The sequence below is a fragment of the Podarcis filfolensis genome, assembly GCF_964270895.1.
Source record: "Podarcis filfolensis genome assembly, chromosome: 14".
NCBI lineage: Eukaryota > Metazoa > Chordata > Lepidosauria > Squamata > Lacertidae > Podarcis > Podarcis filfolensis.
Window position 1 is genome coordinate 1988225 of NC_139616.1, and position 442440 is coordinate 2430664.

A 442440-nucleotide genomic window follows, 5' to 3' on the forward strand; every position below is an offset into this window, starting at 1 on the left:
TACTATTGCAGGGGTGTTGGAGTAGATGACTTCTAAGGCCCCATCTAGCATGACACCCTTGCAAAGCTTGCAGACCTAAGTCAAGGGCAAGGAAACTGGCAGCTGCATACGTCCTCAGTATGCCCTCCTTGCCCCAAATTTAAGCTTGAACAAAGCCTTTATAAAAGGCTGCTTGAGTGCCTACTGGCAGTGCTGATGGCTATTTCCAGAGAGGTAACAGTGGGCTGGGAGCAGTATCCCTTTCTGGGCACCTGCAACCCTCTGCTGGAAGGATGAAGTCAGGTAAGAAGCCTCCCTAGCTTTTGTCCAGGGATACCTTGCACTGTGAGATGTTCCACCTGCTACATCTGCCACCTGGGAAGGCAAGATGCCCATCTTCTCTTGGGGCTTTGGCTGTGAATTATTTCATACAATTTGCAACTCTCTTTGGTATTTTGTAGTGTGTGACCGACTCTGGCTCTGGACCAGTTAAAAGGCAAGAAAGCAAGATAAGGAAGAAAGAAAAGACCTAGACGGCTTCTAAGCTCTTTGTGCTTTTATTAAACTTGCCAGCACCAAATGAGAATGTTTTGCTGGGGTTAAGCTTGAACCTGCAAGTGGTAAAATGAAAACAAACCAGAGCAAGAGCAGTCATTTGACAAGAGTGGATCAATGTTTACCGTAAACGCAGCCCTCTTAAGCATTCCTGAATGGGCCTTTGCTCTTTGGAATATTCTCTGCTCTGGCATTTACTCATTCACTTTTCAGGGAGATGTCACTCATAAGGTTATTACAACAAGCTGAGTTTACAAAAGCAAAAGGTTACAATAGGATGGAAAAGACAACCTCTCTGTTTAGAAAAAGCTGTTGCTGCTTCTCCTCCTCCACCCTTTCAACAGAAAACGATGGCTCTAGGAGGGAGGGGCCACCAGGGGAGTGGGATGCCATGAATTTATTTCTCTCCACAAAGGGCAAAGGTGGTCCTTCCATCTGCATATCAATCTGGCTGCTTCCACTGCAGCCTTTAAAATGGCCATTCACAGCTCCCATTATTTCCTTTGGGCCTCACTGTTACACAACGGGTATTCTTATCCTGCATTTTAATGCCACCTGCTTAAGCGCCTCTTAGACGTCTCTCTTTGCTGACACTTCTCTTCTTTAGCATCTGGGACTGGGATTTTGCACAATAAGCTCGGAAGAGGGGTGGGGGTGGGGACACTCTAGAAATAACAAATCTCCAACCTGACAGAGGCAGCTCACACTTTTAACATGCTTCTGATCTCATTGCCCTCCCTATAGCAGAGAACAGAACGGAACCTCACCCACCCTGCTTGCTTTAAGAACATTCCATCCCAGGATAAGGTCTGCTAAATTTTCCAGTCATGCAAAACTAGCATATCAACTTTTCCCGTGACACATTCATTTTCTACAGGCAGGGAGCTTTAACATCTGGGCCATTCAAAGACATGAGCTGCATACAGACTGGCTTCACCAGCTAATCCTTCTGAATGTATAAACTGACTCAGAAAACACTCTGCACTCTTTGCACATGACCTAATGGTGCCAACACCAGACCCCATAAACACAGCAACCTCCCTAATCAGAGAACTCATTACATTTGCAATGGTGTCGGGCCAACAGGTGAATTTTGCAAAGTTGGAAGCTATGTGCTTCAGCACCGCTCCTCACATCCAAAAAGAACTCGCTAACGCAGGCATAGTCAAACTTGGCCTTCCAGGTGTTTTGGGACTACAACTCAATCAATTATACTCCACAACTACAACCTCTTGTGGCGACAAATTAACAAAGACCTAAAGAGATGGAACAACATGAACTTCACTCTCTCAGACAAAATAGCCATGATCAAAACGATCACCCTCCCAAAACTAACCTACCTATTCCAAACCCTCCCAACCTGAATTCCCCCAGCCCAACTCCATAAATGGCCCCGAATACCTGCACCTCCCCTCCTCAGAAGGATGATGGGAAATCCCCAACATAGCAGCATATTATATTGCCAACCAAGTACGTCAAATAATCCCATCATCCCTAGCTGACAGGACCCATGGTCAGGGATGATGGGAGTTGTAGTCCCAAAACATCTGGAGGGCCTATGCCTGTGCTAACGTCACCAAGGTAAAACTTTGTCACACCAAGTTCAGATACCTAGGGGTACAAATAACCAGAAACCTCAATAAATTATAGCTCCACAACTACAACCCCTTGTGGTGACAAATTAACAAAGACCTAAAGAGATGGAACAACATGAACTTCACTCTCTCAGACAAAATAGCCATGATCAAAACGATCACCCTCCCAAAACTAACCTACCTATTCCAAACCCTCCCAACCTGGATTCCCCCAGCCCAACTCCGTAAATGGCAGAAAAACCTACACATATTTATTTTCTCACACAAAAAACCAAGAATAAGCCCCAAATACCTGCACCTCCCCTCAGAAGGACGATGGGAAATCCCCAACATGGAAGCATGTTATAATGCCAACCAAGTACGTCACATAATCCAATATATACTAGAAGATGAGACAAAACAATGAATACACCTGGAGAGGGACCGAATTGAAAATACCTGCACCACAGCATACCCATTCCTCCCAAACGGAGGAAAATTCCCACAACACTAAACAGGTGCACACAGACCATGCTTAAAGCATGGAAAGGTAAACTGTCCCCAGCCCCAGCCCCACTAATTCCCCTGGCGTACCACCCATTATTCCATCACACAGCACAAAACCTCCAGATAAAAACCTGGCAAACCAAAGGCTTATATCGCCTAACAGACTTCTATCAAAATAACAAACCCTTATCAACACAAGAAATACAAGACAAACTAGAAGACACCCAAATGCCCTGGCTGACACACCACCAATTACATGCCCTTGTAAACAATCCAGTAGTAAAATCAGCAGCAACTAGGCCCCTGACAACCTTCGAAAACCTTCTCCTAACGACAAAGGGAAACGGCAAAGGGATGGTATCCGCAATATACAAAATACTACTACAAAATCCCACAAACCCCCTAGACGTAATAAAAAAACAATGGGAAGACGACATAGGCTATGAGATTAACCCCACTCAGTGGACCAGAATGTGGTCTAAACCTCCCATTAAATCCATATCAACAAAAAGGAAAGAACTCACTCTGAAACTCACTTACAGGTGGTACCTAACACCGAGGAAATTAGCACTAATACACCCAGGAACCTCATCAAAATGCTGGAGAGGGTGCACCTCCACAGGCACATACCTCCACATGTGGTGGAATGCCCCAAAATCCAACTATTCTGGACAACAACCATACGAGAAATATGTAAAATAACCAAGCAAGTATTAGAAATCACCCCAGAACTGGTCCTACTAAACATCTTCCAAGACAATAATTCCCGCTCACATCACAAAGAACTCATCACCCACCTACTCTCAGCAGCCAGAAACATCATAACCAGACACTGGAGAAACCTGTCAGGAGTAAGCATGGACCAATGGTACCAAATAATATGGGAAACAGCCTTACGAGAAAAACTACCCAATAAACTGAAACTGACACGGGGACAAATAGAAGAAGACGCCTTCACCCCGGTGTGGCTCCCTTTTATCACATATACAGCCCAACAAGACAATGACAAGAATCCACCAATAGCATATGAATCAATATGGCTAACCTGATCCAAAAACACCCAGCCACCCCACTCACACATGGAAACAACGACCACCACAGCCAACCACAAACCCCAACCTCTCACCACCAAAGGAACACAAGTGAATAGTAAAGAGAACCTGCACAAGCGACGCTGACACAAAACCCCGCACATACATTAAGTAAAACAGAAACATCGCCACCTGACCCCACCCCACTTACCGTTCCCCCCACCTCTTTCCCCCTTTTCTTCCTAATGTAACACTAATGTCTCAACAAATGAAACTGATCTGTAGAAAATGTAACTTGGAAAAAGAGATGTTGCACATACTTTTGTAAACCAATAAATCTTTAATAAAAAATATGTTTTTTTAAAAAAAGAAAACACCCTGCGCATGCAGCGTGAGTGCCATAGTTGTTGGTGGTCTGATATTGCTATTCAAGCACAGATGCTTTCAGTTGATGCCACTGCTCCTTCAGTTTCGTCTTTGTATGACTGGAAGCAAAAATGCAGTTGATGGCATTGTAGGAGATTTCCCAGATCTGTGCTTTGGACAGTTGGAATGTGTCCGCAAGCAGCTGGTACTCCTGGCTCAGGTCAGTCGCAAAAACCCCCTTGTCGTCCGTCTGGCAGTAAAAGAAAATGGTAAAAGGGTTGATTTTATAGGCTTTGGGCACTTAAAGGACTGCATCACAGAATATTTTCCTAGCCAACAATGTAGACTGCCTTCCAAAAATACTTTTTATATAAACTTTCTGTTCCTGATGTCCCTGCTGAGGGCTGTCGCTTGTGAGGCCGGAAGGGCGTGGGGTGTGGGAGGTGCCAGAAAGGCCATGATGAGATGGCTCAACCAGCAGCCATCCACCACGAGGGAAGCAGAACTTCCATGCCCAGGGGCAGCAGACCTGGGAATGCTGCTTGCTAGATACAAAGTAGAGGGAAGGCTGTTCATGGACTTCCTGGAGGTAGCATGGTGTAAAGGTTGGAGTCTTGGGCTAGGACCTGGGAGATCAGGGTTTGAATCCCCGCTCGGCCATGAAGCGCACTGGGTGATCTTGGGCCTTTCAGCCTAGCCTAACTCACAGGGTTGTTGTGCGGAGTAAAAATGAGGATGCCACCTTGAGCTTATTGGAGAGGAAAAGTGGGCTATCAGTGTAATAAATAAATATCATTTGATTGGCTATTGTGGGAAATCAGAATGCTGCAACAGATGGCTCCTCCTGATCTGGCAAGGCTATTACAACATGTCAGTGGGGGGGGGGGGCTCCTCCCTATGCAGTGGTGTCCAAACTTTTTTTCAAAGAGGGCCAGATTTGATGAAGTGAAGGGCCTTGAGCTTTTTTTAGGATTGAAGTTGTTGAGGTTTTTTACCCCAGGAAATAAACTGCCACAGGGGCCAGATTAAACCGACCGGCAGGCAGATTAGGCCCCCAAAACAGACTTTGGACATGCCTGCCCTATTGTTTTTGAAGAGGTTCTCCACCCTGACATCTTTGTGTGTCTGGATAACGCAGAGTGCCTTACGCAAAGCACGATGGGATGACCCAGGTTGTACCAGAATCCGAAGTGGTGTTGGTCGCTAGAAGGCACCGTCTGGCTTTTGAGGTTTGACGTCAGGCAGAGTTCTGAGGAAGACGAGAGAAGTCTGGTTCAGAAGGGGTCAAACGGGGAGAGCAAGCATGGGAAGGCCAGCCAAAGCACTTGCCCTAAAGCGGACGTGGTCACCTCGCATGAGCAAAGCCTCATTCCAGCGGAAGTATAGCAGTGAAGACAAAGACGCAGACCCTAGTGTGAAGGCCTTGGCGTTACTCTGGTTGTGTCTGCGGACTCAACATGAGATGGTGTCAGTAGTGGCATGTGGCACAGCCCACCTGAGACCTCCTGGGAGGAAGCACGGGCTTGAGGGGGCTTCCACATGGAAACTGGCCCTGCATTAAGGAAAGGCTTTTCCCAGTGGAAGTGCCCCCAAATCCCCTTGTGAAGCTAGAAACAGAATGTTTGATGTGGACGTTGTGAAGAAGGAAGAAGAGGACCAACGGTGCTCAGCACCAGCCACCTTCCTCCCCTCCTTGACCAGGGACTGGCCTCCACCGGGCCTGAAAAAATGCTGCTGCAGCCACAGTTGTCTTGGTAACCTCAGTTGAGCTCTGCCAACCAAGGGCGAAATGGCAAAGGAAAGTGAATCCCAGGGACCCTCCATCTTTCCTTCAATGCCTTTCCTTACCTAGGGGTGTGCGATTTTGCCGAACCAGCTGCACAAGATCCCCTGAGGCCAATGATGAAGAATGAAGAAATGTACCGTGTCCAATTCTGTCAGGTGGCAGGCCCAGAAGAAGCCTGGTCTCCTCTTCCTGGTTTGGGATCTGAGAGAAGACACACAGATTAACTATGCACTGTCTTTTGACCGTCCTGAACCCACCCTTCACCTTTGCTGGAGGACCCGCTTTGGGTTTCAGTATCACGAGGAAGGAAGAAAACCCCCACCGTGTTGCCCTTCTGCCCACTGTGCATAATCGGATGGGCCTCTGCTGTGATGCCCCCGCGCTCACCTTCATCCCCTCAATGCATTTGGTCACCCACTGCGCACCTTTTCAAGTTCTATGAGCTGAAATAACCAGACCAACCAACCAAAACAAGAGTCCCATAAGATCTATTGCAGGTTTTTTGGAAACAGTATGTAGTATATAAATGTTTGTTTTATTAAAACACAAAATCAAGTGTACAACAAAATCATCACAGAAAACGTGTGAAATGTTTAAGCAGAGATGGGTACAGAGACATCAGTCAATACATTCCAGAGTTTTGGCAAAAGAGAAATTCTAACAAGTCTGTAAAAACACCATAAAAATGGATATCCCTTATTTTCCAGAGGGATGAGGTGCCTTTCCAGCAAAGCTCAGTTTGTGAAGCTCTACATGTATTCTTCTATTTCACTGCATTATTCACAGCTATTTATAGGGGAGGCAGGGAAAGCTACGTGCTCTGGTCCCAATCCTGATCAATATTGCATCCATCACTACTATTTAAAAAAGCCTAGACATATTAAATGCAATCGCACACTGAATGCAAATAATTGTCTGTCCCTCTTCAAAATCAATTAGGATCCATCACCTCTCAGTTGAAGGTACACCAGCCCTCTTGGTTAGCCTATTCTGCTAAGTTCCATTTGTCCCTCACATCTCCCTTTGAACACAGAAATATCAGCAGGGAAATGATAAGGGGGGGGGGGGAGTAGGGACAAAAACTGCAGCTTGAAAAAGGGAGGGGAGGAATGCCTAACTGGAGGTATAGAACAACAACAGCAACAAAAAGACAAATTATGAAATCAGTTGTGTACAGCTGATGAACATGATTGCGAAAATGTATAAATTATTGTCGAAATTTCAAATGCAAGAAGAACAAATTAAAGTAGGCATGATCAAATGGGTGAGAAATTGTGGGTATAACATACAAATGGAACAGTGGGAAAATGTGTGGACTAAAGGGTTAAAATATACACTGTGTTATAAAAGGGAACTTTAATAAAACGATGTACCATTGATATTTAACACCTGAGAAACTATTTAGAATGTATAAAATATCCCCAATACTTGTTGGAAATGTAAAGAACATGAAGGGACAGTCTATCATGCTTGGTGGACAAGTGAAAAAGCCAATAACTTTAGATACACATAAACAATGATATGGAGAATTTTGAAGGCTAACTTTCAATTGAACCCAGAACCTCTTCCTGCTGGGACTTATGGATAGACAAAAAAGAAAAAGGAAAAAAAAGACTATGGAACGTTGTTCCAATATATGATTAGGACAGTGAAACTTATATACACGAAGATTGAAAGATAAATCATTACCAACAATGGAGGAATGGTTATTAAAATTATTAGACTTAGCTGAGGGGGCAAAATTGACATGCTTAATCAGAGAAAAGTCACTGTTAAGTTATTAAAGATTGGAAAGCTCTCATAGACCTTTTGCATGAAATAATGGCATTTTGGTTTGAAGGCTGAAGATAATGTTGGTTTATAGAAAGTAGTCATGCTGGGGATTATATTGGAGTGGATGAGTTGAATAATGTTTATATAGTTTGCTGACAGATGAAGAATTGTAAGTTCCTTAGTTTCTTAACTTTAATTTTTTTGTTCTCTCTCTCTTCCTTTCTTTTGTATCTGTGTTTTTATCTAAAGTAATGTTTTAGTCTGGATAAAAAAGATATGTGATAATAAACTTTGTATCTCTCTTTTTAAATTCCAATAAAATTTATTCAAACAAGAAGTAGACGATATACCCACAGACAGGTACTCCAGCTTGCCGTTTCAAGCTGCCAGCTTGAAGAAGGAAATATAAAGGTTTGGGAAAAGATCAAGGATCCCTCCCCTGCCTCCTCCTCTTCGCCCCACTGTTACCTGGGGGCAGCCACATCCGCAGACCATGGGTAGGCAAACTAAGGCCTGGGGACCAGATCCGGCCCAACAGCCTTCTAAATCCGGCCCACGGACGGTCAGGGAATCAGCATGTTTTTACATGAATAGAATGTGTGCTTTTATTTAAAATGCATCTCTGGGTTATTTGTGTGGCATAGGAATTCGTTCACCCCCCCCCCAATATAGTCCACCCCCTCAAGGTCTGCGGGACAGTGGACCGGCCCCCTGCTGAAAAAGTTTGCTGACCCCTGCCTCAGACTGTCCCAGTGGGAGAGACAGGAAGCAGGGCTAACTGCATCAGGGGCCTCATTCCCTGAACCAGGCCGGCTGGCCAATACAGGAACTGCTATTTAGAAACTGGTGCCTCCGCATTGATTTTCCTCTTCCCTCCCTGTCCCTTTCCCCTTGCGTGTTGTGTTTTTTTAGATTGTAAGCCTTGTAGTAAGCCACTTACAGGTACTACTAATTTATTTATTGCCCATGCACAGTTGCCATGTGGCCAGTGCAAACTGAACAAGTGGCCCCTACACAGGCGGGACTGTCACACTGCAGCTTTGCACCATGGTGGCCTGCCAGTGCTGCGCTGATGGCAAAGACAACCTGCCTTCCAGGTGACGCAGGGAACCCTACACACATCACTTAAAATAAACAAATCCTGGTGCCACATTTAGCCTGAGAAGCTGCTCAGTGAGCAAGTCCCGGCAGTAGAATGTTACCTCCGAAAGATGCAAGGCCAGCTTCAGCCCGGCTTTTTTCGCTTCTAAGAGAGGCTCCAGAAAGTCCTTGCCATGACCTGCCTTGAAGGTAAAGCAAAAATATAGCTTAGGAAAGAAGTTTACATAATTATGCAAGTCGTGGAGAATGTGGAGAAAGAAAAGTCCCCTCCCCCCCCCCTTCGTAAGGCTAGAACTCGTGGGCAGCCAGAGAAACCGAATGCTGGAAGGATTCAGGACAAAGCACCTCTTCAAGCAGCACAGAGTTGAACTATGGAAATTAAAGGTAAAGGGGCCCCTGACCATTAGGTCCAGTCGCCGCCGACTCTGGGGTTGCAGCGCTCATCTTGCTTTATTGGCCGAGGGAGCCGGCATACAGCTTCTGTGTCATGTGGCCAGCATGACTAAGCCGCTTCTGGCGAACCAGAGCAGCGCACGGAAACGCCGTTTACCTTCCCGCCGGAGTGGTACCTATTTATCTACTTGCACTTTGAGGTGCTTTCGAACTGCTAAGTTGGCAGGAGCTGGGACCGAGCAACGGGAGCTCACCCCATCGTGGGGATTCGAACCGCCGACCTTCTGATCAGCAAGTCCTAGGCTCTGTGGTTTAACCCACAGCGCCACCCGCGTCCCTAAACTATGGAACTTGGGTGGCTTTAAAAAAGGGGTTGGACAAATTCATGGAGGAGGAGGGGGCTCTGGAGGGCTCCTGGCCATGAGGGCTCTGCTCTGCCTCCAGAGCCAAGAGGCAGCAATGCTTCCGAATGCCAGTTCCTGGAGGCGAGTCTTGTGCTCAAATCCTGCTTGCAGGTTTGGCACAGGCACCTGGTTGGCCACTGTGAGAACAGGATGCTGGGCTAAATGGGCCATTGGCCTGATCCTGCAGGCTCTTCTTAGGTTCTTAAGATACAGGTGAACAGAAGTCTTAACACAGCCTCCACCCACCTGGTGCCCTCCAGCTGTTTTGCATTACTACTCTGCTCAGCTTGAGCCAGCACAGTCCCAGCATCCACTTATTTGTTTATTTCCCGCCATTCACCCGAAGGTCCCAAGGCAGGTCACAACACTCATGGTTTAAAGCAGGTTGACGAATGCTGGCTTGAATCATGATAGAAACATATGATAGTTTGGGTGATGGCAGAGGTGTTTCTTTCTTCTTTTTAAAGGAAGCTTACTGAAGGGTTTCCACTGAGGTCCAAGCCTACCACCACTCCATCTGTGGAAAGCAGGAAATCTTCGGCCAGTTTGACTGTTTCCTTGGCAGCTGTTTGTCCTCCTCTTCTATCCACAGATAACAGAAACCTAGAATATAGATAGCCATATTATTGCAGAAGTAACAACCATTAGCTCACAAATGAGGACTGTGGTGTAGGGACTGGTCCAGGTTGAAAACTGTACAGCGGCGGCTTCCGGAGGCGGCGCCAACGGCAATGGCGGTCTCCTTCTAATCTAGAGGGAGAAGCTCCGCGGAAAGTGGGTCTGTCCGCTACGGCGACAGGAGAAGCCTGTGAGCGTGGGACTCGGCGCCCCCCGAATTGGCAAAGGAACCCCGCAAGGGGCTCCGGAGCGTAACGGGAGGCGCGGTGCTGAGAGTCAATTGCTCCTTCCGTGGGGCAAAGCCGCACAGCTGTTGCCGGAGAGCGCTGACCTTTTTCCTGTGACAATTCGGCTGCTAAACAACTACCCGTGAGTAGGTGAAGCTTAAGAAATTGGGACTAAAGGAAGAAAAAAAGGATTAATTTGGCACTGAAGCGGGAAGGCGTAAACAGGAAGTCCGCCTTCCGTTTCTGTACACAGATCAAAGCAAAGACGCTTCTAAGCTAAGACCTGGAGAGCAGTGCTTTTAAAGCTCTAAATCCGAACATTAAAGCGAAAGAACTCCCCCCCCCCCGGGTTAGTGGAGGGGGGGAGAGGGAAAAGTGAATTTATTTCTTCTGGGGAAAATAGAGACAATTATTTAACTCCTGGGACGGATTGCCAGGCTTATTAGAACTGTTGCATTGAGAGTTGCACTATTTATAGACATTGTAACTTTTTAATGGTTAACTCTGCAAAGGAGATACTTGTTGAAGGTCTTCTCTGGACTTGAAACTGTTGCTTGTATTTTTTTTGAGGGGACTTAAGAAAGTTGGAAAAGATTTTTTATTGTAAATTGAATGACTGCTACAGTGTCCCCCTAGAGGAACATTAAAGTTGTACATCCAGCTGGGGGATTTTTCCACTCTGGACTTTGGGGATTTTCCACGGCAAGATTTGACCGTGGGAACGACCTTGATTCATAGACAGAAGTGTGATGACGGATACGACAACAAGATCGGGCAAGGCCAGAGTGCAGCAGCCCAGTATAGTTTCCCAGCAACGCAGACCATCTGTTCCTGGCCCTCCTGTGATACAGGGGGAAGATTTCACACAAGTTGAGTCAAAAGGAATGGCATCAGAAGGGGATTTTACTTCTGTGTTAAATAAAATTTTTGAAAAATTGGAAGGCCTAAGTAAACAAGTTACGGAACAATCAACTAAAATAGATAATCTGGGACAGAAGGTGAATTCCAATACAGAATCTATTGAAAAACTGCTGGAAGAATCTGCGTCTAACCGAAAAATAGCTGAGGAAGCAAGAGAAAAAGCAGTGGCTGTAGAGGAAGAAATAAAACCTATGCGTAAACAGATTGGGGATCATCAGTCACTTCTGTCTATGATTGAACTGAGGGAGAAACAGACCAATCTGAGGATCAGGGCAGTACCAGAACTTGAAAAAGATAACCTAAGTGACTATCTTACGCAGGAATTTGGAAAATTTTGGAATTTGGAGCTGGAGAAAGACTTTAAGATAGTAAGTGTGTTTAGACTTGGAAGAGGAGAAAGAAAAAACAGGGTGAGAGACTGTTTGGTTACCCTTTGAACGAAAGAAGAGAGAGATAAAATACTGAGTGCGCACTTCCAGAAGACTTTGGAGATTAACGACTCGAGAGTAGAGATTTTTAAGGATATACCGAAACATCTATTGGATCTTAGATCTAACTACGGAGATCTGGTGGCCCTACTGAGAAAAAACAGAATTGTTTTCAGGTGGGAATTCCCCCAGGGCCTATCTTTTACCTTTAAAGGGAAAAAGTTCAAAATAAGATCATTGGAAGATAAGGAAAAATTTTTGAGAGACCACGAAGAAGACCTGCAAAAAGAAGTACTAGAAGAGCTAAGAGCTTTAAGATCAGGAGTACTAGACATAGCACCACCACCTTTGGGACTGGACAAACAAAAAAAAAGTGATACCACCGTCAGAACAAGAAGAACTTTTGGGAGCAGTTGGAGGAAAATAGAATAATCACACCATGTCTCTGCAATTATTAAGTTGGAACATTCATGGATTTAATTCCCCGGAGAAGAGGAAGAAAGTCTTTCATTTATTGAAAAAGGAACAATTGGACTTAATTTGTTTATAGGAAACTCATGTGATAAGGCTTCACAGGAAAGTATTGATTAATAAAAGATTGGGTCAAGAGTTTATTTCATCGGACAAGGTTAAAAAGAGAGGAGTTGTTATTTATGCCAAAGAGAGCCTATCACCGAAATTTGTTTTTAAAGATGAACAAGGAAGATTTGTGGCAATTGAGATTCAATCACAAGGAGAAAAATTTCTGATTGTAGGAGTTTATGCACCAAATGAGGGGAAATCTGAATTCTTCAGGAAATTGCATGAGACATTGCTTGACTACATGGACTACAACATTATTATGATGGGAGATATGAATGGAGTGGTATCTACAAATATGGATAAGTCGCAGAGACAGGTTGTAACTAAAGATGGCAGACTACCAAAAACCTTTTTTGAACTGACTGACAATATGGACTTGATTGACATCTGGAGAACTAAGAACCCCCTTGGAAGAGAGGGAACATTCTTCTCTGAAGCCAAAATGACATGGACAAGAATTGACCAAATATGGATAACTAGAGGACTGGCACCTAAGACTCGAAAAGTGGAAATTTGCCCAAAAACTTGCTCCGACCATAATGCGGTGAAGATGGAGATGAAACTAACACCAATCAGTTCCTTCAGATGGAGGATGAATGACACCTTATTTAGAGATCAAGAGGTTACCAAGAAGGCCCAAAAAATCTTGAGAGATTACTTTGAGATAAATTTGAATACCACGGTTGAAAAAAGAGTAATCTGGAACGCAAGCAAAGCGGTCATGAGAGGGTTTCTGATTCAACAGAACGCAATAAAGAAGAGAATTCAAAACGAGAAAAAAGATAAAATCTTGGGAAAGTGCTTCCAGAGATATTTTAAACAACTATACACACAAGGGCCACAGAAAGAGACTGATTTAGACCAATTTTTAAGAACAAATGGATTACAAAAAAATCTCTCAAGAAAATAAGATAATGTTGAATCACAAAATTACAGAACAGGAGGTTGAAGGTGCCATCCAGAACATGCAGTTGGGCAAATCTCCAGGGCCGGACGGTCTTACCTCCAAATACTATAGATCTCTGAAAGACTAGTTAATTCAGCCACTAAAGGAGGTCTGCAATGAAATTCTGGAGGGGAAAAAGGCGCCAGAGTCGTGGAAGGAAGCTTACATTACACTTATACCGAAAACTGAGCCTGAAAAGACACAACTTAAGAACTACCGCCCCATATCCCTGCTTAATGTGGATTACAAAATTTTTGCTGATATTTTGGCTAATAGATTAAAAAAGGTATTAATTGAAGAGATACATAAAGATCAAGCCGGCTTTCTCCCAGGTAGACATTTGTCTGACAATACGAGGAACATAATTAACATCTTGGAGAAGCTGCAAGTGAACATTAATACCAAAGCAGTTTTAATTTTTATAGATGCGGAAAAAGCTTTTGATAATATTTCTTGGAATTTTATGAAGAAAAATCTTCAGGGAATGGGGGTGGGCCAAGGGTTTGAAAATGGTATAAGTGCAATTTATTCAGAACAAAAGGCTAAGCTAATAGTCAATAATGTGATGACAGAGGAATTTAAGATAGAGAAAGGGACACGACAAGGCTGCCCAATTTCCCCATTGCTTTTTATTTCGGTCCTGGAGTTTTTGTTAAATATGATTAGAAGGGACCGTCTGATTAAAGGTATTCAGGTCGGAGCCAAACAATACAAATTGAAGGCTTTTGCAGATGACCTAGTTTTGATGTTACAGGAGCCAGAATCTAGTACGAAAAGAGTATTAGAATTGATTCAAGAATTTGGTCATGTGGCAGGATTTAAACTGAACAAGTCAAAAACTAAAGTTCTTGAGAAAAACCTAACACCGATTGAGAAAGAGAGGTTTCAGAAGGAGACTGACATTAGCTAAGAAAGTAAAATATTTGGGGGTTAACATGACTGCTAAGAACTTAAACTTATTTAAAGATAACTATGAGAAATGTTGGTCAGAAGTGAAAAAAGACTTAGAAATATGGTCAAATTTGAAGCTTTCCTTGTTGGGTCGAATTGCAGCTATAAAGATGAATGTATTGCCAAAAATGTTATTTTTATTTCAATCATTGCAAATCTTGGACAAGATGGACTGTTTCAAGAAGTAGCAGAGAGATATTTCTAGATTTGTCTGGCAGGGCAAGAAGCCCAGAATAAAATTCAAAATATTAACTGATGCAAAGGAAAGAGGCGGATTTGCCTTAAACTTTACTATGAATCAGCAGCATTCTGCTGGTTGAAAGACTGGCTGCTTCTTGAGAACACGGACATTTTGGACCTAGAAGGTTTTAACAATGTTTTTGGGTGGCATGCATATTTGTGGTACGACAAGGTTAAAGCACATAAAGCATTTAAAAACCATATTGTCAGGAAAGCATTGTTCAATGTCTGGATAAGATACAAAGACTTATTGGAAAATAAAACCCCAAGGTGGTTGTCACCAATGGAAGCGAAGGCTCAGAAAAAGCTCAATATGGAGGCCAAATGGCCGAAATATTGGGAAATACTGGAACAAGAAGGAGATAAATTGAAATTGCAGAGTTTTGAGAAATTAAAAGATAAAGTGCGAGACTGGCTTCATAATTATCAAATAAGGGAGGCCTACAATTTGGACAAAAAAATTGGCTTCCAGGTGGAAAAATCAAAATTGGAAACAGAACTATTAGAACCCAAAACTAAGATACTATCAAGAATGTATAACTTGCTGTTGAAATGGAATACTCAGGATGAAACGGTTAAATCTGCTATGATTAAATGGGCACAAGATGTTGGACATAACATTATGTTTGCTGACTGGGAACAGTTGTGGACCACAGGTATGAAATTTACGGCATGTAATGCCTTAAGAGAGAATATTATGAAAATGATATACAGGTGGTACATGACACCAGTCAAGCTTGCAAAAATATATCATTTGCCCGATAATAAATGCTGGAAATGTAAAGAAACTGAAGGTATATTCTTTCACCTTTGGTGGACGTGCCCAAAGATTAAGGCTTTCTGGGAGATGATATATAATGAAATGAAAAAGGTATTTAAATATACCTTCCTGAAGAAACCAGAGGCCTTCCTTCTGGGCATAGTCGGCCAAATGGTGCTAAAGAAGGATAGAACTTTCTTTATGTATGCAACAACAGCAGCAAGAATACTTATTGCAAAGTATTGGAAGACACAAGAGCTACCCACCCTGGAAGAGTGGCAGATGAAGGTGACGGATTATATGGAATTGGCGGAAATGACTGGCAGAATCCGAGACCTGGGAGAAGAGTTGGTGGAAGAAGACTGGAAGAAATTTAAAGACTATCTTCAGAAATACTGTAAAATTAATGAATGTTAAAATGATGTTGGATTGAAAATAAGTGGCATTAGCAACAAAGTTAACAAGGGTATGCAAAATTGAATCGATAATGGATGAAAATATAGAGTTATAATATGTTAAGATACAGAGTTAAGATAAACGAAAGAGGGTAAGGATTTGCTGATTTGATTACTTAAATGGGAATACAAAAAGGGGAGGTGTGAGGAGGCCAAGGAAATAAGATAATGAGTTAGGGTTACAAAAATGGATTTGTTTTTATTCTTTTTTTTTCTTTTTAATGTATTTTTCTATTTTTTTTGTATTTCTTTCTTTTTATATGACCTTTTTAAATTTATGTTTTTGTAAAACTTCAATAAATATCTTAAAAAAAAAAAAGAAAACTGTACAGCGGCAGCCAACTTCTTTTCCTGCTCAAGTGAATGCAATTAGCTCCTCTCACAGAAAAGGCCAGGGAGACAGGGCAAACACCAGATAAGCTCGGGGAATCCTTTGCTGGAGATTCAGCACTAGAATCAGTGGCATTTAAAACAAAAGGAGTCTGGCTAACAAACTTAAGTAAAGGTAAAGGTACCCCTGACCATTAGGTCCAGTCGCGGACGACTCTGAGGATGCGCACTCATCTCGTTCTATAGGCTGAGGGAGACGGTGTTTGTCCGCAGACAGCTTCCGGGTCATGTCACCAGAATGACTAAGCCGCTTCTGGCGAACCAGAGCAGCGCACGGAAACGCTGGAGCTGTAGCTATTTATCTACTTGCACTTGACGTGCTTTTGAACTGCTAGGTGGGCAGGAGCAGGGACCAAGCAATGGGAGCTCACCCCGTCGCGGGGATTCGAACTGCTGACCTTCCAATCGGCAAGCCCAAGGCTCTGTGGTTTAGACCACAGCGCCACCCGTGTATCGCTTGCAAACTTACCTAACATCTATATCCAAGCCATCTTCCTTGCATTGTCTTACACCCTCAAGTACAGCTTCCACATAGGTCCTTTTGGTCATTCCTATGAAGAGAAGATCTGCATTCCTTTCAAACAGAAGGTATAAAGTGTTTTTGACACACACACACATACACAAAACCCTAGGGTTTTGTTTCCTGGTATGCCGTGACCTCAGTCATACCCCAATCCATATATCACTAAAGGTCAGGTCACAACTGACCGCCCCCCCCCGGCTTTCGTTTCACAGCACTCAAGTGCAGACATTTGCCAAGCCAGGGTTGCACTACTGCAGAAAGCCACTGGGGTCAAAAAATGGCGGGGCTTTAGCTCCATCCTGAAAGCCAGGAGGTTCCAGGAAAGGGCACGAGATGAGGCTATTCATACCCAGCCCAGTCCAGTCCGGCCCACTGCACCAAAAACTTCTCCATGCCATTTAGTTATTAAGATGTGTGCTCTCGTATAGTCTCGTTTCTTCAGCTTGTAAGCTGCCTTGTGTATAGCAATGTAGAAAGCTGGTCTATCCCAATTAAAAAGGGAAATGAAATGAAATAAATAAAATCTATTCCCAATAGTTATGGACTGCTTTTCACCCTAGAGGAGGAATCTAGGTGGGGAACCTCCACCAGCCCTGGCCTCCCCTTTGGCCCCCAAGGGCTCCCCCCCCCCGCCTTATGATGTCAGCTGTCGAGCAGGTAAGGGAGGGTCTTCAAGGCAAGACCTGGAGCTTGAAGTGAGCTGAAGCAAGAAGTGCTCCCCCCTGACCTCAGCTGGTGGGGGGGTGGTGGAGAACATGCCTTGCTCAAGAAGGGGGGGGGAGCACTTCTCCCTCACACAGCTGCCTTTTTCAACTGATGTTCTATAATAATTTATTTTATTTGTAGTTTTGCTGAGTGTTTTTTTTAAATGCAAGCAACCTTGAGTATGTTTTCTGTAAAGTGAAAAATAAATTGTTTCACTGAATGTATGTCTGTGGAAAGCAATGTCCCATCTTGGAAGGGAGTGGCTGTTGTGAGGTATTTGGATGTTCCACTCTCCCCAAATCCTGGCGAGGGGAGAGCATTTCTTCTTGGAGGAGAACTTGGGGGCGGGGGTGCTTAGTGGCAAAGAGCAGGCAATTATAAATTGAAAGGGAAATTGTCACCCGTGGCCGGCTCATCTCTGGGCGTGCTCCTTAGCTCTAGGTACTTGACTCCATCAGCAGCAAATTCCTGGACAACATCTTTCATTACCTGAAATTATAGCGGTGTTTTGAACCTAAAGGATATTCACAAAGCACACTGCCATCATTTCAAATCTCAAATTCACTCACATACCTGGTTCTATTTTTCAGAAATAATTCTTATATCATCATGAAATATAAATATATGCAAAATCTAGGATATAAAAGTTATGCTTCATATACAATTCATTTACAACCCTAACACTTCAAAAATACTGTAATGTGAATTGTGAAATAGTAAGACATGAGTTTGTATTCATCTCTGTGCCTCTAAAAAGACTCCATCCATTAAGAATTCTTTTTATTAATGATTGGAATTCAGCTACCTACCACTTCACCAATTTTTAATAATTGCTCCAGCTGCCAAACCTTATTTAACCACACCTTACATGCTAATATTTTTCTGTTTCTTCAGTTCTTTGCAATGATCAGCTGTCCATCAGTCTCAAAACAGCACACACAAGCCAGCCTCAAATCCTGTTCAGCCAGTAAGCTCACTGGGTGATCTTTGGCCAGTGATGATCACTGAGTCTAAACCTGCTCTGCTCCAAGGAGAACGTCTGAGCTGGGAAGGGCAAGAGATGGCTGTGTGCCCCACTCCGAGCTCCTTAAAGGGAAGGGTGGAAGAAAAGCAGAGATATATGTAAGTAATACACCCAGAATAAAAAACAAAAAACAACCCTGAGTTTGGCCAGTGATTGATTCCTTTTCATCATCAGCAAAAGACTGATTCTATTCTATTCTTTGTATTTACTTACTGCATTTCTATTCCACCTTCTTTCCTCCAAAGAGCTCACGGTGGTCGGGCTAGTTCTCCCCACCCCATTTCATCCCCCCAACATCCCTGTGCTACGCAAGGCTGAGAGGCAGCAACTGGCCAAAGGTCACACACCAGGCTTCATGGCTGAGTAGAGATTTGAACCCTGGTCCAACACTCGAAGCACCACACCAGGGGTTGGCAACCTAAGGCCCACAGGCCACAAGCGGCCCATGGGGATCATTTAACTGGCCCATGGATCCCCCCCACCCGCTCAGTTGGCTCCTGTACGCCATGCTAAACCAGCACGGAGCAGAGCAGGGACCACCTTCTGCGATGCTGGCCGGCTTCCCATTGGCTGCAGGAAGCTCCATGCTATGAGAACACACATTAAAATTAAGTTTGAGTTAGCTTACCATTAATATGTCTTCAGTCCTATTGGTAATCTGATGGATGATCTGGAACATCTGAAAACACCTAAAGAAAGAAAAGAGAATTGCAATGAATAGGCATTCATCAAAACAAAGGGAAAAGTGGCACACTCCCCCGAAATCAGCTTTTTGAACTCGTTTCCAGAGATCACCTTTGTTTCAAATAGATTTCTGCATTTATCATGCATCCCTTCCCACACGCATGCACCTCTGAATTGAATGTACACATAAAAGGAATATTAAATATATAAATGATATAAATATAAATAAACATAAAATATAAAAAGGAAGACAACTTGTCCTCAGCATTATAACCTAAAAAGACTCAGCACAAAAGAAAAATGGATAGGGAGGGAGGAGGAAAGAAACAAACCTAAAGTTCAAGCTCTTATAAGTTGTTCTAAAGACCAGCTGGGATGAAAGCATTCAAGGAAGAGAGGCATCAAAAGAGCTGGTCCCTTGGATGCTGAAGCAGAGGTCCTCATCCCTTCTCTGCTGCAGCCTGACGCTGCCAATTAAGAGCATATGGAGGAGTTAATTATGCAGCGCAGGAGGAACAGGAGTGCCAAACAAAGAGTTTGGTTGGGAATTAGGGGGTGAGGATGCAGCATCAGGTCTGTGCTTCATCTGAAGGTCAGCTGCTGATGCTAACACATTCAACCATGCACAAGGCCGAAGTTGCAGTACAGGGATTTCTCCTTGCATCTAAAGAGCAGCACACATCCATCTGACCAACAGGTGCAGAGGGTGGGATTGGGATATGTTGTGGGGAGGCAGCCAGGCAGATGCTTCACCTAATAAATTCCAGCATGGGCCCTTAAGGCTCAGACTTGAGACATACTCACTCTTCCAGGCTTCTTCTCTTGCCCTTGTCAATCATGGTCATTCCATGAGGAACCTGAAGGTCTGGTTTCTGGGCCATCAATTTCTTCATGGTAGCAGAACTGATGGAGCCATTCAGGTGGGCATGCAGCTCCTAATTCAGAAGCAAATACGTGCTCAACGCTCCCCAAATTTCATTAGAAACATTTCAAAAACACCCCCTTTCCCCCTCCCAGTTCCCTCTCTTCCTTAACCTTAAGCTGTCAGTTCTTATTTCTGGCCGCCTACACAACACAAGAGCAGGGGACTTTTTTTCAGGGCCGCATTCTCCTCTTGACAGCCTTCTGGGGGCCACAAGAAGTAGAAGTGGTTGGATCAACAACAGTTGATAGCTTCAAGATGCTTCACAGGAAGAAATTCCTCAGTGGGATATATAAATTCTCTCTCATCATCCATCGGAACTGACTGGCAATAGGTTCATGAAAGACCAAAATAGTTCTTTTTTACAGAACAAACCATTCACTTACAGAATTAACTGCATGCCGTGATGGTCGGGCTAGCAAGTGTAAGAGGCTCTTGATCCACCCGGCTCAGCCAAGGGCTTGGGAACAGGACTCGCCGGAGCTCCTTTCAGGCGGGAGACCCGCTCAGCCCGGGAACCCCGCCCCGGGACCCGGGACCCTTGGCCCGCGAGACAGGCGCGCTGCCCAGATGCTCTCTGGAAGGCGGCAGGCGACTCTTCGGCCTCGCCCGCTCTTTCTCGGCCTGCCGCCTCCTCCCGCCCCGCGACGCAACCCCCCAGGAGCTCCGGCCTCTCCCTCCCCGCCACGCCGCTTAGCTGCCGCTCTCCGCAGGCCCCTGGCCGTGTGGGGAAGGCCTGGGCCCCGGCGCCCCTCTCCCGCCCCGGCCTCACCACTTTGGGCAGCTCCCGGTAGAAGCCGCGCGCTCCCGGGGGCTCCGCCGCCATCGCGGCGCCTCTGCCGGGCTGCCCTCGCGGGGCCCGCCCAGGAGGAGGCCGCCCTCGTCCGGCCCCGCGACGCCCAGTCCCACGGCGCCTCCTCGGAGGCGGGAGCAGCCCGCGGTGCCATCCAAGGCAGGCTCGCCGAAGGAGCCGGATCCTAGAAGCAACCATTCTGCAAAGGATCCTCTTGCACTTGCATTCTTTTGCAAAGTGACTGTCAGGTCACATATCCGCTTTGCTGTGCGACTACGGCACCAAAATATGGGTCAGTCCCACAGATGCTCTGGGTTTTTTACAGCCCCGCCCCCGTGCATCATTACACCAGAAAGACCAAGGCCAGAGGTTTGCTGCATCACCACTGCACACAAAAACCGAGAATCCATGTGGCTTTACAGGTTGCCAGGCAGGGCTGCTGCTTTGGTTCTCAGCATGAGAGGAGAAAAGGCCTGCAGTCTCCGTCCTCAGTAATGGCTGGGAGAGGTAAAGGTAAGACTCCTGGAGAGCTAAGGCCTGGCGTGATATTGGGGTGTGGGGCCCACTCAGTTTTCAGGCCGAGGGAGCCCCTAATGGCTGGGAGAAGAGAGCTGCAAGTGCAGTTGGGAAAGACATGGGAGTCTTCCGTCCCTTTCTCCCATCAGCCTTAGAAGGTTTTTGCCCCACCGATTCTTATTCTTATAGGATACAGTGGTACCTTGGGTTACATACGCTTCGGGTTACAAACTCCGCTAACCCAGAAATAGTACCTCAGGTTAAGAACTTTGCTTCAGGATGAGAACAGAAATCGTGCTCTGACGGCGCAGCAGCAGCGGAAGGCTCCATTAGCTAAAGTGGTGCTTCAGGTTAAGAACAGTTTCAGGTTAAGAACGGACCTCCGGAACGAATTAAGTTCTTAACCCGAGGTACCACTGTAAGGGAGTTTGAATGTTAACTTTGGGTCCTCCCAGGTTTTATATCTGAGGACAAAGAAGCAGAAGTGGCCCTACCTTTGATCAGCATTGCTGTGGCCAATCAATTGGGGCAGGCGTCTGGTGGGCCATAAATAAAAGGTGCGTGCCCCTCCACTATACAAATGGCAGATTGAGCAGATGAGACCAATGGGTCCAGTAGTAAAAAAGGTGCCGTACACGGAAGTGAGCCCATTAGGAAAAGGAAAAGCATTAAAGGAAATATGTGTGGTGAAAGAAAATTTTATTACAGTCATTATATTAGAAGACTCAACTTCTAAGGTTATCTAGCAATAACAATGTAACATTCAGTCCTGCAGGAGCCAAAGTATCAAGTTAAATTAACACATACACTGCATGTACCGTTCTCGGAAATAAAAAACAACTGAATGCAGGAGATAAACACATGTAATAAAAATTTAAAATCTGCTGCTCAATGGATTTACTCAGGGGGTAGCAGAAAGATACTTTCTCTCCTTTTCTTCCTCTTCTTTATTTTCTTCCTTTTTTCTTATTTCTCTCCTCTTTAGTTTGGCTTTTATTGTATTTTATGTTGAAAACATTTAATAAAAATTGATGGTAAAAAGGGAACTTGCTAGACATGTAGTGAATTAGTTTACATCTGTCCAAGAAACAGAACTGCACAACTTAAAACACCTTTTTTCATAGAAAAAAAATTAAGTGCATTTAAAAAGCCAAAAGGAAACAAACTCCAGAAAAAGCCCCATCATCCAATGATCCATTCATTTATTTCACCTTAAGTTAAAGGCAGTCTAAGTACAGATGCTGTACATTAAATATATGTGAAATATGGAACAAGTTCTCCTAGGTGTATTTTTGAAGTCCGGTTTGTGTGTTTCCAAGTGCAATCCATCTCTGACGTTTCTTGCATTGATGGTTAGATGTAAAGTGAGCCGTCAGCAGGTCCCACGTAACCAACGCCTATGAGCAGTACATCTATGAGAGTCCAGATTCCCAGGCCTCCAAAGCTGAAAAGTTTGCCCAGACCTTCTCTCCACTGGCCCAAGTAGAAACGATCAGCTCCAAAACCGCCAAGTGTGATGCTGCAAATACAACACAATTATGTCTTAGAAGCTGTCTCAATCCAGACATCCATTACTGATGCCAGCAGCAAAGCATTTAAATTATTTGTACCTGACAAATAGCATAATGAAGTCGATTAACACTGACTTAAAAAATCATCTACCTTAAATGAGCCTACTAGTGATATAATTTTTTTAAAAAATGAAAACTTTGCACTTATTTTTACAGTTTAACACAAAATACTGGTAGAATCCCATTCTGCTTTCAAGACTCGGGACAGGCAGCATGCTTCAGAACTGCCTGAAGACAAAATAAAGTAACCAGGCTCCCTTGACCAGCTTAACCAAACATCAAGTCCAAAAAAGAAAGTATTTTATTTAGAAATTTAGAAAGCAGGTAATCCTATTCCTACCTTAAAGCCAAGGCAGTTGACCATTTATAGCCTCCTGTCCAGTTACAATAAAGCATCTTGGGGAAAGTACGGTTACCTTAAAATAAGCAGACATTGAAATCATAAAGCCAAGACCACAAACAGGAATAGTGCTGCATAATGAATCCTGTTAGGTTGGCAGTGTGTGCTTTGAAATTATCTTAATTGATCTTATTGCAAAAACTGTGACAAATACTTTACAGCCCTGATTTAAGAGTGATATAGGCTGATCTGTTATCAGTGTTGCATCTTTCCCCTTTTTACTCATTAGTATTATTTTTTGCGGGACGCGGGTGGCGCTGTGGGTAAAACCTCAGTGCCTAGGGCTTGCCAATCGTATGGTTGGCGGTTCGAATCCCCGCGGCGGGGTGAGCTCCCGTCGTTTGGTCCCAGCTCCTGCCCACCTAGCAGTTCGAAAGCACCCCTAAGTGCAAGTAGATAAATAGGTACCGCTTTATAGCGGGAAGGTAAACGGCGTTTCCGTGTGCGGCACTGGTGCTGGCTCACCAGTGCAGCTTCGTCACGCTGGCCACGTGACCCGGAAGTGTCTTCGGACGGCGCCGGCTCCCGGCCTCTTGAGTGAGATGAGCGCACAACCCTAGAGTCGGTCACGACTGGCCCATACGGGCAGGGGTACCTTTACCTTTTACTATTATTTTTTGCATTTCTCCCAAGTCTGGTATTTTTGCCCCCAAAACATCTGTTAGAGTTTTATAGAATTCTTCAGGGACACCATCTTACTCAGGAGCCTTTTAGAGATCTTATCTCTTGTTGAACTTCAAGTGTGGTCAAAGAGGTACTTTCATAACTGATCAATTTTGGTCATAAGGACAAGATCCCGGATCAGAATCCTTTTCATGTTGAGGTGGCTCACCCATCATTTTCAACAGCAAGGTAAAGGGACCCCTGACCATTAGGTCCAGTCATGACCAACTCTGGGGTTGCGGCGTTCATCTCGCTTTATTGGTCGAGGGAGCCGGCATACAGCTTCCGGTTCATGTGACCAGCAGGACTAAGCCGCTTCTGGCAAACCAGAGCAGCGCATGGAAGCTACTTACACTCAACAGCTACTTACCACTAAATTAGATGCCAACACACATAACTGATACCCTGCAAGGCTTTCCCCTCTGCCTAGTGTCTGCACAAGTTGATTGTGATTATTTATTGCAGTAAGGTCCAGCAATCATCTAATAACCAGAAACTTTTAGGAAGGTAGACAGTTACTGCACTGTCTAACACCAAATGACCATCATGGTATCATATTACTATAATTGTGGGCCAATAGGAATCCCCTGGGGTGTGAGAGAGAAAACCTTTACCAGGAAAAATGGGATTGGTGATTTGCATTACAATACCCTCTTGCTCCAAAGTGGTGGGCATGGGCAGGGATGGTTAGAACATCTATGCCTAGACCAATGTATATTACTTCATTTAATAAGCTGGATACCACACAGCTTAGTCATAACCTAAGATCCCAAACTTTTTCTTTGTATATCCCTACTGCAAAATTATCAGCCATTGCCCGTAACAATAACTTGGTCCGAACAAGATGCTCTGGAAGTAGTGAATAATATTGTTCAGAAAGACGCCTTTCTTCTCCCCACCACGTCAAACACCCACACTAAGGCGTTGCTTACCCAGACAATGAATATGATCCCGCACCGTGCAATTGGCACTATATCGTTCTCGTGGACAAGAGACCGTTTTGCAGTTTGTAGGATTGGAACAGACATAATCTGATGGAGGGAGCTGCCAGCAAAGCTGGCAAGTCATGTTGATTGTGAAAGTTTCTGGGCGATTGTTTTTCTCATCCTGCATGAGAATCAGAAATCTTAACTCACCCTTCCAGAAATAATACACAGGTTAACCAGAGAGCACTTATTGGAGTGTGACAGAATCACCAAATACACTTGATTTTTTGGAAGCTGAGAGCACCTAAGTTCTAGATACTTTTACTAAATTAAGCAAGCACAAAGTCAAACACATGAGCTGTTATGTGCCAAAAAAGAAAAGTCCTGTGGGAATATACTGAAGCATAAGCTTTCCTGGATTAGACTTCAACAGGTGCATGAAGGTTCACCCTCAACTGGTGTAGCTGCATGCATTATTTGAGGAAACTGATTGTCTAGGCTCATTCCAATCTGGGTTAGTGACTGACTCTACCTTGGGTGCCCTAATGGACGACCCTTATTGAGGGAAGGACCTGGCTGCTTCTGCTTGATCTCTCACCTGCTTCTGATACAAGGGAGCATGGCATCTGCCTATACTCTCTGAAAGAAATGAGTATCAGGGGCATTGCTCTGGTCTCCTCTTCAGGGACAGTTCCAGCAGACAGCATTTAATAGTGTTTCTCAGCCCCTAGGCTCTTGAGCTGTGAGGTGCCACAGTGCACTATGTAGTCCCCAATGCTATTTAACATCTATATGAAGCCATTAGGAGATATGGAGCAAGGTGTCATCAGTACACTGGTAAATCCAGCTCTCTTTCGCCGTAACATCTGAATCAGCAGAGGCTGTGCAAGCCCTGGGTCAGTGCCTGGGTGCAGTGGTGGGCTGGATAGCAGTCAAAAGACTGAGTCTGAATCTTGACAAGACCAATGCACAATTTGTGAACACTTATTGAGTCCATGTAATTGGTCAATTGCCTGCTTTGGGTGCAGAATGTACTTCCTCTGAAGGAGTGGGCTTGTTGTCCAGGGGTCTCCTGGATCCATCTGTCACTAAGGTCCCAGGTGACCTTAGTGGCTAGGAGTGCCTTCTAACAGCTTTGGCCATTTCTAGACTGTGGCAGCTGGACCATTGTAGGTCATGCACCAAGGACCTCCCAATTGGTTTAGACCAGGGGTGGCCAACTCTCAAAAAGCTGCGATCTACTTTCAGAATTAAAAACTACCCCCGTTTTTTTGAGGTTCAGCTCAAAGTTGTTGAGCTATTTTTAGGGAGGAAGAAAGCCCTGTTTTGGGGCTGGGGTTAAAGGCAGGACACAAAGGGGTAAAGTAACTCACAAAAAGATCGCTATGGATGAAAACAGCAGCACAGAGGAAGCTCCGTCTTCCCTTCCAGAGATCAAACAATAGAGGGCGGGGCAAGGCAGGAGTCAGTTTTAGCGACGCTAAGGAAAGGGAGCCAGAGATCTACCAAAACCTCACTGGGATCTACCAGCAGATCACGATTGACCTGTTGACATCCCTGGTTGAGACCATCTATATAATCTTTTCAGCACTTGTTAACAACCTTCTTCTGCTTTCAACAAAACTTTGAAGTAGAGATTTTTATTCCAGTCTTTATCCGCACTGGATCAGAAACCGTATTTGTTTTCCTTCCAGTAGCACCTTAAAGACCAACTACCGTATTTTTCGCTCCATAGGACGCACCGGCCCATAGGATGCATCAAGTTTTTTGGGGGGGAAATAAAGGAAAAAAAAATTATTTCCCCCCCAGGCGCTTGTGGTGCCGGCAGCGGGGAGAAGCGCTCTTCTCCCCGCAGCCCGCCTTCAGACCAGGTCCGGGGACAGCGGGAAGACGCGCTGCGCCTCCCAGCTGTCCCCGGAGCTTGCGGGGCAGGCAGCGGGGAGAAGCGCTCTTCTCCCTGCCGCCCGCCCTCAGACCAGGTCCGGGAACAGCGGGGAGACGCGCTGCGCCTCCCCGCTGTCCCCGGAGCTTGCGAGGCAGGCAGCGGGGAGAAGCGCTCTTCTCCCTGCCGCCCGCCCTCAGACCAGGTCCGGGGACAGCGGGGAGACGCGCTGCGCCTCCCCGCTGTCCCCGGAGCTTGCGGGGCAGGCAGCGGGGAGAAGCGCTCTTCTCCCTGCCGCCCGCCCTCAGACCAGGTCCGGGGACAGCGGGGAGACGCGCTGCGCCTCCCCGCTGTCCCCGGAGCTTGCGGGGCAGGCAGCGGGGAGAAGCGCTCTTCTCCCCACCGCCCGCCTTGAGATCAGGTCCGGGGACAGCGGGAAGACGCGCTGCGCCTCCCCGCTGTCCCCGGAGCTTGCGGGGCAGGCAGCGGGGAGAAGCGCTCTTCTCCCTGCCGCCCGCCTTCAGATCAGGTCCGGGGACAGCGGGGCTGTCCCCAGAGCTTGCGGGGCTGGCGGCGGGGTCTCCCCTCTCACTCTGCAGGCTTCAGCGAAAGCCTGCATTCGCCCTATAGGACGCACACACATTTCCCCTTCATTTTTGGAGGGGAAAAAGTGCGTCCTATAGAGCGAAAAATACGGTAAGTTAGTTCTTGGTATGAGCTTTCGTGTGCATGCACACTTCTTCAGATACACTGAAACAGAAGTTGCCAGACTGGAAAGAGAAGCTGCTGAATTGCAACTCATTACCAAACTTAAAACCATGGAGAGACCTGGTCTGAACAAAGACATTGGATTCTTATCTCATTATACATGACAAAGCCATTTTTCACCTTCTCACCCCTTGCTTTTTCCTGTAAGACCTATTGCAGTCGTTAAGAGTCGTCAACAGGCTCATCACAGCTATCTGCCAATCACCCATTTCCACCACCCTTCTGAGTAATACCCCTCCCCACCTTCTCACTATATAGAAGGATCTGGCAACTTCTGTTTCAGTGTATCTGAAGAAGTGTGCATGCACACGAAAGCTCATACCAAGAACTAACTTAGTTGGTCTTTAAGGTGCTACTGGAAGGAAAACAATTTTTTGTTTTGACTATGGCAGACCAACACGGCTACCTATCTGTAACTGTATTTGTTTTGACTGCTGGTGCTTTTACTGTTTATCGCTTTGGGAAGAGTCTGTAAAACAGGATATGTCTTTTGGGAAAAAAATAATCTATAAATGCACATATGAAATGTTATAAGGGGTCATAGCAGCCAAACCCTACTGCTAACCACAAGCTGAGGTCTCTGTAATTAAAGTACAGAATTGAATCTTCCCCCTTTCAGATAGAAAGCAAATGTCTAGGCCCAACAGAATATCCCTTTCATCTATATCCAGCATCTCCTGAATAAGGTATCTATTCAATTACATATTTTACAAAGTAATTATTCTCCTTCAAACAAGTAAGGTGTAGTATTTCCGCAAGATTCATGTTCATATTACAAATGAACAAGCATTCTACTTACAACACAGTGGACCTGGGATCTGGCTTTACATTCAAAAACAGCAGTTTTGCCATAGATACAGGAGCAATTTGTTTCACAGTCCATACATCCTGGAGGCAGTCGGCTGCACAGTCCATTACTAGGGCACTGGGTCATATACGATGGGGTCGCTGTGGCTTCTGAAGAATTAAAATCTGGTGAGAACAAAAGTTTCAGTATGCCCCACAAAAAAAGCTAGGGAACAAAATATCTGAAATTCCTAGGTTGCTGAACACGAATGCCTAAGCAACTACTTTTTCCTAACCTGCTCCATTTACATTTCACCTATTTTAGTAATGTGCAGCCTATGCATGTTTACCCAGGAGTAAGATCCACTATAAGGCCCAAAGAATTTAATGGGTCTCCCTTATATGTAAGTTATTTTTAGGATTAGGAAGATATGACTGTCTTAAACTGAGCCAGAACCTTAGACCATCTAGCTCAGTATTGTCTACACTAGAATGCCCTGTGGCCTTCTAAATATGGTTGGAATCCAATCCTGATTAGTCCCAACCAGCAAGCCTAATGGTCCAGCAATATCTGGAGGGTCTACAGTGACAGGTGTCTTTCCCAGCCTTGCATGAAGAAGAAGAAGAATTTGGATTTGATATCCCGCCTTTCACTCCCTTTAAGGTGTCTCAAAGCGGCTAACATTCTCCTTTCCCTTCCTCCTCCCCAACAAACACTCTGTGAGGTGAGTGGGGCTGAGAGACTTCAAGGAAGTGTGACTAGCCCAAGGTCACCCAGCAGCTGCATGTGGAGGAGCGGAGACGCGAACCCGGTTCCCCAGATTACGAGACTACTGCTCTTAACCACTACACCACACTGGCTCTCTGATGGGCACAGAACTGGGGACCTTTTGCATAACCCCAGCATTTTTCACAATTCAGATACATTTCTATGGGGAAAGTTATGAGTCACATTCAAATGAAAAGGCAAGTGACTGACTCACAGGCTATATAGAATTGAGTATATTACCGTATTTTTCGCTCGATAACACGCACCTGACCATAACACGCACATAGTTTTTAGAGGAGGAAAACAAGAAAAAAAAAATCTGAATGAAACAGTGGATGTATCATTTTTGTGCTTCATGCTGCGGCCACAGACATGTGATTTGACGGTGAGTTTGGGGTAGCCCAATGCAAAGATCCTGAGGATCCATGCTTTGTAACCACGTTTTTGCACCATTGCAGCCCCAGGCAACAGTGGGTGCGTGATTTTTTTGGTGCAGGCTGTAGCCATGGACATGCTATGTGATCTGATGGTGAATTTGGGGTGACCCAATGCAAAGATCCTAAGGATCCATGTGGATCCATGCTTTGTAACCACGTTTTTGCACCATTGCAGCCCCAGGCAACAGTGGGTGCGTGATTTTTTTGGTGCAGGCTGTAGCCATGGACATGCTATGTGATCTGATGGTGAATTTGGGGTGACCCAATGCAAAGATCCTAAGGATCCATGTGGATCCATGCTTTGTAACCATGTTTTTGCACTATTGCAGCCCTGTTTTTGCATCAGATCATTGCTATGTGATCTGATGGTGAATTTGGGGTGACTCAATGCAAAGATCCTGAGGATCCATGTGGATCCGTGATTGGAACCACGTTTTAAGTAGGGAGGGAAGGAAAAACATAGAAGCGACAAGGAGAGGGGTGTGCAGAGAAGCAGCTGGCTAAGAATGCAGGAGAGGGGTTTTACCGGAGGGAGGAAAGGAAGGCAAAAGTCCCCCCCCCCCACAAGCCAACCAGCTCTCTCTCTCCCCCCCCCCCAACCTGCATGTTGCCTTCGAGTCCCAGACGCACGGAGAGGAATTGGACGCTCTGCTTTCCACTCTGCTTGCCTGGAGGGGAGGGGTTTTCTCTGCTCTTTGTTCCGTTTGAGCAAACACAGTAAGGAAACAGAAGCCGGTGGGCAGTAAGACCCTGAGGCAGAATGCAGGAAAGCAGCAGCTTCCTCTTTCCTCCCTTCTCCGGACGATTTGATATTTGCCTGATTTTTGCCTTCACTCGCGCTTGCCAGCTCCAGGGACCACACATTCGCTCGATAACACGCACAGACATTTCCCCTTACTTTTTAGGAGAAAAAATCTGCGTGTAATAGAGGGAAAAATACGGTAATACTCAAACAAACAAAAAAGTCAGGTAAGCATTGAGAAATATTACTGGATCATCATTTTGAAACACAAAGCGTATTTAAGTACCATAGCTACTACACAAATAGGAGCTGCATCCATGGAGAGGGATGGACTCACACAAGGGAAAGTGAAAAGAGAAAGTACTCTGGCATTTATCAATGCCATATGGTAATAGTATTTGTAATCACATGCATGAGTATTTATTCAGACCTGCTCACAATAATTCATGCTGGTTCCTTTGCTCAATTGGTGGCAACACCATTCAGTTTCATTAGTGTTCTTTGGCTCTTAGTAGGAGATAATCAACAGCTTCTTTATCTGCAGGGTACAATTGTTTTGTTTCCAAATGAAAGACCTCCTTCATTTTTAAGTTCAAGAAAATTATTTTTGTTTCCTTGAGCCACTCAATGGGCTTTATCCACAGAAAAAGCTTTTGCTTCTAGTGTTAGAAATGCCTCCGAGTAAGTGCTTTCGGGAAACAACAACAGGAGTGGTTCCTGCCCTCCTTGTGGGCGTCCCAGAGGCATCTGGTTGGTCACTGCGGGAAACAGGATGCTGGACTAGATGAACCCTTGATCAGATCCAGCAGGGCTCTTCTTATGTTTTTGTTTCCTGTACAGGGGACCAAACAGTCCATTTCCCTCCCATTAAGGGCCACATTATATAGTATGCACAAGTGGAACACGCCCATGTGGAACAGATTGTTTGTGGCAGCTTGGGGCAGTGTTCACAAGAGAGACTCTGAGTTGCAAAATACTATGATCTTAAGGATCAAGATATAACAGAACGGTGTGTCTTCTCTCATTAGCAAATGTAAAGCCCTAATTTCCTAGCTATTTCTTACAATTGAGAATTTGTTTCTAGAAATTAGGGGGGTTTTTTTACATGGAGGAAGTGGGATGGAGAGTCCTTCAGAAATAAGCTGTTCTGTAGGCAAATATATCTCACAAACCTCTAAAGATCTGTGCAGAGTAAGGTTTACAAAGACATACATTTTCATTCTAAGAAGTACAAGATGGAATGGAAAAAAAAATACATACCTGATACTTTAGACACTGGAATGTGTGTGCTTGTTGGTACTATTGCAACCTTTGCCAGCTGAGCTTGTGGATGAGAGTGTTCTAAGCTCAGTGATCCTGGGGGTGGGGTGGGGGGAAAGAAACACAAAATACTAACAGGATTCAAAGCATGTTTAGTTACGACTTGGAAGCAACAGTGTGGTCCAGAGCATCAGGCTTGGGTTCAAATCCCTTGTGTGTTCAAAAGAAAGTGGTGCTGGTAAGATAAAGTGGCTTGAATTGCTCAGTACACTCCTCCTCTAGAGGCTAGTTGCCAACGCTGTACTGAGTGACTTTCTCTGCCCAGGGAACTATTACTCTGTAATAGTGCTGTCCCTCAGAATGTATTTCTCACCTTCCTCACCCTAACCCAGGACCTCCAGTCCAAGGAGTAGCACTGTGATCTTTCCACGCTTATTTCAATTGCATTTTAAAAGTGTGGGTAGTTCAGACCCATGAGCCGGTAAGTTAAATTACACAACACCATCACTACTTTGAATTAAGGTGCTGAGTTGCGGAGAAGAGAGAGAAGAAACACTGCCTGGTATTTGCACCTTTGACAACAGGTGTCTCAGATCTTTCAAGGCCTCTTAATGATGCACAGCGCAACAACTGAGACGTTTGTCTGTGTTGGACATTACTTGTTTAAAAAAGTCCTACAGTAGCAAGACTGGATAAGACCTTGTGGCGTTCCTCAGACCTTGTGGCGGGGCCGCACTATATTTTGGGCAAAAAAAATAATGAACAAATTCCTATGCCCTACGGATAACGCAGAGATGCATTTTAAATAAAAGCACACATTCTACTCATGTAAAAACACGCTGATTCCTGGACCATCCGCAGGTCAGATTGAGAAGGCAACTGGGCCGCATCCGGCCCCCGGGCCTTAGGTTGCCTATCCCTGTCCTAAAGCAACACTGCCAATCACAGCAAAGGATAGCAGTGAGAAGCTCCAAAGACTGACTTGAATATAATAGGTTTGCAGGTCCTCATAACCAGATTCGGGAATAAGGTAAGAAGAGCCCTGACGGATCACAAGAAAGACCCATCTGGTCCAGCATCCTGTTCTTGGAGTGGTGAACCAGATGCCTATGGGAAGCCTGGAAACAGGATCTGAGCACAGCATTCTCCCCAACCGCAGTTCCCAGCAACGGGTATTCAGAGGCATACCCTTTAACCTAGCTTTGTAAATTAGCCCCCTCACTCCCTGCATGCAATTCCTGGTCACCTATGGCGACCAGGTAATACTTAAACACAAGAAAGGCTGTGTCTGCCCCATATCCTGAAGTAACAAAACCCAAGTATATATTAACAAAATAAAAACATTACTCCCCCCTACTTCAGTTCGCTCTCCTTTCTTGGTTGTTTCTCCACCCCAATGCCAATTCTATAGTGTAAGCCTGTTGGGGCAGAGACCTGTTTTCTTAAGGTTTCGAGAGAATGACACAGCACCAGGCACGAGGCTGAAAGAGGCTGTTCTGCCCCGGGGAAGCGAGCCAAGGATGGCGGGACAGGTTCCCCCTCTCTCGGCTTCTGGGCAAACGCCAATGCAGCACCGCGACCAGCGGGAGAGACCCCGGGGCCAGGCCCGGCCGCCCCCTGAGCGCGTGCAGAGTGCAAGGGCCCCGCCACCCCGGAGCCCCAGCGCCTCTTCGGCGTGAATTGGTGGGTCTACGAAGCGGCGCGGCCTGGCACTCACCCCGCCCGGAGAGGACGTAGAGCTGCGAGAGGAAGAGGGCGACGCGGCACAGCCTCTCCAGCGCCGCCGCCATCTTGGCCTCATCCGGGGACTCAGCTCGGCTCCGCCCCCGCCGGCACGTCCCGCCTCCGCGGCGCTCTACGCAGGCGCGAACCCCAAGAGCCCGCGGGGCAGGCCGGGCCGTGCTCTCTGCTGCCACCACGAGGCCGGGAGCAGCGTGGCCTGTCTTAGCAGCGGGCGCCAGAGGGCGAGAAGCCAAGGACTGGAGAGTGGGAAGAGACCCCTGGGGTCATCTAGTCCGACCCCATGCAATGCCCAACGTGGGGCTCCAGCCCACGACTCTGAGACTGAGAGATGCTCTACACACCCAGAAGACACATCCAGGCACCCAGTTATCATTTATATCCCTCCTGTCCTCTAAGGAGCAGGGGAGAAATCCCTTAAAAACCTCCTGTCTGCGTCTCAGAGGCAGAAGTCAAGGACAAAGGCCTTGATAGAGAGGAAAGCTTTTGCCTTGCGCCTATAAATATAACGATGGCGCCTGGCGAGGCTTCCTGAGGAGCGCATCCCACAAACGGAGCCGCCACCACTCTCCCCCACCCCCTTCCTCCTTCTTGTCCTGCAGGGACCCCGTGAGACAGACGGGGAGGGCAGGAAGGAAGCCCACCAAGGAGGCGCTGGAAGGCAACAGGGACTGTGGGGAATGGAAGGTGGCTCTGGCACAGGCCGGGCTGCTCCCTTAGTCTGTGGAGAACGTCAACAAGGGAGGGAGAGACCAGCCTGGCCCCATCCGTTGGCAAAAGAAACAAGTCGCCAATTAATTGCCTTTTCAAGCAAGGGCAGCGTCAAGGGGAGATTGGCCTGGCCAGAACTGAACATAAACATCCCCTTATAGCTCCCCACTTTGTTCTGGGCCTGTGGAACTGATACCCCACCTCCTCTACCTTTCCTCTCCCCTTGTGCGTATTGTCCTTTTAGTTTGAAAGTCAGACCTGATTCAAGCAGGACCCTTTTTTAAAAAAAACATGAGCCACTTGGGGAGACAACTGCTTGAGAAACAGGATAAAAATCTAGGAAACAGGCACTTCACCTCCTCTTGCTCCCAAGTGTACTGATTTGAACTTTGAATTCCATTTAAGCCAACATGACTAGCAACCATGGGAACTCCTCTTCCCATGTTTTGTCTGATCCTCTAAAGCCATTTAAATTAGGATGTTTACCACATCTTGATGCAGCAGATTCAGTAAGTAATTGGGCATGTTGTGTGAAATAGTACTGTGAAATAGTACTGAAATAGTACTGTTGTCTTTCTGGACACTGTCCACTAATTGAAAACCTCGAGGAGTTCAAGCACTGAGGGGAGCAGAAGGCCCTAACTGCTTTTTTGTACTATGCATAATAGTACAAACTTCAGTTAATTAGGTTTTTCACCCCAGGCATCAAAGCTAAGGCCAGCCCACACTGGTTCAGGGGCTACACATAAAGAAACACTTCAATAATTTGTCTAGAGGAATTGTGTCTTTGTAAAGTGCCACCATTTTTTAAAAGCCAAGCAAACAAACACGTCCATATTTTAAAAGATGTTGGAGCAATCATGATTATAATTTTCTCAAATATGAAGCATGAAGTGCTGGTTTTCCTTTTGCCCCTGTGCAAGGCACTGACATATCAAATCAGTATTGTAGCTTTCTCTATGCAGGAACACTGCACATTTTAATAATAATAATAATAATAATAATAATAATAATAATAATGTATACTTTAAGGTACAATAGTGATAATTCTGACTTGAATGCATTATTTCAAATAAGAAAATTATTTATAGAAAAAAGAGGCAACTCATGCTGATTATAATGTAATTTTATTCAAAAGCTTCTATGTGGGCTTATTCATTGCTCTAAAGTGGGGGAAGCAACTCTAATTTGTCAGGAGTTTGCTTTTTAAAAAATAAGAACATGTTATAAGGCTCAATCCATCAGGAAGGTGCACACCCAATGACGTGGACCAAACAACCTGTTCCGTTTCAATGAGGCTCCAGCAGGACTTCCTGATGGATTGTGCCCGCAAAGTGACAATGCTACGTAAATATGGAGATCTCCCATTTGTGCTACACAGAACTGTAGCATAACCTTACATATAAGCCAGTTCTTGGCACAATGTAGAACTTGACACCAGTGAAAGGCTATTCGAGTTCCACGCTTTGGAGTCACTCTTCACTTGACTGATGCATCATGGACTCTTTTCCTTTCAACACAGACACTATTGTTTTGCAACATGACCTCTAAACATAAAGACAACTCCAACATATTGATGAGACAATCTAATATGAACAGGTGAGGTTGCCACAAATAAGATTGCTCAGACAGGCTCAAAATAACTTGCACACTAGCTCACAAAAAGTTGCATTTTGAGGATATGTTAACTCTCCTCAGAAAGCAGTAGCAGTAACAGAACTTCTGTATGAACCTCCCAAGGGCTTTCATTCTATGAAAGGGAGATTTGCTGTGTAATTTTGAAGTGTTTTTTTAAAGCAAGATGCCTGTGGTATCTAATAATGCTGCTGCTTCTTTTTTTTTACAGTTTACACAACAGCTTCAAGGAGTTTTGTGTCACCTTAAAGAATAACAAATTTATTAGACTATAAACTTTCATGGACTACCATCAACGTCTGCAGATGCATGAAGCTGATAACTTGAGTAACAGGTGTTGAGTTATGGTTCAACTTGTGCCTAAATAAATAAATAAATAAATAAATAAAATTGTTAGGGATGCATTCAACTAAATTATATTCAGAGGAGACCCCTTGAAATTAATTGGCCTGTTAGTTTGTCCATTATTTTCACTGCATCTACTCTGAGTATTTACAGCATTTATATACTGTCTTTTTGTCAGTTTACAATTTTAAAGCACTAAAACAAATAATATAAAATGTAAACTGTGGAGAAGGCTCTGAAGTTGTCTTTGCCTGCTCCCATCACATGATTCTTTCTTCCTGTAAGACTAACCCTGAACCCAACCCTAAGTCTCTAAGGTAACACAAGCCTCTTGGTTGTCTTTGCTACCCATCTGGAAATTGTTTCAAAAGAACCTGCATCACCTACATGTTTAGTTTTCTGAATGTCATGATGTACTATAGCATCAAACTACTGCCTTGATGGAGGGCTGCAGTCCTAAATGTACTTGCCAGGAAGTAAAGCCCACCAAGCATAGTGGAGCTAAATTCAAGGTGAACACGTTTATGATAGAGCCAATATTTCACCTTTCAGTACACTCTCCATTAGCAATAACTAGAATTCCTCTTCTGCATGTAAAGTGTGTGATGCTTTCAACGCCTTTAGCTTTTCAATGGCAGATGTGACTGAAACTTCTCCATGGACCTTGTTGTCTCTTGTTCGCACATTCACAGCATTATTAGTTTTCTCCTTTTCTCCAACCACTGCAAGAAACAACGCAGAGCAATGTTACTTGGCACACAGCCACAATGCCTTGTACTGCGACAATGCTACACACTTACTCAATAAGATGTCCTACTGGATTCAGTAGGGTAATTTCTGAGCAATGCTGTGGCTCACACGAAGATTTATGAGGCCCATGAAAATCCACAGATGTACTTTTTCAGAATATATCCTGTGCCTATAATTTATTTACTCACATGAACTATCAATTCATGTACTTCTCTCTCAAACATATATAATTTATACACACATTGTGTGCTGCCTTCTATTGTGATGATTCTATGGTCTCCCTTTTCTACTCTCGCCAACCCACAAAGGCCTTGTGCACTGACAGATTGTTACCCTGCTGAATGGTTCAATTGTTACGAACATTCTATATCACCACTGGAGCTCAACAAATGCCTAGCAAGTTCTTATATCAATCTACTAAACTCAGAGAACTTACAGCCAATAGTGGTTTCTACTGGCCAGTACTTACTTTGGAGAAAAAATTAGCAAAGCCACTGTTTTCCTACAAATTTACATGTTTCTGTGCTTTAATTAAAATCTCTGACCAAAAAAAGAAAAGCTAAATTCACAAGAAAACATTCAGATTCAAGAAGCATTTGTCAGTGTAGTTTTTCCCTAGGCTATGTGCTTTGCTCTTATATGTTTAGAAGCGCACCTTGCAAATAAACTATTAAGTAGCCCAATGAAGTCAGAGAAGAGCTAAATAGCCCCTGAACCTATTAAGACTTAGTATGTTATCCAAACATTAAAACTGGGGCAAGCTACCCTGAAACTGGCAGTAAATGAGGGACAGAACCTTTCCCTCTACCCAACAAGAACAACATTCTCTACTTGTGTCAACCATATTGGGTTTTTCATTCTAAGTAAGGTGGGAGGCAAGAATGATGAACGCAAAGTCATAGATACCAAAAATAAAATTATACTGAGCCAGTTGTGCGTTTCTTATCTTCTTGTTTAAGGTGCAGCTTTGATCTAGATCAACATCAGCCATGAATCCAGCTGCAAAGAAGTCACTGCAAATCTTAAAAAAAAAAAGACAATGTAAAAATGTGTTAAATTTTACAATTTGGTAACATTCTGTGCCAAATGATATATTCTGACATATCTTGAGAAGCAGACTTTTCAAAGCTCCAAGGCTAGAAAAGCCTTTTCATGGCAATCTGTACACTGAGAAACCTCTGCGTGTCTGCCACAAAAACCCCTGAGTTGCAAGGTATATTTCTGGGGGATGTGTTCTAAATGGGCCCTCTCCATTCAAATAGGGCACCAACCATGTTATGTTGGGCCACATCATTGGCCTAGGTCTAGTGAGAGTACATTTGAGAAGCCTCCCTGTGGTGGTTCGTTGGCAGGGAAACTCTCTAAAGGCAAAGAAGCTGACCTGGGAAGCTTGGCCATTATGATCAAACATCTCAGTGCAGAAGGGTCATCAGCCCCCAAAGAATCCCAGAGTTCCTTGCAACACAGTTTAAAAACAGCTGCTGGGTAACACGCCTAGGTCTAAGTAACAATACTTACAGGCTTATGCTGACTCAGACCACTGACCCACCTAGCTCAGTGTTGTCTACCCAGAGTAACAACAGCTCTACAGACAAGGGTCTTTCCCAGAGCTACACAGTGATGCTGCTGATTTAACCGGGGGCCTTCTGCAAGCAAAGCACATGCTCTGCTAGAAGGAAATTCCACAGAGTTCAAGGCAGAAGAATGCCAAGGGTTGTATACATGCAGCCTCTATTCCTGAAGTTCTAAACATCACAACAGTGAACAATTATCTCCTTTACATAATATACTTTTTAAAATTCTATTTAAAACAACAACAACAACAAAATACATCTAGGAAACAAAGTACAATTGCACAGCAGAGAGGCTGGAAACAGTAGGAGGGATAAAAATACTAGCAGCAAAGATTCCCAAGCCATATTCAAGTCTTCGGAAATGTCATTAAAGTTTAGCAGAGTGAACACTCTTGCAGATCTGAACCAACTTTTAAAAAGGGTACAACTCGGCTGAAAATTACGGCAATTCAGGATTTTATAACTATATATAACTACACTTGACCTTGGCCAAAATGCTGAGAAGCTCAGTAGTAGAGGATCTGCCTTGCAAGCAGAAGGTCCCGGGTTCAATTTCCAGCATCTCCAGATAAGACTGGGAGAGACGAAGGCCTGAAAGGCTGGAGAGCTGCTGCCAGCCAGTGTAGAGAATCCTGAGCTAGATGGATTAATGGTTTGATTAAATACAAGGCAGCTTCCTATGTTATACCTGAACAAAACCAAAAAACTTCAGGTGTTGTGCAGTTGACACTTCTGCTCTTACCTGTTGAGCATATTCTTCACAGGTGTGACCAACAGGAACTACCATGACCTGCCGAGGAGAAAGCCAAAAGGGCCTGGCCAAAATAAGAACCTCAGTGAATATGCAGCTATTATAAACTTTTTTTCCACACAGCGTTAATCACAGTTGCTTATACGTCACACGCATACAGGCAGACATACTTTACATTATGGAAACGTTAAGTTCGTATTGTGTCATGTGCTCATGTTTGCACTACAAACTTTGTAGTGTGTTTCTCAGACTCAATTTATATAAAATGCGGATCACAGGTAAGTAATTACTTGTGCAAGTAGTCTATACACCCCTGTCAGGGAACTGCCATCGGAGCCAAGAGTGGAGGTAAGGCTCCCCAACGATGCAGGAGAAGGGACCAGCAGGGAGAGAGAGAACACTTCCTTTGGGGAAGGAAATCGGCGTGACACCAGGAAGAAAGGGGAGCAGGGAAGGACTTCAGAGAGATGGCTCCAAGACTCTTCCACAGAGACCAGCGGGGAGAGCCCAGGACCTCCGCTGGCCACGCCCACTCTGCACAGAAGACTTCCATGCAGGGAAGCTAGGCGGAGACTTGGCATCAAGGAGCTTTTATGTTGGAAGAAGTTCAGGAAACACCCACTGACGGATTCTGCCAGTGACTGACACAGCCACGGAGAAAGGGCTGTCCAGCCAAGGAAAGGTTTAGCCAGACAATGTTGCCTAGAGCAGCAGCACCCTTATGCACGAGCAACCCCCAATTCCCTTTACAGCAATCCATCAGTCCTTGACGTTGCTTGTGCACAACAACAGGACAGGCAGCATCATGAGTCAAACCGGAGGAGCAGGCGCCAGAGAGGGAGCAACGGCAGCGCCAAATCTGGAGAAGAGAAACCGAGATTTGGAACAGCAGGTGGCTCTGTTAGCGGCGCGGCTAGATGAAAGGAGGACTCAGGATGCCCAGGGTAAGCCCACCCCCATCGCAAGGAAGGTACCGGGACTGGTGCATAAGTTTGGGGAAAACCCCAGAGATTACAATGCATTCAGGACGGAGGTACAGTACGCGCTGGAACTGCAGTATGATGACTTTGCTGACGATGGGGAGAGGGTCGCTTATGTGATAGGGCATCTTCAGGACGCTGCCAGGGAATGGATCCGGCCATTAATGGCAACGCAGAATGATGCCCTAAAGGACATTAGGAATTTTTTTGGCGCCATGGATGCCATGTTCTCAAGTCAAGTGGAGCAGAGTGTGACTCGCAGGGAACTGATGGCATGCAAGCAAGGGGGCCAGTCAGTTAGAAAGTACTGGTCGCGTTTTGCGATGATTATCCATAGACTTGGTTGGGAACTGGGCTCAGAACCAGTGCAAATGCTTTTTGAGGAAGGCTTATCCCCCTCAGTGAAGGATGAACTTTCCCGCGTGCCCCGCCCTAAATTGATGGATCAGCTGACTAAGGCTGTGCTTGCGATAGTACGCCAAGAAGCGCGCGCTCTAGAGAAGCGGGAGGGGAGAGGAGAGCGTTGGCATGACAACCGCATTCCTGAAATACCGGAGCAATCTTCCCAGCCAGTGGAACCAATGGAGATTGGGGGAGCGCGCGTGCGGGGTTTCAAACTCCAGCGAAGTTCCAAAGAAGGAGGGAAAGGAGGGGAAAACAGTCAAGAAGTGTTTCCTCTGCCAACAGCCAGGACATTTTGCCAGGGTCTGCCCTCAAAGGAAGGCATGGCAAGGAATGGTGGGGGCTGCTGGCTGTGAGGAGGGGGGAGATAAGGAGCAGGGAAAAGCCAACGCTTGGCTGCCGATCAGCGGGCACAGCAGCCAGGCCAGCAACCAGTAAAAGTGGCCAAGCCAGACCCCCCCCAAGCAGCCATAGCCATAGAGGTGGTGCTAGAACTCCCTAATGGGCACCCAATCAAGGTTAAGGCACTGCTGGATTCAGGCAGTTCCTGCAATTTTTTCAGCAAGGATTTCGCGCTGGAGCACCAGCTACACCTCCTGCCTCTAGAGTGTCCCTTACAAGTAACGACCATTGATGGCAGAGAACTCCTGGGAGGGGAAGTGACGCACCAGACTCTCCCCATGAGAATGAGGGTCTCCAGACACACAGAAACCATTGCCTTTCACGTAGCCACACTGGCAGGACCACCAATCATACTGGGAATGAGCTGGCTGGCACTACACAATCCAGTAGTGGCATGGCACCAGCGGACAGTTGCTTTTGGGTCAGCTCACTGCTTGGAACACTGTCACGGGGGGGAAGCTCCGAGGATGGCCGTAGCCAGGGTGGCAGGGATGGTGGTGGGGGAAAAGGGGAAGGTACCATCACAATACGCTGACCTGCAGGATGTCTTCAGCGAGAAGGAAGCGGATAAACTACCCCCCCCCCCATAGGCCCTTCGACTGTCAAATCAACCTACTCCCAGGAGCTCAGCTACCAGTGGGTAAACTGTATGCCATGTCAGACAGGGAGATGCAGGAGTTGCGGGAGTTTATTGACAAGAACCTGAAAAGAGGTTTCATAAGAGAATCAAGGGCAGTGGGAGGCAGTCCGGTGTTCTTTGTGGACAAAAAAGACACTAAACAGCCCAGATTGGTCGTAGATTTCAGGGCATTGAACCTTGTATCGGAACCCATGACCTTCCCAATGCCCAGGATTGACGATATTTTAACTAGGGTGAGGAAGGGGAAAATTTTTACCAAGCTGGACCTTCGGGGAGCGTACAATTTGATTAGGATGAGGGAGGGGGATGAATGGAAAACCACCATGTTCACCCCTCTGGGGGCCTTTGAGTACCTCGTTATGCCTTTTGGATTACAATCAGGCTCCGCCTGTTTTCAATCTTTCATGCACCACGTGTTGGGATCCCTGCTGTACAAGAATTGCGTGGCCTTTTTAGATGACGTGTTAATCTATTCGGACAACGAGGAGCAGCATGTCAGAGACGTCCGGGAAGTGCTAAAGAGGCTACAGGAACACCAGTTGTGGGTCAAACTGGAGAAGTGCCAATTCCACGCCCTAGAAGTCGAGTTCCTGGGATACAGGTTGTCGGACAAGGGCCTAGCTATGGACCCAGGCAAGGTGCAGGCGGTGCTGGAATGGAAGACCCCCAAGACCCGGAAGGATGTGCAGAGGTTCCTGGGGTTTGGGAACTTCTACCGGAAGTTCATCAAGAACTTCGCCCACTTAACCGCACCCATCACAGATTGTCTCAGTAGCAAAAAGAAGTTCGTCTGGACAGAAGAGGCACAGCAATCTTTTGAAAGGCTAAAGAGGGTGTTCGCTTCGGAAGAGCAGCTCTTGCACGTGGATCTGCAGAAGCCAATGAGGCTGGAGACAGACGCGTCAGACCAAGCCGTAGGGGCGGTGCTGCTCCAGCCTGGAGACCAGTCCAGCTGGAGGCCGTGCGCGTTCTTCTCGAGGAAGCTGAGCAAGTCGGAGCAAAACTACACGGTGTATGACCGGGAACTGCTTGCAATTTATGAAGCCTTTCGACGCTAGAGACATTTGTTAATAGGGGCGCGGCACAAGATCCAGGTGTGCACGGACCATAAGAACCTGGAATACTAAAGGACTGCACGAGTACTCAACCAGCGACAGGTGCGATGGGCTCAGGAGTTCTCCAAGTTTTTCTTCGAGATTCGGTACGTGCCGGGAGAGGAAAACGTCAGAGCAGACGCCCTCTCCCGGAAGCCGGAGTACATGGAAGGAGAAGGACCACCAGAAGCCCGACATGTGATCCCCGAGGACCGATGGGTGTGTGGGGGAGTATTAGTAGGGAGACGAGAACTAACCGGGCTGACGAGGGACGATGAGTTCGCCCAAACCAAAATCAGGGAACTCAGGGGCACGGGGGAAAACCATGGGGGTTTTGAGGAGAAAGAAGGGGTACTGTATTACAGGGGAGCACTGTACGTACCAGGGGATGACTTGAGGAGAAGGGTACTCAAACAACTCCATGATAACCCGACGGCGGGGCATTTCGGTCAACACAAAACCATGTTGCTTGTCACCAGGCAGTTCTGGTGGCCAAGAGTGAGGGAAGATGTACGGGAGTATGTACGAGGGTGCGACTGCTGCCAGAGAGCGAAGGGGGAGAGGGCGGCGCCCGCGGGGTTACTGGAACCCTTACCCACACCGGGAAGACCATGGGAGGTAGTATCCATAGATTTTATGACCGATTTGCCCAAGTCAAGGGGCAAAACAGCCGTCATGGTGGTTTTTGACCTGTTAACAAAAATGTGCCATTTTATCGCTTGCTCGCATGCGGTGACGGCAGAGGAAACTGCCAGGCTGTTTGTGGATCACATCCTCAGGCTGCATGGCGCCCCCTTGAGGGTTTTGTCCGACCGAGGGAAGCAATTTACTTCCAGGTTCTGGAGGAAGCTCATGAGCTTGCTGCAAGTCGAGGTGAGCTTCTCGACGGCCAGACACCCGGAGACCAACGGGCAAGCGGAAAGAGCGAACAGTATACTCCAACAATACCTACGCTGCTATGTCAGCGAGAGGCAGAACGATTGGGTGGAGAAACTAGCGCTGGCCAAATTTGCGTACAATAACGCGGAACATGTGTCCACGGGAATGAGCCCGTTCATGGCCAATTATGGGTGTCACCCCAGGGCCTTCCCAGGGGAAGGGGAGGAGAGGTGGAGTGTACCGGCAGCGGAGCAGTTTGTGGAAGAAATGGAGGCCTTACACCAACAACTTAAGATGAACTTGGAACGGGCCAAGGAAGTGTACAAGAGGCAGGCAGACAAGCACCGTAGGGAAGGGGAAACCATATGGGTTGGGGACCGGGTGTGGTTGTCAACCCAAGGGTTACCATTCAAGGGAGGTAGCAAGAAGTTGCGGCCAAGGCGGCTGGGACCTTTCGAGGTGACACAGCAGGTTAATCCAGTGGCCTTTAGGCTCAAGTTGCCGACCAGTATGAAACTACACCCGGTGTTCCATAGGTCTTTACTCTCACCATATAGGGAGGGACTGGAATTTCCAGGGCAAGAGAGAGAGGTCCCCACACACCCACACGTAGAGGAGAGGGAACTTAGCAGTCAAGCCACGGAAATACTCGATTCAAGATGGCGAGGGGGACAGGTGGAGTATTTGGTGGCTTGGGAGGGGGAACCCGAGTCGGAAAACACGTGGGTTCCTGCGGAAACCATCAGGGATGAGTATCTCAGGGGGGAGTTTCACAGCAGGTTCCCAAGGAAGCCCAAACCAGCAGCGAGGTTCTGGGAGGAGCAATTTGGCACCACAGATGAGGAAGAAGATTTTATGGGGTTTCCGGCCTCCGAAGAGGAGGGAGGAGAGGTATCTGAGGGTGAGGAATTGGACTGGGAAGATTACCCTGTGCGAAGAGATAGCAGCAGGTGGAGAGCAATGTTTGAATCTTCAGAGGATGGGGATAGCTCCTTCCGGGGATTCCCCGCATCACCGTCAGAGGAAAGGGAGGAATTTAGGCCAAAGGAACGGGACGGAGGTGAGGGGGGTCCTGGGGGGGAGGTGGATGTCAGGGAACTGCCATCGGAGCCAAGAGTGGAGGTAAGGCTCCCCAACGATGCAGGAGAAGGGACCAGCAGGGAGAGAGAGAACACTTCCTTTGGGGAAGGAAATCGGCGTGACACCAGGAAGAAAGGGGAGCAGGGAAGGACTTCAGAGAGATGGCTCCAAGACTCTTCCACAGAGACCAGCGGGGAGAGCCCAGGACCTCCGCTGGCCACGCCCACTCTGCGCAGAAGACTTCCACGCAGGGAAGCTAGGCGGAGACTTGGCGTCAAGGAGCTTTTATGTTGGAAGAAGTTCAGGAAACACCCACTGACGGATTCTGCCAGTGACTGACACAGCCACGGAGAAAGGGCTGTCCAGCCAGGGAAAGGTTTAGCCAGACAACGTTGCCTAGAGCAGCAGCACCCTTACGCACGAGCAACCCCCAATTCCCTTACAACCCCCAACCATCTTGCATAAAAAATGCTTACCCTCTATGCAAACCCATGCTCATGCAGCACTCGCTTGCCAGCAGCCAGTGTTCTGGCAGAGTGTGCTGCTGGCGTGCAAACATCCACTGTGACAAAAGCATTTCTCGGGGGGGGGGGGGGAGGGGATGCTCAGACAGATGGATGTTTTACTGCTGGCTAACACCATAGGAACATGGGCCTTACTGTTTTATGTTTGGAGTAGCTGAAATGCTGCTCAGGAGCTTCTGCTCTATCATCCAGCAGGGAAGCCTTCCCCAGCCGGGCACTTGGGGGGGGGGTTAGACTACAACTCCCACCAACTCCAGGAAGGGAGGGAGCTTTAGTCCAAAGCATCTGGAGGGCACCAGGGTAGCAAAGGCCACACTGTGACAAGATGAAATTGTTCTAAAAATGGTATTTCTGCGGAAATTAAACTTTGTGTTCAAGACCACAGGGTGCTTTCTACTCTCTGCAACTTTCAAAACTGCTTCCAGTGACTGCTACGCACCATTTTCCACCATAGTTTTCCGCCAGAATGGCAATCATTCGCTCCACCGAGCCCAAAATAGCTCTATGGATTATCACTGGCCTCTTCTTGTCGTCTCCATCTTTTCTGTGAAAGAATGGAAGTTAAAAAGTGGAAAAATTTAATACAAGCTTATCTTGATTTGAATCTGGTTTCATCCCTCTTTTACCAGAGTTAATTCTAGCACATTAAAAGGCATGGCTTCTAATTACATTATATTACTGAACTGCAACTTCTCACAAGGAAGGAGTTGGGAAGAGTGCCATTTCAACAAGTTGCATCCCACTGACAGATCATACAATACTTTGCATCACCAATCTATTCTGAAAACCTTGAGGCTCTCCTGAGCCTGCTGAAAACTCTTCCCTTGTTCATGATTAGTTCTGTTTTGGCTAAATAAGGATTGGCACTCAGATAATTTAGTTTACTGTTAGTACATACTATATTGCTTTAAGGTATTCACAGGTCTTTATTTACGTACTTCAGATTGTTGCAATCCTTACAATAATCCTCTGAAATAAGAGAGCAATTTTATCTCCTTGTAGCACATGTGGTAGTCAGTGCTGATGTGGCTGACCTCAAATCAGACTTTGGGCTCGTCCACACAGGCCCTTGTCCTGTGCTTTCTAACCATGGGCCTCGGCCCCATCATTTTCCCCCAGAAAACCCCCACTTTGGTGATAAATCAGAACAAACAGCAACCTCTGGAAAACATGATTCAGTGCTAAACCATGGGTTTTCCTGGGGGAAATAAGTGGGGCAAACGGAAGTGTGGATGAGCCCTTACTGTGCTCAGTTACTATGCCACACCAATGCTCCAGACATCTAAGCATTTCTTCAGCTTGTCACCTAGTACCTCCTTGTCCATTTACAGCCTCCTCTGATGCCTTGTTTCCTTGTTTTAGGCTCTACATATTTAAGCAGATCAGCTCAAGTCCTAAAAGACTCTTATGAAAACTTACCCCACATAAGTAAGATTAAATCTGATAGGTAGCTGGAAGTCAAGCTGGATAGTAGCACACTGATGGTACCGACCAATAGCATCTCTGATGTTAATATCAATCTGCAAAGGACGACAATGGCAAAATTATAGTTTGAGCTTTGCCATTTATCCTCCACCTGTAGGCTTCAGTAAGAGCATGAGTACAAAAGCATGAATATTTACTAACCTTGGGACCATAAAATGCTCCATCTCCCAGATTTAGCTTCCAGGGCTCCCCCAAGTCATCCAGGCTGTTCTGGAGTTGCTAAGAATAAACCAGAAGAGCAGTTCTTCATTTACATTATCTTGTTTTATTCCTTACAACGATCCTCCAAAATAAATTAGTATTATTATCCCCCTATTGCAGATGGGAAGCGGATAGTACTGACTGCGGCTCACCTGAAGTTAGACTTCTTACAGCTTAGCCCCCATGGCACACCAATGCTTAAAACATCTAACCATCTTCCGATCCATGTGTCCTCATGCTCTTCCTTGCTAGTTTAAATGCCAGAAATATAAGAACTATTGCTATGACTGCTTCCACTTCTACTTCTTATTTCTTACTTGTCCTTTACCATATGGTCCCAAGGCAGGTTAAAGCAATTTAACAGTTCAAAACAAATTAGTCGGTCATTCACACACACACACACACAAACACACACACACACACACACACACACAGAGAGAGAGAGAGAGAGAGGGGGGGGGATTGACCAATTTGTGCAGGGGTTATGTCCCTCACCCGTTTCTGCCCCCCTTTCTGGCCATTTCCGAGTCGCCATGATCATGCATCCATCAGATATTCATAAATACATAAACACATAGAGGGAGAGACGTCTTCAGCATACAATGGAAACTGCATAATAAAGGTGCCACACATGCCTGTGGTGAAGGTGAAGGACAACTTAGGGGCTGCCACAAAGAATACCCTCTCTCAGGCTGTTGGCCTCCCAAATTGTGAGGGTGGTAGGACTACCAAGAACACCCCCCACCCCCCGCTGATCTTAACACCTGAGGGAAGGAAGTGGTTATTCAAGTCAAAGTTGTTGTGTTCTCTTTTTAGAGTGGCAGAATTAAATTACCCTCTCTGCCTGGTCCCAGATCTCCTTTTCCCCTAGAAAGTTGACGGGCCTTGTGGAAAGATGCAGTTGGAAGGTAAAACCGAAGACAGCATATACAGACTGCAAGAAGTTCAAGCAGCCTTTCATCTCTTCTTCAATCTGAAATTTAAAATGCAAATAAATTTACAGTGGAGATGTGTGTGGGATGGGATTTAATGGGTAGGAGATGATGTAGTAATTGCAATTTATCCCTCCAGGTGCCCACACGTGTGGGCTGAACAGAGTTTTAAAATCCCATCCTTGGCAGCAAAATTAAAAGCATAGGAATTAGGCTGAAAAACCTTGATTTGAGCAAGTCCAGCTATGAAGTACGGAGGGTTCCCCCTTCTTACCCTGCTTAGGAATGCATCATGCTACAACTTGTAAAAGTAGTTTAAAAATATTATTTACTTACTTTGTATGCACTGGTTTACAGCAAAGGCAGCGGTTAAAACTATGCAGGCACTTTTATTTACAGTATAACCAGCTAGCTTTGGGTATGTGCATAGCCAGCTTTAGAGCTGGAATGAGCTGAGGCATGTCTGCATCTATCATTGGTCAAAGGAAGAGAAGGGGAGGAACAGGGAGTACTATGTGCTCCTTCTTCTCTAGCAAAGGAGGGGAAATGACATCACACAGAGCCATCTCTGCTAATTGTAGTTCTATGGTCTGAATGTTTACCTATCAGCAATAAAAGTCTGTGGATTTAGTCCCTTCTCATGCTAACAAGCAAGAACATGCACAGGTTTGGTTTGGTTAGGTTAGGAAGCCCTTTCACAACAGCTGCCGTCTATTTAGCGCTCAGACCACACAGGGACTAGTTTATCATGAACTCTTTTATCATTAAAAAAACAGTGAAGGCGTCCCTCTACTGTGGCAACCCCAACATAAGTGCACTACCTGCTCCATTGTGCAAAAGATATGGGCGTCGTCCTGTTGGAAGCGCCTGACCCGAGTCAACCCGCTTAGGGTCCCTGAAAGCTCGTTTCGGTGAAGAACTCCAAAGTCAGCAAGTCTTAAAGGCATCTCCCTCCAGGACCGGGGACGATGGGCAAACATCAAGCTAGAGACGTGAAATAGTTATTAGATCCAAGCATGGTTACTTGACCTATTTATTCACATGCCTCCTTTGTGTCCTGCCCTTTGTGCAGATGGGTTTTCCCACATTTTATCCTCACAATAATCTTGTGAGAAGGACAAGCCAAGAGATGGTGATTGTCTCAGGGTCACCCAGTGGGTTTCATGCCATAGGGTCAAAATACCTATGATATGGAGATATGCAGTCAGTTCTCCTGACATTTTTAATTTTTTTATTACAGTTGCTAAACCAAACAATCCACTAGAAGACTTTTTGTGTGTAAAGCAAGAGTAAAAGACTCCAGATTTGATTGACCTAGTGGTGAAGGGAGAGGTTTGGTGGGATTTTTTAAAAAATGCTTCCCCCGTGCCATTTTCCCTGCCTAAATCCTGCGCCCACCTGTCATTAAACCTTGCAGGCATGTATGTTTTTGTAATGGCTTTAGGGGTTGCTTGTGCGTAAGTTACCGCTGCTCTGGGCTAGGTTGCCTGGTTAAACTGTTTCTCTCTGGACAGCCATCCCCTCCGTGGCTGTTCAGTCGCTGGCAGAATCCGTCAGTGGGCGTTTCTTGAACCTCTTCCAGCAAAGAAGTTCTTTGACGCCAAGTCGCCGCCTACTTTCCCTGCGCGGAAGTCTTCTGCGCAGGGTGGGTGTGGGCAGCGGAGGACCTGTGCTCTCCTCGCTGGTCTCCTGCGAAGAGTCCTGGAGCCTCCTCTCTGCTTCCCCCATCGGCCCCCCTCTATCCCTGGTGTTGCGCTGATTTTCTTCCCCAGCCGGAGACCTGCCTCTCGCCCTGCTTGGCCCCTCTCCAGTATCGCTGTGGAGCCTCGCCTCCTCCTCTAGTCCCGATGGCAGTTCCCTGACAGTTTTCTCCATTGCAGAGCAATACTGGGGGGGGGGGCAGGGGAGAGGAAGGCACACCAGTGAAAGGTCAACCCCTGTAACAACACGGCCGCTCTGAAGAAAAGTCCACCGCCGCTATTTCTGTTTTAATACAGAAGTGAATATGTTGATATGCTGATACTTCCGAGTAAAGGGTTGGTGACCTTCTGGCAGCCTGCTGCCGTCCATTACCCAAAGAATGGCTCTGGGCCCCACTTGCATTATCTGGGTGGAATTCAATGTCACTCTAACAGGATTGTTCCGTCAGCAGGAGCATATCTGCTAGCCAGATGAAACAAGTTTGCCTCTCCTCCCTTTGTACACTGGGGTTTGGTGGTTCTTCCAACCCTCCAGAGCAGTGCTAGAAACAGAGATATGAAAGCTAGGAGCTAAATGGCACCTTAAACCTAGGTTATGGGCCCCACAATGGAGTATCAAGGTGTGCTTTTTTATAACAAGAATACAAAGCTGAAAATGAATGAACTGCAGCTAAAAACCTATGTTCATTTATTACATAGTCTAGTCCTCATCTGAAGACTGCAAAAAAGAAAGCCATACTTCCTATGCCCACCCCCCTTATATTCTTATGAGGGTCCCTTCTTCTTCAGTCTTCAGACAGTGGCTGGAAGTGGGGAGGCAGAAAAAGGTCCTCCTTTTCTTCCAGCAGTGGTGGTTTTAATCTGAAATCTTAAGTTGAATACTGCACCCAGAGCTCAGAAACTGCTTGCATTAATGAAATTCCATCTCAAAACATGCCTACAACAAGGGGAGTTACAAACGCTACTCCACAGCAAATCTGGGGAGAAGCAGGGGTACTGACTAGAGGGAGCCAGCAGTAAATCACATTGAGCCAGTTGGAGTTAACTATTAGGAAAAACAGGATCTGCCTAGGAGTGTCAGGCCTAATGCGCACAGCAATTCAAGTCTGGCAGGTCTTACCCCCATGCAGCAATTGCTGAGACTGAAGGTCCCTGCCTCCCCACAGCTGCCTGTCCCCTCTGTCCCCCAAGTAATCTAAGACGGTGCCTACGTGAAGCTAACTTCTCTGCCACCCTCTTCATGCCTCTCCTGGTTCTTGGAGACTAGGGGGGAGAGGAGCTGGTTGTAGCAGAAGGGAGAGACACCCGTGCCTCTTTACCAGCCTGACTCCTCTCTGCCTCTTGGCCTCCCTCCTCTCCAGCTTCAGCTTCTGCCTCTGATTCTGGACTTCTTCTCACAAACTCCGCCCCCCCCCAATCACTAAGCCTTGTTACCTCTTCTGCTTCTAACACCTCCTCCTTCCTCTGACCACCCATCACTGTCCCACCACCCCTTTCCGGGCTCTGAACCTTCTTCCCTTGGGGGTTCCCCTGCTGGCACCTCCCACCACCCCTCTGCATCCAGCCAGTCTGTAGCAGGTACGTGGGGGGGAGGGGGAGCCCCGTTGTGCTAGTGGGAATCCTGGTACTGGTTTCCACTAGCACATCTGGCTTGTTGAAATTGGCCCTCTAAAAAACCAAGATGCTGGAGAGCTGGAGCCTCACTCACAGCCTGTTTTGAAGTGCACTCAACCAAGCAGAAAGGGGGGGGTGTAGGGTGATCTGGGTGTAACGTGGGGGAATTAGAAAGGGGGACAGCTAGCAAGGAGACAGAAGAAAGCAAGAGGGCACAGGGGCCAGGAGAGAGAGAAGGCACACCCTCATAGAAGTTTGGCCCAGCAAGAGATCTTCTTGAACAGAGGTGGAGAGTATTTTCAGCCCAAGGGGTCACATTCCCTTCTGGGGGCCACATAACAGTGGTGGGTGTGGCCAGAGTAATATGTAAGTTACATTTGCACAGTAGTTCCTGCGCATGTGTGCACACACACACCTATCCTACAGGGGAGCCAAAGTGTTTATTAGAGTTCAAGGGCCCAATCCAGGCAGGAAAAAACACTCAAGCAGGGTGTGAAGCAGGGCCTGTAGCAGATGTGGCTGAGGAAGGGCTGTGGCCTGAGGAAGAGTCCCAAAGGCCAGAGAGACTTGGAGGGGCCTCCCCCCTGCTCTTGAATGCACATGTCCCCCCATTGTGACTTATTTTTATTTAATCCAAACTAAAATAAATTTCCAATAGTTCAAAATAATTGGGAGTAATAATGAAAAGAACCACAAACCAGTGTCCAGGGCAGTTCATTGGCTTAAGGGCAAACATTTCCTTCTCAGCCTCAAAAGAGAACATGTTGTCACTGTAGTGCTGCCAGTGGCCAGAAGCCTCCCACAGTTTACTGTTGTAGATATTAGGAGACACAACCTCTGTGAAGTTACGCCGGTGATATTCTTCCTGCACAAGGAAACCAAATTCTTAATAAGCAGTAGGCAAACACACACAAACCAATTCTTGCTCTTTAAAGTATTTGCATTATTAATGATTTGATTTATTCCCAGCCTTCACCCTAAGGTCCCAAGTCAGGTCACAATTTAAAGTACAGTACTAAAAACGCTACTAAAAAACTAAATGAAAAACTAAAATGGTACTAAAAACCACATCAAATGCCTGGCAAAGAGGTACATCCTTGTCACCTTAATTTATTCCACACTTGCAAACAGGAATAGCCTTGCTGATCAGACCATTTAATAAGCATGTCGATACTTCTACACTCAAAGCTCATACCTGCTTGGAATTTATAACACTTTTATCCTACCCTTCCTCAAAAAGTGTTGAGAGGGTGGTGTACACACACTCCAAATTTCATCCTCACAGTAACCCTGTGAGGCAGTGAGATGGGATGGTGAGCTGCTTGTGCGTAAAATCCTGATCCCTCAGAGTTTGGCTAAGTCCCCAAACCTCTGTCTGTGATGGAGCTCCTTAAGCATGGCTCCATCAATCGCTCGTTGAATCGGACAGTGGGCGTTTACGGAACTTCTTCCAGCACAAAAGCTCCTTAACGGAAACGCGTCTTCTGGACTCTCGGCGTGACAGTTTCCGCCGAGGAGTGGGTGTCCCTACGGGAGGTCCTGAAACCTCCCCACTGTTCTCGCTTGAAGTGTCTCTGAGCCCTCCCTCCGACTCACTTTCCCTTGGAACTCCACTTCTCCCCCTGCTGGTCCCCTCCTCCGCTGAGTGGTCTCTCTCACCCTCCATGAGCCCTTTCACCTCCTTCGTCTCAGATGACAGTTCCCTGACATCCACCTCCCCTCCAGGGCCCCCTTCACCCCCTTCCCTCCCCTCCTCTGCGGGAGGCGAGGGAGCAAAACCCCTGAAGGAACCTCCCTCATCTTCCGAAGTTTCGAACACTTCCCTCCACCTTTTGCTGTTTCCGGTTTCCAAGTACTCCTCCTCCTCGGAGTCTGTACATCCTTCCAACTCCGATTCCCTGAATCCCTCCAGTTCCTCCTCATCGTCGGTGGTGCCAAAGTACCGTATTTTTCGCACCATAGGGCGCACCGGACCATAGGGCGCACCCAGTTTTTTGGGGGGGAAATAAAGGGGGAAAATTATTTCCCCCCCAGGCGCGGGGCTGGGGCGGGGGAAGCTCGAGCTTCCCCCGACCCCAGCCCCCAAACAGGCAGCTCTCTGCAAGCCGTGGGAGCGCTCCCACTGCTTGCGGAGAGGTCCGCGAAGCCTGGGCGCGCTGATCTCAGCGCGCGCAGGCTTCGGCATGCTGGCAACTCTCTGCAAGCAGCGGGACCGCTCCCGCTGTTTGCGGAGAGGTCCGCGAAGCCTGGGCGCGCTGATTTCAGCGCGCGCAGGCTTCGGTATGCTGGCAACTCTCCGCAAGCAGCGGGACCGCTCCCGCTGTTTGCGGAGAGGTCCGCAAGCAGCGGGACCGCTCCCGCTGTTTGCGGAGAGGTCCGCGAAGCCTGGGCGCGCTGATCTCAGTGCGCGCAGGCTTCGGCATGCTGGCAACTCTCCGCAAGCAGCGGGAGCGCTCCCGCTGTTTGCGGAGAGGTCCGCGAAGCCTGGGCGCGCTGATCTCAGCGCGCGCAGGCTTCGGCATGCAGGCAAGTCTCCGCAAGCAGCGGGAGCCCAGCGCTGGGCTCCCGCTTCTTGCAGAGAGCTGTGCGAAGCCTGGAGAGCGTGAGGGGTCGGTGCGCACCGACCTCTCTCACTCTCCAGGCTTCAGCGAAAGCCTGCATTCGCACCATAGGACGCACTCACATTTCCCCTTCATTTTTGGAGGGGAAAAAGTGCGTCCTATGGTGCGAAAAATACGGTACTCCCTCCGGAACCTCGCTACTGGCTGAGGTTTCCTGGGGAACCTTTGGTGGAACGTTTCGATCAAGACCTCGTCATGGACCTCCTCTGCCTTCACCCAGGTGTTTTCCGACTCCGGTTCCCCTTCCCACGCGACCAAATACTCCACCTGATTACCCTTCCACCTGGAGTCGATGATTTCCGCCACATAGTTGCGGCTTTCCCTTTCTTCTATGGCTGGCCCCCGTGTGGATACCCCTTCACCTTCCCCCCTGTATGGTGACAGTAATGACCTGTGGAATACTGGGTGCAGTTTCATGTGGTTCGGTAACCGGAGTCTGAAAGCCACTGGGTTGACCTGTTGGATGACCTCAAATGGTCCCAATCTTTTGGGTCTCAATTTCTTGCAACCCCCCTTGAACGGCAATCCTTGGGTAGATAGCCAGACCCGACTCCCCACCCTAATTGTTTCACCTTCCCTTCTGCTCTTGTCTGCCTGCCTCTTATATTCTTCTTTGGCCCTTTCTAAGTTGTGTTGGAGTTGACGATGGATCGCTTCCATTTCTTCTACAAAAAGTTCAGCGGCCGGAACACGCCATCTCTTTCCTCCTTCCCCTGGAAACGCCCTGGGGTGGCACCCATAATTAGCCAAAAAGGGGCTCATCCCGGTGGACACATTCTCTGCATTATTGTAAGCAAATTCCGCTAGTGCCAACTTTTCGACCCAATCGTTTTCTCTGTCATTGACATAACACCTCAGGTATTGTTGAAGGATACCGTTTGCCCTCTCCGCCTGCCCATTGGTCTCAGGGTGCCTGGCAGTCGAAAAGTTGACCTCTACGTGCAACAAGCTCATAAGCTTCCTCCAGAATCTGGACGTGAACTGTTTCCCTCTGTCGGAAACCAGCCTCAAGGGGGCGCCATGCAGCCTAAAAATATGTTCTACAAACAATTTCGCTGTCTCTTCCGCCGTGACTGCATGTGAGCAAGCTACAAAGTGACCCATCTTAGTTAACTGGTCTACTACGACTAGTATGGCGGTTTTCCCCTGGGATTTGGGCAGATCAGTCATAAAATCTATCGACACCGCCTCCCACGGTCGTTCTGGTGTGGGTAACGGTTCTAATAACCCCGCTGGTGCCCGCCTTTCTCCTTTGGCTCTCTGGCATTGGTCACACCTTCTCACATACTCCCGTACATCCTCCCTCACCTTGGGCCACCAAAACTCCCTGGTCACCAACCACATGGTCTTGTGTTGCCCAAAATGCCCCGCTGTGGGATTGTCGTGCAGCTGTTTGAGTACTCTCCCCCTCAATTCCCCTTCGGGTATATATAGCGCCCCTTTGTAATACAATGCCCCGTTTCTTTCTTCAAAACCTCCGGGGTCTTCTCCCTCTCTCCTTAAACCTCTGAGCTTATCCTGGGCGTACTCATCATTTACCGTTCCCTCTACCAGTTCTCTTTGCCCCACCCAGGCCGCACCACACACCCAGTGGTCCTCTGGGATAATATGTCTCTCTTCTGGCGCTCCCTCCCCCTCCAAATATTCAGGTTTGCGAGAGAGAGCGTCCGCTCTGATGTTTTCTGGACCTGGCACATAGCAGATTTCAAAATGGAATTTGGAGAACTCCTGGGCCCATCTCACTTGGCGTTGGTTGAGCACTCGTGCCGTTCTCCAATACTCCAAATTCTTGTGGTCCGTACACACTTGCACCTTATGCTGTGCGCCAATTAGTAAGTGTCTCCATCTCCGGAACGCTTCGTGAATGGCGAGTAGTTCTCGGTCATATACCGTGTAGTTCCTCTCGGATTTGTTCAGCTTACGCGAAAAGAAGGCACACGGTCTCCATTCCGACTCATTGCTCCCTGGCTGAAGCAGCACCGCCCCCACCGCCCGGTCTGAGGCATCAGTTTCCACTCTCATGGGTTTTTGTAAATCCACATGCAGGAGCTGTTCTTCCGAAGCGAATGCCTTTTTCAATTCCTCAAAAGCGTGCTCCGCCTCCGCCCTCCAAACGAATTTCTTCTTGCTGCTTAGACAGTCCGTGATGGGAGCCGTTAAGTGGGCAAAGTTCTTGATGAATTTACGGTAAAAGTTCCCAAACCCTAAGAACCTTTGCACATCTTTTTTCGTTTTCGGTGTCTTCCATTCCAGCACCGCCTGGACCTTGCCTGGATCCATGGCTAATCCCTTGTCTGATAGGCGGTACCCCAGGAATTCCACCTCCTTGGTGTGGAACTGACACTTCTCCAATTTCACCCACAACTGGTTTGCTTGCAGCTGGCTCAGCACTTCCCTGACATCCTTTACATGCTGCTCCTCATTCTCTGAATATATCAGCACGTCATCGAGGAATGCCACGCAATTCTTGTAGAGCAAAGGTCCCAGTACATGGTTCATGAGCGATTGAAAACAGGCGGAGCCTGCTTGTAATCCAAAGGGCATAACAAGATATTCGAAAGCCCCTAGGGGGGTGAACATCGTTGTCTTCCATTCATCCCCCTTCTTTATTCGTATCAGGTTGTACGCTCCTCTCAGGTCCAGTTTCGTGAATATCTTTCCCTTCCTCACCCTGGTCAAAATGTCATCAATCCTGGGCATGGGGAAAGTCACTGGTTCTGACACGGCATTCAGCCGCCGGTAGTCCACGACCAATCTCGGTTTATCCGTGTTTTTTTTGTCCACAAAAAACACTGGGCTGCCCCCCACCGCTCTGGACTCTCTGATGAAACCTCTCTTCAGGTTTTTGTCAATAAACTCCCTCAACTCCTGCATTTCCCTGTCTGACATGGCGTACAGCTTGCCCACGGGGAGCTGGGCCCCAGGGACCAGGTTAATTTGGCAGTCAAAGTCTCTATGCGGTGGTAGTTTATCTGCTTCCCTTTCGCTGAAGACCTTGCTCAGGTCAGCGTATTGTTTGGGCACCTTCCCTTTGTCCGCCACTTCCGTCCCTGCTAGGGAGGCTTTTGCCCCTTCTGGCACCTTTCCCTCTTTGCAGTGTTCCAGGCAATGTGCTGACCCAAAGGAGACCACTCTCTGATGCCAGCCCACTAGCGGGTCATGCAACGCTAGCCAGCTCATTCCCAAAATGACTGGCGCCCCTCCCAGGGTGGCTACATTGAACGCTATCCTTTCGGTGTGCCTTGCCACCCTCATAACCATTGGGACGGTCTGTAGGCTAACTTCTCCCCCCAACAGCTCCCTCCCATCGATCGTGGTGACCTGCAGGGGGTTGCTTAAAGGGAGTGTCTGTATCTGGTGTTCAGCTGCAAACTCCTTGCTCATAAAATTACAGGAGCTGCCTGAGTCCAACAGCGCTTTGGTCTTTAGTGGGTATCCGTTTGCCAGCTCTAGCAACACCTCTATTACTAGGGCTGGTCTTGGAGGTTCCGGAGTGGGCACTTTTACTGCTCCTTGGCCTGTCTGCAGTGCCCTGACAGTGGCAGACAGGCGTTGGCTTTTACTGGCTCCTGGACTTCCTCCTCCTTCCCCCCAACAGCTCCCGCCATCCCTTGCCATTCCTTTCTTTGCGGGCAGACTCTGGCAAAGTGACCTGGCTGCTGGCAGAGATAACATTTCTTGGCGCTCTTTCCCTCCTTCTTCCTCCCTTCACTGGGATTTGAAACTGCGCGCGCGCTGTTCCAACTTCCATCGGCTCTCCAGGCGGGAAACTTGCTTCTGGAATCTCTGGAATGCGGAAATCCCTCCAACGCTCTCCTTTCCCCTCCCGCTTCTCCAAGGCTCTTGCCTCCTGGCGGGCTCCAATGGTCAGCGCTGATTTGGTCAGCTGGTCCATAGACTCCGCCCTGGGCGCCCGGGAAAGTTCGTCTTTCACCGCCGAAGAAAGCCCCTCTTCAAAGAGCATTTGAATGGGTTCCGCCGATAAGTCCCACCCCAATTTATGTATCAACATTGTAAACTCAGTCCAGTACTCACGAACCGATCGGCTCCCCTGTTTGCAAGCCATCAATTGCCTGCGCACCAGTCCCTGTTCAATCTCGCTGGAAAACATCAAATCCATGGCGCGAAAAAACTTCCTCGCGTCCTTCAGCATGTCACTATTCCCTGCCATCAGGGGCCTCACCCAGTCTCTCGCCCCCCCTTCGAGATGGCCAATCACAAACGCCACTCGCGATGCCTCATCGGGAAAGTCGTTAAACTGCAGTTCGAGAGCATACTGCATCTCTGTCCTAAAGGCTTGGTAGTTCCTGGGGTCCCCCCCAAACTTCTGCACCATTCCTGGCATCTTTCTTGCTAGTGTAGCGCCTTTTGCCTTTTCTGCATCCTGCGCCCTCCTTTCTTCTAGCCTCGCCGTTTGCATTGCTAGCTGGAGTTCCAACACTCTGTACCTTTCTTCCAGACTTGGACTTTCTCCAGCTCCTGCTGCTCCTCCGGCTCCGGCTGGGTTGCTCATGATGCCTCTCTGCACAAGCTGCTTTCAGGGACTGTCCGATTGCTGAGATGGGATGGTGAGCTGCTTGTGCGTAAAATCCTGATCCCTCAGAGTTTGGCTAAGTCCCCAAACCTCTGTCTGTGATGGAGCTCCTTAAGCATGGCTCCATCAATCGCTCGTTGAATCGGACAGTGGGCGTTTACGGAACTTCTTCCAGCATAAAAGCTCCTTAACGGAAACGCGTCTTCTGGACTCTCGGCGTGACAGTTTCCGCCGAGGAGTGGGTGTCCCTACGGGAGGTCCTGAAACCTCCCCACTGTTCTCGCTTTAAGTGTCTCTGAGCCCTCCCTCCGACTCACTTTCCCTTGGAACTCCACTTCTCCCCCTGCTGGTCCCCTCCTCCGCTGAGTGGTCTCTCTCACCCTCCATGAGCCCTTTCACCTCCTTCGTCTCAGATGACAGTTCCCTGACAGGCAGGTTAGGTGAACAGATGGTGACTGAGCCAGTATTACGCACTAAGCTTCATGGCAGAGTGGGAATTTAAAGCTGGGCCACTCTAATCCCTACCCACTGCTCTTCAGTGGCACCACCTACAAAATGTCACGGTTTGTAGAGTTCCTGCTCTGGGCTCAAGCCCATCAGCCATACCACTTTCTAGAATACTCCATTCCGCACTCCAGCAGCCAGCCAGTATCTTGTAGCCTCTGAGCCTGCTCAGGCCTTACTGGGCTGTTCTTTGGAGTCCCCCTCTTTAGGGTTTCTTTTCTCCTATAGGTTGTTTTGTACTTCTGAAAGCCTCAAGCCAGCTGGTATTTGCTTCTTCCAGGTGGGCAACACTGTTTGGGTTAAATAAAGATCCAGGCCATAACAACCATATAATTAAATAAGTAAGTAGCAACCAATGTCCATTTCTCTGCAGGGAAAAAAATATTTTATAACAATTTCAAATTAGTAAATGTCACTTACTTTGATAAAATCCATGAGTATATTATAAATAAAGGCACCTCTGGGCAGAAAGAAACAACTTCCTGGACTCAGTTCATGGAAGAAGAAGAGTTCTTGTTCCTGTATCCGCACAATCAAACATCAGAAGTTACAAGAAGACAGAAATAAGGCTTCTGGTCTCTGCAAGATGGCGAACGGAGCACAGATCTGATCGCTCCGACAGATCTGAGCCCCATGGAGAGTCAGGGGGAAACGCCAAGGCGAGGCGTACCCCCACAAAAAGTCTTGAGAGGGTCCTCAAAACGTCGAGGGGTCCAGCAGATTGCAAAGAGCTCTCCTGCAATTCCCAGACCCCTGCGCCAACAGGCTCGGGAGAGTGGGTGAAAGAGGCGGGACTGAGTGCAGCCATGGCAGCAATGCATCTCCGCGGGAGCGAAGCCTTAACGCTTTGGCCACCAGCAGAGATTTTCCATAACCAACATTCAAGCCGATGGAAATGTAAGAAGATTCACTATTGAAATTAATTAAGCTTAATTCAGTGCCAGACGAAGGATTAAAAAGGAAGTCCGTTCTTCACCTTCTGGGTAATTAACTGTACATGGAAAAAATGGCAAGTGGAAAACTTTATCTTATTTGATATTTACGGTGTGGGCCTGCTGATGGGAGAATTCAAAGCAACTGAAACCCATTCTTTATTGTTTGACATTGCTACGGGATTTTAGAGACTTGGTATTTGTGTATGGAAAAGGGAAGGTAGTGCCAGGACTCTGACAACACCTGAGAGCCCTTACGCAGCCCTTCCAAAGCTTTTCCTCAGTTGCAGGGAGGAAAGGTTAAGGCAACTGAAATCCATTCTTCTTGGCTTGTTATCGATACTGGAGTATAAAAGAGGAGACTGGATTTTGAACGGCAGCTGCCGTTAAAACTGAACTCAGCAGAGGAAATTTGGATTAAGACAATTAAAGTACTCTGTTGGGGGAATATAAGATAGACATATGTTGGCTGGAGGGATTTACAGAGCACTGAACTCGGTTTCCTGTATATAAATTGGAATTTTAAGGAGAAAAATATCTGGAAAGGGAGGTTGATATGCCTATTTATAAGGATCTTCAAGTGCTGCAACTCTACATTCTACCCTGAGACATTTTAGAAAATTGGATACTGAGTTTAGTACTCTCTCTCCTGGACAATTAAGTGGTAATTCTTATGGATATATTGTTTCAGTCTCTTCTTTAAGGTAGATATTTGTTATATATGAATATCAACTTTAAATTTAGTTTTTATGTTAAATTGCATATGTGTATAAACGGGTCTAAAGAAGGGGGGTAGTGGGAAAGCACAGAAACTGTTTATTGGGAACTTACACTGAATGGCCTTGAAACTGATAAGGTGGTGGTGAGAACAACAGAAAGACAAAAATGTGACAGTGATTAAACAGTCAGAGTTGAGTCTGAATAGAAGGGCCCAAGTACAGGACCCGGGGGATAAACCTCAATCTGAATTGGAAAAAGATTTCATGAAAGAGATGAGGGAAATTATGGCTAAAATAACAGAGGAGTTTACAACCTGAATGGATCAAATCATTAAAAGGGTGACAGAACCGATTGAAACAATAGAGTCTTGGACAGGGAGAATTGAGGAAGGGGATATTCCTAGGCAAAAGTTGGAAGCCTGAACACTGGGAAAAGATGACTGATATGAAGTCCAAAAGAACAGGGTAGATTTGGAAGTTTTGTGGTTTAGGCAGAAAACCCTTGAGGAGGCCTTGGTGAAAGTACCACCTCTGAGACTGAGAGAAGTTTGGAGGGAAGGCGAGCTGGAACTTGCCTCAACTGACAGATGTTTTCTGATGAAATTTAAGTACGCCAAAGTTAGGAAAAAGAATGGGAAATGGTCTTGGAAAAAGTTATTGCTTATGTGCAAAATATTGTAGATATTGGTACATTACCAGGCTTTGATTAAACGCTTGCAATTATTAGATATGGGGATAAAATTAGAAGAAAAAATAATAGTTAAACACAGATGTGGAATGCGGAAAGTTGGTTTAAATGAAACTCTAGACGCTTAAATAACACGTGTTAATGATTTGAAGTGTAAATGATTTGAAGTGTTAGTAAGTTTTGATTAACTACGGGTAATTATTAGAAAATTGGATAAATGGATATGAAAATGTAAGAGAATTTTGTTTATATAAAGAACCAGAAGAGGGGGTGGAGGGAAGTCCAGAGATTCCTGGAATCTCGGAAAAAAAGGTTTTGAAAAGATACTGCTGTACATGGGGATTGGGCGGGGGGGGGGGGAATGTTCTTTTTTACTAATGTTAATGTGGAATTAAATTGTGAAAAAGAATAAAAAATTATTTAACAAAAAGAAGAAGACAAATAATCATTATTCTGTGCAGTCATGCAATGCAAACATGTCATTCAACTGACTTATTTTTCTACAGTGAAATCAAGCTGGCATGGAGGTGGATTTCCACTCTCTGCTGTCAAAAACTTTCCCTTTCAGCAGCACCTTGCAAGGTGCTTTGAAATCCCTACTTCAAGACTTCAATATATATTGCATAGGGGGTCAAATTTGGCCCTCAAGACAGATCTGGATAAGAGAGCCAAAAAGGTTCCTCCACCTTGCTTCTCTTTTAACCCTCATGTCAGAAAGCTGCTTCACACTTGAACACAGCTGCACAATGCTGGACTACCCATTGTTGTTTTTAAATGACAGCACACCTAGAGTTGCAATAGTCCTGAGTTTCAGTCTTGAGTCAACCCCCACTCCTGAAAACACGGCAACTGTTCTGCAGTGTACACTTTTAACACTTCTAGGGAGCCAAAACAATAAAAGGACTCATATGTCACATTAAAAACCAATATTTATTGCTGCATTTGTTCCATATGTATTGCATCTGACAAAGAAACTAGTCCACAAAGGCTTCTGCTGCAATAAATCTGTTAGTCTTAGATAAAAAATGTTTCTAAGCCAAGAGAATGCATACAAACCATACTTTGCCAATTTTCCTGTGATCACGATTTTTGGCTTCCTCCTGGACCTTCTCCCACTCTTTCATCATTTTGTTTTCCGGAAAAGATATTCCATAAATTCTCTGCAGTGTTTCCATGTCAGCCTTTCCCTCCCAATAAGTGGAGGAATTCTGTTGTTGAAAGAGTTACCCCAAATGTAAGTACATTGCAAGAAAAAAATGTAATCTGAGCCATTTGTAGGAAATAAACCATCTCAGATTGCCCAGCAATTCTTTATGAAACTAAGCCTGCAATCCTGTGCATTATTTACTTCTGCTTAAACCCCACTGAATACAGTCTGACAGTGATATTCATTCCTATAGGTCTCCTGCTGCCCCCATATGCTTGGAACTTCCTCTGAAAGCTCCTGTGAGATGCACCCCCTCTCCCTCCAAACCCACCTTTTCTGCAGGGAAGCTCAAAGAAGCGCTAGGAGCGACCAAGTCACCAGGGATCCCATCTGCCCAAATAAATTAGTGGCTCCCACCTACTGAGGTGACAGATGTCCCAAAGGTTACAAGAATACCTAGAAGAAACCCTCTGCAGCAGACACTAGGTAAAGGTTTACAGAGAAATTTGTCACTTGAAGGGTTAGAAATAATCATTTAAAAGGTTTGATTTCTTTATTACATAAAATGTTAATAAATATTTCATTTCAGTCTGCTCAGAATCTGAGACTCTGGTGAGAACTCAATTGAGATACTCCAGTGGAAGAGGAGTGGTGGAAAGAATTTTGGCTTAAATCACCTTCTAAGTCTGTCTGCTCAAACAAGAGAAATCTCACTGAAGCCAGTTCATGGCTGGTACTTTATGCCTAGGCAGCTTTAATTTACCTTGCGTGGCCAGCAGCTCACCCATGTGCTGGAGGGGTGTTAAATTACTGGCACTAAAGAGACATGTGGGACGCGGGTGGCGCTGTGGGTTAAATCACAGAGCCTAAGACTTGCCGATCAGAAGGTTGGCGGTTCGAATCCCCACGACGGGGTGAGCTCCCGTTGCTTGCTCCCAGCTCCTGCCAACCTAGCAGTTCGAAAGCACGTCAAAGTGCAAGTAGATAAATAGGTACCGCTCCGGCGGGAAGGTAAACGGCATTTCCGTGCGCTGCTCTGGTTCGCCAGAAGCGGCTTAGTCATGCTGGCCACAAACCCGGAAGCTGTACGCCGGCTCCCTCGGCCAATTAAGCGAGATGAGCGCGTAACCCCAGAGTCGGTCATGACTGGACCTAATGGTCAGGGGTCCCTTTACCTTTATAGAGACATGTGGCGGGACTGCCCTAAGGTTGCAGAATTTTGGTGTAAATTCTTCAGTGACCATTTCTTTAATTACAAACCAGACAGTAACTCCATCGCCTTATTTATATTATTGAATCAAAGAGAAGGAAGCAGATTTACAAAGTAAAGAGCTTACTTTACATTTATTAACGCTACACAGGCAGCTTTCGCAAAATTTTGGAAGACATTTGGTTTGCCTACTTTAGAATACTGGTTTACAAAAGTATGGCAGACAGTCCTCCTCAAAAAGATTTCTCATTAAACTAAAAGTACCCAGAGGACCAACTACAAATAACTTTTCTTTTGCCAAATGGTATCATTTTATTTCATATACAAATTAGGAAGCTCGTGGCCAGATGGTTCCTTCGGCATATGCCAAGATATGAATCTTGTGATTCCAAGAACAGAAAGTGGGGTTCTTATATTTGTTTTTCATAACAAGCCAGCAAACATAATGATAAATGTATATATATCATAACTCTGCTATGACCAACCGTTTATACAAATATACACTGCAAGTTTCCCCCCTCCTGTTTGTGAAGGTACTGGTTATTATTTGCTTCACCCCGCCCCCGCCCCGGTTTCTCTTTGACCCTGTGTCTTGTTTCTTTCTATTTTCCTTAAAAAAGTCAACAAAAGTATTTTGAAAATAACAATTCAGTGGTTTACACATCAACCACCACATTCAATTCTATCAATACGAAAAGTCCCCACCTCAAAAAACCAATGTTTAATATACAGTGGTACCTTGGGTTAAGAACTTAATTCGTGGGGCTCCGCTAGGGGCACCGCAAAAGATGGCTGACAATACCATCTCTCCAGCTCCTACGAGGCAATTTAGAGGCTGAAATGGGAGTAATCCCAAATTCTTCCCGGTGGAAGGGAAGATTCAGTCTCATCAGCGGATGCCCACAAACCACCCCCGAGTTCGTAAAGAAGGAGGGGTTGGGGGCACTGGATGGAAAGCCCTCAAGGGAGTTCGGATCTCCTGGACGCTGTCTTCGTGAGCGCTCCCAGTTCCATTTCTTAAGATAAAAAATTTGATTTAAGATCTTGGACATGCTTCGGGTGAAGAAAGGGTAATTAATCTGCCAATTAAGCCAGCCACTGAGGAGCCAAGCGTGATGGAGAGGAAGAAAGATAACATCAAAGAATAACATCTAAGCCGGTATGTTGGAACGGAATGGAAAGGAGGGGGGATAAAACTTTTTCTTTTTCTACTACGATAATACCTAACAACCCCCCCCCCCGAAGGACCATCTACATTACTTATAGCAAGTGAGACTGGAAAATATAAACTGTGTGGAAATAACAATACTAATTAAAGCCTTTGTTCTTTGAAATATTCGGAAGAAGATAATAGACTCTCCTGTGACGCACTATTTAATTGGGATCCGCCATTATTGGATAGACTGTATTGCAGAGATAAATCGTCATAGGGGGAGGCGAGCTCTTAATTTGTTGTTATATCTTTACTTTAAGTCCGATTTGGCAAACCTCCCCTGGAAAGACTAATGTTTGATGCAACCAGTCTGAGAAAATTAACGAGCAAACGCCTAGATTTTATTTCATCGGAACTAAGAGAAGATGGCATCTGCCACCAGAGAAGGACTTTTGGATTGATTTAGCATAAACATCAGCGTGTGAGGACATACTGCAAATAACAGACTTACCAGCTGCAAAAAAAAAAAAGGAGAGTCATAGAAAGTTCACACAGAAGTATATTATCGTTCACTTCAACTCGCCTGTGGAAATAACTCAGAGGCCATGAAAGGAGGAGGATTTAAACAACAGGAGGATTTAAACAAAGGACTATTGGAAACTCAAGGCAGTAAAAACATAATATGGTTGGACCCCACTGAACTTGAAGCACGGGAAGCCCCAACAAAAAAATTATAATTTGGCAAAATATTTGGACTTTATGATATGTATTTGTATAATTTGGAATATTTAATGTGATCTGATTGGATTGTTAAAATGGAAAACTTAATAAAAATTATTATATAAAAAAAGAACTTAATTTGTTCTGGAGGTCCATTCTTAACCTGAAACTGTTCTTAACCTGAGGCACCACTTTAGCTAATGGGGCTGTGCCACCATCGTTCAATTTCTGTTCTCATCCTGAAGCAAAGTTCTTAACCCGAGGTACTATTTCTGGGTTAGCGGAGTCTGTAACCTGAAGCATCTGTAACCTGAAGCGTCTCTAACCCGAGGTACCACTGTAGTTACAGGGATTGCAAAGCTGAGGCAATATTATTATTTGTTTGTTCTAAAATAGAAAAAAGTGTTTAAACAGCCAAGCAATACAACAGCCTTTGGAAGATGAGTGGACCGTCACACAGTACCATACAAACTGCATTCCATATTATTTGATGTACAGTCCAAGTTTACTACAAAGCAATCCCATTTCAACACAAGGGAGCTTACTCCCTGCTATAAAAGGGTGTTTCACTCTTGAAAATCCTAATCTTTAAAGGGCTTGCTTACCTTAAAAATCTTTAAGGCCTTAATTTTTCCAGTATGCCTCACATGAGGGCCTCTGCATAAGTCAATCAGCGGACCACACCTATTAGAAGATTATAAAGGTTAAGATGCAATTAGAAAAAATCAGGTTCCCAGTTCATTTAAGTCTATAGCCAATCAAAAGGTAATCCACTCTGAACTTTGTCAGACATGCAGTTGTGTTAATCTGAACTTCTTGCACTTAAAATGAACCTGAGGCATCACACCAAGCCATGGTTTGTGCTTCCAAAAATGTAACTGGGAACCAGGCTTTGTGGCTGCTTGTTTGCTTTTGTTTTGCATCCTTGCAGTGCTTGTTCTCAGGTGTGCCCCTCTCCATGGCGCAGCCGCTTCTAAGCTTATAACTACAGCTTTTCAATTCAGACATTCCAAAATACAGCTCAAAACCACTGTCTACAAAATCCACCTCAAACCATAGCTTCCATTTCTGATTGCATTGCACAAACTGTTGACGTAGGGATCATAATGAATCTTTGTTATGCTTCCCTTTAGCGTGATGTATGAACCTGTATGTGTATATTGTATATTACAGATTATATGTTTAATTGAAACAAAAGAACTTCACGAAACTGCATTTACAGTGGTACCTCAGGTTAAGTACTTAATTCGTTCCGGAGGTCCGTTCTTAACCTGAAACTGTTCTTAACCTGAAGCACCACTTTAGTTAATGGGGCCTCCTGCTGCCGCTGCGCTGCTGCTGCACCATTTCTGTTCTCATCCTGAAGCAAAGTTCTTAACCCGAGGTACTATTTCTGGGTTAGCGGAGTCTGTAACCTGAAGTGTCTGTAACCTGAAGCATACGTAACCCGAGGTACCACTATACTGATCCTTGCCTCACTTGAACCTCCTTTTGTAGAGTTTAGACTGTCAGATCTGTGCAGCAGCAACCTGCCTTTTGCTTACCATAATGCACCATGTACACTGATGGTGTGATCAAAGAAGCATCATAGAATTGTAGAGTTGGAAGGGACCTTGGGGGTCATCTAGTCCAACCCCCTGCGATGTGGGAATCTGAGTCAAAGCATCCATGTCAGATGGCCATTCTGCTTAAAAACCTCCAAGGAAGGGGAGTCCACAACCCCCTGAGGGAGACTGTTCCACTGCCAAACAGCTCTTACTATCAGAAAGTTTTCCCTGATGTTTAGTTGGAGCCACCTTTCATGTAACTTGAAGCCACTGGTTTGGGTACGGTAATACCCTCCAGATCAGGAGAAAACAAGCTTGTTCCCTCCTCCATGATGTATGTTATAAGCAATAATAATAAAGCAACTATGTTTTCATTATATATACAGTATATTTTTTTTCTAAATTTGAGCATATAATTTTCTCTCAAAATTTAAAATTACATACATCTTACAAATGCCTTCTTCCTAAGTATTTTAAAAAAATAGCACATCTGAAAGTTTGAGTCAAAACTGCGCATCCTTTTACCTGTACACTGTAGTTGTTGGTGTGTCAACCTTGTCATTCAAAATTCGGCATTTAAACTGGTTATACTATGCAGAAGAGAAGCAAAAAGGTAAGGGAGGAAACAAAATGAGAATTTGAATTTTCTTGAACAAGCATGAAGCCATATACTAGCCTTCTGCAACCTGGTGCCCTGGAGATGTCACAGACTACAACTCTTATCACCTCTACTGAGTGTGGCCAATGGTCAGGCATGATGGGAGTTGCAGTCTGGGCTACCTCACTTCCTATTCTGACAAGCAGAAACTCCAGGGTGTTACTGTTGAATCTTTGTGAGCATCTTTTCAAACTCACAAGGTGTCCTGCAAGTTCCTCTGCGTGCTCCACTCTGCAAGTTGTCAAGCCTTTTGCGGAGACAATCACTGATGCAATAAACTCACTTCATGCCCATGGTTCAGGCAGTAAGGTTTATTGCCCGTTTACAGCTTAATGGTTCTGTACATCATTGGCCCATAAATCAGTCACTGGCATGCTGCTAGGACGGTCTGCATCTGGAGATGGTTCTCCCCCTCCCAGCAGGGAAAAGAGAAGAGCGAGAGAAATGAACAAACTCAGCTCTATCTCAGTCTCTGTATCTAGAGCCAAAGAGACACTGTGCAGAACCTCATGCTTCTGAGCCTGAAGCCACCTGCTTCTAGATTCTTTACACTGCACTGTGCAGATAAGGAATGGCTACTAGTTTCCGTTTCACATATACCTTTCACATATACAGTTACTCCATATCCTTTTGTAATTGAAAATGTCAGAGATTGAGCCTAGGACCTTCTGCCTCTAGAGTACGGTCCCTCCTACATTCTTATTTAAAATGGGCACAGCAGCCGCCTTATTGTACAGCCCTTGCAAGATTTCTGGATGCCTTGCTAAGAACTTCTTGAGTCCTTTCTTCAGACATAGCCTGGGAAGATTGACATTCCTACCAGCCAGAGAGTATGTTACGAAACATGCAGGGGGAGCTAGACAGGGAAGAGATGGTTTGGCTGCATATTAGCTATATTAAGCACAGCTTCTTTCAGGACACAATTTCATCACGAATTAAAGAAGATGGCGAGGTCACCAGGGCCAAAGTAACTGCAGGCTAAAGCAGTCTCCTGCTTCTCAAACCAAAAACTGCTAACAGAAGCTGCTGCTCTGAAATAACTACAGGCTTAAGCTGCACACGGCCACTCACGCTGACTTTCTTTTCCTGCCCCAAGCAACATTTCAGGGAAAAAAGAGACTTTGTAGGACAGGGCTAGGGAAGAGTACTGTGGGCACGTACCTGATATGCGGAGCAAGGAGCATAAAAAATGGTTTGCAGCCTGTTGGGCAGGGAAGAGGAAACAGACAACTGAGAAGAAAACACTATTATCCCTAGAGTGGGATGGGGAACCTGTGGCCCTCCATAAGTTGTTGGGCTCAAACTCCCACCATCTCTGCCCACTGACTATGCTGGGAGGAGGGGGGTTATGTAAGCTAGAAGTCCAACAACGCTGGAAGAAGAGCCCCAGGTTCCCTATCTGTTAAGAAAGGAGAAAAGCAGCATTGAAAATATTTTCCCCTTTCCTGCCTGCTGTCTCCCTTGCACCCCTGACTGTGGAAAGTCAATGGTTTTGAGGGAGTATCTGCATTTACATGCTGTGGAAACAGCCAGCATGAGCAAGTACTAGTCTTCAGATTCCAAAGTTCAGAGCAACGTTTGCAGTGGATGATTTTGAACATTAGCAAACCCAGAGACTTACCTTAAACATATCCAGCAGGATTTCTTTGCGAACTTCTAGCCTTTCAAAAGGCTGCTTCTCTTTTATGATGTTTTTACACAGATTCTCCAGGGTTGGAAATTCTGTACTAGATACACCTCTAGAAAAAAGAAAGGCCAATGACCTTAAAGTAAAAGAGCATGTAGAGCAGCATGAAAGTTTATCATCCTCCATTACAAGCTGAAAATCCTATGCAGTTCTTTTTTTCACCATTGTATGGCAGTTTAAAGAAGATGGTCTTATTTATGACTAAAGTTCCTTTAAATTATAAACATGCAGCACAGCCCTAACTGTAGCACCCTGCTTGTGGTTAACGCTTAGCTGGAATGAAATATTCAACGCAGCAATAGAGAAATTAAAATAATAATTTATTTGTCAGACAAATAAATGATAGGCACAGTGGTATATGGTTACCAAAGCTCTGCCCACTCCAGCCCTGATGGCCAGCACTTATATTCCCTCAGCCCAGCCCCCTTGCTCCTCCTTTGGCTGCCTCTGTCCAATCAGCCTGGTTGAAATTCCTATTGGCTGTTTGCTAGAACCAATCATAAAAGATACACCCATTTCCTATTACCTTTTATGGGAGACAAAGAGCTATATTTCCTTCTATCCATAAATGGCAGACAAGTAGCCATATATCTTACATTTGCCTCAACAAGGCACCTTAATTACCAGATCACCTTTTGCCCCTGTTGCCCCTGCATTCCAAAACAAATGGCTAAAACAGATGGCTCATGGTATTACATTCTATCTAAACAGAGATCTTGGGTTCACATTCTCACACACCATCAATGAAATAAGAATCTAACATAAGAATCTAACATTTCTTACTTTCTAAATCCTTTGCATAATTACATTAAGCCAACGAATCTCATACATAACATAGATAGTTTTTTAGAAGAAAAGGCCTTTGCAAAGTAAAGAGGAACTCAGTAAAAACAGCTTCAAAGAAGCCTCTTCAGTTTACACCCCCCCTTTCCCAGCCAGCTGCTTTTCCCATTAGCTCTTGCCCTTTAACTTTAGGAAAATATGGCTAGAGTCTGATGGGAGGCACATGGTATTATTTTCTGTTAAACAATAAATCTTACTATTTACCAACTCTTAATTAGTGTTTTTGCAGCTTGATTGTATTCTGTAATATGTAGGGTCAGTATAACCTTTGCTCCCAGCCTGTAATTCCCTTTTACAACTTTGAGAAACTTGTCTCCTGTTACTGCTATAAATCAGGGGGGGGGGGCCTTTTCAGGAGGATAAACAATTGCCAAAGTACTTAGCCAGCTGCTTTCTGCCTGGCATGAAACATACAAACATTTGCAAATATTTAAGCTCATTTTAAAATATAGGCCTTGATCAGATGCCTCATAACCATGTCTACTCAGAAGTAAGTACTACTGAATGCAATGGGGCTTCCTCCCAGATAACTGGGGTTAAGGTGGCAGCCTTAGTTTCTATACATTTAAATATATAAATAATGATGCATTTAAAGGGCAAACAAACATTTTAATGAGCAATATAGACTTTTAATATTGATTTAATCATCTTGGATTTTGGGGACAGTGGCAAGGTTAATGTTTAGAAACCAGGAAAAAAAATTGTTTATTTCCACATCTGTATGACCATTTAGCTCGCTTAGCTTTGCTCTGCACACATTACTGTGGTATGTTGTATTTTTGTTCTGGAGTACCTTTGATCATTGTAAACCACCTTGGATACTATTGTTGGAAAAGCAAGGTATAAGGATTTTAATAAATAAAATACATTTTAAAATGTATGCAATCAAGACATTCAAGTGGCAAAGCTTTGCCTGGGCTATCATCTGAGCCTGCAGGTGGGGAGATTTTGCATGCGTCAATTTTCCCTGAAAATAAAAAAATAGTTCCCAACACATAGGGAAAAATAGCATGTCAGCAAAGAGTATAAGCTGGACCCTTTCCTTTTCCTTTTTAAAAATGGTGCCACATGGTTGGACAGAGTATGCAACTATTCCAACATCCCGCCTCCAGCCTCAACTGATACTCTCCACATCTGTACCACTTGATTTTGCTAAGTAAAGCTAATATTGTCTAAGATTTGCTATATAAAAATATTGGGTTCAGCCTGCTTTGGAGTATGAAATTCTATAACCAATGGTTCTTTCATTAAGAACAGTCATATTTTGCCTCTACATTTCCACTGGTGAAAGGAAATACAGGCACAAACACCTCCTTTGCAGAACACATTACTGCTACTGAGTACTGATGCTATGGTGAAGATAGTAAATATTCTAACGTAGTTTTAAGGAAGAGGTTACATTAAAACCCAAGTTTACACTTCAATTGTGCTATACCAACTTCAAAATGCCAACACTTGTTGACAAAACAATACCTGTTTTCAATGTACATGTCATAATAAAAACCATTCTCAATGGGAGGTCCATAGCACAAGCATCCACCATAATAATTTTCCATTGCTTCTCCAAGAACGTGAGCACTAGAATGCCAATAAACCTGCATGCAAAGATAAAAAATAGATCATGAGGCAATTAATTATTAGTAAGTTCCCTATTCCCCTCACAGATAGATTAGAGCTGAGCAACACACAATCAAATATTTACGTTTTCCAATATGAAACCTCTGCCTGCCCATCAGAGATGGGCAGATTTCACAATCTGTTCCCCCATGTTGAACCCTAAGGTCCATCAACTAGAGCCAGATGAAAAATGTTGACTCACAGAGTAGAGCCAATCACCTACTTGCCACCTTGAGCCAACTACGGGGATAACATGTAGATTTGTATATCTGAGTTGCTTCAGATCAGGGGTTCAAACACAGAATTAGCTAGCAAAAACATCTGATCAAAAGCAATCTCTTAGCATTCATGTGTTGTAGGTAAAGAACAACAAGGTTGAGATAGAAAATTATCACAGCAGATTATTATTTTTTGGTTAGTTTCAATTTTACTTGCTAAAATATTAGGGATCAAAAACTCCAATCAGCTGCACGTCACTCAGAGCTCTATTAGTTGGTCCTGATCTACCTGATCCATGCCATACATGATCACCTATACATGGTTAGATAAGGCTGGCTCACATCCTAGTCTACAATATATAACCTTTTACTTCCATCATCCCTTCTCTATTTCCACACTGCTGCTATGTGCCATCACCATACTAAATTCCACAGAGGGGACCTGGCTGCCACTGGCTGCTGGCATTTGGGTGAGGAGAGGAGCGGGCAGTATGCGGACTGTGCCTGCTGTTGTCCCCTGGCAAGCCCCAGCTCAGCCTCTCAGTGCCGGCCCCCGTCTGGGCAGCATTGCCTCTGAAGCTCGGCTGCCTGGGTCTCAAAAGCACCAGGTGAGGGAGGAAGGTGGTGTAGCCTCGATTGACTCTGGCTTCCCTCTAATCGCCCACCCTCCTGGAGACATACTAGTGAGGGGCAGCCTCCCCCAATATTTTACTGAAGTTGGTGCCATTGCCAGGCAGCCAGTGGGAAAGCCGGGGTGGGGTGCTGGCCTGCAATGGCACCCACCTCGTTCCAGCTGAAAAAAAGCCCTGCCTGTACAAGGATTTCCTTTGCTGGATCAGGACTTTTGTTTACAAATTATTTTACAAAGAGAGAGATAAAAAAAAAGTTTACGTACAGCTTGAGCTTCTTCACTATCAAAGGTGAGCAGCTCCAAGGAAGAGTCTCTTTCCATCGGCCGATCTAAATCCCACAGTTCCCCATTCACTTTGGCTATGATGGCATTATCAGCAAGTCCACGACTAAAGAGAGCAAAGGCATGCTAAAAATGTTACCTCTAAAAAACCTGCCAGAGAGGCCATCAAACTTTTAATTCTATAGTTGCTGAGAGATGGGCTTGATGGTAGGTCAGAGAGAAAGGTACAGATGTTAAAGCTTAATTGTACATAAAATAGATGTGCAAAAAAGATAGTTTAAGCTTTAACTTGCACACAAAGTATTTTTAGCACTTCCCCCTCTCTAATCACAGCTATTATATATTTCTCTCTACCTGCTTTTTTCTGTGTGTACATGCACACATAAAATAGTCATTAATCCAACCCCCTGCAACACAGGAATCCTGCCCTCCCCCGGGTGGGCTCAAAACACTATCCTTCTGGTTAACAGCCAGACCCACTGACCCACTGCGCCATCTGAGGATGACAAAAGCCCTGTCTGCAAGGGAAATTACCTAATTCGTAGAGCTAGCTGATGTGGAGTTGTTTTCCAGGATTCCCCCTCCATCTTCCTCCCATCAACAAGAGTGATTTTGATAGGTCTGCTTTGGCTGGATGCTCTGGAATCAAGGAGAGCATCGTGCTCTTTCTTCAGTGCTTCATATAACTTCAGCCTTTCTTTGATGAAGCTTGGTTCCTGCTGTAGCTGTTAAAAAGTGTGCAGGGCAGAATGTCAGTGCAGGCCTTCAACACAAATAGGGCATGGAGAACGCATGTGAAATATTAATATTAATATTAATATTATTAATAATAATATCTATATGTCACCCATCTGACTGGGTTGCACCAGTTACTCTGGGCGGCTTCCAGCAAACTATAAAAACAAACTAAAACATCAATCATTAATAACTTCCCTATACAGGGAAGTTCCAATGGGAGCTGCACAGTTGCATGGAAGCTCCCATTCACTGCAAATTCCCACCACCAATCACTTTCACACCTTTTCTAGACTGTATCAATAGTAGCTGTAAACACATGGGTCAGAATCGTGAACAGCTTGGACTTCATTTGACATTTCCAAATGACATTTTCAAACTGCTGTAGTTGAAAAGGAAAGTCATTATTTAGTCTAAAAGTGGCTTATATTGTTCCCTGTCAAATGGAAATGGCAAAGGCAAAAATACAAATGTGAGCTCCAGCCGTACATGCAGCTCCCATCCTCCTATATGTGTAGCTCCTCCGGACCATGATATAGAATCTCCTATAACTCTCATCCTAGCTAAGTGGTAACTCATGCCTTCCTTTTAGCTAGCTGGTCCTTATATTGGACAGTGCTGGACGTTCGTAAAGCTCATATGTTTTAGGGTTAAGTTCCACAGAATAGAGCAAATGCCATTTATTGCTGCTCATCTTCAAGACTACTTACTGAAAACTGGGAATCTGCAGATAATCATAGTCCACCTCTTGAAATCACAATTTGTATTGTAGTGGTATATCTGTGCCTGGGTTGCAACCACCTCAGGCTGTGCACGGAAACTACTCCAAGCAAAAGATCCAAGACTGGGGAAGAGGGTTTGATCCTTTCCTCTCAGCACTGTTTTCCTGATGACTTCTACCCACCCAGCAGTTATTCTTGAATCCTAAAATTGTAGAACTGGAAAGAACCACAAGGACCATTGCATCCAACCCTCTGCAGTGTCAGAATCCTTTTGCCCAACTTGGTGCTTGAACACACAACCTGAGATTAGAGCCTCATGAGCTAACAAGAGGAAAGTTAAGGTCAAGGATCCCCACTGTCCCATCTAGTCAGGCACCACAGAGACAAAGACAATACCAAGAGTGGCTACCTGGACACCCTAAAAAGTTCACATACCTCACTTCTACATCCATCAGCAGCTTGACTTTCCTTCTTCTCCCTTTTATGTTTACTCTGGTGAACAGCAAGGTTTGCATTGGGAGGATCCTAAGTAAAGAAAAGGTAGAACAACATTATATAAAAAATTTTTGCCAATCCAAATGCCAGAATTAAAGTCAAAGCAAAAAAAGTGGTCAGAATTAGTAATTAAAAACACAAAGACAGAGAGGGAGTCAAGGAAATTAATTTCCAAAGCTCAAAGCTCTGAACTGTAATGCCAATTACATTACTAAAGTACCATGTATTCTAGAGATACAGTGGTACCTCGCAAGACGAATGCCTCGGAAGACGAAAAACTCGCAAGATGAAAGAGTTTTTCGTTTTTTGAGTTGCTTCGCAAGACGAATTTCCCTATGGGCTTGCTTCGCAAGACGAAAACGTCTTGCAAGTTTGTTTCCTTTTTCTTAAAACCGCTTGAAGAGGTGCAGTTGCGACTTGACCGTGCTTCGCAAGATGAAAAATTCGCAAGACGAAAAGACTCGCAGAACGAATTAATTTCGTCTTGCGAGATACCACTGTACTGTACTTCAGATCAGTCATTAACCGTTACAGGGCCTGCTGTGCCTGTAGAGATCAATATGGAAGAGACATGTTATTGCAGCTGGGGAAGATGAAGGGGGTGGGGGTGGATATGTATATAATGTTATAGTTTTTTGGGGGGGCCCTAAACCCTAGAAATTAATAAATGGTAGGATTCTGATTATTTGGGATGTGGATGAAAGTACAAGCTGCAGAACACTGCCAGACAAGGAAACCCTGGGCTGGCCTAGCAAAGAGAAAATCTGTTAACATGACAAGATGACCTGGGGAGATAGAAGTTGCCAAGGTGTGTTGGAGATGACAGGAAAAGAGAGGTTTTGAGCAAAGTGTTCTGGGAAGAAGGAGGACTAAAGAGTGGGATCCATCTTGGGCAGGCTGGCTGCAGGCAGACTGGGAGCTAGGCCTTGGTCTCCAGGGCTGCCCTGCTGTGGGGGTCAAGCCCCTCTTGAGAGGACCATGCTGTAAGATCGGGACTCCCTCCATGCACACCAAAGGTGTAAATAGGGGAATAAACCATCATTCTTAAAGCCATGACAGTCTCCGCAGTGTCTCAATTCTCCAAAGGACTGCAGACCCCCAGGGAGCGCCCGGAAGCCCCAGGAATCTTGCCGCGGCTCGGCAGAGGGGGGGTGGCACCCCACTTTTGTAGCAATAATCCTGTCACTGTTGGTATGGGATTGCAGCTTGGCGCGCCCTTCCCTTGGACGCAGGTGCGCTGCCCCTTCCCAAACCTGCCCGCCGCTCCCGCTGAAGCAGCAGAAGGGAGGCGCCGCGAGGCCGCCCTCCTCTCCCCGATGCCCCCGCCGAGACGCCGGCCTCGCCGGGGGGCGCCAGGTGACCGGGGGGCCCCTTCCCGGCAGGTCCTCCGAGGGGAGCCCCGGCGGACCCAAGGCGCGCTTGACCCGAACGGGGCTCCGCTCTCTCCCGGGCTCGGACTGGCAGGCGAGGCCCCTGCCCGCCCCCGCCAGGCCGCCTTCTCCTCACCCACCTGCGCGGCCGCCCGAGGCGGCTCTGGCCGGGGCTCCGGCGGCGGAGGCCTGCTCCCGGCGCGGGCCAGCTCTGCTCCGAGGCTCCGCCGCAGGTGCCCCAGGCGGTAGCGGAGCTTCTCGTTCTCGGCCCGCAGCGCCTGCAGCCCCGGGCTCGCCTCCGGCAGCGGAGGCCCGGCCAGGCCGCCCACGCCGGGCCAGCGCTCCGGCTCCTTCAGGCGCGCGATCTCGGCCGCCAAGCAGCGGACCTCCTGCTCCTGCCGCGCCAGGCGGGACGCGACGCCCTCGGCCCAGGCGGGCGCCGCCATCGCCCTCGCCCGCTCCGCGCTCCGGCCTGGCGGGGAGGAGGAGAGGGGAGAAAGGGGCGGCGGCTTCGTCCTCCCTCTCGAAATGTATAATTCAGACACGTGGGGTTGAAATATACTCAGAGTCGCAAAGTGATTTCATGCTCTTTATTCAGCTCATAGTGGTGAGGAGGAATGAATGAAAGTCCCCTCAAAGTATCTGCTTTATATACATTATTTACACAATGGGCTGCACATGATTGGCTAATTCCAGAATTCTACTGTAAGCCAATCAGGTTGTGGATTCACTTCTATCTGGAGCATGATTGGGTGGATCCTGCCAACCAATCATACTGCTGCATTGTTCTAGGACCAATCAGACTGCTGCATTCTGAATCCTATTGTTCTAGGACCAATCAGACTGCTGCCTTTTGGATCCTATTGTTCTAGGACCAATCAGACTGCTGCAGTTTGGATCCTATTCAACTCAGTACATAACACCCCTCCCCTCTAAGTTCCAGTCCTGCCCGGGAGGTCGCATTCATAGTCCTCGAGGTACGCCGGCGGCCGACGTGTGCGTTGCGGCCTGGGGTGTTCCCTGGTCCGGGGTTCAGGTTCTGGCTCGTGTTCCAAGGATGCTGGCTGTGATAGGGCTGTTTGGTCTGGCGCAACCGGCTCGCTCAGTCGTGGTTCTGGTTCCGGTGTCCTTTCGGCCTCACGGGTCCCCTCTGTATTTACTGATTCTGCCTCTCCTGCTTGCCCCTGCTGCTCTATGGGCCTCCCTGCCCCACTGTTCCCTGACCTGTCCTCCTCCTCCTGGTTTTCTCCCGGGAATCGTCGCCGTATCTGGTCGCAGTGGCGGCGCCAGCATTGCCCCCCATCTGTTAGCACCTTGTACGACACGGGGCCAGTGACCCTGGTGACTGTGGCGGGTACCCATGCAGGGCCTGCCCCAAAATTCTTTGCGTACACTGGGTCCTGGGCCTCGAAGGTCCGGGGGTTCCTGCCTTCCCCCACCACTACCTCATCCTGAGCTCTATCGGGGTGAAGGCGGTCCAATCTGATTGCAAGGCGCCGACCCATTAGTAGTTCAGCGGGGCTCCGGCCAGTCGTTGAGCTGGGGGTGCTGTGCTGTGCTAGAAGGAATGTGGCAAGGCGGTACTCCCAATCCCCTTGCGTCATGCGGCGAAGGGTGTCCTTGGTGGTCCGCACCATGCGTTCTGCTTGGCCATTGGTGGCAGGGTGGAATGGCGCCGAACGGATGTGGCGGATGGCGTTCTGCGCTGTGAAGGTTTGGAATTCTCCTGACGTAAATGCAGTCCCGTTGTCTGAGACGAGAGTGTCAGGGAGCCCGTGGGTTGCAAACAGCCTGCGTAGTACTCGGATGGCTGCGGACGTAGAAGTGGACGGTACCAGTGCGACTTCCAGCCATTTGGTGTAGGAGTCCACCACGATGAAGAATGTTTTCCCCTGAAAGGGGCCAGCGAAGTCCACATGCAGGCGTGACCATGGTGCTCGGGCGGACTCCCAGGACTGGACTGGGGCCCTTGGGGGATCTGGGCGGGATTCTTGGCAGGCCTGGCAGTGTTTGACCCAGGCCTCTATCTCTCCGTCGATCCCCGGCCACCACACATAACTCCTGGCAAGGGCCTTCATTCTTACTACCCCTGGATGTGTCTCGTGTAGGGCTGTGAGGACCCTTTTGCGGAGGGGCTGGGGAACAACGACCCTGCTTCCCCATAACAGGCACCCCTTGTGGGCCGACAGTTCATGTTTGCGGGTTGTGTAGCCGGCGAATTCTGGCCCGGGGCTGCTGCTGGGCCATCCCCTCCACACCCAGTCCAGGACCCGGGAGATGACCCTATCTTTCTTGGAATGGTGTGCAACTTCTTGTGCCTGAATGGGGCGGTCAGGAAGCAGCTCCAGGCTCATAACTTCTTGTGCAGGTGCTGGGTCAGGGCCTGTTTCCGGTAGTGGTAGCCTGCTGAGGGCATCTGCATGGCCCATCGCCTTCCCAGGGCGGTGAATCAGTGCATACTGGTAGCTGGCAAGGAAAATTGACCACCTGAGGACGCGAGGAGACAGCACTTGGGGGGTCTGCTTTTCGGGGGCAAACAAGCCAAGCAACGGCTTGTGGTCAGTCACCACGGTGAAGGGCCGCCCGTACAAGAAATCACGGAATTTTTTTACTCCCTTCACGATTGCCAGACCCTCCTTGTTGATTTGCGAGTAGTTCCGCTCGGTTGCGTTGAGTGTCTGGGAAAAGTATGCCACCGGTACCTCTCTTCCATCCGGGAGTTGGTGTCCCAGGACAGCGCCAATGCCATAGGGCGAGGCGTCGCATGCTAGCACCACTGGCAGCCTCTCGTCGAAGTGTGCCAAGACCGAGTTTGAGACCAGCAAGTCCTTGACTGCCTGGAATGCGGCCTCCTGGCGCTGGCCCCACACCCAAGGGGCCCGCTTGTCCAGGAGTCTGTGTAGGGGCTCCGCTACCGCCGCCTTGTGGGGAAGGAAGGAATGGTAAAAGTTCAATAGTCCCAAGAAGGCCTGAAGTTCAGTCTTGTTCTTGGGCGCTGGGGCATCACAAATGGCCCGTACCTTGTCCCCAGTTGGGTGGACCCCTTCTGCGTCCACCATAAATCCCAGAAAGTCCACCTGAGGCACTCCTAGTAGACATTTTTCCCGCTTCACCTTGAGACCCGCCGTCTGGAAACGGTGCAGAACGGTGCGGAGGCGGTCCTCAAACTCCTCTGGTGTGGGCCCGGCAATCAACACATCATCGAAGAAGGGGGTGACACCAGGAATCCCTTTAAGGAGAGAGTCCATTAGATTCTGGAATATGCCTGGTGCCACGCTGACACCAAATTGCAGCCGCTTTACCCTGAACGCTCCTCTGTGCGTCACAATCGTCTGTGCCTCTGCTGTGGCCTCATCTACTGGCAGCTGTTGATATGCTTGGGCCAAGTCCAGCTTGCCAAAAATTTTCGACCCAGCCAGGGTGGCAAGGACATGGCTGACCACTGGCACTGGGTATGCATGGGCCGTGAGGGCCTTGTTTATGGTACATTTGTAGTCTGCGCAGATGCGGACCGAACCATTAGGCTTGACGGGTGTGACGATTGGGGTTTCCCAGGGGGCATTAGGCACCGGCTCCAGCACTCCTTGCTCCACGAGTCAGTCCAATTCCTCGTCTATACGGGGTTTCAGAGCGAACGGGACCCGGCGGGCCTTGAGCCTGACTGGTCGTACTGTGGGGTCAAGCTGTAGAGCAATGGGGGGGCCCGTATACTGTCCCAATTTCCCATCGAAAACCCCCGGAAATTCCTTGCATATGGCGTCCACGTCCACTTGTAAGCTTGTGTGGTTCACCCCGGTGACGGCTAGCCCCAGTGGTCCAAACCATGCCAATCCCAGTAAGCTAATGTAGGGGCCCTTGACCACAAGCAAGTCCAGTTGCCGCGTCCGCCCTCGGTATTGCACCCTGAAGGTCCCCACCCCCATTGTGGGGACCTTACGTTTCTGGAAGTCCCGGAGGGTGAATGGGGCCGGCCTGAGTTTGGGACCCCCAGTAGGACACAGTTTCCTTAAGGTCCTTGCCGAGATTATGGATAGAGTTGAACCCGTGTCAAGCTCCATGCGGCATGGGGCCCCCTCTATCTGTACCTCTACATAAATTTTCTCTACGTTGGGGTGGGGCAACTGGTATACCTGGAAGTCCGTGAGCTCCGTCGAGTTGCCTTGGTGCGTTGGGCCCCGGGACCTGGGGCTCTTGGATTGGTCATCTGATGCCTGGTGTCGGGCGGGCCGAGCTCGACACACCCGGGCGATGTGTCCCAATTTTCTGCACTGCCTGCACTCTGCGTTGCGGAAACGGCAGGTCCTCCTCTCGTGACCTTCCCCGCAGCTTGCGCAGTTCCCTCCTTCTCGTCGAGGCAGCTGTGGTATGTGGGCTGCTTGAGTGCGCTGCTGTACTCGGTGCACCTCCTCCTTGTCAGATCCTGAGTCGTCGGTGAGGTCTTCATGGTGGACCCTCTGTTGGGACGGCTGGCTCGGCCGTGCCTCTTGCGTCGACCTCTCGGCAGCTTCCGTTGCCAGGGCCTCCTCCAGAGCGACCTGGAACGTTAGGTCCTTCTTAGCGTAGAGGCGTCGTTGCAGCTTCTCATCCTTCAGGCCACCGACGAGGCGGTCACGAAGCATGTTCTCCAGCTCTGAGAAGTTGCAGAACCGGGCAGCTTGGCGGAGAGAGGTCACAAACCCAGTTATGGTTTCCCCAGGGGCTTGCCGCTTTGCGTAGAAGGCATTTCGACGAGCCACCACTGAGGGCTGTGGCGAAAAGTGCCCCTTCAGCTGTTCCATTATTGTTTTGTATGGAACAGTAGCAACGTCTTCAGGCGCAAGGAGAGCCCGGGCGATTTCCAACGTCTCCTCTCCGCAGACGCTGAAGAATATTGCCCTCTTCTTGGCGTCTTCTTCCTCGGTGACCCCTTTGGCTTCTAGGAGGAAGGTGAAACGGGAGGCGTACGCTTCCCAGTCTCCAGATGCTGGGTTGAACGGCGAGAAGCTGCTGTCGGTTGCCATTCTGAGTTCCTTGTGTCCCGGAGCTGAAGCCTGGATACACGGTGCGAGGCAGCGGTGCGGCAGGTGGCGGTGCTGCGGTGCTGTGTGTGGCAGTCAGCTCAGCGGGATCCCACCTTCGTCGCCAGTGAAATATACTCAGAGTCGCAAAGTGATTTCATGCTCTTTATTCAGCTCATAGTGGTGAGGAGGAATGAATGAAAGTCCCCTCAAAGTATCTGCTTTATATACATTATTTACACAATGGGCTGCACATGATTGGCTAATTCCAGAATTCTACTGTAAGCCAATCAGGTTGTGGATTCACTTCTATCTGGAGCATGATTGGGTGGATCCTGCCAACCAATCATACTGCTGCATTGTTCTAGGACCAATCAGACTGCTGCATTCTGAATCCTATTGTTCTAGGACCAATCAGACTGCTGCCTTTTGGATCCTATTGTTCTAGGACCAATCAGACTGCTGCAGTTTGGATCCTATTCAACTCAGTACATAACAGGGGTTAATAAATTCAGGACGGAAAATAGGCCAGGACGAAAAATAGAGAGAGATGGGAGTTCGTTGGGCAATTCTAATACATAGGACTATTATTATTAAAGAATACATTCATTATTTGAGGCTGATACCTGTTTCTCCCATGACCACAGGGACATCCTAAGGAAAAGTGGAACATTCCGGGTTCAAATCAGAAACTGGGATGATGTCTGTAAATCTGGAACTGTCCCTGGAAAATAGGGACCTATGGAGGGTCTGGAAACTTCAGCTGGTGCAAAAGGCAATGGCCAGATTGCTCACCAGAACAAGACGGTTGGAGCACCATCACACCAGTCCTGCCCAGCTGCTTCTGGGCCCAATTCAAAGGGCTGCCTTACGGGGCTGAGGACCTCCATGCCTTAAGAGCCGCCTCTCCCCAAACAGACCGACCTGGACCTGCGCTTGTCCTCGGAGGCCCTTCTCTATGTCTCCCCCCCTGAGACGTTCAGATGGCGGCAACATGAGGACGGGCCTTTTCTGTGGTGGCTCCCCGATTGTGGAACGCTCTCCCCAGAGAGGCTCACCTGGCGCCATCATTACATGTCTTTAGGTGCCAGGCAAAACCATTCCTCTTTACCCAGGCCTATGGCCATTAAGTAATCTGTGGCCTGCAAAAGTATGGGACAGTGGACTGTTAAGATGATTATTTTACAATTAGGCTATTTGTCAGTATGCTTATCACTGATGTTATGTGATGTGTTTTTAATGTTGTACACCACCCTGAGATCTTTTGATAAAGGGTGGTATACAAATTGAATAAGTAATAATAATAATAATAATTAATTGGAAGGTTGGCAGAGTTATATGAAGCAAACAAACAACTTTGGTCCATATAGAGGCATGTAATAGCAGTCACCAAGCACAAGATGGCGGAATTCTTGAACGTTTGGGTTTTTAAAAAAATAACACCAGCCCATAGTTTCTCAGCAATAGCAATGAACATACCTTTCTTGAACCAGTTATCTAGGGAATAGCATGAAGTCTCATCCCAGCCCTAAACAATCAGTAATTGAGCACTGCCCGGAGATACTGTAAAAATCAACTGTTTATGTATAAGATCCACATCACCTTTATAAAAAAATAGACTGAAGATCACATTTTTACCTATTAAGTGTACTGATTTCTCTGATTTCCAAAATTTATGAACTTTGGCACAACTCCACATCTGCCAATAAGATCCTCACTCCTTGCAGCCCCACATGATCTTGTAACGTGAGCCACACCTACCGGGATAATATACCACCAATTAGTAACATTTAAAGAGTTCTCCCTTATGCTGACAGAAACCAGTCTAAAGGGTTGGGTGGACCAGATCTTTGTGCATGGAGAGGCACCAAGATGTTCCTCAAGAACTGACTCCTTTTCCAATTTAAGTGAATCCTGGGGCAAAAATTGTAACTGCAAAAGTAGGGAGCATATGATTGATATCATTCCCTTCTGGATGCCCTGCTTAGTTTTCAGCAGGCATTTAAAAGCTGAAACAGAAGGCACCAGCTGAACCTTCAGCCATAGTCTGCTGCCATCCAGACCAATCGCACTGCATTTTCCTGATCCAGGCCCCACCTAAGGAAATCTTAAGCATCAGTCAGTCTCTCTCCCTCTCCCTCTCCCCTTGTCAGAGCCTGTCACCATGAATGACTGCTATGTAGGCTAGGCTTGTACTCATTTACAAAGCCCTGAGCAACTTAGGCTCAGGGAACCTCTGGGACCTCATTCGCTCAACGGCTGAGATCACCTGCAGGAGCATTGTTGGTAGTCCTTTGAGTTGGCAAGGCTTATTTGACAACAAGAAAATGAGCCTTTGGTGTCATTGGCCCAGTATTGTGGAACACTGCCAATTCAGCATGCACTTTCTGTGCCAACTTTTAAACACCAGGCCTATGCAGGCAATTAAGAACGCATCTTTCCATAATACTGTAATTAGCTGATTTCTGATTTTAACCTTTTCGTCTTTTTGGTTTTCTGGTTTTCTGTACAATTGTTGTAAACTGCTCTGATTTATTTTTTTATCACGAATAGCAGTATAAATATTTTTAGAAATAAAATATAAATATTGTAACATGACAAGGCCTCATGGCTCTGTCAAAGAGGTCACAGAACATTTTATTTTCATTCCAAATACAAACCTTTATACATCATGTCTTCACACATCTCAACAGTTATATGCACTGAGATCATTTTGTTCACATTAGACTCTGTTTCCAAGGGACAGAGCTATCCCAGCACCCTGACATGACGTTCCAAGCAAGATCAGAAGACATGGGAACCTGTAGGCCAGTCTTCACCAACCTGCTGCCCTCCAGAGTGTGCTGGTGCTGATTTGTAGCCTCAAATTTCTGGAGGACAGCAGGTTGCTGAAGTCTGCTGCAGGCTGTATCTCTGCAAGTTGTGATAGTAACAGCATATGCAGTGGGAAATGGCAGAAATATATGTGAAAGTATATCTTGTGCTGGGGGCTGAAGGTGACAGTCTGATGATGATTGAGGAAGGGAGCTGCCCTGGGCAATAGAGGCAGCATGAATGTCTCAGAAATCCTGGAGAAAGCAAGCAGATCAAAAAACAAAACAACACTGCTGCAGATTGCAGGAATTTACACGTTAAGAGGGGATGTTATACAAGCATGATCCACAGTGAATAATTACTGCTGGCAGCACACCTACATTGGAGCTGTAAGAATCTCTCTTAATCCTAATTCATTAAGTAGACACTATTTATGAGAGTTTTTTTGTATTTTATTTTATTATGGGAGTTGACCTAGTAACCAGCACACATGATAGCCATGCTCAGTGATGAAAGCTACGAATATCAGGCTTCAGGGAGAAAACAAATTCTTACCATAGGTCTTTCTGTTCATAAATGTGTTGCATAGAACATATTTCCTATGAAATGCTACTTAAAAGGAGCAATCACCAATCAATCATACTGTGATTTGGGTGGCAGTCCTCCCAGGGTCAAACTTGCTATAACCCTGAAGACACATCCTCTGGTCTTAACACCATTTTGTCATGGGTGATTCATCTGATATTTTGTCTTCTTGGAAAAAACATCCTTTTCATCTTAAAAAGAGGGTCTTTTAAAGATTGGTTACAGAATTAAAAAGTAACATTAGCCCAGCTATTTTCCTATCTCCTTCACTATGGTTGCAGAGATGCTTATTAACGCTTGTAAAGGGATAATTAGTGTAAAGTAATCCTCTTAGGGGACTGAAAGCCCTGGGCGTGGGCTTTCCCCCCTCCCTCTTATAATTTCGACATAGGCCTTTTCTATTCCAGCTGAATTGCAATAACCATAGGCAGGCAATACACCCTTGCACTCCGTCTATCCTTGCATTATGCGGCCATCGCCTGCTAAAGACTGCACAGCCCAGGCGGAGTTGGAATATCTGCATTTATTTTTAGCTTAAATGCAAACATGTTTGGATGGTCGGCTCGCTCTTGGTTTTATAACTGTACAAAACTGACAAAAAAAGATAGCAGAGAGAAGAACCGTTGGCTTGCTGATATCCTAAGCAACCACAGGGAGAGAATCGAAGCAGAGCTGGATGTGCAGAAAGTGCTGTCATATCTGGTTTATGAGAGAGTTTTTTCCTTGGAGGAGTACAAAGACATTTTGTCCCAGGAGTGCTGTGAGAAGCAAGCTGCGTATCTTTTTGAGAAACTGACTTGCAAGGGCCCCGGCGCCTTGTCCACTTTCTGTTCCGTGCTGGAGGAGGTCTGCCCCCAGTTGCTCCTTTCCATTCTCCTTGACTATCAAGGTAAGGTCATAGGTCCTGCTCTGAAATGTTCCAAGTTTGTTATTGGCAGCGCCCTCAAATCTTTCCACCCTAATGGTCTATAATTAGAGGCTACTTTCTCTGGTGCTAGGCGTTTGCTCCCTTTATAGCGCTTCGTTAAAGGGAAACCCAGGAGAAGAGATAAAACTGAGATGCAGAAAGAGAATGTGATATAGATGTAATATAAAGCAGTGTTTGTAATAGAAATAGAAGAAACAGAATTAAGAATAGAAATTCTTAAATGATTTACCTATTTATTATTACATTTATATCCCACCTTTTATCCAAGAAGCTGAAGAGGGCATGCACCATTCTTCCATTCTCCATTTTATTCTAATTAAATTGAGATGATCACTGATGCTGAATAACCCATCAGTTGATGAGAAACTTTCTCAAATTAAAAAAGGAAAAGAAAAAATCAATGATTAATCTGATTATATAGTGGCCATATGTTTAAGTGAGTGTAATTTGCAGTGTAATATTGCCTATGAGACAGGTAGACAGATGGATAGTCAAGTTACATTCATGATAGGTTCTACCACATTTTATTTATTTATTGCATTTATATCTCACCTTTGGCTTCAATGAGCTCAAGGAGGCTTACATGGTCCTACCCCTCCTCATTTAACCCTCACAACAGCCCTGTGAGGCAGGTTAGGCTGAGTGAGAGCTATTGACTGGCCCAAGGTCACTCACGGCTGGATGGGGATTTAAACCATGGTCTCCCCATTCCTAGTCGGATACCCTAACTGCGATGCCACACCGGCTTTGAGTCATAGGATCAGTACATGAAACTATCCTTGGTTGAGTCATTACATGAAACCATCCTGACAGCTATTACTGAAAAAGGGAATGGTCAGCAGACAGTGGAAGAACAACTGCTAAAAGCAGGCTGCCAGCTACAAGTAAATGCAACATAGCATCAGGGACAGCTCTATTACATATCATAAAGAGATTTTGCAGGTCAACCCACAACACCTAAATCGGAATAACTGGATTGCTGCATTTGACTGAAGTCTTAATCCCATTTTCATCAGGGAAACTGGATCAGTTTCTCCTGTGCATCTTTACTCAGAAGCATGTCCCATTGTATTCAGTGGTCTACTTCTAAGTGTGCTTCGAGTGCAGCCTCTTTTCGCTCAAGCAGGCTGGGGACATGTGGATTTTGGTTTCATGGCACTCATATTGCTTGGGGTTGGGAGGCTGATTTATCCCAAAATCGTACATAGCCTGTGAGTTTATTGTATTGATTGCACACATCTCAAACAGAAACTTAACCGACCCGCAAGGCTTTCTATAGTAACAGCTACATTTCAGTAACCAAATGCACACCAAGGTGTGCTGATTAAAAAATAACACACCAACATTAACTTCACTTCTGAAATAGCCACTGCTTGCTCTGCCATTATTTCACACTTGTAAACTTAATTACCTTTAAAACTGACAGTTGCAAATCCAATTATGCAATAAGGTGACGGGCCGTTTACCATAATTTATCTATGAACAGACCACTATGCATCTCTCTCTGTTTCCTTCTTATGATTTACTGGACAGTTTTATGATGCTGACAAGGATGCAAATGCAAGAAATTGTGTTTTCCAAATATCCAAGTGAATTCTCATAGGTGCTGATACAGTATGTTCCATGTTGCCCCTGGGGACAGAGTAGGGAATCACATTAAGGAGTAAATGGGGGTGGGGAGCCTCTAGAGCAACGCTAGAATAGTTTGCAGATCATGTTTCTATCCTTCATTCACTATTTCCTCACCATTGCCATTTTGCTTTCTAAATTTTGTCCAACCTTTGAATGAAGGCACTTTTTTGTGAGGGCATCTAGATAAAAATATTGTTGTGAATTCTTCACTTCCCTGAGCAGTGAGAAGTTCCAGGGTGGAGCTGCTCAGAGGAAGTTTACTTTGGACACTTACTGTGCCTGGACCAGCGTCCCATTCCCACAGCGCTCAGCCGGATGCCTCTGGAAAGCCCACAAGCAGCGCAGGAGGACAGCAGCACTCCTGCTTGTGTTCCAGATAATGGTATTCAGAGGCATACTGTGTCCAGTACGGGAGATAATATACAGTCATCATTTCAAATAGCCATTGATAACCACATCAGTGGAACCTGCATGCAGGCAAACGGGGCACTTCTACAGTGTTGGATATATTCTACACTGCTACAAATGAGGTCCCCCAATCCCAGCGCCTTACATCTCTCTGGGTGTCCTTATCTCTCCTAACATGTTATTTCTTCACACACACCCCTTAGGAGTGCATCATCCTCTGCCCCTCAGCTGTTTCTGTGTTTATGTCTGTGTTTATGATGGCAGGAGAGAGACACCCTCACCCAGTGTTGGATGGTTATTCCATAGGCCATAGCTTAGTGTTGGTGTGCTGCTTTGCATGCAGGAGAATCCAGGATCATCCCATGACTTCTCCAGGTAAAAATATCAGGTAGTAGAATGTGGGAAGCGCCTCTGTATTTCTCTGCCTCTGTCTACCTGAGACCCTGGATAACTGGTGTCAGAGGAGACAATATAGGGCTAGACAGCTCTTTGTTTCTCATTGCACTTCTCTGCTTGTTATTGGTATTGTTAAACATTTTTAATTGTACTCTATTTTGGGACTCGAACAGAGCTGAAAAGTGTGTGAAAAATGCATAATTGTCTAACAAATCTGCCATAACAAATCTACATGACTGGTTTTCCATTGAACTAGAGTGACTTTGAATCCAGCACCAGTAATCAAAGGAAACTCTTTGTTCTAATCCAGGTGTGCTGACCAGGAGTTTCACAGGCACATATTTCAATAATACAAAACTGAGGACAGTGCCAGATATGGACATTCATGGACCCAGCGAAGCCAGTGACCAGGAAGGAAACCCTTTGCCTGAGGATCACATAAATTTTTCCTTTGACAAACACAGGTAAAAAGTTCTACACTTGTTTCATTTTGTTCTGCTTTAGTCAATCACAGAATGCTTTCTTGCTGACCCCTGAATATTCACTGGATAGTAGTTTCTTACTCTTTTCCTCCCTACAATATGTCTAAGTAAAGGAAGATGTGGAAAAAGCAGCCTTGCATTGTGTGCATGCCTGTGTGCATTATGTGTGTGTGCATTATGCCAAGATACTGGATCTAAGAGACAGCTGTATCGCTTCTAGAGGGCCAGGTTGCCACTATGTCCAGAAATGTCCTTCAACAGCTTTGGCTGGTGCACGGTCTGTACCCTTGAAAAAGCAGGTCAGGCCCATGGGGGTGGGGGCTGGGGGTAGCTTTGAATAGTTGGTTGGTTGGGAGCACAGGACAAGGCCTTCCTTGTGATGGTGCCAACCCAATGCACCAGGAGGCTTGTCTCTACCCATGAGGTCTGCACCACTGAGAAGACATCTCTTTATAAACACACCGCTGAGATCTAACTGATTCCCTGTTTAAATGATTATTAGTCTCTGGTTGCTGTTTCAGTTCATTATGAATGTTTTATTTTACGTGATTGATTTGATCTTGTTCTTAATACACTGCTATTGATTGTAATATGCTTTGAGGTCCTTGAGCATGGTGAAAAAGGGGAATGACTGAATGTCATTACAAGCACACCCACCCACACCCACACATACACCCTTAGGGCCCAGATCCCCAGTAAATCATTTACACTAAGTCAGGGATGGTGCTGTCTGAGCCTCCAGACTGCAGGGGGCGGCATAGTGAGGCTGTGTTGCTCACCTAACCTCTGTCTGACTGAGTCTGTGTAGTATCCTGAACTGCAGAAGGCGAGGGTCGTAACAGCAGAGAGGCTGGCGCAGTGCAAACCCACCAGCGGAGCCAATCCATTGCTCCTGCCAATACATTTGCACTGTGCCCACCTCACCATCATGTCCTTCCCCGTCTCCATCCTAGGATGCAACAGCAGTTCGGCCAGATGCAGGTCAGGTGAGCAATGCAGCCCCACTACATTGTCCACTTTTGCCTCCCATCAGCCCCAGTCACTGTAGCCAACGACCAAACGTGATAGTCCTGGGTAGCTGCTGCCTGGAGTGCCACAGGTTACCCATCCCTCCCTTGACCGACCTGTGAATTCCCTTCTGTTTCAAGGTAGATTTGTGGATGTTCATATACAGTCATACCTCGGGTTACGAACGTTGCGGGTTGTGTGTTTTCGGGTTGTGGACCGTGCCAAACATGGAAGTACTGGAACGGGTTACTTCTGGGTTTCAGCGCTCACGCATGTGCAGAAACACAAAATGACACCACGCACATGCACAGAAGCACCAAATCGCGACGCGCGTGTGCGCAGATGCAGCACTTCAGGCTGCGAACGCTGCGGGTTGCTAACGTGCCTCCTGCACGGATCACGTTCACAACCCAATGTATAACTATATTCAAGTACTCTATTTTTGAGTCTCTACTCAAGCCAGGATTATTTTCATGCTTTAGTTGGTGATTTAAAAAAAGAAATAATTGAATTTGCCAATTTTGCATCTATACACATAAATATTCAATTTATATATTGTATTTTTAAAATAAATAAAAATCTATTCTCTTTTTTGCCACTGTAGACAGCCATCCTATAAACCATTTTTTTTTCAAAAAATATATATAGTGTGCTAGGCAAAATGTAGTGACTTGTGTGTATAAAGAACAGTATCTCCAACCAGTAACTGATCTGAACAGTCTCTGTTGTTGAAATTCTAACTTTTTGCTCACTGTGTTTAATTTCTTGTTCTTCATGTTGTGTGCAGCTGAGATGAAGACATATTCACTCTACAGGGCTGTGCTTATTATATCACAATGTAAGGTCACTTACAGAAGCAAACTAATTATAAAATGCCCAAATGCTTTCTTTAAAAGAAAAGAAATGGATAAATTGGGAGTCAACTGTCAAACTGATGTACGGTGGGAATGCTTAGTAGCACTAAAATAAATAAATTAAATTAAGCTACCACAACATACATTAGGCTGTGATCCAACCTTGCTTTTCAGTTGAGTTTGTGTTTCCATTGCATAGGGGTTTAATTGGAGGGTACACAATCTTGGTGTCCTTCTTTTGTCTATTGGCCCTGGTTCAGAGATTTGTGTAGGGAGACAAGCTCCTTCCACCACTTGCCCATTTGCAAGAGGCTTGTTAAAATTCACACGTACTTTGACGGTTAAAATGGGGGATGCAAAACTGATGAAACAATATTGTTAGGCATTCCCCACTTTTCCAAACAGTGAGATGTTCCAGGGGTAGTGCTCCTGGGTTCAGTTTCCTTTTGAGATGCCCTTGGAGCCTTGGGCTATCTTTGCAATATTTGTTTTATTTACAAATAAATAAATAGAACACAAGTGGAGGCAAAGAGACTTGTCTACTACAGGCAGAAGGTCTCCCAGAGAGTAATTTGGGTAATACCATCCTCAGACTGCACTCCCTAAGCTGGAGTGATGCCACTTCCAAACACCATTCCAAACTGCCCCCCTCAAAAACTCAGAGAGATTTCCAAATATCAGAGTATCCTGATCCACTGAAATGCCCGCCACTATGGATAGCTGAAGGAAGTGGGTCGGGCAGCACATTGGAGAGGGACCTAGGTGTGGATTGCAGGACCATGGCCCTGTAGTTAAGGCAGAACATAGAAGTTGTCTCAGCGGCATCCTGGTCTCATTGCATTCCCCTACGGTGTCCAGTGTGCCCCCCACCTTTGGATTCTTCTAAGCACTGCAGTTTCAGGCTGTGGGAATACCTCTGCAGTGCTGTCCTGATCCTCTGAGGAGGGTGTGTTCCATCATCCAAGTCTGGTGACAGAAGTGTCTCTGTGGGGGTTTATGGGAGGATAAACAGACTCCAGTGACTGTGTCTCCACATGGGATGGACCGGGGAGTAGATCCATTTCCTCCTTGGGATTGCCATCATCACAAGACTTTGCTTCTAAGAATTCCTGGTCTGAGGCCATAACGCCAGACACCAATAGCTATTACTTCCTTCCTATTGATAATACAGCACCCAGCTGACCTGAATATAAACCAGCAATCTGCGTAACACAGAGCTGATTTTTTCTGGTCTTGTTTTGAAGCTTCCTAAAGCCATGACCATTTCCAGGTCTTGTGTTGTGTATACTTTGTTTTGCCTGACCCAAAGCTACAGCTTATCAATTTAATTGTGTGTTTCCAAATTTTTAGCTGGGGGATGGGACATTCCAAAAATAATTATTAAAGCAAGCTTGTAAATTTAAACTATCCCAGTGACCACCTGTGAGTAAACTTTTCTCCCAGTAACCATGCAAGCCAGCTTTTCTAGACTAAGAGAGGGTTGGTTTGTCTCCTTCATCTATATTTTACGGAAAACCTTGAAGGCTAGTAACTTTGTAGGTTTTATTTGCAAGGCTAGGTTAAAGCATATCCCAGGACGACTCCATCCTTATATAATTATTTGTAAGCATACCTTCAGAATTCAATCATACAGTACCTGCTTCGCAATTCATCTTTATTGGTTTCTTTTGACAAACATTCATGAAATCACGTTGTAACATTTCAATTCTTCTGTAACTAAACATGTGATTCTAAAACATAATAAAGAAAACAAAAAATATATTCTTATTCATTTGATTCATTTGTACTCCATTTACACTTGACTTCCCTCCCTTTCTTACTTGGGTCCTCTATTTTACTTAGCTGAATGCCCCTCATAACAAATCTATATATTTGGTAACCTATTTTTCCACTATATTTTTATGTTTTTCCTTACAAGAGTTATTCTAAACCAGACCATTCTCCATACAGTGGTACCTCAGGTTACATATGCTTCAGGTTACATACACTTCAGGTTATAGACTCCGCTAACCCAGAAACAGTCCCTCGGGTTAAGAACTTTGCTTCAGGATGAGAACAGAAATTGTGCTCCGGCGGCACGGCAGCAGCAGGAGGCCCCATTAGCTAAAGTGGTGCTTCAGGTTAAGAACAGTTTCAGGTTAAGAACGGACCTCTGGAACGAATTAAGTACTTAACCCGAGGTATGACTGTAATGGTCTTTCAGATATTGTTTAAGTATATTCCAGTCATTTTTGAATTTTTGTTTTGTTTGATCTCTTATCTGCCCTGTCACCTTATCCATCTCAGCGTACTCCATCAATTTAATCAGCCAATCTTTCTTTGTCAATAAGATCTCCTTTTTCCAAAGGGAACAGAGTCAACAGTTGTTAAAAATTACAGACCCATCTCATTACTTAACAATGATTATAAAATCTTTGCAGACATCTTAGCGAGAAGACTGAAATGGACTCTGAAGAACCATATCCATGATGATCAAGCAGGATTTCTCCCAGGCAGCCATATGTGACAGATATCTTAGAGTATCTAGAAGCAAGAAATGATAAACAGGTGGCACTGCTGTTCATCGATGCAGAAAAGGCCTTTGATAATGTTTCTTGGGGATTTATGAAGAAAACCTTAAAAATTATCGGAGCAAGAAAAAATTTCTGCAAGGCATAAATGCAATAAACGTGCAGCAAAGAACCAAATTAAATACAGTCATACCTCGTTCTGCGTCCACTTCGGCGAACATCTGTGGCAAACCTGGAAGTACCAGGACGGGTTACTTCCGGGTTTGCCGCTTGCACATGCACAGAAGTGCTAAATTGTGCCGCTTGCGTACGCAGGCGCGGCACTTCGACATGTGTCATTTTTGGCTTGCGGACGGGCCTATGGAATGGATCCTGTAAAAGCATTCGCTGACGACTTGATAATAGCGACGAAGAACCCAAGAGAAAGTGTGCCAACAGTTATGAAGATTAATGAATTTGGGTCAGTTGCAGGCTTCAAATTAAATAAACATAAAACGAAAATGTTAGTCAAAAACATGAAAGAAGAGGATAAAAGAGAATTACAATAGTTTACAGGCCTTATGATTAGCAAGAAAATCAAATATTTTGGTATATGGATAACAGCTAAAAATATAAATTTGTACAAAGATAACTATATACCAATCTGGAAAGAGAGAAAAAGAAATTTGGAAATATGGGACAGGTTAAAATTATCATTCTGGGATAGGATCTCCACAATAAAAATGAATGTGTTGCCCAAAATACTGTCCCCCCCCCCCAAGCCATTCCAGTAGTAGGAAGCACAAGACATTTTAAAACCTGGCAGAAGGACATAAGAAAATTTATTTGGCAGGGCAAAAGACCTAGAATTAGTTATAAACTCCTGACGGATAGCAGAGAATGAGGAGGCTTTGCCCTGCCAAATCTTGAGCTGTATTATGAGGCTGCATGTCTATGTTGGATCAAGGAGTGGCTGATCTTAAAAAACACAGATACAGTGGTACCTTGGGTTAAGAACTTAATTCGTTCCAGAGGTCCGTTCTTAACCTGAAACCGTTCTTAACCTGAGGTACCACTTTAGCTAATGGGGCCTCCTGCTGCCACCGCACCACCAGAGCATGATTTCTGTTCTCATCCTGAAGCAAAGTTCTTAACCCGAGGTACTATTTTTAGGTTAGCGGAGTCTGTAACCTGAAGCATCTGTAACCTGAAGCATCTGTAACCCGAGGTACCACTGTATATTAGATCTAGAGGACTTCAACAACAGTTTTGGCTGGCACGCCTATCTCTGTTATGAGAAAGCAAGGGTTTATGCAGTCTGGGTAAAAAAAAAAGGGTATTTTGGAGCAAAAAAACACCATGGTGGTTGTCACCAATGGAGGCCATGACTGTATAAAAGGTTAACATGAGGAACGATTGGGTAACATATAAAGAAATTCTCTGGGACGAAGATAATAAATTAAAACTTAATTTTTTTGATGAGATAAAAAAATTAAGTGACAGGCTGGCTAGAGTACCATCAAATATTTGATCTATTTAAACAAGATAAAAAGAAGGGATTCAGTAAAGAGCTTTCAAGATTTGAGAAAGACCTGATATACAATGACCAGAAAACTCTCAAAAATGTACAAAATTTTACTAGAATGGTCGGTAAAGGACGAGGAGGTAAAGTCAGCTATGGTGAAGTGGGCAGTGGACTTAGGTCATACTATACAGTTGTCAGAGTGGGTGAAATCAATCATATTTGCTTCATCTGTTAAGAAAAGCTTTCACATATCTACTTATAAAATGAGAAACTCCAGATGGAATGATATCTTCAATAATATGTAGCCATTTACAAAAATATAAAAAAATGTCTTTTGAAGAAAATGTAACTCAGAGCCAAGCACATATGCCACCCCAACAGGCCTGCATAAATTTAAACAGTGAGGAAAACCAAGGTAACTGTTTCTCCTGCCAACCAGGCAACCAATTGGAAGCTACCAATCTTGTCTATAAATATAACTATAAGGTGACTATGGCATCAATAAAAATATGAGGAAATCTTGATGAAATTGCAACCTTATTTGGAAAAAAAAGCAAGTAACTGCTAATAACTTGTCTTTAACTCTCTATTTTTATGAGGGAAACAACTGATACTCTGGTCTTCATTGGTGAAAAATAACTTACCATCTTGGGTCTATTACTCCCCTCCCCCCTTTTTTTTTGGAGATGTGGAGGCTCATTTTGAACAGTTGATAGAATCTTCAGGTTGGATCCAACGTAGCACTGAGTTAGAATTACTTAGCAGCATAGTCATTCCACTGGGGAAATGTTTGGGGCTGGCAGAGCAAGAGTAGTGCAAGAGAATGTTCAAGCAGGTTGGTGGTAATTTTGTTGCATAATAGATTGTGCAATCTGTTGCGCAGCTACTTTCCGCTAGTGTAGCTCTTGCATTGGATCCCTTTGTTGCACAACAAGAGCCCTTGCGCTAGAAGACAGAGAGCGTTGAATGCAGCCCATGGGGTTGGAAGGGTCCCTGAAAGCCAGCTAGTCCAACCCCACTTGTCAGCAATGCATAACAGGGAGTTTGGGCAATAATCTTTGATTTGAGGCTAAGAGTGTCACAAGTGTACTGTTATCAGGGCCAGCCAGTCCAAGAGTGAAGCCTCGGGCTGCGGAATCGTGGGCACCTCACCCGCCCATGCCACTGCTGTCAGGTTTGTGCGGCTGGGCTGCCATCTCATGGGAGTTCCACAGCATCTCGCAGAACTCACTCAGAGTGACCATTATAGCTGTGTGACCTCAGTAAGCGAGGCAGTGGTGGTGGGGAGATGGCACTGGCAAGTTTCACCTCAGGTGGCAAAATGGGATGGGCCACCCATGAGCCTTATGTTCACCTGTGAAATGTTGTAAGGTATGTAATAAAGCTTTTCAAAAAATACTTTGAAGACTGAATCCAAGCAATAGAAGTAGGAAACTGTGTGGTGGTTAAAAACAAAGATGAAGAATGTTGGAGGGAGCAGGGCTGGAGTCCGGATAGTTTCTTTTTTAAGCGTGAGATATGCTCATGAGTTACCAATTGCCATAGTAACCTAATGCAGTTTACATAATTCTGCATTTGATTATTCCCTTCCTGACAGAGAGCAGCAAGCCTGCCACATTGCTCTTCTTCCTCTTACTTTGAACCAAGGCTAGTCTTGTGGGTGAATGACCCCCTCCTGCACAAACAGAGGCTCCACATAAGGGTTCAGTGTAACTTCCCCTTGCATGGTTGATTATCTCCCAATTAGCGACTCCCTTGCCAGTAGGGATGTCACAAGATGTTGAACGGGGATGCTCACCGAAGTGAACACTGCCTGCTTCATCCTGCAGGTAGATTCAGAGTGTGCCACACGGCCACCCCAAAAGAATACCTGCCCCAAATCTGTTTGCATGCATGCGCTCTCTTGCAGCTTTAGTGGTAGAGATTGTGCAAAGTGGCAGATCAGGCAGCATCATAATCCATGCCTTGGAGAGTGTTGTCAGGAGCTGCATTAAACAATTCTGTATGGAACTGTTATCAACTATTTTGGGCCAGTGTCCGAGGTCACTGCATTCTTTGAAATCACTGAATTTGCTTCCAGATTCATGTTTCTGCTCTGTCTCTGCTCGTTCCACGAAACTTTCATGTTGACCACTGTGATCATCATCTGTATCAAAAGTATTAACAGTGAGTTGAATATTGCTAGAAAGTGCACAAACTGTGGGAGCTCTATCACTGGTTTCAATGGTGTTTGCTTGACTTGTTTCAACTGTAGGTGTAGACAAACCTGTCATTACAAAATAGTTTGTTAGTTTTTGGCATTGATAATTTTCATCACATCACTTTTCCATTTAAGTACTTTTGTGAACTCAATTTATTCCTTTAGGGTCTTAACCTCTGTTAAAACTGAGGGAAAATCTGTGCTACGGACTCGCAAACTTTGAGATTGTTGAAATATATATGGGCCTTGCAGAGCCAGGCAGAGGCCCGGGCCAGGTAGATAATGTGCCCCCCTTTTTTTTACCCTGGGGATAACTGAAGTCTTATAAATAAGTAAGTATAAAATTTTTTTTCACAAAAGTTATGCTGACAAATAATTTTATTTCAAGGCTTGAACCGTATCTGCATATAAAGACAAAATGGAAAATATAGATATACAATAGTGCTTTTTAAAAATACATAGGGAAAAGGATTATTTTAAGTATTTACATTTAAAAATGCTTTCTTGGCTTTTTCTTTCTTCTCCAGTCTTTATGGAAAATTCATGAAAACCAAGAAAGCGCTCTTCAATTTCAAAACTTTTAAGCTTCCCTCCTCACATATCTGCTGATGAATGATAACTGTTCTTGGTGAGAGCAATCAGGGGTTACATCAACAGCCATCGCAAAATACTTAGCTTCTTGTATTTCTTGAATGATACTCCTCTGGACGAATGATCCACAAATTTCAATAAACTCATTTTGAATTCTACTTGATAGGTAGTGTACTTGGAGTCTTACACCATTCTTCTGTGCATTTTGTACTTGTGCAATATGTTCCTCTAATAATGAATCGTATTTACTGAGGAGCTCAACTAAACCCCAAAAGTTACCATTATGACTATCACCAAGTCGTTCAGAAGAATCAAGGAAAGGGAGAGAAAAACAGGATAATGTCAAGGATGCATTGAAGTATTTTCTTCCATTTAGTACTTTCAGCCTTGAGCTGGTCAACAACATAATTGTCAACTGCAGAACCACACAGAGCAGCTCTACTTGACATTTTCCACGTAATATAGTTTTCTTTATGTAAGTTAGAATTTTCATGGCTAGGAATGCGATCCTTTACTTTTCTCCATCCTTTCTAGAGTGACTAGTGGGGTGCCACAGGGTTCTGTCTTGGGCCCGGTCTTATTCAACATCTTTATCAACGACTTGGATGATGGACTCAAGGGCATCCTGATCAAATTTGCAGATGACACCAAACTGGGAGGGGTGGCTAACACCCCAGAGGACAGGATCACACTTCAAAACGACCTTGACAGATTAGAGAACTGGGCCAAAACAAACAAGGTGAATTTTAACAGGGAGAAATGTAAAGTATTGCACTTGGGCAAAAAAAATGAGAGGCACAAATACAAGATGGGTGACACCTGGCTTGAGAGCAGTACAGGTGAAAAGGATCTAGGAGTCTTGGTTGACCACAAACTTGACATGAGCCAACAGTGTGACGCGGCAGCTAAAAAAGCCAATGCAATTCTGGGCTGCATCAATAGGACTATAGCATCTAGATCAAGGGAAGTAATAGTGCCACTGTATTCTGCTCTGGTCAGACCTCACCTGGAGTACTGTGTCCAGTTCTGGGCACCACAGTTCAAGAAGGACACTGACAAACTGGAACGTGTCCAGAGGAGGGCAACCAAAATGGTCAAAGGCCTGGAAACGATGCCTTATGAGGAACGGCTAAGGGAGCTGGGCATGTTTAGCCTGGAGAAGAGGAGGTTAAGGGGTGATATGATAGCCATGTTCAAATATATAAAAGGATGTCACATAGAGGAGGGAGAAAGGTTGTTTTCTGCTGCTCCAGAGAAGCGGACACGGAGCAATGGATCCAAACTACAAGAAAGAAGATTCCACCTAAACATTAGGAAGAACTTCCTGACAGTAAGAGCTGTTTGACAGTGGAATTTGCTGCCAAGGAGTGTGGTGGAGTCTCCTTCCTTGGAGGTCTTTAAGCAGAGGCTTGACAACCATATGTCAGGAGTGCTCTGATGGTGTTTCCTGCTTGGCAGGGGGTTGGACTCGATGGCCCTTGTGGTCTCTTCCAACTCTATGATTCTATGATTCTATGAGACTCTTGAGAGTCCCATGGACTGCAAGAAGATCAAACGTATCCATTCTTAAGGAAATCAGACCTGAGTGCTCACTGGAAGGACAGATCCTGAAGCTGAGGCTCCAATACTTTGGCCACCTCATGAGAAGAGAAGACTCCCTGGAAAAGACCCTGATGTTGGGAAAGATTGAGGGCACAAGGAGAAGGGGACGACAGAGGATGAGATGGTTGGACAGTGTTCTCGAAGCTACAAACATGAGTCTGACCAAACTGCGGGAGGCAGTGGAAGACAGGAGTGCCTGGCGTGTTCTGGTCCATGGGGTCACGAAGAGTCGGACACGACTAAACGACTAAACAACAATCAAGAGTGGTATCAGTTTTGTTTGATGATTTGACCACTAGATGGTACTATATTAATATAATTAAGTAACTTGGATACTGTAGTAGTCATTCAAAGCATATCTTCAACACTCAGGGCTGGATCGAGGGAAGGGGGGCACCACATAAATTTTCCATTGGCAGATTTTTAACATCAATGGTCACAAATTGCTCAGCTGAACATTCATTTTCTCATTTGAAATATATTAAAAATCCCAACAGAACAACTATGCAGCAAGGAAGGCTGGATGCCTTATCTCCACTATGTGTAGAAGCAAATGCATTACATAAGATTAGTTTTGAGGATCTGATCAAGCACTTTGCAATTAGAAAAAGTCGCAGAAAAAGTTTAAAATATAAATAAAGTGGAAGTATACAAAAATAAACATTATTTTCCATCTTACTGTAGGTTTTATTTATTGTGGTTTATTATTGTTAATAAGTTGAATTAGATATATATGGGGGCACCGAAATCATTTAAGTGCTTAGGGCCTCTAAAGGTCGTAATCCAGCCCTGTTAACATTTGTTTTCTGCAAAAAAACTTTTTTTTATTCTTTGCTATGCTCCTACGTGACTTCCATCAGTGGTGTTTTGTTTCCACTTCCTTAAGCAGATTCTAAAGACTGGAGCACTGAGGAAGAGTGAGTGATATGTGCTTTTCCTTCCACTGCTTCTACTTTTCTTCCTGCATCACAGTGGGTTGGACTAGTTGACTCTCAGAGTCCCTTCCAGCTGTACAGTTCTGTGGTTCTATGATCACGTACAGGACAGAAGGAAGGGTGTGGATGTCTCAACCCAGGGAGGTGCATGTTCTGTCACTGCATCAGGGGAAAGTACATTGCCTTGTGGGGCTGATATGACACACACACACCCCACGCTCTCTCCATTCAATACACAGTAGGAAGGAATAGGGAGTGATGGGAAAGGAAGTGTTAGTCATGCTCCTTAGAAAAGGATGGGAACCTTTTCCAGTCCAAGGGGCTGCGTTCCCTCATGGGCCATCTTCCAAGGGCTACATGCCAGTGTTGGGCAGAACGGGCCAAAGTGGGTGGCTCTAGAGGACAAAGCGGGCAGAGCAATGGGTACGACTCTCATTTTTGTATAGGAGGCTACATTCTAACCAAGCAAAAATCAAAGGTTTATACTCACACCCACATCTCTTCATCCTTCCTCCAGGCAAGAAAGAGGCTTTATCACAGTTCTATCTTTATTTTGGAGGACAGAGTGTTAATAATGGAGAAGAAATTGCCATTTCTCACTTAAGGCAGGTTCTCTGTGTGTCCATTTGGTCATATCACTTGGCTTTTAAATGATGCAACTTGGACACATACATTAGGTGTACCTCTAATTTGCACTCCGAGGCAGTGGAGGACAGAGGTGCCTGGCGTTCTCTGGTCCATGGGGTCACGAAGAGTCGGACACGACTAAACGACTAAACAACAACAACAACAAAGCAAACAACGGGGGCAGGAGTACTTGCAAAAAAAAGAAAAAAGTCAAGCCTTGTCTTTCTGTTCAGAATGCATGGATGTATTTCTATGAGGATATCCTTGCGGTCTGTTCCTCGTCAAGATCCCTCTTGTGGGGTATCTCCCCACCCCACAGATAATATTCCAAGCCAATGTCATTCAGAATGGAAGAAGGTAGAAAAGCCTCTTCCTTGCCAAAAGCTAATAAAATACATTTTCTGCCTTTCTCTAAACAACTCCATCTCTATATGACCCATCTCTTCTGCCAGAGCAAGCATTGCACAATTACCAACATCCCTGATCTGTCCTGTTATTTGGGGGTTTAAATGCTGTGTGGTTCCTAGTGCAAAGTCAGCAGTTAAGATCAGCAGCTGGCAAGCCTGTCAGTGGTTTCTGGGGGGAAATTTGCATCTTCATTTTAGCTTCGTAAATATGCAATGACTGATGGCTGTAACACTGATCTGGAGTGTAGTAGTTTCCTTTCATAGCCTGAGACACGTGATGCACTTGCAGCAACAACGAAGGCTGTCCTTGCATTACCCAGTATGGATGTTGCTCTGGGGAAGGCGCTGGCTTCTGGTTTCACCCATGGTTAGGTCAAGGTGAATCGCTGAAAGAGGAAGGCATTTGTCTCTGTTTGCTACCTTGAACAGCTGTGCCAAGATTATGCTCAGCACTACAGAGGCAAAGAGGAGGGAGGAGCTGGTAATCCTATCAGGATGTATATCCTTCCCTGGATCTCTCCTGAAAGGAATACTCATCCTATCCTTTTGGGTTTCCTTCTATATGCCATGGATATACAAAACTGCTGCTATTTCATACTGTCTTCCCACATTTAAAAAAGTTTTCTTTAAATATTGTTTTCAACTACTGTAATTGTATTTAACAACAATTTTTAGAAAGGGATAGCTTAATTATACCTTATAGTGTCCCCTGAATTCAACTGGGCTCATGCCCATGTAAGTGTGTTTAATACTGTAGCCTGCCTTCCTTTCTTTCTTTCTTTCTTTCTTTCTTTCTTTCTTTCTTTCTTTCTTTCTTTCTTTCTTTCCCATCCTTCAATCTCAGGTCCTAGACCAGGTTACAAGATTAAAACACAGTATTAAAAATGGTTTAAAACAACTTACAATCACAGAAATAAGGTAGATCCTAAAAAATCATTTAATTCATTTTTATACCACTTTTCAAGAGAAAGCCTTTCCAAGGTGTCTAGCAATATTATTTTCTTTACCACTCCCACACCCACCCACACACCCTTTATTTATTTTTATTTGTTACATTTGTATCCCATTCTTTTCTCTAAGGAGTTCAAGGTGGCCTACATGGTTCTCCCCCCCCCCCTCCCCATTTAATCCTGGTGCACTAGGTTAGGCTGAGATTGGCCCAAGGTCACCCAGTGAGATTCATGGTCAAGCAGGAATTTGAGCCCTGGTCTCCTAGGTATTAATATGACACTCTAACCACTACACTACACTGTCTCTCATGTGATAATTGTGTGATTGTGGCCTGTTACAACACAATTTAAAACAATTCCAAGCAATAAAGAGTGGTTGAGAAGAAACATACTGCACTGAAGATCAATCATAAAAACACTGATGGAGCATCCCTTAACCTCCATTTGCGGTGGCAGCTACCATCTCAGAAGTACCAAGGCAAACAGATAGGTCTTTTGCTGGAACTGAAATGCCAAAAAGTGCCTCCAGTTGGATGGCATTTCACAGTCATGGCACCACCACAGAGAAGGCACCATTTATACCGCTACCCAGTATATCTCCTCTGGTGATGAGGCATTGAAAAGAGCCTCCCTCTGAGGACTTGGGCAGGTGGCCACACATAGAGGTCTTTCCAGGTTAACACCAGCACCTTAAATGCAGCCAATGTAGATATGAGTGATAAATGTGCAAGTAATAAATAGTTAAAACAGCAAAAAGGAAGGTAGTAAAATACACCATCATAAAACCTCTAAAGCAGAAATGACGAACCAGCTTGGAAGCAATAATTCCGACTCTTTGGTGAATGCAAATAGATATTGCATGCTTTTAACCAGGTTCCCTGTCCTCCTGCACACTTGCAACCACTGCCACACTGACAGATCTGTAAACATCATGAATCTGCTGCTTCCCAGTAGTGCATAAACATGGAGCCGGGGCATGAATCATTATGGGTCCTCCTAATTTTTACAAGAGAACCTCTCCAAACCACTATCAAAACCAGCAATGCCTCTATGTTTCCAGATGTAGTCTCTGATTTTTTATAACCTTAGTTTTAAAAAATCTTACATAGAAATCATGAAGATCTATGAGGACATGTGCCTTGTATTGTGTTTGTGTGATTTTCACTATATAGGCAATCACTGGGAGCTTGAATTTGATGGTGGTTTGGGGGGGCTCCATGTATTTTTTTTAAAAAAATAATTTTATTATTAAAATAATTCAACATTAATACATACATGTTATGAATATACAAACATACATTTCATACAATCCTTAAGAATATTCAGCAGTGGCGTAGCGTGGGGGGTGCAGGGGGGGCAGCCGCACCGGGCGCAACATCTGGGGGTTAGGGTTAGGGGGCGCAAATCCACGGGTTAGGGGGCACAAATTACTTGCCTTGCCCCGGGTGCTGACAACCCACGCTACGCCACTGATATTCAGACATATCCCCGCTCAATCCCATAAGTACTTCCTTTTCCCACCACCATCACTCCCCCTCCCCCCACCCTTGTGATAAACTTCCAATCTACTCAATTGCAATCTATTTCCACTTCTATTATTTTCTTTCACATACTTTTAAACCAATTTTCTGCTTCTTTTTCTGTTTCACATTGTTATCCACCTTATTTAGTATTTCAGTATTTATATCGGAACTTGTTTATTCTAATAGGAGTTCTGATTTTTCAATATAATTTTGCAAGTATCCTTTAAACACCTTCCAGTCCTTGTCTATTTTCTCTTTTAATATCCTTCCAATTTCTCTCATTGTTTAGGATATATTGTAATACTCCAATAATTTGGCAAGCCACTCTGTTTTTGTCGGTATAATACCACTTTTCCAATTTTTTGCAACCAATAGCCTTGTGGCTACTGTTGCGTATAAATATAATGTCTTGTCTTCTTTCTTTAGACTTCCTGGTACTATTCCCAATAGAAAACCTTCTGATGTTTTCCTAAATGAATATCTAAACATTTTTTTCATTTCATTGTGTATTCTTTCCCAAAATTGTTTGATTTTTAAACAATTCCACCATATATGCATCATAGTACCTTTTTCAGTGTTGCATCGCCAGCAGACATCGCTACAATTTTTATTCATTTTTGCTATTCTTTCAGGTGTTAAATACCATCAATGTTGTATTTTAAGGTAATTTTCTTTCAATAAATAACACATAGTGAATTTCATATCTTCTTTCCACAATTTTTCCCATTGTTCGAGCATAATATTTTCCCTAATATCTTGCGCCCATTTAATCATGGATGCTTTAACCAGTTCATCCTTGGTTTCCCACTCTAAAATCAGATTATATAATCTAGATGTATTTTTTATTTTTCTTGTGTTAAATATTTATTTTTTTGATATTTCTTTTTCAAATCCTATCTTTTTGTCTTTCACTAATCTATACTTAATTTGAATATATTGGAACCAATCACTAATATGAGCTTTAATTTCTGTATAATCCTTTAATTCCAATTCTCCGTTTTCTTCCTTTAATACAGTTTTATAAGTAGCCCAATGTTCTTTCATATTTAATTTTTTCACTGTGACAATTTCTGCCGGTGATGCCCACCAAGGAGTTTTCGGTTCTAGGAGTCTTTAATATTTCTCCCATATTTTGTGTTTAGACTTTCTGACTATATGCCCTAGGAAGCCTTTATGTACTTTGACTTTTTCATCTATTAGATAGGCATGCCATCCAAATCTCGTCTCTACTCCCTCTAAATACAATACATCCGAATTGTCTAATTTAATCCATTATTTTAGAGGGGGGGCTCCATGTAAAATAACCCAAATTAAAGATTTCACACTGGATCTAACTTTTACCCAAGCCCCTTGGAAGAACAAGGGCTGTGTCTGAGTGCCTACTTTCTCTCTGTTTGTCAGGGATGGGTGGGACCTACCAGGTAGGGTAGTGTCCACAACATTCTTTCAAAATCCCCCAGTGAGGAGGTAGATTTATGCCCATTCCCCCTGATTCCCATGCCCAATTGCAACTTGCCCTATAGCCAAGTCTGAGCATCCATAACTGAAACAATCACCTATAGTTTTTGTGATTTTTGTTGTTGTTATAGCACCCTTCAAGCGGAAGTCCCAGGCTGGCTTACACCAATTAGAATACAATGTCAAGATTAAAACACCTTACAATCACAGAACTAAGGTGGGTCCTGAAAATATACCTTTTGAGTGTTAAAAGCCAGTGTAAAGAGGTGCATCTGCAGCATTTGCAGAAACTGTACAATAAAGATGTTGGAAGCAGCTCTGCCGGGAGCAAGTTCTGCAAATTAGGGCTGAGCACATGTTTTCTCCGGGGCATCTCCACCCCGGAGTTTCTGAGGGCAGTGGGACAACTAGGAGCCTCCCCTCTGCCAATCTCAACACTGAGAGGAGGTCTTCAGGGAAGGAGGTGGTCTTCCCAGAACTGGGGACCGGAGTCTATTAGGGCTGGCTTTTCCCTGGCTCCCCTCCCTCTGTCCCTCACTCCACCCCATGCTGAATTTGAGATTGTAAACTCCTCAGGGCAGGGGCCTGCCCTCTTGTAAAGAGCTATGCAAACAAATAAATCCAAGATCTCCAAATCCACAAACAGATTATGCAAGGTATTAAATTTTGAAATGCTATATAATCCTTTTAAACATAATGTTTTTAATCTTTTTAAACAGGATACATTATAGAATCATAGAATCATAGAATCATAGAATCATAGAGTTGGAAGAGACCACAAGGGCCATCGAGTCCAACCCCCTGCCAAGCAGGAAACACCATCAGAGCACTCCTGACATATGGTTGTCAAGCCTCTGCTTAAAGACCTCCAAAGAAGGAGACTCCACCACACTCCTTGGCAGCAAATTCCACTGTCGAACAGCTCTCACTGTCAGGAAGTTCTTCCTAATGTTTAGGTGGAATCTTCTTTCTTGTAGTTTGGATCCATTGCTCCGTGTCCGCTTCTCTGGAGCAGCAGAAAACTGCTTTCCCCTGCACATACTCCTCTCTAGGCGTTACATGTAAGTGGGGTGTCAGATGAGGGGAGGGGGGAGAGAAGTGTTTATGTTCTAAATTAGTTCATTCTTATTGGGCTTTAACAAAGCCAGAGGGCAAAAGAAGTAGAATATATAACTAGTTCATTTGAAAAGCAAGGTGTGTGTGTGTCCCTGCGGATGCCTGTGCTTTAGTGGTGAAGATTTAACATCCTTAACTGAATGCTAATACCTGTCAGTTCACAAGAGAAATGTAACATTTCTTAAGCAGACCCAGCACTGGTTTGCATCAGAAATGCCATGCTATTCAAAAGTGACCTAAATAAATTTTCACCACCCGGCCTCCCTGTTGCCATCTTCTCCTGGTAGACTTTCCTTTGTCTACCGTTTGTCACAGATGGTGAATGTCAAGGTTCAAGCCATGCCAGGAGAGGGGGGCTGAGGGGGGAAAGGGCTGCCAGCAGCCACAGTGTAAATGCAGCCGCTGAAAAGGCTCTGAGCACAAGGCCCCTGGGCTGAATTGCAGGGTGAGGGGAGGAATCATACGCCAATCTATATTTATAGCTACAGATTGAAATCTCTGAGCAAATTAAGACGGTGGATGCCTGGCTGGGGCCTCAGTTGCTCTGTACTTTTGCGGAATGCCCAGCAGCTGTCAGCAAAGTGATGACCAAAATGAACCCTAGATTTAACAGAGATACAAGAGACATGAGGCCTAGTGGCTAGAGCAGGCATAGGCAACCTTCGGCCCTCCAGATGTTTTGAACTACAATTCCCATCATCCCTGACCACTGGTCCAGTTAGCTAGAGATCATGGGAGTTGTAGGCCAAAACTTCTGGAGGGCCGAAGGTTGCCTGTGCCTGGGCTAGAGTGAAATAAAAGGTCTGCCTGTGGTGTGTGGCGCTGTGGATTAAATGCTGTGGGACGCGGGTGGCGCTGTGGGTTAAACCACAGAGCTTAGGACTTGCCGATTAGAAGGTCGGTGGTTCGAATCCCCGCAACGGGGTGAGCTCCCGTTGCTTGCTCCCAGCTCCTGCCAACCTAGCAGTTCGAAAGCACGTCAAAGTGCAAGTAGATAAATAGGTGAAAAGGTAAACGGCCTTTCTGTGCGCTGCTTTGGTTTTCCAGAAGCAGCTTAGTCATGCTGGCCACATGAAGCTGTATGCCGGCTCCCTCAGCCAGTAAAGCGAGATGAGCGCCGCAACCCCAGAGTTGGCCACGACTGGACCTAATGGTCAGGGGTCCCTTTACCTTTAGCTGTGGTGTGTGATGCATAATGGCCCCTGTTTTACACATGTGAGTCATCTCTGAGCTGCTTCTCAGAGTACCTACGTGGTGCCACATCTTCCTTCAAATTGCTCCTCAAAATTCACTGTTCATTAAACCTTTGACACAACCCCCAGATGCCATCCTGGACTGTAACTCAGCCTATGAAGGAACCACATCTTGCTTCCATTATCATATATACTAATTTCAAATGCATTCACAGAGTGCCCATCCCCATAGCCCAGTGATGGCGAAACTTTTAGAGACCGAGTGCCCAAACTGCAACCCAAAACCCACTTATTTATTGCAAAGTGCCAACGCGGCAATTAAACCTGAATACTGACATTTTAGTTTAGAAAAAGCAACTCATACATTAACATCTTTTGTCTTAAAAGAAAAACACAACAATAGAGCTTTCAATGATACAAACAACTTTTTACTGAAAGGTAAAAGTTTGCATTTGGCATGCTTTTGAACAATTAATGTGATTTTTTGCTGTTGTACGCATGCTGATAGTTTGTCTAACCTTGCTGAACTCAAGGCGGCTTACTCCCGAGTAGGAACAACAGACTGGTGGGAGGCCCTAGCGCATCAAAAGTTGATGCCTGCTCAGCCCCTCGCTCGCCCACCAGGGTTACCAGGGCTCTCAATGCGCCCGAGAGCAGAGAAGGCGGGTCAGGCACAACCAGGCATCATGGTGGGGAGGTGGAGCCAGTCCAGAGGCGGCCGTCAGGGTTGGCTGTGGTGGCAGGTGGACTTGAGTAGCAGAGGCGCAGGCTTTGGGCGGAGTGGCAGTTTCCTGGCACAAGCCCGCCTCTTATCCCCCCCCCCGGCACAGCACCATGCTGGAAGCGGCCAGGAGCCTCCTGCAGTGCTGGAGCGCCAGTTTCACCCCCTGGCTACGGCCCTGCTGGGGAGACAGCATGCGTGCCCACAGAGAGGCCTCTGAGTGCCTCCCTGGCACGCGTGCCACAGGTTCGCCACCACTGCTATAGCCCAAATCACTGTGGTATCAAACCTGTCCTTTAATTTCTCAGACGTTTTCTTCCTCCACAACAGAGACTTCTGTTTTTCTGCCTCATTTGCAGGCCTCTTTATAATTTATTTGTAATTTTGATGGGTGCCAGGTTGGTCTTACCTTGGTAATCTTGTGAGGTGTCTTTGTTTGTGTTTTCTTTCCTGTTATGTACTGAGTTGAATAGGATCCAAACTGCAGCAGTCTGATTGGTCCTAGAACAATAGGATCCAAAAGGCAGCAGTCTGATTGGTCCTAGAACAATAGGATTCAGAATGCAGCAGTCTGATTGGTCCTAGAACATTGTGTAAATAATGTATATAAAGCAGATGCTTTGAGGGGACTTTCATTCATTCCTCCTCACCACTATGAGCTGAATAATCATTTCTTCTGAAATCTGCAGCTTCTCTGCCTGCCTCTGTGCTTCTGATTTGAAAAACAAGCCCCCCGTGGGAGGCACTACTTGGTAATATCTTTCCATGTGCTTCAGTTGAAGTGTGATGGGTGGAGGAAGAAGGGGATTAGAGTTAGAACTGGGCTGAGGAATGGGGGATAGATTACAGAAAGTAGCCTATATAGGTATTTGTTTGGGGTAACATGGACCATTTGATTCCTAGCCAGTTAGTCCTGGTCTCAGCTGGCCGGGGGCGGGGGTGGGGGCTTGTTTAAAAATAGGCCGTCCCTTCTGTCACTTGCGATAAGGGTGGGTCAGTGAGACAGTGTCAAGCGCCTTTCTGACGCTTGTGTTGGGGTGTAATCATATAAGGTCTATAAACAATGTTGTCAGTATTATTAACAACATTACTGGCTTGGTGGAGTGTTAGGATAGGGGTGTGGGTGTTGGTATGTTCTGGCACCACCTTTATGTTCGTAAGAACAAGACTTGCTGAAGCTTAACTGGCATGGCTTTTACTAGGGTACAACCCGTCTCCCTAACCTTTGGAGTTCTCTGAAATTTCTCTACAAGATTATACATAAAGGTCATCCAGTTTATATTGTATACTCAGACTTTCAAAACGCTTTTGATACAACCTCACCAAGGACGTCTGAGTAGTAAGCTTAGCACTCATGGAAGGAGATAGAAAGGCCTCTTATGGATCAGTATCTGGTTAAGAACAGAGAGCAGAGAGCAGGAATAAATGGACAATTCTCCCAATGGAAGGATGTGGAAAGTGGAGTCCCCAAGGATAAGTATTAGGACCTGAGATTTTTAACTTCTTTTTTAACATTTTTAAAATTCATTTTCACTTTTAACATTTACCATCATACATAAATCATAATTATTTAAAACAGGATTCTCAGAATCCTGGAACTCCCCCCCCCTCCATGGTTTCCCCAGATATTCTTTTCAAACGGCATCGTATCTTATTCTCCATATTTTCTTAAAACTCATTTTCTTATCATAGTTCTCGCTTCATTGCAAGTGTTTTCAAAATCCTGCCAATGTTTTCAGTTGTTTACAGAGTTCTTTCAAATAACTTAGAAAATTTCCCCATTCTTTGTTAAATTTATTGTCCTCTTGATCTCTGGTTTTCTGGGTCATTTTCGCCAGTTCGGCATAGTCCATCATCTTTATCTGCCATTCTTCTTTTGTAGGTAGATTGTCCTTCCATCTTTGGGCAAGCAGCATCTGTGCAGCTGTTGTAGCATACATAAATAGTCTCTTCTGATCATTAGGTATTTCTGGACCTAAAATACCTAGTAAGAAAGCTTCAGGGTTTTAGGTAATTTTAAACATTTTTTTTACAAAGGTAATTTTAAACTCATTATAAATAATTTCCCAATATACCCCCCCCCTTTTTTTGCATGTCCACCACATGTGGTAAAATGTGCCTTCTTTCTCTGTGATTATTAACTTTTTCATAGATGATCTAGAGATGGGGTGAGCAGTGAAGCAGCTAAGTTTGCTGATGATACCAAATTGTTCAGAGTGGTTAAAACAAGTAGAAATTGTGAGGAGTTCCAAAAGGATTTCTCCAAACTGGTGAATGGGCAGTAAAATGGCAAATATAATGCAAGCAAGTGTAACGTTGTGCATTGGGAAACAAATCCTAATTTCACATATATATGGAAATGAAATCGGAACGGGTGGTTACTATTCAGGCATGAGACTGATGGGTTATCTCGCTGAAGATATTGACCTAGCTGAGAAAAAAGGTGAATTCCATGTTAGGAATCATTATTAAAGGGGGATGAAAAATAAAACTGCCAATATCATAATGCCATTATACAAATCTGTGGTGTGACCATGTATGGAATAGTATGTACAGTTTTGGTTGCCTTTCCTCAAAAAGGGTACAGTGGTACCTCAGGTTGCAGATGCTTCAGGTTGCAGACGCTTCAGGTTACAGATTCCGCTAACCCAGAAATAGTACCTCAGGTTAAGAACTTTGCTTCAGGATGAGAACAGAAATCGTGCTCCGGCGGCGTGGCAGCAGTGGGAGGCCCCATTAGCTAAAGTGGTGTTTCAGGTTAAGAACAGTTTCAGGTTAAGAACGGACGTCTGGAACGAATTAAGTTCTTAACCCGAGGTACCACTGTATTGTAGAGTTGGAAAAGGTTCAGAAAAGGCCAACGGAAATGATCAAGAGGCTGGAGCAATGCTCTTGTGAAGAAAGGTTACAACATTTGGGACTTTTTAGGTATGGGGAGGACGCAATATGGGTGTACAAGAACATGTATGATGTGGCAAAAGTGGACATGGAAAAAGGTTAATTCCTCTCTCATAATCCTAGAACTGTGGCCATCCCATGAAGCTGCATGTTGGAAGAGAAAAGGCAGGGCAGATCAAAGAGCATCTCCTTCACAAGTGCATAGTTAAACTATGGAATCTGCTCTCACAGGTTGCAGTACTTGCCAGCAACGGGGATGTTTTAAAGAGGATTTAGGTAAATTCATAGTAGGCCTTTGTTCTTTTTTTTTTTTTAAATGATATTTATTGGACAAAAGGTGTTTTTTTAAAAAAGAAAATTTCACACACACAAAGAAAAAACAAGACAGAAAAATAAAAAATAAAAATAAAACCATCATTCTCAGATTCCCCACTTTCAATACCTTCTTTCTTTGACCTCCTCCTCCTCCCTTTTCTTCTTTCCTGATTAATAATAATCGCAGCAAATCCTTTCCTTAGTTCATAATATTCTGTCATTACATTACCTTAATTCTATTGTCATCTTATCATATAGAAACCTTAAAATTTAAAGCTTAAATCTTATTTTACCAACTTCTCCTAACCTTAACATTCTTACCTAATTCTTTAGACATTTTTACAAGAGCCAAGTAATTTCATTTCAACATTTTTCTAACATTCATTAATTTTCTAGAACAATCTTAATTATATATATAAAAAAGAGCAAAACAATCCAATCTTCATCCAGCGTCCCTTCCTCCTGGTCCCGGGCTTTGTCAGTCCTTTTTAACCTATTAATCTAGCACATTAACCTGGTAACCTTATATCCGAGGCCCTCAAGTCTCTTCCATGTCCCTTCCGCAGCTCTTCTTCATATTTTCCTTTCACTCTCGGGAACTCCAGCTTGGTAATGTTTTGGACCCTTTTCAACAAGTCAGCCCCTTTTCCATAGACCAGACTGGACTCCATATGGTATTTAAAAACATGTTCCAGATTCCCTCCAAAATTGAGAGCCCCCACAGCTCCAGACATCAGACGGCCCATTGCCAGACTCGAAAAGTCCAGATCTCCCTGTAAAGGGGGGGTCTATCCAGCCCCCCATTTCCAAACCTAACCAAACTTTATCTTTCCAAGTCTGGTTTTTTCCAAGTTCATTTGTCAACTCCAGAAAATTATGTTCCTGCTGGGCCGCTGCTCCCTCCGTCTCTGGCGCCCAAGATTCAACAACATCCTCTTCTTTCAGTTGTTTTGTCATGGCACACTCCTGTTTTAGTTCCTGGGTGGGCTCCATATAATTTCCCACTACCTGTTCAAGGGTTCTGGCCGCATTAGTCATTAAATCCATCTTCTGGCTTAACTGATCCAATAGGGCATTTATTTTACAGAAAGCACCCAACAGTGCTTCTGAAGACATTGTCCTGCAAGGTCACAAATCCTTTCCCACGGTTGTAATCTGAGACAGCTGCAAGCTCCCAGGAATTAGTTACAATTTCACACTCCCCCTCTAGGGGGAAAGCTTCTAGTTGTTCTTTCTTTTGATAACAATAGCAACAAAGTTCCTTTTTTGTGATATTTTGTCCATATTTGTTCTTTTAAAATGCGAAAGGAAACAATGGAATCACTATGTTTCTCTTCTCTTAACTATCTGTCAGAGTGCTCTGATGGTGTTTCCTGCTTGGCAGGGGGTTGGACTCGATGGCCCTTGTGGTCTCTTCCAACTCTATGATTCTATGATTCTATGACATTTGTTTCTGGTCAATGAGCTTCAAACGTCAATTCTGACACCCCGCTCCAGGATCAGGACGGTGGAAAATTACTTTGCTTTAAACTCACTTCTGCAGGTTTAAACAGCCCCAAAAAAAGATCCCCCTTCTTCTCCTGCTGCTGAAGGGGGGTTCAGCGATTTTAAATGATGAAAGCCAATCCTTTAAAAGTGATTTTCAAAGCTCTAGTTTACGTTGTCTTTGCTTTGTTCTGGCTACAAGGAAACGGAAGGCTGACTTCCTGTTTAGACCTTCCCGTTTCAGTACCAAATTAGTGTAAATTTTAAGTCCAAATTCCTTTCTATTTCGCCAGTTCTTAATTCAAGTCCAATTATTCAGTGCTTCAGTACTCACGGGTGGTTATTTTAGATGCCAAATTGTCCCAGGAAAAAGGCAGCGCTCTCCGATAACGGCTATACGGCTTCACTCCGCAGAAAAAGCAATTGACTCACAGCACCGCGCCACTTCCCCCTCGTCGCTTCGGAGCCTGTTAGTGGGTTCCTTTGCGGGTTGGGGGGGCGCTAAGGGTGCCCGCCGAGTCCCACGGTCACAGGCTTCATCCGCCTGTGATTTCCAGAAGGGTCCCCGCTTCGCCGTAGCGGAAAAGACCCGTTTCATGCGGAGCTGGTCCCTCCAATTCAGAGGGAGTCCGCCATTACCAATGGCGCCACCCCAGAAGTCCAATAGTAGGCCTTTGTTCTAGCTGACAACAAGAGTTGTGCGCTGGATGGCTGACCTGCATTCTTATTTCATCATGAAAATAAAATATTGCAGTAGCAATGCACAAAATCAAATGCATGTTAACAGCAAGCACATTGCAGAAACAGTGCATGAACTGGATCCTGTCTGGTGGGCTGGAACAAGAGAGCTGAGTCAACATTTGAAAGCTTTGCTTGCCTCGGCGCCTATAGCTAATGCTTGTTTGCCAATGAGCAGCTTTTCTCTCCCCCCCTGTGTCGCAAGCTGACCCAAAGAACTCCCCTGGCTCACTAGGTGTCAATTTAGTAAAGTGGAAGTACCAAGAATACCTAGAGTAAGATGTCAGCTGCTTTTGCACTTCCTCAAGATATTTTTGGTATATGATTCTGCAGCGAATATTTGGCACTTTTCCTTGCATTTTTTAAAAAAACTTTGCAGGTTGCATTCTATTCTTCTGCAAGTTACGTTTGTTAGGTTTTTCCATGAGGTGTTAGATAATGGTCCCTCTGCTGGCACCAGCCTTCCCCAATCTGGTGCCCTCCAAATGTTACTGGGCTCCAACTCCCATCAGCCCCAGGCAAGATGGAAGTTGTAGTCCAGCATTTGGAAGGTACTCAGCCTATACAAATATTGGAAGTTTATGGCGGCCGGGCTTTGGTTCACTTCTGCATAGAACTGGGCAATGACCTTACACTGAGCTTTCAGGGAGGGGGGAAAGATGAAATTACTGATTAAATATTAATAAGAATAAAATCTGCAGAGCAGGCTTACATGCAGGGTTTCTATTTTATCTACTCTGGCTGCATACATGTTACACTTGGGGGGGGGGGGAACCATGTACTGTACGAGTGTCTTCTTTCTTGTCTTGAAATGGAGACCACAAACAGTTTCCAGATGCATGCATTGAACTGCAGAAAGACACCTTCACAGCTGAACCTAGCTTCAGGAATAAGCATTCTACCTTTGTTTCAAATGGTGATAGAGTAGTGGACCCATGTTAGCTTTAATCATAATGATGGTTCGTAACAGTAAACCTTGGTTAACAGATACAGAGAAACGTGGGGGAGGGATTTGTGCACAAGGGAGCAGCAGGTGGAGAGAGAGGCAGTTCGTAAGATTAGGAACCTAGGAGCTGCATTGTATCAGATCACACTATTTGCGCATCTGGCCCAGGACCGTTCTCTCTCTCTGCCAGCAGCTCTTCAGGGTCTCTGGCAGAGGTACTGCCCACTACCTGCATCAGGGTCCTTTAGACGAGCTGCTGGGGGCTTAGCTATTGTTACGTACTGAGTTGAATAGGATCCAAACTGCAGCAGTCTGATTGGTCCTAGAACAATAGGATCCAAACTGCAGCAGTCTGATTGGTCCTAGAACAATGCAGCAGTATGATTGGTTGGCAGGAACCACCCAATCATGCTCCAGATAGAAGTGAATCCACAACCTGATTGGCTTACAGTAGAATTCCGGAATTAGCCAATCATGTGCAGCCCATTGTGTAAATAATGTATATAAAGCAGATACTTTGAGGGGACTTTCATTCATTCCTCCTCACCACTATGAGCTGAATAAAGAGCATGAAATCACTTTGCAACTCTGAGTATATTTCAGCTATAAAGCTGGCATCCCTGCCTGCAAAGCAAGTGTGCTACAGCTGAGCGACGGCCCCTCCTTTCCTCTAAGCTTCTGACAAAGCCAAGCCAGCCATTGCTGAAGACAAAATTCATGGTACTTTTGCCACTCAGCTATAGTTCCTGTTTATAGGTCTGCAGCCTATTGTTAACCCTTTCAAAATGACCCTTTCAGAGTCTCATTCTGGTATAAACACCAAGTCGGAGAGTAGCTGTGCAGAGATATTCTCCACCCCAGCCTTTTCCACATTCATGATAATGTCTGCAGAGAGTCCAGCTGCAGTGCTTTCTTCAGAACACATGGCTGTTCTCCTTCAGGTTGAATATGTAAAAAGAACCTTTGATGGTGGGTGGCAAGGGCCAGCTTGGCACTGACTCGCCATCTCCTATTTGTTCTTTTTTACTCTGAAGAAGTCCCATTGTGTTCAGTGGTGCCTATTCTTTTCTTCATAAGGAAGCCATTCCATAACTCTGACTGTCATCCATTTTGTTAGTTTCCCACTCGTTCATGCAATCCCCCTTTTCAAAACAAACATATCAGACTAGATTTCAGCTTATCTCCACAGGTGCAGTGCACCCAGGGAGTGCCATTTTAAGGATCTGATGTAAAAAAGACCTTAGTTTTGTGGATTTTAAAATCAACTTTTGAGTCTTCAAGATAATAGTCAATATTGACCCTTCCCCCTTTTACCCCAACGTTACTGAATAATAGCTTTTATTATGATTTAAATACCACCAAATATCTTAAATATGTTTTCTGATAGATCTGGGGCAGTAAATCCCTTCTGGACATCTATCTCTGGAATTACATTGAAAGGAATAAACAGCTGTCGGGAATATAAATGCTAAATCATCAGAATGCTGACTCAGTGCTGCAGAAATCACAATATGTTCGTACAGTGCGGAGGTAACATGTCAGATAGCGGCTACTCAAATTTCCCTGCTTTGGACAGCTGTAAACACCAAATAAAAAGCTGGAACCTGAGCATGGAATTAAAAGCAAACAGTGAAGTAAGCTTTTTAAAACTTTAGCTTCTGCTAAATGCAAATATAAATGGCTGACATGAATAATCATTCAATTTCCATAGCAATTCTACACTACATGTTAAATGTATTACAAGATTATATCATGGTTCCTCCTTCATCCCACATCATGGGAATTGTAGTTTGGTGAGGATGCTGAGAATTCTCTGGGTATATTCATACCTACAAATACCTTCCATTTCAGCACCAGTATTTTACTCCTCCAGAAGTAAAATACTTCATGTCAGGAGGTGAAGGCACACTAAAATAACAGTAGTTGTTTATTTTCCACTGCACTGGTACTGCAGAGCACACAAGAGAAATATTGTACTGCTGTTGGATTTTTTTTAAATAAAAAAACCTGTTGTCTGAGAGGCTAAGTGCAAATGCATCCTGGTGTAAGCCACCCAAGAGGAGCCATGAACTGGAAACCAGTAATTGCACCAGGGGATTAAATTTGAGATGAAGACAGAAGTCAGGGCCAGAGAGCAGGTTGGGATTGATGGGCAAAATAGGAGACTGGACCCAAAGTACAACCCAAGGATACAGGAACACATCAAAGCTGAAGAAGCTTGTGTTGCTTTTGCAAGGCTTTTTTTAAAAAAAAAAAATATTTTTTATTAAGTTTTCAATTTTACATTTCAAACTAAACATTTTACAAACTTTAAAATATCCAATGACTTCCCTTCTTCTCCTTCCATGGTTCATTTTATGTATCATACATTCCTGCATATTTTACTATAACCATTCAAATCAGTTTTCCACTTTTACATACATTAAAAAAAAATTACTCTGTTGAATTTATCTTAATGTTGTGGATGACAGCCGTCTTATGAATCACTGACCTGGCATTGCACAGCAGTACCTTCAGGTCATGTGGGTCTCCCTTCTTGATTCTTGTTTCCTTCTAGTCAAGACCCGGAGGCAGGGATAGTCTTCAAACAACGACTAAACCTGCCTCCTTGGTAATGACATGGTCTGGTCTTAGCGTAACTCCTCCTTCTTCCCGTGATCACTGAGAGCAGATGTCCCAGTGCATCCACCCCCCCCCCCCCGGAGGAACCTGCCCCAGCCATTCTGTTGGCTGGAGCACACTCCTTAAAATCATCCTTAAAATGTTTGAAGACAAGTTTAGAGTTCTGTGTGACCCTTGACATGAGAGCTGACAAAAGCAAGGCAAGATACAAGGTGAGCAGATGAGTGGAAGGAAACAAATGTCTGCGAACATTGACATGGTTGGTCAAACATGGATCAAACCATGGCAAACAAAAACCACCAAACCCTTGACCTGAACCCCCCCTCCCCCACAATGACTCTGCTTGAACCTCTCTTCAAGACCAGACAGCCACAGACACGACTTCTGGCATTTTAAAATGTGTCCCTCAACAGAAAAAAATGCCTAGCCCACCCCTGCCCTATGGAGTCATGTCTCACTGAAACTATTCCTCTCTATAGCTACAAAAGATGTATTGGGCAACGTCCTGATAGGACCTTAAAGTTTGACCAGAGTTAGTGCTGGGGGTGCTGCACACTGAAGTGAGTGCCCGTTTGTGAACCAAATCAGCTTCCCCTTAAGTCATCCATCAAACAACTTTTCCAAAGTCTCTGCATCCTCAAAACTGTTTTGCAAAGAAGAAACTGCTGATCTCTCCCTTCTGCATGTCTCGTCTCTGATCTCTGGGTAATTATTTGTGTAATATAGCTCCCTTGGGGACAGCAATCCAAACCTTGTCGAGGGGATGCTCGCTCGGCCTTTGAGATGAGGTGCTGCTGTCTGTGCCCTCAGCCCTTTGGCCTCGATGAAAAGGGAAGATGAGCCTGTATGTTTGGAACATTTGGCTTTGGGCATGTACTGAGCAAGGCTGGACATGTAAAGGAGATCAGTTTTTGTTTGTTTGCTTACAGGGACACACTCAGAATTAGGTAAGCTCTCTCTTTGCAAAATGGTAAAAATTCTGCTAGAAATTAGAAGTGCTGGTTCGCTGGTTTCAGGAAGTCAGTGGATCTGGAAATGAAAGATTAAAGAACACAATTTAGTGGCATAAATAAGTTTTCTTCAATCGAGAGAGGGCTGAAGGGTATTATAGGGATGCCCCAGGGGGCCTGAGCCCCTGTTCTTTTGCCCCTTCTTCCACTGCTTTTATTTTTTTAAACTAACTTTGCTTATGAAGTGGCATTCCCTTGCAAGTCATCCTAAATTTGCACCTACAAGTATAAATCAGCATATGAAACTGTTATGCAAATCTGTATCTACCCAGAGCCTTTTAAAGGACTAAGCAGCGTCCCTGGAGAGGACTGACACATTGAGCTTGCTTTGGCCATCTTTTTTTTAAAAAGATTTTTATTAAAGTTTCAAAAATTATATAAAAACAGAACAATACAAGAAAAAAAAGAAAAAAAATACACACAAACAAAAATAAGAACAAGTATACTTTCAATCCCTTGTTTTCTTATAACTTACTTCCCCGACTTCCTCATACCTCCCCTTTCTGTATTCCAATTTCTAATTTATTTGTTTCAACAAATCCTTTCCCTTCATTCTCATTCAAATTTTGACCTTTCTTTTTCTTTTACTTATCCATTACAGCTGAAAACCACATAAATTCTAAACCAGCGTCCTTCTAACATTCAATAATTTTACAATATTTCTTAAGATAGTCCTTAAATTTCTTCCAGTCTTCTTCCGCTGTCTCTCTCCCCTGGTCCCGGATTCTGCCAGTCATTTCTGCCAGTCCCATATAGTCTATCACCTTGATCTGCCATTCTTCCAGAGTGGGTAACTCTTGTGTCTTCCAATACATTGCGATGAGTATTCTTGCTGCTGTTGTAGCGTACATAAAGAAAGTTCTATCCTTCTTTGGCACCAATTGGCCGGACATGCCCAGGAGAAAGGCCTCTGGTTTCTTAGGGAAGGTGTACTTAAGTACGTTTTTCAGTTCATTATAGATCATCTCCCAAAAAGCCTTAATCTTTGGGCACGTCCACCAAAGGTGAAAGAATGTACCTTCATTTTCTTTACATTTCCAACATTTATTATCAGGCAAATGGTAAATTTTTGCAAGCTTGACTGGGGTCATGTACCACCTATAGATCATTTTCATAATATTCTCTCTTAAGGCATTACATGCCGTAAATTTCAAACCGGTGGTCCACAACTTTTCCCAGTCAGCAAACATGATGTTATGACCGATATCTTGTGCCCACTTAATCATGGCTGACTTCACCGTTTCATCCTGCGTATTCCATTTCAACAGCAAGTTATACATTTTTGACAGATTTTTAGTATTGGGTTCTAACAATTCTGTTTCCAATTTTGATTTTTCCACCTGGAAGCCAATTTTCCTGTCCAACTTATAAACCTCCAATATTTGATAATAATGAAGCCAGTCTCGCACTTTATCTTTTAGTTTCTCAAAGCTCTGCAATTTCTGTTTGTCACCTTCTTGTTCCAAGATTTCCCAATATTTCGGCCATTTGGACTCCATATTGAGCCTTTTCACAGCCTTTGCCTCCATTGGGGACAACCACCTTGGAGTTTTATTTTCCAACAAGTCTTTATATCTTATCCAGACATTATATAATGCTTTCCTGACAATATGATTTTTAAAGGCCTTATGAGCTTTCACCTTGTCATACCACAAATATGCATGCCATCCAAAAATATTATTAAAACCTTCCAAATCCAAAATGTCTGTATTCTCAAGAAGCAGCCAGTCCTTCAACCAGCAGAAAGCTGCCGATTCATAGTATAGTTTGAAGTCTGGCAGGGCAAATCCCCCCCTTTCCTTTGCATCAGTTAAAATCTTAAATTTTATTCTGGGTTTCTTGCCCTGCCAGACAAATTTAGAAATATCCTTCTGCCACTTCTTGAAACAATCCATCTTGTTGACGATTTGCAATGTTTGGAACAAAAACAGCATTCTAGGCAATACATTCATCTTTATAACTGCAATCCGACCAGACAAGGAGAGCTTCAAATTTGACCAGATTTCTAAATCTTTTTTCACTTCTATCCAACATTTTTCATAATTATCTTTAAATAAGTTCACATTTTTAGCTGTCATGTTAATGCCCACATATTTGACTTTCTTAACCACAGTTAAACCTGTCTCATTCTGAAACCTCTCTTTTTCAATAGCTGTTAAGTTTTTCTCTAATACCTTAGTTTTTGACTTATTCAATTTAAATCCTGCTACTTGACCAAACTCTTGTATTAGTTCCAAAACCCTTTTAGTACTAGATTCTGGCTCTTGTAATGTAAGTACCAAGTCATCTGCAAATGCTTTCAATTTGTATTGTTTAGCTCCGACCTGTACCCCTTTAACCAGCTGATCCCTTCTAATCATGTTCAGCAAAACCTCCAGGACTGATATAAAAAGTAATGGGGAGATTGGGCACCCCTGACGTGTCCCTTTTTCTATCTTAAATTCTTCCGTAACCACATTGTTAACAATTAGCTTTGCTTTTTGTTCAGAATATATTGCACCTATACCGTTTTCAAATCCTTGGCCTACCCCTCTTTGGCCATCTTATCTCCAAGCACAATTCCCCTCATCACTGGAACACCCCCAGCAACCTGTGTTCTGCTCCGGAGGCCTGATGTTTCCTTTTTCTTTGGGCTTCATTGATCCTGTGGTATCTTTGGCATGACTAAGCTGCCCTGGAAATCAGCAAAGGAGCTGGGAGATTTTCACATTTTAATCCAGAGGCAGTGTGGAACTCACTCTGAGAAAGGGTCATCTCCTTTTGTTAGCTGTCAGAAATAGCCCTTACACTGTTGTGCCAGAGTCTCCCGGCTTCAAGCCATTCAGCCATTAATTCACAATGTAGTTCCTGCCATCTCTGTGGCCAGCAAACCTTTGCTATGTTATTGCACCTCAAAGTAGAATGGATTTAATTTGATAGTCTTTCCTTCACAGCAGGGAACCCTGGAAACTGTAGTTTCTGTGGAGGTGGATGCTGATCTCTTCTCGGCATCCTCACCCAGCTACAGTTCTCAGAAGTTTTTCGGGAACCCATGACAGGTGAACTGAAATAAAACCAATATAGGTTTATGGTGCAAATTGCACAGCCCTGTGACCAGCTGTATAGTTAAGGCAGCTGGCTTTCACAGCACTGTATTCTTACAGTGTATTCAGACGCGGGTGGTGCTGTGGGTAAAACCTCAGTGCCTAGGACTTGCCGATCGTATGGTCGGCGGTTCGAATCCCTGCGACGGGGTGAGCTCCCATCTTTCGGTCCCAGCTCCTGCCCACCTAGCAGTTCAAAAGCACTCTTAAGTGCAAGTAAATAGGTACCGCTTTGGCGGGAAGGTAAACGGCGTTTCCGTGTGCTGCGCTGGTGCTGGCTCGCCAGTGCAGCTTTGTCACGCTGGCCACGTGACCCAGAAGTGTCTCTGGACAGCGCTGGCCCCCGGCCTCTTAAGTGAGATGGGCGCACAACCCTAGACTCAGACACGACTGGCCCGTACGGGCAGGGGTACCTTTATTCTTACATAGCCTGAGATTTTTCTTCATCATACATTCATGGACATTTTTGTCCTGGTAGCTTGAAATTTGGCATGGTTAATCTGTCTGAAGAAGGGCATAAGATGATAGATTTCAGAACATTCTGATGAAAGTTGCCTGAGTTGTAACAGTTTAAACATTTCCCCCCAAGTACTGATGGCATTTGTGTACCCCCCTCTTTCTTTCTTTCTTTCTCTCTCTCTCTCTCTCTCTCTCTCTCTCTCTCTCTCTCTGTGTGTGTGTGTGTGTCTGTGTGTGTCTGTGTGTGCATCTGCTCAAAACAGGCCTTAAATTTCTCCTTTTGGCAGTTCAGAATATGCCAAAAATTCAAGGTTATTACAAAGGTCTCCCTTTTGCTTTTTTGGTGAAAATCCAGAGTTTATTCCTAACATTACCAAGTTTCAAAGTACCTATTTTAATCCAGCACCAAATTAAGGGCAAGTTAAATAGCACATGCATGTCTGGCAAATTGAAGCTTACCTGGTGGAGCCTTCATCCTGAAAGAATAATTTCCATTGCAAGCATTGTCAAGCTGCAGTAGCAAATCCATTAGGTGGAGAAACAGGAGCTGTTCCCTTTGTGTGGGTGTGGGTGCTGCTGCCGCCTGTCTCTGCAATGGCTTGTGTAGGGCTGCTATGTGTGTTTGCAGATGTGTTGCTCAGCACTTACAAGATCCTAGACACAGGCCTTCAGCACAAAACTTTTTCTCCATATGTACTTTATTTGCATAGGTTTTCATATGCAGATTTAGGCTTTTGAGCAAATTAAGGTAATAGATGGTTGGCATCTCACTAGCTCTGCCCTTTGTAGCATACTCAGCTATCCTGTAAGCAACTTGCCTTTATTTTTTTACGTGTATAGGAGGGAGAGAAGATCCACTGCCCAGGACAAAAGACTTATGCTTTTGTGTGTTTGTGTGACATGCTTCATCTCTGGTTGCAATGCACACCTCCTGTTCTCTGCTCTCGCACGAATTTTCATGGATGGCTCAAAAAGCCTTAGAGACTCTCAAGGCTTTTCTGTTATAATGGTGTGGCCACTGCTTATTAAAGCAAGATAAAAAGCAGAAGAGAACCACTTTAAAACCAAATGTGTGTGTGTCAAGTGTGTGTTTTAATTTAACTCTCCTCCCTCCCAATTTTATTGACAAGACGGTAATGTGGGGATCTTGTGCAATGTGTTGAGTAGGTAACTGTGTCCAGGCTTTGACATCTGGCACTGGGATCAGCAGGATCCTGTGAGTTTGAATAATTTAACCTCTTGCCCTAATCTCAGTTTGCGCTGAGAAGCCTTTGTAGCTGCTGCAGTGCCTCAGAATTAGCCAAGGATTTCTTATGTGATGGTCACACTAATCCTTCCAGCCAGGGACATACCTTCCTGGAGATCAAGGGAATGTTCTAAATACAGAGAGTTCTTTCCCTCCCTCTCTCCTTGTAGTCCTTCCTAAGTCAAAAGATGTTTTCCCTTTTTGCTGTCATGACCCCACTGCCGTCTCGCAGTGACCAGGACATGGAGTGAGAAGCACAGTGTTGCCAGCTAAGGAGCCAGAACAGGTTCTTGGCTCTAAGGTGGATGCTGGTGATCAGGGGACCACCAAACCCAAGACAGAAAAAAGATCCCACAGCGCCAGGGCAAGTAGAAACAGAGTCAGCAGGATTCTCTCGTGACCTCCATCCCCACCAACGAGTAATTCATCACCAGCTCCCTCAAACCTGGCACCAACCCAACCCCAACACAATGCACCTCTTCATCCCTTCTGAGAGCTGGACAAGATCACATAGGGTTTGTGTTCATTACACTAACACAAACACAATAATTTCCAAGTGAGAGCAGGAGTGTGCCTGTGGCATGTAGGTTGAGCTAGTAAGTCATTTTCTGTGCTAATAAGTCATTTTCTGTTTTGCAGTCTTATTGTGTTCTCCACATTTCCACATCAGTTTGTGAGCAAAAGAAAAGTCCTCATGAAAATTCACTAATATGTTAGTGAAAATTTCTCTCTCTATATACGTATATTTTAATGCATTTTTTCTTATTAAAACACATTTTTGCAAAGCAATTCCCCTCAATATAATGCCTTTTGTATGTTACTTTCATAAACATATGCATTTATATGCACACTATAGAATATGAATTTTTGTATTACTTGTCCGGAGAAGAGCCCTCCAAAATTTGAAAAGTGTAAAGTTTGAAAGATGCTTGTGTTCAGAAAGTGTGAAGTCAGTAAGTTTGCCTTTGAATGTGAACTGAGTTGAATTTCCACCCCATTCCTAGTGGAAGATGGCTCCAAGACCAGGACTACATCAGGACCAAGTCCTCTCACTATGATTCTAGGGCCATTCCCTCAACTTTCAGTCCTCTTTTAAAAACGAAAGTGAACTTCTAGCCCTTTTTATTTCTGGGGTGTAGCGGATCACACCACTACTACCAATTGAGGTGGATCCCCCTCCCTATAATTCGATATTCTACTCTATAACCACCATGGTTTTTAACCATCTTGTGGTTTTTGTGTGAAGTAAAATTTGATACTTGGAGACTCAGGCAGAAGTTGAACAAATAAGAAAGATTTATTTTACAGAACAAAGTTGGTAGAACAAAAGATTTGTCAGGTAATAAAATTTTTCCAGGAAACAGTTTAACTCTTTTATAATTATACTAAATTTAGTGAATGTTACAGGCCTCTTGGGATGTGGGTGGCACTGTGGGTTAAACCACAGAGCCTAGGGCTTGCCGAATAGAAGGTTGGCGGTTCGAATCCCCACTACGGGGTGAGCTCCCGTTGCTTGGTCCCTGCTCCTGCCAACCTAGCAGTTTGAAAGCATGTCAAAGTGCCAGTAGATAAATAGGTACCGCTCCGGTGGGAAGGTAAACAGCGTTTCCGTGAGCTGCTCTGGTTCGACAGAAGTGGCTTAGTCATGCTGGCCACATGATCCGGAAAAACTGTCTGCGGACAAACACCAGCTCCCTTGGCCAGTAAAGCAAGATGAGCACCGCAACCCCAGAGTCGTCCATGACTGGACTTAATGGACTGGACTTAATGGTCAGGGGTCCCTTTACCTTTTCTTACAGGCCTCTAAACGAAGTAGTAAACACACAGCTTTTTTTAAACATCAGTTGCTTATGTTCAGTTATTACTCTTCTTCAGTTAGATCTTAAAAGTTTCTAGACTAGCTTAGTTTATTTCGAGTTATTTCACTTCTGTTCCTTAATTTAGTTCTTACATAGGTGTCACAGCTTAATACTTTTGACAAGCCCACTCCTGAGGTACTTCAAATAGCACAGCAGAGCCAGGGGGTCAACCACACCCTTCCTAACTGGTCTGGGAGTCTCATTTTTCCGGAAGATCTCTCCCCTCCCAACTGGAAGGAGAACCAAGGAGACACATGTCCACAGCTTCTGCCCTCCTGGCACTGGACTGGGTGGGAGGATTTTGACCTCTCTACCTTGATGTAATTCCTACTGCAGATCATTCTGCTGGTGGTGGCAAAATCTCGGAAGGTCCTTGGCAGGTCATTTAAATAGGTTTGGGGGCTGGACCCAGCAGATTAGCTGGCAGTTCATGATCACCCTTGGTTAAAAAGTTCACTGCCACAATCCAGGCAGAAATTCTGGTGAGGACGACTGGGCAAGCACCCCAAAAGCTATCATCAAGCATTTGAGCTAACTTCTAGGGGCCAAGGTCCCTTTGGCCCTGCCAATGAAATACTTGAGGGGGCTGCCCCCAAGTTTACGGGCATTCAGATGATATCTGTGTGCTGTGTCATGTGATCAGTTATGAGGGCTGGGGCATACTTGCCCCCCAAATATTTTATTCAAGTTGGCACCCCTGTCATCAAGCACTGCTGTCTGTTAACCAAGATCACATGTGATCATAAGAAGGTGGTTTCTGAAGCCCAAACTATTTCTGCCACAAATACTGAAAACATTTTTGAATGCCAGTGCTGCAGATTATTTTTTTTTAAAAAAAAGATTGGCACAGAGACATTTGCTGCTGTAGAGAAATTGTAGGCTGTTGCATTAACTAATAACAATAGGTGAATAAATCAGTTTGCTTGCTTCCTTTCCTGGCTGCCAGTCTGATAAACCTGCAATCAAGTTGGCAGCAGCTGGCTATGGCTACATTTTTATTTTCATCCTCCATTTTGACATCTCTGCATTTGCTCCCCGCCATAAAAATCCATGCTCAGTTCTAAGTTCTCTTTGCTGTTCCCCTATAAACTATATCCACATTCATAATTCACAGACTCCTCTGGGAAAAGGATCTCTTCTTTATCTGTCCCCCTCTGCTTTTAAAGAAAATTGAATAATATTTTCAAAAACCAGCTGCACCCAGATTCTAATGCTCTGCTTCTTTGTAAAACTCACTTCCAGGCAATAGATCAATAAAGGGGTTTTGCTTCTACTGTCTTGGCAGGTGGATGGAGGCAGTGGGGGAGGAGCCTGTGGGAGGCAGGCTCTGTTCACCCTTCATGTGTGCCCCCCCATTGCGTGCCTCCATACCAGCTGCCTAGTCTACTGGGAGGGCACAAGCACTTGCCCTGCCTTGGGCGCCTGCAACCTGTGCTATGCTGTGTTGTGGTATTTCTGATGTGTGTGAGCATGTCTGTGAATGGGATGTTTTAGCTCTGACCACTGCCAGTATGCAGACCCCCCCACTACTCCCCCCACATGGCATTTGGCTTGGTGTGTGTGTGCGGTTCTCCTTCCCTGCTTTAGCCCAGTATAGGCTGCTTTGGCTGACAGTAATTCTCTGAGGTGTACGACAGAACAGGTCTCTTTGCCTTGCTACATTTTAAATGGGAAATGCTGGAGAATTGACCTGCTTTGGCAAAGCATGATTCCCTGTGCTGTCTCTGCCCTCTGCTCCTCAGCGGGCTCACTGTGGTTGCATCCAAAAGGCTAAAATCTGCTACACAACTGAATGCACATAAGTTCCATTGATTTCACTAGGAAATAAACATGCCTAACCACACACTGGATTGCAGCCAAGTTCTGAATGGCTGGAGACAGAAATGTTGTCTTTAATGGCAAGAATGTGAAGAGCTAATGGGAAACTTCAAGGTCTCCTTAATAAAACCCCACACAACTCTCACACACATATACATAGCATCCAAATTAAAATGTAGAAAATAAATGTTTGGATTTTCTCCCTGCCCCCAATAAATGCCAACAGGGATCAAAAGTTTTAAAAATCTGATTACTAGAATAAAGTTTGCTAATGAGATTCAGAGAGACAGAAAGAGTATAAAGGTGTTAAGTGTATGTAGTGTGGATTAGAAGAGAAAAAAGAATAGAAAAGTTAAAAAGTGAAGTTAAATTCTGTTCAAGGAGAAAAAAACATTTTGAGAACCTTGCAAGGTTCATTGAGCACCAGCAAATACTTCACATATCTCTTGTAATTTTTGATTTGCATTTTTAATTGATTGACCAATTCATTAAATTTGTACCCAGCCATTCCACCAAATATTGCTCAAGGTGTCCAACAATAACATACCAAGTAAAATGCAAAAAACCAAAACAGATGGGTAGGTCATCAATAAAACCAATCAAAACAACCACCAATGGGATAATATTTCTCATTTATTCATACTCAGATCATGTGATTGTGCTGTGTGTCATGCAGTCTACAATGTCAGGCACCAGTTCTTTGCACCCCCAGGGAATATGGACACATCAGGCCAGAATCCACCTGTCCACTGTAAGCCAATCCTGTGCCATTGTCAGGTACGTGGTCTGCTGAGTTTTCTCAGTCTGTGTAAAATGCTGCTGAGAGAAGGCATACCCTCCAACATTTCTCCATTGAAAATTGAAATGTCCTAAATAATAATAATAATAATAATAATAATAATAATAATAATAATATACCCTGCCCAACTGACTAGGTTGCCCCAGCCACTCTGGGTGGCTTCCAACATACAATATATAAGAACATAATAAAATATTAAACATTTAAAAACTTCCCTATAGAGGGCTGCCCTCAGGGGTCGCATAACTCCATACCCTCCAACATTTCCCTGATGAAAATAGGGTTGCCCTAAGGAAAAGTGGGACATTCTGGGATCAAATCAGAAAACAGGATGGCTTCTGTTAATCTGGGACTGTCCCTGAAAAACAGGGGCACTTGGAGGGTCTGGAGAAGGTTCCAAGCCAGTCTGCCAGGTCTCAGCTAGGATCAAGCTCTAGACAGTGAGGGTCTAGGATCTGGGAGTGGAAAAAGAAGCAGGCTGGCGTCATGGGTTGCCACAGCTGCATGTCTGCCAAGGGAGCGCATCCCCACCCACGCAGGGGGACCACTAAGGAGAGCCTTCCAGACTTGCTGCAGGGAAGAGGTGGATTTATTAGGGAAAGGGGCTGCTGCAGAGGGAGCCTTGCCAAAGGACCTAGATGCAGTACTGTGGGGAAGGGAGAGACGGAGGAGTGGGTTCAAAATAGGAAGACTCCAAGGAAGGTGCAGGATCAGGCATTATTTATTTTAAGGTGTTTGAAAATTGTGCTGATTGTAATATACATAATTGTCTGGCATATTAACTGTCAATGATGGAAAAGCAGGATATAAATATTTTAAAGAAAGGAAAGAAATACAAATACAAAAAAAAATTTACGATGAAAATAACTGGCTCATCACAACGGTTCAGTAACAGCTTGCTCCTATGCAAGCACATTGATTTCAGGGGGGGGGGGGCTCTGCCTAGCTGGGGCTGCAGGAGAGATTTTAACCTCCTGACTTTTCTCCACTCTGCAGAACTATATACTCAAACACGCTGCTCCTTTATCCATGTCACCTTAAAAATCTCTGCATTTAATTGGATGCCAGGATTGGATACTCACCCTCCTATCTGTTCTGAACAGGGAAGAACTTCCTTCTGTGAGTAGGTGGGGGCTGTTAAGAGTCTCCCCACATTGATGGTGGGGCAGGGGAGAGGGGCAAAACCAGTCCATTCTGTGGCATTGCCTCTTTTTCTTCTATTAGGTGTGGCAACCATTTTTTGGTTTTGTGCTATGGCCTGTGGGAGCAGTCTTGCTAAAGGCTCCCATGACGCTTTCTCAAAATTGCAAATGTGTCTACTGATCCAAAAATAATAAATAAATAAATGCGCCAAATGTTTTTTTTTTAAATAGTTTGTGCTTCAACATGGCTCTTGTTCATCTCTTGTTCCTCCCTAGGAGTTTCCAAGAGATCATACCCTCAGTCATCTTTTGCTAATATTAAGGCAATTCCTCTCTTGCTCCTGATTATAACAAATCCTATTACATTAATGTTCATTGTAACTTTAATCTGATTAACTGTGGGACTCTTAACAGTCTACTGTTTTTAATGGAAGTGCTTTTCCTTACAATTTACAAGGTTTTTCAAGATGAATCAAGCATGCAAAACCAGAATCTGGCCTATCAGTGACCTGCAAATAGGATTTGGAAGTGGTTCTTTTTTCTCTGTGTTCAAATGGCATCAAAAACCACACTCTAGGTATTATAGAAAACTAGTAAAATCTACAACAAAATGTTGCTGTGTGGAAGATTCCTTCCATTCTCCCTCCATTCAGTTTTCCATCTCTTGCCATTCCATGACCGCTGAGCACACCCAGTTCTCATGGGGTAGTTTTTGAGGGATTCCCACTCCAAACCTTTTTGTTTTCTTCTTGCACTCCTGCAAACCATGCCAATACCTCTCTCTCTCTCTCTCTCTCTCTCTCTCTCTCTCTCTGTGTGTGTGTGTGTGTGTGTGTTGTGTTGTGTTGTGTTGTGTTGTGTTGTGTTGTGTTGTGTTGTGTTGTGTTGTGTCCTTTCATTTGCATAAGCAATGGCACTTTCCCCCTGAATTAGTATATGCCATCATGGGGTGTGAATCACCTTTCCATTAGAATTCAGTATGCAATATTGCTGATACAAACAATATTGTTGTTGGTATCCGTCAGTCTGAAGAGACAATGGAGTGTGCCTCCAGGGGTGAAGCTGAATCACTGCTTTGTAGCACCAAAGTGATCTCCCTGGGGCGCAAGCCAGGGCAGCATATATGGAGGTCCTGGGCTGCCCAAATGACAGGACCTCTTGGCCTCCTCTTGGCCTCACTGATGTGGTCCAAAGGAAAGCAGAGCAAGACGTTGGGCACCAGCTTGGCTGCAGAAGTTGCTGGAAGGAGGTGTACAAGGCACCATCCAAACATCTTAGGGACCCCACTCCAGATTTGTGTAGGGTTTACTCCTTAGCTTTTTCTTCTCCCGAAGATATCCTGCAAGGCAGCAGAAGTTCAGGATCAGAGTTTTTCTCCTCCTCAAAGAGCTCCCTTCCCAGGTTGACAAGCCCCATCTGCCCCTCACTTCCCTCTACAGCATGTGCAGAAACTGCCTTCCTGACCATTGGGCCCACCATTGGTCTTGTCGACTCAAACTGCTGGAGCCTGTCTTCACATGCAGGGGAAGCCCCTAACTCACTGAGGGTTTGAGACCCATCAGCTCCCCTCCCCTGGTTTAGCCAGCCCATTGAAGCCTTTCCTGGGGTGTATGGAGTGTTAGGGGAAGCGTGGGGGACACGTCTGGTGGGAGACACGTCCTGCTCCTTCTGGGGTAGTTTGCTACCTTTGGTTCCTTCCCTGCACTCAGCTCTCCCCTGTGGCTCCTAGGAGCTGTCATCATGCGACAGCAGCCACACACCAAGAGCTTGGTGTGGACAGAAAATAACTGAACACATTGAATCATATACTGTAGTTGGTGGAGTTTTGGGAGACCATATAGCCTAACGCCCTGCTCAATGCAGGAAATCCACAGCCAGAACAATCCCAGGAGGTGGTTGACACACTCACTAGGGATGTGTATAGATGCTAGGAGAGGAGATATTTATTAGATATTAGTCTTCCTTCTTCACATTTGTGAGTTTAGCAGAGTGCATCCTTTTGCAGCTTAAAAGGGAAGCTTTCATGGGCTAGTTTTAACCTTTTTTTTCTGAAGCAGTGAATCTTCAGAAAAGAAGAAGCTCAGATCAGAATGCACCCACCTCTTCAAGGGTGGCTAAATACTGAGGTTCCACATGTAAAACTCGCTGGGAACTAATGGTAGCAAACTTACAATTTTGCTTGCTGTGGCTGGCGTTCAATATTCATTAACTGTATCACTATGGTTCTCTGTTTTGCTTTGTTCAGTAACATTTTATACACTTCCACACAGCTCCTTGCTTTGAGTACTGGTCACTAACCATAATAAAAGGAATAGATTGACAGACGGATGATTATGATGTGTTATTTATGAAATGCCTCCCACACATATGTCTCAAGGCAATGTATAATGACGACAACAGCAAATGAATTTTAAAAGTAGCCACCCATGGCAGAGACCCGTTCACGTAGCTGGGGGAGCTACATACACCAAAGTGTTGTTTGGTTCCACATTCAGGTTATAGCTGCAAAGCACAGATGATCGTAGTGGCAGTGGAAGGATTACAATAATATGGGGCTATTCTCAGCGCTAATGAGATTTGGAGTGCTGAGGACAGAGACCCAGAGGGGAGAGGGCAGCGCCAGGCCTCAAAGGATGGCAGTGGCAAAGGTAGCTGCTCCCTCTGGTTCCTGGCACGGCTGTGGGACAGAGCTGCAGCATGGCTCTTCGCTAGCCGCAGCAGCACGAGAGCCCCAGCCTCATGGGACGGGGCCAAGGGAAGAGCCCAGCAGCCCCCTGCTGAGTGGGGGCAAAGGAGAACAGGTCCCAGGTAACGGGGGGGGGCAGCAGCTGTAAGGGTAGTGGGGACTTGGAAAGTTAGAGGGAGGGTGGCTGGGGTGGGGGTGGGGAGCAGAGCTGGAGGAGCTCCAGGCAGGCGCAGGGCAAGAAGAAGACGCATGGAGGACCAGCTCCTAGGGAAGCAATGACAGAGCTGTGTGTGTCTCTGTGTGCCTGCGTGCTTTAGAGAGCAGAGGAGAGAGAAATCCTGGGCACATAGGAGAAAGCTGCTGGAAGGGACTCTCCTGAAAGGACCTGCATGTGTAAGGTTCAGACCAAGGTCATGCTGAGATCTGTGGGGAAAGGTGTGTGTAGAAAACAAGCAGCCCTTGGGTAGCCTTTATGTGACCACCGGGGGGGGGGGCAGTGAGAGGAGAGCTTTGTTTCTGAACAGTGTGTGTGGGTTGTGTGGATGGGCAGTGAGTTGAAGGTAAGAGTTAAATGCCTGCATGAAAACACGGCTGGCCTGAGGCAGAGTCAGGCAGCTGCATAAGGCAGCCAATTTGGGGCTTAATGAAAGAGCAGCAAGCAGTGGGTTATTTTTACTATGTTCTACTCCAGGGTGAGATTTTCTGGCCACATTCACACGATACATGAAACGCCCTGTGGTGCCACTTTATACAGTCATGGCTTCCTCCAAAGAATCCTGGGAGCTATAGTTTGTTAAGGGTGCTGAGAGGGGTGTGGAGATTCCCATTCCCCTCCCAGAGCTACAGGTTGCAGAATCATAGAATGATAGAGTTGGAAGGGACCCTGGGGAAATCTAGTCCAGCCCCCTGCAATGCAGGAATCTTTCGCCCACCATGGGGCTGGAACCCACAGCCCTGAGACCAAGAGTCTCATGCTGTACAGAATGATCAATTCCTCTTCCCAGGGAACTCTGGTTACTGTGGCTCTGGGAGTGGAATGGGGGGGGGGGTCTCCTAGGAACTCTCAGCTCCCTTAACACACTATTATTCCCAGACCTATCTGTGGGAAGCCAAGGCTGTTTAAAGTGATATCATAGTGCTTTAAGTGTATGTTGTGAATGTGGCCTCAGTTTCAGGTGACAAAAATCACTTGGCCAGTCTTGGGTGTTATATACTTTGACTTGGGGAGCGGGACACTCTTTGATATTCCGCCTTGGGCAGCAAAGTATCTTGGGCTAGCCCTAAATTTATGCCTAGAGCTCCTGCTATCCATGTACAGATGTGTGGGGGGGTATGTTAGACTGTATTATTGCATTTTTATACCCCCTTTTCTCTAAGGACCTTAAAGTATGTGGTCCTCTCCCACACTTTATCCATACAACAACCCTATGAAAATGGTTAGGCTGAGAGCTATAGCGACTGGCCTAAGGTTATTCATTAAGACTTTCATGGCCGAATGAAGATTGAACCTGAGTCACACACCCACACACCCACACACCCGCTCAGGCTCTTGCTGTCCTCCTCCACCAGACCCACCCTCTGCCCACACAGTTTTGAAAAGCAGCAGCAGCAGGAGGAACTCGAATACATGAAAAAAGGCATCCTGTTTGAAGTCCAAACTTTTCTCCAAAAAAGGACAATCATGTTTTTTTTAGGGATGGATGGCAACCCTAGGCTTATGCAGACAATTAAGAAAACATTTTCAGAAGCAAGAAGGTGATCTGTGATTTTAATCTGACTAAACATGCATAGGATTGTACTCTGTATGTTTGTGGGGGGTCCTGTGTACACACCATAGATTTAGAGCACCCCCACGGAATATTGGGAACTGTAGTTTATGGAGGGTGTTAGGAATTGTAGCTCTGTGGGGCTAAATTACAGTCCCCATGATTCTTTGGGAGTTGTGTGTCTTAAATGTGCTTTAATTATATGGTGTGTACACAGCCTATGTGAGCAATTGGTTTTGGAGGGCAGAGGGAGATGCTACAAATGCAAAAGCAATGCAGGAGACCAGTTTGAGTTATGGAGGGGAAAAAGAGGACAAGAATATTTTTTTAAAAGGGAGTTTCTCTGAACAGGAACCATTCTTGAATTAGGGGTTGGGGTGTTTGAAGAACCCTTCATGAGTTGATGTGTATGAGTACATGTGTGTTTGGATGTGTATAGATATGTATATAGATATAGGAACCTTTAGTAAAACCCATAAACCTCACCTCTGGACCCTTAACAAAATCATGCTGCCTCCTCCTTAGTTTCCCTGTAATTTGAGCACAGAACCCCTTAGAATCCCTTCTCCTACTTTTTATAGAATATTTTTGTTTATTTAAACAAGATCATACAGTTCACTAACACACAATAACAAAAGATAGAAAGAAAAAAGAAACACAGAAAAAAAGAAAAACAAAACTGAATGCAATCAAAAAATAAACATACATATGTAATACAAATGTTGGTTGTTTCAGGCACATTCCTGTTGGAGTTATTATTATTGGTGTTGCGGGCTAGTAACATTTTTAAAAAGATTTGTTTTATTTATAAATATTAGGATATTGTCCTTGAGGTCTCATGATAGTCTCACATAACTTGCTCCAGGCTCTGAGATGGTTCCCACATACAGTGGTACCTTGGGTTACAGACACGTCAGGTTACAGACGCTTCAGGTTACAGACTCCGCTAACCCAGAAATAGTACCTCGGGTTAAGAACTTTGCTTCAGGATGAGAACAGAAATCGTGCAGTGGCGGTGCGGCAGCAGCAGGAGGCCCCATTAGCTAAAGTGGTGCTTCAGGTTAAGAACAGTTTCAGGTTAAGAACGGACCTCCGGAACGAATTAAGTACTTAACCCGAGGTACCACTGTATATGACTTTCACCTGCTTATTGCACACTCTTTGACTGGCAGCTGTGTAACTAGATTCTGTTAAATAGCATTGGACACGATAGGAAAATTCCACCAGGGTCTGCATCTGCAACAGTGGCCCATTCAAGCATGCTTGTCATCCATTGGTGATGCTCTAATTGAACAATGAGCATGTATTAGTGATCTGCAGCTAAAATGTCTGAACAAGTCCCCAGTTGTGTTGGAGGTGATGGGAGCCGATACAAAAGTGTGTGCGCTCTCTCCCTCTCTCTCTGTGTAGTGGTTTACCTGTATCTGCTCATTCACGTGTACAAAGAACCACTAAGACCACAGCCTTAATTACCTGGGAAGAAACAGGTGAGGTCCCTACAAACTGGAGGCAGGGAAATGTTGTCTCCATCTTCAAAAAGGGGGGAAAAGAAGACCCAGGTAACTACAGACCGGTGAGCTTGACATCGATACCAGCAAAGGTCCTAGAACAGATAATTCAACAGTCGTTCTGTGAGCACTTAGAAAAGGATGCTGTGATTACTAAGACCCAGCCTGGGTTTCTCTAAAACAAGTCATGCCAAACCAATCTGATTTATTTTTTGACAGAATTACAAACTTCATGGATCAGCAAGGCTTTTGACAAAGTCCCCCATGATATTCTCACAAGGAAGCTGAAAAATGTGGGATGAACAAGGTAGATTTAGGTGGATTTGTAGCTGGTTGACTGACCAAACCCAAAAATGGTTCCTTATCATCCTGGAAAAAAGTGGCAAGTGGGGTGCCACAGGGTTGTGTCCTGGACCCGTTGTTGTTCAACGTCTTTATAAACAATTTGGATGAAGGAATTGAGAGGATGCTCATCAAATTTGCAGATGACACCAAACTGGAAGGGATAGCTAATGCCACAGAAACAGAAACAGAATTCAAAATGTCCTTAACTGATTGGAGAACTGGGCGCAAGCTAACAAAATGAATTTCAATAGGGACAAATGTAAGGTTCTGCACTTAGGCAGGAAGAACCAGCTGTAAAAGTATAGGATGAAGGACACCTGGCTTACTAGCAGTACATGTGAAAAGCATCTAAGGGGTCTTGGTGGACCACAAGTTGATGCAGTGTGATGCAGCGGGGGGGGGGGCTAATGCTATTCTAGGCTGCATCAAGAGAAGTCTAGTGTCCAGATCAAGGGAAGTCACAGTCCCACTCTATTCTGCCTTAGTCAGACCACACCTGGAATACTGTGTCCAATTCTGGGCACAGAATTCGAGGAGGGAGACCAAGATGATCAAGGGTCTGCAAACAAAGCCTTATGAGGACAGCTTGAAGGAGCTGGAAAAGAGGAGACTCTGAGAAGATATGACAGCCACCTGCAAATATCTCAAGGGCTGTCACAGGGAAGAGGGAACAAGCTTGTTTTCTCCTGCTCTGGAAGGGAGAACTCAAATCAATGGCTTCAAGTTACAAGAAAGGAGATTCTCACTAAACATTCAGAAAAACTTTTTGACGATTAGAGCTGTTCTGCAGTGGAACAGTCTCTTGCAGGAGGGGGTGGACTCTCCTTCCTTGGAGGTTTTTAAACAGAGATTGGATGGTAATTTGTCATGGATGCTTTAGCTGAGATTCCTGCATTGCTGGGGGTTGGACTAGATGACCCTTGGAGTCCTTTCCAATTCTACCATTCTATGATTCCATGATTCTAAGGGGCTTTCCCCACATCAACACACAAATGTAAGAATGTAAGAAGAGCCTGCTGGACAAGACCAGTGGAGTGTTCTGTACTCGCAGGGTCCACCTAGATGCCCATAGGAAACCTGCAAGCAGGACCTGAGGACAAGAGCGCTTGCCCCTCCTGCAGTTCCCAGTGACTGGTATTCAGTAATGGAGGTGGAGCATGGCCCTCAGGGTTAGGGGCCACTGATTCATTCATCTACAACCATACTTTAAACACACCCACACAGTAGTGGTGCCTTGGGTTACAGACACGTCAGGTTACAGGCGCTTCAGGTTACAGACTCCGCTAACCCAGAAATAGTACCTCGGGTTAAGAACTTTGCTTCAGGATGAGAACAGAAATTGTGCGGCGGCAGCAGGAGGCCCCATTAGCTAAAGTGGTGCTTCAGGCTAAGAACAGTTTCAGATTAAGAGCAGACCTCCAGAACGAATTAAGATCTTAACTCGAGGTACCACTGTACTTCTGAATAACCGTGCCTAGGATTGCACTGCAGATGTGTAAGGAGCCCCTTCAATATGTTATTGCTGAAATGCCTCAACGCATTGTGTTGACATTCAGTGATATAAAAGTTTAGTGTTAATGGTGGTGAATCTGAGAGGGCCCATTCACATGTGCAAATAATCACAACAATGGATTGATGACCATGTGAGTGGCCTGTTCACAAATGCAAATAATCCCTCATTTTGCAACTTTAAACTTATTCACGAACAAGCAAGCCTCTTTGAACTCCGACCTACTTCTTCGAAATGGTGTTCAGGGTTGAACAGTGTATGGTGCAATTATGGAGCATTGCATGCGTGAATCAGCCTTTCCACTGCTGGCACCCAAAAAGCTCCAAAGCATCACACTGGAGGAGATATTAATGCCATCTCCCTCTTTGTACTTGCACACGTGTGTGTGTGTGTGTGTGTGTGTGTGAGAGAGAGAGAGAGAGAGAGAGAGAGATGCACTCCAATGGCCTGTTCACATGCAAAACCATTACTAAACCACCTTATGAAGGCATTTAGTGCCTATGTGTGTGAATCAGCACTTCTGCCCCTTAAATGATCCCAAAGCGTTGCACTGGAGACCACACCAATATTTTCTTCCTTTCTTTGAGTTTGTGTGTGTGTGTTGTAGCTGGGTTGGCCCATTCCCACGTGCAATCGGGCTAATCATGACGCGATAGGTACGCACGTGTGAATGAACCCGGGGGGGGGCGGAACAGGAGCAGGGATCGCAAAGGTGGGCAAGAGTGAAGGGGCGAGGAGGAGGAGGAGGAGAAAGAGGAGCTCCTGTCAAGTGAGGGAGAGCGAGCGAGAGAAAGAAAGAAAGAGCGAGGCAGCAGGAGGAGGAGGAGAAAGGAAGAGGCGAGCGCGAGCGGGAGGAGAGGGAGCTGCAGGAGGAGGCGGGGGCGGGGGGGCTGCCCGGCGCGAGCGAGCGGGAGCGCGAGGGAGCGAGGGAGCGCGGCAGGAGCAGGAGGAGGAGGCGGAGGAGGGAAGAAGCGCGACGCAGGGACGGCAGATGCCTGGAAATAAAAATTTGATGATTGCATGCAGCGGCTGGAGAGACTCTGTCGGTGGCGGCGGCGGGGACGCAGCAGGGACCGGGGGGGCGACGGCAAAATGAAGTATCAGAAATACCTGACTGTCTTGCAGATGGCCATCGGGGTGACCGCCTCCAACCGGGGCAGCCTCATGCCCTTAAAGAGGAAGCTCTGGTGAGTAGCGGGCGCCGCGCTGCGGGTTCTGGGCGCTGCGCCGGCCGGGATGGGGCGCCTGCCCCGCTTGGCTTCGGGGCCGGAGAGCCGCTGCGCGCCCACGCGCGCGACCCGGGCGAAGGAAGCTCTTCCCGCTGACCTGCTCTTCCACGGCCACGCAGCTCGGCTCCGCGGGGCCAGGAGTGCTGCATTAATTAAAATGCGAACCGTGGCAAATCGGCAGAATCGCCCGGTTTCTTTGCAGTGAAATCCTCCCTCTCTGTCATCTGGATGCTGGAAAGACACCAGCGCGCCAGGGGGGGTTTCCATGAATTATTTGCGGCAAAACAGCCCCCTTCCCCGCAGAGTCAGACCTTGATGCTGTGCTTAGTAGTTTTCTTTTTTCTTTTCTTTTCGCAAAAGCCGGCCAGTTTCCTCGCCCCTCCGTGTGTGTGTGCGGGGTGGGGGTGGGGGTGGAGGAACAGAGGCTTCGTTGCCATAACCAATTGGAAGCTGTTTTAGAGTTCAAAAGTGTCATGCTTTGCACTATCAAGCTCCCAATCTATTTCTTTTTTAACTGAGGATGTTGGTTAAATTTGATCTGAGATCATGGATGCTCTTCCAGAGAGATACAGAGGGGGAGTGATAAGGCAGGGCCTTTATGGATTTCAGAACATGGAACATAGTCTTTGATCTGCTTGGTAACAGCATTTTGATTTTTTTAAAAACCCTAGATGAATAAAGTGTGTTTTATCCTTGCCAAATAATTGGTGCTTATGATAGTTACTGGAGGGGGTGGGATGTGTGAGAGTGTGTGTGTAATGCATTGTGAGAATTTGACCTTAGCTGCTTGATTCAGAATTATATAGTGCATGTGTGCTTTTCTCTGTTTCCTTCAATGGCTTTTGCTCAGCTCCTCTCTGTGCACACGCACACACGGCATGTTGAGGGGGTAGACTGTCATATTGTGATTATGTACTGTGGGTGAGTAGGGTGCAAAGATGCATTGCAATAACTGGTGACTTGTGAAGGATCAGTTTGATTTCAAGCAATAGGACATGGGTAGTTTTTAGAAGGAAAAACCTGAAGGAGAATAAAATCTAAAATCAAACTGAATAGGCTGACATGGGGGGGGGGGGGACAGAGCATAGCAGAATTGCCTCAACTATTTGGTTTAACAATATAGCACTACAAGTTTCCATGGGGGAGGGGAATGGCAGAACCAAAATCCATTTACTTCTCATATGCAATTCTTCTTCTTTTGTATATGTGATTTTCTTTTTGATGTGCAAAATGAAATGTAGATACATAATGGATGCATCTTTCTCTCTCTTGCCCTGCCTGTCTCTGGCCAACAAGAGAGACATTCATCATATTGCTTAAATTGTATTAACTTATTTGAAGGTCCAGTCATGTACACAAGCTTAAAAAGCCACATCTGAGCAGTAACTTGCTCTCCTCCTGACCCTCGGTCAAAATGTCAGAGGGGAAAAGTGCTGATGGCACAGAAGGTAGCTGGAGCATCTTAGAACTACCAGCTAATAGTCTGCTCCTGTTTCCTGCACTTGATATGATTGATTCTCTCTCCATTCAGATAGATTAGCAGAATATATGACATGAGAAAGAGAATACAGTGGTTACTACTCTGCTCATCTGAAGCCTCGTAGTGAGTAAGGAATACTGCCTTGACTATATGTGAAATGCACGTTGCTCATTCTGTCCCATGGCTTGCCCTTTATTCCCTCTGGCAGATATTTTTTACAAGCTTTTTTTTACCAGCTTAGAACCAATTTAGCTGGTTTCAGGATCACAATATAAATATAATAATATTTAAGGAATATGCAAACACCTTGTATGCCTTTTCTAAAGAACTTCATATAGCATATCAACTTAACTTACCATAACTTAACTTAAAAAATCATTGCCAAGCCTATTATGTTACAGTAAAGAAGAGTTGAAACTTTTATTTAAAAACCAGTTGTTTGCAGGGGTTCCTATGGCCATGTTCTCATTTGTCTGGGACACATAAAATGATAATTTAGCTCACTCTCAGCAGAATCATCTCTCTTCATTTTGCTGATAGTGCATGTGAGTCATTGAGGTGTATACAGATGCTAATGATAAAACATTATTTGTCAGGAACAAAACTGAGCATTAAATAGGTTCTATTTTTATACTGTTTTGTGTGCTCTCTTCTAAGTACTCTCAGATCATTGTACAACCTTGCTGTAGAAGTTGGGAAAAAATCATTTACAGCTCCCATCTATCAGGCATGAGTGTATTGTACATAAGTTTCTCAATGATTGTTATGAAGGATCAAAACAAGGTTGCTCTGTGAGTGTGAAGTCTAATGGACACTTATAGACAAATTTGTTGTTAGGCTGCAGGACATGCTTAAGTTCTTTCTGTCATTATGTTTGCCTTGTGGCTTTAACATCCTTTTACATGACTATGTTTTATAAGAGCATCCTTACCCTGAATGACAGTACAACATAAAATCCAAAAGTAAGCAGATGTTCTTTAAAAAAAGATTAGCTGTGTTTTTGCTGAAGGGTAAGAATTCATCAGCATAAAAATTCTGGTCTTTGATTAAATAAATTTTATTATGTTGTTATTATTATTATTTAAAAAAATATTTTATTAGTATTAGAATGATGTGTGATTTTCATGTACACCATCCTGGAGTCCATAGTTTGGATGGAGTCCATAGTTTGGATGCTGTTGAGAAAATTACAAAATAATAAATGAATAAAAACTGACCTAAGAAATGTTTTCTGCCTACTTAGTAACAAGAAAAGTATACATTTGGCTATGTTACATTGGAAGTGCAGCTCACAATCCTTTTACAAACAAACAATGCACTGCATGTGAAAGAAAATGAGTCAATCTGATTTTTAATTAGATATTTCAGCTTTTATGAATTCAAGTATCATGCTTTGAAAAAAAGAATGAAAATCAGGTTTTACGTATTCTGGTTTGCTCTCAGGTCAATAACATCTGTGATATATGTTACATACAGTTACTGCAAGCAAAATAGACCGTTTAATAAAAATGGTTTAAAATACTCTTATCTTTTGCTGGGGGAGATAATCCACCTGAATCCACTGAATGAAAAAATGCAAAGGTAGTGGCGACTGTTTCCTTCCTTCATGGAACATCTGCCACTCTAATTTCTTCCACAATAAAAGGTCTTGTCCTATGGAACATTAAAAGCACAGCTTCATTACTATACGGCTTGTTTTTGTTTGTTTCTCGTGTTTCATCATCACACAGTGTTGGAGAATTTAATTTCTAGGGGCTAATTCAATTTCTAGGGCTCCAAGTGTCAAAACAGTGAGCTGTACAGAAGCCATTTAGAGTTATTAAGAAAATGAATGGGGTGGTCTTGAGATCGATTCTCAGGGACAGTCATCCAGATCACCACAATCCCTCTCCTGCTTGGCACCAGTCTAGCAGAGAGGCCACTAAGTGACTAAATTCTACTGTGATAAGATCTTCCAGCCACGTTAGATGTCATGCAGCACCAACCTGCCAACCAGTGTAAATTCAAAAGGAAAGGGTAGAGGCTTGCCCCACGCTGACTTTGACAGTTGCCAGCCCCATAGAAGTTGCCATACGTCCTGGTACAAATTCCAATAACATTAGCTTAGGTGTTTAAATATTTAGCAGCACCACAGGGAAGAACTGTAGCTCAATGGTCAGGCCTGCCCAGGCAAGGCTGGAAGGAATCCCAGAGTTGCTCCCTGTCAGTGGAGGCCACCCTGAGCTACGTGGGCCAAGGGTCTGACTTGGTGTCAGGCTCTGGGTTCCTAAGGGTTTATTCCATGTATTGCTTCAAATTATAGAGCAGCCTTTCCCAAGCTGGTGCTCCCCAAATGTTGGACTGCCATCGGCCCTGCCAAGCTAACAGGGCCCATAGTCAGGGATGATAGGAGAGGAAGCCCAAAACACCTGGAGGGCACCAGATTGGGGGAAGTTGGTTTAGAGGCTCAGTGGGTTAAAAACCCCGTACATTGGTACCCTATGCATGTAGGGTTTGTAGGGTTTATGTAGGGTTGTAGCCAACTAAGTTCTACTCAGAGTAGCCCCATTAAAATTGCAGAACCTAAATTAGTCAGATCTATTAATAGATCTTTCCTTCCTTGGTGGTTTTTAAGTGGAGGTCAGATGACCACCTGTCATGGATGCTTTAGCTGAGATTCCTGCATTGCAGGGGGTTGGACTAGATGACCCTTGGGGTCCCCTCCAACTCTACAGTTCTATTATTCTAATGGCTGTACTCTGAGTAGGAATAACATGGGATACAACCCACTGACTTACCTGTCCCCTGCTGCCAGCTCTGCTAGATGTCCCTCTACCAGATGAGGTGTTGCAGGTGGAAACAAGGGACAAGACCTTCTTTGCAGCAATGCCCAGGGTGTGGAACTCGCTGTCCTGAGATATTGGGTCTTCAGTCACCGGTCCCAAGTTTTGGGGGCTTGTCTCCCTGTGCTATTTTGAGAGCAAGCCTGTCACTTAGCTTGTTCAGTCAGAGATGGTTCAGTCCAGTTGATGAATGTTGTGGGTGGGTGTTCTCTTGTTAATAAAATACCCATTCTAAATTACCTAATTGAATCTGAAACTACATGTTGAAGACAAGACATATTACCCCAATGCAAGACATCATGTGAGTCTATGGAATATTTGAGGGCTCTGTATCTTTCTTCTCTCTCGTATGAGGCAGCTGAGAAATGGATGAGGGAGAAGTTTCAGGATAGCAAGAAAAGAGTGCCAATGAGGGAACCCCTGGTTTTAAACAATAGCAGAGGTTTGATGAAAGCAAGCCAAGGTGGGAGACACTGAGAAAAAGAGGTGGCTTAAAACAAGGTTTCAATACAGCAAAAAAGGAATTGGGAGGCGTTCTGTTGTGTTAGCTTTTGGTGTTAGTTTCTATTTTGTTCCCATCTCTGCCATTTCTCCTTCCTGGTTAAAACACCTTTTTAAAAAGACAACAGCCCTCCTTTCCCAGGCCATTCAGACCTCTCTCATGACTTTTGTCCTCAGTGTCTTTCCCCCCTAGTGCCTATGCCATGGCTGCTGCTGTGGTGCAACCTGCCTTCTTGTTTGTTCCCCACCCTGACTTCATGCACAACCAGGATTCTGATGAGGCTCCCATCGGGGGGGGGGGGGGTGCATGACAACAGCCTTGCATTTTTATGTATATAGGAATATACATGAATAGGAAGCTGCTTTGAGTGTTTTCTGCTGAAGAGGGAAGGTTTTTTAAAAAAATAAATAATAATCCTGTAAATAGATAAAATTAATATGTGTAGAGAAAGTGATACAGAATAACTTCTGCCAATGTGTAGGCTATGTGTGAGAGAAAATGGGAATTAATTTGTCCTGGAGTGCTGTTTGTGGATGCAATTCTGATATTTAACAAGTTGACTGACTACCAACTATTAATTCTTGGCATTCATGATTCTCATATGCTATTTCTATGAAGGATGAGTTGGTCCATGTTGGTCCACATATGCTTGTGGTTTCTCAAATTTTGTGTGGGGCAGTTCATAATATGTGTCAAGGGAGAATGTACAACTGTCTTTGGCAGGGGTGGCAATCTTTTTTCTGTCAAGGGCCACATTCCCTCGGATTAATTTCCTGGGGTCCATATGCTGCAGGTGGGCAGGGCTTGAGCACAAAGTGTTTGGGACTGAAGCCACAATTGAGTAGGGCACCTTCCTCCCCCTCTCATGCCCTTTTTCATTCTGTTTCCACTTCTCTTTGCCAGCCACCAACTACCTCTACTTCTTCCTTTCTTTTACACCACTATTCATAAAAAGGTACCAGAGCGGTTTACAAAAAACATATGTAAAATCATACAAAATAACCATATCAAAATGTTAAAATCAGAAATGAGGTAATTGTTATGGAAATGGGTTTTCCTAATTTCCTGTATAAACCTGAAAGAATTGAAAAACCCGCAGTGGGCTTAAAAGTTTAAAAGGCCCTTGCTCCATCTCTAGTGGCAGGGTGTTCCACAGGACTGGGCTGATGACACTGAAGGCTTGGGTTCTTGTTGTAGCCAAATGAGCCTCACCAACTCGGGGAATGACTGACAAGACTCCTGCAGATGATCTCCGTGACTGAGCTGAGATAGAAGGGTTCAGGTAACCCCTGAGGTCCCCAGGATCTGAGTGGTTCAGGGCTTTGTAACAAACAAGAACCTTGAACCTGGCTCAGTAGCAGATAGGGAGTCACACTTAGTTGGCTGGATGCCTCCTTCAGCAGTCTGGCTACCTCCTTCTGCACCAGCTGGAGCTTCAAACTAGGCCCAGGGGCAGCCCCACAGAGAGTGCACTGCAGTAACCCAGCCTCAAGGTTACCAGCACAAGGACTACATATATGGAAACACATTCCACATGTTTGAAATGTGTTGTGATGTGGCATAAAATATAATATAAACCAGGTCTGCACATCTTACATCTCACTCAGTTAAAAGTAGAGTCGGAGAATAACAGAGTTGGAAGGGGACTTCAAAGGTCATTCAATTCAACCACTTGTCAATGCAGGAAATGAATTTCTACAAGATCCCATATAGGTGGCTATCTGGCTTCTGAGGCAGGGAAGGAAGGATTAGCTCAGGGAGGGGAACTTTCTTCAGCCCAGGACCACATTCTGTCATGGGCAACGTTCCTGGTGCTGCTTTTCAGCGTGGACAAAGTCAGTGGCAAAAGTAGGTGGAGCAAAGAATGTGACCTTTTTTGTGCAGCAGGTTACATTCCAGGTTACAAAGCACATATACACATGAGTACTTCTGAATACCATCTCCTGGGGTCAAACAGCAGAAGTAACCTTCAAGCCCTGCTTGCAGACATCCTGGCAAGCAGCTTGCATTCTCTGCCTCTGAAGACAGAGCGTCCAGCATGGCTAACAGCCACTGAGGTCTCTCCTGCTCACACCACCAGATGAAGTGAGCTAGGGACAAGGCCTTTTGGGTAGTGGCTCCCTGGTTATGGAACAGCCTTCCCAGACAAGTTTTCCTGGCACTGTGTTTTCAGTGTTCGGTGAAGATATTTCTATTTATCCAGGCTTTTTAAATAACTTAAGTTTTACAGTCTGGGCCTTTCCATTCCTTACATGGTGTTTAATTGTGCATTGCTGTTTTGTTTTTAATAAATGTTGTAGTTTTTACTGTTTTATAGACTTACATTCAGACTTACATTCTAAAAAGACATGTCACAAAATGAAAATGGCATCTTCAGTGAGAAGGTTCCAGCAGCAGATGGATTGGAAGCGCCCTTCTTTGTCTGCTGAGATCTGGAGAGCTACAACTGATCAGAGCAGACAAAATTGGCCTAGGTATATTCTTGGTCTGATTTGCTGTGCGGCAGCTTCATTAGCGGAGTCTGACATGGCATAAGGCAGCCTCCTAGTAGGAGCTGCGGGCAGGAACTCTTGGGAAATGCGGTCAGAAAGACAGTGCTGCATGCTGAGGAAGAGCTTGGAAGGGTGAGGGGCAGCAGAAAGGGTTAGGATGGGCACAGAACTCAAGTTCTGCAGGCCTGGATTCTAATTTTGATTGCTTTGTTTTAAAGGTTTTTAAAAAGAAAATGGAGAAGCAGATAAGAGAGGAGTGTGGGACCTGGGGAGTCCTACAGGTGTTGCTGGACTCTCATCCTGCTTGACCATTGGCCATATTGGCTGGAGATGATGGGAGAGTCCAGCAACATCTGTAGAGACACAGGCGCTCCCCATCCCTGACATGTAGAAAGAGGAGGACAGGATGGAGCGTTACTTCTGTTACTGAACAGTTTGGAAAGTGCCTGATTATCCCTTTGATTTTGTGGAGCTTAACTCCTATTAAATATGTTAAAATTGCTGTTAGCTAAGAGAAGATTCATGCATAGAATCTAAATGCTCTCTCTCTTTAGGTCTTTCACACTTATGCCAAGAGGATTGTAAACCTCTTTTGGCAAAAACCCATGAATGAACAGTATTGCCTGTGCTATTGTCCACTTTGGGAAAAAGAGATGTTTGCTGACAAGCAGACCAGGGCAAGGTCCCATTCCAGGCACCTGGTTCGTCTCTGATTTAGCTCTGTCGCTCCCTGATGGATGCATGTGTCTTGCTGATGTGAACTGAAGTGCAGCAGGATCTGGAGGGCCCAACTCTGGCATAGTGAAAAAGCAGCCACTGAAAGAGAGCACCCCAGAAAAATAAGGATAAAACTTTATGCATCTGATGACTCTAGTCCACGAAAGCTTGTGCCCTGATAGATTTCAGTACCTGTTGTATTTGCAGAAAGATTATTTTGCTACTGACCCCTGAGTCAGTAGATCATCATAGTCTACACTGGAAATGTTTGCAGACCCACCACTTCTCTCTAACCTGTGTTGTTAGTCATTATTTTAATGAACATCACATTGTTCTCTCCATAGTAATTAAAATGAATGACTATAAATACGGAAACGGTTCTTTGGTCAATCAGCTGGAAAGGGATCAGCTTCTCCTCCTCCTTGTGCATGTTGGTGAGATGCACTGAGCATGTTCAGCTGAGTCCTACTGACCTCATCACTTTTGCTTTAGCATTAAAAAGACCTGGCATTTGATGTGATGTTATTTGGGAGAGCATGCTGGATGGCAGCAGTGGGGAGACAATCAGGGAGATGAAGTAAAGCAAAAGCACCAAGCTCAGAGCTGAGTAACAAACTCTCAGTAGCTGTGTCTGAGAAATGATAGAAGTACTCTTGCTGCAAGCACCAAACCCACCATGTTAACTCTTGGCTGTGATAAAGCAACAAAGGCAAAACTACAAGGGGGGGGAAAAGCTTTTTGAAAGTTAATTTGTCCTCCCCTTTGGGCAAGGTGGATCCTGAGGAGACCTGTGATGGCACAGTTGACAGAGGGAGAGGGCACATGAGCTGAAACTCTGGGAGCAAGATGTTCGGCAGCTTTCCAGGTATTTTAAATTTCAATTCTGCTCCTGTAGCCAAATCCACTGTCTCAGATCAGATCTCCAGAGAGAAGCAACTTCCCAAACAGCAGAAGCAGCTTAATTGTACACTGCAATTTAAAAGTGTATATTAACAACTTTGCTTAATATAGTGTGAATCCAATAGAAAACAGCTTCTTCTTTTCCATACCTTTATAAGCAAAGTTATTGTGAGATGTGATTGCTCTCATTTCCTTCTCATTGCAGGATCTGTTAATTGCCTGTTCTGAAAACAGGTATTTTTGAGATGTTCATCGCAAATTGTCAATGTCAAAGATTGTTTGTTTGCTTTTGAACATCTGATTTGTCTAATGTTGTATCTTACATTATCATTTTGCTGTTAGGTTAACCGGTTTGTCAATAGTTGATTTGTAAGAAGCCTTGGGAAAGTATTGAGTGTTTCACTTAAATAAGGAGGGTGGCAGCTTTACATTGTGTACAATAGCTTGTAATTGTCACAGGGGCAGGAGATGTTAATGAAGAAGAGGTTTTTTTATGGCTTTTCTAAAACCATGAGTTGGAGGATAAGGCTATGAATGGCAACTAGCCATGATGGCTCGGCTTTGCCTCCACGGTCAGAGGCAGTAATGCTTCTGAATACCAGTTGCTGGAAGCCAAAGGAGAGGTCCTGATTTTAGATGCCACAGACATCTTGTTGGCCACTGATGCTGATCCAGCTGGCTCTTCTTATGATCCTAAGTTGGTTCGTAAAGCATAGCATACAATAGTATGCTACATACATACAATAGTATACTAGTATACAATTAGTATACAATTAGTATACAATTAGTATACAATAGTATACTAGTATACAATTAACCTATGAAATTCATAGTTGCAAGATGTAGGGAAGACCGCTGGCTTAAATGTTTTTAACAGGTGAGACAAATTCTTCCAGGATCCAGAGGCAAAGTGTATCAGACTACCAGTTGCTAGAGGGCAGTGGGAGAGAACTACCCTTGTGTCCTGCTTGTGGTCTTCCCCGAGGCATCTGGTGGCCACTGTGGGAAAGGGTATCAGATCTAATGGAACTCGCTTTATGTTCTTATGGTCCAGTTCTCGTGCAAGATGGCATCTGGAGACCTCTAGGTGACTCTGGCTGAACATGGAATGACCTGACGTGGCCTTAGATGTCCTAGTAGAGCACAGAAAGGCTTGTGAGTCATCTTTTAGCTCTTGAACTAAATGTAGGGTCAGAAGGTTTGCTTGCTTGTTTGTTTAAAGGGTTTTTACCCAACTTGCCCTTAACCTCAGTGCTCAGCAAAATGTTGCTTGGCAGCAGCAGAACATTGAATGCCTATTAATATGCATTTGGCAAAGGAGAGAGTTACAGCAGTACATTGTTGCAGGGTGCTGATTTGAGGATTACCCCTTAGGAAGGCATTTCTTGTTTCCAGTAGAGCAACAATAAAACATTTTGGGCACTTGGAGAATAGCTTCCCCTTTGGCTCATCCCCCACCCCATTTCCCCCATTAATATGGCCTTGTAAGGCAAATGATGGCATTAGGAAGGTAACTTTCATATACAGGTCAGACCAGTAGAAGACACGTGGAGTGTCTCCAGCAGTGGCTAATAATAGTTAGAGAAGAGGCAAGTGTAAAAGAGGTCGGCAGGTATCTCAGTCATTTCCTTTTCTCTTGCCAAAGGTTCGTAGGCAGCGTGGCCATGAGGTTGCACCGATTTGCTGTTTATACATGAAGAGGGAACTTTGAGTTCTCATGAGGTTTCTGACCATGTGGAACTAGAAAGAGATTCCAGGGTATATAGGAGGAGGCCACCACCTTGCTGAAGCTGTGCAGGTCTGGGTCTGGTCTGAGTCTGGGAACCCCAAGTGGGCCACCTTGAGTTCTATAATGGAAGGAAGGCAGAATATAAATATAGCAAAATAAGTACATGAATACAGCTCTGTCCCCTCCTCCCACTCAACTTGTGTATGAAACAAGTGCTTAGAAATCAGGTCTAAAAATTGATTAAAAATGAAGTTTTGTTTATTTGTTTTTGCCCACACAACATAATTATTAATGTGGCTTTTGCTATCTCGCTGCAGCAATCTCACTGCAATCAGAAGGTTAACACAAATCTAAAAATGGAATAATTTGCTCATTTATAAATTTCCTCCAATGAAGGCAAGAAGAGGTTAAGATTTTTCTAAAAAAATAAAAATAAAACACTGAATTAATTCCTCTCAAGATGGCATTAAAATTGTTTGGCTCAAAGAGGCAGTAAATCTTGGCTTCTGCAATACATGTTTGTTGATGAATGCCCATGCAAAATGATCCATTCAGTGCTGAATGGAACCTCATATAGGTTTGGTGAAGCCACCCAGGCAAAAATCAGGATGCAAGAAGAGCCGTGCTGGATCAGACCAAAGGCTTGTCTAGGCCAGCATCCTGTTCTCACAGTAGCTAACTAGATACATGCAGGAAGCCTACAAACTGGACCTGAGTCATCTCCCTACTACTGATTCCCAGCAACTGGCATTTAGGAGTAGCATGCAGCTGTCATGGCTACTAGCCATTCATAACCCTGTCCTCCATGATTTTTTCTCTTTGAGAGTCAAAAGCCTTCATTGAAACTTATGAAATTGCCTTATATTAAGTCATCCTCTCTAACCTCTTGTCTGCTGTCTCTGGCAGTCAGTCTCTGTGGAATCAGTCACAGAAAGGGCTTTGGCCTTACCAGCTATTATTATTATTATTATTATTATTATTATTATTATTATTATTATTATTAATTTATACGCCACCCATCTGGCTGGGCCTCCCCAGCCACTCTGGGTGGTACCCAACAGAATATTAAAAATGTGATAAAACATCAAACATTAAAAACTTCCCTAAACAGGGAAGGGCTGCCTTCAGATGTCTTCTAAAAGTCAGATAGTTGTTTATTTCCTTGACATCTGACGGGAGGGCATTCCACAGGACGGGCACCACTACTGAGAAGGCCCTCTGCCTGGTTCCCTGTAGCTTCACTTCTCGCAGTGAGGAAACTGCCAGAAGGCCCTCGGAGCTGGACCTCAGTGCCCGGGCTGAATGCTGGGGGTGGAGACGCTCCTTCAGGTATACTGGGCTGAGGCCGTTTAGGGCTTTCAAGGTCAGCACCAACACTTTGAATTGTGCTTGGAAATGTACTGGGAGCCAATGTAGGTCTTTCAGGACCAGTGTTATGTGGTCTAAGCGGCCGCTCCGAGTCACCAGTCTAGCTGCCGCATTCTGGATTAGTTGTAGTTTCAGGGTCACCTTCAAAGGTAGCCCCACATAGAGCGCATTGCAGTAGTCCAAGTGGGAGATAACTAGAGCATGCACCACTCTGGCGAGACAATGCACAGGCAGGTAGGGTCTCAGCCAGTGTACCAGATGGAGCTGGTAGACAGCTGCCCTGGACACAGAATTGACCTGTGCCTCCATGGACAGCTGTGAGTCCAAAATGACTCCCAGGCTGCGCACCTGGTCCTTCAGGGGCACAGTTACCCCATTCAGGACCAGGGAATCCCCCACACCCACCCGCCCCCTGTCCCCCAAAAACAGTACTTTTGTCTTGTCAGGATTCAACCTCAATCTGTTAGCCGCCATCCATCCTCCAACAGCCTCCAGGCACTCACACAGGACCTTCACCGCCTTCACTGGTTCTGATTTAAAGGAGAGCTAGGTATCATCTGCATACTGATGAACACCCAGCCCAAACCCCCTGATGACCTCTCCCAGCGGCTTCATATAGATATTAAAAAGCATGGGGGAGAGGACGGAACCCTGAGGCACCCCACAAGTGAGAGCCATGGGGTCTGAACACTCATCCCCCACCACCAATTCTAGACATGGCCCAGGAGGAAGGAGCAGAAGCACTGTATGACAGTGCCCCAAGGATCAAGGAGACAGGTGGTTGGTTTCACTCGTCCAAGCAGCCTGTCCACATCCTCAGAGGTAACAGATTGGAACTGATCCCACACAACTTGACTACACAGGACTCTAGCAGTCCCCCACACCTGCCCACCACCTCCCTCAAAAACAGTATTTCTGTCTTGTCAGGATTCAGCCTCAATCTGTTAGCCACCAGCCATCCTCCAGCCGTCTCCAGACACACAGGACCTTCACTGCCTTCACTGGTTCTGATTAAAAGAGAGGTAGAGCTGAGTGTCATCCTCATACTGATGAACACCCAGCCCAAACCCCCTGATGACCTCTCCCAGCGGCTTCATATAGATATTAAAAAGCATGGGGGAGAGGACGGAACCCTGAGGCACCCCACAAGTGAGAGCCATGGGGTCTGAACACTCATCCCCCACCACCACTTTCTGGACACGGCCCAGGAGAAAGGAGCGGAACCACCGTATAACAGTGCCCCCAGCTCCCAGCCCCTCTAGATGGTCCAGAAGGATGTTATGGTTGATGGTGTCAAAGGCCGCTGAGAGATCCAGCTGAACTAGGAAACAGCTCTCACCTTTGTCCCTAGCCCGCCGGAGATCATCAACCAGCGCGACCAAGGCAGTTTCAGTCCCATGGTGAGGCCTGAATCCCAATTGGAAGGGATCCAAATGGTCCGCATCCTCCAGGCGTGCTTGGAGTTGTTTGGCAACCACCCGCTCAATCACCTTGCCCAAGAATGGTAAATTTGAGACTGGGCGATAGTTGGCCAAATTGGCTGGGTCCAAAGATGTTTTTTTAAGAAGCGGTTTAATGACCGCCTCTTTCAGCGGGTCTGGGAAGGCTCCCTCACAGAGGGAAGCATTCACCACCCCGCAGAGCCCATCGCCCAGCCCTTCCCGGCTTGCTTTTATCAGCCAGGATGGGCAAGGATCAAGGAGACAGGTGGTCGGTTTCACTTGTCCAAGCAGCCTGTCCACATTCTTGGAGGTAACAGATTGGAATTGATCCCATGTAACAGGACTAGACATAGGAACACCCTGGTTTTGCCTGGCTGAAATAGAGCCCACTGCCCAAAGATGGAAGTCCAACTCACTGCTCTGCCTGCTTTTGCTTCTGACCACACCTACTTTGGCCTCTGGCAGTGGCCACCTCTGTTCTGCAGACCCTGGAACGCTGCCCATGACAAAGCGTGGTCATTGGACAGAAAAAGGTTCTGCTTAGCAGCAGCAGAAAACAAGTTCAGAAAATGTACCTAGGCTTGGTTAGTACAGGGTATGAGGACAAAGGATTTAGGCCTGTGTGGTGTTAGAACAGGGTTTCTTCCTTTTGAAAATGCTGTCATTTCTCTCCAACAGGGTAACGCCATCCTCTGAAAATCCCACTGGCTCTAATTGTAGTATAAGCCAAGGAAAGCCTTCTCTAAGAAGAATAAAAGGGAGAATACATAGAAGCAAAAGCCTCGATAGCCTTGATTTCTGTGAGTTCAATGTAAGTACATGATTTGTCCTACCTTCCTTTTGCTTGATGTTCCTGAGAATCTCCCCTTAATCAGACAATATGAAAAAGGTTTTCACCTCCTTTTCATTCATTCACAGCATATATCTATCCATATGGTTAAATCAGTGGCTGGTTGTGCATTACGCTTGGTGAATGTGCCTGTGAAAAGTCCCAGCCTCCCAGAGCAGACCTCTCTAGGTTCATGCAAACAGCAGATGAGAAGCTGAAACTGTTTCTGGACTGTACCACTCTAGACTTCAGGAAGGGGGAGCCACATGACTAATTGCTGCTCTGTGGGAGAAAAATATATGACTGGCATACATACAGTTACATATAAAAGCATTCACTCATTGGGTACCTCCTTGCAGCGATCTGAAGTGATGAAATCTAGAAGCACTATTGGCTCCTCCTTTGCCAGAGCTGCATGCAGGATGTTGCTTCTTGCTCCACTGAGGCAAAAAAGCACCTGCTCAGGCGGAGCTCCCCATCTGAGTTGGAGTTCTCTGACATCTTTGGACAATGCTGTATAATTGCTTACTGATACACAATTTGCAAATTATGTTTTGGTTCCTATGAAACACAGTGACCGTTATAACTGAAATAACATTTGCTTCAATGCTCTTCACAAGCATTGAAAGAAAGAGATAGCGGGCTTTTTCCTGAAACTTTGTGGTTGTTAATTAGCAAAAATTAACAACCCTTTAGGTTACAGTGACATGCCTAGACATTATACTCAGCAGAAAAATACTCAGTTTGGTCACAAATATTTTAATAATGCCTGTTGGCTATCATTGCAGTCAATTTCATCAGAAAAGTTTGTTTTGATTTGGAATGCACATGCTTAACATCACATAGCCAAAGTTAGCAGCAAATATATATTTGTTATTTTTCTCTGCTGAAGTTTTCTAAGTGTGAAAATGGAGCTTCCTTTTCAGTTTAGAGGCAAGTAAGAGGTGACCTGTGATCCTTGGATGAAGTGTGGTGTAGAAATGTAATGAATAAAATAAAATGTATTATATTATGTATGGGGTAGAGAAAGTGAATAGAGAGAGGTTTTTCTTCTTTGCTCCTAATACTTGAACTCGTAGACATCCAAAAAAGGTAAATGTTGGAAGATGCAGGACAGATAAAAGAAATGACTTCTTCACGCAGCATGTAGCTGAACTCTGGAACTTGCTCCCTTTGGGGGCTGTGATGGCTTTATCTAAGGATGGGACAAATTCATGGAGGAGAAGCCTAGCAGTGGCTACTAGCCAGGATGGCCACTTTCTACCTCCACTATCAGGCAGTAATGTTTCTAAATAGCAGGAGGGGAGCGTGCTGCTTGGGGCATCCCTGGCTGACCACTGTGGGAACAGGCTGCTGGACCACGTGGGCCATGGGCCTGATCCAGGAGGCTCTTCATGCTCTAGGTTTAACCCCAGCAACTGACTCAGGGACCAAAGACCTCTGCAATACATCATTCAGATACAAGTTTAGGTAATGGCCCAGAGCATGGGAAAATCCTACGGAAGGCAAAGAGCAGCTTGGGGGAAACACAATTTTCACTGGGAAAACAGGGGCAACAGGTTAAAACAAAAACAAAAAAACTTTCACCCATTTCAACAGTCTTGATCCAAACCTCTTTCTGACCCTATTTGACTCATTTTCTTTCAGATGGGGGTTCCAATCTCAGATATCACTCATCTTGTCTAGTTTATTCCACAGAACAAACTAGGATGATACAAGAGCAGGCAAGGGCCAAACTATATGTCATCAGAGGCAATTTTCAGCTGCAAAATTATGTGCATGCTAATACACACACACACACACACACACACACACACACACACACACACGTAACATGTAGTTTGGTCCTCAATCTCAGTGGTAAGAGGTTGTCCAGGGGTAAAGACAGTCTATTTCAATACTGAACTGGAATCCAAAGACCTGAGAATCATATGTGAGCTATCCATGTAGAAGACATTAAAGTTTAAAGGGAGCCAGGAAAGAAACACTTAAATGTAGATAAGTGAGGAGGCATTGGATCTGATTTTCATTTCTCTTGGACAATTTTTGTTTGCTTGATGTCTCCTGGTGTCCTTTACCTGAGGAATGTGAGATTTTGTTCTAGGAGTTTTTTGTGGGATGGAGCAGACGTTTGGTGTTAATCTCTACGGCTAGAAAACTTAACATGTAGAGCATCCCTAGGACTGCTTCTGTATTTGAAATCCTTCTAGTCTGCAAAGAGACTGTCTCCTTTCCCACCTTTCTTCTCAACAGCCACACACATGCTAGTGGTCCTGTTCCCCAGGGGTGGTCATCATTTTCTGGTACCTCTCTCTTTTCCAGCTCCCTGTCAGTGGAGCATCCTTCCACCTGACATCCAGCTCTCTTCTTAAGGCACCTCTGCTCACCCTGCCTCAACCCAAGAGAAGTTCCTTCCCTTTCCCTAACCATTCATTTCCTCCTCAGTGTGTCTCTCTCTTCACCTTTAGAATCTAAACCTGTAAATATGGCCCATTATTTCTGACCCTCATACAGTGCTTACTCATGTGTTAGGGTCCTCAACCAAGTGTGGTCTGGTGGACTGGAGGACCCCACGTTCAAATCCCCACTCTGCCAGGAAGCTTACTGGGTAAAGGATCATAGAATTGTAGAGCTGTAAGGGACCCAAGGGGCATCTAGTCCAACTCCCTGCGATCCAGGAATCTCAGGTAAAGCACCCATGGCAGATGGCCATCCAACCTCTGCTTAAAAACCTCCCATGAAGGAGCATCCACCACCTCCCAAGGGTGACTGTTCCACTGTCGAACCGCTCTTCCTGTCAGAAAGTTTTTCCATATGTTTAGTCTCCTTTCTTGCAACTTGAAGCCATTGATTTGAGTCCTACCCTCCAGAGTGGGAGAAAACAAGCTTGCGCCATCTTCCATGTGACAGATATTTGCAGGTGGCTATCATATCTCCTCTCATTCCTCTCTTTCCCAGGCTAAACATACCCAGCTCCTTCAACCACTCCTCATAAGTCTTGGTTTCCAGGCTCTTGGCCATCTTGGTTGACCTCCTTTAAAAAATTATTATTGTCACATAATAGCCATTACGTACAACTGAAATGTGCAATAGCAGGGTGTTCCATATACAAAGCAAGCAAACAATAAATAACAAGAGAAAGAAATATTTCCCAAGCTTGTGTGGATGGATGGTGAATGTTGAGCATCTAAGTCCAACACGTGGGAAATAAAACACCACCAGATGACATAAAAGCATTCTGGATCCTTCATCACTTTGGAGACACACAGTTTAGCTGTTATTTTTCCTTCAGCAGCCAAAGTCTGTAAGTTCTTACAGATAAATGTAGACTTTTCCCCAAGGTTTTCCATTGCTGGGCTATTGAAATCCTAGCTGCAGCTAACATCTGTTCTTTAGAGTGACAGATAATTGTGTTATTAGGGATGGGTGAATTTATCAATTTTGGTGCCTCATAATTTCATACATTGAGTTTAGTTAGTTAATATGTCAATTTCAGTTTTTCTCAGTTTTTCATTTTTTCAGTTTCCAGTTCAATTCTCCACATTTCCACATCAGATTTAAAAAAAACTAAAATGAAAAAACACTGGCATTTTAGTGCAAGTTTCTCCCAGTATACAAGTTTTTGCATGCAAATTTTCCTGTTGTATACATTTTGCAAAGCAATTTCCCCTCATGTAATGCACATTTGTGTATTATTTTAATAAATGTCTGCATTTATATGCACACTTTATCCTGGTATATACATTTTTGTTCACATTACCTGACTGGAAAACAGAACTGCAAAATTTGGAGAAGTGTGAATTTCAAAGAATGACTGGTTTTTGGTTCATGTAACATTTTGGAATGTGTGAATTCAGTTAGTCTGTTTTCAAGTGCAAACAGTTGTTGAGCTTTTTTGGGGAGAGGACGACCAAAACCTGGGGAGGCTTCAGCAAAGTTGATCGAACACGGACGCACCGTTATCAACTGGTGATGCCTAGATCTATCTTTCATTTCAATTGGAACCAGTGAAGGCAGTGAATGTCTTGTTTAAGTGTCTGGAGGCAGTTGGAGGTTGGATGGTGGTCAATGGATTGAGGTTGAATCCCAGCAAGACAGAAGTTCTGTTTCTGGAGGACAGGAGGCAGGCAGGTGTGGGGTTCTGAATGAGGTTCTGAATGAGGTTACCTTGCCCCTGAAACACCAGGTGTGCAGCCTTGGGCTCATTTTGGACTCACAGCTGTCCATGCAGATCAATTCTGTGTCTAGGTACAGAGGCTGCGACCCTACCTGCCCGCAGACTGTCTCGCCAGAGTGGTGCATGCTCTAGTTATCTCCTGCTTGGACTACTGCAATGCGCTTTACGTGGGGCTACCTTTGAAACTACAGACCCAGAAACTACAACTAATGCAGAATGTGGCAGCTAGACTGGTGACTGGGGGTGGCCACCAGGACCACATAACACGGGTCCTGAAAGACCTATATTGGCTCCCAGCACGTTTCCCAGCACAATTCAAAGTGTTGGTGCTGACCTTGAAAGCCCTAAACGGCCTCAGCCCAGTATACCTGAAGGAGCATCTCCACCCCCATTATTCAGCCCGGACACTGAGGTCCAGCTCTGAGGGCCTTCTGGTGGTTTCCTCACTGCGAGAAGTGAAGCTACAGGGAACCAGGCAGATGCCCTTCTGGGTGGTGGTGCCTGCCCTGTGGAATGCCCTCCCATCAGATGTCAAGGAAATAAACAACTATCTGACTTTTATAAGACATCTGAAGGCAGCCCTGTTTAGGGAAGTTTTTAATGTTTGATGTTTTATTGTGTTTAATATTCTATTTGGAGCTGCCCAGAGTGACTGAGGAAACCCAGTCAGATGGGTGGGGTACAAATAATAAAACATATTATTATCATTACTATCATTATCACTAAAAAATTTATCCCACCATTCCTCCCAAAGAAACCCCAGCAGCAAAATGTTTAAACAGTACAGTTTAAAATCAATTTTTAAGTACTTCTTTATTTTTAAAAAAAAACATCTAAAAACATTTAAACCATCTAAAGCACTTCTTAAAATTCAGGCTGAAGGTGTCCTCAAGCATGTCTGAGGCCCATAGGCAGCCTTCCCCAACTTGGTGCCCTCCATATGTTTTGGATTTCCATCAGCCTCTTCCCAGCCAGCCCAGCTTTGTAGCCCCAAACATCTAGAGAACGCCGTGTCAGAGAAAGGTTCTACTAGAGCATCGCCTAATCGTCTGCTGGTCCACACATTTCATCCAGCTTCATATAGAAGCTGCCTTACACCAACTCAGACCGTTGGTCCATCTAGCCAGCATTGTCTGCCCTGACTGGCAGCAGCTCTCTGGGGTTTCAGGAAGGGAACTTTCTCAGTCCCACTGTGACTTGAACCTGGGACCTTCTGCATTCAAAGCAGTTGCTCTGCCATGGAGCCACGGCCCTTCCTTCGCATCAGCTGGTCAAGGGAGCAGAAACTGATATGGCAAAGTTCAGAGAGAGAGCGCAAGACCTCCTCCTTGGCATGCAGAGGATCTGAAGGAGAAGTGAGTGATATGGGCACAGTGGAGATCTTGGGGAAGGTAACTGATTTTTTGTGTGTCTGTTCATAGGCAAGGGAAAGAACAGCCCTGAAAATCAGGGTTCATTTAATAAAAACCAATCTAACCTAATGCATAGAATTGTGTGTTTAAGCATCGTAGCAGTGAGAAACATTGGCCTCCAGTCCTTTGGGAAGAGATACATAAATAAGATCAAAGCCAAGCAGAAAGTGGCTCAGAATTAAAAGGTTTAAAAAAACCTTAAACGACAAGAGACATGCTCACTTTCCCTCTTAATCTGCAAATTTTAATTATCTGTAAGTTTTAACTACAAGTGTTTGGTACTTTGCTGTTAATTAGGATTCAGTGGTACATTCTAAAAGCCTAAAAATAGCATTTTACTGTTAGAAAGGGAGAAAGAGGAGCTTTTTACCTTGACAACTGCATGTACAAAAATGTTATTGTAAATGATAAACCTGCGCAATCTATTTTCAGCACCATCTGCCGCTGATTGTGCTTATGAATCTGATTTAATTAAGGGCTTTGGTCTCTTGCTGGAGACTTCTGCTCCAATTTGCTTTCCTGTTGCTGGGAAGTGACAGATAGAGATGTGATGAGTTTTATTGGGCCCTTGGCTGCTCAGAGTGTGGTAAGCTTTAGGTTTTCACAGAGCTCTTGGTTAGAAAATGGGAGCTCTCATAGGCTAGCACATAGGCCTAACATTCTTCCCTTGTAGATTTCCACCCACATTGCTCCTCTTCTCCTCAGCAAGGGCTCACAGGGAAGATACGTTGGTTAGCAAATGGCATCAGCAACCCGCTTCCCCAAGCAGTGAGGCATTTCAGGGTCAGGTTGCTTTAGGTGAGAGAACCCTGGAGACGTCCAGTATCTTTGTAATATCTCTTTTATTTACAAATGTGGAAATGGAGGATCTGGGGAGGGGAAATCATTCCTACAATAGGCAACACAACTACAGACCCCACATCTGATTCCCAGAGAAAACAACTGCTCAGACCACATGCCCCGTGATCCTTCCCTGACTGCCTGAAGTCCAGCTAAACTCAAGGGAAAAACTCTCAGCTTCTGTATCTGTTTCTGCCCAAACCACATGTTGTCAGAGGCCACGAGAGGCCGGGCACAAGCCCATCACTGCTGATGCTCCTGAAGTCTTGCGGTGATAAGGCGGGTTCTTGAGCTGGGGTTCCAATGTGGCAGATCACTGTTGTCTCATGTCAAGTTTGTGGTCAACCAAGACTCCTAGATCCTTTTCACCTGTACTGCTCTCAAGCCAGGTGTCACCCATCTTGTATTTGTGCCTCTCATTTTTTTTGCCCAAGTGCAATACTTTACATTTCTCCCTGTTAAAATTCAGTCTTCGTGGAAGAGAATCACATTGCAACATGTTGTTACCGTGCAGCAGTAAAGTACTGCTATTTACCATATCCGTAGGGACAAGTGGGTGGGCCCTTTCTCACCTCACCTGGCAGTACGCCACAACATCCTTAGATGGAGAACAACCAGCCAAGGGAGGCTGTGTAGGTGAGTTGTGTGAGTTTTTGCAGATGCTGGAAGCTGGAGACTCACAGAAGCATGTCTTAGTTTGTTCTGGACTTATGAGTTTGCCTGGAACCCAAATGGAAAAGCAAGTTTTACTAGAGTGTAAAAATTGTGACTCCCTCCATCCTATGCTCAGGAAGGAACCCAAACCTATAACAATATTAAAAACAAAACAAAACCCATAGCTCACATTCAGAGCAATCCTATAGTGCATGCAATGGGTTTGTTTATGTGGCTCCAGAAGGACCCCTTTGTGCAAAAGTGACCACTACAATCTTAATTAAGGAGCTCAAGAGCAAGGCTACTTTTGTGATTGTTGCCCAGTTAATGAAAGAACTCTGTCATTCTCACTTGTGCTAATTGTTCTGCTGCAGTCAGGAACTGTGGAACCTCACCCAGGATGCAGATGCCCCTGCATGTATTATGACACGGGTCAGCAACCTTTTTCAGCCGTGGGCCGGTCCACTGTCCTTCAGACCATGTGGGGAGCCAGACTATATTGGGGGGGGGGTTTGAACAAATTCCTATGCCCCACAAATAACCCAGAGGTACATTTTAAATAAAAGGGCACATTCTACTCATGTAAAAATACGCTGATTCCCAGACCATGCGCCGGCCAAATTTAGAAGGTGATTGGGCCAGATCTGGGCCCCGGACCTTAGTTGGTCTACCCATGTATTATGCTTTGTTGCTTCCAGAATTATGAGTTTCACTCCTTTGCCATTGCAGCACAGGGCTCTTCTTTTGATTTGTGTTTTAAGGCCGTTTTTCGTATTAACTTTTCTTGAAGGCATGTGATGACAACCTTATGTCTGTGTCTAATCTCTCAGTAGGATGCTATTTAAATTTAGAATGTGCCCTGAAGAATCACCTCCTTCCCCCCCTTCTTCTTCTTTGCCAGTGCATGATCCCCAACCCACAGGGGCTGCTGTAGCTGTAATTAAAATCAGCCGTGGAAAAAACAGGCAAATGAAACAAACAGCAGCCTGTGTGGCTTATGCCATGCATCCCATAATGGGCTGCTGAACTAGGGGATATTTTTATTGAAGGGAGATGGCTCTATGACAGCCTCTATTTCATAAGAAGTTTCCCATCCAAGTTTTTATCTTTGCTTTGAGTCTTTTCCTGGGCCTTTTAAATTATTATGACTTAATAATCAAATAATTAAATGGCTTTCCCCCTTCAGTCTGACCCTCGTAGTTTGGAAAACTAGTGTTTGAATTGTGTTTGTTTCTTTTTTTAAAAAATAATTTTTTATTAATTTTCCAACATATATTAAAACACAATACAAGACAATACATAAACAAACAAACAAACATATAAACACATATAATTTCATAACCTCTTTTTCTTAAACCTTATTTCAATGACTTCCCCATACCTCCCTTTTCTGCATCCCTGTTTTAAACTTTTCCAGCAACCCCTAATTTCAATTACTTATAATTCACTTTCTTTAATCCTTTTTCTCTTACCCAATTATTTGTCACTGCAATTCTGTTTTACATTACCCATGACATTTTAGCACTCATTAATTTTACAACAGTTCTTAAGATAAACTTTAAATTTCTTCCAATCTTCTTCCACCGTCTCTTTTCCTTGGTCACGGATTCTGCCAGTCATCTCAGCCAGTCCCATATAGTCTATCGCCTTCGTCTGCCACTCTTCCAGCGTGGGTAGTTCTTGTGTCTTCCAATACTTTGCTAAGAGAACTCTTGCTGCTGTTGTAGCATACATAAAGAACGTCCTATCTTTCCTTGACACCAATTGGCCCACCATGCCCAGGAGAAAGGCCTCTGGTTTCTTATGGAAGGTACACTTAAGGACCTTCTTAATTTCATTATAGATCATTTCCCAGAAGGCCTTGATCCTTGGGCACGTCCACCAAAGGTGGTAGAAAGTACCTTCAGTTTCCTTACATTTCCAGCATTTATTATTGGGCATATGATAGATTTTGAATTGTGTTTGTTTCATTCTTCATAGGTTTTTCATAGGTTTCTACTGTTATATATTGTATTTTAATTGCTGCCTTTGTTTTGTGGGTTGTTTTGTGGTTGTGGGGAGGCTATCAAGTTAACAAGTAAATAAGCAATACAATAAAAATATTACATACAGTGTTTGTTTTAAAAAGTAGTAATCCCCTCCTGTCCATTTCTGTCCAACAATCCCCAGAAGTCAGCCGTGCTATGTGTAATTTTGCAGGAATAGGTTTTGATAAGATTTTCTACTCTATATCAGTGTAAGCTTTTATACAATTTCCAGTTTGGAATTTTTGTTTGCATCCAGATCTATCCAGTATTAGAAACTGAGATATGAAAGCTAGGAGCTAAATGGCACCTTAAGCCTGGGTTATGGGCGCCACAAACAGAATGTCTAGGCATGCTTTTTTATAGCAAGAATACAAAGCTGAAAATGAATGAACTGCAGCTAAAATCTTATGTTTGTTTCTCACATGGTCTAGTCCTCATCTGAAGACTGCAAAAAACAAAGCCATGTTTCACCTGCCCACCCCCCTTAATATTGTTAAGAGGGTCCCTTCTCCAGTCTTTAGTGAGTGGCTAGAAGTGGGGAGGCAGAAAAAGGTCCTCCTTTCCTTCCACTCTGCAGACAAGCTCTGGATTCTCCCTACACCCCCTCTTCCTTCATATAAATATATATTTTTGGCACCACAATTAACACATATTACAGGCCTATACAACTGATGGCAGAAACACCCACCTTGAGTGTCCAGTTCACAAACCTAAGACTTCAATGTCTTTCAGCGATCCTACTCCAACGTTTGTTTTGATGAGGTAGATAACACTTTAACATGCACTACTTAAACCAAACCTATTTCAGCCAATCCAAGGCCACAGAGAGCAACACACTGCCTTTCTGTAAGGCCAGCTGAGAGGTGGAATCTATCAGCTTGCCTGATGCTGCAGTGATCTCTTGGAAGTCCAGTGGGGAGGAATTCTCCTCCCATGCCCTCAGCGCCAGCATTGGCAGTTTTAATCTGAAATCTTAGGCACAGTATTGCACCCAGATCTCAGAAACTGCTTGCTCTAATGAAATTCCCTGTCTCAAAACGTGCCTAGAACAATGGGAGTTTTGAACGCTGGACCTGGCGTATCCCAGTTCACCATCCATTTTATTCAGTTCAAGCCCATTATTTATTATTATTTAAATTTGTATGCCGCGTTTCCATATAAATATGCTCACAGCAGCTCACAGCAAAAGAAAAATGCAGATCAATACTTCATTACAATATCAATCAAAACACTTTGATTAAGTGAACAATGTAACATTTTAAAGTCATCATAAAGCAATGTGTCAATCATTAAAACATATCAATTAACATATCAGTAAAACGTTTTGATTAATGACAGGTGTTATAACTGTTCCAATGCAAGCGCATATCAACGATAATATAGGCAACAGCCACTATGTGGCACTAATATGCAAAATGATATGAAAAATTAAAAGTGTATAAAATGTTTCATGGTGGCTAAAAATGGAAAGTGTATATATATATATAATTATATAAGAGCTAGCACCCATCTAGCTCTAAGAGGCGGCTCGCCCTTTTCTAGCCAAGGGTCACACGAATTCAATGGCAGGGCGTTTGTGTCATGAAGCAGCTCAGGCATCTTCAGAGATGCTCTTGGCAAAATAACAGTGGGACTGAGCTATACTCCTTCATTATAGAACTTAATAGTAAAACTTCTCAGATCATAACTAGTCTTTGCATTTCCCCCTCGCTAGCTCTGTATTGCAAAAAAGATGGAACATGTGAATGATTTGCGTGTGAGAAGCGGTGACCCCAGATGGCTTGCTGGGGGTCCATGTGCCAAAGGCCACGGGCAGTTGAGGCTTCCTTTCTCCGCTTTGGCCTCAGTGCTGCTCAGCAGCAGGAAGATGGGGACAAAACTGGAATTGGCTCTGCCCGTCATTGGCTCTGGCGCCACCTACTGTCAGTCTTCCTGCCTTCTGCCCTACAATTCCCAATGAGCGCTAGCAACTGATGGGCACAGCAGGTGGAGATGAAAGGTCAGCACCTGTGTGCAGAAACTAGGGGAGAAGAGATTCCAATGAGGATTTTGCTTGGTAAGAAAAAAGCATATCAGCTAAGGATCCTATTTTGGGAGGAGGTCAGAATCATTGGATTGGACAGACAGTCTGAATAGTTAGACCAGCCTTTTCCAGTCTGGAGCCTTCCTGATTTTTCAAACTACGATTTCAATGCCATGTCCAGTAGTCAGGGACGAGTGGAGTTGTAGTCCAGCAACATCTGAAGGGTCACAGGTTCCCCAACCACAAGCAAGTGACTTAAGGCTTCTCTTGCTGCCTAGAAGTCACTGGTGCAATGGCCTCTGTAGACCTGTTCCTGGTCTCACTTCTGGAGAGCTCCTTTCCTGCCCAGCTGTTAAGAGCAGAGACAGCTGCCGCTGCTGGACAGCTCCCTGGCCTGGCTGGGAAGGCTGCCATCTGACAAGGAGTGAAAAATCAGATCTCTGGGAAGGGAAACTAACACGATCCTCTGAGGGAATGAAGGATTTGAAAGTGGTAGCAGAGGGTAGGGGATGTTTAGACCCTAAAACCTGTATCTGAGGTGCCCTGTGATCAAGAGCCATGACCTTGTGTATTCAGACATGGGATGTCCCCCTGTACCACCCACTTCATCAGTTCAAGCGCACTTTTCTTCCAAGCTAATCGCTGAAGAACCATGAAGGTAGGATCCCAAGGGACTGAGCTGGTTCAGATGCATCACCAAACAATACCTGAGCGAGACTCCTGAACCCTCAGCTTCTCCTTTCTCTCTCCCTCCTCTTTCCCATGGTGAGTCCTATCCTCTTCTCCTGGTTTGAGGCAAACCAAAGGTTTCCATTTTGTCTGAAGCAGCAAACTATGGCTTATTTTGCCCTGCAAATCAGGTTTGGGAACCAGGAGGGAAGAGTGGAGGGAGAAAGTAAGTGGGAGAATGTCTGTGAGCGACTTGGGCATGGAACAGAATATTCAAAGTAAAAATAAATAAATCTGAAATAGGTGGAAGGGGCTAAGTTTTTCCCCAGGGCTTGTTTTTAAGCAAACAAGTTACCAGCGTGCTTGTAAACAACAGAGGCCTTGAAATTGAGTGACCTATAAAAGCAGATTTTCTTTTTGAAAAAACCCCCAGAAGATGTAATATTCCCGCCTCCATTTGTTTAAGTGACAAATCTGCTCTCTCTCACGTTCAGTCTCATGTATAAAGATCAATAAATAAATTACAGTTTTCATGACCAGGCTGCTAAAAATACAACTTAATCTCTTTTATGTTGAACCAGAATGCTGATTCATACATTACGTGGGATAATATAGCAAATGTTATTTAAAAGAATGGGGTGTTATTGGACTCACCTAACACTGCAGAGAAAGCACTTATCTGTGCAGTTCTACATACAGCCCTTTAAGGTTTTCTAAGTTTTGTTGCATTTTATTGATTCCTTTCAGCATTTGACAGTTTTGCATAAAATGCCCTATTTTAGCCAGCCCCAACCTCTCTCACCACCAAAGGAACACAAGTGAATAGTAAAGAGAACCTGCACAAGCGACGCCGACACAAAACCCTGCACATACATTAAGTAAAACAGAAACATCGCCACCTGACCCCACCCCACTTACCGTTCCCCCCACCTCTTTCCCCCTTTTCTTCCTAATGTAACACTAATGTCTCAACAAATGAAACTGATCTGTAGAAAATGTAACTTGGAAAAAGAGACATTGCACATACTTTTGTAAACCAAGAAATCTTTAATAAAAATATGTTGAAAATAAATAAATGCCCTATTTTACAGATAAATTGTGTGGTTTCAGTGTACGAGTCACAACATACCACCAACTCCCAAGTCCTACATTTAGAGATATACATTCATAGAAGAATAGAATTGTAGGATTGGAAGGGACCCAAAGGGTCATGTAATCCAACCTTCTTCCCTGAAATGCAGGAATCTCAGCTACAGAACCCCTAACTTCTGTTTAAAATCTCCAATGAAGGAGAGTCCACCACTGTTGAATAGCTCTTCCCATCAGAAAATTCTTCCTGATCTTTAGTCAGAATCTCCTTTCCTGTCATTTGAATTCACTGGTTCATGTTCTACCCTCCGGAGCAGCTGAAAACAAGCTTCCCCCATCATCTGTGTGGCAGTAGGGCATTTCATTTCAGTGGATGATACTTAATTTTTGCAAAATTCTTCAGTGAGGGGTCTTAAAAAATATGTTTTGGAGTTTGAGGAATTCAAATCTGCAATTATGTTTGTGATTGGACAACATTTAGCTTGCTGTGTCTCTGCTTAATGAAGAAGCACATAAACTGCTTTCAGGAAACCAAACAATTTTACTTTTACCTTCAGGAAATGCTAAATAATAAATAAAGAAAACTAGTAAAATATAATATAACTGCAAGTATTTGGCAATCGTTTTTAATGATTTCTATGCAATTTTACAAACATTTTATTTACCAAGCAAAACTCAATTATATTAATTTAACCAAAACGTCTTTTGAACTCCCAAGTCATGTTACAACTTTTCAGCACCCCTCATTTTTGGAATTTGAAAAATTCAGCACACCCAAATGTGACAGCCTTCAGCTATCTGACAATGGCTACCCTCTCTCCTCTCAGTCTCCTCTTTTCCAGGCTAAACAGACCCAACAGACCCTCAATTGTTCCTCATAAGGTTTGCTTTCCAGACCCTTGGTCATCTTGGTTGTCCTCCCTCTGCACATGGTCCAGCTTGAAAGTTTGTCCAGTGTGTGTAAAAATGTATTTTCTGGGTGTTTTTTTTATCATCCTCCCAATCTCTCCCTATTTTTTCCAGTTATTTACTTGCCTCTTCTCCTGGCTGCAGGCAAACAACAAATTGCCCTTTTGTCTGAAGTAGCAAACTATTTTGCCGTGCAAACGATAGAGGGTGCATGGACAAAACATTCATGAAACAAGAGTGATTTTTTTTTTAAGTTCCTAAAAAGTAGTTTTTTTAAAAAATAATTTCCAATTTCTTTGAGAAGGACCCTCTGTTATGTGAAGTATTCTACCATTTGAGTGTCATTTTAAAAATTCTGAATGTGAACTATTAAAGGGGGGGAAATAGAGCTCTCTCCATCTTGGCTTCAAGTTTCAAGCGCCTGGATATTGGAGGCATCCTCCTGGCTCCATGACGGCTGCTCCGAAACAACTGGTTTGGGGATTGCTGACTTAAAAGCTCAGACAGGAAAGCCAACGACACCCCCCGCCACTCCACAAGGCACAAAAGCAGCAATAATAATAATAATAATAATAATAATAATAATAATAATAATAAAAAATTGTAATGAAGATTATAGTGTCACTAGTATTGCCATGCCATGTTCTGACATCATTATTAATGCTATCTTGATGCTTTTAAAATGGCTTTTCCTTAAATCCTTTAATACTGTAAATGGGATTAGTTTGGGCTTTATTTATTTATTTAGGGTGCCCAAAGCATTTAGAGGAAATCTGCTGAGGTTGGCTTCTTGTGCAGCTGACGGTTTTTCCACTTATTCAGCGCCTTACCTTGCCCTCCTGAAGGAGAGGCTTCAACAAGCCCAGCCAACAGTGGTCCCAGGTTTTGCCAGCTGGCTTGGGCTTCACTTAAATCGACCAGGATCCAAGTGAAATATGGTCACCCACATCTCTCCCAAGTGACTCTTGTGATGCCAATGATAAAAAAATGATACATACCAAATAAGTCAAGGTTGAGTTTCTGTACTCTCCTCTGTGTCCTGTGGTCGGTTGTGCAAGTAGAATAGGGGTGAAGAAAGATGCCATCCCATCTGAAGTCACGGCTTGGCTCCTTTGTGGGTCATAATCTACCAGCAGAGGAGCAGGGCTGAAAAATTCTCCTGCTGCTGTATAGATTGGATTTCCGATTTTGGCAGCAACACCAAGGATTTGTGCCTGGCAAAGTTTCCAAAGCAGCAACATAGCACAAAGAATTGCACAAAACACCAATATTTTATACCAGACAAGAAGGCAAGGACTCTGTACCAGTCTTCCTGCCCCACATCTTCCAGGGGCATCAGGGGCTTTGATCTGGGATTTCATAATTCTTCTTGGGCAGGTTTTAGTGATTCATAGACCTGTGTTGCCAGACAGGCGCTGTGCTTTCTAGCTAATCCAGAGGCTTCATACTGTCATCCAGTTACAAAGGTTGGTGTTGTGCACCTTTGCTATCTTCTGAGCTTGAGAAGGGCTCCTTGGTCTGAAGCCACACAGTCCCTGCCTGATCACTAGCCGTGATCCCAAATATGGCCCATGGGACTTCTGGTTCAATCAAAGTGAAAGTTGCTTTTGTGAGATGTCTGGGAAACACTACAAGGATTTTTCATGACTTTGAGGCCAAATTAACCATAAGAAAAAACTGCATATTCTGCTGACTCAATCATTCTTTGGAGAGTGACAAAGATATAGGAGGCAGAGTTCAATAATTCACTGAGCTAATCTTTCCAGTTATGCACACAATAATAATGCTAATAGTGTACAGGAAAGACATGATCTAGAAGAGGCCTGGAGAAAGATGCTCCATTCTGAATTCACAAACTGAGTAATGCTCCAGAATGTCTGACACCTTCAGTTTTTCATTTTGTTTTGATAGCAGCAGTGTGACACAATGGTTTGAGAAGTTGATGTCTAGTCCAGCTAGCTTTTTCAGTGGTTGACATGTTATTCCCAACCACACATATTGCCACAACTGGAAGGAAATTTAAAAACCCCACATATATTATAAAGAATAAAGTTTTGTTTTGAAACCGGCTTTTTCAGATCCCCTCCCCCTCCCCCTCTTGCCTGACCAAAGAAGCAGTGGCTTCCCTCTCCTGCACTTCATGACTTCTGGGATCCTGGGCTGGAGAATACAAACTCCAAAACTGGATCCTGATTTAGTCACTCACAATTGTGATGTGGCATTAGCAGTTGTTAAGAGCAGGGATGGGGAACTTGGTGCCCTTCAGACATTGTGGAACTCCAACTCCTGCTAGCTCCAGCCAGCATGACCAACAACCAGGTGTGGTGAGAGTTGTAGACCAGCAGTATTTGGAGGTTCCTCATCACTAGTTTAGAGAGGACAGGGATTGTTCCACTTGGATCAGGAAGGATGGAGGAGAAATGAGCAGTGATGGTTCATCTGGTTAACTGCTATAACAAATTCAGCAAGTTCTGTTTCCTTTGTGGTTCTCAGCATCTAGGAAGAGAGAAGTAGCGAGTGCTTTCTCTCCAAGTGGGATGTGCTTTCCTGCATCTTGCCACTGCCGCCCAGTGTCATGAACCCAGCTCTCATGCTCTTTTTTGAGTTGATGTTGATTGTTCCTGATCTTTGTCCTTCTAGAGGGAAATGCCTATCAAACTTTGAGATACTGTCAACTGTCATAAAATTCATTGACTTGCACATGTCATTGATGGGGGGAAACCGATTAGGTCATCCAGCTCATCCTCGGCCAATGCAAGATTGCTCCCCATAGCATATTTCCTGTGGTGTTTTGCCCTATCCAGACTAGCTGATGGCACTCCTGGGAAGCCTAGTGGCTGTTGTACTGCTCACAGGGCCACCATATTCCTCTGTGAACTATGACCCAGAAACAATCAAAATCATGACTAATTAGTGATGCAGGCAATGAAGATGGCCTTGGTATCTCATCTCCAAAAGGCATGAATGAATCCTGGCACAGCAGGGGGAAATATCCACCAGCAGTATCCAGAAGGACAGGATGACTGAACAGACTTATCTTGCTATTTCTGAACCGGCAGGCACTCCTTGCCAAGGAGATGAACATCAATGACTAAATCGATTAGTTCAATATAACCACAATTGTCTATTCAAGTTAAGAAAACTTCTTGGAAAATTTTGAGATAACAGAACTCAACCCCCCCCCCCCCGTTATCTAACATGCAACTCATTGAACTGTTGCATCTGTTGCTGAAAATATTGTTATGGGTAAAACCACACACAGCATACACACCATTGTTTCTATGGCACCCCATAGGTTTTCTGGGCACTGTAGATTCCCATTCCCCCTCCCACCCAGCTGTCAGCTTTTTCCACTCTCAACATGCGCTTGAGTTCTTCTTACAAGACAGTTTTGGGATTCCTTCCTACTTTTAGAGGTTTCCCCCTAAATATATTTTTTTTACTTTTGCAAACCTCAGCATTCCCTCACGTCTGCCAGTACCTTTGGTATGGGGGTGCTGCTATGCTGTCTACATAAGAGTGGGCACTCTCTACTGAAGCTTAGAAAAAGAATATGACAGCCCTCTCCTTTGGCATGACCAGCCCAGAGGGGAAGGCTCTGCTCTCTGTCCCAGGATGGAAAGGGGCTTGGCTGGTGGGTGTGCTGGAGAAGCCCTTCTTTATATGGGTATCTGTACTCCACAGCACCTTGATCTGGGAGATTTCTGACTGGTTGGTTGGATGGATGGATGGCTGCCTCCCTGCTCCACTTAGATAACAGGCAAAGACTTTTATTGTGGTGGATTTATGTTTTGTGTAAAATTCTTTTTAACGATCGGCTGTTTTATTGTGTGCATGTATGTTTGTTCACTTGTTTAATGACTTTATTGCTATGCAGAAAAGAACAATGGCACTACAGAAGTGAAAATAAAACGTACAGTTGAACATTAACATTGAAATGAGTATGCAGCTGGATATAAAACCCTCCCCCATTATCCATTCATATGCTTTATAATACATGCATTTTTATCAAAAATGCATTAGTTCATACACCATTATACTATCTTTGGTAGCTGCAATGATTTCCACAATGGAAGAGTTCTTGCACTAGCAGATGGGTGAGAGCCAGCGTGGTGTAGTGGTTAAGAGTTGAGTCTCATAATCTGGTGAACCAGGTTCACGTCTCCGCTCCTCCACATGCAGCTGCTGGGTGACCTTGGGCTAGTCACACTTTTTTGAAGTCTCTCAGCCCCACTCACCACACAGAGTGTTTGTTGTGGGGAGGAAGGGAAAGGAGAATGTTACCGCTTTGAGACTCCTTAGGGTAGTGATAAAGCAGGATATCAAATCCAAACTCCTCCTCCTCTTTTAAAGTTGTGCAGCAGAGAGCTCTAACACTACACTTGCTTTAGTGCAAACGCATTGCGCTACAGATCATGAAATATCTTGTGCAAGAGCAGCATCCGGCTTATGCATTCTCTTGGGCACCAATGTTCCACTAGTACAAAACTTTAACTTAGCTCTACACTGATACAATCTACATTTTTTTGCCAAGATAAATAAGGTTAGCAGTTCCAAGTTGTCATTTCAGACAAGCACTTTTAAGGTAATCCAGATGGTACCACTTTTTGGAGAACTGTGGATTTTATGTCCAGATATATGTGAGCATTCAGGGTTTCTGGCCAAAGCCCTTGTGTAACTTGACAAGTTGTCTAGAACATGTGAAAGATGTCAGCATTCACGGGTTTGACACTCATTGTGTGAGTGTATGCATTTGTGGTTTGTTTGTTTTTTAAAAAATGTGTTTTTACATTTTTATGTTGATCGTAATACAACTGCCTTGCATGTTAACTGTCAGTGATGGAAAAGTAAGACACATATATGGGGATAAGAAACCCAGAATTAATAAAAGAAGGTGGTATAAACCCCAGAAAATAGGTGTGTCTTCCCAACCTAAAGTTATATAGCAAATAAGTTAAGATATATTATAGACGGGATAACAGAACAAGGAGAGTTAGAATGGTTAGAGAGTGGTACACAGGAAATGAGAGAGAAGTTAGTGAATATATTTTTTATCAAACCAAATAGGCAATTGTGGCAGAATATTGAAAATCCATTATTAAGAAGCATCATTGAGATATGAGTGAAATATAAAGGAAAATTGATACCAGTAAATTCCCCACTAACTCTGGTGGTGATTTAAAGAAGGAAATTGAAAAAGAAGCAAAAGAGAAGAAAATACTTAAAAAAGGATTGGGTGCAGAGAATAAGAAGCAAAGAACAAGTAAGAGAAGCTCTAACAGGAAGTGAAATAACTTGGTTTAACTGTATACAACTGGAGCAACAGACAGTGAAGTGGTTAAGGGAAAACAAGAAATGCAAAGAGTATACAAAATTTGAAAAAATGATTATAAAAAGGGGAGCTGAAGAAAATATAGTTATAAAAGGGGAAACCAGTGAAATTTATAAAATATTAGTAGAAATGGAGGGTCAACAAGATCAGTTAAAAGAGGTATGGGAAAAGGAGACAGCAGGGCAGATAAAGCTGGGGGGAAATATGGGAGAAACACACTCTGAAAATGTTGTCTAACAGGATAAAAGAACATTACTACAAGTTAGGATGAAAATGGTACTTAACACCAGTAAGACTAAATCAAATAAACAAGGAGGTGATGCCAGGAAACTGGAACTTATGTTCACATGTGTAACTACAGTGGTACCTCGGGTTACAGACGCTTCAGCTTACAGACTCCGCTAACCCAGAAATAGTAAGAACTTTGCTTCAGGATGAGAACAGAAATCGTGCAGCAGCGGCGCAGCGGCAGCAGGAGGCCCCATTAGCGAAAGTGGTGCTTCAGGTTAAGAACAGTTTCAGGTTAAGAACGGACCTCCGGAACAAATTAAGTTCTTAACCCGAGGTACCACTGTACATACAAACTTTTTGGGAAAGGGTGTTTAAGGAGATAGCAAAAACCACTGAGTTAAAGCTGACCAAAAGTACAGAGGTAGCATTGTGATCAATTTATGATGGGGTGGAAGGTTCACAGGCTATAAAGGATTTGCTCACAAATTTATTGACAGATGAGGAAGTGGATAATTTATTATAGCTAGGAAGTGGAAGGGGCAAGGTGAATAGAGAATGAAAGAATGGTATAAAGGGTCTGTAACGAAATCTTAGAGGGGAAGAAGGCACCTGAATCGTGGAAAGAAGCATATATTACACTTATACCAAAGTCAGAGACTGAGAAGAACCAGGTTAAGAACTACCGCCCTATATCATTACTTAATGTGGATTACAAAATTTTTGCAGACATTTTGGCAAAAAGATTGAAGAGAGTTTTTGTGGGGGAGATTCATAAAGACCAAGCGGGCTTTCTTCCAGGAAGACATTTGTCAGACAATGTGAGAAACATAATGGATATTATGGAGTTGCTGGAAGTTAACATTAATACTAAGGCAGTATTAATATTTGTGGATGCGGAGAAAGCCTTTGACAATATTTCTTGGAGTTTTATGAAAAAGAATCTCCAAGGGATGGGGGTAGGCCAAGGTTTTGAGAATGGTATAGGGGCAATTTATTCTGAACAAAAAGCAAAACTGATTGTAAATAATGTGGTAACAGAAGAATTTGCTATTGAAAAAGGGACACGACAGGGGTGCCCAATATCCCCATTACTTTTTATATCTGTCTTGGAGGTTTTATTAAACATGATCAGAGGGGACCAGCTGGTTAAAGGGATTCAGGTCGGAGCTAAACAATATAAACTGAGAGCGTTTGCAGATGATCTAGTATTAACTTTACAAGAGCCAGACACTAGTACGAGAAGAGTTTTAGAGCTAATACAAGTATTTGGTCAAGTAGCAGGATTTAAGTTGAACAAACAGAAAACGAAAGTATTGGATAAAAACCTAACAGTGGCTGAAAGAGAGAAGTTCCAGAGTGAAACTGGTTTAATGGTAGCAAAGAAGGTGAAATACCTGGGGATTAATTTGACATCTAAGAATGTGAATTTATTCAAAGATAACTATGAGAAATGTTGGTCAGAAGTTAAGAAAGATTTAGAAGTATGGTCAAATTTGAGACTTTCCTTGTTAGGCCGAATCGCTGTTATTAAGATGAATGTCTTGCCGAGAATGTTGTTTTTGTTTCAAACATTGCAGATTTTGGATAAAATGGATTGTTTCAAGAGGTGGCAAAAAGATATATCTAGATTTGTCTGGCAGGGCAAAAAGCCCAGAATAAAATTTAAGATACTAACTGATGCAAAAGAAAGAGGGGGGTTTGCCCTGCCGGACTTAAAGTTGTATTATGAATCAGCGGCTTTCTGCTGGCTGAAAAGCTGGTTGCTTCTTGAAAACACAGACATTTTGGATTTGGAAGGGTTCAATAACAGATTTGGCTGGCATGCATATATATGGTATGACAAGGTTAAAACTCATCAAGGTTTCAAAAACCATATTGTTAGGAAAGCATTATATAATGTTTGGATTCGGTACAAAGATTTGTTGGAAAACAAAACCCCTAGGTGGTTGTCACCAATGGAAGCTAAGGAAGTGAAAAAACTTAATATGGAATCCAAATGGCCAAAATATTGGGAAATTATAGAACATGAGGAGGGAAAAGTGAAATTGCAGAGCTATGAGAAATTGAAGTCAAAAGTAAGAGACTGGCTTCATTATTACCAGATAAATGAAGTTTTTAAATTGGACAGGAAAATTGGCTTCCAGGTGGAGAGGTCAAAATTAGAAACAGAGCTATTGGAACCCAATACTAAGAATCTGTCAAGAATGTATAACTTGCTGTTGAAATGGAATACACAGGATGAGACGGTTAAATCAGCTATGATTAAATGGGCACAAGACATTGGGCATGACATTATGTTTGCTGACTGGGAACAGTTATGGACTACCGGTATAAAGTTTACGGCATGTAATGCCTTAAGAGAGAACATTATGAAAATGATTTATAGGTGGTACATGACCCCAGTCAAGCTTGCAAAAATCTATCACACGCCCAATAATAAATGCTGGAAATGTAAGGAAACTGAAGGTACTTTCTACCACCTTTGGTGGACGTGCCCAAGGATCAAGGTCTTCTGGGAAATGATTTATAATGAAATGAAAAAGGTGCTTAAATGCACTTTCGTGAAGAAACCAGAAGCCTTCCTCCTGGGCATGGTAGGTCAATTGGTGTCAAGGAAAGATAGGACGTTTTTTATGTATGCTACAACAGCAGCAAGAGTACTCTTAGCAAAGTATTGGAAGACACAAGAACTACCCACACTGGAAGAATGGCAGACCAAGGTGATCGACTACATGGGACTGGCGGAGATGACTGGCAGAATCCGTGACCAAGGGAAAGAGACGGTGGAAGAGGATTGGAAGAAATTTAAAGTTTATCTTAAGAATTGTTGTAAAATTAATGAACGTTAAAATGTCTTGGGTAACGCAAAATAGAATTGCAGTGACAAACAATTGGATATGAGAAAAAAGATTTAAAGAAAGTGCTATAAGAAATTGAAATTAGGGGTTGCTGGAATGATTTAAAACAGGGATGCAGAAAGGGGAGGTATGGGGAAGTCGCTGAAAGAAGGTCTAAGGAAAGAAAGGTTAAGAAATTATACGTGTTTATATGTTTGTTTGTTTATGTATTGTGTTGTATTGTCTTTTAATATGTGTTGAAAAACCAATAAAAAATTTATAAAAAAAATAAAATGAAAGAATGGTATAAAGAGGTGTGGAATATAGTTATTAATGGTAAATTAACATGTAGTGTTAAGGTAAGACGGGGAATATGCAGGAGAAATGATTTTGAGGAGATATGGAAGGTATTTGTAGAATTTGTAGTTAAAATGGAAAGGGGTCAGACCTTCGCAAGAGGTGTTGAAATTTTGGGAGGTTGGATAGTTATAATGGAATGGTCTCAGGGATGCACATTTTTATTTCTAGTTATTTATTTATTTGTTTGTTTAAATAAATACATAAAAAGAAAAGCAAAATATAACTATTATAAGGAAAGAAAACAAACAAATACAAATATGGAAATAATTGTACTATAGAAAGGACTGGTTTGTTGTAATGGTTAAGTAACAGCTTGGACCTGTGCAAGTCCTTGATTTCAGGGCGCCTCCTCTGCCTAGATGGGGCTGCAAGAGAGATTTTCAGCTCCTGGCTCTTTTCTCCATTTTGCAAACTCTGCAGACCTATATTCTCAGACATGCTGCGCCTTCATCCAGCTTGGCAAAGATGGAAAACCGAGAATCTATGATACAGGACAAAGAAGCAATTTCTCAAAGGGTGATAGATTGCATGGAAGCTCATGAAATATAGATGGATTGTCAAATTTAACTCACGTCAGAAGTATTTACCTTCCATTAACTATCATAAATCATGCAGTAATTTTGTTTTAAATAACTTTTTGCAATGCGGACCTGAAGAATACCATGAATTGAGATTCCCACCCTTCACTTCTTATTTGTGCTTTGGGTCTCAAGAGCCACACAGCCATACCAGAGAGCAGCTGTGGGGAATCTTTGGCCCTCCAGATGTTGCTCAACTGCAGCTCAAATTATCCCTGCCCGTGGACCAGGCTTGCTGAGGCTGCTGGGATTTGTAGTTCAGCCCAATTTGGAGGGCCGATGGTCACACCTGCTATAGAGGGAAAGTTCAGAAGAATGTAACTCAGGAGCAAAGACCCAGAAGCAGGGCTTAAGAGCAACAGCACTCTGCTGCCTGTAATTCAGAGGGGCATATTTGCTCCTGGTAGCACAGTATATAGCAAGCATCATAGCTGCTGATAGGCATCTCCTCTGTTAATTTGTCTAATTCCTTTCCTATCTTTGAGTAACAGATAGGTAGCCGTGTTGGTCTGCCATAGTCAAAACAAAAAAAATTTTTTTTCTTCCAGTAGTACCTTAAAGACCAACTAAGTTAGTTCTCGGTATGAGCTTTCGTGTGCATGCACACTTCTTCAGATACACTGAAGAAGTGTATCTGAAGAAGTGTGCATGCACACGAAAGCTCATACCGAGAACTAACTTAGTTGGTCTTTAAGGTGCTACTGGAAGAAAAAAAAATTTTTTTGTTTTATCTTTGAGTAGAAACTGTGCTCTACAGGGAGCAGTCAGGAGCATCTCTGAGCATTCAGGAAAGAGGAAGAAGCCTTCTGATCTGCTCTGGCATTTCCTTCTTGCTTCCTGAGTTCACCCCCCCCCCCGGCAATCTCTACTTGCAAAGTCGCCTTTTTGCTCCTGCTGCAGATGAGTGGGTGTTTTGGGGGCAAAAAATAAAGGCTTGGGTGGGGGTCTGGTCTGGTCGGTGGATTAAACCATTTACCTCAGAATTTGCCCTTTGGAAAAGATCCTCAGTTGTCTAACCGGATCTACTAACAGAAGTGTGGTTCCTCTTGGTTGCCTTGCAGTCTTCATTCAGACATTGCAGTGACAGTCATGGCGGGCTGGAAAAGGTTTTGGGCAGGTGTTGGGCATGTGGTGCTTAAGGGGGTGGACAAACTTGGGAGAATTACAATGACAGTATCTATTAGTAATCCACATAATACCAGATCATTCCTCCCTGTGCTTAACAAAGCTTCAAAGCAGTAACCCTGATATTAACTTAATGAGTACATAGCAAATCATTTAGTTTGTTTAAGAATAACAGAGTGCCTTGTTCAAAGGGGGCTTCCAGAGGGGGGCAGAATCCATTGATGCTGTTTGAAAAGAACCCTTCAGAGGTTTGCTCAAAGGAATCAAGTTGATATTTGCTCTAAATATAGCTATTTTGGAACTTCTGTGGTTCTGCTGGAAGACCCCCTTGGAGTGTCTTTGTTACACCCAGTTTGAGTTGTTGCATGTTAATTATAAGGCGAGTGTTAAATTCTAAACTGTAACATCCTTTCTTCAAATTGTGAAATTATCACCAGGGTTTAAAAGGCGTTAAATAAAAAGAAAGTAACATAGATTCAAAAAGAGTCAGAAATGTTGACTTTGGCCAGGCACTAGCCAGATGTTATATGAAGGAAAATTTAATTTATAGAGAGTAAAGCAGACAACATTTCAGCATCGACTGTGGTGGGGGGAAAGTGGTACAAAGTGGGTGGGGCCAAACCACACATATACCCCATTCTCTCTCTCTCTCTCTCTCTCTCTCTCACACACACACACACACACACACATTCTCCCCTTTTCCCATTTGCCTTCCTTCCTGAAGTTAATGAACAGAGAGGACATACACCAGGCTGGCCATGTGTGAATAGTGTTCTCTCTACCTGTGTGGCCAGTTTGCTGCAGGTGGGAGGCAGTGGGTGTGGCCTAGGAGAAAGTGGTCTTTGGGAGAGTGCTGGAAGCAAATATTTTCAAAGCACATTTCTTCTCCAGAGTTGCTGAAAATGAGAACAATGAACATTTTTTATAATATAATACTAGTAAGAGACTTACACAGGGGTAAAACCAGTGCCATTCAATAAAAGTGAGCAATGGTATTTAAGGGTGAAAAATATTGTTGGGACAAGGATAGTGTTGTGCAAAATGAACCCTCAGCTGTGTAGCCAAAGCAGAATCTGTCAGAGAGTTGATGGATGCTTGATTATATAAAAACAAGCCTTTCGTGTTGGCTCTTATTGGGCCTTGGTGGCATGGATGGATGGTACTGTTGAGCCTTCTGAGCCTTCTGCTCTGCTCTGAGACTTGTTCCCCTTCCCTTTCCCTTCTCTGGCTGTTCTCTGTTCTCCTGTCAGTTCCTTCCAGATGTGGGGACTTGGGGGCTCCACCCTTCATTAGCTTCCCAGCTGTTCAGCCCCAGCAGGTGAGCTCCTGTGACTCTGTCTTGCGCTCTGCTGTGACTTGGCCAGAGGCTGCTTGGCTTTCTTCAGTGCCACTGGCCCTGTCACATCTGATTAAAAAGCTCTAATGGGAGAGGAAGCCATTGAAAGCATATTTGTAGAATGCTTTTTGCTCTGTTATGTGCAGCAAATGCCTTGTTTTTGGGGGGGGGGGTTTGGCAGACTATCGACAGACTGCCTGACTCCTGTCTTTGCTCTGTGCTGGGGCACCTACTTGTTTCCCCCTTTCCTCATCCTCCACACTTCCGGTCTCCAGTACATCCCAGCTCTTCCCCTCCTCTGGGGTGTATCCGGTTGTCCACCACCAAGATCCTGGCTCTAAATCTTCTCCTGTGCTTTCCTGGAGGGCTCTTGGTCAAGTGGTTTCCAGCACTCCTCCTCATCTAGCCAGTCCCTGACCTCGCTGTCTCAAGGCAATTTACACATAAGAACATTTTTTTTAAAACCCCAGCCAATATATTTAAAATAAGATTCAAACCCTAACAAGTGGACACTCATTTATCCATCTGGGAAAGCCTATTGAAACAAAATGCATCTTCAGCCTTTTCCAGAAAGTGCAGAAAGTGAGCACTTCTCGTATCTCAAAAGGAATGCTATTCCACAGAACAGGGACAGCCACACTAAAAACCCTGCTCCAGGTTACTGTGGAGTGGACTTCTGAGATCTTTGGAACTTGTAGGAAAGACTCTCTTGCAGAGCACAGTGATCTACTGGGTGCATAGCAGATAGGATCAGCTCAAGAAACAAGTACTTACAACCTGTCCAGGGGGTCCCACTGCCTTTCTGCTTCTTTCGCCTCACTGTCAGAGCCACCTTTGCAGAACTTCACATGGAGGTGGGGGCTAGAACTGGATGGCTCCGCCTGTCATTGTCTCTCTGCCTTCCACCATGCCAGTGGGCACCAGCTGTCCCTGCTCCCTGCAAGACTGGTTCTAAAGCGGGCTTTGCTTTCAGATGGTTGGTGGTAGGGGTGGTACCTGAGAAGTTCTCAAGAGACTCCATGGCATTTTGAAGTTCTTTGTGGCCTTGTTTCTTGAGCTGAACAGAGCCATAAAATGAGATACCAAACTTATTATCTGATTGGCAGTGATTGGGTTCCCCTCTTGCCCCCTGCTTTGGTTTTCACTGTAGTTCCACACAACTTGGTGTTTGGCCAACAGCTAATTATTTCACTAATTTGGGAGAGCACTTTGATTACCAGTGGGTATATTGATTAAAGAAGCGTGCTGAGAGAGAGAGACTGCTGTTCAAAGGATGGGCTTTTTTGGCATTCCCTGAAAAAGGAACACCACAAAAATGCAATGAAGATCAGCTTGAGCCGTTCATTCCAAGAACAGGGAGAAGGATGTTGGGCTCAGTCCCGCTGAGGGAGCTTAGCTTGCTCATTGAAACTGTAGGACTTAAAAAACAAAAAACCTCACTCATTTAACTGGTGTCACATCAAAATGAGCATCCTGTCAGTGCAACCGTTTCTGCTTGCTGAATGAAATGACTTCCCCTCTTCCTGCTGGCTGTTGGAGGTGGGAGACAGAGCTACTTCACTGAATCTAGCCCTTTGGCCACATTTCAGACATCACATTTCTCAATCCTCCAAACCACCCTTTTCAACCAGGTGACCTCCTAATGTTTCAAGTGTACAGCTTCCATTGTCCTCAGCCAGTACGGGAATTGCAGTCCAAAATGTTTGAAGGGCATCTGTTAAGGACTCGTGGATGGTTAAGTCCAGTCAAAGACGACTATGGGGTGCAGTGCTCATCTCCGCTTTCAGGCTGAGGGAGCCGGTGTTTGTCCGCAGACAGCTTTCTGGGTCATGTGGCTAGCATGACTAAACCACTTCTGGTGCAACGGGACACCATGACAAGTGCTAGAGCACACAGAAATGCAGTTTACTTTCCTGCCACAAGGGTATGCTCATGGAGGTATGCTTTCGAACTAGGTTGGCTGGGACAGAGCAACGGGAGCTCACCCCATGCGCAGATTTGAACGACTGACCTTCTGATCGGCAAGCTCAAGAGGCTCAGTGGTTTAGACCACAGTGCCACCCGCGTCCCGTGTCCCTGGTAGCAGAAGGCTTCTCCAGACCACACACCATGCTTCTGTGCTCCCCTCTCACAAGTAGCATAATACTTTACTTCCTAGTTTGACCAAACTCTTATGACTGAATTGTCAAACTATGATTTGAATGAGCTCTTCAAACCAGGATTGCAGGCCATAGCTTGCAATGATATTTCAAGTTTGGAGCAAATATGGTGCATTCAAGCCAGGAAGTAATAATATGTTTCAAGCCTTGTGCACAAGGAGAGGAGAAATCACAGGACTTGTACCTGATCCCTCAAAGCACAGTTTGTGGGGAATTTGACCTATGGTATCTGAATGTAGCCTTTGGCCTGGCCCTGACTGTTTTGCAGTGATGTTTCTAGTCCCAGTTTCTGCTTTAGCCAGCCATTTACAGCCAGCCAAGGAGGTTTAAAATGAGTCCATAGTTTGATCACAACCCAGATGTTGTTGGATTCTCATCATCGCTGGCCACTGTCCATAGGCTTAAAGGCAAGACACAAAACAACTAAAGATAGACTTTAAAACAAAACAAATAAATACCCAAGGCAGAGACATAAATAAAATAAAACCAAGAAACAGACTAATCACAGCAGAGCAGGTGGAGCAAAACAAAGAAGAGGTAGAGCTGCATGGATCCCCAGGAGACCTGTGGCTTCTCATGGTTAGCACAAGGCCATGGGCAGAAGCCTCTCCTTGGAGGAGATGTTGCAGCTCCAGGTCCAGGCAGGCAGCTGTTGAAGCTGTAAGCTTGGGCCATGATGAAGCAGCAGCAGGAAGTGTAGCAGGGACAAAATCCTGTTCCATTGAACGAGAAAGGAACTATTACCAAGCTGCCAAGCTTTACAAAATGTTGCTCCTGCTCAGGGTGCTAGGAAGCCAGCCAGCTATGCCCGCCTCCAGGATCAGAGCTGCCAACTTACGCCAAAGATTGAAGGGGCCGGCATCGCGCATGAGATGTCAGGAGGAGGCTGAACACGGTGCGGCTTCCATGGCCGGAAGCTCCTCTCTCGCGCTCAGCCTCTTTCCATGACAGGTGGAGGAGCCGCCAGCCACTGAAGTCATGCTCCACCCTCAGCTCCGCCCTCAGCCTCCTCTGCCCCCTCAACATTGGGAGCCCCCAGCCCTCTCCCAAAGGATATTGTGGGGGCCCAAAACAGCTCGGCTGCCACAAGCTGGCGGCCCTGTCTGGGATATGCTGTTCTGTGCTCCCAGTTCCCATGTTGCTTTTCCAGCGGACACTCATCATTCTGCAGCTGCTGAGTATGCTCAGTCCTCATTGGACTATTTGGTGGAGGTGGCAGGAGGTGCCTCCTTAGGTGGTCTTTGCAGAACATGGTTCTCTCTCCTTGCCCAGTTTAATCATCACAACAACCTCCTGAGGTCTCCCTGAGCTTGCTGGTACCTTCCCCTTGTTTCTCACTAGGCCTGTTTGGCTCAGTTTCCATCAACACCTCTCCCCACACCCCAGATCTGCCATGAGAGGGAATGACTTGGCCACTGCTGAATCCTCCTGAGGGCTACTGCCACTGGTCTGGTGCGGCACTTCCGTAATTCCCTTCTGGCCCTGAAGAGGGTGCTCTGAGACTTGTTTGTGCCACTTCAGCTTTTCCGGATCACATAAAATAAGACTTAAAATAAGGCTGTTCTGCAATACTAGAGTTGGAAAGGGACCTCATCTAGTCCAGCCGCCTGCCAGTGCAAGAAACGCACTGTTACAGCATCCCTGAGAGGCAGCATTGCTTGGAAACCTGCCGTGAAAGAGAGTCTGCCACCTGCCGTGGGAATTGAAGAGTGTCTACTGTCAGGATGCGCTTTCTAAATCCATTTTTTGTAATTTGAACCTGTTGGGTCAGGTCCTACCGTCAGAAACAAGAGAAAGCAAATTTGCTCCATCATCTATGTGGTAGCCCTTCGAATATTTGAAGAGAGCTATCAATCATATCACCTCTTAATCGTATATAATAATGATGGGCCCCATTAACTATGAACCCCCAAAATTGGGATCCTTTCCAAACCTGTGCAAAAGTTTTGCAGTTGTTTTGCAGAGTTTTGCAGTGAAAGCCCCACATTTTGTAGCACCCCAAAAGCTGAGCCATTGCTGCTTAAACCTAGGGTCATAGGTGTCACCCCAAAACCCAACATTGTCTGATTCACTCTGAATCAATGCCAAAGTTTGGCAACAGTTTTGCAGCATTTTGCAGTGAAAACCCCACATTTTGTAGTACTCCACCAACTGAGTTTAAAGCACACAGAATATGCCCCAAAGAGCCCTTCAGGATTGCCTTCAGAGTAGTCAGACATAGGATTTCATTATGATATGTCAAGACATAACTCTGTCCCTTTGGAAACAGAACTTGCAAGTCAATAATTTCATATATGGAGTTGTTTTTTCAAAGTCCGTTTCTATAGCATTAAAACAAAAACAACAAGCTGTTTCTTGCTATTCCAGTTCCAGTGCCAACGTTTTACAATTGTTTGCAGTGTTTTGTAGTGTAAAATCATTTTTGCAGTGTCCCTTGAACTGTCACCTACTCAGGGTATGGTCTTTCTGGTCTCTTCAAATCCAGTCTTGTCCAATTGCCTCCAAAGCTATTGTTTTTTAGGCGTCATCTCCCATGGAGTTATTTCTTAATATGTGTTTTTATGTAAGATAAGATGTTGGATTCAACCTGATAATAAAAATATAGATTGTAATAGTAATAATGTTTTGCTGAAACTTTAAAAACTCTTCAAGAAGAAAAGGTACAGAAAGAAATATACACACATCAATGTAAACATGTACAGAAGCATTAGATGCAGATATCCATATACACATACACAAGTCAATTTTTGATAAAAGTATTTTCAGCAGTTAAAGTTTGATTCAAAAGGACTTGAACGAATTGCAGAAGCATAATGTGTGATGAGTGAATGAAAATAGAACAGTCTGTAGACTGTATGAACATATTTTTAAATCTTTAAGATTAAAACACCACTTATAAATTGTAACGTGTGGTAAAATTGAGTCTTCAGGAAGACAGCAATTCAGAACTTCTATGGTTTCCTTACCAGAGTTACCTCCCCAATTCTCTCCTCACCCATATTGCAAATTAGGGGTGTAAGAACATGGTCCTATTGAACAATGGCTAGAACTGGCCCTGTCCCATTGAACACAATGAACATGCATAGAAATTGCACTAGAAGGGATCAAACTTTTTGTTACTACTTCATTTACCTCCACTCTGCATCTTGTTACAGTGGAGTTTTTGTTTTGGTTTGCATTAATTTTGCCTATTTTAACAATGCAGACAATGAATTTTGACTGAGGCAGTTGCATGATAAATTGACCAAGCTGAACTGAGGCTACCACAAGTATAACAATACTTCTAATGAAAACCCTCTTTTCATCCATGTTTTAGCTTCTTATCCTGATGGATTAAATTAAAGGCCTCTCTCAGCAACCAGCACAGCAATAAATTTTAAACCATTCTTTGTGCTTGACTACTTTTTTTAGATGGCAAAAAGCCTATGTAAGTAGTTAAGCGCATTTGATCGATAGGGGAATCCGGCTGTTTTGATCTCAGCGGATGGCTTCATCGATTTAACTCAACTCAACATAAATGCCCAGATCTTGGCTAAGGCTTTGGCAGTGGTGAGCAGCAAACCATGTGTCTCAAAACCTGGAAAATCTACAACCTGCCAAGCTGAACACAGACCTTAGCCACGTACAGCTTGATTTTGTGTGTGTGTTTAATTTTCATTTATCCAAGAGAAAAACAATACAATGTCTGTGAGCAATACCTGCCACTGCAGTTGGGTGAAAGAGCCTTAGGGGATGTGGGAGCTGGGCAGAAGAGCTCACATCCAGCTCCTCCTCTTCCTAGGCCCCTGCTGGGTCATCACTTACAGGTGGACTCCTGGCAATAGAGACTGCTCACTTGGCTGTCAAAGAGAGAGAATCAGGGCTCAGTCAGAGGAGTTGGCCTGGGGGGAGGTTAAAGTCAAGACTTCATGAGACACGCCACCTTCTTGCACATTCTTCCAGGCCCTTAGTTGTAGCAGGGTTCTCAATAGGGCATCTTGGTTCTTTCTTAGAGGTCTTCCTGGGGTCTGGGTGAAGTGGGAAGTCTATGTGAGAAACCATTTTTGAGAAACAGTCTACACCTATTCAGCAATGGCAATCGTTCCTCTGGTGGGGTCTCATTGAATTCTGATCAGCAGTTCCTTTCCCTTGATATGAGACAATTCTCTGTTGGCCAAATAACATTTTATTTTCAACACTACATTTTTTGCTTTAATTATTAGAGAATTTTGTGTGTGTGTTTCACAAGTGACTGCAGAACGATACTGTATGACTTGTATGAACCCTTTGGAAGCAAGACTTCTCAAGGGAGACATTTTCTTTTCGTTCTTTTTAAAACAGCCTTCCAAACACAATTTCAAAGGATCTCCCTGTCTTCCATGTATATGTAATAAGGCTCCAGATTTTAATCCACGTCAAATTTCTGAGGAAATTCTTTCAATGTTCCTGATCTTTAGAGTATAGAACATGGAGGTGACCTCCTCTGAACTGATTAGGACAAGCCTGTCCAGCTTTTGATTAATGGGGAGGGAGAATTCAGTTCGGTCCACAATTCATACTGGAACAATACATGAACAGAAAGGCAGCTATACTTTGAAATTCACACTTCTCTGGTTTTTCATAGAATCATAGAATCGTAGAGTCAGAAGGGTCCCCAAGGGTTATTTCATCCAACCCCCTGCAATGGTGGTTCCATTTGATTTGATGGGTGAATTTGCCAATTTTGGTTACTCCTAATTTCTTATTATTTCCATTCTTAGGTTAAGTTTACCTTATTTCTGGATCAGTTTGTGATTATGATTATGATTTAAAAAATCTGTAGAACTCATCAGTGTGCACACATTTCTATACACATTTCAATTTCATTTAATGCATTTTTGTATACAGTATTATATTCATTAATATCTGCATCAGAGTCTGAACTGCTCCTGTCATGGGTTCCTCCTGCTCACTAAACCCTGTTGTCCCTTCGGTATTCAGCACCTCCTCCCAATTGTCTCCCTCTGACCTCTCCTCACCAAACCCCTGGCTCGGAGCCTTCCTCCTCTGGGGGTTCCCTTGGGGGTTCCCCAGCTGGTGCCCCCAGCACTCAAGCACATGAGCACATGCAACCATTCCAGCAGTAAAATGACAAGCCCAGCTTGGATTCATGTCTTTGGCTGTCTGGCTTGCAGTTTGATAAGAAAGATCATAATTTCTGTCATCCTCTCATGCAGGAAAAGAAGATGATGGCTCTGGCACACGCACAAATGACCAAGAAAGCACAAAACACACCAAATTGAGCCCTGTCATTCCCCATCTTTTGTTCTTCACACCAGTCACATGTCTGTGTTCTGTGATTTTCTTCCAGCCACCTTAACATATAAACATCTGCTTAGCTCCAAACCACCTGCTATTTCTGTAATGATGGGGTTGAAGTCTGCATGCAGCACAAATAATGGTAATTATTATATAGTTTTCCTGGGAAGAGTAATTTCATTCTTGCTTTGGGGTGACTTTTTGGGGAAAGGGATTTGGCACAGGAGTCTCCTTTACTTCCAAGTATACTAAGCCATTCTTAATTTTACAGCCGGTGTTGTTTAAAATTAAACATGTTTAAAGGCTTCATAATGTATTAATAAAACATGTCCTGAATCTTCTTCCAGATACTTAGACTGGAGACAGATGTAATTCAGAGGCTGCAGAAGAGCCCTCAATACTTGTGTGACACATATGCACTCTTATGGCTCGGACTGGGCTCAGTGACACCCTTTTTTCCATTTGTCTGACTAGCTGGACCTTGCACCAGTCATACTGCAGAGGAGCCAGGGTGGTGTAGTGGTTAGAGTGTCAGATTAGGACATGGGAGACCAAGATTCAAATCCCCATTCAGCTCCCTGCGTGACCTTGGGTCAGTTGCTGCCTATGTGCTCCACCTTGAGGGATACAAATGCAATCAATAATAAATTAATGAACTATCTCACCCTCCTCTAAGCAGCTCAGGGCGGTGCCTGCTCTCCTTCCCTCTCACCAGTTTTATCAGCACAACAGCTCTGCAAGACAACTTTCCCTTTCTCAGTTCAAGGCTCCTCGTGGTATTGATTGACTGGCTTTTGTATGTCAGAAAGCCCCTCAACCCAATTAAAAAGTACAAAAGAGAAAAAGAGAGGAGGGGTGGGTTGGTTCATGCACCCGTGTGAAGGAGGGGAAGCCTTGAAACAGTAAAGAAGCTAACTTTTAATCAGATAATCCTGCCATCTAATTTTGTGTACGGTGTATTGGAAAAAGTAATCATGAATCAAAGAGTCTTCTTTTTGTCCCTTTCCCAGTCCTTCGTTCTCACTTTCGACACCAGAGCAAGGCACATGGGTTGGTGCAGGAACAAGGATGCACCTCGTAGGACTGCCCCCTCCTGCCTTCCTCCTACGTGCGTCTCTCTCTGGCCTCAGAAAGTCATCTTGGTTCTCTTCTGGGTGAAAGAGCAGCTCAGCTTCCAGCCTGCAATCTTCCAGCCCATGGAGATTCTTCACAAGATGACACATTAGATTTTGTTTCAAAAGGAGGTCTGGAGCTTTTGAAATGATCCTAGAGCACTTCCCAGCTTCCTTCTCCTTCTGAAGTTAAAAAAAAGTGACACACTGCATGCAGTAGTCTTTGGCATTCTAAATTTGGTTTCTGTAAAGTCTGGCGATGCATCAGGAGAATGGCTAAAGCTCCTTGGCAAGGCAGGTACTTTGCATGCCGGAGCATCCCAGGTCCAGCTGTTGGCATTTCCAGTTGAAAGGAAGAGGTAGCAGGTGGTGGAAACAGAATTCCTGCCTGAGATCCCACAAAGCTGCTGCTTGTAGAGGAGATGGACCAATGCTTCTTAGGAGAAAGCAGTGCTATTTTTCTAGAAAAAAGAGGTGCCGGAACTCGCCATGAACACCTCCCTCGTTCTCTTGGAAGGGCAACGTTGCCCACCTGAGAGGCGCCGGTACTGAGTTCCAGCTGGAAAAAAGCCCTGGGAGAGACTGTAATTCAATTAATGCTTTATATGCAGAAGGACCCAAGTCCAATCCCTCGTAGCATCTTCAGGCAAAAGGATTCCAGGCAGCAGAAACAATGAGGAAGGGACCTCTGCCCAATATTTTCAGAGCCTTTTATTATTTTCTTTATTTCAGGTGTTGCTCTTCCAGCTCCCCTAATCCACCGCGAATGGCCTTGCTGGCTGAGGCCAAAGCATTTGGAGGTCATCACATTGGCTGACCTGGAACAGAACTAGATGGGAATGTATTATTAATAATCATCATCATATTTATTTTATTTAATATATTTATCACCTGTCTTTATCCCAAGTTGGGCTTCAAGGTGGCTTACAATGTTTCAAAACATCAATTATGAAGTACAGAATAATAAAAACAATCTGGTTAAAAACAGTAATTAAAATACATCACAACATATCTAAAGAAAGCAATTGAAATTTAACCTGCCCTGACAGCAGCAAAGGGGAGCTAATGCTTCATTTTATCCTAATAACGCTCTTAGAGGCTCATTTTCTGAATGCCTCAGCTTTGCTCCTGTTTGATCACCTTCCATCCTTGTGCTGTCATTTATTTTCAGCTGCAGTGCTGCGACCAACAAAGCTGACAATTTGTTATTATTATTTATTTTAAAGATGTGTACCCCAGTTCCCCCTCTACAAAGGAGTCGCAAAGGGAAAGAAAGAAGCAGCAAACATAAATGCACAGATATTCTGACCTTTAAAACACAGATAAACTACAGATTGCAATAAAAACACAAAAGAGCAGCACTAAACCATCACTGCATGAAGGAGCAGCAGAACTGAAAGCATGGCTTCTCATGCATGAGCTCCAACTTGGGCCTGCTTTGCTCCAGTGCTGTTTTTCTAGAAAAAGAGGTGCCAGAACTCACCATGAACGCCTCTCTTGTGCTTTTAGAACGGCCATGGCCCCCACCTGAGAGGCGCCAGAGCCGAGTCCCAGGGGGTTCCGACTGAAAAAAGCCCTGCTTTGCTCCTCCTTGAAATAGTGTTACACCTGAACCAATGCAGCTAGTAGGTGGGGTGCCCCTGAAGTGGCTCCCCCAGTCTTTTCTGTGAACCGCCCTGAGACCTCCGGGTATAGGGCAGTATATAAATTCAAATACTAATAATAATAATAATAGGTGCTCCACCTGCCCTCCCGCCTCTGTCAGCAATGGAAAATGGGATGCACCGCCCCTGACCTGAACCAAGGACCGAGGTTTGCTTCCCTCTCAACATTTGGTAGGCAAAGCTTGCTCTTGGCTTACTGCTGGTGGTTTGTTTGGAGCAAAATAAGCCATTACCCCTGGCTCAGAGGTCATGCTGAGCCGGGGAGCAGGAGCAGGGAAGGTAGCTTCGAAAAGCATGACCAACTGTCAACAATGGCTTGCCATAATGTGCAAACTGGGGGAAAGGAGGCTGAATTTGCAAACGGGTCTTTGCCGTTCTTTTTTTCTGGGAGTACTCAAGGGTACACAGTACTGGCAATTTTCCCCCCAAATGTAAAATAATAATAATAATAATAATAATAATAATAATAATAATAATAATAATAATAATTTATTATTTATACCCTGCCCATCTGGCTGGGTTTCCCCAGCCACTCTGGGCGGCTTCCAACAGAATATTAAAATTCAATAGTCTATTAAACATTAAAAGCTTCCCTAAAGAGGGCCGCCTTCAGATGTCTTCTAAATGTCAGGTAGTTGTTTATCTCTTTGACATCTGGTGGGAGGGTATTCCACAGGGCAGGCGCCACTACCAAGAAGGCCCTCTGCCTAGTTCCCTGTAACTTGGCTTCTCACAGTGAGGGAACCGCCAGAAGGCCCTTGGTGCTGGACCTCAGTGTCCAGGCAGAACGATGGGGGTGGAGACACTCCTTCGGGTATACTGGACTGAGGCCATTTAGGGCTTTAAAGGTCAGCACCAACACTTTGAATTGTGCTTGGAAACACACTGCAACAACTTCATGGTAAGTACCGGTACCTCTTTTTCTTTCTAAAAAAGTGCTGGTCATTGGTCATTGGTAACAGTTTGTTATCAGATTCCCCCCATAAAGGGTGTTTTCAGATTCAATTAGAGGGTGCCAGAATAGGGGCCTGTTATTTTGATGCCAGCAGTGTCATCATGAGGACACTGGGGGAAAACCTTGCTTGCCCAAGAGGCACCGATCCCCTGGAAGCACCCAGGCTTGGTCCCAAGACTTGAGCAATGGAGGTAATGTGGTGATTGGCAGGGAGGAGGAACAGAAGCCACCGTGAAATGGCAAGATGGGGGCCATTAAAACGCTAATGCTACTTTTGTCTTAATAACTAGTATGAAGTTTGCTGTATAAAAAGCAAGCACGGGCAAGAAGCATTTAATATGATCCCTGCTAAAGGGTGTAAATCCCTCAGCGCTGTCCTCCCAGCTCATAAAACCCAGGAGAGTTTAGACCACTTGAGACTTACAGCTGTTATATTATATTGCAATTTGTGAAGGATGATAAAGGGGGATTTGCTGCGGCACAGATCCTCACCCTCTTTGCAAATGTGACACGAGGGATAAATGTAGGCAAGAACCCTGTCAGAAGAAATTATCTGGTGTCTAGCCCTGAAATTGCAGTGGCCTTCACCTTTTAAAGATGTGCTGGAGCAGGCAGGCACATCACATTTCAAGGAGCTTTTCTGCAAAGGACATTTTGGGGAAAATCCTCCAGATGGCAGAATTTCTGCTTAAATAGATCAGACGTGGCGAAAAGCGGCAGAGTCACTTTTCCACATTCCCACACCGAGGATTATCATTGTTATAATGACTGGTGCTTTGAAGTTTTTCCTTCCAAACGGACTGTTGAAATAGAGGCTCTATGGAAGAGCTTTAACACGGTGAATGCCGATGATATTCAGGGATCATGAAGAGATCCCTGCAGAATCTCACAGCCCTGGCTTTCTCCCTTTCTTTCTGTAACTATAATTCAGAGTATTACAGACTAGCAATAGAGAAGGAATTAATGTATATGGCAGGTCACACACCAACATTTTATAACCTTGCCACAGTCAGAATGTATTGCCCAACTTTCACACATTTATGCAGATGTTATTTTATTATTTAGTTAGATATATCTATACATTGCAATGGATCAAGGCTTCTGGGAAGGAAACCATAGAACATGAAGAAAATTACTTTCCATTAATAATCATATAATCGGATTTCATTTCCTATATGTCAAATTCAAATACACAAAACTGTCTTTACCAAATCTCAAAATTTAGCTTTCATGGTGTGTTTTGTTGCTTTTATTTTTCTACATTAATTGCTCTATTATTTGGAAAATACAGCCTCTGTACTGCTCCTGTGTTTTGTAACTGAGCTCTTTCCTGTTCGTTGGATGTACACAGCTTGAAATAATAATAATAATAATAATAATAATAATAATAATAATAATAATAATAATAATAATATTCTGCTCATCTGACTGGGTTGCCCCAGCCACTCTGGGTGGCTCTCAAAAGAATATTAAAAGTATTAGAAATGCAATAAAAATCATAGTTTATTTATTTATTAACAATATTTAAATACAGGTATTCATTTTAAAAAATCAGAGTTGTTTACATGTGTACACAATGACACAATAAAAAACACAGAGAAAAAACTTAAACTCAGACCTCAACAATTGTGAAGATATGCCTGCCTAAACCTGATGGAATAGAAGTTTCCAGGAGGCATTTAATAGTTGGCACAGAAAGCAGTGGTGGAGCTTCATGCTCCAGCACCGGGGGGTGGAGAGCAGGCAGGGGCAGGGCTGGTGCGCGTCCTGGGGGCATGGCGCCCAGGGCAGGTGGGGAGAGGCAGCCGCGATGGCAGCCCACTGGGATCGCGCTGCCGGGGTGGTGCACTCCCCCCGCACTCCTCTTCCTCCGCAGTGACAGAAAGTGTCCGCTGGAACTCTAGTGGCAGAGCGTTTCACAAGACTGGAGTGATGGCACAAAAGGCTTGGTTCCTTGATGACAAATGAACCTCACTAACTTCAGGAATGACCAGTGGTGTTCCTGCAGATGATCTCAGCAATTGTGCTGGGATATAAGGGTTCAGGGGATCCTGAGGTACCCTGGACCTAAGTTGTTCAGGGCTTTGTAAATATATTCAAGGACCCTGAATATACAGTATAATATTGTTAATAAATTTTGTGGGCTTCCAAAAGATGTTTAGAGCTCGAAATCAATATTTGTAGTCCCACAGGCAACAAACCTCCCATTTGTGACACTCTCCATCTCGCACCAGCTTGTATGTCTGAAGACTACTGCCATACTGATAGCCACAGACAGATTTGCCACAAGTCCCGCTGCAGTGATAAGAATCCCAACATGTTATCCACCTGCCCCCTGCAAACAGTCAGCAGAATAATTTGTGGGAGGTGAATGATTTAGATGTGTGCCATTTCCGTTTTTAAGAAACGAGGGTGGGGGGAGAGGCAACCTTGAGGGAAATGAGGAAGGTGTAGGCCCAGATCCCTGTCCCATCCAAATGCACTACTTGCTCTTGCTGCTAGAGAGTCCGTGTGTGTCATTTGCAGCAGCAAGGGGCCCTAGCTAGGCCACTGGAGCTGTAGGCAAACAGACACCACAGTGACAAGGCACAGCGGGGCAATGCTGTCCCAGCACCCCAGAGGCTGGCACTGAGATTTGCTGACTGCATGGTGACCGGCACTCCCCTGTGATTGCTGCATCGGCTGTGACATGACAAATCAGGTGAATAGTGAGATGGGAAGTCAGGCATGCAATCAGGGAAGGGAGGGGGAGAGAAGCCCTGACCCCTTTGCAGCTGATCTGTGTCCTTGCCATGTCTCCTTTGCTTCACTCCCATTGAGCAGATGCAGAGCACTCAGGGAAGGCCAAGCTGCACCCTAAACCCCTGCAACTCTAAACCCCTGAAAAGAATAGCCATCCCTCTCACACCTCTATGTATGCCGGACAGCCAGAGCAGAGAAAGAGGTTGCAATCCTCTTCCTCCTTACCTAGGAATAAGTCCTGTAGAACTGTGCTTGGCCACTGTGAGAACAAATGCTGCCTAGATGGACTATTGGCCTGATCCAGCAGGTTCTTCTCATGTTCTTACTAGAATTCAGAAGGATCCACTTCTGTGCAGACATGTAAAGAGCATAGGAGCCAACTCCTAGGGACCAAGGTCCCTTCGCCCCCCCCCAATAAAATATTTGCTCCCGCAGGCAGGGAGCACCACCCTTTCCTGCACGCCCAGCAACCACAGCTAATGGCCTGAAGGGCCAAGGGGTGGGCCCTTTTTAGGTATCCAGCTACCCTTGGTCAGCCTTCCCAAACCTTGAGCCACAGATGTTGTTGAACTGCAGCCCCCATCATCCCCGAGCATTGGCCATGCTGGCCAGGAGTGGTGGGGTTCTTTGAGGAAGCCCCTAAGTTGTGGAACTCCCACCCCATAGAGGAGCGTCTGGTACCTTCATTGCACAGATTTTGGCAGATGATGAAGACACACCGCTTCACCCAGGCCTTTTGGCACCTGAGATGTATGTTTTCACAACCTATCTTATTTCTGCAATTCTCAACTGTTTTTAATACTGTATTTTAATTGTTGTGACCCATCTTGGACTCTTAGGGTTAAAGGAGGACAATAATAGTACAGTCTAGCTGCATCTAAGGACCTCAGCTGCATCCTCAGTAAACCCAAGTTAACCATGTCCATTAATTTCCAGGGTCTGCTCTAAGTAGCATTTAGTAGGTAAAGCCTAAGTTTTGGGAAGACTGTTTAAAAGAAATGTGAACTAGCACAGCCTAAAACATCCTGCAGGTTCAAGCGAGGAGGTGCTGAACTGGGACTTCCCCAGATTTTGAAATTGGGGGCACCTGGATGCACCCCTCAGGACTGGACTGCAACATAACAATGGATGCACGTCATCTCAAGGGCTGTCACATGGGAGAGGGAACAAGCTTGTTTTCTCCTGCTCTGGAAGGTAGGACTTGAACCAATGGCTTCAGGTTATAAGAAAAGAGATTCTAACTCAACATCAGGAAAAGCTTTCTGACAGTAAGAGCTGTTCAACAGTGGAACAGTCTCCCTCAGAAAGTGGTGGACTCTCCTTCTTTGGAGGTTTTAAAGCAGAGTTTGGGTGACCATCTGTCTTGGGTGCTTTAGCTGAGATTCCTGTATTGCAGGGGGTTGGACTAGATGACCACTGAGGTCTCTTCCAACTCTAAGATTCTATGATTTTACGATTCTCCAAAGCAGCCCCAGAGTCTCTCTCAGTAAGAGACTTGCTTGTGGATTGCTGCTCCCTAAGCTTTCCAAAGACGAATAAGGTGGTTTCAGCTCAGCTCTCCTTTCTGATGTGGGCTTTCCCCCTCTTTCCTTCTCGTTTATTTCTGCTGAACCAAGAAGAAGCTCATTCCTCTTCACCTGTTTTAATTGTCTGGGACGGCTGCCATCTGCCATCTAGCTCACAGCCACCACCTCCCTAATTGGACCACCCAAATGGCAGAGGCCAGTCTCCCTAATCGCCACAGAGACAGCCTTTGAACACCTGATCAGCTTAAACCTCCCTAGCAGCTTGGTTGGTATTTGCTCTGGGTTTTGTATTTGTAGCAAATAAAACAGGCAATTAATGCTTAGTCACATATAAAAAGGTAATGCAGTTGCCTCCTGCCTCCCTCAAGAAACAGTTCCAGAAACATATCTCTGTGGATACGTTGGATGACAAAATGCTGGATTTCCGTAGAAGCCAAGGACTGTAACAAATTTTAATTATTAGAAGCCTTTTTCTTCCCACTAGTTTTTACCCCACCACACACATCCTTTCCAAAATTAGTTATGGATCTAATTTTAGTCATCAACCTTCTCTTACATTTCTGTTTTTCGTTGTTGTTGTTGTTGTTTTATAAAAATCTTACTAAATTTCTTGTTCTCAAGTATAAAGAAAAAGCTGAGAAAAGGTAGAGATGGGCATAGGGAAAAAGTTAAGCGTATCCACCACTCCACTAATGCTTCTCCCCCTAAAAGTTGCTCTCCCCACTGCCGCTTTGCAGAGTAAACATGGAGTAGTATGCAACTAAGTTTTACTCAGGGCAGAGCAGCTGAAATCAATGAACATGATTAAGTTGGGTCCATTAATTTCAACAGGTCTACTATGAGTAAAATTTAGTTTAATTGTGTTCAGACACCCCAGACCATTGTTTGCCACCCAAAGTACAAGATCAGCCTCTAGTTTCATGTATCTTAGCTAGAGAGATGCTGAAGTTGCACCAAGCAAGGGGTTAGGTTAGGTTTCCTCTAGATTTCCCTTCCAACATTCTGTTATTTACACAGTTCTGTGCATCCTGTAAGCCCGGCTTCTGCGTTCATAGCTAAATGTTCATCAAGAGCTATTTAGAGAGTTTTCACTTCATGCTGTGCTGATCCAGTGAACTGAATGCGGTCCCTTGGGGTCAGCACGGAAGAAGAACTTCCAGCTCCTCTCCACCTTCTAAACATATTTATAAAATTCTCAGAAGGGGGGGGGGCGTTTTCCACATTTTCAGACAGCAGTTTCCAAATGCTCTTCCTTTCCATGGAGCCCATGAAGCATTTCCAAATGGAAACTGTTGTTGACCCTAATGAAACTACTGGGTTGTCAGCACATTAAAACTGATTAAGATCAATCTAACATACTCTGGATAAATCGTATCCTTCTAACATGTGAGAGAAAACACATTTTGGCCCAGGGGGGCATGTGACCCTGTGCCAGCTAGTTTTAACAACTGACATACAAACAACTGCTGAAATTAGCATTTTGATGAAAATATTGACCAGCTATGAATAGCATCAAGTATGATACCTAATGTGTGAAAACACTGCACAGTCCAACCTTCTTGGGCAACTAAATACTTTACCAAAAGTTTGGCTATTGAGATATTGATTAGAGTGACATGATTCTCTTTGTTCATTTACTTAAAATCCTGCACTACACAGATGGTGTGGACATTTAAAGGGAGCATTTTCAAAGCTGTACATACTTTATTAGCTGGTGTTGCTTGTATAATGGAAGCCAGGATGGCACAGTGGTTAGGATACTGGACTTACAGTGCAGTCTTGTACGTGTCTAACTCAACTGAAAGCTCAACTGAGTTCCTGGGTAAAGGATTGAAACCTTAGACCAGGAAGAACCAAGTTCAAATCCCTACACACACACAAGCTCAGTGGACCAGTCACCATCTCTTAGCCTAACTTACCTTTGATCTTTAACAGAACACTGTGAAGATAAAAGGGGTAAAACATGGTTATTAGTGGGTGGTTCAGGATCTTTTGCAACAGGTAGTTAATTAATGGCCTTGATGTCTGGTGGTTACACAGTCCTGTGTACAAACACACAGAGACACATTTTGCTGATACCCTTGCAATCAAATATGTCAAGTTGCAGGAATGAGTTTGGGTTCTTGGCTTGTTTCGTGCCTCACTTGAAGTTAGAAGGGAGGGAGGAGCAAAGTGTATTTCCCCATAAAACCACAGTTTATTTTAATGCTGAATGTGAACCGGGCCACTGTGGTGTATCAGTGTTCCAGTTTTAATGTTTGCTTTCATTTGACAAAAAATTTACTTGTAAGTTTTCCTGGGAGCATGTTGAAGAGTAAAGAGTGTACAAACAAATACATGAAAAGCATGGCATGGTCACAAATGGGAGCAGTACTCGGAGGAGCTGGAGTGAGTGCCGGTTACAAGGCTGGGTTCAACTGCACCTGAAAGAGATTTTAAAGGTACTATGTGTCACTTAAAACAAATAAAACCCAAAGCGCCCAATTGATTCCAGGTTTCTAATCTATATCAAGAAAATATAACCAAGATTCCCCCTGCAGAAAATGGGTGAAAACGCTGACAAAAAAACAGGCAAATATTTGGAAAGCCGAGAAGTATCAAGGAGTGGCAGAGCAGCACAGGAAAACATGGCCTTGTGTATTTTAGCAAAATGCCAAGTGGTTTGGAAAAGATTCAAGAATTGTGTTTTGGTCTCGGGTGGGGGAGGCCTGTGAATGCAGATCTGTTTCAGCGTCAACAGGAACGGTCTTGGCCTTTGCTAACAGAAGAAGCGCAGCTGATCAGGTCATTGTTTCTTCCAGGGGACAAAAACCAATCAAACACTTTGCAATCAACATGCTTGCCATCATTCTGACACAAGGATAAAGGCAGCACTTTGGAGCTCCTGTAATCAGCAAGGCAGCACAACGAAATCTACAGAGGGGGCAGAGGCAAATATTCAGCAGATGCCCCCGTGTATTTTGGATCACAAATGACTAGTCTATAACTAAAGATGAAAGCAGGACCACGAGTCTCTGCTTATTTTTATTTTGCTCCAGAAGCAGTTTAGACATGCTGGCCTCATGACTTTGAAAGCTGTTTGCAGACAAATGCCGGTTCCCTTGGCCTGAAGCAAGATGAGCGCCACACCCCATAGTCGCCTTTGACTGGACTTAACTGTCCAGCACATTGAACTGGGCCTGGGAACTACCATATTTTTCGCTCTATAGGACACACTTTTCCCCCTCAAAAAATGAAGGGGAAATGTGTGTGTGTCCTATGGAGCGAATGCAGGGGGGGAGGCAGGCAGGAAAAGCCCCCAAAAGCCGCACACAAGCTCCACGCGGCTCTTGCGGGCTTTTCCTCAGGAGGGAGAAGGGACTGACGCGGCCAGTCAGTCCCTTCTCCCTCCTCGTAGAAAAGCCCACAGGAGCTGCACGCTCCTTAAAGGGTGCACGGCTCCTGTGGGCTTTTGCAGGAGGTGGGGGTATTGCCATAGCCTCGCGCAGCCTCTCCCTGCCAGAGAGGTTATGCGGGGCTAAAGAAGCCATAGCCCCGTTCAGCCTCTCCCAGCTTGGCAGAAGCCAAGACAGTGAGCGGGATGTGTCCCGCTCGCTGGCTTGGCTTCTTTGCTATTTGGGGCTGGGGGGGGGACCCGGGCTTCCCCGGCAGCCCCAAGAAGCTCACGGAGCAGTGGGAAGGCTGCGCACCTTTCCGTTGCTCCCCGACCTGCTCTTTGGGGCTGGCGGTGGGGGAAAGCAGTGCTTCCCCCCACCGCCAGCCCCACAAGCTCGGGGAGCAGCGGAAGGCTGCGCGCCTTTCCGCTACTCCCCTATCTGCTCTTTGGGGCTGGCAGTGGGCTTCCCCCCGCCAGCCCCAAAGAGCAGGTCGAAAGGAACTTGAAGCCTCCAGAGTGCAGCGGGAACTCCTGCAGCACTCCGGAGGCTTCGGGTTGCCTTCACTGAAGCCTAGAGAGCGAGAGGGGTCGGTGCGCAGCGACCCCTCTCGTTCTCCAGGCTTCCAAGGTAGCCGCCTGAAGGCGACTGAATGCACCTTGAACGGCACCTTGTTTTAGAGGGGGAGAACAAGGGGGGGAATTCTCCCCCTCTCTGCGCAGCGCCTCCTGCCGCTTCGCTGAAGGGGCACTGGGCAGAGAGGGGGAGATTTTTTTTTCTTGTTCTCCCCCTCTAAAACAAGGTGTGTTCTATGGTTGGGTGCGTCCTATAGAACAAAAAATACGGTACTTAGTAGCCAGTGCGGTCAAGCCAGGATCGGTGCTGTGTGCTCAGACTGCCTTGCCCCACTGAGCAACCTGGCTGCTGAATTCTGCCCCAACTGCGGTTTCCAAACCGCCTTCAAAGGCAGCCCCACGTCTAACACATTGCAGTAATAATAACACATTGTATTGCCTTGCTTGGCATTGTCAAGACTTGATCTCTCCCCACCACTCACTTTGGTTAATATGACTAGGGTGGCAATATGTCCTGTGTACAGAGGACTGTCCACTATTTGAAGAGCTGAATGGTCTGAAGACAAAGAGTCATCAGAGGTAAGAGCAGGGCGCTTGGAAGTTACCTCACTAACCCCAAGCTCCTGGATGGCAGGCTGGAGGGCACAGAGGTCGCCTGCTCAGTCTTTCCCACTATGGTGAGATGTATGCAAAATTTATGCCCACATTTTTTGGGGGGTGACATATTTCCCCCTTTTTGGCAGTGTGTGAGTGACCAACCTAAATATGACATTGAACCAGGTGCACCTTTGGTGTGATCCAGCTGGGCTCCTCTTACGCAATATATTCAGTGTCAACAGTATGCAGAACAAACACACACAGCCGCTCCCTAGACAGCTTGCAGTCCACACTGAAAGGGCAAAAGAAGAAGGCAGGGTGGCGACAGGTCAAGACTACCTGAGAAGGTTGGGTGTGAGCATGAGGGATAAATGCTGTAGTGCTGGAAAAGTGAAGCTGGAGTGATTCTGAAAAGGCTTGACTAAGAATGTTCTTGTTGTTTAGTTGTTTAGTCCGTGTCCGCCTCTTCGTGACCCCCTGGACCAGAGCACGCCAGGCACTCCTGTCTTCCACTGCCTCCTGCAGTTTGGTCAAACTTATGCTGGTAGCTTCGAGAACACTGTCCCACCATCTCATCCTCTGTCGTCCCCTTCTCCTTGTGCCCTCCATCTTTCCCAACATCAGGGTCTTTTCCAGGGAGTCTTCTCTTCTCATGAGGTGGCCAAAGTATTGGAGCCTCAGCTTCAAGATCTGTCCTCCCAGTGAGCGCTCAGGGCTGATTTCCTTCAGAATGGAGAGGTCTGATCTTCTTGCAGTCCATGGGACTCTCAAGAGTCTCCTCCAGCACCAGAATTCAAAAGCATCCATTCTTTGGCGTTTAGCCTTCTTTATGGTCCAGCTTTCACTTCCATACATCACTACTGGGAAAACCATAGCTTTAACTACGGTATATGGACCTTTGTTGGCAAGGTGAGGTCTCTGCTTTTTAAGATGCTGTCCAGGTTTGTCATTGCTTTTCTAAGGTCTTCATAATGCATTTCAAAGCACCCCCTGTTAAGAACATCAGAAGAGCTTGCTGGATCAGGCCAAAGTTCCATCTAGTCCAGCATCCTGTTCTCACAGTGGCCAGGCAGAGCATAGCCATTGTGGCTTGTAGCCATCGAGTGAACTTTCCTCTATTTTATTTGTTTTTAATATTGTGTCTTAAAATTGCTGAAACCCACCCTGGGACCTCAGGTGAAGAGCAGGTAAGAAATCAAATTGAACAATAATAGTGACAACAATGCTAATGGTAATACTACTAATGGAAATATCCATGGTCACCCTCCTATCAATTACATGGGCAATGGGGCGCTTCAACCTGGCCACGCTCCCTGCCGCGGAAGGGGGTCCCTGAGGTTCCATTGCTGAGTGCTCCCTCGCACTTGCTGCAGAGGTTCTGCGTAGTGGAACAAGACTGAACAAGGATCAATAAAGAAATACAGCCCAAGTCTCTGCGGCATGCGCTGGGGCAATTTGTTACGGGAGCTGTTCTGCCCTGTTTACACAGGAGGAGGCTCGATCTGACAGGTTTTGCCATTCAGCAGCTTCAGAAGAAATGTATATAAATCTTCAGCTGCTTTGGCTACATATTCAGGCTTTGGAGTGTGTAGAGCTGTCTTCATACAAATTACATTGCTAGATGAATATAAGTAAGAAAAACGTCCAAGTGGCATGCCTTGAGTGCTATTGATTAAAAACAGGATCAAATGTCAAGAAATAAAATACCATTAAGCTGCAAATAATTCCAGCTATTACCTTACCAGGAAGTATCTTATACCCAGGTAGAGGTTACATGCCATTTTAAAAACAAATTATAGCAAAAGACAAAGGTGAACATAACCCTTGACACCTTTATAAATTAATATGAATAATGCTTAATGTTTTCCCTCAGTAAAGTTTACAGCAACCCTGATGAAGTAAGCCTCTTAGTTAAATTAAACGTGGGTTTTAATTAGTAAATACAGAGGGAAACTTTCAGGATTTTCATGCTGTTGCTGTATATTTGTTTTTGACTAAATAAAAAAAATGTTCTACTCTATTTATTAGCAGGCTCTCTCTTGTTCACACTTGAAGAGTATGCTCTCAACACCAGGTTATGTTTATATATAATAGTATTGAATTTGTTTGGGTGTTTGCATTTCAAAATTTTGGACCAAACTATGACAATTAAATTTCACTTCCCTTGTAAGAGATCTTAGGAGAGATTTGGAGACCTGGCCAAAGGCAAATATGTCATGGACAGGGAGGGTGTTGGCTGTAAATGGTGGTGTAGTCAAAATTCATCTTTTTGTTCCAAGTTCTGCCTATTTGCATCCCCTTAGAGCTTTTGAACAAATGACAAAATATGATTGTGAATTTTGTCCATCAAGGCAAAAGTCCCAAACTGAGATTTTGCCATCTTAGCTTTGTCCTTTTCCATCTCTGGAACCTCCTGCTTTTATTTTTTTAACAAATGAGTCTGATGTGAGCCAAGCCATTAAAGCAGTGCTGATTCTTTTCCATTTCAGCTCCTTCTAAATGGGTACGGAATGGAATGGCCGATCCAAAGTTGGAGTCATCATACAATGTTAGAGAGAGAGTGTGTGTGCAGGCACACACACACACACACACACACACGAGAGAGAGAGAGAGAGAGAATTCTGCAGAGCATCTGATTCCTCGGGCTGCCCTTCTCATTCCACCTGGAGCAGCAATAACTCCAATCCAAGAGTGAAATCACACTCAATGCACTTGTTGCCTCTGCTGCTTAATGGGATGTGTGTTTCTTGAATATGAGCCCAGCGAGAGCAGTAAATAACTGCTGGAATGGCTTTGGAGGATGGCTCATTTGAGGGCAATCAGGCTGAGTAAGGTGTCAGGCAGCTGTAGAGGAAACACTCCAAGAAAAGTGTTGCGTAGCAGCAGCAAAGGCAAAAAGAACAGGAAGTGAGAGGGCAACCCTGGGTTGGCGGGCAGTATTAAGAGGATTGCCCCAGGTGGGACAGTTCATGTTCTCTTGGTCACAGAAGAGGATGACCCCCAAGAACAGAGCAGCCTAATCTGCACTGAGGAAAGCAAGTGCTGTGTGGCTCTTGTTATGTAAGGCTTGGTTTCCAGACGCTTGATCATCTTGGTTGCCCTTCTCGGCACACGTTCTGGCTTGTCAATATCCTTCTTAAATTGTGGTGCCCACAATTGGACACAGTATTCCAGGTGTGGTCTGACCAAGGCAGAAGAGAGTGGGACTATTACTTCTCTTGATCTGGACACTACACTTCTGCGGATGCAGCCTTGAATAGCATTACATTTTTATTTTATTTTTTATTTTTGCTGCTGCTGCATCACATTGTTGATTCATGTTCAGCTTGTGATCCACCAAGGCCCCTAGATACTTGTGCATCTGATTCTTCCTGTCTAAGTATAGAACCTGACATTTGTCCCTACTGAAATTCATCTTGTTAGTTTGGGCCCAGTTCTCCAAACTCTTAAGATCTTCTTGAATCCTGATTCTGTCTTCTGTTGCATTAGCTACCCCTCCAAGTGTGATGTCATCTGCAAATGTGATGAGCATCCCCTCAATTCCTTCATCCAAGTCATTTATAAAGACACTGAACAACAACGGACCCAGGATAGAACTGTGCAACCGCACTTGCCAATTTTTTCCAGGAGTATAAGAAACTATTACTGAGCACTCTTTGTTTTTGTTTTAAATTATTTTTATTAAGATTTTACAACAAGTTTTAGTATAATCAAAAATTCAAATTACATTTTCCATTTTCAGTTAACCCCCCTCCCCGACTTCCCCCAACTTCCCTTTCTGGTTTATAGCATATTTATTTCTTCTGCTTATAATTTTATATGCTTTACGTACTAAAATTAAAGTTGTACCTTATCAATCAGTTCTTAACATTTTAACCTCATTTTTATAGTTTATATTTATATTTGTTCATTGTAAGTGTATTACTCGAATCCTGCAAGTGAGTTCATTTCAATGCATTGTTTCTGTATATACTGTACATCATAAAAGATTCCCAATCTTTTTTGAAGTCATTGTTGTCCTTATCTTTGAGTCTCTCAGTTAACTTTGCCATTTCCGCGTATTCCATCAACTTTTCTTGCCATTGTTCTTTCGTTGGTATTTCATCACTTTTCCATCTTTGAGCTAATAGAATTCTGGCTGCTGTTGTCGCATAAATAAATAGATTCTTCTGGTCTTTTAACAAAGGTTATCTTGAACATTTCATTTCATTATAAATCATATCCCAGTAATTTCTGATTATTTTACAATTCCACCACATATGAAAAAAGGTACCTTCCTTTTCTTTACATTTCCAGCACTTATTGGAACTTGTTCTATACATTTTTGCCATTTTCACCAGTATAATATACCATCTGTACATCATTTACATGTAATTCTCTTTCAACAATATACAATCCGTAAATTTTAAATTACTTTTCCGTAATCTTTCCCAATCTTCCATTTGTATATTATGTCCTACATCTTGTGCCCATTTAATCATTACTGATTTCACCTCCTCATCTTTTTTCTCCCATTCTAACAATAAGCTGTAAGTTTTCTTTAGTAATTTACTATTCTCTTCTATTATTTCTCTTTGGAATCTAGATATGGTATAGCTAAATCCTTTCTTATTATCTTCCTTAAAAATCTCGTTTAATTGTCGATGTTGCAGCCAATCATAGACCGAGTCTTTTATTTCATCATGATCTTTAAGTCTTAATTTCCCTTCTCTGTCTGTCAATAAATCTCTGTATGTCGGCCATTTTGCCTCCATATTTGTTCTTTTGGTTGACATTGCCTCTGTTGGGGCCACCCACCTGGGTTTTTTTTGCTCTAATAGATTTTTATATTTTTCCCATACTTTTATCAATGCTTTCCTAATTATATTATTATGAAATCATTTATGTATCTTCCCTTTGTTATACCATAAATATGCATGCCAACCAAACCTATTATCATGCCCTTCCAGATCTAATAAATCAGTATTTTCTAATTTGACCCAATCCCAGATCCAAGTAATGCAGCTTGCCTCATAATACAATTTTAAATCTGGAAGAGAGAAGCCTCCTCTATCCTTCACATCTATTAATATTTTATATTTTATTCTTGGGTTCTTCCCTTTCCAGATAAATTTAAATATATCTTTTTGCCATTTCTTAAAGGAAACTGCGTCACCAAACTGTATTGTTTGGAATAAACAACATTTTTGGCAATACATTCATCTTGATTGCTGCAATTCTTCCTATTAAGGGGAGATTCATTCTTCCCTGTATTTCTAGATTCCTTTTTATCTCATTCCAGCATTTTTCATAATTCCTAAATATTTAACTTTTTATGGGTTTCTGTTTCTGTAATTTGAGTTTTATCCACTTCTTTCAAATTTTTAACTATTTGGTCTTGTTTTTATTTAGTTTAAATCCTGCAACTTTCCCAAACTCCTGCATTTTTTCTATTACTTTTGGGAGAGAGTCTTTAGGATCTTCTACCATAATTACCAGATCATCTGCATAGGCTTTCAATTTATATGACTTTTGCCCTATTTTTATTCGTTTAATATTTTCATCTGCCCTGATATTTCTCGCCAGGACTTCTAATACCAATATAAATAATAAAGGTGATAACGGACATCCTTGTCTTGTACCTTTTTGTATTCTACATTCCTCTGTTACCACCTGATTAACAATTAATTTTGCTTTTTTGTCTGAATATATGGCTTGAATTCCTTTCTTAAATTTATCTCCGAAATTTATTTCTTGCAGAGTCCCCCCCATAAATTCCCAAGACACATTGTCAAAGGCTTTTTCAGCATCTATAAACATCAATGCTGCTTTTTTTTCATTTCTCATTTCCAGATACTCTATAATGTCAATAATATTTCTAATATTATCCTTCATTTGTCTGCCTGGGAGGAATCCCACCTGGTTCTGATGTATGTAATCTTTCAATACTGATTTCATTCTGTTGGCCATTATGTTAGCAAATAATTTATAATCATTATTTAATAATGAAATTGGTTTATAATTATTAACTGCTAACACATCGCCCTCTTGTTTTGGAATTGAAGTTATATATGCTTCTTTCCATGTCTCTGGGACTTTCCCTGAAGTTAAGGTTTCATTCATTATCTCCTGTAATGGACTCACCAATTGGTTATTTAGTTTCTTGCAATATTTTGATGGTAGTCCATCTGGTCCTGACGATTTCCCTGTCTTTGCCAACTTAATTGCATCTAATATTTCCTATGGTGTTATATGGGCATTTAAAACTGCTAATTTCTCTTCTGTTATCCTTGGCAGGTTACTAGCCTTCAAATATTGGTCTATCTCTTTGCTTTTTTCCTCTTCCTTTCCTAGGTTCCTTCGGGTTGTCTATAATTTTTTCATTTACTTTGATTTTATTTATGATGGTTTTTTGCTCACTTTTATTTAACTGCCATGCTAATAATTTCCCTGGTTTGTTTGCATATTCAAAATGTTTTTGTTTCATTCTTTTTATTTTCCACTCTATTTCTTGATTGATAATCACTGAATATTGTGTTTGTAATAGTTTTATTGCTTGCTTTATGGACTCTTTATCTGGTTTATCTATTAACTTTTTTCATTTTTCATTAATGCCTCTAGTATCTCTCTTTTCTCTCTGTTTCCTTCTATGTGTATTTTGTTGAATGAATAGACCTCTCATGACTGCTTTGCTGGCATCCCATACTACCAGTGTTTTGGTACCTTTATTAAGATTTAATTCAAAATAATCTTCCAAGATTTTTTGTGCTTTTTCTAAAAAAAATTGATCTTCTCACAAATCCTCATTTAATCTCCACCTGAAGGTGGATTGAATTTCATTTTGCATTTCTAAAAACACAGGGTTATGGTCTGATATTATCCTTGGCACTCCATTCAAATCGCCCATCAAAATCATTTTCTGACCTGCAAAATCCATTAGGTCATACTCATATATATATATATATATATATATATATATATATAAAAAATAAAATTTCATTTTTTTCCATTTGGGGCATAAATTCCTATCAATAATTTTTTCCCTGCCTTGCACCACAAACTGTATCACTATAACTCTCCCTTGATCATCCTTTAATATTTGTTTGGGCTCCAATTTTGATTTGTAGAAGACCACTCCACGTTTTTATTTATTTATCTGCTATTATAAATTCGATTCCAAACTTTTTGTTACTAAGGACTCTTTGGTGGTTTTTTTTTGCTATATGTGCTTCTTGGAGACAGCTATGTCTAAATTTTGCTTGAGAAGTATATGATGTATTTTATTTCTTTTTGTTTTACTATTTAAGCCATTTACAGTCCAACTTAATAACAGGTTTGCCATTCTGTTTTCTTACTTGTTTTGACCTAAAAGTTGTTTAAGCTTCTCCTTTTTCCTGATTATTTAAAATATCTGTATCCCCACCTGTTGCCCTGTTGCTCTGCCTTCCCCTCCTTCTGCTCCCATTGGTAATTTATCTCCCTGTCCTGGTGAGCCCAAAGGGCCTGGTCCTGGAAATGGGTTGTCAAATTCAAAGTCCTTGCCATATTTGCACCAGAATTCCTGTGCTTGGTCTTCATTTGCCAATCTGTGTTTTTTACCTTTAAATTTAAAGGAAAGTCCTTCCGGAAATTTCCATCTGAATCTTATGTTGGCTTTATTCAGACCATTTTTTATAAAGCGAATCTCTGGCATCGTTGTCTTATAATTGAAGGGATTTCTTTATACATGGTCACCTGAGTTCTGTCAACCTGGAGACTGCTTTCATAGCTTTTTTGAAGGATCGCACCTTTCTTAGATGTAAATGTTACCAAACAGTCTCCAGCTTGCTTTGTGTCTCCTGACCTTTTGGAGTGAATTCGGTAACAACTTTCTATTGATTCCTCTAGAAATTCCTGACTCTCCCCCATCCAATCAGCAAGCGTCTTGGCTATATATGTCGTCAAATCCTGTCCCCCCTCCTTCTCTGGCATATCTCTTATTCTAAGGACGTTGGATTTTTGTCTCATCTCAAGCAGAGCAAGCTGTAAATCAAATTGATCCTGCCTATCCGATAAACCTCTCATGTCTGCCTTTATAACGTCCTGTTCTTCCTGTAACTCTGGGCAGCTTTTTCTGTTTTTTTGAGTTCTGGATTCTAAATTTTTTACCATTATTTCCATAGTATCTAATTTATCTGTTTTTGCATTTTTTCCCCAAATCCCCCCTTATATCTTGCTTACAACTATCCAATTGTAATTGCATTTGAGCCAGCATTTCCTTATGAAAATTTCCCATTATGGATGATACCTCTGAAGCAACGCTGCTCTCCGGGACTGAGTCCCTTCGGCCTGCTGGGGAGCAGGCGGAGTGAGTGGGAAAGTTTGTGCATTCAGCATTGCAGCTTTGAGCTGCTGCAATGGGGATTTGAGCGCTTTTGCGTTATCAATCACTGCCTTCCCTTTGTTTGGGAATGGGTGCTATTGGGCAGCCTTTGGCCATTTCCCTTTTGTGCCCACACCCCCATCATTGCCCTCCCTGTAGGTAAGCAGGAAAGGCTTTACACCATAGTCAAATTGCTTCTGTTTCAAGCAGGGACTTAAGCAGCAATTGGCGAACTTAGAGTGCAATGTTCTTCATAGAGCAAATTGGAGGGAGCCTTCTTACAATGGCCTGGGTTTATTTAAGTGAATTTTCACCTCCAGATATGTATATATAAGAGTGTATGTGTGTGCGCGCGTGTGTAGTCCGGTCCGCCACAAGGTCTGAGGGACAGTGAACTGGCCCCCTGCTAAAAAAGTTTGCTGACCCCTGTTTAAGATCAAGGTCAGTGCTTTTAAATAATCTTCCCCATGCAGTTGGCTGTCTGCCAGAAAAAGGAGGTTGACTCCCTTTTTAGTTTCCGGTTTCGCCAGATTATTTAATTAGAACAAAATAGATTTTAAAAGCAGCTTACTGCCCATCCAGCTCCAAATGTTATTCGGAAAATACTCTGATTTCAGTGGCAACCTGTGACTTCAGCCAGCGGAGCCGCGTTTTAGCCAGGAGCGCTCTCAACCGCTTCTCCCTCCCCCTCCCCCTTTGGCTTGGGTTTTTGGGCAAAAAGCAGGAGAACATCACTTCTGCCAGACCTCTCGATACCTCACAGACCTTCGTGAGGCTTTCTGGGGGTGTTCCTAGTCCTGGCACGCTCCCCTCTTGCTCCTGCCAGCTTTGGAAGGATTGCTTTGATCAGAGCAATCCGTTCTGCTCTGCCTTCTTCCGAGCGGCAGAGGACTGAGCACTCTTTGGATTTGGTCAGTCAAAGTTTTGTTTGGGTTGTTTTGCTTTAAACCCTCCCTACAAATAAAAGCTAGCCTATCGGGGAGAAAGAGTGACCAGGTGAGTATGTTCCCTACTTTGCTGAAATTTCTGTTGATGCAAGAAAACATTCAAAAAATGGGACAGTCCCACCTACACCCGCATCTTACAGTCCACTTGTGCCAACCAGCCCTGCTGCGTAGAAAACTAAAAGTCCAGTGCTGATTTGGACCAGTAAAAAGAGTTGGCTGGATTCACTGTAAAGAGCAACTACTGGTTAGTTTGACTTTTCCTTCTCTCTCCCTTTCTCCCTCCAAGGTTGCAGTTCTTCATGCAACCTGCTCAAAATCCTCTTCAACTCAACCAGCCTAGCCGTTCCTCGTGATCCAAGCTTCTCTCACACACAGATAAGGGCAGTTCATCTTAATCAAATGGCCTGCACTCCATGTTTTATGGTGCCGCACTGCCGTACTCTTATTAAAGCTGTTATTATGCCAGAATAACTGCAACAATAATTTCAAATGACATTAGAGGATAGCCTTCCACCACCATAGCTGGGGACGGGTCACAGCTCAGCAACAGAGCATCTGCCTTGCACGCAGAAGGTCTCTGGTTCAGTCCCTGGCATCCCCTGTTAGGACTGGGAGAGACCCCTGCCTGAAACTCTGAAGAGCTGCTGCCAGTCAGTGTGGTCAATACTAAGTTAGATGGACTAATGGTCTGAGTTGGTATAATGCAACTTCCTATGTTCCTGTGCACACACATGTAAAGATGCAGCTATAGGTTTTGGTCTGAGCTTGGCACATGGACTCCTCAGGCAGGGTGTCCCTGCCCATCTGGACCCCTCTTAGATTCCTCCCCCCCCCATCAGTGTCAGACAACCCAGTGCCCCCAACATAGCACTGATCTAGAAAATGGTAAGAAATGGATGTAGTGCTGGTGATGCCTGAAGTCCTTTGAGCATGATATATAACTGCCAAGTTTTATTATTTGACCATATGGGCTGTGATTTCCTCTTCCCCCTTTGTGTACTAGGTCAGGCAAAAGGAGGGTCTCCTCCAGGATCCCTGCAGTGCAGGCGGTTGGACTAGTTGACTCTTGGGCTCTATGATTCTCAGAGACGCTTGCTCTTCCACAAGTATAGATTGCTTCATCCATAGCAAGTTTCCTCAGAAACAAATCCTGTCAAGTTCCATAGGATTTATTTTCTAATAGGTATCCAAAAGATTGCAAGTCTAAACTCTAAACTTATGCTATAAAAATAAGAAGAGTCCCACTAGATTTAATTTCATTCCTGTTATTTGTATCCCACTTTTCTTCTCCACGGAGCTCAATGTGGTATACCGGCTTCTCCCCCTCCTCATTTAATCCCCACAACAATGAGGATGAGAGGCAATGACTGGCCAAAGTCACCCAGTGAGCTTCATAGCTGAGTGGGGATTTGAACCCTGGTTTCACGGGTCCTAGTCCAGCACTCTGACCACTACACCACACTGGCTCCACACAGCATTGGGCCAAATACCCATCTAGTCAGCATCCTGCTCCTCACAGTGGCCTGCCAGGTGCCTCTGGGAGCCGGGCTGAAGCAGCACATGAAGGCAATGGTCCTCACCTCTTGTTGCTGCAACAGAAAGTGCAATCCTCTGCATGCCTTCTCAGAAGTAAGCCCCATTTAGTTCAATGGGACTTACTCCCAGGAAAGTGTGTACAGCCACAGTGCCACTGAACATGTAACAAATCTTTCCAATCAGCTAATACCCTTTTTAAATCCACCCAAGTTAGCAACTATCAACATACCCTGTGTCAGAAAATCCTGTGAATCAATTTTGCACTGTGTTGCTTTCTGTAATCTGTCCTGAGGGTTTTTACATGAGTAGATGAGGGTTCATTGGATCAGCCCTGAGTGCTAGCATTACCTGAGGGAGAGGTAAGGAGAGGGAGAGAAAAGTCTCCCTGCCTGTTTTCTCCACACAGGGCTTTAAATACGTGGGTGAGGAACAAGTGGACCCCCAGATGTGGCTGGGCTCTGGCTCCGTGCAGCCTCTGCTAGCATGGCTGATGATCATGATTCTGGGAGCTGCAGTCCAACAAAATTGGGGAGTGGTGGGCACAGGCTCCCCATCCCTGCTCTGCTATGTCTCCAGTCATTTAGGTAAATGGAAAGGCCATAAATGATATCTTTTTCTCTTTTTCATGGATGCTTTTGCTGTGATTCCTGCATTGCAGGGGGTTGGACTAGATGACCCTTGGGACCCTTCCAACTCTATCTACCATTCTGTGATTCTTTATGAAGTGTGCTAGAGCACACCCACACACACACACACCCCAGAGCTGAATCCAGGTGGCCAGACCATTTGTCAGGGTGGTCTTTGGCATTAGTAGTTGCGGAGGTGAGTGGAGCGCACCATGAAGCAGACTTTTGTTCCATCACACATCTCCAGTCAAAAGCTTTCCCGGCTGGGCCCACTTCCTCCCACTTAGCCTGTCCATTATTATCCAGCCAAGAGGGACCACAGCTGGCCATAGCTAGAGATCGGTGCATGTATCTTCTCTTTCTACTTTGACTTCCTCCCATTTTACTTCTGTCAACACCAGCAAAAACAATAGCAACCGGAAGCAGCTCCAGACTGACTGGTCTTTGGAAGCCCAGTGAATGAGGCTGCCTTGCTGGGATTTGTATTTTGGACGTTGGAGTTGAGAGGAGGACGTGCATTCCACCCATCAGCCTCGGTTGCCCCAGCCACTCTGGGTGGTGCAAGAGTTGGAAGAACTCTGTGGTTCTGATCTGGATCCCTGGTTCTTCTAGAACAGGGGTCAGCAAACGTTTTCAGCAGGGGGCCGGTCTACTGTCCCTCAGACCTTGTGGGGGGGCAGGCTATATTTTTTTTGGGGGGGATGAACGAATTCCTATGCCCCACAAATATCCCAGAGATACATTTTAAATAAAAGGACACATTCTACTTAATTAAAAACATGCTGATTCCTGCACTGTCCGTGGGCTGGATTTAGAAGGCAATTGGGCCAGGCCGGCCCCCGGGCCTTAGTTTGCCTACCCATGTTCTAGAGCCACAGGTCCCTCCCAAACTGGATTCTTTGCTTGGTGTGTTCTACAGTGTGTCAAACCCACCTCAGAGCATTTGTGGTGTATGGCAAGCTCCTTAAAAGAGGCTTTCCCATTTTTATTTCCTAAAGGGAATAATGATCAGTCTGTTCTCTTGGACATTTGATTTCCCTCTAACCTCAATGTTTACAATTACTCCCCCACCCTCAAAACCCACTGTTTGTATCCTGGAACTCAGGAGAATACTTCATGCACCTGATGGTCCACTCAAAACTTGATCGGTAATAAATTTGGTAGCATGGTAAGGTTACAAAAAAAATTCATGAATCCTGATACAACTCACACAATTCAGCAACTCAGGGTACAATTCTGTACATGTTTATCTGGGCATAAAACTCTGCTGAATTTAATGGAGTTTACTTTTGAGTAGCTACGCACAGGATTGCACTGTGAGATAAATTTACCAGGCAATCATATCCTAATTTCGCCTGTGGGTGCAGGGGGGGCACAAGGAGAGGGAGAGATGCACAATGGATCTTGTGCAGACTGGGAAGAGCAGTAATCTTAAAGAATCTGGAGCCATGCCAGAACTATTGTGTGTTGTGAGCAATTGGTGCTCTGAATCTGAGCGTTGGTCATTTGTAGTCCAGATGTTCAGGGCGTGCCAAAGCCCTGCAAGAGCAAGGGCTTGCATGAGATATTTTCTTTTTTGGCTTCCTGGTTCAGCACCACCATTGCTATTGGGAAACCCTTAAAAAGGATTTCTTGTCTCTATTAATAGGTATAGTGCCAAATTTTCTCACTGTGGGCCAGCTGCTGACATGAATTCATTTAGAGTTTCTAATGCTTATTTCTATGGCAGAAAGCCAGAAGTGCAGAGTCAGCTGAAATCAGCAGGATTAATTCTTAAGGTGAGCAGCATTTTTGGGTGCACAGTAGAAGGCACCTTTATGCATTTGCACCACAGGTGAGCAACCTGCAGTCTTGAGGCTGCATGTGGTCCCCACTTCATTTTATGCACCTAGTGCACCTGGAAGCTGCTCCAAACTCCCATTACAGCTCTTTGCTTCTTGTTCCTTTCCTCATTTCCACTGGCTTTTGCAAGAGCTTCCCTCCGTGAGCAATATTTTATTTGATAACTGTACATGTATGTGGTGTTGCTTCCTTCAGATGTCAAGGAGATAAAGAACTGTTCAACTTTTAGAAGACATCTGAAAACAGCCCTGTATCAGGAAGTTTTAAATGTTTAATTCTTTACTAAGTTTTATATATTCTGTAAGCTGCCCAGAGTGGCTGGGGAAACCCAGCTAGATGGGCAGGGTATAAATAATAAAATGATTATTATTATTAGTTTTTGAGCCATTTTTAAGGAAATTCGCCAAAATCGACACTTCCAACATGGGTTGCCATATGTCTGGATCTTCCCAGACATTTAAGCAATTTCTGCCCAGACACTGTTTCTGATGGTCAAATCCCAGCTATGTCTGGGAAATTCCAGGTGTGTGGCAACCCTACCTTTTAAAAATGCAGGTTAGGAAAACTTCTTAGGTTGTAACCTCTTCAATCCAGTGGGACTTACTTCTGAGTAGACCTGTACAGTGGTACCTTGGGTTAAGAACTTATTTCGTTCCGGAGATCCGTTCTTAACCTGAAACTGTTCTTAACCTGAAGCACCACTTTTGCTAATGGGGCCTCCTGCTGCCGCCGCGCCGCCGGAGCACAATTTCTGTTCTCATCCTGAAGCAAAGTTCTTAACCCGAGGTAATATTTCTGGGTTAGCGGAGTCTGTAACCTGAAGCGTCTGTAACCCGAGTACCACTGTACAGGCTTCAGAACAGAGGTCTGAGACAGCCATGGTGACAATAGGAGCAGAGCAGCCTGGGTAAGTCTTTGGCTCCACCTGCCATTGACTCTGGCTTCACCCGCTGCCCACTGGAGCACTTTTGTAATAAGGTGGCCTAGAGATCTAGTAAGTTCATGAACAGAGATGCAGGGAGAAGCAGAATTCAGTTTTTTTAATAAGGCAACCCCCCAAAAGGGGGGGGGATGGGGACAAAATAAAGGTGTATTGAGGAAAGGATGAGCAAATAGGGGTTGTCCTTGGTAAACAGGAACAGCTGGAGTGCAAGAGAATCTCCTGGAGTACCATGGTGCCTCTCCTGTTTCCAGCATCAGTTGCTGCATTCATTAATGGCTTGTGGAAGCCATTGATTTCCTTGCCGCTGGATGCTAATTAACAAAAAAAGAAATGGCTTTTTAATAAAGTGACTTTGATGAAGAAGAATAACCACCAAGTACCATATTTCCCTATGTTGTTGTTGCTGCTGTTATTTTCTGGAGGACAGAAATAATTAGGCCAGTGTGTCTAAAGAGAAATGAAAGCTGTAATTAAGAGGTTTGTCTCTAAGCAAAGCTCCTGGTTTTCTTTTTCATTGAATCAACCCCTCTCTGGTTCTTCTCTGCTCACTGAGCAAAGTCCCCATCTCTTGCTATTGGAACTTGAAATTTGTCTGCTTTGCTGCTTGATTTGAGTATTACCCCACTGGCAAAGGCAGAGAATGATCCAGAACTTTGAGGAAATCATACGGATATGCAAAAACACAGGCAGAAATTCTTGTGCAACAGAAACCCCAAATTCCCACAAAGGGTTCTGGTCTGCTGATCACAGATATAATAAATCATGGACTTGCTGAAGTTCTGCTGCATTTGCTAATAGATAGCATCTTTGTCGGGGGTTGACATCCCATTAATCTTACTCTGGTTTCTCAACATAAAGGTTTCCTTTGGCTTTGCAGACCTGGCTCCGCTGCTCCCGCAGTATTGAGGGAGTGGATGTCCAATATCCCAGGCTAGTGTGGGCTTTCTATTGAAGGCTCCTCCTGTGCTTCTCTTGACCAGGTGTGGGGTTTGTGTGTTGCTTTGCCCCTCCAAGCACTAGTGAAATGGGCCATGAGTCAGCTTTTGGAATCATCGGACTCCTGTGATAAAGTCTTTCTTAGACCAGCCTTGGCCAAGCTGGACCCCTCCAAAACTTTTCGACTACCTATCAGCTGCAACCAGCACAGATGTCATTTAGGGTTGGGCGATAACTGATTTTCAATATTGCAATATTGAAACATTGTGTTAGATTGCAATGTTCAGCTGGTGATATTGTGAGGTCTAGCTGCTGATAACATTGCAACATTTAGCTGGTGAGTTACCGTGATGTTTAGCTGTTGAGTTATTGCGATGTTGAAAACCAGATATCGCCTAGCCCTTACACACATTGTGATTTGCAATATATTGCCAGTTCAAATATTATGAAACAATTATCACGATGTGAACTTCAAACCGGTGTTGAACGATATATGAATCTATTGCCCAGCCCTCCTGTCAATGGCCTCTCCTGGCTGTTCGCTTGTTGCTTCTTGGCGTGGTCTCTTGGCCTGAACCCTGGCCAGGCTCCCCTGTGACGACTTCTGATGGCTCAGCCCTGACAGAGGCAGCCCGCTGCTGCTGCTTCCTAGCAAGAGGCACACTCAGGACCTGAACTAATGCAGAACAAGGGATGTAGCTTCTCTGAGGCACAGGCTGTAAATCGGGGGCCTCCATCTGTCACAGGGAGCCTTCTGGGGACAGTGTCCCAGCAGTGGACAGAGACCAAAGTGGGTGGAGTAATGGATGTGGCTCTTGCCTTTGCAAAATGGACTACCATCCATGCAAAAGACAGAGGTTTACACACACACTTCTCTTGCCTCTTTCCAGGCAAGCAGGACACATTATCACAGTTCAGAGACACATGTCAGCCAGGCAAAAGTATTTGAGGACATGGAGCAGAGCCAGCAGGAGCAGTGGCGGAGCTTCATGCGCCAGCACCGGGGGGCAGAGAGCAGGCGGGGGCAGGGCTGGCACGCATCCTGGGGGCGGGGCACGCTGCCTGTGGGGGCATGGCGCCCAGCGTGGGCAGGGGGCGATGCCCTCCCCCACCATAGCTGTCAACTTTTCCCTTTTCTTGCAAGGAATCCTATTCACAATAAGGGAATTTCCCTTTTAAAAAGGGAAACGTTGACAGCTATGCTCCCCCCGCACTCCTCTTCCTCCGCCAGTGAGCGGGAGGTATGACCTGGCAGGGGAGAGGCATGTTCTAGGGACAGTCCTGCTGCCTGCATTTGGCCCCTGGTCCAGGGGATACCCACCCTGCTGCTGAAAATGAACTTTTTGGGAAGCAGGGGCAAGAGCAAAGCGCCCCTTGATCCAGCTTCGGGTTCTTCTTGGATGCCATGACTTTCCAGGATTTGGGATCATGGGCAACTGGGCTCCTGAACCAGCCCCATTAGGAAGCCCCTGACTGAGGTAAACTAGGTTAGCCAATTGACTCCTTAATTGTTTAACTGTCACTTGCCTCAGCGTTGTAGACGTTTCGGATTAAGGCCAAGCTGTAAATGGCATTGGTGCTGATAAGTCCCATTACCCTCTGTGGAATTATCCTCAGTCTGGACGGTCCCACAGTCTCCCTATTATCTGCAGCCAGGAGGGGCTGAGGGGGGCGGAGGCCTCGCGGGGCCTGGGGCCTGGGCCAGCCACCATGGGCAGCCATTAGGGGAGCCACAGTGGGGCCCGGAAAGCCTTTGGGTGGCTGCCACCTCCAGAGCCAAAGAAAGCAAGGCCCGCAGAAGTCCTTTGGCCGGCCAGCCGGGCTGGACCGTAAATCTCTGGGGAACAAGGACTCTTTGCATTGCCAAGAGAGAAGTGATGTGTTGTCCCAGCCTTCAGTTGCTTTAAGAATTATTAATCTTTCCGGTAAGGTTTTATGTCTTCCTTTCCTTCCTTCCCCCTTTTCCTCCCAGCGAGTCATCCGATTTTCTGATATTATGCTTAAGGCTAACCTTTAAATTGTGTGTTATATTATTCTTTGATGATTCTCCCTCCCCTCCCGTCCCTCTTCTTTCAGTCAATGTGCAAGTGTTATATTTATTGCTGCATCTTTTTAAGCCTGTTTAAAATCGAGGCAGTTATTTTTAGCTGACTCCACATAGCTGTTAGCAGAAGCTGTGGGCATTCAGCGAGGATCATGGGTTCTTGTGCATTTTTTGGTGACTTGGAGAATTAATGCAAGATGTTCCAAGTATCTCTGGAGCCTGGGAGAAGGCAGAAAATAGAAAATGCCTGCAAGTGATCTCCGTCAGGGTTTCTGATTTGTGTGGAGTCCCCCCCTCCCCTTTTCCTTGCTAAAACAACCCGAAGTGTTGCTGTTCGTTGCTTTTTAAAAGTTTGACTGCTTTTGCATCAGCTTCTGCTGTGCTGTTCACTGTGGTTTTGGCCACAAGAAGAGCACATATGTGATTTTGTGGGCATGCCACAGCAGTGTGCTCAGCAGGGCGCAAATACATATTAGTTTCAATATTATCAAAGATATAGTTAAAGCCAGTAAAATATACATTGCAATTTCATTGTTGTGTGCTATGAAAATTAAGGTGGGAAAAACCTCTTGAAATAGTTGAGCAGGTTCTGCGGAGCACTTTTATTGAGGGACTCATGCATAAAGTCTTCTGGAAAGGCTTGCTGCTAGGTGGGGAAGGGAGCATCCATCTCTGACTTGGCCACCACCATCCCTGCAGACACCACCTTGCCTTTTCAGGCCTCTGCAAGGGCCGTGCTCCATGTGGTCCCAAACAGGCAGCAGGCAGGTTCCAGGGAAGGAAGGGAGGGTTGAGGGGCCAAAGGCATGCATAGTTAAAACCAGGCAGTGGACAAGGGTGAGAACAGCAGCCAAGGAGCATGAGTTAGGCAGGTGGCATAACTGAGGTACAAGTTATGTCAGGGTCTGTGTCTCAGTTTCATCCTTCTGTGGCCTTGACTGTTGGCCCTTTGATGTTGTCCATCCCTCTTCATCTTACCCTGGGACAGAGCTTCCCACTTGGTGTGGTTCAATGTGTTGCTAATTTCTTAGAGGGATGTTGCGTGGCAAAGATGCAGTTAAAGTATGGGAGTCCCATGTGGACATGGTCCCAAGGTATGAACTGAAAGCAGATGAGGCCACCACCTTGCTGAAGCTCAGCAAGACTTGGTCTGGTCACTTCCTGCATAGGTGACCACCTGCGAACCCCAGAGGAGGCATCATTGCATGATAACAAATAACTGTCCCTATCTTAGCTGTTCTAGGAAGAAGTTTTATTTTCTTTGGATATATTTTTGCGTACCCTTTGCCCAATGCTGTTTTTGTTGCTGTTTTGTTCATACTGTAGTGATTTATAGATTATAATTGTTTTATTGATGATTTGTTAATTATTTTACATGATTTATACTGTATGTTCTATTATGTTATTGTTATTTATTGTTAGTAAGCCGCTTTGAGATTCTTTTGAATGAAAAGAGGCATAGAAATACAATAAGTCAAATAAAATCTGACGGTTGGCCTAAATTTGCATCTTTACACATAAATTTGCACACGTTATGCAGATTTCTCTCCTAGAGCCTGTGTCTAGCAATGCCCTTGAGTCCAAGCCTGTGGGGTGGATTGGCAGGCCTCCGTCGGCTGACGCTGGGCTCTTCCCATCTTTATGGTCTTCCTGCAGCCTCCGTTTTGTAAGGCAGGCTTCATGGCTGAATAGGAATTTGAACCTGGTCTCCTCACTCTAAATATGTTACACTGTCCCAAGAGTGGGGGACCTTTTTCAGTCTGAGGGACACATTTTGTTCTGGTCAACCTTCCAGGGGCCACTTGACTGCTGGGTGGGGCCAGAGGCAAAAGGAGGTGAAGCAATGAAGGGAAATCTTATGTTTGTACAGCTGGCTAGTTTCTGCAAACACTCTCACTCCTCTCTAGGTCTTTGATCCAAGCAAGTTAAGAATCATTATCAGAAATTCAAGGGCACATTCCAGTCAGGCAAAAACACTCAAGTGGGGTGCATGGCCTGGGGGAGGCCAGGGCCAGATAGAGAGGCCTGAGGTTGTCTATCCCCTGCTCTCAGCCACCCCTTTTCCTTAATAAAAAAGCAAGTGCCCTTTTTCCGGCTTAATTTTTGGTTGTTTTGAAGTTTCCCCTGGTGTCTTGGCAATCTCTTATGTATTTCAGTCACGTTGAAAAAGCTGTGTAAGCTTTCTTACTAGAGGGTACGTCTTTAATATTTGTGTTATCCGTGCATAATGCAAGTTGACAGGATCTATATTTGAGGGGGGCAAGTCACATGAAGTGTGGATCCAAGGGTTTTCATTTTGTCAGGCAGAGGACAGGTTAGAAGTGCTGTATGAAGAAGCATATGAAGTTTCAGCCAACTCAGATTCAGCTAGTTGCTAGAGGCAGCAGGATGGCAGCTGGTGTTGCTGGTTCTGAACCGGGTGGCAAAGGAGTGATCTTTCCTCAGAAGGAGCACCTTTCCTAGGAGGAAATGCAAGAGCATTTGGGGGCCTTTTCCATTTAGGGATAAAAGACAACTATCGGGGAGAATGCCACCCCTTTACATCCATCTCAGTTGTGGGCAGGTCTCAGTCATTCCTTAGGTCTACACTGGGATGTCCATAACCAAATGAGCTTTTACTGGAGCCACATCTGTTTCTCAAGGAGCTGTCCAATGTTCTGGAGGCCTTTCCACACCTGAGTCTCTGTTTGCTCATTACCCACTTTCTGCACCACATCATCCCAACAATTCAGGATCTGCAACAGGTTTCCACTTGCTGCCAGTCACCTCCACAATCGTTATGAAGTCTTGCCCGATGTCCAGTGTTTCTCTTCCACCTTTTCACTGGGTGAGCTCATATTCTCCATGTTCCTGGGCTTGACATTTTTACTATGTTTGGAAGGAACGCACATGCTTTCAAATGCAGTATGCAAGAATGCAGCCAGAAGCAGTGGCTTTGTAATCAAATCTGCTAGAATGAGAGCACATCTTTCTCTCCTCTCAGGGCCAGCCCTACCATGTTACAAGGTAACTGCCTCTGTCAGCAGATCCTGCAAGTGGGGAGCAGTGGGGAGCTGTTTGAGGTCAGCAGTGTGGGGGTGTTGTGTCACCTGCCCTGTGCCCCATAAGGCAGCCTGTGGGAATATGCTGTCTTACCTCCATGTAGAAGTTAGATTCACCTGCCAGGCTGGGCAGCTTCTGTCCATGGAAAGAGAGTGGGAGCCATGTTTCCCTTCTTATCAGACAGCAAAATGTTTTGAGCTGGCCCTGCATTGTCTCTGGTCCCATGCAAGAAAAAAATTCTAGTGAGAACTAGTGGAGGGGTTCTAAGTTGTAATATCCTAGCCTTTGTGGAAGGGCTTTAGCTCAGCGGCAAAGCATCTGCCTTGCGTGCAGAAGTTCCCAGGCTCAGTCCTCCAGCATCCCCAGCTGTTGTGCTTGGATCCTGCTTATGGGCTTTGCATCCTATTGAGAACAACCAGCCAGATCCAGCAGGCTCTTCTTATGTTCTTATCTCGGGGTCTGGAACTCTGGAGAGCTGCTGCCCGTCATTGTGGACAATACTGAACTAGAGAGACCATTGGTCTGAATCAGTTAGGAAACTTCCCGTGATCCTTTGCGTGCAGAAAAATGTCAGATTTGGACAGTTTCTGAAAATCCCACTCCCCCCCCCTCAGTCAGCCCCAGCCACGCTCAGCATGTGCCACCGTGTCCCCAGCATATGAACCCTTGTCATTTTGTTTGCGAGTATCTGCTCTCTCAGGGAGCAGCTAGTAGAAGCAGCAACATGATTATTTTTCTGCATTAAGTGTCTTCTTGGATTTGGCAAGTTATTTCCTGATCTAAACTGTTGTATCTTAGGAGCAAAACCCGTGGTGAAAGCTGGGACAATTGTAAATCGGTTCTGCTTTGACACATGAGGCAGGTCCAGGAAAGGGGGAGATTTTGACCCTCCTGACCCGAGTACATTTCCATTCTGTTGCAGAGATAGGAAGGCAGCCTGCCTTGGAAAGTCACTGGACTTTTACATTATCATTTCAATGCGGTTAGCTGGAGGGGAAGGGCTACCTTTGTTCTCCATGCCTGGTTGTACAAACAGTCCCTAAAAAAGGAAGTAATATATTCAGCTGACAAACTAGGATAAGAGCAGCTCAGAAATGGAGAGAGGATATTAGAACCAAGGGACTGAGGCAGTTATTGCTAAGGGGCATGTGTTTAAAGACCTAACCTGAGTGGATATATACCAGGTTGCCTTTCCCACAAAGTCCTGAATCATAACGGAACAGAAGAAAGTAAGAAGAATCTGCTGGATCAGGCCAGCATCCCGTTCTCACTGCGGCCAGTCAGATGCCTGTGGGAAGCCTGCAAGCTGGCCCTCTGCGCAAGAGCCCTCTCCCCACCTGCACTTCCCAACAACAGGTATTCAGAAGCGTTGGGTGCCTCTGGCAGTGGAGGTAGAACAGAGCCATCCTGGCCAGGCTGCATCCCTGCATCACTTTAGGCAATTGGTCAAAAAGTGGGTGCTTAAAAGGGGCTTTGGCTGATACCCTCCCCCCTTTAACTTTCATGTTTTAGTTTTGCGATGGCTGTTCTTGAATGGGCCACTACAGTTTGAGGGTTTGGTGCAAACTTTTTCATCTTAATGGGGAATGTTATTTATATAGGTTTTTTATGCCTGTCATCTTTAGCAACCTTCCATTTTGTTTGAAAACTAGGCAGGGTCTGAAGTGATCCTCCAGGCGCAGAGGCCGTATATTGCTGAAAACTTGTTCCTGGGGAGCAAGACTGGGGGGCAGGCTGTTTCCTTCCCGCCCTTCTCTTTGGGCTTCCTGGAATCATCTAATTGGCCAGCATAGGAGGCAGGACACAGCTGTATCTCTTAAGGTTCTCATCTCAAGCTTGGAAGTCCTCAATAGGTGCAAAGACTTGAGTGAGAAATCGGCAAATTCCTTGCTGCCTGTCAGCAGCACGTAAAACACACAAGTCCAGCTAATTAAAAAGGATGGTTTATTGCCAAGAATAAACAGAACAGCCCGAGCAGCCTCCATCACAGCCTACGATGACTCAACTGGGGCCTGGTTTCCCTTTCTCTTCCTAAGGAAAAAACAACGGAAATACATCCTCTTTCTGCACTGCTTCTCCCTCTCTCTATCTTGTAACCCACCTCTCTGCCGAAGTCTGTAGCTTATTGGTTCAGGCTCTCTCTCTGACAGGCTGTTACTGTGTCTCTCTCACTCTGTCGCTTGAACCTTCACCTAATTCCTGTCAGCTTGTTTCTCTGGCAACCTGCATATCATTCTCTTCCTCCCCTCTGTCTCCAACTTCTGCTGGCATTTGCTCTTCGGACAGTGGCAGATTATGAGATGTAGGTTCTTCAATCCTGACATCATTGCCTCCTCTAGGGGTCTCCTCCGGCTCCCCCTGCTCTTCCTCCTCCCCATAAGGGGCGCTATGGGGACCTCCCCACCATTCCCCTTCACTCTCTTCCCAGTAAGTGCTCCCCTGTGGATTCTCCTCTGTTTCCATTCCCCATTCTGCCTCACTCTCTTCATCTTCATCCTCATCCTCATACTCCTCCATCCACCCCTGGGTTTGGGTTTACTGGGGTAACTGCTGTGGAATTATCTCTGCAACCTCGGGGCATGTATGTTCCCAGAATCCTCCCAAGAATTCTCCTCTTCCCCATACCCCTTCCAGGACACTAGGTACTGCAGTTCCTTCCCCCTCCAGCGAGAGTCCAGCAATTACACCACCTTGTATTCAGGCTCCCCTCCACCAGGATTGGAGGGGGAGGTGGCTCCTTCGTTGGTTGGTACTGGTGCACTGGCATCACAGGGGATAACAAGGACCTGTGGAACACTGGGTGTATCTCCATGGATGTGGGTAGTCAGAGCTTGAACGACACAGGGTTCATTTGTTCCACCACTTTGAATGGGCCCACTCTCTGGGGATCCAGCTTACGACACTTCCCTTTACTAGGCAAGTCTTTTGTGCACAACCACACTTGGTCCCCCACCCTTATCTCCTTGCCAGTTTATCTGTGCTTATCAGCATCCCTCTTGTATTGTGCCTTTGCTCTTTCTAGGTGGTCTCTCAACAAGCTGTTGTAGCACAGCCATTTCCTCTGCAAACTGTTCTGCGGCTGGCACTGCAAGGTTGTCTTCCTGCCCTGGAAACCCTCGTGGGTGTCACCCTTGACAGGCAAAGAATGGGGTCTGTTGTGTAGATGAGTGTACCGCATTGTTGTAGGCAAACTTGGCAAGTGCCAACTTCTCCATCCAGTCATCTTGCTGATAATTCACGTAGCAGCGTAGGTACTGTTGTAAGGTGGTGTTCGTTCTCTCTGACTCTCTGTTCGTCTGCGGGTGCCTAGCAGACGAAAGACATACTTCTACCTTCAGTAGTTGCATCAGTTTCCTCCAGAACTGGGAGGTAAAATGCGTTCCCTTGTCTGATATGACTTTTCATGGCAACCCATGCAGCTTGAACACGTGCTCTACGAAGAGTTGAGCCATCTCCTGTGTCGAAGGCAGTTTCTTGCAGGGCACGAAGTGCGTCATCTTAGAGAACAGGTCTCCCACTACCCATATAACGGTCTGTTTCCATGACTCCAGTAGGTCGGTAATAAAGTCCATCCCTATTGCTTCCCATGGCCCTTGGGGAGTGGGAAGTGGTTGAAGCAACCCTGCTGGTGATTCCCAGGGCTTCTTTGCTCGCTGACAAACCTCGCATGCCTTGACATAGTCCTTGATTTCTGCCTGCATTTTGGGCCACCAAAATTTCTGTGTCAATCACTGTCCTTTCTTAAATTGTCCGAAATGTCCCGCCATAGGGCTGCCATGGCATTGCCTCAGGACTTTGGTGTGAAGCTCCCCTTCTGGGACGTACACCACTTCCCACAGCAATCCTTCTCTTTCTGTGAAGCCTTCTGCGTCGCTCTCTCCCCCCTGTATCGCCTCTCTCTTCTTCCTAGCAAACTCATCCTCTGCCATCTGCTCCCGGAATTCGGACATCTCAGCCGCTGTAACTGCAGCGAGTTGTAGCTGTTCCGGCTTGAGGATATGTCTCTGTACTGGTGCCGTCTCTGCCTCCTGATACTCCGGCTTCCTGGACAGGGCATCCGCCCTTTGGTTCTGCAACCCTGATACGTACTGTACTCGAAAGTCAAACCTGGCAAAGAATGGTGCCCACCTTATCTGCCACTGGTTCAGGTGCCTTGCCGTCTGCCAGTATTCCAGATTCTTATGAACAGTGCGCACTTCCACTTCTTGCCGTGCCCCCTCTAGGAAATGGTGCCATGTTTGCAGAGCATCCTTAATGGCCAGCAGTTCCCGTTCCCAAATGGTGTAGTTCTGTTCTGACAGATTTAGCCTGCGAGAGTGGAACGTGCACGGCCTCAAGTTCCCGTTCTCATCTGCTTGGAACAACACCGCTTCCAGAGCCTTATCCGAGGCGTCTGTCTCAACTACCATTGGCTGGTGTGGGTCTGGATGAGCCAAATGCTCTTCTGATGCGAACATGGTCTTGAGCCTCTTGGAAGCTCTCTGAGCTTCTTCTGCCCACCAGAAAGGCCTTTTGCCCTTCAAACAGTACGTTAGTGGTGCTGTTAATCCAGAGTACCTGGGTATAAACTTGCGGTAGTAGTTCGCAAATCCGAAAAACCTTTGTACATCTTTCCTGGTTCTGGGCTCTTGCCACGACACCACAGCCTGCACCTTGGTGGGATCCATGTGTACTCCCTCCAGTGTGATGTGGTAGCCCAGGAACTCCACCTCAGTCAAGTGAAACTGACACTTCTCCAACTTGGCATAGAGCTGGTTCTCTCTCAGCTGCTGTAGCACTTCCTTCACATGTTCTGCGTGCTCCTCAGGGTTGTCTGAGTATATCAAGAGATCATCAAGATAACACAGTACCGTAGAGTCTAGCAATCCTGCCAACATGTGATTGATGAATGCCTGGAATGTCGCAGTGCCCAACTGTAGTCCAAATAGCATGACTAAGTACTCAAAGCTGCCGTATCTGGTTCAGAAGGTAGTCTTCCACTCCTCACCCTCTCACACCTATATCAGGTTGTACGCCCCCCCTCAAGTGCAGCTTGGTAAAGACCTTTGCTGACCTCAGTCTCTCAACCAGATCCCCTATGCGTGTGAGGGGGTATTGGTTGGGTATCATCACCTTGTTCAGAAGCCTGTAGTCATTGCAAAGCCTCAGTTCTGCTGAGGCTTTCTTTTTCACGAACAACACAGGTGCGCCTCCTGGAGCCTTCAACGGGCAAATGAAACCGCGTTCTAGATTTTTGTCCAAAAACTCTCTTAACGCAGTCAACTCTGCCTCAGACAGGGAGTACAGACGAGTGGTGGGTAGCTGGGTCCCTGGTAGTAAGTCAATCTTGCAATCATCAGTCCTGTGCGGGGGTAACCTATCGGCTTCCTTCTCACAAAACATGTCCCTGACAGCCTTATACTGCACAGGTAACTGTCCTTCCTCTCCCGTGAGAGGCCCACAGACCTTGGCCCCAATGGCCTTGCCAGTCTCTGGCATCCTCACCCCTAAGCAATGGAGTCTGCAATACACCAATCAGAATGTCATTGACCTCTGCCCCCACAAGATCATGGGGTCGTGCTTGAACCTTCACCTAATTCCTGTCTGCTTGTTTCTCTGACAACCTGCATATCATTCTCTTCCTCCCCCCATCTCCAACTTCTGCTGGCATTTGTTCTTCAGACAGTGGCAGATTATGAGATGTAGGTTCTTCAATCCTGACACTACCTTGTTTTGGTCCAGCTTCAGGAGCGAGCATCCTTAGCTTCCCCTCTCAACTACACTGTATGCTTGACTTTCACCTGCCCCCCCTCCAAATCAGGCATCCTAACTTCTGACTCGGTTGTGATTAGATCAAGGAGATACAGTTGTTTTGCTCCTGCAGAACAAAAAAGCACAGACCAATTAAGTTGAGAGAAGGTCTTTTATTGGACCAATGTCTTGTTATTGGGCAGAGGGGGGGGGGGCAGAGAGAGAAAGGTGATCTTTTGAGTCAAAGTTATTGCCAGGCATAGCCTTTTTTTAGGAGGAGGAGGAGGAGGAGGAGGGAAAAGATTGAATTGAGGTGAGTTTCTATTCTGAATCACTTTTCTGCCTTGAAAAGTGATGCCTGAGTGAAAAGAAAGTGGGTGTTTCTTAATGACTGCAGGTGGTCGGTCTCTTGTGTTGATCCCTTGTGTGTTTTGTGTCTCTGCATACATCTTTTTCTTCTTCTTTGGCTATCCATCGTAGCCGAGTAAGATTGTCTTCCATGTACACGGTCTTAACAGTGAGTCCGTAAGTGACTGTGGAGGCCAATTCTGGATCCACACGTCCTTCCACAGTGGGGGGTCATAGGTTTTCAAGCGGGAGTTGATCATGGTGAGGGTTTGCCAAGCGTGCCTTCCTCTTTGCACATTTCTCCCTTTCGTCCTGGGTTCAAGTGTCTTCAAAGTCCATGACACCTTTGATAAAGGCTGTTTTCCAACTGGAGCGCTCGCAGGCCAGTGTTTCCCAGTTGTCAGTGTTTAGCCTACATTTTTCAAGATTTGAGAGAGTCTTTAAACCCCTTTTGTTGAGCACCAGCATTACTCTTTCCATTTTTAAGTTTGGAATAGAGTAGTTGCTTTGACAGATGATAATCAGGCATCCGAACACCATCACCAGTCCAACAAACTTGATGTTGAAGAATCATTGCTTCAACACTGGTGATATTTGCTTCTTCCAGTATACTGGCATAAGTTCGTCTGTCTTTCCAAGTGATATGTAGAATTTTTTTGAGACACCTTTGATGGAATCTTTCAAGGTGTTTATAAGTAGTCCATAGCGTTTATAAGTAGTCCATGTTTCACAAGCATACAGTAAAGTTGCTTTGTACAAATAGCTTTGTAAACAAGCATCTTGGTTTCCCTGCAAATGTCCTAGTCCTCAAACACTCTGCCCTTCAATCGGGAGAAAGCTGCACTCACAGAGCTCAGGCGATGTTAGATTTCGGCATCAATGTTAGGCCCTTGTGGAAAGATAACTGCCCAGGTAGGAGAAGTGACAGACACTTTCCAGCATTACAGCATTGAGTTGGATTTGTAGCACCGCAGAAGGGTTGTTTTGTGCTTGTTGGTGCAGCACTTTGGTTTATTTGCATGTTGAGCGATAGGCCAAGCTTTTTGTAAGCTTCTGCAAATATATTTAGGTTGGTTTGGAGGTCCTCCAGACCTCTGCATACATACGCCCCCCCCAAAGCCTCGTAATTTAGGATCAGCCAACAGCCATTGTACAGTGAGCTGGCAAAGAGTTAGCATGTTGAAATTAGGCTGCCGAAACCTAGGTCCAGATCCCTGATCAGCCCTGTGAAATCTCATGCATAGTTTCCTAGGAGTAAACTCAATTGACCTCTGGTGCTTCCTTCTGGCTGCATGGACTCAATTTCTTTAAAAACTCTGGGCTTTTAAAAAAGATCTTTAGCCAGAAGAGATGCAGCCTTTGGCTTTTAATTAGAAATGCAAACAATCTTACAAAGAACTTTCATCATTTAAACTGGTAGTGTGAAGTAGGACCCCATCAAAAGAAAGGAAAGATGCATCCAGCCACTTGATTATTTTTCTCATTATCTGACTTGCTCTTTGAAGCCTTCCCCAGCCTGGTGCCCTGCAGTTGTTTTGGGCTGCAACTCCCACCATCCCTGACCATTGGGCAAGCTGGCTGGGGCTGATGGTATTTGGAGGAGTCCAGCTCCAACCGGAAGCCACAGATCCCCAGCCCAGGCCCACTTGGACAGACAGTGGATATCAGGCAGGACTTTTTTCTGTCGTCTGCTGTCTGAAATATTTTCAACTGGAGATGCTGGGGTTGAACCTGGGAAGGTTTACCACCCATAGGCTCCGCCTCTGATCCCTGGCTCCTCAGGTTCATGTCAGGAGATGTGGAGAGAAGAACATCAGAAGAGACCTGGTGAATCAGACCAAAAGTCTGCATAGTCCAACAGCTTTTTTCACACAATGGCTACCCAGTGCCGGCCCAAGACATTTTGCCACTTGAGGCAAGACAGAAAATTGGGGAGGGGGGCGTGCCACTGCCGCCTTCTCTGCTGCTGCTCCCGTCTCTTCCTCCACTGGAGGCAAATGGCGGCAGCCTGTGTTTGCCCTGGTATACTGAAGGAGCAGGGGAGAAAGAAGGAGGCCAGAGAGAAGAGGGGGTGGCCATGGGTGATGAACACAGGAGACAGTGAGCTGCAAGCTCCTCGAGGGCCCAGATCTGCTACCCCTCTTCCTGCCTCCTGAGGTAACAACCTCACCAAGGCGAATGTGTGGGCAAGCCCTGGGCCTACCAGATGCATCCTGGAAGCCCATAAGCAGAACATGAAGGTAACAGCCTTCCCTTGTCATTCAGAAGTAGACTGCCTCTGCACATGGGGATTCCACTTTGCTATCCTGGGTAATAGTCACTGAGTGACATTCCAGGCAGGCTTGAATCTTCTTTGCAGGGGTATTGCTAGGTTCTTAAAAGATACAGAGGACAGGCTCATAGACAGAAATTTATATAACATTCGCACTTGTACAGATGCAAATTCAGAATATAAATGTCACAGAAGGCAAAATAACTAATTCCCATCAAAATACATTCTTCAATTAACTCCGTCCCAGATCACACCAAACCAGTTCATTTACCCCCATTTGATTTTCCAGCGGATCCTACTTCAAGTGAATTTAATTCCCTTTCAATTATCCACATTCATTACCTACAAAATTATCTCCAGATAAGGTCATTGTAAATGAACTGATTCCCCGCAAATTAATATTCTAACCAGTTCAGTATCTCACATTATGTATTTTGAGAAACACCCAAGGCAGTTAGAAAAAGGGCTGAGACTTGCCCCCATGACCTGACTCCTTCAGTTCCCCCTACTTCAGAGTCTGCTGTATTTATTTAATATTGGGGTGAAATCGAGCTGCACACGAAACCTGTTTTCAGTTTCAGGGGAGGCAGAGGCTGCTCCTGTTTTAGCTGGTGGGAACCAAGTAGGTTTTGAGCCAGAAATCCCCAATGATGGCTGTGTTGCAGAGAGGGAGGAAGAGAATTCCCTGCTGGAGGAGGCAATGTGGGTGAAAAGTTACAACGCTTTCTAAGAATGTTGACGTATTAAGTTCAGCCATGACATTTGACTTGCCAGCCTGAGAGCTTGTCGTTTGTTTGTTTGTTTGTTTGTTTGTCTGTTTGTTTGTTTTCCCCTCCCCATCTCTCCAGCATTCATTCAATATAGAGTGCCAGGGCGGCAGTTTTAGTAATCAGGCTTCCCACACACATTCCTCATAATGGGGCATGTGGGAGGTTCATCTCATCAAAGAGGAATGTTGCTCTCTGGCCTTGGGAGAAGATTTATATGTAAACAAGGAAGGCTTATCTCCTGAAATGGCAAACGTTGAGGATGGGTTTCCAATGGGTGCCTTTCCTGGATTCTTAAAATACAGCTCTTTAAGTTTGTATTTTGAGGAGCAGGTCAGTGTATACAGATTTTCCCCACCTAGGAAGGGAAGGAATGAGCAGGAAAAGAGGAACGAAGAAAGGGTCCATCAAACCAAGTCTCAAACTGATACTCAGAAAAGAGTTTTATAGCTCTCCATACATTTATTTTGGCACATTGTGTCGTAAGAGAATTGCTGCAATAAGATACGGAATTTAGGTTGTGCATGTAAGAAATACGATTGGGAATATCACACAGTACAACCATTTTCTATTTTTCTGCATATCTGTTTGAGGGGCTTTGCCTCGTTTATCGGCTTTGCCTTCCCACTCCCTCCAATTTTCTCAATGTTCACATGTCAAACACAAATATTTTAAGGGCCAAACTAGGTGCTTATGCTGTGGGGTTTTCTTTAGTCTGGTTGATTTAGCTCGGTAGAATTTATCGCTTTGGCTTTCTGTGGTAATTGATTGTAGCTGCAATGTTTTGCGCTTTAGAGCTCTGCTTTGGGATGGTGGTTTGTTTTTACAGTTGCATTATTTGTTCCTACATTATTCTTCTTTTATTGGGATTGGGATTCCCCCCCCCCCCACCTGCTTGATTTTGTGCTGTCACTCAGATATCCATTACTCTTTGGGTGACCAATAAATTAAATTAATACAGAAGCAAACAAAAATTTGATAGGGAGGCTTTGTGCTTTCATTCCTATATCTCCCCTGTTTCTTTTCTTCTATTTTGTTTGTGAAAATCTTTGAACATTTCAGAGCAACATACAAGAATCTAAAACATCAGTGTGCAATAAATCAGTATACAAATTTGGTTCAACAGTTCATGTAAATTAACAGTCTGCATGGCTGAGGTCCATCATCTTCAGCAGGCACCAAAAACCTATTATAGTTGACAGCTAGAAAGTGTGTGGGGGGGTGCCTCAGTTCCTTGGGAGTCCTGCGTATGGGCTTCCCATAAGGGGCATCTGTTTGGCCACTGTGGGAACAGGATGCTGGACTAGATGGGCCCCTTTGGTCTATCCCAGGTTTCCTCAGCCTCGGCCCTCCAGATGTTTTGAGACTACAATTCCCATCACCCTGACCACTGGTCCTGCTAGCTAGGGATCATGGGAGTTGTAGGCCAAAAACACCTGGAGGGCTGAGGCTGAGGAAGCCTGGTCTATCCATTGGCTCCTCTCAAGCAGGAAGTACAGTGGTACCTTAGGTTAAGTTCTTAATTCGTTCTGGAGATCTGTTCTTAACCTGAAACTGTTCTTAACCTGAGGTACCACTTTAGCTAATGGGGCCTCCCGCTGTCACTGTGCCACCGCCACACGATTTCTGTTCTCATCCTGAAGCAAAGTTCTTAACCCGAGGTACTATTTCTGGGTTAGCAGAGTCTGTAACCTGAAGCGTCTGCAACCCGAGGTACCACTGTATTATTGTTATTATTGTTATATTTGTTATATTTGTACCCTGCCCAACAGACTGCTTTGCCCCAGCCATTCTGGGCGGCTTCCAAAGCATATTGCAAGAGAGCTTCCTCTTCCACCTGAGCCTTGCTGGAGCAGCAAGGGTCTTCCTGAGCCTCTGGCATGCGTCTCTGCCCTTGGTTGTTCTTTGTGCCTGCTTGCTCTTAGCTGGCTTCTCAGACTTCCTGCTGGTTGGGTCTTGGAGTCGGACTTGTGGTTTGGTCGCGGCTGCTGCTCTGTTCTATGGCTCCTGGCTTCTGGTTCTCCACCACTTGCTTTGCATGGACCAGCCCTGACTTTGCACCTGTTCTATGCCTACTTCACCACACGTGCACACTGAATTGTAGATAACCAGTCACTATAGAACCATGCGCTTGTTTTTTCTTTAAGGGCCACAAGGGCCTGTTATTTTTGTTGCCACTGTCGAATCAGTTATACAGGTGAGGACTGACTGACACACGGTCTGAGGCAGGGATGCCCTCTGCCCCGTCACCAAAGGGCCCCCTTGGTGATACATTTTATTATTTTCGCATCCACTGCCTTGAGACTGTGCAACCTTTCAGCACACACCAAAAAGCTTGAGGACATGTCTGCTCCAACTCTAGCGTCTGGGCTGCTGTCTTGCTCTGCTGAACCTCTCTGTTCCACAGTGAGCCCTTGGGGATTTTTGTATCAAGCCTGATTTAAAAACATTTTGAGGTTGCCATGAATTATATATGGTGGTTCTCATACCTTAGGGAATTTCCTTGTTCCAGGGGAGCACAATGCTGCCTTTCAACCAAACTTATGCCTGGCCTCTGCTGGAGAATTTTTGAAATGGGGGAGCACTCTTGCTGAAACCTCATGAAATCACATTGCCCTATAGTAATTTCTAGTTGGTGTTTGTTCCTTGTCTTATAGATATCACACCTCATAGGTATCACCCCCTGATCTAGGGAACCATCAGGCTAACAAAAGAGAAGAGGAGCAGAACAGCCTTAAAGTTGTGGTAGCCCTTTTTGTGGGGTAGAGCAATGACATGGATTGGGGGGGGGGGGACAGGAGTCGCTCTGTGGGGCACGCCATACTTGCCTAGCATTTCTTACTACTACCCACATTTCCTCCTTCAGTTGGAACCTGGAAGTGCAAATTGAAGTGCCAAGGGATAATGGCCACTGGCCTAAATAGCCATTCATTGATTCAGCCCACCTCCAATATCAGAAGTGCACTAGTTTGGGTGGGAAGGGAAGCCCGTCTTTGGGATCAGCAAAAGGAAGTCCCTCCTCCCCCCTCCTTGACTCCTCACAACAACCCTGTGAGGAGGGTTAGCCTGAGAGGCAGTGACTGGTCCAAGGTCACGCAGTGAGCGGGGTTTTGAACCCTGATCTCACAGTAATGATCTAACCATTACACTACCACTGGCTCTCAGAAACTCCAACGTGGTTGTCTTAAGAGAGGTCCATACAACTTGGGACCCACCAAGCGGAGTGTTGCCTACAAGCTGTTTTTCCAGTGGCTGAAATCCCCCACCCCCATTTCTCGGCCTGCTGGAGTCCTGTTGGAAATGGCAGATGGATCACTTTTGATTCCCTTGCACAGGCCTGGCTTAACATCTCTCAGTAATCTTCCAAGTGCCCCCGCTCCCTCTGCCCCAAGGCTAGGATAGAATAATATTGCTGCTTTGATTTATCAAAACGGCTGGAATGTATTTAGGGAAGCAGACTCCAGGGGGCTTCTCTTTCCTGCCAAGAACATTAGCTCCACCTGAAACCATAGCACCCAAATTCCATTGCTGAATGCTTTTTAAAAAGGAAATAAAAACAGCAGGCTCTGTATTTTTAAGATCAGGTGATCTGTGCAATAACAAGCACACAATGTTTCTCTGAAAAGAGTTCTCTTGGGGCCTGAAAGTGCAACAGGAAGCACATCCAGTCCACAGCCTCTACTATTTCACAGATAAAAGCAGGGAGACGCTTCTCATGCCCTTGGTCTCATGTCAAGGCTTCCTGCTCAAGCACTTCTTGGTCACCAAGTGCAGTGCAGTTCAGGAGCTTGACATGGCAGCCCCCCAAACCATGCCTACCAGGAAGTCCAAAATGCAGGTGGCTGTGTTGATCCATTAGGAGAGATCTTCCCTGCCCTGGTGCCCTACAGATATTTAGGAGTCCAGCTTCCATCAGCCCCATCCATATTGGCCATTGATCAGGAACAATAGGAGTTATAACATCTGGAGGGCACCAGGTTGGATAAAGCTGATCTGTATCATAGGGTCATACAACTGTAGAGTTGAAAGGGACCACAAGGGTCATCTAGTTCAACCCCCTGCCATGCAGGAATATTTTGACCAAGTTCTACTGACTAAGTTATCAAGGGTCTCAATTTATGTGATTTTCACCAGAGCAGCTGATGAAGGCAGAAGCTGTATCATTTTGCAACAGAAGTTAAATATTGGGGGTGGGGTGGGGTGTGTAAAAATGCACATCCTACACAGAACAATAGATAGCATAGGATCTATTAATTGTAATCAGCTGACAGGCATACAAGACGGAGTTAGCAAAGTGTAGTGTAGCATTCAGCATGTTGGACTCTAGCTGGGGAGATGGTCAACCTTGAGCCCCTAATCCCTTCCCACAACTACAATTCCCAGATTGGTTTGTTGTAACAAAATCTGCCCTATTTCCCTTATGGGTTATCCAAGCGCCTGTATAGAGTCCTTAAGTGGGTTCCCTATTGGTAGGAGAAAATAACAGAGGCCAACCAGAGAATATTGAGAAGCAAAGCAGCTAGTAAGCCTGATCTTTATTAAAGCTGTTGCAACAGGGTGCTCCCCTCACACGCAGGAGGACCCAGAACAAAGGTGTGTGCGCCCTTATATAGACATTTTAAATTGCCCACCCTGGAGTCCAAGACCACCCCCAGATACATCATACCTACATCACAGAAATCTGAGTGCATTGTTTATCTCCTGTCTGGCAGGTTACCTATTAATGCTCACTTGATTGGATACCCTGGGGAGCCTGGCCAGTCTTTTTAATGATAAATACTTAGTTCCTGAGCCAGGTCACAGGCTCGCCCTATTCATACACAGACATACCGTTAAGACAGGATTTGTGAACGAAAAGACAAGGGGGAGGCCTTTCCATTTTCCTTCGACCTTGCAGAGAAATATTTGAGGTCAATTTGGGAGGGACAAAATGGTTTCAGGACTCTTTCTGTGGGGTTTCAGACATGTGGTTTATATATAGTTATGAACATTTATTATATATCCATATAACCTTAAAATTCTTATAACAGGTTTAACAATCAAGGTCTCTTCATTGCAAACTCAGCCCTTCAGATGTTTTGGGACTACAACTCCCATCATCCCTGACCTGTTAGCTAGGGCTGATGGGAGTTGTAGTCCCAAAACATCTGGAGGGTCGAGTTTGCCTATGCCTGAGTTAGAGGCTCGGTCCTACAACTTTCATCCGTTCTGGGGCACCAGGTTGGCGAAGGCTGGATTAGAGGCATATCTGGAATATCCCTGATGAAGGGAGGAAGTTCACAGCCCCAGGCAGCTGCCTCCTTCCCTCTGACATTGACAGACAACGGGACAAAACCATGGTGACGGAGATGCTTTGCCCATGTAGGCCCGTCTCCATGTTACATAAGGCGTAGCCACGTAAACATTGGTATGCATCGAGAAGCTGATGTTACTGGTTAAGACAACTCGTAATCTCCCCTTACATTCTGTCTGCGTATGACAGCACATTATAAGCGGCATGTCAATAGAAAACAGATCCGTCCTTGTCATGGCCAGGAGAAAAACAGCCAGCGCTATGGCAGTTTGCTCCCAGCAAGTTTCTCTCTTCTCAACAGGACTTTGAACTGGTGCAGCTGCAGGGCTACTCAGCTGAATCAATGTTTTCCCCAAGTCTTCTGAATGGTGAAATATGTTCATATGAGGACATATGTGTGTGTATAAACACGCACACACACAAACACCACTGGGGGGGGAATAAATTGTGCTCTGAACAATTAGACTATTGTGTTGTTATGTTATGTTTTATGTTATGTTATGTTATGTTATGATGTGTTGTTGTTATGTTATGTTATGTTATGTTATGTTATGTGTTGTTATGTTATGTTATGTTATGTTTTATGTTAAGTTATGCTATGTTATGCTATGTTATGTTATGTTATGTTATGTTATGTTATGTTATGTTGTTATGTTATGTTATGTTATGTTATGTTATGTTATGTTATGTTATGTTATGTTATTATAATTCCTGTCTGTTTCCCCAGGTCAGGAAGGGTGGAGCTTGGAGTTGTAAGGGAGGTGTAGCAATTGGACCAGTTACACATCTGGAATAAGAGCATCAATCAGCATCCCGTTCCCCAATGCTTTTTTTCTACATCGAAAGGTGTTGGGGTGCACCTCCCTCAGCAGACCCACCCCAGAGCCCAAAGATGATATCTCGTGAGCTGGAGGTGCAGCAGGGCTTTACTGGGGCTGGACAGGTCTCTCCCCCCATTTCCAGCGCCTAGCTGAGAGGTCCTGGAACGCAGTTCCGGTGAGTTCCAGCTGGAAAAAAAGCCCAGCCATTCCCTACAGCGGCCAGCCACAGATACCTCTGAGAAGCCCATAGGCAATAGATCTCTTTCCCTCTTGTTTGCCCCCTAGTGACTAGTAACAGATAGAAATCAGGGCCAGCTCAATATAGTTTGCTGCCAGAGACGCAGGACCAGGTGGCACCTTCCTTTATTCCATTTGCCAAAGCTGGCAGTTCAATCTTATCTCAACACTGGTGGCAGGAGAATGCCTTTCATTGAAGCAGCCATCCAGCTTAGGGGAGCACAGAGTAGGCTGCATCGCACACAAAGCAGAGTCCACTAACTCCTGCTCAGCAGCTGCTTCACTCAGCGGAATGGTAGGGCCGGCACTGACCATCCTGACTTGTAGCCACTGATAGCTTTATCCTGCTTGCATTTCTCAAACGCCTGTTTAAAACCTTCTGGTGTAGATGTTGTGTTCTGCACAACATCTCCACCAGTCAGCCTTTTGCACGTTCCTTCTTTTCCAGTGCTTGTGTATTGTGCAGCCGTGTACATGTTGTCTGAGATTTTTGTGCTGGAAGTGTGCCTGTGTGTGCATGACACTCAGCTCTTCCTTTCTTTTTTTGTCTGCAGCCATCAAAAAAATTGCCTTCTCGGATTGCTTGATCTTGTGGGTGGCAGCACTTTTACTCTCTTTTGGCTCAGAGCTGTAAACAACCTTCAGTAATATGGATAGTCAGAAAATATGTCAAATTTGTGCAGCTGCCTTGAAGGAGAAATTACTCACTAAAGCCTTCCATACCCACTCGTATACAGAAAGGGTAGAGGGAAGCGTTCTCTGTGCAGTTGTGGAGGGGCTCCTGTGTCTCTTTTCTTGTACATCATCCCAGGACCTGAAAGTGCACTTTCTCCAGTATTGCCTTGCCTGTCCAGTAAGATCTGCTGGGAAGCTTCTGCCATGAGTACTGGGGGGGAGGGAGCATGGAAGAGATGGTTGGACTTCGAGAAGAAGTGGGAGGACTTTGGAGAGTTAGATCTGGAGGACCCCAGGGAGGTCCTAGTTCAGTGGGGTGTGTGGATTCCAAACTCCAAGAGACGCCTGACCCTAGGCATCCCCCCTTGTGCCTCCCCTTGCCTCCCTTCCAGACACCCACTCCTAGCTTCTCCAGTTCAGGAGCAACATCCACTGCCTTCTCCTATTGCACAGCAGTCTCCCCCTTCAAGGAAGGCAGCTGGGAGTAAATCAGATGCCCAACTTGCCTCCATCACCTAGGGCAAGGAGATGCCGTGCTGGCATGCACCAATCTCACCTAGCCATCTCACTAGAAGGAGCGCCCATTTGCTTGCCTAGCCTGGGGACTTCAGCCCGTTGCCCTGCTAAATGCTGTGTCTGCCCTTCAAATGGAAGGTGCAGGGGGCTTTGGGGTTCAGCATCTTGGCTCTTGCTTAACTATGCCTTTGATCTCTTGTGTAACCACTGACTTTGCAACCTGTGACTGCCTTGTGTACAAAAGCTAAACTGGAGTCATGAGTTCCAGTTCTGGCCATACGGGGAGAACCAGGACAGCCTTGTTTCGACTTTGGCTTCTGCTGGGCAGGCAATGACGTGAGACAGGACATTCACAGTGGTGCTCCCTGAGGCCGGACAAAGATTTGCTAGATTTCTTACCCGTCCTTCACCAAGAGGTCTCAGGGCAGATTGCAACAATTTACAAGTAATATTTAAAAAAAAACAATATTAAAATCAGTTAAAAGAAATTGCAGCCCAAAGGCTTATGAAACCCCCTCCTGAATGACATTGGTTGTCCTCCATGCTGGCCTCATTTAGGTTCAAAGTAAAAACCTGTTTTCTTTGCATAGGCCTTTGGAAAGTAATCAGGCTTCCTGCTGCTGCTGCTGCTTTGTATATGGAGTTACAATGTTAATGGGGTTTTTTTAAATGTTGTTGTTCCGTGTCAGCCTCTGTGTGCTCCCATTGGGAGGAAGGGCAGGATATGAGTACAGGGAAATAATGCTTGGTGCAAGAAATATCAGAACACAGCATAAAGCTGCCACAAATGTCAGTGTACTGACTATTTGGCTATTTTTATTTTATTTAAAGATTCTAGTCCTCAGCAATGTGACAAAAGCATGTTAGTTTGTGACGTTTTTTTATATATATATAAATATTTATTGGGGTTTTACAGAAAAAGTAGAGATTTACAGAATAAAAAAACCACAAAAAGAGATAAACAATGAAAAAAGAAAACACAAAAAATACAAAAATTCATACGAAAAACAACTAATTAGAGAAGAAGTTAAAAAAAACAAATCCATTTTTTTTGATATCTTTAAATTCATATGCTTGTTTCCTTGACCTCCTCACACCTCCCCCCTTTGTACTCCCATTTACATAATCAGTTCAGCAAATTCTTACCCTTTTTCATTTATCTTAACTTTATGTCATAACCTATTATAACTCAATATTTTCGTCCATTTATCAATACATTTTTTACATATTCTTGTTAACTTTTGTTGCTAATTACCACTTATTGCCAATCCAAACATAATTTTAACATTCATTAATTTTACAGTATTTCTGAAGATAGTCTTTAAATTTCTTCCAGTCTTCTTCCACCAACTCTTCTCCCAGGTCTCGGATTCTGCCAGTCATTTCCGCCAATTCCATATAGTCCATCAGCTTCATCTGCCACTCTTCCAGGGTGGGTAGCTCTTGTGTCTTCCAATACTTTGCGATAAGTATTCTTGCTGCTGTTGTTGCGTACATAAAGAGTGACGTTTTGGCTGGAGTCTAAGCTGCCAGGCATTTTTATGTAATTCTCCAAGGCCTTTGTTTTGTTTTGTTTTTTAAAGATATTTATTGAGATTTTACAAAAACATAAGTTTACAAAATAGAAAAAAGTCACATAGAAAGAAAAAGATAAAAAAAGAAGACATAGAAAAATACATAAAAGAGAAAAAAGAGGAATAAAAATACAAAATACAAAAACCAAATAGATAAAAAAGAATTAAAAAACAAATCCGTTTTTAGTAATTTTAAGCTCATTAGCTTGTTTCCTTGGCCTCCTCACACCTCCCCTTTTTGTATTCCCATTTAAATAATCAAATCAGCAAATCCTTACCCTCTTTCGTTTATCTTAACTCTATATCTTAACATATTATAACTCTATATTTTCATCCATTTATCAATTCCTTTTTGCATATTCTTATTAACTTTGTTGCTAATGCCACTTATTTTCAGTCCAACATCATTTTAACATTCATTAATTTTACAGTGTTTCTGAAGGTAGTCTTTAAATTTCTTCCAGTCTTCTTCCACCAACTCTTCTCCCAGGTCTCGGATTCTGCCAGTCATTTCCGCCAATTCCATATAATCCATCACCTTCATCTGCCACTCTTCCAGGGTGGGTAACTCTTGTGTCTTCCAATACTTTGCAATAAGTATTCTTGCTGCTGTTGTAGCATACATAAAAAAAGTTCTAGGTTCTTTGGCACCAATTGGCCGACTATGCCCAGGAGAAAGGCCTCTGGTTTCTTCAGGAAGGTATATTTAAATACCTTTTTCATTTCATTATAGATCATCTCCCAGAAAGCCTTAATCTTTGGGCACGTCCACCAAAGGTGAAAGAATGTACCTTCATTTTCTTTACATTTTCAACATTTATTATCGGGCAAATGATATATTTTTGCAAGCTTGACTGGTGTCATGTACCACCTATAAATCATTTTCATAATATTCTCTCTTAAGGCATTACATGCCGTAAATTTCATACCGGTGGTCCACAACTGTTCCCAGTCAGCAAACATAATGTTGTGACCAATATCTTGTGCCCATTTGATCATAGCAGATTTAACCGTTTCATCCTGCATATTCCATTTTAACAGCAAGTTATACATTCTTGAAAGTATCTTAGTTTTGGGATCTAACAGTTCTGTTTCCAATTTTGATTTTTCCACCTGGAAGCCAATTTTTTTATCCAAATTATAGGCCTCTCTTATTTGATAATAATGAAGCCAGTCTCGCACTTTATCTTTTAATTTCTCAAAACTCTGCAATTCCAATTTGTCTCCTTCTTGTTCCAATATTTCCCAATATTTCGGCCATTTGGCCTCCATATTGAGCTTTTTCTGAGCCTTCGCTTCCATTGGTGACAACCACCTTGGGGTTTTATTTTCCAGTAAATTTTTGTATCTTATCCAGACATTGAACAATGCTTTCCTGACAATATGGTTTTTAAATGCTTTATGTGCTTTAACCTTGTCGTACCACAAATATGCATGCCATCCAAAAACGTTGTTAAAACCTTCTAGGTCCAAAATGTCTGTGTTCTCAAGAAGCAGCCAGTCTTTCAACCAGCAGAATGCTGCTGATTCATAATAAAGTTTAAGGTCTGGCAGGGCAAATCCACCTCTTTCCTTTGCGTCAGTTAATATTTTAAATTTTATTCTAGGCTTCTTGCCCTGCCAGACAAATCTGGAAATGTCTCTCTGCCACTTCTTGAAACAATCCATCTTGTCCAAAATTTGCAATGATTGAAACAGAAATAACATTTTTGGCAATACATTCATCTTTATAGCTGCAATTCAACCCAACAGGGAAAGCTTCAAATTTGACCATATTTCCAAATCTTTTTTCACTTCTATCCAACATTTCTCATAGTTATCTTTAAATAAATTTAAATTCTTAGCAGTCATATTAACCCCCAAATATTTTACTTTCTTAACTAATGTTAAACCTGTCTCCTTCTGAAACCTCTCTTTCTCAATTGGTGTAAAATTTTTCTCAAGCACTTTGGTTTTTGACTTGTTCAATTCTCCAAGGCCTTTGAAAGCTTTTTTTTTTACCAGCACTGACTGTGGCTGATGGAAGTCATAGTCCAAAACATCTGGAGGTCACAAGGTTACAGAAGGCCATTTAAAACATTTTGATTAGTTGGTTGTACTTGCTTCTTCTACCTGGAGGGAGTTCAGTGGGACTCACCTCTGAGTAGACATAGAATTGTAGAGTTGTAGAGTTGGAAGGGTTCCAAGGGTCATCTAGTCTAACCCCTTCCATGCATAGGATGGCACTTAAGATTTTGTTGTCTTTCAAGCTTATGTCATTGATTATATTGTTTTAATCCTGGCAATCTTGCATTGTTCTGATATTGTAAATCTCCCAGGGAAACATGATGAAAGGTGTCATATAAATGAAAAACAACATAATAAAATAGAACTAAATAATGTTATGCCAAATCTTGGAAAACTGCAGATGAGAAGGTGGAGTTTGAATGTCCAAAATAGATATTCATCCTTCTTCCATTTGCTATAGTTTTTCTGGATCCGTATCCCAAAACCCACCTGTCTCTTACTTCCACATTCCCAGGGCTGCCATGGGTGTCATTTTTGGCAGGTAGGAAAGACTTAATGATCCAGCATCTCTGGCAGCATCTGCTGTGAAAGGGAGAGTGGGAGGATGGAAAAACTGATGTTTTAGGGAGACGTGCTTTTTTCAGGGGGGATGCAGGGCTACGCATACCCCTAAATATTTTGTGAATCTAAGTTTGGCTTCATTGAGGTGCAGTATTTCAATATGAGTAGGAAAACAAGATTACCGCTAAACTTTTTTTTTTTTAGGAAAAAACCACTGGAAGAGAGAAGGAGCAGAGAGAGTCATAGCTCAGGACTCTCTGGACTCACTGGCCGTGGGTCTCCATGGTTTCAGACAGGGAACATTCTCAGCTCTACCTGGAGAGACCTTCTGCATACAGAGCAGGTGCTCTGCCAGTGAGCTAGGGCTTTTTTGCAGCAAGGGAGGCAGACAAGAAGATAGTGTGTTATTGGCCAGGAAAGAACAACAGCCCAACATGGCTAATGAAGTTGAGTGGGAGGGCTTAACCTGGTTGGGGTCAGAATCTGAGGCTCATGGATTCCATGAAGGACTAACTACACCCCCAACCCAATAACGCAAGTATGGGTAGGAGCTGCAAAATCCTTTGCAGGTGGAGAGGCTGTAGTTCAGCGCTAGAGCATCTCCTTTGCATGCAAAAGGTCCCAGGTCCAATCCCCCCCCCCCAGCATCTCCAGGGAGGGCAGGGATAGGTTCCTGTCCGAACCTCTGGACAGCAGCTGCCAGCCAGTGTTATACTGCATTGATGGCCTGACTCATAATAAATTGGCTGTGTATGCCGTGTACACATGTTGCTGGTGCTGGCAGAGTCAGCTCAGGATCTGTTGTACAAAGAAGTTCCGAAAAGTGAGAAATGGGAAAGACTTCATCATAATGTTAAAAATCTGTTATGCAATGAGCCTGTGTGTGTGTTCTGTGTTTCCTTGCTCAGATCTATAAATAGCTATCACAAGAAAAAAGGCTCCCTGCACTGATGCAGATTTACAGCACTGATCAGACTCTCCCAGTTCTGGAGAGGCAAAGTCTGGGTTGCCTTGTTCTGTTTTCTCTGCAACTTTATCTGATCTGCCACTACCTTGATGTTAGCTTTTGTTTGGGTCAGTTTTGGCTAAAACACTCTAAACATGTTTGCTTCTCCTTTGAAGTTTTTTTGGGGGGAGGGGAGGGGCTTTTGGCAATCAAGAAGAGAAAAGATATATATGCCTTGAAAAGAAGATAAGAAACCTGCTGGGTGAGCTCCCTTGATGAAGCCAAAACACAGTTGCAAGGAGTCAGTCCATTATGTCCAGAGAAGTGTGGCAAAACATGATCTGTTGGATCAAAGCAGACCTTCTTGCAAGACTGTAGCTCCTCTGCAAGCAAGCAAGCAAAGGCAAAGTTTGCAACATATTAGCTGCATGTGCAGTTTCACTAAGGTATGCTGTATAAGCTGAGCAAAAGAAGAAATTTTTTGAAGAAACTGTGTTTCATGCTGCTTGTTTTTTCTTCATATATAATAATATTATATGCATTAAGGGTGGTCTAGTGGCTAGAGTGTTAGTCTAAGATCAGTGAGAATTAAAAAAAATTAATTTGCAAATGCAATAAAGAAAACAACAGACTAAAATACATCATAAAAATAGTCATAAAGGCAAGGAGAATAAAAATACAAGTAAAAATATTAGAGCTAGGGGAAAATAGGGTAAAATATATTCCATGGTGGAATAAAAAGTTCATATTTATATAACAAATATCAAGGTGCACCCTTCTATCCTTGAGAGATCATTAAACAAGGAGTGACCAGCAGATAGAGAATTAATTGTTGACAAAAAAGATCAGCACCATCAAAAATGGATAAAAGACACAACATGGTCCAAGTTAATTTCTGTTACTACCTGCTTCCAGAACTTGCATGCAGAGTTACACCCCCAACACGTTCCTCACAATCCCACCTGCATAAGTGGGAGAACAGTAACTCACAATATGAGCAAGTTGGACTGGGGCTAGAGTCTTAGTTTAAAAAAAGAAAGGAAAGCTGAGAGTCTGGGGCCACTGTGGGTGCCATGGTGCCCATGGGCACCAGGTTGGTAACCCCACCCCCTGGGTTAGCCTAATCTACTGCACAGGCTTGAAATTGCCATAGGAACAAAGAGCACATAAGTGGTCAGCTGTTCACAGCACACGCCTATACAATCCTGTCTACTAAGCCCTGCTTCTGTTGAGTGCAGTAGGATTGCAGCCTTTACATTTGTAGATCAAGGACTTCCAAACTGTGCTCCCTGAACTCCATTCAGGTGGTCTGCAGTGTGTTTGTGGATTTGTGGTTGAAGACAGGAGACAGCACATCTTTTGCATGAAATATACATATTGATTTTTAATTGTACTTTTATTGCTTCTTGTATTTCTTATATATTGCATTTTATTGCATTACAATTTGAATTCTATGGAATACAATAAAATACCATAAGAAATCAAACAAGCAATAAAAATACAATTAAAAGCATCTAGCACAGCTCATTACAATTGCTACTGCAAGCAGAAAAATAATTAAGTGGTCCACAAGACTCTCAGCAGTTTCAAATGGTCTAGGGGAGGGGGAGTTTGGGAACGATTGATCTATGTCAGGGGGAGGCAACCTAAGCCCAATCGGCTTCTCAATCCGGCCGGCGGACGGTCTGGGAATCAGCATGTTTTTACATGAGTAAAATGTGTGCTTTTATTTAAAATGCATCTCCGGGTTATTTGTGGGGCACAGGAATTCATTCTCCCCCCCCCCAAAAAAAAATATAGTCCGGCCCCCCACATGGTCTGAGGGACAGTGGACTGGCCCCCTGCTGAAAAAGTTTGCTGACCCCTGATCTATATGTTGATGCATGAAGCTAAGACTTGATGCCCTCATCTCATAATGCAAATGCCCTATGCAGGTGTGGTACCTGAATATCGTAACTCTGGCAAAAGAGGCAAGCCTAATTTAATCAGACCACATTCTATTAGCCCTGGAAACACAAACAATACCCAATCATGCAGTAGTCTGCATCTGAGTAGGATTGCAGGACTGAGTAGGACAGTTTGTAAGGTAGATGAGGAGGCTTCATATCTGCACAGAATGAAAATGCCCAACTAAGAGTCCTGTGCAAACAGAATGCTTGCTGCATTAGCCTAATAACATTTACGGCCTGGTGCAAACTGTTTTGGATCCCCTCCGCAGTGAAAGGTGTCATTTCCCCTCCATTTCTTATTCTGCACTCGACATTTTCACTGAGGAAATAGCCACCAATGACTGGGGAAATGGAACTGGGCAGTGCGGAGTGCTGCTATTCACGATTCCTTCCTGCTCCCCTTGGCTTTTCATTCTCCTCTTTTCAACTTTTCTTGGCCACTGGGAACATGGTGTTCTCGCCCCCCCCCCACCTTAGGTTCCCCCCCCTAAATATATGGCAATACCTCTTTTTGGTGTGAGAGGGGTGATGTTCTGACTACAGAGCAACGACGCTCACAGCCTGAATATTGGAAATGGAGGGAATTAAGTTTTGGTTACATTGCTTAGGTTCAAGTTATCTGAAAGACCCTATTCTCTCTTATGAACCTGCCTGGATTTTTAGGTTTTCAGGGGAGGCCCTTCTCTCAGTACCACCACCCCCACAGGCACACTTGGGGGGCGCATGAGAGGGTGGCTGCTCTGTGGCTGCTCCCAGACATTGGCACTTCCTTCCTAGAGAGAGGCTAGGGTGGCTCCCTCCTTGTTATCCTTTTGGGAACTGACTGCTTTTAATGAAAGGGCTGGTGCCGTGCTGTTTTAGCGTAATTATTTGTAAGTTTTAAACACTGTATATATAGATTTAATTCTATCTGTGTTTAATTGTTTTATTAATTATTGTTTTTTCTATGTTTTAGCGATTCTTGTTTTTACAGTGGTACCTCGGGTTACATACGCTTCAGGTTACAGACTCCGCTAACTCAGAAATAGTACCTCGGGTTAAGAACTTTGCTTCAGGATGAGAACAGAAATCGTGCTGCGGCAGCAGCAGGAGGCCCCATTAGCTAAAGTGGTGCTTCAGGTTAAGAACAGTTTCAGGTTAAGAACGGACCTCCGGAACGAATTAAGTTCTTAGCCCGAGGTACCACTGTAATCTATGAGCTGCCTTGAGACCTGTCAAGGAAAAAGGCAGGATATAAATAAATTTATCATAATCAGAATAATAATCATAATCACAATAATCGTGAGTTCACTGGGAAATGTACACATACACCCGTGATAGGATGCTGTTAGGAGTTTGGAGAGGTGGGGTCAGTCTGGATGATACCCGAGGTCCCTTCCAAGGCCACTTCTCTAGTAGAAGAGGCTGCTAGACAAGCCTTGGTTGAGAAAATGGCTTTGGCTGACCAGTTAAGTACTGTGAATTAACATATTCAAAGAGGTTGTTCTGCTGCCATGGAGACCAATGGGGGGCATTTGCCCACTTCACCTGCTGGATGCAGTGTTGTCCTAGGATGGAGACCAACCAGCCAAGGAAGGGCTGGGTAAGAGAGAGTGGTGTCTGAGAGCTGAGCCAATGCTAGAAGCTGCAGATAGAGAGGGGTGCTCTACTTGGGGCTCCCCTGGAAACCTACTGGAGAAGCAAGATCTGTTGGGGCTGTGAGCCCCTCTATCCTATGCTCAGGTTGCATATATGCAGCTCAGAGTTTGGGGTACTTGCAACAGTACTAAATGCCTCTTTGTTTACTCCTGTGGTTTGGCAAATGGTGTACTGGATAACCTTCGGTCAATTCACTGTCTGTGACACCCATTGTTGATGATCTATATTGTCAGCCAACGTGCAAAAAATGCAGATTAATCACTGTGGTCACAGTTTTACACACTTTCTGGTACATGTGAATATTCATTGGTGTTTATGCAGTTTCACCCATCAACTCACCCCAACAGATAGATAATAATATTGAGGTGTAGGTTACTAGATGCATTGACATGCTGCCATTTTCCTGTTTGGTGGGAATAAATATTATTCTGTTGAAGACTCCTGGCCGTGTCTTTCCTAATGAATGCATTCGGGAGAGGGGCAAAGGATTTGCAGTAACATTGGGACTCTCAAATCCACAAGGCTAAAGACAATATTTGTCTTTCTCCTTCCATCTTCTCCTCCCTGCTCAGGGGCAGATCACTGTTGCTCAAGCATAATAGTTCAGTGAGTTGAAATCTTGGCGCTGTGCAGATTCCACAGTTTGTTTTCATTATGCAACTCGGTATGAATGCTAAGTATTAGACAGGGAGGGCTGTCTAGACCAGCCTTCTCCAAGCTTGTGCCCTCCAGATGTTTTAGACTATATCTCACCTAAGGCTGTGCCAGCTGCGGCTGATGGGACTTGTGATCCAAAACATTTGGAGGGCACTAAGTAGGGAGAAATGAATAGCTAGAGGCTAGAGCGGAAGTGCACAACTTGCGGCCCTCCAGATGTTTCTGGACTACAACTCCCATCAGCCCCAGCCAGCATAGCCAGTGATCCAGGATGATGGGAGGTGTAGTCCAACAACATCTGGAAGGCCACAGGTTGTGCCCCCCTGAGCTAGAGGAATAGAAGAGGCTAGTAAAAGAGATGTTTCAGAGGGCTGGGCCTCCACAAATATTTTATTCTTTAATTTACCTCACACTGTTCCATCGACTGGCCAATCAGCTATCCTCTCATCAGTGTTGTGTCCAGCATGAGTTGCCAGGTTGCACCTGTGGGTGCACATGCGCCTGCAGAGGCTTTTCCATGCGCTGCCCACTCTCATCCCCAGCTGACGTTGGAAGAAGCGCTCTGTGGTAACCAAGAGACTGGCTGTGGTGTGTGCTTGGACAAGGTGTGCATGTGTCCTGCTTGTTCCATGGAGGTATAAGAAGAGGGGTTTTGTGCCATGTTAATTTGTGGAAGGAGGGGCTTCCTGTTATGGTTTTCAGTATGTGGTAAATACTCAATTGAATGTATGAAAATGGTATAATATAAAAATCTTGCATGGCCAGAGGGCAAAAAAGCCGAGGGACTTCCATGGTGGACTGGTGGCTATTTATCCAGCATACAAGGTCTCTACAGGACAAACTGTACCAGCCGCATTCCTCAATCTATAGCAGTGTCAACCTCTTCCTTTATATATTGACATCAGCAACATTTGGACTTCCTCCACTTTTGTGATTTTATGAACTATACCATTATTATAAGTTAATTAAGTTAAGTTGTATTATTAAGTAGTAGTAGTAGTAGTAGTAGTAGTAGTAGTAGTTGTTATTTAGATCTGAACAGACCATTGGCTGTGGTGAGGACTGCAGGGCCTGCTCCCTTCCAAGGCCTTTTCCTCCTTGCCCAGGGGGTGGGGCGCAGGCCCTCACACTCCCAGCTACAAAAGGACTCCTGCTGCAGTGCCTAGAGAGTGGGGCTGGACTCATTTGGAACAAACTCTTGGGGAAGTGTGGGGCTGTTCTGCTATTGCTTTCCTGTTCCAAGTGTCTAATGTGTTTTCAAATGTCCTTAAATGTGGGGAGGAGGTGTCAGACGGAGCTGATCGGCAGACCTTAGCGATGTGGCCCCTTTTGGAACACTTCCAACAGATGGCGTCTCTGAATCGACACTTGGCATGGGAATGGTTGCCTCCACAGCCGGCACATTCCGATTGGCCCTTGGACTTCTTTTGGAACTTTCTGCGCTCCCGCTTTGTCTGGTGCACGTCATCGTCTTCACTGGAGGATGCCTCGTCACTGCTGGCCTCTTCGTGATGCACTGGAACTGGCTTCCTAGCAAGACGCGGGCTGCTGGCCTTGCAGATCTCCTGGGCAGCTTCCAAGGCCACGGCCTTCTCAATGGCTTTCTGCAGCGTGAGGTCTGGTTTGGCGAGGAGGCGCCATTGCAGACGGATGTCCCGGACCCCGCAGACGATTCGATCCATCAGGGCATCGTCTAAGTCTCGGAACTCGCAGTGCATTGCAGCCTGTCGGAGGGCGGCGGTGTAGTTGTTGATTGACTCCCCCTCTGCCTGGTTCCGGTGGTAGAACGTATGGTGGGCAGCAATCTTGGACGGCTTTGGCACGTAGTGGTTACGGAGCTTCTCTTGAATCGTGTCCCACGGCGTTGCCTGGACTGCTACAGGCGCAACCAATGCTCGGGCCGTCTCAAACACCTCAGGCCCACAGAGGCTGAGGAATAGGCCCCGCTTACGCTCCTGTGATACTTCCGTCAGCTCGTTGGCTTGGAGGTAGCAGTCGATCCGAGCGAGGTAGGAGTCCCATGATTCAGAGGCTGACGCAAACGGCGGTAGAGGCACAAGTGAAGCCATGGTTCTGATGCCGATGTGGAGGCGATGGATGGAACACAGTGCTCTAGCCAGAACGGTCAGCTCTGAATTGGTTCTGTTCAGTGATTTCGCTCGGTGTTTCAGCTCAGTGATTCAGCTCCGCTCAGAGGGTGGCCGCATCTGGCTGTGCTCTGTTGTCCATCAATCCCACCTTCGTCGCCAGTGTTAAGTTGTGGGTGAACATATCAGACGACACAGCGATTCTTCAAACAGCTCTTGTTTATTCACAGGCCAGAACAGAACTGAATTGAAGGGTTCAGCCAGCCTGCTTATACAGAGCTCCACTAGAACGCAACAGTAACCATTTTCTGTAACTATCCAATCACTGAACGTCACTTTTGATCCCTTATTTGCATATCTGGACCTGAGTGAAAACTATCTACAGTATCCCCCTGCTAGCCCAGGGTGAGAACTTCAGTACATAACACTTAAGAAGTCAGTGGCATTTTAAGTTTTTTCTCCCCCCCCCCTTTTTTTTGCTTTGTTGGGGGTGGGGGGTGGGATGGATATCTTGTTGGGGATTAATTTTAGTATAACTGTTTTTTTTGTTGTTGTTTTATTGGTTGTTGTATAGTTTGCGTTTTGTTTTTAAGGGGCGGAATCAGGGCTGCCTGGGAGTGGGCTCCAGCCAACAGAATTGCTGGGGCAAGTTCCACAGGGGGGGATGCACTGGGACATCCGATCTCGGTGATCATGGGCAGGAGGAGGAATTATGTTAAGACCAGACCATGTCATTACCGAGGAGGCAGGTTTAGTCGTTGTTTGAAGACTATCCCTGCCTCCGGGTCTGGTCTTGACCAGATGGATACTGGAATCAACAAGGGAAACCCACATGACCTGAAAGTGTTGCTGTGTAATGCCAGGTCAATGATGAATAAAACCACTGCCATCCATGACTTGATCGTGGATGGAGGACTTGACCTGGCATGTGTAACAGAGACTTAGTTGGATGAAGCAGATGGGCCTGTCTTAGCTGCTGCTTATCCACCAGGTTTCTCTTACGCACAGCACCCAGGCCTTGTGGGCGGGGAGGGGGGGTTGCAGTGATTTTTAGGAAGTCACTAGCTTGCATTAGGCATCCTACTGGAAAGACCCAGTTCTCTGAAGTTCCATGTTCTGAAAGCTGTGCAATAGGAGCAGTACAGGATTCCTTTTGGTGTACCGACCTCCCCGCTGCACCAAGGATTCCCTGCCTGAGCTGCTTCAGGTCGTGGCGGATGTTCTCCTGGAGACAGCTAGTTTGGTTGTCCTTGGGGATTTTAACATCCATGCCGACACGACCTTACAAGGGGCCGCTTGGGACTTCGTGGAAAGCATAGCCTCCATGGGGCTGTCCCTGAATAAATTTGGCCCAACTCATAGTCACGGACATGCCTTAGACCTGGTGTTCACCTCTAGTGACATGGGTGATCTGACACTACGTATTCTGAATCCAGGGCAGCTGTCTACTAGCTCCATCTGGTACGCAGGCTGAGACCCTACCTGCCAGCGGACTGTCTTGCCAGAGTGGTGCATGCTCTGGTTATCTCCCGCTTGGACTACTGCAATGCACTCTACCTTTGAAGGTGATCTGGAAACTACAACTAATCCAGAATGCGGCAACTAGGCTGGTGACTGGGAGCGGCCACCAAGACCATTATATGTTATATGACCATATAACACGGGTCCTGAAAGACCTACATTGGCTCCCAGTACGTTTCCGAGCACAATTCAAAGTGACCTTTAAAGCCCTAAATGGCCTCGGCCCAGTATACCTGAAGGAGCGTCTCCGCCCCCATTGTTCTGCCTGGACACTGAGGTCCAGCACCAAGGGCCTTCTGGCAGTTCCCTCACTGCGAGAAGCAAAGCTACAAGGAACCAGGCAGAGGGCCTTCTCGGTAGTGGCACCTGCCCTGTGGAACGGCTCCCATCAGATGTAAAAGAGATAAACTACCAGACTTTTAGAAAACATCTGAAGGCAGCCCTGTTTCAGGAAGTTTTTAATGTGTGACATTTTAATGTATTTTTAATCTTTGTTGGAGGGACGCAGGTGGCGCTGTAGGTTAAACCACTGAGCCTAGGACTTGCTGATCAGAAGGTCGGCGGTTCGAATCCCCATGACGGGATGAGCTCCCATTGCTTGGTCCCAGCTCCTGCCAACCTAGCAGTTTGAAAGCATGTCAAAGTGCAAGTAGATAAATAGGTACCGCTCCAGCGGGAAGGTAAATGGCGTTTCCGTGTGTTGTTCTGGTTCGCCAGAAGCGGCTTAGTTATGCTGGCCACATGACTTGGAACTGTCTGCGGACAAACGCCAGCTCCCTTGGCCAATAAAGCGAGATGAACGCCGCAACCCCAGAGTCGGCCACGACTGGACCTAATGGACTGGACTTAATGGTCAGGGGTCCCTTTACCTTTACCTTTAATCTTTGTTGGAAGCTGCCCAGAGTGGTCAGGGAAACCCAGCCAGATGTGTGAGGTACAAATAATAAATAAATTATTATTATTATTATTATTATTATTATTATTATTATTATTATTATTATCCAGATTGGGTAAAAGGGAGGAGGTTTACTGTTCATTTCCCCTTGTTCCTTATGTAACTCAATGTACATTATTTTTGCAAGTATAAAATGAATATATACACACATTCCATTGGGTTCTGTCAGATTAGAAGAGTGTGCTTCAATTTTAGGACCAGCAGGTCATAGCTGGTGAGCGTTAGACTGTTGGGGCTGCTGGTCTCTCTGACTTCATGATATGCTATGCCCCCTCCATGGCAGCCATTTTGCGACTGGTGCCTCCAGCACTCTCTCAAAATTCAAAGTGTGCCCACCGGTCACAAAAGGCTGGCAACCCCTGCTTTGCACTCTTGCGTGGCTCCTCCTCAATACAGCAAGACCACCACATGAGAATGTCCGGATGGGTTAGTGGGGGGAGGAAGTGAGTGGCCGCCTGGCTTTTCCCCTCAGGAGCCCCAAAGGGAACCCAAGTCTGAAACCTGAAGGAGCTCCAAGGGTGTGTTTGCAGCTTTCCTAAGATTCAGAAGGAGCTCTCACGGAAAAAAAACGAGAGAGAAAGACTTCTGCATATCAGAAAACATCTCACTGTCTCTTCTAGCACTTGCTCCTCATAAACAATTTCACACATGAAGTAACAGTTTAGCTGACTCTTGAAGGAAAAAAACATGCCAACTGACAACACTGGTTCTTCTCAGTGTGCAAATACCAAAGCAGGGAGATGTTTAACAAGTGGAGCATCTTGTGGAGAAGTGATAACCTCTATGGGAGGGCAATGGGGGGCAATGCAGAAGCTTTCTTTCCTATTTTGGCATAGTATCATAGAACTTTAGAGTTGGAAGGGACGCTGAGGGTCATCTAGTCCAACCCCCTACAATGCAGGAATCTTTTTCCCCAACGTGGGGCCTGAACCCACAAGCCTAATATTAAGAGTCTAGGAGTCACAGGTGAGAGTGCAGGGGGTACCAAAGGTGGACAAACTATCCCAGAACGAACACGATATGTCCCCCACCAGAGGCACTATCCCTCCCCTAATACCTGATACACCCCACAAAAAGAATAAAACCATAAAATAATAAAGACAGTCAAAGACAGCTATTTAAAACACTCACAAAGTGATTAAGATCAACCATGAGCTAAAAGCAGATAAAACACATGTAAACATTCTACATATCTGGGCTTGCCTAAACAACGATGTTTTTAGCAGGTGCCCCGAAGGTGCTTGCCTGATGTCAATAGGCATGGAGTTGCAAAGTATAGGAGCAGTCACTGAAAGGCCAATTTCCTTCATATGTGAAGCATGTATTATGTGGCACCTGCAAAGCTATTGAGTGGGCATAAGTGGGGTAAGACAATGGTTGGGCTCCTGTTTGCGCTGGGGAGGCCCATAGCATTTCTGCAGAGCCACGGGGCGAGAAGAGCTCCTTTGCCACCCGCACACCACCAATAAGACAGCCTTGGTTGGTGCTGCTGCTGTGACTCTAGAGTAATCCCACCGATACCAGCTGGGGAAGCCCACACTGGGCGGCAAATGCCAGGCTGGCAAGCCAGAGGGGCTCCTGGATGAGGAACAGCGAGAGGGGCAGCAAACCCAGTGGTGGCCCCGGGCGGCCAAAGCCCCAGCTGCACCACTGTTTTCACCTAACCCTAGATGTTATATTTAAAGAAATGTAGAGCCTTCGTGTTCTCTTATGCCCTCTCTGAAAATGGATAAGAAGAGGCTAGAATGACCATCAGGTGTTAGTGGCCTGGTTTCCAATTCTCTGCTTAATAATTCAAATGAAAGCAATATCACTAGATACTCAGCATCATGTTTTGTAGACGCAAGTTTCTATAGGGATCTACGTATTGCCACTTACTCTGCCATCAGTGTGTTCTCACCCCATTCTTTGAATGTTTGTACACGTTACCCACAATCCCCAGGTATCTTGTAGTTTCTTCTGAAACACTGTGTTTTGATGTGGTTTCCCCAGGTCTGCTTCACTCCAACTTATTTTACATTGTGTGGTGAATCCCATGTGCATAAAATCATAGAACTATAGAGCTGGAAGGGACCGTGGAGGTCCTCTAGTCCAACCCCCTGCAATGCAGGAATCTTATTGCCCGGTGTGGGGCTTGAACCCATGAGCCTGAGATTAAGAGTCCCCTGCTCCACCAACTAGGTTATCTCATAGGCTTTAGAGTGGAAACATTTGCTGGGGGGGTTGATGTGGGGCAGGGCATGTGTTGTGGAGGAGCACCCCACTTTCCACCCACCCTGCCACTTGCCATGTTCCCTAATCCTGTTGGCTCAGAACTAAGGTTGCCATTTTAACCGTGTCTCTTCAGAAGTAGGTGCCACTGGATTCAGAGGAGACCGACTCCCTAGTAAGCGGGCCAGGACTGAGTCTCTGCAAGCAAGAGATCGGTTTCCTCTCATTTACTTAGGTTTTTTTAAGTGGCAACACCATACCTTCTAACATTCCTCAGATGAAATTTTTCTCCCTCTCCCCCAACTGATCTTCCTCACACACACACCCGAGCATTTCCTATCAGAAGAAGGGCGAGTGCCACCAGCCCCACACCAATGGGACACAGACACCCTCCACCATCCTAGGAAAACCCTTAATCCCAATTTTCTTTATTTTATTTCATTCTCTCCTTTGGTAGATTTATTAAAACAAACAAACAATCAAACAAACAAACAAACAGAAAACACCAATAAATAAATAAATTTTAGAAAGGGGCAAAGTTAGACGTGGATGCACAAAAATCAAGACTCCTTGAGCTCCTCTCCGCTCCCCGCTTCTTCCCACAGAGGGCAGCCCTGCCCTCTGCCTGCCCCTCAGAACTGGCGCATCACACGAGGCTGGGCTTCTGCAATGGCAGCCCCTCCTCTTCCTCACCTGCTCTCCAGCAGCCACTCCAAGTGCCCAAGCGAGGAGGACGGCAGCGGTGGCCATGGAGAGGCAAGGGGATGCTCCCTCACAGCTGCTGCAGCTGCCACTGTCCTTGCTCATCCTCCTCCCTGAGCTCGGCAGCAGCATTGGCCCTGGTGGGGGAAACAGGGGCATTCCAGGAACAAACCAGAAGGCTTTCATAATTGCAGGACTGTCCCTGGAAAAGAGGGACACTTGGAGGGTATGCAACACTGGGGTGAATCAAAGTGGTGAACCATCTCCCTGCAGGATCCTGGAGGCTAAAGGGATCAGAGCCCAGAATGCACACACAGCTTCCTTCCCCGCCCACCTCCCTTTCCACCCAAAAGTGCATCAAACGCTAGGAAGGAGTTTAAACTCCAACTCTGTGGTGCATTCACTTAGACTGGGAGTCAGTCCTGTGGAAGGTGATTTGGGGAGGGCGGGGATGAATGGGAAACCAGGGACAAAGAGCTGGCAACATGGGAAGGCATCGACTTTAAACACAGTATGGAAAAATGACCTGTGTTTTAAGCAGGTAATGTGTACATACTCTGGATGTGTACATCCAGACTGGATGGTCTGTCATCTGCTGGGTTCCAAAAGCAGCATATTCAGGTTCTTGGGTCCCAGTTGACACACTTGCTAAATCAACATCTCAATTTACAGGGCAGAAGTGGAGGCACACACTACTCAGGGCCTCTCCAGGAGACATAATCGGGCAGGGAGTTTGACTGGGCTGCCTGCCTGCCCAACATCACACAGGCATCTTAAGCAAGCTGAGGGAGGACAGAAACCCTGAAGATAAGCTCATTTGAACTTGAATTTTAGTAGGAATGCAGACCATGAAAGCAGAGTTTAATGATCCCCCCCAAAAAATGTTTTAAATATTTAACTGTTTTTACTGATAATCATTTTCTTTTTGTAAACTGCTTTGACCTTCTTCTTTTTTTTACAATCAAGCGCTATTTAAATCTTATTAAATAAATAGATTTTTAAAAAGATATACAGAAGAAAGGAAGCCAGACAAGTGTCTGAACTGTGCCAAAGTTTGGAAACCAGGCACCAGAAGCAGTCGCCCTTCCCCAGCCCTGTTACAAACCCTCCTTCAGTGCTGGAATGTGGTCTGGAATTGTGATAATGCCTCTTGCTTGCTGGGAGGGAGGCAGGTTTGTGTGTAGAAAAATCTATTGATGTTTATGTGGCTGGTAGATAACCTGCTTAAAGGTGAGCGTCGCATCAGTTGCCCCACCCACCATTGCCACATGGCCCCTGGAAGCTTCTTCATGATGGAACGTGGCCCTTGGGCTGAAAAAGGCTCCCCATCCCCGCTTTATAATGTCAAGAGTAAGTTCTTAACCTTTGGATATTTTTTGTGTTCCCAATTCCTCTTTAACAGCAAGGCTTTATTCTTTTTATGGCCACCGACTGCTCTTTCTGATGAATTTGTTGGAGAAAGAGCCATTTGAATTTTTCTTTAATAGAAACTGCCTTATAGCCATGTCCCTCTCAAGAAATAGCTCTGAATCATAGAATAGAATCATAGAATCATAGAGTTGGAAGAGACCACAAGGGCCATCGAGTCCAACCAAGTCGCCACACAGGCCAAGCAGGAAACACCATCAGAGCACTCCTGTCATATGGTTGTCAAGCCTCTGCTTAAAGACCTCCAAAGAAGGAGACTCCACCACACTCCTTGGCAGCAAATTCCACTGTCGAACAGCTCTTACTGTCAGGAAGTTCTTCCTAATGTTTAGGTGGAATCTTCTTTCTTTCTGGATTTGAGGTTTCTGGACTGTGGTACACTAAAGAAACCGAAGAGAAATTTCAAAACAGTCTGGCAGCAGGAAAAACCACACCCTAGCAAAACAGACACACACAGCTTTATCTGCCTGGATTTGAAACATTGAAGTGCTCTGCATGTTCTTGACATGGTAGTTTTGGAAGCATACAGCCTATTTTGATCTGGAGCATGAAAAATCACATCCTGGACTTAAGAGGCGTTTGCCAGCTCTGTTCATTTTTTAAAGGAGCAGTTTCTATATATTTATTGCCCCAAAGCACTGTAGCTGATAAACAAGTGTAACTAGTACAATTATCTACACCCTGCTGTCTGAAGTAGTGATCCAGAAGCACTTTGGGACACCCAGGACATCAATGTCATTTCCGGTTTACTAGCCCCCTTCTTTTTCTTCCTTGTTCCTTCTTCCCACTTCCTCTTCCTCCCAACTTTGTCTTAAACTCTACAGAGCTTAAGAAGTGGCTTGTGGTTCTGGGGAGCGGCTGGGCTGCTGAATCGGAAAGGCCACTCAAATTGAGGGTGGGTGTGTGCTAAGGGCTTTGCTAAACTCTTGTCTTAACATGTGAATTACACATGTCCTGGCTGCTCCTGTGTACTAGGGCCTATCACAAAACCGCCAACCTTTTTTTGCTTTGAGAGCTCATGACAACCACCAGTTTTGCTGCACAGTTTTCATTGGGTTTGGCCTGCCCATGAGGTGGACTGAAGCAGCCGCCTTGGGTGGCAGAATCCCAGGGGGCACTGGTGCCACAAACGCTGTGCCCGCCCCTGCTGCTGCTGCCGCCGCCAGGATTGTGTGGCGACTTCCGGCAAGATCTCGTGAGATCTCACGAGATCTTGTTGAAAGTCGCCACACGGCCCTGGTAAGCGAGGCCTTGGCCACGGGGCAGCAGTGAGGGACACTTTCCTGTTTCGCCTCAAGACGGCAACATGGAACCGGCCACCCCTGGTTTTGATCAGATGGCTGAGATTGTTGGACTTCCCTGCACCAAGGTGTTGTTAGAGCCCATGGAGTCCTGGGTTGAGGCATATAATACAGGCATATAATACCTTGTTAACAAGTCAGTAGCTGAATAAGTTTCCCAAAAGTTGTGTAAATCCTGGTCAAGGTTCAATTTGCAATACTTCCGAAACAAACCTTTCTAGTCTGACCAGGAGGATCCAGGATTGAAATGTCTTTGAGAATGTTTCCCTCAGTGGCAGTCAAGGGCGTGGGGTGTTGTGGGGAGATACAAAAACAGGGGAGATACATGGGCAGGGATACAGATTACCCTGTTTGCAAGCCAAAGACAAGCAGGTAGAAGAGAAATGCTTGGATACGTTCATGTGCTCCATCCAGCGCAAGCCGCTTAATCTTTTGACTTGCATTCATGACATACTAGGTGCTAGAAACTGACCTGCAGGATTTAATTGTGTATCCAGCCAGCTTCCGGGGTGTCAGATTTGCCCCTGGATCATCAAACAGTTGAACAATGGAGATGACACTCTATTGTCCAGGATACGTCAACACTATTCCTGCCACCCAGTGCCAAAGCTTGCAGTCTTTCGTGTTCACAGCTCCACCATCCAAAGTTTGTTGGTGCTGATTAAGCTTTTCTTCCGTTTCACTCCCTGAGTGAATCAATAAAGAGCTTTGGGGCCTAGACAAAAGGTTCAAGAGTAGAAGGAAATCCTGATTTGCTCTGATGGCTCTGGATAGTGCTGATCTACCTCACAGGGCTCTTGTAAGGATCATTGTGAGACCAAGAAAGGCAAAAGTAAACATGTTTGTCTATGAGAGGAAGAAAAGTTCTCAAATCCGCAGTTGAGCAGCCTGCTGATTAGGAACAACCAAACAGTGGACAGATTTCATGTTCTCCAGAACTCTGTATTAGTACAAATCTTACACTATGTAAGGGATGAAATTGTGTGTGCAATGAGGAAAAATAGAATAAAAGTACAAAAATGAGTACAAAATCAGTTTGTCCCCTGGCAGGCCACATATATTTGGATGTGATTTTAACTCAGAATTTTCATGTCTCCTGGGAACCTGGAAGGGTCTCCCTCTGGAGGTTATGGACTCCCCTTTCTTGGAGGTTTTTAAGCAGAGGTTGGATGGCCATAGATGCTTTAGCTGAGATCCCTGGATTGCAGGGGGTTGGACTAGATGGTCCTTGGGGTCCCTTCCAACTCTACTATTCTATTATTCTCCCTGTTTTTCACCCATTTGCTGTTTCAGGCAACCTTGCCTCTTTAGAAGCTGCTTCACATCAAAAATGCCCACATAAAAACAAAAACAAAAAACTAGACAAAAGTGTCTACAGAAAGCTGGCATGAGTGCTTTTAAAGTGCAGCAGTTGCCCCTTTTGGATTTTCTGAGCCTAGGGAAACTCCAGATTTAGCAGAGAGAAAGTTTGGAATTCAAGGATGAACAAGCGGTACATAATCCACATTAAGCTGGGGTGCAGCTGGACCCTACTCTCTGCTAGGATTCTAGCAGAATCTCCATTTTTAAAAACAAAGCCCAGCTGTTGCCTAGATTTCTTGCATGCCTTAAGCTAAACACAGGGGCCTGTGGTTAGCCAGAAAGCAGAAGAAGAAAAAATACAGTATGTTTGCTTTACATTAGCAAATACAGAGATCGCTTTTTGGTAAAAGTGGAAACTGAAGCCAGATTTTGTAGCAGTACCTAGTGGTTGGAGGGGATGTGACTCTGAAAATAATACGAGATAATCTACACTCTCAAAGCTGTATATCATCATTTGTGCTACTAATAGTTTGGGGGTAGAGGCAACTGGCAGACAATCCAAGCTGAGAGTCTCTTGCCACTGTAGGGTGTATATTTGGACAAGAACGGGACAGATGCATCCACCTGAAACACAGCCGCTCCTGAAGGCGATGCATACAGTCTGTTTCTCAGTCTTTCTTTAGTCACTCCCAGAAAGTCAAGAGGAGCTGTGCAGAAATAGGATAAAAATAATCTAAAACTGTTCTGCAGCAGGAGCGGGGTGCCATGCAGCCAAACGATACTTTTCCATCATTCACTCCCCGCCTCCCATCCATCGTTCTGATATATATATATATTGAATATAAATACAGCGAGAGAAAGATTGGCTCTGATGCAGGAGGATGCTGGAGACATTATTAAGACAGAGTGAAACGAAGCCTTTGGGTGATGGCTCTGCCCCAGCAATTCTTTCCAATGAAAGAGAGAGAGAAGGTTCTTGGAAGAGTACACACGTTTTGCCCACTCAGCAGATTGTACCTTCTTCTGCAGTGCCTACAAGACGAAGGTGCACGCAATCCTTAACAGAAAGAAGGGAGCGCCAAGGAGTTCAGAATGCCTGGATCCAGGGAATGGGCTGCTGCCTTTTCAAAAAGAGCGCTGGATGTGCGCTTTGTTCCGTAGTTTAACAAACGATGTGTAGCAACCTAACTCAGAATCAACTCTGTGCAACAACATTGGATGGTTGCTTTTCCCTGTATTGCTCTGACCTCCTGGCTATGCCGATATTTGAACTGCGATTGTGTGATGCTCCCTTATATCAAAAGAGACTGTTGATTCACCTGGCCCCATAATGATGGCTTGCCTTGTCAGTGGCTGCCCGAGGCCTGCTGCCTGAGATCATAGCGAGTGCCAGCTCCAGGTTTGGTGGGGCCCTTGAGTAGCCCCTCTCCTTGCCACTGCCTCACCCACAGCAGCCGCCAGCGATGCAAGTGGAGGCTCCTCCTCCTCCCTCCTCCTCTTGGATGGGGGACAAAAGGGTGGCCAGAACAACCAATCATCCCTTTGATTGTTCTGGCCACCCTTTTCTGCCCCATCCAAGCCCGTGAAACCAGTGAAAGAGGAGGAGGAAGGAGGAAAGGTTGCAGCATTTGGGACTTTTCAATTTGAGTTAGAGGTGACATGATGGAAGTTTATAACATTGAGAGAGTGGAACAGAAAAGTTTTTCTTCCTCTCCACACTAGAACTCGTGGGCATCCAATGAAGCTGAATGTAGGAATATTCAGGACAGTTAAAGGAAAAGACTTCTTCATGCAGTGTAGAGTTAAACTGCGGAACTCCCTCCCACAGGAGGCAGTGATAGCCACCAGCTGGGATAGCTTTACAAGAGGAATGGACAAATTCGGGGAGAAGAGGGCTACTGATGGCTCCTAGCCCTGGTGGCTAGGCTCTGCCTCAACTGTCGGAGACAGAAATGGTAGCAGTGCAGAAGAGGAACCCTGGGTGCAGCCGATAACGATGGTGGGGAGGAGGTTACCTTGTGGGGGGAGGCCAAGGAGGGTGAGCTGCCCAAGAGCCCCCCAAGCCTGGAGCTGGCATCACACGTCCTTTGGTCTGGTTGGTGTAGGCATTAATTTTTCATTTGGATCCTACTGATTGTCCTTCATAATAATTATTTCTTTATTTCCTTTCTTGCATTTATTTATTTATGAAGGTTGTTAGCCTCAGGCTCGTGAGGAAGGGCAGGGTATGAATAAATAAACAACTCTCTCTCTGCCTTAAAATTTTCCAGGTGAATTTGTACTTACAAATGGTACTTTTAGCAAACAAAACACTGTGCATCCATGAGCTTGTGAAGGCAGAAACCTTTGTGGAAGGAACAAAGGTTTCCTTCCTTGTGAAAAGTAAAGGATTGCCATACGTCTGGAATTTCCTGGACATCAGTGGGACTTGGCCATCGGAAACAGTGTGTGGGCAGAAATCGCTTAAATGTCCGGGAAAATCCAGACCTATGTCAACCCATTCTGGAAGTGCAGATTTTTGCGAATTACCTTAAAAATAGCTCAAAAACTTTTTCTTTCTTTTTTTGAGATCTTTGGTACCTGCCCCCATGGAAGCTCAGCTCAATAACTTTGCCCCCCCTAAAAGCAACTTTTGTGTCCGGATTTTCACTTTTTGAAATATGGCGCCTCTAATCTATCTAAGCCATGCAGTCAGTTTCTGAGCAATGAAGGGTTCCTGCGCTTAATCAGGATTTCTTAGGAATGACGGTGTCTTACAGATATATGGTTTATTTTCATGGATATACAACCTGAGCAAAGGATGGAGGGGCTCGCAGCATTACCACCCCAAAAAGTTCTTGCTTCTCCATTAGGCTTCCAGGGAAACCCCAAGCTCCCAGCTTCGGTGTCCAGCACAGAGCAAAGCATCAACAAAGGCATAACTTCCAACATGACGTAGTCCAAATCCAGGATGCCATCTTCCGGATCCACACTCCTGTGTGAGTCATGTGACCCGCACAAGATTGTGGCCCCCCCAAAAGCATGCTTTTGAGGCACAATGCCCCAAACAAATGTTTTTGGGCGCCATGCCCGAAAAAAGTGCAGCCTGAAATCGCATGAAAACTTGCAGCAGCCATTTTGATTGCTGTGCTCTTGCAAGAAAAAATGAGACGTCCCATTTCTTCTTTATCTAAAAGGCATATTTCTTTTTTAAAAATAACAAGAGACAAGTGCTTATAGGACAAGTGCTTATAGTTTTCTAGGAGCAATTTATTTAGTTACTAGATAAAAACAACCCAAGGTGTAATTAACAGATCATGTTGGAGTTGGGGCCACTTGCATCATCCGGATTAGTTCTAACCATTTAACTAAATTTGAAAAGGCCCTTTGCATTTTGAAAAGGGGGTTTATCATGGCTGGAAAGCCACCCAATGGTCCAGGCTCAGGCCATCTGAAGGAGCACTTGCGTACAGTATCACAGAATGCTACCCACCTCTAAGATCAGCCACATCCCTGCTCTCTGGCCTGTCATTCTTTCGAATCAGATTGGCAGGTACCAAGATAGGGTGTCTGTGTCATGCTTTATGGAGGACAGTCCGTTACCAGTTCACAGTCCTCCCCAGTATGGTAAGATCTCCAGGACCAGAGGCATTATACTGGTGAATACCAGTTGCTAAGGGGCAAACAGCAGGAGGGGCATGAGACTGTGTCCTATGGACTTGCTGTATCTTTTTTTTTTATAAGATATTTATTAAAGTTTTAAAAGTTTATATAAAATAGAAAAAACAAAAAACAGAAACAGCAAAAATACATACAAAACACATACAACAAGTATAATTTTGATCCCTTATATTCATAAAACTTACTTTCCCGACCTCCTCATACCTCCCCTTTCTGTATTCCAATCTCTAATTAATTCAATTCAGCAAATCCTTCCCCTAATTTCTATATAATTTTTGACCTTTCTTTTCTTGATTACATAATCATTACAGCTTAAAACCACTTAATTTCTGAATCAACATCGTTCTAACATTCAATAATTTTACAATGTTTCTTAAGATAGTCCTTAAATTTCTTCCAATCTTCTTCCGCCGTCTCTTTTCCCTGGTCTCGGATTCTGCCGGTCATTTCTGCCAGTCCCATATAATCTATAACCTTCATCTGCCATTCTTCCACGGTGGGTAGATCTTCTGTCTTCCAATACTTTGCGATGAGTATTCTTGCTGCTGTTGTAGCATACATAAAAAATGTTCTGTCCTTCTTTGACACCAATTGGCCGACCATGCCCAGGAGAAAGGCCTCTGGTTTCTTCAGGAAGGTATATTTAAATACCTTTTTCATTTCATTATAAATCACTTCCCAGAAAGCCTTAATCCTTGGGCATGTCCACCAAAGGTGAAATAATGTACCTTCAGTCTCTTTACATTTCCAACACTTATTATCAGGCAAGTGGTAAATTTTTGCGAGCTTGACTGGAGTCATGTACCACCTATAAATCACTTTCATAATATTTTCTTTTAAGGCATTACATGCCGTAAATTTTATACCGGTGGTCCACAACCGTTCCCAGTCCTCAAACATAATGTTATGACCAATATCTTGTGCCCACTTGATCATAGCTGATTTAACTGTTTCATCCTGTGTATTCCATTCCAACAGCAAGTTATACATTTTTGACAAGTTCTTAGTTTTGGATTCTAACAATTCTGTCTCCAATTTTGATTTTTCCACCTGGAAACCAATTTTCCTGTCTAACTTGAAAACCTCCATTATTTGATAATAATGGAGCCAGTCTCGCACTTTATCTTTCAATTTCTCATAACTCTGCAATTTCAATATATCCCCTTCTTGTTCCAAAATTTCCCAATATTTCGGCCATCTAGACTCCATATTAAGTTTTTTCACAGCCTTTGCCTCCATTGGGGACAACCACCTGGGAGTTTTGTTCTCCAGCAAATCTTTATACTTAATCCAGACATTGTACAATGCTTTCCTGACAATATGGTTTTTAAAAGCTTTATGAGCTTTAACCTTGTCGTACCACAAATATGCATGCCACCCAAAAGTATTATTGAACCCTTCTATGTCCAAAATATCTGTATTCTCCAGAAGTAGCCAGTCTTTCAACCAGCAGAAAGCTGCTGATTCATAATAAAGTTTAAAATCTGGCAGGGCAAATCCCCCCCTTTCTTTTACATCAGTTAATATCTTGAATTTTATCCTGGGCTTCTTGCCCTGCCAGACAAATTTAGAAATATCTTTCTGCCACTTCTTGAAACAGTCCATCTTATCAACAATTTGCAATGTTTGGAACAAAAATAACATTCTAGGCAATACATTCATCTTTATAGCTGCAATTCGACCCAACAAGGAAAGCTTCAATTTTGACCAAATTTCTAAATCTTTTTTTACTTCTGTCCAGCATTTTTCATAATTATCTTTAAACAAATTCACATTTTTAGCTGTCATATTAATCCCCAAGTATTTCACTTTCTTAACCACAGTTAAACCTGTCTCATTCTGAAATCTCTCCCTTTCCATAGGTGTTAAATTTTTCTTTTTCTTTTTTAAAGATATTTATTGAAGTTTCCAAAAAAAATAGAGAAAAAACAAAATAAAAAAACACACACATAGAATTTACATTCCTTACTTTCAATAACATATTTCCCTGGCTTCCCCACACCTCCCCTTCTTGTATTCCAGTTCCAATTTTTAGTTCAGCAAGTTCTTATCCCCAAATTTTACCTTATTATATTTAATTCATTTTAGTTAACCAATTTTAACATAAACCTCAGTCTTTATACATCAGTACTTATTCTTAAAATCTTTTTCTAAAGTCGACCCCAATTCCCTTCCACGAATTCCCCATTTTTATATAAGTAGCAAAACAGAATAAAAAGAAACAAAGTATAATTGTACACCCTTTGGATTTCCGAAGCCCCACTCCCCGCCTTTCCCGGTTTCGAACCCCAACAAATGTCCATCAGTCTATCTGCTGTCAGCCTGGTGACCTCACGTCCGAGGCTCTTAATTCTCTCTCAATTCCTCTCTGCCGGTTTTTTTGATAGTCCTTTGTATTGGACACCAAATCTCGGAGAAGCTCTGTCCCAATAAGGTCCATGTTTCTTCCAGCCAGACCTCCATATTTAAAAGTGTAGCCCAAATCTTGTTTCTTACTTCTTTTAAGTCCAAATGTCCCAAAAACTCCAGCTTCCACTTTAGTCAAGTTGGTAATCCATAGGTCTTCAGATCTCCACATGAGGAGATCTCTCCATTCCTCATTCTTCAATTCAAACCAGATTTTCATCATCCCGTTCTTATTTTCCTTTATATCCATCTTAACAGGCCTCTGGCTCTCCTTAATCATCTGCGGCCTTGTAGCTCCTCCTTCCTTTCCCTTCCATAGGTGTTAAATTTTTCTCCAATACCTTAGTTTTAGATTTGTTCAATTTAAATCCTGCTACTTGGCCAAAATCTTGAATTAGTTCTAAAACCCTTTTAGTACTAGATTCTGGCTCTTGTAACGTAAGTACCAAATCATCTGCAAATGCTCTCAATTTGTATTGTTTAGCTCCGACCTGTACCCCTTTAACCAGCTGATCCCTTCTGATCATATTCAGCAAAACCTCCAGGACTGATATAAAAAGTAATGGGGAGATTGGGCACCCCTGACGTGTCCCCTTTTCTATCTTAAACTCTTCCGTGACCACATTATTTACAATTAACTTTGCTTTCTGCTCTGAGTATATTGCACCTATACCGTTTTCAAATCCTTGGTGGACTTGCTGTATCTGGTTGGTCACTATGAGGACTGAATGCTGGACTTGATAGGCCTTTAGTCTGACCCAGCAGCCAAGTTCTTAGGTTCTCATTGCTGAATTAGAACCATGTGCACATATGACATGTCCTTTCCATCATGAATGACTATCTTGTGTCATATTGCTCATGCTGTTTATACTTTAGCTATAAGCCATCTTGAGTCCCTGCTGGGGAAAAAGACAGAATGATGCTGATGATGATGCTGTGAATTTATTTGGGTTCTCAAGATGTGTGTGGTGGGGACTTCTTTCCCATCCATACTGCTGGAGAAGAACCTTTGGACTGGAGAAGCTGGGCAGTCCCCTCCAACTCTTCTGCATGCAGAGCAGCTCCCCTCCCACTCACTCCGATAAACAACCTTCATCCTAACAGTTGGTTAAAATGGTGATAGCCACCATTAATATTAACAGTGCTTTAAATATTAAATTGTATTCCTGCTGCATCTGCAAGAAAAAAATAAAACAATGAAGCTATAATGGGATTTCCTCCATCCCAGAGCAGCTGAAAGAATCGACAAAGATGCCAGCTCTTTCCCAAGCTGCTGTGTTTCCTTTGGTTCTGATGCTTTAGTTATACACTTTTAGAAGATGAGTATGTGTGTGCAAGTGAAGGCTCTAGGGCTCTTCCATGTCTGTGGCCCAGGGCTGGATTAAGACTTTTAAAGGTCCTAAGCACTGAAAAGATTATGGTGACACAAAGTTTGCCTGTATGCTGAAATGTACATGTATGTATGCCATGTACAACACATGACAGAATCTGATTTCATTACATTATTTCAATCTACATTAGCTGGGGATAATGGATAAGTAATAAAAAGAGAACAGAAAAATGGGGGAAGGGTGTGGGATGTAAGGAATTCTAAGAAGGTTGACTACTTCCATTAAAAAAAAAAATCAAATGCCAATTTCCCCCCCAAATTTCTCACTTTTTTACACCCCATTTGCCGCTGTTCTAAGCACATGCTTGCTTTGTCTTTTGGGTAATCTAGCACTGCTGTGGCCCTGTTCAGATGTAACAACAAACTGTGGTTTGCTGTTGCCTGATTGGTTCTGCATGAGCTTCCCACTTCTCCTTGCCCCACAAGAGAAAGAGTACTTCTGCTTGTAAAGAAACCAGGATATCAAAGCTCAGTTTGTCAGCAAACAAGAAGATCAGACCAGGATTGGAGGTTGACATCCCAGCTAACTAACCAGCTGAACTCAACAAGCCACTGTTTGCTGTGTTTGGATGCAACAACAGTGCTTAATGCTTTAAGTCACCATCCATTGCATGCAATGAGGAGTGGAACATGCTTTTGCCTGCTCATTCATATGTCTTATGCTCCTCCTGTCTTGGAGGTGGTGCCAATATGCGCAAAGGTAGAAGCAAGCACATGGGCAGCTGCATTGAAGAGGAGAATGTGGTGTGGGGCACACTCAGAGAGTCCCCCCAAGAGCATATCCCTCCCCCCCAAACCTGGAACCTATACTGTTCACATAACAGCCATGGTTTACTGCAAGGGCTGCTATCTGTGGCCCTCCAGATGTTGTTGGATTGATGTGGCTGGTGGTAGCTGGAGTCTAATAACATCTGGCGGGCACTATATTGGCTATCCCTGATGTTTTGTCTAAATTGGTGCTAGTAATACCAGAGATTGGAATGGTGCTTACATTAAATGAAAATAACACTGATTCTATTTACTGTACATAACTCTATCAGCTGGAACTGCCTTCCCCAGCAAAGGACTCTGCAGATGTTTTGGACTACAACCCCCAACAGCCCCATCCAACACGGCCAGTGGACAGAGATAATAGGAGTTGTAGTCTAAAACACACAGAAGGCACCATGTAGGGTTGTCCCTGCCCTAGGATGAGCAGTGGCTTCATTTGTGGCTGCAAAACCTTTCAATGGAACTTTACACGCCTCCATGCTGCTCAGAAATGTCTGCAAACTCCTCACATTTTGTAAGCTTTATTTTCTTCTGGAAGCTTCCACAGCCTGCTTCTCCTCAACAAAAGTTCTCTGTGTGATGTCAACTTCCTCTCTTTGTAAGGGTGCCATATCAAATATGGCAACTGGAACATAATCCTGGGAAACTCAATATGACTGGTTTGCACTTTCTTGAGCAATGGGAATCGTTTCTTAATACAGTAGTGTGGGTGTTGTACAGGCCATAACACTACTGCAGTGGGAAGTGGGGAGAGAGGGCATTGCGGTATATCGAGGGGCATACAAAATATGTGCCCAAGTTAAAAAATTGTGGAGAAGGGTCAGTGAGGTGCCTTAAATAAGAAACAAAACTGGTGCATTAGTCTGCCTTTAGAATAAATACCGTTTTATGTTTTGCGTTTGTTTGTTTGTTTGTTTGTTTATCTATCGACTTATTTTTAAAAGCAAAGAATGGAATAGAGTGTTTAATTTCACAACGATAGAACAGTCAAACAGTTTGAGTGTATTCAGTGTGAGTGAGCTACTTGGGGATGGGGAATAAAAGGAAAACTGGTACATTCTATTTTTGCTTTATGTCATGCCCGATAAACATTTCTTCCAGAGTCAAAAGCAGGAACAAAATACTCATTTACCAGAAAAGAGACTCTGTGCTGAGTTTTTAAACAGAGCAGATATTCTTTTTAGGTAGAGAACGGTCTGGGAAAACAAGAGGTTTCTAGCAAACTACCTACTGCATTTTCTCAGTTCAGAGGCTGGTTTCCTGTGGTGATCCCAGCCTTTTCCTTCCTGTCCATTCCATCAGGGTTGGAAGATGAAAGCTACAGAAAAGCAACAGTGAGTTCAGAATCCTGTGGCATTCTGAAAGAAAGCATTTTTTTTATAGACTCATAGGGATTTCATAGAGTGAGGATTATTGGAGATTATTAGACTGGAGTTCTTCAACCTTGGGTCCCCAGATATTGTTGAACTACAACTCCTGTTGTATGGGTTGTATGGGGTGTTAGGGGAAGGGTAGCACCTTTGGTGGGGGACACATCATACTCCTTCTGGGGTAGTTTGTCCACTTTTGGTCCCTACCCTGCATTCAGCTCTCCCCTGTGGCTCCTACGAGCTGTCAGCATGTGACAGCAGACACACCCCGGGAACAGCATTAACTGGCCGGCTGAACCAGGTAAGGGTAGCCAATGAGTCTTAAACCATTGGTGAGTTACGGACTTCCTGTGCATGTGAAGATAGGCTCTGGTGGATTGAGTGGATGGCGCCAATAGTGGGTCCAACAGTCAAGAAGGCAGTTTCTGCAAGTGCTGTAGAGGGAAATGAGGGGCAGATGGGGCTTGTCAGCCCAGGAAGGTAGTCCATCTGATTCTAACCCTCCACTGCCTTGTGGGCTATCTTCAGGAAAAGAAAAGGCTAAAGAGTAAACCCTACACAAATCCTGGGTAGAGACTCCTTAAGAGCCACCTTGTACACCTCCTTCCAGCAAGTTCTGCAGCCAAGCTGGTGCCAAAAGTCTTGCTCTGCTTTCCTTTGGACCACATCAGTGAGGCCAAGAGGGGGGGTCTTGCCATCTGTGCAGCCCAGGACCTCCCTACACACTGCTCAGCCATGCGCCCCAGTGAAGTTACTTTGGTACTGCTAATGTAACATTCTGACTTCCTGGAGGTACACTCCATTGTCTCTCAAGACAGATGGAAGCCAACAGCAACAGAAATTCCTGTATCCCCAACCAGCTTAGCCAATGGTCTTGGATGGTTGCAGTCTAATGACACCTGGAGGGACCCAAGGTTGAAGATGGTGTATCCTGTCCAATCTCCTGCTCAGGTGAGAAACGTGTGGCCCTCCAGCCATTGCTGGACCAACTCCCACTATCCTGCATTACTGGCCATGCCGGCTGAGGCTGGTGGAGTTGAGAGTCCCACGCCATTTGGAGGTCTGCAGGTACCCCTCTTGCTTTAAAATGCTGGTCAGGGGCAGCTTTGTCACAAGGGGCCCTGTGGGGCACCAGCTACTGCACATTTCTCCTGTGCATGCCCCTGGATTCTGGAGCAGCTAATTCATTTCAACAACACACGTAGAGAAATCCCAGATGGGTTGTACTCCATGCCACTTGGCGAGAAGGGGTGCCATTTGGATTTTCCTCCACCGCAGGCATGACAATGTTTTAGACCAGTCCTTTGCAGTGTTTGATAAAATAAGGCACAACAAGACAGTCCCCTGGTGCTTAAACTGTAAATGGAATGCCTGGATTTCAAAAAAGAGAGCACTGCTTCTTGTTCTTATTTTGTAGCGTTACCCAAGGCTCAGCTCTGCCGTTTAATAAGAGCTTTGTCTGAGCTGAACCTTGGCAGTGTTGAGACCAGATTCTGTTTCAGATACAAACAAGGGGTCCTAGAATCCAAGCTGCAATAAACCCATTCCTGGTAAGATTAAGAAGCGCAGAGTAGAGTCCCTCATTTTCCAAATTAAGCTCTAGTATCAACTTTAAGCAACTGTCCTTGAAAGCTGAGTGGAATCAAAGTATTGTAGAGTTGGAAGGCACCACAAGGCTCATCTAGACCAACTTTTTGCAATGCAGGAAATAGTTAAAAGCGTTCACAGCCAAGAGTGCAGCTGGAAACTAGAGACTGGTGCCATCTACACACTTTGCATATGGGCAGAGGGCTCCATGCCTGGGAGGAGCAGTAGAGCTCTGCTGCCCCTGATGTCCATGTGTTGAGCAGCCAGCACAGCAACTGAATTTGGCAGGGGAAGAAGGCGCTTCCTCCTGTGAGGACTGTAATTGCCATCAAGTCAGCAGCCTGAAGGAAGGACTGTGCAGCAAGAGCTGCTCCATCCCCCTGGCCTGGACACTGTCCCCTACTATGCTCCTGGATCTGATCTGGAGGGACAAAGGCTTCTGGGGAGGAACTGCTCTTTATCAAGGTCAAGACAAACAGGCTCACCTCTAATGCTAGTGAATCGCCATTGTTCTACTTGGCAGCCAGAATCCACATGGACAGAACTATCTAATTGTATTATAAGAACTGTAACTTTAAGAACTGGTGCTTGCTTTCTCCTCCTCCCTCCCATTCCTTGTTCCTCCTGTGTCACATCTTTTTAGATTTTGAGTTTGAGGGCAGGGACAGTTTTAGCATTTTTTGTAAGCTGCCTTTTCAACCAAAGGGCACGGCATAAAAGCCTTAAAAGGATGAAAATGAACTCCAATTGTTCAGGGCTCCACACCAGGTGGAAATGCTCTGTGCGCTTGGACTTCCCACATTCAAATGTTTACGGACAATTCAGGGGCTCACATGTGGCCACACTGCCTCTTCCATATGTGAAGCTTCCTTCACGTGAAAAAGGTGTGAAGGGGACTAAAGTCACAAGAAATTCAGCCTGGGGAGGTATCAGGCATGCTGGCGGCAGGTGCAGGAAATGGACACACACGTGCTCCAGCTCCACTTTCCTGGTGCCTATTGTTGGCGATTCACCACCTCTACAGTGGTACCTCTAGTTATGAACTTCATTCATTCCAGAGGTCCATTCTTAACCTGAAACTGTTCTTAACTAGAGGCGTTCTTTTGCTAATGGGGCCTCTTGCTGGCACACGATTTCCGTTCTCATCCTGGGACAAAGTTCTCAACTTGAGGTAACTCTTCCAGGTTAGTGGAGATTGTAACCTGAAGCGTTTGTAACCTGAGGCGTTTGTAACTCAAGGTACCATTGTATTTTTTTTGCATTTGGCAGGTGATAAATTTTTGTGTGTGCTAGTCAGGAGGGTTCTCCATCTCTCCTCCCCTCCTCTTGGTATGTAGACCTCACTTCTCTCACTCCTGAGACTTAAGGCATGGGATTGACGTGTGCTTAACCTTGCCTGTATTGTGCCTCCAAATTTATCTGCTCATGTTATTATTTCACACTGATAAACAAAGCAGCAGGGACAGAGTTCTCCTGCCTTTGCAGGAACCCAAATAATCATTACCTCTACTTTACATTCAGCATGGAAAACTACACACACATTTGCTCGAAGCTGACTTTACTGTGGTGATCTGGGGGACCACAAGGCTTGATTTCTGCAAACCAGCCTTTGCCAGTCTGGTGCCCTCCATCTACAACTCCCATCACCCCCCCCCCTTCCAGCACAGGTTGGCAAAGGCTGTTGTAAATCTTTGCTGTGCACGCTTCTGGCGGTGCTCATGGCTTGCTCAGAATGCAGCACTGCAGCTCCATACAGTTCTAGGCCTCCACGAGTGATCAAATTATGCCCATCCTGCATCTTTGCTCTAGCTGACTATTGCAGAGCAACGCATTTGAATTTAAGATCACATTGCTCATTTTCAAGGCCCCAAGTGATGTAAGCCCTGTGCTCAAGAATTGGTTTCCTTTTTTTCTCCTTTAATGAAGAACAGGGTATTTTAATGTCATCATCATGTGTTTGTGGAGGGGATACATTGATTGAAAATGTCTAGTAAACCAGATCAGTGGTAGGGTATTTGGCGAGTCAGCATGGCAGTAATGTGGGATTGAGGACTGGAGTGATCGTTCTGTGGTGTTATGGCAGTGGACAAAGCTGTATTCCAACTTTTGAAAAAACTTTTGCAAAAACGTGTATTATTATTTTTAAAAAAAAGAATTGTTATTGGAACTGCAGTGACTGGCACTTTGCATCTCCGCTGCGGGGATCCCTTGATCACCTCCCTCCTATTTACTTCTGTCCCTCCTCACTTTTAGAAGGGCTCTGAGGCCTTGCTTTTCTCAAAGGCCTTTTGCAGGATCCACACTTGCCTTTCTTGCTTCCCTATATGGGGAAGTTTTTAATGTTTAATATTTTATTACGTTTTTGTGTATGAAGGAATCCGCCCAGAGTGGCTGGGGATTATCATTATTATTAGCACCAATTGAAAGTTTTATATTAATTAGGCAAGAGCCAGGTTGGGTTCTCTTGTGCCACCATGGTAAGAAGTGTGGCTGTGAGCCTACCTGTGAGTATTCAAAAGGTTGCTAAGATGAGTTCAATGGGACGTGCTCCTCGGAAACTGCACACTGGATTGAGGCTATGCCACTAGACCTCAGGCACTGATGCCTTATTGACTTTAGAAGAAACTGTTTTCTTTCAACAAACCTTTGCAGAGTGCTGTCCTTAAGTTGCTTTATGCTGCCACTGCCTTTTATCCTTTTTAAAAGAATGTTTACTGATTGGGTTCTATTGATATTTTGGTTTTTATTGTGCTGAGTTTTGTTTCTGATCTTAAGCTGCCTTGGATATTTCCTTGTTAGGTGTGGTATAAATGCAGAAAATAATGAAGATGCTAATGAGATTTTCTCCCAAGTTAAGTGCTGCAGCCACCAGTGATCAAAACTGCAAATATATGGCCTGTGATTCCTCATCTGTGCTAAATTGGGCCTTGGTTTTCTTTTGGCTAAAAAGCAGAAAATTTAAGTTTCCCACTTGCATTTTGGGAAGCAGTTCTGATGTTGATACCAAAAGCTTTGGCAACAAGAAACCTGTTAAGACGTTAAGGTACCACAATTCTCTTAGCTGGTTTTGTTTTGTTTTTGCTGCAAGAGACCGCGTGTGGCAATTTTACACCCTTACCTGGGAGCAAGCCCAACTGAACTCGTGGAATTTACTGTACAGGACTACTCAGTATAGGATCGCACTGCTCAAACGCGGCTCTGGGAATGGTTATTCCGATTGCAAAACAGAATACTGAAAACAAGAAAAGAAAGCTCGCTGGGCCTGGGAGAAGAACAAGAGTTCACAGCCTTTCCAAACTGGCGGCCGCTCTCTCGGCAAACCCTCTCCCTCCTCCTGCCGCGTTTGGGTCGCTCTGCAACCCGCTCCAGCCTCCCGTCCGGTCCTCTGCCCGGCAGCAGCGGGAGCCCCCGGCCTGGCCAGCCTCCCTCCTCCGCGGCCGCTGATAGGCTCGTCCGCGCCGGGAAAGTCGGTGCCCCAGTCGCCGCCCGGGTCCGACCAAAGCGCTGGGAAGCGGGGGGGGGGGGGGCTTGCAAATCCCTGCCCCTTTTGCTCGGAGGGAAGCCAAGCAACTTTCTTGCAAAGCGTCTGTCTTCTTCTATTTAAGCACCCGGCACATTTATTTGGCGCGGAGGGAAAGGAGGAAGAAAGCAAAATGATGGCGATGGGAAAAGTCCTGGCGCCTCCTCAGCTGCCGCGCTTCCCGGCCCCTTGCGGAGCCCCGCGATTCCCTCCCTATTGATTCTCCCCTCTTCCTCCGCATTCCCCCGGGTCTGCGCACCCGCGCAAGCCAGGCTCCTCTGCGCGCCCCCTCCGGGAGGAGAGAGATGGACACTCCCAGCAGCCCGGCAGACATGTCAGGGGGAGGGAGCGAGCGAGGGAAGCGGGCGGCCGGCCGGGCGGGCGTGTAGCTGCCGCCGAGGACAGAGGCGCCTCGCCGCTCCGGCCCCAGGAAGCCGCGGAAGCAGCAGCGCCCCCCCCCCGCGCCCCGAAGGCGGCTCCCGAGACCCTCGCCGGGCCAGGCGCCGCTCGGCTCGGGGCCGGACTTGCAGGCAACTTGGCTGGCCGGGGCCGCCGCGGCGTGAGGAGGCGGAGGGCGAGCGCGAGAGCGAGCGGCCGCCCCGGGACTCCCTGGCGGGCGGGCGGGAGGCGGAGGCAGCGCGCCCCGTCGCCCCTCCCTCCTCGCCGCCGCCGCCGCCGCCCGCTCTTCCCTGCCCTCCTCGGGGACGGGAAGGAAACAAGATGTCTGCCCGAGCCGCAGCTGCTGCTGCTGCTGCTGCTTCCACCAAGGTAAGCGAAAGCCGCCTCGGCTGGCGGGGGGGGGGGGGGCTCCGGAGCCAGCCTCCCTCCTCTCTGCCCCCGCCGGCCCGGGAAGGGGAACGAGGGGCTGCCGGGGGGGGGGCTGCAGCCTGCCTCGGGGCGCGCGCCCCTTCGCGGCGAGTCGCCCCCCGCGCGCACAATTCTCCGTGGGGCGCGCCTGGTTCCCCCGGGCTTCCCCCTCCCGCCCCACTGTAGCCTCATTGGACTGAAAGGGGATTGAAGAGGAGTGGAAAAAACACAACGCTCCGGCCCCATCTCCCCGCCGCTCTTGCTCGGAAGTCTGCTTATTGTTGTTTAAATGCCCCACTCTTACAGACTTGGGCTCAGTACAAAAGGATTTTTAAATCAGTAAACACCAAGCTCTGTGAACGTTTGGGGAGGGTCTGGCTTGGTTGTGTGTGTCTGAAGTTAATGGAGCTCCTCTTTTTAGGTTCGCACAATTCTTCTTTTTCTCAAACTCCCCCCTTCCCCCCCAAAACACCTGTTGGGTGAAGGGCTGGCTGGTGTGCTCAGGATACCACCAAACTCTAGATTAGTTCCTTTTGGAGTGGGTGGCCAAAGAGTGGATGGTTTCTCCTCTTGGAGGGCAAGTTTTAAAAGTTAAGGTCTACAGATGCTTTCAAAGGGGACCCAAGAGAAGATTCTAAGTCTCCTTACTCAGGAGTAAGTCGTAACTGGGTTCAGTGAGACCTCTGCCCTAAATAAATGGACTTCCCATTACAGCCTTATCCTGAGCACATTTTTTACGCAGAAGTAAGCCCCTCTTGGTTCAGCAAGACTTAATTCCCTTACTCTCCTTGTACCGAGAAGGTGGGGTGGGTTCTGCCCTGCAATTTGTCAAGCAGCCAGCTTTTAAAGTGAGGTGTCTCCGGGTGGAAACTTGCTTCCTGAGTGCTTTTAAAATACAGATTGGGAAGTGCCTAGCTGTGGGGTTGCAGTTTTGCCTTGTAAAAATTGCAGCAGAAAACGTTTGCTTTGGGAGATTTCAACTCTCATCTGAATCGCATGTTGTTTCTGTGCTTTAATCTGGGGTGTGAATGGAATTGGGCTGGGTTTGTTGTTTTTTTAGCACATGGTGTGTGTGATGTTTTTTGTACTCCAAAGGACGTGTCCTTTCTTAGGAATTTCACATCAGGAATTCCTGAAACAGCAGGTTTCACAATTCCTGAAATACAGGATTTCTCAGCAACTCCCTTTGAATCAGCTGCTGCTGACATTGTGCAAATATGTTTGGGTGGTGCTGGGAGCCCAAGAAAAGCTCCACCTGCTCTGTAGGTGTATTATATGGTACAGGTGCATGTAGTACTCTGACCTCCCTCAACTCTGCAGGAGTGAGTGAGTGAGTGAGTCAGCTGTGCTGTTTTACTCCTAGGGGAAGGAGGTGGAGTTGAAATGCTCAACAAGTTTCTCCTTATGCATGAAACCTTAGACTGGAAACTTTTTTGTTTTAAAAAAGGTAGAATAAAGCTTCCCCTTCCTACTCTAGAATTATAAACAGTTCTTGGTTCTTTTGGAGACAGTACATTGGTTGTTTTATGTTGGCTGCGTTAAGGAATATTGCTCGTTAGTTCTCTGGAAGGCTTTGCTCTCAAGTGAAACTGTGTAGTTTCTGTCTGATGTCATCTCTTGGTATGTGCTTGCACCTGAACTGTGCGCCTCTGATACTGCACTAATGCAGTGGCGTTGACGCTTGGCACAGATTCTTGGCAGTAGAATCAGTTTCTGGTGGCATTCATGAATACTCATTCTCCAATAGGTATTGGGTACAGTTTCATTTTTAACTTAAGTCTCGCTTTATTGAGCTTGCAAAGTTTGTGACTCAGAGAAGCACCAAAAAGTTTATAGTAGTTTTTAAATTTCATTTTTTGGCATTATCTTGGCACTTTGAAAAAATATTATAACCTGCATTAGAGTATTTTTCTTCTCAGTCTCCAAAACGTGTTCATTCTTAGGTTATGTCAGGTGAGCTATATCTGCCTTGATTAACCTGGGGTCCTCCAGATGTTTTGAACTATAATTTGCATTATCTCCAGACCTCATAGCGGATGGAGATTGTTGTCCTGCACATCAGGTTGACCAAGGCTGAGGCATATGAATCCGATTCATACATTTTCTTTTGGAAATGGCACATTTATTACTTTGTTCTAGCAAAATGCAGGAAGGGGGTGGAGAAGGGGGAGAAAACCAGATACTTAGAGATAACTATGATGCCAAGGAATCTGAAATACTTTTCAGCTTTTCCAAAATTGCTTCCCTTAGAATGCTGGTTATACCTAGGTGATAAAAGTGAATACTGCTTTCATTTGTGTTCTCTTTGCCTTGTGAGAGTGCCTGTGTCGCTGTTGCATTGCCATGTAAATATGGCAGGGAGTGCAATGGTCTGTTTAGGCCTTTTGTGTTGCTCCTTGTTCTTAGTAGTAAGGAATGTTTTTTCCCCTTTTCCTGATTTTTGTTTTTAAAACTCAAATGTGCATATGAACAGGAGATTTGAACTGCTTGCTTCAAAGCATCATAGCCAGAGATAATGCAATTCTGTCTAATGGTTGTGCAGTGTGAACTTAAGGATGTAAACACATAGCACAAATTTTAAAGAATGATGAACAAAAGTCATGTCAAACTTGCTCTGTTCCCACTGATAGATTGTGGTGTTGCTTTACGACAGGGCTGGGGCTGGGTAGCCTTTGATGCCTTCCATGAGAGTATGTACCCCCCCCTTTTAAAAAGATACATGAACAGTGGAGTAGCTTTAGAACACTTTGCTTTCAGAAGAAGTTAAAACAAATTAATTGTATGAGGGGTGATTTTATTTTGTTTTGTTTGTTGCTTTGGTAGTCTTACTGCTGCTATGTTTACTTGCAATGAATATTGAATAGTAAAAGTGGGGAAAACTTTGAAGGGCTTTTAACAAGAATGGGGAAGTATTGAGTAGATTCCTATGATACTTCTCAGGCACATTCCAGATAGCACCCAAAGTGATAATAACAGCATTGTTGAACAGGTAATTGCATTTTCTCTATGATTAGCAGGTTACAGTTTGGTTACTGGTAAAATGCAGTTTCCAGTTTTCACATACCTGGGGATGGAATACTGGATTTTCTCCTTCACCCTCCTGCACAAGTTGAGAAGAAAGTTATTTAGACCCGTCTAACAGCTGTGTGTACCTTCCACAATGAAACAATACTATGAAAAGGCCTTTACTAATCTTTTCTAATCACTTTAAAATGTTCAAAGGTAACAGTTTCAACCAAGGCTCTGTACGTAGAGGGAGGTACCGTATTTTTTGCTCTATAAGACTCACCTTTTCCCTCCTAAAAAGAAAGGGGAAATGTGTGTGCGTCTTATGGAGCGAATGCAGGCTGCACAGGTATCCCAGAAGCCAGAACAGCAAGAGGGATTGCTGCTTTCACTGCGCAGCGATCCCTCTTGCTGTTCTGGCTTCTGAGATTCAGAATATTTTTTTCTTGTTTTCTTCCTCCAAAAACTAGGTGCGTCTTGTGGTCTGGTACGTGTTATAGAGCGAAAAATACGGTAACTGAAATCTTGGGATATGTGGTCTTCCATTCCCTTCCTGCAGTAAATGACATTTTAACAATTGCATAGCTTCTCACCACACAATGCTTTCTTGTCTTATATATCTTGGGTAAGTTGGTCAATATATTAATCTGGATTCTTTGTCTAATGAGAAGTTTCTTTGTATAAGTGTTGACTTCCATTATCTGCTTAATGCTCTACTGCCAGGAAAACCTCTGCATCCTTATTGAAGGGTTTTTGCTGGGCCTGGTGATGACACCATGTGAATATTTTAGAATTCAAAAGGGATGATGCAGGCATTGGAGTAGGCATGGAGATCCAGTAATTAATACTTGCTTCATTCTTCTTACAAGGGAGGAGTCGGAAGTTTTTCTGTTGGCTTTTCTGCATCCAGAAAGTTAAGCAGTATATTTAAATTCTTGTGCAGTGGCAACCTTGGAATAAATCTGTCATCCCCATCTTAAAATAGAAGTTTTGCATCTTGAATACTGAAAATACAGTTCAGGTGGTTTTTATTATTATTAGCTATAGTGTAGTTTATGCTGCTAGCTCAGTAAGACTTCAGCATACTAAATAAGACTTAAAATGGGACACTTTAGGACAAACAGTGGATCTCTTGTTCATTTCTAAGAGTGTATGTAACTAGAGTAGGAATAGGAAGTGCATTGCCTGAAAACTGCACATGTCCCATCAAACAGGCATGTTGAATATGTTGTCTGCCTTGAGTTTAAGGACAAGAAATACTAAACGTAATAAAGGCCCCCTATAATCCCCCCCCCCATCATCAGCTGGCCTGTTGGACACCTGCCCGTGGTTTAAACTTTTATTATATGCCATTGAAAGATAACTTTGAATATGCCTGTTTACTTCAAAGTAATTTATATTGTCTTGTGCGCCAATTGTCCCATACCAGTGTTAGAAACTGGGATAGAAAAGCTAGGAGCCAAATGGCTTCTGGGACCTGGGTTGTGAATTAATATGCAATTCACGTAAGTGACACATTGTTAATATCACATTTTATGCAGAAATTCTTAATACAGTCATACCTCGAGTTGAATGTTCTTCGGGTTGAGCGCGTTCGAGTTGTGCTCTTGAGGCAACCTGGAAGTAACGGAGCATGCGCATATGTTCAAAATGACGTCACACACATGCGTGGAAGCGGTGAAATGCGACCCACGCATGCACAGACGCACTGTCACATCTTGCGTTCCGTTCGGGATGCGAACGGGGCTCTAGAACGGATCCCGTTCGCATCCCAAGGTACCACTGTCCATGTTTAATTTGGTGCTCACAGTAAAAATATTGGTACCATACTTCATGTTTCAAAACACTCTACTCTTTATTGTTAAATTCCTTAACATATTGTCTATCCTTAACATATACTTCGAAGCTTCAAAGCACATACATTTTGGTAATCCTTGAATGTCAGTCAGGCACACAAAAAATAGCACCCAGACTTTTTGAGGTGCTTGCAAATGGAGAATCTTTAGGTGCAAAATGCACCTGGCGCCCTGCAAATTTCTATCTCTGTCCCATGCCCATGAATGCATTAAAGAGACCTGAGTTGTTGTTGTTTTTAGGTTTATTTCAATTGACTGAAGCTGCTTTATATTATCTAAAATGGGATGTGGAGTTAAGCACTGCAAAGGCCACAAGTATATATCCAGTCCGGTTTATCAGGAACCATGAATTGTGGTAGTTGGCTCTGTCCTATTAAAAATAGCTTTTGGGATGGAGTGAAAACAGAATTCTCTGTCTGTCATCAATTATCTATGTTTTATAGAAGGTATAGTCTAATTCTTATTTAAGTCTTTTTAAACTACTACTTATTAACCTGTTAGGAGGAATCGGTTGGGATCTTTTTTTGTTTAGTTGATGTTCACAGGCTTGGCTGTAGGAGGAGTTGTGACTCACACACATTTCAGCATCTGGTGGGCACGACGTTGGCTACGCCTGCGTAAACACATTCCAGTGCCTCTTTCCAGTGGAATCCACAAGAAAACAAATTACATTGTTGACCACCGACAGTCTTGTTTCCTGTCATGGTTCCATATGGTGTCATTTGTTGCCATTCCTGTTATGTGAACATTCAACTCTGAATTTCTTCATAAACAGCTTTGGGTAGTATGGTGAAATATGTTCAAAAAATAAACAGAATAATCTGCTAACCCAGGGTCCTATTTTTAGTAGGTTTGTATAAACGATATCACTTAACAAAGGAATTACAGGACTGTCATGTACGCCTTCCCACTGTCTTGCCAGTTTCTCTTTGAGCTGAGTGTGTGGCAAAACAGAGCAATTTTATTGCATACACATTGCCATGCCACCCCTAAAGCTTATTTTAAAATTCCCACACACATCCTTCTGTAATTGGACAGAAATTGACACCAGTGTAGAGAGTAACATGTTTCTAATAAGATATATGGGAGGAAGACTAGTAATAATCCATTTTCCTCCTTCTACCCCTGCCCCCAGTCAAAATGTGATTTGCAGTAAGAGTTGGGGTGAACATTTTTTGGTGGTTATGCATGATAAGGTTGCAAAATTGAACTCTGTGACACTGCTGAGCAATCATCCTGAGGGGTGCACTTGGAGACAGTTGTCATTTTAGGACATTGAGTGTATTCCTACACAATGGCTGGGTTCAGATGATCATATCTCTGTTTAATAAAATCAGATACAGTGGTACCTTGGATTAAGAACTTAATTCGTTCTGGAGGTCCGTTCTTAACCTGAAACTGTTCTGAACCTGAGGTATCACTTTAGCTAATGGGGCCTCCCGCTGTCACTGTGCCACCGCCACACGATTTCTGTTCTCATCCTGAAGCAAAGTTCTTAACCCGAGGTACTATTTCTGGGTTAGCAGAGTCTGTAACCTGAAGCGTCTGTAACCCGAGGTACCACTGTATGTGTGAATATTGTGGGTGTGTGCACAACTCCTTTATTTGAGCAAGGCAGCAAGTAGACAAGACTCTTTTCCATTAGCTATAGTTTACTGTTTTGTCTAACCTGGGAAGCTATGGCTAATAGCTTTGAAATGAGCCAGAATAAGAAGGTATAGTTTGAAGTTAGCATAATATTAGTTTCCCAGTTCGGATATAACAGGAAACTATAGTTCATTGAAGAGTTCCTAGTAATTCACTCACTTCTGTCCTGAAAGGAGGAATGAAGAAGGGTGGTGTGCATGCCCACTGGGTTGGTTCCAAACTCGGCTGATTTGGACAGTGGTTGACCTAAATGGAGAATGGTGATCACCAAACAGCCCTAGTGTACACGTTAGACCTGTGAGTTTGGACTGTACTGGGTGAGAAATCTTTGTGTCTTATTTTTTAGACTGACATTTGGCAATGCTGGCTGGGGTTGATGGAAGTTCAACAACATTCAGAGGGCCATAGGATTCCCACATCTGTTGCAAGAAAACATAATTGCAGTCTGGTTACTTATGACTATCTTCACTAATAGGCATTGTAGGTTCTCATCCTAGTGGGCCAATAAATGTTTAGAGTTTGTGGGATATATCGGGCTACATTTTTTTATTTTGAAGTGCAGCCACACTAAGTGTTTTGTGATGCTGACTGTTTCTACTAATCATCATTATTGTGTTTAGAGTAGCTTAAGGTAATAGATTATTGCTTTTTATGGGGCATTTAATTGAAGACCAAGATCTTAGCTTTTGTCACTGTAGATTCAGGGTCCCCCCCCCACATATCCAAAAAAAGTCTGCCTTTTGAGGGAAATGATGGTCAATATATACAATTCAAAAAATAGTATAGTGAAAAGGTAGAAAGGGTTTTAATTCTTTAGAAAGAGGTCAAGATGAATATTTTTAAAATGTCAGTTGCTCAGTCTAGCTTTAGATTTCTTTTGAGTTGGTGTAAGATACAAAACATACACCTTGCACTTCTAAAATAATTTCCCTAGTGTGGCTTCTAATGAGAATGAAGATAGACTGTTTTGCTTTTTGGTGAATGGGGGTTAATATCATGTTCGTTTTGGCACAAGGGAAGTCTGCTAAGTGAGAAATAAGCAAGAAGGCTTGTGAAATAAGGTGGCATTATGCATTCCCCCCTTTCAAACTTCCATGCAGGGTTTTGTTGGACTCTGATATCAGTGGAATACTATGGAGAGCTGGATGTTGAAGGGACAGTGAAATGTTTGTGTATCTGAGATGGCAAAGATGGTGACAGAAATATGATCAAATCATGGAGACTGCAGAGGCCAAGCGCACATCTTAAACATAAGAAGAACTGATGGATGAAGCCAATGGCCCGTCTAGTCCAGCTTCCTCTTCTCACAGGGACCACCCAGATGCCTGTGGGAAACTCAAAAGTGGGACCTGAAAACAAGAACACTCTCCCCTCCGGTGGTTTCCCACAACTGGTTTTGATAAGCATTGCTGCCTCTCTGACTGTGGAGGCAGAGGATAGCTATCCTGGCCAGCAGCCATTGATAGCCTTCCTTTGCTTATTTGTCCTGAATCATCTACATTCAATGTCATGGGATATCCCTGAGTATTGTGAGCAAGGGAGAAAAACCTTTCTCCACCCACTTTCTCCATGCCACGCATAATTTTATAAACTTCTGTTATGTCGCCTCTTACTCACCTTTTCTCTCAACTAAAAAGTCCTAAGCGCTAGTCATTATCTAGTCCTCTTGACTTCTAAAACTGGCTCCAGGCCTCTCTTAAGGGTCTGTTTGTATGCTGCGGTGAGCATTCCCAAGGCTTCAAAAATGTTACGTAACCTAAAAACAACAACAAGAAGAAACAACAGCTTGTAAGGATATGGCCTTAGTCATTCGTGTCCCCTCTGGCTTGAAAGAGAGAAATGAGGCTCATTTGAGGCACAGCACTCAAGGCATAGTAAGATGGGTGACTTCCAACCAATATGTACTTACTACTGTTCTGAAATACTGTTGTTGGTTGTATATTACCAGAAAAACTCAAAACATTATGATTACAGGCTTCCCTGCTTGCCTGAAAAGGGCTTCCTAAGAGAGGTTTGCTTGAGCCACCTTGAGTCCTGGTCTGGGGGAAAGGTGGGATGATTTGTTTGTTTATTATTATTATTAGAGTTTTGCTGTGCAGCAGTCTTACTAGACCTCTAATTGTTTTCTGTAATGAGCCTTGCTCAGCTTGAATTTGGTCCTGTGACTCTAGTGTAGCCTCCCACAATCAGATGTTGTTGGACTCCCACCTTGCACCGTTCCTGACTGTTGGGCCTGGGGGCTGATGGGGCTGATGGGGAGAGCTCAGCCAGTAGAGCCAGAGACTCTCAACCTCAGTGTTAGGGGTTCGAGCCCCATGCTGGACAAAAGATTCCTGCATTGCAAGGGGTTGGTCTAGATGACCATTGTGGTCACTTTCAACTCTACAGTTCTATGGTTCTGTAACATATGGAGGGCACCGGGTTGAGGACGGAAGTTCTAGTACAGCCAGGCTGGGTTGACCCCCAGGTGTTATGGAGGCTTGAAGAAAGCAGGATAGTATATTTTGATTAATTTAAGTTCAAAAGATCAATCTGATTGCAGTTGCAGTTCTAAACAGTTTCACGTGTCACTACAGATGACTCTAATTATGTCATTAGAAGCTGCATCAAGGTGTGTGTTTTTAATGAAATGGGTGATTTTTCATCAGGTTCACTCTGTGTGGGGTGGGGAGATTTAATCTTTCCCTCCCTCCTCTCCTTTGGATGCTCCTCCACCAAACAAAGAAAAGACTAAGGGATAGCAAAGTAAGGGAGATGGTTTTAATTGGGAGTACAGCTGAAGGAGGAGGGTTTAAACCTTCCCTCCCCAGTTCTGCAGTCCTGATACTTTTTTAAATAGGAGGCAGCAGAAAAGTATCCCAACATCCTGGTTGGGTGTTCCACAGCCCCAGAGCAATGCACATTTAATGGTGCGTATAGTTTGATCTAAGGCCATGGAACACTGGCCAGGATCTGGCCCTGAATCAGTTTAAGAGACGAGGTAATGTTTAATTAGGGTTTTAAAAATCCTAATTAAGCATATGGTCAGGAGGGATATGGGAGAAGATGCTGACCCCCCCCCACATTACAGAAAGCGGGGGGGGGGGGTCAGTCCTGCTGAGGTCTGCTTTTCCAGTGTGTTCTCTGCAAGGTGAAGCAGATCAGTGCCGCCTGCAGGATTGAATCCTGTGCTCCAGCTGATGAGCGAATGGTTCAGTCCTGCTCTGTTTGCCTGCACACGTGTGTCCTACTTCAGAGTAGGTGCATACAGCCAAAGCCCCTCCTTCCTGCCTGATGCCCTGTCCCCTGGCAGCCCGAGAATGCTTCAGGAGGCCTGTCCTGATCTGGGGCTGCCTCCACCTGACACAGCCAAAGCCCCCACATCCAGTTGAATCAACCTGGGATTCAGCCAAATCTGATGTGCCGCCCTCGTTTGCACCACCCGCTTAACTTGGATTGATTTCTGAGTGAGCTTGGTTAGGATTGCCATGTTGGTTTGCTGCACTTTGAGTTACAGTTAAGCTGAGTGTTTTGTCTTTTTCTTAGGAGTATTGAGATATTTGTTTGGTACTGTGAACCTAACATAAAAGGAGCCAGTTGACCAGCTAGTCCAGCATCCTGTTCTCAGGGACACATTTTTCATCTAAGTGACTTTTAGCTTCAGGGTCTCAAAGCACCTTTGCTGAAGTAGTACAGCATGATAGATGCATCAAGGAAAAAAGTTAATTGCTATTTTAGGGTTGATTTTTAAGCAGTTGAATATCCTTTAACTTGTTGGCAGTCACAGAGGAATGCTGCTTTTGTTTCACCGGTGCCTGCCTGTACCTGTGGTTGCAGTCAAAGCGCTGGAGAACCTCAGAGAAAACTGCAGCTGTTGACCCCTACAGCTGATAACGCCCAGCTTTTTTATCACTCAGAGTTCTTTTGCAGGGGGCAGGGTGGTTAGTTGGGGGAGGGATTGTGACCCATTGTCTGAGGCTGGCTTCAGCTGCCCATGTGACCAAAGCCTTGCTGGAATGTCTGCCGAGCAGGTCATATGACTGGGAAAACTAAATTCATGAGTCAGTGGAGTTTGCAGAAACCACTCTGTAGTGGACATTGAAGAGCAGTTGCCAGACTTCTCTTCTTTCCCTTGGTTTCAAAACACCAATCACATTTTTTATTTTTAGAGAGGTGTTAATAATATATTGGTTTTCAAATAGCATGTTTCTCAAGTTGATTGGAGAATTTCTAATAGGATGCTGCTTACTAATCCACTGTGAACAGATGTATTCCCTCCCCCAACCCTGTGGGGATTGAGCAGAAAGGGAAATTACCTATGCATGCAGGGAAAAAGTTAAGGTGGAAAAGCACAAAAACCTTTGGACTTACCTTCAGATCTAGGATACCGTACAAATGGAAAGGTTCAGCATTTTTTTAGCCTTCACATGCATTTATCTTGGTAATCTTTACAGCTGTGTAAATTAGACCTCAGATTGCAAGGGAAAGACTAAGGGAATAGTGGTTTGCTTCACCAGGGGTCGGCAACCTAAGGTCCATGGGCCACAAGCGGCCCACGGGGGTCGTTTAACCAGCCCATGAGCCGCCCTCGCTTCCATGGCACTGAAAATCGCATCTGTGCAGATGCCGGAAATCGCAGGCACGCGCACTCATGCGCGTGCACAATCCAGCCCACAGAGGATCTCCACTGGAGTGAACTGGCCGACCCCTGCTTCAGACCGTCAGGGAGTCTCCCCCTCCTGCTGCGACCAGCTCCTCTGCCCCCTGGTCTCTTAGGACCCGCAGAGAAATGAAATGGGCTGACCAGCAGGTGGTTGTGCACAGACGTAGCCTGAGACTGTGTGGGAAAGATCCTGGAGAGGAGGAGTCCTAGCGGACACTGGAAAGGCAGGGATCTTCAGTCCTTGCAAGTGCTTCACTAGGGCAAGACCTCCCAGAAAGAGTTGCTGAGACCACTTGACTAGAGCTGTGCTTGGATAAAGAGTTAACTTCATTCACTTGCCTCAAGTAATTTATAATTTTTGCTGCTGACCTATGCTCAGCTCCAGCCCTGACATTGGTCCACATTTGATGTTCTGTGGTCGTGTAGCCTCCCCACATGGTTTAGAACCCAGAAGCAGCAGGGATCTCAGTCCCATGCGGCTCCTGCGCAAGCACAGTGTCCCAGCACTGCACAGTTTGCCTTCCTGACACATGGAAGGTGATGGAGACAGAGAGATGAGGCCAATGGGTTCCTCCACTGCTGAACAAAGCTACTGTTCCTTTCATTTTTCCGTGTTTCTGCATGATGAATGAGGCCAGCTTCACAATGAACTGTCTGCTTTCACACACAAGATAAGTGATTGAGGTGAAATTGAATAAGCTAGCCGGCTTTAATATTTCATGCCTTCCAGATTTTATGTCCTTCCAGATGACTTAGGACTGCAACTCCCACCACCCCTGACCAGTGGCAAATGCTGATGGGATCGGAGAGAGTCCGAAATCACTTAGAGGGATGCAAGTTCTTATCCCTGCCCCCAAGCAGAACACAATCATTGGATAACAGCAGAGGAAAGCAGGCCTATAAATTACTTTTCGAGAAGTGGCTACAGATTGGAGCTGGTACAAGTCAAGGATAAAACAAAAATAAGATGTGCATTTTACTTTGACTTAAGAAATGTACTTGTTAAATCACGCTTTTAAAAAAGAAGAGATTAAATTGCAATGTAATGCAAGCATGTAAACAAAGATCGTATGGAAGCTGGTCTAGCACAGCAATTATGTGACTGGACTGCAAACCAGGAAGTCTCCAGTTTGAATCTCGCCTCTGCTAAGACCTTGCTAGATGGCTTTTAGATAAATTGCTCTCATCTTCATCTGCAGTTGGGGGACAATAATACTGACTGACTGTACAGGGTTCTTGTAAAAATTACAAGGAGAAAATGTTGGTTAGAGTGTGGTGCTGATAATGTCCAGGTTGCAGGTTCAATCCCCATATTGGACAGCTGCATATTTCTGCATTCCAGGGGGTTGGATCATCAGGGTCCCTTCCAGCTCTATGATTCTGTGTCCTTTCAGCACTTGAAAGGGCTATTCACATACTACTAAATATTATCATGAAAACTGGTTCCATGACCCTTTATGAGGCACACTGAATTGAATCTTGCATTTCTGTGTAAAGGAATGCCCTGGGACAAAAGTAACTCACCTCTGAAACTATTATAAAACTAGGCATTGTGTGTGTTTAGACTCAACCAAAAGACTGTTGGTTCTGGACAGTTTCTGGGCATTTTAGACGAAAATTCTCTGCAGCAGCTTTTGCCAGCCTAGTGCTCTTTTGATGCTTAGGCGTAGTGTAGGCTGGGACTGATGAGAGTTGTAGTTCAAATAATCTGGATGGCTCTGCAACAGATGGACAGAGCTTGGTCCAGCCTCCTGGAGAATCAATAGCCAATCTGGAGGGGAGGGTAGATTTAAAAGAGAGAGCCTGGCAGTTAAACAGCCAGATAAGGCTTGGCTAGGGATTAGCTGCGTGGTTTGGGGTTTTCTAGGTAGAGCACCTCACAATATTTCCCTGAGGGAAAGGAAATGGTCCTAGAAGCTGGCTGGAAATGTTTTGCTGGCTTAATAGAACATACAGCCATTCTAGGAGGAATCAATTTAATGAGAAACAGTGGAATTTTAAAGTAAAGTTCTTAATTACGTCTGTAAAGTCATTTTGACCAAAACAAAGTGTTGTGCTTCCTCAGAGCAAACCATTAGACTTTAACCCTCATTGAGTTTGTTTTAATAGAATTCTAGTTTTGTTTCTGACGTATTGTTACTTTGATCCACTGGTTGAGGGTTTCCTTTCACTTTATATCACCAGCAGTATATCACCAGCCAAATGTTGTGGTCTGGCAATATACCACGATGTAGAAAAAACAAGCTGCGTGGGCCTCAGCCTGTGAGGCACCGGGTGAAATTGCTGCAGCTCTCACTGCGGGAGCAGAGGCCGTTTTACCCCAGTGCCTAGCAGGCTGGGACAAGGCAGCTTCTTCGTATGGCTCAGCTGGATGGCTCCCCATCCCTTGCACAGCCTCCCTCCTCGCTTGCGCGGGAGCCATCGCCAGGCTCGGGGATCCCTTCACTCAAGGGTCAGCAAACTTTTTCATCAGGGGGCCTGTCAGACCTTGTGGGGGGCCGGACTAGATTTTGAAGGGGGGGAAATGACCGACTTTGGGCCGGATCCGTCCGGATTGGGATGGATCTGACCCCTAGGCCTTAGTTTGCCTACCCATGCCTTAACTACTTGGCAGACTGGAGTAGCAACCGCGCCCTCCTCAGCCGAGCAGTTTAAAGATGCAGAGGGAAGAACAAGCTGTATTTGCGCCTCACCAGTGCAGCTTTGTTCTCCCTCTGCGCAGTATGAGGGCAGAGTGAGATGGCGGTTTCAGTCGACAATATAGCACTGGTGAAACTGCCACCGCTCCTGAGTCCCTCTGCTAGCAAGGCTCACTGGAGGAAGTCACTAACAGAGGAGTTCTGGAGCGGTGGCGGTTTCACCAGCAATATACTGCTGAGTGAAGCCAACACTGCCGTCTGCTCCTCATACCGGTCCTGGGCGATATATTGATATATCACCCAGGCCTATTACTGACAGGGAGTGTCCTAAATTTTAAAGCACACAAAATCTGGTCATGTTACCTGTTACGGTAAAATCTGGGTGCGAGGCTGCTCTGCCACCCAGCTCGTCGGACTAAGTCCGCGGGTCCCTGCAGAGGAAAAATGAGCTCAGCCGGAGACAGGAGCAAGCTGCAGAAGATCCAAGTTTATTGCGCAACAGGTTCAAGGCGAGATTGAACAGCGAGAAAGGGGTGACATGAACTTTTGAAACTTCCCTCCATGTCCCAGAATACAGTGCAAAATACATCCCAGTTACATCATGAATACATTAAAGAGAGGTTGGGTTACACAGATTACATCATGAATACATTAAAGAGAGGTTGGGTTACACCGGATTAACATACAGAGGAGGGAGGGGGAATATGCAGAGCTGGAGATATGCGCAGATAAGCACTTCCTGAGTACCGGTGATGAGAAGACAATAGTCCAAGTATGTAAAGTCTGCTACCTGGCATTGCCCGGAGGAAAGGCTTGGCAGAGTGATTTGACAGGATTAGGGTCTTGACACCTTGCTTGAGGGATTATGGAGGACAGGGAAGGTGTCATGGAGTCCTAGAGAAATTGAGCAAATTGGCATGTTGATTTTCTATTTTATAGATTCTAGTCCCTTTTGACATTGACAATTGGAAATAAATGGATATATTGTAGCGAAGAAGAAGGTGAAGAAGACATGCCCCCCCTTCCGTATCATTACCTCACTCCCATCTTTATTTGAGGGAGTTTGCTTTGGGCACCTGGTAGCTGAAGGCTGCTGTACCGGAGAATAAGTCTCATTAAACTTGATGGAACCTTCAGTGTGACCCTATATGTGTCTACTCTGAAGTAAGTGATCTGACTCAGTGCCAGAGCATAAGTATGGAGGGAACCAAACCGAAAACCCATGTCTTATGGCTGTTTCCTATAGTAGATGTGAAGTCTGTGCAAAAGGCACGTGAGCATCCTGTTTTTCTTCCTACTTTGCAGCGAGCATTTGGTGTGCTGTTCCTTCTAAAAATCATCCTGATAGTGGAGGACATTTCTTTTCAGGATGCTTGTGTGTTCTGTCTGGTTCAAGGAAACCTTGACCATCAAGATTCTTCCCTAATTATTTTTGAGGGAACTCTCCCCCTCCCCCCTCTTCTCCTGGGTCCTTCCATCCTGTCAGTTTCATTGGAGTCTAGTCCTCAGTGTGTTGCTTTGCTCTTGTAACCCTTTCCCCTACTGTAATCCCCCCCCCCAGCCTGCAGTAATTACAGACCCGGAAATGATACTGCTTCCAGCTGAGCAGGGCTGCAGAACTGCAGCTCCATTTCTTCCCAGGTACGCTTCGCCATGTAGCTAGCAGCATTTTGACCATGATCACCATTCGCTGCAGGGAGGTGGAATGTGATGCAATTCCGCCCCCTCCAGTTTGAAATCAGTTGTTAGGAAACAGAAACAATGTAAGCATCTGGTGTACAAAGCCTTGAGCAGAGCACACTATGTTGCCTCAAATGCTTATTTTTCCATGATGTGAAAGGACAATGGGGCAAAGCTGCAGAAGTTGTGGGCGAGGTACATGGCCATTTCTCTTGCTTGTGGAAATAGGGGGGTGGCAGGGAGAGATAAGATGCAGGATGTTTTGCTTCCCGAGAACAGCATGGCTACATTTTTAAATCAGGCAAACAATGAATCATTTGTATACAGTAGTTGGAGTAGGTAGACATGGCTTGAGTGTGCCGTAAATCAAGTTAACAGCCTGCAAAGGTTTCTGCTAACCTGTGAAGAGGGTTCCTAGGTGAGTTGCTAAATGCAAGGCTATGGGTGAATAGTGTGGAGCCAGGTGGCCATTGCTGTCCAGCCAGTCCCTTTGCCTTACCTCATGCAGTTGCTGCTTTCTTTAGTTGAAAGGACCATGTCCATGATGCTCAAAACAACAACCATACGCATAGGTATTGGGAATAAACGTCAAACTTATGAGACACTTTTTAAACCAAAGTAACTCAAAGTGACTGGAAACAATAATTAAGTAAAATGTACATTAAACCAGCATGAAACAGAACACAGAAAAATGCAAAACATATTCATATTTTCAAAAGGCAGGATTTAAAAGAGGCCACAGAAATTTAAAAACCAAAGGCCTGGTGGAAAAGTTTTTTTGCCTGGCGCTGAAAGACCCGTCCTAGTGCTGCCTCCTCCCAGATCTCCCATGGAGGGGCGCATGGAGAAGGGTCCCAGGTGACAATGGCAGGGCCGTAGTCAATTCATATGGGGAGAAGTCGTCGTTGAGGTGCAGGTAACTGAGCTTTATGTGTTTGTCAAAAAAATAAAAAGGGGGTGGGGTCTGGGGAAAATGACTTTGGCCATCCCACCTTTCATTGTTTTGACTATATGTGAATTTGGCTTTACACACGATCCCTGGAACATAACCCCTGCATAAGTTGAGAGTCACCTATATTGGGGTCCTGGGACATAGAAGGCTGTATAGGTCAATGTGATTCTTCTAGGTTGTGTAGGGAACGCCTGTCAAGGGGTCAAAGGGCCTATCTCTGGTACCCAGCTATACCCCTCACTGACTCTGCTTTTGCCTGGCTAGAAGGTGTTCTGGATCTTTGTGAGAGAGTGCCTCTTGCTTGCCTGGGTAGATTGGGGTGTGGGAAGGAACTCCATGACATCTGTGTGGCTGTTCTGTACAAAGGTAGAATTGCATCTCTTGCCCTGCCCACCACTGGCTTGAAGACACCAGAAGGTCCGCCATGAGGAAATGTCATTTCTCAGGCTGCAAAAAAGTTCTCCACCCCTGTTCTCATTGATGTGCCCACAAAACACCAATTCCATGGCAAATGGAGATGGGAGGAGATTGTTTGAAGGAAAGACCTTGGTAGAAAGAGCCTGCTGTTTTCCCTTTGCAGGCATGTCCAAAGTGATCAACTTTGGGGTAAATTTATTAAAAAAGCTCAACAACTTTGGTTGGCCCTCACAGCCCTTCACTTCATCAAATCTGGCCCTCTTTGAAAATAGTTTGGACACCCCCGCTAGTGTATCCTGTTTGGCTATGACCTGTTGTAAAATGGATTTAACAAAATGGTAGGGATCGACTGTAATTGTGTTTCTGCTCTGAAACATTTACCATGGAAGCAAAAATGTTAACATCACAGTGCTTTTAAATACTTGGCTTATCTGTTTGGCATTTCAACTGGCATCTTCATAGCACACACAGAGAGACTGGGTCAAGAATGCCTTTTGACTAAATTAGCTTTCTAAATGAGACTTCAGGAAGCATTTGATAATACAAACCTTAAAAAGAAAAAACGGAGTACAAAAGACTCAAACAGCCTGATGTGCAAGCTAATTTAAGGCAAGTAGATCCAGGCATTGTCACCAGTCCAACTAAGAAAAGTAACTAACACTCCTGAGAGAGAACAGCTCATTCACTCCCCGCCCCCAATACGAAAGAAAAGAAAAGTTGCTGAACTGATAGCCTAGAAATATTTCTGAATGTGTTGGGGGATGATCAGTGGTGCTTTGAGGGTTTTGTGTGTGTCTTTGCCAGGCAGGGAATGTCGACCTAGGATATTTAGAGGGAAGCCTTGATTTTGTAGCACAATGGCTTATGTTAGCTTTGTTCTTAGAGAATGTCATGCATGGAAGCAGGGCTGTAGCTAGGGAGTGGTGAGGTGGGCCCCTGCCAGAGGTGCACGTGAGGGGGGGGCACAAAATCAGCTGTCGAGACCCTCCGCCAGGTGCCCTGTGCCCTCCAGCGCTCCCTGTCCGCAGCCCAGGCAGGGCAGAGAAGAGAGTGCGCTGGGCGGCAGCTGCTCCTAGCTGGGCCCCTTGACCCTCCTGGCAGCTGGGTGCCGGGCTGGGCTGGCTGGGGAGCCTGCGCGTGCCCCAGCGCCCCATCCCGTCTGGCCATGAGGCGCCGCCTCTGCCTCTCCTGGACCTCACTTGGGGTTGTGGCCAGGAAGGTCCACCAGCCTCGGCCCCTGATGCTGCCCAGCCCACCTCACTGCCCACACCCTCCCTCAAGGGTGCCAACTTGAATAAAATATATGGGGGGGGGCAGGTAAGCACTGCCCAGTATAATCAAGACGGAGCGCGCACACACTATTTGAATGGCAATGCCCATTAACGGGGGGGGGGCTCAAATATTTTAGTGGGGGCCAAGGAACCTTGGCCCCAAGGAGTTGGCTCCCATGCCCTCCTCCCTATTAAAGTGGGGTGCTCCCCACTTTAGGCGACTTCACTTGTGCATGCAGGGGCCTGGAACGTAACCCGCGCATAAGTGGGGAGATGCCTATATACCATCATCTAGGTCAGCCTTCCCCATCTTGGTGTCCGTGCTCTGTTTTGGCCTCCTTCAGTCAGAATTCATTACAAAAAAGAATTCATTGCAAGGTGAAGTGCATGAGGAATTGAATGGGTGTAGGGGAGGGGTTGGAGGAGAGGCAGAAAGAAGAGCTACCATATTTTTCGCTCTATAAGACGCACCTTTTCCCTCCTAAAAGGTAAGGGCAAATGTGTGGGGGTCTTATAGAGAGAATGCAGGCTGCGCAGCTATCCCAGAAGCCAGAACAGCGAGAGGGACCGCTGCGCAGCGCTCACTCTTGGTGTTCTAGCTTCTGGCTTAGCCCCTCAGTCCCTTCCCCCACCTCCTGTAAAAGCCCCCAAGAGCCACGCTCCCTTTAAAGAGCCACGCTCGGGGGGAAAGCCTGCAAGTGCCGCACACACGCTCCACACGGCTCGTGAAAGGGAGTGTTGAGCAGAGCCTGGGATGCATACAGGCTCTGCTCAGCGCTCCCTTCAAAGAATTTTTTTTTCTTGCATTCCCCCTCTAAAATCTAGGTGCGTCTTATGGAGCGAAAAATACGATAATTTGTTCGTGGCTAGGTGGTGCAATCTGGATGGTTCTGGCGGGGGTGCAAAATCACCTCGCTACGGCTCTGCATGGAAGAGGTCAAAAGAGTATATTTTTGGGGGGCACTGGATAATAGGCCTTCACAGCTTCCATGACTGGCAGGAGCCCCCGACTCTGAGCAAAAACAACAACCCAAGCTGCTTTTATAATTCACATCCTTTCCTTTTATGCTGGTTCTTGACTTTTTTATCCTGCCCTTATTCACTTTTGTAATCTCACTTGTTTTGTGAATTTAAATTTGTTCACTGCTTTGGCAGTCTGTTTGAAAAGCAGGTTAAAAGTACAGTGGTACCTCGGGTTACAGGCACTTCAGGTTACATACGCTTCAGGTTACAGACTCCGCTAACCCAGAAATAGTACCTCAAGAACTTTGCTTCAGGATGAGAACAGAAATTGTGTGGTGGCGGTGCAGCAGCAGCAGCAGTGGGAGGCCCCATTAGCTACAGTGGTGCTTCAGGTTAAGAACAGTTTCAGGTTAAGAACGGACCTCTGGAACAAATTAAGTTCTTAACCCGAGGTACCACTGTACTGCAAAGAATAAATATGTGCGAACCCAATAATACACCTCTCTAGACTGTGTTGAGCTTTCTGGGTGCAAGGGGGTCACACAATCCTTTTTACGATTCTCTTTCTTCCATTTAAGCTCAGAGGGTGGGCCTTGGCTGTGGACAGTCATGTTGCTGGTAGTTGCTGACAGCAAGTCTGGAATTGGTGCCAGTTAATGGGATCCAATGTATTGCGCTAGTTCTACTTCTTTTTCCTATGCTCTTTGAAGAACTCTGTGACATGACCAGCAGGATCATCATGTTCAAACTCTCACTTTGCAAGTGGGGTTCTGAGGCTGTGAGTAACTGCCTCCAAGACGTAATAAGGCCAGTGCTTAAGCTGGATGGAAGTGCTGGTGGATTAGTGGGACGGGGGTGTCACTTGCTAAGAACTGGCTTAATCAGCCCTTAAGGGTCCATTTACCAGGAAAGTGTTTTTTGTGGGCCATGTAAATACTTCAGTGGGTGAAACTCAGTGATATGGAACTCGCTGGGTAAGTGGACTTGGGCAAGCAACTGCCAGGAAGGAGAGTTTAATTAACCAAGTGTGGCTTTTGAATAGCTGAGTGAAGTGCGATTAAGAAAGCTCTGATATAATTGCACCAAAAGAGCTGATTTGAGGTTACAGGATTTGAGGGAGTTCAAGCATTAAGCAAATTGATGATTTCATAAAATACTGGATTATGAAAATGGTAAATGGAATAAAGTTAAGCTGCAGTGAGACTGCAAGATAGGGAAAAAAATTGCAGCCAAGCTACAAGCGTAAAAGAAATGGGAGATAAAGCATTTATGGTATGGTCATACTTAATCCATCTGTTAAAGTATCCATTTTGGCCTGGCAAATATATGTCAAGCTAAAAGGTTATGACATGAAATTCAGCAAGTCTCTCTTTTTCACTGTAAATCTGTCTTCTCATTCCTGAATTTTCTGCCGAACAATTTCCAAATGTTCCTGGAGACCGGATGCAGTTGTGCCAATTGGGATTTTGCCTTGCCTTTCCCCTGCCTCCACCTTGTTTATTCCACTGTGTTTCAGCTGCATATTAACTAGACTGTTTTAACAGAAAAACAATTGCTGCTTGTAGGCTCCTCCTGCTCCTTCCCTCGTGGAGATGGATGCTGCATAGATCAAAGTGCTGGTTCTTTTAGTAAGTGTTGCAGCTGAATCAGTGTTTCTGCTATCTATTTATTGAAATACCTTCTTTTTTTCTGCGGAGGGGATGCTGTGGCAAAGACCTGCCAGCTGGTAAGAGACAAAACCCATTTATAGTCAGAACGCCAGGTTTCACTAACCAGGTGCCTTCCATTTGCTGTTGCACTACAAATCCCATCAGCCCCTGATGGGAGTTGTGGTCCAAAAATGTCTTTAATGTCCAACTAGGCCCTTCCATATGTCTTGTAATATCTAAGGTAGAGTAAGACTGCTTTTTTGCTTATGTGCTTGACTTCATGTTGCAGTTCTCTCTGTGTATCACATCCTCAGTTGTTCAAAAGTTTTAATGCTCATGCAAGCCTTCGGCTGTTCTGAAGACATTGTACTTTTGATATAATACATAAAGAAAGCTTAACTATACACCAGGACAGCTGTCTTGAGATAAATAAGAAATGCTCATAGATGCCAGCTTTGTTCTCCTGACTGCTGATGGATCCCCAGGTCTCTTTCTCTCCCCCCCCCCAACCTCCCGGACTGGAAATAAAGGTCATCAACTGAGTGGTGGCAGTTGCACAGTAGTTTTTCACCAGTGTGGCTAGTCGTTAACGATTTGGTGGTTTTGAGAGGTAATGTGGATTGGTGCAGATGCATCATTTCCTAAGAACACAAGAGGAGCCTGCTGGATCAGGCCACTGACCCATCTTGTCCAGCAACCTGTTCTCACAGTAGCCAACTAGATGCCTGTGGGAAACTTGAAAGCAGGATTCGAGCGCAAAAGCCCTCTCCCCTCCAGCAACTGGTATTCAGAAGCATTGCTGCCTCTGGCCGTGGAAGCAGAGCAGAGCCATTGAAGATAGACTTCTCCATGAATTTGTCCAGCCCTTTTTCAGAGCCGTCCAAATTGGCAACATGCCTCCTGTGTAAGGGAGTTCCATAGTTTAAGTATGCGCTATGTGAAGAAATCCTTCCTTTTATCTGTCCTGAATCTTCCAGCATTCAGCTTCAGTGGATGTCCACGAGTTCTAATGTTATGAGAGAGGGAGAAAAACTTTTATCTATCCACATTCCCCATGTCATGTGTAATTTTATAAACTTCAATCATGTCACCTCTTACTTGCCTTATTTCAAAACCAAAAAGTTGCAAATGCAACCTTCTCTCCTTTCTGGACTTGTTTCTTGCTGATGCAGATGTAACATGCTATGCCCAGCCTGGTTTGCTGTCAGCATGTTACATCTGCATCAGCACTAAAGATTCCCTTCTAACCAAAGTTCAAAAATCAATTTCAAACCCTGTTTTTGAACTCTTTATTTACAAAGGCAATCCTGGTTTGTGTTTATGCAGATACAGTGGACGCTCGGGTTGCGAACATGATCCGTTCGGGATGCATGTTCGCAACCCGCAGCGGTGCGTCTGTGCACGCGCGGGTTGCAATTTGGCACGTCTGCGCATTTGCAAAGCGCGATTTAGCGCTTCTGCGCATGCGCAACTGCTGAAACCCGGAAGTAACCCATTCCAGTACTTCCAGGTTTTGGTGGTCTGTAACCCAAAAAAAGGGTCCCCAAAAGGGACGCGGGTGGCGCTGTGGGTAAAACCTCAGTGCCTAGGACTTGCTGATTGCATGGTCGGCGGTTCGAATCCCCGCGGCGGGGTGAGCTCCTGTCGTTCAGTCCCAGCTCCTGCCCACCTAGCAGTTCGAAAGCACTCTTAAGTGCAAGTAGATAAATAGGGACCGCTTTCTAGCGGGAAGGTAAACGGCGTTTCCGTGTGCTGCGCTGGTGCTGGCTCGCCAGCTGCAGCTTCGTCACGCTGGCCACGTGATCCGGAAGTGTCTTCGGACGGCGCCGGCTCACAGCCTCTTGAGCAAGATGAGCACACAACCCTAGAGTCGGACACGACTGGCCCGTACGGGCAGGGGTACCTTTACCTTTACTTTACCGTAACCCAAAAAAACACAACCTGAAGGGGCTGTAACCCAAGGTATGACTGTATAATGTTTCAGAGGGAGGAGGTTTGTTTGCCTTTACTCTCCCAATAATGCTGGACTTTGGCTCCCACCTCAATTGACCATGCTGCCTGGGGCCAATGGAGGTTTGAGTCCAAATTCTTCTAGACGGAAGCAGGTTGCTAAAGTCTGATCTAGAGAACCACAGGTTCTGTGCCCCTGGCTTAAAATAGAGAGTTAGACTGAGAAAATAAAACACCTTCCTGGGCATCTGAAAATAGTCCCCAAGAATCTTGGTGTTTCTTCTGGCTTTGAGCATGGGTTGCTTCTGAAAGCTTGAGGCTACTTCTTGGATAATGGAGGAGGAGATATTTGACACTCACTAAAATAGTGACAGATTACATAGGTTCATTCAAGGAAGTAAAACAATAAATGAGCATTGTCTGGTTATGGTCATATGTTGCTAGTCTTATGTAATTTTTTTTTGGGGGGGGTGTATGGCAAGCGCTTTCTAGTAAAACAATATATAGGTGGATTCTGAAAGATTTTATATTGTTCTCAATTGCTTTGCATAAGGTGTGGGTTGGCCTAAAAAAGCTTTGCTTGCCTTGAAGTATGAAGCATAATTACAAAGGTTTTCTTTGCAGCAATTGTAGTAGATGGACTCCGTTGAGACATTGGATGAGATGAATAGATTGTATGTGGAGGGGAAACCTCTCTATCTTACTGCATAGATGATAGGCTAAAATCAAATACTTTTAAACTGTACGTTTTTGTAATCAAATTTTGCTAATTGCATTTTTGAGGAATTTCTTTTATTTGTGCAATGGTGTTTTAAAAACATAATCCCAACTCCATCTGTTCATATTTACTGAATGTGGGCAGATTTTGTTTTCAAGCGGTAATAGATTTTTGGGGCTGCAATAATAGACTTTAGATCTAACTAATCTTAGTAAGATTTGCTGGTTGCTGTGATTAAAGCAAGATCTTGCAGTACAGTGTTAAGTGGAAATTTTAAAGCACTAAAATGTTTGCAATTACTCAGTTTTTGGTTTTTTTGACCCAAAAACATTATTGTAAAGTTATTCCTCATCTATAGCTTTTCACAAACCCACCTGATTGGTTTCCTTCTCCCTACACTACTGAATTTTCTAAGGAAATCAACACAACTCACGTTCTGCAATGTAACATTTCTTCCCATAGGGTCGTTCCCCCTTGCTAATTGGATGGGGTCACATCTCAACATTGTGTTTAGAAATGAGTGTACTGAATGGCAGAATGCAAGAATAACAGCTAATTTGCCAAGACCTGGCCAGCTGTAAACTTGCTTAGGAATTTGAAGTATTTACCACACAGAGTGATTGCTTTCTGGTAGGACATAGGCTGTCTCTTTATATTGCTGCTGCTGCCGCCGCCCTGTGCTCAGAAGGTTGTGTGAGTAGGCTAAAACTGAGCCAGAAATTCTCATTGGAAAACTGTTTAAGTTTCTTCTCCAATGGGTGTAGATGCCTCCAAACACCCTCCAGGTTTCATTGAATTGTTTTATCTTCTTGTGGTTCTATTTTGTGCAAAAGATTATTTAGCGCCTTTGATTTTACTTTGTGTAATGTGCTTTATGAACCTTTTTGTCAGCTGCTCTGAGCTTCTTTTATATAAAAAGCAGTGTATACATTTCCAGATACTCTCTGACAGTTCCTTGTGGGAGGATCACAGTTTTTGTGTAGGCTGTCACTGCAGGTGATGGCAGCAGCAGAACTTGTGTGTGTTGATGCGCTAGCCACCACCTTGTCCTTCCACGGTGTCCTCAATAATACAGTTGCTCCAACACATTGTGGAGAACACCCCCCTTTCCATCAGCCTTCAGTTCCTGTTCTGCAGGAGAGTTGGCTGATTACATATCAGTGGCCAGGCTTATCTTTCATTCAATTCCCTTCCCAGCAAAAGCAAAGCAAAACAAAAACCAACAAAAGGGTGTTTCCAAGCAATGCTTCAACAGGCAAATTCCACCCCCCCCCCCCGCCCCAGTCTCCCATCATACCAATTTGCTCTCCCTGTTTACAGAGCAGAGAGTGCAAACTAGGTTTTAGCCTAGTGTGGCTAAAATTCTTAACATCAGGAATTCACTCACTTAATGATTACGGAAATTGTAGTTGAGTGAGGAAATGGGTTAATTAGGTAAATGTAGACAAATGTGCATGAAAGGATAGTTCTGGGTTGGGGAAAGCATATTTTGTAAAACATGTCTGCATGTATTGCTGTCTTGGGAGAGGTGTTCCTACTATGTAAAAGGCAAGGCAGGATGCCTTTTCAGAGATGCTGTCAAATATGATTCTTGCATGAAATTTTTTTATCTTACAGTTGTAAAACAAAAATCTGCTTGGTTAATCTGGATGCTCTTAAACTGGCTAAAGATTGCAGCCCTAGATTTTGAGGCACAATTTAATTACGTTCAAGTGGGGCAGCATACTATATGTGTTGGGGAGTTTTGTACAATTAAACCCTCTGGAGATCTTTTGCTGTTCAAGAATTGCAGCAGTTGCTGAATCTGTATCCCTTGAGCTATAAATGCTGCATATTGTAAAACTAAGAGCTATGGCTGCAAATAAATGCAATTTGTAGAGCAGTGGCTGCTGCACCAATTGTCTGTTTTGCCTGTGCTGCCACCCATTTTAAACTGTGTAACCACACACTCTGGGAGCAGGAATTGGTGCTGAGTAGTTTAATATAAAACTATTTGTGATGGAGAGGAACATAAGAGTCCATAGGACATTCCCTGATAATGAGTATTTTTATTTTATTTTATTATTATCTTTACACATAGATCTTAGGGCGGTTCACCACATAAAATCACAATATAAAAAATAGAAAATGCACAATAAAAGACAGCCCAATAACCCCCCCTTCCACAACACATTTTAAAAGGGCATCGGATGTAAATCAACTGAAGGCCTGGTTAAAAAGGAACATTTTTGCCTGGTGCCTAAAGGTGCATAATGCAGGGGCCAACTGAGCCTCCAGAAACAGGGAGCCACTGCAGAAAGTTGCGTTGCCAGCCTCCGGACCTGACATGGAGGAGGCACATGAAGAAGCGCCTCAGAGAATGATCTCGGGGTCTGAGTTGGTTCATAATGGAGAGAGGTAGTTCTTGAGGTATTGTAGTCTTAAGCCATTTAGAGTTTTATAGAACTAAGCCAGCACTTGGAATTGGGCCCAGAAACTAACTGGCAGCCAGTGCAGTTGGGCTAGGATTGGTGTAATATGCTCAAACTGTCTTGCCCCGGTGGGCAACTGGCCACCAAATTCTGCACCAGCTGAAGTTTCTGAACCATCTTCAGAGGTAGCCCTACGTATAGGTAAAGGTAAAGGGACCCCTGACCATTAGGTCCAGTCGTGGCTGACTCTGGGGTTGTGGCGCTCATCTCGCTTTAGTGGCCGAGGGAGCCGGCATACAGCTTCTGGGTCATGTGGCCAGGATAACTAAGCTGCTTCTGGCGAACCAGAGCAGCGCACGGAAACACCTTTTATCTTCCCACCAGAGCGGTACCTATTTATCGATTTGCACTTTGTGCTTTTGAACTGCTAGGTTGGCAGGAGCAGGGACCGAGCAACAGGAGCTCACCCTGTCGCGGGGATTCGAACCACCGACCTTCTGATCGGCAAGCCCTGGGCTCTGTGGTTTAACCCACAGAGCGCCACCTACGTATAACACATATAATTATGAGTAAGACCAATGGTTCATCTATAATTATGAGTATGGCCAATGGTTCATCTAGCTCAAAATTATCTATACTGACTGGCAAAAGCTCTCCAGGGTTTCAGGGAGAGTTCTCTCCCAGATCTCCCTGAAGATGCCCAGGATTGAATTTGGGACCTTCTGCATGCGAAGCAGGTGCTCTACCTCTGAGCCATGGCTCTTCCTCAAAGAGAAAGGCGTGTAGACAGAAAAAGATATGAAATTCTGAACAAGCTTAAGATGACCAAATTGCTGTTAGGAGCTGGAATTTAAACGCTAGAATTCAGGGTCGTCCCGTGAAGCTGAATGCTACAAGATTTCAGAACATACATTGGTTTCTTCACACTGTGTGTAGGCAGATGTTTCCCTGTGGAAGTAGTGATGGCCACCGATTTGGATGCCTTTAAAAGAGGATTAGATAAACTGTCCAGAGAGTGCGCCTCTGATGGGAAAGCAAGTGGGGAGAGTGCTGTGCATTCAGATCCTATTTGCTGCATTTCCATAGGCATCTCATTGGCTGTTGTGAAAACAGAATACTTGACGGGATGGCATTTGCCTGATTCAGCAGACTCTTCTTACGCTCGTATGAAAATAAAAGATGTCAACTTAGAATGTAGCTTTGGTGAAATATTCCCACTCTCTGTATTTTTTTTTCCTGAAGAAGGCTTTGAAAAAATAGTAAGGGTGCTTCCTCTTTTTGATGTGAGGGGGAAATGATTCTTGTTTATCTTAGAAGGTATAAACTACAATCTTCCATTCATCTTATGGCTGTGAACGGTCAATGAGGCTGAATTCCTAGGAAAAGAGATAACATGGGATGGGATATTTTGCATGATCAAATATGAGAAGAGAATATGACTTGTTTGCTTTGGAATAACAAATTGACTATGATTAGAGCCTACAATTCTTATTCATAGGTATTTTTATGTTATCCTTTGATCCCTGTGGGCAAAATTAATTGCCTTCACTTGCAAGAACTCAAAACGTGCCTGAGTTGAACCTTCTAAGAAGCAAAACTGTGAACGGCCTCCCTGCATACCGAAAAGTGGCTATACCTGCTGAAAGAGTTTCTTGCATGTGCACCCAGGAAGAAAGAAGTCTTAACTGGATTCACACCATACTTTAGGATTAGGACCCATGGCAAGAGGGAAAAATTTGGTGGTTAGGGCACGCTTCACCCGGCTTGCTGAGCCACCCATTGAGCAGGCATTTGTATGGATATGGTTATGGATATGCAGCCCTCCACTCTGTGAGTTTGCTGTGAGTTTGTATTTTTAGCTTACTTTTTATAATAGTTATTCCGTTCTAAGGGGGAGGGGAGGGCAGGGCTGCTGGAGAGTGGGCCTCAGCCAACAGAACGGCCAGGGCAGGTTCCACTAGGGGGGATGCACTGGGACACCTGATATCAGTGGTCACGGGTAGGAGGAGGAGTTACACAACGACCAGACTGTGTCATTACCAAGTAGGCAGGTTTAGTCATTGCTTGAAGACTCTCCCTGCCTCCGGTTCTGGTCCTAACCAGAATGATATTGGTATCAACAAAGGTGACCCATATGACCTTAAGGTGCTGCTGCGCAATGCCAGGTCAATGATTCACTAGACCACTACCATCCATGACTTGATCGTGGATGGAGGAATTGACCTGGCATGTGTAACAGAGACTTGGTTGGACATGGCAGATGGGCCTGTCATTGCTGCTGCTTGTCTGCCAGGTTTCTGTTATATACAGGTCCTATTGGGGAGACCCAGTTTTCTGAGTGCGTGTTCTGGAAGTTGGGCAATAGGAACAGTACAGGATTCCTATGGGTGTACCAACCTCCCCACTGCACCAAGAATTTCCTGCCCGAACTGTTTCAGGTTGTGGCGGATGTTCTCCTGGAGACACCTAGTCTGGTTGTCCATACCAACACAACCTTACAAGGGGCCGTTTGGGACTTCATGGAAAAAATAGCCTGAATAAGTTTGGCCTGACCTATAACCGTGGACATGCCTTAGACTTGGTGTTCACCTCTATGGACGTGGGTGATCTGACACTAAGTTCCAGTGAAATAAAAGAAGTGCCATGAGCTTTCTGGTGCAACTAGACTTCTCCTCAACCCTTTTCCTCCGCAGGAAGGTGGGACTGAGTTGGATGGTCCACCCCTGCCACTTATTGGATCCAAATGGTCTCTAGAGAATGGTAGGTAATGGTTTATCCCATGTTGATGGCCTCTCAGTTGATTCCCTGTTGGCCTTCTGGAATGCAGGGCTGTTGACTGTCTGGCTCCGAAGCGCCCTCTGGTTGCTTGGAATCCGGACAGCCCCATGGTTTTCCCTGGAGCTGAGGGCAATGAAACAGTCGCTGAGACGGCTAGAGTGCTGATGGCGGAAAACGCATTCTGAATCAGACCAAACACAGGTCAACGTTGAGCCTACCAAGTGGTGATAGTGATGGTGAAGGTTACATCTGCAGAAAACAGCACCAGGAAACAGAATCACCTTCACCACTGGGACATGGTGAAGACCCCAAGATCTCCTGCAATGATTTTGCAAACTTTTTTGTAGATAAAGTTGCTCAGATTTGGAAAGAGGTAGACTCCACTGTGGTAGCAATCGGGGCGGGAGAGCACTAGAGTTCTTTCTAGTCAAGTTATATAGGATCCATTCCAATCTGTTACCTCTGAGGATCTGGACAGGCTGCCGGGAGAAGTGAAACCGACCACCTGGCTCCTTGCCCATCCTAGCTCATAAACGTGAGCTGAGCCAGGCTGGGCAATGGGTTCCACAGGGTAGTGAATGCTTCCTCTGTGAGGGAGTCTAAAGGATATTTGCTGGCTCCCAGTACATTTCTGAGCACAATTCAAAATGTTGGTGCTGACCTTTAAAGCCCTAAACGGCCTTGGCCCAGTATACCTGAAGGAGTGTCTCTGGATGTTGGACTTGGGGAGTCCAGAGTCTCTGGATGTTGGACTCTGGATGTTGGCCTGATCCAACAGAACTGCTCTTGTGTGCTTATGAATTACTTCTGAGCAGGCTTATTACAGATTGCACAGTAAACATTGTTTAAGATGCGCAAGGGGAGGGAAGGGCCAGTTTGTGCTGGAGATGCATGTAGGGAAAAGAGAAGGAGTGTGTGTTCTCAGATTGGTTGACTCCAGATTTGTTAGCAAGGCTTTGCATGGAGCCAGAGTTTGGTCTGCACTGGATCTCTACATTCTTGTATAAGCTTCTTCCCTGGGAGTAGTCTGGTGAAATGTGGTGGGCATGAGCTTTATTTTTTCAAATATTAGGTCTTTCTAATTGTTTTATTAAATGTGGTGTGCTTGGTTGTATTTACCATCCTTGGTGGAAGAAACAGAGCCAGCACCAGAGGAAACGCTGGGGTTCCTTGCTGCCCCCCATCATGTGCTCCTGTGTTTGTGTCTGCAGCTAGTAATGAGCTTCCTGGGCTAGGAGGCTGATGTATTTAAAATGGGTTTTGCTGCTTGGCTCAGCCCCATGTAATGGCAATGTGCTGCCATGCAGATTTAATCTTCTGAGGGAAGGAATGTGGGGCCAGAGCTACTTGCTGCAGCAGGTGCAATAAAAAGGCTGAGAGAATGCAGCTAAAACGCACATCCAGATTGTCCACTGAGGAATCTGCTTCTCAAATTGGCGCGGGGGGGGGGCAGATTCTTTAGTTAATTTTGGAAGAAGGGATTAATGACAGCTGCTGATGCTTCCATGGCAACAAGGAGAGCAAATAATTTGTGTATAGCAACGTGAAATATATTAAGATTCTTACTGTGTGCAGGAGTGTGAATTTGTTTCGCGGTATAATCACCATAGCCTTGAAGGATCAATTTAGTTGTGAAAATACCACCTTCTGTAGGGATATATTCTTTGGGGCTATTTTTAAAAAAATGATTGTAGTATACTAAAGTTAAAAACGGGTACTGTAGCATTGAACACAAATTGCTTTTTCTGAGTCCAGGGTTTAGAGGATTAAAATTTAGAGCAAGGAGGAACTTGCAAGGCAAGTTGAGTGAAAATAGCTGCTATGTTCTGCTGGTTGCAGAGGTAGAGGCTCTAGAGCAGTTACATCACAGAATTTTATGGGATCCCCATTAATGCTATTAGATAACACTCTTTCTAAGCTTCGGATGAGTTGCAAATCTATAGTAATTTTTTCTCTACCCTTTCCCAAGTTCAAGTCAGTAGTTAAAAGTGGAAGGATAGCCACAATACTCATAACATCCTTAGTTGCCCCATATATCCACAACACTGGCCCAAAGAGTTGTGCAGTTCTTTTGAAAAGTATACAGCAGAGGCGGGGAACTTTAGTTTAGCTTGAGGGCCGTATTCCCTTGTGGGCAGACTTTGGGGAGGCAGGCATGCTGGGGGCAAGTTATGCCAGAGGCAAAGGTGGGTGGGGCAGTCAATGTGACCTTGGGTGGTACCTTGGGTTACAGACGCTTCAAGTTATTGCCCCAGGATGAGAACAGAAATCGTGCGCTGGCGGTGTGGCGGCAGCGGGAGGCCCCATTAGCTAAAGTGGTGCTTCAGGTTAAGAACAGTTTCAGGTTAAGAACGGACCTCCGGAACGAATTAAGTTCTTAGCCCGAGGTACTACTGTAAGGGGTTACATTCAATGGTGTGGTTGTCCAGTAAATTAGAGTAATTTGCATCAGAAAATTTTCACCTTGCATTGGAATATTTTCTGATGCCCTATAGAGTGATCTAATTTAGTTTTACTTGTATATAGTAAACAAAGCTAAAATGTTGAAATTGCCAGGATTACCTAATATTTATTTGCAACTGGCATCAATCCATCCTTTCTAACAAACTTTTGAAACAGAAACTTCAGACATCACTGGTTACATTCCAGTTGTGTGGATGCACTGAGAAGAAAGTTTAGGAAATACTCAACCTTCGACATGTGTACATCTCATTGTTAATAAATTAGCTCTATACACTCATTCCTTGCTTTTTTAAAAACACCACCACTTGGTTTTCCCCGTGTTGCCCAAATTATGTTCCTCATCTTTTCCAGCCAGCTTTATTTGGAATCTAACCCTGCTGATCTGTGAAAAAAGAAGCAGAATAGATGTATACTGTGCAGTCCTTTACATAACTGTCTGTCTTGGTGAAGCGTTATATCCTGGCTAGATTACTTGAATGCACTCTATGTGAGTGTGCCCTTAAAGATTATTTGGAAACTTTAATTGCAGCAGGTAGAATGCTTGTGAAAGCTAGGCGTTTGGATTACATTGCCTCTGCTCCATCCCAGTTATACTTGCTGCCTGTTCATTTCTGGAACTAATTTAAGGTGCTGATACTGTCCTTTGAAGCTTTTCATGCTTTGCGACTGGACTATCTGAAGGACTGCCTGCACCCATATGGATCTGCCTAGGCCTTAAGATTTGGGGAACAGTGAGAACAGCAGGTTTAACAACAACAACAACAACAACAACAACAACAACAACAACAACAATAATATTTATACCTCGCCCACCTGGCTGGGTTTCCCTAGCCACTCTGAGCGGCTTCCAGCAAAATATAAAAACAAGACGGGTTATATTAAGGACAGGCCCTGTTCTGTGATGGCTCTGCATTTCTGGACTGACCTCACTGAGATGCAGATGGTCTCTGTTAGGTCTTTGGATAGCCTTAAAGATGTTTTTATTCCATCCACCATTTTATAGAGCTCTTTTTTAGCAATTGGTTTATGTTAATGTTTTGATCATTTGCAATTTTCTATGTTTTAGCTGCCTTCTGAAGCTATAACCTTGTATTTATAAAATGTTGAAAGGTGGGGTAAATTTATATAGACATATAATTTTTTTTAAGTCCTTAAAACAATATTGCGAAAATCTCCAGAAGAGTAAGTATCAAGTATGTATGTTCTGGTGGCTGAGTTACGTATTATATATAAAAGCAGCTGCGTCTTGGATTCGCAGAGAGGTTGATACCCAGTACCTGCTTTGAGAACATTTATTCCAGGGAACAGTTTTGGCTGGATCCTAATTGCTCTTAAATGCCTCTTTGGACTTCTTTTCCACTGAACTAAAAACATACAAGTGAAACTCAAAAAATTAGAATATCGTGGAAAAGTTCATTTATTTCAGTAATTCAACTTAAAAGGTGAAACTAATATATGAGATAGACTCATGACATGCAAAGCGAGATCTGTCAAGCCTTTATTTGTTATAATTGTGATGATTATGGCGTACAGCTGATGAAAACCCCAAATTAACAATCTCAGAAAATTAGAATATTGTGAAAAGGTGCAGTAGCTATTTAGTCCATAACACCTGCAATGGGTTCCTGAGCCTTTAAATGGACTCTCAGTCTGGTTCAGTAAGAAGCACAATCATGGGGAAGGCTGCTGACCTGACACTTGTGCAGAAAGCCATCATTGAGACTCTCCATAAGGAGGGAAAGCCTCAAAAGGTAATCGCAGAAGAAGTTGGATGTTCCCAAAGTGCTGTATCGAAGCACATTAATGCAAAGTTATGCGGAAGGGGAAAGGGTGGAAGAAAAAGGTGCACAAGCAGCAGGGATGACCACAGCCTGGAGAGGATTGTCAGGAAAAGGCCATTCAAACATGTTGGGGACTTTCACTAGGAGTGGACTGAGGCTGGAGTTAGGGCATCAAGAGCTACCACACACAGACGGATCCTGGAGATGGGCTTCAAATGTCGCATTCCTCTTGTCAAGCCGCTTCTGAACAAGAAACGTCAGAAGCGTCTTACCTGGGCTAAAGAAAAAAAGAACTGGTCTGTTGCTCAGTGATCCCGAGTCCTCTTTTCTGATGAGATCAACTTTTGCATCTCATTTGGAAACCAAGGACCCAGAGTCTGGAGGAAGAATGGGGAGGCACACAATGCCAGATGCTTGAAGTCCAGTGTGAAGTTTCCACAGTCTGTGTTGATTTGGGGAGCCATGTCATCAGCTGGTGTTGGTCCACTGTGCTTCATCCAGGGTCAACGCAGCCGTCTACCAGGAGAATTTGGAGCACTTCATGCTTCCTTCCGCAGATGAGCTTTATGGGGATGCTGACTTCATTTTCCAGCAGGACTTGGCACCTGCCCACACTGCCAAAAGTACCAAAACCTGGTTCAATGCCCATGGGATTACTGTGCTTGATTGGCCAGCAAACTCGCCTGACCTGAACCCTATGGAGAATCTATGGGGCATCGCCAAGAGAAAGATGAGAGACATGAGGCCGAGCAATGCAGAAAAGCTGAAGGCTGCTATTGAAGCATCCTGGTCTTCCATAACACCTCAGCAGTGCCACAGGCTGATAGCATCCATGCCACGCCGCATTGAGGCAGTAATTGATGCAAAAGGGGCCCAAACCAAATACTGAGTACATATGCATGCTTCTACTTCTCAGAGGTCCAATATTGCTCTATTTGCAATTCTTGTTTTGCTGATTTCATTTAATATTCTAATTTTCTGAGATTGTTAATTTGGGGTTTTCATCAGCTGTACGCCATGATCATCACAATTATAACAAATAAAGGCTTGACATATCTCGCTTTGCACGTCATGAGTCTATCTCATATATTAGTTTCACCTTTTATCTCATATATTAGTTTCACTGAAATAAATGAACTTTTCCATGATATTCTAATTTTTTGAGTTTCACCTGTACGTCCATCTTTTTCTGTAGAAGTGTTTTGTTTATAAACAAGAGCTTGGAAATGATTATTACCCCCACCCTCCAAGCTCACTTTTCTCTTCTCAAAGATGTACATCCAAGAGAAAGCAAAACAAAAAACCAAGATCCGTATTAATGAACAAGAGTTATCACTTACAGGATCAATGGAGTGCTTGATGCTCCTCTCTTCTCCCTTATAAGCACCTCTGTGAAGCTGTCAGAATTTATTGTCTCTTCATAAGCTCTGGGCTCAACAGAAGTTACCTTTTGGATACCTAGAATGTACAAGCAGCATTCCTCTACTTCCTTCTTGCTAACAGTCATCTTGTTTTCCTTAACTACATAAAAAGTTCATTACCATTGGGGTGGGAGATGCTTTTTCATCTAGAGAGCCACATGCCAGTGGAGGGTGCAGCCAGAGGCAAGAGTGGGGTGGAGCAGCGGATGTGTCAACTATATTCCATTTGTGTGCAGACACAGGCATGAACACAGAAGGATATATCCATCCTGGCAAGCAAGAGGCGTTTCTGCAATTCAAAGGCACATTCCAGCTAGGGAAAAGCACTTGAGGGTGCCATGGAGCAGGGCCTGGGGGGGGGATTGGGGAGGGGACATGGGAGCCAGGTAGAGAGATGTGGAGAGCCACATTTGACCCTTGGACCTGAGGTTCCCCACTCCTACATTAGTGTGACTAAAAAAACAGGGTGGGGAGCAGAATTTGGAGGAGGTATGTACCTTCCTCTTCTAGGAAATAGCTGCCCATATCCTCCTATTTCCTGACCTCCCTCCCTGGGAGAAGAGCGCAGGAATGAAATTTGGGGATGGTTACTGAGGAGTCAGCCATGCTTCCATCACTGGGAATAGATGCAGTTTCCTCAGTGCTGAGAGCATCTGCATGCTCAACAGTCTTGCAGGACTCAAGAATCTCATGAGCCTAAAGCTTGGCAGGTGAGTCTGACCACCTGTTGGGACAACTTGGTTGCTTCTGTGCCCTTCCAAGCTCCTTGTCCTTAAACTTAGGCCACTGTTTCTAGCCCAGCTACCCTCACCTTTCCTGTCATGTAGCCTGAGCATAGTGGCATCTATGATTCGTTATCTGTTGCCAAGCCTGTATCTCTTCTTCCCCCCAATAACAGTATTTCCCTTACTGTCAGATAAAAGCCTCTGTTTTCGTGGTCTGGGCAAGAGCTAGGGCAACATGTTTATGGTATTGGGGTGATATCTAGCTAAATTCTGCTCAGAGGAGACCCTCTGAATTGAATGGATATGAGTTGGTCATGTCCTTTAATTTCAGTGGGTCTATCTGTGAGTTTGACTATCATAGGATACAGCCCATGTGTGTCATATTGACTGCCCTCATCCACACTACTGTATGCATTTTTCTGATGTAATGTTAGGACAAAATGCCCATCATGATGACAGCTGGAAGGGCCTGCACATTAGAACAGGTGGTTTTGGGGGGGCGGTGAGAGAGTATGAGTGCTGTGCACACTGAGACACAGGCTCAAACCAGAGAGGAGAAACCCAGTTTCTCCATGTTTAGTAGATGGGTATTGGAAAGGATTCAGCATTGTTAAAATGGAGGTGTTTGGCACACAGATGTTGCTTAATGTAGCTTTTGCAAAAATGGCATATTTTTGTCCCCAGCCCACCAGAGAAAAGGAGAAGAGGCTGATTAGGCAGAATCAGTGGTAACTTGGAAGCTCTTGGCTACAGTCTTTAGTACTTTAATGCTAACATAATGAATTACAGTTTTTACTTACTTAACTTGATTAAGATGGCTTCAGAAAGTTAAAATGAACCCATTCCAGCCTGCTAGCTAATTAATTAAGCAGTTAAGGGGAAAAAGCCCTGGAGTTTTTCCAAAGAGAGAATCCCATTTTATTGTGAAATTACAATCCACCAGGAATTTGTCGTGCCTAAAACTCTCTGAAAGGATTGAGAATTGAGTAATACAAAGCTTTAGTTGGTTGATTATCCTAATTATCATATATGAGAGTACGGATTATAGTTTTGGCTTCTGTTGTTACACAAGTTATTTAGAATTGTACTTAAAGAAAAAAATCATTTGTTTCAGTAATATTGTGTACAGAAGGTTGTGAAATGACTATTGAGGCTTTCGTTGTAACAGTACCAAAGCCTCTGTGTCCCAAGGTGGACTTTGAAACCAAGTTTCCAAGTTGATGTCAGACCATAGTATCCAATTCTGAATATCAAGACAAGCACAAATCATGTTTCTGCTGCAATGACAAACTATGGTCTCCACTGAACAGGAAGCTAGGAAGGAAATTTGGAATATGTAGGGAACTTACGACCCTTGCAATATTTCTGGATTCCTAATACTTAGCACACCTGACCATTGGCCATACTGGCTGGGATTGATGGAAGATAGAGTCCAATAGCACTCAAAGGGCCATAGGTTCCCCCTACCTGGTTTAGGAGATGGAGGCAAAGTATGGACTGAAGGTTGACCTGTGCAGCACCAAACAGTAGCTTGGCATTATGTGTGAACCCATGTTGTATTGTTTCATATGCAATGCTTTTACTCTTCTTTAAACCTGCATGTACTGGGTCTGGTGGTGGAGTCCTCATCCCAGGATGCTGCATCCAGGAACAAACATGTTCTGGGCATGTACTGACCATGATACTGAATTATATTCTATTAGATTTCTAAATTACCTACACATGGGTGTAAAGGTGGAGCTGGTTGGTTTGATATTTGTATTCTACTTTTCCAGTAACAAATCTCAGCCCCCAGTGGCTTGTGATAATAACAAAGAATTTGAAAATAGCACATAAAATTTCTGTCAACATAGCCGTTTTAAAAAACGCAGTGACATATCAGTAATGCAAGGCTTCAAGTCACAGGTGGAACTAATTCGTATATATATATTTCATAGAATTGGAAGGGACCCTGAGGATAATCTAGCCCAACCACCTGCAATGCTGGAATCTCAACACACGGCCCTCCATCCAATTTGAAACCATACCACACCCTGCATAGCTTTTGCAAATGTGCTAGCAGTTTTATTGCTGCACCAGTGAGAGGACATTTTTTAATTCTTATTTATGCATTTGACAAAAACAAATACAGTTGCATTTTCTGAATCAAGAAATAAAGAAAGCACGTTTGGTTTGGAACTGTTCTGCCATTCCTCTTTAATGGTTGTAGAGAAAAATTCTGGTGAGTGGTTCAGTCCTGCTCAGTCTTGCTACTTACACCTTTTCCCTTGCTGGGAACATGCATATACAGCCTAGAGTGCAATGAGAGGCTGCTTGAAAGCCCTTTTACAAACAATCCAGTGCTGCACTTCAAAGTCCCGACAGCTTAGACTCCTAAGCTTGGTATCACCTGGCATCACTATGACATCAGATGACTGACATGTGGATGGCCCTGCTCACATGTCATATTTTGCCCCCCAGGGTTGGGGAGATAAGAGGCCAGCCCGCCATCCAGTAAAAGGTCTCCACTTCTGGTATAGGCTGCAGTGAGCTAAGTGGACCCAATGGTCCCATCTGGTGTAAGGAGCTTTCTCTGTTTCTTGTGAGGACACTCTGGTCAGGGTTTTATAACTGGATTACAGTTTTTGCTTTGCATAGAAAGATGGGGCTTATCTGAAGCAATTTGGGAAACAACCCCCCCTTGCTATATGACATTCATGTTTTTAATTTTGTTCAGATTTCATAAAAAGCTTGTAAGACAAAGCTAGAGATTTATTTGCAAGTCACATTAGGTAAACCACAGGAATTTATGATTCAAGAACCTAGGACTTGTACGTTGGGCAAATATCCTGTAGGTCAGGTGTCACCAAGCTTTTCAGACCCAGGACCCACTTTTAACCCAACATACCTTTGTGGACTCATTTCCTAACATTTAGCCATGTATTTGCATGGTGCTCCTGCTCCTGCCCCCGGCCATGGCCCACCAGCTGAAGACCAATGCGGTAGTGATACAGTCACACAGTTTGAAAAACAAGAATTTTGAAGCAAGATGGGTTTTGACAAACTACCCAGTGGTGGAAGAACTTCTAATCTCTGCAAAGTTTTACAGTATGTGGTAGTTAAAAAGTGACTTTCAATAAACTAATTTTGTGACTCATTTTCTTCTCTCTCTCTCTCTCTCTCTCTCTCTCTCTCCCACCCACCCACAAAAAACCCACAGATATTTTCCTTCTCTTTCTCTCTCTAGCTGTCTTTCATACCCCTATTCTGTAGCTTTTACGCAGTATTTTGTGAAGCACAAATTACTGCTGACTCCCTTGCTGGAGCCATATGCTTCTCTCAGAAAACATGAGACAAAAGTGGATAAGTTGCAATTCAGTGGAGGTAAATGGTAGCAAACTAAAACAGATTTGGGGCTAAATTTAAGTAACTATCTAGTTGGTTGTGCCTTTCACACAACTGATTTTTCAGTGGTGAGCTCTATCAATTCATCTGCCTCTTGCACACAAGTAAAATGTATCTCTGTAACACTAAATGTCTTTGGTGGATGCATCTTTGGAGAAAATATTTTGTCACTGGCTTTGCTATAAATGCACAATCATTTTAAAAAGATGTATAATGGGATCATCACATTACAGACTTACTAGAGGCAAGAAACCCAAGATTCCTTCTTCTTACTGCAAGTAACTTTGTTTTCTGGGTCAATTTTGAGTAATAACTGTCTCAAAGCATCTGTTACCATGTCTGTGAAATCCCAGTCAGATATTAGTCAGACTGCATTAGGTGTACATTTCTTGGCCTTCAGTCAACAAAACAAATACAGTGGTACCTCGGAACTTGAATGTAGTCCTTTCCGGAAGACCGTTTGACTTCCAAAACATTTGACTTCCGAGGCATGGCTTCTGATTGGCCAACAGCTAGGTTTTAGCACAGTGGAAGCCGCGTAGGACATTCGTGTTCCGAAAAACATTCAAAAACCGGAGCATGCACTTTTGGCGTTCAGGAACTGAAAGCTTCAAGAATGCAGCCGTTCGAGTTCCGAGGTACCACTGTACTCTGTGTTTCAAAATTGAAAGGTTACTGCGGACTCCCATTCAGTATCATGCAGACCAACTTGGAAAATATTTAAATTGGCCCACATTGTAAAATCTGGGCTTCTTGTCCAATGTAGTTTTTTTTTTAACATTAAGAATGGCCATCTACAGCAGGGGTCAGCAACCTTTTTCAGCCGTGGGCTGGTCCACCGTCCCTCAGACCATGTGGTGGGCCAGACTATATTGGGGGGGGGGGGAATGAGCGAATTCCTATGCCCCACAAATAACCCAGAGATTCATTTTAAATAAAAGGACACATTCTACTCATGTAAAAACACGCTGATTCCGGGACCGTCCGTGGGCCAGATTTAGAAGGCGATTGGGCCACATCCAGCCCACAGGCCTTAGGTTGCCGACCCCTGATCTACAGTCTTACCCTGGCACTTCAAATGCACATGACGGTTATTTTGCATTTCACTTCATTTGGTGCCACAGATGCCAGGTTGCCCCCAAGATTGAAGGGGCCCGGTGTATACATGTGACATCACACATGCTCCAAATGCTGCACAGGCTGGCACAGCCTTCTGCTAGGCTGGTGTGACCATGCACCAGGCACATGGGTCCCTGCAGCATCTCCCAACACCACCCAGGCCAGTGCAGCCTTCCGATCTGTGTGTGTGTGTGTGTGTGTGTGTGTGTGTGTGTGTGTGTTGAAATTCTCTGTTTTGGCTGAGGGCTTGATCCAGTTTTGGCCAACTCTTTGCAGGCTACATTGGATAGATGTGTGGGACCACCTATCAGTCAGTTACTTGCTGTCCTGTGATGTCTGCTGAAGCAGAGAGTGGTTTGCATTATGTGGCAAATTTAAACAGCAACGAATGCATGCTGTTGTAACAAAGGAACAATCAGCAGGGCACTCTGAGGCTCCTCTTAATTCCTTTGCATCTTTACCAGGTCCACACCTGACATCACATGATGTCATGTGAGTGACAGGTGCCTATGTTCCCATACTGTACTGAAAAACAAAATGGTGCATCAACTTCACATGCGTTCAGTCCCAAGTTCAAGCCATTTCATCTTCAGTTGAAAAAAGATACTGCATAACAGAGATGCGAACGCCTGGCGAGGTGGAGGTGGCTAATGAGGATTTCCCCTCCACCATTTCCAGTGGAATAATTTTAAACTTTGGGAAACACTGAAATAAACCCCTCTTTGGAATGAGTGAATGCTTTTTAAGGCAAGGTTTTACTCAATCTGTGCTATGAAAACTAGACAGATCTCCTGTATTAATTCCCTTGTGTACTGTAGACATTTGCAATACCTAGTTGCATGATGCATTTCTGCACATAGTGTGATTCCTTTTTCATGAGAAGAGCATGCAGGTCTTTTGTTTCATTGTGAATTATATGCTTCTCTCTGTGAGGGAGCCTTCCCAGACCCGCTGAAAGACGTGGTTATCAAACTGCTTCTTAAAAAACCATCTTTAGATGCTGCCAATATGGCCAACTATCACCCAGTCTCAAATCTTCCATTCTTTGGCAAGGTGATTGAGCGAGTGGTTGCTGAACAACTCCAGCCACGCCTGGAAGAAGCGGACCATTTGGATCCCTTCCAGTCAGGATTTAGGCCTCTTCATGGGACTGAAACTGCCTTGGTCGCACTGGTCAATGATCTCCGGCGGGCTAGGGACAAAGGTGAGAGCTGTTTCCTAGTTCTGCTGGATCTCTCAGCAGCTTTTGACACCATAAACCATAACATCCTTCTGGACCGTCTTGGGGGGCTGGGAGCTGGGGGCACTGTTATACGGTGGTTCCGCTCCTTTCTCCTGGGCCGTGTCCAGAAAGTGGTGGTGGGGGATGAGTGTTCAGACCCCATGGCTCTCACTTGTGGGGTGCCTCAGGGTTCCGTCCTCTCCCCCATGCTTTTTAATATCTATATGAAGCCACTGGGAGAGATCATCAGGGGGTTTGGGCTGGGTGTTCATCAGTATGCAGATGATACCTAGCTCTCCTTTAAATCAGAACCAGTGAAGGCGGTGAAGGTCCTATGTGAGTGTCTGGAGGCGGTTGGAGGATAGATGGTGGCTAACAGATTGAGATTGAATCCTGACAAGACAGAAGTACTGTTCTGGGGGGACAGGAGGCAGGCGGGTGTGGAGGACTCCCTGGTCCTGAATGGGGTAACTGGGCCCCTGAAGGACCAGGTGCGTAGCCTGGGAGTCATTCTGGACTAACAGCTGTCCATGGAGGTGCAGGTCAATTCTGTGACCAGGGCAGCTGTCTACCAGCTCCATCTGGTACGCAGGTTGAGACCCAACTGCCCACGGACTGTCTCGCCAGAGTGGTGCATGCTCTAGTTATCTCTCGCTTGGACTATTGCAATGTGCTCTATGTGGGGCTACCTTTGAAGATGACCCGGAAACTACAACTAATGCAGAATGCGGCAGCTAGACTGGTGACTGGGAGCGGCCATCTTGAAAGACCTACACTGGATCCCAGTACATTTCCAGGCACAATTCAAAGTGTTGATGTTGACCTTTAAAGCCCTAAACGGCCTCGGTCCAGCTGGACACTGAGGTCCAGCGCCAAGGGCCTTCTGGCGGTTCCCTTGCTACGAGAAGCCAAGTTACAGAAAAACCAGGCAGAGGGCCTTTTGCTGGTGGCACCCGCCCTGTGGAACGCCCTCCAACCAGATGTCAAAGAGAAAAACAACTACCAAACTATTTGAAGACATCTGAAGGCAGCCCTGTTTAGGGAAGCTTTTAATGTTTAATAGGTTATTGTATTTTAGTGTTCTGTTGGAAGCCGCCCAGAGTAGCTGGGGAAACCCAGCCAGATGGGTGGGGTATAAATAAATTGTTGTTGCTGCTGCTGCTGCTTTATTCCTTCCCATGGCATTTGATCTAGTTTGACACTACTATAAGCAAGTATCCTGCCTCTGTTGTCTTTTTGGCCTGGCCCCTCCCATGTGGTTAACCTCCTTTGTTTCTGCCCTCAAGTGTTCTCAGACACTTTGCTACAGAACCTAAGGCATTTATTCTTTTCAGGCTCCAGTCCAGTGTTAGAATCTCAGATATATAAGCTAGGTGCCAAATGGCTCCTTAAACCAGGGTTATAGTTGCAAAATGGAAGGCCTAGTTGCCATTTTGGGGCCAGACAACTCGAAAGTTGTATTTTTCAATATGATTTTTTGGTTCTTGAAATTCGTTCTGATTGTGCAGATGGATAGAATTCTACAGGATGTGTTGTTAGTGTGTGAAAACAGTTAATATCCAGGATCCCCAAGCATGCACCTCTAGATGGTGGAGATGTCAGGCACCATCCTGGCAAACACGCATCGTCACTTGGTCGCCAGTGGGAGATTTTAATTAATTTATTTTGTTTTATATACTGCTCTTCATCCGAGGAGCACAGGGTAATTTACAATATAATAACAGAAAAATGCACGACATAGTAACAAACAAAAACAACGCCCCCTCCCCAGTTTAAAAGGCCTTAGATTGGCTAATTCAACAAAGAGCTGGGAGAAGAGGAATGTTGTTGCCTGGCAGCTAGATACGTAATGAAAGCGCCAGGTGATTCTCCCTGGAGAAAACCTTGCAGAAGTGGGGAGCCACTGCAGAAAAGGCCCATTCTCTTGTTGCCACACTCCAAGCCTCTTGTGGAGGAAGCACATGAAGAAAAGGCCTTTAAGCAGATTGGCCTATCTGAGTTAGGGGATTATTCTTCTGCAAATTTCATTAATTGATAGAATATAAATTGTACTAAGTTATAAGCAAGGCGTTGTGGTGTTGAGAGCAATAACATAATTTTAGGTTTGATGAGGGAGTTGTATGTTTCAGTTTCCCCATAAATTTCCACTTTTCACTGGGAGAAAACAGGCTTTCCCCATGGCTTTAAAATTTCTGGAAATATTAAATTTCTAATACAGTGGTACCTCAGGTTACAAACACCTCGGGTTACAGACTCCGCTAACCCGGAAGTAGTACCTTGGGTTAAGAACTTTGACCCAGGATGAGAACAGAAATCGTGCAGCGGTGGCGGGGCGGCGGTGGGAGGCCCCATTAGCTAAAGTGGTGCTTCAGGTTAAGAACAGTTTCAGGTTAAGAACGGACCTCCGGAACAAATTAAGGTTGTAACCAGAGGTACCTTTGTAGGAAGACTGCAGGGTGGATTTGATTTAAATCAAATTGATTTAATGATTTAAATCATTTTTTTACAGAAAGACTCATTCTTGCTGGTATAATCTTAATATTTACAACCAGATGAAGGTTTCATTTCTGGAATAATAAATTATCAGAGTAGTTTTTACAGTTATATCAAAGATTACTGATTTGGTTATATTATTAGAAATACTGTACATAGACAGATAATTATGAAATTATTGTGAGGTTTAATAAGTTACCTGTTTATATTTGGACAACATTTCTGCTGTACTTTATTGGAAGGAGAAAAATAAATAAATGTTTCCTTAATAACAATTTAGACAATTTATTCAACTAAACCAAAAACATTCTAGCATATATATCCATGTTTGTTAACTGATTTGGTTAGAGACTTTATTGCTTGGACAATGTCAGGCGAGCCCTGGGAAGAAGAGCCTGGAACCAGTGAACTCTTATTAGTTGACTGGCAAGCACTTCAAGGCCTTGCCAAGGACTTACAGATCACTGTTACTATTTCTTCCACCACCCCAATGGATTTGTGTCTACATTCAGGTGCCTATTCTGCACAGTTAAGTGTTAGTGCAGTTGTTGGAACCCAGTGGGATTGGGAAGAGGTTGCTAGTCCTGAAGAGCCTTCAGCACTTGCCTCAAGTCTGAATTGCACAATTACTCCACAAAGATCCCAAGACTAGGACACTGACAAACTGGAATGTGTCCAGAGGAGGGCAACCAAAATGGTCAAAGGCCTGGAAACGATGCCTTATGAGGAACGGCTAAGGGAGCTGGGCATGTTTAGCCTGGAGAAGAGGAGGTTAAGGGGTGATATGATAGCCATGTTCAAATATATAAAAGGATGTCACATAGAGGAGGGAGAAAGGTTGTTTTCTGCTGCTCCAGAGAAGCGGACACGGAGCAATGGATCCAAACTACAAGAAAGAAGATTCCACCTAAACATTAGGAAGAACTTCCTGACAGTAAGAGCTGTTCGACAGTGGAATTTGCTGCCAAGGAGTGTGGTGGAGTCTCCTTCTTTGGAGGTCTTTAAGCAGAGGCTTGACAACCATATGTCAGGAGTGCTCTGATGGTGTTTCCTGCTTGGCAGGGGGTTGGACTCGATGGCCCTTGTGGTCTCTTCCAACTCTTATGATGATTCTATGATTCTATGACTTGTGGCGTATTCTGCTCACAAGGTTGCACTTTAATTTTTACTGCTTCACACTTAACTACTTGTGCAGATCTATTCCACTCCAAACAATCTGTTCATTGAACCTCTTGGAACTTATCGTTTAAGAGGTACGGGGTTGATTCTATGTATATAAATTTGCAAAGGAACAATGGGATTAAGGTTTTTTCCTCAGCCCTGTATGTTTATTTTATAACATTTTTCCTGTGAAGAAAAGGCATGTTATCTCTTCAGACACAAATTCACACTTTTGAAAACTTTTTGAAAACAAGAACCTGTGATAATATATTCTCATTAGAAAAACTGCCCCAAATTACAGAAACCTCTGGAAGAGCATGGATTAATGGAATTCATTTATCAAAAAATTTAAACATTGCATATAATGCCTTATGCTACATAATTAAAAACAAATCCTTATTTCCTGATGAATAGCCCTTGGACTGTAATGTAACTTAAATAGAAAACTATCTTTAGAAAGATTTTTCCTCCAAAAGCATTTTATTTTTAAAAATCTGTTCAAATAAAAAAATCCAATTTAAATCAAAAAAATCAATTTTTAAAAATCTTTTAAAAAAACATTGATTTTTATCCACCCTAGAAGGCTGGACAATATCCCTGCATGAGACCCTGGAGACTCACTTTCAGCTGGAATAGATGCTTTGGGGGCAGAGTGGTCTGTCTCACTGTGGAAAATTGATATGTTATAAGTTACTGTGGCATGTTGCTTTGGTTTCTTTTAATGCAGGATTGCCAACATTTTTGGGTCAGTAGACAGATTCAGTGTGTTGAGTGTCACAAAATGGATGCCATGGGGGCATGGCATAACACAAAATGGATGCTGTCAGAACATTCCATAATGGTTGTCACATCTAAGGGCAGAAAGGTGCTGCCATGTCCCCTCATGCATGAGGAAAAAGGGGCTTGTATCACACCCCCTCCTCCACCTCCCCTCTACTCAGAACTTTCTTGCCTCCATTGCACACTTTGCTCCTCTGTCAAAACTTGATGTGAGGCTGGAGGAGTGGAACCATTTCCTCCCTGGCCCCTGATTCACTGCGCATAAGAACAAAATGATTAATTTTATGTGCAGATCACGGGAGTAGATGCGCAAAAGTGGGGAGGGCTTTCATGTCACCACTTTCCTCCAATGAATTAAATGCTAAAGCCTGTGGTGGTGAATTTTCATCAAATTCTGAACTACTTTCAACCCCAACAGGTGTTTATGGAGGTTTTTTATTGATACAATTCCCAATATAACATGGAATCTAATTTTAGTCCATTCATTATTTTTTTATTCACTTTTTCCTATCAGTACAAACATCAAACTAAAAAGACATGTACAACAAACAACCATAACAACAATAATAACACAAACTGACAACACAAATTTAGATACAGTAATATCCCTATGCCTACTCCTTGTTTATCACCACTCCCCCCCCCCCAATTTCCCACTGTTATCTGCCTTGTCACTTAGATATTCGTTCCAAATTTATTTGTATTTATCCATTCTTATTTTGCATCAACAAGCAATTCTTTCATATGTAGCTAATCTGTACATATTATCACTCCATATGCTCAGTGGAATCTTTTTGAGACACTTTCAATTCATCAAAACAAGTTTTGTTGCTTCTAATATAGTGCAATACAACCACTTTTTTTGACCCCTTGAGATCTTCCAAGTTTCCGGAATATAATTTAGAATTAAATTCAGTTCCCCTAAATATCAATTTCTTTTTATTACTTTTACTATAAATATCCTCACCTCGCTCCAGAATGGTCTGATCGTCGGTCAGTTAATCAACATATGTATTAAGTTCGCATTTTTACTCCCACCTCTCCAACAATTATCTACACTTGTTATTTCCTTCTGATATAATCTTGCTGGAGTCCAGTGGATTCTAAATACTATTTTCTGTTGAATAAGTCTTAAATCCATACAGGCTTTTTCTATTGATTTGATACTTGTCTCCCATATATCATTCGTTATCTGTACTCCTACCTCTTTACTCCATTTTTGTCTTTCATATTCTAAATCGTATTTCTTCCTGTTAAGTAAAGTTTTATATAGTGCAAGTGTATGATTTTTTTTTTTTTGTTGCAGAGATTAAATCTTGTAACAGCATGGGTGTTTCTAATGCTTCTATAGTGTAGAAAAGCCAAACTGCTTTTCCAACATATGTTTCAATTGGATATACAGTCATACCTCGGGTTGAAGTTGCTTCAGGTTGAGCGCTTTTGGGTTGCACTCTGCGGTGACCCGGAAGTAACGGAACGCTTTACTCCCGGGTTTCGCTGCTCACGCATGCGCAGAAGTGGCGAATAGCGACCCGCGCACACACAGTCGCAGCAAGCAGTGGGTCTTGGTGTACGTTTCTTTCTGAGTGTAGAAAACTTAGATTTCTAATTGTTAGCCTACACAGTTTTCTTTAAAGCTTTTTAAACCCTTTATTAGTGAACTGAATTTCAAAACATACTGCTTAACTTCGTAAAATGTGTACTATCAAAAAGCAACGTATGCATTTCAGTCAAGAGCAGTGTAGCAGCCTGTATTATTTATGGTCTGATAACCTTCCAGCTTAGTGGGATGTGCATTCCAAAGGGGTGATGAGCAACTTGCTGAAATCTTAATCCAGAATGTGCCCCTGGATGCCTAAGGTAATATTTGCCCATCTTAAAGTGATGAATTATTTTCCACCCGGGATGTGTACAGAACCTTGTGGCTGGTGCTGCCAGGTGACTAAGCTTGATGCCGGGGTGGTGTTACTTTAAAAATATTAGTAAGGTATTACAAATGTGTTAGTTTCATCCAGAAAAGAAAAGGGAACCACCTGCTGTAAAGCCTCTTGTTTCTGGGATTTAAAATGTCAAGAGTGCGGAAGAAACTTACAAGACTTTCATGACTTCTGCTCTGTTTGCTAGGTTTTATGATCCTCTGATAGTGGCAAAATTCTATCAGCTGTAAGCAGGGGTGGGTTAATGTTTTGGAATGCTTGTGGGTTTCATGAGGATAGGGGCGCTTCCAGTTTTGTAAGGCATCAAAACCTTGAAGTAGTTTTCAAAACATTTCAAAATGTTATTATTTTTATTGTTTTTTAAAAATGGTCTCAGTTTGTAGCTTCTCTACAAATTGATTTTAACTGGTCTAGTAGTCTGCTAGCAAAAAGCAAGGCGTTTTTGACTCCCAGTTTTTAACTTCAGTGGTACCTTGGTTCTCAAACGCCTTGGTACTCAAACAACTTGGAACCCAAACACTGCAAACCTTGAAGTAAGTATTCCAGTTTGCAAAAATTTTTCAGAAGCCGAACGTGCTCTGTTTTGAATGTTATTCTTTCGATTTGAGTGTCACACTTCCGTTTTGAGTGTTATGCAGAGGTCTGTCTGTTTTTGCTATTTATTTTGAGTTTTTGTTTATGCGGCTCTTTTTTAGAATCATAGAATCATAGAATCATAGAGTTGGAAGAGACCACAAGGGCCATCGAGTCCAACCCCGTGCCAAGCAGGAAACACCATCAGAGCACTCCTGACATATGGTTGTCAAGCCTCTGCTTAAAGACCTCCAAAGAAGGAGACTCCACCACACTCCTTGGCAGCAAATTCCACTGTCGAACAGCTCTTACTGTCAGGAAGTTCTTCCTAATGTTTAGGTGGAATCTTCTTTCTTGTAGTTTGGATCCATTGCTCCGTGTCCGCTTCTCTGGAGCAGCAGAAAACAACCTTTCTCCCTCCTTTTTGTTTGTGACTGTGTGGAACCCAGTTCAGCTACTGATTGATTGGTTGTGACTGCAGTAGATTGTTTATTGCTTTCATTTTATGGATCAATGGTCTCGTTAGATAGTAAGATTCATGTTAAATTGCTGTTTTAGGGGTTGTTTTTAAAGTCTGGAAAAGATTAATCTATTTTGCATTATTTTCTATGGGAAAGCGCACCTTGGTTTTGGAACGGACTTCTGGAACAGATTAAGTTTGAGAACCAAGGTACCACTGTATAACAATAGCAGCCCCTCCCAAATAAGACTGCTAAAATGAAAGAAGTGGGGTTGCAGGGTGAGCGACTAGGAGGATATTTTTGTGGAAGGAATGAGAGATCATTTCTGGTATGCAATAACTTGGCTGTATGTGCTAGTTATGCTGTCATATGGTTTACAGAGTGGAGTAGATAAACCATCATTTTGGATCTGCTCCTGCCTCCAAGCCTAAGGTCTACCTACCCATGATCTTACTGATTTGGGAAATAAGTTGTCAAGTGAGAGCACAGCAGTATCGATTCCTCTGTAAGTGAAGTCCTGCCGTTCCAATTTTCAACTATAATGGGAATGTTAGCCTATTGGGTGGGGCCCTCTCTGCCCCTCCCAAGGTTTCTCTGTTCCCCACCTCTTCCTTCATTGGAGTAACCTCTGTGATTCACATGAACGCAGCTTGCGTAGGCAAGGTGTCCTTTCTCTCATGTTTTAGTCACATTTCCAGTTCTGGAAATGCTTTTTGACTGGTTGCCAGCTAAGGTGGAGGAAAGGTGAAGAACAATTTTGCAAGGAGCTCCCCCCCCCCCCCGTCACCTTGGTGTAGCAGCAGCTAAAGGAACTGAGCACCTTACAGAAGTTGAGATTGTGTATCTTGAGGCATCAGAAGGTCTTGTGGTCCCAACCTGCTGATGGTATCCCACAAGGACAGTTTCCCATAGACTAGCTCAGTCTTCCCCAGCCTGATGTTCCCCACTGTTTTGGAATTTAACTGCTATCATCCCCAACCATGCTAGCTGGGGCTGGTAGGAATTGTAGTCCATCTGTATTTGGGAGGCTCCAGGTTGGGGAAAGCTAGAATAGCCCATCCCATCCAGATTAGATAACATGCCATAGTGGGCAAGCAGGAGAGAGCAAGGGACATCAGGCAAAACTTAGGGACATAGGATAAAACTTGAATACGTGGATCTCTTGGTATTCACAGGCCAAGGTGCCTTATACTCCACAGGGAGTAGAATCCACAGGGAGTAGAATCAGGTGCTTCTCAGTTTAGAGTAAGTAGCCTGTGTTTCCAGGGCAGTGGGGTTCTTTCTGGAATTAAAATAGAGTTCTATCTTGGGTCATCCCAGGCAAAACAGTTTGCCTCTAGGTGTGACAGTCAGGCACACCTGAGGGGTGAAGAACTACAGAAACCCTTATCTGCACCAATCAATCTCAACACAAACCCTCAAGTATCCTTCCTAAAAGGTGTTAAGTGGTAAGGGTGGTGTTGGATTCGCAGAGATTCGGAGACTGGCAACTTTCATTATAACATAAATGTATACATATTAACATACAAAATTACACTGGCACAAAGTTACAGAGTTACACTGTTGGTCCACCTAGTTTGGTCCTGTGCCCTAGTCCTTCTCTCCAGGGTCTCAGACAGAAGCGCATAGATGCAGGACATCTCAGGTTCAGTCCCTGGCATTTCCAGATATGTGCTCAACTACTGAACAATAGACTTCTATGTGGGTGCTGTTATTTTAAGTTATATAGGGTGTTTCACAGTGCAATGTCATATAAGTTTGCACAGAAGTAACACATGCTCTGCTGAGCTTGCTCCATAATAAATGTGTTTAAGGTGGCAGCCTGTGGCTTCCCACATGGTCCCTTGGGCACTGCAGTGGCCTCAGACATCCTCCTGCCAAGGCCCACTCCCCGCTCAGTTGTTTTTTTAATCTGTTTGGGTGGGATTCCTTTTTTTGGCGTGGGCTTACTGGTTTTTTTGGGGGGGTGCATTTTATTTGTTTTAAGAAAGTTGTGGGTTTTTTGTCTGCTTTTTTGGCAATGGGATTCTGAGTATCTCTTACGAAAAGGGTATTTTGTAATGCTCATGACAGTTTTTTAAAATTTTCAGATGTGGAACCCCTGTGGTAAAAATATTGTAAATAGCTATTCATGTTAGTTTCTCTCTCCTTTTTTTTTTTTTTAAAGGAGAGGGAGCAGACAATTGCCCACGTACATTTTCTTGTCAAAGGAATTATGTTTGTAGCGGTGAAAGTTAAATATATTACTGGCTGGGTAAATTTTGCTTTTTCATTTTGTGTGATGTCACACAAATTGCTTGCTGCTTTAATGCTCTGCTTCATACTCAAATTACATAAGTCATCTGGCAACAAATGTTGTACCCCTTTTGGATGACTGCTTCAGAATATCCCAGAGGATAACCCCCTCTCTCATTCTGATCTTTTTAAAAAAAGGGGGGGAGATTTAGACTTGGCTGCTTATCATGCAGGAAACATCCTGGAGCCTTTGCGGAATGCTTGTCACATCTAAAAATGTATGAAGTCTACAGAACAAAGGAAGATTGAGGGTATGACATGGCTTACAGGTTAAGGGTTAGAAATCTGAAACGTCTGTACTTCATGAACTTAAATAAGAAAATGAATGGTGTGGCCAAAATTATACAGGCAAAGTTACTAACCCTGTCATTTGTAGCCACAAATCCTTGTGAAGTTTATACACAGCTGCCCTAAAAATATATAACTTGACTGTGGAATTGACAATCAAGTAACATAAATACAAATCATCATGAGAAAAAGAACATAAACATCAGTGGCTGTAAGCAAAGACAGGGAAGAAACGTTGTGCCTGGGATACCTCTCAAATGTGCACATCTTGAAAATGGTTGGGAGAGTCCAAAACCAACTCTTAAGCAGTGGGATTCGGTGTGCAACTTGGGGTTGCATCTCAAACATTTCACACTAGAGAGTGGTGATGCCTTTTGAATAGTGTTTCTTGGAACACTTCAGTTTCCTGAGAGCAGTTCCAAGTAAGAAGACAGCAGTGTTGGAAATATTTTGATGAAATGCAGTTTGCTGGTCCCGGTTCGTTTTTATCTTGGAAGCTGCCTTAGACCATCTTATTTGTCCATCTAACCCAGCACTATCTGCTTCAGCAGGGACCTTTTCTGGTCTGTGGGCACATTTGCAAACCAGAGAAACAGTTGTGAGCACCACACACAAGCCACAACCAAGCACACGCTACCAACTATTATAGTGGCTACAACTGAATGCTGTTTCAAGCCTAATTTCAGATGAGGAAGGGGACCCTTTGCAAGCCAGGGGAGTCTCTGTAAGCATGTTGGGAGTCTGTGCACGTCAGCACTAGTCTTGACTGGGATTCAGAAGTTCTGTTTTCTAGACAACTTGTTGATTGCTTGATGCCAATATGTTGCAAGGGCCCCTGGGCATCTGCTTGGGAGTCATTTCGGTCATTTCGGCTTCTGGATTCACCAGGGGCAACAGTGGGAACCTTGGGTGTGTGGGCCAAATGTGGCCCTCCAGGCATCTGTATCTGGCTCTCCTCAGGTCTTTCCCCAGGCCCCACCAACAATCCTTGAGTGTTTTTGCCTGGATGGAATATTCCTTGAACTCTTGATAGTGCTGCTTGCCTGCCTGCTAACCAGCCTACTGTGCAAAAGGTAAAATTTGTGTTTCCTTGCTCCACCTACGTTCTCCCCTTGTTTGGCCCCCTGCTGGCATGTGACCCCTGGAAGGCTGCCCAGAAGAGAATGCAGCCCTCAGGCTGGAAACGATTCCACGTGGCTGCCTTACAGTCATGTGAAAGTGAAGGACAACATGCAGTGATGGGGAAAAGAAAGTGCACCCTCTTTGAATTCTGTGGTTTTACATATCAGGACATAATAATGGACCCCCAGCACACTAGACTCATGCTGACATTTTCCGACTCAGCTACTCCTGAAAAGCTCCTGAAATATAGGGCCCTCTTACAGGACTATAATATTGATTTGAGGTGCGTTTTTAAAGACACGGAACGAAAACAACTACTGCCAAACTTGTCGCATAGCCGGACCGACCCCAAGAAACCAACGCTCTCTCTGCCGAAGGGCTTTTTTCATAGGGCCACAATTCATTCGGAAGGGCTGTCAAAGATGGATACGCATGGTGAACCCAGCCGTAATACTCCCTTGGAGAGGAAAACCTCAGAGCAAATAGGCCAAACACATAAAGAACGCCAGCCCAATCTAGATAAGTCAAAGATAGGACACTCCATTAGATCTCTGGCAGATCCTGAATTTCACCACTCTTTACCCCGGCTGGAATCTGTTCAGCCAACGACATATGACGCTTTCCCCAAGGGTAACGTGACACACAGAAAGTCAGAGATAGATCTAATTGTCTTCGACGAAGCCCCCCCCCCCAATGATCTCAGCAATTCAGATAACACTGTCGCTAGGAGAAACTACAGGGGACTATAATTCTAACATCGTTCCAAGTTCGAATGAACTCGCCCATCAAATCGCTAACTCGAGTACAATCAAGGAGATGACAGTTGCAAGTTCAAGAAGTGATTACACCAGGGTCAACGGACTAACAACTGGCGCCCCAGAGGTAGTGGAGGAAATACACCAGGAACTGTCTGGGGCTCCAAGTGATAGCCAGCCTTCTGACATGCACCTAGATTGACCTTATGCCATGGCTGGGAACCTGGTGCAACATTCCTCTTTGAAGTTGTTATTGTGGAATGTGGCAAGGTGGTCTTCTAAGCTGTGTCTCCCTGACTTTACAAAGTTGATAAGGGCATATGATATAGTTTGTTTACAAGAAACCTGTTCATTACGTCACATTGAACTTGCAGGTTTTAATGCCTTTTCAGTTCCGGCAACCAAAAGCCACAAGAAAGGTAGGCCTTCGGGTGGATTGTTAACCCTGGTGGCTCCCCATATGAAAAGTAAACACATCCTGTCAACAAATGCTAGCTGTAAATTACAGTGGTACCTCGTGTTACATATGCTTCAGGTTACAGACTCCACTAACCCAGAAATGGTACCTCAGGTTAAGAACTTTGCTTCAGGATGAGGACAGAAATTGTGCTCCGGCGGCGCAGCAGCAGCGGGAGGCCCCATTAGCTAAAGTGGTCTTCAGGTTAAGAACAGTTTCAGGTTAAGAACGGACCTTCAGAACGAATTAAGTATTTAACCCGAGGTACCACTGTACTGGTAACAAAGATAGAGCTAGTGTGCCAGGAACTGTTACTGATCAATGTGTATATTCCTCCCACTCCTACTGTTACAGCCAAGAACCTACAATGGGAATTTATTGCACACGTGCTCGAGAATCTGGACTTCATCTGCCCTGACCTACCTATTATCTTGACTGGAGACTTTAATGCCCGCCTGGGCCAAGGGTGGGAGGTGTATGCAAAAGCATGGGAGATCTTGGATACCTCTGTTCTTCCAGACTTCTGTTTTTGGGAATGTAGATCCCAGGATCCAGTAATTAATCTGGCTGGTCTGTGACTTACCAAGCTGACCACCACCAGGGCCCTGACGTGGCTCAATGGGCTAACTGATTGGGAAGGCTCTGGGAATTTTACCATAGGTCCAGAGCAGGCAGGGTTCAGGCCAGGGAAATCTGCTTTATGCAACTGTTTGGTGTTATCTCATTTAACCATTAAGTACACGTGACGTCATAAAGAATGTCTTTATGTGCCTTCCTTGATATCAAGGCTGCTTTTGACACTGTTGACAGGGGGCTGTTATGGTCCAAATTGGAGACAATGGGCCTAGAACCTAGATTACTTTACTTGATCAAAAAGCTTTACGCAAAGAACACCTGTCGCATAAGAACAACACCAGGGAATGTAATGACAGATCCTGTCATTATAAACAGAGGTGTAAAGCAGGGCTGTTTACTCGCTCCCTCTCTTTTTAATCTTTTTCTTAACGACCTCACTTCTTTACTAAAACAGGTGGATGCCCACAGCCCAAAACTCAATGCATCAAGCATTCCCATCCTTCTATACGCAGATATGATTTTGCTTTCATGGACAAGAATTCGCCTAAAACGTTTGTTAAATTCCTGTATTGACTATCTGTCCAGAACGAAATTGTGCATGAACTTTGATAAAAGCAAAATAATGGTTTCTGGGAATTCACGCAAAAGCTATAGCTGGGTATTTGGTGGGAAACCCATCCAGCAGGTATTCGAATTCAGCTACCTGGGAATCACATTCCATCATAGGCTTCTATGGTCCTTGCACCGTGCAACAGTGGTGAATGCCTGTAAGATGTCTATGCAGGCCACAATGAGTTTCTTTATAACAAGAGGTAATTCATATATCCCCTCTGCCCTCAAGGTCTTCAACGCCAAAGTTATAGCTCAGTTGCTCTACGGAATTCCAGTCTGGCTGCCAGGGTTTACCCAGCTGGTAGAACAAGTGCAGGCAGCTTTCCATTTTAAGATTTTTGCTGTCCCACGTTGTGTACCCTATGCAGCCTTGTGTCTAGAGGGGGGTCAACACAAGGTAGAGACCATAGCCTGGGCGAGATTTCTCACATGCTGGTTAAACATCTGCCTCACAACAGATAGAGATCCTCTCCCTAGTGAAGTTTTGCTATATCCCTTTCTTTCCCCAGGGCTACAACGGTTTAACATAAAGGTACAGCAACTTGGGCTGTCAGTGGAATCTTTGCAATCAGTGTCCCCACCATCTGCCAAGGCTACAATGAAAACTAGGTTGTGGGACATTGAACGCCAGGAACTAACAGCAGCAGCAGAGAAAACATGCTCCCCTCTTAACTTTCAACTTTCTTGGGCACATGAAATTAACCACAATTATCTTGAATTTTTGCTTAATCCTCAAGAAAGAAGAGCATTTTAATTCAAATCCTTCAAACCTCCTATGGAGAAGGTTCTCGGGTATGGTGGAAGGAGAAGAATTTGCCCATGTGAAGACCATCAGGTGGAAACTCTTACACATATGGTTCTGAAATGTAAACTATATGTTGATCTCTGCCCACAGTTGCAAATGGAAACTAGAGTTAGAGGTCATACATTTTCTATTATTGGGGAATAATCAGGAGATCACCAAGGTAGTGGCTAAATATCTTTATCTGGTTTTTTGTCGTCGAAACACATTGCAGACGTCTGATCTCCCTGGAGACCTAGAGATGTAATGTTAGACTGCCTTGCCTCTTTCATTTGACAAATGTTTTGTGTCACTGGGAAGGCAGTAATTTTGTACTGATTTGCTATGGATGTTTGTATGTGATGCCAATAAAAGGTTTGATTATGATCATCATCAGCAAGTGTGCCCACCTCTATAAAAGTCAAAGGTTTTAGCAGTATGCTGGTCTGTATCATTCAGATGTGTTTTAACTCAATGCCAAAGAGGAAAGATGACACAGTGCTCTTAGAGAAGGAAGTGCTGCTGCCCATGAAACTGGGAAGGGTTCTAAGGTCATCTCCAACCAATTTTATGCCCATCATTCTACAGTGAGAAATATTATTCAAAAGTGGAAAACATTCAAGACAGTTGCCAATCTTCTCAGGAGTGGACACCCCAGCAAATTCACCCCAAGGTCAGACTGTGCAATACTCAGAGAAACTGCAAAAAAACCCAAAACAAAAACCCAAGAGTTACATCTCAGACTCCTCAGGCCTCAGTTAGCATGTTAAATGTTAAAGTTAATGACAGTACAATTAGAAAAAGACTAAAGAAGTATGGCTTGTTTGGAAGGGTTTTCAGGAGAAAGCCTCTTCTCTCTAAAAAGAATATGGCAGCATGGCTTAGGTTTGCAAAGTTGCATCTGAACAAACCACAAGATTTCTGGAACGACGTCTTTGGGCAGATGATACCAAAGTGGAGATATTTGGCCATAATGCACAGTGCCATATTTGGTGAAAACCCTTGCACAGCATATCAGAAGAAGCATTTCATACCAAGTGTCAAGCATGGTAGTGGAGCCACAGGACCTGGGAACCTTGCAATCCTTGAATCGCCCGTGAACTCCTGTGTATACCAAAGTATTCTACAGTCAAATGTGTGGCCATCTGCCAAACAGCTGAAGTTTGGCCAAAACCCCAGTTTTTTTTAACAACAACAGGACAAGGACCCCAAGCACTCCAGCAAATCTACAACAGAAAAAGAACAGAATCAAGGTGTTGTCATGGCCCAGTCAAAGTCCAGACCTCAACCCAATTGAAATACTGTACGGGATCTTAATAGAGTTGTGCATAAACAAATGCCAGCAAACCTCAATGAAGTGAAGCAAAACTTAAAGAATGAGCCAAAATTCTTCCACAATGATGTGAGAGATGCATAAAGTCCTACAGAAATATTTTTTTCATGTTATTGCTGCTAAAGGTGGTTATACAAGCAATAGAATCATAAGGTGTGCTTAGTTTTTCACACATGGTTTTTCCATTTTGGCTTTATTTCTGTTAAATAAATATTGACATGGTGTAACATATCATGTGTTGTTGTTCATCTGAGGTTGTATTTACCTAATTTTACCTAAGGAACAGATGGTTGTTATTATGTCTTCATATGTAAAACCACAGAATTCAAAGAGGGTGCACTTTCTTTTTCCCATAACTGTAAGTGCATGGAAATCAGAGCTCTAGGTGTTAAGGCTTGTTGGCCCTGATCCAGAGGTGTATTGGGGTGTGGGAGTCAAGGACTTTTCATTTGGCCAATGTGTATGTTGCCTATAAAATGGGTTCATTAGTTCTTGGTCTGAGTATACCAGCAGGTGGCTGAGCTATGTGCTACGTTACAAAAATACTGATTCTATTTTCCTTGGGCAACACAAAGCAGCTGCATTTTTGGATAACATATTCCGACCCCATCCTCAGCTTACTAACAACGCTACTATTCATAACTGTGAACAAACATGGTTAAATATAAAGTAGGCAAGATCTTTTTTTTTTCTTTAGGAAGAATCAGGGATTACTGGATCATCTTGATAAGTATTCTTTATACATCACATTTAAAAACAAGTCGCTGTGGAGAAATTTGGTGGGTCAGTAAGCCCACAGAATTTACTAGCCTGCTGAGGAATGATAAGAGGGCTCCAACCCTGTTGCAAAAGCCTGCCACACTTCCATGCTGGTTGCGGGGATGGGCTTGTGGCAGCCCACCGGGTTTCACTGCTGGACACAGAAGTAATGATAGGTGAGAGTGTTCCGCTTTCTCACTGCAGCCTCCCCCCTTGCCTGCATGTGGCCTTGTCACCCATGACTCTTAGGCTGGTGCTGAAATGCTACTTCAGTGTCTTGGTTGTTGGCATCCATCTGTCTGAGAGACAATGGAGTATAACTCCAGAGGTGAAGTCAAACTGCTGGAGAATCACAGCACCTTCTTTGGCTGCAGAGACCTGTAACTCATAACTGCTGCCTCCTGCATTATTTTTGTTGCATTAGCAGCACAGAAGTGACCTCTCCAGAGTGCAAGCCTGGGCAGTTGTTATGGAGGTCCTGGGCTGCCCAGACAACAAGACCCCTCTGTCAGCCTTGCTGGTGTGGTCCAAAGGAAAGCAGTCATATATTGAACCAGCTTTGGAAGAACTCTCAAAGGTTGCCCTGAATAAAGTACATGTCACAGTCTTCAAAATTTCTGTTGATGTTCAGACACCCTAGATACAAATTGTGAAGTTGTATAAATGTGAAATACTTGCTTCCTCATGTTGTGAGATCAGAAAACCCAGTAGGACTCTTGAGAGCATCTATTTTGTGTTCAGATTTTCTCCTCTTCATCACCAGTTGCATGAGGGGAATGTTTCCCCCCTCCCTGGTGATATAAAAGTTCCAAAACTTAAGAAATTGCCTCTTGTAGGGGGCAGGCTTGAACAGGAGGCTCTCGTTTCCACTTTTCCTAACTCATCATAGCTAGAGATTATTAAGGATAATTATTAAGCACTGGGCTGTTCTGAGCTTGACATATACCGTATTTTTCGCCCTATAGGACGCACCGGCCCATAGGACGCACCCAATTTTTTTTGGGGGGGGGATAAAGGGGGAAAAAATTATTCCCCCCCCCCCAGGCGCGGGGCTGGGGCGGGGGAAGCCCGAGCTTCCCCAGCCCCCAGAACAGGCAGCTCTCCGCAAGGCGTGGGAGCCCAGCGCCGGGCTCCCACGGCTTGCGGAGAGCTGCACGAAGCTAAGCCTGGGCACGCTGCGCCTCCTTGCTGTCCCCCGAGCTTGTGGGGCTGGCTGCGGGGAGAAGCATGCTTCTCCCCGCCGCCAGCCTTCAAACCAGGTCGGGGGATAGCGGGAAGGCGCGCTGCATTCGCCCCATAGGACGCACACACATTTCCCCTTCATTTTTGGAGGGGAAAAAGTGCGTCCTATAGGGCGAAAAATACGGTACTCAATAAAGTCAAAGACAGAGTAATATGCATATTAAGGAGAATGCAAATTAGGCATTGCATAGCTTGTATAAATTAAGTTTGCATATTATGTCATTCAAAATGAAACTCACGTAATATACGCCTGACGACCTGCCATCAATTCCTTTGTTGAAATGATTAGAATGCTTTGTGCAGCATATTAGATGCTTAGATGCAGTATATTAGATATTAGATGCTTTCAAATATTCAAGAGTTGCTGAAGAAAAAGATGCATCATCAGGGGCTGATATTCACCTCTTTCCCTGCCTTTGTCCTGGGACCTGGGTGTGGTCCTGGGTTGGTCATGCTTCTTCCCTGTCCTGTGAAGTGAGCTTGGGCCATCAGATGGGTCTGTGCTCGCCTTTGACTCCTTTGCTCAGATCTTGCCCAAGGGAATGGGTACGTGCAGATAAGAAGGCTGGATTTTACAATTTTGTAATAACCAGCCAGATATTGGGTTCTGGACTTCTTTGTGAATAATAAAGCAGTTTAGTCACTAATTTCTGTTCCGGCTTGCATTTTCTGTTTTGTTTTAAATATGTGCTCTTTTGAGTCTGACATATGTTGTGACTTACAAGAAGCAAGGCATTTAAAATTCCAGCCTGCCTTTGGTTTGGAGGCAGGAGTAGATAATACTGGACAGGAAAAAAGAAATTAATTGTTTTTCTCCCACATAACATAATAAGGGCCCCGTAAACCAGCCAGTCATTTCCAGGATTACTTTCCTGAGTCCGCAGCTGTGCATGTTCCCTGAAAGGACCATTTTGCTAACTCAGATACAGAAACACGATTGGGAGGAAACGCTTCTCTTGATGCTGTTGTCTCTCTGTTAACAGGCAATATCTTAAACAGTTCTCAAAATGTACAGGGTTTTTTTTTATCAGTAGTTGCCAGTAGTAGCAACAAAGCAAAATTGTACAGAGTATTGAATTGACACTTCTTCACTATTCAAATAAAAATCAGGTGTAAAAACTGGAGCAAAGTTGGATTTTTGCCCCCCACCTCCAGTAAATATTTAAACAGAGTTCCAGAAAAGCAGTACTTCGCTTAAATATCATTATATAACTTTGGCTATGTTCCCACAATCTGATAAGAATGGAATGTGGTTTGTTTACAAAGTTTTCAACTAACTTTCCAATGGATTTATGTCTTCCAAGATTATGGTTTCTGCAGGCAGGAGTCACTTTTAACCTGATAATATTGGAGAAATCTATTTAACAAAACAACTGCATCAGTTAGTGACTATGCCCGGACAGAATTGGGATAACTCAAGCTTGAATTCCTTTTTTAAAAATGCAAATGTTGAAGGGGGTAGTATTTAGTCTGTGGCTTGTTTTTGCCAGGGCTAAACTTTTTAAACTGGCAGAATGAGGACACCCAAAGAAGCAGAGGGAACAAATAACTAATTCCAGTGGAAAGGCCGGGAACAGGCTTAGGATTCTATCCTGTGCATGTACTAAAGTGTACTTGGGTGTGGGTGGGTGGTAGTAGTTTCATTGGTTGTGGGTCAAGGAATAAAAAATAAAAATTTATTCTGAAATCTACTGGTTTCACACCAGGTAGAATATTTGATTTTCAGAAGAAGTATTCTGATACCCCCTTTGAGTATTTATATACTCTTACAAGGGAAATCTGTTTAACTGCAAGCATTTGAATCTTTCTATTTAAGCAAAATAACAATGCTGGCAAAATAACAACGCTGGCTTCAGTTTTTGGAGGGCCCTTGGGCAAGGCCTTACTGCCCCACTCCCTTTCTGTGTCCAGAGGGAAATCATAGGGCAAGCAGGTGATGGTTTTCCATCTCCTCGCTCTTGCAGTTGTTTTTAGGGTTGGGAGAACAGGTGAACAGACAGGAAGACCCCAGAGGAGGAAGGAGACAAGTTCCGGAGAGTGGCAGTGGGCCCCACCAGAGTGTGGCGCTTGGCAGGTGCCGAGGTGTGCCAACCCTGCCGCCATCCCTGTGAAAACAGCTCCTTTTTTCCTCTTGGGAAAGACCTCTGCCCTTGGGAAGGGGCATTTTTGAACAGAATTTGATCTTTATATGAAACCTGTCTTAGTGCAGGTTGGATGTAGAAAAGAACTGCAGCATTAGTATAAAAATAATAAATGTGTCTTCATTCAATTCAGTCATTCCATCTAGGATTTTACTTTGGGTTTAACAAAGGCTTTGTAGCTGACCTGTCAATGGCCGCTGGACTCTTCATGTCACAAAGTGTCCTGTTTGGGGGGTTTCCTTGTAAAAGGTCTAGACTGAAAGCCCAAGCCACTTCTCATGAATGATAGGTCTTGCAGCAACACAGCTTGGTGTGAGTTCTGCCTGTCCCTCTTTTTTGGCCCATTATGACCATTAATGTTTCATCTTGTAGACTGTGCTTTCTAAAGACAACACCACTTACATTTAAAGCAAAACCAAAAGCTGTGCTCTTTCTTTTTTGGTAATCCAGTTTTTAAAATTTGCTCCTATCAATACTCTTTAATCTGGCTGTCTGACATAGAAACCTATTTTGTTCCGCTATGCTGGAATTCACGTGAGAGAAGATTAGCATACACAGAACTGCAGAGTCAGTTAAACGTGACCTTCCTATATAGTACAGTAGCTCAGCATGTCATAATCCATGCCTAGTGTAAAATGTGTGCCAAATAATATTTCTCTCAACAAAGCACCACGGTATTTTTGTAGCCGGGAAGCGGGGAGATGCTTAAATGATAGGTAGCTGTATCTGGGTGTCGGGCACAAACCAGTTTTATTCATTTGCAATGTTCAGTGAAATGGAGAGAGTGCTGATACTATAACAAACATTTCATATGTTTATTGACTCTTAAAAGTCTTGTGCATTCTGCATATTGTGTTGAAAGTAGTTTGAGCTGTTCTCTGATAATTTGTACATTTTCACCCTTTTCAGAATTTTAATTATGGTTTACGGAGGAGGGGAAGCTAGATTGGTTCAGCTTGTTTATTTGGTTGCAAATTATTTATCTCTTCATTCTTTTTTCTGCTGCTCTGGTGGGTAGGGTGGGAGAAGAGCTCAAGGGGCTTTCTTAAAACAGGAGCCCTAATACCATCAGTCTTAAATTCTTACTGAAATAATCCGGGAGAATGTGGATGTTGCATGTTTATCTCTTTGGATGGTTAGTGTAAGATGCCAGAGATTTCATTAGAAGCACTTGCTTGACGCAGTTTTCATTTATGTGGCTTGTGATAGCCATATTTCTGTGAAGTGTTTTGAAAGTGTGTTTTAAGCACAGTTAAATGGTGGGCAGAGAAATGCAACCCACTAGTATTTGCCACTATAGGGGATGCATTATATCAGTGCATAAGGAAATAGTGTTAAAGAAAAACTGAAGGCATGTGATAATGGGGACTAGAAGAAATTTATCACTTTGTGTTCCCTGAATATGGGTTCTCAATTATATCAATAAGTATTTTTTTAAAAGAGGATTGACTATCTGGGTTTTCTGTATTGTAAGACTTCTTTGTAAAACATTAAAAATTAAGAGTGGCTGAGCTAGACAAAGCACGACACGTTAATTTTGGAGTTATTCATGCTGAAAATAGAGGAATTGATAGGAAGAATTTGATAGGAAGAGCTGACAACTGTCCATGTATTCCAGTTAAACAAAGGATGTTCCACTGATCAACTATGTCAATTTAATTCAAAAACAAAACAAAAATGTTATCTGTCTGCCTTCATTTTATTCACTGTTACAAAGACCCAAAGCCATTTTGAAAACACATGGACATTTTAAAGTCCTTATTAGTACACTGTCTTTATTTGTGCAACCAAGGTATCACAAAATAGTGTGCAAACTTTCAAGTTCTCCAGAAATCTTCCTCAGGTTAGTTAGTAAAGAAAACAAGAACGGAGAGAGGAAATATTTGGCTGGCTGTAAAGTCATCTCTGTCTGCATCTTGTAAGACTTACACTTGTACTTGGATTGTTAGCAACGGCAAGAAAGTAATCTTGATTACTTTTTCCTTCCCTTTTAATCAGAGCACAACAATGGAAGAAACAGCTATATGGGAACAACACACAGTGACGCTTCACAGGGTAAGTTTCTGCAATTATAGATCTGTGTTCATAACTCAGGATACTGTCAGCTCTTGAAAACAATAGCAAAAATCCAGATGTCCGGAAGGAAAAAGAAAGGAAACTAGTTGTGTCATATTCCGTTGTTTGAAATTAGTGTGATTGTCAACTGCTTATAATAGTTTATTTATAGTCTCTTGACCACCTTTCTGTAGCAGCACTCCAGGGTTAGGGGCTGCTACCTTGCCTCTTGTTTGGACAAGAGGGAGCTGGATCCCCTTCCCTACTTTAACTTCAGCTATCCAACAGTGAGCAGATCCTTCGCATTTCCAGAAGTAGAGCATATCCTTTGAAGGCAGAAGGTCCAGCATCTCCAGGGGAGCTGAGAAAGGCCCTGCCTAAAACACCAGTTTTTCTCAGTCAGTGTAAGCGATACTGACCTAGGTGGACCAGTCATCTGCCCCATTAAAAGGCTTTCTCATGTCCAGGTTCTGCAGAAATGCCCAGAAAGCATCATTGGACATACCGTATTTTTCGCCCTATAGGACGCACTTTTCCCCCTCCAAAAATGAAGGGGAAATGTGTGTGCGTCCTATGGGGCAAATGCAGGCTTTTGCTGAAGCCTGGAGAGCGAGAGGCGTCGGTGTGCACCGACACCTCTCGCTCTCCAGGCTCCAGGAAGCTATCCGCAAGCCTTGCACACCCGGGGGGAGTTCCCCCCAGGCGCGCACGGCTTGCGGGCGGCAGCCTGCAGTGCGGAGCATGGGGCGCCCTCTGGAGGACGTCCCGTGCTTCGCGCAGGTGTCTGCAAGCCTTGCGCGCCCGGGGGAACTCCCCCCTGGCCTGCAAGGCTTGCGGGCGGCAGCCTGCAGCGCAGAGCACGGGGCGCCCTCCGGAGGACGCCCCGTGCTTCGCACAGGTGTCCACAGCCTGCCGCCCGGCGTGTGGGGCGCCCTGAAGCAGAGCGCCCCTCGTGCCGGGCAGACATCGGCCAGCCCCACAAGCTCGGGGGACAGCGGGGAGGCGCAGCGCCACCATCCCACTGTTCCCCGACCTGGTTTTGGGGGGAAAATAAAGGAAAAATTTTTTCCTTTATTTCCCCCCCAAAAAAGTAGGTGCGTCCTATGGGACGGAGCGTCCTATGGGACGAAAAATACGGTAATATTGAGCTTCAGAAAGAACACTGGACTTTTTAAAGGCTTCAGTTCTTATTGAACTTTTTTTATTTATTTACTGTTGTTCTCAGTGCTAAGTAGAATTTGATGGCTTGGGACCCAATACAAACCCCCAACATTGTACAGAAAGAGAGCAAGACTGAGGTTTTCCTGGGAGGAAGCTGGATCTGGTTACAGAGGTTCTGAGCACAGATAAAGGGGCCAGGGGGCCAAATATTTAAATAGAAATGGTATTAGCTTCCCAAGGAAGTCACAAGTGGCCAAGAAGTCTAGATGACTGGGGGAAGACAGTTAAGTAGTAGGACAGAACAAAGCTCCATGCTTTCCTCATAGAATGAGAAGGCAATAGGAGGTGTCAACAGCCAGCCAACTTTGCTTCAACTGCTGGACCAAGCAGTGCTGGTAAAGGGACACAAATCAGAAGGGAGTGTAGACGTATGCATCCCTGTTGTAGGCCCTTTTCTTGCAGCCAGTTTTGCGGCTTGGGATCCCAGGAAGGACAATAGCATTGTAGCATTTTATTTAATAACTGGGGGCTGCTGGCCCTGCTTGCCAACCCTCCCTGTCCACTAGCCCCTTGGCCAAGTGCTCTAACCCACCACCTCGCCCATTCCTTCACAACACTCCAAGGCCACCCCCTTGGAAAGGAGGTCAGGAAGCGCTTCACGGAGCTGCTTGCTAAACTGCTCCACCCCCCCAACCCGCCCGCCCCCGTTAAACCTTCCTGCAACTGTGTTTAGCTGGGAGGAGGCATTTCACAAAGTGAAGCATCTCCCCCCCCCCCCATTACAGAGCTCCCCCGGGGGACCGTGCTACCAGGGCTGCTTCCTCACTCTGCAGTTGGTGTTGCTACAGATAGGACTATCTAAAGCAGCATGTGACTAAAGCCTTAGATTTTTAGGTGTATAGGAATAAATTTATGCCCCAGCTTTTCCGTATGGCTGACGAGCTCTGGCCCAGGAATGTAAAATTAGATAAGCTGCTGTGGACTCTTTTCAGTTTGGAATCTCTTGGAGAATATGAAAAAGCCACATTCCTCTTGAAGCTTTATTATGCTTCTTTTTAAATTTCCCACTAAAGAGAAGAAGGAGTGTGTGTGTTTGTATTATGGGGGGGGCAGTAGCCGTGGACTAGTTATGTGTATGTTGTTCAGAGATGAATTGTAGCTGCACAAGTTGGTGCACGATTGGCCACTTTCAAAATGTATGACACACAACACATATTTAAGAGCAGTTTAAACACCAGTCTAGTTGGATTACATCATGGCACCACAAACCACAGTTTAATGCTGTCATAACACTGGAAATTCTAGTATATTGACTCAGTTATGATACATATCTCAGCATTCCTTATCCTATCCTTGATGACTGAGTGCTCCAGCAGCTTCCTGTCTTGCTGTGCATTAAAAATGCATGGTCCTATCTTGACAATCATTGACTTCCATAGATTGTGGATTGAAATATAATAGGATTAGATAAAACAATTCAAGCCAATTTTGTGTGTCCCATCATTGAACACACAAAAAGAAACTGTGTGTGTGTTGGCATCCATCTGTCTCGAGAGACCATTGAATACTACCGTCGGAGAGTTAGCAGTGTCTGCTGTGGCTGTAGAGACCAAAATGGGAGACGTGCGTTTTATTGCAGCTGGAGCAGATGAAGGTATCCAGCTTACCTTATCTTGGACAGATAAAAGAAAGGAAAGTGCATACTTAAACTATTGAACTCACTTCCACAGGAGGCAGGGATGGCCTGGATGGTTGCAGTGATGCTTCTAAATCCCAGTTGCTGGAAACTGCAGGAGGTTGCCCACTTGTAGGTTTCCCACAGGCATCTGAACGGCCGCTGTGAGAAGAGCACTGACTCTATATGTTCTTATGACTTCTTCATTCAGTCACCACAGTATGATTGCCTAACAATCTCAGGTTGATTTGTTGCGCCAGTGCGCTGGTGCAGTGAGACGTATACTGCAGTCTAGGGAATAAAGCTTTAAATGAGAGGCCTTCCAAAGTCACACAGAGAGCAAGACTGCACCATATGCTCTTAATTCCTGACTGAAAGAGAGCTTTCCAGAGTTTGAAACTTAGCCTTCTTTCACCAACAGAAATTGAAATAATAAGAGGTATTCCTTCATCTCCTTCTTGTCTCAAGTTGGCTGGACTTCTTAAAGGCTGGATATTGTTTTGTGTGAAGAAGCATCTGTTTTGCTAATTGGATTAGCAAAGCCCCAGGAGAAGTTGCAACAGACATCATTTTTAAGATTTTTACCAGGAATGGGAGGAGTAAAATTTCTTGGCTGGTGGAGATTTTTGCCCGGCTGTGAGTTGGACTGAAATTGTGGAAAGTCCTGATCAAATATTCCTTTGAAAATTTGGAGAAAACTATAATACTTGGAGATAAGGCACACTGTGTTGCATATGGAACATAAGAAGGCCCCTTGGGTATGATGCCATAGAGCTCATTGAGTCTAGTTTTCTGTTTGCTAGCCAGATGTTTCAAAAAGGCTGGCAAGCAGGCCCTGAAAGCAGTCCTCCAGTTGTACCCCCCAGGACCACCCCACTCAGCTCAATCTTCAGTCCCTCGTGTTCAGAGCTATATTGTGTCTGATGTGAACACTGAGTTTATAGTCTTAATATAGGAACACCAGTAAATTAAAACCAAATATTTCACTGAGACTCTTGCATGAAAGATTCTTGCCTTTGGGTGGGTGGTTAAAGAATGCTTTGCATTACCTTTAATGATTATGTGTGTATAAACAATATTTCTATTAAAGGTGGTTCAAGCGCTATCTCCTAAGCTCTTGTTGGGGTCTTGCTGTCAGGGCAGAAGTGAGGACAGAGAAAATGAGGTTCTCTGGTGGCGGTGGTTGTTTTGTAGCTCCCCTTTCTACAAAGAGAAAAAAATGGTTGGAAAAATTAGGGAATACTGGGTGAGAAATCAGGAGGAGAGTTTTACTCCACTGCCTGATCTGGAGTAAATCTCTGCCTAGTTTGGGAATGGGTCAGGCAGCTGAGATGGCTTTGGATCTGAGCCATTTCCCATCCTCCTCTGCAGCCCCCCAAGCTTCCTCCATTTGATGGGGTCGGGGCCAGAGACTTCCATGATATCTGAGAGGGGGATCCCATATGTATTCTTTAGTCTATTGGAACAACCCTTCCAGCATTCTTAGGATTGTAGACTAAATGCTCATTTTTTTTAAAAAAAGGTTTCCCTCTGTGAGGTTTTTGGGGTTTATTTTTTAAAACCTCTGGGATCCTAATACTAAAGTCATTGTTAAGCTTGCTCTATGACATCCCCTAGCAAAACCACCAGATGACAACCTTCCTTTTCATTCCTGATATTGTTTTCCTAGAGTGCAGCTTACACTTGTGAAACATGAAAAGGAAGTACTATGCAACATACAGAGAGGCATTCATGCAAGATGGAATGCTGTGTCTTCATGCTCCTCTGGGTTTAGAGTTCATTCTAAATTATGGTGGAATATAAAGCACCTGAGTTGGCCTTGTAAAAGCTTTCAGGGAAGGAACACTTGGAGAAGCTGCTTCTGTTCTGATGATGGTCTCATCACAGGGAGCAATTAATTTTTAAATTGGGACAGTCATTTGGACTAAAACCAATTCTTAATATTTGTATACCATGTTAGAATTAAAGAGTTGCATGTCCAATTAAAGATACCTTATAAAAGAAACTATTGCATTTCAGCTAATCCATCAATTACATGTGGATGTAAATAATAGTTTTGAACCAAAGCCCACATTTCCATCCATTTTAGATTATGCATGCATGGATCATAGCAAGCATTGGCTTAGTTCAGAAGTGTTGGGAAGGATTGCTTCTAGCTATTACAGCAAGATGCTCTAAACCGCCTCTCCTTCGTATACTGGTGGATGAGATCAAGTGTTTTCACATCCAACTTGAAAACAAGCGAGGGTTGAGCACCTTCTTCCTGCATGCCCCTTTGTTTAAAATGGCAACTCCTGTCGTGATATTGCTGGCTCCAACTCCAGTCAGCCTCTTCACCATAGCCAGTGGCCAGAGATTATGGGAGTTGTAGTACACAACATAAGGAGGGAGCCTCATTGGCCACACCTTCCCTACAGAAGATTCCTGTTGCCTGTTTGGTCCAAACCATGTGTCCAGCAGGTCTGTAGTCAGATCTAATTAATTGGAATTCAAGGGGAAGTACTAAAGCTTCTAAGATCAGGGAGAATTAGAGTAGACCCCTGTATTATGACCTTCAAATGGTCTTCTCTTTGATAGAAAAAAGTAGCATCCACACCTTTTGCTTTGACAACTCCAGATCAAATACACTTAGTTTTCAAGTTAAATGTTCTGGCTTCTCTGTGTGCCTCCCCCAAGGGACTTGTGGAAGGGACTTCATGAAAATGGGCCTTGTCAGTAGTGCCACCCCACCCATCTGGGGAATGCCCTCCTCAGGGAGACTCACTCACTTGGTACATCATCATCATCATCATCATCATCATCATTTATTATTTATACCCTGCCCATCTGGCTGGGTTTCCCCAGTCACTCTGGGTGGCTTCCAACAAAATATTAAAATACAATAGTCTGTTAAACATTAAAAGCTTCCCTAAAGAGGGCTGTACAGTGTTTAGGTGCCAGACCTTTCTGTTTACCAGTCTAGCTTCCTATGGTGGTGGTCATCTTTTTAGTGGGGTGGGTAGGACTTGATCCTTATTAGTACATCACTGGATGATCATGTTATCCATTATGTGCTGTTAAGTGTTTTCATTCTTTTCTGATTTCAAACTGTTTTTATGTGCCATACTTTATTCTTGTCAAGTTGATTTGAGACTCTTTATTGTAAAAGGAAACTGGTAGGTCAAAGAGAGAAACAATACAGCCTCTACAAACTGAACTGAACTATTTGTGATTATCACTGTCTTGCATCCATGTCTTGGGGATGCTGTGACATTGAATGTATTATAGGCTGGTTTCTGTCTCTGAGAGGAAGGAAGAGAATGAAAGGCTGAGAGCAACAGGTTGTGAACTGAAAAAAATTGAGAGCCTCAGGATGTTTTGCTTGGTATAAAGTTGTTGCTTTGTTCAAAATCCTGATACGTGCATTTTGAAGTGGCACCTCGGGTTACAGACGCTTCAGGTTACAGACTCCGCTAACCCAGAAATAGTACCTCGGGTTAAGAACTTTGCTTCGGGATGAGAACAGAAATCATGCTCCGGTGGCGCTGCAGCAGCGGGAGGCCCTATTAGCTAAAGTGGTGCTTTAGGTTAAGAACAGTTTCAGGTTAAGAACGGACCTCCAGAATGAATTAAGTACTTAACCCAAGGTACCACTGTAGATGGTATAAACGTTATCATCTGTTACATGAACTTGTTGATACCTCTAATCCAAGCTTCTTTCTGGTCTGTCATAGGCTCCTGGATTTGGGTTTGGTATTGCAATATCTGGTGGAAGAGATAATCCTCACTTCCAGAGTGGAGAAACATCTATCGTTATATCCGATGTGCTCAAAGGAGGCCCAGCAGAAGGACTACTACAGTAAGTTAATTTTGGGGAGTGGAGCTGTATGGGGATGGTTTATTCCTGCTTATCGTCTTATCCTCTGTTCCTGTAAGTGTTGCTGTAAAATTAATTCTTCCTCTCCTTAACCATTGTTGAAGGAATAGGCTTGACTCGAGGATCGTATTTCCTTCAATCAGGTCATACACCATAAATTTAAATCCTATGACTTCCCACAAAGAATCCAGTGAGTTGTAGCTTAATGGTGCTGGGAATTTTATTGGTAAAACCTACTTGGTGTTTCGCAACTTTCTAACTATTTGCAAGAACTTAGCCAGACCTAGCAGAGTAAACACAGAATCCACGGAAGCAATTGGCGACTTGGCTTCAGACAGGATAGACGAAGCAGGAACCAGGAACTTGTAGTTAGGTGTTTATTATATACAGTGGACTATTTACAGGAACAGAACACGGATCTTTTGCTAGCTCTCTCTGACACGACTCACAACTCCTACACTGACACAGAACTCTGAACTCAAACACTGAACTAACAGTTAGTAGGCCATTAATTATCACTCCCTTGAGAGAGCTTGACCAATCAGGGAGCTGTCTCCATGCCTCTGTTATCACCAGGCAGACTTACTCCTTCAGATTGCCTTCTGGCTGTCTGCCAAACCTTAATTGACTCTGTGTGAGTAGCTGCATGTACACAGATTCCCAACAAATTTTAGCTGTGTGGTGGGTAAACTACAGTTCCCAAGATTCTTTAGGGGAGAGCATGACTGAAATAAAGTGGTACAAATGTGATTTAAATGTATGGCAGGATTGTGACCTTTTTCCTGTCCCTCTGCTCTGTGCATCCTCGATCCCTCCCCCTGCTTCACTTCACCATGGTTTGCCATTGCCTGCATGGGTATGCCCGTCAAACACAATTTGCTCCTAAGCTTGGTTTTTGCATCCAGTCTCAAATACAGGTTTGAGGAAACCCTGTTTGCCATTGACTGTGGCTAATGTTGGTGTGAACTTAAAGGGGTCGTGATTGGCCCAAAAGAAGTTCAAGCGTTGGACGAGGCAGTGTGCAGTCTTCTTGCAGCTGGCCCATTTCCTCCCTCTTAACAGTGTTTATGGGATGGAGAAGTGTGTCTGTAGTCTCAGAGCTGGTGGCATCAACTTTTAAAAATATAGCAGAGGAACTTCAGAAATGTAGACGCACATGATGAATATTACGAACAAAACATTCTGATAACTTTGTGGAAGAGAAGATCTGCATCCACAAAGCACCTCTGTTGGAGTGGCTATATAGCATAGTAATAGTAAGCTTTGCTTGTTTTCTTCAAGGCTTTTTCTTTACTCTTTTACCAACATGCTTCTTACTTATTTTAATTTTTTTCCAGGGAGAATGACCGTGTTGCAATGGTCAATGGTGTTTCTATGGATAATGTGGAGCATGCTTTTGCTGTTCAGCAGCTGAGGAAAAGTGGTAAAAATGCCAAAATTGTAAGTTGTTGCTTTATCCTATACTCCTAGATGTGTGCGCAAAGTATTCATATACCAGCATTGCTCAAACAAAATGATTGCAGCCTTGATGGTGGGTTCATTGACATCTGTCATACAATAGCACAAAACTTGTAAAATAGCTAACGTCTTTTAGCAAACAGTTATGTGTGCTTGAACTGCTCTAGACATTTTAGCGGGGGTGGGGGGGTGGGGGAATGAAACCCTAAAGCAGACTTGATTACTTACTAGCTGGGGCCACAGGGGATATGCTGAGCCTTCCCATGGTATCCACTGATTGCAGCCCCGAACTTCTTCCTGCATTTACTGCCTAGTAATGAGCAGCAGCTAAATAATACACTTGGGAGTAAAATGGTAAAGGTAAATAACCCCTGGACAGTTAAGTCCAGTCAAAGGTGCTCAACTCGATTCAGGGCGAGGGAGCCGGTGTTTGTCCACAGACAGTTTTCTGGGTCATGTGGCCAGCATAACTAACTCGCTTCTGGTGCAACAGAACACCGTGGCGGAAGCCAGAGCGCACGGAAACGCTTGGGAGTAATGGTAGGAAGTGGGGACCTGCCCTTCCTCTACAACCCTGGGCTAATACTATTTAGCCTTGCTCTTTTACCTACACCAAACACAGCTTCTGTGTTGAGATAATTGGGAAGCTTTCCTTGTTCCTTCTCATGCCGTGAAGGAAGAGGGAGAAAGGCCAGTCTTTGGAAGAGGCAGTCTGGGCCCATTCCTCAGCCTGTCTCCATAATGGATGAGTTGGGGAACATAGTGTGAAAGAGAGGGTTGGGATTTTCATTTTCTTGCTCCATATCAGGTGTGGGCTTAAGTCAGTCTGTTGGCTGTTACTCAGGTGGAAGAACCTACCCCAGCTGAGACTGAAAACAGCATTGTTCAAGCATGCTTTATAAGCTGCCTTTAATTCATTACTTGCGGGAAAGACAGAATATAGCTCTCAAGGGACATGGGTGGCACTGTGATCTAAACCATTGAGCCTCTTGGGCTTGCCAATCATATGGTCAGCAGTTCGAATCAGCATGAGGGGGTGAGCCCTTCTCTGTCCCGGCTCCTGCCAACCTCTCTGTTTGAAAGCGTACCATTGTGAGTAGATAAGCAGATACCGTTGTGGTGGGAAGGTAAACAGTGTTTCCATGTGCTCTGGCACTCATCACATCCTCTGTGTGCCAGTAACAATTTAGTCATGCTGGCCACATGACTCGGAAAAGCTGTCTACGGACAAACACTGGCTCCCTCGGCCTGAGAGCAGAGATGAGCGCCACACCCCATAGTCTAATTCGACTGGACTTAACCATCCAGGGGTCCTTTCCCTTACTTTTACCTATATGACTTATGATTATTAGGAACAGAGGCACAAAATGTTCAGCAGTGCAGAAACCTCACTGTGCCTTCTAAAACTTTTGGCACAGGTTTGCATGTTTGCTCTGCTTATCAGCACTTGCGGGTTCAAAGTTGAAGCAGGGAGGTGGAGCTTTGATGATTCAGGCAGGGGAGCTGGAAACAGGAAAGGAATGTGTTTGCTTTGCAGAGCTAGCATTCCAGGACATATTGTCTGCAGGCAGTGTTGCTGAGCAAAGTAGGCCTAGGTCTAAATTGTGCCCACACAAGGCTCTCTGTGACCCTGCTCCTTGGCAGCATTGACAAGCAGGATAGCACATGTGCAAAAATGTCTTAAGGCTTAAGTAAGCAGTCCATTGGGATGTGCTCCGGGTACTCTACAGCTAGCACTGGGCTAGAGTTGTTGTGCACATCAAGCAAACTCCATCTTGGATGTCTAGGTATTCTGCAGAATTCTGAACATGCAGAGTTCACATAGAATTCCTCTGCAGAGCTTTCTCCGTTCCCAGATGAAACCTGATCAGGTTTAAGATTTTCATTCATTTGTGCGTTTCATTCATTTTGTACTCTTAACTAAAATGTTAAAATACACATAAGCAGGGCATGTGGCAAAAAAACCCCACCACTATTCAAGTTGATAGAGTAAAGCACTGTGGAGAGTATACCATTTCAAAAGACCAAGGGGATGTCCACCTGTGCAATGGGTGAGCAATCTAAAATGAACAGCAGGGCTTGTGTGGATGCAGTGAGCAAACAACGGAGAGCCTTGGAGAGAACGTGAAGAGGGATATATCCAAAGATGGATATGAGATGCTATAGGAGAAGAAACTCAAATGTAGAGAGACTGTTAGATAATGATGAAACTTGGCATGCTGGGGCTGATATGAGCTGTAGTCCAAAATATCAATCTAGTGGAGGACACTAGACTGACCGAGGCTGCAGTATCCCGTCCTCAGTGTCCCCCTTTTCTATAGATCACCGAAGGAACTGTAAGCACTGAGGACAAGGCCTCAGTACCCATCCCCAAAGTCTCAGGTTCCCAGTATTCATTGCTTCTCCCTAGTCTGTCTTCATAGCAAGGCAGAATTGTGCCTAGGTATTGAATGGCTTTACTTTCCTCTCATGCCTCAACAAGCAGCTTTTTCCTTCATTCTCAGCGCATACTATTTGCCACTGCATGGTGCAATTATATTGATTCCTGCTATTCTTTCAGACAGAGTGCATAGATAGCTTTTTCTTAAATCTGCAAAACAACCCGTCATCAGCAATAGATCAGTCTGTCTTGTGGTAAACAATTGCAACGCTGTATTGTGTGAAAAATCGTAACACACTCATTGTTCCTCACATAGAGTGCATTGTAGTAATCAAATCATGAGGTTACCGGTGCATGGATTGCTGTGGTCAAGCCATCCCGATCCTGGAATGGCCATAGCTGCTCTGCTAGTCAAAGCTGGTGAAAAGCACTTTTAGTAACGAAGAACACTTGTGCCTCCAGTGGCACAGTGGGATGTCGTAGCATCCATAGACTTTGCACCTGCTCCTTCAGGGCAGACAACTTACCAACTTCATAGATCCACAGAGCCTCTGTCACAGAGCCCAGATTCAGACTCAGTTTGTTAGAACACCACTGGATCCAAGCACCGGTCAAGGGCCTACACAGCCATTCCCAGTTCAGACGTTACCTCACTCCAATTCCTGAACTCCAATTCCCAGTTCAGACGTTACCTCACTCCAAACCTCCTTATGCCTACTCCCAACAGTGTCAGACAGAAGTTAAACAGCATTGGGGGACAGAATAGTTACCCGTTTCACCTCATACCTCAAGAACCAGGGGGCTGAGAAAACCCTCAGGCTACGTTGAATTCTGCACCCGTCCCATGAGATCAGACTGGACCTTCTGCAGAACGGTGCAGCTGATACGCATCTCCGAGAGGCTGTCCTGGAGGATAACAATCATCAGTGATCTCAAAAGCTAATGAGAAGTAGAAGCAGCAAGGTCTCTCTTCCAGTAAGATCCTCCATCAGGGCGACCAAGGCCAATTCCATCCTGAGCGTGGGCTGAACCCAGATTGCAATGGGTCTGGATAATCTGTTTCCTCTGAGAGGGCCTGCAACTGTGCCACCGTGACCCTGTCAGGTACCTTGCCCCCACCTCCTTCAAGGCAAGAGGCACCATCCCCTCATGCAAAGACACAGTCACTGCACCTGGGACCCACCCAGTCATTCCCCATGACTAGCAAACATTTTGTCAGAGTAACCAGGCTGCAAAAACTGAAACTGATCCTACAAAGCATGGCATTGAAAACCTCATTTCGAGCTGCATCTGTCATGGTGTCTAGCTCACTACAGGGGCAGACCTGTTATCCTCAACATGCCTGGGAAGCAAAGAACAGAAAGTCTCTTGGCCTTCAGACTTAGTCGTAGACTCCAACCACCTATACAGGTGCCAGTAGCCTATGGACCACCTTGAAGTGTTCTGCTGGGGTAGAGGCAGCAAAGGGTCAAAAGGCCTACACTAAACAGTGGTTTGGAGGGTCAAAAGTATGCTTTGGGCTTGTGTGCTGCTTCTTATTTTCTCACACGCTGGTTTCCTTCTCTACCTTTTTGGTTTTTCATGATGAAGTGGGTTTTCAGACTGTAGTTGGTAGGTTAGTACTAGCTATAAGTCTGCCCAATTCAAATTTTCACAGCAACTTGTGATTTGGCAGTCTGATGGCTGACTTGAGTCAGTAGGTTGAGCTTGATAGTATCTTTGCTGCTTCTTGTGACTTGTTTAAGTATAAGCCTGAAAGATATCCTGAGCTTGAAACCCAAACAATCTTACTGCTAGTAAGAGGTGTTGGGTAGTATGTGGCAGATTATATATTTGCAGACAGGAGTGGGGTTGCCTGAGGGTAAAAGGGGGTTGTGCATGTATCTCTTCAAATGTCACCTGTAGCTCTGGGCAATGTTTGGATCATTTCCCCCCTCTCCTGTTTTGCTTGTAAGTCTTACCTGCATGATGCAGAATATTTATCTAGCTTACTAGGTCACTTGACAATTTTCATGTAAGCAGTGTCTGAGGCAGATGATCATAAACTGTAGGCTAAGCTACCCCTTCCTCCCCTGCTTAACCTCATGGAAGTTGAAAAATCCTTGGTTGTTACTTAGAGAACACCATGCACATTCCTACACTATACTTTGGAGTACACAAAGAATATTGTTAACCCTCAGAATTACGTTTGATCATAAAAACAGCTTTGTGCTTTTCTCAGTCTGAAAGAAAGTTGAATTCCTCAGTTTTGAGGACAAATGTGTTGCTCTGCAGCAGGTTTTTGTTTTGTTTTGATGGCTTGCCAACGATACTACAAAGGTCTGTATCGCATGCCTATTGACACAGCACATTATGAGAGACTAAGCCACTTTCCACTCCAGCAGTCTTGTCAAGCATTGAAATATTGATGAAGTTGCAGTGTCTGTAGATTATGGGATTCTTTTATATGTTTTGCCCTTTCTCAGAACCTGAGAATGCCCCCTTTCCTTTTTGGGTGGGTGGAGAAAAACTTCATTGAGGACAGTGGTAAGGATGGTGTGCTTGGATGTATCTAGGGATCATAGACAACTTTGTGCTGTTTTTTAAACAGCTTATCAGCCACCTTGTTCGACTGTGATAAGGTATATCAATCAGTCATCAATCAAGTTTATTAGGAGATCAAATGCAGGTTATAGCCAGACAAAAACAATCACACAGCACAGTACAGTGCATCGCCCTACCACAGCTCCATCAGAGAGGGAGAGGGGGCTGTCAAAGAAATTTTGCAGTACAGACCTACGCTAAGTTACTTGGAAGTAAGACCCATTAAAATATGCATTGGATTGCAACCTTAGCTGATCAATCTTTTAGTAAACTAAGTTGGCATGTTTTTGCATATGGATAAGACAGTAGTTCTGATTTTTAAAAGTATTCTTTTATAGCAGGGCAGGATTCTACAAGCCCCTAGATGGTCTCCCTGTTCTGCTGCAGAATTTAGAATGCTTTTTTTAAAAGAAGCATTCAAGAACCTATCTTCAAATCATAAAGCATTGTGAAACTGGCTTCTATAGAGATGCCATTGTCTCTCAAAAACAATGGTGCAAGTGAAGCTTTTCGTTAGACCATGGGTAGTGATTTTGGTGCCAGACTGCAATTCCCCTCATCCCTGATGCTTGGCCACACTGGCTAAGGTGAGTAAGGCACTGAAAGTTTTCAGGCTTAAGTGTTCAGTGTGGTGCTGCGGGGCGGAGGAGAGAAGCTGCCCTAATTCTTCCCAGAACACCTGTGTGACACCATCATTCTTACTACTTTCAAAACCTTCCTCAAGACCAATCTTGCCCATGAAGCCTTTAGCACAGTCTCATGGTTCCCATGCCCTGCTGATTCTACGCTTAAGCACATGTAACTAACCGACCCACATATTCATTCATGTTTATCTCTGCATTCTCTTCCCTCCCTTTTAGGGGTAATTAAAATTATAGAATCATAGAGTTGGAAGGGACACCAAGGGTCATTTAGTCCACCCCCCTGCAATTCAAGAATCACAGCTAAAGCACCTATGACAGATGGCCATCCTCCGCTTAAAAACCTCCAGGGAAGGAGAGTCTATGACCACACGAGGAAGACCATTCCACTGCTGAATCGCTCTTACTGTCAGAAAGTTTTTTTCTGATCTTTAGTCAGATTCTCCTTTCTTGTGATTTGAAGCTATTGGTTCCAGTCCTACCCTCCAGAGCAGGAGAAAACAAGCTTGTTCCCTCTTCCCTGTGACAGCCCTTGAGATATTTGCAGGTGGCTATCATATCTCCTCACAGTCTCTTCTTTTCCAGGCTAAACACACCCAGCTCCTTCAAGCTGTCCTCATAAGGCTTAGTTTGCAGACCCTTGATCATCTTGGTCTCCCTCCTCGAATTCTGTGCCCAGAATTGGACACAGTATTCCAGGTGTGGTCTGACTAAGGCAGAATAGAGTGGGACTGTGACTTCCCTTGATCTGGACACTAGACTTCTCTTGATGCAGCCTAGAATAGCATTAGCCCCCCCCCCCCGCTGCATCACACTGCATCAACTTGTGGTCCACCAAGACCCCTTAGATGCTTTTCACATGTACTGCTAGTAAGCCAGGTGTCCTTCATCCTATATTTTTGCAGCTGGTTCTTCCTGCCTAAGTGCAGGACCTTACATTTGTCCCTATTGAAATTCATTTTGTTAGTTTGCGCCCAGTTCTCCAATCAGTTAAGGACATTTTGAATTCTGGTTCTGTTTCTGCGGCATTAGCTACCCCTCCCAGTTTGGTGTCATCCGCAAATTGGATGAGCATCCCCTCAATTCCTTCATCCAAGTCGTTTATAAAGACACTGAACAACAACAGACCCAGGACACAACCCTGTGGCACCCCACTTGTCACTTTTCCCAGGATGACAAGGAACTCTTAATGAGTACTCTTTGGGTTCAGCCAGCCAGCCAGCTACAAATCCACCTAACAGTTACCTTGTTCAACCCACATTTACCAGCTTCCTTGGAATAATATCAGGAGGGTATTTCCACGAAACTATGTTTTTCTTTACGACTGAAGTCCACACTGCGGTGTTTTTTTGTCACACAATTGAACAGTGAGGTTGGTGTGTGGGAGAGGAGCACTTCAGCTCTTCACTGTCTCCCACCTCACCAGGATGCCAGCTCATCCTGTTTTCTTTTGCCTCTTCTTCCAGTGTTCTGTAACATTGCAGGGATCTGCTGAGAGTTACCTTTTGGCTCCCATGTGGCATCTAAATATTGATGAAAATGTTGGCTATCCTATTTCCTTATTCTGTACAGGCACTCATGCTTTGCATTAAGTAAGGGCTTCGGAAGGAGTCTATTATTGTTGTTGTTTATTATTGTTGTGATTTCAGGAATCTTTGTGTACTAAAAGATATCTGTGTGGGAGGTCTCATGTATTACTCAGAATTCAGGAAACCTCTATTCTGGGTTTTCCCAGCAAAGTCACGACTCTGACTTGATGGGATATCACTCTGGTGGACATAACCTTCTGGCCTCTTACTGCTCCTTCCCCAGAATGGATGGGACAAAGCAGTCTGGGTTGGCCTTTGGGAAGCAAGTGACCCTTTTGTCTGCCAGTCTTTTGTAATGTAGTCTGCTGTTTTATTGCCTTTTTTGATAATAAAGTTTACTTGACCATGGTTCCCATTTTTCCTGGGTGATATCCATCTAAATCATGCTCTGAGTAGACCTACTGAAACCAATAGACATAAGCTACGTAAATTCATTTATTACACTGAGTCTACTTTGAATATGACCCACTGTTTAAGTTTTAATGTTTTTCTAAGCCACCTTGAGTGTATTTTGGGAGCAGAAAGGTGGGGTAAGAAAATGGAATGAAATGAACAATTACTACATATTTTCTTCCTGAATATTCCCCCCAGAAACAAAAAGAGTTAACAGTTTGCCACCACTAGATAAGAATGAAATCTACTATGGTGGCAAGCCAGAAGGAAAATTACTAGCATGAGCACAACTATAAATTCTGAAGGGTGCATGCAAAATGTGTATGTCCAAAACATTATAATTTCTAGATTTACGTTGTAGGTAGTTTGCATTTTATCAGAAAGTGAAAGATTACTATTGTATGTTACAGACCATCCGAAGAATGAAAAAAGTTCAGATTCCGGTAACTCGGACAGATCCAGACCCAGTCTCTGAAAACGATGAGGACAGCTATGAAGAGGATACGCACGACCCCAGAAGTTCCCGCGGAGCTTCAAGTGTGAGCCGGCGGCACGAGAAGAGCTGGGTGAGGGACCGAAGTGCAAGCAGGGAAAGAAGTTTATCGCCGAGGTCGGATAGGAGGTCGGTGGCTTCCAGCCAGCCCGCAAAACCTACAAAAGTCACACTGGTGAAATCCAGGAAGAATGAAGGTATGTTGTGACTCAGAAGTAGGACTCAAAAGAGAAAGTGTTCCCTGACTTTGCACCTCATGCCATGTTTTAACCAAACAAGTTTTTAAACTTTGTATGCTCTTTAATAGTTTGGATTAGTCTTCTCCAACCTGGTGCCCTCCAGGTCTTTTAACTACAACTCTCATCAGCATGGCCATATCCTTTTGGTGCTTGATGGGAGTTGTGGTCCAAAACATCTGGAGGGCAGCAGGTCAGGGAAGGCTGCATCAGAAGGAAATAGGATGTTTCCATTTATCCATTTGCCCCAAAGACTTTTTTTTAACTAGCCAATCAGCCATAATGTGTATGTTGTACTTTGAGAGTCATTTGGCTTCCTGGGAGAGGAAGTAAGAGGGAGTTGTCTTTCCTCCTCTCTTGTCTGCCACTTACCACTAGCTTGAAAGAGCCATTCTGGAGAGAAATGGTTCAAGTCTGGCATATATATAGGAGAGTTTAGTTTCTACATCTGGGTACGGTTGAGGAAGGCAGATTGGGGAGGATGACTGTCCTAAATGAGGGCAGAGTTTAGTCCTGCTACAAGGCAAGATGAGAAAGTCTCCCCGCAATTGTTGAGCTGGTAGAAATCTGAACTGTGCTCATGGGCCATGGAAGCCCCTTTATATCAACAGAGGTGCAGCCACCTGTTTACACTTCAAAGAAGGGTACACATAGTATCTGCAGGAAGATGTTTGGAAACAGAAACCATTTTTCATTGGTTTGATGTATGCACATACCTTTCAACTTGAGGTTGGGGCTTCATTTCATAGAATCAGTAGAATTGTAGAGTTGGAAGAGAACTGCCCCCCTCCCCTGGTCATCTAATCCAGCCCTCTGCAATGCAGGACTCACAGCTAAAGAATCCCTGAAAGATGGCCATCCAACTTTTCTTTTTAAAAGTCTCCAGTGAAGGAGAGTCCACATCTTCCAAGGTCATTCTTTCCACTGTACAACAATTCTTGCCAACGATCTTGCTCCATCTTCCATGTGGCTGTCATATCACCCCTTGGTCTTCTCTTCTCCAGGCTTCCCTTCTTCCTAAAGCTTGGGGAGTTTTAAGTTGGCATGGGAGTCTGCTTCCACAGAAGGAGGTTTATTTTTGCTTTATGGGATTAATCTCCTGTATAGTGTTTTGGAAGTTTCTGATGGAAATTAGGAGTAAACCCCTCTTACACCTCCATAACATTAAGCCATCTCTGTTCTGTTCTTTTTGGATCTTGTCTTGGTTAGGGTTAAGATAGCAAGCTTTCCGATTGCACAGTACTCTTTCCGCAGGAAGAATTTCAAACTGAAAGCTACTTAACCTGGCCCAATGAAAAGTACCCATCAAAAATTTGAAGCATCTTTTCCTTGGGGATTGACACAGCAATCGTTCTTGCTATGTACAACTTTCTAGGAAAGAAGGAACAGATTTGTCCTCTATTTCACATTTCCCCATTTACCATCTAAACTTTTTAATGCAAGTTTGGGGAGTTTTGCTTACCTGAACAAAGTGTGATGCTAATTTAGCTTGCTAAATTGCTGGCAAACAATTTGGTTATTCTGATTGCTGCTTCTCCCAAGAATGAATTTGCACAATCTCGCTATACAGCCATTCCTCAATTATACAGAAAACTGCAGACTGCCTGTTAATGACCCGGGAGTCAATCTCACAGCAGTGTTTTGCATACCAGTTACAGAGCGTGCTGCACTAATTATGCAAATTTGAGATCCAGAGCCATTCAAAACTTAAGTATTTCATAGTTAGGTAACAATATTCCCTGCCTTCTAGCTGGATGCTACCATTCCAGTAACAACTTCCGTACAACACTGCATTGGCAACATTCAGATTTTTCTAAACCTTTTCTCTTTTAAAAAATGAATGTAGTGTCACAGACATCAAGTCATGTGAACCCTTCCCAAATGATGTACAACTCTGTAAGCTTAGGTCTAACATAGCAGGGAGAGAACAAGCCATGATAAGGATGTAGCAACGATAGTAATAATGGTATCTCCCAAACGATAGTTTCCTTGGCTAAAATTGGAGGTACTTGTGCTACTTAAAGGCCTCGTTTGAACATAACAGTGAATTAACATGAAGAAGCAAGCATGCTGGTTCATGAAGCAAAAAATCATGTGACATGCTTTGTTTCTCTCCCAGCTGAGCTGCTGCTATGATTGCAAGAACTAAGCCATGCTTTGACTTAGCATTATGTGTGAAGTTGGACCCATTGTTTGTCTCAGCACAAACAACCAGGCTTTTGCTTAAGTCTTACTGCTTATTGTTTGCTGTGTGTGGAGCATGGGGGGAGACAAATCACAAGCTCAGATTCATGCATGACACTAAGCCAAACCATGGCTTCATTTTTGGTGGCATGGCGGCGGCAGCAGGACAGAGAAAGGGGCAAAGGGGCTGCTGTTTTGCTTCTGTGCGCCAGCACACTTGCTCATTCATGGTCAGCCATGGTTTGGCTTACTGTTACATGCAAACATGACCAAAGAGTTAGATATTTCCTACATGAACTTTCAGAACAGAAGAATCATAGCTCAATGGTGGAACACCTGTTTAGCATGCAGAAACTCCCAGTTCAAGCCCCATCACCTCTCTGTTAAAAGGAGCAGCGAAGAAGTGACAGGAAAGACCTTTCCGTGCTCATTGGACTAGTGGGACTAGCCTAGTCCCCAATGTTCCTGGCGGTGAATTAGAGTATTAAAGTGTGTACCTTTTTTACACACCTAACCCCCTTGGTTCAGGTGAGGTAATTGGGTGGCTGGTCGATTCATTTTTCCCAAAGAGTGCTGGTGGGTGGAGAAGACAGGCAGCCAAAAAGCATGGAGGTTCCCTGCCCTAGAGAGATGGGCCTGTCTTCTCTGAAATGATTTTTGACTCACAGGGAGGAAAGGGGCAGATTTGGTAGCCTAGCCTCACAGCTCAATGTGCAGACGCATAGAGTGAAGTGTTTCTTCAACCAAGTCCCTCTCCCTCCTTTCTAAATAATAATAATAATAAATTTATTATTCATAGCCTGCCCATCTGGCTGGGTTTCCCCAGCCACTCTGGGCGGCTCCCAACAGAACATTAAAAACACGCTAAAACATCAAACATTAAAAACTTCCCTAAACAGGGCTGCCTTCAGTTGTCTTCTAAAAGTCAGGTAGTTGTTTATTTCCTTGACATCTGATAGGAGGGCATTCCACAGGGCAGGCGCCACTGCCAAGAAGGCCCTCTGCCTGGTTCCCTGTAGCTTCACTTCTCGCAGGGAGGGAACCACCAGAAGGCCCTGGGAGCTGGACCTCAGTGTCTGGGCTGAATGATGGGGGTGGAGATACTCCTTCAAGTATACAGTGGTACCTCGGGTTACATACGCTTCAGGTTACATACACTTCAGGTTACAGACTCCGCTAACCCAGAAATAGTACCTCGGGTTAAGAACTTCGCTTCAGCATGAGAACAGAAATCGTGCTTCTGCGGTGCGGCGGCAGCAGGAGGCCCCATTAGCTAAAGTGGTGCTTCAGGTTAAGAACCGTTTCAGGTTAAGAACGGACCTCCGGAACAAATTAAGTACTTAACCGGAGGTACCACTGTACTGGGCCGAGGCCATTTAGGGCTTTAAAAGTCAGCATCAACACTTTGAATTGTGCTTGGAAATGTACTGGGAGCCAATGTAGGCCTTTCAGGACCGGTGTTACATGGTCCCAGCGGCCACTCCCAGTCAGCAGTCTGGCAGATACATTACGGATTAGTTGTAGTTTCCGAATCACCTTCAAAGGTAGCCCCACACAGAGCGCATGGCAGTAGTCCAAGTTGGGAGATCACCAGAGCATGCACCATTCTGGCAAGACAGTGCGCAGGCAGGTTGGGTCTCAGCCTGCGTACCAGATGGAGCTGGTAGACAGCTGCCCTGGACACAGAATTGACCTGTGCCTCCATGGACAGCTGTGGATCCAAAATGACTCCCAGACTGTGCATGGTATACTTTAGTTAGAAAGTTGGTTGGAGAGAGTTGGTTGAGGAAATGCTTCTGTCTACATGCGCTGCCGAGGTGTGGCACAACTTGGTGGATCCAAGAGGGCAGGTGGAGCATAGGAGACCTGTTTAGCAATGGGTGCTGTGAAAAGGATGGCAAAGTGTGCATGTCTGTCAGCTGCGGAGGCGCTTTATCCTCCCCCCTTCCTCCTTATTCCTCCCCAAAGACTAGGTAACCTGTAGGGGCGTGGGGTGCTCACCAGCTTGTGTGCTCTGCAGGGGAGGCAGGCAGGTTAGGGTTAGTGCTCCTAGCCCATCTCAGGCCGAGCACCTTGGGGGGAGGCGAAATGCTCCTTCGGGGTCCAAGAGCCTTCCTGCCCCCTTCCCAAAAGGAGGCAGCAAGGCTCCAGCATCCAGGTTTTTACATTTATTGAGAAGGTTGACAGGCAATTGCTCTTTTGTGTCCCCAAGGAGCTCTTTGTGTCTGTAGCCACTGGGAATGTAAAGGTTGCTTAAATCCTCCCCCACTTTTTAACAAAGGAAGACATTCTTTGAATACAAACATTACATTCTAATGGCAGTCGAAGAAATACTTGAAGAAAAGCAGTGGCGCGGTTGTGCGCGCGCGCACACACACATTGAGGGGTGAAAGCTAAGGGGGGGAAGGCCTTTTATCAATGGCTGGAAAAGCCTGAATGGATTTTAAGGAGCTGAAAGCCCACTAGAGAGTTCACATTTATGGGAAGAGCCTTTCTGAATGAAAAAGAGCACAACACTGCGTGTATGAAGGGCCTCAGGTGCAGCAGCCTTGTAAGGCAGGCCAGTTTTGCTATCCCCACAGTACCAGTTGCAAGGTATGCATGGAGACTCTTAGAAACATACAGTTGGAAAGGACCACAAGGGTCATCTAGTCCAACCCCCTTTTGCATTGAAAAATGTCACTGCATGCCACTGCTTCTGTGCCTGAAACCCTGGAGAACCTCTGCCAGTCTGAGAAAACATTAATGGGCTAAACAAGCCACCTGCAGAAAAGCTCAGGTAGTCATGCTTTTAGTTAAGGTCAGGGATGGGCTTATGCTTTTTGAGCCATAGCAATGCTTATGGGGTCCCCACCTTTTAGCTGTAGTGTGGGCTGCATCAGGAAACCCCAGTGCATCCTTGACGCTTCCTGTATGTTGGCACAGGGTAGGAGAAGGGAATCAGTGTTGTGAAGGACTTTCCCCACCCCGCTTCCAGCACAGAGGAGTCACCACTTCCAGCCTGCTGACTTGAAAACATTAGGCCATACTTACTGTCTCTTATTTCCTGGCAACACTCTCTGTGTGTCCCAGTAAACCGTTTGGGAATTCTTGGGGCCAAGAAAGATTGAATTTATGGGAGCAGTGGTGGTGGACCCTGAAAATGCTTGTTAACAACAGGTATGCATTTATTTTCTTTTTATTCGAAACAGAATATGGATTGCGCCTAGCCAGCCACATATTTGTGAAAGAAATATCCCAAGACAGTCTGGCAGCAAGAGATGGCAATATTCAGGAAGGTGACGTCGTACTGAAGGTACAGTAAATGTGCCCCCCCCCTTTCGTTTTCTTTTTGTTTGATGAAGGAGAGAACACTTTTACACAACTGGTTTCCTGGTGACTTGATGGTTTTAAAGGGACCAATCCTGATTCACTGGAGCAGAAGATTAAAAAGAGGGTGAATGTAAGCTCCTGTATATCAACCTGCAACTAGCACAGCTGTGCTGGCTGGGGTCAATGGGAGTTGTAGTCCAAAACACCTGGAGGTTTCTTTTTTTTATATGAATATTTATTAGATTTTCCAATTTTACATAAACACAAAAAGAAAAAGAAAAATATTAAAAACAAATCAATTTCAATAACAGTTTTTCAATAACATGATTCTTTGACTTCCTCATACCTCCCCTTCTTGTTTTCTAGTTCAACTTGTTAATCCAGCAAATCCTAATCTCTTAACATTCCTTTTAAAATATCACCTTATTTTCCACTCAACTTTTTATTTTTAAATTTAATAACTTAAACAATTTTAATCCCTATTATCTTTATCATAACAGCTAGAGACCACATAAGTTCAATCCAGCATCATTCAGAGTTCATTAATTTTGCAGTATTTCTGTAAATAGTCCTTAAATTCTTCCAATCTTCTTCTGCTGACTCTTCTCCCTGGTCGCGGATTCTGCCGGTCATTTCTGCCAGTCCCATACAATCAATCAACTTCATCTGCCATTCTTCCAGAGTGGGTAGATCTTGAGTCTTCCAGTGCTTTGCTATAAGTATTCTTGCTGCCGTTGTAGCATACATAAAAAAAGTTCTGTCCTTCTTTGGCACCAAATGGCCGACTATGCCCAAGAGAAAAGCCTCTGGTTTTTTCAAGAAGGTATACTTAAATACCTTTTTCATTTCATTATAAATCATTTCCCAGAAAGCCTTAATCTTTGGGCACGTCCACCAAAGGTGAAAGAATGTACCTTCAACCTCCTTACATTTCCAGCATTTATTATCGGGCAAATGATATATTTTTGCAAGCTTGACTGGGGTCATGTACCACCTGTATATCATTTTCATAATATTCTCTCTTAAGGCATTACATGCCGTAAATTTCATACCTGTGGTCCATAACTGTTCCCAGTCAGCAAACATGATGTTGTGTCCAAGATCTTGTGCCCATTTAATCATAGCTGACTTAACCGTTTCATCCTGTGTGTTCCATTTCAGCAGCAAGTTATACATTTTTGACATAATTTTAGTTTTAGGTTCTAGCACTTCTGTTTCTAATTTAGATTTTTCCACCTGGAAGCCAATTTTCCTGTCCAAACACCTGGAGGTTTCCCTGGAGGTTTTGGCAAAAGCTGGTATATAGCAAAATGTCATTGTCTGCCAAGTCATGGCAGCAAAAGGCTAGTGTTGGGTACCATTTGCCAAGCCCTTGTAGGGATGTTCCACATGTGGAAGACTGAACTGCCTGTAGGCAACCTTGCTTTGGACAAGAGCTTGAGGAGCTAAATCATCTTGGCCAGAGGATATTAGTCCCTTGCTGACTATTCAGTGTAAATCATTGACAAATCTCTGAATCCCATTGACATAATTATGGCACTGGGGTGGGTTCTCCCATTCCTTTGGTGTCGAGTCACACAATTACAGTAATTCCTTCTAGAGGTGTTTTAAGGTGCTCAAATGCAATGATTATGTTAAGCTTCAAAGCGTGATTGTGATTTCTATAAACCAGGTGTGTAGTTTTCTACCCTTTGGCTGGTGCCCCATCAGTGCATATCCATCAGTGGACTTAAGTTCATTTATTTCTAAGGGTCTGTTCTGAGTATGATTTGGTCAAATGCCACCACAGCCAGAGTGAGCAATCAGGCTTTTGTCTGTCTGTCTTGTCTCTTCCTTCCTTTCCCTCTAGTCTTCAAAGTTGCCATCAAGGCGAAACTGCTGACTTTCTGTTCGGTTCCTATCAGTAGTCCTTTTGCTCTGTTGCAGATAAACGGAACAGTCACAGAAAATATGTCATTGACAGATGCCAAGACCCTAATAGAAAGGTCAAAGGGCAAGTTGAAGATGGTGGTTCAAAGGGATGAACGAGCAACTCTGCTGAATGTCCCAGATCTTTCTGATAGTATTCACTCAGTCAATGCTTCAGAAAGAGATGGTGAGTATGGATCTGCTTGTCTTTAAAGGTAGAAACAGGGTTGTTGTTATATTCCAGTTCCACAAAGATGTAAAATGTTAAATGTAGTAAGACTCGGAGTGTGTATTTAGACAAGGGAGATGGGGTGGATTTTTGAGCTGGTACAAACATTGGTCATTAGAATTGCATGCCTTTAAAATATATATATCAGTGGTTTCTCAATATTGTATAAGTAGAATTATAGTTCACACATAATGCAAAGCCATGGTTTGTTTCACCAACAAGTGGCTTGTTTGAACATCTGAACACAGCCCAGCAGACGAACCATTGCCTGATTTCTGCCAAACAAACCACAATGTGAAGCCATGGTTTGTTGTTGGCTTATGAGTGGTCACTTACTTTAACTACAGTTTAGCATTTACGTTCTAACGCAACAGTCTCGCTTAACTATAGTATCCCTGGCCATCCCACACCAGATGCTTGCCAAGCTACAGAAGCACCAGGCAAGAGCAGCTGGGAAGCAGACAAAGCTTTGAAGAAGGAAGCCTGTGAGGCAACTTGTGGTTTGTTGAAACCATGGTTAAACACGCCCACACCATGGCTTAGCATTATATGCAAATTTAGCCAGTACAAGTGATTTTGGGGGGGGTGTAGATGGTCCAATACACTTCATATAATAAGTTCTGCAAAACCTTATATCCATTTTGGGCAGGTCATGTCATCATTTTTTATAAATCATTTCATGGAAAAAACAACTTTTATTTAACAGACATTTCAGAAATTCAGTCGCTGGCATCCGATCATTCCAACCGATCACATGACAGGCCCCGCCGCAGTCGTTCACGATCTCCTGACCAGAGGTCAGAGCCTTCAGACCATTCCAGACATTCTCCACAGCAGCCCAGCAATGGCAGGTGATGGTAGCCTTGTACTATTTTAAATTGACTTGTTAAACAAAATAGTAGACTAGACGCTTGGGAATATGTGTGCAGTATTTAGGTGCATGGCAGGCCAGCTATGTAGTTGCATGGTGCAGCAATTAATGGAATCCAAAGGCTTGACGCCGCAGGCATAACCTACCTACAAAATGTTAAACTGCCTGAATTTTGCATTGTTTGTTTGTGTCTGACTTGCTCTGGTTAGCCCAAGCGAGACAGGAGTGAGTAATGACGCTTCTGTATGTAGCCTGAGAGGGAGGAGATTTCAGGTTTGTGCTTGTATACAATTTCTGTTTTGACTTGTACACTCAAACACATGTGCTTGCTTTGGGGGGGGGGGGCTAACACAAACCATTCCCCAGATTAAAGGTGGAAATGGCCATTTGGCGAGTATTTCATATTATAATATTGCAGATTCATTTCCCACCCATTTCTTTTGCGATTCGTATCTGGACCCAGTTCTAGGTGCTAGGCGATACTTTTAAAGTCTTCTGTGGCAGGGATGGGGAGCCTGTGGCCTCCAGATGTCACCCCCGCCAACATGGCAAGTAGGAATTGTGGGAGTTGAAGTCTGACAGCATCTGAAGGGCCACAGGCTCTCCACCCTTGCTCTACAGTTAAGGGCCAACTCCCCTTTCCCGGCTCCCACATGCGTCGGCGGAGCGCCTGTAAGCGTGCCCCACCCTGTTATGCCCTGCCCCTGTTGCACCTTCTTCTGGGTCCCAAAGGACCCCTGCATCCACGATTGCACATCAATTGGATGTTCTTAAAATGGTCACTGCCATCTCCTTGCTCCACCATCATGAGAGATTCACCTGGTTTTAAAGCACAAGAGGGTAGCAATGCCAAGGTTATGAAACTCCCTATCCGAGGCAGTCTGCTTAGCTCACACTTGGTTGGTGGTGTTACAACATCACTTTGCTGTGACATTTATTATGTGTTTAACAAGTGGCTGTTGTATTCTAATGCCGCCCTTTTTAAGTGCCTGCTGAAAAGATTTCTATTCTGCCAGGCCTGTGCCAGCAATTAAGAATACATCATTCCACAATGGTTAATTGATGTCTCTTTTTAAATTTCTATGGTTTTATTTTTTATTGCTGCAAACAGCACTGACATTTTTAATGATACAACTTTACAAATATTCTAATAAATGAGCGGGCAGTGGGGGAAGTCCCTGGGTGCTGTTTGTGAGCCTCAGCCTTGTCCTCTTCCTGTCTTCTGGCTTTAATGGACTCTTACCTTCAAAGGCCTGAGACAGGCATCTAGAGATAGCTTTTTAGACTTGATCTGAGACTCATTTGTAGAGATACTGATAACCATGGTTTATTGGTAATTGCTGCTATTGCAGAGCTGTGTTTTTGTGCTGTAAAAATTCTGTGTTCAGGATTGTTCAGTATTTTTTTATTTGATATTTGAGTTGCTATCCATTTCAGAAGGTGAGCTATAAAACTGAAATATTTTTAAGTCTCTTCATCTGTCTTGATTCCTTTCAGCTTTTTGCTCTATTTGGGTGCTTTATTAGAAATTGGCATCTAGCTCTCCACTGCTGGAGACACGAAGCTGGGCTAGATGGCTTGTCTTGGGAAAGGCAGTTCTTGTGGGTGTTCAGAATTATCATCTGTGGCAGAACCATTTTTTGGAAACCATCTCCTCCAGTAAAAGAGCTTTTGCCCACCAGTCCCAAAAGGCACCTGTGAGGTTTCACACAGACTTATGAAAGAGGCAGAAAGTGTTCCTGTGGACGGGGCTCAGATGCCATTCACATTCTTGTGACACTGGGAGCAGACAAGGATTAAATGGGGAGTGTTGTGTGTCTGAAGTGTGTGCATTTGATTGGCAGGACGGAAATTTGTTAAGAAATGAGCTGCCACTGATGAAACAAACATGAAGCTGACTTCACTTTTTGTGACTGAAGGTTATTTTAAAATGCTGCAGCATTAAGCATCCTTTTTATATATAAAAAACCCTTCCTGACACAGCACAGATGTTAGAAGTAAAAGCAATACTGGCAGAACACATACACAGCGAAATAACACCTTTGATGACTCATGGGAAATGCAGCTGTAATTTTTAACAGCATTCTGTCACCTAGGAACAATGAGAGTGTCAAGACACTTCATGTATCTTAAAAACTGGGGAAGCTGAATGCTTACTAGAAAGTTCAAAAAACTGGGATGAGCTGCCATTCTTACGTTGGGGGGGGGGGACTTTGACTGCATCTTTATTTTCCTTGTTGAAAGCTATACCTTGCCTTTCTGATTTGGGGCTTCCTTGTCCAGTGCATTTGGGAAGGAATTGAACCACTATTCTAGTACTGCTTACCTGCAAGAGTCTACCATCTTGTTCCTTAATTTACCTCAGTCATTCTTACTGTTGTAGCCAAAGGCCATAAAAACCATGACATTAAAGGAAAAAAGAAATTTTCAAAGCATATGCATGGTGGGGTATTAAAAAATGAACTTTCCAGCCCCAACGTATGTTTCTAAGAGGCACAGTGTTCACGAATGGGTGCAGCCAAACATCTCATTTCCCTCCTTCACTTCCTTTGTTTGTGCACATCACAGTTAGTCATTAACATCTGAACTGGGGTACAGACTATATTTTGCTTTGCTTTCCTGTCACAACAAAATTATGGTTTACGTGAGAGCAAGGAAATGAGGGAGAGAACTGGAAGTGTGCAGTGGCTGAGGGGGAAAGAGTGAGCCCCAAGTTCAGGCACAAATAGCCAAACCATGGTTTGCAGTTAGATGCATGGAACTGCCAGTGATGTACAGGAACTGTCAGTTGCTTCCTATTCATTCCTTTGTGGAAGATTCTTACTGTTGGTATCTGGGTGCCTGCTTTCCGGCAGTCCTGCGATGCACTTCCTCTCTGTGACATTGTCAGATTGAAGGTATGAAAGCAAATGGACTGTGAAGTCATGACTTCCCAAATGTCATTCACATAAATAACATCAAATAATTACGAGGCTGTGAAGAGGTGGGTGGAAGAGAAGAGGCTGAGGTCGATAAAGTACTGTTAGACAAAGCAGTACTTCATGCTTCAATATTTTAAGAAGTCACTTAGTTGTACCGCTTAAGGACAGCAGCCATCACACTTTCACCTGGGAAGCAAGCAACCCAGCCAAACCTGGAAGAGTGCATGGTTGCAAAGTAAGGTTTGGCAGCCTACAGTCAGTAGACCAAATCTCACCACCTGAGAGATGCTCTGGGTCCCTTTTCAGTTAGTGGTCTTCAACCATTCTTCTGCATTAAAGATAAGGGAGCCCAGGCCTCCATTGCATCAGCTGAAACAAGCAAGCAAATTCAGTGAACCCATTGGCATGACTCACTTTTTAGGTTTGTGTGGGTTCTAGCACACAAACTGAAGACAAATGTTCTAGATTAAAGGATTGGCTTGCCCATGGGAGAGGGCTGTAGCTTCCCCCATTTTCAAGCAGCCAGGTTCACCTCCCTACTTCCAACAGCCAAGATAGTATTTTAAGCAGGGCTGGAAAGACACCCAACCTTCTTTCTTTTAGATCCACCACAAATCAGATTTATCTGAAGGAACTAGAGACTACTACTTTGCTGAAGTTAAACAGGTCTGCGTCTGCTCAATGCTTGGATAGGAGACCTCCTGGGAACCTCGGGTTCCATTGTGGTATATGCTTAAAAAACAAAAAAAAAGTGAATAAATGCTGAGCTTGGTAGACTAGTTGTGGGATTCATCTGTAAGGCAGCTTTGTGTGTTTTGAGTAAAGCAAGCTGAAGTCCAAAAATTAGATGGTTGGGTTGGAGAGGGAGTTGGGAGTCAAAAGAGGCATCAGATGCTGGGTCCTCCTTTCAGATTTCAGTAGCTACAATAATTCTTTGTGCAGTTTCTCCAGTGGAACCACATGCAGCAAAAAGAATGAGGACCGTTCAGAAATGCAGCCCTGGGGTAGATGACGTGTGTGTCACCCCTGCTGTTGAAGCAGGGACACACATAGCATGACAACATCATTACAAAAGTAAGCTTACTTCTGTAATGATGTTGTTATGCTATGTGTGTCCCTGCTTCAAGAGCAGTAGCAATGTAGGGTTTGAGCAAAGAACCATGCTGGGACCCCAGTATGTTTAACAGCAAACTGTGGAAGAGGAAGTGACCACAACATTGTGCTGTGGTTTTTGTATTTCCTTGTGTTTATTATAATGCATTTTGCCTATAAACGTCACTTCTTCTAGCTGTTAAGCATTTAGCATTTGTTTTCAAAATCGCAAGGCGTTCCTGCATGAAGTGCTTTTTCTTCGATGTGTATACAGTATTAATAACATTGTCGCATAGTCTTTGGGTTCTTTAAACGTCAAATCAAATAATTGGTGCTTAGTATTTGAATGCCTCCCCACCGTGCATGAGGATGAGGATAATAATAATAATAATAATAATAATAATAATAATAATAATAATAATACAGTTTATTATTTATACCCCACCCATCTGGCATAACTTGGTGGCAGCTCTGTTCCTCTTCTGAAAAACTGCTGTGTTTACAGAAGCTGTGCTTGACTTCAGGCATGGCCATCCAGCCAATGACTTATTGCTGTTTGCAGTGTGGATATTGAGGCAGCGGTGCCATCTAGCTGTAGCAGATTGATTGTATGGTGGCAAAGAAAGCACTTCGTCTCTCCTTTCAGGAAATGTGCTAGTCATTTATGGTGGGGGACAATTGTATTAGCAAATCAAAACAAGTATTGTTTTCTCTTATTTAGTTATTCATTATATCTAAGTTAGGTTTGGCGGGGGGTGGGAGGTAAATCTGTGTGACTTTCTAAAAATGGTTTGTTCTGTATATCCTCCGAAGGAGAACAGGGTTTCTCCCATTTTCCCTAACCCAATCCTGTGAGGTAAGCTGGACTTGAAAGACAAGCCTGCTCCAGGGTCGCCCAGTGAGCTTTGTGGCTGAGTAGGAATTTGAGCCTGCAGAACTCCAGCTTCTCTCACAGGAGCCATTTCCCAGCCCCTTGACACTGTCTCCTTAACCCAGCAGGGGGGAACCTGGGCGGGGGGTGGGGGGTGGGGGAGCTCCAGATGCCGCTGAACAACAATTTCCACCATCCCTGACCCACTGACCATGCTGTCTGGGGCTGTTGGGAATTAGATCCCAGAAACATTTGGAGTGAAACAGGTTTGCCACATAAAAAGTGAGGAGGTCTGTAGCAATTAGTGCCTGCATCTCTGAGGATCTTGCCTAATCTGTTCTAGATATTTCCACAGAAAATCCTCAGAGCAATGTCACCTGCATACTATTTTTATCTACAACTACTTGATTCTCTAGATTTCCTAGATTTCCTTGGTGGAATTACTGTTGAAGATTTCCTTGGTGGAATTACTGTTGAAGATTTTTAAATGAAGTTTTGTTTTTTCTTGATTTAGTCTCCGAAGTAGAGAGGATGAAAGAATAGCAAAGCCAGGAGCAGTCTCCACACCTGTGAAAAATGTAGAGGAACCCACAATTTCCAAATCACTGGAAGAATCTGTAACGGAGAGAAATGATAAGCAGACTCCGCCACTTCCTGGCAAGTATTAAGGCTACTGCCTGGTTAAATGGACTAGGATTTCTTCAGTCCCCTGTGTTTTACACCAATTCAGTCTGCATGTGAGGTTAAGCAATCATTCTGAAGCAAAAACATACTCAGCATTTTTAGATGACCTGCATCTTTGAGGCATTCCTTCATGGGGTAGAGAAAGGGTGAAGGGCTGCATCTCATGGTAGAACATCTGCTTTGCATGCAGAACATCCCAGCTTCAGTCTCCAGGTTAGGGCTGGGAATGTTCAGTCTGATGAACCAACTGTCTGGATTGCTATAAGGCAGTAGCATCCTATGCCTCTTCTAAGATGGTCTTTATCATGTACAGGTTTTTAAGTATACACACTTTAAAAAAAAATCTGCTTGATCAATCAGGTCATGCTTTTAGTTGATCAACAGTTGTAAAAATAGATCAGTTTGATTTATTAAGTGTTGCAACCCCTGGTATGTATAGCTATACTACCGTACTGCAGCAGTTGAGGATTTTATTTATTTATTTATTTACTTCCCATCCTTTTCCTAAGGTCCCCAGGACAGGTCACAAGATTAAAACACAACATTACAAAACAGTTTAAAACAATTTAAAACAATAAAAAGTGGGTCCTAAAAACATACACCTCAAGTGTCCATAGGCCAGGTAAAGAAGTGTGTCTTCCTCATTCTCCAGAAGCTGCGTAATGAGGAGGCCAGGCACACCACTGCAAGGAGGGAGTTTCACCACTGAGAAGGCCCTCCTAGGCTGCTGCCTGCCCTCTAAAAAGTGCTCATGACTTCAAATATAAAGTCGGATTTTATTTCTTCTAGTCTAATTAGCTGCAACTCAAGTTGGGCTTACCCCATTTGAAAAAAAATATTAATTCCTCATGTTTAAAACCTATAGTTCCAGTGCCACTGCTTCCCTGCCCCCAGCACTTAAAAACATCTCATTGTACAGTTCAGACAATTCTTAACTCATCTCTCTCCTGCATGATGCCGCTCGAAGTGGATCGCTTTTTGCTATACCTTGCCGCATGGCTCTGTGCACTCCTGAAATATATTTACCTGGTTCCCTGCTATCTTGGGTTTAAGGCATCCTTTAACACAACTATAATTCTGCTTATGAGTTAACTAATCTTAGGTGGTGACATTTCCCTATGGCTAGCAAATCGTGGGTGTTGGTCCTGGGCAGACGTTCGTCCTCTGCAGCTGCTCCTACAGCATGATAGAGAAACATTCTAGCGCTGTTTGAATGCCGAGCTTCACATTGAATCTCAACAGAATATCTGTCCTAGGCTTTCAAGTTAAGCTCACTCCATGAAAGGGATGTAAAATATCTGAATTTGTATAAGTTTGTTTTTTAAATGTAGAAGATCAGTTTTGAACAGTAAATTAAACACGAACAACTAATGAAAATTAAACACGGGCATCTATGTAATTACATTTTTCTATCATTTTTTAAAATGATTACCATAATATTAATTTCTATAGTCATGTTAAATTATTTTAATAAAGCAAAAGGCTGCAAGTCATATTGTACCCTCCAATTTATTGAATGCTCTCCAAGTAGAAGTTTAGCTCTTGTATTTTGAAGCATATACCGTATTTTTCCCTCTATTACACGCAGATTTTTTCTCCTAAAAAGTAAGGGGAAATGTCTGTGCGTGTTATAGAGCGAATGTGTGGTCCCTGGAGCTGACAAGCGCGAGTGAAGGCAAAAATCAGGCAAATATCAAATCGTCCGGAGAAGGGAGGAAAGAGGAAGCTGCTGCTTTCCTGCATTCTGCCTCAGGGTCTTACTGCCCACCGGCTTCTGTTTCCTTACTGTGTTTGCTCAAACGGAACAAAGAGCAGAGAAAACCCCTCCCCTCCAGGCAAGCAGAGTGGAAAGCTCCTCTCCGTGCGTCTGGGACTCGAAGGCAACATGCAGGTTGGGGGGGGGGGAGAGAGAGAGAGCTGGCTGGCTTGTGGGGGGGGGGACTTTTGCCTTCCTTTCCTCCCTCCGGTAAAACCCCTCTCCTGCATTCTTAGCCAGCTGCTTCTCTGCACACCCCTCTCCTTGTCGCTTCTATGTTTTTCCTTCCCTCCCTACTTAAAACGTGGTTCCAATCACGGATCCACATGGATCCTCAGGATCTTTGCATTGAGTCACCCCAAATTCACCATCAGATCACATAGCAATGATCTGATGCAAAAACAGGGCTGCAATGCTGCAAAAACATGGTTACAAAGCACGGATCCACATGGATCCTCAGGATCTTTGCATTGGGTCACCCCAAATTCACCATCAGATCACATAGCATGTCCATGGCTACAGCCTGCACCAAAAAAATCACGCACCCACTGTTTCCTGGGGCTGCAATGGTGCAAAAACATGGTTACAAAGCACGGATCCACATGGATCCTCAGGATCTTTGCATTGGGTCACCCCAAATTCACCATCAGATCACATAGCATGTCCATGGCTACAGCCTGCACCAAAAAAAACACGCACCCACTGTTGCCTGGGGCTGCAATGGTGCAAAAACGTGGTTACAAAGCACGGATCCACATGGATCCTCAGGATCTTTGCATTGGGTCACCCCAAATTCACCATCAGATCACATAGCATGTCCATGGCTACAGCCTGCACCAAAAAAAACACGCACCCACTGTTGCCTGGGGCTGCAATGGTGCAAAAACGTGGTTACAAAGCATGGATCCACATGGATCCTCAGGATCTTTGCATTGGGCTACCCCAAACTCACCGTCAAATCACATGTCTGTGGCCGCAGCATGAAGCACAAAAATGATACATCCACTGTTTCATTCAGAATTTTTTTTTCTTGTTTTCCTCCTCTAAAAACTATGTGCGTGTTATGGTCAGGTGCGTGTTATCGAGCGAAAAATACGGTACTATCTGCAGAGCTTTTTATGCAACCACATTAAATACTGTACATTATAAATTAAAAATTCTAGTACATTATAAAAATAAATGTATTACTTCCCAGTCTGTCCTCTTAAATACATAATTGTGTAGAACAGCATTTGCCAGCTTGATGCTCTCCAGATGTTTTGGACCCCTGCTTTTGGCAAGGAGCTGTATCTTTGCCGGCCTCACATCTAATGATACATCTCTGATGTCAGGTACAAGGCAGATGGGTATAGAAGTTTGGCAGGCCTTATTTGGCTGACAGTCTGGATGCTCCCCACCATTGCCTTAGGCACAGCTTAGAGGCAGAAATAAAGATGTGTTAAATCTTGGTAAAATTATAAAGGATCAAACTGAGGACTTAAAAGCACTGTATTGTCCCCTGTTCTTCCTGAGATTGGATCTGAATGAATTTTGCAAAGGAGCAAGCTAAGTCATACCTGTATTTGTGTGTGCTTTTAAAATGCATTTTGTTCAATCTTCTTTTGTGCTTTCTAAACAGAACCAAAACCAGTCTATGCACAGGCGGGTCAGCCAGATGTGGATTTACCCGTTAGTCCATCCGATGGCCCTCTTCCAAACTCAACCCATGAAGATGGAATGCTTCGGTAATGGAACTCTTGCTTTTCCTTGTCTTTCACCAGATCAGCATGGGCAGTGTATCTGCCCCCTGACGGATCCGCCTGGTGGGGGGATCTGTGGTCCTGCAGGTAGCCTTGGATTCCAGCTCCTGTTAGTTCCACACAGCTTGGCCAGTGGTGAGGAGTGATAGAAGTTGTCGTCCAGCAAAATATGGAGGGCCACAGGCTCACCTAGCACAGTGTTTCTCAAACTTGGGTTCCCAGCTGTTTTTGGACTACAACTCCCATCATCCCTAGCTAGCAGGACCCGGGGATCAGGGGTGATGGGAGCTGTAGTCCAACAGCACCTGGCCTAGTGGCTGCAGTTTGCTGAGCCAGTGCCTTCAACCTACAGTTTCATCAGGAAGTTTTTGTGCTTCCAATACTGGAGGACCGCCTTCCCCCCTTAGCTACAGTTGCCATGATTTCCTTTAATGGTCACTCCACGCATTATGTAGAAGCAAGGCTGGTTCTTCCACTAAATCACACTCTGTAGGAAGCTGAAATCCATCCTGGCTTTATTGAGCATATCTGTATGATGCAAGTGTTTTATCTTGTTCACATTGCATGCTTAGGTGTAGGTATCCAAAACATAAATGTGTACAGAGGACCTATGCACTTCTGACAAGCCCTCCCTTGCTCACTAAACCATCACTCAATGATGGTGTCAAAGCCAGGTCAGTGAGCAAGCTGTTAACATGCAAGTGAAGCAAACCTAAGTTGGAGAAGGATCACAGCTCTGTGGCAGAGCACCAGCTTTGCATGCAGAAAGTCCCACGTTCAGTCCCCAGCATCGTCAGATAGGCCTAGGAACGTCCTCTGTCTGAAACCCGAGAGAAGCATTCGCAGGCACTGTGCACCGTAGGAAGCTGGAAGGACCAAGAGTCTCACTCTGTTTAAGACAGCTTCCTATGTTCCTCTTGGGAGAAATGGAAGTAAAATGGCCATTCTTTTTCCACACCACATTTTAAGCACCCATTGTTGGCCCAGGATCCTGATTTAAGGAGGCAGCTGGCATTCAGTGGAGAGGGTTGGGCAAGACCAGATTCCCAGGTACTCTAGAACAAAACAGCTCCCACTTTCCTAGTAAGTAATCATGAGCTGTCTTTTAAAATAGCATAATCTGTGGCCTGTTTCCATTTTGCACCTGGAAAGTTACATGGCCTAATTTTATAACTGCCTGAAACAGGTGCAAACATAAAGGATGCCTGAAAATGGGTGGTGCTAGGATAGAAGGGCTTTTGACAGCATTTCAGAGTACATAAAGAAACTGGAAATGTAAAGGTTTTGTGGTGAGGGATGGGCTGGCAAGAGACAGTTATTAAACAATATTTCCTAATCCGTGCAGGCCAAGCATGAAGCTTGTGAAATTCAAAAAAGGAGACAGTGTGGGCTTGCGGCTGGCTGGTGGCAATGATGTCGGGATATTCGTAGCTGGTGTTCTAGAGGATAGCCCTGCTGCCAAAGAAGGCTTGGAAGAAGGAGATCAGATTCTCAGGGTAGGTGGCAATCTTGAGTATAAGGTGATGATGATATAGATTTATATAGCATCCCATCAATAAACATTCCCTGGGTGGCTTGCAGGAAAATAGTAGTGAATTAAATACTAAGAATAAAAAAACAATAAAAAATAAATAATCCTTGCATGGAGGTAGCATACAATTTATAAAACTAGGTTTCTGAAATGTAAAGGTAAAGGACCCCTGGACAGTTAAGTCCAGTCAAAGGCAGCTATGGGATGTGGTGCTTCAGGCTGAGGGAGCCGGCGTTTGTCCACAGACAGTTTTCCAGGATATGCGGTCAGCATGACTAAACCGCTTCTGGCATAGTAGTTTAAAGGCCTGGATTCATCAAAAGTTCTTCACCTAGTGCCAAAATACCCCAAAGAAGCTACCAGGCAGGCCTTTCTAGGGAATATGCCACTACCAAAAAGGTACCCAGAGCAGGGCATCCAAAGATGGTCTTAAGGTTTGGTTGTGGAGAGTTCTCAACACGATTTGCTTAGGAGAAAGAGACTATAAAGTTCATGGCACATCTGCTACGAGATACAAACATAGTAATGCAACTAGAGAGAATGTCTAGATGCACACTTGGGTTCTGTCAACTGCGTAGTAACTTTTTGAACTGTTGCTTTGCACCAGGTAAATAACGTAGACTTCACAAATATCATCAGAGAGGAAGCAGTACTGTTTCTGCTTGACCTCCCTAAAGGGGAAGAGGTAACAATTTTGGCACAGAAGAAAAAGGATGGTAAGTAACTGCCTTTTAATGAAAGGACAAAAACTATTTTGATAGACTCTCTTGGATAATAATCAAAAGAGAGCTGTCCCCAACACCTTGGATTGGCAGCAGAGGGGCTTCCTTATCCAGGTCACTTCTTTTAAAGGCTACAGTATCTGCAATCTAATACTGTTGTCTGAGTCATTGGCATTAATTAGTCCAAGGTAGTAGGCAGCAGCAAAACAGAACCAAGCTACAACATTCCTTGCCTACACCAGGTGTGTGCACACTTCAGGCTTGTGGGATCTGCTTTGTGTGAATGGAAAATGGTAGAGGTTAATAAACCCATTACTTAATAAACCCCATGATGCACTTGGCAGACCTGAACATTTAAGTATAATCTACACCTGAGTTCCTTCAAAATGGGGAGTCTAGCTTTCTGATTTTGCACTGGAGTATTTCTGATCCTGATTTGTGGTGTATTTTGTATTTTGTTTTATAACTTCATTATTAATTTTATGCTGTTCAACACATTATTTTTTCTTAATGCTAATGGTATAGACATTTTTGCAAATAAATAAAATTCAGTCCTGTCAGCTTATTGCTGTAGCTTAATGAATTGGTACATTGCAACACACCCGAGAAATTAGCTTTGTTGTGCTCCCAATTCAGTGCGCCTGGCATTGAAGTGTCTCAAGAGTTCCAAGCATGTTTACTTGGGATCTTTGTTCATCCCTGACCATGGGTACATGCTGGTAGTGCAATACAAATTAGTTCTCGAGTACATTCTGATAGTGCTGAAAACCATCATGCCTTTTGCCATTTTCAGGTTTTTTAACCATCTGCAGTAGGGATGGGGATCCTGTGGCTCCCGTCAGCCTTGGACAGCATGACCAGTGGTCAAGGATTATGGGAAATGTAGGCTAGCAACAACTTGGGGAACCACAGGTTCACCACTCTGACCTACAGAATTCAGCTTATTCTCAAATCTATTGTTTCAATTCAATAATAGTTTTCTGTAAGTGCTATAAAGCATTAAGTTTGTGCTTTTATTCCATTCTTGCAGTTTATCGGCGCATTGTGGAGTCAGATGTAGGAGATTCATTTTATATAAGAACTCATTTTGAATACGAGAAGGAATCTCCCTACGGGCTTAGCTTCAACAAAGGAGAGGTGTTTCGAGTGGTGGATACATTATACAATGGCAAGCTTGGATCCTGGCTGGCTATTCGGATTGGCAAGAATCACAAAGAGGTGGAAAGAGGCATTATACCCAACAAAAACAGGTATTTCAGATTAGCTCTTGGAGAAGCGTTTATTTGGCTAAACAGCTAAGCTTTTGTAAACCTGCATTGTGCTGAACTTCTTGGATGGAATTGCTGAAACTTCAGACTAGTTAATTTAAGAGTTTTGCTTTAGAACATCAATTTGCAAACTTCAAGCTCCCAGAGCTGCAATTCAGAGTACATATGCAAGGTACAGATTTGCCCTTGATACTCATAACCGTATTTTGAATGTGTGAAAATGAAGCATTGGAGATGCTGGAGATGCATGCAGCTCTTTCAACCTATAGGGCAAACAGCAGAATCCTTTTTGGATTTAACCATTTTGCTTTGCCTGGAACCAAAGTTGGTATGTGAATTGGCACATGCACAGAAAAGCCTTGGAAACTCAGGTCTAGGAGCTAAGTGAGGCTGCTGTTTCCCCCCAGTGTCAGTGTTCATTGTTCTTGTTTCTTCCACACAGAGCTGAGCAACTGGCTAGCGTGCAGTACACCCTTCCAAAGACAGCTGGTGGGGACCGTGCAGATTTCTGGAGGTTTCGGGGTCTACGTAGCTCGAAAAGAAACCTCAGGAAAAGCAGAGAGGACCTTTCTGCCCAGCCAGTTCAGACCAAGTTCCCTGCATACGAGAGAGTTGTTCTTCGAGAAGGTGGGGGTTCAAAGGAAATGGAAATGTTACTGTGATTAACATTGTTCAGGGTTTGTGTTTGGAAGGAGGGGAAAGGAAAGGAAATGGCTTGGCATATGGAACATTAACATAAGGGTGAAGGAGCAGTTGGAGAGAGCATGAAGAGATGATGATGATGATTACAACTGCAGTTCTAAAGATCCTGAAAGTTTCTAAGCAGTGTACACACATTAAAAGATAAGTTTCTACCTACAGGACTCTTAATCTAATGTACATGATACAAAAGTTTGGAGGGAATATGAAAGCAAGCATTAGAGCTGCTGTTCCCTCCTTAGCCAACAGCTGGGGTTGTTTGCCAGACAGAAGTGAAAAGTTGGAAGATGTGGACAATAGAAGGGATTAGTTGTGTAGGAGTGGGTTTAGAGTATTTCCACTGACTGATTGCATTCATCCCAGACCTCAGCTTGCTCAAGTAAACACTTTTATTCCCTAGGCCAGTCCCCAACCTAACAAATGCCTGTGATGTTTCCTTTCCAATCTTCCAAAGAAATGGCTTGCCCTTCTGGTGTTTTTGTTTCAACCCATTGTTTCAAACTCCTAACCCAGAAGGGCAAGCCTTCTTTCTCCTGTTCTGTGACACTGCCTTGCATCTTTTCCCTATAAAAGTGTACTGTGAAGGTTTGGTGGTTCATACCTCAGTAATGGACAAATTCCCCTTGGCTCTGAATGGGACCAGCTCTGAATGTGTGACCTTTCTTTGGTAAGCTTTGAGAGAAAAGCTTGCCTGTTTTGCCCACTACCTAATTCTCTTCAGCTCATAACGTTGGCATATGTGTGCTAACAGTGTAACACCTGGGTGCCTTGTTATATTGCCCTTGCTGGGAATGGTTGATTGGTTTCACCTGCCCCAGTAGCAGCCATGGCAGGAATTCAAGCACATGCATGCCCTGAGCAAACTCTGCTGAGGCCAAGAGAGGGCTTTAGGTTGAAAAGTGGGGAAACAGCCTCTTAACGCCCTTGCAAGAAACAGTCAGGATAATTGGCTGACCCAGGTAGAGGGGACACTTTTCAAACAAAAGGCTGCTTGGTTGGGTGGACTTGGTCACATAAGATTACAGTAATCAACTAGAGCTTGTTTCAACATTAATCGGCACTTAACATTAAATAACTTCGGTTATTAAACAGCAGCTGACTTCTAGCACTTCTTCTGCCAACTAGTGTTTTTTGTAAAAGTAAACACTTTCATCTTAAAATGTCAGAACTCATAGCACACTAAGATTGACATTACTGGCAGTTATTATTATTTAAAAGATGACTGACTGCTCCCAATACTCCCCTGCCGTGAATCTGTTATTGCCCCTCCCCCGATCTCCCCAGTATGTGCCTTTTGAAAGAAAAAAAAAATTGTCCAGACCCACTTTTGTGTTTCCGCCACACCCACTTTGCCATGTCCCCGCACAGGTTTAGCCATGGGTCAGTGCAGCCCTTGGCATGAAAAACAGCCATCCCCACTCAAAGCCATCAAAGAATGTCTTGGTAGGTTTTTTTTGTTTTTGTTTAAAGAAGACTTACTATGATTTCCCTTTAATTCCAGCTGGATTTCTCAGGCCTGTAACAATCTTTGGACCAATTGCCGATGTTGCGCGGGAGAAACTGGCAAGAGAAGAACCAGATATTTATCAGATTGCAAGTAAGCACCTTGCCTGTCTTCTATGTCCTGCTTTCCCAGCTAAACCCCCTCCTGCTTACAGGTGCAGACCAAAGTTTTAAAACAATTCCTGGGATTAGAGAGGATTGATTTGTTTACCTGTTTACCACTTATATGCCAAAATGGCTTCTAAGCCATTAATTACTTTAAAATCAATACATAATTAAAATAAGCAGTAGCAAATCCATGGGGGATTAAGCATTCTTAATTAAAATATACAATAAAGCCATTTAAAAGCATAACTATTGAAACAGTTTAAAAAACCTTTTGAAATAAAATCACAAGGTCAGTTCAGGACAGTGCTTGCTTAAAGAGGTGGGATGCCAATGCTGATGGGGCCCCTCATATTTCAGCATGGAGTGCATTATGCAACCCTGGTGGCACACTGTATATGAGGAGACAATGACTTGAGAGCATAGATGAGAAGTTTGCACTCTCTTATGCCAATATTTAAATGGGGATGAAACACCCAAGCAGGTTAAATGAGGTGTCTGTATTTTCAGTGGCTTCCTCATTTATGTGGCAGAAAATTTTTTTAAAAATATAACACACATGAATATCTAGTTGTTGTAAATGCTCTGACATTGGAAAACAACGCTGCTTTATTGTGTCAGACCATTCACAGTCTTGCCTGCTGCTGACTACCAGAGAGCTAACAGCTCTGCAGATGTTGCTGGACTTCAACTCCCATCATCCCAGGCCATTTGTCATGAGTCCAAAAGTGTCAGGAGAGGCATAGCTCCCCACACCTGGTCTACTCTAGCCAACAGCACTAGGTTCTCTGACAGAGGTGTTTCCCCATACCTGTTCCTTTTTAAGTACTGGTGCTGGGGAAAGAACACAGGGCCTTCTGCACACAAAGTGTGTGTTCCACCACCAAGCTGTTAATCAGCAGCCCAAGCTGTCTCTGCAAGAAGATGAGTGGTGTATTTGTGTGGTTCAAAGTAAAGCTGGTGTGTTTCCCATAGTTTTCTTGCACATTCAGCTAGGCCTGGGAGATATATCATCATATTGCCCAGGACCAGTATGAGGAACAGACCGTGATGTCGGCTTCTCTCAGTGCTATATTGCTGGTGAATCCGCCACCACTCCTGAGTCCCTCTACTAGCAGAGTCTGCTGGAGGGAGTCAATAGAGGGACTCGAGCAGTGGTGGTTTCACCAGCGATATATCACTGAGAGAAGCTGACATCCCACTTTGCCCTCATACTGCGCAGAGGGAGAAAAAAGCTGTATTGGTGAGGTGCCGATACAGCTTGTTCCTCCCTCTGCATCTTTAAACTGCTCGATTGAGGAGTGTGCAGCTGCCCTTGCCTCAGTCAAGCAGTTAAAGCCGGCGGTGTGGTGGGGGCTCCGTGAAACTGCTCAGCTGAGGGGAGTGTGGTTGCGGCTCCCTGCAGTGAGCAGGTAAAGGAGCCCCGGTGCTGCACCCATTCATGGGTTCCCTCCCCCAGCTGAGCAGCCCAAAGCAGCCCCAGTGCTCCTGCTGAGCAGCAAGAGTACCAGGACTGTCTCAGCTGGGGGGGGGGCTGACCCTCCTCCCAGCTGAGCGGCACAAACAAGCTGCATTGTCCCAGTCCATGAGCCTCAGTGAAACTGCCTCAGCTCTTGAGGTGAGAGCTGGGGCAGTTTTACCCAGTGTCCCGCGGGCAGAGGCCACTGAATCTTGTTTTTTCAACATTGTGGTATATCGCCAAACCATGATGTTTGGCTGGCAAGACATCCTGATGTTGAAAAGCTGATATTGCCCAGCCCTACGCTCAGCACCCCAGAATGCATAAGCAATACTGTTCTGCCCTTACCATGAAAGAAGTGACTTTGGAAAATGATGTTTGAAAGCTTATAGAAGATTTTCAAAGAAGAAATTTCATAATCTTGTTACAGGCAGTAAAAATGTTACATGTAACTGACCCACAGCTGTTGATTAACTGTTTTCTCTTTAACAGAAAGTGAACCAAGGGATGCTGGTACAGACCAGCGTAGTTCGGGCATTATTCGTCTGCACACAATCAAACAGATAATTGACAGAGTAAGTGAGTAAATGCTCATTTGTATGTTTCTTGTTGGGTCAACAGGTATTGTAGTGCCTTTCATGCAGGAACGCAGAAGATGATAAAACCATTTTAAGGAACACATTAGCCACAAATTACTGAAAGTATGGGAAATGCAAGACATGGCATGGCAAGGTGTAATTTAGACATTGCTGCTGCAGTGTGAAAGCTGTGTTTCTGTGGTTTCACCCATGATGATGCTAGGATGAAATGCCACACACAACCGTGTGGTGGGGATCGTTGTACAGATCCTTGCCACGTGCCCATCTCCCCAGATCCTGCCAAGAATTGCATGGCCAGGTCCTGTGCAATTATCCTGCCCCCTTCCCCAGCCTGGTGCTCTCCCGGTGTGTTGGACCACAGTTCCCATCAGCCTCCTCTTTCCGCACCCTGGACCTCCCAGTTTGCTACACCAACCCCTGGCTGAGCTTTGGATTTGGCACCTCAGCTTCCCGCTTGCTTGCTTCCTTTTCGGTGTTCTCTGGCCTTCATATGAGGTTCAAATGTAGTTCTTTGTAAATTTCAAAAAAGAAAAATGCCAGTGGTATGTAACATTCCAGGTTCAGCAAATGGTCTACTTCCAAAGTGCTTTTTACTCGTGTGTGCTTGCATGTTCATTGACTAGCTAATCCTCTCTGCAGAAAGAACTAAACTGCCACTTGTGCTAAATGTTAAAGAAAACCCCTCTTCTGTCCACTTGCTATATATGCAGGATAAGCGTGGTATAGATTTTTGAGGACCTACAACACTAAGTCCTTGACCTGCTTAATAAATTATGCTTCAGATAGAATTGAATTTCACACAGCAATTTGGAAAAAAGTAACCCGCATCTTAGTGTTTGTCGTAGAGAGCTCTAAATTTTAAAGTTCTATAATGATGGTTAGGCTCAAACAAGAAGATGGACACAAAGCTTAAAATCATTCTGCTGTTTTATTGTTCTGTTCAACCTTTCTCAACAATCCTTACATTTTCAGACCTCCCATATCTGCCTTTGTATTCTCTGTTGACTGCAGAATTAATCTTCAAGGTGTCCAGCTTCACTCTTCCCCCTGCCTCCCCTTTCCTGGTAATTGACTCTTCTACCTGCCTCTGATTTTTCTGCTCTTGAATACAGCTGCAGATGTGAAAATAATTTAAAATAATTGATTTTTGCGGAATCAGTTAGATTAAAGGTGGCAAGTTTGAAACCTAACGATGCACACTTTTAGCAGAGCCCTTGTTTTCCTGGGTTGTCTGACGGCTTTGCTCAATCTTTTCTGTTTCTCAGGACAAGCACGCCTTATTGGATGTCACTCCAAATGCAGTGGACCGCCTGAATTACGCGCAGTGGTATCCCATTGTGGTGTTCCTGAACCCTGATTCAAAGCAGGGCGTAAAAACTATGAGGATGAGGCTCTGCCCAGAATCCCGGAAAAGTGCCAGAAAGTTATATGAGAGGGCCCACAAGCTACGGAAAAACAACCACCACCTCTTCACAGGTGAGTGCACCAGGCCGGAGAAGAAGGCTGGGGAGGGAATGAATGAAACAATGCATTGTTTTTTATTTCACTATGTGCTTACAACAGAATTTAATAGAGGATTGGACAAATTCATGGAGGATAATGGTTACTAGCCATGATGGCTGTATTCTGTCCCGACAGCCGGAGGCTGTAATGCTTCTGTATACAGTGGTACCTCGGGTTACAAACGCTTTGGGTTACATGTTTTTAGGTTGCAGACCACGGGAAACCCGGAAGTACCGGAAAGGGTTACTTCCAGGTTTCGCCGCATGCGCAGAAGCGCTAAATCGCATCACACGCGTGCGCAGATGCAGCGCTGCAGGTTACGAACACTGCGGGTTGCGGACGTGCCTCCGTCACGGATTATATCTGCAACCCAAAGTTCCACTGTACAAGTTGTTGGAAGCCACAGGAGAGGGAAGTGCTCTTGTCTTCAGGTTCTGTGTGCCAATGGCCTGTCTAGTCCAGCACCATCATCTTACAGTGGCCAACTAGATGCCCTTGGGAAGCCTGCAAGCTGGACACAAAAGCACTCTGCCCACCTGCAATTCCCAGCAGCTGGTATTCAAAGACATTACTGCCCCAGACACAGTGCCATTTTCCATAGTTCTGGTGTTGTTTTGACAAAACCTCATTCAAACTCTGTATTCTTATTTTTAGCTACTATTAACTTGAATTCGATGAACGATGGCTGGTATGGAGCTCTTAAGGAAGCGATTCAGCAGCAGCAGAATCAGCTGGTGTGGGTTTCAGAAGGAAAGGTATGGAATCTATTTTTATTTTTGTTTTCTAAGCTGTTGCGGTGTAGTGGTGACATTTAAATGGACCCATCTGCCTTTTCATTTGGGGTTGATAATTTTGAATAAGTTATGGGAAGGTTTGTATTGGAATAATATGGGCAGTATCTTATTCTCAGCTACGTCTTTGGCATGGATTCATCAATTTCTTCTAGTGAGGCATCTCAAAGCAATTTATAGTGTAATAAAACATGTATTAAAGCAATTGCAGATACAGAAGCAATCTAAATACAAAAAACTTCATATAAAACATTTTTTTAAACCCAGCAATAATTTCATGCATAAAATCAGTTTCAAATCCAATGCATATACAAACCTGAATAACATTATCCATTTAGAAGGCTTGTTGAAAGAGGAAATTATTCACACCTGTTGGTGCCTCTCTTGTGTGTGGATGGCGCCATTTTGGCTGCCTAAGGACTGGCACTTCCTCTGAACCTTAGAAAAAGAAGCAAATGATGTTTGCAGATTCCTACAATTCAGCTCTTGCAAGTGGTTGAATTATGCCTTCTCAGAGAGGCAAGAGTAAATAATTGAGGGGCAAGGGATCGCCTCTGTGAAGGGAACCCCTGGGAGAGTGCAGAATGTGTCTGGGCTCATCTCCATTGATCCCCTTGCAGCTCCTTACTCTGTACAAACCCTTTTCTACCCCAAATGTTTGTCCTAGTATGGCGTAGCATCCACTGCAGCATAGAATCCCTAAACTGCCTACATGCTTACCCAGTGCCTTTCTAGTGCTGACAGGCATTTCACTAGTTTCTGTGTATTATGTAAGGCTTTCGTCTTTTCTTTTCTTTTTTTCTTTTTTTGGGTGACTGTTAATATATATTGAACTGACATTTTCAGGGCAGCAATTCATTGCAATTCAAAGATCTGTCATGAGAAGTAATAGCTAATTTGCAATCCAATTGCTTCGAGTATAGCTGGGGTGATTTGTCATTCCAGTATTGGTTTACTTTTAATTTCATTCCCTGTGTTAGGACTACTTTGGGGGTTTTGAGTTCAGACAGTGTGTTGACCCTGCAAAATAAGGGACACAAACAAAGTAAACTTGAGCAACACGTAATCCTTAACATTCTAAGTTTTTTTGAACTCTGAGCTTTACAAGGAAAGGTGCTGAGAACTAGCATTGAGAACCAGCCTTGTTGTGTCCAGGGTGATGGATGACGCTTGCATCTTTTGTTGTTCAGAGCAAAGGAAAGGAAGAAAAGAGAAGAATAAGCTTTAATTAGATTACGCATGCTTAAGTCTTGCCCAGAACAATGGCTCATTAATTACAACTGGCCAGGATCCCATCCCCGGCACGTGACACCTTGAGCAGGAGAGGTGAGGTGGAGGGTGGGACACAGGAAAGCCAAGATGAGACTTAAGAGTCAGTGACTGTAACCACCAGGACAGCGAATGTGGGTTCTCAGTTGCTTTCCATGGTGGCAGCTGATACTTGGCAACTGGCTGAGGGGATTCTAGGAATCTGGGTTAGGGGAAACTTACCTCCTTGCTCTGCCTTCACTGCACCAGTGTACAGGATGGAGGAGGAGGTGTGAAGTGTCATTAGCCCCCCCCCCCCCCCGTTACCTTTCCTTATCTGTGGCCCAAATCCTGTCAGCTGATATTTTAGATCATGGAAATATCTTCATAAAAAAACAAACCATAAGGCAGCACATCCTGGTAGGATCATAGGGACTGCCTTGTGCTAAGGTCAAGCCACTCCTCCTCCTTGCTCAGCATTGTCATCACTGACTGACAGCGGCAGCTCTCCAGGGATTCAGGCAGGTTTTCCCCAGCCCTTCTTGGAGGCACCAGGGATCGAGCCCAAGGCCTTTTGCATGTGAAGCCTGTGCACTGTACCGCTGAGCTGAGGTCCCTCCTAGTGGTCTGTAACCTTTGAAATCTCTTTCTCTAAGATTCAGGTGCAGGCGAGTTAATCTTCATTCTGCACAGAAAGACATGGTGTTAGAATTTAGAACAGCAACTCTTCCTCCCCCCTCCCCCCCGGCCATGTAAACACCCAGCCCTCATGTGTTTGACACAGGCAGATGGTGCTACTAGCGACGACCTTGACCTCCACGACGATCGCCTGTCCTACCTGTCGGCTCCAGGCAGCGAGTACTCCATGTACAGCACAGACAGCAGACACACCTCTGACTACGAGGACACAGACACAGAAGGCGGGGCCTACACGGACCAGGAGCTGGACGAGACACTCAACGATGATGTCGGGACTCCTCCTGAATCAGCCATTACGCGGTCCTCTGAACCCGTAAGAGAAGATACATCAGGGGTGCATCATGATAGTCAGGCATACGTTCCTTATGCTGCCGCTCAAGCTCAACCACAACCAAACCACCGGATAGAGTCTCCTGGGTTTAAAACAAGTGCTGCTCAACCGGTAAGGAAGAAATACTTGCCTGCAGGTTTTAAGCAAAAAGATTACATACAAAGCCCAGCAATTGTCTCCCTTGGATGCGTAAAATGTGGTCCCAGTTGGTCTTCATAGCTTTTTGGTTTTTACTCTACCTTAGCCACTTACTTCTCCTTCTCAGTCCATTTGTTTGTTTGTTTGTGTGCATTGAGTGTTTAGGAGCATTGCCTTCTAAATGGTGCATTGAATAGCTATCATTTCGTTTTGCAAGCCCTGTGGGTCTCTACCATTTGAACACTGGATTCACATAGTTGGCATTTCCGTTGTTGAGGGGGGCACATGCTCTTCAGTTGCCTTTTTAAAAATAAATAAATAAAAGGATCAGCACTTTTAAAGAACATGACTCCCATGCTGGCTTCATGGTACAAGAAAGTCTGGCAACTAGTATAAGCAGAGACGCTAACCCCAAAAATAAAAATAGCAAAGGAAATGAAAATGATACACCTTTTCAGTAACTGGTACTGCAGGGAAATATTATAGAATTATTTGGCTGGTATGACTGTATAGTGCACACAATTTCACCACAGGATGGGAAGTGTGATATTGCAAGGTCCATGTCTCTGAGAGTGGGTTCCTGTTGTTTCAGGTTGGTTGGTTGGTTGGTTTATTGGAGAATAATTTTTAAAAGAAAAGATAAAGAATAGTAATAAAATGATCAGCACTTTTAGAAGAACATGAGATTGTTTCCCACCTCTCCCCATCAAAAAGGAAATTATTTGGAAAAAGATGGAAATTCAGTTTAAAAATAACCATGGTGCCTGTTCAAGAGTTGGGCATGAGCAATCTAAAAATGAATCCACTTTAGCCTTATATGAATTCCAAATGAATTTTATCTCTTAGCTAGAGGCCTCTAGAATGATTCAAAGGAGTAGACAACATTGCGCCCTCCCAATGTGGTCGGACTCCAGAGAGGTGGTGGGACGCAGATGCCATGCGCTTGCAGGTGGAGGCCACTGAAGTGGCTCAATTAAGGAATAAGAAATGGGCCCTTTGGACATGGTTGGACTGAACCTCCCATCAGGTCCAGTCAGCTTGGCAAGTGCTGGGACTGATAGGAGTTGTGGAACTACAGATCTGGTTGTAGCACAAATTCCCCAGCCTTGACTTGAACAGTGATGAGAGTAACAAGGAACAGCAGCTTCTTCTCCTTGCCTTGCTTTCACCTTCTGGGGTGTGGCATGGATTGGGTCCAGAGGAAGTAAGCAAATGTAACAATGGCAAGTGGGACAGTGGTTCCCATTGTGATGGTGGCAACAAGGAGGTGAGCACACTTGGAGAGAGGTGCCACTGATAACATCTTACCCAAGGGACCCCTAAAATTTTGAGCCAATGCTGTCATCTTTTGTCAATCTGCTGTTAATTTTACAAGATGCCCTGTTTTTCTCTCTGGCTAGCTAAATAGGATGTGGGTTATATAAACTTTGGTCTAGTCGTGTACTCCAAAGAGGAGGTTTAGCTTTATGGAAGCAGCTGTCCCCAAAATGTTTTTCCAGATGTAGTTGGATTACACCCAGCACATCCCCTGGCCATTGACCATGCTGGCTTGGGCTGATGGGAGCTGGAGGTCAGCAACACTGAGGACCCTAAGGTCGTACTGAAGAACAGTTCAGTCCTGGTGTACAACTTGATTTTTTGCAATTAAATATGTTGGGTGGTTGTGGCTAATGTGATTTTTGAATGGAAAATATGTCCACTTTACCAAAAACTATATTTTAAACACTTCACAGAAAGCAGAAGCCTCACCTGCAGCCCCCTACCTTTCCCCGTCGCCAGAAACAAACCCTTCAGCCTCATCAACTTCTGCTGTTAACCCCAGTATAAGTCTCACTAATGTCAGGCTGGAGGAGCCTGGCATGGCTTCTTACAACTCTTACCAACCACAGGCTGGCCCCCTCAGAACACCTGGCACTGAGGCACCGCACATAATGCTCAGAGAACAAGAGCCGCCGTCCTTATCGCCGCATATAGATCCAACAAAGGTACCTCCTGCCTGTGCTGTCATGTTGCCCGGATTCACTCTGCACATGATCATTCTTGCTTTGTCCCCACCCCCACCCTTACTAAAGGTGCCCCTTTGTGATTTCCCTCCCACTGAGCGTTTGTGCAGCCTGAAAAAGAGCTTCTCTGCTGCTTCTTTTTAATAAAAATAAAAATCTAACTCTTGGTTTTGCTTTGTTGCATGAGTTCAAGTTGCCTTTCTCATTTCTGCTGGAAAATGAATGCATAAATCAGAAGATGTCACAAGCCCACTTCATTCCAAAGCTTACTTTTACTTCATTTGTGTGTGGCTTAAACCTTCTCTTGTTCATTGCATTAGTTTCAGAGAAACATGATTCTGTCTTCCAAATCTACCTGTGTTTTGTTCTTTATGGCCTTCCTGTATACTAAATGGAAACTGTTCGGTTTTTTGCATTTTTATTGGCTAGATGTGTCAGGATAAGCCAAAGATCCTCAAACAGTTCCCAAAATGAGTAATTCAAGAATAAAGTCTCATCATAAGTGTGGACCCTGAGATGGGAATGGTGAACTGTGGCACCCAGATGTTGGGCAGGAAGTTGAACCAAGGCCCAAAGTCAAATGAATTGAAACAAAAAGTTGGGGAAAGCTTTGCAGACACCAGCAGCATTAATGAGTGCATTAAATTGGGGTGCTGGTGCCAAGGTTTGGGCTGGATAGCATTTGGACTCCTGACCCTGTCCAGCTGAGAGGGGAGAACCATTATCCCTCCAGGGGCAGCATCCCGGGGGGGGGGGCAGAGCCAGAGGTAAAAGTGGGCAGGGCAACAGATGACACTTTTGAGCCACACCTGAATGTGAAGTTTACACCTGTCCACCTCCGTCCAGGCAAGCCAGAGGCCTTCTCACAGTCAAAGGCTACATTGCAGCCAGGCAAAAGGGCACAGAGCAGGGATGGCGAGGTGTGTGACCTGGGCAGACTCCCAAGGGCCAGATAGAGCAACTGAGGTTCCCCACCCCTGGGCTAGATTAATCAAATAGTCTTTGGGCAGCTAAGCTAATGCTGCTGATTAAATCAGGCAACTTCCTTTTACTTATTTTTGCGAATACTTAGGCAGATTTTTACATGTACTTACCAAAGCCAAAACTTGCAAGTGGCTTCTTAAAATTCAATTCCTCCTCTGTATGGAAAAAGAGAAGGGGAATTGCCTCTTCCAAGGTTATGCATGTTGCAGCCCAGATGTGTGCTGCATCTAAAAATGAAGTGTGCTTTTTTTTTTTACTTAATCCATTAATTAAAGCTCATGCAGTTAATCAGTTACGATTAGGGTACTAGTTAAAATGGGTAAGCTGTGGTTGTAGGTTTCCTTTGACTTGTTAGTCTTCATGGTCTCAGTTGCTCGTGCACCTGAAGCAAACCACTCTCTTTCTACAGATGTACCGGAAGGACCCGTTCAGCAATGAGGAAGCCCCTCGGCCGAACTATGTCTTGAAGCAGCCAGCCCAGAGGCAGGAGAAGGACTCCAATCTGACCTATGACCCTCAGGCCCAGTACACAGAGAAGCAAGCTAGCAGAGATTATGAGTCACTGGCCTACAGGTATGACTCCTCAAACTACGTGGACCAGTTTCCCCGAGGCTACGACCCTCGTCTTCATTACGAGGAGCGTGTCCCTCCCTATGATGACCACTGGACCTATTACGATGAGAACCAGCCCTATCAGCCCCGGCCACCTTACAGCAACCAACCTCCCAGAGAGTTTGATCCCCGGCAGAACATAGAAGAGAGCACAGAACACAGCTGCTACTTTCCAGCACAACCTCGCTTTGAAGAGCCGCCTCCCCTGGCTTACGACAGCAGGCCCCGCTACGAGCACGCAGCCAAAAACTTCAACGCCACTCAGCTGAGGTATGAAGAGCAACCCACTGCTGCGTATGAGGTTCACGGAAGATACAAAACAGAGACTCAAGCCTTCCCCCCAGCAGTGCCCAGATCCCCTGAGCCCAAGCATTACTTTGAGCCCCAGCCCAGAGGCTTTGAGCAAGGCCCCCCGCAAGGCTTCAGCGCAAAAGTGGGACAGTACGAGCCTCCTCACAGCACTGCGGGTGCACACCCTCCCCTCCCATTGCAAAGTAAATCGGAAGTTCTGCCTGCCAACAGTAAACCACTGCCTACCGAACCAGCTGAGGAAGAAGATGACCCAGCCATGAAGCCGCAATCAGTGCTGACAAGGGTTAAAATGTTTGAAAACAAAAGATCGTCATCACTGGAAAAAATTAAGGACTCCAATGATGTTCCAGTAGTCAAGGTAAATGCTCAGTGGGCTTGTTTTAGCAACTGTTGTCAATCGTCTGTGGTCCTTGCACAAGACTTAGTTGGCATGAGCTGAATCTTTAATGGAGATGGGGCACTTGCCTCATGGATGAAGGATTCCTCCTTCTCCAGATCTGTCAATTTCACAGTCTTGGGGCCTTCTGGGACCTGGTGTTACCCTTTTCCTGGGACACTGAATGGTTGTTGTCCACAGTTAGGACATTGTGGGGTTACTTTAATAGACTGCACACTCACTTTGAAGCATTTTAGCCACACCTAACCTTTAGGAACTGATGGATACCAGGAAATGAATGGTGTTGCTGCCATGATGCTTTTACCAAGTGAGAATGGTCCATCATTCTAGCCTATCACTTGTCTATTGTGGGTGGCGTTGACTGTCTAGGTTCTCAGACAGAAGTCTTTGCTGTCACCTGCTACCTGATGCTTTTAGCAGGAGTATAGGCTGGCATCAGCAGCTGGTGTGGTTGGGAATCTGCTGAGGGCCCACAACCCAGCAAGGGGCCCGCTGGCAATTCCACCTGCTGGCACACATTCCTTTCGTGCTGGACGAGCAGCCGTGTATCGGAAGCTGCCTTCTTAGGTGTGTTCACGGTAGATCATCAGCGATAGTTTTCTGTGATAAACAAACAAGGCCACTGTAGTAGAAATGGGATCAATAATCTGTTTTCAGCTTTAATGACTTTTTTTAACCTATTTGAAGAATGTCAACACTGTGCTGCTACCACAAAAGTTCCCAGAGCAATAACTCTGGTCTAATTTACAGAATTCTTGTGAGAATTACAGAGGTCTAATGTGTGGCAGTGATGACAAAGGCAATTTCCATGCTGGAGATCATTAGGAAAGGAACTGAAAATAAAACTGTCAGTAGCATAATGTCAAGTAGCAAGTAAAATATGACAGCATAGAAGTTTGTAAAATTGTGGATGGCATGGAGAAAGTGGACAGATTCCCCCCCCCCATAACATTAGAACTCGTCCACAAATGTTGGAAGATTCAGGACTGATAAAGGAAAACACTTTTTCACAAAGCGCATAGTTAAACTATGGAACTTGCTCCCACAGTAGGCAGTGATAGTGACCTCTAGAGGATTAGAGAAATTCATGGAGCAGAGGGCTATCAGAAGCTGCTAGCCACCATGATGTCTATGCCCTGCGGCCACAGCTGGAGGCAGCAATGCTTCTGAATGCCGGTTGCTGGAAACGGCAGGGGCCCGCAGGGAGTGCTTTTGCACTCGGGTCCTGTCTGCATCTAGCTGGCCATTGTGAGAAGAGGATGCTGGACCTTCAGTGCTAAAATCATTCCCCCTGAATCCAGAATTTGCATTTTAAAGCAAACTAACCCAACTATCAGTTTCCAGGCTTCTATGCGAATCAGAACACAGTTAATAATCAGACTGCGCACATCTCTGAATTAAAAAATGAGGAAATGCATGAAAATGTGTGTTTTCTGAGAAAAGTACAAAATGTGTACAATTTAAATGTGTGTGTGTGTGTGTGTGTGTGTGTGTGTGTGTGTTTGAAAAACTGCCACAGAATGTAGGAACAGACTCAAGTGTATGAAACAAGCATGGAATGGAAATGGACTGAACTAAGCATCAGTACCTTAAAATGGTTAAACTTTAGCTGTGTCAAGCTCCTTTTTATATGAATCTATCCTGAGGATGCCTTTTGTATATGATAGTACTAGAGTGTTAGCATTTTATCTTTTTTTTCAGTTGTTCTAATTTGGTCTTTATGTGTGTGTGCTTTTCAGCAACCTCCAGAGCTTGCACCTAAACCTAATATTGCCCCAATGAGTGGTCCGAAACCAGTCTCTCAAAATCAATATGAGCATGACAAGCCAGCTTACAGGTAAGCACAGAGATGCAGCTTAAAATGGAGGGCTGTTCTCACAAGCCCACAAACGGCTTAGAAGCCTTTCTGGGCATTGAGTGATGTAGAAAATGATATAAAATAAATTAATAAATGATGTGTGTGTCATCTAAAAAAGAAGAAAATATGCTGTGGGATTCTGCACAAGACCATGACTATTCTGGGTTTTCTGAGCTCCCCCTCAGGTCAGAGGGTGGGGCTTGGGGCTGCTTCTGGTCTCTCTGCCCTTGGACCTCAGAGCTCCAGTTCATCATAAGGGAGGGTTGGGGACTGCCCAGCCCTGCAAACCAGCTAGCTGTTCCTGGAGTCTTCTTTCTTCTCCAGCTGCTACATAACTTCAATCTTCTGCTGTCCTGTAAGTCATCCCATCTCTCTCTCTCTCTCTCTCTCTCTCTCCCCCCGCCCCCAGTCTCTCTCTCACACACTACATCCTCTAGCGTTTTCTAGTGCTTATAAAGTGGAAGCAGACCTTCCCTGCTTGCACACACACACACACCCCTGTTTTCCTTCCCCACTCTCCTCCAGTCCACCTGGGCATTGCCAGGGAGCCAAACTGTATCATTGTCTCTCCTGGGCTCAGTGCAAATGCCCCTCCCCTCTTTAGAGCCATTGTGCCCCCTCTCATGAAGATGTGTGCAGATTTAATCAGTCTGTTCATTGGCTTAAGTACACTTCAACTGAGGCTTCTTCAATTAGGTGACGGCCCAATTTTTAACTTTGTATAGAGTCCACATCTGTTAGTAGCAGCTCAGTTTACACCAGTGTTTCCCAAACCCTTTCAGGCCACTGTCACCTTGGTGCCATGAACTCATCCCCAGAGCACCCCCCCCCAATAAAAAGTATCGTTCAGAATAGTGGTTTGCATAAACCACTTGGATGGCATCCTTCTGTCTTGGGAGACCATGGTGGAGTGCATCTTCAGGTAGGAAGTCAAGCCATTGGAGAGTTACAGCACCTGCTGTGGCTGGATGGAGAGACTGATCTGGGAGAGACATATTTACTGCAGGTGGGGTAGATGAAGGCGTCCACTTGTGCTGAGCACTGTCAAGAGCTGTACACGTGGGAAAACTTGGTTGCTGACCCAGCAGTTGACAGTGCCCAAACTGCCTGCCTTGGAAGAGTTGGATGTCCCTCCCTGCCATGACGAGCTGAAGAACACCATCAGCTCCAAGCTGTGTGGTAAATCCCCAGGACAGGATGGAATCTCAACAGAAGCTCTGAAAATTGGCCTCGATTCCTCCCTCATGACACACCTCCATGGCCTCCTCTTGCAGTGTTGGGAAGCAGGAGCCATGCCACAAGGCATGCACGACTCCGGCATTGTGACCTTCTACAAGAGCAAAGATGACCGCCATGACTTTAACTACTACTGTGGAATTTCCCTGTTGAGTACTGTAGGGAAAGCCTTCACCCGGGTCATTCTCAGCAGATTACAGTCACTCACTGACAAGGCTTATTTTTAGAGCTCCAGGGTCAACAATCGACATCATTCGACTTCATAGACCTGACAAAGGCCTTTGACCTCATCAGCTGTAAAGAACTCTTCACACTGCTCCACAAGATGATTGTGTCCTTTCACAAGAACCTGAGTGGCACCTTCCACCGTCCACAGTTCATCCTCAAATGCCTTCTCTATAAAAAGCAGCGTGAAACAGGGCTGTGGTCTTCTTGCCCAAACTCTCTTTTCAGCATTATTCGCCCTGTTGCTCTCCTGTGCCTTGATCCACTAAGGATAAAATAACACAATAAAATTCAAAACAGTAATTGCACATTTGTTCAAAATCCAATTAAAAACTAGTTTAATTAATTCAACAACATTAATGAACTTTAACCAGTGGTACCAGCTTCTCAAAGTCTGAATATGATTTACACCTCCCAGTGCCCCCACCATTGCCTCTTGCCACACCTTAGATAATCCCACTGCCTGCTTAGGGAATCACTGTTCTAGAACCTTCTTCCTTTTTAATGAGTGACAAAAATTTCTTAAGCATTTACTTTTAAAAATATTTCTGTTTAGGGCACCAGAACCACAAAGACCTCAAGCAAAGCCCCCTGAGGACATCGTTCGGGCAAACCACTACGACCCTGAGGAGGAGGAGGAGTACTACTGCAAGCAGCTCTCCTATTTCGACCGTCGGAGTTACGAAAACAAGCCGGCTGCTGCACAGGTCCCTGCTGGCCACCTGGCTGAGCCTGCTAAACCAGGCCATCTCCATAATCAGCTGAATTACACAAACTACCCTTCAAAGTAAGCCTTTTGCACTTCTGTTATCATTTCAAAAGTTCCCCCTCTGATATCTGCAGATTCTAATAGAAATACTGTATAGCTTTGTTAACCCATCAGAGAGGAGGGTTTCCAGGGGATGGGGAGTTGCTCTCTTGGCAGGGCTGGGGGGGTGCAAATGTGGGATATAGACATATATAAATATGCTTATATGGGCATTTCTTTTCAAGTGAACACTGTGTACGGGTGTGGGTGTGTGCACACTATTAAAAATAAACCACAGAGCTAAGTCAGAAGCCAAAATGACAAGGCAGCTATTTTTTGCTTTTCAAACGAGGTTCTTTCAGAAATGGAAGACAGCAACATGAAGTGGGCCAAGTCTTTCCATCTATCATGCAAAAATGGGCCAGGTTCATTGCATCCTGAAGCATGGGTTCACCCCTTTCTTGGGGCTTCTAGGTTCAAATAAAGACTGGATCTAAATCATCAGTTAGCATTTGCATAAGGCTTTAGAGTGTTGGTGAAAGTGACTTTGCAGTTTTAACCTGGAGTCCAGGTTGCACTTTGCTTGTATGCCTTCCTCCTGCCCTCACCCCCCAGATCTCACTGCTGCTTGCTTCCTAGTTCACCTTCCATGCTTCACTTTTTCTGTCATGGCGCCATCTGCTGCACTGGGAGCAGAACAACAAGCAATATCATGCTCATTGTGCACAGTACTGCAGACAAGCTCAAAGCCACTATGGTGGTAAAGAGGGATGGTTGTGGGTCGCGGGGACGGGGACACAGCTGCCATTCCCCACTCCTGCTGGCTTTGAAGAGTTGCCCATCTTCCCCTGCTTCATTTCCTGCTACATTTCCAGCTATTTCACTGACTGGAGAGCGACAAGTACAATGGCACATGGTGATAGAATACATGGTGCCACTGCAGGACGCAGGTGGGGGGAGGCCAGCTTTTAAATGTTCCACCATATTAAAAGCATGCCTTGTTAACTAGAGATAACCATGTACTTGATCCTCTTCTTGTAGAAAGAAAGCTTCAGGAGAAGAGATTGCATCCCTCTAATGCTGGTCTGCTTGTAGCTGGGATAGAGCTGTTTTGGAGTGATGGGGCTGGTCTTGGTTGAAGCTGAAGGCAAACTTCAGTCTTACACTCAAAGATACATAGGTGCATTTTTGTTAACCACTAACAGAAGAGCAGGCAGGCATCTCCTTCCACAGTTGCAGGATAGCTTACTTAACACAGCCTCCGAGATTTGTGCAGTTTGCCCCCCAGTTAGTCTGGTCCCATCCTGAGAACCATTTTCCTGGGCATTGATTGATTGATTGATTGATTGATTGATTGATTGATTGCCAACCCTTCACCCTAAGGTCCCAGGGCAAGTCACAACATTAAAAAACAATATTTTTTTAAAAAAATAATTAAAACAACTCTCAGGCACAGAAATAAGGTTGGTTCTAAAAATATACTCCAAAAAATATACACCTCAAGTGTTAAAAGGCAGAATAAAGAGGTATGTCTTCACAGCACCCACCAGAAATAAAATGAAGTGCCTGACAAGCCTCTGTGGGGAGGGAATTCCACAAGTTAGGGGCCACATGCTCTCTCCCAGGCCACCCCATCCCCACCTCACACCTCTGAGAACAGAGGAATGACCAAGAGAGCCACTTTGCTGATCCCTGAACCCAGGAAGTTCTGTAGGAGAGGAGGAGGTCTTTCAGATATTTGAGGCCTGAGTCATTTAGGGCTTTAAACACTAATGCAAGCGTCTTGATTTGGACCCAGTGCAGCTGTTTTAAAATGGGTTATATGAGCTCTAAATGGAACCCCTGCATTTTGGGCCAGCTAAAGTTTCTGCGTTGTCTTCAGGGGCTGCATTGCAATGGAAGGCATTGCAATAATTCAGTCTGGAAGTTATTGGGAACTGAGTACAGTGGCCGGGTCTTCTCTGCAGTGGCAATGATGCTTCTAGATGATGCTTCATGCACTTGTCAGCTGTAGCAAGAGGTGCAACAGAATATCATTGAATTGTACAGTTGGAAGGGATCCCAAGGGTCATCTAGTCCACCCTCCTGCAATGCAGGATTCTCAACTAAAGCATCCTGTGAAGGAGAGTGCACCACCTCCCAAGGATTAGGGTTCCACCATCAAACTGCTTCTACTGTCAGAAAGTTCTTCCTATGCTTAGTTGGAATCTCCTTTCTTGAAACTTGAAACCCAGAAACTTTCTTGTAACTTGTGGTTCCCTGAACTGGACACAGTACTCCAGGTGTGGTCTGACCAGGGCAGAATAGAATGGTTCTATTACTTCCCTTGATCTGGACACTAGGCTTCTGTGGATGCAGCCTAGAGTAGCATTCGCTTTTTTGGATGCTGCATCACAATGTTGACTCATGTTTAGTTTGTGGTCCACAAGTTTATACAGACTTCAAACAACTGTGGGCCCAGGACAGAGCCCTGCTGCACTCCACTTGTCATTCCCCCCCCCCCCCAAGATGACGAGGAACTTCCTTGGGTTCAGTCCGCCAACTATCTGCAAATCCACCTAACAATCACCTCGTTCAACCTGCAAGAATATTATGGAGGACTTGTCAAAAGTCTCACTGAAATCAAAATACACTGTCCACAACATTCCCCTGATCATCCAAGCTTCCATAAGAAAAAGAGAGATTCATCTGACATGACCTATTTTTCATCTTACATGACTTGTGTTGCTTCTCTCTGTCGCCTTTGGAGGAAAGAGCAAATCTTTTCTTCTGTCATCACTTAGACATTCAGCAGACCTTTACCTGAACAGATGGACAAAGAAGAGAAGAGTAACCTCTTCCTAGTGGTTTTATCTCTATCTTGGAAGAACAGAAGGAATTCAGGATTATGGTCAACTGATTGCTTTGCTTTAAGGCAGCAATGGGGAGCCTGTGGTCCTCCAGATGTTGCTGGACTAGAACGCCCACCCACCCAATTTCACAATTGGCTGTGCTAACTGGGGTTGATAGGAATTGTAGTCCAGCATCACGTGGAGGGACCCAAGGTCAGCACCCCAGCCTTCCCATAGAAATTCACCCAGAAAAACTGTTCTCAAAAGTCTCTGTAAGGAATAGCCACAAACATCATTTGGAAGGCAAAGCAGCAACAGAGAACCCTGTAGCTGACTTATTTCTCTTTTCATCCCAACAGGGGGAAGCCAGTAGACGTGGAGCCTCTGGACAGGGCTGTTGGCGAAAAGCGCTATGAGCCAGTTCCTCAAGTGACAGCCCCTCCCCCTGCACCCCCCGGGCAGTACACCCAGCCGCAGCCTGTGAATAACCCCATTGTGTCTCTGCAGCCCAAGTCCACACTTGCGGAAGGTAGGAGAGGAGCCTCAAGGCTTGATTTATTGAAATGTTTGGGGAAACTTAGTTTACGAAGGGAACAATAATTCAGGTCATACGAATGCTACTAAACAGCCGTAGTTTAAGAAAACCCCAATAAACAAAGCACAACTAGGAAAAGCACCACTAGTGTGTTCTGAGTCGACAGGGGTGGGGTGGGGGGCTCTCTGGTAAAATATGATGTGGCCATGTGTGATTTAAACTGGCTACATGGCCTTTGAGATTTAGCTGGCTACGAATGGCCTTGATCTGATTTGATCTGAGTTTCCTATTCTCACGGCTGGTTTTATGGGGTGACATCCAACGGTGGCTGCTCTTCAGAAGAACAGCATGTCTTCTGCAGCTCCCCACGTATCCTCCAGATCAACTAGACAATCAAGGGATCCTGCCCCAAGCAGATTTGGAGTGAGTGTCCATTGCAAGATGTTGGATGTTGCCAGTGCATTTCTCATGTTTGCTGTTTCTTTTGGGGAGGGGTTGCATTACTGTATGGAAGTTGTGTTAATGAATCTTTTACTGACTACTAGACACTTAAAAAAGAAAATGTTTAATAGTTTCCCTTTTCAAATATATAAGACTAAACAAAGGCTGAATAAATGCACAGCACTCCAAACTTGTGGATAGTAAGAAGAATTCCTCTCATAAGTATTTTAAATTCTTTCCCTGGGCAATGAAAACTATGCCGACTGACATAATGCCTCTTGTGGAATAATTCTACAATTTTTACTACTCATGGTTTATTTGGGGCAGTCAGTGATTGGGGCGGGGATTGCTGTCAGGCATAGGTGAAGAACTGAAGCCTTGCTCCTGACTACTAGACATCTGCAGTCAACCATGTTTCTAACTTCAGAGAACTGAGCAGGAACTATTCATATGCTTTTGAGTGCATAAGGACTAAAGACCTCTTTTTAGATGAAAGCTGAGATTCTTAAATGAATTGCAACCACCCAGTAACAGCTGCTTTTTCTTCTTTGTACACTCACAGAATGCAGCCGTGTCTGTGAAATATTTTGCAAACCTAAAAATGTTACCTTGGCATGCCATGTGTTTAATTCTTTTAACATGTTTTGTTGCAGTCAACTCTGTGTCAGACTTTCAGAATTCCACCCTGTCCAAGCCCGAGCCGCCTCCGCCTCAGAGCAAGCCAGCTGCTTTCCGGTCTGCCAGCCGAGAAGACACCGTGCAGTCCACTTACTACCCTCAGAAAAGTTTCCCTGACAAAGGCCCAGTGAATGGGACAGAGCAGATCCCAAAGACGGTCACCCCTGCTTATAATCGCTTCACAACAAAACCTTACACAAGTGCTGCCCGGCCGTTTGAACGCAAGTTTGAAAGCCCAAAGTTTAACCATAACCTCCTGCCAGACGAGAATCTGCATAAGCTGGAGTTGCCATCCAAATCTCAAAATTCTCCCCAGCCAGTTTTAAAAGCACACAGCTCGGCTCAACCCCAGTCCGAGTTTGACAACACAATGGAGACGTTCTCTGTCCAGGCCGACAAACTCAAATATCAACCAAATAACATCAACGCTGTGCCTAAAGCCATTCCCGTCAGGTAAGTCATAGTATTCTCCATGGGACTGTGTGTGCTTTGCAAAAGGGTTTGCCTCAATGCCTCCACTTAAAACAGTGAAGCTTGGGTAAATTTGACAGCTGAGAGAATCGCTGCACTTTGCCAGTTGTAAATTAAGCTTTCGTAAAACTTCACAACCCTTGGGGAGGGAGTATAGCCCCTTTGTAGACCACACACATTGAGTCCTGTTTAATCCAGTTTACCTGTGAGATCTCCTTACACAATATGTTTGGATGGCCCTCTGTCAGGGAAGCTTCAGCTGAGATTCCTGCATTGCAAGGGACGGGACAAGATGACTCTTGGCGTCCCTTCCATCTCTACAGTTCTATTCGACCTGCAGAACTGTCACTGCTGCAGTTGCCACATAATACTTGTTCCACATTTCTAGACGTCAATCTTGGAGTGTGGCAGCACCCACACTGCGGAACTCCCTGCCTGCTGACCTCAGGCAGGCGACTGCATTGTATTCTTTTTGGCACCTGCTGAAACCATTTTTCTCTAGGCAAGCCTGCCCAGCTATGTAGGATGCTGACATGTGTTTCAATCTCTTTTTAGCTTATGGTTGATTTCATTTTTTAATCTTTTAAGCAGCTGGGTTTTGATTATCTTATTGTTTCATTCTTTTTGAAAACTGCTTTGAGGTGTTTTTCCCCTCCTTACAATCAAGTGGTATATACATTTTATTAAATAAAAACATATAAATAAATAAGACACACCCACACCCAGCATCTGTATTTGAAATCTTTTCAAGCAGTAGACCTGCAAAAGATCCACTACTTGAGATCCTGGAGGAAGTAGCTAGATGACATACATACCATTTTTTGCAGTGTGGCATGATTTAATTTTATTTAAAAAGGAAGAATCCTATGGCCATATGGGCCCTCCTGTTTATTCAAGGTGTGGATTGTCTGAAAGTACATTTAGGCAGACATAGGCTATTTATATTTTCTTGGATTACTAGTGATTGGCAAGCAAGGGAAACAAGGATGTTAACTCTTCCTTCTTTCATTTGGCAAGTTTCCATGAGAACTCTTAGCCTACTTACATGGAAAATATTGCAGTTCTTTTGTCTTCTCCAGCTGGATTTAATGTTACATATTATTTTAGTGCTTTTTTGTTTTTGCATGCAAATTCTGCCCTTCTCCCCCCCCCCCGCCCCCCCCCGTTATAGTTTACAAATTTAAATAATAAAAAAATCCTCAGCTTCTGTAGTATATTGCATAGTATGATTCTAAACTCTTCTGCTTGTTCCTGTGCTTGCTCTAACCAGCTGATCAATAAAGTCATTTCCTCATGGAGGAGGAGGAATGGTGGAGCTGGTTCATGCGTCCTAATAATGGCTGCTCTTAGAATGAGCTGGTTGGAAGAAGGGGAGGCTGGCAGGGCAGGCTCAAAAGAAGCACCATTGTTTCCTCTAGCCCTGAAGTTACAAATGCAATGTCACCTCTCTCCTTCGTGACAGCAGAAATAATTCTCTATCTCTGATTTTAGTCCTTCTGCTTTGGAAGATGACGATGAAGAGGATGGACACACTGTAGTAGCCACAGCAAGAGGAGTTTTTAACAGCAATGGTGGTGTGCTCAGCTCCATAGAGACTGGCGTTAGCATTATTATACCACAAGGAGCCATTCCAGAGGGGATAGAGCAAGAGATCTATTTCAAGGTCTGCCGAGATAACAGTATCCTCCCTCCTTTAGACAAAGAGAAAGGTGAGCGCCTTCATAATATTCACATTTTCTTCAGTGCCTTTTTCAGTTCCACGTTACCCATGCAAGAAAAGATTCTGCCAATCTGTTGGTTTTTTAAGAGGAGGAAGGGAAAATGGAAAGTAGTTCTTTCTCAGGATCCAGGAGGACAGCTGGAAACCCCATGGGAAGACACCCCCCCTTCCGCTTTCTCTGGTGGTGGGAGTGAGGACTCAGAAGGAACATTTCGGAGTGGAGACAGGGCTTTGCCCTTTCCTTTTTTGCTAGTAGTGAAGATCCTCTCAGAAAACTCAGAAAATGTCAAACAACTTGACTTCCAACTTTGCAGGCAAAACAACTAACTTGGAAGATGATGGGCTCTCCTTCATTTGGGGTTTTTACACAGAGGTTTCCTGGGGATGCTTTAGCTGTGATTCCTGCACTGCAGGGGGCTGGGCGAGGGACCCTTGGCGCTCCTTTCCAACTCTATGATGCTAGCAGAAGAGTGAAGGGAAGGTCAAGGGAGGGGGAATCACAAGCGTCCGATTTTAAATAAATTGGTTCAAACTTCCTAAACTAACAGGCAGATCAGAGTGCGACCATTTTTCATTTTTCATACTTCTCTGACTTTGGTGATATAGGTATGGATTCACAAGTTCCAAAATGTGCATTTTGGGTAAAATGCACCTGACATATGTATGTTTTGGGTTGTATCCAATGTAGCACTGAATTAAAGTCACTTGGTCATATATTTGAGTTTCTGAATTCATCCTTGCAGCTGCACTTGAGGAGTGGGGAGCATGCAAGCTCAAGTCTCACATGAACTCATCCTTGTAATGTCCAAGCTATGTCCAAACCAACATACTGTGTGTGTTCAACGTGTTTGTCTCTAATGTCAAGGCGGAATGTGACGGGGGAACTTGCCTCCTAGATATGTTGCAGTGCCATAACCCTGCAATTTATGCAGAGGTTACTTTCCAGGGATTATGCCTACAGCCCAAATTGTGTCTAGTCAAAATACATTGGGTTGAATGGCGGGTAGGATTGACAAAGTATTTTTTCCCAGCTGCTCACCCCCTTTCTGCCCCCTTTGTTTGTCTGTTTGTTTGCCAAGTGCACAAGTTCAGTGCATGCAAGTTGTGGGGTTACTGCATGACTTAGAAGTGTGCAAGTGGGCACTCTGCCTGGAGTTTCCCTCATCACCTCTTTGAGCTTACTTCAACAAAGAATTCCCCTCGTAGAAAGGTTGCCATCATTTGCAGTCTGCCGTTATGCTATATTCTCAAGCAGTCTTCCCTTAAAGCTTCAGGTGCTGTTGGGTGACTCTCACCAGCTCCACCTGTCATGGCCACTCAGGGAGGCCAGGAGGTGATCCCAAGAGTATCTGGAGGGCCACAGTTCACACCTCTGGTGCAGATAGCATTAAGTACAAGAAGTGTTATCTCTTGCAAAACTTGTCCTTTTTGTCTGTTTACCACAGGTGAAACGCTGCTCAGCCCTTTGGTCATGTGTGGGCCCCATGGACTAAAATTCCTGAAGCCTGTGGAGCTGCGCTTGCCACATTGTGCGTCTATGACCCCTGATGGTTGGTCTTTTGCTCTAAAATCCTCCGACTCCTCGTCGGGTATGCTGTCCTCCCTCTGTCCTTTTGGGGCTTTTGGGTGCTATCGTATAATTTAAAACTCGCCTGACTGAAGGTGACACTGTGTAATATAAAGATATTACTAAATCACTGTATTTGTGTCAGCTCTCCATTTCATTTTCATTACAAGTGTCTTTCTCACACTTAACTCATGATGCAAAATCATTGCAGAAAATCATGATTGATAAACCAGAATGGCAAGGTAGATAATATAATACTATACTATTGTCATTGGTCCATTCAGTAGTACAATTATCTACCTTGTTTCCTATCTCTCACACTCTTCCTGTCTTTCTATCTCTTCCTGTCCTCCTTTCTCTCTCTCTCAAGGACTAATACTGCTGCAAAACACTCTTAAGATGAGAAAGTCACACTTTCCTTTATTTTTTGGGTAAATTGCCTAAGGAATTCTGATTGGGCTTTGTAACCACATATTCACATCTTTTTTCCTTTATTGACCATAGAATGCTGTAGCCGTCCCAGTATACTGAACTTGAAGCATTAATATTTTGAATAAGCTTCCTAATGCAACAGCTGCTTATGTATAAATTTGACCTTTCCAAGGGACGGGAGCCTCTCTTTGCAGAAGAAGCCCATGCAAGCTCAGTTCCAACACATTTGGGCTCTCCACACAAATTTGTGCTCTCTTCTAAATTCTGAAATGTTATGGAGAGGTGGTCCTCTATTTCCCCCCACCCCACCCTATGGTTGAGACACATGGATATATCCCTGCACTGCCCCTTTTCCCATAGCTATGACAGCTGCCCCCTTCACTGAAGGGCGGGGGAAGCATTGCTGGTTTTAAAGCCTAGTGACAAAGATAAAATTTCGTGAAGTGGCTGCAAAGTCACAGCCTTGAGTGAAAAATGAGTGTCTTCTGCATATTAGACAAAAAAAAATGTCTTAAGGGGGGGCGTTCTCAGCCACATAACAAATAACCTCTTTGACACCCTTAAATGTATACATATCTGTATATGGTATATAAAAGCAATGTACTTATGTGTACAGTATTTAAAAATGTATTCATATTTGTCACTGATGTATCTATCCTTTTCAATGCCACTGTGTCAATGCGCCAAAAAAAAAGTTAGGACATCAGATGCTTCTCTGATGGGGGGAGGGATCCAGTTACCTAGAGAAATCTTGGCCGGTTGACTATTGCTGGTATGCTATGCATGTGTTGCATGCAGCTGTTTAACTGTGTAAGCAAAAGCAGAAAGTGCTAAAAATGGACAGTTTCAAGTAATAAGGATCCAAAGTTTTGCCATTTATAATCCATATAATTCCTTCAAACCGTGCTTTTCAGTCATTATTTTGTAACAGATGAACCTTATCATGAATTTACTTGAAATGAAAAGAAAGAGGGGAATATGTTGGTTCTTCCAAGTAACCTCTGCTATTGTGCTAAAGATCTTTTTCCTTTCCAAGTTAGAGTCTTATTTGTGTGTGCTCATTCAGCAGGTGTGTGTGTGTTAAGGGGGTCACCTCTTTCTGTCTGTATCGGAGCTATACATCCCTTGCAGCTAACATAGTTAAATGTGGTGTTATATCAGTAATCTTGCTCCTTGAGACAAACTTCACAATTGGCCAACTCTGTCTTCTGATGTGTAAGCCATACTGTGTCTTAAATAAATACTTGTTTTCTCTCTTTTTCTAAAAACAAAACAAAAAAACTTAATCGGTTATGGGATCTCTTTCTCGCTCTTTCTTTCTCTTAAGCTTTTCCTAACATGTTTTCCATTTTCTGTCCTTTGAAAAGAACATTTGATTATACATACTAACCTCTTCTGCAACACATTTTTTACAAAAAAAAAAAATCAAACGTACTGGCACATTATGCTAAAATATGTTACCTTGTTTCATCTCATTTCATGGAGTAGAGGGGGCAGCTAACTCCCAATTTAAATGGGCCAGAGCACAAAAAATTAATTCCTGAGTACTTAGTATATTAAGCTGTTTTAGGTTGAGCCTTACTGTAACACTGCCACAAACTAGCCTCACATTTTTCCAAGTCGCCGGCACAAAATTTTGGCTTTTGCATTTTCAGACTATGGTTTCACTGTATGTAGTAAACAAATTATGTGAATATAGTTTATCACCTGTCAGGCTATACCAGCCTTCCCCAACCTGGTGCCCTCCAGGTGATCCAGTCTACAACTCCCATCAGCCCAAGCCAGCCAGCAGAGCTCTGCATCATCTGAAGGGCAGGTGGGAAGGTTGGACCATATTTCCGTATTACAACAAAGAAAAGGTCTTCTTTACTGACAGTTTTAAATCTAGCTTACACATAACAGTTTCTCCCAAAGACATTCCACTTGAAGTGTGTTGTTTATATTTAAAAGGACTGAATTTTTATTTTTGTATTAATGAAATGCCATTGTGGTAACTGGGACAACTCCACTGGCTGGCATAACTTAAAATGCAAACCAGGTCATTGAGTATGCCAACAAATTCTCAGCGAATCATACTTCTCTAGGCTCCACATCAGGTGTTGTCTCCCTTCCAGCACATTGGTCATTGTGTGCATCATGTTCGTTTCCATGGGTTACTCAACAGAACTGTGGGACTTATTTGTCTTCTGTAGGTCTGCATAACTTATATATGTGATCTGGAGTATTAATATCTAGCCTTGTTTAATACCAAAAGATCGCAAGAGCTTCACTGTGAGAGTGTGTCTTGATGCGCATATATTGATTAAAAAAGCAGTCTCCACCCACAAAATTTCACACAGCGATTGTATTGAACTACAGGTGATCAATAATACCTCCACATGGAATGATGTGGTAATTAAGGAAAAGTTGAATTAATTTTCTCAGGATTCTAGTTTATATAAGTGGAATGATAACTTCATGTACCCTGTTCCTCTTTGCCCAGAAGTAGATCCTGCTTTGTTCAGTGGGGTCTACTTTCATGTAAACACACACAAGGACTGCAGGCGTAGACTTGAAGTGTACAGTTCAACGTGGCCCATGGGCCACTGCACCATAAGATGCCTCCTTTACCGACCTCAGATTTGCAATAAACCTTACCTCCTCTGCCCCCCCCCCCCGGCAAGAGAAGTTCGCTTTTTAAATTAGTGCTGTACTTGCAACCCCTAAATGAGGTCACCTATGTTGAAGACTGCACAGGCAGCCTTAAAGGGACAGGAAGCCAGGAGGAGGAACCTGTGACCCTCCAGCTCCCATCCTCCCCAGCCAGCATGGCCCAGTGACCAGGGGTGATGGGAGTTGTGGCCTAAAGCCTATATGGAGGCAACTGTTTGGGGAAGGCTGAGCTATTGCACCATGGCAGAGCAGTTTGCCTATAGCTAGCCTGCTTCACAGTGGACCTGAGACAGTTTCTCCCTGCCCCCCATGACAGTTGTTGGAATTTTTTGTGTTTGCCCTATGATGAAATTTAAGGTGTAGCTAGGTTGTCCGAAAGCTTCCCCTGCAGGTGCTGAAGTCCAAAACCAGTGCTTTGGGTATGCTTCAAGAGTATTCACATGGTGGACTTGGTTCATGTAGCCTGGTTGCCCTTGAATCCCATAGTTTGTGACATGGAAGTCTCAGGGTTTGATAGTCATCCAAAATCCTCCTTTCACCATTCTGTTTATGAATCAATCTTATTCTTAGCCTCTATGCCTTAACAAAGCTCTTTCTGGCTACCAGGAGAGAAAAAAATCATACTATGTGGGTCTGCAGGGTGAGTTCAGAACAGGAACTTACATTAATGGCCATCTACCGTGGGCATAATTCCTTGGAGATGTTCAATTAAGAAAACCTTTAGAGCAGCTAAATTAAAAGTGTGGGTTCCTGTATAAAACGCGAGGCGATCTATACATCAAAACATATTCTGGTTAGCTTTAGAGGTATTGTTATCCAAGATGTTCCACCTTTTGATGATGGATACTAAACTACTACATTGTTTTCCTCCCACAGGTGACCCCAAAACCTGGCAGAACAAGTCTCTTCCTGGGGATCCAAACTATCTTGTTGGAGCAAATTGTGTTTCGGTTCTGATAGATCACTTCTAACCCTTACGTTAGCAGACCAAACCAAGATTTTAAAAGCAAAGCAAAACAAAAACACCTTGCCTAGAAACTGAACCAATCTTTTTTCAAGTATTAAGAGTTATCTTAGTGTTAAGCAATCTTTGCTTTGACTAACAATGGATAATGAGTATGTTTCTGAACCATGGTCAGGGTTTATGCTATTAAGCAGCAGGGCAGATCAGCCAGGGACCAAGGCAAGGTTCTTATGGGTTCCCTCTGGCTTTCCTTAACTGGACACTTCTAAGGCATCATAGCTTAAAACTCACTGAACTACCACTGAAGCAATGCAAATCATTATTATTTTCAGATGGCATTTAGTTAGCGTTCCACTACTGAATTAGGTCTTTTTTCTTTCTAAAGCTTTTTTTTCCCTCTCTCTCTTTTTTATATAAACAAAACACTTTAATATGTGTGTTCAGAATATGCAAAGACTCTTTTTCTTTTTTAAAAAACAAGCAACTTTTTTGATGCATTTTGCCCACGAAGTGGAAATTAAAAAATTGGCCAGCACAATATAGAAAATCCCCCCTCTGTTGAGAAGGGAGAGTTACATGCACGTCTACTTTGATTGTACATGAAACACACTTTTTTTTCCTTTTGTTATGGGGAAAGAGCGCATGTGGTATGACTATGGTTCATTTGCCTCTGTGGATCTGTAAATTAACCACATCTACGACAGACACGTTAACCAGCAGCCTTACCCTCATGTTTTTACTAGTCTTAGCTGTCATCGTAGTTCTCCGTACTACTAAGTTTGTATGGCTTCTGTGCTTACTTAGATTAATACATATTGAGAGGGGTTGAAAAATTAATTCATTTTGTGAACTTGCTGGTTTAGAGAAAGAGAGAGGGAGAGAACTAGGCACACTTGTTTTTGTGTGGATCAACCAGAGGGGAAACCTGAAGAACATGATGGTATGTTTTCTGCTATGCATTTTGAAAATTTATAGATGTTATAGATTGCTTGTATATAACTCGTGCAGACCACTTTTGTTCTTGGTTTGTAAATTAACTTTTATAAGCTTTACCTTTTTTATATATATAAATATATATAAAAATACAAAACAAACGTTTCTTAATATCTTTGTATTCTCATACCTTTTGAGCCTTGAACTTTGACATCTTGCAGCAATAAAGCAGCATTTCTACAGTACGTGAAAACAAGGACTTTTTAAAAAAAGAAAATGCACAAAGTTCTTACCTTTTTAAGTGCTGCATTTAAAGACTAACTCAGAAGTCTATAGTTTGATTACATTCTTGGAGAATAAAAGTATCCCTACTGTAATTTGTGATAAGGATGCTGTACTATGTGCCCTGAAATGTATTTTTTTACTAATAGACAATTTATTATGGCACATCAGCACTATCTCTGTTTAGATAATATTCCACTGCATTCTGTTAATCAGTTATTTAGCTATTCAGGTGTGGCTGATTTTTTCTTTCTTTGCCGTTATTAAAAATTACACATTTCTAAGTATACAGAATAAAAACTGTTTTTAAAATAATAGAATTCTAGAATCTTCTTGTTTCTGTCTGAAATGCATGCATGTGCACACCTGAAGATTTGGAGGTCCTGATTCACTAAACTTTTACCTTGCATCATGAATACAGTTTTATTCAGTTCAAGACATATTAGAGTACAAGGCTTCATGCACAGTTGGAATGAACCTGACTGAGTTGTTAAGGCTCTCCTAAAAAATAGTGTTTTTTTGTTGTTGGTTTTTTAAAAAAAGATGTATCTAGCAATGAGACTTCTTATATTTATCACATTAAAAATCCCCTTAGTCCAAGCATGTTTGCACACTGTCATGTCTATCTAAAATTACAAATTTTATTCTTCTACTAAGAAGTGAAAAGTGTTTTTTTTAAAGGGAAGAAACAGAAGCAATTAGGTAAGTGAAACATGTTTTCCAAGTAAGAGATAACTTGCTCTACCCAATAGGTAGTCCTTTTGCAGTTTCCCTCCCTGCTCTATCCAGACATTGCACTATATCATCTATCTATCTATCATCTATCTATATCATTTATTTGTTTGTTTGTTTGTTTGTTTAAAGAGGAAATATCACAAGGAGAAGCTGGTCCTTGTGCATGTGTTTCTGATTTGTCAGCTGTGGGCAAATATATACAGAACTCTGATATAAGAGGATGACAGGAAACTCCAAAGGTAATGCCGGCTGCCATGCCTAGAGAAGCACTTACTTTTCTGAGAGTTCACAACATTTACCAGTCAATTACTTTTGTCGGGATTCTGCATCCTAAGCAGTACTTGGTGCGCGCACACACTGGTTTCCTTTGCAGCAGCCAGGTGCCTTTCCTTTTTAATGTGGTGTTGCAGTACAGGTTAGTATTCGTCCCCTTTCTGGGGCAAGCCAAGTTTATATGATCAGTAGAATCAAGTGGTACACTCTGGCTAGACGTACCTTCAGAACGTTGGGGGTTATTTCATATTTGACTGCTGCCATTTGTAATGAAACTTCTTCATGACATTGCACTTTTTTTCTATGAGGGGGAAGTTTTTTTATGAAAGCAAGTCCAAACATGCAGTCCTTAATGCGAAGTCTAATGAAAGAACTGCATGATCTGATTCTGCTGATCACGTAGCTTGCCTTTGGGGTATTGGACAAAACGATAGAACATAAGTGCCATATCTAAGTGATATAACTTACGGGGACAAGAGTTCATGGATCATACCAGGGATTTTGTCTTGTTGGGCTGTTGGAGTGACTGGTCCATTTCAGGGTTCAGAATAGGCCCACCAACAGCTATGTCAGAACTCTTGAGCAGGACTATGAGTTATTTCTGCAGTGGACCGCTCTGCAAAAATAGGGCAAATACTGACTTCTACCCAGCATGTAAAAGTGCAAAGGATAGCAGACACAATGCTGTCTCCCTTGGGATTGCACTGGTGTTTAGTAAATGGATGCATGAACAAGGCAGGTCATTCTTCAAGGTGAAGTCGTGTAAATATGAAATACATTTTAAGTGCCATACTTTCAGCAGCCCACTACCAAAATATGTAACTGAGGGACATTAAAAGAAGAAAGATACTTTGGCTGCAGACTCATCACTGATTAAAACATTTACTAATAAATCTACAAAGGAGAAACCTGTACCTAGTGCCTTTAGAACATGTGGCTGACATAAAGACTTATACGCACAATCAGACTGTGGTAAACCTACCCTCAGGGGTGTAAAGCTGAAAAAAATGACCATTCATTGTTGTCCATCTCAGTTGGTTTTTGTATTGCTGTGGTTATTGGGACTCCAGGTATCATCTGATTGTGTAAAGGAAAATGAATAAAAAGTGAATATATGTGTATATTGTAGTCAATGACAGATGATCACCATGAGAAGTCAGTGTTCCAAAAGGGGTGAACCCTCGTTGCCATTTGACTAGTCTTTCTTTGGGTGCCAGCTTTTGCTCCAAAGCTTTTTAAAAAGCTAAAAATTGGTATTGCATTGCAAATGTAGGCATAATGGATTTCCAAGATGTTGTAAATCAGGATTTGGTTTGATCACTGCGATGGAGCAGCAGCGGAGGAAACCAAGAGCTGCACCAAGGCCAGCAGGAGAAAGGGTCTCCTCTGCTGAGAATTTTGATAGACAGGAACGCGATGCTAAAAATGCCCATGTTGGTTGTAACTACAGAAGGGCAGCTACTGGAAGCATGGAGATGTGTGATGTCAGACTTTCCCTTAGTCAATAGGAAAGGAGTGCAGGAAAATTCACCACAAGGTAAGCTTACGTTCTCTCATGAAAACATGAAATGAGACTTCTAATGTTGAAAACTCGAGCCTGGAAAATACAGTGGTACCTCAGGTTAAGTACTTAATTCGTTCTAGAGGTCCGTTCTTAACCTGAAACTGTTCTTAACCTGAAGCACCACTTTAGCTAATGGGGCCTCCTGCTGCTGCTGCGCCGCCAAAGCATGATTTCTGTTCTCATCCTGAAGCAAAGTTCTTAACCTGAGGTACTGTTTTTGGGTTAGCGGAATCTGTAACCTGAAGCGTATGTAACCAGAGGTACCACTGTACTGTGACATCAAGAGATCCTAGTGACACTATATCTCAGGGTGCCAATATCACAGTGTATCGGATATCGTGATCTTTGCAACAGTGATCCTCAGAACAGCAGCAACCTATGTGTGTGTGTCTTTACTACATAGACGTCTGTGTTTTCAGGGACTGGGTGTGAGCAGGAGGCTTTGAGGACATAGCAACATTTCTTACAAATATTTTCTGCTGTAAGGCAGTCAGAATTGACTTGCTGTATTTTTTAAAAAAAGAAAACATACCATGAAACTTCTATGAAAAGCTGCTAAGTTACCCCACTTAACTTTTTTTAAAATAAATGAACAGCTAGTTTGAGATGTTTGGTGGATCAGGAATGTGTTGTAGGTTTGCAGAGTCTCACTCCCAATCAGCGCACTTGCGTTCCAATTTCCTTCCTCCATTTCTGGGTTCCCCTAACCAGAATTTGTCATTCAGTTTCAAATTGGGCAATCTATTCTTGGAGCTAACCTTCACACTGTGAGTTTGAAGAACTTTGCAGACCATGATTTTGGCAATTAACCATAGTTATTTGGGCATGCCAGCAAAGGTAAGGTTAAGGGAAAACTCAGAATATACATAAGTCTTTAGGGTGTTCATGATCCTGGAAACCATGGTGTTAATTAAACCAAAGTGAGAGGATTTGATTTAAATAACATTGCTGTCTGACTACCAAATAGTTTGGACTTTTCCACTTTGCCCAAATTTTCAACCATTTAGTGGTGATTAGACCAAGCCTGGTTTGTTCAGACATTTATTGTGATACTTGAAATCTTCACATAAGGAGCAATGGTGTGTCTGAAAAGTGAGTGCATTCTGGATCCGCAGGATATCAGTAGGATTGATCCTACATTTAAATAAACCACCTGGTTGTGTCCTAAAGAAACGTGTAGCAGTATACATCTTAAAAGAAAATGTACTCCTTCCCAAAGATTGAACATTATGATGTAACAGACCTAGAAGATGGGTGTTTACAGTGCATCTACCGCACAGCAGTATGGGATAAGAGCTGCACCACAAAAATTGTGCAGGCTGCTGAAATCTTGTGTGTATGGTGCTATATATTTTTTCTTTTCCAGAAATACCTTTTTAACAAGGGTGGAAAAAACAAGCTAGTTTGTTTGCATTCCTAAGCAGTTAAGACTAGCAAAGAGCTAAAAGAGAGTTTGGTGAGTGGACAAGGTTTCCCATTCGTCCCTTTGAAGATGGATATCAGCAGTGGTTAAAAGGCAACTTGTACATGGAAATGGATGTGTATTAAATGCAAAAATTAAGTTTATCGTGTGAATTATTTTAAATATTTGAAATATATTTACCTGAGAATTTCTGCATTACTTCTCTAAGCAAATTAAGGCCCTCCCTTGCACAAATATAACAAATATATACAATGAAACCATCAATGCAAACTATTAGAATAATAAAAAGTACAGAAATGTGATGATGGAAGACCCATCTACCTTCTTTTTCCCAGTCTGGGACGGTTAATAACAAAATCAGATTATGAAGGGTAAATGACTGCTTCTCAGTGGCAGATGTCATGAAATGTATCTCATTCAGAAGAGAGAAGTCTTTTTCTGGCAGAGGGCCATGTTCTATCCTGGTTGACCTGCTGGGGGCCACACTGCATCCTCCGTCCAGGCAAGCTGGAGGTGGTGTCACAGTCAAGGACATGTTCCAGGCAGGCAAACTCCCTAGAGGGAGAGCACAGAGCAGGGCCAGAGAGCTGCTAGAGAGTCCTGGAGGTTCAGGCATTGGAGAAAACTGGATATTTGGCTGATCTTGGCAAAAACCCTGAAGCAAGAGGGGTGATCTGACTCTAAATGATCTGCCGGGGCTTTACCAGGTGGTGTTGACAATGTCAAGCCAGCCTGGGCTGTTATCCAATGCTGCAGGTCTTGACAGGAAAAATTCCAGGGCCAGATCTTCAGTTCACAGTTCTCCCAGATGTTCCTGCTGGTCTGGGAATGTGGCATCAACAGCTCTCAACAGAAGACATTGAGGTGACCGTGAACAATGGAGCCCTGCTTATCTTTAAATTTGTCAAAATCTGCCTTCTCTAACCTGGTCACCTCCAGATGTTGCTAGACTCTAGCTGCTATCAGCCCCAGAAAACACTGTCATTGGTCGGGGGGGTGGGAGTTGGAGCCAGCGGCATAGCCAGCCACTTGGGTGCCCAGGGCAGCACGCGGCGCCCATGGGGTGGGATAGGGCAGGGCACGCCAGAATCCCCATGCCCAAGCCCTGTTCTGCTCCAGCACCCTGCAGGCCCACGTTTCTTTTTTAGCAGCACAGAGCCTCCACAGAATCCGCCCACCAGCACCTCCTCAGCTGTAGGGCAACTGAGGGTGAGGCAGCGGGCAGATGCCAGCCCCACGCTGCCTGCAGCGTCTGCAGGCACCTAATCACTCCCAGGAGAGACGCATGGCTTGGGCGCGCTGCAGGCCTCACGGTAAGTGCCACCCCCCATGGTGTGGTGCCTAGTGCCCCCTGGTGCCCTTCAGGTGTTTGGGAAATCTAGTCCATGTTTCCCTTTGTAAACAAATCATTGCCGCACCTTGTGATCTGCATGTGAAGTGTGAACTAGGCAACATAGAGTCCAACTTCCCATGCCTATTGGGCCGCAAGAGTGCTTTGACATGGAACTTGTGCCTTGTCACATGGGGTGGGGGGAGCAAGGCCAAAATTTGACACACACTCTTGCGCTGCTTTCCCAAAGCAGCCCAAGCGAGGCACTGGGCTTTGAGAAGGAGGTGTCAGACTGTGGCATGGTCCTAGAGCCCTCCCGCCTCTTTTCCAAAGCTGGGAAAGCACTAACTGGGCTTTGGGAAGGTGGCAAAATAACTCTCAGACCCTGTCAGAGCCATCACGTTCCTTCCCACACTGAGAGCCAGTGTGGTGTAATGGTTAAGAGTGGTGGACTCGTAATCTGGTGAACCGGGTTCGCGTCTCCGCTGCTCCACCTGCAGCTGCTGGGTGACCTTGGACTAGTCACACTTCTCTGAAGTCTCTCAGCCTCACTCACATCACAGTGTTTGTTGTGGGGGAGGAAGGGAAAGGAGAATGTTAGCCGCTTTGAGACTCCTTCGGGTAGTGATCAAGCGGATATCAAATCCAAACTCCTCCTCCTCCTCCCCTTCTTCTTCTTCTTCTTCTTCTTCTTCTTCTTCTTCTTCTTCTTCTTCTTCCCAAAGCCCAGCGCCTCCTGACATGGCTTTGGGAAGGCTGCAGGTGGGTGTCAAAAGTTGCCACGATCCGACAAAAAAGGCTGCATGCAGGATCCCTCTGGTTTATGTAGTGAGCATAAGTCCTGCAATGACAGGAAGTAAGAACTGTTCCCATACCATTAATAATTCTATCAGCCTTTTGTATGCCCCCCCCTCCATTATTGTCCCTTTTCCTCACTAAGCTAGGTATAAGGCAACTTTCTGTGCTAGACTGGCTACCTAAGATGCCAGATATTTCAAGCAGGGAACCTGAAGAACAGGCGCTTGTAGAATTTGGAGAGGTGCTGCCAGTCAGTTTAGAGAATATTGAGTTAAATGGACCAGTGATCTAATGGACCAGTGAAATGGACCAGTGAAATTCTGCAGAGTCAGTTTCTTGGTCCATTTAGATCGATGTCATTGCACTGACTGGCAGCGGTCAGTGAGCTATGGCAGATGCTTTTGTGGGACTAAAGCCAAAGGCATTTCAAGGAGACCAAGTGTGCAAGACTGCAACGTGTAGCAAGCAGCTTACTTCCTCATTTCCTCCGTTTCTTCATAATTTAATGTTAATTATGCACTAATTTGTCAAATTTCAGGGCATATGCTGCTTGTTTAGTCAAGCTGCATGCGCCTGTGGTTGACTGGAAATCTCACTCTCATGGATCGTGTTCTGTGGAGCATGGTGTCCTGTACATGGACACCAGAAAAGATGTTATTGGGAGAGTCTGGCAGACTGTGCCTCACATATCGACTCCAAAACCTGTTTGCATGTAAAAGAAAAAAATAAGTTAGGCTTTCCACACATCATCCTCTTTAGTTATAAGTTGCATATAAACCCCAGTTATAAGTTACAACGAAATACGTTATATCAAAAAAAAGAGTCTCCTGTAGCACCTTAAAATTGATGGCAGAAGACTCCAACCCATGAAACCCGAAGCTATCACCAATCTGTAAAGGTTTGGTTAAGCATTAGGCCAGACATAGGCAAACTCGGCTCTCCATATGTTTTGGGACTACAACTCCCATCATCCCTGTCCACTGGTCCTGTTAGCTAGGGATCATGGGAGTTGCAGTCCAAACACATCTGGAGGGCCAAGTTTTCCTAAGCCTGTATTAGGTCTATCAAAAGTTGAGCCTCTGGAAGGAATAGACATGAGTAACTTAGGCCTGTTAATTTCAAGGGGTCTACAATGAGTAGCATAGGTGCCAACTTCTAGGGGCCGTGAGGGCTTCAGCCCCTGCAATAAAATATTTGAGGGGGCTGTGCGCCTGCAAACTTGATGGGCATTGTCATTCAAATGCTGTGTGTGATTATGTGGGGTGGGGCTTACCTGGCCCCCACAATATTTCATTCAAGTTAGCACCCCTGCTGAGTAGAATTTAACTGGCTGACAACTCTTAGTCTTTATTTATTACATTTATATTCCACCTTCCCTCCAAGGAGCTTGAGGGGCAGACGTGGCTCTACTCATCCTCACAACTGGAGGTGCACCTGGTACCATTCTGTTAGAAGGGAGCATGCTGAGTGGCTGAATATTTTAACTTCTTTCATCCTGCACAGAGACAAAGCAAGGCTCTTGCAACCTTCCTTGGCCATCTAGGGCTTCTAAGCAGGGAGAGAAGCTAAACAAGGTGCACAAGTTATTTTTGCCTCCTGGTGCATGATAAGCTGCTAGCTGATTCAGCCCCCTTCTGAAGGTTGCTATCGCGCATTTGCAGTGATCGTCATCTGCAGTTATCCAGCCTTACAGCCACTAGGGGAGGGACTGTGATCATATATCAGAGCACACATCTCTGCCTCTAATGGAAAAGGTCAAGATTTATAAGCTGAAGAGCCTACGGAAGCTGGTATAATTCTTGTGCCTTTTTTTATTTCCACCCCCTTCAACATTGCTAACAAAACAAACTCCTTCCAGCCTTTACCTGATCTGTGCTTATTTGTGTCAAAAGGTTATAGCTGCCTTTTGTATGTATTTGTTCTCCTGCTGTGCGGGCTTCCCCCCCCCCTTAATGCAGTGTGTGTCTGACCTTTTCGAACATCTCTCAGCTATTGTGGTCTCTAGGCAACCACAAGGGACCGAGAGGGGAGGGGAGAGATGGTGGCAAGATGGGTGAGAGGCAGTGATCATGAGCGAAGGAAAAGCAGATGAAGATGACCCCACCTTTCCTCCGGGGAGTTTGGCACACCCTATACAGTGGTACCTCGGTTTTCGAACAGCCTAGTTCACAAACTATTTGGAACCCAAACGCTTCAAAACCGGAAATGAGTGTTCTGGTTTTCGAACGTTTTTGGGAACCCGAATATATTCCATTTGGGGGGTGCACTTCCGTTTTGAGTGCCACACTTCCATTGGCTGCTCGCTTGCCACCGGACCTGGGCTTCCTTTACTCAGCGCCAGCTGCGCCAACCACTGGCGACACCCAGTACCGGAGGAGGGGGTGGCTGATGCTGCAGCAGTGGCGCGGAGGGACCCAGCGAGAAGGGGGCCACCGCATCAATAACCCCCTTCTCGGCTTCTGGATTTTGCTGCTGCGGAATCCCTAACTGAGTCATGCCAAGCAGGCAAGCGATGTCGCTGCCACACCGCACCGCTGGGTCCCTCTGCCGCCACCGTCGCTGCAGCATCAGCCACCCCCTCCTCCAGTACCGGGTGTCGCCTACGGCCGCTGCTCCGGACAACAGAGTAACGCCAAGCGGCTCAGCCCCAGAAGTGACTGCTGTGGCATCCCCTCACAGGGCACGACCAATTAGCTACCAGGCCAAGATGAAGATGCTCCCACTGTTTTATTGCCCATTTTATGCAAAAATATATAAGTATTTGACCCCCCTTGTTGAAGGTGGGGATTTATCACACTGACTCTTCCAGTGTTTCTTACCTGCTGAACAATTGTAGGAATGATGTTGTGGAGATTTTTGAGTGACGCCATGAAATTACGTCACCATAGGTCCTAAGAGCCATTTTCATACCTCATTATGTCTTGACAGTTTATCCTAAAGTATCTCCTACCATGTTTCATTAGCTGTGTTGTGTTCTGATCCATGTATACGATGCACTTTTTATGCCAGTGCAAGTAGATAAATAGGTACTGCTGTGCCGGGAAGGTAAATGGCATTTCCGTGCGCTCTGGCACTCATCACAGTGTTTCGTTGCACAAGAAGCAGTTTAGTCCTGCTGGCCACGTGACCTGGGAAGCTGTCTGCGGACAAATGTCAGCTCCCTCGGCCTGAAAGCAAGATGAGCGCTGCACCCCATAGTCGCCTTTGACTGGACTTAACCATCCAGGGGTCCTTTACCTTTACCTTTTCTACCTTTGGGGAATAAAGCCCTGTAGAGCCAGGTGACCAGGATGCCTAAAAAATCATCTTCGCCTGCGCTGTGCAGGTGAGGCCTCTTGCAGACACCGCCTTATCTGGATTGTGCTGAGTGGATTTCCTGATATTTAGTGTTCTGGCGCCTAATCTAAGAAATCTCCCCTTCAGTTAGGCAGGTGCCACCGCTGTTGTCTTTTTGGCACCTGCTGAAAAACTTCCTCTCCTTCTAAATGTTTTAAGTTGGGGTCTTTCCCAGTCTGCACCTGGACTGGAATTGTTTGTTAAAAAAAATAAAATTAAAAAATGTTTTATCACATTGTTTGCTGACCTAGCTCCTTTGCAAGGAAGGGCACGATATAAAATAAATAAATATTCCTTTTTCATGGTTACATTTGTATCTTTCTTTTCCTCCAAGTGGCTCACAATTATCCTCTCCTTCCCCATATCTCCCTTACAGCCCTGTGCCATAGATTAGGCTGACAGAGAGACAGTGACTGGAGTGACTGTCCAAGACGGAGTGCGGATTTGAAACCTGCTTTCTCCCAGGTCCAAGTCTGACACTGGAGCCCCAGCACAGCCACTTGCTTTCCCAGAAAACAGCTTCCCCATCAGCAAGGGAGCATGAGCTTGTACAAGGAGTGAGAAAATTAGTAGTTTGAGTGGTTAATTTGAACCAGGTAGAGGGTAGACCTTTCCCCCTGATGGACCAGCCTGCCACACAGATGTGTCTGCATTTTGCACAGAGATCATTGTGTGCATTTAACAAGCTAGATCCACAAGGGGACACTGGAGCCGTGCACTTCTCTACACCACTTACTGCTCCAGATGAGGCAGGTTAATAAAAAAAAAATCCTCTCCCTGCACACAAACCCCTCCAAGAATTTTGCACGTGTTATTTGTGATTAATTTTAGTTAAAAGAATAATACAAAGAATACTGTGTACATTTTGAGTTGGAGAAAACATTGCTTCTGTCTCCCACCCCATTTTTTTGGAGCTGACTAATGTCCCACTCCTGTTACCATCTGTGCGGTCTCCCTGGCTGGAAAGGTCTCGATTTGCTGCAGCTCATCTGAAAGAGCTTGCAGAGAAGTGGTGGCTGCCCCAAGAGCTGTCCTAGGGGAGAAGAAATGCTTCTTGGCAGCTCTGGGTGAGAAATTTCCACAACTTGTAAATCAAAAGGGGTCAGAAAACAGTCAGGGGGGGTTGCAGGGAGGAACCACAGAGCACAGGGCAGCGTCCTCCTTTAGGTGGTGCAGTACCTGCCCTGCACTCAGAAGGTCCCTGGTTCAGTTTCCAGAAGCAGCTGCTGAGACCAGGCTGCAGGTGATGGAGAGCCACTGACAATCGGAGCAGGCCTTCCGCAGGTGAGAGGACCAGCCGCCCAAGCTAGGGGGCCTTTGGCTGTGGGGAATATTGCCGTGGTTTTCCTGATTGTAATACCAGGACCTCTGTCCCTGTCCTGTTGTCTGATGTTCCTTTCATACAGCAGTACCTGTTGCGTTGTGGAACTGTGGCTTTTGACTGACATATTAAGGGTGTATTTTAAAAAACAAATAATTTTCATTAGTTTTCTTTTTTATACATTTTTATTACAAAACAATTTACATAGAACATAAACACAACAAAAAACAACATAAACAGACCACAGTCACTGACTAGCACCACCTCATTTGACATTACATATCCTTTAACTTCCAATTCACCTCATTGTGCTTTTTATACCTTACTAGTCTATACGCACATCATTTTTATAATTCTTTTCAGTTAATTATCAGGGGGGATTTACTTTATAGTTTCCTTAAACTTCAATATTCAATCCAAATCTGTCAGGAGATTTGTGTTATTACAGTACTTCTTAAGATATTCTTTAAACATTGTCCAATCTTTACTAAAATTCTAGTTAGAATTTCCTCTTATTCTCCCAGTCATCCTTGCAGGTTCTGAATATTCTATCATCTTTGCTTATCAATCAGTTTTTGTGGGGATTACATCACCTTTCCAGTTTTTTGCTATTAAAATCCTCGCCGCTGTGGTTGTGTACATAAAGAGGGTTCTGTGATTTTTTTGTGTATGATTGGACATAACGCCTAACACGGGTCGGCAGACTACAGCCCCCGGGCGGGATCAGGCCCACCAGGCTCCCGCTGGCTCCCGGCCATTGCCCAGGCACTGCAGAGGGAACGAGCAGCGGGGGGCGCGATGGTTTCGGCTCAGGCGGCTCCGTGTGGCGATGCAGCCTCTCTGGGCAGGCGGGCGCCAAAGGAGCCCAAGACCCTTTCCGTTGCAGGAGACATGGCAGGCAGCGCCTCCCTAGCGCCACGCTAGCCGTTGCTGTCTCTCTCTCTCCTCCGAAAGGGGAAGGAAGGAGCAGGAGGTGGGGATCCGCACGTTGCTTCTCAGGTTGGGATCCCTCAGCTGGGAAGGGAGGCTTCACGCTGCCTGTCGGAGCAGCCCCGATCCCAACTCCTACTTGCGTGCAAGCAGAAGGGGGTGGGGATCTCTCTCCTGGGGCTTTTTTAAAAGCACCTACCCACGTGTCCCTCAATCTTCACCTGGCCCCTCTCTCACCCTCATCTACTTTTTGCAGAAGGAGCTGTGCAGTCCCATGTTGCAGCAGCTTTAAAGAAGTCCTTGTCTGTGAGATGACACGTGCACTTCTTTCCCCTCCCACGGCCCTAGTTTTTCCTTCCTTTTTCTGAGTGTGTATCTGGGGTGGATATGGTCAAAGGGGTTTCTGGGGGACTTGGGAGTCTGGCTCCCTTTTTGCAAGAAGGCACCTGTGCTGGTGGTGGCTCAGGGCTTACCCAGCGCCAAAGTCCAGTCACCCCCCCCCCAGTGCCGCTTCTCCGGAGCCGCCGTCCCTCCTTCGCCTCCCGCCATTCCCCCCCCCCCCAGAATATAGTCCAGTCCCCCACAAGGTCTGAGGGACAGTGGACCAGCCCTCTGCTGAAAAGGTTTGCTGACCCCTGGCCTAACAAAGAAGCTTCAGGGTTTTTTTTGAAACGAGAATTTAAAGATCTTTTTGAGTTCATTGTATATTATATCCCAAAATTCTCTTATCTTCACAAAGTCCTACCACATGTGCATAAAGGTACCAACCCCTTTTTTGCATCTCCAGCAAATGTCAGAGCTTTTCTTGTACATCTTGGCCAGTTTGGCCGGGGTCAGATACTATTAGTACACCATTTTCATTACATTTTCTCTCAAATTATAACATGCGGGTGAACCTTATGCCTCCTCTACTTACCTGGCAGGGGAGATACCATGATCACAATTTTATTAGTTTTCAATTACAATCCAATAATAGCCTCATTATGACAATACCAGTTTCATTCTCCCTATAAAAATAGCCAGCCTCTCTGTGGCCTGTGTGTGTTAGCGTGTCAGCCAGTGTGTGTGTTGTGTTGTTGCAGACAGAGTAGCTCCAGGACTCTAGTAAATCACTAAGACTGTGCCTCTGTGAAGAGTCAGATAGCTACTATGAGCACTCTGTGTATACTCTTTAACTATGCTGTTTATGAACAACTTTATTTTCCCATGTAAAAGTTTTATTCTGTTTATGAAGAAGACTCTGCGTTGATTAATTTACCGCTGCATGACAAAACTGGTCCCATTATCTCTTTCTGTCAAGGTCATGCTGACTATAATAGTGAGGCCAGAAGGAGCCTGGGTTTCACACTCTCTTTCGGTCTCTCTTCCCTTCTGGTGTGGTGTTCTGTATATATCATTAAGTTTTAGTCTTGTTATAAGTTCTTGTAAGTTTAAGTCTGTTGCAACTGGACTTCTTACAGACAGGGCCAATCCTGAATGTATTGCATTTGTGACCATTATGCTCATTTGCCTTCAGTAGCAGTAAAGCTCTGCTAGATGAAATACAATTGCCTCTGGTCTATTGTTTGAGAATCCCGCAACGTGTTTAAGTTTTTACTCTGCTAACTATACATTGGAGTTCTGCTCTGGATCAGTATTGAGTAGAATCCATGACAGATGGATCCCTCAGGGTTCCGTCCTCTCCCCCAAACTTTTAAACATCTATATGAAGCCGCTGGGAGCGATCATCAGGGGGTTTGCGGATGATACCCAGCTCTACCTCTCTTTCAAATCAGAACCAGTGAAGGCGGTGAAGGTCCTGTGTGGGTGCCTGGAGGCGGTTGGAGGATGGATCGCGGCTAACAGATTGAGGTTGAATCCTGACAAGACAGGAGTACTGTTTTGGGGGACAGGGGACAGGCAGGTTTGGAGGATTCCCTGGTCCTGAATGGGGCATCTATGAAGGACCAGGTGTGCAGCCTGGGAGTCATTTTGAACTCTCAGCTGTCCATGGAGGTGCAGGTCAATTGTGTGTCCAGGCCAGCTGTCTACCAGCTCCATCTGGTACGCAGGATGAGACCCTACCTGCCAGCAGACTGTCTCGCCAGAGTGGTGCATGCTCTAGTTATCTCTCACTTGGATTACTGTCATGCGCTCTATGTGGGGCTACCTTTGAAGGTGACCCAGAAACTACAACTAATCCAGAATGTGGCAGCTAGACTGGTGATTGGGAATGGCCGCTGAGACCACATCACACCGGTCCTGAAAGGCCTACCTTGGCTCCCAGTACATTTCCAAGCACAATTCAAAGTGTTGGTGCTGACCTGTAAAGCCCTAAACGGCCTCGGCCCAGTATCCCTGAAAGAGCGTCTCCACCCCCATTGCTCAGCCCGGGCACTGAGGTCCAGCTCCGAGGGCCTTCTGGCGGTTCCCTCACTGCAAGAAGTGAGGTTACAGGGAACCAGGCAGAGTGCCTTCTCGGTAGTGGCGCCCACCCTGTGGGATGCCCTCCCACCGGATGTCAAGGAAATAAACAACTATCTTTAAGAAGACATCTGAAGGCAGCCCTGTTTAGGGAAGTTTTTAATGTTTGATGTTGCTTTTTTATTATTAATATTCTGTTGGGAGCCATCCAGAGTTTCTGGGGAAACCCAGCCAGCTGGGCTGGGTATAAATATGTTGTTGTTGTTGTTGTTGTTGTTGTTGTTGTTGTTGTTGTTGTTGTCCCATTCTTTCTTCTTCCTTCTTCCCAGAACACCCTGCTAAAAACTCCCTGTTCCTGCCAAACCCCCAGTCTCTGTCCCACCTCAGGGCAAAGGGGAAGGACAGTTCTCTTGCATTGCCAGTGGCTCTCAGTGGCCTTGTGCTGTTTCTGAATGGCCCTCGCTTGGCCAGGTAAATGGCCTTAAGCTAACCCTTCAGAAGCTGCATCACAAATTTGGAAGTAGAAAATGTATTTGGAATGTATTTGGATGGTATTTGGAAATACCATCACAAATTTGGAAGTAGAAGGAAAAGATATACATAACCCAAATGAGATTAGAAACTGCTTCCAGAGGTACTTCAAACAACTATATGCACAAGGGGCCACAGAATGAAATGGACATTGACTGTTTTTTGAAGACAAATGGATTACAAAAAATCTCACAAGAAAGCAAAATAATGCTGAACTGTAAAATATCAGACCAGGAGATAGAAGGTGCCATTCAAAATATGCAATTAGGCAAGTCTCCAGGACCGGATGGGCTGACTTCCAGATACTATAGATCTTTGAAAGAGTGGCTATTACAACCTATTACAACCTTTGAAGGAAGTCTGCAATGAGATCTTGGAAGGGAAAAGGGCACCAGAATCGTGGAAAGAGGCCTATATTACACTAATACCGAAAACGGAAACTGAAAAGACTCAACTTAAGAACTACCGCCCGATATCCTTACTAAATGTGGATTACAAAATTTTTGCCGACATCTTGGCTAAGAGACTGAAAAAAGTACTGATGGAAGAGATTCATAGGGACCAAGCGGGCTTTCTCCCGGGAAGACATTTGTCTGACAACTTGAGGAACGTAATTGATACTTTGGAAAAACTAGAAGTAAATATAAACACTAAAGCAGTTCTGATATTTGTGGACGCGGAGAAAGCCTTTGACAATATTTCTTGGAGTTTTATGAAAAAGAACCTACAGGGTATGGGGGTAGGCCAAGGTTTTGAGAATGGTATTGGTGCAATATATTCTGAACAAAAGGCTAAACTAATTGTAAATAATGTGGTTACAGAACAATTTAAGATAGAGAAAGGGACACGACAGGGATGCCCAATTTCCCCACTGCTTTTCATTTCGGTCCTGGAGGTCTTGCTGAATATGATTAGAAGGGACCGGTTGGTTAAAGGTATTCAGGTCGGAGCCAAACAGTATAAATTGAGAGCATTTGCAGATGATCTAGTCTTGACGTTACAGGAGCCAGAATCTAGTACCAAAAGAGTTTTAGAACTAGTTCAAGAATTTGGTCAAGTGGCAGGATTTAAATTGAATAAGTCAAAAACTAAGGTTTTGGAGAAAAATTTAACACCGATTAAAAGAGGGAAGTTTCAGAATGAAACAGGTTTATCTATTGTGAAGAAAGTGAAATACCTTGGGGTTAACATGAAAGCAAAAAATGGGAACTTGTTTAAAGATAATTATGAAAAATGTTGGCCGGAAGTGAAAAAAGATTTAGAAATTTGGACAAATTTGAAGCTTTCCTTGATGGGTCGAATTGCAGCTATAAAGATGAATGTATTGCCTAGAATGTTGTTTTTGTTTCAAACATTGCAAATTGTGGACAAGATGGACTGTTTTAAGAAGTGGCAGAAAGATATTTCTAAATTTGTCTGGCAGGGCAAGAAGCCAAGAATAAAATTTAAGATATTAACTGATGCAAAAGAAAGGGGTGGATTTGCCCTGCCAGACTTTAAACTTTACTATGAATCAGCAGCGTTCTGCTGGTTGAAAGATTGGCTACTTCTTGAGAACACAGACATTTTGGATCTAGAAGGTTTTAACAATGTTTTTGGGTGGCATGCATATCTGTGGTATGACAAGGTTAAAGCTCATAAAGCATTTAAAAATCATATTGTCAGAAGAGCATTGTTTAATGTTTGGACAAGATATAAAGACTTACTTGAAAACAAAACCCAAGGTGGTTATCACCAATGGAAGCGAAGGCTCAGAAAAAGCTCAATATGGAGGCCAAGTGGCCAAAATATTGGGAGATTTTGGAACAAGAAGGTGACAAATTGAAATTGCAGAGTTTTGAGAAACTAAAAGATAAGGTGCGAGACTGACTTCATTATTTTCAGATAATGGAGGCTTATAATTTGGACAAGAAAATTGGCTTCCAGGTGGGAAAATCCAAACTAGAAACAGAACTTTTAGAACCCAAAACTAAGATACTATCAAGAATGTATAACTTGCTGCTGAAATGGAATACTCAGGATGAAATGGTTAAATCTGCTATGATTAAATGGGCACAAGATGTTGGACATAACATCATGTTTGCTGACTGGGAACAGTTGTGGACCACAGGTATGAAATTTACGGCATGTAATGCCTTAAGAGAAAATATTATGAAAATGATATATAGGTGGTACATGACCCCAGTCAAGCTTGCAAAAATTTACCATTTGCCCGACAATAAATGTTGGAAATGTAAAGAAACTGAAGGTACTTTTTTTCACCTTTGGTGGACGTGCCCTAGGATTAAGGCTTTCTGGGAAATGATTTATAATGAATTGAAAAAGGTATTTAAATATACCTTTGTGAAGAAACCAGAGGCCTTTCTCCTGGGCATGGTCGGCCAATTGGTGTTAAAAAAGGATAGAACTTTCTTTATGTATGCTACAACAGCAGCAAGAATACTCATTGCAAAGTATTGGAAGATGCAAGATTTACCCACTCTGGAAGAATGGCAGACGAAATTGATTGACTTTATGGGACTGGCAGAATTGACTGGCAGAATCCGTGACCAGGGAGAAGAATCGGCAGAAGAAGAATGGAAGAAATTCAAAGACTATTTGCAAAAATATTGTAACATTAAGGAACACTGAGTGATGTTGGATTGAAATTAAGGGGTTATCAGCTGTAATGATACAAAAGAATATGAAAAAATAGTTCTTTTTTGTACATAAGTAAAAGTATAAGTTACAATAATTTAAGAAGATGGATTGAAAATAAGGTTTATAGCTGTAATGCTATGAGATAAGGATTTGCTGGATGAACAATTTGAACTGGAATACAAGAAGGGGAGGTATGAGGAAGTCAAGGAAATATGTTATTGGAAAATATGATATGAAATTTATGTGTTTTTAATATTTTTTCTTTTTAATATTTTTTCTCTTTTTTCTTTTTCTTTTTGGTTTGTATAAAATGGAAAATCTTAATAAATATCTTTAAAAAAACAAAAAACAAAAGCTGCAAGACCAACCCCAGGCATTGTGCTGCCTGAGGCAACGGACAAAATGGCCCAGCATACACCCATTCCACATAGAGTAGCGAATTCTACTTCTGTTTTCGCCATGAGGCACTGCTCTGTCACTGAGGGAGATCAGCAGGGTGGTTATAATAAGGTTACCAGATTTTTTTCAATGAATCCACTACCCACCCCCCACCCCCGCAACTATTAATCAAACAAATCCTTGTGGTTTGCTTGCCAGTGACGCATTTAGCATCATGTGCTGTGAGTTTCCATGCAACCTTTGCTCTTGGCTCCCCCTATTTTATTCTCCTTGTTGAAGATGCTTCTCGGTTTGCTGTGTGATGCTGGAAACTCTGTGCCATCTTCCGTCACCTCCAGATTGCTACATTTCCCTGCCTGAAGCAAAAGGAAGCAAAGGCAGAGATCCATGCTTTCTTCAGACAGAAAAGCCCCAGATGACACAACATGAATCAGGTGGAAATCCAGCTGTTCTTCTTGGTGTTGGTTCAAGGTTGAGGGGATGGGTGGTGTTCCCTGAAATGCGCCTGCTGTTCTTCCTCGTTTTCCGCTTTAGCAGTTTCTCAGTAGGCACAGGATGTTCCACCTTCTGCTGTCTTTTGACAGGGAAAGTCTGCTCTTAGCTTGGCAAAAAACTAGCATGAACTAATTGAAGCATTAGAAGTGGGCAAAGTTTTCTGGAAAAAGAAGCTCCTCCAGTGTATTAAAACTGCAACTATGTTAAGATAAACATAGATGCAGTTTTAATTCACTGGAGGAGAATTAAAATAAATTCAAGGCAGCATTTCAGATGAAGGAGCAGGGGTTGCTGGGGTGGGGGAGTCTGGCACAATGGCAGCCCCATCTAAAAGAGCACAAAATGACACACAACCACAACATGGTGCAGGCAGGCCCCCCATCAATAGGGGGAAAGGCAGCTATATCAGCCGTGACAAGCCTTCCTCACAGAGACATGCTCTTTGTATCCTTTCTTCAGAACAGATGAGTGTTCGATCCTGCATCCAATGAAATGGGGGCCTGTTTGACGGTGTGCTTGCAAACCACCTCTCATGTGTTGTGGATTTTCAAGGAGATGTAGGCCAAGACTTGTCTTGGGTGCTCTGGGAGGTTGTGGTGAGCAGTGAGGCTTGGGGGGCTTCTTGTTGGCTTCTGCAAGAAGAGGATGCTGGACTAGGTGGGCCTGATCCAGCAGGGCTCTTTTCGTGTTTTTAATCTTGGAAAGGCTCCTGCACAATAGACCCCACTATGAGTAAGGATAGAGGAGAAAACTGATTCAGTTTGTATATAAATCCAAATTTACTAAATCTGCGCTTTCTGAAACAAAGTGAGAACTAAAACACAGCCATCCTTCAAAATTTGCACTTATCCAAAATTCAGTATGGAAGAATTCTCCATCCAAACAATGTTGTAAAAAAAATGTGTGAGAGAAATATGCATAAAATTTATAAATATAATTGAAAATAACATATAAAAAGTAATTATATTAGAATAATTTGCACATTTCTGAGGTACAATCTGGACTTTCCACCTCAAGCTGCTTTGGGGCTTTGCCACAAGCTCTCCTTGTGCCCTCTCTTGAGCTTGAGATACAGAGAGACTTTGTGTAGCCCTTATCTGCCCTTAACTTCCAGAAGACGGCTGCTTAGCTTGGAATATGCTGTTTGGAAAGAATCACTCAGTTTATCTCTGCGGTCTCAGGACAGAGAAGCCTAAAATTTACTTCTAAGGCATTCATCAAAGTTAAATGTTTTTACCCATAAATTGTTGTTCTGGAAACAGACAACCAGTCCACCATTGGCTTCTCCTGCTAATCCTCTTGGTGGTTCTTCTGGAGAAACCCCAGGGTGGCGGGGGGCGGGGGAGAGACACCTTGTGAGCTGGGATAGAGAGGCAGTGTGGTGTAGTGGCTGGAGGGCCTGGGAGACGAGGGATCAGTTCTCCTGCTCAGGCATGGTGCTCACGGAGTGACCTTGAACCAGTCACTCACATTCAGCGTGAGGTGCTTGTTTTCCACTTAATCATAAATTGTTGAACTTTTTGGGGGGGGCGCTTTTGGGGTGGGACACTTCTCTGCATTACAACATACCCCACAGCCTCCAACACGAGGCCATGAGCAGTATGAAGCCCAAAACCTCCACTACACTGGTGGTACACTGCAAAGAGGTGACAAAACACACCAAATAGGTGTCAGAACTCAGTTTCAGTGAGTTCTGGCTGGAAAAAAGCCCTGATCATAAGAAGCTCTATGCAGTGTAGAGAAAATTAGCCACATATTTAAAGTATTGATGAAAGCCTGAGTGAAAAACACGTTAAAGTAAAATAATTAAAAAATAAATAACATTAGCTGTTAAAAATCCACATTATAAAATAAATCAACAAACAAAAAATGCCAATTTTGCATATCTGGGTAAACTGGCCTAAAGAAAAATAATTCATTAAGTGCCAAAAGCCGTGCTATACAATGAAGGCAGTGGCATAGTGCTGGTTGCTGCCGCCCGGGCGATTCTACATCTTGATGAACAGAAGTAGCTTTTGGACATGTGGATGATGCAATTGCTTGCGAGGTCATGGCTGGAGGTCTATTTTTTGCAAGACAGACACTTTCCAAGACATGTTCTTGGCACCTTCCCAGTTTTGCCATCAAATTAACAGAGGCCTGGATTGGGTAATGCTCTAAATAGAGTAAAAACCCCAATCTGATTAATTAAAATTAAGTGGACTGGATCATTCACGTGTGTGTGTGTGTGTGTGTGTGTGTGTGTGTGTGTGTGTGTGTTACAGCACATTTCACAATTCAATAGCAGAATATTAATTTTCATTCAGATTTCCAAGCCACAGAACCCTTTCATCTTCGCATTTCAATACAGGTAGCTTTTCATTCTCATCCTTGTGACAACCTTATTAGGTAGGTTATTAATTGGCTGTTTCTCAGATGAGAAACTGAGGTTGAACAACAGGCTCTGGTCCATCACTTAGACATATGTCTCTGGCCACAAGGAACAATTAGTGACCTCAAAATTCTTGTCTTCCAGTGATAATGACAATACCAGAGAGAATGTTGTCCAATGGTTACAGCAGCCTTTTGGTGCCCTCTGGGTGTTTATGGACACCAGGAGAGAGAAAAGGGAAGGGAAAGGCCCATACAATGAAAGGCGGGAAAACTGGAATGAGTGGAAGGTGCTGACCATTTTTGGTATAGGCTGGGTGTCAGGGTTGGAATTAGACGCAGGTCAGGACAAAAGGCGCAGGGCTCCATTGTCAGTAAAGTTAACTCTTTATTCAAGGAAACAGCATACAACTCAGCAACCCTTCCCTGCAGGTCTTGCCCCTAAGGAGCAGTTGTCAGGACTGAAGGTCTCTGCCTCCACCTTCTCTAGGGCTCCTCCTCTCCTGGATGTTTCCCAAGCAGTCTCAAGTTGTGTCTGTGCACCTCTGGTCTCTGTTCTGCCCTCCTCATTTCTCTGTGCGTTCTTGGAGCTGGGGAGGGAGCTTGTCACAGCAGGAGTGGGAGACTCCCAGGATTCTTCAGCCCCCTCTGCTTCAGCCTTGGAGTCTGACCTGCTCCCTGTCACCGGCTCTTCCTGCTCACTAAATCATGTTGCCCCTTCAGCATCCAACACATCCTCCCAGTCATCTCCCTCTGACCTCTCCTCAGTGTCTCACCACAATCCCCTGGCTCTGAGCCTTCCTCCTCTGGGGGTTACCTTGGGGGTCTCAAGGTAATTGCAGTAACAGCCATTGGAAAGTCCCAAAATGAAACAACACCAGAGAGGGCATTCCACAAGTGGATGTCAGGAGCAGGTAAGGAAAAATCCACACAGCATCAGTGAAGTTAACTAGCTTTGGTTAGGGGGTGGGGCAGAACCTCAGATTTGTATTGCTTTGTATTAATTTTTATTGATTATGGGGGGCAGCTGCTCCCCTGCCCCCCCCCCAGCTACACACCCATGCACTCCAGGATTGAATTTCTCTACTCCTGGTTTAGCCCTTGCAAGCTTTGTACCAGGATTTTTCTATGGTGATTCAGCACAGCACCAATTTATAAGCAAGATGCCTATTCTTCAGCATTTATTCATGTATGAAGTGAAGCTATTATGGTAAGCGACATGGATTTTATTAGGAAAAGGGTCTCGTTTTCTACCTTCTCCTACTTTTCTCTCCTGGTCTATAATTAAAATATTTTCTCTTCCCCCTCCCCCCATAGCTAATCGGTGTGCAATTAATGAGAGGACTACAGCTTTTGTTAGGATGCAAAGATATTGTGGAGGATTCTTTATGTGAAATGCATGCTCTCAACCATTAACTTAGGCCGTAATTTCAGCCGAACTGGATAGATTGTTGTGGTTAATGAGTTGCTTGTTAACAATGTGCATTTGTCATCAAATACATTAGAATAATTATTTCATTGGGGAACAGTGAACAATTTATTCATTGTCCCATAATAACCATTATTATTATTGGCCTTTTCTAAAAGTGCTGTCTAGTTTTCAGGATGGATGTCCTCAAAACTGGTAGTATTTGGGGAGGTTTCACCTCCAAACGCTGGTGAATTTAGTATGCCATGTTTACTTCATTAGAATAAATCATGCTGGGATATTGCCCAAGTATGATCTCATAGACAATATGAATATATTACTGGTGCGGCAGATGTGAAGCTACTGATGATAGTTAGGTCATGTATCTTGTGTCAATAGCATATTTGCTGTGCTTACAGCACTGTGTGTAGGTTTAGGAACTTGAGGGTGGTATAAAGCTGTTTTAAGTGTGGGTTTCCTTGACAGTTACTCAGGGTTAACAACAGAGATTTGAGTAACAATTTAAAAAATCATAAGTAAACAGAAACAAACTAAGATGAATGCAATCAAAACTAAGTCCTGCTAAGAACCTAAGCAGAGTCTGCTGGATCAGGCCAAAGACCCATCTAATCCAGCTTCCTGCTCTTACAGGAAGACCAAGCAGATGCCCAGAGGGAAAGCTGCAAGCTGACCTGGGCCCCAGAGCCCTCTCCCATCCTGAGGCTTCAGCAACCGGTCTTCAGAAGTGCAACTGCTTCCAGCCATGGATGCAGAGCAGAGTCATCACGGCTAGTAGCCATTGGTAGCTTTATCCTCTGTGAACGTATCTAATCCTCTTTTAAAGCCATCCTGCCGGAGTGAGTTCCATAGAGTAACTCTGTGCGGCATGAAGATGGACTTTCTCTTGTTTGCCCTGAATCTTCCAACATTCAGCTTCGTTGGATGTCCTAGTGTTAATGCAGTGGCCTAGGGCTCTCTTATTCTCCTCATGCAAATATTGCCCACTGTCTCCTGCTCCCCCCACCACATGCCCCCATCTCTGTAGCCTGACACTGGAATACTCTTTCTGTGTGCTGAAGAGCCCTGGAAGAGTAGAGTTCTAGATCATGTGTGAGACCTTTTGAGTTGAACAGGCTCTCCAGGGTCGGGGGTCTGTGGGAGGGGCCACCCGGCTGTCCCTGCTGTCCCCCATATGCAATGGTAATCTGGTGGTGCTGAGAGGAGTGCCTTGCATCAGAAGAGGGAAGGCAGAGTGTGCAGGGTCCCTCTTGTCTATGCGGCTGAGAGATCCTTCTCCTCTCCTGGAACCTTTCCACCCCAGATGGCCATAAGGAGAACTTGTAGCTAGGAACTGCAGTACTTCAGAGCTACAGTTCCCAGAGGGGTAACAGTGAATCCCTTTTCACAGGGAATTTTGAGAACTGTAGTTCTGTGAGGGGGAAGGGGAGGGGCTTGTCTCACCTCCCTTAGTAAGCCACAGTTCCCAGACTGCACTGGGGAAGCTGTGACTATTGCAAGTGGCATCTTAGCACTTTAAACACATGGTGTGAATGTGGCCCCAGAGCCCTACACAGAGCTGAAGACATTAGAAGTTTTCCACTTGCACCTGAAATAGCTTGTTTGCATCAAGCTTCCTTCCTAGTTCCAAGGTGGATTGAGTTTGAGAAAAGCAGCTGTTTAAGAACAAAAACAAAAGCTGGAGACAAATGAATATTGTGCCTGGACTAGTCCCTCTCAGAAAGGAGAGAGAGAGAGAGAACTGCTCTTTCCTACATGAGGAACAATTTGCTCTCTGCCATTTTAGTGGGCTCCAATCTCTCTTCTCTGGGCTTACAGAGGTTATCGTTCTTGTTTCAGAGTGATGCTCTTGCTGATGTCTGATTGGCCAGCTCATTAGTAGACCTGCTCTTGGATGGTTATCACCCACTTGGTAACCTGGAAGCCAGCCTTTCCTCTCATCTATTATGGTTAAGGAGCAGAGAGTACAGTGCTGATTCGGGCTAATAGCATCCACAGGGATCACTGCTGTACTGAGAGCCCCAAAATATCTCATTTCAATAAGACAAAGAGCCCTTTTATCCCCAGGATGCAAAAAGTAAGACCCAGTGACTCCTTGGACTGTAAATTATTTCAGCCTTTTAAGATGATGACAGCACTTCTGCTCCATCCGAAGGAGACAGTCCTTGGGGGGGGGGGGAGACAGGCAGAAACCCTTGAAAGTGTGTGTGTGTGTGTGTGTGTGTGTGTGTGTAAATATAAATCAATATATAAATGTATGTAGTCTTAGTGGAGCAGCCTCCACTGCATACATAGCCAAACTCTTCCAATAGTTAGTGATCCTCTCTGCTCCTGATGCTTTATCTATCCCACAAGCCCTTCCCTGATACACTGAAGACTGTTTTCAGGGAGGATTCCCTTATTGTTCCTATACTTATTTCTTCATTTCTCTTTATCACTTAATTTGTATTGTATTGTGTGGTGCTGTTCTCCTTCCACCACCACCCTGCTTCAGGAAATAAAATTACATGTGTGTTGTTGTTAAGTTAGTAACCATGAGGCAGGGAGCCAGGCTAGCATCCCAACCAAAGACCCTTATTTTCTCCCATGTAAGTGAATGGTGTTATTTACTCATATATGGAAATGGTCAATGTTGCATTAGGAACACCAGGTTGCAAGGAATGCCCCCCCGCCCCCCGCTCACAATAACCAGCACCCCCAGCATGCATCACCAACAACAGTCTTGTAGGGAAGTACACAATATTTCTCTCCTTCATGGAGCCCTCAGGCACATTGTGCATTACCTCCCTGCTTTGCTCTTTGCTATATATATAAGCCTTGCTTCCTCGCATACCCCACCCATTTTAAGGACTGGTTTTGCTTCCTAGTTAATCTCCAGGTTGGAAAGTGCAGCAAAAAATCCTGGATGCCAAAGTGATGTTCTAGAATAAACATCGAGGGAACATCACATCTGCAGAAAGCAAGCCATAAAAGCCACATGAGCCCAGGGAGCAAACCAGGTTATCCTCTGAGCTCCTTCTGCAAAAGAATTTGTGGGGGGCTAGAAATGAACTTCTGGGAGTTCCATGCAGTTTAATGGGCTGCAAGATGGCCCAGGAGTTATAGGACCAGCAGAAAAAGGGTGAGAAGCCTGACTGGGAAGAGGGGGATAGGCAATCAGTGTAGCCTTTGGCAACCTGTTGCTCTCCAGAAGTCCCATCAGCCCCAGCCAAAGTGTCTGGAGGGCACCAGGTTGGCAAAGGCTGCATAGCAGCTGCAGATACAAATAATTCTGAGACTTCCCAACTCCTGGGCAGTCTGAAGTTTGGGGTCAAATATATTGCATGGTCCAGGATGGCCCAGCATCATCCTTTTCCCCAAGAACTACTTTATTTTTAAAAATCTCCTAGTACTGTAAATACATTTATCTTTTCTGTTATGTTTAACACACATATCTATACACGTAAATTATATTCTATGCAAATTTGTGTTGTGAGGCTGTTCCCAGAGGGCTTTAAGCACCTTGTGTCACCCTTGGGCTCTGAGAGAGGCTTCTTCTCTCCATTGCTTCAATGTGATTCAGTGAAGGTCAGGGCTGTCTCTTGGGTTGCCTTTTGTTTTGTGGGAGGGATTCAAGGACATACCCAAAGTATAGGTTGGCATAATTAAAGCACATTATATTGCTCTGTTGGCCTTTTTGCTGTTAGGAAAGTGATGGGGAAATGCATTAGAAAGTTCAGAATGGATGAATGATGAATGACAAGATATATAAACACCTTGCAAGAACATTATGATGAATGTGCATTGACATAGGACTTGCCCATGAAGTTAGACTGGAGGTTTAATGAAGTGCAGACATAGTCTAACTATGCATAAGCTTTTTCACCAGCAAATCATGTTGAATGCTCAATAATCTGCACCTGGAGGAGTCACATATGAATGCTGCAGTGTTTTTCCATATTGCCATCAGCACTACTTTGCATGGCTGTTTGAGGTTGATTGTGGGTCGTCCTCCCCCCCCCCCCCCGAGAGAGAGAGAGAGAGAGAGAGAATTCTGTGACACTCATATGAGTAATGGAAACCTGCTCTCTTCATTGCTCAGACTGAAAGGTGCCTGTAGACGTTGATTCTACACTGCCAAGTTTCAGCAAACTCGCTTTTCTATTTTTAGGAAACCTGTCTGAGACTCTGTGAAGCAGAGGTCATCTCTGGGATTATATGCTTTTCATCTGCTACCAAACAAGAATTGTATCCTGTGCCTCCAACAGAGTGAGTGAAGTTGCCTCTCCTGCAACTGTTAAAATTCCATTTTTGATGGTCCAAGGACAGTTCCCTTTGTGAGAAATAGTTGAGGCTTGGAGGAGACAATGTCAGTGGTCCCAATTTATCACCCCCTTGAAAACCCTGGTTCTTGCCCACCTTACTGACAGTTCCCTTCATTTCACTAATAGTCTTGGGAAAGGAACTGATGGGAAGCATCTCTGTCCCCGCCCCCTTTCCTGTCCTTGAAATTGAGGGAGACAATCTGAAGAGATAAATCCCTAAGACTCCTCCCCATTGCTCCTGCCTTTCACTGACTCTGCAGAGTGGAGCCACAGGGGGTAAGCCCTCAACAGGTGGAGCAGATGCACCTGCCCTTTCCAGCACTGGGGTGGCACTGGCAGAGCCGGGCCACCCCCCCCCGATCCTTCTGATTCTGTGTGCAACATTGGACACTTCCTTCTATTATGTACACAGATTGGTTTCAGACACAGGACATTCCCAGATCTACCTGTTTAGGGAAGTTTTTAATGACTGATGTTTTAATGTATTTTTAATCTTTTGTTGGAAGCTGCCCAGAGTGGCCGGGGAAACTCAGCCAGATGGATGGGGTATAAATAATAAATGGTTGTTGCTAGATACCTGGAGATGCTGGGGATTGAATGAGACCTCTGCATGCAACACAGGTGCTCTACCCACTGAGCTAAGGCCCTTCCCCCACACCAGCAAGAAACCCAGGACAGAGGAGCACGTGTGAGACTTGGAACAGTTGACCAGGTAGAGCAAGTAGAGGCTAGAAAGCCCCCTTAGGGGGGCCTCTGACTGCTGGAAGGATCAGCTGCTTCAGGGAGCCACTCAGCCAGGAGTCCCTTAAAAATGTATTCTTAAACTGAATGTCTCTCAATGGACGATGCAGAGGTGTGTGTAAGCCTCTGGTTTCTTTGTGGATGGAATGTTGCGTACTGTGCAAAGATATGAGTCATGTCAGTTGCTGACATACAATCTACTTGTATTTCCACCCTCTTTGCCTCTGACCTGCACCCACCATAGACATGTGGTGCCCATGATGGGATGTGGCTCTCAGATTAAAAAAGGATCCCCACCCGGATGTGATGGGCACAGGATTAGGCTAAGACCCAGGAAGGATCGTCTCTAACCTATATACACCGAGGCTGAGGCTCTAGTCAGTTGACTGTGGGAAGAAGAGAAGAAGAGTTTGGATTTGATATCCCGCTTTATCACTACCCTAAGGAGTCTCAAAGTGGCTAACATTCTCCTTTCCCTTCCTCCCCCACAACAAACACTCTGTGAGGTGAGTGGGGCTGAGAGACTTCAGAGAAGTGTGACTGGCCCAAGGTCACCCAGCAGCTGCAGGTGGAGGAGCGGAGACGCGAACCCGGTTCCCCAGATTACGAATCTACTGCTCTTAACCACTACACCACACTGGCTCCTGGGAATGGTGAAAGCAGACCCAACCCCTGTTCTCTTCCCTTGTTCTAGGCCTGGACCAAAAGGCACACCAAGTGTGACACAACTTCTTTCAGTTTCATAGTTTCATGAATTTGACACATTATCATTTTATTTATTTATTGGATGTGTTTATAAACCCCTCTCATCAACTGAGAAAAAGGCTTCTGGAGTGGTTTACAATGCTCATTAAATGGTCTCTGCCCTCAGGTTTTACAAGCTAAAAGTCATGGCACAAAAGGAAAAAGGACTTGGAGGGGGATGAAAAATAGATGACTCAGGCACTAAGTTACAAAGTCTTTACAAGTGCTCTTTCTGTCAGCGAGTGGGGAAGCAAGCTCCCTGGAGCTTTGGGTCCCCTTGCAGATGGCAGACTCTGTGTGCTCCTCTTCAAGTTCTCCATGTGATTTATTGTCCCACAAGGGGCAATATTTGCACATTGTTTGTTGATCAGGTGCTGATGCAGTACATTTCCCCACAGATGAAAATCAAACAAACATCAATGGCCACATGCCAATTACTGTTGCCAGACTTACAAGTCAAGCTGGGAGCTTTTATTGCTTGTTTCTTCCAATGATGGAGCAGATAGCCTCTGGCAATTGCCCCTTGAGCCAAGAGTCCCTCCAAGCCTAGCTAATCCACCTAGTTGCTGCCCCCAAATTCAGCTCAGGCACCTCTCCATGCACTCACCAAACCTGTGAAAGAAGGTACTGTCTGTGCATTAAGAAACTGCTCCAAGCCCTCCCTGGTGCAAATTATTAGCAATGAGAAGCATGTACAGTACTGTATAATCGGGGCATCTGACAATTGCAGGCATGTCCTGCTATCATGTTAGAGAACAGAGGTCCTAGAATGGCAACATTCGGATAGATTCTGTTATTGACTTTGGGCACCATGGCTTCCTTTCAAAGCAGGGAGAGCAACCCGTTCTGAGTTCAGCCCTGGGCAGGGTCAACGGACAGGAGCTTTGAATGGGGTTCTGCAGGGCACGCAGTGCAGCATTATACCAAGCGAGGCAGGATCAACAGCAGCTGAAGGTCTGCCTTTGAAGCCTCCTGTTCTTCAGGCGCTCAAATGAAGTCTGATGACCGATAAGAGAGCTGATGGAGTGATCCCGCCGTCATATTTCTGAACTGCAAAGGAAAAAAATTAAAGGGTAAAGGAAGCACACTTTAGTGCTCTTTTAATGGCAGCTAAAAGACTTTGACATCAAAGGGAGTGCAAGGAAGTTGGCTAAATCTTTTCCATAATTATCACTGTTAATACGTTGTTGTTGTTGTTGTTGTTGTTATTATTATTATTATTATTATTATTATTATTATTATTATTATTATTATTGCTGTCCTTGCTACCTGGCTTATCCTGGCTCTTTTGTCCTTGCTGTTTTGCTTTCATTGTTGTTTAATTGTTTTATTGCCATTTTTATGGGACTTGCCACTTTGGCCAGATATGGAGAAGAAAAACCAAGTAAATTTATTTATTTATTTTCCATATTTTATATCCCACCTTTTTTCCCAGGAGCTCAAATTGGTGTTCATAGCTCCCCTCCCCACTGAATGTTCACAACCACCCTGTGAGGTAGGTTAGGCTGAAAGGCAGCGACTGACTACAAGGTCACCCAGTGAGCTTCCTTGCTGAGTGAGGATTTGAACCCTGGAGTTCCAGGTCCTGTCTGACACTCTAACCACTTAACCACATTTGTTAGTCTTCTGTTGGAGGGTTGGGCTCCCCTGCTGGATAATGGCCTGGTGTGAGATGTGTCTCAATAATAGTATTTCCCACTATATAAAGATATGGTAATCATATTAAGAAATGCATGTTTGACTTAAAGGTGGTCCTGGCCTTGCAGAGGCAGGGGCTATTGAACCAAGGAAGCCAATGTCATTATTCCATAGGCCTGGTGGGGGGGGGGGGGGAGAGTCTGCTTTGGCTACAAAATTTTGAATGCTTGGCTGCTTGAGCATCTTGGGAAGCAACACCACAGAATGGAGCAAAGATAAATGCATTTAAAACAAAAAACAAAACAAAAACCTCTAGATATATTAGTCATCCATTCTTAAAATGCTTGATGCAAATGGAATGAGCGGTTCCTCCTGGTACCAAATTTTCATTAGCTTGAGATCAGACAGATGCAATCAAAGTTTTCTTATAATTCATCCTCTGGGAAAGCGGGCATTGCTCCAACTGCTGACGAAGCCAATTTTATCTTTTCCCAAAGTAGCACATTGGAGGGTAACTACTTACGGTCAGGACCTGTGAGCATTGATATACTGAACTCTGCTGCTAGGTTTGTTTATGGCCTTGGCTGCATTACTTCTGCAGTTGCTCCCTGATTCTATTCAAAGGGGTTTCTGTGAAAGGGACAGAGCTGAAATAGTCTTCTAACACTTGACATATTTTATCAGAGAGAGTGAGAGAAAATTGTGGCGTTGGAAGTGATCCTGAGGGTCATCTAGTCCAACCCCCTGAAATTGAAATTGAAATACTTTATTGCCACTTGTACAACTTGTATACAGTGAGATTACACGAGCACCCCCAACTCAGCTCTCTTAGCCTTAATTCCCCTCGTTTGCTGACGCACACCCACCAAACCCGAAAGTCAGTTGCCCTGTTCTTATCTTTTCATTCAGCAGCCTAACAGCCCACGGATAGAAGCTGTTTTTTACCCTGTTGGTTAGCAGCCTGTTCTGGGGGCTGGGGTTGGGGGAAGCTCGGGCTTCCCCCGCCCCAGCCCCGCACCTGGGGGGGGGAATAATTTTTTTCTTTATTTTCCCCCCAAAAAACTAGGTGCGTCCTATGGGCTGGTGCACCCTATGGGGCGAAAAATACGGTACACTGCATGGTATACATTTATCTTACCAGTGTGTAAGTCCATAATTCTGTATCCCTTGCCTCCAGAAGCGTACCCCACAAGGATACCTGCTTGCGCTCTGGAATCAAGCTTGTGTCTGTGTTCTTTAGGTAAAGGTAAAGGTACCCCTGCCCGTACGGGCCAGTCATGTCCGACTCTAGGGTTGTGCGCCCATCTCACTTAAGAGGCCGGGGGCCAGCGCTGTCCAGAGACACTTCCGGGTCACGTGGCCAGCGTGACGAAGCTGCTCTGGCGAGCCAGCACCAGCGCAGCACACGGAAACGCCGTTTACCTTCCCGCTATAAAGCGGTACCTATTTATCTACTTGCACTTAAGGGTGCTTTCGAACTGCTAGGTGGGCAGGAGCTGGGACCGAAAGACGGGAGCTCACCCCGCCGCGGGGATTCGAACCGCCAACCATGTGATCGGCAAGCCCAGGCACTGAGGTTTTACCCACAGCGCCACCCGTGTCCCCCTGTGTTCTTTAGGAATGTGATAATAACAGACTCCCAAATACACATATGTGTGACAGATTAGGAACGCTCCCATGCCAAAGTTCGAAAGGTGTGCACTTTGCTCCCTTTCTTGGCAATCTGTTCTGGAGATAAACTGCTGTATTCACTGCATCTGCCCATAGCTTGTGTGGTAGAGATGCATCCTTTAACATACATCTGGTCATTTCCATGATGGATCTAAATTTTCTCTCAGCTATAGAATTTTGTCATGGTGTGTAAGAAATTGTGGTCACATGTTCAATTCCCTCCTTCTCCAGCATAGTCTGCATATCACGTGAGCAGTATTCTCCTCCATTGTCTGTCATCAGTATAGCTGGAGCTCTTTTGAACTCATTTTTAACCATCGCTAAATATTTTTGGAACATTTCCAGTGTGTCACTCTTTTCTTTGATGAAATACACTACACAGTATTTTGAAAAATTATCAAGAAAAATTAGCATGTATCTGTTCCCACCCAGTAAGGGAACATTCATTGGTCCACATAAGTCACTGTAGACTATATCAAGTACTTTACTGCTTCTCTGCTCTATGCATCTTGGAAATGAAGATTTTACAGCTTTCTCAGTTATACAACTTATGCATTTCGTTGGAATTGTTTTGCTAGCTGTTACCTGTACTTTGCTTCAGGATGAGAACAGAAATCGTGCGGCGGCAGCAGGAGGCCCCATTAGCTAAAGTGGTACCTCAGGTTAAGAACAGTTTCCTGTTAAGAACGGACCTCCAGCACAAATTAAGTTCTTTTTTATATATATATAATTTTTTTATTAATTTTCCAACATATATTAAAACACAATACAACTGACAATACATAAACAAACATATAAACACGTATAATTTCATAACCTCTTTTTCTTAAACCTTATTTCAACGACTTCCCCATACCTCCCTTTTCTGCATCCCTGTTTTAAACTTTTCCAGCAACCCCTAATTTCAATTACTTATAGTTCACTTTCTTTAATCCTTTTTCTCTTACCCAATTATTTGTCACTGCAATTCTGTTTTACATTACCCATGACATTTTAGCACTCATTAATTTTACAACAGTTCTTAAGATAAACTTTAAATTTCTTCCAATCTTCTTCCACCGTCTCTTTTCCTTGGTCACGGATTCTGCCAGTCATCTCGGCCAGTCCCATATAGTCTATCACCTTCGTCTGCCACTCTTCCAGCGTGGGTAGTTCTTGTGTCTTCCAATACTTTGCTAAAAGAACTCTTGCTGCTGTTGTAGCATACATAAAAAACGTCCTGTCTTTCCTTGACACCAATTGTCCTACCATGCCCAGGAGAAAGGCCTCTGGTTTCTTATGAAAGGTACACTTAAGTACCTTCTTAATTTCATTATAGATCATTTCCCAGAAGACCTTGATCCTTGGGCACGTCCACCAAAGGTGGTAGAAAGTACCTTCAGTTTCATTACATTTCCAGCATTTATTATTGGGCGTATGATAGATTTTTGCAAGCTTGACTGGGGTCATGTACCACCTATAAATCATTTTCATAATATTCTCTCTTAAGGCATTACATGCCGTAAACTTTATACCGGTGGTCCATAACTGTTCCCAGTCAGCAAACATAATGTCATGACCAATGTCTTGTGCCCATTTAATCATAGCAGATTTCACCGTCTCATCCTGTGTATTCCATTTCAACAGCAAGTTGTACATTCTTGACAAATTCTTAGTATTGGGTTCCAACAATTCTGTTTCTAATTTTGATCTCTCCACCTGAAAGCCAATTTTCCTGTCCTGTTTGAATACTTCATTTATCTGGTAATAATGAAGCCAGTCTCTTACTTTAGACTTCAATTTCTCATAACTCTGTAATTTCACTTTTCCCTCCTCTTGTTCTATAATTTCCCAGTATTTTGGCCATTTAGATTCCATATTAAGTTTTTTCACTTCCTTAGCTTCCATTGGTGACAGCCACCTAGGGGTTTTGTTTTCCAACAGATCTTTATACCGAATCCAAACATTATATAGTGCTTTCCTAACAATATGGTTTTTGAAACCTTTGTGAATTTTTACCTTGTCATACCATATATATGCATGCCAACCAAACCTATTGTTAAACCCTTCCAGATCCAAAATGTCTGTGTTCTCAAGAAGTAGCCAGTTTTTCAGCCAGCAAAAAGCCGCTGATTCATAATACAGTTTTAAGTCTGGCAGGGCAAACCCCCCTCTTTCTTTTGCATCAGTTAATATCTTAAATTTTATTCTGGGCTTTTTGCCCTGCCAGACAAATCTAGATATGTCTTTCTGCCACCTCTTGAAACAGTCCATTTTATCCACAATCTGCAATGTTTGAAACAAAAACAACATTCTCAGCAGAACATTCATCTTAATAACAGCAATTCGGCCTAACAAGGAAAGTCTCAAATTTGACCATATTTCTAGATCTTTCTTAACTTCTGTCCAACATTTCTCATAATTGTCTTTAAATAAGTTCACGTTCTTAGATGTTAAATTAATCCCCAGGTATTTCACTTTCTTTGCTACCATTAATCCGGTTTCACTGTGAAACCTCTCTCTTTCAGCAACTGTTAGATTTTTCTCCAATACTTTCGTTTTCTGTTTATTCAGCTTAAAACCTGCTACTTGACCAAATACTTGTATTAGCTCTAAAACTCTTTTTGTACTAGTGTCTGGCTCTTGTAAAGTTAGTACTAAGTCATCTGCGAAGGCTCTCAGTTTATATTGTTTAGCTCCGACCTGGATCCCTTTAACCAGCTGGTCCCCTCTAATCATGTTTAATAAAACCTCCAAGACAGATATAAAAAGTAATGGGGACATTGGGCACCCCGTCGTGTCCCTTTTTCAATAGCAAATTCTTCAGTAACCACATTATTTACAATTAATTTTGCTTTTTGTTCAGAGTAAATTGCACCTATACCATTCTCAAAACCTTGGCCTACCCCCATCCCTTCAAGATTCTTCTTCATAAAACTCCAAGAAATATTGTCAAAGGCTTTCTCCGCGTCCACAAATATTAATACTGCCTTAGTATTAATATTAGCTTCTAATAACTCCATAATGTCTATTATGTTTCTCACATTGTCAGATAAGTGTCTTCCTGGAAGAAAGCCTGCCTGATCTTTATGAATCTCTCCCACCAAAACTCTCTTCAGTCTTTTTGCCAAAATGTCTGCAAAAATTTTGTAATCCACATTAAGTAGTGATATAGGGTGGTAGTTCTTGATCTGGCTCTTCTCAGTCTCAGATTTTGGTATAAGTGTAATATACGCTTCTTTCCACGATTCAGGCAGCACAAATTAAGTTCTTAACCTGAGGTACCACTGTAATCTTCTTGCAAGTTTACTTTTCTGGAGATCTAGAATGGTGCTGGTGTCTCTGTATCCAAGCCTTCTATGCCATAACTGCAGGTCCGCCTCATCCTTCTGGCTTGAATGTGCCACCTTTGCGGATTCATTCTCTGAACTATCAGCCTCATATACACCATTTATTAGTTTAGCTTGAACAAACAGTTTGCCATTCTTTGTTACTTTGCAATGTTGATTTCCAAACGTTATCTGGAAACCCTTTTTGTCCAAACTGGACACACTAATCAGATTGCATCTGAGCTGTGGAACATACAGGACTCTTTCTACTGTGGCATGTAAAATTTGATTTTCTGCATTAAATTTCAAATTCACAGAACCAGCCCCTCTCGCTTTGACAATATTTCCATCTGCGATTTCAATTTCTGATCCTACTGCTTCATTAATTTCATTAAAACAGTCTTTTCTAAAAGAGTAATGTGAACTTGCTCCACTGTCTAGGCTTAAAAGGGAATGGTTTATCTGTTTTGAGTAATCTACAATTCTTAGCGATATGACCTTGCTTCTTACAATTAAAAAAACCTACACTTTTCTGTGTGTCTTTGGGCCTTGCAAACTGTCTAGACACATCATTGCTGCCTTTACTCTTAATATTTCTTTCTGGAGATTAAGCTATCCCTCTGCATTCCTGTCTTAAATAAGCAGTCAGGTCTCTTAATGTTAGACCTTTGTTATCCATTATACTATATTCACAAATGCATCAAATCTTGGTCCTAGGGATGATAACAGAAATGATATTTTCATTTCCTCATCAAATGGTTTGGGGGTAATCTGAATCTTTTGAATAATTTCTGTAAATTGGTTCATATGGTTTGTGAATTCATCTTTAGAATTCATTCTCAGTCTAGTTAACTCACGTATTAACATAGGGGCTCTTCATCGTGTCTCCAAACATGCGCTCAATATCATTTAAAATTTGAGGTGCAGTTTCTTCAGCATTTATCATTGAGAGGTGTTCATCGCGAAGTCCATTCAAAATGATTAATCTGGCTTTCCTATTCTTTTCTTCCCAAACTCTTGTAAATCACCCTCATCCGTGCTTGTAGGCCAGGGGCTTTTATAGCATCGAGGACGCCTTTCGCATCTAGAAGTGCTATTAAGCATTGCTTCCAGTGCACAAAATTATGTTCATTTAGAACAGGCAAGCCTCGTCTTAGATCACTTTTCAAAAACTCCACTAGACATCTCAAAAATATAATCTTCACTGCCTTTTGTTGTTGTTGTTCAGTCATTTAGTCGTGTCCGACTCTTCGTGACCCCCTGGACCAGAGCACGCCAGGCCCTCCTGTCTTTCACTGCCTCCTGCAGTTTGGTCAAACTCATGCTGGTAGCTTCGAGAACACTGTCCAACCATCTCGTCCTCCATCATCCCCTTCTCCTTGTGCCCTCCATCTTTCCCAACATCAGGGTCTTTTCCAGGGAGATCACTGTAACCTCTGAGGGAAGGGAGGGCTTACTTAATCCCCACTAGATAACCGGGGGGGGGGGGGGAATTACACAACTCTGGGCCAGTAATAACTCATAAACTATATACTAGATAATAATGAATCATGAGAAGACTGCATCCGAGCAGTTACCAGTTAACACTCCTTGCAGCAACTGACCAACAGACAAACTGCCTGCCACATAGAGGCAGTTAGTCCTCTTGGAATGTTGGACTTGACTGACAGCATTATATCCCACAATCAGCACCATGCTCTAACCAACTAGAACAATCCCGAAGGGCTGTAAGAAGATCCTATGTTCTGCATGCAGGAGGTGCCAGCCTTGCCCAATCCCTGGCATCTCCAGGTCAAGGCTGAGAGGAGAGTTCCCTGCCTGAAACCCTGGAGAGCCGCATGAGGTCAATATTGCAGACAACGCTGAGTTAGATGGACTCATGGTCTGATTCGTAGAAGGAAACTTTCTATGTTTCATTTCCAATCACCAAAACAAGCAATTTGCTAGACTAACAGCCTGATCCTATGCTTAATTACTGGAAAGTAATTTATGTATTATTTGATTATTGCATTTATATCCCACCTTTTCCTCCAAGCTCAAGGTGGCGTCCATGGTTCTCACCCACCACATTTTATCCTCACAACCGCCCTGTGAGGTTTAGCCGGAGGGGCAGTGACTGGCCCAAGGTCACCCAGTGCGATTCAGAGGTTCCCTTCCCTCCTGTGCTTACTTATTCTCTCATTATTTCCTCCCTGGTCTCTCCCCCCACCCATCCTCTGACTTTTACTCCCTTTGCTATCTCCATTTGAATTTGGAGTCTGACATCCTCCCATGGTGCCCCCCCCCGTTCTTGCATTCCCTGTTCCAAACACACTAAGTCGTTTTGCTCTCCCAACACACCAAATATTCCATTTGATTCCTAATTTTAAATTTTTTTATCTAGACATTCGTCAGACTTGTTTCTACCAAAAATTATTGATCTGAGAGTATTAGTTCTGAAATTTGTGACCTAAGCAGATTTGCTACTGAAGACCCTTGTTCATCAGTTCTATATTTAAAAATCTCATCTAGGCATTCCCTAAGTTTTACTTTTTCTTAATTCTGTCAGCTCTTACTGCTTCTAGCTATGAGTCTAAGGTTTAGCATTTTCGGTTGTTTTTACTCGTTTTTAAATGCTTTGTTTCTGTAAGTCGCTTTGAGGTTACCTTTCTGAAGAAGTGACTAATAATAAATATGAATAATAACAAAAACTTTCAAGTAACGGGATGGGAGCGGCTTTTTTCTGAGCACTGCCCTGGACTCTTCCCTGTAAAACACACAGAATCAAGTATTTCCCTTCCAACAGGAAAAAATGCACTTTGACACGACTGGGGTTTTTATTTCTGCCCATAGAATCATAGAATCATAGAGTTGGAAGAGACCACAAGGGCCATCGCATCCAACCCCCTGCCAAGCAGGAACCACCATCACAGCACTCCTGACATATGGTTGTCAAGCCTCTGCTTAAAGACCTCCAAAGAAGGAGACTCCACCACACCCCTTGGCAGCAAATTCTACTGTCGAACAGCTCTTACTGTCAGGAAGTTGGACTCTTCTTTCTTGTAGTTTGGATCTATTGCTCCGTGTCCGCTTCTCTGGAGCAGAAGTGACTACACACAGTAGTCACTTAACACACAGAATCAAGTATTTCTCTTCCAACAGGAAAAAATGCACTTTGACACGACTGGGGTTTTTATTTCTGCCCACTTTCTCAAAGCTGAGAACTTAGTAAGGATTGGCTTCTCTTCTTATCCTCCATCTTTACAGGTGGCATTTTTTGTATGCTAGGTGTGTAACTGAGTCATCAGAAAGCACAAGTTGAAGCAGGAGCAATGTCACCTTGCCTTGGACAGCAGCTATATAGCCAGAGGGCTTAAAAGTACAGTGTCTAAGAAGGGGAGCTGGTGACTCAGGAAAGTTATCTCCCTCTCCCTATAAGATGCTGGAGATCTGCAGCCAAAGATCTGGCTATTTCAAAATGATATGCGAATTTTGGCCTTCCTCAGGGGAACCTTGGAAGATGACTTAGGCTGTCAGAAGAATGGTCCACCTTGCTCAGAATTGTGAGGGGGCAACATCTGGCCAGGGAGCCCCGCGGGACCTAAATTAGCACAATGTTGTTGTGTCCCCCCCCCCCCGCCTTATGCCTGAGGCGATATATGAAGTCAGGCTATGGAGCAAGTAAAGCTGCACCTCCTTGATGAAAGAAGGGTTTGCAGAGTGCCTGAAACCACATTGGCAAAGGACGTGGGGTTTGCAAATACCACCCACTGGCTGATCAGTATAGTCAGGCTCCCAGCAGAATGTGCCTAGTTCTACAGTTCTACAGTTTATGACTGTTTCATAATTATGACAATTTAGAATTTAAATGTATTTTCATGTAATATTTGATACTTCCAGCTGATGAAGGTGAATACATCGAAACAGGGCCCTGTCCTGATTTCCAATCCATAACTTGACTTCTGCTCTATGATTGAAACTGAGTCTCCATCTGCAAGCTGATAAATTATAAGGATCAACATTATTGTCGAGTGAAAAAGAGAAAATCTTTGTAACGAATTATTGTGTTATACATATCTCTTTGAGTTTGAAATCTCTGTTAGAGTTTGTAATCTCTATTATAATACATACTTTTGAATGGATTAGTTTTTGTTACTATTGACTATTGAATTGTGAGTAGGGACCATTCCCACTATTGAAACCTACATTGGCCTCAGTTCTTGGTGTGCCTTTTTTTTCTCAGCAGAATGTTGAGTTCTACAGTTCAGTAGGCTGCTTTACTAAGGAGGAGGTCTGGGCATGCTCAGAATGCAAGAATAATTCTAACTGGCTTACAAAACTGCCAGGGCTTCAGAGTCAAAAGCCCACACAATTTGGGAGTGGGTTGGCTGGATTACCTATAAGGATGCAAATGGATATATACAGATCTAAGCCAGTGTCTGGGGCTGCCCTAGCAATTGCTATATGAATATGGTTTTCAGCCTGGAGATGTTTGGGTTTGGGTGGGAATAGTTTGGGACTGGGATTGGCAGAAGTGGATGTAGCAGTTCAAGTGGAAGGTCAGGGAGTATGCAGGTAACAGGAAATCATCTAGTTTTCTTTTTTATTTTCGGGAAAACTTTTAACCCCTCTCCCATTTAAGCTCCATGCCCAGGTGACCAGCCTCCCATTGGCAGCAACTGTATTGTAGCCATGCCAGTTTCCCACATTTTTGTGGGGAAGTTGTGACACTGAACATGTTTTTTTAAGGGAAGAAGAAGGACCGTAGCTCCATGTAGGCAAAGCCTTCACTGGCTGCTGGAGGAAGCAACCAAATAATGGTTGATTTTTTAAAAACCCAACAGTTACTTAGTTGTATCTCCAACCCAGACGTTGGAGGTACTGAAGTCTACATGGCAGCGTTTTCCAAACTGCATCGCAGGAACCTTTGGAGCAGCTCATGGAGACCAGCGATGGTGGGGAGCTTGTTGGCCACCACTGCGGATCTTCTCTGGCAAGGACAGGGGTGGGTTATCTTCTTCTTTTTATAGTATTCTTCACTGGTTTACACACTTTTATAGATTTTAACTAACCATTTCAAACATTAAAATAAAAGGTTCTTTTGAACCTTCGGACCTTCTTTCCTCCCTGCATTTTAAGCTGTATTTTAATTAACTGTTTGTTTGTTTGTTGTTGTTTTCTTCCTATTACAGTTACTTTAATTCATATTTGGTGTTAGCCGCCCTGAGCCTGGCCCGAATATAAATAAAAAATTATTATTATTATTATTATTCATGGGTTCCATATTTAAGATTTTTTTTTTGCATCTTTTACCATTATCCATCTGTTATATAACCAGTTACCATACTTAATTCCACATTACAAGTGTCATTACATCGCTGCCAATGATTTTAACTGTTTACAGTGGTTTTTTAAATAAATTAAGAATTTACTCCAGTCTTTTAAAAAATACTTGATCTTCCTGGTTTCAGATCTTCCCCGTCACTTTCACCATCTCCATGGGTTTCGTCTGCCATTCTTCTTTTATTGGTACTTCTCCTTCCTTCCATCTCTGGGCTGGTAGCATTCTCGCTGCCGTCGTTGCATACATAAAAAGTATTTTATCCTCTCTTGGTATCTCTTTTTATACCTAACAAAAAGGTTTCTGGTTTTTTAACAAAAGTATTTTTAAACATTTTATTTAATTCATTATATATCATTTCCCAGAAAGCCTTTACCAGTGTACATGTCCACCACATATGGTAAAAAGTACCCTCCTTCACGTTGCATTGACAACACAGATTTGAACCCATTTTGTACATTTTTGCAATTTTACTCCGTGTTAGATACCAACAATACATCATTTTCATATAGTTTTCTTTTAATGAACAGCATGCAGTAAATTTTATTTCCTTTCCATAACTTTTCCCAAGATGAAAGTTGGATATTATACCCAAATTCTCTAGCCCAATGTATCATCACTGCCTTGACTTCTTCATCTTTTGTATACCATTCCAAAAGTAGTTTGTACATTTTTGACAGCACTTTCACATTATTCGCAGATCTATTTCAAATCTCGATCTCACTGTATCAAAACTTTTTTTTGTCTACCTTAAAAAAATTGTTTAGTGATACTGTAACCAATCCATTAATAATTCTCTTATATGTTCAATTTTTCTCCATTTTAGTTGGCCTTCTGCCTCTATTAACAAATCTTTATAGGTGGCCCTATCCCCTCTCATGTTTAATATTTTAACTGAAATTGCTTCCCGTGGAGAGCGCCATCATGGTGTTCTCCGTTCTAGTAAGTTTTTGTATCTATCCCATACCTCATAGATTGATTTTCTTCAAGAATCCTTTATGTGCTTTTGTTTTATCATACCATAAATATGCGTGCCACCCAAACCTGTTATCATGACCATCCAAATCTAATAGATCTGTATTTTTTAACAAAACCCATTCCTACAATATAACTTCAAATCTGGCAAGAAGCAGCCCCCTTTTCTTTAGAAAATTAGTAACTTATATTTTATTCTTGGTTTCTTCCCCCGCCAGATCAAGTTGGATATTTTTTTCTGCCATTCTCTGGTGTGTCCCATCCCACTTATCAGGGGTATAGATGGAAATAAAAATAGCATCCTTGGTAGCACATTCATTTTTAGAGCAGATATTCTTCCCCAAAATGATAGTTTCATCCTTCCCCACACTTCCAGATCTCTCTTAACTTCTTTCAGGTATGTAATTATCCTTGAATATATTTATGTTTTCAGCAGTTAACTGAAGATAAAGATTTAATCTTTCTTTCTACATTTATTTCTGTGGTCTGTTGGAACAGGTGTGGCTTATCTTCCAGGGACCGCTCCTTTCTCCTGCCCCAAGCAAGGCCTCAGCGGAGGACCACCACCAGCCCTCCTCGGCTAAACGCTGCAGGCTTTAGGAAGCTGCCTTAGACCAAGACGGGCCATCCGGACACGGACTGGCAGCGTCTCTCCAGAACTTCGGGCAGGAGACTCTGCCCCGCCGCCCGCCCGCCCGCCAACAAGCCCGAGCCGCGGGAAGCCCCGCGCCCCGAAATGCCCAGTTCCCCCTGGGGGGGGGGCTTACTCTCGAGTCGACGCGGCTGGAGCGGGCAGGGGGCGGGGCGGCGGCCTCGTCTCTCCAGGCCCCTCCTCGGCCGGGGGCGGGGGGAGCGGCGGCGGCGGCGGCGGCGGCGCTG

General features: G+C 44.5%; 4 protein-coding genes across 25 annotated transcripts; 1 reads left to right on the forward strand and 3 right to left on the reverse strand.

Moving 5' to 3' along the window:
- Positions 1-3966: 3966 nt before the first annotated feature.
- Positions 3967-20727, reverse strand: MAPDA (N6-Methyl-AMP deaminase). 4 transcript variants are annotated; one of them, XM_083584597.1, is made up of 10 exons: positions 20618-20727; positions 19728-19858; positions 18868-18928; positions 17617-17704; positions 16457-16538; positions 9976-10072; positions 8774-8854; positions 5861-5999; positions 5161-5261; positions 3967-4262 (listed from the first exon to the last, which is right to left on the reverse strand). In XM_083584597.1, the coding sequence occupies exons 1-10, from the start codon at positions 20669-20671 to the stop codon at positions 4071-4073; spliced, it is 1026 nt and encodes a 341-aa protein (XP_083440723.1). In that variant the 5' UTR covers positions 20672-20727; the 3' UTR covers positions 3967-4070. The 4 variants fall into 4 exon arrangements, with proteins under 4 accessions (XP_083440723.1, XP_083440722.1, XP_083440724.1 ...); XM_083584596.1 differs by having other exon boundaries at positions 9946-10072; positions 20618-20722; XM_083584598.1 differs by lacking the exon at positions 20618-20727 and adding an exon at positions 19959-20169 and having other exon boundaries at positions 9946-10072.
- A 1109-nt stretch (positions 20728-21836) lies between these two features.
- On the reverse strand, positions 21837-33858 carry TM2D3 (TM2 domain containing 3). 2 transcript variants are annotated; one of them, XM_083587045.1, is made up of 6 exons: positions 33076-33858; positions 31359-31454; positions 28164-28321; positions 24721-24895; positions 23066-23141; positions 21837-22673 (listed from the first exon to the last, which is right to left on the reverse strand). In XM_083587045.1, the coding sequence occupies exons 1-6, from the start codon at positions 33146-33148 to the stop codon at positions 22508-22510; spliced, it is 744 nt and encodes a 247-aa protein (XP_083443171.1). In that variant the 5' UTR covers positions 33149-33858; the 3' UTR covers positions 21837-22507. The 2 variants fall into 2 exon arrangements, with proteins under 2 accessions (XP_083443171.1, XP_083443170.1); XM_083587044.1 differs by having other exon boundaries at positions 28164-28336; positions 33076-33188.
- Positions 33859-34917: 1059 nt separating this feature from the next.
- Positions 34918-76367, reverse strand: TARS3 (threonyl-tRNA synthetase 3). Of its 4 annotated transcripts, none has more exons than XM_083586428.1 (19): positions 76160-76367; positions 74401-74490; positions 73043-73233; positions 72491-72614; positions 71234-71355; positions 68852-68969; positions 67098-67162; positions 65631-65709; positions 61857-62003; positions 58877-58975; positions 51496-51662; positions 48305-48467; positions 47387-47524; positions 46492-46569; positions 46285-46385; positions 45305-45409; positions 38856-38928; positions 37446-37560; positions 34918-36511 (listed from the first exon to the last, which is right to left on the reverse strand). In XM_083586428.1, the coding sequence occupies exons 1-19, from the start codon at positions 76274-76276 to the stop codon at positions 36363-36365; spliced, it is 2241 nt and encodes a 746-aa protein (XP_083442554.1). In that variant the 5' UTR covers positions 76277-76367; the 3' UTR covers positions 34918-36362. The 4 variants fall into 4 exon arrangements, with proteins under 4 accessions (XP_083442554.1, XP_083442553.1, XP_083442555.1 ...); XM_083586427.1 differs by having other exon boundaries at positions 75971-76307; XM_083586429.1 differs by lacking the exon at positions 76160-76367 and adding an exon at positions 75497-75529.
- Positions 76368-84757: 8390 nt separating this feature from the next.
- Positions 84758-401198, forward strand: TJP1 (tight junction protein 1). Of its 15 annotated transcripts, none has more exons than XM_083586103.1 (30): positions 84758-85115; positions 87901-88054; positions 150866-150998; positions 332321-332377; positions 338927-339051; positions 340407-340509; positions 348524-348803; positions 354218-354321; positions 356265-356433; positions 357182-357326; positions 362745-362887; positions 366289-366394; positions 367755-367905; positions 368548-368656; positions 369693-369912; positions 370373-370557; positions 372131-372226; positions 374189-374271; positions 375561-375771; positions 376453-376553; positions 378622-378978; positions 380739-380990; positions 382402-383274; positions 385053-385150; positions 387189-387419; positions 390571-390740; positions 391841-392318; positions 393828-394045; positions 395502-395645; positions 399584-401198. In XM_083586103.1, the coding sequence occupies exons 1-30, from the start codon at positions 84773-84775 to the stop codon at positions 399676-399678; spliced, it is 5934 nt and encodes a 1977-aa protein (XP_083442229.1). In that variant the 5' UTR covers positions 84758-84772; the 3' UTR covers positions 399679-401198. The 15 variants fall into 15 exon arrangements, with proteins under 15 accessions (XP_083442229.1, XP_083442236.1, XP_083442237.1 ...); XM_083586110.1 differs by having other exon boundaries at positions 395502-395606; XM_083586111.1 differs by having other exon boundaries at positions 395502-395585.
- The last annotated feature ends 41242 nt before the right edge of the window (positions 401199-442440 follow it).

Bases quoted from the DNA above. Each gene is read 5' to 3' on its own strand.
- MAPDA (XM_083584596.1), bottom strand. From the start codon at position 20,671: ATGGCGGCGGAGCCCCCGGGAGCGCGCGGCTTCTACCGGGAGCTGCCC. The intron at 10,073-16,456 runs GTAAGTTTGCAA...TCTATATTCTAG, and splicing joins GGCTTGGATATAGATGTTAG to GTTTCTGTTATCTGTGGATA. The intron at 6,000-8,773 runs GTAACATTCTAC...GTCTTCTCTCAG, and splicing joins TGGCCTTGCATCTTTCGGAG to ATCCCAAACCAGGAAGAGGA.
- TM2D3 (XM_083587044.1), bottom strand. From the start codon at position 33,148: ATGGCGGCGGCGCTGGAGAGGCTGTGCCGCGTCGCCCTCTTCCTCTCG. The intron at 31,455-33,075 runs GTGAGTGCCAGG...CCCCACCCCCAG, and splicing joins CTACGTCCTCTCCGGGCGGG to GATCACTGAGCTTAGAACAC. The intron at 22,674-23,065 runs GTAGGAATAGGA...TTGTATTTGCAG, and splicing joins TCAACTGCCTTGGCTTTAAG to CATCACACTTGGCGGTTTTG.
- TARS3 (XM_083586427.1), bottom strand. From the start codon at position 76,276: ATGGCGGCGCCCGCCTGGGCCGAGGGCGTCGCGTCCCGCCTGGCGCGG. The intron at 62,004-65,630 runs GTAAGCAAGCCC...TTTCAACAACAG, and splicing joins AGGCCTTAAAGATTTTTAAG to AATTCCTCCACTTATTGGGA. The intron at 51,663-58,876 runs GTAAGTGACATT...TTCCTTGTGCAG, and splicing joins TACTCATGGATTTTATCAAA to GAAGAATATCACCGGCGTAA.
- TJP1 (XM_083586103.1), top strand. From the start codon at position 84,773: ATGTTTGGATGGTCGGCTCGCTCTTGGTTTTATAACTGTACAAAACTG. The intron at 357,327-362,744 runs GTGATGGTAGCC...TTCTTGATTTAG, and splicing joins CAGCAGCCCAGCAATGGCAG to TCTCCGAAGTAGAGAGGATG. The intron at 394,046-395,501 runs GTGAGCGCCTTC...TGTTTACCACAG, and splicing joins TCCTTTAGACAAAGAGAAAG to GTGAAACGCTGCTCAGCCCT.